Source organism: Castor canadensis, chromosome 11, assembly GCF_047511655.1.
Source record: "Castor canadensis chromosome 11, mCasCan1.hap1v2, whole genome shotgun sequence".
NCBI lineage: Eukaryota > Metazoa > Chordata > Mammalia > Rodentia > Castoridae > Castor > Castor canadensis.
In genome coordinates, this window is record NC_133396.1 from 890,209 (window position 1) to 1,371,953 (window position 481,745).

The 481,745-nt window shown below is 52.1% G+C and overlaps 27 protein-coding genes, 2 long non-coding RNA genes, 1 other non-coding gene and 1 pseudogene across 89 annotated transcripts; 20 read left to right on the forward strand and 11 right to left on the reverse strand.

Moving 5' to 3' along the window:
* The first annotated feature begins 1,439 nt into the window (after positions 1-1,439).
* Csnk1d (casein kinase 1 delta) lies at positions 1,440-31,369 on the forward strand. Of its 6 annotated transcripts, none has more exons than XR_012438395.1 (10): positions 1,440-1,826; positions 8,488-8,598; positions 15,741-15,889; positions 16,485-16,713; positions 17,121-17,291; positions 17,859-18,007; positions 20,157-20,328; positions 20,757-20,896; positions 29,772-30,346; positions 30,720-31,369. XR_012438395.1 is itself a non-coding variant. In XM_020188289.2 (10 exons), exons 1-9 carry the CDS (start codon positions 1,751-1,753, stop codon positions 23,785-23,787), a joined length of 1,230 nt encoding a protein of 409 aa, XP_020043878.1. In that variant the 5' UTR covers positions 1,442-1,750; the 3' UTR covers positions 23,788-23,817; positions 24,908-27,111. The 6 variants fall into 6 exon arrangements, 3 of the variants coding, with proteins under 3 accessions (XP_020043885.1, XP_020043878.1, XP_020043871.1); XR_012438394.1 differs by having other exon boundaries at positions 29,772-29,925; positions 30,230-31,369; XR_012438396.1 differs by having other exon boundaries at positions 29,772-29,925.
* Slc16a3 (solute carrier family 16 member 3) lies at positions 24,983-39,528 on the reverse strand. 6 transcript variants are annotated; one of them, XM_074044836.1, is made up of 6 exons: positions 39,450-39,516; positions 34,333-34,440; positions 33,628-33,871; positions 32,942-33,085; positions 32,014-32,772; positions 24,983-31,177 (listed from the first exon to the last, which is right to left on the reverse strand). In XM_074044836.1, the coding sequence occupies exons 3-6, from the start codon at positions 33,848-33,850 to the stop codon at positions 30,903-30,905; spliced, it is 1,401 nt and encodes a 466-aa protein (XP_073900937.1). In that variant the 5' UTR covers positions 33,851-33,871; positions 34,333-34,440; positions 39,450-39,516; the 3' UTR covers positions 24,983-30,902. The 6 variants fall into 6 exon arrangements, with proteins under 6 accessions (XP_073900937.1, XP_073900936.1, XP_073900938.1 ...); XM_074044835.1 differs by lacking the exon at positions 39,450-39,516 and adding an exon at positions 37,016-37,477; XM_074044837.1 differs by lacking the exon at positions 39,450-39,516 and adding an exon at positions 37,006-37,477.
* A 16,366-nt stretch (positions 39,529-55,894) lies between these two features.
* Positions 55,895-166,312, forward strand: Ccdc57 (coiled-coil domain containing 57). Of its 7 annotated transcripts, none has more exons than XM_074044840.1 (19): positions 55,895-56,103; positions 71,144-71,558; positions 75,216-75,324; positions 91,547-91,648; positions 93,957-94,114; positions 94,216-94,290; positions 96,562-96,762; positions 97,238-97,396; positions 99,760-99,922; positions 100,434-100,568; positions 106,664-106,877; positions 107,688-107,840; positions 111,096-111,199; positions 112,616-112,792; positions 118,670-118,883; positions 131,856-131,974; positions 135,730-135,846; positions 136,383-136,599; positions 165,946-166,312. In XM_074044840.1, exons 2-19 carry the CDS (start codon positions 71,152-71,154, stop codon positions 166,146-166,148), a joined length of 3,027 nt encoding a protein of 1,008 aa, XP_073900941.1. In that variant the 5' UTR covers positions 55,895-56,103; positions 71,144-71,151; the 3' UTR covers positions 166,149-166,312. The 7 variants fall into 7 exon arrangements, 6 of the variants coding, with proteins under 6 accessions (XP_073900941.1, XP_073900944.1, XP_073900945.1 ...); XM_074044843.1 differs by lacking the exon at positions 165,946-166,312 and adding an exon at positions 150,546-157,586; XM_074044844.1 differs by lacking the exon at positions 165,946-166,312 and adding an exon at positions 136,778-140,120.
* LOC141413660 (uncharacterized) lies at positions 144,350-159,360 on the reverse strand. The gene is made up of 3 exons (XR_012438398.1): positions 159,262-159,360; positions 157,585-157,687; positions 144,350-146,902 (listed from the first exon to the last, which is right to left on the reverse strand). It is a non-coding gene; the product is annotated as an uncharacterized lncRNA (long non-coding RNA).
* Positions 166,313-169,045: 2,733 nt separating the features above from the next.
* On the forward strand, positions 169,046-186,885 carry Fasn (fatty acid synthase). 2 transcript variants are annotated; one of them, XM_020187767.2, is made up of 43 exons: positions 169,046-169,177; positions 170,425-170,559; positions 171,191-171,343; positions 172,654-172,827; positions 173,048-173,248; positions 173,354-173,476; positions 173,571-173,686; positions 173,779-173,913; positions 174,563-175,025; positions 175,137-175,324; positions 175,718-175,907; positions 176,461-176,555; positions 176,721-176,855; positions 176,931-177,134; positions 177,244-177,359; positions 177,488-177,660; positions 177,738-177,929; positions 177,997-178,077; positions 178,162-178,341; positions 178,426-178,602; positions 178,679-178,882; positions 179,368-179,672; positions 179,993-180,370; positions 180,442-180,606; positions 180,691-180,809; positions 180,897-181,051; positions 181,154-181,357; positions 181,501-181,651; positions 181,742-181,920; positions 182,000-182,119; positions 182,239-182,361; positions 182,440-182,663; positions 182,739-182,940; positions 183,080-183,231; positions 183,345-183,436; positions 183,596-183,747; positions 183,835-184,077; positions 184,373-184,561; positions 184,722-184,949; positions 185,036-185,256; positions 185,374-185,472; positions 185,613-185,864; positions 185,940-186,885. In XM_020187767.2, the coding sequence occupies exons 2-43, from the start codon at positions 170,433-170,435 to the stop codon at positions 186,075-186,077; spliced, it is 7,518 nt and encodes a 2,505-aa protein (XP_020043356.1). In that variant the 5' UTR covers positions 169,046-169,177; positions 170,425-170,432; the 3' UTR covers positions 186,078-186,885. The 2 variants fall into 2 exon arrangements, with proteins under 2 accessions (XP_020043356.1, XP_020043349.1); XM_020187760.2 differs by having other exon boundaries at positions 169,064-169,177; positions 170,368-170,559.
* A 5,747-nt stretch (positions 186,886-192,632) lies between these two features.
* On the forward strand, positions 192,633-192,736 carry LOC141414325 (U6 spliceosomal RNA). The gene has a single exon (XR_012439385.1). It is a non-coding gene; the product is annotated as a U6 spliceosomal RNA (small nuclear RNA).
* Positions 192,737-199,272: 6,536 nt separating this feature from the next.
* Dus1l (dihydrouridine synthase 1 like) lies at positions 199,273-206,875 on the forward strand. 2 transcript variants are annotated; one of them, XM_074044849.1, is made up of 14 exons: positions 199,273-199,797; positions 200,017-200,263; positions 200,772-200,880; positions 201,505-201,555; positions 201,874-201,986; positions 202,746-202,828; positions 203,109-203,212; positions 203,370-203,514; positions 203,749-203,849; positions 203,928-204,012; positions 204,654-204,799; positions 205,949-205,986; positions 206,336-206,411; positions 206,504-206,875. In XM_074044849.1, exons 2-14 carry the CDS (start codon positions 200,027-200,029, stop codon positions 206,641-206,643), a joined length of 1,428 nt encoding a protein of 475 aa, XP_073900950.1. In that variant the 5' UTR covers positions 199,273-199,797; positions 200,017-200,026; the 3' UTR covers positions 206,644-206,875. The 2 variants fall into 2 exon arrangements, with proteins under 2 accessions (XP_073900950.1, XP_073900949.1); XM_074044848.1 differs by having other exon boundaries at positions 199,273-200,263.
* A 251-nt stretch (positions 206,876-207,126) lies between these two features.
* Gps1 (G protein pathway suppressor 1) lies at positions 207,127-212,558 on the reverse strand. Of its 5 annotated transcripts, none has more exons than XM_020187915.2 (14): positions 212,443-212,558; positions 211,417-211,509; positions 210,667-210,848; positions 210,007-210,171; positions 209,785-209,920; positions 209,622-209,699; positions 209,404-209,464; positions 208,796-208,881; positions 208,528-208,622; positions 208,295-208,400; positions 208,120-208,200; positions 207,903-208,040; positions 207,688-207,822; positions 207,127-207,612 (listed from the first exon to the last, which is right to left on the reverse strand). In XM_020187915.2, the coding sequence occupies exons 1-14, from the start codon at positions 212,473-212,475 to the stop codon at positions 207,538-207,540; spliced, it is 1,464 nt and encodes a 487-aa protein (XP_020043504.1). In that variant the 5' UTR covers positions 212,476-212,558; the 3' UTR covers positions 207,127-207,537. The 5 variants fall into 5 exon arrangements, with proteins under 5 accessions (XP_020043504.1, XP_020043511.1, XP_073900948.1 ...); XM_020187922.2 differs by having other exon boundaries at positions 209,404-209,461; positions 212,443-212,553; XM_074044847.1 differs by having other exon boundaries at positions 212,410-212,490.
* Positions 212,558-216,341, forward strand: Rfng (RFNG O-fucosylpeptide 3-beta-N-acetylglucosaminyltransferase). Of its 3 annotated transcripts, none has more exons than XM_020188026.2 (8): positions 212,559-212,888; positions 213,011-213,059; positions 213,515-213,587; positions 213,725-213,878; positions 214,144-214,232; positions 214,321-214,486; positions 214,726-214,811; positions 214,886-216,341. In XM_020188026.2, the coding sequence occupies exons 1-8, from the start codon at positions 212,625-212,627 to the stop codon at positions 214,965-214,967; spliced, it is 963 nt and encodes a 320-aa protein (XP_020043615.1). In that variant the 5' UTR covers positions 212,559-212,624; the 3' UTR covers positions 214,968-216,341. The 3 variants fall into 3 exon arrangements, with proteins under 3 accessions (XP_073900951.1, XP_020043615.1, XP_020043610.1); XM_020188021.2 differs by having other exon boundaries at positions 212,562-212,888; positions 213,515-213,617; XM_074044850.1 differs by lacking the exon at positions 214,726-214,811 and having other exon boundaries at positions 212,558-212,888; positions 213,515-213,617.
* A 1,264-nt stretch (positions 216,342-217,605) lies between these two features.
* On the forward strand, positions 217,606-237,886 carry LOC109702241 (carbonyl reductase [NADPH] 2-like). Its single transcript, XM_074048902.1, is given in 13 exon segments — positions 217,606-217,708; positions 224,128-224,222; positions 224,364-224,450; positions 235,912-235,978; positions 236,421-236,471; positions 236,474-236,517; positions 236,639-236,678; positions 236,681-236,792; positions 236,884-236,926; positions 237,025-237,124; positions 237,231-237,295; positions 237,511-237,628; positions 237,711-237,886. Coding segments are annotated over 13 exon segments (1,029 nt in total). The 3' UTR covers positions 237,815-237,886.
* Positions 229,072-229,137, reverse strand: LOC141414387 (U7 small nuclear RNA; annotated as a pseudogene).
* Positions 237,887-239,540: 1,654 nt separating the features above from the next.
* On the forward strand, positions 239,541-241,651 carry Dcxr (dicarbonyl and L-xylulose reductase). The gene is made up of 8 exons (XM_020188094.2): positions 239,541-239,693; positions 239,771-239,868; positions 240,523-240,677; positions 240,767-240,809; positions 240,888-240,987; positions 241,072-241,136; positions 241,217-241,334; positions 241,465-241,651. Exons 1-8 carry the CDS (start codon positions 239,642-239,644, stop codon positions 241,566-241,568), a joined length of 735 nt encoding a protein of 244 aa, XP_020043683.1. The 5' UTR covers positions 239,541-239,641; the 3' UTR covers positions 241,569-241,651.
* A 1,340-nt stretch (positions 241,652-242,991) lies between these two features.
* Positions 242,992-245,611, reverse strand: Rac3 (Rac family small GTPase 3). Of its 2 annotated transcripts, none has more exons than XM_020188114.2 (6): positions 245,488-245,611; positions 244,839-244,910; positions 244,481-244,598; positions 244,316-244,378; positions 243,655-243,814; positions 242,992-243,491 (listed from the first exon to the last, which is right to left on the reverse strand). In XM_020188114.2, exons 1-6 carry the CDS (start codon positions 245,520-245,522, stop codon positions 243,361-243,363), a joined length of 579 nt encoding a protein of 192 aa, XP_020043703.1. In that variant the 5' UTR covers positions 245,523-245,611; the 3' UTR covers positions 242,992-243,360. The 2 variants fall into 2 exon arrangements, with proteins under 2 accessions (XP_020043703.1, XP_020043710.1); XM_020188121.2 differs by having other exon boundaries at positions 243,651-243,814.
* Positions 245,612-246,050: 439 nt separating this feature from the next.
* On the reverse strand, positions 246,051-253,490 carry Lrrc45 (leucine rich repeat containing 45). Of its 5 annotated transcripts, XM_020187819.2 has the most exons (18): positions 253,340-253,490; positions 252,820-253,075; positions 252,338-252,399; positions 251,947-252,017; positions 251,532-251,710; positions 251,191-251,319; positions 250,047-250,159; positions 249,635-249,693; positions 249,264-249,341; positions 248,896-249,031; positions 248,735-248,812; positions 248,534-248,645; positions 248,368-248,438; positions 247,918-248,010; positions 247,508-247,600; positions 246,910-247,083; positions 246,672-246,819; positions 246,051-246,581 (listed from the first exon to the last, which is right to left on the reverse strand). In XM_020187819.2, the coding sequence occupies exons 2-18, from the start codon at positions 253,055-253,057 to the stop codon at positions 246,385-246,387; spliced, it is 2,031 nt and encodes a 676-aa protein (XP_020043408.1). In that variant the 5' UTR covers positions 253,058-253,075; positions 253,340-253,490; the 3' UTR covers positions 246,051-246,384. The 5 variants fall into 5 exon arrangements, with proteins under 5 accessions (XP_020043408.1, XP_020043414.1, XP_020043431.1 ...); XM_020187825.2 differs by lacking the exon at positions 246,672-246,819; XM_020187842.2 differs by lacking the exon at positions 246,672-246,819 and having other exon boundaries at positions 246,419-246,581; positions 246,910-247,100.
* A 161-nt stretch (positions 253,491-253,651) lies between these two features.
* Cenpx (centromere protein X) lies at positions 253,652-256,167 on the forward strand. 2 transcript variants are annotated; one of them, XM_020188218.2, is made up of 5 exons: positions 253,652-253,758; positions 255,063-255,114; positions 255,191-255,244; positions 255,559-255,644; positions 255,721-256,167. In XM_020188218.2, exons 1-5 carry the CDS (start codon positions 253,729-253,731, stop codon positions 255,733-255,735), a joined length of 237 nt encoding a protein of 78 aa, XP_020043807.1. In that variant the 5' UTR covers positions 253,652-253,728; the 3' UTR covers positions 255,736-256,167. The 2 variants fall into 2 exon arrangements, with proteins under 2 accessions (XP_020043807.1, XP_020043803.1); XM_020188214.2 differs by having other exon boundaries at positions 253,653-253,758; positions 255,556-255,644.
* A 1,306-nt stretch (positions 256,168-257,473) lies between these two features.
* Aspscr1 (ASPSCR1 tether for SLC2A4, UBX domain containing) lies at positions 257,474-296,657 on the reverse strand. 10 transcript variants are annotated; one of them, XM_020187846.2, is made up of 17 exons: positions 296,504-296,657; positions 295,413-295,468; positions 292,018-292,132; positions 289,759-289,859; positions 281,196-281,253; positions 279,334-279,407; positions 277,975-278,407; positions 265,231-265,370; positions 264,856-264,937; positions 264,005-264,071; positions 263,176-263,238; positions 262,737-262,789; positions 258,780-258,895; positions 258,228-258,279; positions 257,914-258,074; positions 257,666-257,841; positions 257,474-257,578 (listed from the first exon to the last, which is right to left on the reverse strand). In XM_020187846.2, the coding sequence occupies exons 1-17, from the start codon at positions 296,603-296,605 to the stop codon at positions 257,565-257,567; spliced, it is 1,863 nt and encodes a 620-aa protein (XP_020043435.1). In that variant the 5' UTR covers positions 296,606-296,657; the 3' UTR covers positions 257,474-257,564. The 10 variants fall into 10 exon arrangements, 7 of the variants coding, with proteins under 7 accessions (XP_020043435.1, XP_073900953.1, XP_073900952.1 ...); XM_074044852.1 differs by having other exon boundaries at positions 292,018-292,098; positions 296,504-296,568; XM_074044851.1 differs by lacking the exon at positions 296,504-296,657 and adding an exon at positions 295,977-296,068.
* An 11,213-nt stretch (positions 296,658-307,870) lies between these two features.
* Notum (notum, palmitoleoyl-protein carboxylesterase) lies at positions 307,871-314,827 on the forward strand. 3 transcript variants are annotated; one of them, XM_074044855.1, is made up of 12 exons: positions 307,871-307,996; positions 308,792-309,168; positions 310,209-310,261; positions 310,343-310,438; positions 310,877-310,937; positions 311,282-311,340; positions 311,616-311,718; positions 312,554-312,745; positions 312,867-312,967; positions 313,313-313,460; positions 313,853-313,900; positions 314,130-314,827. In XM_074044855.1, the coding sequence occupies exons 2-12, from the start codon at positions 308,819-308,821 to the stop codon at positions 314,434-314,436; spliced, it is 1,518 nt and encodes a 505-aa protein (XP_073900956.1). In that variant the 5' UTR covers positions 307,871-307,996; positions 308,792-308,818; the 3' UTR covers positions 314,437-314,827. The 3 variants fall into 3 exon arrangements, with proteins under 3 accessions (XP_073900956.1, XP_073900957.1, XP_073900955.1); XM_074044856.1 differs by lacking the exon at positions 307,871-307,996 and adding an exon at positions 308,590-308,715; XM_074044854.1 differs by lacking the exon at positions 307,871-307,996 and adding an exon at positions 308,606-308,683.
* Positions 314,828-325,749: 10,922 nt separating this feature from the next.
* On the forward strand, positions 325,750-328,190 carry Myadml2 (myeloid associated differentiation marker like 2). The gene has a single exon (XM_020188069.2). The coding sequence runs from the start codon at positions 326,053-326,055 to the stop codon at positions 326,974-326,976; it is 924 nt and encodes a 307-aa protein (XP_020043658.1). The 5' UTR covers positions 325,750-326,052; the 3' UTR covers positions 326,977-328,190.
* A 1,787-nt stretch (positions 328,191-329,977) lies between these two features.
* On the forward strand, positions 329,978-334,345 carry Pycr1 (pyrroline-5-carboxylate reductase 1). Of its 3 annotated transcripts, none has more exons than XM_074044858.1 (8): positions 329,978-330,025; positions 330,383-330,507; positions 330,731-330,801; positions 331,458-331,637; positions 331,841-332,062; positions 332,267-332,359; positions 332,532-332,695; positions 333,580-334,345. In XM_074044858.1, exons 2-8 carry the CDS (start codon positions 330,441-330,443, stop codon positions 333,737-333,739), a joined length of 957 nt encoding a protein of 318 aa, XP_073900959.1. In that variant the 5' UTR covers positions 329,978-330,025; positions 330,383-330,440; the 3' UTR covers positions 333,740-334,345. The 3 variants fall into 3 exon arrangements, with proteins under 3 accessions (XP_073900959.1, XP_020043625.1, XP_073900960.1); XM_020188036.2 differs by having other exon boundaries at positions 329,982-330,048; XM_074044859.1 differs by having other exon boundaries at positions 329,982-330,048; positions 331,533-331,637.
* Positions 334,346-340,257: 5,912 nt separating this feature from the next.
* Positions 340,258-345,651, forward strand: Mafg (MAF bZIP transcription factor G). Of its 7 annotated transcripts, none has more exons than XM_020188146.2 (3): positions 340,258-340,326; positions 344,004-344,066; positions 344,174-345,651. In XM_020188146.2, the coding sequence occupies exons 2-3, from the start codon at positions 344,031-344,033 to the stop codon at positions 344,624-344,626; spliced, it is 489 nt and encodes a 162-aa protein (XP_020043735.1). In that variant the 5' UTR covers positions 340,258-340,326; positions 344,004-344,030; the 3' UTR covers positions 344,627-345,651. The 7 variants fall into 7 exon arrangements, with proteins under 7 accessions (XP_020043735.1, XP_073900964.1, XP_073900962.1 ...); XM_074044863.1 differs by lacking the exon at positions 340,258-340,326 and adding an exon at positions 340,624-340,841; XM_074044861.1 differs by lacking the exon at positions 340,258-340,326 and adding an exon at positions 340,926-342,716.
* A 3,268-nt stretch (positions 345,652-348,919) lies between these two features.
* Sirt7 (sirtuin 7) lies at positions 348,920-354,966 on the forward strand. 3 transcript variants are annotated; one of them, XR_012438401.1, is made up of 11 exons: positions 348,920-349,071; positions 349,146-349,283; positions 349,370-349,474; positions 351,123-351,193; positions 351,292-351,364; positions 352,192-352,290; positions 352,362-352,598; positions 352,695-352,775; positions 352,958-353,064; positions 353,537-353,622; positions 354,275-354,415. XR_012438401.1 is itself a non-coding variant. In XM_020188013.2 (10 exons), the coding sequence occupies exons 1-10, from the start codon at positions 348,976-348,978 to the stop codon at positions 354,471-354,473; spliced, it is 1,206 nt and encodes a 401-aa protein (XP_020043602.1). In that variant the 5' UTR covers positions 348,920-348,975; the 3' UTR covers positions 354,474-354,966. The 3 variants fall into 3 exon arrangements, 2 of the variants coding, with proteins under 2 accessions (XP_020043602.1, XP_073900961.1); XM_020188013.2 differs by lacking the exon at positions 353,537-353,622 and having other exon boundaries at positions 354,275-354,966; XM_074044860.1 differs by lacking the exons at positions 351,123-351,193; positions 351,292-351,364; positions 353,537-353,622 and having other exon boundaries at positions 354,275-354,966.
* Positions 354,967-355,488: 522 nt separating this feature from the next.
* On the forward strand, positions 355,489-365,755 carry Pcyt2 (phosphate cytidylyltransferase 2, ethanolamine). 5 transcript variants are annotated; one of them, XM_074044866.1, is made up of 14 exons: positions 355,489-355,635; positions 357,750-357,838; positions 358,330-358,491; positions 358,813-358,879; positions 360,790-360,874; positions 361,076-361,120; positions 361,356-361,409; positions 361,797-361,935; positions 362,343-362,425; positions 362,693-362,770; positions 363,033-363,098; positions 363,263-363,328; positions 363,542-363,630; positions 364,896-365,755. In XM_074044866.1, the coding sequence occupies exons 1-14, from the start codon at positions 355,547-355,549 to the stop codon at positions 365,005-365,007; spliced, it is 1,224 nt and encodes a 407-aa protein (XP_073900967.1). In that variant the 5' UTR covers positions 355,489-355,546; the 3' UTR covers positions 365,008-365,755. The 5 variants fall into 5 exon arrangements, with proteins under 5 accessions (XP_073900967.1, XP_073900968.1, XP_073900970.1 ...); XM_074044867.1 differs by lacking the exon at positions 364,896-365,755 and adding an exon at positions 363,737-364,467; XM_074044869.1 differs by lacking the exon at positions 364,896-365,755 and adding an exon at positions 363,917-364,467.
* A 32-nt stretch (positions 365,756-365,787) lies between these two features.
* Positions 365,788-366,403, reverse strand: Npb (neuropeptide B). Its single transcript, XM_074044870.1, has 2 exons — positions 366,147-366,403; positions 365,788-366,065 (listed from the first exon to the last, which is right to left on the reverse strand). The coding sequence occupies exons 1-2, from the start codon at positions 366,363-366,365 to the stop codon at positions 365,937-365,939; spliced, it is 348 nt and encodes a 115-aa protein (XP_073900971.1). The 5' UTR covers positions 366,366-366,403; the 3' UTR covers positions 365,788-365,936.
* Positions 366,404-368,808: 2,405 nt separating this feature from the next.
* On the reverse strand, positions 368,809-373,746 carry Anapc11 (anaphase promoting complex subunit 11). Of its 3 annotated transcripts, none has more exons than XM_020188210.2 (3): positions 373,586-373,746; positions 373,000-373,126; positions 368,809-369,176 (listed from the first exon to the last, which is right to left on the reverse strand). In XM_020188210.2, exons 2-3 carry the CDS (start codon positions 373,106-373,108, stop codon positions 369,031-369,033), a joined length of 255 nt encoding a protein of 84 aa, XP_020043799.1. In that variant the 5' UTR covers positions 373,109-373,126; positions 373,586-373,746; the 3' UTR covers positions 368,809-369,030. The 3 variants fall into 3 exon arrangements, with proteins under 3 accessions (XP_020043799.1, XP_073900973.1, XP_073900972.1); XM_074044872.1 differs by having other exon boundaries at positions 373,570-373,734; XM_074044871.1 differs by lacking the exon at positions 373,586-373,746 and adding an exon at positions 373,449-373,472.
* Positions 373,747-373,818: 72 nt separating this feature from the next.
* Positions 373,819-377,421, forward strand: Alyref (Aly/REF export factor). The gene is made up of 6 exons (XM_020188075.2): positions 373,819-374,098; positions 374,447-374,578; positions 375,908-376,055; positions 376,653-376,716; positions 376,813-376,990; positions 377,083-377,421. Exons 1-6 carry the CDS (start codon positions 373,865-373,867, stop codon positions 377,095-377,097), a joined length of 771 nt encoding a protein of 256 aa, XP_020043664.1. The 5' UTR covers positions 373,819-373,864; the 3' UTR covers positions 377,098-377,421.
* Positions 377,422-389,134: 11,713 nt separating this feature from the next.
* On the forward strand, positions 389,135-391,913 carry Arhgdia (Rho GDP dissociation inhibitor alpha). Its single transcript, XM_020188100.2, has 6 exons — positions 389,135-389,268; positions 390,607-390,818; positions 390,998-391,081; positions 391,299-391,375; positions 391,449-391,512; positions 391,599-391,913. Exons 2-6 carry the CDS (start codon positions 390,629-390,631, stop codon positions 391,796-391,798), a joined length of 615 nt encoding a protein of 204 aa, XP_020043689.1. The 5' UTR covers positions 389,135-389,268; positions 390,607-390,628; the 3' UTR covers positions 391,799-391,913.
* A 5,915-nt stretch (positions 391,914-397,828) lies between these two features.
* On the forward strand, positions 397,829-410,267 carry P4hb (prolyl 4-hydroxylase subunit beta). The gene is made up of 11 exons (XM_020187891.2): positions 397,829-398,059; positions 399,086-399,292; positions 401,099-401,232; positions 401,374-401,511; positions 406,226-406,330; positions 406,503-406,628; positions 406,870-407,070; positions 407,464-407,584; positions 407,713-407,894; positions 408,092-408,178; positions 409,318-410,267. Exons 1-11 carry the CDS (start codon positions 397,909-397,911, stop codon positions 409,393-409,395), a joined length of 1,530 nt encoding a protein of 509 aa, XP_020043480.1. The 5' UTR covers positions 397,829-397,908; the 3' UTR covers positions 409,396-410,267.
* Positions 410,268-415,432: 5,165 nt separating this feature from the next.
* Ppp1r27 (protein phosphatase 1 regulatory subunit 27) lies at positions 415,433-416,525 on the forward strand. The gene is made up of 3 exons (XM_020188158.2): positions 415,433-415,622; positions 415,725-415,875; positions 416,179-416,525. The coding sequence occupies exons 1-3, from the start codon at positions 415,433-415,435 to the stop codon at positions 416,300-416,302; spliced, it is 465 nt and encodes a 154-aa protein (XP_020043747.1). The 3' UTR covers positions 416,303-416,525.
* Positions 416,526-416,958: 433 nt separating this feature from the next.
* Positions 416,959-423,789, forward strand: Mcrip1 (MAPK regulated corepressor interacting protein 1). The gene is made up of 5 exons (XM_074044873.1): positions 416,959-417,001; positions 421,631-421,680; positions 421,776-421,894; positions 422,661-422,762; positions 422,952-423,789. Exons 2-5 carry the CDS (start codon positions 421,673-421,675, stop codon positions 423,014-423,016), a joined length of 294 nt encoding a protein of 97 aa, XP_073900974.1. The 5' UTR covers positions 416,959-417,001; positions 421,631-421,672; the 3' UTR covers positions 423,017-423,789.
* A 5,946-nt stretch (positions 423,790-429,735) lies between these two features.
* On the reverse strand, positions 429,736-438,074 carry Gcgr (glucagon receptor). Of its 3 annotated transcripts, XM_020187975.2 has the most exons (14): positions 437,922-438,074; positions 433,913-434,050; positions 433,694-433,796; positions 432,586-432,693; positions 432,386-432,507; positions 432,183-432,289; positions 431,951-432,107; positions 431,705-431,864; positions 431,571-431,631; positions 431,259-431,328; positions 430,885-430,973; positions 430,622-430,760; positions 430,509-430,550; positions 429,736-430,255 (listed from the first exon to the last, which is right to left on the reverse strand). In XM_020187975.2, exons 2-14 carry the CDS (start codon positions 433,967-433,969, stop codon positions 430,028-430,030), a joined length of 1,443 nt encoding a protein of 480 aa, XP_020043564.2. In that variant the 5' UTR covers positions 433,970-434,050; positions 437,922-438,074; the 3' UTR covers positions 429,736-430,027. The 3 variants fall into 3 exon arrangements, with proteins under 3 accessions (XP_020043564.2, XP_073900976.1, XP_073900975.1); XM_074044875.1 differs by lacking the exon at positions 430,622-430,760; XM_074044874.1 differs by lacking the exon at positions 437,922-438,074 and having other exon boundaries at positions 432,386-432,502.
* Positions 438,075-460,322: 22,248 nt separating this feature from the next.
* On the reverse strand, positions 460,323-469,495 carry LOC141413661 (uncharacterized). Its single transcript, XR_012438402.1, has 2 exons — positions 469,252-469,495; positions 460,323-460,500 (listed from the first exon to the last, which is right to left on the reverse strand). It is a non-coding gene; the product is annotated as an uncharacterized lncRNA (long non-coding RNA).
* Between the last annotated feature and the right edge of the window lie 12,250 nt (positions 469,496-481,745).

Here is a 481,745-nt window from a genome sequence, read left to right on the forward strand (position 1 = left end):
ACCAAGTAAAACATGAGCAAGAACATTGGGCATTGTGTCTGCTGACTATCCTGACCAATTAAGAGAATAAACAGGCGAAGCAGGCAGACCCTTGTGCCTGGGGGCAGCCCCAAGTGCTCAGCTCCCTTCTCAAGACAGGGCATTGAGGCCCCAAGAAGTAGACACTAGCCCAAGATCAGCCCAGAGCTGCTAAAGGAGTGGGCACCAGATTCCTTCTGTTTCCAGTTCAACACGTCGTTTTCTCTGGCAGGAGTCCTGGGTGCTATTCATCAACAGAAAAGCCATGAGCGAATTCTGCCACCAAGATTATTACTAGTTTCACAAAATCACCCTCTAAGTCCTGTAAGACTGAGAAGCTGGGAGGTTCCCGACTGCCACCACTCATTAGTAACTGATCTCAGTTTACCTTTTGGTCTCCCTGGTCTCCAGCCACTGCTCTGTGATGCTCAGTAACTGATGCTTGCCTCCCCAACATGTCTGCCAGCTATGTGGGGACAGGGGTTGCAGCACTGAGGGAGGAGGGGTGGAGGGGAAAGATGTGGCATGGCAAGACCAGACTCTATGGCTCTGGCCCTGGCAGGTCACTCACTGCACTGCTTTTCTTGAACAAAGCCAGGAGATGGTACTAGGCATCACACCACGCTATACCCTGTGCACAGAGCCCCATGCATGTTAGAAGTCTAAAAATAGGAATTAGACTGTCGGATGGTTCTGTGTTTTTAGCTGGTGTGGAGATAGGCTTAGAGAAGCATTCATTCAGGAGCTGCCCCTCTTGGTTTGCGTACACCTCCCGCGTGGGGGCTTCTTTTCTGGATGCTCTCTCCCTAGTGGTCAGAATGGACAGCGAAATCTTTGAAGCTGCCTGTTAGACTGAACTTTAGCATCCTTGTTTGGTTTTACCAGGAAGAACGTTCAGATCCAGTACAGATCAGATAAAAATGTTGACTCAGCCTCCCGGCCAAGGGCCACACCCTCTGCACCCTTGGTGGCTTCAACATTGACCTTCCTGCTCACCTCGGACTCCGGGAGAACCATTCTTCCTCCACCCTCGTTTGATAAGTGAGAAGGCAGCAGAAAACCACAGGTACTGAAGTCCTGCGGTGCTCAAAGCACAGGACAGGCAGTTCCTGCAACGCGAACTGCACACCTGTGATCCCTGAGCCCAGATTGGAATACCCAGTTTCCCCCCGCAAAGGGCAGGGTCTGGGGGACCCTCCCAGGTATATTGAGAGGAACGGCTGGCTTCCCCGACACCTGCCAGGGTCTAAATGAAAAACCCCAGCGCGACCACGTGGGAGGGGCCGGGCGGCCATAGGTCCCACGCCCGCGGCCGCGGGACAGAGAACAGACACAGCGCCGTAGTTGCGCAGGCGCGCCAGGCCCCGCCCCCGAGCGCCGCGGCCCCGCCCCGCTGGGTTGCTAGGGGAAGTGACGTCACAGCGCGATGGCGGCGGCTCCTTTAGGCGGCTGAAGGGGGATTTAGGCCCGGAAGATCCGAGTCCATCCGCGGCGGGGAGAGGGCAAGCGGGGCCGGCAGGGGCCGGAGCAGTGGCGGCGGCGCTCGGACTGTCCCATCCGCCCCGTATTGAGGCGCTGGGAGCGGCGGGGCGGCCGGAAAGCGATGGTGAAAGCGGGGCCGTGAGGGGGGCGGAGCCGGAGCGGACCCGCAGTAGCGGCAGCAGCGGCGCCGCCTCCCGGAGCGCAGACCCAGGAAGCGGCCGGGCGGGCAGGAGCTAGCTGCACCGCCGCCATGGAGCTGAGGGTCGGGAACAGGTACCGGCTGGGCCGCAAGATCGGAAGCGGCTCCTTCGGAGACATCTATCTCGGTGAGGCCCGGCCGCCGTCCGCTCGAGCGCTCGGGAGCGGGGCGGGGTCGCCGGGAAGCCCGGGCCTGCGCGGGAGCCGCCGGGACCGCGCTCGGTGCCTTCGCAGCCCGCGGGCCGGGCCACCGGCCAGGACCGAAGATCAACGGCCACTCGGCGAACGCGGCCGGGGGGCTTGGGTGCGGTGGACCGGGGAGGGGGGGAGGGCAGCGGGGCCCGGAGAGGGGCAGTGGGCCCGGGAGGGTGACCGGAGAGCCCCGGGAGTGGGGTAGCGAGGCCCGCAGGAAGGGTCTGCGGGGGGTCGGCGTGCCCAGCAGAGGGACAGCGGGGCCGGAGGGCAGCGAGGACGGCGGGCAGTGGGGCTTGGAGGAAGCAGTGGGACAGTTGGCTTTGGGGGCACGGTTGGGGGGGATGCTCCGACGGCCCCGGAGAGGGGCAGTAGGCCCTGGACAGCGGGCTTGGGCGGGGGCAGTGGGGCTGGGGGGAGGGGCAGCAGGCCGGGGGTGGGGCCCGGGAGGGGGCAGGGCCTGGGCCTCGGGGCCGGGCGTCAGCTTCCTCCCCCCACCTAAGGTCACCGCAGTAAACAAAGGCCATGCTCTCCTCTGCAGCCAGTCTGGTGCTGGCTGCCATCCTCCCCCAGCAGGCTGACCCTGCGTCTTGCACACGTGGGGGAAAATGTCAAAACAACCTGAATGCGGTATGGAGGTGGGGAGTGTCCCAGTCAAATGGGGGAAACGCAGTGCTGCGTTCTGAGGGTTCCTTGTGGCCGGCTGCTGCTCCCCTTTTCGTCGATGGCATCTCTAGTTAACTGATCCACTAGAGGGGCCTGCATGCCGCTCCTGGCTGCTACCTTAGTTCTGAACAGAAAGACTGAAAATACTCCCTTTGAGCTAGGACCATGCCTGGTCTTGGAGTGGTCATAGAGTGGGTACATGTTGAGCAGCTAAGTGAATATTCAGTCCCTGGAAATGAATAGGTGAATGAGACCGGAGTGTGTTAAAAGGTTGAGGAGAAAGTTTTCATGACTTTTGACTCTTAGGATTTGTCACATAACTAGGGGTAGGATATGCACATACACACCTGTGTAATAAAAGGTTGGCTTAAATCTTCTGTTTGGAAATTTTAAATAAATTACTTTTTCTACATTTCTTAGTGGAATTATATTGTGCGTAAATTATTCCAGACCTCCTGAACTTGAGAGCTTGCAGCCTGACAGTCCAGTGTGCAGAGAGAGGGACCTTTGCCTAAGTTTGGGGGTAAACGTGTTTGTTGAGCAGGCCAGCTTATGCATTTGTTTGGCTGGCACATCTGTCAAGGGTCAGTCGTCAGCAGTGCCTCAGGCTTTGCTTTTCAGATGCAAGTTTGAGAGCTCCCATGTCCTTTTTGGGATAAAATGCCCTGTTGGGGTAACTCACAAGTACTTTGGTACTTTTTGGTGCCTGGTTCACATACAGGGTAGCCTCCGTGTGCCATGTCGATGCCTTTGAACCTGCCAAGTAAAATGTGTTTCAGAAACATTTAGGTTTTGCTATTTAAATATTTATAACTAAGTAGTCAGCCAATTGCCTTCCTGGCAGTGTTTTGGGAGGCAAAAGTGCTGGGTAAATGAAAGCTGTTTGATTTATTTATAGAAAAATAGATTTTGGCAAAAGTTTTAACTTTGGGATCCGGAAATTGGATTGAAAAGTCATTCCATTGGCCACCCTTTTGCAGGCCTCAAAAAGTAGGTATATTGCCTTAAAAAAAAACAAGAAAAGGCAGGCACCGGTGGCTCACACCTGTTTCTGTAATCCTAACTACTGAGGAGGCAGAGATCAGGAGGATCGTGGTTTGAAGCCAGTCTGGGCAAATAGTTCCGAGAGACTCTATTTTGAAAAAACCCTTCACAAAAAAAGGGCTGATGGAATGGTTCATGTGTACGCCCTGAGTTCAGTACTGCCAAAAAAAAAAAAAGGTATATTGAAACTTTTTCTTCTCTGAGACCTTTCCAAACAGCTTTGTGCTTTCCAAAGATTGGTTCCAATAATCAAATTGTAGTATGGTTGTCACATGTCATTCAGAGATGTAAATTCTCATGGATGATGCAGACTTTGTGGGGAGAGGAGGAGGGTGACAGTGCTTATTCACTGTTGCATCCCTTGGACCTCACCTCATGCTGGGCACACAGTGGGCACTTGAACAGTTGGGCTAACCTCAGAATTCTATTCTGACTTCTCTGTGTGTTCTGAGATGGATTGCTGTAGCTCTGGGACCCTGGGATTGGAGTGCCCCCATAACACATTAGGGTATGCTTCTACTGGTGGTTGAACACCACCAGTGTTCTTCCATCATCATTGGCTCTTGGCCTACATTGCTGTCCTTTCTAGCCTCCTCACTGAGGAACTGAAACACAAAATGGTTCTGTTAGCTTTAAGTAAGACAGGCTAGAAAGGCAGGTTCTGGGGTTGGGGACTGATCTGAAGACTATGGGATAGATTGACTCAGTCATACCGTAGTTTTCTATCATTGTTTTGGGCAGCCAGTTAAACATAAGTTGAGGAATTGGGTCCTTATCTGGAAGTCTGCATAACAAACATTCTACTGTGACTGTCTCCACTTTGGTATTTCAAATAAAGCCCTTCACTCTTAGACTGGGACTTGCCTTGTTTTGCACTCGGGGTTTTGGATTTTTACCTTGGACATTCTATACTTCGAGATGTGTGAAACTTGGGGCATGGGAAGGCTGTCCTTCTGTTCATGGCACCTTATGGACTAAGACAGCCGTTGCCTGTTGATTTGCCTGCTCTGGTAGCCTGCTGTGCTCACAGAAAGAAGGGCTACTAGATTAGCGTTTCCTCAAAATTGTCCCTTCAAAGGGGAGCAGCATTGTTGGGCTATCTCTTAAATGTCAGGTTTCAGAAAGTCCAATTTCAGTCTTACGATACTATTTTTGAGGCAGTGGAAACCAGAAAACCTTTCACTTTTGCCGTCAGTATGCCACTTAAGCGTGATAATATTTTAGAACAGCCAGTTCTCTTGATGTGGACCGTGTTGACCCAGCTCAGTGGAACACAGGTAGGTATCTCAGGGAAGGGTTGTGTAGGATGGGCTAAGCTGGAAGCCAGGTTGGTGGTGTGGTAAGTGGAGCTCTGTTCTTCTAGGCAGTGTGGATGGAGTGCCTACCAGGTGCTGAGCTCAGGAGAGGCAGGGTAAGCACTGCATCTTTGATCTCTGCTTTCATCCTTATTTGTCTTCTGGAAGCAAGGGCTGGGGTCTAAGGACCCGATAGGTAGAATGACAGCTTCTTGTGTACTGTTGGCACCCCAGTTTCTCAGAGCCTCACCTGTCCATCTCTTACCTGTGTGGATAGCACAGCTGGACTTTATCATGTGCTTATGCATTCTTTGAGAACTAAACCTTCCTAACCTCTTCATCTCTGGTTTTCACCCCTCACTGTCTTGATATCTCCTGAGAGGGAATGTGCAGGGTGTCTGGCACACAGTAGAGCTTCTGGATCTTAGCTGGCCATGAGAGCAGAGCTGCCACCTCCTCTCACTGCACCTTCCAGAACGCTTAGAGCCATGGCTCCCTCTACCTTGGAATTGTGCTGTACCTGGAGCTTTTCTAATGAGTAGTCTCAATGCTGCTCCACACAACCCTTCCATCAGTTGGCTTGTGAGATAACCTTTGCCCTGCTGTTCCAAGGCAGCTCGCTATTTCCTTGTTGACCAAACAGCCTTAAGTGGGAATTACCAGCATTTAGACTGGTCATTCAAAGTACCCTTCCTGTCTCAATATAGGGTCACACCTGGGTTAGGTTCACAAAATTCACTAGTTGCTTTTTTGTCTCCTCCACTGAAGGAACATAATTTTGTTTTTCTAGAACTCGCATTATCCTGTGTCAAAACACAGGCCAACATTGGTGCCTAACAAAGGAGCCCTATCAGCAGACCAGGATTGTTGAACTGCACAAAAACATTGAGGTTGTTCAGGTGATAAATGTCCTTAGTATAAACAGACATCCTGAGTAAGCATTTTGACTTGTTCTGTTACCCAGAGCTCAGTGGCATTTTTTTAAACACTCAATTCCCTTCTTGGACTTATCTATGGCACAGGACCACGTTTTGTAATTTCCCAAACTATTGCAGTCCACAACTTTTATTAAATAAGATTAAAATATTGCAGGGATGCTAAACTGCTATTAGCATTCCATGGTGCTTCCTTGTCCTGTATTTGTCCTGTGGTGGATTGGTGGCAGTGTGAGGATTAGACTTTGAGTTGCATTGCTAGGAGGGCTGGGGAGGTAGACTAGAACTACAGATCTACAGACCTGGTCTGCATTGGTATCAGGATGCACAGAACTTGCTGCTTGGTCTTTTCTACACGGTAAGTAGGAAAGGTCTCCCTGGAGGAGACCTGGGAGTGTGTGCTACCCTCACATGCTTGTAGAGCCTATGTCCAGCCACTCCTCTCCAGCTGGTCATCAGACTTGCTGCAACATTCCTATCTGGTCCTGTAGATAGCATATGGCCTTGGTGCCGTGAAAGGATGTAATTCATACTGTGTTCTAGAGTTGCCAGTGGTCATTTTGTCCCCAAGACTGTTATTATTGCAGGGCTGACTGTCAGATGTAAGCTTTACCAGCCACAGAAGAGTGGAGCTTGAGTTGTCCTCAACCTTCCTGAAGATCCTGGTCTAGTAGGCTGGTTGGCCCCAGATTGTCCTGTCACTGTGGACCTGCCAGCTGGCAAGGGTGGTGGTGCTGTATTGGGGTGCAGGGAGTCACTGATGTAACTAGTGAGATGAGTCACTATCCCTCCCAGCTGGTGAGTTCAAGTCCTTAAAGGAACTCAGAGGTCATTTTTCATCTGCAAGTACATTTCAGATGAAGTCATTTCTCTTGTAATTGGATAGATTGTCCTGGCTGTAGGCAGGAAGAATAAGATGTATTACCTGTCTTTTCACTGCCCCAAATAGTCTTTGTTGAATGGTAAGTGAAGTTCTTAAGTCTAGAATGTTCACTGGCAGGATCAGATGTGGTTATTCCTATGGATCTGCAGCACTGGCAGTGCAGTTTGAGCCCATGTTTGCTTGGTATAACTGAGCAGACCAAAATGACTGTTCAATGGTTCTTGGATTCTCACTGGACAGTGTGGGTTGGGTTGTCCTGATGCTTGTTGGCCTTGCTCCACTTTTCACCTGGGACCCAAAAGTGCTGTGTGATTGTTAACCTATTTGTTTCCTCAGCTGTCTGTGAAATGCATGGCAGATCCCTACCCCCAGCTTGATCGATAAAAGTGACTTCACCAAAGGCTAGCCTCAGTAAAAAGTCTCCCATGGTCTGCCCTTGTTAATTCCTTTTTAAATAACCACACTCCTGGGACAGATGGAAGTGTTTTCTGCTCAGGACCTCAGGATGCTGTGAAGGGAGAGGAGGACTAGGCATGCAGCATGAGACTTGGTTTCTGTTCTCAAAGCTCTTGGAAGCATCATGTTATAAGGAGGGGGACTTTGAACCAGGGGTGGACTTGGGAGCACATTTTTACTTTTTTTGTTTTTGTTTTGAGGTACTGGGGCTTGAACTCATGTCCTTCACCCTGAGCCACTCCACCTATTTTTATGAAGGGTTTTTCAAGATAAGGTCTTGTGAACTATTTGCCCAGGCTGGCTTCAAACCGTGATCCTCCTGATCTCTGCCTCCTAAGTAGCTAGGATTACAGGCATTGAGCCACCAGCACCCGGCTTTTTTTTTTTTTTTTTTGAGATAGGATCTTACTACCCTAGGTAGCCCAGGAGACTGAACCTTGATCTTCCTGCCTCTACCTCTTGAGTGTTGGGATTACAGGTGTACGCCACCATGCCTGGCCCAGGAGAAAGTAAAATTTGTTATTTTGCCTCCATACTCACAAACTAGTCATCATGGTATTCGCCAGAAACAAAATTATGTGCCCAGTGTGTGTTTTGTAGGCAGTGTCAGTGGGGCCTTGAGAAGAGAGTCTGTTCTTCTGGTGTAATGTCCTCAGTAAGCAAAGAGGGGTATCCCTGGGCCTGCTTGAGGGTCTTTGAGGCCTGTGATGGTTGGGTTGGAGATAACTCATACATTGTGTGGGAACTGAAACCACCTGAGAACTGCCGGACTTGAGATGCACATGGGTGGATGATGCACATGACTGGACTGAGACTGGGAGGGAGGAGGTGGATGGTAAAAACCCAGCCTTCCTCATAGAGGGGGAGTCAGACAACTCCCAAAGGCCTATCAAGGCAGCACAGAGAAACAGCCTGGAACTCCACCATGGTGTGCCTTGGGTAGGTGAGTGCTGGGGCCAACTGAAAGACTCAGGGCAGAAAGGATGGGGCCTGTGGCTGTGGTGACTGGCTGGAGTGGGTACAGGTGGAAGCAAGTGATGAAATAGCAAATAGACTTTCCTGTACATTTTTAATAAGGATAACTTTCCACAGAAAATTCCAACTAGTGCTTGTCAGGGCTGGGGATGTAGCTCAGTGGTAGAGTCTAGTATGTACAAGCCCCTGGGTCCAATCCCCAGCACCTCTACTACCACCACCCCCACCTCCAAAAGAAAAAAAATCCATAAGGGATGTCAAATAGTGTTCATCCTTTCTGCAATGAGCCATAATGTTGGGTTATGTTGAATAGTTAATTTTCTGGTTTTCTTTCTTTGCCAAGGTACGGACATTGCTGCAGGAGAAGAAGTTGCCATCAAGCTTGAATGTGTCAAAACCAAACATCCTCAGCTCCACATTGAGAGCAAAATCTACAAAATGATGCAGGGAGGAGGTATGTTCTTTACCTGATGGAATTGTTTTGTGTGACAAGGGAGAAAGTGTACAAATTAAAGTTTCTGGTTCATTTTTGGAGTTTAGGGGGAGGAAAGATGTCCGTCCACACCCTTGACCAAGTTGTGGCTTTATGCAGAGACTGGCTTAGATACAGAAGGCCTCACTCAACAAAAAGAAGCACAGCCTTAGGCTTTTTGCTTAAATAGTGCCTTCCTTAGCATCCCCTTAGGTAATAATGTCTTTCAAGTTCAAGATTTGTGTGAATTTCAGAATAAACACATTGGGGCTGGCAGTGATTCAAGTGCCTCCCTAGCAAGAGTGAGGCCCAAGTTCAAACACCATTGCTGCCCACCCCCCCCCCCCAAAAAAAAATTCTCTCAAACAGATCTACTTATTATGGCACATGCCACCTGTGATGGCGTGTCACACCGTAGGGTCATCCTGAGGTGTGGTCCCTGAGTATGTTCTCTGCTGGGTCACACACTTTCCTTACAGCTTTGGGGTGCACCTTCAAACTCTCCTGGGTTCTGGTTTTCTCTTGGATAATGCAGAAGCTTTGAACTCAGCAGCCTCTGTGACCTCTTCCAGCTCAGTCACCATTTCAGTTGAGTTAACTTGCCCCAAGACTTGGAGTACCTAAAGTCAGATGTGCAAACAGAGCTCCTATCTTAGCGTTCTCTGAACTTTAAAATAATTGGACTAATGGAGCAGGAGAGAATTTCATTTGGAAATATTAGAGCTGTGAAGACATAACAGCATTGTGAAGGATGAGTTTCACCAACAGAAATTTGAAGGCCCAGCCTTGACCCAAGTGTGGGAGCCTACTTTTGAACAGGCTTTGTTCTTGAAGAACGGCTGTGCCCTGTGCTCTGTGCAGACCCTTCTGTCAGAAGATGCCATGGTGCTGTCATAGTTGGAAGGATGGAGGGGAACCCTTCACTCTTTCTGCATTGTTTTTATTGGCACTTTTTTTTTTTTTTTCCCAGTGGCCGGGAGGGAGGGAGGTATTGGTTTGACTTTTTGATGTCTTCTCTCACTCAGCAAAAGCAATTTAATCTGTGGTACTACTAGAAACTCACATTTCTGTAACAAAACGTCTTTGGCAGCAGATACATCTCAGAGCACAAATGGTCCTGCGTGTCCATCTTAGACAGTGGTTTCCAGTGTGCTCCATCCTGGGCCTTGAGACCAGAGAGACCATGGGGATACAAACTCTCTGGTGACCCCATACACATACTGTTGTTCCTAAGAGCGGTCGGTCAGCAGAGACCAGTCCCACATGCCTGCAGTCTCATGGCCCTCAGTAAGACATGTTTCTCAGAGCACTGGGGGCTAATAGTCTACATAGCTTTTAAGATTGTGGCATTAGAGTATAGGACCAAATGACTCAGGATTAAGCAGTGTGCTAAGGAGTAAAGTTTCTACAAGGACTGGGGTACCTGAGCAGAAAGGGAAGAAAAGCAGCTCCTCAGAGCCCAGAATGGACACTGATGAAGCAGTCAAACATTGGCTAGAAAGGAATGTGTTGGGTTCAGAACAAATCTGTCAACCCCAGCACCACTGCTGTTTTTTGTGGATATCATTCATTGCTTTGCTGGCTAAAGAACAGAACCCCAGTTATGTTCAGGGCTTTCTCTTACCAGTGTTTTTTATGCTGTTCCCCAGACTTGGGTTGGGTTTTACTCCTTTTGTGGATACCTCAAAGTAAAGGGATAATTTAGGAAACACTTTGTTTCCAGGAAAGAAGGGTATGAAATTCTGGCAGTTGTTCATTGAATACATTCCAGCAGATACAGGACAGGGGAGTTCACTTTGTCTGAAACCCAGGTTTTGCTGTCATCCATCCTTTTGCCATGTATCTCCTGTATGTAGGTGGATGTGAATTGTTTTTGCATTCTTCTGAAAGGGACAGCAAACACCTCTGGTTGTCCTGATATTGCTTATGGTGGTCGTCTTAGGCTACCAGGAGAGAAAACACAGAGCTGAGTGGTTGTTGCTTGTTGTAGCCTGGGAATCATCCAGGAAACTTGTAGGTGCTGATGGTGTAACAGTGTCTGGCTGCAGATCTGCTGTACTTGGACTGTCTACACACCTACCTGAGGGAAGAGCCAGCCTTAGGGAACCATGCAGTTCCTGTGTTGTAAGGTGCTGGCATCTTTAGCCCTGTACTATGAGTGAGGAAATAGGTACAGTTTTTGTCCTTTGGGTGACTTCCCAAAGGACAAATGTTTTGCCCTGTGGCACTCAGCCTCAGGGTATGCCCAGGTACTTCCACCCATCCAAAATCTGGTCAGGACAATAGGTTAAATAAAAGCTAAAATAGAAATGAACTAGAGTTACTTACGTTGGTGAAAGACTTGAAGACAGCAAGTTTTTATCTACAATGCACGCTACTGTATAAGACCTGGAGATCACCATAATTGCAGTCCAATCCTAACATGCTCCAAAGTAGCTTTATATTATTCCCTTCCTCCACAGTCCCTCAGCAGAGAACATTTATTGAATTCACAGCTGCTTCTGGTCAAGACTAACATGGCTGGTTTGGGTTACAGGAGGTTATATAGAACGTGGGGAATGGAAGATGATGTTGTTGTTTGAGACAGGGTCTCACTATGTAGCCTGTGCTGGCCTGGAACTCTGGGTCCTCCTGCCTCAGCCTCCTGAGTAATGGGATTCTGAGCATGCACTGCCATACCCAGAACATAATCTTTCTGTTGTGAACTATTTTATGTCAGAGAACCATGTGTGACATGTAAAATATCTTGAGTGTTAGAGCAGGTGACCATGATCCCTCACCTCCTTGAGAAAGACCCCAACTCCTTTGTGGAGTCCAGTTTGTTTCCACTGGCCCTTTACCATTTCTGTTTTCCAGGAGAATTGGGAGTGAGGGTTGTTTTGTGGTGTTTGAATCAAATCCAGAACCTAGCCCATGTTAGACAAACGCCTTACCACTGAGCTATAATATCTGAGTTTCAATATCTAAACAGTGGCATTGTCCAGAAACATTTGACAGGTTTAATGATTTAAAAGCTGAATTGCTGGAAAGTTAATGAACTTTTTTTTACTTGAATTAATGCTGAGTCCCTACATTTACATTGAAACAACCCTGCCCCCAGTTTTTCACCCCGATACGTGCCTTGGGCCCCATGAAGGTAATGCATCCATGTTCACAACTACAAATGGCAGTAGCTACCCCCAAGTCATGGTTGTCTCTCCTTTAATCCACTGGCTTCGATTGTTCCTGCAAAAACATGAGAAACAACACTTCTCAGGCACAGATCCGCTTTGGATTCCAGATTTTGTTGATAGGAGATGTTTGGTTTCACAGAGTGACAGTTATCAGCCTGTAGCTAGAAGGTTCTTCACCCTGCATTAGCAGGAGCATTCTTAAATTCCTGTCAAAATCCAGCAGTTTTTCCTGTAGAACAAGAAGACTAGAATTCAGAGAGAAGAGTAGTGAAAGGCCAAGATTAATAATAACACTCCCAAAGAAGAGGTATTTGCCCTATAGATACCATATCTTGCTGTATGTAGAGCTGTCCTGATTAAAGCAGTGTCATTCTGGATACAGGGCCTAGAAGTAGTGACAAGCCTGGGCCTCTTATGGTTTCTTGGTGCCCTACCCCACCAAGAAGCCCAGACTGCTTGGAAAAGTAGCTGATTCTAAGGCTGGAGCAGATAGGGCTCAGGAGAGGTTGGAATGTGTGGCTGGCCCACGTCAGGAGCATAAGAGAACATGCTTGAAGAGCCTTTTGGCCAGCTTTAGAATGAGTGGTGGCAGGGATGCATTAAAACTTGTTGGAGAGAGAGGGACCACTGGTGAGTCAACAGTGCTGTTTGTGTAGAGAAACAGTTATTCTCCACAGAAGATTACACTAACAAGTTCTGCTATTCCCAGTGCTTTTCATTGCTGGGTGTAGGTTTGGACTTCAGTTGGCCCTGCTCTCCTCTGAGGAAGAGTTCCTTTACACACTAACTGTACAGACTACTAGGAATGGAGCACCACGCAGTGTGGATAGTTTGACTGTTGTGTGCTAGTATGGTTTTTCTTCGTGGCTCTTGTGTTTGGCCTTCACTGAGCAAGCTCCATGTGGGCTGGTCTATTGTCGTATGTCCCCTTGTGCTCTTCCTCCTCTTCAGATGCCCTGAATTTGCCCCAAAGCTCACTGAGGCCCTTGTCTGTCTCTCTATGCCTTTGAGTTCATGTGTCTTTGCAGTACCTGATCTCTGATTAATTCCATTGTGTTCGGTCTCTGCGTTAGATTTGGTTTGATTTTAATATTTCTCCTGCCTTTAACTTTCTTGGCATGTTATTCAGTTATATTTTATTATAACTTTTCATGCTTGATTGTTTGATTTCTTACTGTGTTGTGTTTTTTGCTCTTTGCACATCTAGTAACTTTTGGGTGCCAGGCATTGAGAATCTTACCCTCTTGTGTGCTGGGTGTTTTTATATTGCTCAGATTCTTTCTCAGCTGTGGTCTGGGATGAAGTCAAATTAAGTTGGTCTGTTTGGTTTTTGCTTTGTAGTAACACTTGGGCGTGTCCTAGGGTCAGGAGCATCTTTCAGGTACCAGTGTCATCTGCCTGTCATCCATGTTGCATTATTTTGTTTTCTTTCAACTGGGGGGGGGGGGTAGATTGAGTCCCTGTTATCTTCATCTCTGCTGAAAGTAGAAGTGACGTCTACATTTTACAAGAAAATAATAGGATCTTTTTCAGCTTAAGATTAGAAAGAATTTCTTTGAGTAAGTCACTGAAAGCATGCAAGCATGATGGTGCACACCCATAATCCCAGCACTCGGGAGGCTGAGGCAGGCACTCCAGGCCATTGTGGGCTACATAATGGATCCTGGCGCAAAACAAACAAACAAAAAGACTCTGAAAGCATTACTCATTGAGGAAAAACTGATACATTGGTCTTTTTTGAAATTAAGCATTTTGCCAGTTTAGAGGAGGCAGAAATTGGATTAATTTGAGGTCAGCCTGAGCAAAAAAAAATTAGCAAGACCCCATCTCAACAGAATAAGTCAGCATGGTGGTTCATGCCTATGGTCCTGACTCTGTGGGAGCCATAGGTAGGAAGATCATGGTCTGAGGCTGACCCCAAGGAAAAATAGACTTGATCCAAAAAATAACTAAAGCAAATGAATGCACACCTGTAATCCTAGCTACTTGGAAGACTGAGATCGGGAGGACGAAGGATCAAGGCCATCCCTGGCAAAAAGTACACAAGACCCCCATCTCCAAAATAACCAAAGCAAATGGACTGGAGGAGTAGCTCAAGTGGTAGAGTGCCTGCCTAGCAAGAACGTGGCCCTGAGTTCAAACCCCAGTCCCACCATAAAGCTCTTCATCAAGAAATTTTTTTAAAAGAAAATTTAAAAATTATATCAGTCAAGAGAAAATGTTTGCCTTGAATAAAACCAGAATTAGTATCCAGAATTTATAAAGAGTGCTGTAATAGGTGATACCATGATAGGAAAAACTGGCAAGCAGTATGATTAGGTGTCCAGGAGTGCTCAGTATGAGGGTGTCCAGTAGCAAGGCCTTGCTCATTGCTGCTGGCAATGTCAGTTGCTTTATCCATCTTAAAAAGCAACTTGACACTATCTTGTTTATCTTATGTAGTCAAATAATTGGTACCTTACAATATAGCAAATGCATTTCTAGGTGTCTACCTGGAAGAAGAAGAAAAAAGTTATGAAAGAGAATCTTAAGTGTAAGAGTTTTCACTTTAGACATGTAAGAATGTGTTAACAGCATCATTTATTTAATTTAAAAAAATAAACCTAAGCCATCCAAATGATAGGTGGCTAGAGAGATTATGCAGTGCTGTATGAAGGAATGTTAAACAGCACACGTGCTTAGTTTTCTTATAGCAAAGAAGTGATGAAGAGGTATGTGTGGGTGGTGGTTACCTGCAGAGCACAGATGAAATGAGCAAGTGGTGTATAGATGTTACTGTTAGGAATGTTCCAGGTCTCTTTGGGTTGTGGGTCTAGTTACATTGTGCATTGTAACTTACACATTGGTCACATGTGTTCTCATGTAAAGTGTAAAAACTCTTCAGGAAATGAAGCTCTTTTTTTAAGTAACAATGATAGCAGAATTTATTAGTAAAGGAGTATATTTACAATAGACCTGAAAGCGAGTCATGTTACAGTGATAGCGACTGAAGCTAATTTTTAAATAGGAGGATTTCCCTGTTGACACTGTGAAGCCCCACCAAAAGCTTCACTGTCTAGCATGAAAGGTCTAGAGTGGAAGGCATGTGTAGTGAGAGCCAGTGCTAGGAGAACATGTGCCCTGCAGACAGAGGGGACCACAGAACAAAACCTGGGCAGGTTTTTGAGAAGCTGACCTCTTCTTGAACAAGGCTACATGCACATTCTTGTCTCAACTTAAGGAGCATGTGCTCCCAGCTCCCCTGAGTGACTTCTTGTGACTGTTGACTATTCATATGCATTCTCTATCGAAGTGTCTGATATCTTTCACCCATTTTTCAAGAATGGATTGATACGTAGCTTCAGGGTTTGAAGGCGTCTTTAAATTCCTTCCCTTGTGTGGGGCCCTGGATTGTTTCTTACTGTTGGATTTATCTGTCGTCTTCATTCTCACTTCCACCGATTGGTTTGTTTACGGCCTCTTTGTCCCTATACAAATTCCCAAGAAGTTTATATCGCAAAAAAAAAAAAAAAAAAAACGCACAGCTTTTTTCTCTCCTACCCACTAATAGTAGCTATCTTTGTCTTCTGTTTCTCAGCCTTATATTCCAGTCTCTCTCCACTGTAGCTGTAATTTCTGACTGACCCTGCTGGTTCTGTCTACCTGGGCTGTATTTTACTCTGCGTGCTTTCTCTTTCTTGTGTTCTGCACTTCCTGCCTTTGGAGGCCAGTGTTAGGAAATCAGCTCAAATCCTGTCTCACTTCCTACTGCTGCTCAACCCTTGTCAGAGTCTGCTACACATTGTTTATTAACATGTGGCCTTAATCTCAGCTATGGGTTTTTGAGGGCAGGCATCCTCAGGGTGTTCTGATCTCCAAGCCCTACTCCACTGGATGCCTATGTCACATTGAGTAGAGGTGAGCTGATACAGTGGCCTCCGCTTGAAATGCTCTGTTTGGTTTCTCATTCAGTGGGCATCCCTACCATTAGATGGTGCGGGGCCGAGGGAGACTACAATGTCATGGTGATGGAGCTGCTGGGACCAAGCCTAGAAGACCTCTTCAACTTCTGCTCGAGGAAGTTCAGTCTCAAAACTGTTCTGCTGCTGGCTGACCAAATGGTAAGTGCCCCTTTACCTTAAGTGGCCAGGCAGCATGGATGCTTGGCACTGGCTTGCTGGCCTGATACAATAAATTACACAATTGCCATTTTTTCTGCTATTGGCCTGTTCATGTGCAGAGAGAAAGAGAGAATTTGTGTAACTTCAAGATAATTACACAGGTGACTGGTTTGGAGGCCTGCCCTCAGCATCTTGAGTACATTCACATTAAAGAGCCTTTCTAGTCTCTTAGGAAGTACACATTTGATTCCTAGCAGCTCTGGTGTGGTTTCTGAGAAAATTCTTAGGTGCAGCTCAAGCAGAGAATCTGGCTGTGCAGACATACATTGTCTAGTAACAGGCAGTCCCTCAATCTGCTCTTGTCTATCCCTATGGCTGCCAAGGAGAGGAAATGCCCAGTCCTGTGGAGGCCAGAGAGCTGGAGGTAATTTGGGAGATGACTTCTGGTCAGTTTGGTTTCCCCTTCCTAGTGAAACCACTCTGCTCTGGCTGAAGAACAGAGAACGTACAGCTTATCCTCAATGCCAAGCAGCCTCTTTTCCTAAGGCATGGTGTTCTGGGATTCAGTCTCTTGCCTTTGCCTCTCTGCTTCTAGATTAGTCGTATTGAGTACATTCACTCGAAGAACTTCATCCACCGAGATGTGAAGCCAGATAACTTCCTCATGGGGCTGGGGAAGAAAGGAAACCTGGTCTACATCATTGACTTTGGGCTGGCCAAGAAGTACCGGGATGCCCGCACACACCAGCACATCCCCTACCGAGAGAACAAGAACCTCACAGGGACGGCGCGCTATGCCTCCATCAACACACACCTTGGAATTGGTAAGCCAATTCCAAACATGCCTTTGGGCATGTCCATCCCTCAGCTTAGGAAAAGGCCTCTCAGGTGGCCTAGGGGTCATGAGCAGGCTTGGTGCTCAGAACCCTGGAAACCATCAGTCAATCTTTGTAGCAGATAGGATGACTGCAGCAAATTCTGGAGCCTTCTATTGGCAGGTGTGGTGGAGCATGCAGAAGCTAGCTCTTAACAGTTCTCTGAGCCATTGATGTTGTTCCTTTGGGATCTTTGACACTTCCCTTAATAGCATGAGGGGCAGATTCTGGTTGAAGTGGTCACCCAAGTGTAGTTTTCTGTTTTTAACGTTCATTTCCATAATCATGTTTGCTATATCTTGGTTTTATATATGTACATGTGTGCGATTCTTCACATAGTTCCCTTTTCTTTCCAGAACAATCTCGGAGGGACGACTTGGAATCTCTGGGGTACGTGCTGATGTACTTCAACCTGGGCTCTCTCCCCTGGCAGGGGCTGAAGGCTGCCACCAAGAGGCAGAAGTACGAGAGGATCAGTGAGAAGAAGATGTCTACTCCCATTGAAGTGCTGTGCAAAGGCTATCCCTGTGAGTGCCTGCTGTCCTCTTGCTGCAGAACTTGCTGTCCACACTGGTGCTGGCTGCCCTGGTGTTAACTGGATGCCTTGGAGATGCTCTGCCTGTGCTTTCTGTCACCTACAAGAAATGTTGGCAGGAAAGGGACATTTTTGTGTATGGAGGTGATAGTCAGCCCTCTGTTCTTTCTGATGCAGTCCTGAGCCTCTGGAAGGAGCTCTGTGAGGCCCATGAGAGACAGGAATGAGGCGGGGCTGAGCCTCAGGAGAGATCCACATGGTTAGAAAGATACAACTGACCTGTGCTCTGTGGTGTTGACTTTGTTAATTTTTATTTTATTTATTTTGGACAGCACTGGGAATTGAGCCCTGGGTCTTAAGCATGCTACATAAGCACTCTAGCACTAAGGCACACCTTCTTCCCCTAGCCCCTTGATGTTGAATTTAAAAAAAAAAAAACTGTTTCCCAAGGCCTGGACTCTTAAGAATATAACTAGTATTTCAGCTTTGGGAGGTAAATGGGGAATCTTAGCAGACACTCTTGTAATAGCTAGTTAGCTTTGAGTTTCTTATTTTATAGCTGAATTTGCCACATACCTGAATTTCTGCCGTTCCTTGCGTTTTGACGACAAACCTGACTACTCCTACCTGAGACAGCTCTTCAGGAATCTGTTTCATCGCCAGGGCTTCTCCTATGACTATGTGTTCGACTGGAACATGCTCAAATTTGTAAGTGCCATTGCCAGCTCGGTCTGTCTTACAGTGCAGGATGGTAACAGCATGGTCTTCAAGAAGCTGGCACATCTGGACTGGGTCTTGTACACAGAGTTAGGCTGTGCCAGGGTAAGGGTGCATTTTCTGAGCTGTGAAAGCACAGCACAGCTGGTTGGGCTTTAGCCTCTATGGGTATTTGCCTGTGGGCATAGAGTTCTGAGAAGGGAAGAGTCCTACAATCAAAGAGGCCTGTGGAGTTTGCAGGTGTGAACATGGGAGGCCCTGAAGTGAAGCCAGGGTCCAGTACTTGTGGATTGCCAGGTCCTCTTAGTTGGGCAAGTCTTTTTCCTTAATGTTTGACTTTCAGGAATTAAAGCTAGTAAGGGGATTTGTTTTGTTTTGTTTTAATTTATTTTTTGAGACAGAGTTTCACTATGTCGCTCAGGCTAGTCTTGAACTCTGGGGCTCAAATGATCTGCCTGCTTCAGCCTCCCAAGTGCTGGGACTATAAGCGTGAACCACTGAACCGAGCTTGAAAGGTCATTCTGTTGTTAATAATTACCATCACCAGTTCTAAGAGCTTTGTGGGTTCAGTTGCTTGTGATAATGGGGCATGATGCCTACCATAGTACACTGACATAAAGCCTGGACCTGCCCCTTCCTCTTTCCCAGCCCCACCTGGATCCAGAATGTACCTCAGGGGGCCTCAGGGCAGCCTGCTAGATGAGCAACCTGGCATTCAGTCTGAGTTTTACCCTATAATAGGTTGCTTTTACATTTGGTTTTCTCTTCACCAAAGGTGCATGCAAGAATCCACAGGTGAATGAACAAGGAGGCCCTAGAGCCTTTGGGCCATCATCCCTGTGTCGGCTGTATGCATTTTTTAAAGCATTCAGACACTGCTACCAGAATTCAAGCTTCTGTGGAATTTTCATTTTCATGTCTGTTCTCATTAGAAATTTGTTATTTAAGCCAGGTGTGATGGCACACTACTATAATGGCCAGCACTCCAGAGGCTGATTGAGTTCAAGGCCAGTCTTGGCTACATTTTGAGACTTTAGCTCAAAAAAAATTTTTTTTTTTTTTAATTTGAGATAGAAGTTAAAACGTTTGCAGGTGATACAGTCTACTGGTAGAAGATCAGAGCTACTTCCTTGGGGTGTAAGCCAGAAGTCTTGTCCGATATCTGTGCCTCATGGCCAGCTTGTGGAGGGCATAAACTAGAGCTGTATGCCCCAGCATAGGGCTGCTCCGTGTATACCCAGGCTAGCCTTGGACTGGAAAGAGAGCACTGTGCAGGGTGGGGTGGAAGTTAAAAGTATAGCGTTAAGCAGTTTCTGTGGACTGTCCAGTGCCTGGACATCAGAGTACCTTCCCCCAGCATGATTCTAACACTAACCAACTCTCATAATAGACCAGCAGACTTGCTCTAAAAAAGGCCAAGTAGTACATATTGTCAGCTCTGCTGGCTGTGTTGAGTTGCAGTCCCTCAGCTCTGCCATGTAGCTGAAAAGTAGCCACTCACCTATGAGTGAACAAGATTGAATCCAATAAAACAGGTGGCATCAGGACTTAACCATGGACCATGGTTTGCAGACCCCTGCATTGATGATTAGAATAAAACTTTTAGGCTGACTAGTGTCTCAGCTTAACTGCTTAAGATCAAATGCCCCATGTGTCAGGGTTGACCCAGCACACCTGGCTACCAGCCCTGACATTGGCCTTTGTGTACATGGTGTGGCTGACATTACCATGACACCACATTCCCCTCAGGCCTAGGGTCTGGACTCTGGTTGGACACCTCTGGTTCAGTGCTGCTGCCCCTACCCTACTGTCTGTCCATCACCCTCCCACACTCCCCATCCCCTCCTCATTTCTGGCCCCTGGCAGTCTCCTCCACCATAGCAGATGAACTATTTAGTAAGAGTTCCAGGCAGGAGCGAGACTTCCTCTCAGATGTTGGGAAATAAAAGGAGTAGCTGCTGCCCTCGTGAGTATATTCCCCTATCTTTGTATGGAGACATGTCTTTTGACTCATTGTGCTGCTGTGGATGGCTCAGTCTTGTCCCAAATGCCCCTTGGTGTTTCCTCAAGGTTCCAGGGGACAGCTAATGGTCTTCAGTTGCTTTTTACCACACCCAGTTTCCTTCTGTTCTGTTCTCAGGGTGCCAGCCGGGCTGCAGATGATGCTGAGCGGGAACGCCGGGACCGAGAGGAGCGATTGAGACACTCCCGAAATCCAGCCACCCGTGGCCTCCCTTCCACAGCCTCGGGCCGCCTGCGGGGGACCCAGGAAGTGGCTCCCCCAACACCCCTCACCCCTACCTCACACACAGGTGAGCATATCTCCCAGTATGCCTTGGAGTGGACACTGGGACATCTCTCTGTTTCATCTTTTGGGGGTTCTGGGCCAGGTGCACTTGATGGCTGGGGCACAGCCCACAGTGGCACATTTAGAAATGTCCCATTTGCAGGACTTGGTCTATTAAGGACTGAATTCCCTAAAAGCTGTTACTAGTATTAGTGATTTTCTATGTAGTATTTTGTTCTCATAATACAAGGTGTTCCTGTGGTATTTGGACACCTGAGTTGTTTGGTGTGATGCTGGGATTGAACCTAGGGCCCCTCCTCAAACATGCTAGGCAAGTGCTCTACCACTGAGCCACATTTCCACCCACTGGCCATTGGTCACTGCTGCACCTGCAGGCTAGTGAGATGTCTAAGCAGCCAGAGGTCCTTGGTCACCATGGCTTCTTTGTTCTAGCCAACACCTCTCCTCGGCCCGTCTCTGGCATGGAACGAGAGCGGAAAGTGAGCATGCGGCTGCATCGTGGGGCCCCAGTCAATGTTTCCTCATCTGATCTCACAGGCCGACAAGATACCTCTCGCATGTCCACCTCACAGGTATGCACTTGAAGCTCACATAGGCCCAGATGAGCCAGGCCTAGGTACGAGGGCATGTGCCTGTGTGTGAGCGCCAAGCTTAGCGTTGAAAGACCGTAACATTTGTAAAGGGTTGTTTCCGTCCTTCCCTCCTTTTTTTCTACCTTTTTGAGGATTTTTAGCCCACGGGGCTGTTAAGCTCCTGGTTCTACTTTGCTTCTTGGTTGGAGCCTCACCAAGGATCTGCGGGAGGCTTATGTCTCGGCATGCTGGCAACGGAGTGATGGCTGTGAGCCTTTCCCTTCTACTTGACTTCTGAGGAGCTCCCACCACACCAGACACCACATGCCTGCTCACACTTGTTGTCGGGAGACACCTAGCCTTTAGGACCCTCTCTCCATGTTTGCTGGCCAGGGTCACCCTAGCAAAGATCTGCACAGAGAAGGGTGACTCCTCAGGAAAGGTCCTGTGAAGGAGTCCAGCCCACAAGCTCCATGGTTGGTCTCCCTGGGCCCACGCTGGGCTGTAGGGTGTCCATCTTTTACTGGTCTTTCTGTCTCTCATTGAGGGAAGCATTCAAGGAAGGTAGGATGGCCTGGGCTGGCTTGGGGCCTCTTCCTCTCATAACCTTCCTCTCCTCAACATCCTCCCCTCTCGCTCTGCTCTTGTTCATTTGCGTTCACTAGGTGTGCTGCTTTCAATAGACCAGAGTAACTTTTTATGAACGTGTCAGTTGCTTTTCCTGAAGGAAGTTTCAGGGTCCTGCACGAGCTCCCTGTCAGGTGCTTGAGCGCCAGGAGTCCTGCCAGATCGAGCAGGAGCTCATTTCAGAAGTGCGCTGTTACTCAGCCTTGGCTTACTGGGTGGGACCTGGTGCAGTGTGCTGCTGAATGTGGAGGGGGTGGGGGGTACTGAGCATGTGGCAGAGCAAGCATAGAGTCCTTTAGGGCTACTAGAGCTCAGTCCACACCAAGGGCTGGTGTGGTGAGAAGCAGGCCTGTTGAGGCTAGGGGTCTTGTAATGAGTGACTCAGTGTCTGATTTGCTAGTAACATTTCCAGGAATGGGCTGTTCCTGTATGACAATTTTTTCCCCAGAGGGGTGGGGGTAGGGGGTGTTGTTGCCGAATGAGGGCTACTGGGTTGGAGGACTTGAGGGGTCTGACCAGTGGTGTGAAGGTGGTTCTCCTAGCATGCACACCCCATGTCCTGTTCCCTCACATAGATACTTGATAGGTTTCTTCTCATGGACTTTGTTGTCCACATAGCCACTGAGCATATCCTGGAGTGGGTCTACTTCTGCTGGTCTGTCTGCAGGTGTGGTGGCCCTGGCTGCACTTTTGAACATCTCTATTCAAGCAGTTAAGTTGGCAAAGACTTAAGGAATGAGCAGGCTGACTTTTATTATTATTATTATTAGAATAAGAGAATACAGCATCTGGAAGTTTGGCATCCAGGAGGGAGAAGAAGTCAGGTGGTCCTGTGGATGGAAACCAGGCAGTCACAGGCTTCAGCCTTGGGGTGGTGGAAAAAAGCACTCTTCTTTCACATGGTGAACCTGAGGCTCACAATCAGTCTGCTTACTTGGCCTCTTGTCTGTTTCTGCATGAATTGTAATGTGTAATGTGTGTTTCCACACTAGGGAGTGGCTCTGAGAGATTTGAGATGGGCATGTTTCCCTTCTAGAAGAAACACTAGCTTTTTCTCTGACCACAGGGATTTTCTGGAGACTGCTCATGTTCAGCTTGTCCCCTGCATGCCCATCCCATCCCATATCTCCAGGAATGACTGCCATTGCTATCTTCAGGAGGGTATTTCTGGCATTGGAAGGTGTCTGCTCCTTAAGAGTATCCCTTTCCCTCTAGGGTGCCACTAGCACCAGCGTGCTCAGTGGCTTTGATTTCTTCTCCACTCCCCCATTTTTAATCCAAGGAGGACAAATGAACTCTTCCTTCTGTCCGCTCTTTCTAGCCCCTCAACCCAGCATCTGCCCTGGTTGTTTAGAAGTGCAAGGGGCCATAGGATTGCTCTGACTCACTCACTCTAGAGAGAGTTGGGGTTGATGGGGCTTCTCACAGTGAACTGGCAAAGCAGGTACCATGTGTGCTGAGGCCCTTGTCTCCACAGCCACACATCCCAGGCTGAGTTTCCTCCTTGGGAGCTAGTGCATCCTATGGAAGCTGTCCTACCTGCTGCATAAGACCTCATCCTGCCCAGACTTGCATGAGGGCAGCTGCTCCCACTTCGGCTCCTTTCCTTCCCTGAAGGGCAATCATGTTAGTCCAGTCCTCTAGCAAACCACAGTTCCCACACTTTCTGGTCTGTGAGTTGGTTCCCAAAAGAACTTGGACCTGTGAGGATCTAGTCAGTGGAGATCTGTTCTGGGATTTCTCTCTTTTTGAGAAGAAAGGTCTCCAGCTAGTACTGTCCATAAGGTGGCAGTTATTCCTTTTGATGGCTTGTTCAGTCACACCCTGCCCCAAAACAAGGTGTGCAGCCTGGTGCTTCTGTTATGAAGGAAGTGTGTCCTGGAAAGCACTGTAAGAGCCGTTTATAGGGCCCATCCAGCCCCACCATCCACTGGGCATTGGCTTTTCTTAGTGTGTGAGAGGTTAGGAGAGTCTTTCCTGTGCCCTCATTCTTGTGGAGCAGCAGTGGCCACTCTGATGCGAGGGCTGGTCATGAGAAGCAAGTGAGTTCCTGAGTTGTGTGGAGAGACCAGCTGTTCCCTGGGGTCCCCAAAATGGCACCTGCATTGTCTGTGGACCTGGTCAAGGCACATCTGGACACACGCTGGACGCGGGCAGTCAGGGGTCTGGGGCCTCGCGTGCTGGTTCGGCCAGCGGGACGCTTACCAACAGCTGTCTTTTCCCCACCTCAGAATAGCATTCCTTTCGAACACCACGGCAAGTAGCTGCTCGTCTCCGTCGGAAGGCAGCACTGGGTGAGTGTGCTCGTGATGGGGCTCCGCAGGCGGCAGGCTCCAGGCGGGTGGGAGCAATCACTCCCCACCCACCTGGGGCTGGCAGGCGGGCTGGGCTTGCATGCCAGGTGCTGGAGGTAGAGAGGCTTTTTCTGCTTTGTTCTTCTCCTGTGTGGGTTCTGGAGCAGCTGTGGTCAGCTGCACAGTCTGGGGAGTAGAGCCATCCTCAACGTCTCTGGACAGAGTGACTCCAGAGGACCATCCCGCCATGCCTTTGGCCTCGGGCCTGTCTCCTGGTTGCCCCACCTGAGCTGCCTCATCTGGGCAGTTGTGCTGGGACATGTGTCTGTTGTGCTCAGCTGAGTGGCGCCACGCTTGGTGTTGGGGCTCTTCGGCTCTTGCTGCGTTCAGATTCCTGGTGGTTTCTGCCCATCCTGGCTTTTTTAGTCATCCCTCTTCCTCTCTTTCATTTATTTCTGTCCTCATTTTGTGTTTCTTTCTGAACTTGGTCCCTGCCCAGCCATATCGTCCACGCAGTTGTCTGTATTAACCCATCCAGCCACGGCCACCTGCTCCCCTGCCATCAGTGCATGGCTGGGCGTCCTCGCTGCGCTCCTTCTCGTCGGCCACATGGCATTTGGTGGCTCCTTTCAGCAGGGGCTTAAGCTTGAGGGGAGGGATGGTGCTGCTGGGAGACTTGCTGCCGTTTTAACACTGTGTGCACTCTTGGAAATATGTTGACAAGAACTGCTTTTCATGTCTTCCCCAAGGGGGTGTGCCTGTTTTCAATGCACCAACTTACTTTTCAGGAAGGGAGTCTGGGAGCAAGCGTCACTACCCCACTTGGATCCTTATGAGCGTGGCTCTGTGGTCTCCTTGCTTGCATGCCTCTTCTTCCTTCCCCATCTTCCTGTCACTTGTTCTGCTCAGCACGTGTTCTGGCCGCAGAGGTCCCTCTGTGCAGCCAGGTTTGCAGGTGTCTAGACTGGGGCCAGGTGCTGGTGTGTCCCTTCCTTCCCAGGCTCCATCATGTGGTATTTGTGCCCAAGCACCTGGCTGGCCTGTTCCTCTGGCCTCATGCTGACCTTATCCTGTGCTTTGGCTCCGACAGATTCCTGGTCGGGTGGCTTCCAGTGGTCTTCAGTCTGTCGTACACCGATGAGAACTCTCCTTTTTGCTGTGAAGGGCAGACAATGCATGGCTGATCTACTCTGTTACCAATGGCTTTACTAGTGACACGCCCCCCGGTCTAGACCCGAAACGTTAACGCCGGGAGCTCTCCAGGCCACTCACCCAGCGACGCTCATGGGGAATCAAAATACAAACTAAACGGACAGGCTCCAAGAGCTGCCACCGCCAGGGGCTGCCACCGTGGCCCCCACGTGAGCTCAGTTGTCACGGGGCTGGGAAGAAGAGCAGAGTATGGGAGACCATTGCAGAGAGAACCAGACTCCTGTCAAGAGCCTCTCAGCTCCCTCCAATGGTGGCAAACCTGCGCTCCCTGATGATCCTACCGCAGCTACCCGTCTTCTACTTGGTTAAGACAGTTTTGTATCATTTTGCTAAAAATTACTGGCTTAAATCTGTGTAAAGAAATCTGTCTTTTTATTGTTTCCTTCTTGTCTGTTTTTGCGGTCTTAAAAAAGATGTTGACCTTAAAGAATCCTGAGACTGATGCTGGCTTGGAGCTTCTGTGTAAAATAGGTGCAGGCAGGAGATGGGCACATGTGAATGTCTAGGATGTGTGTTGTTCTGTTTTTGTTTCTTGTGTTGTACTGTCTACTTTGGAGGAAATTTCTCATCAGAAATTGTGTGCATGTGTGAGTGTCTTGTGGGCCCCCATCAGCCCAGTTTTGGCATCTTGTGTGCCCTTCCCCATATAACTGAAATGCCTGTCATGACCAGAGGAGGTGGAGTGCAGGCTGCCAGGGAGCAAGGGCACAGCAGGTGTGTCCCCAGCAAAGTGCTATGGCGTTCTTCCCAGAGGAGGTGAGACAGAGTTGAGAACGCTGAAGAACTTGCACAAAGGCCTTGAGAGGATACTGGGGAGTTACAAGACTCAAAGCTAAGTGTATGTTTTGGGTTTCTATGGAGAGGATTGTGAATCAGAACACGGGGGTTGTGTTGGGGGCCATGTTTGGTTATTTTGGCAGAGTTTGTTGTTTCCTATGCCTTTGAATTTGAGAAGTTTCTGAACAGACTGTTAAGTACTACTGTGCAGATGGTGATGGTCTGTCATCACCTCCCTGCTCAAAGCCAGGGAGCAGGCTGGCCTAGATGCTGTGGTTTGCCCAGAAAGACCTGTGGCTGAAGGGAATCCACCCGGAAGCGCCAAGCAGTGGTGACTGCTCACCTGAATCTAGAGCCTTCACCTCCGTGAAGGGGTGGAGCTGCATGTTCCATGACCTTTGGAGGGACACCTGTGGGGTGGAGCTGCGTCTGGCTAGGAGGAACAGCCCCTGCAAGCTGGTCCTGTCCTGAGGGGCTGGGCTGCTCTGCCGCTGGCAGTTAGGATGCTGAGATGCTCTTCCCTACCTTGACTGCACCTGTCATGAGCACCGGATGTTAAGAGACAGCAGGGCCTGAGCTCTCTTGTCTGGGAAACGGCATAGTACATGTTGGGTCCATCTCTGTTTCTTCTTCCTGCCAGCCTATGCAGTGTGTTCCACTGGAAACTAGGCTCCTTGTGGAGGTGGGGCCTGACAGTGCCACCGTGGCGTCCCCTCCTTCCCAGAGCTCCCTGGCATTGACCATTGGCCCTGGAGCCCACGTCTGGTGTGCACTGGTGCCCCAGCCAGCCAGCCGTCTGGGTGCTTCCTTCCTAATCCTCACTGGTTTCTCTAAGCATTTTGGGGTGCAGGATCTTGACCAGATGGGGGCTGTGAGTCTGGAAGTGCAGAGGGAGGTCAGGGGAAGTTTGAGATTTTTGTTGTTGCGAGTGCACCCTTCAGGAGTTGAACCTCCCCTCTCAGAGAGCTGCCGGCGGCAACAGCCCTGCATGGCAAGTGTTTGTTGTAGATACCTGTGGTGCCGGAGGGGTGGTGCATGGACGTGGTCTTGGGACTGCATCCAGGTTCAGCCTGGAACTGCTGGGCTGCGCTGGAAGCGGACCCATCCCAAGTCCTCAAGGATGTGGCAGTGACAGTTCTTGCCCAATATTTAATCCCCATCATCACTTGCAGGAAACATAGTTAGAATGTGTGTATCAACCTGTGTCTTGGTGACCAGTCTCTGAGCTGTGCGTTTGTACTACCACTGTATTTGTGTACTTTAACAATTGTGTAAATAATAAATTCATAATGACTTCTACCTTTCTTCCCTGCCCCTTTTGTGTGGTCTTTATTTCATCAGCTGAGTTTTCAGTGTGATTAGATTAACCATGTGACAGCTAACTTTTTTGAGGATGGCATTCCTACTTGTCCTTTCTCAACCTGTGGGTATTGCGAAGCTGGTTGGAGCAGGCACTGGAAGGACACTTCCCATTTGGGGTGCACATGTTCCCTTGGGGATGTTGTGACGTTTCTCAGAACCCCTTTTTCCTCAGCTTAAGCACCTATAGGACATTGGCCCCTGGACCGCATGACCCTCTGGGCAGTGCTGGCCTGAAGTATTTGGGTACCTTAGGTTTTATGGAAGGTAGACAATGCAGTAAGCTAGCAGGATGACTGTTTACCCTGCCAAGGAGGATGGCTCTTGAGGGGACATCTGTCCCTCAGCCACACTTTTGGCCATGGATGCTCCTTGATTTGTCATAGCCCCCTACAGGTTTGGAGAGAGGGCATCCCTTGTCAACCCCTGACGAGTCCATGGTGACACACCCCTTCTGAGGGATAGAGTGACAGGTTATTGGAGCTGGCAGATCTGTGCCTATCACTTCACCTGTCCTATCTCTTGGGAGCCCTTAATCTGGACTCCATGCACTGGTGAACTTGGTGGCCCTCACTTGTAGCCCTCAAGTGTCAGCAGGACTTACTGGTCCAAACCCACTTGGCACTGCCCTGCATGTGGCACACGTGCACGTGTTGGAAGGAGACCCCTACTGCTCTTCTGACCCCACCAGGGCACCTGGCCTTGACTTGCTTTTTGCCTCTTTTCAGCTCCTCTTCTTCAGTCATTCTGTCTGTGCCCTGGCCTTCCGAGGTTGGCTTCTGCCTGCCTTGTGGGTTCCTGGAAGGAGCTGGTGAGGATTTCCTTGTCACTCCACTCTGAGCCCACAACTCCCTCTCTTTCCTGCCAAGAAAGTGTTGAGGGCCATGCCTCCCCCAGGGTTGTGTCCTTGGGATACAGTTTCTGTCCACTGCCCTCTGAAGATGCCTGTGCTGGAGGTTAAAGGGAGCTGGTCTTCGAGCCTGTGTGGACCTGGTAGACCCCCCATCCTTGAGGGAGATGGTCTAGACACTGAAGAGCCTGCAGGTCTGAGTGACTGCCTCCCAGCAGCTTTAGCAACGGGCCCCGGACAGCACAGCAGCGTCCACCAGCCACTAGGCCTTTTCTAGGTCCCACACATACCTGTTCCCTGGTGTTCTCTGCAGAGGCCCAGTGCTGGTACACCTCCCCTTATGTTCAGAGGTGTATGCATCACAGAGCAACCTAGCATGGGGGTTTGGGGCAGGCGGCAGGGATGCAGCAGCACCACGTGCTACCTAGGTTCCCGACTCATTGACACCCCCAGCACTGGTTTGGGGATGATGTAATGCAAGCCAATGTAGAGGTAGGTCTGGACAGGTGCACCTCAGGCATCTCTTGATCCGGGTTAGGGCCTCACAGGATATTGAATGTGACCCTCCTTTGGTGACTAAAACTGCCCCACCCACGGGACAAACTTGTTCACCCCATGCCCTGGAGCATCCCCAGTTTCCCCCAGAGGACTCAATGGCCTTCCTTGACTCTCTTCTGGCTCTCAGCCTCTCACCTCACCCACTGGGTCACAGTGTCACTGCCCCAAGTGCCTGGCTGCCCAGTAGCCACAGCTCAAGGGCAGGAAGTTCCTTTCTACCCTGTCTGGAAAACATCTTGAACCAGAGGTGCAGGCACATGTGACCACCTCACCCTCCTCACAGTTGCAGGGGGCTGCAGATGCTGCAGCCATGCCAGAATCTCACTGGCCTGTGTAGGCCTGAGGAGCTAAAATTCAGGGCCACACAGCATCATCTCCCCCATGAAGGCTCCAGTCCATTGTGGGTCCCTCCTCAGCCAAGCAGTACCCATCTTCCCAGGAAGTGATCCCATCTTGACCTCCTCAGAATACATTTGTTACCAAAGCCTGCCTTTGGGGGACTGCCCTTTCCTTAGCGTTTCATGTTCTGGCAAACCGTGCGCTTGGTTCCCAGTAGGTGTGGGACAGGATGTGGAGAAGAGCCTGGAGGGGGAGCACCTCTTGCTGCTCTCACCAGGGGGTAAAGCAGTTTAGGGGAACGTGAGGGCTGGCTTCATGTGGGAGATTCAGGAACCAATCCAGGAATAAGACCCCCAACAGCCACACCCTACTGGCAGCCACAGGACCAGTGTCTCCTGGGGCCCCAAGAAGCAGGGCTGGCTTCTGGCATGGTGCCTCTTAATTGTCCAGTGAGCCTACACCAAAATGCCACCCACTCCCCACCTTGTCCTTTCTCTCTGGTTCCTGGAGGCAGGAGATGGCCTGTCCTGAGCCCTGGGGTCCCTGCTGTTCCACTTGAAGTGGTGAAGTTAGCACACAAGGAAGACTCCCAGGATATGTGTGACCCTTGGCCTCAGTGCAAGGCCATGCAGCTGCCAGCACTGCCTGCCAGCAGAGTCCCTGGCAGAGGGGATAGGAAGACCAGACAGGAGGGGGTACCCCAGGGCCATGGGACTGCCAATCAGGGAGCTGCAAGCAGGTGCATGGCCTGAAGGAGCATGCCCCTGGCTTCTTCCCATAGCTGGGCAGGGTCAGGACCTACCAGGGGGCATGGGAGACTGGGCCTGAGACGTGAGCTCTCGCCTCCTTTTCCTTGCAGAGGAGCAGGGATGTGACGTCCCTCCGGCTGCACGCGGCCCGCCAGGGTGCCCGCTGCCGTCCCCAGCGCCCACGACGCACCACCTACTGAGGCGGCCCCAGCGGCCTCTGACCGGGCTCCCAGCCACGCAGGCCACCACTGGCCACAAGGGCAGGTGGGTGTGAGGTGCCCAGGGCGAGCCCAAGCGTTGAGCGCGGGCTGGACGGAGGAGGACGGGGAGCAGAGATCAGCAGGCGCTGACCACATAGAGCAAATTACCAGCCGACCAGAGGGGTGAATAAAAGAGGCAGGAAAGTCTATGTTTTAAAGCCCACACGCAGCGAACAGAGCTCGCATGCTCTATCTCAGCTCAGTCCCCTCACCGCTGGGGCTCGCAGGTCTCAGACCAGCCCACAGGCACAGCACCGTCCCCGCGGCCTCCAGGCACCTGTCTCTAGCACAGGTCCTTCCCCCGCCAGCCCCGTTTCTCCACGCCCTGTAAATACTGTGGCTGCTGAGCAACCCCTGGGGTCAGCCGGGACTGTTCCAGACAGACAGACAGCACTGCGAAAGCTGATGAGGACCAAAACCGCTTTGTAAGGATAACCAGGTTGTTTCTTAGCCAAAGTGGGACCCAGGGTGACCATCTTACTGCGCACAGCTCCTGGAGACAAACCCCTCTGAGACTCCCCCCACACGCAAGTTTATTTCCACACACTCAGGTGGAAGGAGCTCTTTGTCCCCTAGACCAAGAGAGATGGGCACAGTGGGGTCAGACGGGCACCAGGGAGGGAGGTTGAGGCAGTGCCCACCCGCCAGCCTCTCCCAGCCCCACCCTCTGATTAAAGTCGTGTTGTCTCCGAAGCATGGGTTTCTAGGTCCTTGACCACAGCGGGGTGGGGGACACGGGTTGCAGACTGGGTCCCTGGTGCAGGCGGCTTGTAACTGTGGGGCTTGGCTTCACCGCAGATTCACTTTGGAATGACACGGTTCCTACCCCGCCGCCTCCCCCCCACAAAACACTGACCCGCTGACCAGGCAGCCAGAGCCGAGCCGGTGGCCCTGCCTCAGCTGGTCCTGTTTGTGAAATAAATACGAGCGTTGCCAGTCTCTGTACCTCGTCCCTGCTCCCTGCTGGCCTGGCCTGGCCGCTCACACGCTGGTTTCCGGGGTATGAACCACCTCCCCGTTTTTCTCAGGCTCTGCCTTCAGGAAGTGCTCCACCTCCTGCGAGTCCACCCTCACGTCCATGGGGGGCTTGTGCAGCTCCTCTGCGGCCGAGGCCGTCGCCTCGGGCCGCGCAGCCTCAGACCTCTTCCCCATGCAGAAGAAGTTGCCCAGCAGCAGCACAAAGGAGGAGGTGAGCACCTCGGCCCCCGCCAGGAGGAACACGCACTTATAGACGTGCGTTGCGTCCAGCAGCTTGCCTGTAAGAAGACCCAAGTCACCAGCAGCTCCTGCAGGCACAACCACCACCTGGGACCAGGGCTCCCTCCCAAGCCTTGTGGAGTCGCTGGTGTCCACCTCACCCTGTCTCTTCCAGTGCTATCCACAGCAAACACCCTGCCACCCTCCCCAACTTCCTCTCCCTGCTCCTCCCTGCCAGGGAGCAAAGACAAGACTGAGGCTAAAAATGGAAGTGGCCTTGAGCGTTTGCAGAGTCACAGGCGTGGCCCCCTGCCCTACTGTGGCCCTCAGAGGCACTACTGAGCTCAATGTGGCCCTGCCCCTAGTGACTGAGGACCCCAAGACAGTAGCTCTGGGCTTGCCTCCTCACCTAAGACCCTTTTGGGGGAAGGGGGCACCAGAGGCTACAGGGCGCTCAAATATGGCTGCAGGATGGGCTACAGACCCAGATCCAGGATGCAGGGTCTTCCCACAGACCAGAGCCTGACAGGGCTGCCCCCCAGTTAAAACTATTCCCAGTTTATCTAGAGTTTTCTCAGTTGACCTTTACAAAGGAAAGAAAGGCCCTAGCAAACACTGCCCCTGCCCCTGTGGTGCACCAGTGCCGCAGAGGAGCTGCCAAGGCCCTGTCTGGGCTGTCAGGCATCCTCCTGTCCTGGCTCGGGGGCAGTACTCACACTTGGCACCTGCCAGCCCTGGCCTCCACCTCACCCCTTTCCGAATCTCCCCTAGGACCACCATCCTCCACCTCTTAAAGCAGGTGTCTGACAAGAAGGGCAGGTGGGCCAGCTCCAAATGGGTGGCCCTCCCCTGAGAGGCAAGTCCACGCCCTGCCCTGGCCCCCAGAAGCACTCACCACCCGATGGGGGTCCAATGAGCACGGCCACGGCCTCCAGCAGCAGCACAAGACCAATGGCACTGGAGAACTTGTGGGTGCCCACGATAGCCATGAGCACCTCGAACTGCAGAGCCCCCACCATGCCGTAGGAGATGCCAAAGAAGATGCAAAAGACCACCAGGCCATCGTAGTCACTGGCCGTGGAGCCTGTCAGGTCAGTGAAGCCATTGAAGAACATGGCGAAGCTGAAGAGGTAGACAGAGTAGGGCCGCACTTTCTTGAGCCCGGTGATGAAGCCAGCCGTGGGCCGGGCAAAGATGTCGATGAAGCCCAGGATGGTGAGCAAGAAGGCAGCCTTGGTGTCCGGCACACCCAGGTCCTTAGCATAGCTAACCACAAACACAGGTGGCACAAAGAGCCCCAGCACCATGATGGAGGCGGCCACTGCATAGATGAGGAAACCGCGGTCCTTGAAGACGCTCAGATCCAGCAGGCGCTGGGATGGCCGCCGGGGCTCTGGTTCTCCACTCGACTTGGGAGCCACTAGTGGCCTCATGAGTGCAGCACACACACAACAATTGAGCAGCAGGCCCCCCAGGATGAGGAAGCCACCCCGCCAGCCATAGTGGTCTTGCAGCAGCTGCCCCAGTGGGGACAGTGCACACAGGAACACTGGACTGCCCGCTGCTGCTAGCCCGTTGGCCATGGGGCGCCGCTTGTTGAAGTATCGGTTGAGCATGATGAGGGAGGGCTGGAAGTTGAGAGCCAGGCCCAAGCCTACAGAGGAGGGGGCGGCATGAGACCCTGCCCAGACCCACCGTGCTCCTGCCCACAGCTTCTCCCAGGCACAGGCTCCAGGCTCCACCTTAAGTGTTGGGGCCCCTGCCACTCGCTCCCTGTGGTGCCACAGCCCACAAGTCCCTCCCACCTCTCGGGTCCCACTCACCAGTGATGACCCCCGTGGTGAGGTACACCTGAATGATGCTTCTGCAGAAAGAGGCAGCCACCATGCCCAGGGAAGCGAACAGGCCACCCACGAGCATGACAGGCCGGCAGCCAAAGCGGTTCACACACACGCTGCAGAGTGGGCCTGTGGGAAGCAGGAGCTAAGGATGGGGCCAGGCCTCTAGCCAGTCTGCCCTTTCCATGCCCACTGTCCACTGTGAGCTCAGGGTCATTTCCCAGGCCTGCTGCCTGCAGCTGGTCCCTCTCACCCAGCAGCTCTTTAGGTGTGCCCTGAGCACTGTGGAGCAGGTTCTCCAGGTTCTCAGTGCAGGTAACAGGTGGACACCTGGCAGAGCCCAGCTCCCTCTGGGATTCTTCCCATTCATCTAGCAGCCTGCTCAGATCATCAGGGGTTAGCCATCTTCTCTAAAGAACTGCTCATGGGAACCCTTTCCTCTGGGACCATTTATAAATAAACCCACGATTTTGGACAGGGGCCAAGACAGACTTCCACTGGGCCTTGTCAGACCCTACAGGGCTTCCTGGCAGGATCCCCATCACAAGGGCTTTCCTCAGGTTGCCTCAGCCCTGGGACAAACCCCACACACTTGGTCTCCAGTGGCCACCAGGCAAAGCCAGCTAGCCCCCAAACCCCAGGACAAGTAGCCCGGCTATGGATGGCCTCACCTGTGCCATAGAGCATAGCCAGGAGGATGGAGGAGATCCAGGCTGTGTCACTGTAGCCAATCCCGAACTCATGAATGAGCTCTTTGAAGAAGACGCTGACGGCCTTGGGGAAGGCATAGGAGAAGCCTGTGATGACGAAACAGCCGAAGAGGACGGCCCAGCCCCAGCCGCCATCCGGGGCCTTGACACCCGTGGGACCATCATCCACCACGGCTCCTCCCATGGCCAGGAGGGCTGGTTCTGCCTCACCTGAGAGAAAGGAAGCAGAGCCGATTCAGGTTGCCAAGGTGATCATCTCAGCCACAGCCCAGCAGGCAGTGGGACAGAGACAGCCAAGACACCTAGGGAGCCCCAGGACTGGCCCGTCTGCCACTACAGCAGGGGCTCAGCCATTGGCAGCCTTCTAGGCTGTGTGTGGCTCTTAGGGAAAGACAAGGGCCCTGATGGACTCAAGCAAGTACTGGGGCCAGGGGAGGGCGAGTCCTTGAGGAGGCTTTCACCCAGCCCACAGAAGCAAATCCTGGGCAGGTAGGAGCTATCCCAGACCCCGCACCGGCCCAGGACCCACTTCCCTTTTTGTAAATCCCAGTTTAGCTCACGCAAGACAGAGCACGTCAGAATGCCGGGGCCAGAGTTCCATCTTTCTGCCCCACCCCCTCATTAGTCCCCTAATCCCAGAGGTCAGCCTGGCAGCCTCATCCCCACCTCACCAAGGAGAGAGCTGCAGGAGGATGAGGGCTGGCGTCCGACCTGGGGCGTTCAATCCAGCCTGCTCTGCCTTTCCCCACCAGCGCTATGCTGTCAGCCAGCACCCTGGGGAGAAAAGCAGTAAGGTTGGCAGACGTTTATGGTGTGAACACCCAGGCCACCAAGGAGCCCCTGAACAGGAAGGAGAGCTGCTATGGACCCTTCCACTCTGACAGCTCGCCCCGGGAGCTCTCTCAGCTCTACCCCGTCCCTTTGCTGGCACGCACCACACGAATGCTAGGGACTGGGCCCTGGTGTGGGGCCCAAGGGCTCAGGGGCTCCACAGGCCCACCTTCCCAGGATGCATCTTGCCTCTGACCACATAGTCTTGGCAGAGCCTGAGACACCCCCTTACCCCCCGCCCCGGTCCTCAAGGACAGGGCCAAAGGAGTATCATATGCCACAGTAAAGACACTGTGAGCAAGAGCACGGGATGGCTTATATCCTCATCATCAGTGCTGAGTTGAAGACTCCTAAGATGATACACAGCAGGGATTTTTTTTTTTTTGGTCTCGGCAGTACCAGTTTTTGGACTCAGGGCCTTATGCTTGCTAGGCAGGCACTGTACCACTTACTTAAGCCATGCCTCCAGCCCTTTTTGCTTTAGTTATTTTTCAAATAGGGTCTTTCAGTTATTCACCTGGACTTGGATCCTTCTATTTTATACTTCCCCTGTAGCTGGGATATCAGTAGTGTCCTCACCACACCCAGCTTGTTTGTTGAGATGGGTCCTCACTAACTTTTTGCCCAGGCTAGCCTCAAACTTCGAGCCCCCTGATCTCTGCTTTCTGAGTATCTGGGATAAGACTGAAAAAATATGTGTATTTTCAGAATGCATTTTGACACAATGAAACTGTAGGAAAGCATGGGAACCCCAGACACAGAATTCAAAGGGTGGTCACAGGGAGAATGAGAGGAGTGACTAATCTGGGGTCCCCACTTATTTGGATTGTGATACAGTAGTCTGTGCACTTTTCAAAATGAATTACGTGGTCATGCAAGGCTGAGGGGGCTGTCCAGAGCCAACAGTAAGAAGCCCAGCTCTGCACGTCCGGGTGCCCCACTACAGACAATGACAAGGCATCCTGAGCCCAGTGTTTGTTGGGGACCATGAATTCTGCACATACAGGTGCCCCCCCGCTCAAATATAGAGGAAGCAGCCAGGGCCACTGCAAAGGCTGGACCCTCCCTGGAGCTTCCAGGGTCCATAAGAGACAGAGGAGGGGAGGCGGGAACGTCACTACCTGCTGCAGATGAGGTGCCTCCTGAACGGGGGTCTTAGAGGACAGGCAGAGGGTCAGGAGGAACCAGAACATGCAGGAGGGCACAGCATGTTCTGAGACCTTCAAGGCCTGTGACTGCCATGTGAGGCTCATATCGGTATTTTCAGTGCCAAGAGATGTTGGCATCTGGACAGGAAGCTCCCAGTCAAGGCCTGATACTGGGGCTGTCCTCACCTAGCCTGGGGTGCCAACCACACTGAAGTGTCCTCACCAGTGTGACCCCAGCCTGTCACCCAGAGACCCTGCAAAGTGAGAGCTCTCAGCAAGTTTACAATTTGCCAACCAGGGGACAACCAGGACTCTGTGCTGCTGCTTGCCAACAGGACAGAGTAAGGGACTTGCGATTTCCAAGAGACAAGGGGCCTCATAAGTCCAGGTTGCCTTGGGTGAAGGAGGTCTACAGACCTCATCTCCCAGGGTAACAGAACATGGACAGGCTGAGGTGCAGACTGATGCTCCAAGAAAATCCCTGAGGCTGCCCTGGGGGGACCCACAGGGGAGGAAGTACCCCACCAGGGGCCACCTCCTGCAGCATACCCATGGGCACATCCCAGCAGGCTGGCCTTTTGGTGACATTTACCCTCCGAGGGAAGCATGCAAACCAGCACAGAAATAACCCGGCCTCTGGGTCATACAGAAAGCTGATCTGGGGGCAGAAGGGGGTGCCTCTAGGTCAGGAGAGGCTCCAGGGTGCTCCCCATGGCTATCCTCAGAAGTCCTTCAAAGGTCCAACACCCCTAGCTACTAGAATTTGAACAGGGGCAACCCATGGCATGGGTGCATGGGAGTCCCTTGACATAGCCCTTCCAGAACACCCCACATCCAAGGCCCAGAGCACCCTCTCCAGTCAGAGCGGTGGGGCCCCTGTCCTCTCCCCTCTGCCTACTCTGGGGGGGCATGGAGGCTAGCACAGAATTGACACACGACCCTGCTGCCCCAGGAAGGCAGACCAGGTCTCCACAGCAGCCCAAGCCCTAGGTTCTGTGGCCTGCCCAGGTGCCCAGTAAGTGCCAACAGGGAGGCTGGCCTGTACGGGGGAGGGATGAGCCTTGGCCCTGCCTTTGTGGCCCACACTGGCATTATATTCCTTCCAAACGCATTTCAAGCCCCTGAGGGCCAAGGAAACAGGCACAGTGAGGCTAGCACTAGCCTGTCAGGGTGGAGGGGGCAAGGGTCCTGCAGGGAGAGGAGGAAGGGCCTCCTTCCTCCCCGACCGCCCCTTGTGCAAACAGATAACCAGCAGAGGTGGCCGTCCCTCTGCCCTGTCCCCAAGCAGTGAGCAGAGGTGTGCTGGCAGAGGGGGCCAGAGGGTGGGCCCAGGGCTGGCCTGCCTGGGCCCTGCACCCACCTCCACCGACCTGTGCAAACTGCTCTGCATCCTGGTGACCCTGCAGGCTGTCAGCTCACATCGTCTGTGCAAGGGCCAGTGGAGTGGAAACACTGGCCTCCTTTGCCAGACTGGACCCTGCCGCTTCACGGAGTCGAGGCCAGGGCTGGGGCCCGGGGAATGCCGCCCCGAGGATGGCTGTGCTAGCCCCTGTGAGGAAGCTGGGGGCCTGTTCCAGCTTGCTCTGGGAACTTCCTTCTCCGCAAGGCTGGAGTCAGTGGCTGAGGCCACCCAGAGCCGCCCTCTCCACACCACCACCCCCCCGCCGCCGCCAGGCCTGCAGGACCTCCCAAGAGTCCATGCGGCCCTCCACCCCTAAGAAATTAAGGAAGGGCCCCAAAGCCAAACGCCCGGAGGGCGGCTCTGAAGTCCTGGGCGCCCCTCCCGCCGCACCGTCCCCGGGGTAGGCAGGTGGGGAGGAGGGCTCGGATCGCGCTGGGCGGGGCTGGGCGGGTCCGGCCCGGGCCGAGGGCTGGAGGGGCGGGGGAAGGGAGGAAGCTCCGCCCGCGCGGCCGCTGGACGTGGGGGACGTGACCGCGCCGAGGGAGGAGCCGCTGCCGTATTGCCTGGAGTAGGCGCCCTCACCCCGCTACCGTACTTGCCTGCGCGCGCGACGCCGCCCGCACGCTGTCCCCTCCGCAGGGCGGGGCCGGGGTGGGTGCCCCCTCCACAACCCATTTCCCAGATGGGGACTGAGGTCTGTGTTCACCTGAACTGACTCTGTGAGGACCCCAGGCGCTGTCTGCTCCTGCCCCGCCCCCGCGCCAGTGCCCAGTGGCAGGTGGCCCAAGGCCTGATCCGCTCAGTGTCACCACCCAGAAGAGGCTTTTCACTAGCCCCTCCTTCCCCTTCCACACGGCCAGGTCACTGAAGGACCCACACTGGAGCCAGCGAGCTTGGCACATTGGGTACCCTGTGGGGTCCTAACCACTGGTCCCTTCCACATCACTCCTTAATGACTGGTCTCTTGCTGTCCCTCCAAACTTAGGCGTTTATGCTCCAGGCAATGAAGACTAAATAGCCTTATAGGTATCAGGCCCTGCCCAAGGTCACTAGGAGTGTGGGGCAAATCTACCCTGGGCCACAGCCTCCCGATGGCCATTCCAGGCTCTGTCCACACCTGAAAGCCCTGGGCAGGAAGGTTCCACACCTGCTCGGGCAGTGTCCCCTGGGCAGTGGGGGGGGTCGGCACCCCCTCCCCATACTCTCCTAGCCATATTATCAGTCTCTCCCCACTCCGTGGAAGTCCAGACACTCACGGGACTGTCGTCGTCCCTCTCAGCAGAGACAGACCCAGAACCCAACAGACACCAGCTAACTCTTGGGCCTGTGGAATGACACTGGGGAGCCCTGGGGAAAAAACCTCACCTCCACAAGCTGCACCCACCCCTGCTGTCAGCTTTGGATAGCTCCGAGGTCTGGGTTGCATGGGAGAGGCCACCCTACCGACCCTACCGTTTGCAGTCCCTCAAGCCAACCAGAGGGCCTGGCTGGTCATCACATCTTGTCAGCAGGGACATGCAGCTCAATGTCTGGGACAGAAAAGACACTGGCCCTCGGCTGTACCTTTGCCCCTCACCCAGATTCTAGGAACCCCAGTGGCGGATAGCCCAGAGCTAATAATGGCTTCCCTTTCACTCCAGCCTGCCTTTTGATTGGCCCAGCGTCGAGGCAGGTACTTCATCAACCCACTTTTTAGAGAAGAAAACTGAAGTCTCAACCGGTTTTCCCACAGGACGAACATACTGGAGAGAACCTAGTCCATTCTGGAGGGAGACCTCCCACTTCTGGGTGCCGGTTCTGCCTGGCTGCTAGCGGTGCACCGAGGCTGGGTGTGGGTGGTGAGTTTAGGGTAGTAGTAAGAGGAGAAGGAGGGGCCGGAGTAGAAAGCCCGAGGACACACGGACGCACGGACACACACACACCCGGTGCCGGAGCCGGAGCGCACGTGCGCCCCTCTCCCTGGGCAGGCGGCCCCGGGCAAGGTTCAGGAAGGGCCGCAGCATCCCCACCAAATATAGCCCGTGCGCCCCGGCCGCCCGCTGCCCAGACCGAGCTATTAATACCCGGGACCGCTCGGCCGCCCGCCGCAGCTGCATCCTGGCCAGAGACCAGTCCCCGAGGGCCGCCCGACGGATGGGCGTCCGCGCGGGCGGGGAGGCGAGGCCGGGCAGTGGGATGCGAAGGCGCACGGTGGCTGCCCGGAGTCCTCGGTGGGACCGCAGGGGTGGGAGGGCTCGTGCAAGCCCGGGGTACCCTCGGGGCAGGAGGCCCTCGGGGCATGGGCAAGGGGCTGAGGGGCGCCGGTCTAGCGGAGGACCCCAGCCCGACGCGGGCCCAGGCCCCAGGGAGGCTCGGTGGGTCCCTGCCCCGGCCCGCGCGCCGAGCATCCGGGCCGCACCTACCTGCCGCCGCTGGCCGCTAGCCGCCGCGCCCGCCTCTGCCAGCCTCGGCTGCCGGGCGCCGCGCCGGGGGCGATTTTAAGTGCTCTGGTCGCTCGCGCGGCACGTCCCCCGCGCACGTCACCGCCGCCTGGCGCCGCCCCTGGTCGCCCCGCCCGGACCCCGCGCCTCTGCGGGAGGGGGCGCCCCGCTGCCGCTCCCCGACGGCGCGGCCCTGGGCCCAGAGACCCCCGGCCCGAACCCGCTCTGTCGGCACCCCGGGCAGGGACCCCAGCCCGGACACGCGCCCTCTCGCCGGCCAGTCCTCCTCCTCTGCGCCCTCGGACCCAGGGCACCCGCCTCGCTGGGCCTCGAGTCTCCGCCCGCTGCTCCTCAGCCCCTCCGTTTCCCCTCCCAAGACCGCAGTTTCCGTCTTCTACCGCTCCGGCAGGAACTGGGCCTAATCCCTACCACCTCCACCTCCGGGACTGGAACCCCTCGCCCCCATGTCCGAGCCGCGCGCTCTGGCTGGTGGGCACGCGCACCCACAGCACCCCACGCGGCCTGGGGCCCGCGGGCCACCACGGGGTCCACTAGCCTAGTTCAGCTCTTTGCATGCAGGCCTCCTTCGCACCTGCGCCCTAACCAAACCTCTGAGGCCTGCGTGCCCTGGGTGATCTTGGGCAAGGCGGTCGGTCAACCTCTCTGAAGTTCCGTTTCCCTGGGTGGCTCCAAGCCCTGCCAAGTCGATAGAGTCGCAGATCCCAGCCCTGCTCCAGCCGCCTCTCTGTTCCCGGCCCAAAGCTGGAAGTGGGCGCCAGCAGGTACCCCCCATCCTGCACCACACACACTGCCCACGGGCCAGGGCTGGGGGAAGGTGGAGCGATGCTTCTGAGCCAGGAAGTCCCTGCGCCTCCTCTGCCCCACTTTTCTTACCACTGCATGGAAATAACCGGGTGCTTTGGGTGCTAAGGTTTGAGGAGGCGCCAGGAGTTTGACCTTTGGTGGCCAGAGCCCAGGACACCACTTGTCCTTGGGCAGCCAGCCTGGGACACTCCTCACTATCTTGTAAATGACAACCGGGTCTCTGGGAGCTAAAGAGGCTGAGATGGGTGAGGAGTGATGGAGGACCCTCCCCCGACCCCAGGCCATGGGCATCCACCTTCTTGGTGGTGGTAAAGGGAAGGCAGCCTGATGTTGGCCTTGACTCCCAGAGTCCACCGTCTGGAGCCTCCAACCTTCTGAGATGCCCCGTGCAGGAAGGCACTGCTTTTTCTATCAGGTACTAAGTGTCCACCCTCTCGTGGGCCCCCATGGGAAGAGACATGCGGGGTCTGACCCCTACCCATCCTCGAGGCCTGTCCATCCCTTACCCCAACGTGCTGAAGACATTCCATGCTCCTGTGAGAATCCTGCAGGCTCCAGCAAGTGGGAATGGGGGCCTCTGCCTCGTGCATGAGGACCTGGACAGGTGGCCGAACCCCCTCAGGTTGTCTGTCTGCAAGATCTCCACAGGATCTCAATGTTCTGGCCCAGTGTCTTGTGGCAACCGCCTGAATGCTGCACAACCAGCATTCCACAGCGGTATCCTAGCTTGGAAGCGCAGCCAGGGGCGGGCAAGGCCTGGAAGAGCTACAGAAAAGAGTCTCGAAACTCTCCTCTGCCTCAGCTGGGCTAGGGGCTGCTGCAGACACCCTGAACATCTGCATGGGGCATGGGAATTAGCCTCACACAGCTTGCTGGGCCTGCAGACTCCTTGTGGGTAGGAGCTGTGCAGTTCTCTGCCCTATACCTCCCCTCGACCCTTCCTTTGGACCAAATAGCTCAGAGCCGCCAATGAGGGGAGGGAAACCAAGCCAGGGTGCCCCAGGTCTCACTGCCAGGACAGATATTACCTACTTCTGAGGCCTAGTACCCTCTGGACAATCCCATACTCGCCTTCTGAGGGAACCAGAGGACACCCAGGGCCCAGAGCTCACAAGAGAAATTCCTAATGGCACGAGTGGTGGCTGGAGCCCACTGGGAAGGTGGGAAGAGTCAGCTGGGCATGGTGTTGGGGGAACCCATCCCAGACCTGGCTCCAGTTTCTCCACAGTGGCCTGGGCCAGCTCCCAGCCCAAGACTGTCCTTTTCTGAAAGGATGGAATAGAGGACTTGGGAAGGTGCAGCTTCCCAGCACTGCCCCCCCACAACCCAACCAGCTCTCCTCCACAGTCCACTGTGCTCCAGCCAGGCACCCCTACTTGTACCATCCTCCAGGTCACAGCTGCAGGCCCCATCAGGCCCTGGAATGTGCTCAAGGAGATGAGGGAGGGCTGGGACCCCCGGAGGCATCCCTCCACCTTTCTAAAAGCATTGTCCGTCTGAGCGAGAAGATAGGAAGAATCTGCTGCACCTGTCACCTGTCGCACAAGCAAGTATCCAGTCTCCAGACAGGGCGGGAGCCAGCCCCACCTCCATCTCCAAAGTGATCTTAGAAAAGGGCAAAGGATTTTCTGAGGGTCCCTTTGGCAGCTGTCCCAGGGAGGGTGAATGGACAAGCTTCTACTCCTGTCAGGTTCCAAGGAATCTGCTGGGGCCTGCAGGGCCACACACCCCCACCCCCACCTCTTGGTCCCTCAGGAATCCCGGCATGATCTCCTGATTGCAGGCCAGGCCTGGCTGTACCACCCAGTACCAGCTGCCACCCCATGGATGGGACTGGGGCCAGGACAGGCCAGGTCAGGTGAAGAAAGCCGAGTCTCAGGGACAGACATTCTGGCCCAGCCACAACCCCCCTCCCTGGGGTCCACAGCTGCCCAGCTCCTGATCCTGCTGCCTGAGGGCTCCCTACCCAGAGGATCTAATGACACAACTGGTGTAGCCTGTCACTCCACACCTGGGGCCACACCTTCCCAGACTCCAGGCTCCTGCCAATGTGGTGGGAAGCAGCCCTTCCTCCACCCAGGCTGGAAGGAGGTGCAGCTGTGTGAAGCCAGTGAGGACAAAAGCCCAGTGGGGCAGAGCCTGGACCCAGGACCAGAGATTTGAGCCTAACTCTGCCCCTCCCAGAGCTTTTCTTTTCCTCCTAACATCTCCAGGCTCCCAGAAAAATAAACATATTAACCTGGCAGCTGCCTGGCCCTCCCACTGAGCAGCAACCCAGGCTGTGACCGAGGTGGAAACAGTCAGACCTGAGCCCAGCCCAGCCTGCACACCTGTGCTGCTGCCCACTGTAGGTGTTCAGCATGAGGTGTGTTTGTGCCTGGGTGTTGGGTGTGTTGGTGTGTTTTTTGGGTGAGTTTGTGGGGATTCGGTGTGTGTATGTGCATTTGTTGGATTTGTGTATGCATTGTGTTGGGTGTGTTTCTATGTGTTGTTGGGCGTCTGTGTGGGTATGCATGGGTGTTGGGTGTGCTTGTGTGTGTTTGCTGAATGGTGTGTGTGTTGGGTATGTTTGTGTGGGAGTATTGGCTGTGCTCGTAAGTGGATGTCGTGTGAATTTGTGTGAGGGTGTTCAGGGTGTTTGTTGGGTGTACTTGTGTGTGTTTGCTGGGTATGTGTGTTGGATGTGTTTCTGTGGGGGTGTTGGCTGTGTTTGTGAGTGAGTGCTGTGTGTATGTGTGGAGGTGTTGAGTGTATCTGTTGGGTGTGTGTATTGACTGTTGTACATGGGTGCTGGGTGTCTGTGTGTGGGTGTGCATGGCTGTTGGGTGTACTTATATGTTTTGAGAGTGCATATGTTATGTGTTTGTTGGGTGTGTCTGTTGGGTATGTTTGTGTGTGGGTGTTTGTGGGTGTTGGGTGGCTGTTTTGGCCTGTGAGTGTGAGTGTGAGTGGTCTTGGGAGCAGCTGACTTGTGCTGACCAGATCCTCTCTACAGTGGCAAGAAGAAACTCTCTTCCATGTCACCTAGAGCCAGAACTGGACGGGGATGGTGCATCTGGAACATTTAGTACCAGAACCACTGTGACCACCAGGTCCTCCCTGGTAGGTCCTTCCCTCCTGACAGCCCCCCAAACCTCTCATGGTGCTTTGTGCACCCTGCAAAGAAGCCCTGTTTTCTTCCCACCCACACTTACCCTGCCTTGGTGCCAGCCCAGATTAGTGTTCCTGTGTTCGACTTCAGGTTCACCAGCCCCTCCCTACACCATCTGCTCTGGATCATCCTTGGGCAAATGGGGGCTGCACCCTAGTGCCTGGCTCACCTCCCCTGCTATCTTCCTGATGTAGCCGGATGCCCTCCACTGAGGTCTGCTTGTACAGCCATGAGTGGGCTCTTGCAAGTGAGGGACTCTGAAATCCCTTCCCCCGGGGACACAGATTCTAAGGATGTCAGCCTCTACCCAGGATCACTGCTCCCTTGGGAGAAGTTGGACACATTAGTGTCTGTCCCTTGGCCACAACCTGGGACTGCCCTCCGGAGACTCTCCTTTGCTCTTTTATAAATGAAGAGACAGCAGAATTCACCCACAGTCTAGCCTTCCCTATGGGGTGGGAAGGCGTGGGGCAGGATTAACAGGGAGGAGACACTGGCCCTGCTGGGTGGTGGACCAGAGGGTCCAAGAGAGCAGCCCCAGCTCCCACCCAGCCAGCTTTGGGGCTCCTGGGACTCTTGTTGGCTCTCCTTCAAGCAAAGTGTTGTACCCTTTCCTGAGCACCCAGGGAGCACAGAGAACCTTACCTGTCAGCTTAAGACCCCAGGGAAGCCATTGAGCCTGTGCCATGGTGCCAGAGTCTTCTATGCTGAGGACAACCAGGTTAAACTGGGAACTCCCAGGGTCAAGGTAAGTATGAGAATCTTGGGCAGGAAAGCTGTGACTGTGGAACCAGCAGTGTCAAAATGTCCCCCACCTCTGAACATTGGGGACCAAGTCTTCTACACATGAGCCTTTGGGGGACATTTCAGATCCAAACCATAATAAGATTTCAGAAGGTTGCAGCATCCCAAGGTGGACCAGGCAGGAGGACTCACTACCAGCATGATTGTTGGCAAATGACCTCATTTCCTTGCCTCATGGGCCTTTTGGTGGGGGTGCAGGGGGAGCTGCTTAAGCATCCTTACATCATGACCACTGGCATTCTTTGAGCAAATGCAAGGCAGCCTTTCCTGTCCTAGCCCTACAAGTGTGGCACCATTTTGCCTGTAGTTTCTATTGGAAGTCACCAAGGCCAGCCCACAGGCAAAAGGTGGGAAAACAGGTGCCACCTTTTGAAGGGAGGAGGAGCAGAATTAGGAGGTCCGAACTTCCACCTCAGCCCCGCAAGGGAAGGGGTAGGGAAAGGAAGGGGCCCAGGAGCAATAGTCTTGCCAGCTGTGGCCCGAGAGAACAGCCTGAAGGGCAAAAGATGTGGGTCATCCTCGCTTCCCCTAGCTGGCGAGCGCCTGAAGGTGATGACCTCACGAGAGGCTCCAGCATACCGTGAGGTGGAAAGTAGGATGCAGGCTTGAGTGCCAGAGAGGATCACCGTTTTGTCTGTAGACAAGAACAAGTGCAGCTGGGTGAAGTGGTGCTTGCCTATAGTCCCAGCACCCAGGAGGCAGAGACAGGAGAATTGCAGGCTCAAGGCCAGCCTGAACTACCTAACAATACCTGTCAAAAAAAAAAATAGATGTTCATAGAGGTCAGACATCCGGAGTCAGACCTATATTAAATTTTTCCCTTTCTTCCCACTTAACCCAGCAGGGCATATGTATTTACTTAATGTTGTTCACTCCTTTTTAAAATCACAGTGAGTCTGGAGTTGATGGCTCCCGCCCGTAAGCCTAGTTACCCAGGAGGCAGAGATCAGGAGGAAGAAGGTTTAAAGCCAGCCATAGGCAAATAGTTTATGAGACCGTATCCCCAAAATACCCAACACACACACACGGGCTGGTTGAGTGACTCAAGTGGTAGTGTGTCCTGAGTTCAAACCCCAGTGCCGCCCCTCCCAAAACAGATTAAATCAATAAAATAAGGGCGAAATTCCCGTAACATGCAGTTATCATAAAGCAGACATGTCAGTGGCAACTGCCAGCTCCGTCTAGTTCCAAAGCCTTCCATTACCCCATAAAACACTCTGCGCCCGTGACAGAATCACCCCCCACCCGGGCCCCCCAGAGCCACTTCTGGTCTGTGAATGTGCTGATTCCAGCCTGGGCAGTTCCTGGAAAAGAAGTGAGCATGTGACCTTTTCACTGAGCAGAAGGTTCGTGAAGTTCGAGGATGTAGTTGGACTTTACCAGTACTTCCTTTCTTTCTATGGCTGAATAACATCCATTATGCAAATATGCACATTTCCATATTTTGTTTGTTCATTTGCATATCGATGGACATTTGGGTGACCAAGGCTGCAGTGGACATCCGTGTACAGTATTTGTGTGGATGTAGGTATATACGTGACAGTGGTAACACTGTGATTGTGTGTTCCACTTTGTGTGTGTGTGTGCTGGAGAGCACGCTGAGGACCTTCCTCTACCACTGAGCTATACTTGTAGCTGCCCCCCAACCCAGTGCTCTTTTGTTTGTTTGTTTTGGTTTTGGTGGGACTGGGGTTTGAACTCAGGGCTTCACACTTGCAAAGTGTTCTACCACTAGAGCCACGCCTCTGGTCCATTTTGCTCTGGTTATTTTGGAGACGGGGGTCTCATGAACTATTTGCCTGAGCTGGCCTCCAACCGAGATCCTCCTGATTGATCTCAGCCTCCCAAGTAACTAGGATTATAGATATGAGCAATTGATGCCTGGCTTCCAGTGCTCTTTTTTTATTTTGAACAATCTAAGTTTGAGAAGCAGCAGATAAGAGAAAATATTTCTTTCACCTCTCAAGTAAATTTTGGCTTCCAGAGAGAGTGACTTAAAAGCTTTTTTCAATATATTAGCAAACAGTTAAATGAAAGTTTTCAGAGTCGGACTTGGGTTCTAATCCAGCTATTTAATCAGCTGTGTAACTTTAGGTAAGGCAAAAGTTCTTCATTTCTTCATTTGAGCTGCTTGACGTTCACAGGACAACCTGCTCAATGTCTCCAGAAGCCTCCAAACTGTTTTCCACACAGGCTCCATTTTACATTCCACCAGCAGTGGGTGGGAGTGCCAGTTTCCCCATCTCCTTGCCAATACTTGCTTTCTGTGGCTTTTTGGGTTTTGTTTTGATGAGCCTGGGGTTTGAACTTAGGGCTTTGGACTTGCAAGGCAGGCGCTCTCACTGCTTGAGCCACAGCTCCAGTCCATTTTACTCTGGTCATTTTGAAGATGGGGGGTCTCTTAAATATTTGCCCAGGCTGGCCTCAAACCTTAATCCTCCCAATGTCAGCTTCCCAAGTAGCTAAGATTACAGGTGTGAGCCACCTGTGCTGGCAGCTTGCTTGTTTATTTTATTTATTTTTTGTTAAAGCCATTCTTCTGGGTGTAAAGTGGTATGTCATTGTGGTTTTGATTTGCATTTCCCTAGTAGCTAGTGATGTCGAACATCTTTCCTATGCCAATTGGTCATTTGTGTATCTTCTTTGGACAAGTGTCTACGCCATTCCTTTGCCCATTTTTAAACTGGATTATCATTTAAGAGTTTCTTTCTGTTTGCTTGTTTGTCTTATGGTGCTGGGGGTGGAACCCAGGGCCTCATGTACATTAGGCATGCCCTCTACCACTGAGCCAAGCCCTAGCCTAAGTTTTAACAGCTTTTTAAATATTTTGGATATTAAATTCTTTCTTTCTTTCTTTGTTTCAAGATGGGGTTTCACGGTGGAATCCAGGCTGGCCTGGAACGCAATAAGTGGCCCACATTGGCCTCAAACTTGAGATCCTTCTGCCTCAGCCTCCCAAGCCCTGGGATTACCGTACTGCACCATCACAACCTGGCTGAAACTAAACTCTTATCAGATCTGCAAATATTTTCTCCCTTTCTGTGGGCTGTCTTCACTTTGTTTCTTTTGTTGCTTGTGCTTTTAGTATCACATCAAAACTTCATTACCATGAAATTTTACCCTTACGTTTTCCTTTCAATTTGTGGTTTGGGGAAATGGAACCCTATCCTTGTTTTCTTCTAAGAGTTTTATGGTTTTAGCTCTTATGTTTAGTTTGTTGACCATTGTGAGTTAATTTTGTAAATGGTTTGAGATAGGTGTCTGACTTTATTCCCTTGCATATGTATATCCAGTTGTTTCAAAGTTGTTGGTTTTTTTTCATTGTTTTGCTCTTTTTTCTTCAGTGTTGGTTATTGAATCCAGGGCCTTAGCAAACTAGGCACATGCTCTTCTACTAAGCTGCATCCTTATCCATAAATAAACATTTTTCAGTCATCTAACTACTTGTTTTTGTTTTTTGAGTCTGGGTCTTACTATATAGCTCAGGCCAGCCTTGAACTTTCGATCCTCCTGCCTCTACCTCCTGAGTGCTGGGATTGCAGTAGTTTGTTAAAGAGATCTATTACTTTCATAATTATAAGACTAGGAGTGTGTCACCAGCCTGTCCGGTGTCTAAGCTGGAATGGGCATTGCCGGGCAGTGTCTCCCTGTGAGGCCAGACGTCTCTCCTTCCTGCTTCTAGAGGACAGGGAAACCACACCACAGCCCCTCCCAGGCTGCAGGACCTCCAAGCCTCAGCTGCAGGGAAGCCTGGGCTAATGAGGCCAGGAGAAAGATGCCTTTGCCCTGGAGTTGGGCCGGGCAGGTGATCTGGTGAGTAGCTCAGCCTTTAGGCTGAAGACTGGGCAGGGAGTGGCCCTGGGCTGCCCTTGCCCCACCTGATGTGGAAGGCAGTCCATTCAGGACCTCCAGGACCCTGGTGCTCCTGCTCCTGCTTGCTTCACTCCATCTGCCCTGCATCCCATCTCCCTTGCCCCATCCTGAGTCAGAGGTTGGTGTCATACTCCTTCCTGTTGCCCATCTAGGCCCTGGATCCCGTGCAGGTGGGCCTGTGCTGTGGGAGGAGATAAGTCAGGTTGCAGCTGTCATGGCTGGGCAGTGAGAGGGGCCATTTTACTTCTAGCCCCTCACATCCCTGTGTCTGTACCTTCCTCCCCCAGAGCCTCCTAGCCTGCAGGTGGCCCTTTCAGCCTGTGCCTCTCTCCCTGGCTCTGCTGCCTTCGGGCCTGTCCTCCCTCCACATCTCATATGCTCAGGGACAGCCACCTGATCCCCTGCACCTCCATCTCCGTCTGTCAGATGCAGGTGACAGCAGGCTGCTTCAGAGGGCTTTGGGCAATTTTTCAAAGTGTTCATCTCAGTGTCTCTGCTTGCCCCAGTCCTAGCTTGAGACCTAGCGCTAGAAAGCTGTGGACAGCTCAGGCAGACTCCACCCCAGTCTCCACCCGGGCAGAGCTGGCAGCCAGAAGCACTGTCCAGGGCTGAGGGAACAGCCTGTGGCCACACAGCCTCTGACAGCAGCGAGGTACTCCTTAAGAATGTCGTGTGAATCCCTTGGTGTTGGGGACAGCTCCAAAGCTCACTGAGCACATTCACCAGACCCACCAGTTCAGAGGAAGAGTAGTACCTTGCCAGGTAGCACTGGCCTCCACCCCAACCCCCAAGTGCAATGGCCACTCCTCACACCCATGGCTCCCCCTGAGCCTCCACAGACCCTGCTGCAGCTCTGATGGCTTCTCCACATCTCCTGAGCCCTACCTACATTCGTGTGCCCTGGTCCCTGCTCTTTTCCTCTCTGTCCGCTCTCACAGCCCTTAAGACCATCCTTGAGCTAGCATCCTGAAATGCCCCTGCAGCCCAGACATCCTGGGAGCCCCTCAGTTCTGCTTGGCCCATGTGCTCTGCCCCACCGCAGGCATTCTTCTGGGCTGCCTTCTTTCCCTCAGTGCCCCTTACAGGCCTCCCAGCCAGGCCTTTGGGAGGAGGTCTTTGCTGCCCTGGTGTCCCGCCCAGCCCAGGGTCAGGACCATACATGTGCAGGTGAGTGACCAGCCTACAGAAAGTGACCCTGTCCACCAACCTAGCCAGCCCTCATCCATCTCCTGGTCAATGGAGACCATTCCCTATGCTGACATAGGCCAGAGCCTCCCAACTTTCCCCAGTGGTTAGTACTAGCCTTGTTTATGCTCAGTGCTGGCTGGGCCTCTGTCCTCTGTTTCTCGGCCTGGGGACATCATTCAGGTTTCCCCAGCTCAGGAGATGTACCTGACCTAGCTATGCCCACTTGCTATCACTGTGCCTTGCTTTCCTCAGTGCTCTGGGTGTCTGCTGACCTGTGACCCTTAGAGCTGACACACCTTGATTTTTTCCTCCAGTGACAGAGTCAGCTCACTTCAGTCATCTGCTCCCCATTTATACCTGGAGCCTGTCATGGCTGTATTGCAGCTCTCCCATACTGTCAGCCTGGACCACCTCATGCTAAAAGGGCAGAGGTTATGACCCCCCTGCCCCTGCTGGGGAAAGTTCTCCTGAGGTGCCTTCAGCCTCCCCTAGAATCAAGGACTCCAGGACAAGGGTGCTGTGTGCCAAGCTTGTGCCTTAGCCCGAGGGAGGGGTGAGGCCTTGCCCAACCATCCCGAGCTTGAACCGCAACCCCCCCCACCCCGTGAGTCAGCACTCAGAACTGGGGAAACTGCTGGGTGCAGGGAGGCTCAGGGTCATGACAGTGACCCCAGCTGATGGGCCATTTCAACATGGTGTGGGGACTTTGCAAGTTCCAGCTTTGCAAGGGACCATGTGGTCTCTTAGTTTCTCTGACCTGTTTCATCATTTTTACCCTGAAAGGGGTTGACCTCATAGTCTCTAGGGGACTTGACTAGTGTGAGAATGCTTCATGCTCTCAGGGCACCCCATCAAGTCACCTACCACTCCCAGGCTACTTTCTGTGCTGTAGACAGAACTGGGGAGGAACATAGATGCCAGCACCTTGGCCATTCTCTTTCTGGACCAAGATGCCTCAGAGGACCACCCCTGCATGCGCCTTTGCCAGGAACACCCCTCCAGGCTTGCCCTGGCTCTGCCTTTGACCTCTGGAAAGTGGTCAGTGGCCATGGCCCCTCCTGGGGTAGCTGTGATGTTGCCATTGGTCTCACTGGTTCCCTCTGGATGAGGCCAGTGCTACTCATACCTTTCCAAGGGCTGTCCTTTATTTCACTGGAGCTTCTATGTTCCCAGCCCCCAGCCAACCCACCTCGTCCTGGTGGCCCTGTTCATAGGGCAGCCCCTGGCTCTGAAGGGGCAGGGGCCATTTGGCTGGCTCTCCAGGGCCTGGCACACCTTAGAGATGGGTGGTAGACATCTCCTCTGACCTCCCACTTGATCTCCTAAACCACTATGAAGAGCAGGTGACAACAGGCACCCCCTGGGGTACACTAGGCTGTGATTATGGATTTCCACTATCTGAGCCTCCCTTTCCCCAGGATCTGGCAGGGAATGTACCCACGCATCTATCCACTGCCCCTTGGACACAGAAGCTCCAGGTGGAGGCCTGGCTGCCACAACTTTCATTTCTCTTCTGCTCTGCCGCCTGGGAGCCAGGCAGATGGAGAAGTTGCCCCAGAAGGCCCACCGTGCATTTCCTGGACCCAAGGGGAAGTGACTTGCTCAAGCCTACGAAGGTTGGTGACCAGACAGCCCTCCTCCCAATCTTCTCTTCTGGATCCCTGAGTTATCAGGACTCCAAGGAGGCCTGGAGGCCTGAGGCCAGCAGCCTTCAAAGGACTCCCATAGCAAGATCAACCCTAAGACCAAGTGTCAGAGGAAGGGACTGAGTGTGGTGGATCATACTTATAATCCCAGCTACTAGGCCAGCCCTGGCAAAGAAACCTCATCTCAGCCAATAAGGCAGGTGTGGTAGCTTAAGTCTGTGATCCCAGCTATGTGGGAGGTCTTCAGTAAGAGGATCACAGTCTGAGGTCAGTCCTGAGCAAAAAGCAAGATCCTATCTAAAAAATTACCTAAAAAGTGCTGTAGGTCAACACAGAGAAACTAAAGCAGATACTTTAAAGCAACTGAGGCCAATAGGAGAAGGGGACCAGGAACTAGAGAAAAGGTTAGTTCAAGAAGAATTAACCTAGAAGGTAACACCCATGCACAGGAAATCAATGTGAGTCAATGCCCTGTATAGCTATCCTTATCTCAACCAGCAAAAACCCTTGTTCCTTCCTATTATTGCTTATACTCTCTCTACAACAAAATTAGAAATAAGGGCAAAATAGTTTCTGCCGGGTAGCAAGGGGGTAGGGGGGGCAGAGGGAGGGGGCGGGGGGGGGAAGGAGGGAGTGGGGGAAGGGGGGAGAAATGACCCAAACATTGTGTGCACATATGAATAAAATAAAAATTAAAAAAGAAATTCAAGGGCTGGGGATGTAGCTCAGTGATAAAGCACTTGCCTAGCATATCCAAGGCCCTGGGTTCAATCCCCAGCACTGTAAAAAGAAATAAATAAATAAACAAATAAACTACTTATACTTGGAAAGCAGCGTCAAGAACATAGTAAATACTCAAAAATGTTAATGAATGTTGGCATTTTTATTTCCCATATATGAATACTATTTTGTGACCTGTTTAAAAAAAGATACTGTGAACATTTTCTCATGCTATTTATGACTAATACATGACTTGTTGCCTGACCCAAAATCTACTATATGATTGTACCATAAATTATTTCATCAATGTTCCATTGTGGCATAAAAAAAAAAGTGCTGTAGGTATGGTTTAAGGGGCAGAACACCTGCCTAGTAAGCAGGAGGCCCTGAGTGCAAACACCAGTACTGGAAAAAAAGAAAATCAGAGGAAGGACCTGGAGTCATGGCTGATTAGGACCAATGTCACAAGGCAAGGCTATACACGCATGGTCAGTAAGTGACCACCAGGTCAGCCTGCATTCTAATATCCCAGAATCACAGCTTAAGACTAGTATTTTGGCCCTCCTCTTTTTTTTTTTTTTGTGATACTGGGTTTTGAACTCAGGGCTACACCTTGAGCTACTCTGCCAGCCCTTTTTTGTGTTTTATTTTTCCACATAGGGTCTCACAAACTATTTGCCTGGGCTGGTTTCGAACTGATCCTCCTGATCTCTGACTCCTGAACAGCTAGGGTTACAGGAGTGAAATACTGGCACCCAGCTTGGCCTTCGTCTTTTTTTTTTTTAATTTTTTTTTTATTATTCATATGTGCATACAATGCTTGGGTCATTTCTCCCCCCTGCCCCCACCCCCTCCCTTACCACCCACCCTGCCCCCTCCCTCTCCCCCCCCACCCCCTCGATATCCGGCAGAAACTGTTTTGCCCTTATCTCTAATTTTGTTGAAGAGAGAGCATAAGCAATAATAGGAAGGAACAAGGGTTTTTGCTGGTTGAGATAAGGATAGCTATACAGGGAGTTGACTCACATTGATTTCCTGTGCATGGGTGTTACCTTCTAGGTTAATTCTTCTTGATCTAAACTTTTCTCTAGTTCCTGGTCCTCTTCTCCTATTTTGGCCTTCCTCTTGAGGCAGGATAGATCAGGGAAAATGAGGCTTGGGAAACAGCAGCCAAGAATTCAGAGATAAACACTGTATTAATGAATGACTTGATTAAAAGCAAAAGGCACTATTTCCTTTGCTTTAAGCTTTATACTTCCCAATAAGCTGCAATGTTTAGTAAAAAGAGAAAGAAAAAAAAAAAGGGAAAAATAGCAGCTCTCTCCCTTTGACCTTGTCCACTCACCCAAATTAGTGTGCTCTGGGAACTGAGCAAGGATATCTTAAAGAAAGACACTTATCCTGGGGGGTAAGGGGAACACATGGGAAAATGACTTCTCTGGGTATAAAAACTATTTACAGAGGACAATACTTGTCACAAAGATGGACACCTGTCTTGAAGGGAGCACCTGGCAGGACCCTTAAATATCTCTACATCATAATAAACCAAGTTTAATAAATGGACCAACCTTGAAATCTTTGGGCCCAATGGATAAAATAGTGTAATAGCAAGAATGATTAAGTATGCCAGGTGTCAGAACAAAGGGGAGCACTTTCCCTAAGATATATTTGAGCCAAATCTTTAACCTACTTATTCGTCATAAATACCCCTGAGGGTAGAGCACTCATGGCCTGTTATCACATGTGCCCACACCTATGTCCGGGTTGTGCACTATGTTTCTGTCTTTGCTTTACTAATAAACTTTCTTGGTTTCTATCTTGATGTGTCTTAAAATTCTCTTCGCAACATCATGAACTTGGACTAGGCAGAGGCCTCCCCCCTTTTGGAGACCTCGTCTGTGGAACATTGCTAGTTCAGGTAACACTCTCACCCTCCTTGCTTATTCCACCCTGAAACAGAGGCATTTCACATCCAGATGTGAAATGAGATCTACACTGGGACAGGCGGGACACTGGTCCCAGGGATACCACTGAGAATAAGACAGCTGACCTCGGCCAGGACCTATCCTACCCAGGCTGAGCACAGAGACTCAGGGAGGGTCAGGTGCCAGCTCTGTCTTTTACCTGTGAGCCTGTCTGGTGCTGGCCTCCAGGGAATGAGGTAAGTGTGGTCTCCCTCTGCCAGTCTGGCTGGAGGCACTAAGAGGAGAGTCTGGTTAAAGCCAGGCTCAGGAGGGAGGAGAAGAACACCCTTGGCTCAGAAGGCAGTGCCGAAGGGCAGGAGCAGGGCATCCATGGGGGTCTCAGGACTTGGGGAGGGTGAAGACAGCACTGTCCAACTGGTGTGGAGGGAACCTTGCGACGCAGGGGTGCCTGGTGGGGATAGGATGGCTCAAGAAGGCATGGCCTTAGCCTGTGCTGCTGAGGGAGCTCTTGGCCAGCACACTGTTTCAAGCACATTTACCTGTGATGTCGTGTCTCAGCTCTGGCTGCCATAACTAATTGCCATAGGCTGGGGTTTAACAGACACTTCTTTCTCTCACTTCTGGAACTAGACGTCTGTGATCAGGATGCCAGCAGGCCTGGTTTCTCCTGAGGCCTTGTCCTCAACTTGCAAATGGCCCTTTTCCCTGTGTCCTCACTTGGCCTTTCTTCTGTGTACTCTCCTGATTTCTCTGCTTCTTAAAAGAACGCCTGTTCTATGGGGTCAGGGATCCATCCTTATGATCTTTTTTAACCATTTTACCTCCTTAACAGCCTCATCTCCAAACACAGTTCCATAACACATGGGTTCTGTAGCTGCCCACTTTGTAAGTGAGGAAACTGAGGTGCTCAGACCCAGGATGCAGATGCAAGTCTCAGCTTGCTCTCTGGGTGGTTCAACCCCACATTGGGCACCCAGTTCAGGCAGGATCCCCTCAACCTCTCCTGAACATGAAGGCCCATTCCCCCTGCCACCCTGGCAGGGAAGCTCCCACGAGTATGGCTGGAGTAGAACTAAGGCAGAGGGTGTGGGCATCTTTGTGGGTATGTCTGGCCTGGGGTTGAGCCCTGTGGGCGGTGGAGCAAGCCCCCTGACAGTAGGGTCTGCCTCCCATTGTAATGGAATAACAAGCCCTGGTGTGTGTGTGGGTGTGGGTGGGGGGGAGCATGAAGAGAAGGAGGCCCAGAGAGGTACAGATGTACTAAGAAGCTGAAGAAGAACAAAGGCCCCCACTGTGTGAGAACAGGGAGTACAGACAGTGAATAAGGGGAAAGAGTCTAACAGGTGGGGAGAGGGCTGCAGGATGTAGAGGCAATTAGTGGAGATGACACCAGCCCTCCTAATTCTCCCCCAAGGGAGAATTCTCAGACACCCTGCCCCCAAGCAAAAGTACTAGCTGAGGTGTGTGGGCCAATGCTGGCTCTGTCCCAGGACCTGGTCCCAGTTTACCTCCCAGGATAAGGAGATGAGCTGACCTTTCTGAGGATTTGTATGGTTGGGGAAGATGAAGACAAAGACAAGGGTTCCCTATATAGTGGGAGCGAGCCTGCCACTAGTTCCTGGTGTGGGGCCAGTGTGTCCAGGCTCTTCCCAGGGCTCCAGCTCCCCCCCTCCTTCCCTCCACTAGTTCCTGCTGTGGGGCCAGTGTGTCCAGGCTCTTCCCAGGGCTCCAGCCCCCCCCTCCTTCCCTCCACTAGTTCCTGCTGTGGGGCCAGTGTGTCCAGGCTCTTCCCAGGGCTCCAGCCCCCACTTTCAATTCTCAAATCTAGGCCCACAAGCCCCACGCAAAACGGGGTCCTTGAGGATATGCATCCACCCAGTCCTCTTCGATGCCTGGGGCTCCTGGAACGTGTCTCTAGGGGGCCACAGCCGCCTTTCGGGACAACTTCCTGCGGCCTTTCTTCCATCTCCGCCGGCCTCCCAAGTTCAGCCCCAGGGTGCCCGCCGCTTCCTCATCCGCAGCCCCTTCCCCAAATGCAGCCTGGGGCTCCCCAGCGACCCCCATCTGCAGCCTCGGCCGTCCCACGAGCTCCCCATCACCCGGCAAGCTCAAATCAACACTTTCGGGCTACGGACGGGAATCCTAGGAACCCTCGGCCCAGATGGGGGACTAAGAGGAGTCTCGCACTTGGAGCGCTGTGCTAAAGTCGCCCCACTGAACCGCGAGGAAGCCCGGGTGGAGGCCGGAACCCCGCATTGAGGCTCCAGTTTCCGCCCGGAGGGACCCGAGAGGCACTCGAAGCGCATCCGGTCAGTGGCCGACGGACTCGGGTTGCTATGGCAACGAAGCCACGAGCACTCCCAGCGCGGGGAGTCCTGACGGGCGCGGGAGGAGTCGCGGCTCCTTGAAACACTACAGAGATTCCAACCCGGCAGGCGCAGCCCGCCAGCGCAGATCCCGGAACGAGGCAGAGCCCGGCGGACCCTGCCCCGGAAGTGGGCGCGGTGAGTGGGCACCGGCGCGGCCATGGCGCGTCCACCCCGGCGGGGAGGCCCTCGTCTGGCGTGTGAACGTTCTCTGCGGCGGCGGGAAGGCTGCTCTGTACCTCTTGCCCAGATTGCCCGAAGTGTTTGCCCCTCAGATCGCCACAGGTCGCTTTTCCAAACGCGGAAATCAGCATTTTGTAGGACGCCCCTCAGTTATGAGTCTGATGTTTTCTTAATTTCGCGTTAGGCCTCGAGAAGGGAAACGGGGTCGGTCGCCTGCCTCCTAAGAGACAGGTGATAAGGTTTGTTCCCATTACCTGTGATAATTAACTTTGGTCACGTGGTTTAGGGGGTTCCTGCCGAGCATCTATGTCGTGTCCAGAGGCTGAGCCCCGAGAACAAAGGGGTCTCACCTAATGTACCCTTGCAAGCAGGTTACAGAGGCAATAAAATTTAAAAAACAAGGTTTAACCCATATATGGTTCCATGCAATTCTGTAGGCTACTTTACCCTCGTTATTTAGTGCCCCTCTACCCCAATGTTATGTGACCTTTTTCACCTTTGAGTTCTTTAGGTTTTATCTCTCTGCTATGCCATCCCTTACCTCTGCTACCTTACCAGAACTCAGGCCTAGCTTGTGTTCTTCTGATCCTCCTCCCTGCTACATCATTCCCCCCTTTGATGCTGGGTCCCACCTAGGGTCAAAAAGCATCATCTTGAGCTAGGGGTTTGTATTTCCATAGCATCATCACACGTGAGGCCGTTTTCCTTCCTATAGTAGCCTCCATAGTAGTCCTTATAAAGCGCAGTACCAGGGGAACTGCGCTAGGGCAGGGCAGTATTAAGCATACTCCTAGAATTAGGCCTAGAATTCAAAGTTTTGAATCCACCTAAGGCAGAAAACCACCCTCCAAACAGGTCATTGGGATCCCTCTTTTCCAAGTCTGGATGGGGACATGGGCAAGCTTTTTAACTGGTGTGAAAAACAGTCCGTTTGTCCTGTTGGAGAGTTGACTCCTCAAGTTTCTGCTGTGCGTTGACTAGTCAGCTTTCTGGTGTGACTTGAGCAAGGCTGTCTTCCCTCTCTGTTCTTGGTCCCCTGTTATTTCTTGGGAAGCAGAGTTCTGCTGAGGGAGGGCGCTCAGGTTCTGGACGGTGATCTTACATGGTGAAGCTGATCAAGGATGCACTCCCATTTGAGAGAAGCTGGCTTGACTCGGATTCAAGGAGCAATCTTTGCTACTTTAACTGCGGTGGGAGTAGACAAGATAACAGCAAAAGGACCCCTCCAATGGGGTTTTAATGGGTGGACATTTTAGCTTTTTACCCAGTTTTTTTTAACTGAGTAGAATTACCATGGCAACAATATATTATCAGTATATATGTCCAAGAAAATGTGTTGTTTTTTTAAAAAAGTTAAAACCACCATCTTTAAGTATCAAAGGACATGTTAAGAGCCAGTAAAAGTAGTTATTTTGTCTCTATTTAAGTAGAAGACCCTTTATAAAAATATGAGTGTGTCTGGAAGGGCTTTAATGCCAGATAGCCACACATGCATAAGAACCATTTCCTTAATCCTCTCAGCCTTGGTTATTTTTGAGAGGTCTGGCACCAGTGACTGACTCCATTTGAACTTTGATGGCATTCCCTCTTATCTCCAAACTGCTTGTCTCTGAGCATTCTCTTCTGAAGATCTTTCTCCCATCCAAGTACTAACCATGTTCAACCCTGCTTAGCCTCTGAGACCAGATGAGACTGGGTGCATTCAAGGTAATAAGGCCTTAGACTGAAGATCTTTCTTGATTGGTCTTTTTTTCCCCCTCATCGTGAGGATTGCTCTTTCCTGGATTTTGTTTGGTTGGTTTTGGTCCCATGTAGGGGATGGGGGGGATAATGAGCAGATCAGATGGGGGTCAGTGCCAACTAGACACTTTTGGCCAAATTTAAGCAACAAAGAGGCTTAGAAGGAGAGGCTCTTAGGCAGCGGGCATCTAAACAAGGACAATACAGAACAAAATCTAACAAAAGCAGACGTCTAAAAAGCTAACCCGGTTGACACATAAGTAGTTATTAGAGTCATTTTTTATGGACTTGATTGTAAATGCCTCAGAATGATCAGAACTGTAATGACAAAAACTTAAGAGTCATGGTTAAAATTCTGATGGACAATTGAGCAACAGAACAGTATATCGTACCACTAACTTTTTGTTACCGTGTTTATCTAAATTTTGTATTTTAGAAGGCTTGATATATTTGAAAAACATAAATATATTTCATATAGAGGAACCAGCAACAGCATCACAGCTCTATAGATGTTACATATACATTTTAGTTTAGTTGTAGCTTTTGAAGTAAAACCTTAGATTTTTTTCATCAGTCGGGGGAGGAGAACAGTGTCAGTGACCCTAAATAGCCCAGTCACAGACACATACAGGATACCAACTATATTAGAATCACCTAAGACAACAGTAGTTTAACCCTGAGGTCATCTAGAAAATTTTACATAAACCAAGTCTTTTTTTTTCCAGTTAATCATTATTTCCTTCATTTTATTTTTATTATAACATGTTTGCTTAATTTATAGCAAGTAGAAAATAAGCTGGGTCTTGTTTTGACCCAAACATTGATGTCTTAAAGGTCATACCAATATTTGTTAAAAAGAACATATAAAAATACCTTTTTAGAAGCTTCTGTAAGAAAGAAAATACAAAGTTTAACCCCACAACTTTCCTCTTTGCTAGAACTGCAAACTGCTGCTACAGTTTTAAATAGACTTTGTTGTTTAAACTATACATCCAGGAAAATCTAAACAAATTAAAGAAATGTACATATAAATGAAATGAACATTAACTGCAAACAGTAAAGAAATGAAAGTTAGAAACACTATCAAATATACAAAGGTTCTAGAACCGATCCTTTAAACACATTCCACAAACAGGATTAAAAACCATGTTTGTCCTTTATAGGCAAGGCCTAGACTTCTAAAGCCAAAATTAAAAAAAAGTAATCCTCTAAAAGGAATCATTTTCCCATAGTGTTTTTTACTCATCTCTCCAAGCAGTCTGAGATTTTTTTAAAGATGTTGCCTTTTTATTTTGAAATGAGACTGGACATTTCAAGTCACCTTTTATTACCTCCTGAACACTCTGAGAAATACTAGAAATTATAGTTAAGGGTATTACTTCCTCGTTTTTAGTCAAGTACTACAGTACTACGTTGATAATCAAAGACTAAGTTAAGAGATGTGGCTCTTGCTTAAAACTAATCCTTTATCCAAAATTACTTTAAATTTCTTGGCACTACAGAATCATTAAGGATCAGAGTGTTGTCTTTCAAGATTTGCCTCACATTAAATAAACTGAGGTGTGAAGAGCAAGCCCCTCTCATAAAGAGATAGGCAAATTTTGATACGAATGCACACGCCAAGTGCTGTAAGCATCAAAATTCATTTTTTACACTTTGCGCAAACACAAAATCTATTTTGGAAACAATTTAATGCTTCTGACAGCAAGAAAACTAAGTAACAATGGTCAAAAATACTCCTTAAATTTTAGAATAACTTTATGTAAAAATATCTTTTCCCCTTAAAATTATTTTTGTCATCATTGACATGTTTAAGTTTTAAGGGGAGTTTTTCTGATGTTTTTATATTCCAAATCTTAGGACAGAAAAAAGTAGTGAAGGGTCCATGTTTCAGTAAAATACTCGCTCTTCCTCAAAATGCTACCTAACCCAGTTGCATCACTCCCCAAGACAGTGGGGCTAAGAAAAGATCTATTCCACACTGCATCACAAATAAACTGTTATCATGGGCCTAGATATCTTGACAAGACATAAAAGTCCACCCTGAACCTAAATGTGTCTGAACAGCAAGTGTGGTAATGGGGCTACAATCTCACTTTTGTATCATTCTATCTTATCAGCGAGCTACATTTCTAGGTTAACAGTTCTACCAAATATGAAAATTTATCTTTAATAAGACAGTGTTGCAAATTATGGCCAACCAACAACTTTTCACCAGATAATTCAAGCGTAAAGAATGAGAATCTTTACAAAAATATACAGAGACACCACAAATTGGTAGCTGCCCTTAACATTAAACAAACTGGACTCTTAAGAGTGGCTTCTCAACAGCATATTATTTTAATACAACCACTGCCTGGTACAGGGAAAACTAACAAGTGTTTTATGCATCATTGCAACATGTATTCCTGATAACTTAAGTATACCAAACTATTGAGTAAATGAATGATCCATGCCTAGAAAGTACCATAGTTTATACTATATCAGTGGCCCCTGGATTTAGGATTAGTCTAAGACCTTGATCTAGATTTTGACCTAGACCTAAATGAACATGACTCAGTTACCTTAATAGTCAAAACCCTGACAAAAATCACCAGAGAACACAGGTAAATATTTATGGGGACTAAGTGTGGAGTTAGGAAACACAGTGGCCAAGAATCATGGCTCAGACATTGATAAGGGATCATATCCCAGATTGTTGACATTAATATATGGCTCATGAAATACAGCAGGATCCCACCAACTTATAGTCAGTGGAGCCCCCCACTAAAATAATAGGCCCAATCTGGACATCCCAGGCCAAAAATTCCCTCCGCCTGCCATGTGGAAGGAGTAGGACTCTGCTGAGTCCAATAAAGACTAGAGGTCTTGACTTCCAATGTAGTGCTCCTTTTTGAGTTTTTTTTTTTTTTCCCTTTATCCTATCTGGAGGGTGCACTTTAGCTTTTTTTTTTTTAACTTTGATTTACATAAGTAAATCTGTCTTGACCCTCATATCAGTGCAGCAGCACTCCCTGTGCTCAGCTGCCTCTTGTCTCTCTGTGTTTTAATAAACTCTTGATGTCTTGACAAATTTGTGGATTAACCTGTAGCACCAAAAATTCCTGACAGTTATCTTGAGAAAACAAAAATTTTAAGACAAAATTTTAAATGTTATCAAGAACAATACAATATTTTTAAGATAGCCTTGTTGTTGTGAGCTTAGAGAATTAATTTTTAGTTTAACATCAGTACATTAAATTTTGACTTTACAAAACCTTTAATGTAACTGGATTTTAGTTAACTTAATCACTTACATAAGCATCTGTAAGCTCCATCTTTTTATGACAACTTACTCTGTATCTTTGTGACTACTTATTTTATATCTTCTGGGGGAGATTGTCTTTATCCTTCTATTATTATTATTATTTAAAAATATTTTTTAACCTTTTATTTTTAAAACCATATTTTTAAAACCATATCCTTTATACTATATATATATATAAATATATATATATATATATATATTTTACTTGTTGGAAATAACTCATAAACTCTTTTAACTTAGAACCTTATATTTGTATGAAAAAAAACAGAAAGAAAGCAACCTTGAAATTATTTTTTGTATAAAAACAATTTATAGAAAGCCCATTTGTTAGTAGACCCATGTATTATAAGAGAGAATTAAATCTCAGATTTTTATTTACAACAGAATAAAATGGGCTAAAGTCATTTTTAACTACCCCAATTTTAAGATTCCTGTTGCAAGCTGTGCCCCCCGCCCTTCTTTCTTTCTTTCTTTCTTTCTTTTCTCTTCTGGTCTGAGCCAGAGTAGTAACCCCTGAATGTCTGCGTCCTAGTGAGACCTGATTGAAATAAGTTTGAAAACCTGTTTTCTTAAAAGTAGCAGTAGAACACAGTAATAATTTTTACATTGACTCTATAAACTTCATTAACTACAGGTTTATCTAGTGACCCTTCCAGGGCAATCCTACAACAAAAGCAGTCTACTTCACAAAGGGCCTTAAGCTTGTTAGGAGTTAACTTAACTCCATAATCTCCATTAAATCCCTTTTTTAATGTTTTTAACCATACACTCCAAGGGAGTGTTCTTACTCTGATTTCTGCCCATCTCCTCCCGTTACCAGACTGCCAGACAGACACAGAGGGGGAGGGTTTTTGGAAAACCAGCTGCTTTGTCCATCTCCTGTCATTCCCCTCTGGGGGATTTAGGTGTCTCTTTGGCCATAGTGAGTCCATGTAAACCCCAGACTGAAGGCCCTGTTAGAACTCACCCTTGACCTTATGAGTTCGCCATGGACCCGATGATTGGGACTACTCACTTGCTTCGCAGCTGGGCTGCATCTCAGGCTCACACTTTCACACACTCTCATACAGCACAGTACTTCCACCCCACTCCCCAAACCTCAGAGACACGGTTTCACCCCAAAAGGCGGTTACTAGAGTGTCTCATTGGGAGGTGATCAATCTCCCCTTCTGCCTCCTGAGGCAGGCCTGAATTTGAACTCAGGTTCTTACCAGTCTGATGAGCAGTGCTCCCCTCCCCTCACTGGTTCCTGTGCCTAACTGGGTTCTGTTGTGCATCCGAGGCCTTCCCTCCAACTCACCGGGAAGATGAATCCCTCCTCTGGATCAAGCTGTCCATTGCACCTGGTGGGATCTCCTCCCGGCTTTCTGGGGGGACACACCCTGGTGGCAAGAGAGGTGATATCTCACTGTGTCCCCACAATCCTGGACAAGCCCCCAAGAAATGTTGCGGGAGGCTGCTAGCTGAGATACAAGACACTGAGGCAGTTTAGCAGGACGCAACGTTTTATTGTGCCAGCACAGACCCAGCAGACTCGTGTCCAAAGGCTGAGCCCCGAGAACAAAGGGGTCTCACCTTATGTACCCTTGCAAACAGGTTACAGAGGCAATAAAATTTAAAAAACAAGGTTTAACCCATATATGGTTCCATGCAATTCTGTAGGCTACTTTACCCTACAGAGTTGGGGTAGTGCCCCTCTACCCCAATGCTATGTGAACTTTTTCACCTTTGAATTCCTTAGGTTTTATCTCTCTGCTATGCCATCCCTTCCCCCACTGCTACCTTATCAGAACTCAGGCCTAATTTGTTTTCTTCTGATCCTCCTCCCTGCTACAGCTACTTTTAGCATCCATAAGTGTTTCTTGAAATATTTTTTTTCCTTTAATTTCACATTTTATTCTTCTTACATTGAGTAGAAACATGAATTACTGGACTATTCTGTTGCCTTTCAGGCTGAACTGGAATTCACTTTGCCACTGAGTTTATTTAGAACCTGGATCACAGTGAGAAGAGGTCAGCCACTGCTGCTGGGGCTGGGAGGGTCCTGGGAGAAGGAAACAAATCTGGCCTGGACTTGCCTGTGGAGGGGTCTTGTTCCAGGACTTCAAAGCATTTGGGTTCTTGAGGGTCCTTCATGAGCATAGGTGAGGAAACCTCAGAAGCTCCTCCAAAGGAATAAGGATGGCACAGGCCTAGGGCTGGTCCTAGGGAGGTGGGAGGTCATCCACATCCACACAAGGAGGGCCTCAGAGGTCATTGTCTTTTCATCAGTATCCCAGAATCCTTTGTACGACTCCTCCAAGGTTTGCTCCTTGACCTTTTATTGGCCTTACAAATAGTCCAGCATAAATTTTGCAAATTTATCAGCATTTCTGGAATCATTTTTGCTAACTCTTCTCTATGCCTGTTGGATTGAGATACTGTGTTATTGTTCTTTTTCACCCCGAGGTACTCTTCACATTCAATAAACTCACATTCCTGCAGGAAACTCTGGATTTCCTAGTCACTCCACTGTTTAACTGGCCTGAGAGCTTTTTTCATTCCTGGATTTTGTTTCCCTCCTGTGTGTTTCTAGTAATTGAAGAGCCACCTTCTCTGTTTTCAGTCCTGAGTGTTCTCTGCCTCATCCTAAGCTGGCAAAGAACTAGCACCTATGCTGCCTGTTAATGGTGCTCAGCAGTATAGAGGCAGGGTGCCTTGGATGTTTGCTCCTCTATGCTTCTGATAGCCTCCGACCTGAAATAACTGTTAATGTGAGTTTGCCGAATGGTTTCTCTATTTCCATTATTCCTACATTGAGTAGATGGAATTCTACTGTAAGAAAGAACCTTCCCAGGCTAGCGGAGGGGCTCCGGTGGTAGAGTGCCTGCCTAGCAAGCATGAGGCCCTGAGTTTAAACCCCAGTACCACAACAACAACAAAAAAAAGAACTTTCCCTTCTTGCAATCTTTCTATTTACTCAATTTTTATTGGTTTTTGTTTGTTTGTTTGTTGTTTGTTTTTGAGATGGGATCTCAAATAAATGGGCCCAGGATGGTCTCAAACTCATGCGTCTCCGGCCTCTGCCTCCCGATCCTCTGGCTTCTGCCTTTTGAGTGCTAGTGTTATAGGTGTGTGCCACCACTCTTGGTTTATTCAATTATTTTTAATGCTAGTCTAGATATTTTAATTTTATTTGCATTTCATAGGTTATAATTCATTGCTGTCATTTATTAAGTTGCTTAAATTGTCCATAATGAGGCATGTCTCAACACTTCAGAGCACTTCCTTATTTTCTGGCATCACAAAACAGCTCAGGCTTGTGTTCTCCTCAGTGTGCCTGGAATCAATCATTTCCCTATGAAGCCCTGACTCCATTTAGTTTAGAAGGTAATGTTTAGAAACCAAAACCTACTGGAAAATATATACAGAGTGGACTGTTGTTCAGCCATAAAGAGGAATGAAGTCAGATAGGTGGAGGCAGGAGGGTCTCAAGTTCCAGATCAGCCTGGGAAAAGTTAGCAAGATCCTATCTTAAAACAAAAATCAAGGAAAGCCCTGGGTGCATGGCTTAAGCAGTAGAGCACTGCCTAGCAAGCCACAGGTCCCGGCTTCTATCCCTAGTCCTTACAGAATCATGTTGTTGGTAGGTAAAAGGGTGGAACTAGAGATCATCATGTTAAGCAAAATAAACCAGACCTAGAAGGACAAATTTCACATTTTCTCCATATGTAGCTTCTATGCTAAAAACATAAGACAGAGCCGGGTGCCGGTGGCTCACGACTGCAATCCTAGCTACTCAGGAGGCTGAGATCAGGAGGATTGAGGTTCAAAGCCAGCCCTGGGCAAATAGTTTACAAGACCCTATCTCAAAAAACCCTTCATAAAAAAGGGCTGGTGGAGTGGCTCCAGGTAAAGGCCCTGAGTTCAAGCCTCAGTACTGCAAAAAAAACAAAACATGTAGGACAGGAGCAGGCGCCAGAGGAAATGCTGCTCTGAGTGCCCATTTGGTGTGCTCAGACAGCTTGTTCATAATGTCTACTGACTCACTTTCAGCCTTTATAAATTGTCCTTTTGTCTAACTTTCTGGATCTGCAACTGCTTATGTTGGGATCATGAAGTGCTTTTTCCAATTAAGTATGAATAAATATTTATTCTAAAACATTGCTCCACATTTTTAGCCAGTTGAACAGAAGGGTTTCAGTTCCCCTACCACATGTGTAGACCAGACAGCACACTGAGTCTTTGAGAGTCTGGTAGTGCAGAAAGCAGGAAGATAGCACACTCCTCCCATTTATCCAGGATACAGCAGCTGCAGCATGCTTGCTGGAGAGTTGGGGAAACCATAGGGACAAGGCTGGTCCTCCTGCTGGGAATGCTCTGTATCTCCCAGGTACCTCCTTTTCTTATGACCTTGGGACTCACTCTTTGTCTGAACCCTTTCTTGTGAAGTAGGATGCCGGCTGTGAAGAGGTACTTGGCTTTGGGTCCTATTCTTAGCTCTGGCAGTCTTTGGCCCTGTCACACTCTATGGAGTGATGTCCCAGAGTTCTGAGCCTCTTCCTGCACTCCTCCGGCTATGCTGCGTGTGTTGTTCCCTTGCCGTGTGCTCAGGACTGCAGCCTGGTCAGGTTTACTTACGGCTGGAGGTGCTGTACACATCACCATATTGTTTGTGGCATTGTCTTAACACTGGGGCACAAGCAGGCCATGGTTGACAGCTGGGCTGAGGTTGTCTTTGTTCTATTCACTAATGAGACATATTTTTCAGCTGGGGCTTCTGCATCCTGGAAGTCTGGGGAATCATGCCTTTCACCAAAAGTTATTTCCATCTTTCCAAACCCAGAGATTTCTAAGTGCATTTTGGACTTGACAGGCATACTTTCAATATCCCCAGTAGATCAAAAAAGGTTTTAAAAAGTTAAAAAAAATCTCAGTGTTTAAAAAAAAAAAAAAGCCAGGTGCCAGTAGCTCACGCCTGTAATCCTAATCGTAGCTACTTGGGAGGCTGAGATCAGGAGGATTATGGTTTGAGGTCAGCCCGGGCAAATAGTTCATGAGACCCCTCCCCACCTCCCCAATCTCCAAAATAACTAGAGCAAAATGGACTGGAGGTATGGCTTAAGCACTAGAGCTCCTGCTTTGCAAGTGCAAAGTCCTGAATTCAAACCTCAGTTCCACAAAAAAAAAAAAAAAAAAATCAAAGTGACGAGATGTCCTGCCTGGGGCTGTTCTGTTTGCTGCTTGGGCAGCAGCCTCCTGACTGCTATCCTGGAGTCCATGTATAGCAGGGTACAGCCCAGGTGGCTGGGTCCCCCTTGTCTCTAGAAGTTCCTCCTGTTGCTCCCCAGAGACCTTGTGTAGTCTTCTTGTAAACCTGGTGTTTGCTGGAGACATCTGCACGCTGACAGAGAGATTGGTCCAGATTTTGAGTCTGTATTGTTCAAAGCTGATTAATCTCATCTTTGAAGATCATCGTTTGGGGGGATTTGTACAGAAGTGGGGCTGGCTGTTCTGTATGGGTAAGAAGGAAGGGAATCCCAAGCTGTGGCACCTTGCTCTTGGTGTCTGGAGCTCAGCAGATTCTGTGTAGCTGACTGACAAAGCTCAGCAGGAGTTGCTCTCTCGCTGGCTGATAGTCACCTCACTTGTCACCCATTTAAAACCCTGGAGAGACTCTCATCTCACCCAGAACTCTAAGATACCGTGTGCCTGGGTCAGCACTGAGCAGAGGAAAGGACAGGGAATTGTGCCACTTGCTTGGCCCAGCCCACAGAAGTTCTTGCAGAGGGTGACCTGCTGAGTCCTGAGACCTGGTAGGAAGTATCTTCCCCAATAAGAGGCCAAAGGGCCTTTTAGGCAAAGAGTAGCATGTGTCAGGGACAAAAATATCAAGCTGTGGACCTGTGGGAGCAGCTGGAAGCCAAGAGGGAGCGGTAGTGGGCCTAGCTGGGGTCTTGGATGCTGTGCCAAGGAGGTTGAACTTTATTTTGAAAATGGCTGGGAGCCACAAGCTGATGTTAAACAGAACTGAACTACATAGTGAGATTTCCATCTTAGAAGAGTGATTCCCATGGGTGGCTGTGTAGCCAATGAATTGAAGAGGTGAGCCTGGTGACAGGAAGTCTAGCACAGGACAGGGCACAACAGGTGGTCCTCAGGAGACAGGCCTGTTGACTGCCAACCTCGGTGTGCAACTGCAGAGAACTCTCCTAAAGATTCATGGGCACTGTGTGTGGGTGATTCTGTCATGGAAGATCACAGTGATATTGGTGCCATTAATGTCATATGTTTGCTAAAATCCTGATTCTTTCCTTATGAGTGTGCTCAGGTTTATGCATGACCTAGTGGTAGGAAACTGTTGCCAAGACTGGGCCAAACAGATCTTAACCAGCCAAACATCTTACTGGTGTTATACTAGTTGGGGCGGCAGGTTAGGAATGATTTCCTGAGGTAACGTTTGAGTTGTGCTGGTGACGGGAGGGCTGGGAGTAGCCTTTCAGGCCCAGGCAGCTGCAGCTCAGGTGCAGGCACTGAGAGAACGTGGCAATGGTGGGTAGCTGCCTCTGGTCCACATGTTCTAAGTGTACCAGGCAGTCATGGTTAGGCATTTTTTAAAAAGATTCCGTTGGCTGCCACAAAAGGGGGAGTGTGGAGCAGAGGGGCAATTTCGTCTCTTGCAGTAAGATGTGGTGGCTGGGTATGCAGGAGACAGCAAGGAATCATGGCTAGTTTAGCAGGATGGTTGTTCTGTTGGATGGGCCATGGGAGGCTAGGAGGCAGAGGCATAGGGTGGAAGGCTCTCAGGTAGTCAGTAGGGACTGCGAGCTCCAGCGAAGGTTGGATGTACTCCAGGTCTGAGTGGCTAGCTTGGGGAACTGAGTCTCACTCCAGTGAGAGTGGTATGCATCTGTTGAGAAAAGCACCAACCCAGGACTCTAGAAGAGCTCTGGTGTATCTAGCCATTGTGACCTGCTAAGCAACTCGTGATGGGCCCACAGTCTCTGCAGTTCCTTCCTGCACTGCTGCTTCCAGTTCATCTTGGCAGCACTCAGCCTGCTGTGCTCCTATACCCTGTGTCTCTGAGGACTTGGGACTTTGCATAGCTAGCCCTTTCTCATGCAGAGGACTGGGCGTCCTCTTTCTGCTCCTGTAGTGGCATCCTGTCTCACCAGACCAGTGTATGTGCCTGTCCTGCCATGTAGAACCCCCTTGTGCACACCAGAGAGAATTATGGATGGATGTTTATGTCTATTTGGAGCTTGTACCTGGACCCCTAAAGTGTTGGGAACTACTAGGACCAGCCTTTAGAAGCTTTGTCATATTTGTCACCTACATGGCAGCATGAAGGTAGCAAGGCAGGCTTGTGGAACCCAACCCCCTACTGTCTACTCTGTGGCCACTTTTACTAGGGGTTGAGTAGTTGTGACATAGACCAAACAGTTCAAAGCCTGGGCAGTTACTGTCTGGGCTTTTACAGAAGCATCTGCTGAGCCCTATGTAATTAGTTGTTCTGTAGCAAGATAGTTCCTCAGGTGTGAATGCAAATGCCAAGGAAGCACTTTCTTTGCCTGAGGAGCTACCTTACTCTTTCCTGATGAAAGAGTCACAGGTTGTGTGCTCCAGCCTGTTGGTACCTTGCTTTCCAGTGCCCTCGGGGATTATGCGCAATAATTATCTGGCCATCAGCTAGTGTCTAGCTTTCCCAGTTCCTGGTGTTTTTCATATAGCAATCCCTCTTTGTTGGTGTCTAAGCACCATTGCACAGAGTCCAGAGAAGCAAAGGTGTTCCCATGGTCCACTGGGGAACCCCAGTTTTCTCCTGCAAAATGCACTCTTTTTTTCTTTAGTCCTGATGGAGTATCTTAGGATTCTCCAAACACTGGACCAGACTATTTACAATTTCTCTTTAATTTTTCTTATTTTGTCACTGACTTTTTTTTTCTTCAGGTCAGGTCTCACACTTTTTGCCTAGAGTGGGCTCAGATCATGATCCTCTGACCTCCACCTCTGAGATTACAAGCTTGTGCCACCATGCCTGGCTTTTTTTGGCTGTACTGGGTTTTGAACTCAGGACGTTGAACTTGGTAGTCAGACACTCTATCACTTGTCATTTCCCTAGCCTCCAGCTTGTTTTTGAAATAAGGTCTCACAACTTTCTCATATAGGCATGAACCATCACACCCGGCCCTGTTACTGATTTTTGTTATCAGTAACTTTAGGAGTGAAATGGACTTTTTGTCTCTAAAAAGTAGTATTCTTGTGGATTTAGAGAGTGGCTGTTGGCTTAACAATTATGGAGTTAATGCAAATACACACACATTCATACAACACACCACAAAAACAAACCCCTGAGGTTCTCTGGTCTGAGTGTTGTCTGAACATTTGCTTTACTAACACCTTGCTTATGTTGACTCAGGTGGAGGTGAGGCGTTGGCTCTGGGGAAACCTATTGTCTTCCCATTTAGTGCTCTCTGTTGCCCATCACCCCTCACCTACAAGGTTCTCTGCAAGCTGGTGAGTTGATATGATCCGATGCAGTGTAGTTTTTTCTTTTTAAAGAAGACCTACTTAAAGCTGAGTGTGGTGGCCCATGCCTGTAATCCCAGCCATAGGGAGGCTGAGGCAGGAGGATCACCAGTTCATAGTAGGCTACATAGTGAGTTGGAGGCCACTGGACTACCTAATGAGATCCTGTCTCAAAACAAAAAAAAAGCAGAAATGAAAACAAAGAAAAAAGAAGCCCTTATTTATCAAGAGTCGGACATGCTCCATTCTTTGGGATATAGCAATACACTAATGTTACTGCCAGGAGCCCTCCTCAGGCCTCCATGTGACCCTTCTAGAAAAATTGCTTGTGGGGAAGGATGTCATTCAAGCACTGTGGACTTCAAAAGGTGACTTGGCTCTTGGGCCCCTGCCTGGCTGGTGGTGCCTAACACTGGTGGCCTGTGTCCTTTCCTACAAGTGGCCTTGGGTTTCCTATGAGTAGCATAAGTTAAGCCAGGGAGTCCCAGGCTAACTGATTTTGTGTATCAGAAACCACCCCTTCTCTGCCCAATACTGGGACCTGGGTCTAACCAGGACCACTAGCAGTCTCTAGTACACCCTGACAAGAAGCAGACTGTCAGGTGTGGCTCTGGCTACCACTAGTCACTGCCTGTATGGCTAGTTCTCAGCAGACACAGAGATAAGAGTAAGAGGTTTTTAGAGACTTCTTGGGAACTTAATAAAGTAGTTTTGTGATTTTGATTCTAATAATCAAAAAATTAAAGCCACAGTGGCATGCACCTGTAATCTCAGCTACTCTGCCAGGCTATTGCAGGAGGATAGAAAGTTCAAGGCCAGCCTGGGCAACTTAGTGAGACACCCTCTCAAAAAAAAAAAAAAATGGACCTGATATTTCTTATCTTTATTTTTTTATAATTTCATTGTTTTAGCACTTCATTTTTATTATTTTACAAAAACATCAGTCCCTGATGGATTGGCAGTAAAAGAAGAGAGCGAACTGTCATGGGTTGGAATCTTCTAGGAATCTGAGTTCTGTCTCCAAGAGTAGAGCACAGGGTGGGAAGGGCCCAGGGCAGCTTTCAGTCCCAGCTCAGCTGCTTAGCAGCCTCAGTGTTCCAAACTGCAAAATGGAGCAAGTGCTTTGTGAAACTAGGTGTGTAAACCATGATTCCCACCTTTCCTTCTGCTATAGCCCTGGGTCCCCTGTACTGTAAGGAGGATAGGGTAGAAGGAGCCCATGGTTGAGGTCAGATGAGCCATTGAGGTCTGGCCTTGGTGCTGCCTCATGGCTCTGAGCCTCTCCCACTTCAAAACTAGGGTGCAACCAGACAACTGGTACCTGGGCCAGAGCATCTCCTGTGCCTCTGACCCCACTAACTGGCTAAGGGACCAGGGGTGGGCATTGTAGAAAGGTTGGAGTCCCTAATGGTGCATCCCCTGCTATGCTCTCTGCTGCAGGTGCTGCCATGCTGCCACTGTGCTCCGAGCAGGCCCTGAGCCAGCTGCTGATTCACAAGGAAGAGGAATGGCGAGCTCTGCAGGCTCACCACGCCCAGCTGCAGGAGGCAGCTCTGCAGGACGCGCACAATCGATTGGAGGAGGCGCAGGGGAAGCTGCAGCACCTGCAAGAGGACTTCGTTTACAACCTGCAGGTGCTAGAGGAGCGGGACCGTGAGCTGGAGCGCTATGATGCTGCATTCACCCAGGCCAGGGGACAAGAGGAGGCCAGGCAGGCAGAAGTGAGTGAACTCAAGATTCAGGTGGCCAAGTTGAAGCAGGCACTTGCCAGAGAGGCCAGGCACGTGGAGGAGCTGCAGCAGCAGCAACAGCTGAGGTTGCAGGAGTACCGCCTGGAGCTGGAGCGTGTCCACAGGTGAATACTGTCGCCCCTCCCCTTTCCTCTCCTCCACAATATACCTCCTGCTCCCAGTTAGCTGCTGGATGGTTCCCACTCTCGCTGTGTGTTCACTCTGGGTTGCAGACTCCAGGCCACAGGCCTGCACAGTCTCAGTAGCCAGGTGCATGATGACCTCTGAGTATTGGGTGAACACTAAGACAAGGCCTGGATATCTTGTACTGTCTTGCCATAACTCTGAAACTGTCCAAGATTGGTTTAAATATTTGGAATTTGTTGCATTAATTACAGAGCTATATTATTTTAATAAAACACATTTGAGCTTGTAATTTTTTTTCTTTTTTTGCTCGCACTGGGGTTTGAACTCAGGGTCTCACACTTGCTAGGCAGGCACTCGTACCACTTGAGCCACTCTGCCAGCCCAATCTTACAATTATTTTAATGTGAAATATATATTAATTTTAAAACCAAATGAACTGATGGGTACAGTGGTTCATGTCTGTAATCAACCACTCAGGAGGTAGAGATCAGGAAGTTCACCATTCAAGGCTAGCCTGGGCAAAATGTTTATGAGACACCCTCCCATTTCTTTTTTTTTTTATTTTTTATTCATATGTGTATACAATGTTTGGGTCATTTCTTCCCCCCTCCACCACCCCCTACCTTACCACCCACCACACCCCCTCCCTCTCACCCCTACCCCCTCGATACCCGGCAGAAACTATTTTGCCCTTATTTCTAATTTTGTTGAAGAGAGAGCATAAGCAATAATAGGAAGGAACAAGGGTTTTTGCTGGTTGAGATAAGGATAGCTATACAGGGCATTGACTCACATTGATTTCCTGTGCATGGGTGTTACCTTCTAGGTTAATTCTTTTTGATCTGACCTTTTCTCTAGTACCTGTTCCCCTTTTCCTATTGGCCTCAGTTGCTTTAAGGTATCTGCTTTAGTTTTAGAGACCATTTCTTTTGTTGAGCAGAAGCTTTTTAGTTTTATGAAGTCCCATTTATCTATGCTATCTCTTAGTTGCTGAGCTGCTGGGGTTCCATTGAGAAAGTTCTTACCTATACCTACTAATTCCAGAGTATTTCCTACTCTTTCCTGTATCAACTTTAGAGTTTGTGGTCTGATATTAAGATCCTTGATCCATTTTGAGTTAATCTTGGTGTAGGGTGATATACATGGATCTAGTTTCAGTTTTTTTGCAGACTGCTAACCAGTTTTCCCAGCAGTTTTTGTTGAAGAGGCTGTCTTTTCTCCATCGTGTATTTTTAGCGCCTTTGAGACCCCCCCCCCCATTTCAACAAATTAGCTGAGCATGGTGGTACATGCCTGTCATCCTAGCTATGTGGGAAGCATAAATAGGAGGCTTGAGGTCCGGGCTACCCCGGGCATAAATGTAAGACCCACAAAATAACTAAAACCAAAAGGTTGGGGGCATGACTCAAGTAGTAGAGTGCATGCTGGGCAAGTGCGAAGCTCCAGGTTCAAACCCCTAAAACAAAACAACCAAATGAGCAGACTTAAGAATCTAAAGCTGACATTAAAAACCTAAAGCATCCATTTGTGGGGTTCTGAAGGCTGGGCATCCAGAACTCACATTCCCCTCTGCTGCACTCACAAACCATAGTGTTCAGAGTTTTGATGAGACGGTATGTAAGAAAGATAAGGCAAGCTTCACTTAAAAAATCTCCCAACCTATCTCCCTGTCCCACATTTCAGAAGTAGCACATTTAAGTTAACAACTGGCATGTATGTGGTCTGTCTCTGAGTATGATGCTTATGTGTGCAGAGCAGCGCAGGAAGAGCACGCTGTAAGAGCCTAGAGATTTTTCATGTTGTTACAGATTCTGCTAATGTAAACAGCATTTTGAAGCACTTCTCAAAAACACAAAAGTCATATATTCTCATTCAAGAAAGCCATTTCTTTTAGGAAAGGTGAGATGTCGAAGTGAAAATCACTGAATGGTACATATTGTTCTCTCCAGGACACTAGTGTCCACAACTCATTTCGCAGTCTGTTGTTGGCCACTTTCTTGATGGCAGTGTATTTATTGAGTTCTGCCACATCCTGGCCTGTGTGCCCAGAAGGGTCTAAGACAGTTGTGGGGTAGCCAATGGGACAATACCAGATGTTCCTCTTTTTATTTTGGACGGCACTAGAGTTTGAATTCAGGGCCTCATACTTGCTAGGCAGGCACTCTGCCTAGCACTTAAGCCACTCCACCAGCTGCAGATGCTCCTCTTCACAGAATGACTTTCTGTTGCCCGTCAGGTACAAGGAAAGGAGACCCATGTGGATAGATACAGTGCCACTTTGGCTCAGAAGGCCCTTTCCCACTGGATCCAGTATCTCCTGTAATGAACATAGAGTCACAAGAGCCACTCTCTGAGGAAAGCCCAAGGTGCCATGGTCCCTCTGCAGTGTCTCTCAGTGTAGATGCTAAGTGCCAGTAGGTGGTCATTTGACCCAAGCATTGCAGTGTGGTGACACTTTCCCAGGGAACCAGGCAAGGGCTGGATGGAGAGCCTGGAGGCCAGCTCCCTGCAGTAGGGGAGGGAGGTCTCAGTGGACTTCCAGCCCCAGCTGCACTAGGTTGTTCCTAGACATCACTGAAAGGGTCCCAGGTAGGTGGCTGAGCATTGCAACAGTGGGGCCAGGTAGCCTTCCCTCCAAGTCCTGACTTTCCTCTTCATGAGCTGTTTGAGAGGTTATTTTATTTTACTTTACTTTTTCTTTACTTTACTTTTTGGTGGCACTGGGGTTTAAACTCAGGGCTTCAAAGCAGGCGCTCAACCACTTGAGCCAGTCCTGTTTGAGAGTTTAATGTGTCCTGTTAAAAGTACTTTGTCCTGTCTTACAGTGTGTCTCCTTTTTTCTTGATGGCACTAGAGTTTGAACTCAGAGCTTCACATTTGCAAAGCAGGCACTCTCCTGCTTGAGCCGCACCTCCAGCCCATTTCCTCTTCTTTTACCATTCTTTTTCTCCAGATCTGTGCTCTTTTGGCCACATTTGAATACTATTTCAGTCCCATACCTCCATCCTGGGCCTCTGAGGGCACAAGTCTTAGGTCTTTGCTTTTGTGCCACAAGTCCCTGGGGCTCTGTTTGTTTGTTTTCAATTAATTGTTTCTCTGTCATTCAGATGAAGTGGTCTCAAGTTCACTGATGCCCTCTTCTGGCATGTCATTTTGCCATCGAGTCTATCCAGTGAGGTTTTTTTCTTGTTGTTTTTGTACTTTTCAGTTCTCAGATTTCACTTGATTTGCTCAGATTTTCTACTTTTCTTTTTGTTTTTCTTTCTTTCTTTTTTTTTTTTTTTTTGGTGGCCCTGAGGTGTGAACTCAAGGCCTTATGCTTGCTAGGCAGGCACTGTTACTGCTTGAGCCATTCCACCAGGCTTCATTTGTTTTTCTGACTTGCTTATTCACAGCTATGTTACCTTGGTCTTGGTATCTGGTGATGATAAGCTCCTGGGTCCTGGGCTCTCTATATTGTGTTTGTTCTTGTGTAGGCAGTCACCCTAAGGGTAACAGGCAGGGCTAGAGGTTTTGCTTCCTCTAGCCCTGCAGCAAAGCAGTATACCATCTCCATGTGTAAATTGCACCCTGTACTGTGTGCATTTGGTAAATATTCAGTAAGGCTCTCTTAGGGCTATGTCTTATCACCACAGTGACAAGAATGGTGAGATCGACCACCAACGGGAGCAGTATGAGAATCTGAAGTGGAAGCTGGAGAGAAAACTTGAGGAACTTGATGGTGAACTTGCTCTACAGAGACAGGTAGAATGTTGGTCTTGGTTTCTCCTTAAGAGCTTTAAAACAGGTGACATTGTTGAATGTGTTTTCCTTGGTTGCAGGGTGGAATTACTGGGTTACTTTCCTCCCCGGGTGGCTTGGAGAGAGCTGTGGTAGGGGTCTGAGTCTGCCTTTGCAGTCACTCCCACATGTCCTCTTCCCTCATGCATTGGTCAGTGGTCTTCACACAAACAGAACCAAGTAGGAAACTTATGAGAATTTTCCAGGCCATTTGCCATCCTGCCTGTTACAGTTTTCCACTGGCTTTTTTGTTTGTTTATGTTGTTTGAGAGCATCCTGCCAAACCATTGGGTACAGCCTGTGAATCAGAATATAGTCACACGTCTGGCCATTTTTCCTTCCAGGCAAGGTATATAAACTCTTGCAGGAATCTCAAGCTGAGATACAAGACACTGAGACAGTTTAACAGAAGCAATGTTTTATTGTGCCGGTACAGACTCGAGGCTGTCTAGGCCTCAAACCCATGCTTCTCCCCCCTCTGCTTCTCAAATGCTGGGGTTGCAGATGTGGGACATTGACCTTAATAACAGAGCATGATAATACTAAGAAGCATCCTGAGGGATCTCCTGCCCTGCAGACACTTTCTTCCTTACCTGCACCGTGGAGCACTCAGTTCCCCTTTGTGGTCTGGGTCAGTTACCCCTGCCAACACCCTGACTCCCTTCTCAGCCTTCTGACTTGGGCACGAGGAGGCCACTGTGGGAGGTGGCGTTGTAATTTCCTATCCAGTGGAATCACTGTTGTGTCTCTGTGAGGCACTTCCCTTTCAGGAACCAAGACTTCCAGGCCAGCAGAGCATAAGGTCACAGGAATAGGAAACAAATTTTTTGGTGGCAGTGGGTGTTGAACTAAGGACCGTTCTCTTACACTGTTGGTGGGAATGTAGACTAGTACAACCACTCTGGAAAAAAAATTTGGAGGCTACTTAAAAAGCTGGACATCGATCTACCATTTGATCCAGCAATACCACTCTTGGGGATATACCCAAAAGACTGTTACTCCAGAGGCACCTGCACATCCATGTTTATTGCGGCACCATTCACAATAGCCAAGTTATGGAAACAGCCAAGATGCCCCACCACTGACGAATGGATTAAGAAAATGTGGTATCTATACACAATGGAATTTTATGCAGCCATGAAGAAGAACGAAATGTTATCATTCGCTGGTAAATGGATGGAATTGGAGAACATCATTCTGAGTGAGGTTAGCCTGGCTCAAAAGACCAAAAATCGTATGTTCTCCCTCATATGTGGACATTAGATCAAGGGCAAGCACAACAAGGGGATTGGACTTTGAGCACATGATAAAAGCGAGAGCACACAAGGGAGGGGTGAGGATAGGTAAGACACCTAAAAAACTAGCTAGCATTTGTTGCCCTTAACGCAGAGAAACTAAAGCAGATACCTTAAAAGCAACTGAGGCCAATAGGAGAAGGGGACCAGGAACTAGAGAAAAGGTGAGATCAAAAAGAATTAACCTAGAAGGTAACACCCACGCACAGGAAATCAATGTGAGTCAATGCCCTGTATAGCTATCCTTATCTCAACCAGCAAAACCCCTTGTTCCTTCCTATTATTGCTTATACTCTCTCTACAACAAAATTAGAAATAAGGGCAAAATAGTTTCTGTAGGGTATTGGGGGGGGGAAGGGAGGGGGTGGAGTGGGTGGTAAGGGAAGGGGTGGGGGCAGGGGGGAGAAATGAACCAAGCCTTGTATGCACATATGAATAATAAAAGAAAAATGAAAAAAAAATGATATATGAAGAACAGTAACAAAAAAAAAAAAAAAGAACTAAGGACCGTGCACTTGCACTCTACCCCTTGAGCCACCCCTCTAGCCACAGGAAGCAGAGTTTTTGCTATTGGGTAACTCAGGGTGAGTGGTACCGTTCTCATATCCACCTCGTAATTCCTGGACCCGTGAGTCCTGGCTGTGGAAGAAGCAGCACCATGTATTAAACCTGATTCAGAGCAATCAGTCTTCTGAAGAACCTTGCCCAGCCCTGCAAGGCACTGCTACCCAGCTGGCTCTGTAACTGCTTCCTGTCAATCCAGCTGCCCAGGATGGTGGGAAACATGTGGTCTGTGAGTCTGAGCCCATTGCCCATTCTTTGACCATCCAAAGAGTCCCTTGGCCAAAAGCCATGCTGTGTGGAGTACTATTACAGTGAATCAGGTAGTCTGTAAGCCCATGGCAAAAACATTCTGTGCATGGAAGGCAAATCCATATGAAGAACAAGTATCTATTCCAGTGAGGCCCAAGCACTGCCCTTCCATGGTAGAAGTGATCAGTGTAACCAGCCTGCCACTGTTGCAGGAATCTCAAGCTGAGATATGAGACACTGAGGCAGTTTAGCAAGAAGCAACGTTTTATTGTGCCGACACAGACCCAGCGGACTCCTGTCCAAAGGCTGAGCCCCGAGAACAAAGGGGCCTCACCTTATATACCCTTGCCAGCAGGTTACAGAAGCAAGCTTAACCCACATATGTCTGCATGTGACTTCATTGGCTATTTCATTCCCCCGGTGCTATGTGACCTCCTTCATGTTTCAGTTTGTAAGTTTTCTCTCTCTGCTATGCCATTCCCTCCCCCTGCTACATTATCAGAACACAGCCCGTCTGTTTCTTTTCTAATCCTCCTCCCTGCTACATTATTCCCCCCCTTCGATGCTTAGACCCACCTAAGGTCAAAGAGCATCATCTTGATTCAGGGGTTTGTATTTTCGTAGCATCATTACATGGGAGGCTGTTTTTCTCTAGAGTGTGCTCTATAATAGTCCTGATGGACCACAATGTCAAGGGAACCAGGCAGGCTAACATCAAACATGCTCCCAAGACAAGACCCATCGCCCTGCTTTCCATGACAACTGTAGCCTTGGATTGGATTTTTACTCTGGGGCTTTTAGTATCACTTACCAACAACCTCACAAACCTGGGGAGTATATGAGCCGATGGAACACCCGACCTGTTGGTGGGTGTGTGATATAAAGTACGGCTGTGCAGAGGTCCCAACAATGGCTCTCTTAAGCATTCAGTACATGGGGGGAGGGGACCTTGCAGGGGCCAACCCAAAAGGTAAGAGTTCAAGTGTGTACAGGAGAGCAGGGGTGCGTCCCGTGTTTGAGTTTCCGCCTGACTAGAGCAGGGCTGTTGTCCTGTTGCAGTGGGAGTAAACAAGATAACAACAAAAGGGCCCCTCTAATGGACTTTTAATGCTTGGACATTTTATTCTTTTACCCAGGCAGTATCATTTAGTTTTTTGTTTGTTTGCTTTACTGAGTAGAAGTACCATGGCAATAATACACTATCAGTATATGTGTCCAAGAAAATGCATTGTTTTAAAAAAGTTAAAACCACCATCTTTAAGTATCAAAGGACATGTTTAGAGCCAGTAAAAAGAGTCACTTTGTCTCTATTTAAGTAGAAGACCCTGTTTAAAAAAATATGAGTTTGTGTCTGGAAGGGCTTTAATGCCAGATAGCCATACATGTATAAGAACCATTTCCTTAATCCTCTCAGCCTTGGCTATTTTGGAGAGGTCTGGCACCAGTGATTCCATTTGAACTTTGACAGCATTCCCCCCCTTGTCTCCAAACTGCTCGTCTCTGAGCGGTCTCCTCTGAAGATCTTTCTCCCATCCAAGTACTAACCAGGCCCGACCCTGCTTAGCTTCTGAGACCAGATGAGATTGGGCATGTTTAATGTGGTATGGCCTTAGACTGGAGATCTTTCTTGATTGGTCATTTTTTTTCCTCATCGTGAGGATTTGCTCTTTCCTGGATTTTGTTTGGTTGGTTGGTTTTGGTCCTACGTCAGGAGAGAGCAGGGGGAAGTAACGAACAGATCAGATGGGAGTCAGTGCCAAGTAGACCCTTTTGGTTCTTAGGCAGTGGGCTTGTAGACAAGGACAATCAATACAAAACAAAATCCAACAAAAGCAGACGTCTAAAAAGCTAACCTGGTTGACACATAAGTAGTTATTAGAGTCATTTTTATGGACTTGATTGTAAATGCCCCAGAAGGATCAGAACTGTAATGACAAAAACTTAAGAGTCATGGTTAAAATTCTGATGGACAGTTTAGCAACTAACAGAATGGTATATCGTACCACTAACTTTTTGTTACCATGTTTAACTAAATTTTGTATTTTAGAAGGCTTGATATATTTGAAAAACATAAACATATTTAGTATACAGGAGCCAGCAATAGCATCACAGCTCTATAGAGGTTATATATACATATTAGTTTAGTTGTTGCCCTTGAAGTAAAACCTTAGATTTTATCATCAGTTGCAGGGGGTGTGTGTGTGGGGGGGAACAGTGTTAGTGACCCCAAATAGCCCAGCCACATACACATATGGGATACTGACTGCAGTAGAAGCACCCAAGACAACACTTGTTTAACATGAGGTCATCTAGAAAATTTTACATAAACCAACTCTTAAATGAACTTTTATTAGTCATGACTCAGTTACCTCAGTAGTCAAAACCCTGACAAGAATCACCAGAGAACACAGGTAAATATTTATGGGGACTAAGAGTGGAGTTAGGAAACCTAATGGCCAAGAATCATGGCTTAGATGTTGGTAAGGGATCACATCCCAGATTGTTGACATCAACACATGGCACGTGACATACAGCAGGATCCCACCAACCTGTAGTCAGTGGAGTCCCCCTAAAATAACAGTGGATGCCCAATCTGGACATCCCAGACCAAAAATTCCCTCTGACTGCTATTTGGAAGGAGTAGGACTAACATCTGCGCTCTGTTGACTCCAATAAAAACTAGAGGTAGTGTGGTGCTCCTTTTTAAGTTTTTTTTTCTTTTATCTGTCTGGAGGGTGCGCTTTGGCTTTGATTTTTTTTTTTTTTTTTTTTTTTTTTACTTTGCTTTACATAGGTAAATCTGTCTCAACCCTATTATCAGTGTAGCAGCACTCCCTGTGCTCGGCTGCATCTTGCTTCTCTGAATTTTAATAAGCTCTTGTTGTCTTGGTAAATTTGTAAATTAATCTATAGCACCAAAAATTCCTGACAGTTATCTTGACAAAACAAAAACCATTTTTAAGACAGTTTTTGGTAAATGTTATCAAGAACAATATGATATTTTAAAGATAGCCTGGTTATTATGAGCTTAGAGAAATTTTAGTTTAACATCAGTACATTAAATTTTGACCTTACAAAACCTTTAATGTAACTGCATTTTAGTCATCTTAATCACTTACATAAGTATTTATAAGCTCCATCTTTTTATGACAACTTACTCTGTACCTTTATGACAACTTATTTTGTATTCTCTGGGGGAGCTTGTTTTTATCCTTTCTTTTAAAAAGTATTTTTTAACTTTTTATTTTTTTAAAAACATATCCTTAAAACCTTATATATATTTTTGTTACTTGTTGAAAATAATTCATAAACCCTTTTAACTTAGAGTCTTGTATTTGTATGAAAAAAAAACCCAGAAAGAAAGCAACCTTAAAATTATTTTTGTATAAGAACAATTTATAGAAAGCCCATTTGTTAACAGATCCATGTATTAAAAGAGAGAATTAAATCCCAGATTTTATTTATGACAGCATGAAACAGGATAAGGTAAATTTTTAACTACCCAAATTTTAAGATTCCTGCTGCAGGCCCCCCTTTTCTTTTTCTTTTTCTTTTCCTCCTCTGATCTGTTAACCCCTGAATGCCTGTATCCTAGTAAGACCTGATTGAAATAAGTTTGAAAACTGGTTTTCTTAAAAGGAGTAGTAGAACAGAGTAACAGTTTTTTTATATTGACTCTATAATAAGAACCATCCTCACGATGTTTACATATTCATATGTAAAAAGCTTAAGCAGTTTATAATAGATCTTTAAAATAAACACCCTGGTTCTTTGTTACCTTCAATATCACATTAACCTTATAACAGCAGTTTAAGAACCATTTTGAAATGCTTACACATACGCACGCGTGTGTGCGCGCGCACACACACACGCTTTATAAATTAATCATGCCAGAAAAAAATGTCAACTTAAGCACACATAAGATGACCTGGAATTCCAGGAGCAAATTAAAATTTTCCCAGTGTTGTAAACAAATTGACACACACAAAATTACAGTGCACTCTCAGAAAAAACTTAAAACCAGAACCAGAAGGCTATCTGGTGGACTGGTGGATCATGTTCTCTTGTGAGTCTCACTCTTTGGAACTGAGTTTTTGTTACCCATCCCTTAACCTCAGTTGTGGCTATTTTCAGGGAAGAGCTCAAACACCCCCTCTCCCCCAGAACTGGAGGTGTTTATTTTACCCAAAGTACTTTCTTTTTACTTGTGTTGTTTCTCATCCTGGTCTATCTTGCTGGTGAGAAAACCCCAAAGGCGCTCAACCTCCCTAATTCCCTGAGGTGTCTCGCTCACTTTCGCCCTGTTCCCTAAACCTGAGGGAACAGGTTTCACCCCAGACAGGGTTACAGGGTTACTTGGGGTTCTCTGGGAAGTGATCAGTCTCCCCTTCTGCCTCCTAAAGGCAGGTCTATTATTCAAACCCAGGTCTTACCAGTCTGAAAAGCGGTGCTCCTGCCACTCACTGGTTCCTGTACCTCACCAGGTTCCATTGTGCATCCAGGGCCTTCGCCCAACTTGCCAGGAGGATGAGTCCCCTCCTCCGGATCAGACCGTCTGGTGGCACCTGGTGGGATCACTTCTCTCAGCAGTCCGGATGATACACCCCCGGCGACAACGGAGGTGACAAATCACTGTTGCCGCAATCCCGGACAGGTCCCCAAGAAATGTTGTGAGACTCTCAAGCTGAGATATGGGACACTGAGGCAGTTTAGCAGGAAGCAACGTTTTATTGTGCCGGTACAGAGTCAGAAGGCTCATGTCCAAAGGCTGAGCCCCGAGAACAAAGAGGCCTCACCTTATATACCCTTGCCAGCAGGTTACAGAAGCAAAAAGCAAAGCTTAACCTATATATGGTTGCATGTGACTATTGACTGTTTCATTCCCCCAGTGCTATGTGACCTTCTTCATGTTTCAATTCTTTAAGTTTTATCTCTCTGCTATGCCATCCCCTCCCCCTGCTACATTATCAGAACACAGACTTGTCTGTTTCTTTTCTGGTCCTCCTCCCTGCTACACCACCAAGTTGCTGGCTGATCATCCCAGGGAAAGGTGCCATGTTGGGGGCTCAGTGTCAGCCTCTGCTGCTAGTAGATTAGGTGTTTATCAGCAGCCACAACCAGGTCAGCTTTGGTCAGTGGAAGTCTGTGTTGCTGAGCTCATACATAACTTCCATCCCTGTCACCATGGCTTCTTTGTTCATGAGACCATTGGGTATTGACAGTCTTGACTGGAGAGAGAGGTCCACTGGTCTCCACAGAACAGGTCATACTGTCCACTTTGTTAGGAAAGTCCTTCTCTGCTGAGGTCACCTTTTGGTGGGTATTTACTTGGAACACAAATACCTTCACATCCTTTACCCATTTGGAGAGTCCTATCACCTACCTCTTCCCCAGTTATCTTTGTCACCAGTTTTCTAATCACACTCCTTCTCAGTCCCTGGCCGTCCAGCTAAACCCCTGTCTGCAGCCCATGAATCAGCATATAGTCACACGTCTGGCCATTTTCCTTCTAGGCAAGATGATAATCAGGTGCCCCTCCCAGACTTCTGCCTACTACAAAGCTTTCTTTTCACCTCTTCTTCAGAGATGTTCCAGAGCAAGGCTGGAAGTCATAGCTGCCCACTTTCAGGTAGGGCTTGCATGTCATATAGACCGTCTGCAGACTAGACCCGAGTCTTCCCTTCCTCTGCCCACTGTTTATAGGAGCTCCCCCTCAGGCCCAGGTGCAGGCCAGGAGAGAAGGCAGTGTAGCAGATGTACGGGCCATGCCTTTATGTAACTTACTTGTATTTTCAGGGCTGCTCAGGCCTGATCATTTAGATACTATTTCTTTTTCTTTTTCTTTTTTTTTCAGTACTGGGGTTTGAATTCAGGGCCTACACCTCAAACTTATCCACCAGATAAGGTCTCACAGACTACTTGCCCAGGCTGGCTTTGAACTGCAGTCCTTCTGATCTCTGCCTCCTGAGTCACTAGGATTACAGGCATGAGCCACCAGCACCCAGCTGTAGATACCATTTCTATTTGATGATAGTATATTGCTATATGTGCCAAATTTTATGGCTTGGTGGGTCAGATGATGCCCAGTTCATGATGAGCAGTTTGGGTCACATGTACCTGGGTGGCTCATGGTCAAGCATTCAGTTTCTGTTAAAGACCAGTAGCAGGCCAAACACTGTCTCTCAAAACGAGAGTAGTTTGGGGGCTTTTTTGTTTTAGGTTTTTCCTCTTTCGGCAGTGTTGTGGATTGAACCCAGGGCTTTGCATATATAGCAAGTGCTGTGCCACCATTGAGCTATACCCTAACCTAAAGGGAACACAGTGGTCTATGGATGATGTCATGGTCTTGCCCCAAAGTCCTAAAGGCCCACGCTGTGATTCACCCATAGACACCTGCCAAATGCTCCAGACAGCATCCCTGCTGTCATCATTGGGCCTACTGGATCATAGGGCCCAAGTGGCAGAGCAGCCTGGTCCCATTGCAGTGCCATTTCCTCTTCTGGGCTCCACTCAAAACTAGTAGCTTGCTGGGCACCTATGGCTCATGCCTGGAATCCTAGCTACTTGGGAGGTTGAGATCAGGAGAATCGAGGTTCAAGGTGATGAGGAGAGACCCCATCTCCAAAATAATCAAAGCAAAATGGACTGGAGGTGTGGCTCAAGAGGTAGAGCACCTGTTTTGCAAGTGCAAAGCCCTGAGTTCAAACCTAGTCCCACAAAAAAAAAAAAAATCCCTGTAGCTTTTGGGGGTTACTCAGTAGATGGGCTAGAGTAATGAAGTGAGGAATATGCTGCCTCTGACCATAGCACCTCTTTTTTGGTTGCAGAAGGGGCCACAACTTAGCCTTCACCTTCCAAGGTGCTTCTCCACATGCCCTCCTGCAATTTCACAGAGGTAGAAAGCCCTTCAATTTTCGTCAGATTTATTTTACCCTCTGATATGAAAATGGCTTGCCATTAAATCTAAAGTAGTTGTTGCCTGTCATTCAGTTCAGGCAGCATGATGTTATTGTAAAGGACCAGTGAATGTCTTCATATGGGTGAAGTTGTGACCTGGGGCTGGAGACTGCTATCTCCTCCATAGGACAGTGCAGGTGTAGCACTGGCCTTGCCAGCTGAAAGCAGACTGCTTCTGGTGGGCCTTATGCACAGGGATGGGGAAAGGCACTTGCCAGGCAGTAGCTGCCTTCCAAATTCAAGAGATGCATTTAGTCAGGCAGCAAAACCACATCTGGCACAGCAGCTGCAATTGCAGTCATCATGGGATAAGCTTGTGATAATCCAAGCTTATCATGGGGGACATAGTGAGGTTTTGGGTCTCCTGGATTCAACATCAGTTGAGACCCACTCCAGTAGTACCTGAAAGGTCTGATTTTTACCTTCCCCAGTGCACAGTTACCCTGGTGAAAGACTGGGAGAAAGAGAAAGATTGGAAGTGTAAGTTTTTGGTACCAGGCTCTTTCCTCAAGGCATCCCAGGCTTCTGTTCACTCAAGGGGCTCAGGTCTGTAAATTGGCTCAAGTCGGAACTGATTGAGAGGCCAAGACTCATTTGTACAATTCAGGGTAGACTTTTGTTCACTTGACCCAGAATTTTTCTGCTAATGCCAATCCAAGAATTTATTAGGTTTTCCATCTACTTTACTTCAATAGACCAAAGGTCTGTGGCTGCTTTGCCTCTGCTGTCCATTATGGAAACTATACCCATTTTTGACCAGGTGAGTGCCATATCCCTGACATCCAGGATCCAGTCCCTCCCATTGCACTTAGGTTTTTCAGTTAGTTGACTTGCCTCCAGTAAGGCTCGTCTGCAGAGCAATCAAAACTCTCAAGGTTGCTGGGGCTCCTCACAAATCCTCAAGGTCTATCTCACAGATCTTTAAGGTCACTGGGGCTCCCTAGAGATCTGTCTCTCAAAGCATTGTCTTCAGGATCCCACCATGTGGTGAACTGGTCCTCAACCATGTCAATGTAGCATTCCTGTTTCCTTAAGCCTTAGAATCACTTCCTGTACATTAGCCAAAGGAAATCAAGCATTTCTCATTTACTCACGGTGGGCATCTTCTAAGTGTCAGGCAGCCAAACAGGTAAAGCTCTTCCTAACTCCCCCAAGCTGCAATATTAAATACAGAGTCTCTGCTTAGTGGGTATGAACCAGTATATCAGTAAATCAACTTTATGTTCCTTTCCCCATTAACTCACCCTTAATATCCATCCCCATACATAAGCCCAGGTTTCTGCTTCTCTAAATTAGGTAACTCAAGCAATTGTGTGTTTTGTTTCATTGTTTGGTTTGGTTTGATTTTTTTTGAGACAGAGTTGAGGTCTGACCTCGAACTCAAGATTCTCCTGCTCTGCCTCCTGAGTGCTGAGATTACATGCATGTACCACCACGTGTGGCTCAAGTAGTTGTGGGATTTTTTTCTGTTTGTTTGTTTGTTTGTTTGTTTTGTGGTACTGGGGTTTGGACTTGAGACCTATACCTTGAGCCACTCTGCTAGCCCTTTTTTGTGAAGGGTTTTTTCAAGATAGGATCTCACAAACTGTTTGCCAAGGATAGCTTTGAACTGCGATCCCCCTCATCTGCCTGAGTAGCTAGGATTACAGGCATGAGCCACTGGCGCCTGGCTAAGTAGTTCTCTTGGACGATAGTACACTTCCTGTGGGTTAGTCCTTGTACCTCACCTTTAGGGACCTGCTGAGACTCAAGTCTAGTGACAGGTCTAGAAGCAGACAGGATGAAGGTGAGTCCTGAAGAGAATCAGCATAGTCTTGGCTGTAAAATGAAGCCATTATGTTTCTTCAGCAATGCATGGCAGGCCCCTCATACAGCTGGAAAGTCCCAGACCACTGGGGGTGGAGAGACTACTCTTGCTAGACTGGGTAGGAGGGCAATTCCATGGTGACGGGGAGACCTCCTCTACTGGCAAGGGAGACTCCAGAATGTGGAGGCTCCATTCCCCAGCTTCATCAGGGTCTTCCCACACATCCCCATGCTGCTTACAGAACCCCACTCTTTCCCCATCGGTGCCCTCATTTAGTCGATATTCTCTGAGGCTGGGAGTTCAATTTGCATTATGATTTAGCCAGTTGCAACCACCATCACTATGTCCCTTAGTTTCCAAAAAAGTGTTTGAAATATCATGTGCAGAACCCCTTAGCTCCTTGGCTCTTGTAAGTTGGTGATTGGGAGTATGTGCAGATAATTTATTTATCTCTATAAGTGGTGCACACATGGACTTTACTGCTCCCTGAATCATTCAAAGTAGAGTCTTTAGCATTTTTAGAACTAATCATATTAGAGAAATCCCAAAAACAATTAAGGAAATTCATCCTTAAAATTCTGTTTCTCTAGGCTGGGTGCTGTGGCTCTCGCCTATAATCCCAGCTACTCAATATGTAGAGATTGGGAAGACTGTGATTTAAGGCCAGCCTGGGCAAAAGTTATTGAGACTCCATCTCAACCAATAGCTGGGTGTGGGGGTGCATGCCTGTCATCCCAGCCACTTGGGAGGTGTAAATGGGAGGATTGTAGTCCTGGCCAGCCCAGGCTAAAAATTGGGGTAGACCCTATCCCAAAAACACCTAAAGCAAAAAGGACTGGAGACTTGTCTTGAGAGTCAGAGTGCCTAGCCAGCAAGCACGAGGCCTGTAGGTCAACCCCCAGTACTCAAAACAAATAAATCAATCTGTCCTAATAGAACCAAATCCGTATTAAAAAGGGCTCCCCAGAGAAACAAAATCATGCCTGTGATGTGTGGCTCATGCCTGTAATCCTAGGTACTCAGGAGGCAGAAATCAGGAGGATTGCTGTTGGAAACCAGCAGGGCAAATAGTTCACGAGACCTTATCTCGAAAACAACAAAAAGGGCTGGTAGAGCAGCTCGAGTGGTAGAGTGCCTGCCTAGCAACTGTGAAGTTCCTGCTTCTCAGGTCTTAGGCTCACACTGAATCCTGTCACCAGCTCTTTTGGTCTCCTGTTTGTAGATAGCAGATCTCAGCCTCCATGAATCCATGAGCCAGTTTCTGTCATTTATACTGCCACATTTGAGAGAGAGAGAGAGAGAGAGAGAGAGAGTATGTGTGTGTGTGTGGCACTGGGGTTCACTGTATTTATTTACTATAAAAAGAAGGGTACTTCTTTCAACAAAAAGTGACACACCTATCACCAAATTTCTTCTCCATGTTCCTGAAACCCAGCCAATACCACCAAAAGACCCAGCTGGGATTTTGTGGAAGACACCCCACAGGTTTACATGTGGAGTCCGTGTCCTGGATGCTGCATCTATGCAGTGCGATGTAACATGGGCTGTGTCTGTGCAGGTGTAACTCAGAACTACAACTATGCTGACTCAGGCGTAATGGGGGCTGCTGCTGCTTCCATGCAGGTGTGATTCCAGACTGCATCTGTTCAGATGCAATGTGGGCTGCACTGTTCCCCATCTCCTATTGGAATTTGGGAGCTTGGTCATATGTCATCAGCCATGTGTGCAGAATCTTGCCACTCAACTACTGTACAGGAGTATGAATCTGTGTACTCCTCACAACAGACACAATTGATTCCTAGGTTTTAGACTTGTGTCCAGGATACTCACAGGAGCTGAAGCTGGGAGTCAGCTATGCTGTTCCCACATTGCCCCCTCCAGTTAGTGTGATGCTGCGTGGGCTGTCTCCGTTTGCTCGCTCCTTACCCTTTGATGAAGGTGTCATTGTGCAGATATGAAGGAGGTGCTGGCTCTGTCCTAGGTGCTGGAGAGCAGCAGTTCTCCAAAAAGACGAAAACCCCTGTGCTTGTAGCCCCAGCATGCTGGTAGAGTGGGGCCTCACTGCACAGCTTCCCCAAGGCACAGCTTCAGGTTGCCCAAGAGATAGCAGGATAGCATCCCAAGAGAGGCACTGAAAGGACATGCCCTCACGTGTGGTCACTTACTAACTGGGGCCAGCAGAGGGGCCAGCAGAAGAGGCTGTGCTGACAACATGCTGGACATTTCACCTGGAGTCCAGCTGTGCTGCTCTTTGCTTCCCTCTGAACTTTATGCTCCAGGATGCTTTCCGGGCTCAGAATGTCCTGGATTTATCTTTTGAAATCACCTGCAGAGGGTTTCCATTTAGAATTCTTTGGGACCAAAGGACTTTTCCCATCATGGATGAATTCTACTTTTGGGAACAGCAGGGGATATGGGCATTAAGCCAGGGCCTGAAATGACCAGTTGGTCAGGAAAAGACCAACTGTGCCTTCTAAGTGATGAGCCTCCTTGGTGGGGCCAAGGTCATCTCCAAAGGAGTTTCAAGAGGGCTCTGGCCAGGAGGTGGTTCCCAGCCATTGGACAGGTGGGCCCCTGGTGGCACTTGACTGGCCATGCCATGCCTGGATGGCTTTTCATGCTCTTGTCTCAGCAAGGTGTCAGGCAGCCCTCCCAGACACCAGGAGCATGGATTTGTCATTTCAGAGGCAGCTCTGTCTCCGGAAGCAAGAAACCTTGAGCTAGTACTGCTCCAACTCTCACTCCTGCTGGAAACTTGGGTAGCATTTGCTGGGCTGTGGCTATAAACAGTCAACCCGTGGCAGCCCTCAGGGGCCAAGGGCCTTTGGGCATAGATCTGATCCCCATGGGTCAGTCTGTCCACGATTAAGCCAGGGTCAATCTCATGGCTCCGATTTCTGGTTTCAGAAGATCTTTCTGTCCATTAGTGACTTGTCAGAGGAAGAACTGACTCAACGGGGCAATGATTCTTCTTGAAAAGTAAGCTATGAGATGTTTAACTTTTACATGTGTGCTTATAGGCTGTGGATGAAAGGAAATCTTTTCTTGTTAGTCAGCCACAGGTTATAAGCCACTGGAGGAGACGTAGATTGCTTATTGATTGATTTTTTTCATCTAACAAGTATTTTGTAATATAAACTGCATGCTGGGTGCTCTGGGCTCTGGGGTTGAGTGTGAATACCTGACACACCTGGGTATGACTGCCCTCCCAGACAATTAGATACCCTGTGTCCATTTGACCACCTAAAGTCATTAAGGTCTGTAGTTCTGGCCTTTCCTAGGCTATTTCCTGCCTTGGACACAGAGCAGGGAAGGGTCAGGAATGCCAGGGAGGGGTGAGACTCATCTTTTAGTTAGAGCGGTCAGAAAGGGCTCCCTGAGAAGAGGACATTGGTGAGGGGAGGGCTCAGATGGAAGGAGGCAAGAACCAGTATGCTCAGGGACCCCATCAGAGAGTAGTGCTCAAGTTTGGAGTGGGAGTGCTCAAGGTCGAGGTGGGCCCACAAGACCTTGCAGGCCATCCAAGTGACAGTGGAAACCTGTGGGGGCTTTGAGCAGCATAGTGATGTGAACCCAGTTGCCTTAATTGAGGAGAGACTGGGCTGGAGGTGGGAGAGCTAGCCGGTAGGCTGCTGGGGTGGACCTGAGCAGTGGGGACTTGATGGTGAGACTCTGGATCCACCTAGAAGGGAGAGAAGTAGGACATCTGAGGGTCTGAGGGGGCAGCAAAAAGAAGGTGTGAGAAGCAGGTGTTGAGGATGACACCAGGTTTGGGCCACATCACCTGAAGTGCTGCCAGTTGTTGAGATGGGAGTGCATGAGAGGAGGACAGTGGAGAGACAGACTGGGAGTGTGGTTGGTTAGGTTGGTGTAAGGTCCTGGATGCCCAAGTGGACATGTCAAAGAAAAGTAGATTTCTCACCAGAGCTCTGGAAAGAGGGAGCCTGGAGCGATCACCAAAGCATGGGTGTAGACACAGGCCCTGGAGCCTGAGATGCCAAGGGGAGGGCATGTCCTGCTGGCCAGCAAGATTGGAGGGGCAGGCAGGGCATCTGGAAGCAAGGGGAATAGGAGGTAGGGGAGTATGGAGCAGCACTGGGCTGCTGTGCTGGGCCAGGTCTTACCTACGTAATGCTGGGTTCCTGCCCTCTAGTGGTCACAGCCTGCAAATCTCTCCCCCATGGATCAACATTCTGACAAAAACCAAATTTCATGATCTTGTAGTTTGTGATAATGATTTTCATGTGCTGATTCCACTAAGGGACTCTTGTGTGACCCTACATTTCATTTTTGCCTTTCAGAAAATTTAAAAAGTAAAGAATATTTTTTTCAGTTATACTTTGTGAGACAGAAAGAAGTAAGTTCAGAACTCAAAGGTGCACAGCTGCTGGTGCAAAACTGTCTGTTATCACCAGTCACAGGGTCCTGTCCTCCAGAGCGGGAGAGGGTGCTTCAAAGAGCGGGGGGAAGATGCAGCCACACTCTTGACAGCACACTCAATGTTGGGTCAAGCCTTGCTTAGCCCTTCTTTCAGGTCACTGAGTCTAATCAAAGGTAGTGACCCCAAGGTGGGAATGTAGGTAGGCAGGATCTGGGGGTCCCATGTTGACACTGTAAATCCTTGAGCAGTTAGTCCTCTGTCTGTACACTACAGCTTCCCCTGTGCCAAGCAAAACCAGAACGAGAGAGACAAATCATGCCTGTCTCGGTCACTTTTCTGTTGCAGTAACAGGGTACCTGATACTGGTAGTGTATAAAGAATCAGTCTTATTTGGCTTATGATTCTAGTGACTGGAAGGTCCAAGCAGCATGGCACCAGCATCTTCTGAGGACCCCTGGCTGGCCAGGTAACAGAAAAATGGAAAGGACCAGATTCAGAAGGGCACATGTGTGATTCTGGAAGGAGGAGGGAGTGGACTTTCCTGTCTGCTCCGGAGAGCTAGCCCGACCCTGCAAGAACCACACCTGCATCTCTGGGGGTGAACAGCCATCCCTGGAAGGTCTGCACCTCAGTACCAGATACAGGGACCAAGCTTCAGGAAGAAACCTTGGGGACCTCACATTCATACCACAGCACAGACCCTTGGTGGGAAAGCACTGAGGCTTTATTGCTGTTTATGCAATGCTCTGCCCATGGGCACATGGGAAGGGTGTGAAGTTATAGCCCGCATGGGGGCAGGGCTGCTTTTCCCAATGTCACCAACCCCAGTGTTTCTGCAACAGTTTGTTGGGCTCTGTGTCCCACCTACCCCAGCTCACTGATACGCAAGTCTGCTGGCCCCACTGTCCTTTCACTGTGTCCCCTCTGTTCTAGGAACTGCTGCTGGAATTTGAGTCTGAAATGCAGAAGAGGGAGCATGAATTCCGACTAAAGGCTGATAACATGAGCAACGTGGTCTTGTCCCACGAGCTCAAGGTAACTAGCACCTTGCTTTGAAAGTTTTGAAAGCTTCTCCTCATCAATAGTGAGCACCCGTCTTTAAGTGGTAAGGTGAATTCTAAACCTTGAATTAGTTCACACAGACTTCGTGGGTAGGGGTCTCAGTTGCATGAAGCCTGGGTGGTGCTCGGATCTGGTGAGGCGCTGGGCCCCTCGCTGCATTGTCTTGTGATGCCATCTTGGAGATATTCTCTACAGTCAGAAGGGCTGGTGCCCAGCCACTGTCAGCCTTCCAGGTCCCTGAGGAAGTACCCCCTTTCAGGGGGCCCCTGTCATCATCCTGTTTTCCATGAGACCCTTGAAATGGCTGGTGAGAGTTAACTCACCATTTTACAATAGAGGAAGCCAAGGCTCAGGGGCTTCAGGGCCTGTCTGAAGCCATCAGATGGTGTGAGATAGAGCTGGAGCCAGAGCCCTGCCCCTGCCTCTACCTGTGCACAAAGTGAGTGGCACCCCAGACACTGTTGGGGTGGGCAAGGATCCTCTACCCCTAACCTTTGGCACTTGGGATAAGGACCAGTCTTAAGGGGCTGTACCTAGGTAGGACTACTACTGCTTCAGGTAGGGGATTGGAGGGTGATGCCTGGGCTGGTTCCTGTGGTCACTGCTGGGTCAGCATCCATGGTTGGTACTGGGCCCTATTCCAGACTTTCTAGCCTCCCACAGCACAGTAGTCCAAGGTTACCACAGGTCCAGCAGGAGGCCCAAGGACCATGGCAGGCAATGGACAAGCAATTGGAATGGCTGGGGCTTAGACCAGGCAACCCCCAGTTTCACCTCTGCATATAAACATCATTTCCCCGTCAGACAATGCCAGCAGAGGCTGTCACACTCCCACTCGTCCCAGAACCCTGTGTGAGCACAATGGTAGCCCCTCCTCAGGAGTGCATCCCCTTCTTCCACACCTGGAGGCAATGCTGACCTCTTAGCTAGAGACCTGAGTTGTATGGGCCTCAAGGCCGGGGGTGGGACGGTGGTGATTCAAGGCCAGGGAAGCCTCACGGCCACTTTGGGAACCTCTGAACAGCAAAGGCAATGGGGAATGGGGGCGGGGGTGGAGGAGGAGACGGGGTGTGTGTGGAGGTGCATGTGGATACCTTGTGTGTCATGGCAGGGATACCCATAGTGCCTGCCCCATTGTTACCATCTACTTGTGAATCTGTAAACCCCAGCACCTGCCTCGCAGCACAGAGCTTTTGAATGGTGCAAGAGCTGAGTCTCAGGGTCCTGACACAGCTATAAACATAAGTATTGCATCATAGCCATGTCACAGAAGCTTAGCTGAGACCACACACAGGTGGAATTGGGTGGGGTCCTCACTATTGAGCCTTGCTCTTGGCTTACTTTAATATTTAATGTCAAGTGTTGTGCTGGGCATCTGGTAGCTCATGCCTGTAATCCTAGCTACTCAAGAGGTTGAGATTAGGAGGATCTCAGTTCAAAGCCTTTCCCAGGCAAATAGTTCACGAGATTCTATCTCAAAAATACCCAACATAAACAAAAAGGGAGTTGCTCAAGTGATAAAAGTGCCTGTTTAGCAAGTATAAAGCCCTGAGTTCAAATCCCACTGTCACCAAAAAATAAATAAATAAACTGGGTGTGGATCTATAAAGGCCCTCATGGACTGGGATCTGATTTTGGTGCATGCAGAAGACCTGAGTCTGCCTTGGATATCTGCCAGGGACGGTTTGAGGACTTCTTATATCCCTGCTTCCTGAAGGTTGAAATGGCAGTATTTACTTCTGACTCCTCAGCTTATGCCAATTAGAGCCTCATTCTGAGTTTTTATACACTTCTTTTTGGCAATACTGGGATTTGAACTCAGGGTGCTAGGCAGGCACTCTGTCTTGACCCACTCTGCCAGCTAAAATAAGTGACTGGTGCATAATAGGTGACTAGTGTTATTAGTTTAGCTTTTTTTTTTTTTTTTGGTGGTAGTGGGGTTTGAACTCAGATCCTCACGCTTGCTAAGCAGGTGCTCTACCACTTGAGCCACTCCACCAACCCTTCATTCTGAGTTTAAAATAATTTAAATTGATACCTAGTTGTACATATTGATGGGGTACTGTACGATATTTCAATACATGTGGCACACAGTGTATGATCAGGTCAGGGTGGTTGGCACATCCATCATCCCAGACATTTGTCATCTCTTGGTGTTGGGGACATTCAGATTCCTCTGTGCTGGCTGTTCTGTCAACCATGTCACCCTCCATACTGCAGAGCCTCAGAAGCAATCCTCTTGCCCAGCTGTTCTCCTTCAAACTTTTGAAATCTTTCTCAGGTTAAACTTGCAAACAAAGAGCTGGAGGCTCTGAAGGAGGCTGGAGCCCAGGCAGCAAAGTCTCTGCAGAGGGCTGAGGCGGTGAATGCTGAGCTGGAGAGGAGGCTGCAGGGCCAGGCCTGGGAGCTCCAGGGCCTGGAAGCCGCAAAAGATGCCCGGTGCGTGGGTTCTCCTGGAGGAGCAAGGCATCTGGACTTGCTCCAGGCCTGTCTTTGTTTAGTCTCTTGTCTGTTCTACCACTGATACTGTTTCTGTTCAGGATAAAAGACTTGGAGGATAAGCTTCACTCTCTGCAGCTGACCAGGAGAAAAGAAGAGGAAACATTTAAGAGGAAGTAAGTATTTCTGCTTGGGTCAATACCCCAGGAAGGGAAATAGGCCTACAGAACCCAGCTCATGGTCCCTGGAGTAAAGGGCCCTGTTACAGGTCAGACCTGGGACACAGCTTTTGTTCTATGCTGGTGCTCTGTTCTGGGCTTCCTTAAAGAGGTTTAGGCCTTCAGTGTCTTCAGACTTTTTAAGTTCTGAGGGTGTGGTTCAGTGAACACAGGCTTACATGCATGAGGCCCTGAGTTCAATCTCTAATGCCAAAAAATAAAACTTCAGTTAAAAGTTACTTTTCAACCAGGTGCCAGTGGCTGATACCTGCAATCCTCACTATTCAGGAGGCAAAGATCAGGAAGATCATGGTTGGAAGCCAGCCCTAGAAAATAGTTTGTGAGACCCTATCTTGAAAATACCCAACATAAAAAAGGGCTAGTGGAGTGGCTCAAGTGGTAGAGTGCCTGCCTAGCAAGTGTGAGGCCCTGAGTTCAAAAAAAGTTATTTTTCAAACTTGAAAGTTTCATCAACTAGTTAATAAGTTTTTGATTGTAGCCACAAACTTCACCTTGTTGATACAGTCACCTTTTGTTCCCATGGATCTGAACTTCTCTGAGTTGTGAAGAGCCCTTCTTTGACCTCTGAAACTCTGTGTGGGTCATGTGGCCCAGCAACATAGGTTCTGGGTGTGCCTGGTGCCGACAGTTGTCATGGAACACCCAGAAAGTAGAGGGTATGGTGGCCTGAGGTAGTGGTCCTGACAGGGAAGTTGGGGAATTAAACCACAGCTGCAACAGGGGAAGCTAGAATAGGTAGTGCAGAGTAGGCATTCTGAGAAGGGGCAGGACAGCAGGGTGGCTCTCAGGATGGGAGTTGAGGCTACAGATGGGCCAGTGAGCGAGCTCATGGGAGAACCCCAGACCTGGTGTTTCTGCTGAATACTGTCTTGGGAATGCCCTTTCTGGAGAGGCAATAGGGCTCCCCATATCAGCCCAGGTGTCTGGATGAGGCAGGCCAGGCTCTAAGTACCCTTACTCGCACTCAAGCCCAGACAGTGTTGGGCATGGTGGCTCGTGTCTATAATCCTAGTTATTTGGGAGGCTGAGACCAGGAGTATCATGGTTCAAGGCCAGCAAATAGTTCATGAAACCCTACTTCCAAAATTAACCAGAGCAAAATGGACTGGAGGTATGGCTCAAACAGTAGAGCACCTATTTTGCAAGTATGAATCCCTGAGTTCAAACCCTAGTCCCACCAAAAACAACCCAGACAGAGCTTCATGGGTTCGGTAGCAGTGTCTCTAGAATTTCACTCCCAAGTCACATGCCATGGGCCACCTGTGGTCTCCCACTTGTGGTTGCACCTTTGGATTGATTGTCTTTGGTGATAGCAGAGAATAGGTGGTGATCTTTGCACCACCATCCCACGGACCTGATACTTTCTGCTCCAAGGTTGAAAGGTGAGAAAAACAAACACTAAATCTCCCACCTTCGACCAGCATGGCATTTCTCAATGTAAGAGCTGCTACGATGAGTACCAGAACAGTAGGGATTTTTTGTTTTGGTGTGACTGGGGTTTGAACTCAGGGCTTTGGACTTGCTAGGCAGGCACTCTTACCTCTTGAGCCACATCTCTAGCCCTAGTACAGTGTCTTTAAAATAAAATGCTTTTGTCTTGTCAAGGGCTTCACAGTTTCTCCTTAAAACCTTGAGCTTTCAAATGTAGTTTCAGCATGGGGGGAGCACGTTGAGCAGATTCCTCCAGGGCACAGGTGGCCCTCCCTGTGAAGCCCGAGCCCAGTCAGGCTTGTGCTGCAGTCTGACTTCAGATGAGCATATTGTGCTTGAGGGAATAACAAGACAAGTGAGTCGTGGAGCATACCTTGCAAAAAGAATCACAGACGAAGAATTCAGTGCCCAGAGAAGGCCAGCTTAGTCCTGGCATTACTCCAGCGTAAGGCAGTGAGCAGCTGTGCTCTTGTTTTTGTGAGTTGCCTAGGAATCTTGGGGATGGCACTAAGATTGTGCCTGTTTTTGGAGTCTGTTTTGTGGGGGATCAAGAGTTCTGGAAGGTGTCCAGGGATCTGAGAATGATTTGGTCTCAATGGCTGGTCCTCATTCAGCCACAAGCAAGTGCTTTGTGACTCCGGCAAACGTAAGAGGCTGACGTGGCCTGCAGAGTCAGCCATCTCACCAGGAAGACCACAGTGTGCGAAAAAGTGATGAACACTGTGGAAGGTTCCCGGCTCTGGGTAAGCTGTTGAGGGACTCCTCCCTGTGTTTCAGGCATGAGGAGCTGGATCATCTGGCCAGGGAGAGGGACTTGATGCTGACAGCAGTGAAGGGTGCCCACATGGAGCAGCTGCAGACCCTGAAGTCCAGGGTGCTGGAGCTGCAGGTCCAGTGCAAGACCCTCGAGGGACAGGTGCACAAGGCTGAGTGCACTCAGGCTACTGCTGCCAAGGAAAAGGACGCTGTCATCAGCAAGTGAGCCTGCCTTCTCTGGATCATGGCAGCCACGGTGCTCCTGGGAAACAGTGCAGCGGGGTGGGGATGGTCACTTCCTCAGCCCTTTGGGCATCTTTTTAATTTTTTTTTCTTTTTTTCCTTTCTTACTTTTAACTGGAAAATGTGTGTTGAATGTCACCATGAGCCACCTCAATCCAGCAGGCTCTGAGAACGTCATGGCTCACCTTTGCATTCTACATACCTGGCACTTGGCCTTTTATAGGCGTTCAGTCCATGTCTGGGTTGATGGTGTGCATAGCTGGCTGGATGTATATTTCTTCCTGGGTAGAACCATTGCCTTCATCTAGCAAGGAAGTTTCAGTTCTGCTGTGGCTTTTCCTTGGAGGCTGGGTGTGTGTGCACATGCACACACATATTGGAGGTGCTGCAGAGGACAGAGTTTGAGGGAGTAAGCAAGAACCTTTACCACATTCACATAGTTCCTTCTACACAGACTCCATGAAGATGCAGCAGCTCTAAAAGCTGGCTGGGATGCCCAGATTGCTCAGATGTCCAAAGAGGCAATCTCCAAAGACGTTCAGGTTCAGATGCTGCAGGAAGAGGAAGCGAAGCTTAAGGCACAGGTGGCCAGGTTCCAGCAGGACATAGACAGGTAACGTCCCCAATGCAGCCGTTTCTGTTGAGCACCTCCTGTGGATGGGAACTGTTCTAGTCCCATCTAGTGGCTAAGGATTTGAACTGAACAAGTCAAGTCCTGGGGAGAAAGAGTAAGTGAGAAACAGAAACAGGAGGTGGTGATGAGAAGGGGAGGGTGAGAGTAAGCAGACTGTCAGGGAGGGCATGCTCGGAGGAGTCTGTCCATGTGTACCAAGAGCTGCACAAGAACCACTGCTGCAGGACCCAGGCTGAACTCTTGCCTCCTGCACCCTTCGATTACTTGTTATCCTGGTTTTTCTCATCCGTTGCATGAACACACGAGTGACTAAAGATAATACCCTACTTTCTGTAATGTTTTAAAATCAACTTTATTGAGGAATAATTCAGATATAATACAACATCTGTTTTAATACAATCAATCATGATGGATATAGGCACCTATTCCCCACCACTGCAGTCGTCCCTACCCAGTACTCACTGATTGCTGTCACGCATGAGAGTCTTCCTTGACCGAAATTCCAGCTGCATGGAACCCAACTATGGTTTTTTATGTCTGGCCTCTTTGGTTTAACGTTTTCATTTGAAATCAGAGCAGGCTGCCAGTAGCAAGGTGTTGATTTCTTTACAGTTTGAGTCTACAACAGTTTATTTCGGATTTTCCTGTTTTCTATTTTTCTGTCAATTTTGGTAATTTGCATCTGCCTGTCCACTTCATCTAGTTGTTGACTAGTAGGCATAAAATTGTTCATGGTGTTCTTTTATTATCTCCCAGTGTGTGTAATGTTATAGTGATAATCTGTCTCGTTCTTTTTTTTTTTTTCTTTCCAGCATGGGGTTTAAACTCAAGGCCTCACGTTTGCTAGGCAGGGGCTCTACCACTTGAGTCACACCTCCAGACCTTTTTGCTTTAGTTATTTTTCCAGGTAGGGTCTCCAATATTTGCCCAGAGATAGCCTTGAACTGTAATCCTCTCAATCTCTGCCTCCCAAGAAGCTGAGGTGACAGGCATGTGACACCATACCTGGCTGCCTCTCTCATTTTTTTCCCCCCAGTACCAGGGTTTGAACTCAGGGTCCTGTGCTTGCTAGGCAGGTGCTCCACCACTTGAGCCATGCCCCCAACCCCTTCCTCTCTCATTCTTCACATTGATGATTTGTATTTTCTTTATCCACTAATCAGCCTAGCTAGAGGCTTAAAACTTTATTGATCTTTGCAAAGAATCAGCTTTTGCTATTTTCTGAATTGTTTTCTTATTCTCAATTTCATTGATACCTACTCTTTATTGTTTTCTTTCTTTTATTTCCTTTAGCTTTAATTTTCTGTTCTGATGACTCCTAATAGTAGGAGCCCACATGATTACTTCTGAGCCATTCCTCTTTTCTACTAGAAGCAGTTAGTACTCTAAGTTTCCTTTGAAGCTTAACTGCATCCTGTAAATTCTGGTATCATGAAGTTAAAATATTTTCTGATTTCCCTTGTGATTTCTTCTTTGGTCAGTGTGTAATTAGACCTAATTTCACATTATTTTGAGACTTCCAGACACCATTTGTTCCTGATTTCTAATCCAGTTCTGTCGAGGATACAGAACACATCCTGCATTGTTTCCTCTGAACTTCTCTGTTTCATGTCTTTGGAATGTGTTCTGCCTTGGTGTCTGGCAAAGTAGACTTGAGGAGAATATCTTCCCCTTTGGGCTCAGGGCTCTGAAAGGTCATGTGGGCCACATTGCCTGTTGGTGTTTTTGTTTTCCTATCCTTGTGATCTGTCTACCGGTTCTGTCAGTTACAGAGAGAAAAGTGTGGAAATCAACTGTAATGCAGTAAGGTTCTTCATTAAGTATGAGTACATTCAGTATTGGAATGCCTTCCTGATACCTTTTACTAGTAGAAACAGCCCTGTTTGCACCTTGTGATGGCATTGATGGGCTACCTGAGCCCCTCCTGACAGTGCCCACATGGCGCATTTTGGCACATCACCAGCCTATCTTTAACCTGCACTCCGGTGGGGGCGCACTCTGTAGTCTTACTCTGATATCTCTGTGTGTTCCTCAGGTGACTTCAACTGTTGGGTTTTAAATCTGTTGACTTCATCCCTTCTCTCCCTGTACATGGGCTGTTCTGCTTCCTCAGTGTGACCACCTCCTTCATGGCACTGGGTTTTCTGCAGCGTTCGGCACTCCTCATCATCTGCCAGTTGCATCGGCCTATCCACAGATGCTGCCTGTCCTCCATGTCACAATTACAGAAACTCCTCTGCGCATCCTGTGTCAGCATAGCTATGCTGAAGTTGGGAGGGATGCGGTTGCATCTCACCTTTGTTCTTCACATGAGGGGACCTCAGGAAATTTAATGTCCACAGGTACAAACAACAACTGTCACTGGCAATTGAAAGGGAACAGAGCCTGGAGCGTGACCAGGTGCAGCTGGGCCTGGACTGGCAGCGCCGCTGTGATGCTGTTGAACGGGACCAGATCCAGAGGTCAGAGGCTTTGATCCAGAGCCTGACCGAGGCCAGAAATCAGGTGTGTGTGGTGCTGCAGGGCACCAGACCTTCTTAGTTGCTGCTGGATGGCTGGGAGCACAGGCAGTTCTGTGGCAGAATAAGTTTGACTCTCACCACAATATTGTCCTAATTTTCACTGGCCGGTTGATTTGTGGCATCACATGTCACAGGAAGACCAGGTATGGTGCTGCACTAGTCACAGTAATGAGAAAATGTCCTTGCCCTGTCCTCCAGCCTTGGACAGTGTTTCATTGTTTCTCCCCCTGACTGGCAGCATGGTTTTGGCAGTACAGGGATGATCTGGCCTGTTGTGTGCAGTTCACCTAGCAGCCGGGGTGCTGTGGCTGAGCAGGAAGAACTTGGCTGCCCACCACAGCAAGGGTGGCCCCAATGCTCTGAATGCTGCGTGCAGCCTAGTTCTCATGGCTTTTCACCTGCTCCTGCTGTCTGCTTCGTAAGCAGAAAGAAGGCTGATCTCTGTACCCTCGGAGCCAACACTGCTCATAATCCACAAATGGGTGTTTTCTCAGGTGGCCGCTAAGCTCCAGGAGACTGAACGAGTACTGCATGAGCAGGAGGTGGTGCTGAGGGCTGTGGCCCTGGAGCGAGACCAGGCCATGGAGACACTGCAGACACACGGGCTTCTCTCTGGACAGGATGTGCAGGTGAGCATACCTCTCTTCCCTGAGCTGAGCCTCCCTGCAGCCCTGTGACTCCTCCTCCACCACTGCAGTGGGAAGCAGCACCAATTGCACCAAAATAGGGTGAGGCCTTCTCAGTCATCCTCATAATGACTGCTGTGGAAACAAGGGTGAAACTTAGTCCTTGAAGAGTTCAAGTGGATATGCACAGCATGCAGTCTTCTTTGTACCTTCAGCATTTGAAAACTCTGAAAACCCCACATCCAACTATAACTTGGGACTGGGGTCGGGCTCAGTGGTAGAGTGCATGCTTAGCATGTACAAGGCCCTGGGTTCCATCCCCAGCACTGAAAAAGAAAAAAAAAAAAAAATCCCCAAACTGATTCAATACTAGTTACTAATGTAGAATCACTGTTACGTGTTTTCCACAGACCTGTGCAATGGGCCATTCCGTGCCTGGATCTGTCTACAGTTCCTAGTTTTGCTTGGCAGGAACAAAAGTAGCCAGTAGCTATTAACTACTTATCCTGTGCTACCATCTTCCTAAGACCACAACATCTGTCAATTTGCTTCCTCTTGGGAGCTGGTGCTATGGCCAGTGAGGCCCAAAGACCAGAGGGCAGGGCAGCAGCAGTCTGAGAGGGCAGGAACAGTGGTGTTCCAGCCTGTGATGGCTATAGTTTCTCCCTGCCAGTCTTTTGATGAGGTGAGGTGTATTCACACAGGTGAAATGCATAGGTCCTGGAGTTCAGGGCCATGAGTCTGGCAGGTGAGTGTACCATATACTCCCACCTCTAACAAGATGTAGAACAAGCATTTCTTTCACCCCAGAGAGGTTCCTGTACCCTTCCATTGGCCCCACCTCCTATCCAAGGAAGCCCTGGTCTGACTTCTACTAATTCATTTCTCTGCCCATGGCTTATCTTATCATGGAGGACTCAGATGGGCAGGACTCCCTCCAGGGGCTCTGTAGATCCTAACCAATGTTAAGAATGTTTGAAGCTGAGTGCTAGTAGCTTGTGCCTGTGATCGTAGCTACTCAAGAGGCAGAGATCAGGAGGATCGAAGTTCAAAGCCAGCCTGGGCAAATATTTCGTGAGACCCTATCTGAAAAAAATGCATCGCATAAAAGGGCTGGTGGAGTGGCTCAAGGTATAGGCCCTGAGTTCAAACCTCAGTACTGCGAAAAAAAAAAAAAAAGTGTTTGAGGGCTAGGGGCATGGCTCAAGTAGCAGAGCATTTGCCTAGCAAGCATGAAGCCAAGTTCAAACTCCAGTACCACCAAAAACAACCAACAATGTTTGAGCCAGGTGCTGGTGGCTCACACCTGTAATTCTAGCTACTTGAGAGGCTGAGATTAGGAGAATTGCTGTTTGAGGCTGAGCAAATAATTTAAGACCCCATCTCAAAAAAATTTTTTGGAGACCCCATTTCCAAAAAATACCCAGAGAAAAATAGAGTGGAGATGTGTCTTAGGTGGTAGAGCGCATGGTTTCCAAATGCAAGCCCCTACCCCTACCCCCCAAAAAAAGGAATGTTTGAGATTTTACTGGGCACAGTGGCATAGCCTATAATCCCAGCTCTCAGGAGGCAGGAGTATCAAGAATTCTAAGTCAGCCTGGGCTACGAAGAAAGACCATGTCTCAAAAAAGAAAAAAAAAAATTGTGACTTGTCACTGATCAGCAATTTTATCCTCACCATCCTCCTGTGGAATGCACAGAACCCAGGAGCAATTCCTCCCCAAGTGTTGAGTCTGAGTGTACCTGTGAGGAGCCTGCTTCTCTAGGATGAGTCTTAACAGACATAAGAGACTGTTTGGCTATGTGCACTCTTAGAGGATGGGCAGGTGAGGATGCTGAGGGTTCCTCAGTCGGCTGGCATGAAGGAGGAAGGAGCAGGAATGTTAGAGGCAAGAGCCAGCCCCAGAGGATGCCAGCATCTCACCACCACATTGTTGCTGGCCAAGTGACTTACTCATTTTTAAATCACAAAATAATGCTTCCTAGCCTGTTGGCTTCATTGGTTTGTGGTGCTTATTTTGGAAAATTCAGCATGCTTCTAAATGTTCAGAGTGAAATCTCATGAAAGCCATGTGCCTTTTCATAATCAAAGGCTTGGGTAAGAGATTCGAACTTTGTCCCATAGACTCTGGGCCTCAGAGTGACTGGGTGATCAGAGCCTATGAGAATGTTGTTCTCCCTCCACATATACATCCTTAGCAGTCCTGTAGCCAAGGACAGTCTGATACAGACTACAGAACACCTGCGGGCTGAGTGTGTCCCTTAAAACACACAGGTTTGGGGGCTGGAAGTGTAACTCCATGGTAAAGCACTTGCCTAGCATGCACAAGACCCTGAGTTCATTACAATCAATCAGTGAATCCTTAAAGTAGCATTAAAAAAAACAAAAAAAAACCCCAAAAACCACAGGTTTATGTCCTGACCACAGAGCTTTAGAGTGTGACCTCACTGGAGGTCAGGCTGCCGCAGATGTAGATAGTTGAGGTTGTGCTGGGGTAGGGTAGGGGAGCGGACACAGAAGTACACCTGATGACGGCCATGTGATAGCACAGGCAGAGATCAGAGTGATACAATTACATGCCCAGGGGCACTAGGGATTGCTGCAACCTCCAGAAGCTCACAGAGGCCTGGAATAGATCTACTCTAGAGCCTCCATGGGCAGCATAGCCCTCCCTACATCTCCATTTCAGGCTTTGGGCCTGCGGAACTGTGAGAAAATAAATTGCTGTTTCAAACCACCAAGGTTGTGGTAATTTGTGATGGAACCTGTGCCATCTACTGAAGGTCAGCCTGGCAGCTCTCATACTCGGACCTAAATGGCAGTGAGCCTCAGAGGCTGTTTTAGTTTGTGTGCGCCTGAGGACAAGACTGCATTTAGCAACACTTCTCCGTACCTTGTTCAAGGAGCCATTAATATTGTCAATTCGAACATTTGCCCCTTTATAGAAAGTCATTCACCTCATTGTCTGGGGCTAGAGAGGCAGTAAAATCCTTTAGGGACTTCTCAGGGTGCCTAGGCCTGCCTCCCAGGCCTGCCTTTCCCCTGCTGCCAGCTGCCAGACCCTAGGAAGGCAGTACACTGACATTCTCGCTGCAGCACAAGGGGACACTCCTGTGCCTGTTCTGGGAGTGCCTGTGTTCCTGGTAGAAGGCAGCTCTGCAGGGCCTGGCCTCTGTGCTGCAGGCTGGAAAGGCAGATGGGAGCTGAGCAGCTGAAGGTGGTGTCCAAGCTTGCCAAGAAAGCACATCTCTCCTCTGTGAGCAGTTTCAGGAACAATAGCTCTGCAGTCCCCAGCCTTGACCCAAGTCAGAATCCCCTAGAGGCCAGGCATTGCTGGCTCACATCTGTAATCCTAGCTACTTGAGAAGCTGTGATTGGGAGGATCGCAGTTTGAGGCCAGCCCAGGCAAATAGCATGAGACCCCCATCTCCAAAATATCCAGAGCAAAATGAACTGGAGGTGTGGCTCAAGCAGTAGAGCACCAACTTTGCACTTGCAAAAGTTAAACCCTAGTGCTACTACTAAAAAAAAAAAAAAGGGAATTCTGTGGAGAGCTTAATAAAAACACACCCTCTAAGTGGGGAGCCCCAGAGATTAAGCTCCAGGGAAACCCCAGTGACAGTGTCAGGCTCGCATCATGAGCAGGGACAATTTGCTCCTTCCAAGGTTCCAAGGAATAGGGGGTGGGGCTTCCAGTTATTGGTATCCAAGGTCTCCTCACCATCCAGGCTTTGGAGATTCACAGGTGGCCTTTGCATGGTCATATGTGAGATGCTCACATACACACAGGGGAGACCTTCTGTGGACAGATGACAGAGAAAACATGGAGTTCCCCACCATTCCATTGGATTTTTCCCTGGCTGGCAATCAAAAGAAGATGTTTGATTTCAAGTTCTAGCTAAGCTGTCAGGGAGGCCATTGGTTGCTGTTTTCTTTGTTAAATAAACAATTAGCCAAACAAGTGGGTTCTGGAGTCAGGAACAAGGTGCACTGTACCCTTTCCCTGAAGAGCATCCTTGATCTTGGACAAGAACCAAAGTTTGTGGTTTCCTACCTCCTGTGAGCTCATCCTCTAACCACTGTGGCCCCCAGAACCAGTCTGCTGACACAAGCATATATCCTGGCCTTTGAATGGAATGACTGGCTTCAGGACCAAGACTCAGTAGAGAGAAGCCTTCACCAGCTTCTAGATGGCAACACAACATGAAAGTCTGAATCAAATCCAGCAATGATAGCCAAATACTGCACCTCCTGGCCTCAGGGCATCACTAACGAGCAGTATAGACAAACCACATAGTAAGCTGTAGATGTGGACTTGTGGCTGCCTGTGTGTCTTTTACAGACCCGGCTAGGAGCATATCAGGGCACCAGCCTCTGGATAAAGCCAGGGCTATTCTGTGCAGGAAGCAGGCTTCCACACTATATGGTATGCACGTGGCTGTGTCTTGAGATGTCTACCACAGGGACTACCTTTGACACCTGTGGACAGCAGAAACCTCTGGGAGGGCTCACTGATAACACTGCATTTACAATCCAGGGCAGACCAGAAGGCTGCACTTCTGGCAGTTCAGTGTCACTTCAGGGGTCCTGGGAGGGAGAGAATGCAGCCAGTCTGCTACCAAAAAAGGCTTCTCAGCCAACTTGATGTCACAGAGATGAGGTGGCACAGACACAGGTAGCGTGGACCTGAGGAGCCAACCAGGCTCCCCTGGTGCTTTACTGTCCTCCCACTTCATATGTGGAGGCTGTGGCCCCAGAGATGCAGCTGCATTGCCCCCTGAGAGGTGCTGGCAGAGTTCAGGGGAGCCAGGCTCTCCTCAGGGCTCACACCCCTGATCACTGTGCTGTCTATTGCCAAGGAGGCAGTGGGAAGCACCCGCCAGTCATGACCAAGGGGAGGCTGAGTGGTTGCAGGGACTGAATCTTCCCCATCTTTTCACAGATCTGTCTCACATAAGAGGTGAGGGGTGAAGCCTGAGGAGATGGTGCTGGAAGGCAGTCTGGCTCAGGGATTGGGGTTGAGAGAAGAGACAGCTTTTTTGTGGAAAGAAAAGAAATATGTCCAATACAACAACTTAAAAAGCTATGGGTTAGCATAGGGGTCTTTGAAATTAAGCAGAATGAGGCCAGACCCAGCTCAGCTGCTTTCTCAGCCTTATGGAGTCTGCTCTTGTCACTGTGAAGGGAGGGTAGCTTCATCAGTGATTTTGCCTGAAATCCACATTTCTAGAGAGCACCTAGAACAGGACATTGAGAGTGGGTTGAGCACATAGTGACTGTCAGTATTGGAGGGGCTACCCCTCAGGTGAGCATTTCACTGGGAAATTCTTTAAATTCTGCTGTCAGTATTTCTCAAGTCATGGAAATTCCTCAGAAACAACCCGTTTACCACTTTAAAAAAAAAAAAGTCTGCCCTTTGTGTGTTTTGTTTGTGTTTTCTTACTTAGGATCACTAAAGGTCTTATGTTTAGGTCTGCAGGCCTGTGGTTTCATCAGATTTGGAACACTTTTGGCTACATTGTGAGATCCCCTTTTGGGCCCCTCTTGCTTCTCTGCGTGTCTGTTTGTCTGCATCCTTGGACCGCGGGCCTCTGGAGCTCTGCTTACTTTTTTTCTCTCTTGACCTCTCTCCGACTTCAGTTTGGATATTTTCCATTTCTGTGTGTTTATAGTGACAGTTCTTTTCTTCTGTGCATTCCAGTCTGCTCTTGACTATAGTCTACCCAGTGAATTTTGTTGTGATGAAATATACATAAAATACATAAAAACAAATTTTCAGGGCAGCTGTCACCACCATCCATCTTCCTTCTTTCCAAACTGAATCTCTATCCCCATTACCCACTAGCCCCCCTATTCTCCCTTCCTGAGCTCCTGGCACTCCTAACCTCTGCCGTCTGTCTCTATGAATCTGACTACTCTAGGGACCCCCAAATGTGGAGCATTTCACGAATTCCTATGTCTTTCAGGTGCTCAGGTTAGGAAGGGTCATTGCAGCCCTTGAGAACAGGTGAGGAGTGAGCAGGGCCCAGGAGAGGGAGTGGGGACTTTTTGCCTCTTTGAGTCTGTAACACTCTTCTGTTGTGTGTGTGCTTAACAGATACCAAAGCAGCACAAAGGAGAAATAAGTAAGGAGTTTCCATCCACTGAGATCCAGCAGCTGCAAGAGCAGAACACAAGCTTGCGGAATGCTGTCACACAGATGAGGAGGGAAATGGAGGCACTAAGCAGTCAGATCCCTCCTATGCAGTTAGGAGAGAGACTGGGGGCAAACAGGCCCGATTGTAGGGCTGGAGGAGATGCAGCCCCACCTGGTAAGGACAAGAGAGGGAAAAGGAGGGAAGGAGACTGTGTGGGGAGAGGGCAGACAGATGTCATTTCCGAGGCTCACAAGTTGACATCCAGGGCTAAGGGTGTAGCTCAGTGGTAGAGTGCTCGCCCAGCAGGACCCTGGGTTCCATTCCTAGCACTGGAAAAAAAAAAAAGTATATCAGTTGTTTTTCCCCCAAGAGAAGACCCTAAGATTCATTTTGAAAAACATTGGGCTAGGAGAGTGACTCAAGTGGTAAAGCACCTGCTTGGCAAGCTTAAGGCCCCATGCCCAAGCCCCAATATGGCAGAAAAGAGGAGGGGAAGTGTTTTTCCTGGTAATGTGGAGGGGAAAGTACAGGGCTTAACACATAACACACCTGGAAGCCCACAGTCAGAGTAGGTAGGGCAGTGTGGCTGGTAGCAGGGGTGTGGGAGCCAGGCCTTCTCCAGAGGCGCAGCCTGTGGTAGAACTGCGGTAGCAGCTGCCACCCATGCCTGGCTTGCAGTTGACGCCACCAGTGCTTTTGGGAGAACAGTACCTGAGATGGGAGTTGATCTCTTCTTTGCACAAAGCCTGTGGGGTGGAGGTGGGCAAGGCCCCTGCTCTGGGGCTGAGCCCTTCCTGGAGGACACGGAGGCTGGATGGGTCTCTGGAGGTACACTCTGGAGAATGAGGGGAGGAAGGTCCTGAGGGGCAGGAGGGAGAGGACAGGGACAGGAGAAGCGGGAGAGCCAAGCAAGTTCTGTGCCTGTGGAATGGACATGAGGTACAAAAGTTTGTGAGTGTATGGTGTTCCTGGTGTTTCTGTCAGATTATGCTCTGGCCCTTGAAGCAGAAGTGCGAAACCTGCAGCAGAAATTTAAAACCCTGGAAGAGCAGCTAGAAGGTGTGTCAGAGCCTCCAAAGATGTCCTCAGGCACTGTGGATCTGCACCCTGATGCCTGCATCTCCACAGAGACCCCAGGTGAGGGTCTCTGTTACCTGCATGCTGTGTCCCACTGTCTTCTTGAAAACTAAAATGTGTCCCTAAGGAAAACCTTCCACATGCAGGGCACAGCTCAAGGGTCCTTCTAGTGATCAGTATCTCATTAGCAGACCCCAGATTTCTGAGTTAGCCATCTTTACCCCATAGTCTCATATAAATGAAGTGACATGGTACATGACCTTTTGACTGGACCCTTTTGATCTGCTCTGTGTCTCAGTTGGCAATTCCAGACTGCTGTTAAGGCAGCTGTGGATTTATACTCCAGCAGTAGTCAGAAAGACAGCCTGCCAACATGCACAGTCCACTGTCCCCTGGCAGCCATTCTAGAGCTGCTTGGCACAGCTGTCACAGCTAATTTGCACATCCTTGTGTGTTGATGAAATTGGACATCTTTTCCTGTGTCCTTTGGAGCTGAGTCTTCATCTGCTTGGGCTGCCATGGTAAAATACCACAGGCCAGGCTTAGACAGACACCATCGCGTGCTCTGAGGCCACAGAGTCCCAAACAGTCTTCACCAAGTGCAAAACTCAAGGTTTGCTACTTGATTCTGCCTGGTTTCTCACCTGAGCCCCTCAGGGATTGCCACAGACTCTCACCTTCACGGCGTGGGGCAGAACGTGGGGGTGGGAGCAGCCGAGAGCAGGTGCTTTCTCTGGTCCTGTGGCTCTAGGGAGACGGCTTTTCTGGGACCTTTTTATTTATTTACTTATTTTTTTTGGACAAAGCTCATTGGCATTTTTAGTGTGTGCATTCCTCTGCACCCAAGCCAGGACGTTCAGGAAAAAAGAGAACAGGAAACTCACACTTCATCATCCCCTGGCCCACAATCCTCACCTTTCAGAACCTACCCACAGCTGTGGTACTTTTAGCCAGGCTTTTAGTTGTGATTAGTGAGGAGAATAGGGCAGAATGTGCTTGCTCCATCTTGTCAGACTGTCCTTGCAGTTCTGGAATATGCCCAATGCATTTTGGTATATTCTTCCCTGTATGTACTGCCAGGTCTGGTGTACTGATCTTTCACTGAGAACTGCCACATTTGTGCTCAAGGTTAAGATGGGCCTGTCATTTCCTTCCTCATGACACTCATGTCACGGTGTGGAGCTGAGATTATTGTGGTCTCATAAATATATTCCCACCAGATTTATGCTAAGCTTTCCTTAAACAATTGGTAGGATTCAGCTTTGAAATCACTAGGATCTGTAGTTTTCCTTGTAGGAAGGTTCTAAACTATGAGCTCAGTTATTCATAGTTATGGGACTACCCAGATTTTCTTTTATTTCTTGGGTGGGATTGGGGTTTGAACTCTGGGCTTCATGCTTGCAAAGCAGGTACTCCATGGCTTGAGCCACACCTCCAGTCTATTGTGTTTTTTGATGTTACATTATTCAAAGAAATTGTCCCTTTCATCTACACTTTCAAACTTCTGGCATAAACTAGGCATGGTGGTACATGCCTATAATCCCAGCTGCTCAGGAGGTAGAGGAAGGAGGATCAAAAGTTTAAGACAAGAGGGTGTGGCTCAAGTGGTAGAGGCCCTACCTAGCAAACTCAAGGCCCTGAATTCAAAACTCAATTCCACCAATAAATAAATGAATAAATAAATAAATAAATAAAACAAAAAGAGTTCAAGACCAGCTGGAACAAAGTTAACAAGATCCTGTCTCAAAACAGAATAGAGGGCTGGCAGAGTGGCCCCGCTTAGCAAGCATGAAGGCCCTGTGTTCAAACTCTAGTACCACAAAAAAAAAAAAGAAAGAAAGAAAAAGAAAAGGAAGGTCAAAACAAAATACAATGAAAGGACTGGGGGTGGGGTAATGGCTCCAGTGGTAAAGTGATTGCCCTGCATGTCTGAGGTCCTGAGTTCAATCCCAGAACGACAAGGGGGTTGGAGATAGACTAACTTCTGGCATGAAGCTGCTTATCAGATGAGATTTGTTTGCTTGCTTAGACAGGTCTTGTGTTACTTTAGCTGACTTCAACCCCTAGCTCCTCCTGCCTGCCTCAGCTTCCTGAATAGCTGGGATTACAAGTGCATACCATCTGTCCTATGCATTTTTAAATGTCCATAGGATATTTTTTCATCCATTAGATTGGTGGTATGCTTCTGTTCCCTTTTGTTCTTTCTTGTCTAATCTTACCAGGGAAGGAGTTATGTATTTATTTATTTATTTTTGGCCTTTTCAAAAAGTCAAGCATGGGGCTGGCAGAGTGGCTTAAGTGGTAGAGCACCTGCCTAGCAAGCATGAGACCCTGAGTTCAAACCCCAGTCCTGCCAAAAAAAAAAAAAAAAAGTCAGGCTTCAGTTTTGTTGATCCTCTATTATATATATTTTCTCTTTCCTTGGTATCTTATTTTGGCGGGGGCAGTATTGGGGTTTAAACTCAGGGCCTCATGCTTGCTAGTCAGGCACTCTCTCACTTGAGTCAGTCTACCAGCCCTGTTTTGTGTTGGGTGTTTTCGAGATAGGGTCTCTCAGGCTATTTGTCAACTCTGGCTTTGAACCACCATCCTCCTGATCTCTGCCTCCTGAGTAGGGTTACAGCCGTGAGCCACTGGCACCTGGCCTATTTCCTCAATTTCTAATATTGACTTTAGTCTGTCTTTTCTTCTACTTTATTTGGGCTTTTTGTTTTTGTTTTGTTTTGTTTTGTTTTTGTTTGAGACAGGGTTTCACTATGTAGCTCAGGCTGGCCTTGAATTTCCTGATCATCCTGCCTCAGCTTCTGAGTGCTTACAGGTGTGCACCACCATACCTGGCTTCTTTTTCTAATTTCTTGAGATAAATGTTCAGTTAATGGATCTTCAGCCTTTCTTCTTTTCTGTAATGTACACCTAAAGCAATAAATGTTCTTGAGAGGTCAGCTTTAGAAGCACTCCTTAAGGTTGGATAAGTAGTACTGTTATTATCATTCAGTTCCAAATAACTTTTAGCATATTGTCACTTCTTTGGCCAGTATTATTTGAATGTCTTTTGCTTCCCAGGCAGATGGCATGAGCACTAGTCTCCATCAGCTCTGACATGGTGAGTTTGGGTTTGTCTTGCATGTCTTGTTTCACGTACAGCATGTCTCTTATCTTTGCAGGGACCCAGATCCCTGGAGTCAGGGAAGGACATGTTCACCGTAAAGTCACCCAGCAGCCCCACAGGAGCACTCTGGGAGAGTATGCTCATCCCCAGGGAGGCTGGTCCTAGCATTCTAGATTTGAGCCTGACAGAGTTGCTCTTCTCTACAGGAGGATCTGCCCAAGCTGGCCAGGTGTGCACTAGACTGGCGCTCAGGAAGCTTGGAGATAGGGTGCAGCTCTTGACCTTGCTGGTGATGCAGCTCAAAAACAAGGTGAGATGCTCCTGCTGACCCTTGAGGTTGTGCAGATCTTCCTACCTGAGCATCAAGGTGTGGGCTCTGAGTAGTGCAGGTGTGACTCCCATGACCTTTGGCATCCTTGTTGCTGTTTCCTTCTGAGCAAAGAGCTGTTGTGAGCAGTCACCATTTATCCTGTGTGTCCATAGAAGGTGCACAGGGACAATCTGATAAGCGAGAGAAGAGATCTCAACAGAGGGCAGCTCCAGGGCAGGACATGCAGGGCCCTGTACAGATAGAGTCTGAGTCCAGCTTCTATTACTTAGTATGATGTTTTCAATGTTTGCCTGTATTGTAGGTGTGTCGGTGCTTTGTTCTTTTGATGGCTGTACTGATAATATTCCATTGAGTGGATGGGTACGTCTTCTCTCTGCACACGCCTGTGCATGGACACTGGGTTAGCTGTTGTGAATAATACAGCAGCAAGCGTTCCTGTACCTCTCTCTCTGTGGAGGCTCATGTTCAGTTTGGGGCATTGGTGTGTCATACGGTGACACTGGGCTTCACTCTGAGGAGCCACTGACGGTGTCCAAAGCAGCAGCACCATTTACATTCCCACCAGCAGCGTAGGAAGGTTCTGCTTTCTTACATCCTCACCAGCACCAGCTACTTTGTGTTTTATTCTAGCCATGTGAGTGGGTGTAAGGTGGTATGCAGTAACCCTGTCAGAGGCTTCTTGGCAGCACTGGCAAGGTGATGCCAAGATCCAGAGTGGGGTCTCACAGCCAACCTGTTGCCTGCTGCCCACCGTTGTTCCTGTGGCCTGTGACTTCCCTTCTGAACCTGCCGCACATGTCTACCATTGAGTTCGAAATCAGTGCCCTGCACTTGCTAGACAAGCATTCTACACTCAAGCCATGCCTCCAACCCCTTTTTGCTTTAGTGACTTTTCAGGTATGGTCCTGTGTTTTTGTCCCAGGGCCAGCCTGGATCTCAGTCCTCCTATTTAAACTTCCAGAATACCTGAGATGACAGGTGTGTACTCCCATACCCAGCCCCAGGTCTGCCTTTTGTCCACTCCCAGGTCATTTTTTGCCTTTTGATAGTCTCTGCCCTCCTTCTCTCTTCCCTTTCACTCCTTTCCATCTGCCCTTTCATTGACAGAAAAGACCCTTGCAGTTTTCTAGGGGCAGTGTGCCCCACCCTGGGATTAGGGCTCAGAAGAAGGCTATAATACACAGCCACAAATGGACTATCCCAAGCCAGCTTTGGGGTCCAGAGTGTGGGCAGCATAGGAGTGTAACATGTGGGGCAGGTTTGCAGGTGTTCATGTCCAGCTAAGAGGAGAGACTGGCCACTGGGCTCTTCTCTGCCCCGCCTTGCTTTCTATTCTTCCCTGGCCATCTGCCCCTCCCACCTTATCCTAATGCTGCCTCTGAAATGGCCCCCTAGGTTCGGCAGAAGCCCCTGGTGCTGGACACCATCCAGCGTGAGCTTTCACATGGGGTGGACCAGGTGCACCTGGAGGTTTTGGAGCTGTGGAAGCAGGTAGCTGAGCTGGAGGAGCATCTTGGAGCAGTCCGGCAGGAAGGTGGGGAGTCTTCCCAGCAGAGGCAACCCAAGAGAGAGGTAGGTGCCCTTGTGTGACCACCTTGGCCTCTCTACACTGGCCTCTTGAGCTCCTGCTGCTGAGGGCAGGCTTTTTGGCTGATGCTCTGCCACGTCTCTGGTCTGCATGGCTTGCGACAAAGTCTACCTAGAGGTTGGACCCCTGCCTCCACCCTTCTTCTTTCCCTCCACTGTCCTGCCATGCGGCCTTGCTCCTGCCTTTGCCCCTTCTTCAGCTGGCCTCACTGGGGTGGATTTGCAGCCCACACTCATACTCCCTTCAGCTGAACTGTCTTCAGGAAGTTCACGCTGCGAGTGCTGTCATCTCCTCCTGGGTCAAGCCTGGACCGCTTGGAAGAGGGATCTGCCTGCACAGGCCTGGGACCCATGGGAGATGGGGCCACGTGGCTCGCACCACAGCCTCCAGAGCTGTGGCTTTGCCTCCTTTATCTTGGGTCTGGCCAGCCCTCAGCATCAAGTGCCCACCCAACCCATGACTGGGTCTGAGCCATGGAACAGGTCTTGAACACTGACTCTGAGTTTAGCAGGCCAATAAGCTCTTTCTCCTTACCCAAGACCCTGATGGAAAGGTAGGAAGGGCCACTTCCCTCTTTCCTCTGGGTTCCTCTAAGGCCCTGCTACTCGGCGCAGTGACCTGTGGTGACCTGTGGTGATCTGTACTGACCTGCAGTTACCTTTGGTTTCCTGAGGTTACCTGCAGTAACCTACAGTGACCTGTAATTTGGTTACCTGTAAATGACCTGTGGTGACCTGCGATTGCGAAAGGTGCCCTAATAGTCACCAAAGGTTTTAGGGAAGTAGAATGATGTCTGGAGCCATGCATGGAGATGCTTGCCTGAAAACCAGTAGTTGGGAGGCTAAGGTAGGAGGATATCAAGTTTAAGGGTATCCTGGGCTATGTAGTGAGACCTTGTCTTAAAAAAAATAAAAAGGCAGAATAATGTCTGCAAGGCACTCAGATCCCTCTAGCAGGAGCAGCCCAAAAGCTGAAGACAGTGCATGTGCCCTTGTACCACCAAGCTTTGAGAGCAGGTATTCAGGACGCAAGGGGGACGCAGCCCAGGGTCTCTAGCACAGCCGTGCCTAGGAAGTGATAGGAAAAAAAACACACGTGCATGGACTGAGGGAGCCAAAGCCCCAGCTGATGCTCAGTCATCGGGCACTAAAGGGCTCTACTGGCCAGTAATAAAGTCCCCAAGAACCCTAAGACCAGCCTTCCCTGAGCTCCCAGACCTCCTTACGATTAGCAACTCCAGGGTTAACTCATGGGGACCCTGGCCCAGCTAAGTGATGGCCATGTTTATCCCCCAGGTTTCCCTCCTGCACCAGCAGCAGCTCCTCTGTCTGGCAGTCAAGGACCTGTGAGCCCTTGTCAGCTGCTGCCACAGTGCTTTATTCCTACTTATTCAGAATGAACAGGCAACAAATTATGCATATAAGCAAACAATTGAAATGGAGGTGCTATACTCTGTAGCAGACATGCTGGACTGAAGCAATATGAATCCCAAGCCTAGTTCTCCCTGGGGCAAGGGCCAGGCAGGTATTTCTGAGCCTGTATTGGAGGATATAAAACACAGTGGTCAGGCTCTCCTGCTTCCTGTGGGCCTGAGTGCCCTGTAACCTTGGCAAGGTATGAGGTCACTCTCTGGGTGAAAATGGGAGGCTCAGAGAGCATGAGTGGCCCACTTCCCAGCCATGCATCTGACACCTTTAATGAGTGCTGGGTGCCAGGCTTCTCATCTCCAGGAGAGGAGAGGCCAGGAGGTCAGCATTCCTGGGGTCAGGTGGAGCTGGCACCCTCCGTGTCAGCAATGTCCACAGCTGTCATTCCAGATTTGTAGAGAAATGGATGGAAACACACATGCACGTGTCCCCACCTCTGTCCCTGAGGGCTGAGAAGCAGCTGTGAGCCCCTGTGCCCAGAGGCTGGTTCTGAATTTCCTGTTCTGCTGGGACCAGGGCTCCTTAGTACTGCTTTCAGCATGGGATATGTGAGGAGAGTACAGATGCCAGCTGTAAGGGGCTCCTCTGACCAAATCTAGAGCAGTAAGTAATGATAGAAAGGATTAAGAAATCACAAGTCAGCCTGGCATTGGTGGTTCTCACCTGTAATCCTGCCTACTCAGGAGGCAGAGATCAGGAGGACTGCAGTTCAAAGCCAGTCCAGGCAAATAGTTTATGAGACCCTAATCTTGAAAAAAAAAAAACCCATCCCAAAAAAAGGGCTGTTGAAGTGGCTCAAGGTGTGGGTCCTGAGTTCAACCCAAGTACTGCATAAGAAATTGCAAGTCCATCCTGGGGCAAATAAGTGAGTCAGTGAGGACAATGGGAAGCAGAGATAGCACTGAGCAGACAATGGAGGGATGCAGAACAAAGGCAGGGGCTCAGCGGGAACATGGCATACTAGCCTCCTGTCAGACAGCATCTCCCCAAGGTTTCCAAGAGGACAGAGTTGCCTTCTCAACAAAGACGCCTGTGGGACCCCAGCCTGCCCCAGCTCCCAATATCAAGACACACAATGTCCTGTGCCTCCCAGTAGGATGCACTTGGGACTTGTTCCTGGGGTTCCCGAAATGTGGAACCTGAACCTTAGTACAAAGTCAGCACAGACAATACCAGAGGGCTGTGCCACAAGTTGGCTTGGAGTCTTCAGGGTGTCAGTGTCAAAAGTCACCAGGGACCCTCCAGCTGCAGGCCCAGGAGACTGGCATGAGATTGCCATATTGGGCCTGGGACCTGGATCGGAAAATAAAACTGGAAAGGCGTGGTCAGGATACTAGGAGAGATCTGCATGTGGCCTTGGATTGACCTTGTGCCCACACATCCTATGTGGGAAGTGCAGACTGGAGCGAGAGAGTGGAGTGGGTCTGCCACTTGCAGACTAGAGGGTGGACGTGGAGGCATGTACTCCAGTGTTTCAGAAGGGGCTTATGTGGATGGAGGCAGTGATGGAGCAGAACCAGCTGTCTCCAGGGTGGGAATCAGGCAGAGTCCAGCAACTGTCCTTGCAACTCTCAGTTGAAAGCTAGTCCACCCCTCCCTTACCCAACCAAGGAGCAAGGAGTCTACAAAGTTGGCCACACATGCCTGCCCAGAGGGAAAGGTGTATGGTGGGTGGGGTGCTACTCTTCACCCCGGCCCAACCTGAGCTAGGTCATGCAGCTGCGGCTTGGCCAACCAGCCACCCCATGCTGCCAGGCCACAGCACCCACATCAACCCCTTCTTGCCCCAGCCTTTCAGCCTGTGCCTGGCATGGAAGGCAGTAGGAGGGACGATTCCTGGGGCCACTTGGTGGCAGTGATGGCTACCTAGAAGCTTTGGCCTCACAATGGGGGAGGAGGGCCTGGACTGGCCTGGCCTGGTGGACTTCCTCTGAGCCCAGAGGGGTGTGCTGGCTCTGTCTGCAATCTCCTGCAACTCTGGTCAGTCCCTGGCAAATATCAGTGACACACTTCAGCAAGTCAGATTTCTCTGGATCTTTACTGTCCAGGCCCTTCCCTTAGCAGTATGCTGGCACGATGTGGGGAGGGTGCCTGGGTGAGTGCAGGCAGATGTGCTGCCACAGTACCTGTTGGGGAGGGGAGCTTAGTTCAAATGATGTCACTGAATGTCTCTGTGGAACCTTTATTTCAGGGAACAATTTAGAGAGTTATAACAATAAATTTTATTTATTTATTTGGTGGGACTAGGGTTTGAACTCAGCTTCATTGCTTGCAAAGCAGGCGCCCTACTGCTTGAGCTACACTTCAAGTCCACTTTGCTCTGGTTATTTTGAAGATGGAGGTCTCACGAACTATTTGCCCTGGGCCGGCTTTGAACTGCAATCCTCCTAATCTCAGCCTTCCAAGTAGCTGGGATTACAGGCTTGAGCCACTGGTGTCTGGCTTCAAAATAAACTTTAACCAAGTAAAATTTTATCAGAAACTGAGCCCAGGAAGTTCCACTACAGTCCCAGGCATGCATGTTCAGTGTCAGGACCAAGGTCCTGGGCTGAAGCCATGCCCCCACACTGCCAAGCTGCTGGACCACTCGAGTGATATGACCAGGGTGAAGGGTCCACATGTGGAGAGCAAATTTTCCTTGAAATCTCTAGGTGTTAAGGTTTGCCAAGGCTGTTTCAGAACAAATCTTTACTCATTAAAGTAACTACGTACTAACAAAATTAGAGATAAGGGCAAAATAGTTTCTGCTGGGTATTGAGGGGGTGGGGGGGAGAAGGAGGGGGCGGAGTGGGTGGTAAGGGAGGGGGTGGGGGCAGGGGGGAGAAATGACCCAAGCATTGTATGCACATATGAATAATAAAAAAATAAAAAAAAAAAAAAGTAACTGTGTACTTGTAGAGCCCTGGGCCTAGAGAAGACTGGGATCCTGCTTGGGATATGTGGAGCCCAGTCCTTCCCTTCCTCCAGGTCTGCCCCACTCTCCCCAGGCCTGAGCCTCAGGTACTTTGTCTCCAAAGGCAGACTGGTTGAGGGCAGAGGCACAGGTCACATGCCCTGAAAGGCATAGGGGTTTGGCGTGCCCAGGCCTGCCACAAGGCTGCCTGGCCTGGCTCATCTGTGAGGCCATCAGACTTTCTCTGTCCAAGAGTAAAGACAGGTGCTTCCCTGCTGTTGTCACACCATGACTCCCTCCATCCCTACTAGCCTGCAGCACATGCCAGAGGCATCATGGCATAGTCACCTGGTACAGTCACCCATATGCTCCTGGGCCACCTGTGGAATAGCAGCACCCAGAGGGCACAGCCCCTTGCCAGGCCTGGAGAAGACCAGGAAGCTGCAGAGCAGGATGTGCAGGTCATTCCAGGGTGTGAGCTCTTGTGGTCAGGGCAGGGGAGCCACCTGGCTTCTCACAGGTGTGAGGGACAGCTGAGCTGAGCCCCAGAGCCTGAGTGTAATTGGTCTCTCCTGTGTCCTGTTCTTGTCCCATACATCCTCTCATGTTGCTACTACACTTCTGCGAGGCAGAACCACACTGAACTGCAGGCCAGACTGAACCTCACGGCACTTCCCAGGTGTTCTCATCTAGGCTTGGCCCAGGCCCATTATCTCTGTGTCAGCCTCCTCCCTCAACTGCCTGTGCTTTCTCCCTGCACCTTTCAGGGTGGGAACCACAGCTGATCGGCAGTGTGGTAAGGGATGCCCAATAGGCAGGTAGAGAAAGGAGCAAGCCAGAGAGGAAAAGGTAGGACAAGCCAGCCTGTGGAGAGCAGAAATGAGGTGGAGGCCCAGCTAGCACAGTCCAGAGCATAAGAGCAGAGTGGAGCCCACAGCAGAGGGCGAGAAGGAGTAGATCCAGCACCACAGCCCACACAGGGTGCAGCTTTCAGGTCTGGGGGCTCGCTGAAGTCAGGTGGGGCAGACCTTTGTTCATGGGAATAGAGCCCACCATGGGCCCTGGGAGAGTCCTGTGCTACTTGGGTGTTAGTGAGTTCTTAAGCTCTCCCTTTAAAAGCCAAGACTCCAGCAGGGCAGGGCAGGGCAGGGACTGTGGAAGGAGGCATCAGGGAGGCTACAAGAGCCTCTGGCCAGCGGGAAAGGGCCAAGGAACTAGGGCAAAGTAATAAAGGTCAGTCTGTGACCCTTGAGATGGGGGCCTGGTTTATCCCGTTCCTTGTAAAGAAGATACTGCAGTCCCCTCTCCCCACCACCACCACCACCACTGTTGAAGCATGAGGGACAGACACTTCAGTGTCTTTCCTTTGGCGGGATGTCACCAGTGAGATGGACAGCAATGCTGGCTCTGGAGGGGCAGCGGGGAGCCCAGTGGGCAGCACAGCACCACTCTGACTGCACCTTGATCCTTCCTTTTCCCCACAGCAGGCCTGTTATTACGTGGTCTTACAGAGCTGTCTATTGTGTGGCTTTCATTTATAGGGCCTCACTGATGGGAGACCTATGGACACTGAGAACCAGGGGCAATTCCCCACGTATCCCCAGCCAGTGGCACAGCCCCTGCAGACCTTATCTGCACCCTACCTGCAGCGGAAGCTAAAGGAAGCAACCAGAAAAATCCTAAGCCTCTGCCTGGAAAAGGAGCAGCTCATCGAAATGGGGAACCGCATGCGCTCTGAGCTAGGCCATGTTAAAGGTGAGTCCTGGGAATAGGATGGGGACCAAGCTGTATGGGCCTAGGAGTAGCAGGAAGGAGAGGGGTACCCTGGAACCACCAGGGAAGGCAAGCCCACGAGCCTGGTACAGAGGGAGGACTATAGGCCAGACTTCTTAGGAAGGCTGGCAGAGAACAGAGGCCACTCATGGTGGAATGCCCAGCCAGACTTGCAGGTACAGGACCCAGGTGCATCTCAGTGCTGGGTATTCCCCGGGCCCACTTCTCTGGCCACATATGTGAGGACACAGCTATAGAACAGTGAAGTTTATGTGTGGCAGACAGCAAGGCAGCCTGCTCCCAGGCCAGCCTGCTATGGACTTTCCTAGATAGTGGCAGCGGTGTCTCCTGACGGAGGCTGAGGCCAGGACCACAGATGTTTGACCAATTTCCTAGGAAAGGCAAGCAACACCAAATCCCAGACTCTAAAAAAGACTCAAGAGAGCCGGGTGCCAGTGGTTCATGCCTGTAATCCTAGCTACTTGGGAGATTGAGATTGGGAGAATCATGGTTTAAGTCCAGTCCAGACAAAAAGTTCATAAGACCTCATGTCAAACCAACCAGTAACTGGGTGAGGTGGCTTGCTCCTGTCATCCGAAGCTACAAGGGAAGCTGAGATCAGGAGGATCGTGGTTCCAGGACAGCCCAGGCAAAAGAGTTTGTAAGACCCCATCTGAATGGGAAAAAAACCTATGTTTGGTGGCACAGGCCTGTCATCCCAGAAACCACAGAAAGCCTAAACCAGGAGGATCACAGTCTAGGTCAGCTTGGAAAAAAAAGAATGAGACCTTACTTCCAAAATAACAGCAAAAACAGTTGAAGGAATGACTCATGTGATAAAGTGTCTTCCTAGCAAGTGTGAGTTCCTCCAGTGCCACAAAAAAAAAAAAAAAAAAAGTCGCAAGACAGACTGTACTCAGAAATATCCAGAGTGGCCATGGAGAAGCAGAGCTCTAAGCTCTAACTCAAAGGTCCCATCCCATGATGCCTGCGCACATGGCCTCTCAAGCAGGAGCCTCGCCCTGCACATCCTGGTGGCAACAGCACTTCCAGGCTATGCTGGATTGGTCCCTTGTTTTTCCCTCTGGCATTGAAGCACATGTCCATTTCTCTACACAGCCTCCCTTTGCCTGGATACCCTCTGCCCTTGTTTCTTCAGCAAGATGCCAACCACCAAGCTTTGAGTCATTGGGATGATCCCAAAAGCCAGGCTCTGGGGAGTGTACTGGCTGTCATCACCTCTCTGACACTGTGCTAAAGGCAGGTCATGGGCCTGGGAGCAGGTGGACAGTAAACAAGCTGCAGATATTAGCAAGTTGGCCATCTTTCTCAAGAGCCAAGAGCACTGCAGAGGGCCAGGGACAGCAGTACCTCTGTCCCTAAGCACTGGACTCTTCAGAAATCACCATGACAGGGTAGGGGAGGCAGGGCGTTAAACATCACCCTCCAGCCTCTGCCCAGGATTGGCTGCAGGGCTGATGGGCTGATGGTTGCCATCTTCTGCGGCTTCTGAAGTTCCCTAGTGATGAAGGGACCCAGCATCAGGCTCCCGGGAGCACTGTGTCCCAAGGAGAGGCTTACAGTGGCCTAGGCATTTAAGGCTCCACTTCTCTCTCGTCTCTTCTGGTAGTGCTGGAGTTTGAACTGAGGACCACATGCTTGCTAGGCAGGCACTCTACTGCTTGAACCATGCTTCCAGCCCTCCACTTTCTTTCTCTCAATTCCCTTCTGTTCTGCTGTCTTCTAAACCACCAACACCTTCCCCATCTGAACCTGCTCTTTGACCTTGGCCTCTATACCACGCTCTGCCAATTCTGACACAGGTATTTTCTTTGATGGCAGCCATGCCACCCTCTCCCTCTCATTCCAATGCATTTGTCTTTCCTGTTGTTATGGCCTCCTATAGCCAGCCTGACCCTATGGCCAAGTGTTTCCAGAGTCACCCACCCTTCTTTCTGCCCACCCACTTATCCATCTGTCCGTGCACCCTCCCATCTATCCAGTTGTAAAGCCTCTGCTGGGTGCAGATTAATTCCTGCCTTCTTCAGTTTCTGTGTGTCACTAGGCCCAAGTCTGGCGAAACCCACTGTCCCCTGTGCCTAGGCCTGCTCCTGACTGCCCTACAGCATCAGAGAAAGTCACAATTCCCCAGTGACTAAACTTGCAGCCTCCTTTGAAGATTAGAGCAACCTCAGTATGAAACTTTCCATACTTGGTGTCTTTTGTCCCCCCACTCTTGGGGATGGAACCCAGGGCTTGCACACACTGGGCAAGCTCTCTACCACTGAACCAAATCCCCAGGCCTTGACTTTTTGAGACAGGTCTCACTATGTAGCCCAGTCTGGCCCCAAACCCTCAACTCTCCTGCTTCAGCTTCCTGAGTTCTTGGATTAAAACATGTACCACCACACCCAGATTAATTGATGCCTTTTTTTTTTTCCCCAGACACCTTGTTCCCCAGTTGGTGCCTTTTAATGAAAGACTTTTCGTTACGTTTTCATTTTCATCTGCAGTGATTTTTCCGCCCTTTCTTGACTCAGTTTTGGTTCACTTTTTGTCAGAAGATGGCCCATCGCCTGATGCTGGTTGCTCACATCTGTAATCCCAGCTACTCAGGAGGCAGAGATCAGGAGGATCGAGGTTCAAAGCCAACCAGGCAAATAGTTCAAGACACCCTATCTTGAGGAAACCCAACACAAAGCAGGGCTGGTAGAGTGGCTCAAGTGGTAGAGTGCCTGCCTAGCAAGCGTGAGGTTCCAACCCCAGTACTGCCAAAACAAAAGATGGCCCACCATCTCTGGCTGTTAGAGAACTACTGTGGGGCAATACCTGTGGCCTACAGCTCCTTCCTTCTCCTTTGGCCTGGGATTGTCTGTCCTTCATTTGTAGGTAGTTTTCACTGGTGTTAGATTCATCTATGTGCTGTAGTTTTCACTGGTGTTAGATTCATCTATGTGCTGTGATGTGGGATTCATCTTACTCTGTCCTTCCTCACGGGCTATGAGCACATTGACTCTGTTCATCATTATGATGAGAAAAAGATCCCCACTTTAGTAAGATTAAAAAATTAAAAATTACTAAAGCATGGAAAGCCAGTGGTCCACAGGAAAGTTAGTTCAACAGTGAGGTTCTCTTATTTCTCAGATTTAAAAGTTTGACAAAAGGCCTGGGGTGCAACTTAGTGGTGGAGAACATGCCTAGCCTACAGCAGGCTCTGAGTTCAACCCCCAGCCCTGGAAAGAGAAGGGGAAGGAAGGGTAACCTCAGGGATATGGGAAAGGCGTATATACAAAGATGGTCTGAAATGTTCACAATAGCAAGAGAATGACTGGGAATGGTCCAAACAGGGATAGTTCATCCCAGGAGCATGGGAACCCAACCTGGGAATGCTGCTGGATGTCAAAAAGCACAGGGAGAGCGGTGCTCGTGGAGAACTGCAGCCCCAGGAGCTTCACACACTCGTCACCACGAAGGCCATTTTTCTGTTAGGTTCTCATCCACTGTGGGCTGATGCTTTACTGGACATGGTGAAATTGTCATGGCAGTTTTGCATTACTACCACTACTCCAACACTTATCCTCTTTTCTCCTTTACTTCCCACTTCGTCTTGGACACAGCACAGTTTTGGGCCAGCATGGCCTGCTGACCACATCACTGCATAGCGCTGTCCTGTGCGTCATCTCATGCAGGATGGTATGCTTATGTCAACAAGCAAACACACAAGAGGGGTTCCTGTGCAGGGAGGACTGGAGAAGCTGCAGCTTCTTGGCCATGTGGTAAGAAAGCAGAGTGAGAACAGAAGCACCAGTATGTTTTGGCTTGGCTCCGTCCAGCCCATGCACCCTCCCTCAGATGTCCTCCCCTTGCTGGCTGCCAAGTCCTGGTGGAAAGAGTGGGTGAGACTGATCTTTGCATCTCTACTAAGGTCATTGATCTGGTTCATAAACTGTGTGGCCATAGTCATTAAGCAGTATAGAGTGACCAGCCATGACAAAATGCCTGATCGTCTTTCAACAACATTAAAAGCATAGATCATCCTGCCGAGTTGCTGAGCTTCACCCGCTCTGTCAGCCTTCTTTCCAGGAGGCTCTCCAGCCACCTCCATAGCAGTTACCCTGAATGTTCTGTGCCACTGGCCTCAGGGATCACCTGTGCCTGCCTGAGGTCTCTCCTCGCTTATCTGCCTGGAGAGAGTGGAGGTTGATCCATCACTGACTCCAGCACACCTTCAGCCTAGGGCATCGTCTCTGTCTCTTCTGAGAGAGGCAAGTGAAGGGTCACAGGAGGGATTATGGGGTAGGTTGCCTGTGCTCAGCTCACACCCCATCCTGTGCTGTGCACACCCGAGTCAGACTGTGGAGCTGACTCCAGCTGGTGACCTTGTGGGTCCCCCTAGGGGCTGATCTCTGCCCTCTGAGAAAAGAACCATCATGGATCACCTGTTGTAGGGTAGAGGCCAAGACTAGGAGGTGACAGTGAGTCCAGCCCCAGAGCTGCAGCCTTCAGGGAAAGGGACCTGCACACAGGCCATACAGCCACAGGGCCAGACAAAGCAGATGTCCTCAGGCCCACCTCCCTCCCTTCCACACTTTCCCTCTTGCTCATGCTCTCTCAGATTTCCCAGCAATCAGAGCCCAGCAATAGATCCCAATCCCACAGGAGCTAGAACTCCTTAAAATGCTGTTTCTTCATGATTCCTGACACTTTTTTTTAAAAAAGAGTTTTGTTTTTTCTCATTATAAAAAAGATGGGAGGTAGAGGCAGGAGGAATGGGAGTTTGAAGCCAGCCCAGGCAAAGATAATGAGACCTATCTCAGAAACAGAATAAACACCTGTAATCCCAATGACCCGGGAAGCAGAAGTTGGGAGGATCACAGTCTGAAGCCAGCCTGGGTAAAAAGTTAGCGAGACCCTATCTCAACCAATAAGCCGGGTGTGGTGGCATATATCTGTAATCCCAGCTACTGGAAGACATTAGGTAGGAGGCTGGCAGTCCAAGGCTGGCCCTGGAAAACTGGGAAAAAACTCCAGACCCTATCTAAAAAATAACTAAAGCAAAAAAGAGCTAGGGGTGTGGCTAAATTGAAAGAACATCTGCAGTAAACTGAGTTCAAACCCCAGTACTGAGAAAAGAAAAAAGGTGCTGGGGACTTGACTTAAGTGGTAAACCCTCAAGGTCCTGGGTTTGTTTCCCAGTACTGGGGAGGAAGAAAGGATGCTTGTTCATTGTTAAAATTCACAACAGGTTTGAGAAATGTTAGTTTACACAGGAAACCAAAAACTACTGAGCAGCAGTAATCCACATTTTGGTGATGATGCCAGGTACTACCTCTCTTCCTCAGTGCATATATACTCCCTCTTACGCACGGCCCTGCACACACGTGTGCGCTTGCATACTTGCACACAGACACCCAGCCATAGGTCCAGTGCGTGCGGACATTTCACCGCAGCTCCCAGCCTGCTTTCTCTCTAAACAATACACACCATGTGTTTTAGGTCGTTAGCTGTCTTTTTAAAGGAGATATAACAATGGCGTTCTTGAAGTCTTTCTTCTTGAGGTAGCCTGCTGGTGGTGTCTGGGTCACCTCTCCTCTCTCTCTCGGGTACTCATTGTACGTCCTCTCATGAGACTTGAAATGTTGAGAGGTTTTTATAGCAGTAAATAAAAATGCCTCTGATCACAGCTTTGCAAAAACTAAATATTCATCATAAAGTAGGTTGTTTTGGCCAGTCAAGACAGGTAGAAATACTTTGCATTGCTGGCGTTTGAACTCAAGGGCTGGCAGTTGGTAGGTAAGCACTGTCTCCTGAGCCATGCCCCCAGCCCTATTCGCTTTTGTTATTTTTCTGATGGGGGCTCAGTTCTCCTACTTATATCTCCCCGATCACAGCCATGCACCCACCACACCTGGCCCCTACTTTGTATTTTTTTTTTAATTTTGGGGTGTTTTTGTTTTTGTTTTCCATTTATATTTCATTCTTATGTCACCTTCCTGCTGAATCTTTGATTCATTTAGAAATGATTTGGGGAAGAAGAGCTTATTAGGGATCTAACTTCTTTCCCAAACGTTATTACCTAGCTGATCCAGCTGTATTCATTAAGTATGTGAGCATGAATAGTAAAAATACCTATGTACATTTCACTATTAATTTAAATGACATGTGCTTCTAAAATACTATTGTGAAAATGTGTTAATTTGGAAGCAATCATTTCAGCATAAAGCTTCACCCAGGTTTGTTCTTTGACTTGTGCCCCACCCCTCAGCCTGTCCTCAGGAGGGTTTATTCAGACTCCCCCAGTGGTGCATCTGTCTTCCTGGGGTACTTCCTGGGGTGCATTTAGTGTCTGTGGCCTTCCCTTTGCCAGTCCCATTGGGGAGAGCCTGTGGACACAGAGCCTGAAGATTCTTTTGTTCTGACACTGCCTAGAACAGCGGCTTAGCTGGAACTAGGGCTCTCCATGTCAGCATTCACCTACAGTATTTTGAAAGAGATGTTTCCGATGCCTTACTCTGGTCTCAGCTTTCATGGAGGGTCTCTCCCTTCTTCAGCTGCTCTTGGGCTTTCCTTCTGGCCTCTTATTTTCCCATTTACATTGTTGTGTCCTGTTCAGGAGTCCCTGTGTTTCTGATCAATGGGTGGGTGTTTGTGTTTCTACTCTTGAACTGTCTGAGCCACTGTTTCTTGTAATGGGGCTCTGTTCCATTTCTTCCTGGTCTGGGCTGGGGATCTTATTCCCTCCCTTTGCTGCTTTCCAAGGGTCTCTCAGAGGTGGCTTTGAGAGCCGCTGGCTGGGAGACCAGCACTTGCCATCTCACCTTTCCTCATTCTTTTTTTTTATTTGGCGGCTCTTAGGTTTGAACCCAGGGCCTCACGCTAGGCAGGCACTGTTACCGCTTGAGCCACTCTACCAGCCCCTTTCCTCATTCCTTTTATGTTTTATTTCATTCTTTTCCTGATTTCTTGCATTGAATGTCTTAACTTTTGCGCTTGCTCATTCTCATTTACTTATTGTGGGTGTTTTTTTGTTGTTGTTTTTTGGTCTTTGGTTTTTTTGCAGTACAAGAGTTTGAACTCAGGACCTATACCTTGAGCCAGGCCCTTCACCTTGAGCCACTCCACCAGCCCTAGTTTTTTTGTGATGGGGTTTTCAAGATAGGGTCTCATGACCTATTTGCCTGGGATGGCTTTGAACCTCTAGCCTCCTGATCTCTACCCCCTGAGTAGCTGGGATTACAGGTGTGATCCACCAGCGTCTGGCTTCCTTATTGCATTTCTTCCTTCCCCCACCCTCCATTTATTGCATTTCTTTTTTTTTTTTTTTTTTTGGTGGCGCTGGAGTTTGAACTCAGGACTTCACACTTGCTAGGCAGGTGCTTTTCCCACTTGAGCCAGTCCACAACCCTAGTGCTTTCTTAAGGTGTGAATTTTCATGTGAGTACAGCTTTGGCTGTGTCATGGGGCGATATCAGTGTAAGTGATTTCTAGATGGTCACAGAAGTGGAGTTAGATTTCTCCTTCACTTGTGAATTATCTAGGAGAGAATTTCAACATCCTTTGGTTATTTTTTAAACCAAATGTGGTTAAATTCTGCTTTTGATTTTATGCTGTCGAATAGCTTGCTAACTATACTTAACATTCTTTCTGAATCTGTGTCTGCTCGCAGTGATGTACTAGAATCTTACATTGCTCTTCGTATCTGCCCATTTCTTCTCCCCTTGGTGTTTTGTTTTGGGGCAGGTCGAGCTCACTGTGGCTCATGCTGCATCCCTTTTGATATTTAATAATGTCCATGTGTTAGAAGATGCTTTTCAAGAAGTAAAGCATGAGTCCCAAACAGGTACGGAGATGAGCCTGTGTGTGGAACTTTACTTTGCTTGTTGGATGGGGAGGAGATCAGATACATGCTGTGAGCAGCTCCAAAGAAAAGTTGGAAAAGCTTTTCTGGGTGGAGTAAAAGACAAGAGCCCAAAAGAGAGGATGAGTCCCCAACCCTAATTCTCCTGGGTGGTAGGCCCCTCATAGGCGCTGGGACGAAGGTGCAGAGCCAGCACTTCCCACTTCTCTGTAGTTCCCTGCTTTGTGCGGAAAACGACCTCAAAGCTTACCCATGGATCACAACACAAGGCTGGTCCTGTCACAGATGGCTTGCTGATTTCCAGGGCCACGGTAAGATGCCGGCTCACCACGTTGGCCCTCTCAGTTTGCTGGAAGTTTCCATAAGCAACTTCTTTTTTTTTTTCTCTTGAGACAGTCTTACTGTGTAGCCCAGGCTGTGTAGTAACTTGCTTGGTAGCCCATCGTGGCCTTGAACTCAAGATTCTTCTGCCTCAGCTAGGTTTACAGGTGGTACCACCATGCCTGCCTTCATACTTTATGGCTCAACTTGGACTTTTCTCTCTCTCTCTTTCTCTCCCTCTCTCTCTCTCTTTTTTTTTTTTTTGGCAGTGCTGGGGATTGAACCCAGGGCTTTATGCATGCTAGGCAGGCACTGTACCACTGAACCACACCATGCCAGCTCCTCTCTTAGAGTGTCTCCTTTGAAGCTCCAAAGCTAAACAAGAACTCCAAAGGTTTCTCTTGCTCTGTAAATGTGAGCAAATTCCTTTCTTCTCAAGCGGTCCAAAATATCCAAAGATCTCAGACTCTTCAGGACATGGTCTTCCCAACTCACCTGCCTGGGCAAGCTGTGTGGCTAGCTCCTCGCTGGCTTCTCCCAGTAGCTGCTTGGGGCTGACTAGACAGCTCCATTTGTAATGGTAGCCCTGCGTGGAGGTTATGTATTCAGCATTTCCATTCAAACTCTCACTGAACTTAGGCAGATAGCTGTATTAACCTTGAAAAGGGCACCAGTTGCTCATGCCTGGAATCCTAGCTACTCAGGAGGCAAAGATCAGGAAGATCTCAGTTTGAAGCCAGCCTGGGGAAATAGTTCAAGAGACCCTATCTCAAAAAGAAAACCATTCATGAAAAAAGGACTGGTAGAGTGGCTCAAGGTGTAGGCCCTGAGTTCAAACCCCAGTACCATCAAAAAAAAAAAAAAAAAAGAAGTGTGAATCCTCTGGAGGATAGTTATCACTTAGAAATGTTTCAGTTTACAGAAGCAGACTACTAATGTTTATGGAGTACAGGTAACTTCAGAGGGAAGAGGAAGGGCTTCCTTACATATCTAGAAATTAGGGCACTAGCTGACATGGTGGTACAGGCCTGTAAACCCAGCACTCAGGAGAATGAGGCAGGAGGACAAGTTTGAGGCCAGCCTGGGCTGTATAGCGAGACAAAAAAAAGAAAAAACGGAGCGAGGGTGGGAGGAGGGAGGAGGACACCAAGGGGCTGCAGCGTGATGTGATGGGAGACTCACCTAGCGTGTGCAGGGCCTTGGCTTCATCCCCAGCTAGCTCCACACACGCATAATTATAAGTACATAAAAGGACATCGAGGACATCCAGACAAACGCTGCCATCACCCCCTCATTCCATCCAGTCCTGCCTTAGTTCTGTCTGCCCCATCTTTGTTCTTGGCCCCACATTCCACCTACTTCCCAAATAGCATTCCAGAGACCCTGACGTTCTCAGTGGGTTAAAATCTCCACCAAATGCCTGAAGCCAGAGCTGCTGCCCAGTCCCGTCCCAGGAGCTCGAAACTGTCTTGGCTGAAGATGAAGTGCCCTTCCTGATTGACCCCCAGGCTTGAGGGGAGGGGGCTGGTGACAAGACAGACCTGTTCCTGATGCTTCTGAAAGTGAAAGACCTGCCCCTCCCTGGCAGAAAAGTGCCACAGGACTGTCCTAAGCATGGAGGCTAAATCCAGGAGTGTTTCACTCAAGCTTCATCTAAGATATTCACTCCTGTTTTCAAGGACTCTGAATTTTTAAGATTGGGTGAGCCTCATTTTTACAGAGGAAAAATATTAGGAGAGATAAGGTAATGATGAAGCCTAGTAGTCTGTGAATTTACCAATACTCAGGTCAGAAGCAAAAGTGTGGATGGGTGCTGCCATCTGCCTTGAAAGAAATCTCCAGACTAGTGGGAAAGCTTCTGCTGGTGGGAGGCTGGAGGAATGAGGTGGCAACAAGTTAACAGAAGCAGCAGCTATCCTTGTGCCAGGCTGCTCTGTGCCATTGCTGTCTAATAACACTAGGCCACGCAGGTGTTCTCAGGACTCCGGTGCAGACAAACATGGTTGCAGCCAGTGCCCTGACACAGCCGGGAAGTCTGGATGCAGCTAGGCACAGCTCAAAGCCCGTATGGGCTATGCCCTACCTGCAGGTGTTCCCTGGGTGGGCTGCGCATCACTTCTGGCTTGCAGTTACTCCCATGAGCGTCAGTAGTCACACATCCAGCACTGGTTTGAACTCAGGGCCTTGTGCTTGCTGGACAGACACTCCACTACTTGTGCTACCTGATCAGCCTCTAATTATGTCTAATACATTTCCTGGGACATCTCAAAGATAGTTTCAGATGCAAAAGTCTCCTGAAAGTTTTGTTTTATTTCATTTTACATTTGGAATTCAACTTTGAGAAAGGAGTAAGTCAAAAGACATGACGAGTTGGGCACAGTGGCTCACACCTGTAATCCCAGCTACTTAGGAGGCTGCAATGAGGAAGATTGTGGTTTGAAGCCAGTGCAGGCAAATAGTTCTTGAGACCCCCATCTCCAAAAACTACCCAGAGTAAAATGGACTGGCAGTGTGGCTCAAGTGGTAGTGTCAGCTTTGCAAACATGAAGCCCTGAGTTCAAATCCCAAAACAAAGTACCCTACACAAAAAAAAGCTAGAGGAATAGCTCAAGTGGTAGAGCACCTCCCTAACAAGCATGAGGCCCTGAGTTCAAACCCCAGTACCACCGAAAACAAAAAAGATGTCAAGAGATTAGAACACTCAAAATTATTAGTACTAGAGAGACAATAGTTGGCTACCCATGTGAAAGTGACCATAAAGCATGAGACATGAACATAGGAGAAAACCTAACCCTGAGAGCCTGAGCTATTTCATAAGTACAGAATGCTTTGCTGCTGCAGTGATCACGGCATGGTCAGCACAGCACCCTTGCTGTCAGGTAGGTCCCTCAGAAGGCAAAGAACAACCTTCATATCTTAGTGAAGGCAAAAAGTAGGACAAGGAAACAAGCCCATCAAAACTGAGATTGCCAAGATTTTAATACATTTCATGGATACTGTGGTGGCATCAGTTCCGTTAACAGCATTGTGAAACCATCCCCACCCTCCATACCCAGACGATCCCATCCCCTCAGAGGAAACCCTGAATCCCACTAGCACCAACCTTCCATCCCCTCCCTAGCCCTTCTATACATTTCATTTAAATGGAATCAAACAATATATGACTAACTTCTTCCACTTAGTGTAATGTTTTGATGTCCATCTGTGTTGTAGAACATTCCTGTTTATGGCTGAGTTAATGCTCTATGGTTCGACTAGACCACATTTTTTTATCCATTCATCAGCTGATAATCATTTGCATTCCTTTCTGCCTTTAAGCTTTTGTGGCTCCTGTTGCTATACACATTCATGTTTTGGGGGGTTTTTTGGTACTGAGGTTTGAATTCATGGCCTATACCTTGAGCCAATCCACCAGCCCTTTTCTGTGATGGATTTTTTTCAAGATAGGGGTCTTATAAACTACTTTTGCCCGGGTTGGCTTTGAACCACCATCCTCCTGATTTCTGCCTCCTGAGTAGCTAGGATTACAGACATGAGCTACCAGGGTCCACTCAAGTTTTTGTTTGAATATGTGTTTTCACTTCTTTTGTGTCTGTACCTAATAGTGTAATTGCTGGGTCACGTGGCAATTCAGTGCTGAAGTTATTAAGGAGCCACTGAACTGTTTTGCAGTGGCTGCTCCATTTTACTCTCCTACCAGGGTTTGGTTTCTTTAAACCCTCCGCAGCAGGCACTGTTTTCTTCTACCTTGATTCTAGCCATCCTAGTGAGCATGAAGTGGTGTCTCATTTTGATTTTGACTTCTCATCTCCCTACGACCGACCAATGATGTTGAATTCTTCATGGACTTCTTGGCCACTTGTATATTTTCTGATTTCATAGTTCTTAAATTCAGTTCCAAGTTGATTTCTCATATGTCCTGTTATTTAGGAAGACCTGATATTTTGGGGCGTCTCAGGGGCCCAGGCCAGAGCTAAGCCATGTAATTGCTCCTGTGTGTGTGCGTGCGCTAACCCTCGAGTGAACCCTGAACAATGTCTCTGCCCATGTCTGTAATCCCAGCACTCAGGACACTAAGATGGGAAGGGCAAGAGTTCAAGGCCAGTGTTGGCTACATAGCTGTATTAGGGTTTTTTCTTTTCTTGGCAGTATTGTGGTATGAACTCGGGGCCTGTCACTTGCTAGGCAGCCACTCCACCATGCCTTTTTTTGTGATGCGTTTTTTTGAGATAGGGAACTGTTTGCTCAGTTGGCTTCGAACTACGATCCTCCTGATCTCTGCCTCCTAAGTAGCTAGGATTATAGGTGTGAGCCACCGGTGCCTGGGTGCAGCCATAATTTTTAAGTATGTATGTTTTTGCCTCTTACTTTTTTTTTTTTTTTTTTGATATGGGGCTTGGCTATGATGCCCAGGCTGGCCGTGAGTTCTTAGGCTCAAGTAATCCTACCTGCTCAGCCTCCCAAGTAGCTGGGACCCCAGGCATATGTCACCATGCCTGGTCACTTGTGTCTGTCTTTGGGCCTATTAACAAACATGTCCATTTCTGCTGACAGGGATCCATGTAGCTGCGGCAAGCTGTCCTGTGTGTGGCTGATCTCTGCAGGCTACTGATAGGTGTCATCCAGTTTACTCTCGACCCCTCTCCCAAGTTCTCTTTGGAGAAGTTGGCTTTGAAAAGGAGCATGCTGTTCTTTTTTGAGTGTTTGTTTTCAACAGAGAAATCCTGAAGTGCTGTTTAAATAGAGAACCAAACCTTCCCTGCTGTTCTTTCCAGGGAAGCCATCTCCTCAGACCCTTCCTCCTACCCCTGAGACCCAGGACTCCAGTGAGGTGCCTGAAGTGCCTTTGCATGATCCACCTTTGGGACAGGTGCAGCCCCACAGGACAGCTCAGGTAACACACCTGAGAAATGCATTTTAAATAACATCTTACCAGCTGCTTAAATATTGCACTTTCTTTACAGACACTTCAAAATATAACAAATATAAAAAGCCTCCATTTTTCAGCATTTAAATATAGTTATCAATAACATTGCAATGTGTTTCCTGTGGTTTTTGAAGCTATTAAGTACTTTATTTTGGGGAGGGTTCTACTGGAGTTTAACTCAGGGCCTTGCACTTGCTAGCAGGCACTCTGTTATTACCACTTAAGCCACATCCCCAGCCCTTTCTCCTTTACGTATTTTTTGAATAGGGTCTCACATTTATGCCTGGGCAGGACTAGATTACAGGTTTGAGCCACTATACCTGCTGTGTTTGTTTGTTCATTTGTAATACTGGGGTTTGAACTCAGGGCTTCATACTTGCTAGGCAGGTACGCTACCACTTGAGCCATTCTGCCGGCCATCATACTGGGTATTTTTGAATAGGGTCTTGTTTTTGTTGTTGGGGCTGGCCTCAAACTTTGATCCTCCTGATATGCCTCTCAAGTAGCTATGACTACAGGCATGGGCCACCAGCATCTGGCTATTTTATTTTATTTTTATTTTATTATTTTTGAGACAGGATCTCATTATGTAGCCCAGGCTGCCTCAAACTCACCATTTCTTGCCTCAGCCTCCCCTAGTGCTGGGATTACAGATGTGTTCCACCTTGCCTGATTAGTTTTTAAACTAATAATCAGCTTTTTGTTGTTGTTGTTTAGGTGGTACTGGGTTTGAACTCAGGGCCTTCACCTTGAGCTACTCCAACAGTGCTTTTTTTGTGATGGGATTTTTCAAGATAGGGTCTTAGGAACTATTTGCCCAGGCTGGCTTTGAGCTGCGATCATCATGATCTCTGCCTCCTGTGTACCCAGGATTATGGGCGTGAGCCACGGTGCTTCTTTAAAGGGTGTGTAACTTTCATGTAATCTTGATACCGAGCCAATATATTATCTCAGAGTGAATTTGACTTTTCAGTGTATTTAAGATAAATTAAGCCAGACATGGTGGTACATGCCTGTAATCCCAGCACTCAGGAGGCAAGGCAGGAGAATTATGAATTCTAGGCCAGCCTGGACTACAGGGCAAAACCCTTTCTTAAAAAACAAAAGTAGCCGAGCACTGGTGGCTCACGCCTGTTATCCTAGCTACTGAGAGGCTGCAATCATGGGGAATATGGTTTGAAGCCAGCCTGGACAAAAAGTTAGCAAGACCTCCTTTCTCAGCCAGTGGCTGGGCATGGTGCCATGTGTCTGTTATCCCAAGCTACGCAGGAAGATTGAGGCTCCAGGCCAGCCTGGCAAAAAAGTGTGTAACAGAAAAGGTCTGGTGGGCGGTATGTGCCCGTCATCCCAGCGAAAGTGGGAAACCTAAAATAGAAGGGTCGTGGTCTAGGCTAGCATGGGGGATAAAAGTCAGATACTATATCCAAAATAACTAGAGCAAAAAGGGCTGGAGGCATGGCTGAAGCAGTACAGCACTTGCCTAGCAAATGCAAAGCCCTGAGTTCAAACCCCAGTACCACCCAAAAAAAAAAAGTAAGTAAATAGCAAAAATAAGTAAATAAAAATTAAGAATGCCATATGTGGAAGATAGATCCAAGAGATAAACATTTACACAAAAACAAACTTTGTTGGGTACCTGTGGCTCACACCTATAATCCTAGCTCCTCAGGAGGATCACTGTTCAACGCCACCCGGGGCAAATAGTTCAAGACACCCTATCTTGAAAAAACCCATCACAAAAAAAGGGTTGACAGAGTGGCTCAAGGTGAGGGCCCTGAGTTCAAACCCCATGTAGAACATGTTTATAATGGTATAGCTACACTGTGGAACTCAGGGAGGGAGAGAAAGGAAAATGGAATGGTAAGAGTGTTAGCAATATTGAAATACTTAACATCTGCTCAGGTAGAGGATGTAATACGTGCTGAAAGCTGTTGAATAACGGGGGATGGGAGGGAAGGGGTAAGGGAGAGCAATGGAAGGGGTTGAACTGATCAAAGTAAAGTATTCTCACAGCTGGTGTGCATCAAGAAACCCCATTGAACATCGACTTAGAAATGAATAATGAAAACTGTAAAGTAGGCACAGGGTGTTGGGGGGGTGCTTGTGGGAGGGAAGAGGATGATGAAGGAGATTAAGGCGAGGGAATATGGATGATGGACTTCACATACCTATATGAATAGAACAATGAAATCTCCTGCAACTGCTTTAAGTGGGGCAGGAAAGGGTTGGGGGGGGATGGTGGGGGCAATGTAACCACTGTACAATGTCAGTCTATTCGGAATTGTCACGATCAATTCCCGCCCCCACCCCTCGTACAACAAACATATCCTATATAAAAAGGTGGAGGGGCTCAAGTGATAGAGTACCTGCTTAGCAAGCTAGCAAGCATGAGACCCTGAGTTCAAACCCCAGTGCCACAAAAATAAATTAATTAAATTAATTAAAATTAAGAGTGCCAAGTAGAGATAGATGGCCTGTCTGCCCTGAGGTCATGTGAGTTTGCTCCCAGCCACTGTGACTTCTAGTCTCAGGTCCAGGGGCAGGAGCAGGACTGGAAGGTGGGATGAGCAGCTGCAGGCCTGAATGGTACTCATCTGGAGTCAGCCTGGAATGTGAGAGAAAGAACATCAAGGGTTGGACCTGGGAAGTCACTGGGGCAGAGACGGCAGGAGGGGTGAGTTTGAGGTGCTCCTTTTCTGTCCTTGGCCAGCACCCAGCCTTAGGCCACACACAGAGCGCAAAGTCCAAGGGGAATCATTGTCTTAAGCCTTGAAGGACGGAGACCTGGGGACATGGGGGGGCAGTGGAGGTCTCCAGGAAATGGGCCTTGGGGGAAGGACTGAGGCCCATGGAATATCCATCATTCTGTAAGAAAAGAAACTGAGAATGGCTGGCCAGAGACAGTGGGCCCAGGGCACTTCCCAGCAGAACTTTGCTTCCCAGAGAGCACTGGGAAGGATGTGTTGGAGGAAGGAGAACAGGGAGCCCAAAAAAGGAGGCTGAAATGCAGACTAGTGAGGCTGAAGCACCACAGCATGTGGTGAAATGGTTATTCCCTGCCCGCCTTCCCTCCAGATCCCCCTTGTGCACACAGGGCAGGCACGTGCGCGTGCACACAATCCCTATGCCTTTGCCACCTCTGGGAAATGCTCTTGAGTCATTAAGGAGTTTGCTTCTTCAGACTCTTTGCAACTTTCAAGTCGTCTGCATTAATCAGTAAGCTTCTAAATATGTGTTGTTAAGAAATCTTTCTCAAATCATCAAATGAACATCTGTCCTCCACTTCTTCCTAATGTATTAAATATGTTATTAAGCTTTATTAATCTCTTCCCAACTACAAAACTGTCATTTCTTCATTAGATCTAGTTAAGTAACTCTTAAAACTTGCCAACCCCAGGCCAGGGCCCTGCAAGGAGGCTCCCATTTGTCTGCCCAGGTCAGCTCCATGCAGGCCTGCCCTTGGGAAGAAGGCTCTGCTCGGTGTTCAGACATCTGGTGCTCACAGCCTTCCTTCCCAGAAGATTGTGACAGGCACATAGGTCCACTGAAGGAATCCTGCTGAGTTTTCCCTGCCTGGTGTAGCAAGCACGTCCCTCCTTTTGGGCCTACAAATAGAGAGAGTCCAATACCAGAGATCTGGGGACTGTGTCTTCCTGTTCTTATAGGAAAGCTCAATGACATATGCCGTCCATAATACATGAACTCTTGTAATTTCACAACAGGACCCAAAGCACACCAAGAAAAAGTGCTTTTCTGAATATGCTGGAAAGAATGAATCCCACTCAGCACAGACAATCATCAGAGGCCCTAAGGCAGGTGCTGCAGCAAGACCCACTCAGGTATAGTCAGGAGCTGGGGTGCTGCAAGATCTGGGGTGAAGCTGTGGTGCAACAGAAGCTGGGGTGCAATCAGGCACATCAGTGCCAAGTCTTTGCACACTCTTGAGTGTGGGTATTGTGGGAATCTGAGCACAGTGAGTATCTCAGAAGAGAGTTGAAAGCCACTGCTCTCAACTAACATGGGTTAGTTGCCAGGTGCCTCATTTAGACTAATGGAGTAAGTGGACACACACACCTGAAGTGCACTCTGTCCAACAGTGGCCCTTCTGCTGTAGGTGGCTAAAAAGGCAGCCTTCAGAGTCTATGCCTGGTACTTCTGTCCTAGACTCACTTCAGCCTTCAAATGCTTGGAGGAGCTGTGTGACATCAGCACTGCCAATGTACTATGGTACAGAGCACTTGGCCTGCTCTCCTAGTCTCTAGGACTGTCCCTAGTGGCCTGTCCCCAAGGGAGTAAGGGAGGGGAGGCTGTGGCGTCCCTGGGCTGGGGAGAGGGTGGTTATCTAGGATGACTATGTCTTTCCTAACGTTTATAGAGGCAGCACAAGATCCCTGCTGTGACTTGCAAATCAACTCATGAGAAAGAAAACAGGTTCCCAAAGCCACCCCAGGCTCAAGAAGTCACTGAGGAGAACAGTCACCATGCCCACAGATCATCATCGCTTGCCAGCAATTCTCTCCAGGAGACCTGGCAGTTACTGGACCTGGGGTCCAGCCCTTCTGGCCTCCCTTCCCAGGATGATTCCATTCCAGGTAGGAGAGAGTTGCCTGCCCAGGCTGCTGCCCACACAGCAGGGTAATAGCTAGGGACAGCGTGGCCACCACTCTCCAATCAGCACACTGCATTCTTTCACTCTTTCAATTTCCTAAGCTTCAGGAAATTGGCCTTCTTCCTCTCATTCATAGCTTGAGCATTTCCCATACCATACAGCACAAAGTCCTGCAGGTCAGAAACCATGTCCAGCACAGAACCACATGGCGCACATTAGAACGGAATCGACTTCTGCACAAGGAGTGGATGCAGCTTGGACAGCCCTGCTACTCTAGAAGAGACCAGCAGCTCTCGGATGTGTTCAGTCCACAAGGCAGAGGAGCTTACAGAGGCCATGACCTTGTCTGGCTATACTGCCTGAGGCTTCTTTGTCCCTAAGTCACATGCCTTCAGCTCTGTCACATGCTGTTGGTCATCATAAACTTTTCAGGAAAATCTGTTTGAAGTATTTACTTTTGGAGGAACTACATGAGACAACATGCACCAAGAAAGGTAAAGGGAGAAAAGGCCATTTCAAACAGCATTCAGACATGCCAAATGTGGGTCATGAACTGCTGTCCAATGGTGTCTGTCCTAGAGCATGTACTTAACCCACAGGCACTGGTCATTCCATCACATAGGTGCGTACAGGTCCATGCAGGTACTTAAGTCATTTCCAGTCCTCGGCTATTAGAGCTCATGTGATACTGAGTAGCCTTATATGTGTGCTATAGTGAGCATATGATACGTACACACGTGAGAAGTCTGAACTGGGTGCAGTGGCGGCACACCTGTAGTTCCCGGTACTTAGGAGACTAAGCAGGACGATTGCTCGAGCCCAGGAGCAAACTCCTGAAGAGGCAGCCTGGGCAACATAGCAAGATCTTATCTCAAAAAAAAAAAAAAAGATGCCAGGCGCTGGCGGTTCACACCTGTAATCCTAGCTACTCAGGAGGCAGAGATCAGGAGGATCATGGTTCAAAGCCAGCCCAGGCAAGTAGTTTGTGAAACCCTATGTTGAAAATACCCATCACAAAAATGGGCTGGTGGAGTAGCTTAGGTGGTAGAGGCACCTGACTAGCAAGCGTGAGGCCCTAAGTTCAAACCTCAGTGCTGCAGAAAAAAAAGATAATGGTGGCTGTGTGTCTGGAGATATAGCCTCAGCAGTAAGTGCTTGCTTAGCACTGAGAGAGAGAGAGAGAGAGGGAGGAAGGGAGGGAAAGAGAAGGGAAGAAAGAAAAAGAAAGAGGTGCTGTATTTCTCACTTCGGCAGGTATCATCCTCACTTGGACTCAGCAGCATTGAGAGTGCTACTTTCTCCAGACCTCTCCACAGTGTTCCAAACACTAGTCTTCGCCAGTCTCATAGCTGTCGTTTTCATTGTTATTTCTAGTAGAAGTGTGCATCTTTTCACTCTCTGCTGGTTTGCACATTAGGTTGTCTTACTGATCTGCCGGAGCTCACTGTGTATGATGGAAATGAGGACTTCTAAGGCAAAGTGAATTCCCCAAGTTTCCCACGGCTTTGACCTTTCTTATATACTGCTTGTTTTTGTTTTTCTCATGCATGTTTTTCTTTCTTTTTTTTTTCTTTTTTTGTAGTACTGGGGTTTGAACTCAGGGCCTCACACTTGCTAGGCATGCGCTCTATCAATTGAGCCACTCCACCAGCCCTTTGTGCATGTATTTTTTTATTCCATGATCCACTGGGAATTTCTCATGCCTGTGTGTGAAGTGGGAACCACAGATGGCGATGGAGGTGTCGCCACACCAGTGGTCCAAACAGCCCACATTTCCTGCTTGTTGAAACCCCACCTTCACTGCCATGCTGAGTTTTCCAGCTGTGCATGGATCCAGACTGTCTGTCCCACTCCACCGATCTCTTGGTGTGTTCACAGACAATGCCATATCATTTGAATTATCACCCTTCCTCATCTCCTTTTTGCATTTCTTTCTCAGAATTTTCCTGGTCGTACTTGTTTATTTTTTTCCAAATGATCTTTAGACTCAGCTTGTCTGGCAAGCCAAGTCCCTCCCCCAGAAACTCTATTGTTAGTTTTCTTAGGAAACCTTAGGATTCACTGAACTTCCATTCTAATTGTCAAAGAACACAACTGCAACAATCTAAATTTTGGCTTTTTGTGGTATTGAGTATTGAACTCAAGGCCTTACACTTGCAAGGCAGGCGCTCCACCACTTAAGCCACGCCTCCAGCCTTTTTCAAGTTGGTTGTTTTTGAGATAGGATCTCACTTTATGCCCAGGCCAGCCTGAACCACAATCCTCCTATTTGTGCTTCCCCAAGCCTGAGGCCCTGAGTTCAAACCCCAGTACAGCCAAAAAAGAAAGACACTCTACATAGCTGGTTCCCCATCCCATAGTCATACTGGTTCTGCAAATGCCCAGGCCTGCAGGCTCTGGCCTCACTTGCCCTCCTCTCTGCCCAGAACGAAGCAAGGTCAGGCAGGCACTTTCCCAGCCATGTTTCTGCAGTCTGGATGCCCTCATCCTGCATGCTCCTGTGGCCTTCCACACTTAGCCATGTTTCTTCCCGTTGCCTTCGACCATCCCCCATCCTCACCCCTGATGTCAGAGTTTGAGCGCTTACTGTTAATGAAAATGAAGTTGATTTTTTATTTTCATACTCTCTCGGTTTGGGGTGACTTACAGGAACAGTAAGAGAATGCTAGCTTTGTGATGACCTCTTCACTGCACAAATCTGTCTTGTGTTCTGATAACTGTAGCTAAAAAAAACGCATATCCTCCGGGATTGCTGGGTGACAAGCTCTCACGACTTGGACAGAAAATGTTTCCTTTGTTATTCCCTTACACCACAATTCAGCCTGAGTCCTTTTTCCCTTGTAACTGGTCTATTAGAAATTTCTAATACTTTTACATTCTAGTCAGGGACTAAAATTACTCCAGGGTTAATTCTTCTGAGAGAGATACTAGTTCTTCAGCTATAATTAATGACTTATCTGTTTTCTTGTTTCTTTGCTTTTTGTCTTTTGAGGTACATTGATAGGTATGTATGTGTTTAGGCTTTTTCTTCTTCTTCTTCTTCTTTCTGGTACTGGAACTCAGGGCCTACTCCATGAGCTTTTTGTGTGTGTGAAGGTTTTTCTCAAGAGTCTTGTGAACTGTTTGCCAGGGCTGACTTCAAACTGTGATCCTCCTGATCTCTGCCTCCTGAGTAGCTAGGATTACAAGCTGAGCCACCTGCACCCAGCTTGTGTTTAGGCTTTTTTTTGTCTTCTTCCCTTTTCTGAGGTGTAGCAGTCCCTCAGACTTTTGTGTTGTTTTTCACCAGGAAACGTTTTGTCTGACATTAGGTTGCTGTCTCTGTCTTGTTTTAGTTTGTGTTTGACTGTAGAAAATCTAGTGCCAGCAGTTGGGGATGTAACGCACCAGTGGGACACTTGCCTAGTGTGTGTGAGACCCTCAGTTCTACCCCCAGCACCACAAAAAAGAAAAAGAAAAAGGGGAAAAAGGCAAGTACAGTTTCACATCGTGTAATCCCAGCACTCAGGAGGCTGAGGCAGGAGGTCATGAATTCAAGTCCAGCCTGACCATATGCTGAGACCTCATGAAAAGAAAGGAGAGGGAGGGAAAGAAAAGAAAGTTCCGTGTGTATCTGGCTTTTTATGCACTTCAGTCTGAAAGCCTATGATTTTGTTGGTGCTTTGACACACTTCCATGTCTTCTGAATGCTCTCATATTAGTGCTTTTTTCTGATGTCTTAATTTGTATTGAGCAAACTTATTCTTTTATTTTATTTTCTCCTATCTTCTGTTTTTAAACAAATTCTTATTTTCTTTTTTTGGGCGGGGAGGGATTTGAACTCAGGGCTTCACGCTTACAAAGCAGGCACTCTACTACTTGAGCCACACCTCCAATGATGACAAATTTATATTTATAATTGGGTTTTTGTTTTGGCTATTTGGGGGTTTGAACTCAGGATTTTGGGGCTTGGGAGACAGGTGCTCTACCACTTCAACCAAGTCTCCAGCCACATTTTTTTTTCCTAGTGCTAGGAATGGAACCCAGGGCCTGTGCATGCTAGGCAAGCACTTTGCCACTGAGCTGCATGCCCAGCCCCAGAATTTTTGCATAGGAAACTTCCTGAGGTCTTTATTGCCTCACATTTTAAGTTCACTCTAGCTCAATATAAACTCTGGTATTCCATTTCTAGCAATGCACCATCTTAGTGATTAGATTGACACTTCTACCAGAAACAGCTAACACTGATATATAAAGTACTAAAAGCATGTTCCCAAAACGTCGGCCCGCTGGTGGGAAGGTGGCAGTCTTGCCATCGGCTGTCCCTCACCAAAAAGTGTTCTGCAGGAAGCACACTTTTTGTAAAGGGCCAAATAACTACTCAGACGGCAGAGATCAGGAGGGTCGTGGTTCGAAGCCAGCCCAGGCAAATAGTTCACAAGACCCTATCTCGAAAAAGCTCATCACAAAAAGGGCTGGTGGAGTGGCTCCAGATGTAGACCCTGAGTTCAAACCCTAGTACTGGAAAAAAACAAACAAACAAAAAAAACCAAATGCATGGCATGTGGTTCGATGGCCATCTGGTCTCCTTGGCAACCACAGAAGAGTACAGTGTGGATGAGCAGGTGTAGCTGATGCCAATAAAACTTTTATTTACAACAGCAGGTGGCAGTAATGTCTCATTCCTTAAGCACAGGAGTGTGTTTTATTTTTATTCTTTAAACAATATGTGTTACATGTGCCTGATGTAGCTTCGGTATATTTTATAATAAAAAGCTTTAGAGCCGGGACCCAGTGGTTCATGCCGGTAATCCTAGCTACTCAGGAGGCAGAGATCAGGAGGATCGTGGTTTGAAGCCAGCCCAGGCAAATAGTTCAAAAGACCTTATCTCAAAAAAACTATCACAAAAAAAAAAGGGCTGGTGGAGTGGCTCAAGGTGTAAGCTGAGTTCAAGTGCCACAAAAAAAAAAAAAAAAAAAAGAAAGAAAAGAAAAGCCTTAGGAATGGAGTAGCCAACTGCATGGAATGCAACAGGAAGGTCAGGATGGAGCTGTGGCACTTGGGTTGGGCAAGGCGAAAGTGCCTGGTAGTTTTAAGGGTAGTCTAGTGAAGAGGCAGGTTGTCACTCCCGCTCCCTGGCTGGGTGGCCCAGCAGTGAGGGAAGTGGACAACGTACCCAGGAAGCTTGGCTATGGAAAGCAGCAGTCAGGAAGCAGTAGTCAAGAGAGAGGTGGAGCCAGGAGGGCCGGAAAGCTGGCGGTGGAAGCCTGTTGTGTGGAGAGGTGAAGAGGAGCAGGCTCAGAACAGAAACCCTGGAGAAGGTGGGGGATGAGATGACCATGCTGTGCAGGGCTGATCTTGGAAAAATAGGAGGCTCATTCATCCTGGAATTGGTCAAACAGTGGCCCTGAAGCCACTGGACCTGTGAACTGACTGTGGGCCTGCTGCAGCCATGTGGACACCAGCAAGGAGACACAAAACTGCATCAGTGCATGCCTCACAGAGCAGCCCTGGTCAGGAAAAGCACCTGGCTTTGGGAAGTAGCTCTCTGTCCACCCTTTGAAAACCTTAGGGCTTTGGTGCCCCTGACAAGGGCTCAGGAGAAAGTGAGTGAGAAGGCTTGCAGAAAGAGGACTTGTAAAACAGCTGTGGCAAGTCAGGAAAGGAGTATAGGGAGTGAAATGGAACTGCCAGGCAGTAGGGGTGCCATGGAGGACTGGGTCTGGCTTGCAGTGATAATGGCCAAGGGACGAGGACCATCCTGGGTGGAGAAGAGTGCGTAGTAGAGACGGCCCCTAGTACAGCCACCAGAGAGCACCTGACTTGTACCTGCGGTGTTGGCAGAGGTGGTGCTTGGTGGCCTGGACTTTGGGCAGATCTTGGAGGCAGGGGTGTACATCAGGTTAGACCCTCCATTAGCCACACGTCTCAGCGACCCTGTGAGTATAGCATCGAGCAGTTTTCCAGCCTTTATTTCCTGACAGCACCCTCAGTTCATGACTCCTCCACTGGCATGGAGAGGGCCAAGAGAGCCAACACCAGCTGTGTTACAGCCACAGCAGTGTGCTGGTGGCCACGGGATGCTGGCTCAAGTGCAAGCACCAACTTGCAGCATGGAAGGAGGCAAACAGCCGTGGGTGGCCCCTGAGGTTCTTCCTGTCCTTCTCTTTCTGAGATGGCTGCGGAGGCTGGAGTATCTCCTCCAGCCTGTTCTTTTGAATCCTCAAGAGAGATTCCTCAAGAGAGATTCCTCTGCGAGTCCCCAGCACACTTGAGCTTTGGTGGGTCTCATGGCTCCTGGGGTCACAATCACCCCCAGTTCCCAGGATGCAGTTCCTTTGTGGAGACAAACACTCAGGGCCACCACAGCCCCTCCCACCCCCACTCCATCCTCCAGATCCACCTCCAAGCCAGGCCTCCTCTCACCTCCTTCTTGCAACAGCCTCAAGTCTTTAAGCAGCAGCCTGGCCGGAGGCGCACGGTTGCCCAGTACCGCAGCCCCAAATCCCTGCTTTCATCCCAGGTCACTGCAGTCCCTTGCCCACCTGAAGCCACCTAACTCCCCCGGCACCAGCCTATCAACAGTTCAACCCCAACCAGCTTTCTCCTTCCAACACCAGCCCCAGGCCTTGCTCTGTTTTTCTTATTTATCTTGATTCCCTTCTATCAGCTTCAAGAATGTCCCTGAAGGCGGAGACATCTGAGAAGCTTTGTCCTAGATCCCCCTCCTGCCAACAGCAGTCACCCTGTGCAGGGAGATAAGGGAAGAATGGGGGTCTGGAGAGATTCTCTGGCAAGTGTGCCACTGATTAGAGAAATTACCAAGCATTGTTTGAAAATGTAAAGCCTGCTGCTGGCCAGTGATCTGGCCTCTGAGGCAAGACGCTAGGGGAATGGCTCAAGTGGTAGGGCACCTACCTGGCAAAAACAAAGCCCTGAGTTCAAACCCCAGTACCACCAGAAAAAAAAAAAAGCAAGGCCTGAAGAAAATGGGCACTTCCGAGATGCAAGTATTAAATACGATAAAGCAGCAGTTTTCTCCAAAGTGAAGTACCCTTCAGTGTAATTCTAATTGAGATATGGGCAGAATTTCTCTTGAACCTAAGTAAGTGGATTTTCAAGTTCTACAGCAATAAACTGCATGGGGAAGAGATGATTAACACACGGGGCCTTGCAGATGTTAGCACTTGTCATTAAGAGGAGATGCTGGGCTGGGGTGCAGCTCCAGGCAGAGTCCTCTCCTGGCTTGTGTGAGGACCTGACTGCCATCCCCAGCACTGAAATTAGAACAGAGATAGGCCAGACACCAGTAGCTCACAACTGTAGTCCTAACTACTCAGGAGGCAGAGATCGGGAGGATCGTGGTTCAAAGCCAGCCTGGGCAAATAGTTCCTCGAGACCCTATCTCAAAAAAACCCATCACAAAAAAGGGCTGGTGGAGTGGCTGAAGGTGTAGGCCCTGAGTTCAAACCCCAGTACTGGAAAAAAAAAAAAAAAGCCCCGTGTTCAAACCCTAATTCCACAAAAAGAGAGATTGAGAGCTGGTGGAGTGGCTCAAGTGGTAGAGCGCCTGCCTAGCAAGTGTGAGGCCCTGAGTTCAAACCCCAGTACAGCCAAAACAAATGGCCAAAACAGAGCTGAACCAGAGGTATCATCCCAGCTACTCCTCGGGAGACCGAGGCAGGACAATCACTTGAGGCCAGGAATTCAAGTCCAGCCTGGACAACATATTGGTATTGTGTTTCCCCTCAGAAATTGTAAAACAGCAGAGCCCACTCCCCTTCCTATGGCTCCCAGAAACCTGTTCTTTGCTGCCTGGAAAAGAGCCATTTGGTGCCCAGCAGGTGGACAGTCTCCCCCCAGCCTCCATGCCTGCCACAAGCTGAGTGCAGTCCCAGCAGAGTTAAGTGTCCCAGAATGGAACCCCAATAACATGCAGACAGAGTGAAGTATTTGCAAGTGCTGGAGAAGGTAACTTCAGACGTAAGGAAGGAATCACACGTTTCTAAGATAATTTTTTAATATTAAAAAAAAAATGTAATCCCAGCGCTTGGGAGGTTGAGGCAAGAAAATTGCAAGCTCAAGGTCAATCCTATCTCAAAAAATGACAAAAAGGTGTGTATTGAGACAGCTTTTGTCCCTCTGCACTGTACTGCTTCCTCCTGACAGAGCCTTTCTGGAAGCCTGGCTTTTCCTCCTACAGTGGGCAGAGGACTGTGGAGCGTGTGTGCCTGGAAAAAGACCAGGTGATTTCTTAGCATCCATAAAGCAGAAACAAGGACTCTGACCAGGACCTTTCTTCCTTTCCTCTCTCCTGGAGAGGAATGTTCTCATGGGGATGCCACCACTAGGAAGGCTCCTAAGATTTTTTTTTTTTTTTTCAGTACTGGAGAATGGTGAGCCACTCCACCAGCCCTATTTTTGTGATTTTTTTTTTTTTTTTTTTTTGAGATAAGGTCTTGTAAACTATTTGCCCGTACTGGCTTCAAACTTCCATCCTCCTGATCTCTGCCTCCTGAGTACATAGGATTACAGACGTGAGCCACCAACACCTGGCTTAAGATTTTTTTCTTACCTCAAAAATAATCAGGGCTACTTACATCATGAAAGGAAATGTGCTTAACTCTAAATTTCATCAGAAAATAACTTCACAGAAACATTAAAAATAATGTGTAACCAAGTAGCGAGGCACTGTGACTCAGCCAAGTTGAAATATAAAATTAGTCATTACAAGAGTGCATTTGTTTTGAAAGCAATAAACTTAATTTACTTAAGGTATCTCCTCCCTACTTATTCACCTTTTAGGAAATTTTACTTATAAAGTTAGGTATTTGTTTCTCATCTGAGACACATAAATTTTGTGGATCATCTTAACTTTTAATACTGTGCCTTTACCATCACGTGATCTTAAATTGATGAGATTTGTGTAATATCTTCCTAGTATTTGCCATATGTTCACATTTTTTAAGGAAGTAAAAGTCTAAGTTTTTCTTGGGGCTGAGATAGCCAACCACATTTTCTCATAATAATTTCCCAGTGGTCATTTGAGTCTTCATTTCTCTATTTCTTTTTGTACATTCTTAACATCATTATAGAATCTATGAACTCATTTTAGAGAAACAAAGTGAGTTTAACCAACAGTCTCTGATGGTTAATTTTCCATATCAACTTAATTGAATTAAATAATATTTAGAAACTTGACAAAATAATAATAATCAGGGCTGTGGTGTGGCTCACTGGTAGAGGCTTGCCTGGCATCCATTGAGGCCCAGGTTTACCCCCAGCACCAAAAATAATAAGAATGATAATGGAATGTAGCTCTTCTGCCTCACAGCAAAGGTCAGTCTGATGTAAAAGACTTGTTCACCTGATCTGTGGACCAAGGACCACAGTTCCCAGCCATGTGGCTCTGGAAGACATCCTTCTCACCAAGAAGCGCTTGCTTCCAAAATCTGATTGGCAGACAGATCTTCTCCACCTTCTTGGGGTGCAATTTATAGGTACTCTGAACACCTTTTTGAGAGTTATGACAGACACCAGCCTCCCAAGAGTCTGTCCCATGGGTATCCTACAGTCTAATGACAGTAGGCACCAGGACTACTTTCCTGGAGCAAAAGGGGCTCCATACCCAGTCTGGTTATACTGATACCTCCTTGGAGCTAAAGCAACCTGTGACCCAGGCTCAGTGGTACACACCCATATTCACAGAGACTCAGGAGTCACAGATCAGGAGGATCCATGTTCGAGGTCAACAGAGGCCAAAAATTAGCAGGACCCCAAAACAACAAGCCTGGCATGGTGGTATACACCAGAGATCCCAACTGTGTGGGAGGAAAAGACAGGAGGAAGGCTAGTCTGGACAAAAATGAAAGACCCTATCCAAAAAATAACTAAACTAAAAAAAGGACTGGGGTCATGGCTCAAGTGGTAGAGCACCTACCTAGCAAGCAGGAGGCCCTGAGTTCAAACCCCAGTACACCAAAAAAATTTAAATTAAAAACAAAACAGTGCAGGCCTAGGTAAAAAGCCAGCTTCTCCTGCTCTCTCCCTCCCCTGCTTGGCTATAATCTCACCCACTACTCCAAGCTGTGTCTTTAAATATAATTTAGACAGGTGTCCTCTGTCTCCTTTGTATCTGGATGTCATTCTACACCAGTGTGCACTGAGCTAACAGCACCACACAAGCTCGTTTGGTCTGGAGTCTCAGACCCTGCAAAGGGAGATGGCATGTCTTGTCATGATTCACACTTGAACATCACTCTGGACGTGCCTTGGTGTGCTCTTGAGTCTGTGGTTGGATAATTATCTAGAAGGGAAATAGCTGGGTTAAAGAGGCGGTTTTAATAGATAGTACCAAATTGTTCTCAAAGAAACCGGCCCAGTGCCTGATGCTGCCCGCGGGGTGGAAGTCGCCTGTCCTTAGTCCAGGACCGCACACGTCATCCAATGTTCGTTCTTTCTTTCCTTCCTTCCTTCCTTCCTTCCTTCCTCCTCTCTCCCTTCCTACCCCTTTCTTTCTCTCTCTTCTTCCTTCCTCCCTTCCTTCTTTCCTTTCTCTCTTCTTCCTTCCTTCCTTCCTTTCCTTCCTTCCTTTCCTCCCTCCCTCCCCTGCCTCCCTGCTCCTCCCCCCTCCCCCTTCCTTTCTTTTCTTATTTAGCCAATCTGATAAATGAAAACTGGTATGTCATTATTGGTTTTAATTTTTTTTTTTTTTTTTTTGCAGTACTGGGGTTTGAACTCAGGGCCTTCACCTTGAGGCACTCCACCAGCTCAATTTTTTGTGATAGGCCCGATTTGGTTTTAATTTGACTTTTTTAACTCTGGACCTGGCTGGCCATTTTCCTCATGTGGTTTATGGGCTGTAGAGGATCTGTGCCCTTTTCACAGGGGACTAAGGGAAGCTCTCTGGCAGGAAAATGTGCTCTTAGTGGTTTCTATAGGTCAGCAACACAGCGTAGATAAGTGGTCCAGAAAGGAACCTCTGCCTTGGGGAGAACACAGAGAGCTGGGATGTCTGTAGGACTGCGTGTCTACATCCATAAAATAAAAGCAATCTGAGGGGGGTCAAGGAGAGTGGTGACCACGAGCCAGTGTTTGGGAGCGCTTCCTCTCCACCTGCCCTTGTTCCTGTGCTCACCTCCACCAAGGTATATAAGCTTAGGCCCCAAAGTGCTGTGATTCCATTTTTAGCACCCAGAGTTCCAGTCCTAGTCTGCATTCTACTCCCTGGAGTGCCAGAAAGGACAGGCCTGACCAGAACAGGGGTGGAAGGAAAAGCTGTGGGAGGAGGGCGAAGGTCACCCTGAGGCCAGAGGGTTATGGGCAGGGAGGTGGGGGGAGCTCCAGAGGAATGTGACTCAGATTAAGACTGAAAGTGCAAGAGGGGTGACCTGTCTGCCCTCCAGTCTCCCACTTGACTTTTACATGTAGGGAGGAAAGAATGAACATGACACTAATGCAGGATGTGTTTTCCTGTAAAGGTTCATTCTTTGAAAATTACACTGGCAGCCAGTAACTGGTGGCTCATGTCTGTAATCCCAGCTACTCAGGAGGCAGAGATCAGGAGGGTCGTGGTTCAAAACCAGCCTGGGATAAACAGTTTGAGACCCTATCTCAAAAAAATCCCATCACAAAAAAGGGCTGCTAGAGTGGCTCAAGGGGTAGGCCCCTGAGTTCAAGTCCCATTACAGCCAAAAAAAAAAAAAAAAAAAAAAACCCCACAAAATTACATTGGCTTTCCCCAAAAAATTTTGAAATTTTTTCCTTAAAAAAGTTGGTAGGAATGTTAAGATAAAGTGTGCTGCTAGTCCAAAGTCATTCTATAAAGCCGTAGTTACATAGTGAGAAAGTCTCTATGAGATTTGTAGGTGAAGGCTTCTCTTATCTGAACAGCCAGGAGAAAAAAGAACCAAACAAGTAACTGTTGTCTGAACCTGAACATGGGGTCCCTGCCAGGGCTCCCCTCTGGTGGAGTCAGGGCCTGAACCCACACAGCCATAGAAGCTCTTTCCTGGCCAAGTGTTTTCAGCCCTATTTTTGTGATGGGTTTTTCGAGATGGGTCTCAAAGAACTATTTGCCCAGGCTGGCTTTGAACCTTGATCCTCCCCATCACTGCCTTCTTAGTAGCTAGGATTACAGGCATGAGCCACCAGCGCCTGGCTCAGACTTTTGAGTATTGGCACTGAATTAAATCAAAACAAGATGTGGTCCAATCTCAGCTGTTTGCAAGCTTCAAGAGCTGCACTGCCCTGCCACCAGGCTGGCTGGTGCTGTGTGGCCTCCAACTGAGCATCCTGGAAAACTGATGGGCAGGCAGCAGCTGATGGACCCCAGTGTCAGCTTCTGGAGAAGTGCTCACAAGGTAAACCCAAGATTGCCCCCGCAAGTCCTGCAGGTGAGAGAAGCCAGAGCAGGGTGGCCAGCAAGCTAGTGCAACTGGTCTCTGTGACTGCCAGGATGTGCAGTGACTGTTCAGACTGTACCACATCTGGAGCATGAAAACCTATGACATTTGGTCCAGCACCATCTTCCCATGCCCTTTGAAATCAGTGTCAAAGGACAAAATCATAGTTGAAAGATCCTGCCTGGCTACACATTATTCCATAACTGGAGTTAAGTGTGTGTGATGGGCTGAGCGGAGAGGCTGGCTACATGGACTTCTACAAAGGGGAGGAAGACACAGAGGAACTTGTCATTCAGTTACCATCCTCTTATAGCTGGTTGGTTAACGTCAGGCTACTTTTATTTTTGGTGGTATTGGGGTTTGAACTCAGGGCCTCACACTTGCTCTGGCAAGTGCTCTTACCACTTGAGCCACTTTGCCAGCCCTGTTTTGTCTTGGGTATTTTTGAGATAGGGTCTTGCAAACTATTTGCTCCGGGGCTGGCTTTGAACTGTGATCCTCCTGATCTCTGCCTCCTGAGTAGCTGGGATTATAGGCGTGACCACCAGTGCCCAGCAAGTGACTCCATTTTGATGCTTAACTGTCTGTTGGCATTTCGTTCACACAGTGGCCTCTTGTGATGTTTCTTAAACATCAGGAGTCCCTGACACCACCTTCTGGCCTCTGTGGATGCTTTTGTTTCTTGTGAAATCCAGAATGAGCTCAGGAGAGGAGGTTAAGAAGTCTCCTATGGGAGATGGTAACAAGTTGGTTGTGATACACATTTGTGAGAAGAAAGAACAGAAGAAAACAGAATGGGTGACCTCAAAGAACAGTTTGTGACTGCTATAAAGTAACCCAGAACACCATGTTCACACTGTGTACTGACTCCTCTGGGATAGAGGAGTCAGGTAAGACAGACAGGCCATGGGAGCCGGTCCATCCAGAAGGAACAGGCAAGCCTGTTCCAGGAGCCCACTGGCTACAGTCCAGGAGCTCAAGCTCCAGGTAGAACAATGTGACCACCTCATGTACACTCAGCTCGCCTTCCCATGGCCAGTGGCAGCCTGGCACCACAGCCAAGACTGTTCTTGTACCCCGTGAAATCCAGGCTCTCCCGTTTCTCAGTACCACCTCTTTCCCTCAGCTGTGCCTGGCTGCTGCTCTAGGGCAGGACTGAGTATGAGCACCAGTCCTGCAGAGAGGCTGCTCTAGGATAGCTGCGTTGAGCCCCAGGGCCTCTTCTGGTAATTGCAGCTGCAGAGCTCTAAGAACCAGTGTTCTGGCCAGTAGACAGGGCATCATAGTGTCCTCATTTTGGGTGAGTGACCCAATTCCTGCCTGTACAGAGGACCCTCCATGCTTTCTGAGAGATGGTTGCTCAAGCAGCTCTTTGTTGGCTCTTTTGAAATCCTTATCATGAAATAACCACTGCCTCTCAAGAGAGCAACAGGTTGAAGTAACTTTTAAAACAAAGCAAATACCTTAGGAAATAAAAACCAGCTGCTTTCTGGAGGTATTTACTCTAGAGCTGCAAAATGACTCACCTATTTCTTCTTCTGCCAGGCTGTAGTTATAAGGACCAGAAGTTAAGAGTCCCCCATACGCAAAGAGAAAGCCGGACAGATATTCAAAGCCACCATTTTCAGAAGCCGAACTGCAGGCAGCACAGGCCTGTAATCCTTGGGAGGAGAGCAGAGGAGGAGCTCCTGGGCTGCAGAAGAGCAGGTGTCACACAGTTCAAAGCCTTGCTGAGCTGAGGACCTGGAACGTGGCATTTGGAGAAGCAAGAGGGGCAGCAGAGGCCAGAAAGGAGGAAGTTATGCAGAAAAGAGCCCCAGAAATCCACTTGAGACTTCTCTTGAGTCTTTGCTGAGTCCTGGCCCACAACTACATAGAATAAAACTCCACACAGAGGAGACACAAGGGGCTTGGGGTGGAGCTGGGTGGTGGAGCATTTGCCTCACAGCTGTGAGACACTATGTTCATCCCCACAGTGAAAAACAGCACAACATGGTGAAAAGCAGAGGCCAGCTGAGGTTTACACCTACAATCTTAGCATTCAAGAGCTGAGGCAGGAAGATCTCAAGTTTGAGAGTAGCTGAGACCAGCCTGAGCTGCAGAGTGAGCCCTCGTCTCAAAAACAAACAAAACTCCTTAGTGGCCTGAAGGATACTCTCTACCAGTCTAACAGAAAGAAAAGGCATGGGGGACAATGGAAGGATTTGAAGAAATTATGACTAAGTTGTTTTCTAACTTGGTAAAACTCCTAAATCACAGATCCAAGAAACTTAACTACCCTACTCCAAGCATCAGGATAAACACACATGTGTGCCCACACATGCATGTCCACGTTCAAGGTGTACATGTCTGCAGCCTGGGAAACATCATAATCACAGTTTTGAAAATCAGTGATAAAGAGAAAAATCGTAAAAGTAATTAGAAAAATGAAAGGGCTGGGAAAGCCGTGTGCTTGCCTGGCATGCGTGAGGCCCTGGGTTCCATCCCCAGTATTGAAAAAAAGAATTAAGGCAGATAAAGACTTTTCAGACAGACAAAGTCTGATGGAACTCATCACCAACAGTCTCACACTACAGACCATTCTTCAGGCTGGAGGAAACTGACAGCAGATGGAAGCTCAGATCAACAGAAAGGAATGCAGAGTCAGACATGGTAAACATGGGACTACATGAAAAAACAGCTTTAATTTTTAAAAAAGATAATTGACTGTTTAAAGAACAAGTAATAACAATGTATCATAGACCTTGTGATATATGTAGAAGTAAAATGTGTTACAAAACTGCCACAAATGATGGGAAAGGGAGGGTTTGAACTGAGGGCATCAGGCATGCTAGGCCACTTGAGCACTCCACCAGCCCCTTTTTCTGATTTTTTTTTTTTTTTTCCAGCTAGGTTTCACAAACTATTTGCCCAGGGCTGGCTTTGAATCAAAATTCTTCTGATCGCTGCCTCCTGAGCAGCTAGGATTACAGGCGTGAGCCACCAGCGCCCAGCTTTTCTCTCTCTCATAGTGAAAATGACAGCAAAGTTTATTAGGAAACAAATTTAGAAGAGCAGGATAAAGATAGGGAGAAATGAGGGGAAAGGGAGAAACATTTTCTCTTCCCCACACAGGAAATGGAGTAAAGACTATTCAAGCTACAACATGGTGTAGCTCAGTGGTAATGAGCCTGGCGTGCTCAAGGTCCTAGGTTCAATCCTCAGCACCAATAAATAAGTAAACAAATGTAATAATTACTTTAAGCCAGGCGCTGGTGACTCATGCCTGTAATCCTAGCTACTCAGGTTCAAAGCCAGCCCTATCTCAAAAAAGCCATCACAAAAAGGGCTGGTGGAGCAGCTCAAGGTATAAGCCCTGAGATCAAGCCCCAGTGCTGTAAAAAAAAAAAAAAAAAATTACATTAAATACAATGGTGTAAACACTCCATTAGCAGACTGAGAGGAAGAAGCAAGACTCAACCATGTGCTGTCCTCAGGAACCCACTTTGAGTATAAATTTACAGTTGAGTCCTATAGTCCCAACTGCTCGGGGACACTACTGAGGCAGGAGGATCAGGAAACCAGCCTGGGCAACACAAAAAGACCCTGTCTCTTTAGAGAAAAAGAAGCCAGGCACCTGGCCGAGTAGCTCAAGTGGTAGAGCATCCTCCTAGCAAGCATGAGGCCCTGAGTTCAAACCCCAGTGCCACCAAAAAAGAAAGAAAAAGAAAAAGCTATCTATCTACATATATACATATATGTAGATGGTGCCAGCATTCCATAGGCTGGACCATACAGCAAGACCCTGCCCCCACCCCCACCCCAAAAAAAGGTAGATTTTAAAAAACTGGAGAAGGGGGCAGAACAGAACAGATCCTGCCTGGGAGCATGGTGGGGGTGGCCCACCAACCAATGTATACACATGTGAGTAAATGTAAAAATAAAAATAATAATAAAAGCTGGAGGAGGCTGGGCGCTGGTGGCTCATGCCTGTAATCCTAGTTTCTCAGGAGGATTGTGGTTCCAAGCCAGCCTGGGCAAATAGTTCACAAGACCCTATCTCAAAAAAAGAAAATCACTAAAAAGGGCCGCTGGAGTGGTTGAAGGTGTAGGCCCCGAGTTCCAACCCCAGTACTGCAAAAAAAAAAAGAAAAAATGCTGAAAGAGCTACATTAACGTCACGCTAAGTAGACTTCCCACAAGGAGTTATTTCCAGACTAAAAAAATCTGGCAGAGTGGCTCAAGCAGTAGAGCACCTGTGTAGCAAGCATGAGGTCCTGAGTTCAAACCTCAATGATGCCCAAAAAAAATAAGAAAATAGAAGAAAAAGACCTATTCAGCAGCACACAGCAGTCCTAAAGCTGTGTGCTCCCAAAAACAGACCTGCAAAGCACTTGAAACAAAAACCCATAGACATCTGGGGGCGTGGCTCAAGGGGTGAGTGCCTACCTGGAAAGCCTGAGGTCCTGAGTTCAAACCTCAGTGGCCAAGAACAAAAAAACAGAAACAAAGAATGAAAGGACAGAAATACAAACTCACTTGCAGTTGGAGGACTAGTAAGCCTATGTAGAAGACTTAAGCAACACTTACTTCAAACAAATCCCAAGCAGGCATTGCTGCAGACTAAGCACTGCACTGGGTCCAAGAGGCCAGGCAACATCAACATGGAGTCGTTCGGGCTACAGCTCTGCTCCAACCAGACTCTGTTTACCTGACCTCCCAGGAATGGAGGTTAGAGAGATAACAGCCAAATTCCCCAAACAGGCCACTCAATTGGCATGATAATGAAGTTCCAGCGACCCTAATCCTTTCACCAGAAAAAGGTCACCTAAAGTAACCTAATGTTAACCAATCAGTTATTTTTCTATTGTTCTGGCTCCATGTCACAGCCTTGCAAGGAAAGTAACTTTGAAATGACCTTTGAAGTTTTGTTTCTGCTTTCTTTGGCCTTTTTCTATTTGTAAAACCAACCTCATCTACTGGGCTTATTGGAACACGTGTTCCATATTTTTGGAATGATGAGTGGTCTGAAAATAAAGCCAATTAAGAACTTTAAACTAAATTGTAATTTTGCCCTGTGACACCTTTAAGCACCTAGACCTAATTTGCGTGGGCAGACCACCATTCCAAGTGCATGCATGGGATGGACAGCAAGGTAAATCACATCACATGATAGGCCATGAAACAGCTCTGCACTCTACTCAGAATGATTGTACAGAATGTTTCCTGACCACAAAGGAAATTATTTGGAAATCAGTAACAGACAACTAGGAAAATCAGTGCTTTGAAAATGAAACACTTCCAAATAAATAACCCTTGGGTCAAAGAAGAAGTCACAAAGCAGGCTAATTATTTGTACCTTTTCTTTTTTTTCAGTACTGGGGCTTGAACTCAGGGCCTTGCCCTTGAGCCACTCCACCAGCCCTTTTTTGTGAAGGGTTTTTCAAGATAGGGTCTCATGGAACTATTTGGCACGGCTGGCTTCAAACCACGATCCTCCTGATCTCTGCCTCCTGAGTATCTAGGATTACAGGCGTGAGCCACCTGCACCTGCTGGCTTTAAATGCTTATGTAAGAGAAGAACAGAGGTTTAAAGTCAGCATCTACACTTCTGCTTTAAGGAGCTAAAAAAATCAGAACAAATTAAATCTAAAGTTGAAAAGTAAAGAAAGTGACTGAACAGGAGAACAGCGGAACCACAGCCTGTTTTCATTGTTTTGCTTTGGTTTGGTTTGGTTTTGAGACAGGGTCTCCCTATGCAGCCCTGAGTGGCCTGGAACTAACTCAACATCTTCCTGCCTCAGCCTCCCAGAAGCTTCGATTACAGGTACGGACCACCATGCCTGGTGCCACAATCTCATTTTTTTAGAAAGTCAAAAAAACTGAGAAACATCTAGCCAATTCAAGATAAACATCAAAATAAGTAGTTTATCAAGAAAATGGTGCTAGGGCATGCTTGCCTCCCGTGTGTGGGACCCTGTGTTCTATCCCCAGCACCACAAAAAAAGACAAAGGCAAACCTCGAGGTAGAAAATATGAATTATGGGGTGGTAGCTATGGACACTGAAGGACTTTGGCAAAGACTGAAATCATGGTAGGCCCAGAAGTAATGCCCAATTCCAGTTCACTGGTATTGAAAATAGTTAAACTCTTATACTCTCACAGGTAGAATGAATTGTGTACTGGTCACATATGGAGGCCTTGGTTCAAGTTAAAGTCTAAAAAAAAACTCCAACTGGGAAAGCAACATAAATGGGTTCTAAAATGCTTGACCTCATCTGTTGAGAAACTAATGTCACCTCATCAGCTAATACTCAGTTTGTACAATAAATTATGAACCTGGAAAATACAAATTATGAACACCAAAAATGAAAGAGGAGACACTGCTACAGATTCTATATGAAGATAATAATATGAGCAACTAATAATATACCAACAGCTTGACTCAGATAAAATTGACAAATTCCCTGAAAGACCCCAAATCACCAAATCTGATTCAAGAAGTAACAGAACTAAGAATAGCCCTATATTTATTAAACTAGTGGGTGTTTTTTTTTTGGGGGGGCGGTACTGGGGTTTGAACTCAGGGCTTATACCTTGAGCCACTCCCCCAAACCTTTTTTTGTGAAGGGTATTTTTGAGATAAGGTCTGGTAAACTATTTCCCTGGGGCTGACTTTGAACCTCCATCCTCCTGATCTCTGCCTCCTGAGAAGCTACGATTACAGGCATGAGCCACCAGGCCCAGCTAAACTACTGAATTTTAACTTAAGACTTTCCCACAAAGAAAACTCCAGGCCAGATAGGTTCCCTACTGAAGGCTATGAAAACACCTATGAAAGAAATAATACTGCCAGGCACCAGTGGTCCACTCCTATAATCCTAGCTACTCAGGAGGCAGAGATCAAGAGGATCAAGGTTCAAAAAAGAAAAGAAAAAAACTATTTTCCCCTCTCTATTCAGTTCCCCCTCTACCCAGCACCACCCTCTACAGTCCTCAGCCCAATACTTCTGCTTACCAGAATGTTGAGGTTTTCTTACATCAAGCAATCCAGTTCTCCAGAGTATCAGGCCCACAGCGTGGCTCAGTTCACCAGGTGCCCTTACTTCAGACCCATCCAAGTCCAGGCTGTCACCTGGGCTCTGAGACAGAAGGGCCCCTGGAAACCTCCATTATGACCTCCCTATGACCTTAAAGCTTAGAAAGAAGGAAAAGCAGGCCCAACCATTAAGGATAGTATGAGGACTGGGGCATGACCAATTAGAACCCACAGCCAACCAGAATGCTGCTTTCTGCACACCTAATTAGCATGGAGATTGAGCAAAGCCCTGGAGAAAATAGATAAACATCTCCAACCATGTCACTCCTCTGGCACCTTCTCTTGGGACCCCTCCCAGCTCTGGGAGCTCTGCTCTTTGCTACTTTTCTATCTCAGTAAACTTTCCCGCTTCACTCACTGTCCTTGTTATGCCTATAATCCTAGCTACTCAGGAGGCAGAGATCAGGAGGATGGAGAGTCAAAGCCAGCCTGGGCAAATAGTTCACCAGACCCTATCTCAAAAAAACCCATCACAAAAAAGGGCTGGTGGAGTGGCTCAAGGTGTAGGCCTTGAGGTGAAGCCCCAGTACCACAAACAAAGTTTCAAGACAAAGACCCTGGATTCAGACTGAGTGGGGCTCCTGTCCTGGCGAACTCAATGATTGAAGACACCAGACCAGGAGTTAAGAGTTAAAGAAAGCACAAAGTTTATTGAAAGCACAGCAAAGCACCCTGATGGGTGGGACTTAGTGAAAGGGCTAAGTAATAGAATAGCTGGAGTTATGAGATTAAACAGGGCCTGACTTAAATCCCCCAGGCTGCTTTGAAGCTGCAGCTATTATTTGCTATCTGATTAACTTCTTGCTGACCCCTACCCTTTGACTGCCCCCATCCTTATCAGACTGACATTCCAAGGGGGTCTTGTTAGTCCATCCTGACCTTGAAACCTGCCAGGTACATTTTATGACTGCCACACATTATTCTGGTGAGACCCCATTTTCATTTATCTTGGGAAAGTGCTGTGTTGCTTTCCTTTAGGGGTCTATATTTCATTTCTTTAGATGTCTGCCTTTAGGAATGCTCTATTTTTTTCCCTTATCTAGGAGAAAAAGACCACTGTGCTTTACCACCTGTGAGAGAAGCCGCTCCTCACATCTCCCTAGATGTTTGCTTTTAAGGATGCCTTCCAGCTCCTTTATCTAAAACAGTTACTTCTGCCATCTGTTCCCTTTACATTCCCAGGGTCATTTCTGTCCCTTGTTCCCAGAAACATTTCTTCCATTTTATTTCCCCTCACACTTGTCCTATTAGCTGTGAGTTGGATGGAGGTTCCCACCACTCCTTTCCTGTCTGTAGTTCTGTAACCGGTCATCTGCTGGACTGGCTACAGAACTCAGGGAAAGTTTACTTCCTAGACTACTGAGTTATCATAAAACAGCCAGGTGGAAGAGACACACTGGATGAGCATGAAGAGGACTCCAGTTTCCTTGCCCTCTCCGGGCAGCAACCCCAGCATGACCACCCCAGAAGCTCCACCTCTTCCTTCCAGCACAGCTGGTAACTCACTGGCCAGAGGTGCTGGTCCTCCCAAGGTCAGGAATGGGGCTGAAACTTCAACTCTGATTCAAGGTTGACTCCTTGACCATCTTCAGGGTCTTCTGGGAGTTACCTGGATAGTAAGTAAGGCAGGTGTGGTGAAAGGGGCTTGTTACGAATAAGGAAAGAGCCTCCTCTATTGTTGTCACTCCATGTCTACCTTGTCCACAGGTCCTGCATCCCTGATCTCAACCATCATGGGTTGGAATTTTTGTTTGTTTGATGGCACTGGGGTTTGAACTCAGGGCTTTGTTCTAGCTGGGCAGGTGCTCTACTGCTTGAGCCACACTTCCAGCCCCGGAAATATTTTTAATTGTGTCTGTACTGAAAGTTACAGACGTTTTCCTTGTGGTGGGTACAGTTTGCAGAGCATTTGTGCTGCATTAGGCACTGTTAAGAATGGAGAGAGAGTGTGTGAAGTGTACAGGAGGACGTGTGCAGATTCTGTGCAGATTCTATGCCTTCCCACATTAGGACTGGAAGGACATTATGTCCTGTAACCAAACCCTGTGATGCTAAGGGATGACTCTACAACGGTTTTAGCAATTGTGTGCCAGGAAATAGGCAGAGCCCCAGATAGATATCTATTTATTGTGAATCCCGTTATCAGGGCTATGAACCGCACTGGTGTGCGGAGACAGTGCCTGCCCGTTTGCTACAGCGTCTTGCACCGTTTTGCTGGTACAGCCGGCCAAGAGCCTAGAGACCTGACTAGGCTGCCAATGTGTGAAGGAAGGCAGGGAGGTCCACGAGGTGTATGAAGAGCATCTGGAGGGTGAGCCTGGCAGCCCTTCCATCACTATGACAACCGTTACTTGTTTGACGTTAGGACCATCTGGCAGATCTCGGTCGCCTTGTCCACTGAGCCCATACCAGACATCCTAGCCTGATAACAAGACTGGACCAAAGCTCCACACCTTCGCCTTCCTCAGCGGGCCCAACAGGCAGGGAAATAATTGAGTTGGAAACACAGGTGCAGTAGCATTTCATGTTATAGCAATCCTATTGTCATTTTGTCACACTGTAGCCAAGACTGCATATACTACGAGAAATGTGAGGATCTCTTCAATCTGAGCCCCCCACATACACACCTGTTGCCTCTTTTCTCTTTCTTTTCTTTCTTAAGCATGTTTATGACGATTTACATGAAGGAAACCTCAAAAACACTCATTTATGATTTAAAAAAAAAAAAAAAAGAAACTCAGCCAGATGTGGTGACTCACACTCATGGGATTACACTCCAGGGCAGAGAGGCAGAGAGCAGCAGCACAGCAGTTCCAGGAGAGCCCAAGCAAAAAGATAGTGAGACCTCATCTCACCCAACAAGCCGGGCCGGGCATGGTGGGGCACACTGTGATCCCAGCTACTCAGGAGGCAGACATAGGCAGACCATGGTTTAAGACTGGCCTGAGGCAAAAGCATAAGACCCTATCTGAAAAATAACTAAACCAAAAAAGGGTGGTGGGTGTGGCTCAAGTGGTAGAGCACCTGCTTTGTAAGCGTGAAGCCCTCAGTTCAAACCCCAGTCCCACCAAAAAAAAAAAAAGCGCTGTGGCATCACCCAAACAGTTGTGGAAACAACCACACTCCAACCAAGATGGACTTTCCTCCTAGTTGGGCAATCACCCCAAGCTCCCCCAGGCTCACCCTGTGCGCCATTTCTGGGAGGTGTGAGTCCATCAAGAAAAACTCAAGAGGAACCAAGGAATGAAAGGCACTGTCTCATCTAGCCTGCACCGGTGTCTCCGTGCTTGTAATTCTCATCAAGGCTCCGGAGGCATCTTAATTGTTCTCCTCCGTGGCACTTAGGGAGGCCATTACTGCTCACAGCATCGCCTGGGGAGTGTTGTGGAGCCCCTGGGATGGGAGCTGTTGAAGGAGCCCGGCCTTCTGTAATCCCTGCCAGAACCGCACAGATTGCTCTGTTTCAGGCCTGCACTCAGGATTTTGTTGAAGAAACAGGACCTCGAGTTCAAAAAACCAGTGTATAGACCAAACCTATTTGTGTTTTCTGAGCTGGCCTTTGGTCTCTGGAGGGCAGCCAATGTCATGCTCTTGTGTGAGGAAGCAGGCCCAGCCCTCGGATGCAGGTGGAAACCAGGTGTCCCCATCCAGGCCTAGACTTGAGCAACGGATGGGCATAGCCTTGTGCCAGTAAAACATTCTGTAGAACAGGAGGTAGGCTGCTTTAGAGTTTTCTTACCATTTCTTGTTGTGTTGTTACGGTGTTTACAACTTCTGTACAGAGATGTTCTGGAGTGTGTAGATAGATCTGCTCACCTGCTGGGCTCCTGTATTAATTGATTGATTCTTTCTCATTGTTGTGCTGGGGTACATTGTGACATTTACATAAGTTCTTACACTGAATCGAGTATCTCATACTTGAATTCACCCCATCACTCTCCTTTATCCCCCACTCCCTTTTTTTTTCTTTCCTGGCGGTACAGACTTTGAAGTCAGGGCCTCGCATTTGCAGGCACTCTGCTCATCAAGCAATGCCCTCGGCCTTTCCTTCAATTCTCCTCTTGCAGTACTTGCACTCCTTAATTCTTTGTTTTGTGTGGACTGGGGCTTGAACTCAGCGCTTTGGGCTCCACTTGAGCCATGCCTCTACCCCTTATTTCTTTCTTTCAAGGAGTGGGCCAGGGCCCCTGGGACCACGATAACAGGAGTGGTAGCAGTGGACATCATTTCCTAAGTTGAAAGGAACAAGGCTCATGTGTTTCCATCCTAGTTAGGATAATTGCTGTGTGCTTTTCCAGTGGAACCTGTATCAGGAAATCTTTTAGCTGGGGTCGGGGCTCAGAGGTGGAGACTGTGCTTAACATTCCCAAGTCCTTGGGTTTCATCCCCAGCACAGAAAAAAAGAAATTATTCTGTATCCCTGAATCACCAGGATCTTTCGTCATAGACAGGTGTTAAACTTTACCAGTATCACCATATGACTCCCTTGGATTTTCCAGCACGGTGGACAGTGACAGATCTGCCCGCACCGTTAGGAACTTCGCTTCATGTGAGGTTTTTATACTGATTTGACTCGATATATGTTTTACGTATAGTTTCTTTCTTTCTTTTCTTTTTTTTTTTTTTGCAGTACTGGGCTTGAACTCAGGGCCTTCATCTTGAGCCACTCCACCAGCCCTATTTTTTGTGAAGGGTTTTTTGAGACAGAGTCTAGAGAACTGTTTTCCCAGGCAGGCTTAGAACTGCCATCCTCCTGATCTCTGCCTCCCGAGTAGCTAGGATTACAGGCGTGAGCCACCAGCACTCATCCCATGTATAGTTTTAGCAGCTATCTTTATTAGTTAAGCAGACCTGTAGTTTTGTTTTCTTGTGTTGTTCTTACCTAGTTTGGGCATCAAGACTACTTTGGGCAGCTTTCACTTTTTTTTTATTTTTCACTTTTTTTCCTGGAACTGGGGTTTGAACTCACGGCTTTGTGCTTGCAAGGTAGGTGCTCTACCACTTGAGCCACACCTTCAGCCCATTTTGCTCTGGTTATTTTGGAGATGGGGTCTCACCAGGACTGGCCTTGAACCATGATCTCTTGATCTCCTGACCTCAGCCTCCCAAGTAGCCATGATTGCAGATGTGAGCCATCATCAGAACCTGCTGGCTTTTTTTTTTTTTTTGGATACAGGGTCTCACTGTGTGGATCAGGCAAAACTCTAGATCCTCCTACCTTCACCTCCTAAGTGCCAAGATTTCCATGTGCCCAACCATGCCTGTCTCAGCTTTCATTCTTTTTCTACTTTCCTGAGTAATTTGAATAGGGTAAGAATTGACTAACTACCTCTGAAAAATTCTCTCCTAATTTTAGGGCTTACTACTCAGTCCCAAACCAGTGTGGATCAAAAGCCAGGGAGGCACATGGAGGAGGGCTGGGATAGAGACCAGGCCTTCTCCAGGAATAGTCAGCACACCCCCGTTCCCCGCCCCCCACCCAAACACTGATGCACCTTTTTTTCCCAGTATTTTGGTTTGAACTCAAGGCTTTGTGCTTGTCAAACAGTTGCTGTACCACTTGGTAGCAGCAGATGCTTTACCACTTGAGCCACACCTCCCTGCTCTTATTATTTTGGAGATAGGGTCTCACTTTTTACCCAGCTTGGACAGTAATCCTCCTATTTATGCTTCCTGCAGTAGCTGGGATGATAAGGGCACACCACTGTGCCCAGCTATTGGTTGAGATGAAGGGTCTCACGAACTTTTTTTTTTTTTTTCAGCCTGGGCTGGCCTGCAACTGCAATCCTCCCAATCTTCACCACCCAAGTAGCTAGAATCACAGGTGTGAGTCATCAGTGCCCCACTCTGATGCAACTTCTGATGTAGACAATACCCATAAGATGCTTGCAGTGACCCTGCCAAGGCATCCAGAAGCCCCCATGTCCTTGCAGAGATTCAGGGCCTGGAGCCCGCTCTGCAGAAAAGCCTGTCCTGGAAACATCTGTCCTAGCACTAGGTGAGCTGGGGCAGGAGGGACAACTTCTGAGTGGACCCTGGCTTACAGCCCAAGCTGCATCCTCTCCAGCTCAAGGAAGTGTGGCCATCTCCACCTGGCCCCGACAGTCAGGCCTCCCACCAGGCCTAGCAAGTCCCTTTCTTCTAGAACCGCAAACTGCGTCCGTCCACCATCACTGTGGCCACCATAATGTTCTGAGTGCCAGGCTGGGCAAGGCTGGCCTCTCATGCCACACCCACTCATCTTCCCCACCTTTGCTCCAGAAGCTCTCCTGCTCCTCATATAGCCCATGGTGTACTAAAGCTGAAGTTGTACAGGAAGGCAGCACAGAAGTTGTAGAGCGCTACAAGCCTCACACCCAGTGCTGTGTCCTTTGCCTTCGCCTAGCCTCTGGAGCGCTGGCCATGAGCCCCAGCCCTGCCCACTGAGGCCTGCTGCCCAGTGCAGTTTCACCCTCCCTGCATGTGCTCCAGGCATGTCATCTCTCTGCCTGGGGGCAGAAAGCAGCCTGTGGGATCCAAAGGGTCATTGGCCAGACCTCCAGAGAGCAATTTTAGGGGGAGGCCTGTGGCCTGGCTTGCTGCCCATGCTGTCTTGAGCAAGCTGGGCAGCCTTTGTGAACATGGCCAGTAGCAACTCCCCACAGGCGTGATGGATGAGGGGAGCATTGCCTCACTCACAGCTGTGCTCAGGCAGGAGAGCAGAGAGCAGCCCCAGGGTGCCACAGGGAGGCAGACAGCAACTGGCTTATTCTGCCCAAGGCAGCACCACCCAGGATGCTCAGGGAGTTCACCTGGAGCCCACAGCTGCAGGCAGAGACTGTAGCGGATCCTCCTCCATGACTTTTACCTAGAATGTAGTCCACAGCTCACTCAGGCTCTTTTCTGCCATTCCCAGACTGTTTGTGACAGAGACCGCTGTCTGAACACGTCCACCATCTGGTCCCTGGGCACTTGGGGCAGTGTCCTGTGTGAGGTGGTGGTCGGGGCCATCAGGCCAGCATTGTTCTCTGGGGTCTTGAAGCCAGTTCACATGCTTCCAAAAGAGCATTATTACTTCCCTGAGGCTCAGCGCCTTCTTCCTACCCTAGCGCCTCTGCCCTCCCAAGGGGGCCAGAGGCTGGCCACTTCTCAGGCTACCACATGGCGCCACTCTCCTCCCTCAGCCACCCTCGATACCGCTACTCCCTTACCAGGCTGGGTTAAGACCAGGTCAGGGGAGGTCCAGCTCCTGACACCAAGGGCAGTGTCCATGCTGGGCTCCTAAAGGGCCGTACAGCATGGACAAGTGCCCCACACCCCTTGTGCGCCCTGCTGTGGCCAGGACAGGGAAGGCATGGCTCTCCAGCCCTAGGCTGGAGAGATCACTTTTGAGGCAGGGCAGTCCTGGTGCCCATACCCAGGAAGGCAGTGGCATCAGATCATCCCGAGCTCCCTCCCCTTGGCACCATTGCTGGGCAGGCACTGGCCAAACTCCTTGCTCTCCCACTGTGGCACAGCACTAGGGCACATAGTACCCAGCAGTCTCACAAATGTGGCACTGGGCTCCCGTGTGCTGCAGCGGGCTGCTGTGGGCCATGGGGCTGAGGAGCAACTAGTTGGGGCCCACTCAGTGCTGGGCCCCTTGAGGTTGGGATGGAAGCTTGAAGCAGGAGTGGGGACGCCAGGCCACTGCTGCATGTGAACATCATAGGTGTAGGGGTTTGGAGATTCACGCCTGCGCTCGGGGAGCAAGGTCATGTCCACTATCCATGTCCACCATGCAGGCCATGCTGAAGGCTCAGGCTCTACCTGGACATCAACGGGAAGCCTCAGAAGGTTTGGAGGGTTGGGAGTGTAATATAATATATCCTAACTTACAAGCACTAATTAAAAAGGGGATTTAGAGCTAGCATGGCGGCACACACCTGTAATCCTAGTTACTGTGGAGATAGGAAGATCAGAGTTGGAGGCCAAATGGCAAAAAGTTAGCTCAAGACCCTATCTGAAAAATAACTAAAACAAAAAAGATTAGGGGCATGGCTTAAGTAGCAAACAGCCTGCCTAGCAAGTGCAAGGCCCCGGGTTTGATCAATAGTACCACAAAAAAGGGGTTCAGAGTAAGGCACCAGGAGACCTGGGCTGCAGTGAGTTCAATCTGAGAAGTATATGAGGGCCCCCATGGGAACAGGAAAGGCGTTGGTGAGGAGGGACTATTAACCCGAGAGACAGGACTGGTTGGACCAGCTGAGGCCAAGTATACTGAAAAGCTCCTGTCACCTGTGCCCAGGGCTATAACTTGGACTGAGTTCTCAGCCACAACCAGGGCAGTCCCTCCCCAGCCCCGAGGCAGACTCTGGAGATCCAGGCAGGCTTCACTCATTAACAGCCCAGGCAGCATTTGCCCAGGGCCACCCTACCTGCAGGGGCCTCCACCACTCCCTGGAGCTGAGCCTGGACAGTGCCCCAGGATGGCTCAGGGAACCCTGAAACCCACTGAAGGCCAGAAAGCTGGGCACCAGTGTTGCCCATGTGCCCTCAGCCTTTAGCGCCCAGAGGCAATCAGGTTGCCTACACCCCATATGTGAGCAGCTTCCTCTGCAGGACTCTTCTAGGCTACAGCTTCCAAGTGCAGCCCAGAGACTGAGGCAAGCCATCTTACTGCAGTCCCACTCTGCACACGCAAGACCCCAGGGGATGGAAACCTGGGAGAGGCTCCTCTCTCAGTTCAGAGCTGCAAGGCCTTAAGTGTCTCACAGAACTCTCCTGAAGCTGCATGCTGTGCCAGTGGCAGAACAGCCAGAGCAGGAGACAGGTGTTCAGAGCCCATGCTGGCAAGGTGCACATCCAAATAATTTTCCCCTGAGGCCTAATCAGAGCCCAGAAAAAAGGAAGTCAGCTTGCTGGGGAGAAGGAGCTGGGCTAAGAGCTTCTAGAGACCAGTTACTGCTAAGCAGAGGCTGGTGGGCAGTGGTGGCCAGGTACCTCCAAACCACTGGGTTCTTCCTTAAAGACCCCACTTCCTGCTGGGCCATTTTACCAGGGAGGGAGAGCTGGTCTGCATGCACAGCTTACTGTGGATTTTTTTTTTTTTTGTGGTACTGGGGTTTGAACTCAGGGCCTACACCTTGAGCCACTCCATCAGCCCTTTTTTGTGATGGCTTTCTTCAAGATATGGTCTCACGAACTATTTGTCGGGGCTGATTCAAACCACGATCCTCCTGATCTCTGCCTCCTGAGTAGCTAGGATTACAGGCGTGAGCCACCAGCACTTGGTAGATCTTCGATCTTAAAAAACTCAGAAATTACAGAAAAGCCAAGAAGATAAGATCACCTGTAAGAGCTGGGGGTGTGGATCAGTGTAGAATACTTGCCCATCATGCACCAGGCCTGGGTTCCATGCCCAGCAAGAACAACAAAGAACACCATAACCCTGTAACGGGCCTCCTGGATTCCCAGCTGCACAGTGAGGCTCCTGGGTTCTTGGGTTGTGCCCATCCTCATGTGCCAGGGATGCTGGGTGAGCACTGGCTCTCCTTGGGCCCCTCAGGAAGGAACTGCTTGGAAACTGGGGCCCTGCCTCTGCCCTCCTCAGGATTTGGTCACAAACAATACAGACCAGTCTCAGAGCCTGATGTCTGAGTGCCGGGGGGGAGGACAGACAGACCCTGGTCCTGCAGAGCCTATGTGTGGAGCTCATGTCCACACAGATCCCAGCACAGCTGCTGTCACTGGGGGAGGTGAGGTTGCGGGGGAGGACCTGCCACAGAGACAACCAGGGCGAGGGGTCATAGGCCAAGAGGAGCAAAACCATCCACACTTAGGACACCCACCTCCTTGCCCTTCCTGCACTCCTAACCTGTACCCCTTTTCTGACTCCTCTGCTTGCAGAGCCCCCAGCACTACCAGCAGCCCACAGTCTCCAGGAAGCTGACAGGAGCTCCATTAAGGCACAGGCAGTCTTTGCCATCAAAGGAATGAAGGTGGCAGCTCAGTCAAAGGCTAAGCCCGCCAGACCTTCGAGGTGTGACTCAGTAAAACCTAAATGCTGCCAGCGGCGCCCCCTTATCCGCAACTACAACCTGAAGGACTGATGACTCCTGCCTTGCTATGGATCCCACGACGTCTCCCCGTTGCTGCTCACTCAGGGCCTGTGTGTATACATGGCCTGTGGACAGACTTGAGCACAGGGCAGACTCCAAGATGTTGTGGTCTCCCTGACTGACCACAGCACCATTAAAATCCATCCCCCTTCCTGCATGCGCTTGGCCAGCAGTGTCTGTCTCGTCTCACTTGGGAAGTGCGATATCGGCATGTGCCAGGCCTCTGCCACCTGCCTGTGCCACTGCCCGCAGCTACGTGTGCACTGGCTGTGTCACAGACTGTACCCTTCCCCACAGCCTGGTAGGGAAGAAAGCAGAATGCCCACCCACAAAGGAAGTGTGTCCTCGGAGACTGTCATGTTAGCAGTCTCACCAGGAGTGGGAATCATCCGGTGAGCCTGGCTGGCCTGAAGCCCCGACAGCCCCATTTTTTTGTGTATGTGGGGCTCTCACTTGGGGTACTGGCAGGTAGAGGCACCAGAGTGCCTTCCATGCTCATCCTCCACGTTGGACAGCAGTAAAGTGTTTGCCACTAGGAGGGCACCTGCCAAGATGAGGCACACGTGTGCCACAAGAACACACCCACTTGCCACCAAAAGTCCCATCTTGAGATTCATCCTGGCCTGCCTTGTCACTGGCACAGATGTGCTCTGTGGCTAACCACGGAGGTTGTGACTGTATGGAGTGTCTTGTGGGCAGGGAGTCCCTGCCTGGCCACGCCCTGCACACAGCAGAACTTAGGGGTACCTGGGGGCAAACATTCTTTTTGAACCACACACACAGCTTCTCTGGGACATGGGGACAAAGGCTGCTCTTAGCTCTCAGTTGTGTGATCTTGGCCAAACAGGTGACCTTTGCAGCTTTAGTCTTCACCCGTGTAAAATATGGACCATGATGCCTGTCTGTCCGGATCACAGGTGTGTGGACTGGACAAACATCACAGGAAATCCCACACCTCAGCGTGGTCCAGATGCAGGCTGAGAAATCAGGCCTACAGTCACAAATCACTCTTGCTCTCCCTGTGTCTTGGTAGTTGACTTCATGCACTTCTCCAGGCGCATATAGGAAAGGCGTGGAGGATGTCCTCACCATGGTCCACCTGGGCACACTGTGCTTCTAGGAGTGACAGGGGCCATGGCAGGCCATCTTGTTTCTCCAAGAAGCAGCAAGCTGCAGGCTGGATGCAGCTTGGGGTGGAGGGGGTGAGTGGAGATGCCTGCTCTTTAGTGCCTGAGGGTGAGTTCTCAGCATCCCCTCTGCAGAGACACAGGCGGTGGATTCAGCCTGCCCATCCTGAGGTCATAGCCCCACTGCCTGAACCCCAGACAGGCTGCAGAGGGCAGAGCCCTGCTGACCCTCTGACCACTGACCAGCAGCACTACCAGGAAGAAGTGAAGGTGGCAAATTCTAAAGTATGGTTTGCCCACTTCTGGCTGGCGCAGACACCAGCTATCTGTAAGGCTCTTCTCCTGGGGCTGGCCCTGAAACCAGAAGAGACCCACAAAAGGGGTCAGGTGGAGTCCCTTGGGAGAGGACAGTGATCCAGGGATGGGACCTGGGGCCCAGCAACCTCCTCCTAGTGGAAGGCTCAGCGTGGGAGGGGAAGGCAGGGTCTGAGCACCGAGGCATGGAAGAACTGGGGCGGGGAAGGGGAGCTCAGTGTGCGAGAACACGAGGGCGCGACTCGCGTCTGCTGACCTCCAGTGTGCCCTGCGACCCCTCCGCAGACAGCCCCGAGGGCAAGAGGAGCTGCCATGGAGCAGGGAGCTTATCTAATGCCAGGACCATGAGGCAGCAGCCCAGCCAGAGGTGTGGGGCTCTGGGTCCCTTTTGGGCTTTCTGAGAGCCCAAGCAGGAGACACAGTCAAGAACGGCTGTCCCCTCCCCGTTACCCCCTAAAGCCGGCCTACTGCCCCATGTGCCTAAGTGACCTGCACACGGGCACCAGGGACACTCAGGGGACCCAACACTAAGCATTTGTTTCTTTCTCGTTTTTTTTTCCCCTGAAAGTTCGCTAACTCTGAGCAGAGGGAGGGGGAGGCTGCCGGAAACCCGCAACATCCCCGGGAGGCGGGCAGAGACGCCTTTGTCCCCACCTCGCGGCGGGGGTCCCGCTCGCAGCCGGCGAGCCTGGCCCCTGCGATGACTCTGGGGCCTCCGGGGCTGTGCCGCCTGGCGACCCCGTCCCGACGTCTCGGTACACCGGGCGGCCACGGGGGCGGGGTGCCGGGAGGGTAGCACACAGGGCGGCCCGGCCAGCGGAACCCGGCCGCTTGACCGGCAGTAACCCTACCCGGTGCACCCTCGGCCGGGGTCAACGACCGCGCTTGCGCCGCGGCCCATCACCCTATCGCCTAGCAACGCCCACCCGCGCGCCGCCATTGGGCCAGCGCGAAAAGCCCCGGCGCCCGATTGGCCTCGGCGAAGAGTAGGCCACGCCCCTGGGTTCCGCGCGCGCTGCGACCGCGGCGCACAGCAGCGACGACCCGGGCCTGTCCCCCGCGTGGCCCCGGTGCAGTACCCGGTGTAATCTTCAGTGTTGCCAAGCATGCCCGCCCCGCCCGAGCGCGTCGCCCACGTGGCCCCGCCAGACAGAAGACCGCCGGGAGCGGGGGGTGCTGGGATGAGCCCCGCGCGCCCCGCGGTCTGCGCACAGGCCGGGGGCGGAGACTGAAGCAGAAGCAGGCGGGGGCTGCGCGCTCCCCAAGTTCCGGCGCGCACCCGCGCAGGGTCCGAGCCGAGGGGCGGCGCGCGCGAGCATCACCCCACCGGCGGCGGCGCGCCGGGTCCCGGGGCGCAGCCCCGACGCTCATTGGCCTGGGCGGCGCAGCCAAGCTGTCAGCCCATGTGGCGTGGCCGCGCGGGGATGGCTGCGGTTTAAATAGCGCCGGCGCGGCCTAGAGGGAGCCATAGAGACGCAGCGGCGCCCCCTCCGCTCCGCCTGCCGCGTTCCGCGCTCCGCGTTCCGCGCTCCGCGCTCGCCGCCCGCCGCCCGCCGCAGCCGCCCGCACCCAGTCCAGGTACACGGCCGCGCTCCGAGGCCCGAGCGTCCAGACGGTGTCCGAGCGCCTCGGCGGGGCGGCGAGCAGGGGCCGACTCTCCTCGGCTCCGGCCACGAAGGAGGGAGGGTGGGCGGGCAGGCGCCGACCCCCATCCTCGAGTCCACAAAGGCGCCGCCGCGCCCAGCCGACGGCCAGTTACCGGGGCATCCCGGAGGGGTTCCGCCGCCGGACCCGGGAGGGGCACGGGGAGCCAGCGCGGCAGGCGGCCGCCGTCACGTGGGTGCAGGGCCAGCCCGGTGCGGGAGGCCGGGCGCCGCGGGTCTGCGCCCGAGCCTCGTGGATGCGGGTGGTGGTGGGGGACGGGCCTTTATTGGCTTGGGGAGCCTGCTGGGGAACGCCGGGCGCGGACTTGGAAAAGCCGGGCATGCGGCCCTAGGTGTGCACGAGGCCCCGGAGGCCTCAGCGGAAGTCGCTGGACCAGCACCGCCTCGCCCTTTACGGTGAGGGTGGCGCGCGCCTCCATGCCGAACCCTCGACCGGGAGGCCTGGGTGCATTCGGCAGCTCAGGGCTCCTGGGCAGGTCCCTCAGGGACCTGAGCCGAGAGCAGAGTCTTCTGATGCCTCGGCCAGGGTACAGGGAAGCAGGCAAGCGTCCTGAGGCCTCACCTGCTCTGCACCTGGCCGAGAGTGGTGCTCCAGGTGGGATCCCGGCGACTGGCAGGGGTCAGACTTTGGCACCTATAGCACTCAGGCCTGTTCCCTCTGTGTTGTTCTCAGCCCTAGCATCTCCACTGGCCTCCACTCCCTGGCCTGAGGGCAGCGCTGGCTTCCCTGGGGCCTAAGCCAGCATGGTTTCCAGTGCCCCCAGATCACGGCTCCTTGGAGCCCTGCCTCTTTCTTTGCACTTCCCTATTCCTGGTCTGCCTTGCCTGGGATGGAGTATCCCAGGGCGCGGCAGGTAGCCGGAAGGCCTGCCAGAGGTTGTACACCTCCAGCTGATTACTGTGCTGGGAAAGCGGGGAGGGACTCAGGCAGTTAGGCACAGTGGGGTCATCCTAGGTCAGTACCTTGAGCAGAAAGGGTCAGGGCCCCAAAGGGGGCAGTGCCAAGCACCCCTTCCCCCACCCCCAGCACCCAGACCACCCAGTAAGTGGTGAGGGCAGGTCCTGGATCCTGAGGGTTTCCCCATGTGACTGTCCTGCTCTCAGGGGGGCAGGGAACAGCACAGCCAAGCCTGGGCAGCACTGCCACTGCCCTCCCTGCAGGAGGAGCCATGGAGGAAGTTGTGATTGCCGGCATGTCCGGGAAGCTGCCTGAATCTGAGAACCTGGAGGAGTTCTGGGCTAACCTCATCAATGGTGTGGACATGGTCACAGATGATGACCGGCGGTGGAAGGCGGGTGAGTAGTTGCAGAGGTACCTGCTCTGGGGGGCAGGGCAGCAGGGGAAGTTCTTGAGGCTCTCCTGCAGGTACTTCCTGCAGATAGGTGCAATGAAGGGTCCTTGCACATTCTCAAGTCTGAGGGCCAAATAGGCCCTGGTGACTTGGTGGATATTGCAGTGAGGGTACCAGAGCCCTGCCAGGCCAAGGGGACTGGGCCCTCCTGACTGTGCTATTCCTGACCTGTGCACCCAGCTGGCAGGCTGCTCTGGCCCTTGCTGTGATTCTCACGCCCAGTGGGTTTGCTGCAGAGCAGCTCTACCTGATGGACTGGTGTGAGTCAGTGTGGTGGGGCTGGCCCGGACAGCCTTGGGTCAGGCAGAGGGTCTCCCAGCTAGGATCAGTGCAAGCAAGGGGATGGTCCCCAGCCTCATCCAACAGGCTCTGCTCTGGACCCTACCTAACACAGGTGTTCTTGGGGGGTCCTTCTTAGAGGTGAGGCTGGGGTCACTAAGTCCTGCATTGGAGGCCATTCCCCAGGGAGCTTTCCCCAAGTAGCATGGACTCCTTGAGTCCATCTTGGCTCCAGGGGCTAGAGATACCCCACAAGCACTTCTTTCAGGGGGAAAAGTACCTGCCTTGTTCCACAGGGCTCTATGGGCTGCCCAGACGGGCTGGCAAGCTGAAGGACCTATCCAAGTTCGACGCCTCCTTCTTTGGGGTACACCCCAAACAGGCTCACACAATGGATCCCCAGCTCCGGCTGCTCCTGGAGGTTGCCTATGAGGCCATCGTGGATGGAGGTGGGTTGTGGAGATTGCTGGTGGCCACTTGGGGCCCTGTAGGGAAAGAACCTGTGTCTAGGGTTCTCACTGTCTCTAGAACATGGAGGGACAAGGGTCAGGATGCAGCTCATTGGGTTCTATCCTTAGCACCACAAAAGGCTATCTTTTTTTGTGCCAATGCTAAGGATATCTTTTTTTATGACAAGGATATCTTTTGGCACTAAGACACCATGAGCTCAGGAGAGTGTGGTGTAAGCCTACCTTTTCCCTGGTCCTGTCCCCAGTCTGGCCCTGATCTGGGCCAATGGCTCAGACCTGATCTGGGCAGGTCACAGTTTCACAACTGTCAGTGGCATCCAAGGCGCGCCCTGTCACCCCAGTTTCCTCACTCTGGTGTCTGGCAGTTCTTTGGGTGAGGGCGGGACTGACAGCAGAGCAGATAGCTCTGGGGGGTCACAGAGCAGATAGCTTCCTGCTTTGGGATGGCTGGCCTGGCCCGAGGAGCCTGGCACTTTCCATGTGTCAGGTTGTTTCCACTTGACAGACCTGACTTGTAGGTGCCTCGAGTCCACTGTCTCTTTCCTGGACCCTGCTGCCTAGGGCATGACCTGGCCTTCCCTTGGGCTAGAAGGCCCCCAGGGGGTGGCCAGTGTGGGGTTGTGAGGGTAGGCCTTGGGTCAATAGGTGCCAGCTGGGCCTAGCATTGCCCTGAAGCTCTCCAGGGTTCACATAACCCATCGGGGGTGCAGTGGGCCAATGAGGGGAGGCATTCTGGCAGCCTCCCTGGCAAGGCCTGTGCCTCAGGCCCTTCCAGCTGCCCAGGCTCCACCCAGAGGCCTAGAGGCCTTGGCACAGCTCCCTGGGGGCTGCACATTGTCCCTTCTCCCTTCCTAGCCTGGACACTCAGCCTTTGTCTCCTACATCTCCTTATCATCGTCCATCTCAGGGCGGGCTGCCCTTGGTGCTGGTGTGCTCATTGGCCAGCTGGTTCATCAGACCTGCCAGTGACACCAGGGGCCAAGGGAGTTGCCTGAGGACAATGCTGTCCTCTGTCCTTCCTGTGACTGCCTCTGACTATTGTCTGACCTAGACCTTGGGGGCCCCTCTGTGTCCCATTTCCTTTGTGACCTGGTTCTTGGTTCTCAGCCCTACCTGGGCTGGCTGCCCGCTTCTGTCAGCCCCTACCCTATCCCTCCCTGCACCATGCCTTGCCCTGCTCAGACCCCTTCCAGAGCCTGCTGGGATGGAGCCCCTCTCACCCCCAGCCCATCAGGCTGAGGCCTGAGGCCTCCATTCCCAGAGCTGGGCCTGATTGCTGCTTCTGGTAGGCATCAACCCGGCCTCGCTCCGAGGAACGCACACTGGCGTCTGGGTGGGTGTGAGTGGCTCCGAGGCTTCGGAGGCCCTGAGCCGAGATCCTGAGACCCTCTTGGGCTACAGCATGGTGGGCTGCCAGCGGGCAATGATGGCCAACCGGCTCTCTTTCTTCTTTGACTTCAAAGGTGGGTTTATCCCTGGACCTTTTTGGGGGTGGTGGGCAGCATGGCCTGGCCCTGGGTCTTAGACTCCTCCCGCTGAGCAGATACCACACGAGGCATGACCCAGCCTGCATGTGTGCATCCATCTGGATGACCCTTCTGATCTCAGACCACCTTGTCCCTGGGGAGGGCCACTGAGGTGCTGGAGGGCAGTCTGGCATCTGCCTCTTGCTTCTGCCTGTAGGGCCCAGCATTGCCCTGGACACAGCCTGCTCCTCCAGCTTGCTGGCGCTACAGAATGCTTACCAGGCCATCCGCAGTGGGGAGTGCCCCGCTGCCCTCGTGGGCGGCATCAACGTGCTTCTGAAGCCCAACACGTCTGTGCAGTTCATGAAGCTGGGCATGCTCAGCTCTGAGGGCACCTGCAAGTCTTTCGACAGCGCGGGTGAGGGCAGCAGGACGGCCTAGGCGGAGCCCCCAACTCCAGTTTACACTCCGCAGGGCGGGGCCCAGGCAGCTAAGCCCCTGCTGAGACGCTGCTCTGTTTCAGGGGATGGGTATTGCCGTGCAGAGGCCGTGGTGGCCGTCCTGCTGACCAAGAAGTCTCTGGCCCGGCGGGTGTATGCCACTGTCCTGAATGCTGGCACCAATACAGACGGTTGCAAGGAACAAGGTGGGCGTTGGTGACCTGTGGGGAGGGGGAGTCTGCCAGTCCACAAGGTGGGGGCAAAGAGTGCTGACCCCTAACACCTCCTCCCCCACCACAGGTGTGACCTTCCCCTCTGGGGAGGCCCAGGAGGTGCTCATCCGCTCCCTGTACCAGCCGGGCGGTGTGGCCCCCGAGTCCCTGGAGTACATTGAAGCCCATGGTACAGGCACCAAGGTGAAGACACTCCACCCAGCCCATGCCTGTGCCTCCCCAGCCCCACTAGAGAGGCTCCTGGCTGGAGTCTTGACGTCCCCCATCCCCTATAGGTGGGCGACCCCCAGGAACTGAACGGCATCGTCCGGGCCCTGTGTACCTCCCGCCAAGACCCTCTGTTAATTGGGTCCACCAAGTCCAACATGGGGCACCCCGAACCTGCATCCGGGCTCGCGGCCTTATCCAAAGTGAGCAGCTGGGGTCTGGGAGTCCCCTCTTCCTGGATAGCACCATGTCCACCACAGGCTTTCTTGTGGTGCCTTAGTTTCCTGTTTGCCCCGTCCCAACCCCTGCGAGCTGTGCTGTAGGCTGGGGGGCAGGGAGAACAGGAGCCTGCCGTCATGGTATGTTCCCTGTGGATATCTTGCTGAGCTGTTTTGTGGGGCTCAGCCAGAGGGAGCAACTGAGATGGTGATGGGAAGGGCCTCAGGACACAGCTGGACAGGCAGGTAGGAACCTACTTAGCCGGCCAGTGCAGCACATTGGGAAGACATTGAGCCACCTTCCACTCCGGGATGCCCCCACTTGCCTCCTGCCCCTGCCCATCCCTACTTCCTGACCAACCAGCTAAGCCCAGGGGCCTTCAGTCTGGCCACGCAGTAGGGACTGGCATGGTGGTCTGTCTGAGAGTTGTGTCCAGGTCCACGAGCCTGTTAACCTGACCCCATCGAGCTGGGGCACAACAGGAACCCAGTGAGGTTGAGAGGGGGCGGGTCTTGTGCCCAGGGGCACAGTACGTAGTGCTAAGCCAAGGGGGGCCCGTAGGCTGGTGATGTGGGCTTCTGGGTGCTGCACCCTGCTGGGGTCAGCTGCCTAAACCATGTGCTCTGGCTGCAGGTGCTGCTGTCCCTGGAGCATGGGCTCTGGGCCCCCAACCTGCACTACCACAGCCCCAACCCTGAGATCCCAGCCCTGAGTGATGGGCGGCTGCAGGTGGTAGACCAGCCCCTGCCCATCCGTGGTGGCAATGTGGGCATCAACTCCTTTGGCTTTGGAGGCTCCAATGTGCACGTCATTCTCCAACCCAACACACAGCCACCGCCTGCACCTGCCCCCCACGGCACCCTGCCCCGTCTGCTGCGGGCCAGTGGACGCACCGCAGAAGCCGTGCAGACCCTGCTGGAGCAGGGCCTGCGGCACAGCCAGGACTTGGCCTTCGTGAGCATGCTCAATGACATTGCAGCCACCCCTGTGGCCGCCATGCCCTTCAGGGGCTATGCGGTGCTGAGTGTTGAGGACAGTGGCCAGGAAGTACAGCAGGTGTCCTCTGGCGAGCGCCCACTCTGGTTCATCTGCTCCGGTGAGCCCACCCCACACCCTCAAGCGGGCCCTCGGTTGGTCCTGGAAGGGTGGGCACGTGGGCTAGCCAGAGTGCTGTTGCGTCCTTGGCCCTGATGAGCTCTCTGGACAGGCATGGGCACCCAGTGGCACGGGATGGGGCTCAGCCTCATGCGCCTGGGCGGCTTCCGCGACTCCATCCTGCGCTCTGACGAGGCCTTGAAGCCGTTTGGAGTGAAGGTGTCCGGCCTGCTGCTGAGCACAGATGAGAGCACCTTTGATGACATTGTGCATGCCTTTGTGGGCCTCACGGCCATCCAGGTGAGGCACCTGCCTAGTGCCAGGTCTGGGGTCCTTGGCGCTTCCGTCAACGACAGAGCTTTCCCTGGGAACCAGTCACCAGGGCCGCTTGTTCCTGACCCTGTCCAATCCATGGGCACAGCGTGCCTTTTTCTGGGAAGAGCCTTGTGCTAGCACAAGTCTGGGGAAAGGGAGGGCTTCCCAGGAATCCTGACACCAGGCTGGGGGTCCCCCAGAGAGACCTGGGCATGCTGGGCTCTGGAGCCGGGTAGCCTGGGAGAGCAGCAGGACTACAGGTGGTGGTGGCTGCTGGGGCCAGGAGACCACCCATTGCAGCACTGTTGGGGATGGTCAGCCTGGCAGCCCAGGGCCCAGCCTGACATGGCCTATCTTCCCCCCTGCCCTGGTCTCCAGATTGCTCTCATAGACCTGCTGACCTCTGTGGGCCTGAGACCTGATGGCATCATTGGGCACTCCCTGGGGGAGGTGGCCTGTGGCTATGCCGATGGCTGTCTTTCCCAGGAGGAGGCTGTACTTGCAGCCTACTGGAGAGGCCAGTGCATCAAGGAGGCCCACCTCCCTGCTGGCTCCATGGCAGCTGTGGGTAGGTGTTGCCCTGGGGTCCCCTATCCCCTTCCTCCATGGGCTCTCAGGTCTTTCTGGTGAGGGGGGGCTTCTTTCCTGCCACCCTGAAAAGAAAGACTAGCTTCCTGGTGGAAGAGGTGAGGGTGCAGGGGTGGGAGCCACACTGCTCAGGCCCCCTGTTCCCCGGAGCGCACAGGCCTGAGCTTAACCAACGTGGAGATGAAGCCCATAGGTAAAAGTTGTGGACTGATGCCCATTTATAAGTTGTCGGGGCTGTGGTCCAGCCCTGGAGGCTCAGGGCAGTAAGGCTAAGGTCCCTGGTGGCCCCTGTGGGGCTGCACAGTGACCAGGCCTTGGGTGTCACTTCTGAGTTGAGACTTGGCTCCCTGCCCAGTGACATCTACACTTCAGAGCAGATGCAGCAGGGTGAAAGCCTTGGGAAGGCCCGTTCCGAGGCTGTCATTATGCCATCTCCTGTCATTAAATTAATGCCTCTGGCCCAGGCAGTGTCTCCCTGATCAGGGTGGGAGGACTGGGACTTGGCCACCCTCTGAGGCCAGCTCTGCTCACAGGCTTGACCTGGGAGGAGTGTAAACAGCGCTGCCCCCCTGGCATCGTGCCTGCCTGCCACAACTCTGAAGACACAGTGACCATCTCCGGACCTCAGGTAGGCCCTGCGGCCCAGGCAGGACTTTTGTCCCCTGCGCTTGCCCTGGTGGTGGGTTTCACTTGTCCCCCAGGCCTTCCGTCTCACCTACACTGACACCTGAACCAGGTGGACGGCATGGGTGGGTGCCTGACCCACCTTTGGCCACCTCCGCTGGTACCCTAGGCCGCCATGACTGAGTTCGTGGAGCAGCTAAAGCAGGAGGGTGTGTTTGCCAGGGAGGTGCGAACCGGGGGCATCGCTTTTCACTCCTACTTCATGGACGCCATTGCCCCGACGCTACTGCAGGCTCTCAAAAAGGTGGGCGCTGACCACACGCACGGCTCCTGAGGGCGAGGGCAACCTGGCTGGGTGCTGACCAGCTCCTGTGTGCAGGTGATCCGGGAGCCGCGGCCTCGCTCAGCTCGCTGGTTCAGCACCTCCATCCCTGAGGCTCAATGGCAGGGCGAGCTGGCCCGCACGTCCTCAGCCGAGTACAACGTCAACAACTTGGTGAGCCCTGTGCTCTTCCAAGAGGCTTTGTGGCACATCCCTGAGCATGCAGTGGTGCTGGAGATCGCGCCCCATGCCCTGCTGCGGGTACGTAACCTCTCAGCCCAGAGCAGGCCACGTGGACCTGCCAGTCACTGGCCAGGGTGGGGGCAGCATGGAGGAAGTCAGAGCCTAGCCCCTCGCTACTCTGCCCCAGGCTGTCCTGAAGCGGGGTGTGAAGCCGAGCTGTACCATCATCCCGCTGATGAAGAAAGACCATAAGGACAACTTGGAGTTCTTCCTCACCAACCTTGGCAAGCTGCACCTCACAGGGTGGGTCTCCCCTCATTCTGATGCTTCCCTGGCCGCTTGGCCATCTTAGGGGACAGAGGGGGGAGTTATGTATGTTTCAGAGCCCCTAGGGCCAGGAGATCGCTCATACCTCCCTTTCCCTGTGCCAGCATCGATGTCAACCCTAATGCCTTGTTCCCGCCTGTGGAGTTCCCGGCTCCTCGAGGTACCCCTCTCATCTCCCCCCATATCAAGTGGGACCACAGTCAGACCTGGGATGTGCCAGCTTCAGAGGACTTCCCCAATGGTTCCAGCTCCTCGTCTGCCACCGTCTACACCATCGGTGAGTTGGGCACTTTGGTGGGTGGATTCCTTCTCCCAGGCTTGCAGGCAAGTGCTGAGGCCTATTCCTGCCTGCAGATGCCAGCTCCGAGTCTCCTGACCACTACCTGGTGGACCACCGCATCGATGGCCGTGTCATCTTCCCTGCCACTGGCTACCTTTGCCTGGTGTGGAGGACACTGGCTCGTGCCCTGGGTCTGGCCCTGGAGCAGACACCTGTAGTGTTTGAGGATGTGACACTACACCAGGCCACCATCCTGCCCAAGACAGGTGAGAGTGCCACAACGGGGAGGCTGGGGGTGGCTGTTGACTTGGCTCTGACCCTGCTGCTCCACAGGGACCATGCTGCTGGAGGTGCGGCTGCTGGAGGCCTCCCACACCTTCGAGGTGTCTGAGAATGGCAATCTGATAGTGAGCGGTGAGTAGGACCAGCCAGGCTGACAAGACTGGGGAAAACCAGCTCAGCCCACACTCAAGCCCTCTTGTTTACTCCCCCTGGCAGGGCAAGTGTACCAGTGGGAGAGCCCCGATCCTAAGTTCTTTGACCATCCTGAAGACCTGAGCCCTGCCACGCCTACATCCGCCTCCTTCTTGGCTCAGGCTGACATATACAAGGAGCTGCGGCTGCGTGGCTATGACTATGGCCTCCACTTCCAGGGTGTCCTTGAGGCCAGCCTCGAAGGTGGGCAAGAGCACCCTGATGTCCTCACGTGTGCCACCAGGGGTTGTGCTCCACGGCCAGGGCTAACCAGCTCCTCTGCTACAGGTGACTCAGGCAAGCTGCTCTGGAAGAACAACTGGGTGAGCTTCCTGGACACGATGCTGCAGATGTCCATCCTGGGCATGAGCCAGCGCAGTCTGCGCCTGCCCACCCGCATTGCTGCCATTCACATTGACCCTGCCGCCCATCTGCAGAAGGTGTATGCACTGCAGGGCACCCAAGGTAGCGCCAGTTCCCAGCCCCCTGCGTGCACATCCCCAGCTAGGTACTGTCCACGCTCACCAGTCTGTCCCCTCAGTGGCCAACGTGGTGGTGAACCATTGTCTGAGCATGACGGTGGCTGGTGGTGCCCGCATCTCACGGCTACACACGTCGGTGGCCCCACGGCGGCAGCAGGAGCAGATGGTGCCCATCCTGGAGAAGTTCTGTTTCACACCCCACGTGGAGGTCGGGTGCCTGTCTGAGAGCACCACCCTGCAGGAGGAACTGCAGCTATGCAAGGGTAAGGCCCTGCCAGGCCCACACACCTGCTGGTGCTTCTGGCAACAGGGAGGCAGCCCTTCACTTAACCACATTCTAGCTTTGCAGCCCCTCTCCATGTGGACTCCAGCATGCCTCGCCTCACTTCTCTGTCGTTGTCCTTGCTAATTGTCCCCTTTCCTTTTTTTTAAAAATTATTTTATTGTGGTGGTGGGGATTGAACCCATGGTCTTGCACATGCTAGGCAAGCATTCCACCACCAGGGGGCTGTACGCTGGCCAGGGCCTACAAGGCTGACCCCTTGGATTCACACAGCTATCTGCCATGCCCCAGGCTTGCAGGTGGGAAATGGTGCACTGAGCCCTCCTGGGCACAGCAGCCTCACCACCTGCCTTTGGTTTGTCCAGCTGTTTGCTCATGTGTGGGCAGGTCAGGCAGTGGGTCCCTGGGAGGCTGCTGAGGAACTTGGGGAACTTCTCCCCTCCCCTTCTCCCTTCCCCTCCCCAGGACTGATACAGGCACTGCAGAGCAAGGCAGCACAGCAGGGGCTGAAGATGGCAGTGCCTGGGCTGGATGCAGCCCAGGCCCTCCGGGAGTCCCCACAGCAAGGGCTGCCCCAGCTGCTTGCGGCTGCCTGCCAGCTGCAACTCAATGGGAACCTGCAGCTGGAGCTGGGACAGACACTGGCCCAGGAGAAAGTCTTGCTGTCGGAGGACCCCCTAGTCTGTGGGCTCCTCAACTCCCAGGCACTCAAGGCCTATGTGGACACAGCCCTGGAGAACCTGCCCAGCCTCAAGATAAAGGTGGTAGAGGTAGGTGGCGGGCAGGGCAACTGGTGGTATGTGGGTGGGTCCAGGACAAAGTCACACTGTCTTCAGGCTTTGGTCTGTTTTACCCTGAAAAATCATGGGAACACCCTCCCCACCACCAGCCCAGCATAAGAAACCGGTATTGAGAAGTCAAGGCTCAGAGTAAGAGGGCTGACCCTGTGCTCTAAGCAAGAATACTAGAGACTAGGAGTGGAGCAGGCAACTGGCTGACCAGCAGGGCTGAGCAGCCCCTGGAACAGGCACACAGTCCTGGTTGTGTCCCCTGCCTGATGGCAACTGCTTCAAAACACTGTTCCGCCTAGGTGCTGGCTGGCGAGGGTCACCTGTATTCCCGCATCCCGGCACTGCTCAACACCCAGCCCATGATGCAGCTGGACTACACAGCCACTGACCGCTATCTGGAGGCCACCCAGGCCAAGCTGCAGCAACATGGCATTGCCCAGAGCCAGTGGGACCCCATGGACCCTGCCCCTAGCAGCCTGAGTGCAGCTGACCTCCTGGTGTGCAACTGTGCATTGGCCACCCTGGGGGACCCAGCCTTGGCCCTAGCCAACATGGTAGCTGCCCTCAAGGAGGGTGGCTTCCTGCTGCTGCACACCGTGCTCAGAGGGCACACCCTTGGGGATACTCTGGCCTTTGTCACCTCCGAGCCACAGCACGGGCCCAGCCTCCTGACTCAGGTACTGCCGCTGGTCCTGTGGGGGCCGGGTGAGGGTTGAGCTGGCTGGTCGCTGACCCCCCTCACACACAGGATGAGTGGGAGAATCTGTTTTTGAGGACATCGCTGCACCTTGTGGGCCTGAAGAAGTCGTTCTATGGTTCTGTGCTCTTCCTGTGCCGCCGGCCTGCCCCACGGGAGAGCCCCATCTTCCTGCCTGTGGAGGATACCAGCTTCCGATGGGTGGACTCTCTAAAGGTCAGGCCCCAGGGACTGGCTGCTCTGCCCTGGCACAGCACAGCCAGGATCCTCCCAGAAACCGAACCTCTCCTTGTCCCGCAGAACATTCTGACTGAGTCGTCTTCTCAGCCTGTGTGGCTAACAGCAGTGGACTGCCCCACCTCAGGTGTGGTGGGCTTGGTGAACTGTCTCCGCAAAGAGCCTGGTGGGCACCGGATTCGGTAGGAGAGAGCTACCTGCTGAGCTGTGCCTGTCCTTCCCTGCTCTGCCCCGCCCCCCGCCCATTCACAACCTCTGTCTGCCCACAGGTGCATCCTGCTGTCCAACCTCAGCAGTGCCTCACACATCCCCAAGATGGAACCCAACTCTGCAGAGCTGCAGAAAGTGCTGGCAGACGACCTGGTGATGAACATATATCGCGATGGAGCCTGGGGTGCCTTTCGCCACTTTCCCCTGGAGCAGGGTGAGCCCCATTGCCACCTGTCTCTGCCAGACTGAGAAGAAGGGGGCCTGAGGACCCTAGCTGTGTAGGCCTTGTGGCAGCCCTGCTTCCTGTTGCCCCCAGACAAGCCTGAGGAGCAGACCGCACACGCTTTCGTGAATGTCCTCACCCGGGGAGACCTTGCCTCCATCCGCTGGGTCTGCTCTCCTCTGAGACATGCCCAACCCTCCAGCCCCAGGGAGCAGCTCTGCACTGTCTACTACGCCTCACTCAACTTCCGAGACATCATGCTAGCCACGGGCAAACTGTCCCCTGATGCCATCCCAGGTGCCAGCCAGTACGGGTCCTTGGTGGAATGGGATGGGTTGGATGGGGACACGGCCACAGCAGCCTCCACATGAATGCCCTGCCCTGCCACCCCTCTTGCGGAGGGACGGTGCTCTGACAAGAGGCCGCCCGTTTGCCTGCAGGGAAATGGGCCACGCGGGACTGCATGCTGGGCATGGAGTTCTCAGGCCGTGACGCCCGGGGCCGGCGTGTGATGGGTCTGGTGCCTGCTGAAGGCCTGGCCACCTCAGTCCTGCTGTCACCTGACTTCCTCTGGGATGTGCCCTCCAGCTGGTAAGTGAGCCGGGCTGCAGCCAGGGACCACAGGACCACAGGACGTTGGCTAGTGCCTAGGCCTGAGCTGGTCCCGTGCTGTGTCCTCAGGACCCTGGAGGAAGCAGCTTCTGTGCCTGTCGTCTACACCACCGCCTATTATGCACTGGTGGTGCGCGGACGGGTGCGGCACAGGGAGACGGTGCTCATCCACTCAGGCTCGGGGGGTGTGGGCCAGGCCGCCATCGCCATTGCCCTCAGCCTTGGCTGCCGCGTCTTCACCACTGTGGGTAAGGACCCTGCGCCTCTAAGTCCCCAGGCCTCCCTGGACCCCGAGGCCCAAGCTCACCCGGGCCCTCTGCCCGCCAGGCTCTGCTGAGAAGCGGGCATACCTCCAAGCCAGGTTCCCCCAGCTCGAGGACACCAGCTTTGCCAACTCCCGGGACACGTCGTTTGAGCAGCACGTGCTTCGGCACACGGGTGGCAAGGGTAAGTGTCCTGCCCCACTGCCCCAAGATGCTCGGGGAGGCTAGCCTGGTAGGGCCCGGGGCTTAGGGGCAGGTTTATGGTCCGTGTGTTGTAAGGTGAGGGCCTTTCTCCTGCCCCAGGCGTCGACCTGGTCCTCAACTCCCTCGCGGAAGAGAAGCTTCAGGCCAGTGTGAGGTGCCTGGCTCAGCATGGCCGCTTCCTGGAGATCGGGAAATTTGACCTTTCTAACAACCATCCACTGGGTGAGGCTGGCAGCTCCGGGGCGGGTGGCAGGGCACAGGTGGGCAGTGGCCATCAGTGAGCATGCCCCTCCCACTTAGGCATGGCCATCTTCCTGAAGAATGTCACCTTCCATGGGATCCTGCTGGATGCGCTCTTCGAGGAGGCCAGTGCTGACTGGCGGGAAGTGGCGGCACTGCTTCAGTCTGGCATCCGTGACGGGGTGGTGCAGCCCCTCAAGTGCACCGTATTCCCCAAGGCCCAGGTGGAGGATGCCTTCCGCTACATGGCCCAGGGGAAGCACATCGGCAAAGTCCTCATCCAGGTGAGGGGAGGCCCGGGCACCCAGTTCTAGCCCAGGGGGGAGGAGGAGTGTCTGAGTGGCTTCCTTTGGCTGCAGGTGCGTGAGGAGGAGCTGGAGGCCGTGCTGCCAGGGGCACAGCCCACCTTGATGTCTGCCATCTCCAAGACCTTCTGCCCCGCCCACAAGAGCTATGTCATCACTGGTGGCCTGGGCGGCTTTGGCCTTGAGCTGGCCCAGTGGCTCACGCTGCGGGGGGCCCAGAGGCTGGTGCTGACCTCTCGCTCAGGAATCCGCACAGGTGAGTAAGCAAGAGTACCTGAGGAGCCAGCCAGGTGGGGACACATGCCAGCCCCTACTTCTGAGCCTTGGAAGGGCTGGGGGCTAATCCCCATCCCCTAGCCCAGCCCAACCCAGTTCCACCACCTCCTGTCCTGCAGGCTACCAGGCCAAACAGGTCCATGAGTGGAGGCGGCAGGGCTTGCAAGTGCTGGTATCCACCAGTGATGCCAGCTCACTGGAGGGGGCCCGAGCCCTCATTGCTGAGGCAGCACAGCTCGGGCCTGTCGGCGGCATCTTCAACCTGGCCATGGTGAGGGAAGCCTGGGCACAAGCTGCCTCCAAAGACCGAGACGGGGATGGGGGTGGCACAGAGTGGGGTGGAGCCCCAGAACGACAGCAGGAGCTGAGATACCTTCTCCCCAGGTTTTGAGAGATGCCATGCTAGAGAACCAGAACCCAGAGCTCTTCCAGGATGTCAACAAGCCCAAGTACAGTGGCACCCTGAACCTGGACAGGTGGGTGACCCTGCTTGTGCTGGTCTTTGCCAGGTCCGAGGGGCCTGGGGAGCCCAGACTGTGGTGCCAGTGGCCTTCTCTGGCCTCTCCAGTGGGTGGCAGGGGCAGGAGGGGGTCCTGGGCCTAACAGCTGGCAGAGAGTGATATAAGCGCCCACAGGGTAACCCGGGAAGCCTGCCCCGAGCTGGACTACTTTGTGGCCTTCTCCTCAGTGAGCTGTGGACGCGGCAACGCCGGCCAGAGTAACTATGGGTTTGCCAACTCCACCATGGAGCGCATATGCGAGCAGCGTCGGCATGATGGCCTCCCAGGTGTGCCTCACCCCTGTGCATGGCTGCCCCTGCCCTGCAGCTGCCCTGTTCCCCCAACCCCTCACCCTTTGGCCCTCTTGCCTGCAGGCCTCGCCGTGCAGTGGGGTGCCATTGGTGACGTGGGCATTGTTCTGGAGGCAATGGGCACTAATGACACAGTCATCGGCGGCACATTGCCACAGCGCATCACCTCCTGCCTGGAAGTGCTGGACCTCTTCCTGAACCAGCCCCATGCTGTCCTGAGCAGCTTCGTGCTGGCTGAGAAGACTGTGTCCCGTGGGGATGGCGAAGGGCAGCAGGACCTGGTGAAGGCCGTGGCACACATCCTGGGTGAGCTCCATCAGTGGGAACTCTCTCCCAGGGCACTGGCACCAGGATGCTCCACTCAGCTGACGGATCTCTGAGCCTCAGTTTACCTGTGTAGAAAGGGGCAAGTTACTGAGGTTTATATACCACAGTGAGCCGGTGTGACGGCTGCAGACATGCTAGTGGGTGGCCGTGGTGGTGGTTCAGGGAGATGCACAGACAGACCCACCCTAAGCCTAGCATCCCAGCCTCTGCTTGGTGCCCACTCAGACCATCTCCATACCCCCTCCCAAATCATGACCAGTCCCCTCTTTCCCAGGCATCCGTGACCTGGCAGGTATCAACCTGGACAGTTCACTGGCAGACCTGGGCCTGGATTCGCTCATGGGCGTGGAGGTACGCCAGACACTGGAGCGCGAGCATGATCTGGTGCTGTCCATGCGTGAGGTGAGGCAGCTCACACTTCGGAAGCTACAGGAGCTGTCCTCCAAAACTGCTGGGGCCACCGGTGCGTACAACAGTGTGACAGGCTGTTGGGGGGGCATCTGGCACTAGGTGAGCAGCGCCCCTTCCTGAGAGCATTGTGGGACCTAGGGCTCTTGCACCAGCAGGCTTATGCATGTGTCCCTGTGCGTGTCCTGCGTCTGGCATTTACCCTGTCCTCACAGATCTGACGGACCCCAAAGCCCAGAACAGTCCAGCCTGGCAGCAGGCCCAGCTGAACCTGAGCTCCCTGCTGGTAAACCCTGAGGGTCCCACTCTGATGCGGCTGAACTCTGTGCAGAGCTCTGAACGGCCACTGTTCCTAGTGCACCCAATTGAGGGCTCTACTACCGTGTTTCACAGCCTGGCCGCCAAGCTCAGCATGCCCACCTATGGCCTACAGTGCACCCGAGGTATGGCACCCACGTCTCACGTGAGTCACAGCTCGGCAGAGCCCAGGCCCCTCCCACCTGCTGACTCCTCCATGTTGCCGTTACAGCCGCACCGCTGGACAGCATTCAGAGCCTGGCTGCCTACTACGTCGACTGCATCAGGCAGGTGCAGCCCGAGGGGCCCTACCGCGTGGCTGGATACTCCTATGGTGCCTGCGTGGCTTTTGAGATGTGCTCCCAGCTGCAGGCCCAGCAGGGCCCGACCCCCACCCACAACAGCCTCTTCCTGTTTGATGGCTCACACGCCTATGTGCTAGCCTACACCCAGGTGAGGGCTGGGCCTGGGCTCCCCATCCCGCACCCTGGCTTTGGATTGGCCTTTCCTGGGAAGGTCTTAGCCACAGCCACCTGGGTATTTGCTGCAGCAGCCCTTCTCCCTCCACAGAGCTACCGTGCTAAGATGACATCAGGCTGCGAGGCCGAGGCCGAGGCCGAGGCTATATGCTTCTTTGTGCAACAGTTCACTGACGTAGAGCACAGCAGGGTGAGCCAGCATCCCCAGCGCTGAGCTGAGTGGTCTCCACCCCCTGGACAAGTGGGCTTGGGGGCTGCAAGGGTGAGGACACCTCCCTGGTGGGGTTAGGGGCAGACTGCTGGCCCCTCACACGCACAGCGTTCACACAGGTGCTAGAGACCCTGCTACCGCTGAAGGGCTTGGAAGAGCGTGTAGCTGCTGCTGTGGACTTCATTACCAAGAGCCACCAGGGCCTGGACCCCCAAAAGCTGAGTTTTGCTGTCCTGTCCTTTTACCACAAGCTGCGTGCAGCTGAGCAGTACATGCCTAAGTCCAAGTACCATGGCAACGTGACGCTTCTGCGAGCCAAGACAGGTGGTGCCTATGGCGAGAACCTGGGTGCTGACTACAACCTCTCCCAGGTGAGTGGGACGGGCAGGCAGCAGTCCCTGGAGGTGGTAGGGCGGCACAGCCAGCTCACGGCCATCACTTTGCAGGTGTGTGACGGAAAGGTATCTGTGCATGTAATCGAGGGTGACCACCGCACGTTGCTGGAGGGCCAAGGCTTGGAGTCCATTATCAGTATCATCCACAGCTCCCTGGCTGAGCCACGTGTGAGTGTGCGGGAGGGCTAGACCCTGCCCGTCACCAGAGACGCTCCGATCCCCACACCTGTGCACAGGGGCCAGGGAGGGTCCTGCCGGTGGGACCCATGGCCCAGCACCGCCGCCTCCCTTGGCAGCTGCTAGAAGTAGGACCATCACACGTGTCCCACCCACCTGCCACCTGCCATGCTGGCACCAGGGGACCCCAGAGGCACTGACTCGGAGACACCCTTGTCTGTGAAGAGTCAGCATGCCCTGCGGGAACCAAGCTGAGCCTTTTCTGCCATGTGGGGCTTGCCACACTGGTTGGTTGGTTTTTCTCCATTGAAATTCTCATATTTATTGCATTGCTGGGAAGGACTCCCAGGGCTTGTTCTCCCTGTGAAGATGGCAGAAGCCACTCAGGGTAGACTTCTGGGGAGCACCGTACCCATTCTGTACGTCGCACACAGGTTGCTCTGGGCCTGCTGGCTGGAGCCCCTCTTTAGCCAGGCTCTGCTCCTGCCCACAGCAGGACAGGGCAGGAGAGGGCCAGTCTGGGGAACGAGGACCCCAGGAGGCACTGTAGCCATGGGCCCCGGGCCCTCAGTCCCCAGCATCCCGGCTGCACCCATGATGTAGGGCCAACCACTGACCCTGCGGACCGCACCGGGCAGCAAATGTTTGTGTTCATTTCCTAAGAAATGACTCAGAAGTCTGCTTGGGTTTTGGAATTTACTGTAACGGTCAGTGTAAAGAACCATGTCTGCGTAATGTTTTTATTTCTACAACAACTTGGTAAAAATGCTGCTCTTGATGCCCTTGTCCACTCCCCACGAGTAAACCACATGAGCGCTGGTCTCTGCCTTGTTTCTTTCCTCCCCTCTACCTGTGCCGTACATCCCAGTCCCACCCTGCCAAGGGGCTTACCACACCCTTCAGGCACCACCATCACCCCCGCCCTAGGGAATTGCACACACCTTGGTGTGTCTGTCCTTGGGGCTTGGGCCAAGTGGAGAGTTTGGAGTGGTGTGTCTATCTGGGCTGTACTGAAGAAGTACATTGAGGAGTAGGGGTGTGGTTCTGTGATAGAGCACTTGCTTAGCATGTGTGAGGCCTTAGGTTCCATCTCCCGCACTGACTTGGGTCACCCAGTTGTGGCTGGCACAGGGGAAGGGTGCACTGTTTATTCTGTCAGCTGATTGGGGATGAGGACCACCCCCTGGTGGGGACAAGATTTTACTTGCAGTCAGTTAATAATGATAGTTGCCAGCCCCATCTGCAAAATCTCTCCTGCAACATCTAGGCTAGAGCTAAGAAGGTCCTCCAAAGGTGACATAATGGATGAATGCAGGCCTCTATAGGACCATGCTTGAGTTGACACAAACTGACCCTCACACATGTAAAGGAGTGGAGGTTGAATGGTAGGTGAAAGGAACAGGAGAGCCCTGATCTATAAGGGCAGCCAGGCTCTGAAGGAAAGCCACCCTGGACCCTGCGAGGCAGACTGTTGTGCAGCAAGGCAGCAGCTTCCCCAGGCTGAGCGTCCAGGAGACAGTGGTACCAAGGGAGGGGGCTGTACCTGTGTGGTGTGGTCAGGACTGCAGGGAGCACCAGCACCAAGAGCTTCCATAGGGCTGGGACTTCTCCCACAGCCCCCCTGGAAGCCCTTGGGACTGAAGTAGTGGGTAATCCAAGATGACTTAACTAGTTATTAGTTATCTCTGGTCCCACCTGAAAACAGTCTTAAAAAATAAGACCCAAAGGGTTACATTTGTTCTATGTAAACTTAGAAAAAACTCAAGGAGACTTAGGTAATCTCTGGAAACATGAAAAACCAGTGTTTATGCTGGGCAAAGTAGTGCTCACCTGTAATCCCAGCAGGAGGATCTGGCCAGCCCTAGCTACACTGCAGACCCTGCCCTCCCTCCCCCCAAAAAAACCCTGGGAGTGGGGTGGTGGAAAGGCCCTGGGTTCCAGCCCCACAGGGTCCTGCTGAGACCCACAGGACCACATGAGCCTCAACTTGCAGCTTCCATAGGCTGTAGCTGGCCCCTTCTGTTGGTGGGGTAGGAAAAGGCTACTGAGTCTCATGATATCCTCCCCCCAATCCAGGGTCAGGAGCCACACTCCTGACTGGTACCCAGAAGGCTACTGCAGAGCCAAAACACTGGCTGGGCACTAGTGACTCACTCACACCTGTAATCCTAGCTACTCAGGAGGCAGAGATTAAGAGGATCCAGGCCAGCCTGGGCAAATAGTTTAAGAGACCCTATCTATCTCAAAAATGCCTAACCAAAAAAAAAAAAAAAGGGCTAGCAGAATGGCTCAAATGGTAGAGTGCCTGCCTAGCAAGCATGAGGCCTGAGTTTAAACCTCAATACCACACACCCACACACACAACAGCAATAGCAACCACCAGGAACGTGTTGATCTGCATGGGAAAACAGACAATCCATCAGTGACAAAACTGAGCTTAGAGATGCTCTGACAACAGCTTAAAACAGCCAGTGGGCCAAGGGTTCAGCTCATGTACAGCACTTGCCTAGCAAGTGATGCTAGGCCTTGGGTTTGATCCCCAGTACTGAAGAAGGAAAAAAAAGCTAAACAAGCAAAATAAAGTAGTCATCACAACATGCTTCAATGAGCAAGTAGCACATCTGCCAACAGTGAAAACAAAGTCTCATCAAAAGAACCAAATGGAAATCTTAGCAGTGAGAAATCCAAGGATGGAAATGACGGCACAATGGGTGGCTTCAGAGCAGGATAGAGAAGACAGGCAGCCAGACATCTGGGACGATTAGTGCTCTTGCACAAGTCTAATGTCAGTGTCACTGGGGAGGCAGGAGAGAAGACAGGGCTGAAAACCTACTCAAAGAAATAGTGACTGAACCCCTCCATCTGGCTAAATACTTGAAAAGCTGACTGAGCCCCACACAGGAGAACCCCAAAGGAATCGACCCGCCCAGCACACATCAAACTGCTGAAAGCTGCAGACGAGAGCTGCAGAGCAGTGAGACGACGTCCTCCCTCCAGGGAAAGGTGCCGATGACGAGGCCTGCTCACCAGAAACCACCGGGGCCAGAGGCAGTGCGGGAAAACAACAAAAAAACCAGGCCAGCAAAGTCCTGCCTCAGGCGTACGGGAAAGTGACATCGTCAGAGCAGAGAGTTTGTGGCCAGCGGACCTACCCTAAAAGAACAGCTGAAGGAAGTTTCCTAAATAGAAAGGAAATGACAGAAGAAGGGGTCGTGAGAAATGGATAGGCAAAAATTACGGGTAAATCCATTTTCCTTCACTTCTCTAGGTTCATGCTTCGAAACTGAAGTAAAAGTTAGTTATAACTAGGTGATGCGACTCTAAATGTACACGGAGGACTATGTAAGGTGACTATGGGGGGCAGTGTATGTAGGGCAGAGGGACCTATGCTCACCTCACTGGAACCCCTAAAATACACCTGCATACCGCAGAAGTCACACACGTGACATGCACCTGCAATAGCCACCAAGGGCACACACCAGAGTGACCTCCTGTGAAGTTGTGTGGCGGGGGACTATGAGAATCATCCCTCTCCAGGCAACCACCAGTCTAGAAAAGAATGCCAGTAGTCCATGGCGTCAGAGCGCTGAAGGGAGAGGAACTGTGTAAGCAAATCACACCTGGTCCCTCTAGCCTTTCTTTGTTCTGTTCTTTTTCTTTCAGGCAGGGTCTTACTGTATTGCCCAGGCGGGTCTCAAACTCCTAGGTTCCAGCAGTCTTCCTACTTTAGCCTCCTGAGTAGCTGGTGCCCCACCACACCCAGCTTCCTCCTCCTTTAAGGATACCAATTCTAGCAGATCAGGAGCCGCCCTACCACCTCACTTGCGTTTATTACCTCTTTTTTTTCTTTTTGTTTACTACCTCTTTATAGCTCTGAATATGGTCACATTGGGATTAGGGTTTCAATGTGTAAGTTTGGGTGACACAATTCAGTTCATAGCAAGGTAATAATTCTTCACAACTCTATGAAGCCAGCATTATTCTGATTAATCCCCTGACAGATTCATAACTTGATAGCATTTCTGTGGGGAGGAAACTGGCCACTGGGGGAATGAGTGTCTTTCAAGGGTATCTTGTCCCTGGCCCTTCCCATCTGCCTGTCTGTCCGTCTCTCTCTCTCTCTCTCTCTCTCTCTCTCTCTCTCTCTCTCTCTCTCTCTCTCTCTCTCCCCCCCTCTCTTTCTGTTTCTCTCCTTCCTGGCTGACCTAAGGTGAGCATCCTCCTCTGTTACCTTGAACTGAAACCTCTGTAACTAAGATCCAAAATAAACTGTCCTTCCTTCTCAATTGTTTCCCACAGCTGTTTGTCACAGCAGTGAAAATTGGCAAACACAAATACCAATATCCAGCATGATCACAAAAATCCTGAACATGTTAGGGAAAAATCCTCAACAAAACCTTAGCAAATAGAATTGCACAATAAATACCAAGGGTAACACCTCAGGACCAAATGGGTTTTATCCTAGGAGGCAAGTCAGGTTCCTAATTCAAAAATTAGTAACTATATTTCATCTGACTGACAGGCCAAAAACTGACCATCTTCACAGAAAAAAAAAAGCATCAAGCACATACAAAATCCAACACCCATTCCTGGTAAAACTCAGCCGCTGGACACCAGGGCTCATCCCTGTAATCCCAGCTACTACGGAGGCAGAGATCAGGAGGATCGAGGTTCAAAGCCAGCCTGGGCAAATAGTTCCGTGAGACCCCATTTCGAAAAACCCTTCACAAAAATAGGGCTAGTAGAATGGCTCAAGGTGAAGGCCCTGAGTTCATGCCCCAGTACTGCCCCTCCACCAAATACATATCTATGAAAAAGAAATAAGCCAGGCACAGTGGTACAAGCCTGTAATCCTAGCTACTGGGGAGGGAGAGACTGGGAGGATCTGTTTGATGCCAGCCCCAGGCAAAAAGTTTGAGACTCCATCTCAACCAATAAAATGCTGGACATGTGGCGTGCACCTGTCACCCCAGGTACGTGGGATGCACGAATAGGAGGACTGTGGTCCAGGTCAGCCTCGGCATGAATGCAAAACCCTACCTCAAAAATAACCAAGACAAAAAGTGACTGAGGGCATGGCTCAAGTAGGAGAGTGCCTGCCTAGGAAACATGAGGCACTGAGTTTAAACCCCAGTACCAGCCAGGTGCCTAGTTCTTAGGAGGCTGAGATCGGGAGGATCTCAGTTCAAGGCCAGTCTGGGCGAATAGTTCGTGAGACCCCCATCTCCAGAGTAAAAATGAACTGGAAATGTGGTTCAAGCAGTAGAGTGTGTGCTATATGCAATTGTGAAGCTCTGAGTTCAAAGCTCAGTTCCACAAAAAAAAGAAGAAAAAAGAAATACTTAGAGATAGGTATCGTGAGAGATGTATAGGACTGTGTACTGAAGACTATAACACCCTGCTGAAAGAAATGAAGGAAGTTCTGATTAAATAGACGTCAACTGTGTCCATGGATTAGAAGACTCAATATTGTTAAGATGCAAATTCTCTCCAAATTGATCTATAAGTCCAATGCAATCCCTAACAAAATTCAAACAGACTTCTTGTAAAAATCAACAAGCTGACTCTAGTTCATATTAGCAATTAAAAACGCAGACTAGCCACTGATACACAACGAAGCCGAAGAGCTTGCACTGCTAGATTTCGACATTTTTTAAGATTTAAGTCTAAAGCTACAATCATCAAGGCGGTGTGGTAATGGCATGAAGATACCTGAGCAAGAGCTGGAGCAAGACTCAAGCAACAGACCTCCTGCCTCGCAAGTAAAAAGCCCTGCTGGGGGCTCACTCCTGTAATCCTACCTACTCTGGAGGATGGGGTTCGAAGCCAGCTAGGGCAAAGAGTTCTGCTAGACCTTATCTCAAAAAATCCCTTCACAAAAATAGGGTTGGTGGAGTGGCTCAAGGTGAAGGCCCTGAGTTTAAGCCCCAGTACCACAAACAAAAAAAAAGCCTTGAGTTCAAACCACAGTACTGCGAAGTGGGGAAGACATCTAAATAGATCAGTGGAACAAAACAGTCAGGAACACACACAGACAGACAGACAGCTGATTTAACAAAGTGAAAGGCAATTCAGTGAAGAACAGAATGTCTTTTCAACAGAATGCTAGAATAACTGGATATCTATATGCAAAAAAAGAAAGAAAGTGTGAGTCCAAACTTCATAGGACATTCAAAAATGAAGTAAAAAAGGATCATAAATGTAAACCCCAAAACTTTAAGGCTTCTAGATGTAAATATAGGGGAAAAATCTTGGTGAGCTTGGGTTAAGGAAGATGATACCTAAAGAATAATTTTTTTGTGAGTGGGACTGAGGCTAATACTCAGGGCTTCATATTTGCAAAGCAGGTGCTCTACTACTCAAATCACACTCCAGTCCATTTTGCTCTGGTTACTTTAGAGATGATTGGGGTGGGGGGGGGGTCCATCCTTGAACCTTGATTTCCCACTCTTGGCCTCCCAAGTAGCTAGGATGACAGGCCTAAGCCTCCAGCATTTGGCTAGAATAAAATTTTAAATTGGATTTCACCAAATTTTGATCATTCCTGCTCTTTGAAGTATACTATTGGTGCTCACTTTGGCAGCACATATGCGAAATTTAGAATAAGGAGAAGATTAGTGTGTCCCCTGCACAAGGATGGCACGCAAATTTGTGAAGTGTTCCATATTTTCCTGTACAAAGGAGACTCCTTTTTTTTTTTTTGGTCTTGGGGTTTGAACTCCACCAGCCCTTTTTGGTGAAGGGTTTTTTCGAAACAGGGTCTCGTGAACTATTTGCCTAAGTTGGCTTTGAACCTCAATCCTCCTGATCTCTGCTCTTGAGTAGCTAGGATTACAAGCATAAGACACCACCGTCGGCTCACACTGAGATTGTTTTTTTATTCATATGTGCATACAATGCTTGGGTCATTTCTCCCCCCTCCCCCCACCCCCTCCCTTACCACCCACTCCGCCCCCTCCCTCTCCCCCCCACCCCCTCGATACCCGGCAGAAACTATTTTGCCCTTATCTCTAATTTTGTTGAAGAGAGAGTATAAGCAATAATAGGAAGGAACAAGGGTTTTTGCTGGTTGAGATAAGGATAGCTATACAGGGCATTGACTCACATTGATTTCCTGTGCGTGGGTGTTACCTTCTAGGTTAATTCTTTTTCATCTAACCTTTTCTCTAGTTCCTGGTCCCCTTTTCCTATTGGCCTCAGTTGCTTTTAAGGTATCTGCTTTAGTTTCTCTGCGTTAAGGGCAACAAATGCTAGCTAGTTTTTTAGGTGTCTTACCTATCCTCACCCCTCCCTTGTGCGCTCTCGCTTTTATCATGTGCTCATAGTCCAATCCCCTTGTTGTGTTTGCCCTTGATCTAATGTCCACATATGAGGTAGAACATACGATTTTTGGTCTTTTGGGCCAGGCTAACCTCACTCAGAATGATGTTCTCCAATTCCATCCATTTACCAGCGAATGATAACATTTCGTTCTTCTTCATGGCTGCATAAAATTCCATTGTGTATAGATACCACATTTTCTTAATCCATTCGTCAGTGGTGGGGCATCTTGGCTGTTTCCATAACTTGGCTATTGTGAATAGTGCCGCAATAAACATGGGTGTGCAGGTGCCTCTGGAGTAACCTGTGTCACAGTCTTTTGGGTATATCCCCAAGAGTGGTATTGCTGGATCAAATGGTAGATCAATGTCTAGCTTTTTAAGTAGCCTCCAAATTTTTTTCCAGAGTGGTTGTACTAGTCTACATTCCCACCAACAGTGTAAGAGGGTTCCTTTTTCCCCACATCCTCGCCAACACCTGTTGTTGGTGGTGTTGCTGATGATGGCTATTCTAACAGGGGTGAGGTGGAATCTTAGCGTGGTTTTAATTTGCATTTCCTTTATTGCTAGAGATGGTGAGCATTTTTTCATGTGTTTTTTGGCCATTTGAATTTCTTCTTTTGAGAAAGTTCCATTTAGTTCACTTGCCCATTTCTTTATTGGTTCATTAGTTTTGGGAGAATTTAGTTTTTTAAGTTCCCTATATATTCTGGTTATCAGTCCTTTGTCTGATGTCACACAGAGATTTAACAGGAATGTTCACAGCAGCTGTGAAACCTGAAAGTTCTCCAGGTGAATGGACAGAAAAGATGTGGACTGTCCACACAATGGAACACCACTCAGTGATAGAAAGAATGAACTGTTAGGACATAGAATGGAAGAATCTCAAGATAATTATGTTGAGTTTAAAAAGAGCAAGTACAATCTGGTTCCATTTATATAAAATCCTAGAAATGCATACAAATCAATAGTGTTAGGAAATAGGGCTGGTGGATGGCTCAAGTGGTAGAGTGCCTGCCAAGCGAATGTGAGGACCTGAGTTCAAACCCCAGTGCCTCTAAAAAAAAACAAAAACTGATAGGAATTAAATGAGCGCTGGTAGGGATGTGAAGGGTGGGGGAGGAGCAGGAGGAGACTCTGGGGGTAACAGATACTTCCATTATTGTCTGTGATGGTTCCACTGCTACACACACACACACACACACACACACACACACACACACACACACGTGTGTATATACATATATATGCATATATTCCCAAACCTGTAATTGTCATGTTATGTGCAGTTTTAAAACATTAATTATATCTCCATAAAGCTGTTTAAAAAAAGATCTATAAACCAAATGAAAGTCAATTAGACCCCTAAACATATAAAAAGATGCTTAACCCCTCATTACAAGGGAAATGAAAATTATAACTACAACAAGGATCCGTCCTTACCCATCAAGCTGGCACAAATTCCAAGCACGGTCGTCCGCTCTGTGGGTAGAGTTGTGGAGAAACAGGCACATGGGTTCTAGTGGTCATGCCAAAGGGCACAGGCTTGAGGAAGGAGGGATCCAGCAATATACAGAACAATTACCTACATGCTCTCTCTTCTTGGAATGTATTTTGAATATACACCTACCGCATGACAAAAACAGAAAGGCCTCACACGTACACACAACTACCCATGGACAGCGTATTCACTAAAGCACTACTTGGCATTCCAAACACTGGATATGGTAGGCCTGAGAGCTTGTTTGGAGGTTCTAGCAGGGGAGTGCAGCAACTCGTACACCCTTGACTGAAGAATGGTCCTCCTCTATCAGGGATGGTCCTCTCTAGCATGCAGCTTCAGGAGGGACGCACATGGAGTGGTGAGGGAGAAAGGGGACACCCGCCTAGTCAGCCATATCAGCCGAATCAACCCTGGCAATCAATGGGGTGACAGATGTCGCAGCCAGATTGCCTGTACATCCATGATAGACCTGAATGTCTACCCATAGGTGACTGAAAGACTAAATGCCAGCCTGGCACACAAAAGAAAGAGGAAGCTTTGCCTAGCAAGCTAATGCCCTGAATTAAAAAACCAGTTCTGAAAAAAAAAAAAAGAGGAAAAAAAGAATTATGAATACTTGCTGGGTGGGGACTCACAACTGTGATCCTAATCCTACCCACTTGGGAGGTGGAGATCAGGAGGATCATGGTTTGAGGCCAGCCTGGGCAAAAAGTTTGTGAGACCCCATCTCAACCAACAGCTGGGCACCGTGGCTCACACCTGTCAGCCCAGCTATGTAGGAATCGAAATAGGAGGATTGCAATCCAGAGTGGCCAGGGAATACAGTGAGACCCTATTTTAAAAAATAACCAAGAAATGACCCGAGCCTTGTGTGCACATGTGAATAATAAAAAAATAAAAATAAAAAATAAAATAAAATAAAAGATTTACCAGAAATTTAAAAAAAAAAAAGACTAAACCTTTCAGGTTAGTTTTAACTTCTGGAATTATGTTAATACCTTACAAGTTTGGGATTTTTTTTTAATGTATATCTGGGTATGGTGGCAGACACGTGTGATCCCAGCCACTTAGGAAGCTGAGGCAGGAGGATTGCAAGTTAGAGGCCAGCCTGGGATACACAGTGATACCTTGTCTCAAAATAAAATGAAAAAGGACTGGGGGTGTCTAGACAAGTCCTAGAGTGCTTGTCTGGCATGTACAGAGGCCCTGGGCTCCATCCCCAACACTGGGGGAAAAAAAGTCTATAAAGATAGGGACAAAGCTGGATGCCAGTGGCTCACACCTATAACCCTAGCTACTCAAGGAGGTAGAGATCAGGAGGATGGAGGTTTGAGGCCAGCCTAAGCAAACAGTTTGAGAGATCCTCACTCGAAAATACCCAACACAAAAAATGGCTGGTGGAGTGGCTCAAGTGGTAGAGCGCCCGTCTAGCAAGCATTAGGCCCTGAATTCAAACCCCAATACCACCAAAAGAAAAAAAAAAGAGAAAAAGGAGCAAAGCTAAAATTGAATATAAGCACAAGCACATGAGTCTAACTATTAAACAACAGTTTTCACACAGAAGAAAGCCACCCTCAGTGAGATGCTCTAAGAGATTTAGGAAAAGGACTGCAAAAACCTTCGTCTTTTAAATTACTTATTATTTATTTATAATTATTTATTTATTTATTCAGAGCCTTCACCTTGAGCCACTCCACCAGCCCTCCCCCTTTTATTTTTGTGATGTTTTTTTGAGATAGGGCCTCATGAACTCTTTATCCAGGCTGGCTTTGAACCATGATCCTCCTGATCTCTGACTCCTGAGTAGCTAGGATTACAGGCGTGAGCCACTGGTGCCCAGTAATTTTTTAAAAATTTTTATTTATTTTTTTCGGTGGGACTGGGGTTTGAACTCAGGACTTTGTGCTTGAAACAAAGACAATGGGGGAGAAGAGAAAATACAGAGTGGAGGAGATTGCTGGGGCAATGGATGAACTGGAGGCTTCAGCAGACCCAGGATATACACTGCATACACACTATGTCGTTTTGATCTGGTCTTCTGAAAGGGCCTAAAAGCAATGATAGCCTCATACAGTGAGGACTGGGGCATGAAGACCTTGGTTTCTAAATACCATCTCCCACTGAAAATACCAGCAACCCCTGAAAATGGCTTCCAAGGCTGGAGCAGGGAGTGCAAGAAAGTCCACACAGGCCCATGGTGAAGGGTGCACACTGGCAGAACCCGAACCCAGGACAATTTAAACATCAGCATGAATCACATTGACCCCAGCTTTCCTGTGGAGGCCTGAGGGGCTCTGTGGGCTCTATTCCCAGCCAAGCAGCCTTCACTGGTGAGAAGTCTCTGAAGCTGACCTAAGGGCACACAGCCAGTGGACAAACATTGCTCAGGAAAGCCTACCAAGTCCTGGCAGGAACAGGACTGGCCTAGGTCACCTCCTCTCCCCTACTCAAAAATAGAAGCTCCACTCCAGGTGGAGGTGCAGCTGAGGACAGGTTCCCTCCTCCAGGGGCAGCTTAGGGCTGCTGCAACCCCCAGAAGAGGCCATCAACATCTCAGCACACAGGCTCTGTCTGGCCGAAGCTCCCATTCCAAGCAAGAGCCAGTGCCTTCTGGAGGTGGGAAGCTTAGCCTCAGCACCCTTGCCCTGGCTTGCTTCAGGGTGGCAAGTCCCTGTTAGGACAGACAAGTGGAGAAGGCCACAGGCTACCCCTGCCCAGAGGCCCATTCCTAAGGCTTGGGTGTTACCAGAGAGATGGACTGTGCTGCCTCCTAGTGCTGGGAGGCTCCACCAGGGGGCGGTCAGGTCTTAAGGAAGGAAACTCCCTCTGTAAACCAAGGGGACCCCAGGGAACTGACTGGAACAAAGCAGAGGGAATCTTAAGCCCAGGGAGCTGTCCACAAAGGATGGAGATTTAGGCTGTTAGGTAAAGAAAGTGAGTCTGGAATAGGAAAAAAAAGAAGTTTGAAGAATAATGGTTAAAGTTTTGCTAGGTTGAAAAAAAGACAGATGCAAGAAGTCCAGCAAATCCCAAACAATATGAAAAAGAAAATCACAGGCATATTGCTGAAAACCAAAGATGAAAGAGAAAATCTTGAAACTGGGAGGGAAGCAGTGATTCAGGCGACCTCTGGCCTCTCTAGAAGACAATGCAAAACTAATTTCCAAAACCTCATCACCCCAAACACAAATTCTAACTCTCAGACAGTAACTACACCCTTCCCCCATAGCCTCTAATCCACTTTCTGCCTCTATGAATTTGTCTGTTCTAGATATTTCATGTGTGTAGAAATCATGTAATAGTTATTCTTTTGTGCAAATAATTTATAAAGTGGTTAAAAAAAAAAAGCCTGCCAATCTTGAATTCTGTATCTAGCAAACACATTCTTCAAAATCTAAAGTGAAATGAAGAAATTTTCAAATAAATGAAAGTCAAGAAAATTCATTAGATCTGAACTATAAAGACTGGGCATGGTGGTCCTCACCAGTAACCCCAGCACTCTGGAGGTCGAGGCAGAAAGATCTCAAGTTCAAAGTCAGCCTGGACTACCTAGGGAGCCCTGTTTGAAAAGAAAAAAGAAACATTTGAATGACAAGAAAAGTTTTTTCAGTTTCAAGGTAGAAATTCAGATCCACAAAAAAGAAAAAAAAGTGCTGAAAAATGGCAAGTAGGTGAATATAAGGACTGTGTATTTTGTCCTCTCATTTTCTTACAAGACAGAAAATTAAAGTGTCCTAGGGTGGCCTTTTACAAAATATACATTAACAAAAGCACAAGGTTGGAGGTCAGAGATCAAGAAAACTAGGGTTTTTTTTTTCGGCGGTACTGGGGTTTGAACTCAGGGCCTTCCCCTTGAGCCACTCCACCAGCCCTTTTTGTGAAGGGTTTTTCGAGATAAGGTCTCCTGAACTATTTGCCCGGGCTGGCCTCGAACCTCAATCCTCCTGATGTCTGCCTCCTGAATAGACAGGCGTGAGTCACCGGTGCCCGGCTTCAAAATAAGTAAGTAATAATAAAATAAACCCCTATCAGCCCTGGGATCTTGGTGGGCGCCGCAGTTCTCAACGACCCAGGAGGGGGCAGGGCCCAGGCACCGGGGAAACGGGGTGCCCAAGGAAGAAGCTCACTGGTCGCGTATTTTCCACAGTGAAGTGTTTCTCGATCCCTCGTGGGTTCCTACGCCATGGCTTTGTTAGGCCTGGCCGGGAACAGCGCGAACCAAGTCTTGGCGGGAGGCAGGACACCACGGCCCGCGGCTGGGCATCATCAACGCACACTCGACGCTGACTTCCGCCAGCCTCGGGCCTTCGGACGCCGGGCGCGGATTCCGGGGACCGCATTCGCCGACGTACCACAGTCTACCCGGAGCGCCTGGCAGAGCGCCTTCCGGCCGCGGCTCTTCCGGCGGAGGCGCGGTCTGGCGAAGCCCGTGCGCCGGGTGGCGGCCGCGTTCCAGCGGGTCCTCTTGGCGGCACCGCGGGTTAAGGCTGGGGGCTCGGGCAGCCTCTGTGTCACCTCGGTCGGAGCGTTCCCATCACTGCTGCCTTCGGCCCGCAGTCGAGCCCTACCCTGCTCCACACCCTCGGCGGTGCGGAAGTGAGCCCAGTTCGAGTCCTTCGCCGCCGCCCTGTGGCGGCCTCAGCCCCCAGGCCAGCCCAAGGGACGCGATCCAGAGCAGAAGGCGCTAGGCCCCACCAAGAAGCGGGGGCCCGCGCGCCCCGCCGCTCGCCCTGCCCGAGAGCCAGGGCGGCGCCGGACTTCGTGCAGCCCAGAGGTCCAGCCTTGCGAGGTCCCGCTCGGAGGGTCGCCGGTTCACTGATCAAGCGCCGGCTAGGGCACTGTCAAGCCTGTATGTACGCTCCACATCAGCGCCACCAGGCCAGCGTTTCGTCCTGTAGCAAAAGAGGGGGTAAGGCCAACCGAGAGAGCGTCAGCGATACGCGGGGTTGCTGCTGCAAGACAGTGCACGGGGCCTAGCTCTGCACCTGCTGATGCCCCTGCCTCTGTGTGACCCAGCAGTAGGACTTAGGAGCAGTGCCTCTGAGTTGAACCTTGCGCCCTCTCTGTGTTTGGCTCTGCACACTGAGCTTCGTGGCTGTAGCCAAGCCTGGTCCTCTCCCCCCTTCAGTGTGAAGAGGATGCCCAAACTGCAGGGCTTCGAATTCTGGAGCCACACCCTAGGGGCAGCCCGACACGTGGTGGCACCCATGGTGGACCAGAGTGAGCTGGCCTGGAGGCTTCTGAGCCGACGCCATGGAGCACAGCTCTGCTACACTCCCATGCTGCATGCCCAGGTCTTCGTCAGAGATGCCAACTACCGGAAGGAGAATCTATACTGTGAAGTGTGTCCTGAGGACCGGCCTCTCATCGTGCAGGTGGTCAGAAGGACTGTGGCTGCTGGGTGCTAGCTGAGTAGCTGAGTCTTGGATCCTGTGATGCACTCTTCCCTAAGCCTTTCATAGGAACTTGGGGGGAGGTGGTCCCTGCAGTCTCAGTGACAGGTGTGGTAAGCACAGCTGCCAGGGGGACATCGCAGAAACCAACCCCTCTCTTGGGAGCTGGCCCAGGTTCTGTTGATGGGACAGCTTGGGTGACCTGAAAGATTGTTACTCCCTGACATCAACTCCATGCTGTCCCTCACTCTCAGTGCCCTCTCCTCTCAGAATGATTAGACATACACATGACTCTCTTTTCAGAAGTCCATGGTGGCAGCTTCTGTTATACATCAGAAGAAATTCTGTAGATTCCTAACTGCTCTCCTGCTGCTGTGGGGACCCTCCCTGCTTTGTCATGTAAACGGTGGGACAGGACCACAGCTCATCAGGTGCTGGGTTCCTAGGCAGGGACAGACCAGGGCCTGAATGACTTCTGTGTCTTCTTCAGTTTTGTGCCAATGACCCGGAAGTGTTTGTCCAGGCAGCTCTCCTGGCTCAGGATTACTGTGATGCCATTGACCTGAATTTGGGCTGTCCACAGATGATAGCTAAGCGGGGTGAGTTGTTTCATGTTCCCATGTTGACACCTACTCAGACCAACACTGAGTGCTGGGCACTCAAATGTGGAATACAGGACCACAGTGGTGGGATCTGGGTGTGGGTGGGTCATGGGGAGGTCTGGTCCCTGCCTCTGATTCTGGTGGCCGCTGAGACTAGCAAGTTCTTTCCTCAGTGCTTCTTGCTCTAGGGCTGGGGATCAGCTCTGCTGGTCATATAGGCAGCCAGTTGGGACTCGCATTTGGTGAGCTCCCCTGATAAATATATGCCTCTGACACTATGTGCATACTTTACAGGTTCAACCTTTCTCACTGGGCTCCTGAGCAGGTGCTGCTGTTCCTGGGCCATGTGGGGTGTATATTCCATGCAGTGCCCTTTGTGTTTGAGCAGCTGGGCAGTAGAGCCCTGAAGGCCGATGCTGACAAACTAATTGCCTCCATGATTGTCCCTCTGCCCCCAACAGAGAGACACCACTGCCTCTGGGTCCCTGTGCGACGGCTGGCTTGCACATGTAGTCTGGCTGCAGGGTCCTTATGGCCCATGTCAGTGTTAGACAGTGAGCCACAATGGGATATTGAGGTAGCCTGGATACTGGTGCAGTGGGCTACATTCGTCCTTTACAGGTCACTATGGAGCCTTCCTGCAGGAGGAGTGGGACCTGCTCCAGAGAATGAGTGAGTTGGCCACATGCCTCATGAAGCACCAGAGACAGCCTGGCAGGGGTGTATGGGCACTTACTGCTTGGTCAGGTTCAGGAGAGGACTGGGCAGCAGAGTGCCCTGGGGGACAGAGTCAGCTCTCTCAGCTGCCATCACTGGAAGCCTGCACTGGCCCCATGGCACATGAACTTGTGAGGACCTGTTAAGCAGCTTAAGAGTGATGGCAGGATGACAGCCAGGGTTGCCTTCTGAGAAAGCGGGTGTGACTCCATGTGGGTCTGGGCTACAGGGGCTCAGCCACCTGAAACACCACCACACCATCTCTCTTCTCAGTCCTTTTGGCCCATGAAAGACTCTCCGTTCCTGTCACATGCAAAATCCGGGTCTTCCCAGAGATTGACAAGACGGTGAGGTATGCTCAGATGCTGGAGAAGGCTGGCTGCCAGGTGAGAGCCATGGTTCATAGGTGTGGGTGTCAGAGCTGAGTAGACAGCCTGCAGCACCTTCTATCTCTCCCTGATCAGCTTAAGTGAAGTAGAGGATTCTCTACCCTGGTAGACCCCCTTCTCCTATGGCCCTTGTGTGGCGACTGAAACTGAGGCATTTCTGGGGGGCAGTGGTCCCTCTATGTGGCCTGACCCCATGGCTCTGCAACCTACCACCCAGGACCAAGTTTTCTATAATGCCACTCCAGCTCCAGGGCATTGTCCCTGTTGAGAATGACTCTGGGCTCTGCACCACATCCCTGGTTCCCCATATAGCCAGGGCCTCCTTCCAGGTAGCTCAATATCTAGCCTCCCTGGATCACTGGGAAGGAGCCACATAGCTGTCAGCAGACTTGTTCCCTTGTCTACATCCTGGCATAGTACAGGCCTGGTGGGGACCCTGTTCCCAGGGGCACCCTTTGAGGGGCTTAATTTCTTCCAAGTGGGCAGGAATCACCTCCCCCATGCCCTGCCAGCCTGGGATCAACCTGGCCTTGGGTGGTAAGGGCTCTGTCTTCCCAACCTGGGAGCTGGCTCTAGACGGGGCTGGGTGTACTGGGTGCAGCCTGGCTCCTTCCAAAGGGCAAGGCTCCCAGAGTTTTGGATGCCAAGTCTCGGGAGGCTTTTTCTCTACACAGTGTGGGGAGCTGGGAAATTGAGAAAGAGGGTCCCCTGGAGCCAGTTTGGAGTGGGGTTGAGCCAGGCCTTGGTCTGTTCTAGCTGCTGACGGTACATGGGCGCACCAAGGAGCAAAAGGGGCCCCTAGCAGGAGCAGCGTCCTGGGAACACATCAAGGCTGTGCGGTGAGTGGACACAGAGGGTGGGAGATGGAGCTATCAGTCCTTTGGGCTTCATGGTGGCAGGGGGTGGGAGAGGGGGAGAGTGCATAAAGTCAGCTGCACATCGCGGGATGCTCAGTACACCTGACACCCATGACCACCCGGGAGGGGGTTGGGGGCAGCAGTCTGGTGGGTGGGAGGTGACACATCCTGCCAAGATGGTGTTTGGTGGGCTAGTCCCCTTCACTCCTTGGCTTAGCATTGGCCAGGTGGGGTGCAGAGTCAGGCTCCTCTCTCCTGGCAGGAAGGCTGTGGCCATCCCTGTGTTTGCCAATGGTAACATCCAGTGCCTGCAAGATGTGGAGCGGTGCATCCAGGACACGGGCGTGCAGGGGGTCATGAGTGCGGGTGAGCAGCTGGGCACCTCAGCCCTCATCTGTCACCACTGTTGAGTGGACACTTCATTGCTCTGACTGCTCTGCCGATCGGAGCACTGAGACCACACTTCCCAGGCTGTTTCCATCCGTGGGCCCCGTGTGAGATGCCAAGCCTCTTCCCTCCACAGAGGGCAACCTGCACAACCCTGCCCTGTTCGAGGGCCGAAGCCCTGCCGTGTGGGAGCTGGCGGAGGAGTATCTGGACATTGTGCGGCAGCACCCCTGCCCACTGTCCTATGTCCGGGCCCACCTCTTCAAGCTGTGGCACCACACGTGAGTTGCTCCTCAGGCAGGAGCCACAGGCCGGGCTGCAAAGTGTAGCCCTACCCTGGGGCATTCTGGAATTTCCTAAAAACAACTTGTCATTAACTCGGTGGCCTAAGGGCCAGTGACTTGGAAGTGAGGGCAGGCAGGAACCTGAGTGGGGAGGGATGCCTGGCACTCGGCTTGGGTGGTGATTAGGAGCTGGGAGCAGGCCCAACTCTCTGTGATGGTTGTCTGCCTCAGGCTGCAGGTGCACCAGCATCTTCGAGAGGAGCTTGCCAAAGTGAAGACCCTGGATGGTATTGCTGCTGTGAGTCAGGCACTAAAGCTGCAATGTCAGGCAAGTGCAGGGCTGCACGTGCCCAGCAGGTGGTGGGCTAGGGACTCAGATCTATGATGGGGCCTTGGGCTTTTGCAGGAAGACATGTCCAGACAGGAGGAGGGAGTGAGGCCATCCGGTGACTTGCCTTTCTTCCATTGGATCTGCCAGCCCTACATCCGGCCAGGGTGAGCTCCTGAGCCAACCCACGGTGGGGGTGCACACGAAGGTGCCCACCTGCCACACACCCCTGGTCACTAAGGTCAGTCAGTTCCTGCTCTTGAGGGAAAGGAAAGGAGGCCGTGGAGTGAAGCACTCGTCCTGTGTGTCCCGTCTGCTGTGGGGCCTGGCTGGCTCTCTGTGGCCTTGCTAGAAGGTGCTGGTGGTTCCTTCCTATCGGTACTCATCCCAGTAAGATAATACTCCAAGCTCTTCTAATCCTGGGTGGTTTTGTCCATGGGGGTCAAGAAGTGGACCCTGGGTGTCTTCTGGGTTCTCCAAGGTGAGGCAGGCTGTTACCTGGTACCACAGTCATGCCCAGGCTCTGTGGCTGATCTTGGACCCCTGAGCTTTGGATGCCATCCTGAGGGGGGTTCACTTTCTATGTTGATCATTTATTGCATGCTTTGTGCCCAAATCCTGCATCGGTGACCTGAGTGGAACTGCTTGGGGTGGGAAGCCATGCATGTGGCCTTGGTGTATCAGTGCCCACTATGGCTGTGCACCCTCTCGTTGCCCTGGATCTCATCTGAGTTGACCCATTTGGTTGTGACCAGCTGGTCACCTCCTGTGGGTGTCCTTGGCTCTGCCCACCGCACTTTCCCTACAGGCCTAAGGAGGAGAGTAGAGAGAACAGTGGTGGCCGCAGCAAGCGGGCTCTGGAGGAGGAGGCAGGCAGTGTGGATGGCCTGTCCAAGAACAAGCAAAAGAAGCAGCTGCGGAACCCCCATAAAACCTTTGACCCTTCTCTGAAACGTAAGTGTCAGGTCTGCAGCTGGGGCCAGGTAGGAGCTTACAGCACTGCCCGGACTTTCACTTCACCCTCATCTTCCACTTTGCTTGGGACAGAAACCCAGGCCCCGTCCGTTGCACTCAGTGCTCAAAGCCAGGGACAGATGCCCAGAGTACTTGGTAGTTTGACCAGGTCAGACTTGAGGTCTGACCACCAGGAACCCTGCACAGGGCCTTGGAGTCTTCCTGAGCTGTAGCGCATTCTGTATGTGGAGATGTCTATTTATAGTGTCAGAGGCAGCAAGGTTGGGGGACAAGCCTCTCAGGTAGGTGCCATCTGGATGGCCAGTAAGGGGTTTGCCTGCACATTGGACCTTGGGTCACTGAGGCTGTCACTGACAAAGAGAGCCCTGGGTGTGTCCTGGCCTTGTGTGGAGGTGGCTGAAAATCCTCTAAGCTGATGCTGAGAGCCCAGGGAACATGCTGGGGTCTCCGTACCCATGCCTTGGGGAATAGACCCCAGTCAGGCTCCTGGTTTGATTAGCTCCTGATTTGCTAGCCTGAAACCAGAAATTCATTCACTCAGTACTTTCTGCATGGCCTCTCTGGGTGTGGGGCTGAGGTCTCAGTCCAGTGCAGTCTACCTAAGAGACCTGATTTCTCTCAGCATCCTGGGCCAGCCCATCCAAACTGTCAAGCCTGGCTTGCCCAGTAGTCCGGAGGGGGGCGAATTTCCAGGAGCTTTGTCTGAAAGTTTTGTAAGCTTGAGGAGACTTAAGCACTAAGAACCCGGGGACCCTCTCTTCTGTCTGCCTTTATGTGGGAAGCCCAACAGCCTGTTTGCCATGCTGCACCCCTGCCTACCACAGGAAGCGGGGCTTGGGGCCAAAGTTCCTGATTTTGCCCTTCATGGCTTTTTTGCTGTGGGAGACAGTAAAGGGTGGGATAAAGCAGCCCACTGGCTTCCTGTTTATTTCCCAGCAAGGCTGTGCCCACTGTATCTTGCCATCCACCCATTGCTCTAAAAGGGAAAGCAGACTATAGCCCACCATATCCTCTGGCCCACTGGCCACAGGGACCCTTGTGGAGGTGGACAGCAGCCATAATCAGCCACCTGGGGCTATCTCAGGCTCCCCTCATTCAACCAGCACCTCTTTTTGTTCTTTTTTCCAGCAAAATATGCAAAGTGTGACCAGTGTGGAAATCCAAAGGTGAGCTGGTCTTTCTGGTGGCCTGCTGCCCAGACATGAGTGGGTAGGGTGGTCCCCACTGACACTTAAAAGGTTCCCTATTGCTGCTTGGAGTTTGGCACGGCATAGCCTGAGGATAGCCCCTCACCTTCTGTCCAGTCCTCCCAAAGACACCTTTCTCACCACCTGCCCGGGCCCAGAGTGGGACTTAGTCCAGAGTAGGCTAAGGAGGGGGACCTGGCCTGGGAGGTAGTCACTTCCTGTGTTATAATTCCCGGGCCACTGGGCACCTTGGCATAGTTTCCAGATGGCCAACACGGGCCCTGGAAAGGGTTGTCAACCTAAAGCCCACTAGCTTTCCTGTCCCCAGGGTAACAGGTGTGTGTTCAACCTGTGCCGTGGCTGCTGCAAGAAGCGGGCCTTCAGAGAGACAGCAGATTGCCCAGGTGAGAGGGCGCCTGCTGCCATCAGCTTCTATACTTCCATCAGCAGTGGGACCTGACTTCCTGATCCCCGTTCTCCTTTTGCCTTTTCCCAGGTCACGGGTTGCTTTTTAAAACCAAATTGGAGAAGTCTCTGGCTTGGAAAGGGACCCAGCCTGGACTCCAGGAGCCTCAACAGGTGGGGCCTGGAGCACCAGGTAGCTTCTCTGAAGTCATGGGCAGTGCCCTGGCCTGAGGGGCCGGCAGGAACGACCCCCACCCCAGGACTGCTGCTTTAGCCTGGACACTTCTCATTTAGGGAAATGCCTTTACTCAGGGAATCTGCTGCTGTCTGACATAGAAGGACATGCTGACGTCCTCTGGCTCACACAGGCCTAGCAATGCTGCACCAGGGGCAGGCCCAGGCTGGACCTGCCCTGTCCTCATATCTTGTTTTCAAAAGTGAACAATAAATCATTTCAAAGGTATGCACACAGAGCCTGTGATTATGACTCCCTAGTCCCATACCTAGGTAGACCGTGAGCCAGGAGGCAGCTCCCCTGGCTGGCTGAGAGGATATAGTCAGAGTCAGTGGGGACAATGGGGCCAGGGAATCAAGTCTGAATGAAGGCAAAGCACAAAACAGTAAGTGTCCAGAGTATTCAGGGGACATGGCAGCTAAAGGGGGCCCTGATCCAAGGAGACAGCTCTCAAGAAGCCAAAAGTGAGCCAGACACTATTCAAGTCTCCACCAGCAGGAAGGAGCACGGCCAAGGGCAACGACCAGTCTGCTCTTTAATGGACCCATGCAGTCAATGACACCTGCAGCCAGGACTGCACACAGATGGCAGGGATTGGGAGGTCTCTACCTGGGCACTACACACAAGTCTATTTCCTAGGAACAAGCCCACGGGTTCAGGCGTGAATGGCCACAGCAAGCAGCCTGCCTGCCTCCCCAGGCCCCAGCACAGGGTGCCGCAGCATGGAGGGCCACGTGGAAACCTAGGTGGGAGTCAAAGGGGTCGCACCCAGTGGCCCCCAAGTGGCACTGAGCCTTCTCTCTGGAGATGAGCAGGAGGAGGCCCAGGTGCTGTATCTGCTGGGGCAGGGAAGGGTGTGCAGACCATCCTGGAGGCTGGTGGACCACTTCTCACATGTTGGTGCTCATCCGGGACTGGCTGTTGGCTGGAGTCAGCTCCCCCTGGCTCCCTTCTCTGGGAGGGGACTGTGGTGAACAGGGAGAAGCTCAGCCAGGGGCTGTGCAGGTGCTGCCTGCTCCCTGGCAGCCCAGGCTGCTCACCTTGACATGGATCTGGTTACGCAGCACAGCCGCCCTCAAGATCATGGCCTTGGCACGGCGTTGGAACTCCTTGCCCATCAGCAGGGACTTCTCAAAGGTGGTACTACGCTGGTCCACATCCCGGGCATACAGGATCTAGAAAGGTGCAGGCTCAGTAGGCCTCAGCAGATCAGCCCCCACCCCCACCCCCACCAGCCCCACAGCCCTCTGGCCACCTTGCTGTGTGAATCGATGCGGGCGTTAATGAGTCCCTCCAGGATGAGCTGGGTCAACTCGTCCTCCAGGGCTGCCACTGTGGTATTGAAGGCTGCAGCCATCTTGTGCATGTCAGCTGACACATAGGGACTGAAATACTGTAAAGCAAAGGCGACACTAGCTGCTTGCCAATTCTAGGGAGTCCATACCCAGCCCAGCCTCCACCCCAGCCCTTACCTGGATGAGAGCCCGGTTGCGAATCTGAGTGTACAGTGTTCTAACATGGGGTGCGAGGTACATATCCAAGAGCAGATTGTCCTGGGAGAAAAGAGCTGGTCGGGACTCTTCTGAGGCAGAAGCCCTGCCTGCCCTGCCTGCCCTGCCTCAACACAGCCATGCTGTTACCCCTCACCTTCATCTCGTCCAGCATCTTTAGACATGAGGCGTATTTAGACTCATAAAATTTGAAGATGATGTCTCGGACCTGTGGCTCCAGCTCCAGGAACAACTTGAAGGAGCTGCAGACACCAGAATGGTCAGCCCACTGCCTCCACCTGCCCTCTCTGCCCTCAAGGGAGAAGAGGGCCCAGGGCCCAGGCCCCAGGCAGGGGCAAAAAGCAGATGAAGCCCACCACCCCCACCCACCTGCTGGAGATGACGTTTCGCTGCAGCTCCTGCCGGTCAAAGGTGGCCAAGGCACACAGGCCACCATAGACAGCCACATTGCTGGGGGACAGCAGCTGAGAAGCAAAAGAGGTGGGTCCAGAGACCTGGGTCATGGGGGTTCACTGGTGCATGGACCAGGGAGGAAGTCCGCTCCACTCAGGGGAAACCAACAAAGAGCCCAACCCAAGAACCTTCAGTGTTTCTCATGGCCCTGCACAGGCTCCTTTTGAGACCCAGGTGCCCTCACCTCAGGGAAGTCACAGTGATCAAATGAGGCCAGCAGGAAGCACTTTGCAGCCTGCTTATACTTGCGTGCAGCCAGCTCAGCCAAGCCTAGAGGAGGGAGAGAAGGAAATGGATGAGGACCACTGGCTGGAGGAAGCTGCTAGAGCCTAGGAGCCAGGGAGGACATGGCCATGGGTGGCTGCCACCTTGACCACTTCTGTTCTCAGTACTGCTTCTCAGCTGGGGAGCAGAAATTCTAGCTCTGAAATAGAAATATGTAAGAAATGCTAATCAGGTATCAAACACCAATCATCATGTTCTACCTGCCCTCCAAAAAGAGGAACAGGTCGTAGAGTAGAAATAACAGCCCCCCACAAACTGAGCACACTCCAAGTCAGGCGCCCAGGGAAGCCTGAAGTTGTTGTTATGATGCCTGCCTCCATGCTGGCCCCATCCCATGCCAGCTTCTCCACCTGGACCTAACAAGTGTCATCTACACTCATGGATGTAGTGCACAGCATCTGACAACGCCCTGACACTTGCTAGCACTGATGACTGTACGCAGGTGAGGCCCTGCCCTCTGGAATTGAGGACTTCAGGCACAACACATGGGATGGTTGGGAGCCTCACCTGCAGCACACTTGAGCTTGGTGAGAATGGCCTGGGTCTGGCTGTCCCGCTCTCCACGCTGCTGCAGGGGAAGGCCAGGCACATGAGAGGCCTCACCCCTACCCTCTTCATCCCCTGAACCCAATGCCCAGTCCCCAGCCCTATACTGAGATGGGACAAAAGGGGAATGGGGCTGGGGCAAGCTCCAGGGGCAGGTTCTTGGAGGAGGTAGGCCTTACCTCAGCAATCTCTGGGGTAGACTCAGCCTTGCTGACATAACTCAGCACATGAGACCAATTTTGCAAGTAGACACTGACCTGGCAGACAAGTAGAAAGGGCCAGACTGAGCCTGGGTTACCCCCCGTGTGCCCCCTGTGCCTGCCCATCTGCCACCCAGGCCACCTTGATGACGTTGAGGCACATGTTGATGACGTGCTTGGCGCTGGTACAGTAGTCTCGGGCCCGGGAGTAGCACTTAAGAGCGTTGCTGAGGTCCCCACAGTCCAGGTAGTGGTCACCCAAGTCATCGTGGCCGCGCCTGTGGGCCTGGCCGTGAGTGGACACTGGTGGGGGGGGCCAGTTGGGCCCAGCTGCCCGCCTCCCCTGCCCCGGGCAGGCCAGCACCTGATGCTTTCCTTGATGGAGTTGCCCTTGTAGTTCTTCAGGTCTGTGTCCAGTTTCTCCAGCTTCAGAAGAGCCTTCTTCCGCGTGGCCTCCACCCAGGCTGTGTCCAGAGGCGGAGGCTCCACACCACTCTCAGGGATGGCATCTGGCGCATTCTGCAACTCCCTGAGGGAGAATCTGGCTATCAGGATGGCAGTGATCACCAGGGCGAGGGAGGTGGGGGGAGGACATCACTGTGGCTGGCCCTCAGGAAGCCCCTGCTCCAACCCTGAGGGGCCCAATCTGTACCAGGGACACAGAGACAACTGCTGGCCCAGAAGCCCACAGCCAGTTAGGGAAGCTTCTGGGAGGGGACACCAACTCCTTGCAGAATCAGGAACTGCCCACACACGAGCAGAGGAAGTTGGGACATGGGCAATTAATTCAACCTGGAAAGTGAGCATAGGGCCTGCCACCACCTACCCCACCTGACTTCTGACCAGGGAAACCTGCTTCCTACCACATGTGGAGGTGCTGCTGTAAACACCATCACAGAGATAGGGGTACTAGGTACTGCAGGGGCGCAGGAAGACCCCTGCCCAGACAGCCCAGAGGGGACACACAATACTCAGCCCTGGACACCTATTTCCACCAAGCTCTGCCTTCTCATCAAGGCCTTACCTAGTGGCCTCAGAGAGCTTCCTGTGGATCTCCTCATACATGTCCACGTTGAAAGTCCTCTGAACAAAGGAAAGGGCCATCTTCAGAGCCTCCACCCGCAGTGGAGGGCAGTGGTCAGCAATGAACTGCAGGCGCTCAATGCGCATCAGGCCGCTGTAGCTGGCTGCATACTGCTCCAGATCCTGGCCGAGGGGGAGAGGGAGAATAGACAAGAGGGTCGCGCAAGGGTGCAAGGGCCCCACAGCCTAAGCCTGGGGCCAGTGAATCAGGGACAGGGATCTGATGGCCTTGGCCAGAATACCAATCTTTCACTTGTGCCCATGAGAGGCACTGGGCATGGGGCACTAGACTAAGAGACTGCTGAGGTAGACTGGAGGCCTCTGGAGTAGAACTCGGCACTGGGGGTGGAATTTGGACACTTACTAGGAAGCGGTGGACACTGGGGTGAGCAGGAGACAATGTTTAATGGGTTGGCCCCAAACAGCCCTGCCCTCACAGTGAGACTTAACAGGCAGGGCTGCTCCTCATGGGTGAGAAGTGGGTGCAAGGTCTCACACTTAAGCTAAAAACCTAAGTGGAGAATGGAAACCCTGAAGGTTCCTGGCTCCGACAAAAACATGATCAGAGAAGTCCTTGAGAAGCACCCGTCTTTCCAGAGTGTACGCTGTAGAGGGGAGTCTGGCATGGATACGCCCCCCACCCCTGCACAGGGCCCAGATGACCCAAGGTCTCCCCCACTGGGCTTCATACCAGGGTGGGGTTCTCCACCACGTAGTTGACATCAGGCGCATTCTGGGGATCTTCCTGGGGGTCCACATCAATCTGCATGGGCTCCACAGCGCCCTACAACACAGGCAGGGGACCTAGAGCTTGGGGTTGTCCAAGGAAAGTGGGAAAACCTCGTGTTCTATGGTCAGCTCTGATAAAGATTTTTCAAGGCACAACTGGATCACTCTTGCAGCTTGCTGTCCCCAAGTGTGCCACTCGCACCCAGGCTTCTGTGGCACCAATGAGAGAAGTGGCTCCTCGGGAGACCCTAGGGACTCACAAGAGCGGAAGCCTCTCGCCCAGCTGTTTCTGGGGGGGAAAGTAGACATCGGGAGGGCTCCTGGGTTTTCCCAGCCACCATCCTAGGGCAGTTTCCTCCAAGACACAGAGAAGAAACTGCCGCCGCCCTAACCCCAGGAGGGAAGAGGGCCGCCCACCCGTCCCGAGCAGCCGGGAAAATCACACTGGGGAGAAAGTCACGCCCGGGGAAGGGGGAAGGGGGAAAGGGGAAAGGGAAGGAGTCTTCTCGGGCGGCCCGGGGGTCTGGGCCGGTCGCAGGGGGAGCCGGCCGCTGTCTCTGGGCCAGGTCCGTGCGCGGTACCTCGGAGAGCAGCGTGCAGGCCGACAGGCTGGCGCTCAGGCTGCAGTCGCCGGCCGTGCCGGGCCGCAGGTCCGCCCTGCTGTGCGGAGAGCTGCGGCACAAGTCTAAGGCCGACGAGGAGGCCGAGCTGGGCGCCGGGCTGCCCCGCATCCTGACCCGACGCACCCTGGCCGCGGGCAGCCGGACGAAGAGCGTTGGTGCGGGGAGGAGGAGGAGGAGGAGCGGGGGGGGGGGGGGGAGGAGGAGGAGGAGGGGGCTGCAGCGGAGCGCGGCCCGCGCGGCCCGTCGACGCTGGCGCGCGGAGGCCCGGCCCGGCCCCAGCCCCAGCCCCGAGGCTCGGCATGACCTTCCGCCCGGCCCGGCCCGGCCCTTACTGTGCAGCAGCTGGCGCAGCCCCCCCTCGTTACCTGCAAATTAAACACTTGAACCGGCAGCGGCATCTTCCACCCCCTGTGCCGCGGCACGCCGTCCACTTCCGGGGCAGCGCGGCGCCGCTTCCGGGTCGCGTCTCGGGGCGGGGTGCGCGCTGCTCTTAAAGGAGCCGCCGCCTTCTCAGGCTGGCTCCCGGCGCAGGGGTCCGGGTGGCCGTATGAGCCGCGCGAGGGGGGCGCTGTGCCGGGCCTGCCTTGCGCTGGCCGCGGCCCTGGCCGCGCTGCTGCTGCTCCCGCTGCCGCTGCCCCGCGCGCCCGTCCCGGTCCCCTCTTCTCGTAGTGCCCCGACCTCCGCCCGGACCCCCGCGGTCCCCCGCCTGCGGCCCGACGACGTCTTCATTGCGGTCAAGACCACACGGAAGAACCACGGGCCGCGTCTGCGACTGCTGCTGCGCACCTGGATCTCCCGGGCCCGACGGCAGGTGCGCGCCCCGCCTCGCTGCCCCGCACCTTTCCAGGCTTCCGGCCCCGGGCCTCCGCATCTGTCCACTCACCTGGGCCCTGCCGGAGCCCCCGGCGCCTCACAGGCAGTTTTTCCCTGCAGACATTCATCTTCACCGACGGAGACGACCCTGAGCTCCAGCTGCAGGCAGGTGAGAGTTGGCATAGGGTGGATGCGGCCTGGGCATCGAAGCTGCGTCCACTTGTCTGAGGTTCAGCGTCCTGTGATGGAGAGATCATCTCTAGGCTCTCTGTGTCAGGCCCAGGGTCCCGCAGCTCTTAACAGTACCAGAACACTTTTCTCCCCCAGCACAGCCAGTTCAGTGTCCAGCTTGCCTGCCAAGCTCCTGTTCCCAGGGCCTCTGGCCAGTGCCACATCCCCCGAGGATGACAGAGCTGGGAATTGTCCTTTCCAGGTCTGGTCCTGTTTCCACTTGTGGAATTGCAGTGGCAGTCATCTGCTTCAATCACTAGTGGTCAGAAGTGAGGGCTGAGCTGGGGGCTGCAGTTGGACCTGGGCTAGGTGGCCAGATAGCCAGGTTCTGGCCTGGACCTTGGGGCAGGCTGAGCGTGAACTCTCACGCTTCCCATTTCTCCAACTTGGCAGAAGGCCGTGTCATCAACACCAACTGCTCTGCCGTGCGCACCCGCCAGGCCCTCTGCTGCAAGATGTCCGTGGAGTACGACAAGTTCATTGAGTCTGGACGCAAGTGGGCAGTGGTCTTACCTTGTCCCCCCTCGCAGAGCCCAGGGCTGAGCAGGGTGGGGGCCCCTACCTGTGCTTGCCCCAGGGCACAGGGCTCTCCTCTGTCGGCAGGTGGTTCTGCCACGTTGATGATGACAATTATGTGAATCCTGAAGGCCTGCTGCACCTGCTGTCCACCTTCTCTCCCAACCAGGATGTCTACCTGGGACGGCCCAGCCTGGACCACCCCATTGAGGCCACTGAGAGGGTTCAAGGAGGTGGAACTGTGAGTGTCGCTTAGATGCCTCCCTGAGGCTGAGTTGAGAATGGGCTGAGAAGGGTGTGGGACAGGTGTCCTGGACCCAGGCCGTGTGGAGCTGGTAAGGCAGACTGTGTGGGAGTGAGGAGGTGTCCAGAGATTTACAGATGACTAGTTTTAGAAAACCCAAGCCCCTATACCCTGCATGGGCTCTCCTAAGGGTGACACTTCACAAGTCGAATGGAGGGTCTTCTCTACTGAGCAGCCTTGACCAGGGCTTCTCCATCTCTAGGTGACCACAGTCAAGTTCTGGTTTGCTACTGGTGGGGCTGGGTTCTGCCTAAGCAGGGGCCTTGCTCTCAAGATGAGCCCCTGGGCCAGGTGAGTGGAAGCCCAACTGCTTGGGCTGAGAGGGGCAGGAGGAGGGGAGAGGAAGGCCGAAGTGGCGCTGACCAGCCTCCTTCCCCAGCCTGGGAAGCTTCATGAGCACGGCCGAGCGGGTACGGCTGCCTGACGACTGCACAGTGGGCTACATTGTGGAAGGGCTTCTGGGGACCCGGCTGCTACACAGCCCCCTCTTCCATTCCCACCTGGAGAACCTGCAGAGGCTGCCGCCAGACGCTGTGCTCCGGCAGGTAGTCTCCCAGGCTTCCTGGTGCCCCAGCACCAGCCAACTTGGGATTCCTGTGTGGCTAGGGGTGGGCCCTGGGAAGTTCCTTACCTGTTAGACAAGGTGTCTCGGGAGCAGATGACCATGTCAAGTGTGAGGGCAGGGGTGGAGGTGGTGAGGTTCTCTCCAGCAGGGGGACTCTTGAGGCAGGTGTAAGATGGGAGAAAGCGCTGGCTCTCACATTCATCCCTGCACCTGTCCCAGGTCACCCTGAGCTATGGGGGCCCCGAGAACCCCCATAACGTGGTGAATGTGGCAGGAAGTTTCAGCCCACAGCAGGACCCCACAAGGTGAGTGGGCAGTGGCAGGGGCTCTGGTGGCAGGCCCTTCCCCACAGCCCTGACTCTGCTTCCTCCCTTCTCAGGTTTCAGTCTGTGCACTGCCTTCTCTACCCAGACACAGACTGGTGTCCCCTGCAGAACAGGGGTGACCTTGCCTCTCGGTGATTGACGACCCCTGGTGGCTGCCCCCACCTGACCTCCACTGACTCCTTTAGGCCACCAATACAATGTGGCACTCACCAGAAGGCACTCAGGCTGCCTCAGATCTCCCACAACCCCCCAGCAAGCCGGGGACAGGTGCTTTGGGAGAGTGAGGACAACAAGACTGTGTGTGCTGCAGCCACCCAGGGACAACCTGAAGGACGGACAGTACTGCTGGGACCAAAGATGCCCGCCACACCCCTGGGCCAGCCCATGGGAAAGGTCTCTATCCTAGCATTGAGTGCTCACTCAGGAGGAGCTTGGCACCTAGCCTCTCAGCGCATCTTGTCCTCTTCACCTGCTGGGAGGCCTGAGCAGTGAGGAGGGGCTGCCCTCCCTGTGCAGACCATGTAAGTTGTGCTTGGTGAGGCACAGCACTCAGGACCAGCCCAAAGACTGTGCTCCCAGTGACAGCAGGCTCTCTGAACTGGGGCCTCCATTGCTAGCCTCCTTCCTGGGGGCCTCCAGGACTCTCTTCTCTACCTTGATTCAAATTAAGGACTTTTCCACTCTGAGCCCTGTGCCCCTAACCCCTTACCCTCCTGGGTCCATAAGGCAGCAGGAGCCTCTCCTTTGGGCCCCTAGGGAATGAGACAGCAGACGTGGTGCCTTCCATGGGGGCAGCGCAGGTAGTGGCCCCTCTGCCCATCTGCGCTGCCACAGTAGTGAGTAAAGGCTTCAGTGTCACTCAGTTTGGCTCTTGTCATAATCAACAGCTGGGACACCTGGCAGCCCATCTGCAGCTGTCCACACAGCAGATCCTCTTCATCCCTGGAGGGCTGGGGGAATGGCTCAAACGATAGAGTGCCTGCCTAGTAAGTGCAAAGCTCTAAGTTCAAACCCCAGTATCACCCAAAGAAAAGTTCTTCCTCTTCCTGGGGAGGCTGTGCCCTGGAAGGAGAGGTGCTATACAGAGGACAACACACATGTATGTGTATCTCCTTTCTCAACACATCACAAAGCAGCTGATACACGTGTGTGTAGGGGGGTATGTGCAGGTGTGCATGTGTGCATATGTAGCTGTGTAGACACGGTGTGCACCCAGGCACATGTGCATGGGGCGTGTAGATGTGTACAAGTGGTCACTGGCTTAGGATGGTTCAATGTAGGATTTTTTGACTACATGGTGTAAGAGCATGCTTTACATGCTATAGAAATCCTACTCCCAAATTGTGAATTGTGATCTTTTTCTGGGCAAGGGGCCTTCTCTTTCAGTGCTGGATAGTGGCAGCTCCCAGTCAGTGATGGAGCTCCTGAGTTGGACAATTGTGTACCCGCTCTGAGGTGTGCTGTGAGGGCGTTGGACCAGCTAGTTGTATTAAATTCATTTTCCGTTTATGTTATTTTCAACTTGTGATAGACTTGTGCCTCTGCATTGTAAGTCAAGGAGCATCTGTGTGGGGAGGGCAGGGAGGCAACCATGTGACCATATGGGGGTCTGTGCATGTGGTTTCCATCCACCATGAGTAACACCCCAAAGTATGGGTGTGCACGCCTATAATCCCCTCATGTAGGAAGCTGAGGCTAGAGGATCAAAAGTTGAGGACAGGGCTGGTGGAGGGGTTCAAGTGGTAAAGCACCTACCTAGCAAGTGCGAGGCCCTGAGATCAAAGCCCACTACTGCCACCAAAAAAAAAATTTGAAGTTCGAAGCCAGCCTGTGTAATTCTCAAAAAAAAAAAAAAAGACAACATCCCAGGGACACTTGGGTTGTTCAACATTACAGGTATTGAGACCTTCAGCTGCTGGTGACCCAAGGAAAGGCACAGGCTCTAGGATGAGCAGCGTGGACTGCAATGAGTGGGAGGGTGGTGAGTGACTCTGCGTGCCTGAAGCAAGAGAAATCCTCCAGTTCTTAAAAGTTTTGGTAGAATTGTCCCAGCAACAGTGAGGTTTCGTGGAAGATGGTATCACCTGATGGCTGCAATCTTCTGCCACCTGCCTCTGTCCCCACACGTGGACATGTAGCTGGCTGTGCCTCGGTTCACACCAAATGTTCCTCCAGATTTCTCCTTCCTTCCTGATCTGCATCTGCCCACAGGCCCCACTCATGAACAGAATGTTGTTGGACTTCAGAGACCGTGGTGGGGAACATGTCCACTTCTATAGAAAGGGTGTCTGGGGCTAAGTTCCTGTGGATAGTTAACACCCAGAGCACGTGCCACCAACAGCAGACATTGTGTCCATGACCTCAGCAGTCATGTCACCCATGGCTAGGGATGAAAGAGACCTCTCCACTGTGGCAACAACTCCAAGGCTGGATTGTGTTGCAGACCTGTGAGCTAGCCCTGTGCCATTTCTCTCCTTTCTTAATCCAAGTTCACTCATCTGGTCGTGTGTTTCTCCTAAGTGACTGGCTGCACGGCTCCTGTTTTGTGTTGTTGAGTTGTGATTATAAACTTTTTCTAACTAGTAATTTTCTGCTTTGATCCAAACAGTCATTTCTGGGTAAAACCAGTCCTGCAGCTCAGAGGGAGACTGACCATCACAGACTCAAGTCCCTGCTGATCTTGTTAGCTTAGACTGCAGAGGAACAGCTGCTGGCCTGGGGTTGAGAGAAAACAAATGCCTGCTACACCGTGGGGCATGAGTGGGGCCCAGAGATGGCGCTGGGGCTCCAGGAGCTGACACAGTGGGAAGCAGCCAGGGGGCCCTTTAGGCGGGTGCTGTTAGAGCCCCAGGACAGCCAGGTGGCCACGGGCACAGGTCAGTGAGGAGGGGGGTGCCCTGGCAGGTTATGAGGAAATGCCCAAACTCAGTGACCACCTCTTTCAGGTCTCCAAGCTAGAGTGTAAGCGCCGCCCTGAGACCCTCCTCAAATCCTACGCTCCATGCCCACTGGCGTGGGTCTAGGAAAGGATGGAGTTAGGCCAGACCGCCCCTCCCCAGATAGAGTGACCTACAGCCCAGAACTCAGCCTGGGCCACCTTAGAGCCTTCACAGGCTCAGGTGCACAGCCGCAGAACAATTCCATGTCTCAGAGAAGGTGGGCAGGAAGGGCCAGCATCTTGGGGCTGGTTTCATGTTCTGGGAAGGCAGCTGGTTAATTTGTTTTGCAGAAAAAAGGGCCTACAAGAAATACGCCAAAATGTTTGTCTATAGTTGTCTCTGAAAAACGAAAAAATTAGCAAAGTTTTTTTCTCTTTTCTTGTATTTTACAAATTTCCTATCAATGTATAATCAGAAAAATTGAAATTTCATTCACTAAAGGTTCACTGGGGTTTGAACTGAGGACCTCTCGTTCTACCACTGGAACCATTCCACCAGCCCAAGGTTAAATTTTAAATTGTGTTGAGGCTGAGGACTTGCTTAGCTCGTGTGAGGCCCTTGATTCTATCCCCACCACCAAGCAACAACAAAAAGTTTATTGGACTTCCACCTCACGCCATTTTCTTTTTCTTTTTTATTTCTTTTATTCATATGTGCATACAATGTTTGGGTCATTTCTCCCCCCTGCCCCCCCGCCCTCTCCCTCTCCCCCCACCTCCTCCCTTTCCCCCCCACCCCCTCGAAACCCGGCAGAAACTATTTTGCCCTTATTTCTAATTTTGTTGAAGAGAGAGTATAAGCAATAAAAGGAAGGAACAAGGGTTTTTGCTGGTTGAGATAAGGATAGCTATACAGGGCATTGACTCACATTGATTTCCTGTGCGTGGGTGTTACCTTCTAGGTTAATTCTTTTTGATCTCACCTTTTCTCTAGTTCCTGGTCCCCTTTTCCTGTTGGCCTCAGTTGCTTTTAAGGTATCTGCTTTAGTTTCTCTGTGTTAAGGGCAACAAATGCTAGCTAGTTTTTTAGGTGTCTCACCTATCCTCACCCCTCCCTTGTGTGCTCTCGCTTTTATCATGTGCTCAAAGTCCAATCCCCTTGTCACACCATTTTCTTTAAGAGTGTTTGCTGAGCTTCAGTGCACTCCTGTATCATTACCTCCCAGGCACAAAGCCGGTGCTGGAGGAGTAAAGCCCCGCAGACTGGCTGGCATGGAAGAAGGCACTGGGGCTAGATGGGGAGGGGAGCAAGTGCTAAGGCCGTGGCTCTCTTTATTTGCAATTTTTCCTCCTCCCTGACATTTATGTGTCACTCTGAACTCGCTTTCCCAGTCAGTCCTAGGCATGCAGAGTGGGGAGTTCTGAGGGGCATCCCTTCCCAGCTGAGGTTGAGCATGGGACTCTAACAGCCAGCCTCCCGACTCCCAGCGGTGGCTGGGAATGCAGACGGCAGGGGGCACTGCAGCACAAGAGCCTCTGGCGTGGGCCAGCAGGACAGGTTGGAGACCCAACTTGGGCACTTGGCAGCTTGGGCAGCCTTGCGCAAATTACTTAAGCACTTTATTTTCTCTTTTGTAAAATAAAGAAAACAGAATTGATCTTCTGGAATGTGTGAGTGGTTTGTTTCCTAGCAGCAATATTTGATGGTTGCACAACTCTGGATATAATAAAACCACTGAATTGTACACAAGGGAGTGCCATCCAAGGCACATTTTAGGGGCACCTAGAGTTCTGAGCTCATTCTCCTGCAGGCAGACACCTGGTGTGTCCCAGTGAGAAGCCAGGATGGAGTGTAGGTGAGGGCTTAAGGAATTTGGGCTCAGGGCCATACCAGGCTCTTTCAGTGTTGGGGGCAAAAACCTAAAACATCTTTACCAGGGCCTGCAAGTGTTCACAGGCCTGGTTTGGACTCATTCCCAGGAGAAACCTGCAGTTGCCTGGTCACAGCAAGGTCAAGGCGCTGTGATTTATGTTCAGCCAGGACACAGAAGGGATGGGGGCTGGATCAGGACAAGGGGACCCTGCAGTATTACTTTAAAAATGAAAAGGGGTCGGGTGCCAGTGGCTCACGCCTGTAATCCTAGCTACTCAGGAGCCAGAGATCAAGAGGATCGTGATTTGAAGCCAGCCCAGGCAAATAGTTTGTGAGACCCGAAAAAGCCCATCACAAAAAAGGGCTGGTGGAGTGGCTCAAGGTGTAGGGCCTGAGTTCAAGCCCCAGTACCACACACACACACACAAAAAAAAAATATATATATATATATATAAAATCTGTAGCAATAAATTGAACCAAGCAGATGAAAGGCTTGTACACTGTAAAATGATCCCAACAGAAATAAAAGCATATCTAAACAAAGGGAAAGCTATCCTGTGTTCATGAACCTGAGGCCTCATCCCAGGTGCAGCAACTGGGGACTCACCCCAGAAGTCCTGCTGCCTGTTAGCCAGTTTCTGAATGCTCACTGTGGTGTTTTGCTGACTGGCAGGGCTGTTTCCAGCAGGAGGGCAATCTGGGTACCAGTTACAACATCTAGCTGGAAGCCAATGTCTGATGTAAGTGCAGGTTTTCAGTTTATGGAAAGGACTGTGAGTGGCACATCTCTGGTGGGTTTGGATTTGTTCACTCAGCTCTGGAGACAGGTATAACCATTCCTGCAGAGCCGTAAGGGTCTGGTGGGGTCTGATCAAACAGAAATGTGTCTAGTCCATCTAGTTCCTGGAGGAGGGCAGTTGTTGGACTTCCTAGAGATGCCAGTCAGTCAGAGGGAAGGGCTGGTTCTCTCTGTGGGACTGAGGCTGGGGACCCAGTAACCTGGCCTGTAGAAAAGACACCTTCCTCATCCCCAGGATACCTAAATCCAGTAGCAGGACCTCAGCTCCAGCTTCATAGGTGCCCAGGGCCAGTACTGCAGGCTGGGTCCCCTCCCTACCTCACTCCCAGCTGCTGACCTCAAAGGATGGGGGCCTCTGTTTCTCTGAGGATGTGGTAATGGATCTATGGTAGTGACAACTTTCAGGCAGAAAGCTTGATGTCCCCCTCCCTTCTCCACCCCTGGGGGCTAATCTGGAGAAAGGCTGGGTGGCTTTTCCCAGAAGTATCCCCTTACACCCTCTCAAACCTTTGCACCCCTCCCTCTCTGCCCTAGCCAAGAACTTAGTATCTTGGCAAAGGTGAACAGCCTGGACCTTCTCCAAGTCCCCACCTCGAAGACCATGCTGTAATTCATGTATATAATGGGGAGAGTCCCCAGGTCTCTTCTGAGCACTAAATTACCTCCCTGCAGGGAGGTATGTATGGGTATGTGTGTTCATTTGTGTGTGTGTGTGTGTGTGTGTGTGTGGTTTAGCTGTCTTCCATTGCATGCCTGTATTTCTGTGTGTACACAGGCTATCTCTCAGCCAAGCCTGCCTCCTTTCTCCTCCAGGAAGCCCCCGATTTCTCTCCAGCCTGGCTCTGCATAGTTCATGGACCTGAACAAGGCTAAGGACAGTCACCCCTGAACATGGCACCCTGCTGTGTTGACTTGCTTTAATGTGGAGGGACCTGAAGAGCAGTAGTTTTGGAAAAGTTTTTTTCTCTGACACCCCCTGTTGGCCCAAAGTCTGGTCCCCCCAAGAAGAAAGCAGTTTCCTCTGGCTCCTTCTCTGAGCTTCTGTTAATTAAACTTAAGTGGCAGCACAGACTGTGGGCTCTCAGCACACAGGACAGTCTGCCGTCACCTACTGCTAAGTGTTCCGCTGAGAAGCTCCACAAGCTAAAAATATACGATGGAGAAATAGCAGCCTCTTCAACAAAAACTGCCGGGAAAACTGGTTAGCAGTCTGCAAAAAACTGAAACTAGATCCATGTATATCACCCTACACCAAGATTAACTCAAAATGGATCAAGGATCTTAATATCAGACCACAAACTCTAAAATTGATACAAGAAAGAGTAGGAAATACTCTGGAGTTAGTAGGTATAGGTAAGAACTTTCTCAATGAAACCCCAGCAGCACAGCAACTAAGAGATAGCATAGATAAATGGGACCTCATAAAACTAAAAAGCTTCTGTTCATCAAAAGAAATGGTCTCTAAACTGAAGAGAACACCCACAGAGTGGGAGAAAATATTTGCCAATTATACATCAGACAAAGGACTGATAACCAGAATATACAGGGAACTTAAAAAACTAAATTCTCCCAAAACTAATGAACCAATAAAGAAATGGGCAAGTGAACTAAATGGAACTTTCTCAAAAGAAGAAATTCAAATGGCCAGAAAACACATGAAAAAATGCTCACCATCTCTAGCAATAAAGGAAATGCAAATTAAATCCACACTAAGATTCCACCTCACCCCTGTTAGAATAGCCATCATCAGCAACACCACCAACAACAGGTGTTGGCGAGGATGCGGGGAAAAAGGAACCCTCTTACACTGTTGGTGGGAATGTAGACTAGTACAACCACTCTGGAAAAACATTTGGAGGCTACTTAAAAAGCTGGACATCGATCTACCATTTGATCCAGCAATACCACTCTTGGGGATATACCCAAAAGACTGTTACTCCAGAGGCACCTGCACATCCATGTTTATTGCGGCACTATTCACAATAGCCAAGTTATGGAAACAGCCAAGATGCCCCAGCACTGACGAATGGATTAAGAAAATGTGGTATCTATACACAATGGAATTTTATGCAGCCATGAAGAAGAACGAAATGTTATCATTCGCTGGTAAATGGATGGAATTGGAGAACATCATTCTGAGTGAGGTTAGCCTGGCTCAAAAGACCAAAAATCGTGTGTTCTCCCTCATATGTGGACATTAGATCAAGGGCAAACACAACAATGGGATTGGACTATGAGCACATGATAAAAGCGAGAGCACACAAGGGAGGGGTGAGGATAGGTAAGACACCTAAAAAACTAGCTAGCATTTGTTGCCCTTAATGCAGAGAAACTAAAGCAGATACCTTAAAGCAACTGAGGCCAATAGGAAAAGGGGACCAGGAACTAGAGAAAAGGTGAGATCAAAAAGAATTAACCTAGAAGGTAACACCCACGCACAGGAAATCAATGTGAGTCAACGCCCTGTATAGCTATCCTTATCTCAACCAGCAAATACCCTTGTTCCTTCCTATTATTGCTTATACTCTCTCTACAACAAAATTAGAGATAAGGGCAAAATAGTTTCTGCTGGGTATTGAGGGGGGGAGCGGGAGGGGGTGGAGTGGGTGGTAAGGGAGGGGGTGGGGGCAGGGGGGAGAAATAAACCAAGCCTTGTATGCACATATGAATAATAAAAGAAAAATGAAAAAAAAAAAAAAAAAAGCTCCACAGACCACTGCTTATCTCCGGGTACAGCGGGCTCTGTCCAGGCCACTCCATGCTCCCCAACACCACTGATCTCCCCTAAAAACTATCAACAGTCCCCATTCTCTCACTCCCTACCAAGAGGGGTGCATGAACCCTGACCCTTGTTGGACTGGTGGCAGCCACACTTGATGATCACCTTGGCAGGTAGCAGATTTGGGTTCCTTTCTCCTGTACAACCTTCCCCTGTCAGCAACGTTTGCTGCTAGGAACTATTAATCACTACCTGATGGTTTCAGTGCACTCGTGACTAGGAGGGCCCAATGACAACGGTGATTCTTGAAAGCAGTGCTAAGGATGGCCACTATCCTTCTTGGACTTGGACCAGGCAGAGGAGTCACAGTCTGCCTTTAGGTCATCCAGAGTCCTGCCCTAAGTCTGCTCCCTCCTCAACTTGGCCAAAAACTCCCTGCAGCAAAAGACCTGTATTGTCTGTGGCCCCAGGTGGGCCCCTTCCCCTTGTTTGAGGGCATGAGTCATCTCTCCATCCATCCTTCCCTCATTTGCAGACCATGCTGAAAACACACTCTACGAAGTGCTAAGGAAATGACAGATGTCCTCCTGGGATCTGCTGTCATGCGAGAAATGACAGAGTTGGGGGCAGCAGCAGGGACACAGGGGCACAGGAGGCAGAGGGGTGCTTCAAGGAGCTGACTCTCAACTGAGCCCAGAGGCCAAAAGGGCAGAGGAAGCAAAGACCCAACAGCAAGAAGCAAGAGAGAGAGAGAGAGAGAAGAGGAGGAGGAGCCTGGAACCGCCAGCTTTGCAGGCCTGAAGGAGCTCAGCGGTTTCCAGGCTTCCATTTTCTGGGAAGTTTATGGGGGGGTGCAAAGGTGAAGATGCTGGACACAGAGCCTGAGGTTCAAGTCACAAGAACCAAAGAGAGAGGCAAGTGAAAGCGGAAGCTCAGAGGTCACAGGTAACCAGACCTGGGATACAGGCAGATGAAAAGCTTTTCATGAAGGAGAATCAGGGGAACCCAAAAGTCTCCTATGGCCAGTGGGGGACAAGGAAGGGTCTGAACCAAGTGGGGGCTTGGGCAAAGCAGCCAGGGACACAAGTGGAGACTATGGCCGCCACTGGTTTGAGGACCAGGTGACAGGGCAGAGATAGTGCAATTCGGGGGAAAGGGGCAGGGCGAAGGGGCTGGGTGGCCTGCAGGGTGGGAAGGCAAGGGGTCTCCCCCTGCCCCCTCATGTGCTCAGAGCTCAGGCTGGCCAATTCCTTGGCTTTCAGGTGCCTGGCATCGCTCTCACGAGAGTCCGTCCCGACACCTCTCCTGCTGAGACGCTGTCTAGCCCGGGCAGCCGGTGGGACGGGCTTGTGAGGATACTCCCTCTTGCCGGCATCTCTGATAGACGGGGCTTCAGGCCAGGCGTACATGCACTCTCCCATTCTCTGATCCTGAATGCCCCCTGTGCCCTGTCCTCTGAGAGCCCTGAGCTCAACAGCCCTGAGCTTCAAAGTCCACTTGTCCCTCACTTGGCAGTTCTGGCACCCAAGCCCCGTCCACACCTGGCTCATGTGTCTCCTGGTAAACTTGGGGTCCAGTTTCAGGTGGCTTTGTCCAAGGCCCTCTCCACACCCTGAGAACAGGAAAAGCAAAGAAGGCCTTTCTTCTAAAAGGCCTCTGAGAAGGAATTTGAGAGGGAAGCTTCGGGAAGGATTTTGCCCAGGCCCAGCTCTAGCCCCTTCCTGCACTCAGCAGGACTCACACACGTGTGCACATGGGGGGGTGTGCATCTTCACCCCTCACCCAGTGGTCTCCTGAGAACGTCTGCTCACCCACCAGCAGTATTTCTCTGCATTGCTGCTTCCATGTCAGAAGTGCAGGTGGTTCACCCAGGTGTGCACTCGTGTGCCTGGCAGCCCCTCCCCAGGGTAGCCTCAGACCCCAGGCTGATCAGGGCACACGTCTAGCCTCCATGTCACCCTCCCTCAAGAACCCCCAGGAAAGGTCTGTTTTGCTCTATGGTGGGCTGATGTGTGGGCTGCACATAGCAGGTGGCCAGGCCGGCCAGCTCTGCGTTGACCAACTCTGTGGCCTGGGCCAAAGAGCTGGCTTTATGCCCTACCCCCAACTCTGCCAGAGCTGCTCCCCTTGAGAGGGACACCCATCCATTCATCCTCTGCAGTGGAAGGACAAAGGAGCCCAAAACCATAGTCACATGAAGGGCACAAGCAGGGGGCTGCGTGGTGCCCCCTGTAAAGGTACGTGCCCAGGTCCCTGTGAACATGACCTTGTTTGGGTAAAGGGACTTTTCAAATGAAGTTGAGATAAGTAGTGGATCCCTGGGCCCAGATCTGGTGCCGCCAGCCTCTTTTTATGAAGTCAAAGCTCTAGTGGGTCGTCCCAACTCCCACACTCCCCAGTTACTTGCAGCCATCTACAGGCACTTCCAGCTCATCCCTGGAAACCCACAGCCTCACTGTGGTCCAGCAGCAGGAGTGGGGGCCCAGGGAGGGAGGTGGATTTTCAGCACACTCATGGTGGTCATTTCCTTAGCTCTGGAGGCCTTGTCAGTGTGGCCACTCGTCCACAGAAGAATCCCATGTTGGTCTTCTGACCCACTGAATGAGACTATGGGGTGTGCAAACCCAATTAGAAGCCTCTGCCTCCCTGAACAGTAAACCAGGGGCAGCACCACATCCCAAGAGGGATTTTGTCAATTAGTGCCGCCATTGAGGACCTGGAAATGCAGGATGGTGACTTTTAGCACGTGCTCACTGACTTCCCTCCTCAGCTGTTCAGAGGCCACACAATGGTTCTTGCAAATGACAGGGAAATGCCATAAAATAATCAGGAATCGACTCAAATGCAGATGTTGTCCCAAACATGGCTTCTCTCAAGAGTCACACGACACAACTTAGACCATCTGCTCCTCAGCTGTGGCTCTGACAAGAGCTTTGCAGTTTTTTGTTTGCGTGTTTGTGTTGTAACAGGGTCTTGCTATGTAGTCCAGGCTAGCCTTGAACTTTCAATCCTCCTGCCTCAGCCTCCTGAGCACTGAGATTATAATGGCCTTGGCGAGGGCTTTTCCCCTATACCTGTTAGTGAACACCCTCAGAAGCAGTTTGCTTTCAGCTCAGGGCCAGCAGTCCATGCTCATCTGCCCGGGGCTGTCAGCTCTCTGATTACATGCCATGAGCTCTGGAGCCTTCCTGCTCTTTTGTTCCACAAGACATCAAGCGGCCATGATCCTGATGAAAGCCAGCGAGACCCGCAGGTAGACATAACCCCAATCCTGACCTACTGATAAGACAGGCATCCAGAAGGCAGGAAATAAATGCCACAAACGTTCAGAGCCCTGCCACCGTGGGATGTGCCTTCTAAGGCAGTGCCTAAGCTGCTATCTCTGGCCCTGCTCCCAGCGGGAAGGACCCTTTGGATTTGCATGAAATGCTCACTTCTGTGTGTTATTGTATGCACTACTCTGTAGGAACCCAAATAGCTGCTGGTTCAATCAAGAACAAGCAAAGACCCAACCAGTGCAGGCTGCTTCAAAAGCTGTTCTGTGCCCCTCAGATCCAATGATGCAAGGTTTATTGCTTGCACCAGGTGAGGAGAGCACTGGGGTTACCTGCAGAGTACTGCTCTCCCTGAACAAAGAAAAGGAACACAATGTGGGGATTTCACTGGGGGAGTTTATACTCACGTAGGAGCAGCACATTTCTGAGTATGCTTAGTTTAAGGTCATAGAGCCCAAGTTCAAAAAGGAAAGATGAGCTGGGCATGTGGTGCCCCTCTAATCCCAGCACTTGGGATACGGAGGCAGGAGGATCAAGAGTTTGAGGCCAGCCTGGGCTACATAGTGAGTTCGAGGCCAGCATGGGCTATAAAGCAAGACCTTGTCTATAAAAAAAAAAGGGAAAATGGTAGATATATTGCCGGCATGCTCAGTTCAAGGCAGTAGGGCACATGTCCAAACAAGAAAGACGGCAGGCACAAACACTTCTGGGCATGATCAGTTCAGTATTACAATGAAACAAGTTCATTCCAGTCTAAAAGAAGCAAGTCAGAGTATCTTGGTCACCTTGGCTGTTTCCTCCTAAGTTTCTCCAAAGAGCTTCAGCTGAAACAAAAAGAAAAAACAGCTTTGCAGGTACATTGACAGTCTTTTAAAGAGACGGTAGCACCCCGAATCCACCTTGAAGGTCAGTTACTGCCAACTGAACACTGATGGTGAATCGGCTTCCCCTTCCATGTGGAGTCTGAGCTCCAGGGGTCAGGAGAGTCTGCTAGCTTACGAACCAGCTGGCTGGGGTTCTTGTCTCTACCCAGTTGGGAATCATGGGTGGGAAACCCTTCCAGTTGCTCCTCACTCTTGAGGTATTTGCCACATGGATGACAGTGGGCAGCAGCTGTCAGCTGTGGGCCTTTGAAGCTAGGGAAGTGGCATAGGGTTTGAGTTCCAGGCCCCTGACAGCTTGGTGGTGACACCAGGCTTGGGGCCCTAAGTACAGCTTCTGCAGGAAGGAGTCTCTCCACGGTTCGGGGGCCTCGTGTTACAGTTGGACCCCAGGTGAACCCCAGGTGATCTAAAGCCACTGATATTCTCTGCTGGCTGCTGCCTGCCCCCACTTCTCTGTTCGATTTGGCCCAGGGTCACTCAGCTTGCCAGCTTTACTGCTGTCCTGCCAGCTTCCTCTCTGCCTCTGCTGCTTGTTCTCTTCTCATTGTTGGTGCTCAGGAAAGAGGGCCAAGACACTGGAGAGAAAGCCTTTTTTTGAACATCATGGCAGCAGCAAGGACAGTGTCTCCCAGTTGCTCAAAGCAAAACTGAGCAGTCCGCTTAGAAGCGGGAATAGCAAGAAGGGGAGGGGACGAGAGCGTCTGCATCCATCACAACAGTCGGCTCATATTTGCGTCAAGCACGGCACAGTCCACTAGGCAATGATTGTGTTTGCGCCAGTCACAGGTCTTCTGTGGGCTGACGTGCCCCCTCCCTCTGGCCTGGGTGGAAGTGGCTGTTCTGGCAGTTGGTCTTGGGTCAGGTCAAAGCACCTTTCGAAAGGGTGCTTACAACAAAGGCTGATCAGTAGCAGTACTTTAGCAGTATTTAAGCAAAAGATGTTTTTCAAAAGGGTGCTTAAAAAAATAAATAACTAAAAAGGGTTGCTGGAGTGGCACACAGGACAGAGTTCCTGCTTCGCAAGTGTGAGGACCTGAGTTCAAACCCCAGTACTGCCAAAAAAATAAATAGAAAGTATCAGTAATATCGCATAACATAGAGGAAAAGGTAGAGGATATAAGGGCGTGTACTGAAAGCTGGTGACAAATGGGGGGTGGGAGGTAAAGGGGTCAGGGAGAGTAATGGAAGGGGCTGAGCGGACCAAAGTAAAGCACACCCACGGTGGGCATTCATTGAGACACCCTTTGAACAGCAACTTGAATATTAATAATGAAAAGCAGGGCAATAAAATAGGTACAGTGGGGGGGTACTAGTGGGAGAGGGAAGGTGAAGGAAGGTATGGCAGATGGACTTCATATACCAATATGAAACAGAACGAAGAGACCTCTTGCAATTGCTTTAAGTGGGGTGGGAGGGGGTGAGGGGGAGAGACGATGGGGACAATGTATATATATAAGTCTAATTGGAACTGTCACTATGAATCCATCCCCCCGTATAATGAATATATCCTAATAAGAAAATTTATCTATAAATAAATAAGAAAGGAACTGCAGCTTTTCCCCCCATAGGTGAGGGAGTTTGTCCCTACAAGTTCCTGCCTCCTTAGTGAATGACTTTTGAAAATATTTGAAAATAGAAATTATCCTTAGTCTTTGCTGGGAGTGAAAGGTGGTCTTGGAGGGAGTGGGGGTGGGGTCAGGGTGCTGCTATTTTTTTTTTTTTTGAGGTACGGGGTTTTGAACTAAGGGTCTATATTTTGAGCCACCCCACCAGCCCTTTTTTGTGAAGTTTTTTTTGTGTGTGTGTGGGGGGGGGGTGCGGTTTCCAGCATAAGCAAGAAAACCTGCTAGACATATTCTAAAAGAGCTGTGACACTTATGTGAAGGTTTTTTTTGAGATAGGTTTTCACGGTTTCATGAACTATTTCCCTGGGCTGGCTTCAAACCTTGATTCTCCTGATCTCTGCCTCGTGAGTAGCAAGGATTACAGGTGTGAACCACCGGTGCCCCACCACTACTGTGTTTTTAACTGTGGGGGAGAGGGCTATGGGGGCCAGATGTCTTTGAAGCTGTGTCTCCTGTTTCCAAACTGCAGATGTTTGGAACGCCCCAGAGGAGCCTCCATTAACACACCAGGCAAGGTCAGGCCCCTTGGGAAGTCAGCTGCTAGGCCTTGGGCAGTCAGTGCAGGCTGGACTCAAAGCCTTAGTGGAGCAGGTCTGGTCCTGTGAAGCAGTTCTCAGGTGTCCCCATGTGTGTGTCTTGGGACAGAGCCTTTCAAGAAGCTGACTTTCAGTTCTCCATCCTCATAGCCTGTTCCCCTGAAGCCCAGTTCAGATCTGAACTGTGACAATTGCAAAGGGAAGTCCCAGTTTGAGAGCGCTGCCTGTGTCTTTACCCGGAGTGAGACTTCCTGAATCTTCTGAGGAGTCTTGGGTCAAGGACAGGGCCCTTGAAGGTCTCCAGGACTCAGGGGAAGGCTCAGAGAGGCAGGATGGGCCCACTTCCTGGAGGCCAAGTCCCAGGTCTGAGTGAGGGTTTCAGCTGCAGGGAGGTAGTTTTGCTAGGGGCTGGAGCCTACTTGCTCATTGGGGCTGCTCTAGGGAGGGCCTGTGAGCTGGTGGCTGCTGCCTGGCAGAGGTGTCATGTGGCCTGCCCTGAAGGCAGAGGTGTTCATCCCATGAATACTGTCACACAAGACTGGGAAGGGCTCCGGATGTACCCTTAGACCAATTCTCAGAAGTAGAATTGGGGGTTTGTATTAAATCCTCTGATTGTTTCACCACACTTCTCCCAAAACATCTACCCTATGCTCTGAGATGGAGAGGTTTTGGCAAAGGGAGTTAGGGTGCAACTTCTGGACCAGGAAAGACCCCTTCACACTTAGTCTTATAATTGTCCCACTTCAGAGGGAACATGGGTGGCCACAGAGGTGAGTTCCAGGCTGGCTAGTGTAAGTGAAAGGCAGCTTACTGGGAAGGACCAGGTGAAGAGGACTCCAATGCGCTCCTTGGCCCCCAGACTGGGACACAGTGGGTTGGAGTCAGGTGCTCAATATGGGAATCTCAAACAGAGACACGGGACACCAAGGCTTTTCAGGAAGCAGTATTTATTAGCATGCCAGCAGAAGCTCAGCAGATACACATCCAAAGGCTGAGCCCCGAGAACAAAGGGGCCTCACCTTATATACCCTTGCCAGCAGGTTACAGAAGCAAGCTTAACCCACATATGTCTGCATGTGACTTCATTGGCTATTTCATTCCCCCGGTGCTATGTGACCTCCTTCATGTTTCAGTTTGTAAGTTTTCTCTCTCTGCTATGCCATTCCCTCCCCCTGCTACATTATCAGAACACAGCCCGTCTGTTTCTTTTCTAATCCTCCTCCCTGCTACATTATTCCCCCCCTTCGATGCTTAGACCCACCTAAGGTCAAAGAGCATCATCTTGATTCAGGGGTTTGTATTTTCGTAGCATCATTACATGGGAGGCTGTTTTTCTCTAGAGTGTGCTCTATAATAGTCCTGATGGACCACAATGTCAAGGGAACCAGGCAGGCTAACATCAAACATGCTCCCAAGACAAGACCCATCGCCCTGCTTTCCATGACAACTGTAGCCTTGGATTGGATTTTTACTCTGGGGCTTCTAGTATCACTTACCAACAACCTCACAAACCTGGGGAGTATATGAGCCGATGGAACACCCGACCTGTTGGTGGGTGTGTGATATAAAGTACGGCTGTGCAGAGGTCCCAACAATGGCTCTCTTAAGCATTCAGTACATGGGGGGAGGGGACCTTGCAGGGGCCAACCCAAAAGGTAAGAGTTCAAGTGTGTACAGGAGAGCAGGGGTGCGTCCCGTGTTTGAGTTTCCGCCTGACTAGAGCAGGGCTGTTGTCCTGTTGCAGTGGGAGTAAACAAGATAACAACAAAAGGGCCCCTCTAATGGACTTTTAATGCTTGGACATTTTATTCTTTTATCCAGGCAGTATCATTTAGTTTTTTGTTTGTTTGCTTTACTGAGTAGAAGTACCATGGCAATAATACACTATCAGTATATGTGTCCAAGAAAATGCATTGTTTTAAAAAAGTTAAAACCACCATCTTTAAGTATCAAAGGACATGTTTAGAGCCAGTAAAAAGAGTCACTTTGTCTCTATTTAAGTAGAAGACCCTGTTTAAAAAAATATGAGTTTGTGTCTGGAAGGGCTTTAATGCCAGATAGCCATACATGTATAAGAACCATTTCCTTAATCCTCTCAGCCTTGGCTATTTTGGAGAGGTCTGGCACCAGTGATTCCATTTGAACTTTGACAGCATTCCCCCCCTTGTCTCCAAACTGCTCGTCTCTGAGCGGTCTCCTCTGAAGATCTTTCTCCCATCCAAGTACTAACCAGGCCCGACCCTGCTTAGCTTCTGAGACCAGATGAGATTGGGCATGTTTAATGTGGTATGGCCTTAGACTGGAGATCTTTCTTGATTGGTCATTTTTTTTTCCTCATCGTGAGGATTTGCTCTTTCCTGGATTTTGTTTGTTTGGTTTTGGTCCCACATGGGGTGGGGGGATAATGAGCAGATCAGATGGGGGTCAGTGCCAACTAGACACTTTTGGCCAAATTTAAGCAACAAAGAGGCTTGGAAGGAGAGGCTCTTAGGCAGCGGGCATCTAAACAAGGACAATACAGAACAAAACCTAACAAAAGCAGACGTCTAAAAAGCTAACCTGGTTGACACATAAGTAGTTATTAGAGTCATTTTTATGGACTTGATTGTAAATGCCCCAGAAGGATCAGAACTGTAATGACAAAAACTTAAGAGTCATGGTTAAAATTCTGGTGGACAGTTTAGCAACTAACAGAACAGTATATCGTACCACTAACTTTCTGTTACCATGTTTAACTAAATTTTATATTTTAGAAGGCTTGATATATTTGAAAAACATAAATATATTTTGTATAGAGGAACCAGCAACAGCATCACAGCTCTATAGAGGTTACATATACATTTTAGTTTAGTTGTTGCTCTTGAAGTAAAACCTTAGATTTTGAAGGGAACAGTGTTAGTGACCCCAAATAGCCCAGCCACATACACATATAGGATACTGACTGCAGTAGAATCACCCAAGACAACACTTGTTTAACATGAGGTCATCTAGAAAATTTTACATAAACCAACTCTTAAATGAACTTTTATTAGTCATGACTCAGTTACCTCAGTCATCAAAACCCTGACAAGAATCACCAGAGAACACAGGTAAATATTTATGGGGACTAAGTGTGGAGTTAGGAAACCTAATGGCCAAGAATCATGGCTTAGATGTTGGTAAGGGATCACATCCCAGATTGTTGACATCAACACATGGCACGTGACATACAGCAGGATCCCACCAACCTGCAGTCAGTGGAGTCCCCCTAAAATAACAGTGGATGCCCAATCTGGACATCCCAGACCAAAAATTCCCTCTGACTGCTATTTGGAAGGAGTAGGACTAACATCTGCGCTCTGTTGACTCCAATAAAAACTAGAGGTAGTGTGGTGCTCCTTTTTAAGTTTTTTTTTCTTTTATCTATCTGGAGGGTGCGCTTTGGCTTTGATTTTTAACTTTGCTTTACATAGGTAAATCTGTCTAAACCCTCATATCAGTGCAGCAGCACTCCCTGTGCTCAGCTGCCTCTTACCTCTCTGTGTTTTAATAAACCCTTTGTTGTCTTGATAAATTTGTGGATTAACCTGTAGCACCAAAAATTCCTGACAGTTATCTTGAGAAAACAAAAACCATTTTTAAGACAGTTTTTTGTAAATGTTATCAAGAACAATATATTTTTAAGATAGCCTGGTTATGAGCTTAGATAATTAAGTTTTAGTTTAACATCAGTACTTTAAATTTTGACCTTACAAAGCCTTTGAGGTAACTGGATTTTAGTCAACTCAATCACTTACATAAGCATTTAAACTCCATCTTTTTATGACAACTTACTCTGTACCTTTGTGACAACTTACTTTGCATCCTCTGAGACAGCTTGTCTTTATCTTTTTTTATTTAAAAGTATTTTTTAACCTTTTATTTTTAAAAAAACATATCTTTAATATCTTATATATATTTTATTTGTTGAAAATAACTCATAAATCCTTTTAACTTAGAGCCTTGTATTTGCATGAAAAAAACCCCAAAGAAACCTTAAAATTATTTTTTTGTATAAAACCAATTTATAGAAAGCCCATTTGTTAAAAGACCCAATAAGAGAGAATTAAATTCCAGATTTTATTTACAACAGAATAAAACAGGCTAAGGTCAATTTTTAATACCCAAATTTTAAGATTCCTGCAGTACGCTCTGCCCCCCTTTTCTTTTCTTTCTTTTTTTTTTCTCCTACTCTGGTCTGAGCTGGAGTGTTAACCCCTGAATGCCTGTATTCTAGTGAGGCCTGATTGAAATAAGTTTGAAAACTGATTTTCTCAAAAGGAGTAGTAGAACAGTTTTTTCTACATTGACTCTATAATAAGAACTATCCTCAAGAAGTTTACATATTCATATGTAAAAAGCTTAAGCAGTTTATAATAGATCTTTAAAATAAACACCCTGCTTTTTTGTTACCTTGAATATCACATTAACCTTATAACAGCAGTTTACGAAACATTTTGAAGATGTTTACACATTTGCACACACACACACACACACACACACACACACACACTTTTATAAATTAAGCATATTCCAGGAACAAATTAAATTTTCCCCAATGCTTTAAACAAATTCACACACACCTATAAAATTAGAGTCATTCGCAAACAAAACAAAACAAAAACCTTTAAACCAGAACCAGAAGGCTATCTGGTGGACTGGTGGATCATGTTCTCTTGTGAGTCTCACTCTTTGGAACTAAGTTTTTGTTACCCATCCCTTAACCTCAGTTGTGGCTATTTTCAGGGAAGAGCTCAAACACCCCCTCTCCCCCAGAACTGGAGGTGTTTATTTTACCCAAAGTACTTTCTTTTTACTTGTGTTGTTTCTCATCCTGGTCTATCTTGCTGGTGAGAAAACCCCATAGGCGCTCAACCTCCCTAATTCCCTGAGGTGTCTTGCACACTTTCGCCCTGTTCCCTAAACCTGAGGGAACAGGTTTCACCCCAGACAGGGTTACAGGGTTACTTGGGGTTCTCTGGGAAGTGATCAGTCTCCCCTTCTGCCCTCTAAAGGCAGGTCTATTATTTGAACCTGGGTTCTTATCAGGCTGACAGGAAGGGCTCCCAATTGGTTCCCAAGCCTTTTCTGGGTTCCTTTGTGCAACCGAGATTTGCTCTCCAGTGTGCCGGGAGAGGCGAGTCCCTCCATCGAATCAACAGGTCTGTGGGCACCTAGTGGAATGCTCTCCTGACCAGCCAAGGGATCCTGTGTGACAAAGAGGTGCAAACACTGTCTCCGAGTCCCAGACAAGTCCCCATAAATGTTACAGGAATCTCGAACAAAGACATGGGACACCAAGGCTTTACAGAAAACAATATTTATTAGCATGCCGGCAGTGGCTCAGAGGATTCACATCCAAAGGCTGAGCCCCAAGAACAAAGGGGTCTCACCTTATATATCCTTGCAAGCAGGTTACAGAAGTAAAAGCAAGGTCTAACCCATATATGGCTGCATGTAACTGGGTCACCCCCAGTGCTATGTGACCTTCTTTACATTTAGATTTTTAAGGTTTTCTTTCCCTGCTGTGCCATCCCTCCCCCGTGCTACAATGATCAGAACACAGACTTGCTTGTTTCTTTTCTTTTTGGCCCTCCTCCCTGTTATACAAGGACCAATCTTTTTTTTTTTTTTTTCCTACTGGGGCTTGAACTCAGGGCCTATACCTTCAGCCACTTCACCAGCCCTTTTTGTAAAGAGGTTTTTCAAGATAGGGTCTCTTGAACTATTTATCCAGGCTGACTTGGAACTGAGTTCCTCCTGATCTCTGCCTCCTGAGTAGCTAGGATTACAGGTGTGAGCCACCAGTGCCTGGCAAGGACCAACCTTAAGCAGGATGTGCCCTTGGCCAGTGCCTGAAGTCTCCAGGCCATCTGCCTTAGTTACCTCAGGAGGAAGTTCACTGTCACTTGTTCTCTGGGTGCCTGTCCCCACCCCAGGACATCAGAGCCAATCCAGAATGCTGGAGTATTATCAGAGAGCTTGTGCGTGGAAGGCTACTCCCCTTGCCCACCAGTCAAGCTGCTCAGGCTGGAATCCTCCCACTGACTGGGAGGCCCAACTTCTCTTCCAGTAAAAACAGTGTTATTTGGTAACATTTCTGTCTAGACAAGACCAATAAAAAAATAAAAATTCTAGAGCACTTGTTTAGCATGTATGAAACCCTGGGTTTGATACTCAGCCCTGGGCTATAGGGAAAAAGAAAATTCCATTTCTTGCACTTCTCTTTTTTCCATTACACTGCTGTGTGTAGGCTCTCTCAGGGGCACAAATGCATGCACACCTTTCTTTCAGTACTGGGGTTTGAACTCAGGGCCTACACCTTGAGCCATTCCACCGGCCCTTTTTGTGGTAGGTTTTTTTGAGATAGGGTCTCACGAACTATTTCTTTGGCGCCGGCTTGCTGCTGGCCCCACCCCTGCCCGCCTGCCAGCTCAGGCCTATAAAAACCCAAGTCCTTTTCTTGCTGCAGGAAAAGTCTGGGAGGAAGCAGCTGAATTTCAGTGGCTTGCGGGCCCTGGTGACAGGGGCAGGGAAAGGTAAGTGTGAACAGGTGAGTAGGAGTACCAGGGCTACAGGGGAACAAGGTGGCCAGACCTGACACTGAATAGAAGCCCGTGTGACTCTGTCAAGGTTCAGTCCCCAGCACCTGACCCCCACCCCACTCAGGACTAAGCTGCTCCTACCATGTGGCTGCAGCCCCTCCCCAGCCACCACAAGATCCCCTGAGAGGCATGAGTTGCCCTGGCCCCACGTCAGGGCAATAGGAATCCAGCTACAGACCTTTCCCGTAGACCCAGTGGCTCAGACTCCCTTGGCTTGACCCTCATCAGCTAGGCTTTTTACTAGGGCCCTGGCCAGCATCATCTTACTGCTTGTTCCAGGGCCACAGAGGTCATAGTCTTCACTCCCACATGCGACCCTACCCCAGCCTTGACTAGGCCTGCAGGGCCTTTTCTCCACTGCATTCCCTCCCTGCAGGGATCGGGCGGGACACTGTGAAGGCCCTGCATGCCTCAGGAGCCAGAGTGGTGGCGTGAGCCGCACTAATGCAGACTTGATTAACCTTTCCAAAGAGGTGAGGTACACAGCCCTGCTGTTGACCTGGGCCAGCACCCCACACCTCCAGGGGTGTCTCAGAAGCCTGCCAGGACCATACCCAGGGCACCACACAATCTCTCCCACCATCTCTCCCACAGTGTCCTGGTATAGAGCCTGTGTGTGTGGACCTAGGTGATTGGAAGCCACGGATCGGGCACTGGGTGGTGTGGGTCCTGTGGACCTGCTAGTGAACAATGCTGCTGTGGCCCTGATGAAGCCTTTTCTAGAGATTACCAAGGAGGTTTTCGACAGGTGGGAAGTGGGGAGAGTGGGCAAGATGGGAAGGGGCTGCTGAGGACAGGACAGGTAGGGGGAGGTGGCCATGATTCCTCTCTCCTGCCAGGTCTTTCAATGTGAGTCTTCATTCTGTGTTCCAGGTGTCCCAGGTGAGACAGTGGGAGGGGTGTGGCTCAGCGCCAGCCACTGACCACCGGGGTAGGGAAGGGTGGGGTGGGGTGAGTTGTGTCCAACTCTTGTTTCCCAGATTGTAGCCAAGGGTATGATTGATCGTGGAGTTCCCGGATCCATCGTCAACGTCTCTAGCATGGTGGCCTATGTTACCTTTCCCAACCTGATAACCTACAGTGAGTGCACTCCCCACTCCACACAGGAGCCCCTGGGCTCTGAGGCTGGGCCTCCCTGGAAGGAGGGCTCAGTCCCTAAGGGATCCTCAGTGCTGCCTGCCCACAGGCTCTACCAAGGGCGCAATGACAGTGCTGACCAAAGCCATGGCCATGGAGCTGGGGCCACACAAGGTGAACATGAGGGCTGAGGAACACAAGATGTGCTACTGGGGGCAAGGCTAGAGGTTGAGAGTGAGGGTAAGGGGGAGGCCTGGGGACCATACAAGCTCTAGGCTGGGGTAGGGTCAGGGGTTTGCTGATCGCAGTAAGGAAGCTCAGACATAGGGGTAAACCAGAGGCTGTGGGGCGGGGCTAGTCCACTAGCTGAGGCCACCTACTGACTCTAGATCCGAGTGAACTCCGTGAACCCCACGGTGGTGCTGACGGCCATGGGCCAGAAAGTTTCAGCTGACCCTGAGTTCTCCCGAAAACTGAAGGAGCGCCACCCACTGAGGAAGTCTGCAGGTCAGGAGTTGGGGACAATGGATGAGTGGGGCCACAGAGGGCAGCCAAGCCAGGTGCCCTGACCGGGTCTGCCGCCCTGCAGAAGTGGAGGACGTAGTCAACAGCATCCTCTTCCTGCTCAGCGACCGCAGTGCCTCTACCAGCGGCTCGGGAATCTTCGTGGATGCTGGCTACCTGGCCTCCTAGAGCGTCCAGGCCCTGCCACCAAGTGGCTTGGCCCGATCCCCACGCCACGGCCCCGCCTTCCACCCACCTCACAGCCCTGCCCTTACATCATGGCCCCGCTCCGGCCCCGCCCCTGCCCAGCCCACTGCCCACGTCTCCGCCCCAGGCCCCGCCCCGGAGCCGCCCACTCCCCACGGCCCCGCCCCATCCAGGCCCCGCCCCAGGCCAACCCACTTCCCACGGTCCCGCCCCCGCCCCTCCCAGGCTCCGCCCCGGACCCACCCACTTCCCCATGGCCCCGCCTACTATCCAGCCTCACAACCCTCCACCCGCGGGTCCCTGTCCCCCACAGCCTCCCTCCACCACGCACCGCTACTCAGTCCCCGCAATCCTGCTCCTCGGGTTCCATATCCGCGGCTGCCACGAACCTCCACCCCTTCCCCGCTCACGGTGTCTTCTGCTGTTTTGGGAACGATTTACCTAAATAAAGGAATTCCCTTGTTCCGGAACCAATGCCTTGTTCCGGAATCAGTGCCCCAGGCACTGGGGCAGGCATTTCACTGCCCGCCTACTCCGCCCTATAACCACAGGGCAGCGATTCTTTCGCAAGGAAGGGATTGCTGTTGTCTACGCCCCGGGCAGAGTAGAGAATAGCGGGCAGAGAACAGACAGCGGCCTGCAGAGCCACCTTTCCTCCCCAGAGTCCCGGTTCTGACCCCGCTATCCTTAATCGGTGGACCCAGGTCACTCCCTAAAATAGTGCAGAAGGATCCGTCCTGGCGGGCAGAGGCTCAAATCTAGTAATCCTCCCCGGGGAAGTCCACTCCCATGTGGGCACACCTCCTTCCAAGACCACGGTGAGAGGGCCGCCCAGGGTAGGGCGGGGCTCACAGCAGCTTTTGTACCCACTGTCTGACCTGAACAGCTGGGGCTGGCCAGAGGGTCTTGCAGGCTCTTCCACGTCTCGGCTGTGTTTGCCTGCTATGGCTATATCGTCCTGGGAAGCAGCCAGACCTAAAATGGCTAGCCAAGTGAATTAGCACAGGGTCCATCCTCAGGCAAGGGGGCAGAGGAGGATGACTTAGGGGGGGAGGGAGGAGATGCTGAGGGTACTTCTGACCTGGAGTATAGCAGAACCTTCAGGGAGCAAGGTCTGAGCTGAAGCTGGCTTGAGCCGGTCTGGGCAAGGATCACAGGACATTGATGAGATCTGCACACTATCCTGGACACAAGGTGAAGCCACTTAAAAGGATCTAAGTAGTGCCTAGCTGTGAGAACACGTTGGGGGCTATCCCTCCTTTGGACTCTGGCAGGCAGAGGGCAGGGTACAAGGTTAGGCAGGTGGCCTTATAAGGAGTGGCCAGCAGGTCAAAGGCTAGGTCCAGGTGCTTAAATTTGTGCTTCTGCTGTACCTGACTGTCCTTGCCTCCAGCCTATCCACCTCTCCCGGCCAAAAGCCCGAGATGAATCAGGGGCCCTACAATCACCAGATCCCTACTACACAGAAAGTTAGGACTGCGCTCCCCATGTCAAAAGTAGCTGCACGTTTTTTCCTGTATTAACTCTATTTCATGTAATAATCTTGGCAGGCAAAACGTGCCGAACGGGACTCACTAAACCGATTCCACGCCCCGTGCTTGGGTCTCACCACTGGGGCCATTTGAAAAGCTACACTCTGGGGCAAGCGGAGCCCCGCCCTCCCCCTATCGGCCAATCACCATGACGGGAGGAGCCATCATTTGAATATGCCCACCCTTTGCCAGGAGGCCGCCCTGCGATTGGCTCCGCCGCGCCTCGCCCCCAGGTCCAAGTCCGGGTCCCGGAGCTCAGGGTCTTGGCCGTGCAATCATGGATCTGGGCCTCTCCGGCCGCTGGGCGATGGTCACCGGCGCGGGCAAAGGTGGGCCGGCCGGCGCGGGCGAGGGGCGGCCGGCGGGTTGGGCAGGGGGCGCCCGCTCTGAGCCGCTCTTCTCTCAGGCATCGGGCGCAGCACTGTTCAGGCACTGCACGCGGCGGGTGCCCGCGTGGTGGCGGTGAGCCGAACGCAAGCGGACCTGGACAGCCTTGTCCGCGAGGTAAGCGCTGCGGTCCGGGCCGTGAGGGGCAGCGGGCGGCTAGGATCTGCTGCGCCCCCTGCCGCCCTTCTCGTCGCAGGCCCGGCGTCCTGCGGTAGTGCTAGAGGAGACCCTTCGTATGCCCTCCCAGGGCGCGTGACCTGCGTGGGCACCCGGGCGGCCAGCAGAGAGGTCTGGCCCCTTGGGTTTGGAAGGAGGTTGAAATGTCTGCTTAGCTGTCCCAGGGCCAGGAGCGCTGGGGCAGGGAGGAAGTGCACTGACCGGAGGTGGGCGTGGCTACGAGCTGTGTAGCCCTGGGTTTGCCCAAGAGGCTGCTGGGACCATGTGAGATGCGGTCCAGCAAAACCTTAGCCTTGTGGGGGTCACTCCAGTTGGCCTGGCCCATGGGTGTCATGACCACTGTAGGGTTTACTGCATTCACACGGATCTGGACAGGGACAGGCAGGGATCAGCAAGGCGGAAGGGGCATCCTGGACTGGGTGGTGGGAGGCTCCGCAGCCTGACCGCCCAACCGTGACCCCTCCAGGTGAAAGCACCCTCCTAGCTCCTACTCCTCCCAGCCCAGCCCCCTCTCCGTCAGGTGGCAGAGGTCCAGCTGTGCCCCTTCTTGGGCACAGAGCTGCTGGTACCTGTGCCTTGCCCCAATATACGCAGTGTCCTGGGGTAGAGCCCGTGTGTGTGGACCTGGCAGACTGGGAAGCCACAGAGCAAGCACTGCACAGCGTGGGGCCCGTGGACCTGCTGGTGAACAATGCTGCTGTGGCACTCTTGCAGCCCTTCCTGGAGATCACCAAGGAGGCTTGTGACATGTGAGCCTGCAGGGGGGTGGAGGAACCCTGGGGTCAGGGGAACAGCCATAGTCCCTGTCTCTGACCAGGGTCTGCCCATCTACTACTAGGTCCTTTGATGTGAACCTGCGGGCTGTCATCCAAGTGTCCCAGGTGAGCTGCGCTGCTTGTCAGGAGTAGGAATGCTGAAGAATGGTGCCGGTTCTGTCTCATATCCCTCTGCAATTTCAGATTGTGGCCAGGGGCATGATAGCCCGGGGAGCCCCAGGGGCCATTGTGAACGTGTCCAGCCAGGCTTCCCAGCGTGCTCTGACCAACCACAGTGTCTACTGTAAGTGATTCCAGTTGTGCCCTGATCCCCACCCCATCTCCAACTCTTGGCCTGCTTGGGCTCCATGACAATCCCGTCTCACAGGTTCCACCAAGGGTGCCCTGGACATGCTGACCAAGACAATGGCCCTAGAACTTGGACCCCACAAGGTGAGTTGGGCTGGGGCGCCTCCCACCACCCAGTCCACATGCCCCTTCTACCTTGCTGATCCCTGCCTGTCCCTGTCCAGATCCGTGTGAATGCAGTAAACCCTACGGTGGTCATGACACCCATGGGCCAGGCCAACTGGAGTGACCCCCACAAGGCTAAGGTTTTGCTGGACCGCATCCCACTTGGCAAGTTTGCTGGTGAGTCAGGCAAGAGTCCAAATTGGAGTTGAGTTGTACCAGTGGTCCCTGTTCCTGTCTGGGGGCCAGGGGTGAAGGGAAGGATGAGGGGCAGTCATCGTTTACGCTCTGACCTCCATCTGGCCCACAGAAGTGGAGAACGTGGTGGACGCCATCCTTTTCCTGCTGAGTGACCGAAGTGGCATGACCACAGGCTCCACTATGCCAGTGGATGGGGGCTTCCTGGCCACCTGAGCCCCCTCTACCCATATACACCTCAGCCCCGTGCTTAGGCTGTCCCCCCATCCCCATCCCTCCAATAAACCTGACGCTTCCCAGCTGTCGTGCTGATTCTCAGGTAAACAGAGATCCATTAGCTCCACGATACAGGTCAGATGGTAGCCTGGCTCCCATACCTGAGACTTTCAGGCCTGGCTAGCTCCCTGGCTAGATAGGACCTTCCAGAAAGAAGGCTGGCTCCTTAAAAAGGATGGTGAATTTGACCCAGGATAGCTGTTGGCCTGTCTGGAGACCTGTAAGGTGGAGCAGTGGATTATAAGTGTGGATTTTGACATGAATGTTGATCTTCCTTGCAGTTGATAAGTAAGACATGTGAAACAAGGTAGAAGTGTGTCAAACTTTACTCACTTGCCAGTGACCTGAACAACTTCTCTGTTGAATTAGATCAGTTTTCCTATACTGGAGAACATTTCTTTAACCTTTGTGCTGTGCACAACGTGAAGACAAAACTGAAGTTTAATCCACACTTTTCAATCACCTTCCTAAGCCCCAACATTGATAAATCAAGCCCTGATCTTTGGAATTTGTGACTTTCCATGGTGTAAAACTCCAACAGTTGCCCACTTGACGTCATTGGATGTGGAGGTGGGCGGAGATGCATAGTAGCCATGGTAGATAAAACTGATAGAAATAGCACGAGACACAGATAGTACAAAAATAATTAGGAAGTGATGTGTTTGTTAACTTTGTTTTTAACAACTAATTTGTAATTTACACAACTTAATTAATAATGGCTGTTTAACAATAATTACTGATGATGTAATTATCTACTCTCCTGAGCCTGTATAAAGCCACCTGCCCACACCAGTTTCTGATACCATTATCAGACATGATACATGTCTGAGTCATGGCCTGCGGCTTTTAGGATGAAGTCCAAGCCCCTGATCCATAACTTGGGCTCTACCTGGCTGCTGCCACCACAGTTCACTTCAGTAGCACTAGTCCTCATTCCCCCTGATGTCTATGCTTTTGTCTGTTTGGCCCCTCTGCCTGATTCACTTCCCTCTAACACAAGCCACAGGTAGTAAGGGGTGATCTACCTGGCCTGGGCTGGCCTGAGCCTCTTTGCAGATTGACCCCTCTGCACAACTGGGAGCTGTTGGAGAACACAGCCCACTGCACTCTGGCCTGTGTCCCCCAGAATCTAATAGGCCCCAGGTCAGCACACGGAGGCTATACACAGCTGAGGGTGCTTACCCCAGCTTTGATCTAAGAGGTCTCTTTTGGGGTGGAGGTAGCCCCTCTTCTTACCCAGGGCTGGGTCAAGCTCAGAACTTGTGGGTCCCTCTGCACTCGTTGCACTGGGGGTGGGAAGTGGATAGTTAAGGGGCAAGCTACCCTAGGGAAGAAGGCAGAACGGGTAGTGAAAGGCAGGAGGTATTGGTGGAGAATGTTTATTGTATAAAAGAAGAAAGGGCTGCCCCCTCCTGGGACACGATGGACAGACACCCCCCCAACCCTCCCCGCCAGGGCAGCCCATCCTGGGGCTGTCCTGGGCCCGCCCCTGCAGCCCTGAGGGAGACCCTGCTCCCTCCCGGCCTCCCATGGGGGCCAGGGAAGGCTGGAGCTGCACCCCAGATTGGAGGCAGAGGGGACAGGACCCCATCACCCCAGCCTTGTCCCCATGCTTCCCCCTCCCCACCCACACCACTCCCCACAGCAGACTCAGGGACACCAGACAGCTCCACATGACAGCACATTTGAGCCGGGGCTGCTCCTTGGTAGGCTGGCCCCGGGTGGGCAGACTCTAGAAGACTGTGCACTTCTTGCCCGGCTTTTTCACTGGAGGCGGGCAGAGCACTGCCCGGATCGCCTCATCAAACACTGTCTTCAGGCCCCGTTGGGTTAGGGCTGAGCACTCCAGGTATTTGACGGAACCTGGGAGCAGGGAGGGAGGGACAGAGAGTAAGGGAACAGCACAGTAGGGACAGTGCGGTGGGGGGAAGAGTGAGGACAGTTGGGCTGGGGAATACAGGCAGGGCAGGGTCCCTCAAAGCACACCCCCGCCTCTCCCACCTGGGGCCATGCTGTGTTCACCCACCGATCTCTCGAGCCATGGCCAGGCCCTGTGGGTAGGTGATGGGTGCCAGCTTTTTGTCCCGAAGCCGCTCAATGGTGTCCTTGTCGTCACGAAGGTCAAGCTTGGTGCCCACCAGGAGGATGGGTGTGTGGGGGCAGTGGTGCCGCACCTCTGGGTACCACTGTGGAGACAGAGGCTCTGACCTTGCAGGCATCATGGACCCCCTGGCCCTGCCCAGAGCAGGCCCTGGCTCCTGAGGTCCCTTCCTCATTGCCCTTGATACACTCTTGACTCTTTTTGCTTCTCAGGTAACCAGGGGTCTGTCTGGTGGGCTTGGTGGGGGAAATGACAGGGAACAAAAATGCCCAGCCAGGAAGACCTGAGATGTACCATAGCCCCCAGTCAGGGTTCATCCCCAAGTAGTGAGTAGTGAGTAGTGAGTTGTAGCCACCAACCTATGCCATCCCTACCCCAGGGCCACCTTCAGTATCTCCCTCAGAACAGTATCTCCAGGTTTTCAGGCAAGGTGGCAGGGGGTGTGGCTCAAGGTAGAGCACCTGCCTAGCAAGTGGGAGGTCCTGAGTTCACCCCGCACTATGTGTGGGGGAGGTTTTCAGGCAAGAGACCGCTGTACTGTTGGGGAAAGCCGTCCCCCAGAGGGAACCCTCCAGTCCTGTCCTACCTTGGCACGAACATTCTCAAAGGAGGCTGGGCTCACTAGAGAGAAGCAGATCAGAAAGACATCCTTGGGAAAGAGAGACAGATGAAGAGTGGTCAAGGGGACACAAATGGCCCCTGCGTGTCCCCCTCTTCCCCTGCTCCTGGGGCTGGCCCTCTTGTCACCTACAGTTTGGGGATAGGAGAGTGGCCGCAGCCGATCGTAGTCCTCCTGCCCAGCTGTGTCCCACAGCCCCAGGTTGACCGGCTTTCCATCCACCATCACGTTGGCTGAGTAGTTGTCAAAACTGAGGAGCAGAGGAGGAAAGACGGGGACTGGGAAGAAGTTCCAGGCCACTGGAGCCGGCCAGCAGGCTCCGGGGGTCACAAGCTTGCACGAAAATGGAAACTGATCAGCCCGTCTGCCCCACCAAGGAAGTCCTGAACCAGGGCTACTTGAGCCAGACCTGGAGCCCAGGGGAGCCCCGTACACATGCGCCCAGTCCCGGATGGCCAGCTCCAGCCGCCTCCCACCCGAGCCCACTCACACAGTGGGGATGTACTCTCCAGGAAAGGCGTTGGTCGTGTAGCTGATCAGCAGACACGTTTTCCCCACGGCACTGTAGACAGAGGCCAGCCCACGTGGCTCGCAAGCCCAGTCTCGGCCCCTTTACCCAGTAAGGACAGGCCCCTCCCATAGATCCAGAGGTCAGTTTGGGTGGCTGGGGTGTGGCCAGGGATTCCCGGATCAGCAGATTCACAGCCACCTGGGGCTGATGGGAGGACCACCAGGGCAGGCTGGTCTCCGGGGAAGCAGTGGCGCGGGAGCAGGGGCCTGGGTCGGGAGGCGCGCCCTAGCCGACTGCGGAGCATTCAGTGCCTGGGTGGGTCGTGGGAGGGTGGAGCCGCCGAGGGCTCGGCGCAGGTGAGAGGCCCGGCCCCACCCACTGGGAGCACGGGGCGGGGACCGGGCAGCATCAGGTGGGCCCAAGCCAGAGGCCCCGGGACAGGGAAAGCTTGATCCCATCCCACCCGCCCTTGGGACGCACGCGGCCGTGCTGGGGCGGGGGCGCAGCGGGGCCGCTCCACCCGGACCCCGCGCCGCTAGCCGCCCCGCCCCGCCGGGCCGCGCCCCGGAGCCGCCCGCCAGCTCCACTGTCCCCGCCCCGCCCCGGCGGCCCCGGGCCGCGCACTCACCCATCGCCGACCACCACGCACTTGATGGCCTGCATGGGCGCGGGGCCGGGCGGCGGCGGGCGCGGCCGCGAGCCGAGCTGCGGAGAAATGCCCGGCGCCGCAGCGGCCGCGGACCCGAGCGCCGAGCGAGCGGCCGGAGACAGCCGAGCGCCGCCGAGCGCCGGGCGCGAAGACAGCCGAGCGCGTGGCGGGCGGGGCGGGGCAGGGGCGAGCTGCGGCGGGGGCGGGGCGGCGGCGGCCCAGTCTGTCCTCCGATCTCCACGACTGCAGTGGCGCGGGCCCCGGCACACACCCAAGGGCAAGGGGCGGCACGCGCAGGCCAGCGACTCCGCCGATCTGGACTCGCAGGGCGGCTGCGCGCGGCGCTAGGCAGCACTCGCCCATCGCGTAGTCGGGGAAACAGCCGGTGGAGCCCGGTGTCTGCAGTCCCAGTCCAGACGCGGGCAGAACCCACTGCCCTCCCAGCTCCCTGGCGGTAATCGGGAGCCACCCAGCCCTACCACGGAGGGTCTTTCCCGTGGGGCTGGGACAGCGGTTGAAGAAAGGCGCTGGAACAAAGCGTATCACAAGTGCAAAAGTTGTGTATTTTTATCCCCGCCGCGGGTGGCGTGGCTACTGCGCTCGGGACCGGGACTCCCTCCCACCGTGTCACTGGCCCCGGCCGTCGTTCTGGGATTGTGCGGAAGGAGCCCTTTCCTCGGTGCGGCGTCCTCCAGGCGGGGAGCTGCAGGGTCCCACATTGGCGCGGGCAGGCGCGCCCATTGAGCACCGATGTTAAGGCGAGCCCCTGCCTGGCCACTGCGTCTGAAACTCGCGGACCCCAGCCCTGCCCTTGAGGAAGAGAAGAAGCGGGCGGAAGAAGCTCCTCCACCGTCTCATGGTGCTCCAAGCCTCCCTTCACTTTGGGGGGCTCAAGGCCCTCACGGGGGACCCCTGCACGTAAGCCAGGATTGCATTTTGCAGGAAACTGGCCCTCTGGGCCTCCTCGTCCCGGATGCGCGCGATCTCGGCCTCCTTGAGCCGCAGCTTTTCTCGGAGGGATGCGTTCTCGCTCTCCCTGTCCAGCAACGCCTCCCGGTGCTCACTCGTGATAACTGCAAGTAGGGGCTCAGTGAGGAAGGGGCGCCTCTCCCAGCAGGACCCTGGCCAAGGTCAGCCCTCCAGCTGGTGAGGTGTGCGCTCACCTTTCAGCTGGCGCTCCAGGGCTGCCACCTTTTCCCTCAGCCCCTCTTGGGCCGCCAGCTCTGCCTGCAGGCGGCCCATCTGCTCTTGCAGCTCCACCCGCACCCTGGTCACCTCCACCAGCTTTTCCTGGTCCTTGTTGCTTAGCTCCTGCCAGAGATTGTGTGTTGGGGGGGTGAGGTGTGAGACCACAGCTAGAGCACACACCCCTGGGGCCCGGGGTCCTTGAACCTCAGCTACCTGCTGCAGGTCCTCCAGGCGTCGTCGCTGCCCCTCCACCTGTAGACAGAGCTGGCTGGCTCGTGCCTGAGCCTCAGCCACTGTCTGCTTCTGCTGCAGGCAGGCACCCTGAGCCTCATCCCTTGCTTGTGCCAGCAACCGCATCTTCTCCTCCAGGTGAGCCAGGTGCTGTTGCTGTGGGCATGGAGGGACTGCTGGGCATTAGGGGCTCCTGGCCTGAGCTTGAAACTGGAGGGACGGTCTGCATGTGGAATGACCCTCTGCCCCCTCTGCAAGCACAGAGGGGAGGTTTCCACAGGGTCACAAAAGTTATCACTTGTCTGGTTCTGCAGCCAATTAACTTGCCCTGCCTCCAGAACATCCCCTGCTGGGTTCCATCTGTCCTTCTGGTCCCTCCTTTTACCCACGCAGTACAGGCTGCACGATGGGCCAAGTCCCCCCAGGTGCAGGCTGTACCCAGCCTTATTGGCAGCTCTGGGCTCATGGCCTAGTCTCTCCCACTTCAGGCAGGATCCCACATCTTGTGTCAGCCTTTTGGTCCTGAATCCCTTGTGAAGTGCTACAATAGGGGCCATGCACACCTGTGGGCAAGGCTCACCTCCTCTAGGCGGGCCTGGTTCCTGGCCTTGATGAGCTCCTCCTCAGCCTGGCCACGTTCATTGAGTGCTGCTGCCTTCACCCGGCTCAACTCCTGCACCGGAGACAGCCATCTGCTAACCCATTCTGTCCATGGCCTAGTGTCCCTTCTGGACCACCCAGCAGCCTTCTAAGGGCTAGATAGCTGTCCTTACTCGCTGGGTAGAATTTCCATGGCCAAAAGGGCATGAATGCCAATCTATGTCTCTGACCTCTCAGGCAGAGCAGTGGGTGAGTCCACAAGGTGGGGCCTGATGAGGCTGAGACCAGGAAAGGACCCTTCCCCCAGGGTCCTGAGGCTGGGAACACCAGGGGCTGCCACCCCTCACTCATCACAGGGCTAGAGCTCAGCCCCAGCCCAAATGGTCTCACCTCCTCCAGGGATAACCGAAGAGCCTCCAATCTCTGCACCCTCTCCTGCATGGCCCGCTCACTGTCCTCCAGGTGACGGGTCATGTGATCCACCTGCCCAAGTGTGGGGGTCAGGAGGCAATACTAGCAGGAATGGGCTCCCCCAGCCTTTCCCCCATGGAATCCTGCAGGTGTAATTTGGGAAAGGGCAGCCCCAAGGGGACTGGCAGGATCCAAGGATGGAAGGCATAGCTCAGCCCTGGTACCCCATGTCCCTGGAACAAGGGAGGCTGGGTGAGACACAGTAGCCTGAGCTACAGCCACACAGTGGTCACTGCCCAGCAGCCTTGACATCACCAATTCAAGGCTGGGAGGGGACCTGACCAGGGGCATGCTTTGGGGACACCACATCACAACAAGAACAGTCTGCGGGGTGGAGACTAGAGAGAGCCAGGAGGTCTAAGACAGCACCTCCTTGACATGCAGCTTTTCCAAGTCCTCCAAACTCTGTTTGGCCCTTCTCTTCTCCATGTCCAGGCGTTCTGGAGGCCCAGTGGGGAAGAGCAGAGTGAGTCCTCTGAGGGTGCCTCATCTCTGGGCTACCCGTCCCCTCAATGGTAGGCTTGCCCATGCACACCCTCAGCCTGGATGGCACGAATCTTCAGCTCAGCTGAGGTGTTGGTCAGCTCCTGCCTGGTCAGAAACAGCTGCTCCTGCTGTGACTTCACCTTCCGCTCCAACTCATCCATCTAGAAAGCCAGCAGTACCAGATGAAGCTCTGTCCAGCTCAGCCACTCCTCCCTGGGCTCCCTGGGCAGCTGACCCATTACCCTTGTACCTGGTTTCGAAGCATCAGGTTCTTTTCATTGGCAGCAGACAAATCTCTGAGGAGCTTAGACTCTCGCTCTACAGCTTCCTGAGTGAGAAGGCCGTAGAGCACTGTCTTTGGGCTGTCCCATGCATGCCCACCCGTCTACCTGTTCATGGCCCTGCCCCCACCTGCTGCTCCAGCCTGCGCTCCTTCTCCTGCCTCTGTGACAGGCTCTGCCGCTCCTGCTCTGCTGTGACCAGCTGCTCACCCAGGTCTTGGACCTTCTGCTCTGACAGAGCCAGGGCAGCCTCGGTCATCTGCAGCCTGCAAAGAGGGAGGGCCAGCCCCACCCCAGATCCATCAGGAGCATCACCTGTTTTGCAAAGGTCTCCTGTTCTCACTCGTTAGCCCCCATTCAAACCCCAGGCAATACTTGCTTCCTCCAGAAAATCTTGATAGGTTACTGTCCTGCCTCTGCCTACACACAGGATTCTTCACCCTTCTCTCTCCTTTGGGCTCCTCCTTATCTCTGGAGGCTGCCCCCTCCCCTGCTTACTTGGCCTTGAGGGCATTGATGATGGACTGTCTCTCATCCAGGGCTTCCTGAAGCTGACCCACACGTGCCGCTGATGCTCTGTGACAGAGAGGTGATTCTGGGAGACCCAAACCCCAGAGCGTTCCTGGTCCCTCCTGGCCTTGACAGCAGCTGTTTCTCAGTATGTGTTTATGGTACGCCAGGAAGCACTCTGCACCTGCCACTAACCTCCAGTCCACTTCCATGGGAAGCACATGCTATGACTTCATTTGAGGACAAGTGACAGACAGGGCTCAGGTTATGTTACGCTCCAGTCAAGAGCCAGAATTTGAACACCATGCACCCCAGCTGAGCTGCAGCCTTTTTTCCCAAAAGCCCTGGACTCAACTCACCGGCTGCTCCTGGCTATCTCGTCTTGCTGCTTATCAATTGTCTCCATCAAGTCCAGAAACTGAGGACAGAGCCAGTGAAAGCACCATCAGGTCCAGAGCCTGACCACCCTGCCCTGGTCAGGAAAAGGAGAGCAGACGCCCACCAAAGCAGCCAGGTGGAAAAGGCCTCAGTCTCCCTGGCCCCACTGCCTCATTCAAAGGGAGAACCTGCAGAGGAAGCCAGGCTCCAGCTCTCAGAGGAAGCAGGCCCACACAAGGCTGGAGGCCCCCTCAGTTCTGGGTATCATCGGCTCAGAGAGGCCTGGGGGAAGGGAGGATGAGCACGCCATAGGGGAAGCTGGCCAGGCTTTGCATCAACAGCAGCCAGGGTGGGCCAGAGCAGCTGCAAGGTCAGTGAGGGCTCTGTGCTCACCTGCTTGGACTTCTCTTCCTGGAGGTGCCTGACCTCCTTGCTAAGGACGTGCGTGCGGGCCTGGCTCTCCCGGAGGGCAGTGAGCCGGTCCTGGTTGTGAGCCATGGCTTGCTCTGTTGGAGTACAGCAAGGTTGAAGGCTGTTCAACCACAGAAGGAGCCAAAGGCTGGCCCAGCCCTGTGCTGGCTGTGCCTGGAAGCTGGTCATTTGGGAACACAATAAATCATCACTCCCCCTCCAGTGTACCAGGAAGTGAAGCACCTTATTGGGGTGGGGCTGAGTGCAGTTGATGCCTGGTATAGGGGTTTCTTGCACAGGTGGGGGAAGCTGTTCCACTACTACCATCCTGAGGCATCTGGACTCCACCCCAAAGGCCAAAGGCTACTGTACAACTTTAAGAGGTAGACACTACATTTTAGAACAACCCAGATAGCTGGTGTGATGGTGTACGCTTGTATCTCCAGCACTGGGGAGGCTTAAACAGGAGGATCTCAAGTTCGAGGTCAGCCTGGTAGCAAGACCCTACCTCACACACACAAAAAAAATTTAAAAAACAACCAAAAAGCAGTTATGACGGCTACAGCCGTGCACAGGCAGGGCTGGAACAGCACAAAGCTGGAAACAGAAGAGTCAGGCAGAGCCAGTAGGAGATGGTACCCCTGCAGCACAGGAGAGTGACATAGGATGGAGTTCGGTTCGCCAGGCCCAAGCTCACCCACACTGCTCATGCTCACAGTTACAAACGTGGGGGTGATGGGTGCAAATGCCAAGAAGCCTCTCCCTAGCTGTAGCCTGGGCCATCTACATGATGCTGGGCCATCAGCATGGCTCAGGCCAAGGGACTCCAAGCCACGAGGCCTCAGGTTCCCGTTTGTGAGATGGGGGACTCCTGGATTACATGGGTCTTAGGAACTGAGGAAGCACATTTGCCTCGAGGCAGCAGTGGGCAGTGAGCACCAAGCAAGCTGGCTGCCGCTGTTTGCCTGTAGCTCTTTCCCTTTTCCCCTTGGGTCTTAGCTGAGGCTAGCTACTCCTGTAATAACCTTACCTGTCCCGAGTCCTAAGCCACCCTCCTCCCTAGGTGGATGAGCCTCTGTGAAAGGGCTCCATGCCTTGCTCCAAACTTTGAGCTGTGTGCCCATACCCACGGCTCTTAGGATGTCGCTGGGGATGTTGTTCCCAGCCAGGTCCAGCCTCCACAAGGTTCTGTTGCTGGGGAGACAGTTCACCAGGGCCCGGCCCCCCAGGAGGCCAATGTTATTCCAGCGCAAGTCTGAAAGGAAACCTATTGTCACCAGACAGAAGGCACTTGGCAGGGTGGGGGAGTTGATCTGCCTTAGGACACTTTCTTTGTGGGGTACTGCCTGTGGTCACCAACAGAGCAGGAGCCCAGGCCAGCCCCTCCAGCAGCAAAGCCACAAAGGAGCAATAGGATCCAGCCCGAGGCACCCAGGCCCCACGGGGATGCAGTGAAGGGGACCTCACCCAGCTGCTGGAGTGTGGCATTGCCCTTCAGGGCCAGGGCCAGCTCCTCTGCCCCCTTGTGACTGATCTGGTTGTTGCGGAGGTCCAGCTGCCGCAGGGTGCAATTGGCTGCTAGGCCCCCACAGAAGGTGGCAAAGGCATCTTCCCATGTGCCCAGGTTATTCCACTCCAGGGTGATGCTACAAGAAACGTGGACAGAAGGTGCCTCAGGGGGCCCTGGAACTGCAAGGGGTGAGGGGATCTCTGGAAGGGGTTAGAGCCACCTGAGTGATTTATATTAGTCTACTCCCCACCAATGGGCATGGAACACAGATAACTGGCCTAAAGGAGTGAATGGACTCCAGGACAGTGTCACCTGGGCTACACAGAGAGAGGGGGCTGGGAGGTGCAGGTGGGGCCAGGACCGCAGCCCTACCTCTGAATGGACTGGTTCTGTCGGAGCAGTTTTCCCAGAGCCTCGGCCCCTGCAGCTCGAAGGTTATTGCCCTAGGATAAGGACATCCTGGCTGGTTACTCTGGTCGCCCTGGCTGGGGTCTGAATACCACATCCATGACCAGGGTTCTGGTCAGGCAATGGACAAAGCCAGGGAGGCAAGCTCTGGGTGAAGGTATGGCTATCAGGCTCTAGTTTTCCTGATCTTAGTAGGCACCCTCCTGAGCTCTACCCTCAAGCCACTGCCACACGCATGGGATACCCAGAGCAGTGCAGAGGCTCTGGGTGCCAGGAGCTCTTACAGTTTCTGGCCACGGTCAAGATACCAGGCCCTGTGTCTCTTCCTATACTACCAGGGTGCAGGCCTGCTCACCTTTAGATCCAGAAGCTGCACAACAGTGTTGGCACAGAGCCCTTGGAACAGCAGTGTGGCCCCTGTGTAAGAGGAAGACTGTCACAAGCTGTAGACCCCACAGCAGGGCAGGTGCAGGAGAGAGAGCTGTCCCAGTGGTTCCACTGGTCAAGGTTCACACTGGAAATGTCTTCCCACTTGTTGTGAGGTCATGTTAGGCGCATCTGCATCCTGCCAGGCACAGAGCCAGGCGGTTGAGACCTCTCTCAAGTCAGCGTGTGTGAAACCACAAATGCAGGGGACGTTAAGGCGTCTTTTCTTCTACAGAGTGAAACTGCCCTGACTACCAGAGTGCGAGAAGCAGAAAGGGAGGAGGAAGCAATCCAGCCTCCAGCAGCTACCCAGGCCGAACAAAGCCAAGGCACAGGGTTGAGGCCGGCCCTAGAGCAAAGGCCTGAACCCCCTAGGAAGTTGCAGAGGCAGCCCCATGCCGGATGGCCCACCTTCCTCACTCAGCATGCAGTCGCTGAGGACGAGCTCCGTCAACAGTGTCTGCTTCTGCAGCAGCTTGCCCAGCGCCCTGCAGGTGTCCGGCGTCAGGCTCTGCGTGGCCAGGTCCAGTCGGCCCCGCGGAAGCTGGTGCAGTTGCTTCAGGACAGCCTCCTGGGGCTCAGCCCCACTCTCCTTGCAGAGGCGGCTGTAGGAGCGCCGGAACTCCTCCATGTCCCCGCGTGCTGGCATGACCTCCCCGGCATCGCCCTAGAGACAGGCCCCATGTGAGCTGGCCAGGCCTCCCGAGAGGGGAGGTCTACATGGAATCCCCGGTAGCCACTAAGCCCCACGGTTCAGTGTGGTCAGCCCTAAGCGAAGGCGCTGCTTCAGCCAGCGGGGACGTGGGACGAGCTGCGCTGTTCCCTCCCAACGGGAGGCCTAGCAGGGCGGGATGAAGGGTGGTCGGGGACCTCTCAAGGAGAAGAGCGTCCGGTAGGGGGGACCTCTAGCAGGCAGGCGCGTCGCACGTACCCCAGATCTGCCCTGCGGCCCCCAGCCTGCCCTCGCGCCCGGGCCCTGGCTCGCCGCTGGGCTCTACACCCGCCCGCGAGCCTCAGTATCCAGGAAGAGCGCGTCGCGCCGGGAAGAGCGGCGAGAACTACAACTCCCAGAAGGCGTTGCGGAGACGGCGATCGCCGCGGGCCAATGAACGTTAAAGGCGGGCTCGCGCGGACGGCAGCAATCCGGGGGCAGCACGTTCCGGCTCATTGGCTAGTGATGGGGGGCGGGGACTCCTGGGGCTGCGCTCCATGCGCATTGGCTGGCATCCTGTGGGGCGGGGATCCAGGAAGGCGCGCTCCGTGTTCATTGGTTGGAACGCCGGGAGGGGTTTCCGCAGAGTCCGCGCCTAGGCTGAAATCATGGAGGGAGCCAGCTCTGGTTTCCGGAAGGTGAGACTAGCGGGGCGACTCGGTGCTGGCGCCGATACTGCGGTCTCCGCGTGACACCTGTGCGGGCGCGCTGTGCGCTCGTGCCTCTGAGGGTGGAGGTCCTGCAGCTGGGTGAATGTGGACGGCTTGGGGCTGGACGGGGCGGGTCTGCAGAGGGCCGGCAGGGCGCACTGCCCGCGGGGTCCAGGAGGACCCAGAGCCGGGCTGCTGCCCTGCCGCCCCTAGGGCTGTCCGCAGGCGGGACGGGGCGGCGGGCAGCCGGTGTGCCGCAGGCGGCGTAGGAGCGCGGGAACTGGAAGTCCTCCGTGTCCCCGCGCAGTGGCAGGGCCTTTCCCACGACCGGCGCGGTCACACGGACTCAGCCACCTGCCAGGGGGAAACCGAGGCACGGCGTCCCGTGGTCGCGCCCGGGCCACGCCCAGAGCGTCCGACTCCGGCCCGCGCGCTGCGCACGGGGACGGTGCCGGCTCCGTGGTTCCGAGCCTTCGTTTCGGCGGAGGCCCGGCCCGGCGGAGGGCTCGGATCCCGGAGGGAGGCACCGAGGCCACGCCGAGCCCGCCTGTCTCCGGAACAAGCCCTGCTGGGCAGCGGGAACCCTGACGGCTTCGGTTCGAGCTGGGGCTGGGGTCATTACAGGCGACAGTGACGAGCAGGCCGTCCCCAGGGAGGGTGGCGAGGAGGGAGAGGCTGTTAGGGCGGGAGCTCGGGGTGTCCCAGTTCCTCCTGGCCCGTCCCTTTCCACTCACTGCTGTTTGTGCGTGGAACGACCTCGGAGCTGTCTGTCGTTCGGCGCCGGGCAGTTCTCTAGGGGCAGCAAACTGGGGGTCCCGGGACAGGTGTCTTTTTCTGGTACCTTCCTGGGTGAGGACCAGCAGGTGGCGCTACGCTCCCGTCGTCTTGACAACCGCATCACCCCAGCCTCTCTCCACCTGCTCTCTGCACTGGGTGCCGCCGCCCTCACTTTCCCTTCGTGCTGGTGACTTTGTATGGTCTCAGGGCTTCACACACTGCACAGCTTCAGTTCCATCTGCCCCAGCCACTCTTCGTGTGAACAAGTGAACCGAGCCCTCTTCCCTGCTTACAGATTACCACATCCTTTTGGGGTCTCAAGCCCGGGAAAAACCTACCCCCATACCACCAGTCCCCTTGAACATCCCCTGCCCAGGAGACCCAGCTGGCTTTGCTCCTCACTCTGGGGTCCCAGGGTAGCCGTGTCTCCAGCTGGAAGTCACAAGCTCATTCCATCTAGAACTAATGCCCAGGGGCCTGTGGAGAGGCTGGTGGTGACCCTTCCTCCCCTCCAGGAGCTGGTGAGCAGACTGTTGCACCTGCACTTCAGGGATGGCAAGACCAAAGGTGCGGGTGCCAGCAGAAGGATGGAGGGAGGAGGGAGAGAAGGAAGAAGGGGTCACATAATCTCTCCCCTTTGCAGTCAGCGGGGACGCACTGCAGCTCATGGGGGAGCTGCTGAAGATCTTCGTCATGGGTGAGCCAAGGGACCTGCAGTACCAGAACACTCAGGATTCCTTATTTATTTTTGGCAGTACTGGGCTTTGAAAGCAGGGCCTTGTGCTTTTCAGGCAGGTGTTCTACCACTTGATCCATGCCCCCCAGCCCTTGTTTTATTTTTCAGGGGAAAACTGACAAGTTTTCTATTAACACCTAAGCTCTGTCCCTGACAAGCTGTTAATCTGGAGCCACCACCTGGCTCTTCTGAGGGCTGCAGTGGAGTGGGCTAGGGAGGGGTCGGGGCAAGCCCTCCAGCTTCTTCCACTTCCCTTTCTGGTGTTATGCCAGAAGCTGCTGTCCGTGGAGTCCGACAGGCCCAGGCAGAGGATGTGACCATTGTGGACTTGGACCAGCTGGAGAAGGTGCTTCCTCAGCTGGTACGTGGGGCACAGGTGGGCAGCCTGCAACATCAGGTAGTGCCCAGCTCGTCACTCTGAACACTCATCTCCACAGCTCCTGGACTTCTAGAATGCCCTCTCCTGGAGACCATCCCTACCCCAGGGTTGCTTCCCCGCCAATGTGCCTCCTGTCTTCTGTGGCTTGAGGGTTCTGGTGTGGGTTCACACCAGCATCACCATCTGTTCCCAGTGTTCTCCAGCCTCCAGGCAACCCTTGCCTTTCCTGGTGTCCTCTCTGCTCATGGCTTACAGGCCCCTTGGAATCTGAGTGAGGCAGGTGCGGGGGAAAGGTGGACTGGTCTGCCGCCAGCTGCAGCCACCCTGGGTAGCCTGTGTGTTTTACAAACAAACCAGCTGTTGGCAGCATTGCCTTCTGGCCACCCGACATCAAAGCTGATGTGCAGCCTTTTAGCCACCTGAACCTCCCCTCAGAGGATGCCTCCCTGAGCTATAAATTTGTTCTTACAAAGTGACATCAATAAATCAACACTGTCTCTCCCAGGCTCAGCCTTCTTGTTGCCATTAATCACCCAAGGTCAAGTTGCTTCAAAGCCTTGGCCCCACGCGTCCTTCCATCCGTTTTGGTGGGATGAGGGCAGAACTCTTGGGAGGGACAGGATAACAAACAGCATGTGTGCACACACTGCCTGAGAGACAGTGAAACCAGAGCCTTCGCACATGTGGATGGTTTGCTTGGGAAATGTTATTTCTGCCACAGGCCACAGCAGCTGCCACTGGTGAGCAGTAGGGTCCAGGGGTGTTGTTATGAACCAGTCTCAGGCCACAGGGCTCACTGGTACTGGTACTGGAGGTCTAGGATGAGAGGGACCCTGCTGCTTGGGCCAGTGCCTGCCTTGATGCCCTGCTGAAAAGAAGAGCCTCTCCTTACCTCTCCCCACCCCAGGAGAGGGAAGGTGCAACTCAGGCATACACTATGCCCACTGGCCACCTCAGACATTGGAGCTGTATGGTACCCACCCAGAGGCGTTGTCCAGCACACAAATCTCTGATGTGCAGGCTTTAACTGGTCAGCTCTCCTTGTGCCAGTTCTTAGGAGGCATGCAGGGTCTCCAACCCCTCAGTGCCCTTGTAGGATAGGATGACTTGGAGCCCTTCCCAGGAGCCCTCAAAACTGCTTTGATTACCAGAGCCCATGGGGAAGGGGTGTAGTCAGGCCCTGGGGCAGAAAGGACACCAGCTGCTTTCCGTGGGGGGGGGGCCTCCTTACTTGGGAGGTCTTGGAGGCAGCAGCCAGATGGATTAAGCCCCACTGGCCTAGAGCAGAGCTCAGTGGGCAAAGCTGCTTTTAGTGCATGCTGCCCAGCTCTGCCCCCTGCTGGTGGGTTTGCAGCATCTAACCCCTGGGGTGCAAGTGGAAGTCAGGCGACTTCCTGCAGAGAGGGGCTGGCTCCAGCCAACTAAAGTGTTGCAACTGGCTTCACAACTAGGCTGGGAGCATAGGAAGAAGTCACCTGAGACTCCAGGCCAGGTCCTGCCCAAGGCAGCTCTGCAGTAGGGGTGGTCTTCCTCCTCCCTCAGAACTGTGCCTAAGGCTTGGCATGGTCCTGGGTTGCAGATAACTTGCACCTCTGTCCTCATAGGAGAATGAGTCAAGAGATTAGACAAGGAAGCCAGTGAACCCCTGGGCTCTGTCCTGCCCAGGCCTTTCAGGAGGGATCTCTGAGCCCTTGTAGATGGGAGCACACCACAATCCAGCCAGGCCCCTGGGGGCCAGCTGGTAGAAGCACAAGAGAGTGAGCTGGACTGAGACCCATAGCCTTTTTTGCAGAAAGGACAATGAGCGGGCCTTGAGAGAAGCGCGTGTCTTTATTCCTGCTCGGGGTGAGTGGGGGGGTGGGGTCCTGTGGCCAGTGATGGGCACCTCTGGGCTGGCAGTTCTCACCTCTTGCTGGCTGTAGTGCAAACACACCAGGATGACCACAGAGCCCTGAGCTCCTGCCCGGCTGCCCTGTCCCACCCAGCCAATCCATGGCAGGCACCTGGCAGCTTCAGCCACTTGGGCACCTTGCCCAGGCTCCTCCTCACAGGCTGGGCTGTCCCTGGGATGGGCTCTGAGGGCCCTGGTGCTCCCTCCTCAGGAGTTGGCTCAGACTCCAGGGGTATGGGGTCAGGGGCTGCTGGCGAGGGTGGAGACATGACAGTCCTGGACATGTACCTGGGGATGAAAAACCAAGACCAGGATAGCAGCACTGTATCAGAGGCACCATTCACCCCTATGGACACTTACCTAGCTACCAGCACATCAGCTGCAGATGGGGAGACGGTGTGTTCCAGCAGCCCTGGCTCCAGGTAGAGAGCTTCAGAGGACAAAAAGCCCATCCTCAAATGAGTCCCCCACCTTCCACACACATGCTCAGCTCTGGGAGGGTAGTGTGGCTGGGCAGGTGCCTAGAGAGGGAGGCATCAGGAACTACAGAATCCCCCAAATCTATGCGGTCCCCAGATTGACTGTCCTCTAGGGCATCTCGTGTTGGGAGTTGGATAAGCTGGGATTTGGGGCTGGGGATGGCTGGCTGTCAGCAGGGTGGGGGCCTCACTCACCTGTTGGTTCCTCAGCTCCAAAGTGCACGAGGGCAGCAGGGAAGAGGTTTGCCTGCAGGGAGGGCAGGGGGTTCAGGGAGGGCCAACAGAACATCCAGTGGGTCCAGGGTCTGGTGATGGCCAAGGCCCTTCCCTCTGGTGCTCTGCCCAGTATAGACCACAGGGACCTCATATAGGGCAGTATAAGCGGTACCTGAGAACTACACTTCTTGTTTGAACAGTACCATCTCTTTTCACTCCTTGCCCAGAAGCAGGACCAGTAATCAAGTTCCTGACCATCACCCAAAGTCCACCATGTACTTGAGCTTGTGACTAGAGAACATCCTGCCCTGCAGATGAGAGACCTAGGGCTACGTGGATGGGGAGTCTGAGGACTGACAATAGGGGAAGGGTAACCTGCCTTTGTCTGGGAACAGAGATGGCAGAGACAGGGAGGTCTGTGCCATTCCACTGACTGTCCACACCACACCTCCCCAGGGACTCGCCACCTGGTTAAGCCCAAAAACAGAGTGAAGGACTGTGAGCAAGGGCCTCCTTCAGGTGGGGACTTACCCAGACCCACTGGGAGATAGCAGTGCCCTGGGAATGCAGGCTCCCCACATGAGGCAGGGTGCTGGCTTCCAGAACCAAGTTATTTTGCGAATCCCAGGCAGGCCATCACCACTGGGCTAGTGGAAAGAGAGCCATGGCCAGCCAGTCCCAAGCTCCTCCTATCCCACCCAAACAAGGGCAGTGAACGCTTTGCAAACCCAACTGAGACACCTGCAAGGGAAGCCTTCTGAACCACATCACCCACGCAGGGTGAAGGACACAGGGTTTCTGTTCAGGGACCAGGCCCGCCTGCTTGGGCACAAGTGTGGGCAGGGAGAAGAAAGTGGATAGGGTTCCTTGCCTCCCTGGGGTCATGGCTTCCAAGATTCCTTGACAGGTGGACAGTGGTGTACCCTCAGAGCTGCAGAGGCCCCAGAGCCTCTGTAGGAAGGATATCCCATCCCTCCCTCTTCTCTGGCCTCTGCACCAAAGGGAGGTGGGCGCTGGGCCTGGTTGACATGGCCAAGGGCTACCAGGGCCAGAGCCAGTGAGGAGCCTGCCAATGTCCTGGTAAGGGGCTGCAGCTGCTGGCTGAGGGCATTCTTTCCCATTCTTTCCATGCGGCTACAGGCTGCTCTGACCGTGTGCCACAGGCTTGCAGGGGTGGGCGGGGTGGGTGGGGTTGGGGGATGTTAAAAGATTAATAAGAGCAAGCTTCAAAGGCCAGGCCTAGGAACGCTGAAACCTCAGCCGGCAGCCGAGGGACACAAACAAGGGCGGTGAATGCTTTGAAACCCAATTGTGAGGCGTGCGATCAAAGCATCCTGAAAAGAGGCCTGTGGGGTGGGCGGGGGGCTGCCCTAGTGCCCCTGGAGAGGCGCCGGAAGGAGCCAGGGAGCCAGGCAGGGGGCATGAAGAGGACAGTGCCAGAACCTTCCTCAGTGCAGCATGGACAACCCTATCTCCCACCTAGCTAGCCTTGCTGTGGCCAGGCCCACCCTCTGCACCCAGTGCCAGGGACCAGCGGGGTTAACATGCAGGCTGCAGCCTGTCTTTCAGGCCCTTCTGGGAAACATGGTAGGTACTGCCAAGGGGGCTCCCTCAGAAAATAAGGAGGGATTTATGGGTGTGCCTGGTGCTCGTTACAACCCCCACAGGCAAGCCCCCTCACCTGGCAGTACTTGGGAAGTGCAGAAAAGGCAGAGGGGACCCAGGTGTACCAAGAGAGGGAAAGGGCTTCACAGCCGGCTTTGGGAAGTATAAGGCCATGCAGTAACTCAGTCTGTCCTCACCCTCAAAGGAGAGAGAGGCAGTAAGGCAACAGATTGGGTGGCTTCAAGGCTGGGTGGTTTTCAGGGAGGCTGGGCCGCCATATAAACCCCAAAAGTGATCCCCGAGCTCTACTGCACCTCCCACTCCAACCTGTGGAAACCCTCAGCTGAATCCCCTAGGAATGTGTGAGGTTTCTATACTCTCTAGGCTCCCAGGAACAAAACCCTACCTTGGCTGGTACCCCAAGAACAATACTACCACACTTTCCTCCCTAGGACTAACAACCATGCAGGAAAGCGAGACTGATCCCTTGGGGTTCCTTGTGTCCCTGCCTCCCTACTACAAGCACACCTCAGGTATGGCCAGGGTGAGCCCTGCTCAGGTGAGTGGGCAGTCTACACCATAGTTTCTTCCCTACAGCCTAGGAGAGTAGGTTGTACATTCCAAGGGAACTGGACAAGAAACCTCCCAGCTGTGGGGCTCACTGGTTCCTTATATGCTGATGCCCTGCACTGGCACTGAGTCTCACCTGATTCAGGATAGGGGTATGCAAAGATGGCATTGTTCAGAGCTGCCAGCCAGCCAGAGTCTAGAGCCCACTTCATCCCTACTCTTCTTCTGCCCTGAACTTGGAAAAAGGCCCCCAAGCAGGGAAGCCTGGGGCTTCTCTTGAACCCAGCTTCCCATTACCCCTTAATGCCCACCTGAAGGCCTGAAGCCCTTGTCCATTAGCTTGGGTCTCTTGGATCCTGATGGAACGAGGGACAAATGGACAGCAGACTACCCTGGCCAACAGAAAGGGGATTCCATCCTCTGCTCCCTTATCAGCCTCCATGGACCACTTTGCCCCATGCCTGGAACTAAGCTCAGTCTCATCTGCCCTCCCCCAGCACAGACAAGCATGGAAAAGGGGATGGAATAGACCTGACTGTGAACTTCCAAGCCACCCCCTGGTCTTGTGGATAACTAAGGTTTAGCAGAGGAAGGATGGTGTGGCAGTAAGATGAGGGGCAACTGGTATAGTCTCACACACCAAAGGCAAGAGAGGCAGGACCTGCTATGCTTCAGGAACCACCGCAGACCAGGTGGGCTGGATCCAGGGTCTAGGTCTGCTCCTGCTGGGCCCTATTCCCCCAATGGGACTGATAGGCAAAGCTCATCTTGAGGGTCCCTAGAGAATACTGCTGGTCTCCAGGGCCCTGGGTGAAGTAGCGGGTGGAGGTTGGGATAGAGCCAGGGCAAGGGCCCCAGGGCTCAGGGTGGTACCCATACTAAAGAGGCTGAGGCCCAGGAAGAAGGTTTGAAGCCTCTGTTCCCACATTCTCCTGGTCCTTGTCCTCACTCCTGACCACCCCCCGCCCTTGTTCTCCTAAGCCTGTGGTGTCCCCTACATGCAGGCTGCATAGTACTCTGGAGCCAAGGGCTGGCCCAGACACTCCCACCCCCAGCAGCAGAGCTTAGCCCTGCCAGACATGAAAGCTGTGGCTTCCGCACCGCGCCTGCTCACCCGCCGGAGAGGGGCAGGCTTCCTTCCCTCAGCCCTGCCAGCTCTGATGGCAGCAGGCAGGGACACCACCCCTCAGGAGGCCCTGCGGCTCCAGACTGAGCTGACGGATGAAAGGAGACGGCTGCTGGTGGCAGGGGGCACAGTGTCACCAGGAATCAGACTAGGACAGACTGGAGGCTCCATGGGGCTCTGTGGGAGGGAGGTGGGGGACTCCTAACCGGGGGGGGGAAAAGACTGGGGGCTGGGCACTGGCCCTCCATCCCAAAGCATCTTCCAAATTCAATGTTTATCAACAGGCTGGCCAGGGAGTTGGGGAAGGGTGGAGATGGAGGAAAGAGGCCCTACTCGGGGGTGGGGAGGTGTTTATGGACCACGAAGGGAACTGCAGGTCATGGGCTTGCGCCCCAAGCTCCTGCACTCCAGGGTGATGTGGCTCCACTTCTGCAGCCCTTGGTGAGCTTCCAGCCCACCCGCCTGCTCCGTGCCCCATCTCACCAACAGTGACAGCTCCAGGCAGCCAGTGCAGCCTGTTACCCCCAACGCAGACCTCTGCAGAGGCCTTTGCTTCTGTTGTTAATTAAAATATCTGAAGAGATTTTTAAAAAGGAAACCATTAGGCCAGAGGGGCTAGGGAGGCCTAGCTGCTCTCCCAGGGGGCCAAGGGACAGGACATTCATTCCTCCTGGCTCTGAAAGGCAGCCAGCAGGGCACAGGATCAAGTGGCCTCAGCCTTGAAGCTCTCTGGACTTTTTAGGGGCCTGGTGGGAGAGAAAAGAGCCACCATGGCATTCTCATCAGAGGGCAACCAAGTTCAGGGGAAGGACAGGCACAGGAAGAGGGGCAGAGATAACAGGCCAGGCAGCCCCTCCAGCCCAGGGCTCCAGCCCTCCTGCAGCTCTCCACCAGCCCAGTCACCAGGCCTGGTGTCACCCAAGAGCCCAAAGGCTAGTACCTCAGAGTGGCCTGAGCAAGTTCCTGCTCAGGCCAGCAGGTCAGGCAATCAGGCAGGCCCATCCCTGCCCTGGGCAGGAAGCTGAGGTTGGAAAGCCCTTTCAGAACCAACTTCAGAGGTGTGCTGCTCCCTCTGAATTCACTGGCTAAACTCTAAAAGGCTTTATTACTGCCACCAGTGCCTGACAGGGCACCCCCCGGGCACTCACAGTATGGCCCTGCCAGAACCCCCAGCGGGGCAGTCATACCTGAAAGAGGGTCAGCGTGTGATCATCCAGGATGGTTTTGGGAGGAGCGATGACTGTGGAGAGACGGGGCTATGTTGGCAAGCCTGTTGCCCCCCCCCACACCTCCAGGAAGACAGGTCTGAGGGCAAGGCAACAGCCTCAGGTGGGCATTTCTGAAGAGACCCTCAGGTCAGGTCACAGCCTTCTGCTCTCCTCTTCCACTGCTGCAAAACCCTGGGGAGGGGCTCAGAGAGGCCCCTCACCATCCAGACACCATCCAAGGCCAGCAGCTTCCCTGGTCTACTTCCCCCTCTCTGAAGCTTGAGCCACAGGCTGGGAAACGGGATACAGATCCTTCCCGCCCTGGACTGCAGCCAGCTGTGGACAGCTTAGTTTCCAAACGCCAACCACCAACAGGGAGAGAAGGCGGGTTGGCCTTAGGCCTAGAGGAAGGACTCACACAGGTGAAAGGAGAGCTCAGGATTCCCCAGGTGGCTCCGTACAAACTCTCGAAGATCTCCAACTGTGGAGGAGGGAAGAGGATGAGGAGGAGGGTGTACTGGGCCAGATGACTTGCCTTTAGGCCTACCTTCCTGGCCCCTATTGCCTGAGGCCCTAAAGTCTGAGCACCACAGAGCCAGCCTGGGGATGCCAGCCGGGGATGCCAGCCTCAGGCTGCCAAGCAACTCAAGATGTGACTCCTACCCTCCTGGCAGAGGCTAGGCCCCAGGGCTGGGGATTCAACAGTTCCTTTCTTGGTTTCTCAGATGCTCAGCCTGGCTGGACCACGCAGTAGGCTGATACTGGGACCCTCAACCTGCTGCAAGACAGGCTTGTCCACTGCCAGGCCCTTGCCTACCCAAGCCAAGAGAGTCCCTTGCACCTCGTGCTCACTCACAATTCCAACCTCAGCTCTGCCCAGTGTGAGGCCTCCACACCTCACACTGGGCGCACTCTTGGAACAGACCACCAAGACCCACTCTAGACCTGGTGGCTCACTACCTTCCTCACAAGGTGAGTCCTGGGCACCCCTGTCCACACACGCCCAGAAGGAGCAGGCACACAGGCTCTTCCCACTGAGCCTGTGGGAACAGCTAGCCCACAACTTGTGCTGGGCATGGCCCCACCCAACACTGCAAGTTCAGAGCCATCTAAATATCACAGAGAGTATAGCAGCCTGCAACTGCCCAGTCTCTCTGGAGCCCAAAGGGCAAGTGACCCCAGTCCTGTGGTCTGAAAGGAAGGAATCAAGGGGGGCTCAGTGTCTACCTCCATAGCAGGCAGCTCACCTGTCTCACTGGGACGGAAAAAGCCCTGCAGGATGTATCGATCAGGGAACAGGATCCTCAGTGCCGCCTAGGCCAGGACAAGTAGAGCAGTCAGAAAGGACCAGAGCTAAAGCCCCAGTACTGAGAAGGCCTCACCATGCAGCCCCCACTCCAAGAAGTGCTAGCTACCCCCAGCCATCCCCCATGCTCCTCAGGCTGGGGCTAAAGATAGTCAGGCACCCATATATACCCATACATAAGTTCTGAAATCACACCGAAAATCTGCTTCCTGGTAGCCAGGTGTGGTAGTGCACACTGTGATCCCAGCACTCAGAAGGCTGAAGCAGGAGGATAGCAAGACCCTGTTCAGAAAACGGGGCTCATGCCTGTAATCCTAGCTACTTGGGAGGCTGAGATTGACAGGATCGTGGTTCGTGAGAACCCATCTCCAAAATAACCAGAGCAAAATGGACGGGAGGTGTGGCTCAAGTGGTAGAGCTTTGCAATTGTGAAGCCCTGAGTTCAAAACCCACTTCCACCAAAAACAAACAAAAAACCGAATCTGCTCTGTTGAAGATTTTCACACGGGGCTGGGGTGTAATTAAGAAATGGAGTGTTTGTCTGGCACACATGAAGCTGAGTTCAATCCCTAGCACTACAATAAAAGGATTTTGTCATAAAATGTTGGGGGTGTTAACAGATAATCTCAGCTGCATAAGCCTCTCATGCTTGGCCACCGTTGGGAAGCATGTGTCCCTTGGCCAGTGCTGTGAGCTGTAGAGTAACCTGTGGGGCCTATCACAGTCACATGGTTGGGGCACGTCCCTGCACAAAAGCCACAGGAGGCCCCTCTCAGACACATGCCCCCATACCTTTGGGTAGCGCTCCAATTTCTCCTTCATCTGAGCCTCCCTGAAGGCTTTGGTCACTAAAGGGGCTTCTTCCAGACGCTTCCTGTGGGGGAGGGGTTGCAGGTCCCATCAGCACAGACCCTCCAGAAGCCACGGGACTCCTCCTTTACAACCTCTGGGGCTTCTCTCCCCTAGAGGGCAGTAAGAGACAGGAGCCCCCACCTGGGTCCCCCACCCCAAGGTGGGGACCCACGTAAGGGGCAGATATGAGCAGATTGTGGCAGCCCCCTCGCACCTCAAAGAGGGCAGGCAGGACTGACAGCCAGGGCAGCACCTACACGGGACCACCATGGATGGAAGATGTCCAAGGCGGAGGACTTGGGACAGGGCACCCACCGCTCACTCTTGAGCTGGGCCAGGCGTCTCCTCACATCGTCCACAGTCACCTCAAAGAACTCATCAGGCAGCTCCGCTGGCCACGCCTGCAGCAGGTCCTCCAAGTCAGGGTGGCACACCACAGGGTCTCGGTCCATGGACTGGGGACAGAGAGCCTCAGCTGAAGTAGCCATGCACTCTCGATCCCAGCCCACCCCTCTGCAGCCCACTCGGCCAGCAAAGGGCCAGGGTAAGATTTAGGACCTTACAGTAGGAACCCCACCCAGCAATCTGTACAGGGCTGTAACCTCTCCCTTCTTCCCTCCATCTCAGTCACTTCAGCACTCCTGATACAGAGACCACTTTAAGGGGAACCCCAAGATCAGGGAACCAACTTGGAGGGTAGCACCCCAGTTCTAAGCCACGTCATGGGCTCCACAGAGGGGAAGGGCAGCGACAGCCACCAAATTAGAGTACTGGCAAAAACCCCAACCGGATGCCCCTGCTGCCCTCTTGGCTTCAGCCCCATGGCTAGGCCACCTCTCCCTCCCCTGGGGACAGAGGAAGGCACAGCGTCATTCCTAACTGGCATCAACGACAATGAAAATTACAAGGCAGGCCTGCTGCATTTGTGGTGCCCAGGAGGGTGGGTCACCTCCTCAGTGCTGGAGCCACCCGTGGAGCCAGGCCAGGCTGAGGTGCCCAGCTGGCTCACACTGGGTCCCGTCCTTCTGCATACAAAACAGCTGTCAGGGAGGGCAGGAGCCAGCCTTCTGCTACCCCTTAGCACCCTCTCCAGTCCCTTCTCCCGTTCCTGACACCTGGAGACAAGTTGGCTGACTCAGAAACAAGCTTCCCCTCCTTTGCCTCCTGGGGTCTTCCACAGTCCCATCACACTGAGGATGTACTCCCAGGTCCAGGCTGGCCAACCCTGCCCAGCATTCAGGAACTAGTACTCTCAATGCACCCACACTGGGGGAAGCTTTTGTACATTTGTCCCAGGTGTCTCTAGGGCTTCCCCCAGCCACTGCTTGTAGAATCCAGGTCCCTGCAGTCCACTGGGCACATGGCTTTGTCATGTTGCTGTAGCCAGGGAGCCTCTCTGGCAGAGTGGCTAAAGAGCTAGCTGAGGCCTGGGCAGGGGCCCCACAGGTGGCTGACCAAGGCCCCAGGGGACTACCCGATTGAAGCCACAACCACGCAGCCACCGCCGCGGGCAGTCTGAGCCAGAGCTCTTTATAACAAGCTGCCAGGCGCCAGGCTGCTCCCGTGGCCACAGCGCCTGCATTCCAGCAGGGCCATGAGCTCGCCTGGACTCCTGGGGGAGGGTGGGCAGAATGTGGGTGCGCCCCAGGCTGGAAGCCTCCATGTCTACGGGTGGCCGGTGCAGGCTGGGCAGTGTCAGGCAGGGATTCTGATGCAGACTCGGGGCACACTCTCCAGCAGCTGTTCCAGACCCTCCCTTGGAGAAGCAGCTCTGGGGCACACAGATGACCCAAGGTCCATGCTGCATCTCAACAGGCAGAGAATGTACAATGGATGATGTGGCACTGAGCCTGACCATCCAGACAGGGCCTTTTGCCCCCAGGATGTAGCTATAGGGCAAAGGACAGACGCCAGCAAAGCCAAATCCTGAGGAGCAGGATTGCCCTGGGGTCTCCTCAGCACAACTTGGGGGTACCAAGTCACTGGCATGTCCACACTCTGGGCAGTATCAATGACCCCTGAGGTCCAAGCCGACATCCCAGGTTGGGGGACACAGGGAGCAGTTAACCATCTACTTCAGGCTGCCCAAGGGTCGCTAAATTTTAGTCAGAAAATAAAACTGCCAATATCTCTCATTTTGAATTCACCTTAGTCTCTTATCTTCTCAGGAAGCCTGTCTATCAAAAAGGACCAAGAGCCCAGGGTCCCTCCTCAGGGACAGATGATCGGACCCCTCACACTGGGCAAGCAGTCCATTGGGATGCCAAGGGTGGACTGCCCACCAAAGCCTGCTGGGTAAGGCTTAGACTGGATGAGAGGCTGCAGAGGGGCAGACCTCCCAAGTCTCTCAAGAGAACTGACAGAGTCTGTGGCTGGGCCACTAGGAAACACCACTGTGCCACCAGTGGCTGAGGGGGCCAGGAAATACAAGAGCAGAGAGTTTCCATCCCAGAGCCACTTGGCTTGGTGGTCAGGGGCCCCGCAGGCCAGTCTCAGGCCACAGCGGGGCAGGGGAGTCCAAGAAGGTGGCGTGGCTGCCCCCCAGGCTGCACCCTGGTCCTATTTACCTAGGATGCTTTGCCCAGTGCCTGGCTCTCTCTCATCTGCTTTACACTCCGCTCCCATCCTAGGCAGACGTACAGAGGTGTTTTTGGATGAAGAAAAGAGGTTGAGGGACATTAGGAAGAAAGCACAGTGACAACTGTGAGGGACAGCCAAGCTGACTATGTGGTGCCGGATGGAGGGGGAGGGGCTCTTCGCCCCTCCATTTAGGATGATGCTAAAACCGAGAAGCCTTCCTAGAGCCCTGGGAGGAGCTGGGGCAGGCTGCAAAAGCTGAATTTCCATTTCTCTGAGGTTGGGGAGGCTCCAGGGCAGCTAAAGCACTCCTGATCACTGTGAGCAGAGGCTTAGGCAGGAGGTGTGGCCCCAGGCCATGGGCTCTGGAGGCCATGGGCTCTGGAGGCCATGGGCTCTGGAAGCTCCAAACTCTGAAGACACTGCAGTGGCACCAAAGGATGAGCCTTTTTAAGAGCCATGTGCAGCCTGGGGAAGTGGGGAAGGGGTCTGGGTATATAGATCCAAAGAGCTAGCTGCCGTCCTCCCCCAGGTTATGGCAGCTCCTAGAACGTTCAGAGTTTTATTAGAGGAGGGGCAAGCAGACAAGGGGACCTGGCCAGAGCAGGGTTGTGGAACACATTCTAAGGCTTGTGTGTGCTGGGCTCCTTAGAAAGGAACCTGCAAAACAAGCCCACACAGTAGGGGCATGTCATGACTGCCACATGACAGATGAGGAAACTGAGGCCCAGAGTGCCTGAGGGGCAGCTGGCATGAGGAGGAAGCTCTGAGGGTGGTCTGGTTCATTGCTGCCTATGGGGCTCCTTGCAGAGCCTGTCCAGGAGGCTCTGACTCCTGCCAACCTGGGGTCCCTGGCAACTCCTGGGCCATGGCCTCTAGCGAGGTTCTTACCAAGTGAAAGGTTCTGGAAAGAAGGATAGATGGGCAGAAGAGAGACCAGGAGGGACAGAACAGGACAGAAGCCAGGTGGCTCCCAGCTGTCTTCAAACTCAGTAACATTTGACCTCAACCAGCCCAAAGCCAGGATACAAGAGGTACTTAGGACAGACCCAGAACCTAGAACTGGCTGCTGGTAACAGATAGTCCAAAGGTGGACAGGGTGGGCTGCAGTCACTCCAGGACCAGCTCGGGGTACGAAGTCAGCGACTACCTCCAGTGGGGAGACAAAGGAGGGACGAGGACCCAGTGTGAAAGTATGGTGGGCACAGAAGTGGCCTGCTGAGGTTTCATCTTCTTGATGGTGATTTTCCAGGATGTGGTGACAAATGGAGGAAAAATGTAAAACTATTCGGAATGACCTCAACCTCGGATGTTCCCACTTCTCTGCGAGGGCTTCTGTTCCCTTCTCATTTGCTCTCACTCAGCCCAGGCCATGCTGACAATGGTTTTGGTAAGAGGGAATGTGAAGCGTTTCCTCCTGAGGCTCTGAGCTTAAATGAATCACTCTGAGAGGGACACAGGCCAAACCTCCTGAGTTACTCACAGGGCTCAGCTTCCCTCGGGAGGGAGATACAGGAGCACATGGACACTCATCAAAGGCCCTGGATGGCACAGCAAGAGATAGCTGTGCCAGAGAAAGAGGCCAGGCCTGGACCTGGGCTTGGGTGCTATGCAGAGGGACAATTCTCCCATTCGCATGCCTGGAGCTTGTGCATGCCGTATACGGAGGTACTAAAGGGGACACAGTGAAGCCCACTGCACAGCCCTAGGTATAACATCCACGTGACATTGTCAGTCAAGGCCTGCCCACCAGTGAGCAGCCACAAATCCCAGGGAGAAAGCCAAAATGGAAGGCTACAGGTGGGGACACTCTCCTGGAGAGACCTAGTGTCCAGATTCAGTCAGAAGAAGCACAGGGCTCCCTAGTCCCAGCCCCACCCCAGGCCACACTGGCCTTGGACAATAAGGGCCAAACATCCCTGTCTGTATAGTCAGCACAGTTCTGAGGCTGGACTCAGGATAGTTAGCTCAGAGACTTCACCCCACAGCCACAGACATGGAGGTAACCAGCACAACTCATGATGCCCAATGTCTTCATGCACCTGACTCCAGGACTTAAGAGAAAACAGATTTTGGTGGCGGGGGTGGGGTGGGGTGTCCAGCATTCAGAGAGTATCACATCCAAGGCCTATCTGCTCCTCCCAACCCTGCAGTCACTCTTAGAAGAAGGATAAACAGCAGGCATCAGTGTGACAAAGCTTGAGGCCCAGGAACGCAAGTTTGCAAGCCCTGACAGCAAAGGGAGAAACATCTTCTGACACCGACATCTGCACTCTTGAGGACGCTAGGAACATCCTTGGGGAGCTTGATACCAACACATTAATGGTGCCCCACAGACAGGATTTCACTTTCCCTTAGTTGTCTTTCTGTACCACGAATATGAATTACTTACACCTCAAAGAAATAAGAAAATATTTTTAAAAAAGAAAAGAAGTGGACTGCTCAACCCTGGGCAACCACAACAAAACCCATGCACTTTGGAGCATGGTCCCAAGCCTTGGCCAGGTGTTTATCATTGTGGATAAAGAACATTACACCTCCCCCAAAACAATGAACTAAATCAATGCAGGCAGTGATGTGTGTGCCTGGCCGAGTCCTCCTGGGGAAGCAGGGTGCTTGCTCTGCAGGACCATTTTTCACCACATTTGCAGTTACTCACTGAAGCAGAAGCAGCTGCTGGTCACCAGGTTGCAACCACAGCTAAACACTCAGCCAGTCACCTGCAAAGACACTGAGCCATCTGCCAGCGAAGCTCAGAGGACTTTCCAAATTAAGACATGGCCTGTGGCTCTCAGAATAACTGGATTAGGCCTCGGGCTCCGAGGGTTGTCCACAAACACCCATGAAACACAGCCAGGATCACAGCTGGCTAGTGGATAATGGCAGGGGAAGGAGCCAGGAAGAGAAGAGCAGCATAGCCATGGAGCCCCCAACCAGTGGCACTGGACTCCAGTCCCTGCAAGGACACCTGCTGCGCAAGTACAGCAGCAGCAACGTACAACCTCATGTATCAGACATTCTTACCAAGTTTAACATCAAAACCTACTTCATATCCCCCAGATCCCCAGATCGACTCCTCCCAGCCCCATGAACACTAACCACCGGCTATCAGCCAGGGTGGGGAGGCAGAGGGTGAAGACCAGGCTGTGTGAACTGAGGAAATTCCCAAGGGGAAGGGGTGGGCAGGCCAGCAGCCGCCAGTCCTGCCCAGGACGACCCAGGGCCTTTGATCAGGGTCAGCCCTCGGCCCTTGTGCCAGCCGCTGGGGAGGCTGCAGGCATTGGTGGGGGGTGCCTGCTGGGATCAGCCTGTGAACACAGAGCTGTGAGGTGGCCTCCTGGGCTGTGGAGGGACTTCAAAGGACAGGGCCAGGGGGCGCCGGGCAGCCCCAGCCTCTCCCTGAGCCCGGTTCTGATCGCCAGTAAAACTACCTTCTAATAATTAATGTCTGACATCAAAGGCAGGAACCGCCCGGCTCTGTGAACCATCCCGGGCCTCAGTGAGGACCTGCCTGTATTTTATCCTGTCTCTTTCTTCTGAGTCTTTATTTAAATCCAAAAACCACACACAGGCAAAACATTAATGGGAAACTTGGAAACTCTTTTTGATTACTAAAGTGTACCTTTGAAGTTTCCCAAAAAAGTTCTGTTTTGTTCCCATCCCCTCCCCCTAAGACTGAGTAGGGACACAAAGCAGATGCATGTGGCTGGCCAGCCCTCTGGGTGTGGGGCTACTGGTGACAGGAGGCACAAGGCAGCAGTGGGGGACACTCCACAATCAATCTGGTGCTGGGCTCCCAGATCAAAGGCTGGAGGGGCCCAGGCAACCGCCTCAGGGGGGCCTCCCCGCTGGCTGTGGGCCCTGGGATCAGCACTTGGGGCTGTGCTGGGACCCTGCTCCAGGGACTGCAACTGCCCGCCTAGCAAGCAGACCAGGCTGGCTGCTCTGAGTTGCTGCACCGCCACACACCACAGAAGACATGGCCAGGTCAGCATGGAGGGAACAAGGGGCTAAGGGCTGGCACCTTTAGGGTAGGAGAGACATAGCTATCCCTGATTTGAGCTACTCTTAAATCAAGAGAAGGTACAGAGTCCCTGGCACCAGCTCACCCAACCCCAACAGGTCTGCTTCAGCCTTTGTCCCTTGGCCCAGGATCATGGGGGCTCCAGACTGACCCAAACACAGAAGTCAGCAGGGTCCCCCAAGGGGAGGGAGGGTGCCACCACCATAACCATTCCAAGAAGAAGTATTCTGGGATGGGGGCCCCTTCATTCTTCGATCCTCACTCACTCATCCACTCAGTGAGGACACAGGACAGTTTGGGTCAGGGAGGAGGGGCTGGATGGAGGCAACCACACCCACCCTGACACTGTCCCCTGCACCCCTTCAAGTGTGTGACCAGGAGCAGGAGTGAGGACACAGAAGTGACCAGGGTCGGGAACAGGCAGAGTTCAAGCACCAGCACCATGACCCCAGCTACTAGATACGTATGTGTTCTTGATTGGCAGTGATGGTGCCACAATGGTGGACTCCAAGAGCTAGGCCCTCTGTGCCAACTGTCCAGTCCCCAGCCTGACAGCCACAAACACTGTCCTCAGAATTACTGCATGAGGGGGTAGGGAAATGGGGTTCCTGAAGGCCTCTCTTGCCTGTCAGTAATCAGGTAAGGCCTGAACCATAGCTTCTGCAGCCATTGACAAAGGAGCCAAACAGGCAAGGACAAGGCCCCTGGCAGGATGTGGGGACCTATGGGTTTCCCTTGCAATCTAAGCAGACACAGTCCAAATGCCAGTGGCTCATGCCTGTAATCCTAGCTACTCAGGAGGATTGAGGTTCAAAGCCAGCCTGGGCAAATAGTTTGAGAGACCCAATCTCAAAAAAACCCATCACAAAAAAGGGCTGGTAGAGTGGCTCAAGGTGAAGGCTCTGAGTTCAAACCCCAGCACCCCCCACACACACACACAAAATAGACACAAGAAGCTGGGCAACGGTGACTCATGCCTGTAATCCTAGCTACTCAGGAGGATTGCAGTTCAATGTCAGGAGGGGCAAATACTTCGTGAGATCCTATCTCGAAAAATTTTTCACAAAAATAGGACCAGTGGAGTGGCTCAAGGTGAAGGCCCTGAGTTCAAACCCCAGTACTGCAAAAAAAAAAAAAAAAAAAAAAGACATAGGAACCAAGGTAGGGAGAAAGTACAGCCAGCTGCCTTAAAAAAAAAAAATAGAATTCATCAGAAAGAAGATGAGATGCCTTTCAAAGGGAGCATGAGCCGCCTGCAAAACAGAGCTCCCCAGACATAAAAATCACCCTCATTCCCAAGTCTGAAAACAGACACTGCCAAAACTCTCAAATGTCTCCAGGACATTTAAGTATGGAGATACAGGAGATACTGGAGGCACAGGATGCACAGGAGAAAACGACGGTGGGACCTACCCAGGTGGGCAGAAGCTCTTTACTGGCCCGGGCCCCTGGCTGTAAGCATGTCTCTTGCAGACAGCTGGCCAGAACTGCCTCCTCCCATGCCCACCACTGGATTCCCTGGGCCCTCAGACTGCACCAGGGGCTGCCTATAGGCCTCAATCTGCCTCCTCCAGTCAAAACGTAGGTGCCATGACCACCCTCATTCTGCAGAGAGCAAAGGACTCTAACATGACGCCACAAGGATGTAACCAGAAAGAAATCAAGGGAGGGATGCCCAGGACAAGTTAGCCCAAGGGCCAGGAAACGCCAGAGGAGGGAGCACGGTGAAGTGCAAGGAAGTTAAGAGCACAGGGTGGGGCATGACCCCAGTAGTCAGAGGTCACCCACCTGGTGATCTGCACACACCCATCACAAGTACCAGCTGCAAACTGTGGACAGAGCCTGAATGAGGCAGCAACAAGGCAAATGTCCCTCTTCTGCAAAGGCTATATCCAGGCCACAAAGAACTCACCCAGGATGCTAATATAACCTCGACTCCTAAGCTGGACAAGACGTGAGAAAAAAAGAAATGGAGAGCTGTCTCACCTATGAATACTGAAACAAAAGTCTGAAATAAAGTGGTAGCAAACCCAGATTAACAGTGCAGCTGAAAACAAAACACACTGGCAGGGATGGAGGTGTGGCTCAAGAGGGTAGAGCACCTGCTTTGCAAATGCAAGCCTGAGTTATAAACCCCAGTCTCACCAAAAAACAAACAAAAACAAAAAACAAAAAGCACATCACTGGCAACCAGATGAACCCCTGCAGGCAAGGACAGTCTGACTCAGCATTCTACTCAAAACTTCACCACATGCAGAAACAGAAGGGGGAAGCAGAGCTCACAGACACTCACCTCGCCAATGCAGAAAAAGCTGTCTGCAAGTTTCAACACCTACGCATGAAGAGAAAATCTCAACTTTCTAAGCTTGATGAAGGCTGATTACAGTGCATATCATCCGTAATGGAGGAACCACAGATTGTTTCCTCTAAGACCAAGACAAGGACATCCACAAAGATTCCTCTACTCAACAAATACAGAGGCCAGACATAAGGAAAAAGACAAGCCTAGCATGAAGGGCTGGCACCCAACAAAAACAAGCCACAGCAACTACTAAAGGAGTAGGCTTGTCACATGGTAACAGGAACACTGTCCTCCACACCATGAAAAATAACCCCAATATCCAGAAATCATAAAGTCTGTAAGAGACCTTCATGGAAAAGTTAATAAAATTCTATATTAAAGGACAGAATAAGGCAGGTGTGGTGGCACATGCCTGTAAACCCAACACTGGGGACGCTAGGGCAGCAGAAGTACCAGTTTGAGGCCAGCCTAAAAGACTGAGTGGAAGAAAACATGAGGTCCATGGAGAAGGTGACACACAATCTAAAGACTTTCATTCTCTCCAAATTAAAGGAGAAACTCAACATAATCCTATGCAATGTCCTACAGTAATTTTTGAGGACCTCGCAAACATCCTCAAAACAAACATCCTGACATTTATTTGAAAAGATAAATCCTTGAATAGACTGTCATTTTTGGCAAAGGAGGACAATGAGGAGACTCACTGTCAACTGTTCTAAGATGAACCACAGCCGGAAGCAGTGTGGAGTCACTGGGAGGAAGAGCAGCATGATAAAACAGGAACTAGCAGGGCAGAGTGAGGCAGGCAGCTGTATGGCTGGGAAAATGGTGCAACATACAGAAAAAAACCAGCCAGACTCTGCCTCATTGTGCACAAGTGACCCCCAGCAGGGCAGAAAACCACTGAATGAAGGGCAAATCCAAGAGAAGAAAATGCCGGAAGACACCACTTTGACCTTGGATAATGGACTATCAAACTATTCCTATGGGTAAGTGAAGTACACCATCGTTACAGTCATGGTAACTTCACCAATATGGCTACAACCTCCAGAACATACAGGGAATTCTCACCAAGCAACAGAAGACAACCTGGGCAAAGGTCATTAACAGGCAAGAAAGTTAAGCTGAAACACCCAGCAAGTGCCTGGAGAGAGGCATGCTATATGGCAGTGCTCAAAGAGAAAAAGTGCTACAAGGCACAACTCTGCACCCATCACACTGGCAGCAAATGGCCCCAGGCATTAGGGATGCAGTGAGACTGCAGGCTGGAGTAGATTGTTCCAAAGCACGCACAGCATGGGGCATGATGGCTGGGGGAGGAGGGCCAGCAAGGAGGGTCCCACCTTACAACCAGAGACATGTGGAAGAGGCTAAACTATGCAGATAATAAAAGGTCAGTGGCTGCTGGGGATCAGAGGAAGGAGGGATGAAGAGGTGGGGCACAGGGGCGTGTAGGGCAGTGAAACTACCCTGGGCAACACCATAAAGGTGGGGTCACATCACTATACATTTGTCCAACCTACAGTCAACCCAGACGTGAACCAAAGGTCTGCGATAAGGATGTGCCTGTAGTACTGTCCACTGCAAAAACAGTCCACTCTATGGGGGTGCTGACAGTGTGGAGGGAGACAGGGGATCTGAGAAATCTCTGTCCCTGTCTTGCCGTGTGTGATGCTGTCAAATACTTACAAAAAAAGCAACTGGTACAGTGGCATCCACACCCAGCACTCAGAGGCAGAGGCAGAAGGACTGAGAGTTCAAGGCTAGTCTGGGCTACAGAGAGACCCTCTCAAAATGGTAATCATAGCAGAGCACTGCAGCTCACTCCTGTAATCCCAGCTACTGAGGAGGCAGAGATCAGGAGGTTTGAAGCCAGCCTGGGCAAACAGTTCTTTGAGACCCTATCTCAAAAAAAACCCATCACAAAAAAGGGCTGGTAGAGTGGCTCAAGGTGTAGTCCCTGAGTTCATGCCCCAGTACCAGAAAAAAAAAAATAACAACATTAACACATCCTCCAGAGGCTTGTCATCATCTGGGGTTATCTTTTTTTCTGGCAGTACTCCATGCCTTACATTTGCTAGGCAGGCACTCTACGACTTGAACCACGGTGCCAGACCTTTTTTTTTTTTTTTTTGCCATTAGCTATTTTTCTAATAGGATCCTGAGTTTATGCCCAGGGAGGCCTGGACAATAGTTATACACCCCCACACTCAGCTTTCACTGGTTGAGATGGGGTTCTCCCTAACTTTTTGCCCAGGCTTGCCCCAAGTTGCAATCCTCCCAATCTCCACCTCACAAGAAGCTAGGATTACAGATCCCACACCCAGCAGTGGTATCATTTTTTAATCAAATAAAACCTTAAGTAGACTGTGAGCACAACTGCATACATAAATAAGAGCAGAGCCACTCTGGTTGGAGGTAAAGGGCAGGGGAAGGTGGAGAACATGCAATGGAGATACCACTCACACCCACAGTGCATCAGGAATGCCACAGAAAACCCAGGCTGGCCTCAGTCTGGCTCTCCACTGGTGTCCCTAACACCACAGCAGGAAATGTTTCCCAGGGAGGATCATGAGTTTGAAGGCAGCCTGGTCTACAAAGCAAGACTCTATCTAAAGAAAACAAAACACAACAAAAGTCATTCTCCAAAACCAGCTGCCTTCCTTTGAAATACCAGACAGATACAGGGCAGGTGTGGTGTGCCAAGCCTGGGGTACCCCTGTGGCCTGGCACAAGGGCTAACTGCAAGCGACATGCTGGCCAGAGGGGGAAATCCTCTCCAGGCTTGGGCCAGAGCCACAGGTTCCCAGGTCTTGCGGATCACAGCCCCACCAGGCTGGACTCTGGGAGGAAGACCAGGGCTTTCCCAAGAGCTACACTCAAAAAAGGAGAGGAACCTGCACATTTTAAGACCCAAGGCGCTTTCCAGGGAAATCTGAAAGGAAGCTTTTATTTATGTCAGGTAGACAGGGGTCTGTGTCACCCAGACAAACCCCAGGATTAGTCCACACATGGGCTGAGCCCAGGGACGTCTTCAAGTGAAGACACCACCTATATCACCCTTTCCGAAGAGGGCAGTGGAAGCTCTGAAATCTCAGCTGCAGAGTCTAAGAGACATGGCAAGTAATCTATACCAGACTTCTGGGCAAGCACTGACTGGCGGCAGCCCACATCATGTGCCCCCTGGCCAGTGCCATCAAGCAGCAGAGCGAGGGTGGGGGGCAAGGATGTGGTGTGGCAAAAAGGGCCCGCCAGGGCACACAGGTGGCCTCCTGCAAGTGCGGCATGGCAGGCAGGGTAGGAGGGCCTCACCCAGATGGCAGGAGAATGAGACTCTGGGATAAATGGGGCCAGGGCGACAACTGCAGCTACAGGAGCTCAAAGATTAAGACAAAGTGCTCTTCCCAGAAGTGGTCAAATAGCACATTGAAAGGTGTGGGTGGCACACAGGAGTAAGTTCTAGCACAATAAAGCCTATCACAAGACAAGGCAATGTAGCAAATGTCATTCTAGACCAGTGGCCACTAAACAAACTGTTTTACAAGGGCTCAGGGGAGCCACTCTCTCCTCCCAACAGAGTTTAACTGCAGGAGGACCATGGTTTAAAGCCAGCCCAGGCAAGTAATGCGTGAGACCCTATCTCGAAAAAACCCATCACAAAAATAGGGCTGGTGGAGTGGCTCAAGGTGAAGGCCCTGAGTTTAAGCCCTAGTGCCAGGAAAGAAAAACAAAAAAAACCTATTAGGCTACATGCTTGAATCAGAGGCTCAAAACAGCAGGAACAGCCAGGTGCCAGTGGCCCATACCTACAATCCCAGCTGAGATGAGGAGGATTGTGGTTCAAGGCCAGCTCAGGCAAATAGTTTTTGAAACCCCCATCTCCAAAATAACCAGAGCAAAAATGGGGTGGAGGGTGGCTCAGGAAGTAGAGTGCCTGCTTTACAATCTTGAAGTCCTGAGTTCAAACCCCAGTCCCACAAAAAAAAAAAAAAAAAAAAAAAAAAAACCCACAAAAACCAGCAGGCACAAAACAGAACACAGTCACATCCAAGGAGACGCCAGTGAGCCTGTGGCCACACACCAGATTGGCCACAGTACAGCCTCAGCTGGAGGAAAGGCTGCTCCCCCAAGGCCCAAGGCCCAGCACACCCCTTACCGGCTCTGGATCCTGCTGGGGCTCCTCACCAGGCTTCGACTTCTTGGGCTTGGAGGGGCCTCCAGGGCTGGATAAGAATTCGGGTGACTTGGCTGAAGGTGACATCGGAGGCTTTGAGGACCCGGAAGGGCCCCCCAGCCGCTGTCCCCCACCAGAGAAAGGAACAAAAGGGGCAGGTGCAGACTCCTTGGCACTGCGCTTCGCCTGAGCATCCACTGGCTTTGGGCTACCCCCGAGGCATGTCCCCGTGGTGGTGCCTGTGTCACCCTGGTGGCTCAGATCGCCCCTGCTGAGCTCTCCAGAGCTCAAGGGGAGCAAAGGGCCGGCAGATGCCTGGTCAGCCGACACAGAGCAGGTTGGGCTTCCCGGGATCTTGCTCCTGCTGGTTACAGGGTCCTGCTTGTTCATGGAATCACATGGCTTCATGACAAACCTGAGAGAGAACCAGATGGTGAGTGGCCCTTCTCAGGATCCATTCTCTGAGAACACTGCACAACCCCTCCCTCAGTCCACTTCACCTCTGGAGGGAGAAAAAAAAGGCAAGAAGTGACCACCAAGGCAGCTGCAGTACCACAAGCCATGGAGAGGGTGCCCCTCCCCGCCCTCCCCCACCTCACCCCCCACCATGGGGCTCGCCTACATTTTCAAATTCTTGGTTTGGTTTTTTTTTTTTTTTTTTTTGCTTGAACTCAGGGCCTTCACCTTGAGCCACTCCACCAGTCCTATTTTTTTGAAGGGTTTTCCAGACAGGGTCTCATGGAACTATTTGCCCGGGCTGGCTTCAAACCATGGTCCTCCTATCTCTGCCTCCTGAGTAGCCAGGATTACAGGCATGAGCCACTGGTACCCAGCTGTTTGTTTTGTTTTTGAGACAGTCTCGCTATGCAGCCCAGGCTGGCCTCCAACCCTTGATCCTCCTGCCTCAGCCTCCTGAATGCTGAGATTACAGGTAGTGTGCTACCATGTACCATGCTCAGTTGTTTGGTTTTTTTTCTTTTGGCAGTACTAGGCTGAACTCAGGGCCTCATGCTTGCTAGGCAGGCGCTCTACATCTCCAGCCCCTTTTTTGGTTGAGTATTTTTGCGATGGGGAATGAACTCTAGGCCTTGAGATCCTCCTACCTATGCCTCCTGCATAGCTGGGATGACAGGCACAAAAGACCACATCTGGCTTATTTGTTGAGATGGGGGTCTTGCTAACTTTTTGCCTGGGCTGGCCTTAGTCAGAGATCCTCTTGATCTCCTCCTCCCAAGTAGTCAGGATTACAAGCTACGACAACTGACCTCTGACTCCTTTTCTTTTAAGACCATATTGTTAAACTAAACAGGTCTCCAAGCCTGCCAGCTATGCTGTCCCTACCTGATGGTGGCACCACCCCCGGTGAGGCCCAGTGACTGCAGTGTAGTGCTCTGAAGGGCAGCTCCTCCAGTGACCTGCAAGAAAAGCAAAGGACACATGGGCCCCTCTCCTGGACCTTTAAGATCACAGCAACCCCTCCTGGACTGACCCTTTGAGCCTCCACTGACAAAGTCCTCACCAGGCCTGTGTTGAGGCCCTACACTGCCCAGGTACCTTCTTCTACCCATGCCCCTCTGTCCCTGCCAGTCCACATGCTCTGTGAGGCCTGGCATGTGTCTGGCTTGCAGCTGGTGAGGGTCTGCTGACTGTCCGTCTCCTGACCCAACACAGCCTCTTCAGCTGTGAACTTGGACCCACTGCAGCTAGGGAGGGAAAACTGGGTTGGATGGGGAATGCCCAGAAGCCCAGAGTCCTGCCCACAGCTGACAACCAGGAGGATAGAGGAATGGAACATGTTTAGGGACTGAAGGGTGGAGATGCATGCACAGCTCCTTGGCCAGCTCTGCTGGGGCACGGAGGACAAGCAAACCCCATTTTACCCACCAACACCACCCGGTTTGCTCCCTTAAGCACCAGGTCCTCAGAGCCACTACTGACCAGCATTTCTGCTGGGCCTCCCTGCGACAGCTTACCACGCAGAGGAGGGCCTCTAAGCCTCTTCCCATCCCCTTTACAGCCCCTGACCTCACACGCACCAGATTGCTTCACATCCCACTGCAATGAGCCTTGGGGTCCCAAACACTGGAGACAGGCTAGATCCCTACAGCAAGTTAATCTCAAAGCCACAGGTTTCTGCCAGGCCCGAAAGGGCCCAGGAGCCCCTCCACAGAGTTAGTCCACCCTGCCTGGTGTGCCAAAGGCAGGCTGGTGGCACTCATTTTTCAAAACCCTTTGAACTTTGGGGATCCTAAATCAGAATGCCTGGCCTGGCAGGGGTTACTGCACCCTCTCAGCAACCCATCTGACTACTGCCACACCAGCTCCTCTTTTCCACATGCAGCCTCAGCTGCCCTCTATGCTGGTGCTGCCTGAAATACACTGCCCTCCCTCCTAGGTCCTCCCACATGGATCACTCCTGACCCTTCTCAGGGTGGGGATCACTCAGACCTGGCTGGCCATGTCCCCTGAGCTAATGTGAGTCCTGTAGGAGCTACTTCCAGAGCAGACATGCCTTCTGAGGGCTGCACAACACAAGAGTCAGAGGCCAAGCAGGATGACCAGGCCTGAGTCTCCTAAAGTCCTATGGTCCATCTCCTCCCAGGGACGATGCTGGCCAGTATGTCCTCCCATGTCCCCACATAGCTATAGCTAGGGAACCTTGATTTGGGATAAGAGGGGAAATCCCATCCACCACTGGACCTTTCCAGGGACCCCTTGGCCACAGCACACCCCCACCTGGGCCAGAACAGGGCGCTGGGCCAGAGTTGAAACAAAAAGCCCCTGTGAGGCCAGGGGACTCAGCACTGGGAGGGTCCCTGTCACGGCAGGCGGAGCTGGCGGACAAGCAGGGCCTCACTGCCAGGCTTTGCCTGTGCTATGCTGCTCTCAGTTTTGAAAAAGATCAAAACACAGAGCAAAGCAAATATTTACTAAAATGAAACCACTTTTGTGACTCTTGAGCTTTGAGAGAAGCTGAAAAAACAAACAGGGCGCTGAGGGAGGTTTCGGGAGCAGCCCGGCGGCCGTGGTCGGGTTCCAGCGGAGCCGGCTGTTCCGCTTTTTTCCATAAAACACATCATGCTTTCAGGAGCTGTTGCTCCTGCCGCTGCTTTGAAGAGGGTGAGGCAGCAAAGTTTCCAGGTTGGAAAGTGGGCTGGGCAGGCTGAAGCGTGTTGGGAGGGGGCGGGGTGGCCAGCACCTACTTCATCCCTCATGTACACGCAGACAGGGGTCGCCTCGCCTGGCTGCTGCAGACATTCCCTGGAAAGAGAGAAAAGAATATCAGGGTCCCACCACTCAGACAGCAGGAACCCCAGGGCACCTGGCCCAGCACCATGGAGGCACTGATGGCTCAGAAAGCTGGCCCAAGCCCAGGGCCATAGCTCTCAGCCAGCCAACCAGCCTTCCCAGACCCTATCCTGTACCCTACAACCATCAGAAGGAGGCAATCAACAGTTGAGCAGAGCCCCAAGAAAGGCCTCAGTCATTGGCACATGACCAGAAATTTCTCCCACCCTCTCCAGCTTCAAGGCAGGATGGACCCCATGGCCATGAAAGACCAGCAGGAGACAAGCAGTCCTAACCACCTCCCAGATGTGGCCTGTTGCTTAGCCATGTATGAGTTTAGGACCTGCAACCAGTCCTGTGAGTCCTGGAGTCTGGACTTCCATTTGAAGCTGTCTCTAAGAGAGTCCCTGACCACTAAGATACAAATCCACCTACTGGACTGCAAGCAAAGAAGCTTAAGTCCCAAGGCCATGAGTACCACCATGTTTTGTCCACTCTGCTGGCAGAAGCACCAGGGCTAACAGAGGGCTATGGTTTTCCAGAAGGGCCAGACCTTCAGATCTTGACCTACACCACATGCTGGAGTCATGGCCTGTGACCTGCACCCAACCATGTCCCAGCCATGTGACCTCAGGCCACATGTCTATTCCATGCCTGAACACAGAGGTGACAGTGACACTTCCTCATGAAGCACAACCAGATGCCCATGGGACAGGGAAGGACCAGCTACTGAGGTGAATGTCACCAAGAAAGGAAGAGGAAGTGAAGCATCAAGATGCCAGAGCCAGCCTGTGTCGGCCATGACACTTGGATGCACAGCACCAAGCACAGACATCTGGTCACTGACACTGGATGGGAAGCGTCACAGCCAGATGCAAAGCAGACCTTCCCACACACTCCCCTCCTCTGCCATCCCCTCCACAGCAAGCTGATGTCATTGAAGGCTGGGTAGTAAGGACCACTGTCCACTCTCCTCCACCCAAGGTCGTTGTGCACATCATGACCCCAGGAAGCTCAGCTGGCCTTCGGTACACACATCTGACATACACACTGGCCCAACCTATGCTGACCAGCAGGGTGACAGGGTGCTGCCCTCTCCTGGCCCTGGAGTGTTTCTGTTGCTGATATCCATGAGAACTGAGAGGAAGTTCAGTCCTGCATTTCCTAATGCACCATTGTAAAATTCACCCCCAAAGTAACAAAAGCCCATCTCACCCTTACTGGAGATGAGTACAGGCCAGTCTCTGTCCAGGTAGAGAAGCAAGAGGAGCTAGGCCGACAGGCAGGTCCCAGGCAGAGGAGGAACCCACAGCCTGCCAGGACTCACGGTCACCGTGGACCAAACAGATGGACAGGCTGAGATGGTAAGAGACAAGAGCTAAGCTGGTGACCAGAAAACAGGGCACAAAGATTAGATAAGGTGGGGCTTGAACAGGGTAGGCCTGGAAGGGCCAAGGGCAATGCTGGGGGGACATGGGAACATCCCTGTATGAGACACATGCACAGGGAACACCTCCCAAGTAGAGCTCCCACTGTGACCACACCCAAGTGCTCAAGGGGCCTCCAGGGCAAGTGTGCACCGAACTCAGCTCCTGACCTTTTGCTCTATAGGAGGTAGACTGGCCTTCGTGAAACAGTGAAAGGACTGGACAGAGAACTGAGTGCCAGACTCAGACAGGCCCACCGCATGGACAGCAGGCCCATGCAGTATTGAGGTCACGGCCTAGACCAGGGGAGCCATAATCCTCATCCTGAGAGAGTGTGGCTTCATCTCTTTCACTTTTATTCTTTGCCTTCTGTTTTTGCTTTGTGTTCTCCCCGTGCCTGGGGTTACAGCCTCTCCCTGCCCGGGGCCCTGCACTGCCAGCCTCACCTGCTGGCAGAGGCCTTGCTAAGACAGCACAGGCCCAGGGGCCTCACAGGGCTTGGAGTGACAATGAAGTCCTTCCCTCAGTGCAGGCTTCTGGCCCATGGAGCGCATGATGCCTACAGCTGGTGTCCCCGCCATGCAAAGCCAGGCAGACCTGTGGAGCACATTTCCCGTGAGCCGCAGAGCACACGGCTGTTGGACCTACCCTCTCCCAAAGAACAGGACATTTAGCCCACCAGAGACCTTATGTCCCATGGCTTTAGCCAGGCCCATGCAGCTCTTCCTTCTGAAGCCACGACAGAGGACCAGGAAGAAAACCTCAGCCCAGAAGATAGTCCATAGAAACAAGGAGATGGGGCCAGGAAGAAAGATGGGAAAGCCGAGCATCTTGTCTCTCAAATGAGACACGTAACTGACCTGCTGCAGGAAGGAGCTGGCTTATCACACAGCTGGCCAAGTTGTCGGACCCATGACTGCCCAACCCAGACAAGCACGGCCAGCACCCCTTCTTAAAGCCTTTCCCTGAGGCCCTGTGGACTACAAATCACAAACAGGGACAGAGCCCGGCACACGACATCAAACAGCGGCCTGGCTTTGATGTGCGGCTTCACCAGAGAAGGAGCAGGCGGGTCGGATTCCCTTGTGCGTGCAGGGTCTGAGAGGAACGGCCACAGGCCAAGGGAGGGGCAGCTGAAATAGCTTCCAGACTTTCTGCCACCCAGCCCAGCAAGCAGAACTCTCCATCCTGATGGCAAAAGACATACCATTATGTGCCAGGAGGGCCATGCTGCACTCACATAAGCCCCACAAATTCTTAATGTCTGTGGCCCCTGGTGCAAGTGGACATGCCCTGCCCCTTAGCCCCCACACCATGCCACCCTGCTGGACACAGCATTCTGGATTGAGAAACGCAAGACCAGGTGGCAGGACAGCGCCCACTCACCACACAGAGATGCCCCTTGGCCACAAGGGAAGGTACTGGGGAACTGGTGAGGTCTTACTTCCTCTAAGGCCAGAAAACTTGCCCTGGTCCACGCCAGGGGCTACCATAGATGGCCAGGCAGGGCACAGATGCCACCCACCACAGAGTGCAATGTCCCCTAGAGGGTAGGCAATCTACACACTTAGGACCCAGGTTCCATGAGGTATACTGCACTGGGGACAAGGCAGTGTCTACAGTCCTTCGTGTTAAGTCACCTGAGGGGCCTAACCAAACCAGGGATGATACAAGCACCAGTACTGCCAAGAAAAGGCTGGCACCACCATGCTCCCCATACAAGAATGACACACCAGCAAAAACCACCAGAGCTACAACTGCAGCCAGAGCGTGGCTTCTCCTGCTTGAGAGGCTGCCAAAGGCAAAGTCATGTCCTGAGGCACCAGGTGTCTTGGTGCCCACTGCTGTGTGACAGTCTATACCCATGTGCTGTTGTGTCTCCAGCTAGAGGAAATAAGGAGGCCCAGGTGGCTGAGCCTGTGAGAATCCTAAGGAAAGAAGCCCCTGGCCCTACACAGTTAGCTGAGCTGGCTGCCAACTGGTCAAACGAACCCACTCTGAATGTGACCACATGCTGATAATCAGACCCTAAGGGAGATAACACAGGACTCTATCCTCACCCACAGCCTCTCGCTACAGCCCATCATGCCTCTGAGCCCCAGGGACCACCTGGCCTCCTTGAGAATCACAGCTCCTACTCAAAGACAGAGAAAAGGGCTCAGGCCCCACTGTGAAATCAGGCTAGGACAGAGGGGCAGGGGTTGGAAGACCAAGCCAGGAAGAGGACAACCATGGGAGAGGGCACACGGGGACAGCCAAGGAGGGGCACACACACCAGGAACATGGCACACGGCCGGGGCGGGGGGAGGTTGGGCAGGGAGGGGTTACAGCTGGTGACACTGCCCATTTAGAACACAGCCAGGGAGGGTGCGTACTGGGGACAGGGCACTTGGGAGCAGCTAGCACAGACAGCACCTCTGAGGGCGAATCCCCTCTGTAGCAAGTTTGGGAACTTGACTTGTACAAAAAAACACACTACTCCCACACAGACCTCAGAGAACCGCCTGGGACAGTATGGGACACAGTGGAGCCGTATGTAACAGGCTGAGGCAGAGGCCACCTGGACCTGGAACATCCAGAGTGCAGGCTCTATCCAGGCATGGCGGGGATTCCCATTTGCCAGGTCTCAGCAATACTCTGAATCCAACATGGACTTTCTCACACCAGCAATTCAGGAGCCCTGGCCACAGCTTCTGGTTCTCAGCCTCTTCCCAGTTCCTCAAGCAGCCCATCAGCCCTCCCGGTGTGATAGCTGGGCGCAGCCTATGACTGGCCCCTGCATCCAAGTGGATGGGGCAGAGAGTCACAGTAGCCTTCAAGAGCTCATGGTAAGTTAAGACTCCTCACAGGAAGCTGGGACCTGACAAGCCCAAGTCCCTCTCCTCTCCACACGTTCTTGACCTCCATGTGTGGGAGCCTTTAGGCATCCTGAGGGGCCGTGAGTAACAGTGCCTTTACTTCCCTCTGCTTTACCTAACCACAGGAAGTGGTGTGTTCCATCTTACAATCCTCAACTGAATCAACACGGGCACAGGAGAAGCAGGCAAGAGCAATGTGGCCAGAGGTCAGTGTGGCTGTTGATCCTCATCTGCTGGGCAGATTGTCAGGTTACAGGGACTTGGGACAGCTCAAGAGCCAGCAGCCCTAAGCCACTCTCCAGGTATCTGGCCAGCAGCAGAGCCTGGGAGGCAGCCAGTCCCCAGAGCACCAGACAGAGGGAGCAGAGGTGTGTGTGCGAAATGTGCACTGGATTTCAAAAACTTCGTACCAACATACGTGATCAAATTTTTCTATTGATTACATATTCAAAGCATAGTATTTTAGGTGTACTGAGTTAAACATTAGTAAAATTAATTATGCCTGTTTTTACTTTATCTTTTATGTGTTACTAGAAATTCTTTTTTTTCTTTTGGTGGTACCAGGGATTGAACTCAGGGCCTATACCTTGAGCCACTCCACCAGCCCTTTTTGTGTTAGATATTTTCAAGATAAGGTCTCAAGAACTATTTTTCCAGGCTGGCTTCAAACCACGATCCTCCTGATCTCTGCCTCCTAAGTCAAGGATTACAGGCATGAGCCACCAGCACCCAGCATGTGTTACTAGAAATTCTGAGTTGCTTCTGTGGCCAGCACGTGTGGCTTGAAGGGTATTCCTAGAGGTCAGCGCTGTCCCAGAAATGCTCAGAGTCAGGACTGGGCTATGTCCATGTTCAGAAGAAAGTCACCTTCCAATTATATGCTGCCTCCAGCCCAGCAATTGACCAGTGGTCCTGAACACAAAGCACGCTTCACCCCAGATGCACACCAACCTCAGCAGGGATCCTGCGTGGGCTTCTGGCCTGCAGGCCCCAACCTGAGAACACCCCCACAGGCACAGCACTCTTAATTTTCTAGGATTCTCCCACCTTCAAGAAAGCCTCAAGGGGTGACCAACTTCCTGCCTGTCCCACTCAGCTGAGACGAGGAATTCCTAGAGCTCGGGGCCAGCATGGCAGCTCTAAGCACAGGCTCCTCTCTCACCTCATGTGTACCTGTTGGGACCAGTGATATCTCCATGGTGGAGACCCAGCTTCCTGCCAGCCCAAGCCGAGGGCTGGCAGAGTGGCTCAAGTAGTAGAGCACCTGCCTAGCAAGTGTGAAGCCCTGAGTTCAAGCCCCAGTACCATCAAAAAAATAAATAAAAAAACCTGCCAGGCCCTCTGCACATCCCCAGCACAGGAACCTCCATGCAGGGCTAAAAAATCTCACCATGGGTCCCAATCCACTTCACAGTAAGTGGAGGTCAGCTTCCAAGACAAAATTTGGGTCGGAACTTTTAAAGCTAAAATTTACACATGTACCATCCTGTCTCTGAACTTATCCTCAGGGAGGAACTGAGTGGTGATTGGCTGGGCAGTCCCCACCAGCTCTGCCTGGACAGGTCACATACAGGCAGAGCTGTGGCCAGCACTGCCACACTGGTTGGGTACAAATGGTGGCCAGGTCCACTCAACAGAAGACAACATGTGGGAAGAAACACTGTGAGGTCTTCAAGAAGATGTATATGACACAGTGAGAAGCAAAAAAGAAACACTCCTGTTTCTTTCACAATGCCCATCTCCTCCATCGACAGACAGGCTGAGATACCAGGGATTAACCTAGATGCTCCTTGACCTCCCAAGCCCTACTCCTGCCATTGGAAGAGCTGCCCCCATGCTCTACACTATGTCTTCAACTACACCTCACAGTTAATTGCAATCAATGTTGTCCCTACTTCTTCCAGCATCCTCAACCCCACCCACAGGCCACCCCAGGACTCCTTGGTCCACTTGCTTGTCTTCGTTCACATAAAATGACTGAGATAACAGTGAAGAAGCAGCCCTCAATCTGAGCATACATCTTTCCTGGTCCACAATGCTACAGCAAGACAGAGAATTCCAGAAAAGTGGGATCTTAAAGACACTGCTCCAGGAGTCCAAGCTGGTGCAGTGGCTCATGTGGTAGAGTGCCTGCCTAGCAAGCATGAAGCCCTGAGTTCAAATCCTGTACCACCAAAAAAAGAAAAAAAGCGATTGCTCCAGGGGTCCAGGCCTGCCCTTTCCCTGTGAACCTACAGAATCATCTCTCTGTCCCCATGTCCTGTGTTTCTTAACAACATCCCTTGATAAAGGTCTTCCATCCACTGGCTGGGCCTGCAGAAGCCTCTCAGTCTGGTACCTTGGGCCTTCTGTTTTGGAAAGTTCTCTGCTGTAGTTACACACCTGTCAGTCAGAAACCTTAGGCCTTCTGTGTCTCCTTTGTTGTGGTACTGAGCAAAATGGCTGAACCCAAGTGACCACATTCTCTGCCCTCCACCAAGGACTCCACAGCTCCTCTGTCCACCAAGGAGGAGGGGTCCCTACCCCTGGGGTACAGTCATGTGATTTAACCCAGATGGCAGTGACGCGCCCTGCCAGTTCCAAGCATCAGGCCTCATGTCCTCCACACACACTCTCACTCTATCATCCCCTCCATGAGGAGCTGCCAGGCAGGCACAGGCAGGGCTCTGGCTACGTGACCCACGCTACCACTAAGTGCTATCCCTATCCGCTCCACATTCCTAAATTCCAAGAACTCTGAGTGTTCCTTTCTAACTGGTCTTGTCTCAACCTCCCCAGTCCTGTGAGGACAGTAACAAGTGCTATAGCTCCCACCCACACAGCCATCACACTCTGTCCATCACAGTCACCCTCCACTCATTTTCATATGGCAGTGGAGACTGAACTCAGGACTTTGTGCTGCTTGAGCTATGCCTCCAGGCCTCTGCATTTGTGTGTGTGTGTGTGTATGTGTGTGTGGGCTTGGGGTTGATCTCAGGACTTCACACTTGTAAAGCAAGCGCTCTATCACCTGAGCCACACCTCCAGTCCTCTTTGTTCCATTTATTTTAGAGATGGAGTCTAATTTTTTGCCCTGGCCAGCCTGGACTGTAAAACTATGTATGCTTCCTGAAGTAGCTGGGATGACAGATATATGCCACCATGTCCAGTTTTTTCTGTTGAGACCAGGACTCGTCAACTTTCTACCTAGGCTAGCCTAGAACTGCGACCCTCCCTGTCTCCTCTTCCTAAATAGCTAGGATTACAGGCATGCGCCCTGGCACTTGGCTTTCCATCAATTTTAAACCACTTCATACCTGGCTCCAATCCTCACAGCCACTGAGACTGCAGACGACTCCTCAGCAAACTTTCCTACAGCAAGGTCTTCCCACCTATGGGTACTGTGAATGCCTATATGGAGTCACTTTCCTATGTAAAAAAACTACCATGAGATATCCTGTTCTCAGCACTCCAGACACGTTAGCTCACCTCATTTACACACCACCCATGATACAGATGAGGCTGCAGAAGTTCAGGGAGGGCGAGAAACTTACCTACAGCCACACAGCAAACACTATACCTTACACTGTGCTGGCTAAGACCGCTAAAAGCTGACAAACACTTCTATCCCATGATGAAAAGATCTAAACTTAAATAGGTACCATTTTACACATTCCAGAATAAAGTTTAAACCATTCATCAACAGGAACTGACACACCCAAATATTATCAAGAAGACTCAGTCCTATGAGGGAGTTTCACACCAGTTTGTTAGTGGTGGGGTCACAAAGTGGTGTTTTGTCTGTTCTATCCAAGGGTCTCCAAAATACAGGTCCGATCCAGGGAAATCCAGGCACACTCCCCTCTGGCTGCTCACCAAGCCCACGGGCTGGGGGTGGGGAGGGGCCTTGTGTCCCCACAAAGATGGAGGTATTCCCTTGCTCTTCCTGGAGGGCGAGACGGGGCCATTAGGCTGGAAACTCAGTAAGATGAGCCACTGATCCCACCAACCTGCCAGGAGCCACTAGGGACAGGCAGCTCACATGTCTCAAATCAGTACTCTCAACCAGGACGGCAAGAGCCAAAGGGCTTGGGCTCTGGCCAGAAGTGGTGTAAGTTTCAGATTGGCCAGATGACTACAGCAGTGCCTCTGCTAGGAAGGAGCAGGAAAAAGCCCAGGTCCTGCCCACTAATGCTCTGCCCATCAATGCTCACCTGGTCTGTGCAAAATGGCTAAGAAGCTCCCAGAGGGTCTGGCCGGAACAGAAAGTATCCTGCAACCGGGAGCCATCATCCAGCTGCAAAGCGATTCGAACCTGGAGAGGCAGGATGGGAGAAACCTTACTAGGAAGAAGAGCAACTGTCCCATCAGAACCAAGTCTGATCCCCAGGGGGCCCTTCCAGAACCTCCCAGAAAGATCGACCCCAGGGAGTACTGTCCCTCTGCATAACCTGGAGACAGCTAATGGCTGGGGGTCTCCCAGAAGGGCAGCACCAGCATGTGCTTGAGCACACGTGTGCAACCACAGAAAGCATCATCACAAAAATGCTCCCTGCCCCAGCAGCACCCTCCAAAGATGGCAGCCACCTAGAATAGTCTCACAGATACCCTCAGTTGTGCTGCTTCCTGAATAACCCCAGAACCCTGAGATGTGACCCTCTGGTGCTGTGTTGCCAAGTTTAGAGTAATTTGTTGCACACCAATAAACAAATGATACACAGTGTTTTCTGAATTTTTTCCTACAGCTGAGCACCCTGCTTTTATAAATCTTTAAATAACTGTGTCTCCAATGAGGAGCATAGCTATAACCCTGAAGGAAAGTCCCTTCTGGTCTCTCTGCCCAGCGACAGACATATTTGCAATCAAAGCCTGGATATGGGCTTAAGTCTAACATCCTCTCCTGTGAAAAATACCTGCCAATTGTCACCCTTGGCCCTGCACAGACTAGTGATTACTTCTCTAAGTCACACCACCCCTTCCTTCAAGTGCACACTTACATTAAATCCCAGTAGCTCACAAAAAAGGAACCACTCTGTATGACAGGTGCCAAAGCCTCCCACTCATTCCCTGTACCTCCCAAGGAACCCTCACTTGACTATTGTCTTGGCATGGGCCAACTGTGACTACCAGCAGCCCAGGGACCAAGACCTCCAGTCTCCTAACTCTCCCAGCCAGGCACAGTGACCACACCTGTGATCCCACCATTCAGAAGGTTTAGGCAGGAAGACTGTTAGTTACTCAGCCTGGGCTACATAGTGAGACCCTGTCTCAAAGAGAAAAAAAAAAAAAAAGGCAGCTGGGCACCGATGGCTCATGCCTGTAATCCTAGCTGCTCAGGAGGCAGAGATCAGGAGGATCACAGTTCAAAGCCAGCCCAGGCAAATAGTTCGAGAGACTCTATAAAACCTTTCACAAAAAAGGGGCTAGTGGAGTGGCTCAAGGTGTAGGCCCTGAGTTCAAGCCCCAGTACTGAAAAAAAAAAAAGGGGGGGGGAGGGGTCTGGGGATGTGTGTCTAAAAAGTACAAGGCCCTGTGTTCAAGCCCCAGTACCTCTAAAAATAAATACATAAACAAAAACTAAAACAGAGGTGAGGTGCTTTCTCACAGTGTAGGGAAAATAGCCAAGCATGTAAACATAGGCACAGCAGCAGCACAGCAATTACAGATGGCATTACTTCCATGGCTGCTGTTTTCATCCAGGACAACTAATGTTCCTAAAGTCTCCAGCAGTTAACATCAACCTAGAGACCAGCCAGGGCAAGCAGTTAGAGCTTCGGCTGGAGCCCAGTGAGCCCTCCGGAGGTAGCCTGACAAAGCCTGAGCCTGACTGTGTGCAGCTGAGACAGAGTGGCTGCCGGCCATATCCACATGGCTCTTTGGGCTCTATGACCAGAAACATCAGGCTGGTAAGCAAATGCTGCTGACAAACCTGGATGGTCTGTCATTAATGCCACCAAAAAAAAAAAAAAAAAAAGCTGCACAAAGAACAAAGTTTTATTTTTATTTTTTTTTGTTAGCAGCACTGGGGTTTGGCAGGTGCTCTACCACTTCAGCCACTTCACCAGCCCCAAGTTTCAATTCCAGTTATCCAAATAAAACTATAGCTTTGAGCCAGGCACCAGTGGCTCATGTCTATAATCCAGCTACTTAGGAGGCTGAGATTGGGAAGATTGGGGTTTAAAGTGAAGCCAGCCTAGGAAAATAGCTCGTGAGACCCCATCTCCAAAACAGCCAGAACAAAACGGACTGAGGTGTGGCTCAAGTGGTACTGAGTCTAAGCCCCAGTCACACTGGAAAAAAAAAGGCTGTCTTGGCATGCCCCAAGAAGGCAGAATGCGTCCTGCAGTCCTCAGGCCCATGGTCAACCCTGCAGCATGCCTCCCACTCAGCCTGCTGCAGGGCTATCCTATGCTCCAACAACCCCACTGGGAGTAGGAGAAACAGCCTGCTGGTCCTTACTACCAGCCACCTACCCTGTTTTCTGGCCCCTGGCGGCTCCGGGATGCAGGCACCATCTCCAGCTTGGCATTGTTGGGCAGGTTGGCAAATCTCCACTGGAGAGAAAGGTCAAGCACGGTCCTCTGAAATCTGCAGGACAGATCACAGCCACACACCTCCCTGAAGTTCATCTCACTCCAACCTCAGCCAGACTATAGGACAGTTCCCTGCCAGACTGCCCCCACAGCTGCCAGAGCAGAAAGATAGAACCTGCAGAGATGAGAGGCAGGTCCTGACTACAGGGGCCTCAGGAAGAAGGAAGTACAGGGCTGCCTGTGACCCCACCTGCCTGGGCTGGAGTCAAGAGACAGGATAGCAGTGTGAGCCTCCAGGTAAGATGGGGGCTGCCCACAGACCCCAGAAAGCAAACACACAGGGAACAATGGCTAAGGAAAGCTCTACCAGAAAAGCCTCCAACATCCAGGCTGTCCCAAAAAGCTACCACCCATCACTCCTGCTTCCTCCATCCTGCAAACGGACCACACCTGGAGACAAGCAGCAGCAGAGTCTAGAGAAACCACACCTGGAACGGCCCAGTCCAACATCCTCACAGCAAACTCAGGCCAAGTCCAGACACAAAGACACATCCTCTAACCCACAGTGCCTGTCCCCTCTCTGTTGGAAGGCTAAGCGCCTTCCAACTGGTGAAGACAGACCAGCATAGATCCTTTGGAGGACAGGAAAGCCTACAGCCTCCTCTAGGCCCTGGGGAGGAAGACTCAAAGGCTTTCCAGCCCAGTTTCTCAGAAGCACTAGGAGACCAAGAGATCTGATGAGTCAGGACATCGAAGGGCAGAAGTGTGTGGAGACCTCAAGCATGTACTGGAAACAGCCTCCAAGAACCAACCCTCTCCAGAAAGCACAGCCATAGTCACACCTAGGCAGACAAGAAAATCAGAAGGAAGAGCCAACAGACAGCCCAAGCCATGAAAAGGTAAACAGGGACCTTAAAGTGTGCCTCCTGACATCCAGCTTGGAACACAAGTTAACTGTGGACTATCAAGGAGTCAACACCTGACCTTGGAAAGACACAAAGAATTGGCAAAAGGAGAGGCAGAGATGGGTGTGATGGCTCACCCATGTGATCCCAGCTACTTGGGAGGCAATCAGGAGGATCATGATTTGAGGCCACCCAGGCAAAAAGGTATCAAGAACCCATTTCAATGAACCAAGCCTTGTATGCACATATGAATAATAAAAAGAAAAAAAAAAAAAGTAAATGGGAGAAAAACTGCAGAAAAAAAAAAAAAAAAAGAACCCATTTCAACCAATTAAGAAAGAAAAAAGGCTTGGTGTGGTAGTGTGTTGCTGCTATCTCAGCTTCACAGAAAGCAGTGGCTCACATCTGTAATCCTAGCTACTCAGTAGGCAGAAATCGGGAGGACTGTGGTTCAAAGCCAGCTGGAGCAAATAGTTCAAGAGACGCTATCTCGAAAACACCTGGGCTATCGGAACGGCTCAAGTGGTAGAATACCTGCCTAGGAAGTGTGAAGCCTTGAGTTCAAACCCCAGTACTGCCAAATAAAAAAAAGAAACAGGGAAGGGCTCAACTGGTGCCTTCACCTGGGGTGGGGAGGGCCACAGCCTTTGGCTTGGGACCTTCCTGCCCCTGCCCCTGCCCCTGCCCCTGCCCCTGCCCCTCTCATTCTGACTCCCTTAGGAATGCTAAGGGAACGAGAACCACCACTGTCCACCCTGCAAATCACAAGTCTAAGAAAAGTTCCCACCCATGGCTCTAGAAACATTAAGCTACATAGCTGTGACCACTGAAAGAACAAACAAGGTAAGTGACTTCTGCCACTCAGAAGAGAGAGCCTGAGCTCTATTTCCACAGAAGTTCTGGGGAAATTCACAGAGGCTAGGGAAATAAATTTGTGTGAAATGTGAATATACACAGTGGCCTGCCTGACTGTAAATAACGACACTGTTGGAAATAATTAAGAGCTTTCTGGATCATGAGAATGAAGCAACATTAACGCCAATCCTGAACACAGGCTAGAAAATTAGAAAGTGCCACATAAAACATCTAGTGCAGACAGGACAGCAGGTCTCAGGAGAGCCAGGAGCAGTGGGTGGAGAGGAAGCCCTGCTCATGGGAGTGGCAGCACTTTTTAAACAAATCACAGTTAGTGGATGGAGGGGAGACATGGGAAAGGCTAATACAGTATTGCAGAGAAACTGACTCAAATTATACTCATTGTCTTAACCAGACACCATTACATGGACCATAGGCAGGTTAACAGGGAATGGAGAAAGCTGACACAGTGAGAGGATGCTTGGTGACAACCTGGCCCAGCCACAAGGAGCACAGGTTCTGGAACAGGAAGTGGGAGACTGAGATGGCTTGACAGATATTTCCCCTGAGAAACTCCTCTCTGGAAAGTCCCAGAAGGTAGTGTGGACAAAGCAGGGAGCAGTGTCAGGAGGACACTGTGAAGATAGGTCTTTACAGTGAAAAGCTCCAGTGCATGGGATAGAAACCACCTTCCCTCCAGCATGAGGGTTCTAATTCATGGTCTTGGACCTCTGAAGGATATGGTAGAGGCCCTCTTTTTGGATCAATTGCCACACACAAAGAATCATCTGTGGAATCCCAGGAACCACAGGGCTGCCAGGCTCCACCCATTTTGAGGGGTTTCTTCCCATTTCTCCATGACCAGTTGTTTGCCCTCAGAGCCCCCTCTCCCCAGGAACTTATTCAACCAAATGCACAAAAACCCTCTGTACAGCTGAACAGTAGCCCCATCAAAAGATACATTAGGACTAGTCCCCAGAACATGTAAATGTGACCTTATTTGGTCTTATGCAGGTCTTTGCAGTTATAGTAAGTCAAAGATGCTGAGTGAGATCGTCCTGGATTGTCCAGTAGGCCCTAAACTCAACCACAAGTACCCTCCTAGACACAAGGAGAGGACATGTGAAAACGGAAGCAGAGACTGTAGTGATGCAGCCACAAGCCAAGGAACACACAGCCCCCAGAAGCTGGAAGGTGAAGAAGCTCTTCCCCTAGAATATTCAGAGTGCAGCCCAAGTGATACCTTGACTTTGGACTTCTGGCCCCCAGAACTGGGAAAGAATAAACTTGGGTATTTTGGTGAGACTGAGGCTCTGTGCTTGCAAAGCAAGTGGTCTAACAGTTGAGCCATGCTGCCAGTCTATTTTGCTCTGGTTATTTTTGGAGATGGAGTCTCTTGAACTATCTTCCTGGACTGGCCCTGAACCATGTGATCCTCTATCTCAGCCTCCTAAGACATCCAGCAGAATAAACTTGTTTTAAGCCACCCAAAGGACCTCTTCCCAGAGCCAGTACGGTTGGGTGGAGTGGGAGCAGATGGTCTAAGGCCCCACAGCTGAGTCTGAGCAAACTCACTTTAGATCATATTCACTGGGGTTGAAGTCCTGCCGCCTGCATGTATCTTCCAGAACCTAGGAGATGAAAAGACAGTGAACCCCAGTGTACAGACACTGTATTCACCCCCAAGGCACAGAAGCCAGCCAAGTGTAGAGCCAGCTGCCTGGCTGCCCAGACAGAAAGCAGGTACAAGACCACTGGATGAGCAGTTAACTCAACAGCTGAAGCAACCCACCTGCAAACCCTACCCATTTCCCCACTTCCTATTAGGCCTGGCCCCATGTTCTGGGCTCACAGACATCTTCCCACCAGACGCCCTGGGATTCCCCTCCCCACCAGGAAATAAAGTTCAAACTCTTCAGTTCTGCATTCTGCTTTAATCCTGCCCAGCCAGGCCACTGGCCTGGCTGCCCTGTAGCCAGGTAACTTCTGCACACCTGCTTCCCTCCTCCCATGAGCCCAGCTCCGGAACCAGTTCAACCGGGTCCTTCCAGGAGGTCCTCGGGCAGGGCCAACTCTGCCAGAGCCCCCCCTTCTGAACTCTGTCTCCTCCTCCCCACCACGTGGACTCCTGCCACGGACACGGGTGGTGCGTGGCGTATGCCTCGGCATCCTCAGTCTCCCGCAACACGGGCTCAATAAACACTGAAGTGTCATTCACTCGAGGTCACCAGCTGCGCCAACACAGTGAGTGACTTAGCAAAATTCACTTCCGGGCACGGAGGCCAAAAGATCTAAAGTCCGCTGGGACTCTCGGGGACAGGGAGGGCGGGTGCGCTACTCTTCCTGGCGCCCTCAGAGGCTGGATCCTGCCGAGCGCCGAGGACTCGCATGGGGTGACACTGGATGCGGCCGAGCCCACAGAGAGGTCGCCACCTTCCCCCCCCCCAACAGCCCACCGCCCCCAAGGACCCCCGCCTCCAGGCCCAGCGGGAACTCAGTGGAGCGCTGGAAGCGCTCATTGGCTGCCTGAGGCCCCGCCCACCAAGGCCCGCGACCACGCCCCGAAGCCCTCCGGAGCAACCGCAGGGGCGAGGCCTTGCACAGCGACCACCGCCCGTGCCCGTCCATCCGACCCCCTCCCCCCCAGCCTGGACCCGCGGCCGCACCTGCAGCAGCACGGTGCTTGGCGTCACCTTCACCGTGTGGCGCCGCCCGTTTGGGGCCAGCACTGACACCGCTGAACCCCCGCCGCCCGCCGGGGCCGCCATCTTCCGCTCACGTGACCCGCGGCCGGCTCTCCTTCAAACAACTTTATCAGCAACAGCCGGGTCGCACAGCCACGCGGCCGCGGGGGCGGGGCCTGCGCACTTCCGGGGCCGCCTCCTGGTCACGCCCCCATGCGCTCAGGCCACGCCCCCAACGCTGCTAAGGGGCCGCGAAACCGTGTGCAGACCCTGAGCGCCCCCGACGGCGCGACCCGGTGTACGCTCCACATTGCCCTAACCTGCACCACGTGGGTTCCTGCTGGTCTTTCACGTTCGGGAGATAGTCACCGGGAAAGTCGTGCATCCGCAAGACACGAAGCGAGGCCAGGGTCGGGCTCCCTGTCCCTGCACTGCCACCATGGTCTGGACCCACCCACATGGCCGAGTCCTCCGTGCTCTGCTCTCGCATGCACCCTCCCGGTCTCTTCCATTCCAGGACCTGGACCTAGATTTTTCTCACTTGTCCCCGTGGTCCCCGTCTATGAAGCAAGCCCCCTGCACTGGTCCTCCTTTCCAGGACCCAGCGAGCTGGCCCTCTCTTGACTTCACCTCCATGTCTGAAAGGGAAGTGAGATACCTGTAATCCTTGCAGGTGTTGTAAAGGTCCCCTAAACCTGAAAATGGAGAGGCGGGCTTATATCCTAGAAACAATGGGTGAGCCACAGTCCTAACTTGGGTCCGAGGTACGGGGAGGACTTCCCCTGTCCAAGCCCCATGCTAAGCAGGGATTTTCAAGGGATCCACTGCAGTACCAAGTTGCCATCCCCAATTTATAAAGAGCTACCCTCACTGACTCTCCAGCCACAGAATGTGCTCAAGCCCACAGCACCGGGGCCGTTCACAGCCAGAACTTGCACATGTGTGCACCCATGCCCTGGCTAAATTCTGAATTTTTTTTTTTTGGTGATACTGCGGTTTGAACTCAGGGCTCATGTATGCCTGGATTTGGTTAAATTGTAACTTCTCTTCTGGGCTCCTGCTCTTCACAGCTCAGCCACTTCTTTCTGATCATGTCATGTGTCCATCTGCTTGACTGTCTTGGTGTGCCCTATGGGACACTGGCCAGGGTTCAGCTGCACACTGCAAGTCTGGAGAGCCATATTGAATCATCATTCCTTATGCCTGTGACACCTTCCCCACGTAGATGCTGTCATGCTTTCATACTGATAACATGTCTGTGTCACACACCTATGTACCGGCACCTCTGTGTACACTGGAGGAAATGGAAAAGCCGCAGGGGTGCCACTTACAACCACAGGACTGTCTCTGGGCTCTGTGCAAGTTTGGGGCCTCCCTGAGCCACCAACGTTGCCTGGTCACCATTAATGGATTTGTTGTAACATTTTTGAAGAGACTGGACCTGTTTCCTTCCAACTGTCCCATGGACTGGATCATCCAGTGAACTTGGAGCATCAGGTTGACAAGCCATCAGGAGATCCAGGGCATCAGTTTGCCCTGAGAGTGAGGACATGAAGTTTGACCACTTGGTCAAGTTGGGGTCAGCCAGAGTCCTCCATGGTCAAGGTCCCTTGTTCCTTGTGAAGTAAATAAGCCAAGTGTGGGGTAATTCTTTGAGACCACAAATACCATGTTTTTCACAAAACCATTTACCCAACAGTTTGGCATTGATTGGTGAATGGATTCATTATTATTTTTTTTCTCAGTACTGAAAATTGAATTCAGGGCCTCTGAATTGCTAGATAAGTGCTCTCTACCACTGTGCTACATTCCCCCCAAATCTTTTATTTTATTTTGAGAGAGGATCTCACTTTGTCCGGAACCGACCTCAAACTTTCTATCCTTCTGCAGTAACCTCCCAGTAGCTGGGATTACAGGCCTGTGCCTCACACCTGAGTAACAATTATAGTCATGGCTGCAAAATCTTGACTTTCCCAAGTTTTTTGTTCCTCCTGCATTTAACAGATTTTTCCATCAAGATAAGCTTCCTCTTCTAAAAGACAAAACGAAAAGCACCTTAAGAATCAAAATGAATTCATGTCTTCTTTTCCCTTTTTTTTGTGTGCATAGGGTATAAGAGGTTAAGACAGGGTCTGACTATGTAGCCCAGATTAGCCTCGAACTCACAGTGCCTCTGCCTCTGTGTGCTGGTACTACAGAAATGCCTCATCATATACCCTGCTTTTTTTATGAAAGAAAAGCTTTTTTTTTTTTTTTTTTTTTTTTGGTGGTACTGGGGCTTCACCTCAGGGCCTACACCTTGAGCCACTCCACCAGCCCCTTTTTTTGAAGGGTTTTTTCAAGATAGGGTCTCGCGAACTATTCGCCTGGGCTGGTTTCAAACCGCAATCCTCCCGATTTCTGCCTCCTGAGTAGGGAGGATTACAGGCGTGAGCCACCAGCACCCACAAAAAAAAATTATTAGGCTATTGTCCGTCATACAGGGGATTCATTGTAACAGTTCATTATATTGTACATTGGTTAGATCGCCCCCGGACTTTTCACTTTCAAATGATTTCAAACTCAGAAGAACACTGCAAGGAGCTCCCGTATGTTTCTTAGCCAGGTTGATTGGTATGTTTCCCATCGTTGCCTTAGCTTTATCACAGTCCCTCCCTCAGGTGTACATTTCTAAGAGCAGAATAAGTGCCTTTGTCACTGAAGACTTCAGGTCATTCTCCAATATAACCACCATCCTGCTATACAAAATGGGAATCATTCCTGTCATTCTTTGAGCACACTCTCCCAGTGCCAGCCCCGAAGTTAGCCATCTCTGGGGGAAGCCAGACTTCCCTTAGAGGGAAACGGACTTTGAGGGCAAGTCCTGGGTGCTGATTGCTACTGGAAAGCTACTGCCTCCTAGGCCCTCCCAGGACAGCACTAACATCATTAAGTCATTCATATACTTCTAGTTCCAAGCCATACCTCAGCCTTCCTTTTCTTCATTCCTTGCATATTTGTATTTGGTTGAATCATGTGAAACCTCTGATCTACAAAGAGTGGTAAGTCTATATGGCTCAACCTAACATCTCCTTTGTCCACAGTGAGAACCTTTGTTTTAGTAAATCAACATCTTTATCAGTTCGCTCTGTTCTAAAATTCTCTGCTAGGCTGGAGGTATAACAGTGGAAAAGCACTTGTGTAGTATTTTTGAGACCTGGGGTTTTATCCTCAGCAACAGAATGAAGGAAGGGAGAGATAAATGAGGGCTGGAAGCATGGTTCAAGTGGTAGAGCACCTGCCTAGTAAACACTAATCCCTGAGTTCAAACCCCAGTACCATAAATAGATAAATAAAAAGCAAATACACTCCAGATAGTTTCAGAGCTATAATCACAATCCTGCCTAGTTTCAAAAAATATATATATATTAAATATGTAATTATTGTATGTAATTATATATAATCATATGTAATATGTATATAATGTATGTAATGTATATATATATATTTTTTTTTGGCAGCACTGTGCCTTGAACTCGGGGCCTCATACTCATACTTGCTAGGCAGACAGGCACTCTTACTGTTTGAGTCACTCTGCCAGCACTTTTTTTTTTTTTTTTTTGAAGTACTGGAGTTTGAACTCACCTTGAGCCACTCCACCAGCCCTTTTTCATGATGGGTTTTTTCAAGATAGGGTCTTGTGAACTACTTGCCTGGGCTGGCTCTGAACTGTGATCCTTCTGATCTCTACCTCCTGAGTAACTAGGATTGCAGCTGTGAGCCATTGGCACCTGGCCAGCCCTTTTTAAAATAATGGGTATTTTTTATAGAGTCTCCTAAATTATTTGCCCAGGGCTGGCTTTGGATCTCAATCTTCCTGATCTCTGCCTCCTGAGTAGCTGGGATTACAGGTGTGAGCCACAGCACCCAGCTCAAGAGCTCTTTGTAGTCATTTTTTCCTGAGAGTATGTTCCCATTATAGAAATAAGAGTATCGTGTTCAATAATTACTTAAGGCAGCCCATGGTTGGTCCCACCTGTAGTTCCAGCTACTTGGAAGGCTGAGGCAGGAGAATTACTGAGCATAAGACCCTCTCTCAAAGATTAAATACATAGTTGGGGCTGGAGGTGTGGTTTGAGCTGTAAATCACCTGCATAGCAAGCATGAAGCCCCAAGTTCAAGCCTCAGAACTGCCTAAAAAATAATAAATATATAAATAAGTAAATAAGAATTGGTTTGAATTCGTCCTTTTTATGTGTTAGGTTAGGTTAGGATAGTATGTAAGGGTTCTCCAATGAAACAGAACCAACAGGATATGCGTGGCCATGTATGTAAGTGGAGGTTCATTATGGATGCCATCTCACGTGGCTATGGAGGCTGAGAGGCCTCGCAATCTGCTGCTGCAGGCTGGAGACCAAGGGGAGCCAGTGGCATAACTCAGTCCCAGTGTGAGGGTCTGAGAATCAAGGAGCGAGGGTGTAAGGCCCACTCTGAAGCCAAGAACCTGAGACATGGAGAAGGACATTGTTGTAAGTGCTGGGGACCTGAGGCCCCGCTGTCTGAGAGAGGGAGAAAATGGACATCTCACCTCAAGAAGAAAGAAAATTTGCCCTTCCTCTTCCTTCATGTCTATTTGGATGTCCCCAATGGATTGGCCAGGTGTCTGCCTGCCTTGGTAAAAGCAGATCTTCTCTGTTCACTGATTCAAATTCAGATCTCTTCAACAGCAACCTCGGGCTGGTTGACAGAATGGCTCAAGTGGTAGAGAGCCTGCCTACCAGGCATGAATCCCTGAGTTCAAACCTCAGCACCACCAAAAAGAAAAAAACAAAACAAAACAAAAACACCAACCAACTTCACACAGACAAAACCAGAAATCAGGTTTCACCAGCTGTCTGGGAGGCCCTTAGTCCAGTCACTTGACTGGACACATAAAATTAGCCATCACAGTTAGGTTAGGTAAACAATATATTCTTATGTGATTCATTGGTTTTAATTTTTACTTAAGCTTAAAGCTTGCTTTTTCACATTTTACTGTTATATCTTCATTGTTCAAAATGTTTATTTGATTCACAACTTTTAAGTATAAAACAAGACATGGCCTGACCCATTCCTCCCCATTCCTGCCTTCTCACATAGAAAGCCAGTTTCATTCGGTTCTGATATAGCCTGAGTTCCTCTTTGCAAAGACAAGTGAATGTGTGTGTCAGGAAGGTAGGAGGACACAGCTGTTGATTCTTACTCTCTCTTACACAACTGGTGACACACAGAGCCTCCTTTATCGTTTTCACCGCAGCCCCTCTCCAGCAGTGTGAATCAAATGTAAGAAGGTTCCCTGATGGACACTTTGTAGGATGTCACAGTGTCCAGGTAGCCCAACAGAGTGGTTGGGGTGTGAAGGCAAGACCCCTTATAAGCTGCCCCAATTCAAGCTTTCACAGCTAGTTGCAAAGCATTCCTGCTGGGGACACACTGTGTCAGTTGAGTGAATGAGTGACCATCAGGGAACCAGACATGAGCGAAAACATGGAAAATAACAAGTGTCGGTGAAGACATGGAGAAAGTTGAACTCTGTGTACTGCTGGTGGGAGTGTAGAACGGTGTAACTGTTACAGAAGACAATCTGATGACCTCTCATTAAGTCAAGCATAACACTACCCCATGTTCCAGCAATTTCACTCCTAGGTATAGACCCAAAGGAATTGGAAACAGGTGTTCAAACAAAAGCTTGTGCATGAATGTTTATACATTATTCACAATAGCTAAAAGGGAGAAACTACTGAAAAGTCCATCAACAGATGAATGGAAAAACAAAATGTGTTACAGCTGTACAACGAAAATATTTCAGCCATAAAAAGAAAGTTCTGGCTGGACACAGGCAGCTCACACCTGTAATCCTAGCTACTCAGGAGGCAGAGATCAGGAGGATTGCAGTTCAAAGCCAACCTGGGCAAACAGTTTGCAAGACCCTATCTCAAGAAGCCCATCACAAGGGGGGAGAAATGACCCAAGCATTGTATGCACATATGAATAATAAAAAAATAAAAATTAAAAGAAAAAAAAAAACTCATCACAAAAAAGGACTGGTGGAGTGGCTCAAGGTGAAGGCCCTGAGTGCAAGTCCCAGTACTGCAAAACAAAACAAAACAAAAGTTCTGACACATGGTACAGTCTTGAAAACACTATGCTAAGTGAAATAACCCAGACACAAAAGAGCACATACCGAATGGTCCCATTGATATGAAATATCCATAATTGGCAAATCCACAGAGACTGAAAGCACACTGTTGATTGCTAGGGGACAGGGAGGAATAGGGAGTGACTGCTGCTGGGTAGGGCCTTATCTTTGGGGTGATGAAACTGTTCTAAAACTTATGATGGTGATGGTTGCACAACAGTGAATGTGCTAAGTGTCATGGAATTGTACCCTTTAAAGTGGTGAGTTCTATGTTATCTGAATTTCACCTAAAAAAAATAAATAACTCACCAGTGAGTCAGACTGGTGATGGTTAGCAGGCTAGCACAGAACACCAGGCAGCTCGAGTAAGGACCAAGGACAGGTGAATAGAACTGGCTGTGGATGGGTGAGCCTGTTTTCCTGGCATTGTCCTCTCTTAATTGGGGATGGAGCGGGGTGGCTAGGGCCTGATTTCTGTATTTGGGGGTCTGGCTTTATCACAACTGGCCTGTGACTGTGGCTCTCAGCCTCAGTTCTTCATCTGTAAAGTAGGGACAAAAAGGGTACCTACCTCACTGGGTCCTTGTGAGCATCAAGTGAGGCAGGATGTGAGGGGACTTCACCTGGCACTCCCAGGCAGCAAACGTGTGACAGACCACAGTTATGGCTCCCAGGTGCCATGGTGGGTTCTGGTGATCCCTTAGTGACCAAGGTAGTCTGAGGGTCTGGTCATAGGAGGCTGCTGAACTGTCTGGGAGGGCAGACTCTCAGGCTGTGGAATGCTGTCCCACGTCACCTTGCTTCAGTGGCTCATCCTGGGTACAGGACGTGCTCTCTGTGCTTGGCTGCCGCCTGCCATGTTGGAGGTGGATGCAGCATTTTTCCTGTCTCTGGGCTCCCCTGGCTCCCATTTGGGTCAGTAATCAGGTCTGTGTCCAATGGCAAGGCAGCCTTCAAGCCCCAAGAGGGGGGTTCTGAACTTTCAGAGTAATACCCCAGGAACAGGATGGGGTGCAAGGTTTGGTTCTGAGGTTCCAGAGAGGAAGATGAGGATTCAGAGATGCACAGATGAGCACAGGGAATCTGAGCTTCACCTTAGCAGAAGTCCAATTCCTGGGATGAGAGTCAAAACAGAGTATTTCAGGAAACAAGATCTAGATCTGTGTTGGGTTTTGGGCTGGGCTGGCCATCAGGCACTGGGGAGAGGGAGGAAGATATGGTAGAGAGCAGACAGCAGCACGTGGGGTCATACCTGAGGCCCTCTGTGGCTAGGCCTGCAGGACTCAGGAGGTCCAGCAACTCTGGACCCAGTTTTCTGGCCTAGATGTGGGACTGTTCCATCCCCCCTCCCTCTAGGCCTGTACTTTCACAATTCCAGGACCACTCTTGATCCAGCTGCTGCCAGCCGTCTGGGGCCCAGCTGTTGTATGCTGACTTCAGGCATCCTGCTTTGCAAGGCCACCTGGGTACTGGAGTCTGGGGCCCAAGTGAGCAGGGAAACAGCAAGCCACCCCCTTCCTCTATGGACTGCTCTGAGGGGAGATCCTGATCCCAGTCAGCTGGCTCCACTTCCAGCTCTGAGTCTGGTTTAGGGCTCAAGGGCAGACAGACCCATTATAATTTGGGAAATTTAGTTTTCCCAAAGCCCCCTCACTGGACCCCTCTGCTGCGAGGAAAGTCTGTCACCAGGAGTGACTGGAAATCAGTAGGGACTGGGAGTCAACATGGCCTGAGGGGGACAGGAGGGAGGAGGGGCTATGCAGATCCAGCCCCTTGGCCTGAGGCTGGAAACTGTTGACTCCTGAATCCCCAGCCCTAGCTCTAAGGAATTAAATGGCCATTTGTAAAGCCTGATGTGATCACCCTGGGACTAAAATCAAAATCCCTTTGACTAGGGGGTGAGAGCCCTTGGAGACCCAGGGAGGAGTTGAGTCCCTACCACTGTACCGTCCCTCTCACCACCCCCGAATGCTATACGCATCTCTAGCCCCAGGCTCAGACCCCTGCAGTGTCTTGGCTCCTACTGATCCTTTGCCCCTTCTCAGCACCCTTGTAGCTGAACACTACCCTGTCCCACTTCCTTGCCTGGTGCACAGTCTGACTGGGAGGCTCTGGCCTACGTTGACATGGCTAAATGGAAAGGGTCAGGATCCACCACAGAATGGTCACGTTCCAAAGCTGGGGGAGAAGGGGTGTGGCTATGAGAGGGGCTTCCTGCTTCTTTGTGGAGATGGGGCTTCTTGGAACATCTCTGGAGCATCCTCGAGGTGCTTGGTCCTTACTGAGCAGGTGAAGAGCTGGTGTCCAGGGAGGTCAGGGGCCCCAAGCTGCTCCTCTCAGCTGTTCAGCTTGGCCCTAATGAGCAGCAGGCCTGGCCCTATCCATCCAGCTGCTGGTCCCCAGGCTCCTGCAGTAATTGTGGCTGCAGGCCAGGGAGGCTGGCTGGCCATGTGACCCTGGGCTGGCCCTCCCTCCGACCCTGTGATCTGCTTGCAGGCTTGCACGTGGCCTCTGGGGAGGCAGAAAGGAACCCTCAGATCTTGCCACTGGGAGCTTTTCCGCTCCACCAGAGGCAACAGATGCTTCTCTTAAAGGGCCATGCCACTTTTAATTCAAAGCAGATCCTGAGAACAGCTGTCTAGCTCCTGCAGGAGGAGCAGGAAGGTGTCCTAGGCGCCATTCAAACCTCTCCAGATCTGTCGTGTTTGTTCTCAAAACTAGTTAAAATCACAGAGGGGGATGGGGGCTTGGAACCAGAACTAGCACTGTTCAAGGGGCTTTCTTCATACTGTCCCACAGGAGCCCTGTCCATTTGTCAGAGGAGGAGACTGAGGGCTGGTGGGCCCCCAGGCAGAGGGTTGATTATCCTGCCAGTCTGAAGGGTGGCAACTTAGACCCTACATTCATTTAATGAAAGAAATTCGATAGTCTCTCTTTCACATTGAGTAGGAGCTGACCTTCCTTCCTGCACAGGTGTCTGTCCTTCTCACAGGCCATGGACTGACATGAGGCAGTGCTGATAAACCTGGAATCCCCCTGCAGTACATTTATCAGGACCACAAGATAGCCTCTGGTTTTGGGGCAGGTGGGCTAAAAGCAGAAGCCCAGATGTAGGACATTGAAAACTCTGGTCGGGGGAGCAGCTAAAATGCAGAGGACAAAGCTGGCTCTAAAGGACAGAGGTGGAAGGACAGGGGTGTGAGTAGCCTACAAGTCTCGGAGGCCCCATCCCGGCTGTAGGGCTACAGTCTTGTCACTCATCCAGTCAGGGATGGGGCTTAGAGGGGAGGGGGAAGCCTGCATGGAGAGCAGAGAAACTCTGGGAAAGGTTGGATTTGAGCCCCTCTTTGCTTATGCCACTAGTATTGAATAAACCAAAACATGAACTCATTGTAGTTCATTGTGCAGGCTAAATTGTGTTACAGCAAACGCCAGGGAATATAATATGCATGTTCTTTTCTCATCCTGGAATTTCATTGGCAATCATAACCACCACCCTGCTGAGCACTTTCACGCATGGGCTCCCGTAATCCCACACCAACCATCTGATGGAGGTACGGTCATTGCCTGGCTTTAAAGAAGAGGAAACAGGGGCACAGAGAGAGGTCACGGGCCTTGCCCAGGATCTCCCTGCCAGGAAATGGCTCAGAGCCAGATCAGCGTGCAGCACAATCCTGCACAGCCATGCCACCCAGCTGGAAGTTAGCATTTCTCTGCCGAGACCTGGAATAACAGTTCCTAGAGCAGAGTGTTCATGGGGCAGGGTCTTGCCCAGTGCTGAAATCCAGATCAGACCAGCTTTTGCTGCTAGCGGGTGCCTTCGAGGACACCTCTGGATGGTGAAACTACTGCCCCTGGCTAGTCCCAAGCATGGCTTGTAAACTAACTCAACGGTAGCAGGACAGCAAGTGTGGATTTTTGAATAAGCACAGTTAGGTGCAGTCTCAACTCTTCTATTAGCAACTCTGAACTCAGTTCCCATCAGGAAAATAAGCACACACCTGTCCCCAGATGCTTGTGAGTGGACCTGTGTGAGTGTCCACAGCCCAGCTGACCGCCAGACTGGCCCGATCTTGGGCTTGCAGTTTACACTGCAACCATGCACCCCTCAAGGGCACAGCATGACAGCTCTGAAGGGTCCTCTGGTTTCTCACTTTGTTTTTCAAAAGCCAGCCAGCCTGCTGAGTGTGCAGGCATGTCCTTCCAGCTCATCACTCAGCCTGGGTACCAGCAAAAGGATGACACTCAGGGCCAAAGGGCCCTGCAGGTCAGGTGGCATCCTGGCTACTGCCAGCAGCCTCTGATCTCCTGCGGAGGAGGCACAGCACATGCTTCCTAGGTGAGACAGGTTCCCCTGCCCTGAATTAGGAGACATGCTGCAGAAGCCCTGCTTGGAGTCTGCAACCTCCTCCCAAAAAGCAGGCCTGTTTCCTGTCTTTAGGAGAAGACCACCAGGCTGCAGGTGGAGGTGTAAAGGAAAAAAAGCATGGATTCTGTTTAGTTACCCAGGGTGGATAAATGCTATTTTCCTTTTACTTCACTATCACTACCACCGTCCCCCTCTGCTAATTTTTTTTTTTCCGGTACTGGGGTTTGAACTCAGGGCCTACACCTTGAGCCACTCCACCAGCCCTTTTTTTGTGATTTGTTTGTTTGTTTGTTTTTCTTCTAAATAGGGTTTCCCGAACTATTTGCCCAGGGTTGTCTTCAAACCGCGATCCTTCTGATCTCTGCCTCCTTAGTAGCTGGGAATACAGGAGTGAGCCACCGGCGCCTGACTCATCTTCTGCCGATTTTGATTTCTAACAGGTCACCTAAGCCTTGAGATGTGGAGGATAGGTGGGGTCAGAAGGTGAGGTGACTTAGCATCTGATGTAAGTCGCAAGAAGATCACCAACCCGGCAGCAATTCCGATCCTCGGCACCCACAAAGTGGCAGGGAGAGGTTCTCGGGGGATATCCTCCGCGTGGGGGCACAGAGCCGCTTCTGCTCCCACTGCCTCCCGGGATCTGCGGGCTCTGGAACTGGACAGGGATGCTTCCCCGCGGCGCTGGTCCCTTTCCTGCAGGTCGCTGCGTCACACCTGTCCGCTCCTCCGCGAGGCCCCGGGCGCTACTACTACCAGCCCCTCGGCGCGGAGCCCTGTGTCCACGGCGCTTTGATCCCGGGGCCCCCACTGGATAAAAGTCCCCGGCGGCTCCGCGCCAACGCCAGAGAGGGAGCACAGTGGAGCCCGGCGCAGCAGCCTGGCAGCGCAGCGCAACGCCCGCCACAGACGCAGAGGACCTGGGGTCGCAAGGTCGGCCGCACTACCTACGGTGAGGGCTGGGCTCGGGGCAGTCGGGCTTGCGGGCTTGCAGGCCACGTGCGAGTGGTCCACTGCTGCACCGGGCCTGGGCGGGGGCGGGGAAGACACCGAGGCCCCAGGTGCACGCTCGCGCCTTGCGCCCCAACCCGTCGGGCCGGGCAGCTGTGCCGCCTGCAGAGCGCCCCCCGAGGCGGAAAGGCCTCGCTTCTCCCCGCCCCCCAGCCGCTCCCTGGGCGGGGGCAGCGGCGCCGGGCTGGCCGCGGTGAATGGAGTCTCCGGGGCCGCCCGGCGGCGCTGCCCCCCACGGAGCCGAGCCGGGAGCGCCTCCGGCGGCGGTGACGGGGTAGTCCAGGCCCCTCCGTCAGGCTTGCGGTTTGGGAAGAAAAGGCGATGCCTCCGCCAAGAAAAGAGCGAGCGCGGCCCCCTTCCCCCTCTGCCGAATCCGGGCGGCGGCGGCGGCGGCGGCGGCGGCGGCGGCGGCGGCACATCTAACGCTCGGGCACCCCGGCCGCCGCGGCCCCCGCAAACTACGCCCAGCTCGGCCCCCGCCGCTCATTGGCGCGGGCTGGAGCCAGCGCACCCAGACCCTGCGCTGCCCTCGGCCGGCTGCGCGTGGAGACCGAGCTTCGGAGGCCGGCGGCACCCGGCTCGGGAGCCTCGACGCCGAGAGCCAGCGCCGCCGCCTCGGTTAAGACCGGTGTGCAGAAGCGGGGGACTGGCGGGGCGCCGGTGAGCAGGAGCAGCTCGGACGTCCCCGGCCCGGCGTCCCCGCTGCCGCCGCCTCACAGCCTCCCGCTCTCCGCAGGTGGCCGCGGGCCCGAGTGGCGCGGCCATGGGTCGAGAGGTGCGCATGCTGCTGCTGCTGTTAGGCCTGCTGCACTGGGTCGGGGGTGGCGAGGGCAGGAAGACCTGGAGGCGCCGCGGCCAGCAGCCGCCCCCGCCGCCGCCCCCGCCACCGCCCCCCCCGCAGCGGGCCGAGGCGGCGCCGGCCGCCGGACAGCCGGTGGAGAGCTTCCCGCTGGACTTCACAGCCGTGGAAGGCAACATGGACAGCTTTATGGCGCAGGTCAAGAGCCTGGCGCAGTCCCTCTACCCTTGCTCCGCGCAGCAGCTCAACGAGGATCTGCGCCTGCACCTCCTGCTCAACACGTCCGTGACCTGCAACGACGGCAGCCCCGCCGGGTAAGGCCCGCGCTGCCCAGGACCCCCAGGGGGCCCGTCTGGCCGTTCCCGCCCGTGTTCCCCACCCGAGTTCGGAGCCACCTCAACGCCGGTGGCTCCCGCATCCTCTGCCTTTCTGCTTGCGCTCACGACGCAGAGACTGCACGGGACACTCCCTAATGTCGGTGGCAGTTTTCGCTCCCAGGGGAAGGGACTCCCGTGGGCACCGAATGGTGCTGGCCATGGGAAGGGCTTGACTCGTTGCCTTCCCGAGCAGGGAAGGGGGAAATACTTGAAAGCCTGGTTCCTGGTCAGCTCAGGCACTGACCCCTTGGCCACTGTACGCAGCACTTCTGCTCCCGTCCTTGGACGGAGAGACAGACGGCAGTTGGAGAGTGGCCCTGGCTTCAGCAAGAAGAGATGACTCTTGGTAACGGGACGAATCCTGGGTTCCGCACTCCCAACCCCACCTTGACTGCGGGTCAGCCAGGAATCCCAGCGCCGTGCGGAGGGAGAAGGAAAGGGCTCAGGGCACACGCACGCACACACACGCACACACAGCCTCGTGGTAAAGCACAAATGTGAAGTTGGGAGTCCGCGCAGGGATTGAGGCACCCACGCGCACAGTGGATCAATATTAGGCCAAGCCTTCGTGGCGCCCGCGTCTCCCCACGCTTGCCTAGCGTGTCCGGTTGCGCCCGCCCACGCACAGGCGCTTCTCCCACTCCAGTGCCACTGTGCGCCCCTCCCGCCCGCCGTCGGCGCCGAGGCTACCACGCGTCCCGCGCCAGGCGGGCCGTGGGGATTTTCCACGGACCACACAACTCCTCGCGGCCCTTCCCCGCCTCGCGAGCGCCACCTCCCGGGAGCGCCGCGGGGTTCCCCGGACCGGTGCGCTCTGCGTGAGCCTGGCCGCTGACGCCCCCGTGCGGCGGTCGCGAGCGCGGGGCGACAGGTGGAATGACCCTCTGCCCCGCAGCATGGGACTGTGGAGGGAGGTTAGCCAGTGGCCGTGCCCTCCGCAGCCCCATCTGACCTGCTCCGCGCGCCCTTCCCTCCAGCTACTACCTGAAAGAGTCCAAGGGCAGTCGACGGTGGCTACTGTTTTTGGAAGGTGGGTCCCAGAGTCGGAGGCGCGAGGTGGGCAGGGGTTCCCTGGACGTGTGGAGACCGAGCATGGTGGCTGTTCCCACAGGCGGCTGGTACTGCTTTAGCCGGGAGAACTGCGATTCCAGATACAACTCCATGCGGCGCCTCATGAGCTCCAAAGACTGGCCGCGCACTCGCACAGGTCAGGAGCCCCGACCTGCTTGCTGACTAGCAGGGAGGCCTGGCCTCGGGGCAAGTAGCAGGACATGGAGGGCTCTCGAAGTGAGGTCCTCCAAGAAAGACGCGTCCATGCCATAGAGCCCCAGGAAGGCCCCACCCCCTCACTTCTTCACCATCCCAGGCTCAGCCACTGTGGGCAGTGGTCATTCCCCCAGGGTCAAAGCAACTGGTGTAGGGTGGGGAGTTCAAAGGTCACATCCAGTGTCACTGCCTGGGCATCATGGCTATAGTAAGTTCCTGGGGTAACTATGTCCATCCATCTCCCACTTCTACAGCAACCCTGGTTCAGGCCAGTCCACTGCCCACGTCCCTTGCTGGGGCCAAGTAGAAACTATGGCAGGGATGTAGCCCCACCCCTGTGCAGCTCCCTCCCACCAGGAAGACCCACTCTGCTCCACAGGCAGTGGGATCCTGTCCTCCCAGCCAGAGGAGAACCCACACTGGTGGAACGCCAACATGGTGTAAGAGCACTGGAGTCCCGCCCAGACCTGCAGGGGGTAGTAGGCCTGGGGAGCGTCTTTTCTAGGGGAGGATACTTTCTGGGAGGGGGTCCTTCCTGAGAGAATGATCTTTTTGGGGGGTCTTTTCCTGGGGGATCCTCCTAGAAGGCAGGTATGGTTCTTCTTGGGGGAACTGGTCATTCTTGGGGGGTTCTATCCTGGGGTGGTCCTGTCCCAGGATGGTTCTTACTGGAGGGTTTGGTTCTTTCAGGAGGGGAGGGGGGGGGTCTTTCTTGGGGATTCTTTTGGGGGAATGGAATCTGGGCAACAGAACTATGGCAGGCTCATGTGATCCCATGTTGCAGTTTCATTCCTTACTGCTCCAGCGACGTTTGGAGTGGGGCTTCCTCCAAGCCTGAGAAGAGTGAGTGTTCTAATTTTCTTGAACCTCTCTACAGTGTATTTCAGGGTGCCTGCTTGTCTGTGGTTGGCCCGGTCCTTGTGGGAGGTTCCCACTCCTAAGTGTTCCCTGGGGAGGGACACCCAGAAGGGTCTCCTGCACCTGACCCACCTATCTTTAGCCTACCCCAGCCCCAGCCGATCCCCAGGATGGCCCCAGAACCCCTCCTCTCACTAGCCTGTGGTAGGAGGCCTTTCTCTGTTCCTGCCCCACCTGAAGTCACCTCCTCCTTCACACAGATGAGTATGCCTTCATGGGCGCCCTCATCATCCAGGAGGTGGTGCGAGAACTCCTGGGCAAAGGGCTGAGTGGGGCCAAAGTGCTGCTGCTGGCTGGGAGCAGGTGGGCAGGGGGGAACTGAGGGAGGGGGATGTACGTATGTGGAGGGAGCAGGGTTGTTGGGGAAGGGTGGGAGCAACCCTTGGGACAAGGCTGTGTTGGGATGTGGATGGAAGAGAGGGGGAGCAGAGCCGGGCAGATCTGGGATCCAGTCCTCTGTCCTCATAGAGCCCTGCTGGCTCCAGCCTTGCAGGCATTTCCAGGCAGCAAGCAGGGCAGAGGCTGGAGCCAGGAGAACCAGGTTCCTTAGGGGCATCTTGGAGGTTTGGCCGTGGAGTACTCTGTAATTGGAAACTGTCCAGAGAATGCCTCTAGACCCTGTGGTTGTGGCTACAGTGACCTAGGTAGTTGGTTAGTGGTCAGCTATGCACTTGATGCCCCTTCTCCAGGGTCCTGGCTCCTGGTAGGCCAGGGTAGCACCTACTGGTCAATCACTGTATCTCAGCAGGCAGGCAGGGCACATATATGGAATGGGTGAAGCTGGCCTGAGGCCTGTAGTTTATTTTTATTTTCAGATGAGGAAACTCAGAGAGAGGAAGGGAAGGAGGGAAAGGAGAGCTCAGCTTCATGCATGAGAGAAGAGGTCCATCCTGCCAGCAGTAGCTCTGGGCCAGTGCCTAGAACTCTGCTAGTCCTTTTCTACCTCCAAACTCCCACAAGGTCCCTGGGTCTTGTACGTAGACAGGGACGAAGCCCAAAGTTCAGAATGCATTGTTCTGAGGCAGCAGGACTCCTGCCCTTCCTCAGGGCCTGGGCAGGGCAGTGACTGAGTCAGCTCTGGGTGGGCAGTGAGCACCCTTTCCTGGCCACCTGGCCTCATGTCTGGCTTTCCCTGCAGTGCTGGAGGTACTGGGGTACTGTTGAATGTGGACCGAGTGGCCGAGCAGCTGGAGGACCTGGGCTACCCAGCCATTCAAGTGCGGGGTCTGGTTGACTCAGGCTGGTTCCTGGACAACAAGCAGTACCGTGGCACAGACTGCGTGGACACCATCACCTGTGCACCCACGGAGGCCATCCGTCGAGGCATCAGGTGCCTAGGAGGGAGGGTCCAGCTCTCATGCCGGACCCTGTCAGTACAAAATGCCTGTTCAGGGGAGGAGCTCTGGGGCACAGGGACCCCACTGCAACCTAACCCATGGCTGTGGCTCCAGGTACTGGAATGGAATTGTCCCAGAGCGCTGTCGTCGCCAATTCAAGGAGGGCAAGGAATGGAACTGCTTCTTTGGCTACAAAGTGTACCCAACTCTGCGCTGTGAGTGACCAGCTTGGATGGAGTATATGGGAAGTAGTGGGATGTCCAGACTTGCTGCACCCCTCCTGAAAGTCCAGTCTGGAGTCCAGCCCCTGAGAGGCAGCCACCTCTATGTCAGGGCGATGGGTCTCTCCTGCTTGCCTTGGATGGTTCTGATTTTAGTATTGAGACCATTGAGCCTGAGCAAGCCAGTCAATCACTCTGTGTACACTGGTGCCAAGGGTTGCACTTTGGAGCTGAATCCCACCCCATCCTCTGCCCAGGCTGTCCCTCTGTGGCCACTGTGGTGCTGTCTGGAACCTTGAGAGCCAAGGTAGGCTGAGCTGAGCCATATCCCCTTCCCAGGTCCGGTGTTCGTGGTGCAGTGGCTGTTTGATGAGGCCCAGATGACTGTGGACAATGTACACCTCACAGGACAACCAGTGCAGGAGGGGCAGTGGCTGTACATTCAGAACCTGGGCCGTGAGCTGCGCAGCACGCTCAAAGATGTACCGTGAGTGTGCTAGGGTCCTGATCACTTAGCCCCTCCAAATCTGTAGCCAGCCACTCGATGTAAAAACAGAGGCCTGAAAAATGGCAAAAGATTCAGCTGTCCCAGACAAACAAATCCTGCTGCAGCCTCGCAGGCCCTGGCTGGACAAATGGACTCTAAGCAGGGTTTGAAGGCACGAAGGGCAAGGGTCAGCAGGGAGCATGCTGGCTGGCTGCTTGGGACAAGGACTGAACACTTGGGGAGCTGCTGGACACAGCAACAGGAAAGGGTGGCCATCAGGCAGAGGGTGGGTCCCAGGGGAGCAGGCTGGAGCTCCTTAACCTTAGCACGGGGTGGAGAAATTGGCTGGGGGTTACGGCACCCAGACAGGTTGTCTCCTCCCCACCCCGCAGGGCCAGCTTTGCCCCTGCCTGCCTCTCCCACGAAATCATCATCCGGAGGTCAGTGTCCTGGGGCCCTGGGGCAGCTTACATCCCTGGCACTAATTCCACACACCCACAGACTCCTCCCAAACCAGCACTTGTCCTCCCACGAGCCCTGCTGGCTCAGCATAAAGTGTCTTCTGAGGCTTCCAAAGCCACTACAGCTGGCTGTGGCCAGAATTCAACCTCAGCCCCCAGCAGTGGTAGTGATGGCCTCCATGACTCCCATTCTGGTTTCTGTCTGCAGCCACTGGACAGACATCCAGGTGAAGGGGACCTCGCTGCCACGGGCACTGCACTGCTGGGACAGAAGCCTCCATGACAGCCACAAAGCCAGCAAAACCCCCTTGAAGGGATGTCCCTTCCACTTGGTGGACAGCTGCCCCTGGCCCCACTGCAACCCCTCATGCCCCACCATTCGGGACCAGTTCACAGGGCAAGAGATGAATGTGGCCCAGTTCCTCATGCACATGGGCTTCGATGTGCAGACGGTGGCCCAGCAGCAGGGACTGGAGCCCAGCAGGCTGCTAGGAATGCTGAGTAGTGGAAGCTAGGGGCTCTGCCTGAGGAGGAGGCAGCTCCATGGGGCCAGGCCACCTCTGCCTCAGGGGCACCTCACCCCCACTGCCAGGCCCTCTGGCCTCTCCCAGGACCTACAGGATCCCAGCTGACCCCCGCCTGGGTGAGGATGCCTAACACAGCCAGGAGGGTGACTTGCCTGTAGCCCAGCTTTGCGCTGGGGACCCTTCCCAACTCGCTGTCCCCCCCAGCCCCCAGCCCACTGTGGAGAGGGGGTGCCAGAATCAAAGCACTGGATTCCTCAACCCGCCAGCTCAGACAGACCTGCCCAGCCCTCAACAGATCATGTCCTTTCGTATTATTTTATGAAGTGACTTTTTTATTACTTTAATTTTTTAAAAAGTAAGAAATATATGATGAATGATATTGTTCTGTAACATATTTTTTTTTAAATAATGAAAAAAGACAACAAAAGGAGCTCACCCTGAGACCTGTTTATTTGAAGGGCCATTCTGCTCACTTTGCCTGTCCCCCCAGAGTAGCAGGGGGACCTGGGGAGGGACTAAGGAGGCCCAGACCTCTCTCCCTTTCTTGAATGTTCAGTGGCTCACACCCCATCTTGTGTATTGCTCAAGCCCCTGTCTGAGGAGATCCTGTCCATCCATTCAGCAAATACCCACTTCCCAGTGTGGACTTTTTTTTTTTTTTTTTTTCAGTTCTGAGGCTTGAACTCGGAAACTACACCTTAAGCCATTCCACCAGTCCTTTTTTGTGAAGGCTTTTTTCGAGATAGGGTCTCAAGAACTATTTGCCCCGGGGTTGGCTTCGAACCATGATCCTCCTGATCTCTACCTCATGAGTAGCTAGGATTATGGGTGTGAGCCACTGGCGCCAGCCAGTGTCAATAATTGAGCTGTTACTTTCTTTTTTGGTGCCAGGGACAGAACCCAGGGCCTGAGCATGCTGGGGAAGTGCTGTACCACTGAGCTACAACCCAGCCAACTTTCATTTTTTTATTGGAGTGAAATTCTATAACATACCATGAGCCATTTCACAGCGAACAACTCTGTGGCATTCAGCATATCCACAGTGTTGTGCAACCACAGCTCTCAAGCTTACACCCTCCAGAAGTACACACCCTACCCTCACATTCTCTCTCTCTTTTTTTCTTGGCAGTACTAGAGTTTGAACTCAGAGCTCTATCCCTCTCAACCTCTTTTTTTTTGTTTGTTTTGCTTTTAAACAGGAATCTATTTTAGTATAACTAGATAAAGTAGGGGGGAAAAAAGAGAAACGTCTCCTGCTCCCCAAGCAGGAAATGGGTATAAAGACTCCTTGTTTGCCAGGTGCCGGTGGCTCACGCCTGTAATCCTAGCCACTCAGGAGGCAGAGATCAGAAGGATCATGTTTGTAGCCAGCCTGGGCAAATAGTTCTAGGGACCCTATCTCAAAAAAACCATCACAAAAAAAGGGATGGTGGAGTAGCTCAAAGTGTAGGCACTGAGTTCAAGCCCCAGTACCACCAAAAACTCCTTGTTTTGTTTTTTGTTGTTTTGTTTATCAGTATTGGGGATCGAACCCAGGGACTCTCTAATACAAAAGCACTACCACTTGAGTCATGCCTCCAACCTTTTTTGGTTTAGTTAATTTTGAGATAGGGTCTTGCTTTTGTTCCTGGATTGGCTGGGACTGTAATTCCCCTATTTGTGCCTCTTGTGGCTGGACTGGCAGGTGTGTGCCATCATGCCCAGCTTTCATTCGTTGAGATGGCAACCTGAGCTTTTTGCCCAGGCTAGCCTTAAACCTCATTCCTTTCTCATAGCTAGGGGATGAACCATTTTCCCAGCCTGCAGAAATGTTTTACACACATACCAGTAAGTGTGTATGCATACATACACATGACTGCAGTTTTTCCCGGTATTGGGATTTTAACTCTGGGCCTTGTGATTGCTAGTCAACCACTCTACCACTTGAGCCCTCAGTGGGTTTTATTAAAAGCTCCAATTTACAGATGAAGCCTGAGTGCCACATCCAGCCTCTGACCCCAGGCAGGGAGTCTGCTTCTTTGGCCTACACAGTCCAACCTCCTTGGAGGGCCTCAGACAGCACTCCCTATAAGGACAGAGAGCTTGAGCAGGAGAGAAGACTGAAGGGACCAAGGCTGGGGAGAATGCAAAGAGGGAGGGCCCTGTGTGTAGGATCAGAGCTGGGAGGGGACACAGGAGCTGCTGCATGGAGGCCAATTCTTTGTGGGAGAAGGGTAGCCAGCAGTGACTTCAGCCTAATCTGAGGGACATCTCACTCCATTTGAGGTGGCACTGAGGTGTCCAAGGATGGCTTTGTGTGTCACCATGAGTCAGGCTCACTGAACAAGACACTTGTGGGTTAGGCCCTGAGGGATTTCTCCAGATGAATAAGCCCCTTTTCTCCCTTCATTGGTGAACGGGAAACAGGCACAGCTTACCTTTGACCTGGTGGTTAGTCAGTGGTGTGCTTTCCTGTCAAGACCAGATATAAAATGAGCCCCAGACACAAGCACAGGACAGAGGGTGCCACTCAGATTTGCCAACCTCCAAACCCACTGTGTTTTGTGAAGCATAATGGGACATGTGGCGCTCTCCATATTAATTCCTCAACTTTTCTAGAAACGTTGACCACACAAGGCAGGCAGTTTCTGTAGGAGCAATAGTCCTCAGGACATTCGCCCACCTTTGCACAAGCAGTGGCTTGAGGGTGGCCTCTGTCAGCTAGGATTCCAGCCACAGAACTTAAACTTCATGTCCACATCAATTACACTTTTACTGAAAAGGGTAAATAGATAGGAAACGCCTAGCAAGATCTCCTGCAGCCACCAGCTACCCTTGCTAGGCTCAGAGTAAAACGCTTATCCCAACCATGACCTCCAGGCCCTGTACGGAGTCGGCTTCTCCCCTCTCCTTTTTCGTGGACCCTGTCTCCCTGAACTCTGGCCCCCCAGGCCTCTTGGTTCCTGAGCACACCAGGCCCTTCTCTCTGCTGTGCCCCATCCCTCTGTTCCCTCTGATGTCACCTCTGTACTTGCCTGGCCCATCTGTTCTCCTCATTGAGCTTTATAGCCCACTTCTCACCTCTTCAGCTTGGCCATCACTGGCTCTCCAAAAGGTGACCCTGCTTCTCTTCAAACCCCATGCTTCCTGTCCAGACAACTTACTTTCATCCATAAGGGGGTGGAGGCATGGATCAAGTAGTAGAGTGCCCTGAGTTCAAACCCCAGTGCCACCAAAACAAAAACTTACTTCCATTCATGATCACCTAGTTTGTGGTCTGATAGAACAATGATTTTTATCTTCCTGTCTGCTGCTGTTTCTCATGCATGAGAAAAGACTCATGTAGTGAAAACATTAACCAGAAGAAGCAGAAAAAAAGACATATGGCTGGAAATATTAAAGCCCGGGGCAAGTGAGGGGGAAGAGTGTGGAGGTGTTTATAAACTTGGTATGTGTGTCATGTCTAGTTCTAAGCAGGCCACTCTAGAAACATCATTGTAATACGCTTTGTTTATGCACTATTTGTTTATGAGAATGTTTGATAATATTTGTAAAAGTGTACCCTACTAGCAACAAGCACACCTACACCCAGATCCAAGTCTAACACTTCTTCAACAAAAAGAACCAGGATTCCATGGAGACAGGGCTGAGCTGGGTTGTGTCAATGCTTTTCCTGCTCTCGTGCACTTGACATTCACATGCAACACAGGATACTTCCAAAATGGTGATGGTAGTGGTGGTCCTTCACAGACACCCATCAACTCTGCTGGGTGTCACCTAACTCAATCCAGTGTGACCCTAGCTACCTGTTACAACAGGCTAAGGGCTTACTCCCCAAGACAGCCCCATGTGAGATGCCAGTGGGTGCCATCTGTCCCTCTGACCAGTGGGCTCTAAGTCAGATTCCCACAACCCCCTCCTCAAGTCCAGTGAATTTGCTAGGGCAGCTTGAGGACTCAGGGAAACACTTTACTTACCCATACTGGTTTATCCTAAAGGATATTATGCAGGGGACAGGTGGACAGCTAGTAGAGAGATGCCCAGGCCCAGGTGTGCGAAGGGGCAGAGCCTCCACGTTTTCTGCAGGAGCACCACCCTTGGGCATCTTCATACCAAGTGTGTAGCATCCTGAAGGCTCTCAGAACCAGTAGCTTTTACCTTATTTTCTTTTGTGTGTGCATGTGCAGTACTGAGGTTTGAACTCAGGGCCTACACCTTAAGCCACTCCACCAGCACTTTTTTGTGATTTTTTTTTTCCAAGATGGGGATCTTTTGGTTTTGGTTGAGAGAGGGTCTTGAACTGGCCTTGAACTCAAAATTCTCCTGCCTCAGCCTCCCAAGTGCTGGGATTACATGAATGTACCACCATGACCAGCTCCTTTTGTCTATTTTTTTTTTTTTTTTGGCAGTACTGGGGTTTGACTCAGGGCATCATGCTTGCTAGGTAGGCATTCTACCACTTGAGTCACGGCACCAGCACTTTTTTGTGTTGTGTACTTTTGAGATAGGGTCTCTAACTATTTGCCTGGACTAGCTTTGAACCACTAATCTCCTGATCTCTGCTTCTTGAGTAACTAGGATTACAGGTGTGAATCACTGGTGCCCGACTTCCTCTTGGGTTTTAAAGGAAGCTTTGTATCTGGACATGGTAAGATAGAGAATTGCAGGCTAGCATGGGTTACAAAGAGAGACCCTGTCTCTAAGTAAATAAATAAATAAATAGAAAAGGAAGAAGACCAAATATGAGAACAAGATCTCTATAGGGACAGGGTTTTTCAGAGCTCTGCCTCAGGACCAGGGAACAGACCAAATACAAGTTTCTTATTGTATCACAGTATCATGGTTGGGAAACACACAGGCCAGAAAGTAAGAAAGTGCTAAAGCACTGAGGGGCAAGGGAGCCTAGTGTTGGCCGAAATGTCCTGATGGCCAAGGCTGGAACTTTTGGAGTCATAGGATAAAAATGTAGCTTTGGATTATCCATAGATTCCCATTGTTTAAATGAATAATTGAATAAACAAATTAGTGGGGGAAAAGAACAAATCTCTTTTGCGAAAAAAGTCCATATGATTTATGCAGATGTTGTGACCTCAGAAGGGGAAGCCAAACTCTGCCCCTAAATGTGGGCTGGGTAAAAACGTCCTTCCAGAGAGCTCAGTAAGGAAGGGGGAATGGAACGTCACAATAGAAGCCTGACAAGCCACGTCACCAAGCCAACACTAACAGTGTTGACAGCACTGCCCCATGTGAGGTGACTCAAAAGCCACTTTACCTGTCTTCTGACCCAGACCCATTGCTCAGTCTAATTGTGAGGGAAAAAAACTCCAGCAAACCGCAACAGGGGAACAGTGCACCAAACACCTGGCCACTGCTCCTCGTGATTGCCAAGGTCATCAAAGGCAAGGAAAGTTTGAGAAACTGTCCCAGCCCAGAGGAGCCCCTGGAGAAGTGAAGGTCAGGTGGGATCCTGTCCAGAAGACCTCAGGTAAAACAGGAAACCTGAATCAAGCCTGGACTTTAGTTAGCAACAATGTATCAATATTGACTCATTAATTGTGACAAACAAGAGCATAAACTCTTGTCAGGTAGCAACAATAGAGAAAGAAAGAGCTTATGGGAGCTCTTTCTACCACCTGCTCCATTTCTCTGTAAAATCTAACACTGTTAAAAAAAAAACAAACAAACTAATTTTTGTTGTTGTGGTACTGGGGTTTGAACTCAGGGCCTTCACCTTGAGCCACTTCACCAGCCCTTTTTTGTGATGGGTTTTTTTGAAATAGGGTCTTGCAGAACTATTTGCTTGGGCTGGCTTCAAACCTTGATCCTCCTGATCTCTGCCTCCTGAGTAGCTAGGATTACAGATGTGAGCCACCAGCACCTGGATAAAATTTTTATAAAAGCAAATTTTGTAAAATCAAGGGTTTTTGTTGTTGTTGTTGTTGTTCATACAAGAATATAATTCTAAAAAAAAAAGAATATAAATCTAGCCAAGAATGTTGGGATATGCCTGGAATCCAAGCTACTTGGCAGGTAGAGATCAGGAGGATTGAAGCTTCAGGCTAGCTCAAGAAAAATGTTATCTAGACCCTGTCTCAACAAAGGTGGGTGTGGTTCACAGCTATAAGCCCAGCTACTCAGGAGGCATAGGTGGAGGGTCACTTTAAGGCCAGCCTGGGCAAAAGTGAGACCTTATGTGAAAAATGGCTAAAAACAAAAAGGCGGTAAAGTATCTGCCTAGCAAGTGCAACGCCCTGCATTCAAGGAGAAGGAGAAGAAAAAAAAAAGGAGAAGGAGGAGGAAAAAAAAGGAGAAGGAGGAGAAAATGCAGCAAATTTAAAAATTTTTATTTTTGGCAATACCACAGATTGAACTCAAGGCCTCAAGTTCGCCAGGCAGGCACTCTGACACGTAAGCCACACCTCTAATCCTCTGTCATCTATTATTTTAAAGGTAATTTTATAAGTGTAGTAAAGCAATTTTTTTTTAATTATTTTTTTTTAGTAGTTTAGAAAGTATTCAATTTTCATTTTAGAAAACTTGGAAAACACTGAAAAGCCCACAGAACAATCAAAAGGACCTTTTACCCACATCTTTCACCCATGTCTTGGCAATGACCACAGGGAATGACCACCTCAGGCACTGCCCCAGCCCTCTGTCACACAGCTAGTCTTCTACAAGGGCGAACTTCCACTGCCCATACAGCACAGTCCTTGAGATTTTGGTTCCTGTGACCTACTCACACCTGGGTCACCCTCTTCTTCTACAATGTGACCTGATGCTGCCTAGCAGTGCATTGTCCTGCGAGAACGTTGGCAAATTTTCAATTACATTTGCTGAAACATGCTTTTGTTATTTCCCTACCCCAAGAAGCTGTTAATCCAGACTCTCTCTGCCTATCATTATAAGGAGTCAGTAGCTGCCTGGGGAGACATCACAGCTCCCTGGACTGATGGTGACTTAGTGTCTAGAATTTCGGGCATGTCCTATGTTTGGAGCCATATTGGGTTCCAAAGGGATATTACCAGCTAGGTTAGCTTTGGAGTAGCTCAGTGGCTTTCTATTCCAAGGCAAGGAGCAGGATTGGTGGTGAATGGAGGCAGGGAGGTGAGGACCAGCTAGGCAGCAGGGACCAGGATGGAGAACCCCACACATACTATAGATGGGCGTTATGGACGGGCATAGTCCCAGTGGCAAAGCAGAAAAAGTTTAAAAAATGTTTTGGTGGGGGTCTCTCTATGTTGCTCTGGTTGGCTTCTAATGCCTGGGCTTAATGTCTTCAGATGCTTGTTTTTGCCTGGTGAAAACCTGGGGGCCCAGCTCCACCCACAGGCAGGAAAGATTTAAGGGAACAAAGTGGCAGGAGAGAGCCCAGCCTTACCCAAGGCCTGAGGAGTGCTTGGGCACAGCAGAGGGTCAGCAAAAGCCACACCTGGGGTGGGCCCTGAGCACCTGAGGCTGGCCCAGCCCACCAGGTGTTGTGCAAGAGGGTGGCCTGTGCTGAGCAGGAGATGGAGGTGGTAGCTGGGATCCCGTAGCTCAGGCCAAGTGGCTTCAGTTTCCCCAAGTGCAAAGGGTGATAAGGAGACCTTTGAGGGGTGGACACCTTCTTTCTTAGAGTCACCAAGCCTCCATGGAGTCCAGACTGGAACGCAGGCCCTGCCATCCCTGCTTGGGGGTTTTTCTCTCCACGCTGCATCTCCAACAGAGCCCACTACTCCACTGCCAAGGGCCCCTACACCTCCAAGCACAGCCAGGCTTACTGAAGCCCTTTCCTGGGCAGACCCTTAAAGGCTCTTTCACGTTGAAGTGCTAAGTAGGGCTGAGAAGCGAGCCCTGGAGACACCCCAAGGCACTGGCAGCACTGAGGTGGGGTTTCCCCAAAATACCCAGTTCTTCAGGTGCCACAAACTGGCTCTGTTTGTTGAGGGGGGTGGTGTTTGGAATTAGAGGTCAAGGACATGACAAAGGAGAAGGTTTGTATAGTTAAGAGAAGGCTGAGAGCTAGGTGAGATGACACATGCTGTAATCCCAGCTACTTGGAAAGCTGAGGCAGGAAGATAGCAAGTTCAAGACCAGCCTGGGCAATTTATCAAGTCCTTGTCTTAAAAAAAAAAAAAAAGGAAAATAAAAAGAAAGGAAGGAAGGAAAAGAAATGTCTGGGTTTGCTAAGGTATCCAATCTCTCCTTCAGATAATCTAAACTATTTGCTTTAAGCAAGAGGATTTTCCTCTAGCCCCTCTGGGGTCAAGAGGCAGGGAAGCTGGAACTAGCTTTCTCCATTACTCCACCGCCACCCCAGCCTCAGGTCCCAGTCACCAAACTTCCTCCCTTGGTCCCTTGCCCTGGGCACCTGTTAGCAACATTGAAGGGAAGAATTGCAGAATCCTCCCTAAGCGTGCAAGCAGCCTTCATCCAGCCTAACCTTCTCTGAGTTTGAGGAGGGCTGTCGGTTCTTTGGCTGTGCTGCCCTGAACCCCTCAATCCGTCTGATCTTACAAGCTAAGCAGGCTTAGGCCTAGTTAGTAGCTGGATGGGTGGAAGGGCTACCTGCTCAGACAGAGTGAACACCCTGGGAGCTGACCTTGCAAGTGAGTAGAGACCTGAAGACCAAGGTGAAGGCTGAATCCTCACATTACATTAACTGTCTGAAAACGTATGAACAAACATCTTGGATAGGATGACCGGGCTGATTCCACTTTCAAAGGGATGGGTGGGGCCTGTCTTCTAGGGAACACTGCCTACCAAACATCACTGGGTACCTGTGGGGGTCCCACCTGTAATCCCAGCTCCTCGGGAGCCAGAGATCAGGAAGATCACGGTTCAAAGCCAGTCCCAAATAGTTTGAGAGACCCTATCTCAAAAACACCCAACACAAGGGTTGTGGAGTAGCTCAAGTGGTAGAGCACCTGCTTAACAAGTGCGAGGCCCTGAGTTCAAACCCCAGTACCACAAAAACAAACTAGCAAATAAATAAATAAATCACCCAGGAAGACTGTGGGGGAAGAAGTAGACATATAAACGGAGGACCCCACCCCAACCACATGGTGACCCTGTACAGGCTTGGGATCACCGCCACACATGGCATCTCCTTCCTGGGTTTTCTGCCATGAAGGAATATTCCATCAATGCATATTGAAAGACAGTCTGTCAAGCCTCTCTGGATAGGACTCCTGAAAAAAATCAGTGATACAAAAAAAAAAAAAGTTATAAGCTGGGCACTGGTGGCTCACACCGGTAATCCTAGCTACTCAGGACGCAGGGGTCAGGAGGATTGTGGTTTGAAGCCAGCCTGGGCAAATAGTTCTAGAGATGCTATCACGAAAAAGCCCTTCACAAAAATAGGGCTGGTGGAGTGGCTCAAGGTGAAGGCCCTGAGTTCAAGCCCCAGTACTGCAAAAAAAAAAAAAAAAAAAAAAGGATAGGGCCTATTCCAGAATAAAGGACACTGAGAGCTATGACAGCCATATGCAAAGCATTCTGGGAACAGGTGGGGAGGTGTATGGATTCATATCAGATGGTCATTTGCAAACATTCCCACTGCATTGGAGCTCTTTAAGGGAATGACCTTGTCCTAAGGAGATGTCCCTAGAAATAGCATGGGTCATATTGTCATATGAGCTGAACTAATTAATTACAAAAACAAACTCTAAAATTTTTGTAAAAGCAAGGTCTTTTCATTCACACAAGAATAGAAATCTAGCCAGGTGTGGTGGCACAGACCTGTAATTCCAGTTACTCAGGAAGCAGACAGGGAAAAATAGTAACAATTCTTTTTTTTTTTTTTTTTTTTTTGCAGTGCTGGGGCTTGAACTCAGGGTCTACTCCCTGAACCACTAGCCCTTTTTGTATTAGGTATTTTTGAGATAGGGTCTCATGAACTATTTGTCCAAGCTGGCTTTGAGCCATAATTCTCCTGATCTCTGCCTCCTAAGTAGCTAGGATTACAGGCATGAGCCACTGGCTCAGATCTGAAATATTTCCAACTAAAAAATTGAGGAAAGAGACTGGTGGAATGACTCAAGCAGTAAGAGTGCCTGCCTAGCAAGTGTGAGCTCCTGAGTTCAAATCCTAGTGCTGCAATAAATAAATAAATAAAAGTTGAGGAAATATCTATGAAGATTTACCAGATGTTAATAGTGGTTGAATCTAGGCAACGAAATTGCAGGCAGTTTTTCTTTCTCTTTTCCTATATTGACTGGACCTGAGCAGGTACTAGCTTTTTTTTTTTTCTTTTAATGGTAGCACCAAGGTTTGAACCCAGGACCTCACACATGCTAGGCAGGTGTTCTTACTGCTTGAGTCACTCTGCCAGCCGTTTTTTTGTGATTTTTTTTGAGATAGGGTCTCTTGAACTATTTGTCCTGGGCTGGCTTCGAACCATGATCCTCCTGATCTCTGACTCCTGAGTAGCAGGAGTTATGGGTACGACTCACTGGTGCCCAGGTAACTTTCAAAAAAATTGTTCAGAATTTTAGAATTTTCTGCTCAGAATTAATTTTTCACTTTCAAAAACATTTCATATTTTATCGAAATTTTAGCTTGAGGCTGGGAGAAAAGCATGTACTTAGTATGAGCCAGGTCCTGGGTTCAATACCCAGCACCCCCCCAAAAAAAAATTATTTTTAGCTTAAAAAAGGAAGCACTGAGCCAGGCATGGTGGTACATGCCTATAATTTCAGCACTTAGCAAGCTGAGGCTAGCCTGGTCTACATAGTGAGACGCTATCTCAAAAAAAAAAAAAGATTTGAGGTTTTTTTCTAGGCTTTTTATACATGCCTAAAGGGGACAAGAACTTCACAATGATTCCCCCAAATAATGACTAATTCAAACACCCTCCACCCTGACCCCACCAGCTAGGTGGGGACCATGACCAGAATGAGAGTGACCTGTTGGCTGGTGGGGCCCAAGGTCTCCACACTCTTTTTCTCTTCCCCACACTTCTGTTTTTTTTTTCCTTTTTTTTTTTGGTGCTGGGGACCGAACTCATGGCCTTACACTTGCCAGGCAAGCGCTCTTCCACTGAGCTAAATCCCCAACCCCTCTTCCCCACACTTCTGGAAGTCAGAGCCCCAGAGGCAATGACAACAGGCTCCTGAAATAAAGCCGAGTTCTGACCCAAGCCAGGGGCCCCGAAGGGCTGGGAAAACCCCATGGCCTCCAGAGCTGGCTGTTGCACCCTCCCCCAGTGCAGCTGGCCCCAGAAGCTGCTTAAGCTGGGGTCCTCAGAGGGGACCCCCATGCTCTCATTGCTCCCCTCCCCTCCCCCACACTTACTAGACTGACAGATGCAGGTGCTCAGGAGACAGGTGGGCGGTGCCAGCAGCCATGGGGTTAATGGTCCTGGCAGGGGCTCTGTGTGGGAAGCAGGGGTCGGATGTCCCTCTGGGATGGCGACCGGCATGCATGCTGCTATTCCAGGGCTCTGATCACCGCTGTCTATTTATAGTGCTAGGGGGGAGGCTCCCCACACAGGCAGCAGAGAGGCTGCCCTGCTGCAATGTCACCATCGTCACTGCCACTGCAGGCTGCCTGCATCTGCCACTGCCGCAGAGGACGGAGGGGTCTCAGCCCAGTAGAACCCCAGGGCTGCTGGGCACTGCGTGAGGCCAGGAGGTGGCAGGGCAGATGGGCAGCACCATGGAGCCCCCAGGGGGCGCATACCTGCACTTGGGCGCTGTGACGTCACCGGTGGGCACAGCCCGTGTGTTGCAGCTGGCCTTTGGCTGCACTACCTTCAGCCTGGTTGCCCACCGGGGCGGTTTCGCAGGTGTCCAGGGCACCTTCTGCATGGCTTCCTGGGGTTTCTGCTTTGCTCTCTCCGTCTTGATAGTGGCCTGTGAGTTCACAAGACTCCACGGCTGCCTGCGCCTCTCCTGGGGCAACTTCACAGCGGCCTTTGCCATGCTGGCCACATTGCTGTGCGCCACAGCTGCTGTCATCTATCCACTGTACTTCACCCGGCTGGAGTGCCCACCCGAGCCTGCAAGCTGCATGGCCCGGAACTTCCGCCTGGCAGCCAGTGTCTTCGCTGGACTCCTCTTCCTGGCCTACGCTGCAGAGGTGGCCCTAACACGGGCCCGGCCCGGCCAGGTGGCCAGCTACATGGCCACAGTGTCGGGGCTTCTCAAGATTGTTCAGGCCTTTGTAGCCTGCATCATCTTTGGAGCACTAGTCTATGACAGCCGTTACGGACGCTATGTAGCCACCCAGTGGTGCGTGGCTGTTTACAGCTTATGCTTCTTGGCCACAGTGGCCGTGGTGGCCCTGAGTGTGATGGGTCACACAGGAGGCCTGGGCTGCCCATTCGACCGTCTGGTGGTGGTGTACACCTTCCTCGCTGTACTCCTGTACCTCAGCGCTGCTGTCATCTGGCCGGTCTTCTGTTTTGACCCCAAGTACGGGGAGCCTGGGCGGCCCCTCGACTGTCCCCGAGGCAGCTGTCCCTGGGATAGCCAGCTGGTGGTAGCCATTTTCACCTACGTCAACCTGCTTCTCTACATCATCGACCTTGCCTACTCCCAGAGGATTCGTTTTGTGCCCACCCTGTAGCCTGGCAAGCAGCAGCCCATCCACCTCTGCTCTTTGGCCCAAGGGCATGTGAGGGTGACCAGGTGAACCAAGACCTCAGGGGCAAATAAGAGGGAGGCCAAGGGCTCAGTGCAGTTGCAGCTCAATGGTGAGAGGCTGCTCCTGGACTTCCCATAGCTCTCTGAGACTGGGTTTTGGGAGAAACAGAGGAAGGACAGATGGGCAGGAGTCCCTGGGAAGAGAACAAGGCAGTTCATGGGCTTTCTTCTTATCTGTCTCTTTCTCTCTTTCTCTCTTTGTCTCTATCTCTACTTCTATCTCTCTCAATTTCCTGGCCTTCCCTGGGCTCAGTGCTGGTCACTAACATGTGGAAACCCTTTGGAGCAGGTGCTGTTGTAACCCATTTTGCAGATGGGGACAATGAGGCTAGATGGACTTTAGAGGTGGCCTATTATGTTCATCAGTGTCTGGAGGCTGAGTAATATAAACTGGAAAAGGGTCAATTTTCAGAGGAGTAGGAGGGGCCAAAAACAAGTCTTGGAGAGTACTGAGGCTAGCCCATTGGAGGGATGTGCAGAGCTGGAACCTCCTACTTGTTCCCAGAACCCTGGGAGGAGAGCTGTTGCTCAGTGGCTGTGCCAACTCGAAGAGGCGCTCAGAAATCAGGACCTGACCTCACTGGCCTCTGGGGAGTGTCCTGGTGGCCACAGACATTGGAAGCAGAGTGAGGACTGTACTGTGGCTGCCCAGGGCTGCCTCCACAGCGCTGGTGGACTGGAAGGGCCTGCCGAGGCCAGCAGTGTGCCAAGGAGACGGGTTCTGACCCAGTGGTAAAGTCCTGCCCAGATGCCCGTCATAGGCCATGAAACAGCAGCTCTTGCAATGCCTACCATAGGTCTGGGAGGCTAGCCTGCACTAGCTAGCCAGGCTAGTTAGTGCAGGCAGCACTAACACAGGATGCAGGCCTGGCCTGGGGCAGCCACTGTGACATGGAGCCTGGACACCAGGTACCTCTGCTCAAGTAACTAGTTGCCTGGATGATCCCAAATATGAGAGCCTGCTGGTGCCATCATCCTCCATGCTCCCATCAGCTTCTACTGCACAAGCCCAGACTGGACCAGGCCCACTGGCCACTTGGAGCCAAAGCATCATGGGCAGAATCTCAGCAGCCCCTCAACCCATTGACTGGCCTCCAAGGTCCTTGCACAGGAAATAAATGCAGATGTTCATTTACACCCTGGCTCTGATAAGCAGTCTTTCCTGAGGAGCTGTGGCCGATGGCACCTCTGGGCCACCCTCCCCCTGCATGCTCTGGGAGAAGGGCCTAGACCAGGTCCTGGCTGAGACAGGATGTGGCCCTGGGGGTACCCCAAGTTCTGGGGGGCAGGTAAGGCTGGGCCTTCCTCCTAAGGAGACAAGAGGCAGGCAGTGTCCTCTCCCTTGCTAAATGACAGGACAGAGTGCCTCAGAAGGCCAGTAGGAAAAAGAAGGGTCAGGGTCGATCTCATCCTCTTCCTTTCTAGAGGCACTCTGGACACACCTGGGTGTTTCTAGGCACTGACAGAGGGGCTGCGCACTTTCTGTGCAGTGGAATTCATGCAGCTTTTAGGCTCTGAGGGCCCCCAGTCAGGCCACATGTGGCACCATGTTAGTCAAGTGGCCTTTGCTGGCCGACTGGAGTGGGCACATTTGGGTGTGCTAACAAACAGGGTCTGAACTGATGTGTTTTTCTTAGGGGAAGTGGGGGCAGGCAGCTGCTGGGTTGGTAGGCATCCTGAAGGCCTCTGCTGGCTGAGAGGGTTTGGGTCCGGCGGCCACATCACCACCCAGTAACAAAGGAGCAATGGGCCACACCCATCCCGACTTACGGGGAGGCCTGGACACTATCTGGAAAAGGAATCTGCTCTTTTCTTTCATTTCTTTGCTAGCCCAAACTCTGGAACAAGTTATCTGCCACCAAGTCTGCAACTTTCTCACTGTCCAGTGGTCTTCCACCTCTAGCATCCCCACTCAACCTAAATTTCAGAGGTCCTGAGGGACGACAGAGGAAGGGAGGGGATAGGGCTCATGAGGAGAATGGAAGAAGGGCTTCAGGGGCTCCCTGGACCAGAGGACTGTCTTTGTTTTGTTTTAAGGGGAGTAGTATATACTGTTATCACTTGAAAAAAGTAAATCTTGAAGTAGGGAGCTCTGCTCTCAAAAGGTAATGAACTCCTAGGCTTTGTGTCATGGGCTTGAACTGTTAACTTGGGACAGGTACTTATTCCAGCCCCGTCCTTGGACAGTGAGGACCAAATTCATCTGACCAGTCTCCTAGTGGGAGCAGTTGGTGTAGGTATCATGTGTCAAGGAGAGGAGAACCAGGTGGATAAAAAAATCAAACTTTGCCTCCATGGCAAAAAAAAAAAAAAAAAATCATTCTGCAATTACCTTCGGAAGCATTTGTCCTCATCTAAGATACAGAACAGTCAAAATCGGCCACTTCTGCCCTCACCAAGGTGGGGGATGGGCTGTCCCAGTAATCACTTTTAGTTGGCCCATTGTACAAGCTTCTGAGGATCCCAGACTGCTCTGTAACCCAAAAAAAAAAAAAAAAAAAACAGGCAGATGGACCTAGGCACATCCTGAGGAATGGGGACTGACCATAGCTTATTCCCCTAAAATCCAGTACTCTGCAGACAGAAGTCAGGGATTGGGGAGGTGGGGCACTACAGGTTCATCTCCCCAAATTACAAGCTGAATACCACCTGTCTGGAGGACGCTTGGAGTATAGCAGGCCTGTGTCCGCAGAGGATACCCAGCTCTCAAAGGGCACCGGCGAAGAGACGCTACAGAGAGACCCACCGGGTGGGGAAGAGAGAGTCAGTTTCCACTTCTCGGCTAGCGCGGGGAAGGTAGGGCTAACCCAGGATCCTGAGGATGACGCAATGCCAGGGGCTCCAGTCTTGGCTTCCGATTGGCCAGCGCGCGGCGGCCGCACCGTGGATTGGCTGAGAGAGCGAGGGCGGGGGCGTGGCCGGCGGGTGCCGCGTGGCGGTTGCCGTGCTGTAGCTGGAAGAGCCGCGTTCAGGTAGCGGGAATTGCTCCACCCAGGTAGCAGCGGCTGGGGGCTTAGGGGAGATGGGTTGGGGGCTCTGGCGTGGAGGGGGCCTCTGGGCGCTGGGCGCTGGGTCCTCCCCTATTCTCAGTCGCTTCTCTTGCTGCTTCTCGACCCCTTTCAGAGGACTCAGGCTTTTGAGCAACAGGACAGGGACTGCAGTCTGGGCAGGAGGACCGGGACGGTTTCTGGGTGGGGGCGGACCGGCAATAACAGGAAAAGTTAGGTCGGCTGCGACCGGGGTGAGGGACGCCCAGCTTCCAGAAGAGTGACCAGGCCTGGTACTGCCCATCTAACTTCCTGCCATCCATTCTGCCTGTCTTCCCCCAGCTGCCTTGCAGAACCCTTGCCAGCTTTGAGGGCTGTAGGTGCTGGGCCTCCAGACATCATGAGCGTGGGCTTCATTGGGGCTGGCCAGCTGGCCTTTGCCCTGGCCAAGGGCTTCACAGCAGCAGGTAGACCCTGGGGCCAGGGAGGGGGCTGAATGGGAGGGACTGGGAGCTGAAGGGAGGGGCTGGGTTACAGGGCCTGATTCCTGTGGGAAATGACACTTGCCATATGTTCAGGGTTGCTGACTTACTCTGGGGCAGGGTGTAGAAGTTCTCTCCAGTCATCTTCCTGAGAATGTGGGGAGCAAGGCCAGAACTGGATTGGAGGGAGGAACTTTGTCCCCTGCAGGTGTCCTGGCTGCTCACAAGATAATGGCCAGTTCCCCAGACATGGATCTGACCACCGTTTCTGCTCTCAGGGTAGGTGCTGGGTGAAGGGTCAAAGTCAGCACTGACAGTGATGAGCCTTGGGTGGAATAAGAGGCTGTGCTGTAGACCCCTGCTCCAGTGAGAGGAGCCATCCTAGGCTGGGGTATCTCCAGACCCTGTCTTCTCACCCTGCTCATCATGAGTATGGCTGGTGGGAGAGGGTGCTGGTCTGGAATAGGGTTCCCTGGATGAGGTTAAAGTTTGAGTAGGAGTCACTGCAGAAGCCCTTTGGGGACCAGGCAGGTGGAGGCCAGACAAGACACACCTGGGGTGAAATACAGCTTCAGTTTGCCATGGCTGAGAGAGCTCAGGTCCAAGAGTGACGGTTGGCTCCCTGCTTGACATTACCACCTATACCTGGAGGGCAGAGGTCTCTGGATGCTGCAGCCAAAGGTGGGGTGAGCCAGGGCTATAGCTTGGATACAATGTCCCTTTTCTGTCTACAAAAGGGACACGTTTTCCAGAACAGAATGCTTCTTTCATTTCTGGGTAAGAAGGGCAGCTAAGGGGGTTCTGAGCCCTCAGCCTAGCCTATACCCAGCAGCCCCTGGGCTGTTCTACATATAGGACTCCTGGCTTGGTGGGGAGGCCAGGCTCTGTGAGCAGACAGCCCCTGAGGCAGGCTGAGATGCCTTGTACTCTTGTAGAAGATAGGGGTGAACCTGACGCTGCACAACAAGGAGACCGTGCAGCACAGTGACGTGCTCTTCCTTGCTGTGAAGCCACACATCATCCCCTTCATACTGGATGAGATTGGTGCTGATATTGAGGACAGGCACATAGTGGTGTCCTGTGCAGCTGGTGTCACCATCAACTCCATTGAGAAGGTGTGTGCTGTCGGCCAGGCCCATAGGGGGTGGAGTGAGTGGTCAGGGGATCTGCTCTCAGTGCCTGGGTTCTCTGTCTATGATTGGGGTATGGTGGCCTGGCTTATGGAAATGCTTGGTTGGGGGTGTATGTCCATACACATACCCACCTGGTATGAGAGCAGATGGCTGAGGCCAGGCGAATGTACCCATTTCTCCTCCAGAAGCTGACAGCATATCGGCCAGCCCCCAAGGTCATCCGTTGCATGACCAACACCCCAGTTGTGGTGCGAGAGGGGGTCACCGTATATGCCACAGGAAGTCATGCCCAGGTGGAGGACAGCAAGCTGGTGGAGCAGCTCCTTGGCAGTGTGGGCTTCTGCACAGAGGTGGAGGAGGATCTGATTGATGCAGTCACAGGGCTCAGCGGCAGTGGCCCTGCCTATGTGAGGGCTGGGATCAGTGGGTGGCAGCTGGGCAGTTCCAGGGCTTCTGGATACTTCTGTCCTTGGCTCCTCTGGGAGAGCTGGAGTGGGGGCTCCGAGCCTGAGGGAACTGGTGCTTTTTCCTGCTCCATCCTGCTCCTTACTCTAGGCCCCAGAGGAGGAGCAGAGACTGTAGCAGTGTCTCAGGGTGCCTTCTCCCCATAGGCATTTACAGCCTTGGATGCTCTGGCTGATGGTGGTGTGAAGATGGGGCTTCCACGACGCCTGGCAGTCCGTCTCGGGGCCCAGGCCCTCTTGGTCAGTGTTTCTTGACTCTCAAGTCTGGGCTGCTTTTTACCAACCCCAAGGCTGGTGCACTGGATACAGATGGGTGGGGCCTCAGCAGGTGCTGTGGTGGCTGCGGGCAGTGTCCTGCAGAGACCAGTGGATACCCCACTCTACTGCTGTCATCCCCTTTCTGTGGCCACAGGGAGCTGCCAAGATGCTACTGGATTCAGAACAGCACCCGGGCCAGCTCAAGGACAACGTCTGCTCTCCCGGTGGGGCTACTATCCATGCCTTGCATGTGCTGGAGAGTGGGGGCTTCCGCTCCCTTCTCATCAACGCTGTGGAGGCCTCCTGCATCCGCACACGGTGGGCCCCATTTCTGCCCACTCCTCACTCCCCACTCCAACACACCAGAGCTTTGGCCTTGCAGGCTGCAGCTCACTCATTCACTCAGCAGTTATTTGTTGAGCTGTGGCCTGCCTTTGGGCAGGACACAGGGAACTTCAAGGTTTAAGGAAGGGTCACAGTTTGCAGTGCCCTTCACCCCATTCTGTTGTGCTGTGAGGAGGTGGTGTCCGCATGTGGCTGGAGGACTTCTTTGGGCCTGCATACAGCGCCAACCCTCCCCCCCACCCCGCCACCGACCCCATGCAGTTTCATTTCATCATCATCACAGCTATGGAGCCAGGCCAGAGGGGCAGTGGTACATTAGGGATCCTCTAGAGTTCTTGCCAGGATTAAGTGAGCTAGATAAGATAGCGGCATCCTGGCACAAGTAAAGCTTAGTGAGAATTGGTGGTGGGGGAAAAACAACCAAGCTGCTCAGGATCCTGTAGCTGGCTAAGGTAGAGTCACTGCCCAAGTTCAGGTCTGCAGGGTGGACTGGCAGCATCTCTCTTGCCACACACAGTGTCCACCCTATAGTGTAAGCACCCACAGATTTCTGAGTGCCACCACATGACCCCAGGGCTGAGCTATAGGCTGCAGGGGAGACAATAGAAGGAAAAACATACCCCTCGCCAAGCAATGAGCGCTCAGGCTGCGGTTGCCAAGCCGCTAGTGGGCTGACCCTGAGCCATGGAGAATGGAGACAAGCTTTGGTGGGGAAAGGTATGGCTGGCAAAGGAGATTGCAGGTGCAAAACTCTGAGGTGGAGTGACTGCCCAGCACTACCTAAGGCTACTTGGTGTGGGAGCTGTGGGGTTTGGGAGGAGGTGGAGCCTAGGCCCAACACCTCACTACCTCTCCAGGGAGCTGCAGACCATGGCTGACCAGGAGACAGTCTCACCTGCTGCCATCAAGAAGACTGTTCTGGACAAGGTGAAGCTGGGATCCTCTGCAGGGCCCTCTCTGTCTTCTGGCCACACCAAGCCACTGCCCTGTAGCCTGGCCCCGGCAGGCAAGGACTGATGCATGCTGCTCACCACCTTCTGCTCTCCACTTGGTTTTTTTGAGACAGGGTCTCACTATGTAGTCCAGGCTGGCCTCAAATTTGAGATCCTCCTGTCTCAGCCTGTCAACTGCTAGTATTCCAGCCAGGCCTGTGCCACTATGCCTGACTCGTATTTGGTTTTGTGTTTTGAGAGGAGGTCTTACTGGCCTCAAACTCCTAGGCTCAAGTGATCCGTCTGCCTCAGACTCCCATACCACGCCACCTGGCCACTCCATTTTCCACTTAATGTTCCAGGATTGAGGCTACTGTCCTGGGGGGTCTCTAGCCTGAGGCCACAGAGAATACTCCTATAGCAGGCAGCTGCCCATGGCCAGGTCAGTCCAGGGGTCAGCTAGGGTCTTAGCCAGAGAGGGGCACATCTCTTACCACTGAGAATCTTCTAAGTGTCAGCCCAGAGCAAGGATGGCTTCCTCTGGAGCTTGGGCCTCCCCTTCCCTTTGGGTAGCTGATAGCTTTCCTTGGCTATCAGCACACTCAGGTCACCAGCTCCCATTCCTAACCTGACTGACTGGATGCTATCATTTTTCTCCCAACCCTTTAGGTTGAATAAATTGGTTTCTCAAAACTCCCAGTACCCTGAGTAATTTAGCCACCTACGGAGAGAAGTCTCTGTGTGTGCCACACTGAGGGCCGAGCCCTGCAGTCTCATGTAGCTAGCCATGGCTAGGGCTGAGTCACCCAGAGGGCAGAGGGATGAGGAACTTGCAGGCCTCAGTCATCATAGACTTGCCTGGAAGCTGGTACCATAGGCAGAGATTGGCAGTTGGCTATGGGAAGGGGCACCCAGCCTCTATATCCTCCACCCCATCCAGCTGTCTGGGGTAGTCTCACCAACTGGTCCAGGCTACTCAGAGCCAGGTTCCTGGCAAGGAAAGAACCCTCCAGGGAGATATTGGGGTTCTCTAGAGAAACAGAACCAACAGGATACACATGTAGGCATAAAGGAAGAGTATAAAGAATTGGCCTTTTTGATGATAGTGACTCATAAGTCCAATTTGTGGGACAGGCTAGCGAGTTGGAGACCCTGACCCAGTACACAGGGCAAGCAATGTTCCAGCTCACAGACCAATAGGCAGGAAAAGTCATTTCAGATAAGTCTGAGGCTGCATGTTGGAGAACTCAGAGGGTTGATCTTTTTATTCTGTTCAGGCCTTCAACTGACTTGACAAGGTACACTGCTTTATTAATGCTACTCTTACCTAATGTGAAAACCTACTGATTTAGGGCTGGGGTGTGGCTCAAATGGTAGTGTCTACCTAACAAGTGTGAGGCTCTGAGTTCAAACACCAGAACCTGAAGAAAAAAAAAAAAAGTCTACTGATTTAAAAGCTAATGTCATGCAAACACATCCTTGCAGAAACACCCAGAATAATGTTGGACCGATGTCTGTGCACCCTTTGGCCCAGTCAAGGTAACACATAAAGTTATGAGGGTCCGCGAGATTGGAAGAGCTGCTGGGTTGCCAACAGCAGCAGATGTGCTCTTGTTTCTTCAGTTAACAAACAGTCACTGAATTTGGAGGCAGGAAGGTGAGGGCCCCTCTCTCCAGATGTGACATGCTCCCATAAGGGAAGCTGCGAGTGTGTAAGGTATGCAGGGGGACCACCAGGCAAGGTGCTCTCCCTCATGGGGCTGGAGAGCTTATAAAGCCCTAAAGGCAGGATCTCATTCTAGTTCTCCGCTTTCCCCTGGCCACTTCAGTACCAGGGCCAGTTGGGCACTTTGGGACAAGAAGGCAGCTTACTGAATCTAAGAAAAGACATGTCCAGAGAGGAAAAATGGGAGGAAGTATGACAGCACAGGAGGGTAAGACCAAACAGTGACAATGGTGGCCTCCAGAGTCCTAGTTCTCCTGCGTACTGAGCATCCCCCAGGTACAGACTCTAGGTGATGGTGAGTAGGATGGGATTTGACCACCCAGGAGGTGAGCTTGGGGGACACAGTCAGGGCCAGACCAAGAGGACCAGGTGGGTTGTCAGGATGGATTGTCTTCAGTCCCCTCCTGAGCCTGGGCCCCTGGCACAGTCCATGCTATCTGGGCAGAGGTGGGCACTGGGCTTGGCAATGAACTTCCTAGTGTCACAGCCATGAGCAGCCAGAATCATCCCTGCCCTGAGAGAGAGTGCTTGTCAATGTGGGGAGACCCTGGCAAGCTCGCCTGAGTAGCGGTGTCCCCAGAAGAGACTGTCCCAGAAGCCACATTCCTGCCCTAGGGCCTGCCTGTTCCTTTCGAGTCAAAGTCAGTCCCTGTTTGGGTACTGACTGGTAAGCAATGACCAATCAAATAATGCTCCCATCTAGACTTGGAAGAGAGGCATTTGTGCCAACCTCACCAGTGAAGACTGTGCCAGATTGGCAGGCAAGGTACCCCGAGTCCTGATTAAAGGAAAAGCCAGAGATGGGACTAGGTTATAGCCAGATGGAGCCTGAAGGATTGTGACATGGGTTGGGCAGGCTGCAGGTAGAAGAGTGCCAGAAAGCCACTGAGAGGGAGCACAGACCCCAGCCTGGCAGGGAACCGCTGTATTTTATGTGGATTTGGAGCAAGTTGAGCTCTGGGGGCTAAGAGACCTGGGAATGCTGGCTGTGAAGGGTTGCAGTGCCATCATGCAAAAGAGCCATCTCAGGGGCCTCATTGACCAAGGGTCAGCTGGACAGTATCTTATTGGCCCCATTGCTGCTAGCTCTGACACTTCCCAGCCCTGGAAACCACCAAAATGGAACAGAACTTGGGACAGTGGCTATGGGAGCCTGGTGGAAGAACAGGCCCCCTCTGATTAAATTACCCTCCACTTTTCCCTGACCTGCCCACTACTATCAATCTGTTCCCACGCCAGGCTGGCCTGTCTGTGTTTTTTGTGCAGGCCAGGTTTCAGAAGAATTGGGACAGCTGCCCCTGGCCAGGCAGAGAGGGGGACAGCCACCTGGGAGGGCTGGAATGGGCCCATCTCTCTGCTTGGAGAAAGAAAAAGTAGGGCTGGCCCCTGTCTGAGTGTGGATACCAGCCATGTCCCATGTGTCCTAAAGCCCCCCAGCCATGGAGGATCCAGTCCAGGCTAAAAGAGACTATGGGATTGGAAGACATTGGAGAGGTGTTTGCAGGAGGACAGCACCCAACAGCAGCAAGGAACAGGTGCTGGAGAAGGCCTTAGCAGGGAGCTTGAGTGTTGCCCCTGAGCCGTGCATGGCTCTCTCTCAATCTCTCTCTTTTTTTTTAGTGATAATGTGGTTTGAACTCAGGACTTCACACTTGCTAGGCAGGTGGTCACTTGAGCCACTTCACTTAGCCTTTTTTGTGTTAGGGTTTTTTTTCCCTCCCTGCGGTACTGGGGCTTGAACTCAGGGCCTATACCTTGAGCCACTCCACCAGCCTTTTTTTGTGTGTGTGTGTTAGATATTTTTGAGATAGGGTCTCATGAACTATTTGCCTGGGATGGCTTTGAACCAACATCCTCCTGACCTCTTCCTAAATAGCTAGGATTACAGGTGTGAATCACTAGCACCTGGCTGAGCCACAGTTCTTGAAGCTAGTCATGGAGATGCCTGTGTCATATTTGACAGGGTTGCTCCAAAACCTCTCTTCTTGCAGTGTTGCTCTGATGAGAAAAATAGTCCTGTAACTGCCCCAGTAGCTATATGGGCTTCACCCAAGCAAGGCTCCACCACTATTTTCAGGGTCAAGTGTCCTGGGGCCTATGTCAGGAGCTGGCTTGGGGCTCTCCGGCAGGTGAGATGAGTATTCTAGTGGCAGCTCTGCTCTTCATCAACTACAGATAGTCTTTAGGCTGTCTAGCTGGACCAGAGATAGTCCTGGGGGCTTGGCTGTTTTCATACAAATTCTCTTCTCCTTCAATAGCCCCACACATACAAATAAACCCAGCCATCACTGCTCTAGAGGTAGTCAGGACCTTACCCACCCTAAAGAAGATTCTGGAGCCTGGATTGTCTCTTGGAATGTGTTCCTCTGCATAAGTTCCAGAGGACAGGTTGGGCAACAGAACATGCAGCACCTGACCTCAGGGCCAATGCCAGGGTCCAGAGCTGTCTGTCTACAAGCAGCAGCCCTGCATCACAGAACCACCCTCCCCACTATTGCATTGAGCCCTCATTACGATTTGTAGGCCTTCTTTGTCGCCCTGGGTGGGTACATTCTCAAGACTTCCCCAAGAGGTAAAGAGGTGCCCATGGCTGTGTCCAGCAAGGAGGGGTAGTAAGACTCGTTTCTGAGAATGAAAGAAGATATAGCAGTAAACTTGATTCATAAATTAGTTTCTCGGTCACCTCCAACATGTAAATGACAGCCAGACTCAATGCATGAAGAGTGAAGTGCCAGGGGCATGGCAACATGAGAGGGGATCAGCTCAGTGATGGTCCATCCTGCAGCAGCCCCTTGCCCCAGGACCCATGGCCTGTATTTCCTTATGACACTTGAGCTGAAGGCACCAGGACAGGAAAGCACAATTAAACTGGTGGGGTCCTGATGTGACATTGCATCCTGTCAGGTCCCCACTGCATGGGCTGTGAACTCACAGTCCAGAGATGCACCCAGTTCACAGTCCCTTTGGGCAAGGAGAGCAAGGACAAGGAGAGCAGTTGATGGTTGCCCTCCTGAGCCAGCACCCACTGGTGAGGAGGAAGAAGAAGGGAATGCACTCAAACTTAGGGGCTAGGTTGGGGGTGTAGTTCAGTGCCGGCGTGCTTCCGTAGCATGCACAAGGTCCTAATTTGATCTGTAGCACTTAAAAAAAAAATAGTTGAGGGCTTGCTGGGCATTAGGTGTGTGCCTGGAGTCCCAGTTACTCTTCAGTCCAAGAGTTCAAGGACATCCTGGGCAACATAGTGACATTCCACTTCATTAAAAAAGAAAACCAAAGCAAAAACATTGAGGGTTTAAGAAATCATGCAATGAACATATTAAACCATTATGTTCTCTGAGACTTGGGCTACAATCAGTACAGGACAGAGAGATGAAGATCCCTATTCATTTCCCTGAGGAGCACATAAGATAAGAACCACCCACAACCCTCCACAGGAGACAGTGACAAAGTGCTGAGGGACTGGAGACAGGCAGTATGGATGGCTTTGCGGGCCCTGGGTTGGCTTTTGTCATGCCTTCATCCTTTATTCAATGGCACTGAATCCCAGAGAACCCAACCTGTCCTCTCTCTTTCTGTTACCTTCTCATCCCTTGGCAGGATGGATCACCCTACCTGGCTTTAAACCTGAGAAGGTTGAGTACAAAGTCCAGAAACTGGAAATAAAATTGGATCTCCCCAATCTCCCTTATTTCCTTTTGTCACCTTTTTCTCTGGGAATTTTCAACAGCAGTGTTTTTTGTTTGGTTGGTTTGTTGGGTTTTGGCAGTACTAGAGTTTGAACTCAGGGATAGGCTAGGCCTTTATCACTTGAGTCATGCTGCCAGCTCCAGTCGGGTCTCCTTATAGAAAGGGCAGGAGCAGAATAGATCTGGAGCAAAGTTTTAGACAGATGTCCATGAGACAGAACAGAAAAGGTGCATTTCATTCAGAAAGTTCTTAGTTTTTTTTGAGAGTTTCTGGCATGTAGTCCCGGGTTGGCCCTGAACTTGATTCTCTGACTGCTGATTATAGGCACCAGGGTTGTCTGCCTGCAGGAAGAGCTCACCCATGACCACATCACCAATATCAAAATCAACTCTTAATTCAACTGCATGCCTACTATGCTCAGACACTGCTCAGGAGCTGCCTGAAGTGACATCTCTGGCGTAGGGTCCCGGGATCAGAGCCATAGGAGTGTGTACTCCGAGGTCTACTGATTGCACCTTGGCGCCACCCCGAGAAACGGGTTGGGGTCTTGGCTGTGGCCCTAAACAGCCACGTCCCCTCCAGCCTGCTGCGTCATCTGAGATGGCAGGAAGCATCACAGCTAAACCGGGTAACGAATGAGGTAACGGTGCAAAAACATGAAAACACCATGAGGGTTTTTGTCTCTGAATGTCTCCGACTCGGGCTTGAATCCGTGTGGAGATCTGGAGGCGCGGCTCTGGCGAGCCTGTGTCCATTAAGGTCCAGACCCAGGCTGAACGAGGACAGGGTCCCAGGCACACCTGTCCTGCGTTCAGCACCGGCTTCCCGGCAGAGGCGTGGCCGGCGGAGCGCGCGCCCGGGTCAGTCCCGCGAGACTTCGCCGAGGATGGGCGCGCGGCGCTAGTTGCTAAGGGCGACGGCGCTGGGCTACGCAGGCGCAATGGCGGCGTGCCCAACCCGCCGCCACCGCCGCGCCTTCCCCTTTAAGCCCCAGTCGGCCGCGTCGCCGCTTCATGAATGGAGCCCACGTGACCAAACATCATGTGACGTCTGAGGAGCGGCGGCGGCGGCGGCGGCGGCGGCGGATCCCGAGCCCGGTCCGGCCCGGCCTTCCCAGCGCGCTTGGCCCGGCCCGCGCAGGCGGCCAGACCCCCCAGCCCCGGGCCCGGACCCCTCGCGCCGGCCCCAGCCCCGCGCGGCCCCGGAGCGCGTGCGGCCCCACCCCGGCCCCGCCTCGGCCCGCCCGGGCCCGCAGTGTGGTGAGTGCGCGGGGGCCGGGCGGGTGGCGGGCGCGGGGTTCCGGGCGGCGCGGGCAGCGCCACGGGGCCTGGCCGGGGGTTTGCCGTGCAGCCTGCGGGCGGGCCGTGCCTCGATTTCCCCGCTAGTTAGGAGCCAGCTTTTGGTGTCTGCCGTCCGGGTGCGGGTGGCACTGGCCGACGGCGAGGCCGGGAGCGGACGCGCGCCCGCGCGCGGCGGACCCCAGGCGCCCCGTGGGGGGCGGCGAGGAAAGGGCGGGGTCGTGCGGGGCGGCCACACGAGCTGCTGACTCATCAAGTTTCTGTCCGCGTCCCCTTGAGCGGGGGTCCCCACCGGCCTGCTAGGGTAGGGGCGGCGGCGGCGGGGAGACCCTTCTGTGCGGCTTGGGCTCGCCACGCGCGTGCAAGCCCAGTGGAGACGTGCTGAGTCATCAGCATGAGGTCACTGGGTGCTCCGGCTGCTGACGCTGGGCTGGGGCCGGGGGCCGCAGCCGAGGCCAGCGGGCCAGGCCGTAGCGGTGAGTGGGAGGGCAAAGGGGCTGGCGATAGGGTCGGGCCAGGGGCCGGGTCCCTGTTTGAGTTTGGCCGAGCTGCGAGTTGGAGGCATCGGCCTTGGAGGAGGTGGGGGGGGGGAGCACGCTGTAGGTTTTCCCGCTTTGGAAGGTGAAGCCCCGGGCCTGTGCGTCCCTCCCGGGCAACTCCGCTCAGGCTGCTGGCCCTGGTCCCACGCCTAGGGCAGTTCCCCAAACTGGGAAACAGTTCTCGGAGTGCGCTGAGGGGAGGAGCTTAGGTGGGCCGAGCCAGGCAGGCTGGGAAGCAGGCTTCCCTTGTGACTGGTCTGGCCGGCCAGGCTGGGCAGCCCCTGGGCGGAGAAGACTGGGAGAAAGAGGTGGGTGGCATGGAGTAAAGGGGGGAATCTAGACAGCAAGTGAGAGCCTAAGGGTACAGGCTCAGGTGAAGAATCACTCCAAAGTTGTCCTGCCTGAGGTATGGTGTCTGTGTTGCCTGAAGTTAGCCAAAAGAGTGTGCCCTGTTGGTTGTCTGCCCTGGTTTTTGCCTGGATACTGTTGGAAAGTATCAGCTTGCAGGTGGTGTGGCCTGAGCAACCTTTCCCTGGGTGTAGGGGTGTTTCCTGGCCTCCCGAGGTAGACAGGCACTCACTCTTCTGTGCTGCCTCTGTTGGTCAGGTTTTCGTGACTAGCTTGGGCTGACCTTGTGGTTTGCCCTCAGGGGTGCCCCTCCAACTCCTGAGGCTTATGGGTGCCATGTGTTTTTGCTTTGGGGTGGAATTTTGTGCCCAAGGAAAATTCATGGTCCTGAAAAGAGGATGTCACTTATGCTTTAGTGAAAATTAAGTTTTAGATTAAAACAGCGTCAGTGGCCAGGACTTCTAGAGGTGGTTTCTGTGTGCCAGAGTCCATGCTGCCTCTGCCTGGGAGTTTTGGCCACTGAGGTTTGTAGGCCACATAGAAGGAACAAGGACCACTGTCTCGCCTCCTGACTTGTGTCCTGGCTGGAGTTTGAGTCCAGTGGGATGGAATGGAGCTGCCCATACCTGGCTCTCAGCCTGAATGGGTTGGTGACCATCAGTGCCTCCTCAGTGAGGCACTCAGCTATGTGGGTAGCAGAAGAGTGCCTGGTCCCAGGTCTTACCTGAGGACCTGAGGGCTGAGATGGGAAGGAGTCTGGTCCTTGATCATCCAGCATCTGGGACTGCCTTCATCAAACTTAAGAAGGTGCCTTGAGCCATCCCTCAGCCCTCCCCAAAAACTGTCTGCTCAGTCAGTGTGCCAGAGGCCAGCAAGCAACTGGAAGCAGTGGCTTTGCTGAGACCTGCCCCTCCCCCACCATGCACATGCATGCACACAAGCATGCACACGCACACCTTTGATCAGGAGGCGATTGGCTGCACTTGTGCTGAGTTCAGGCCTTCTGCAGAGGGTGAAATCTGTTGAGGAGGCACTTTTCAGCTCCCAGCCGCCACACTCGGCACTTTTCTGTGTGATCTCCTCAGGAAGTCACCGTTATTGTGCTCTGCAGTCAGGGTGGGAGGGAGCTCCTGCCAGAGCAGGAGCAAAGGGTTGACCTGAATCAAGGCAGGGTAGCTCCTCCAGTTGCTGCTGGGTGGGCCTGGCTCCTGGTGTGGGTATGTGGCCAAAAAGACCTTCTGACCTCTAGCTCTGGTCTCCTCCTGCCTTTTGATGAGGAAGGATTCTTGCCTCTTGAGATGCTCTTGGTAGCCTGGCTCTAGGGGTGTCTCTGGCTTCCACTGCCTACTTTTTGCATGTAGCTTCACCTCCCATTGTGAGACTGGATTGAGGTGGAGGGTCTCCACTTTAATGGAAACATGTGCCTTTACCTTCCTGGCCCACACTTTAGCTCCTCTGATGAGGGTAAGAAACCCCCAACCCTGCCTCAGCCCACAGTTGCTTAAAGAGCTCATAGCCTCTTCGGAAGAGACTGCAGTCTGCTTTGCCCTGCAGTCTCTCTTCTCCCTGCATCTAACCTGGAAAGGAGCGGGTAGAGGATAGGGAGAGGTCCTTACCCAAGGATCTGGGCTGAGTGGGAATTCCCTGGACTAGGTGTACAAAAATGTACTTGGCAGGGCTTCAGAAAGTAGAAAGTGAAGTTTGAGTGCCAGAGGAGCAGCCAGTGAGATGTGGCCTTTTTGCTTTTGTTCCCTAGCCCTGTGGTCACTGACCCTGAGTAGAGAGCCAGAGAGCAATTGGTGACCCAGAGGGGCTGACTCCTGCCTGCCTTCAGCTAGATAGATCCCTTGAGTGGCTCATTGCAGGGGCACTTGTGAAACACCCTGGGTGGGTGGGGCAGGGGCACGGGATGCTGCAACCGAAAGCCACCGGATGGTTACTCCATCTGCAGAGGAGGTGGACAGGGAGGGCTGGAAAGGCCTCAGGTCAGCTCCTTCCAGCTGGATTGCCTGCCACCTAGAAGGTGAAGGGACTCCCTGACAGTGGAGCCAGAGCTGGCCGGAAGGTTGTTCGCAACCTTAGAAGTTTCCAGTGCTGCGAACCAGTCCTCCTGTGCCCGAATACCCAGGGATAACTCCCCAATCCTTGGGGAGCAGGGGTTTTGTCCCAGGCCAGCCTAGGGGAAGCAGCTGTAGGAGGTAGGACCCTGGAGTACCCTCACACAGGATCCCTGGCTGACCCTCACCTGCTAGCAGCAGGCCTCCTGGGGCACTGTTGGCTTGGCCTCAGGAGCAGGAGTGCAGCTCCAACAGGGAGGAGGGAGGGAGGTGATATGCTGAGTCAGCGTGACTCGCCAGGAACAGTGTGCTCTGGGGCAGCACTGGGGTTATTTTTAAAGCTCAGCTTCCTTCTAGGCTTGCCCCTCCTGCGGCTTAGTCCTTCTAATCTCTCCCCTTGCCCCTTTGTCTTGCCCCTGACTCCTGCACAGCCTTCAGTTCCACTTCCCCCATCAAATCTCCCCCCTGGTTCTCTAGGGGCAGGACCACCAGGAGCAGCCCAGCTCAGGAGAGGCAAGGCCCAAGGGCTGTCCTCGGGTCAGATATCAGGGGAATGAGCAGGTGAGGGGCAAAGCTTTGGGAACTGAGCACCTGGGTTGCAGGCTCCCTGACAGGGTATGAGGGAGTTTGCAGTTGTGAACTGCTGTGGGTGGTAGGTAGTCTGGGGGGTGCTAACCTCTGTTCTGTCTTGCAGAGTACCTGCTCACTGTGCCCCCGGGTTATGACGACCCCTAATAAAGGAAACAAGGCCTTGAAGGTGAGTGGGTAGGGATGGGGAGGCTGGGGTGGGGGAGGTCGGGACTGGGTTGGGATGGGAGTGGGTGGCTCTGATGAGCTCTGACCCTATATGCTATGCTCCTCCAGGTGAAGCGGGAGCCAGGTGAGAATGGCACCAGCCTGACTGATGAGGAGCTGGTGACCATGTCAGTGCGCGAGCTGAACCAGCACCTGCGGGGCCTGTCCAAGGAGGAGATCATCCAGTTGAAGCAGCGCAGGCGCACCCTCAAGAACCGTGGCTACGCAGCCAGCTGCCGAGTGAAGAGGGTTACACAGAAGGAAGAGCTGGAGAAGCAGAAGGCAGAGCTGCAGCAGGAGGTGGAAAAGCTGGCCTCGGAGAACGCCAGCATGAAGCTGGAGCTCGATGCCCTGCGCTCCAAGTACGAGGCCCTGCAGAACTTCGCCAGGACCGTGGCCCGTAGCCCTGTGGCCCCAGCTCGGGGCCCCCTCGCTGCTGGCCTGGGGCCCCTGGTCCCTGGCAAGGTGGCCGCCACCAGCGTCATCACGATAGTAAAGTCCAAGACGGACGCCCGATCGTAGGGACGTGTGTAATTACCAGGCGGGTTTTTGAGGGGCCACTAGGCATATGGCAAAGTCGGCAGCCCTGTCCCTCTTCCCCTCCTCTTCTCTTCCTTTCCATATCCCCCCCCCATCCCTTCCCTGCAAAGCACAACCTGCACCCCAGGGGCACTGGGCTGAGCCCCTTTGATCTCATCCTTGTCGTCGTACGTGTGTTTTGTACGTTGGGATTGGTCAGTTCGACGGTGATGTTGGGTTGCCCCTAACCCCTTTGTACCAAGGCTGTGTGGGCTTGGAGCCCAGACTGGGCACTGTGGGAATGGAGGAGAAAGCAAGTGGGCAGGTGCACTGGGCTCCCCCTCTGCACTGTCCTCCCAGGTGGCCCACAGGCCATCCTGTCTGCCAACTTGAAATGGGACTCAAGGGCTCTCTCTTCAGAAGGACCCAGGTGGGCAGCTCATCTTGGCCTAGAAGAAAGACATGGGCTCTGCTCTGAAGAGTGGGCTGTCCTTGAGGGCCCTGGATGGGTGGGCCACCAACCTGGGCACTGGGGTAGGGGCTGTGGTGCTCCAGCCTGACACAGTGCACTGAACAAGACCAAGTCACTGGTTGTGCGTGTGTTTGGAGGGTGTGTCAGTGTATCCTGCGATGGGTCCGGTGTCACTGTTTACATGACCTATCTGTGTGGTTATATAGCCCTTTATTTAAAAGAGAAGTTCCTTTTACGAAGTTATTAAATTATATGTTTAAGAGCTAAAGAGAAAAAAAGAGCTGCAGAGTATTTATAAAATTGTCTTTTAAAAAAAAGAAAGAACGTTTGACTGTATAAATGGAAAAGGAAAGAAAGTATAGTAGAAACTTTGCTAGTTTAAAAAAGGAAAAAAAAATCCCTTTCTTGTAAACTTATGGACAACTCTTTGTGGCTGTTGGAGTTTAGTTTTTATATACACAGAGTTATCAGACATTATTTATAAAACTTAGTTTAAAAAAAAGACAAAAAAGAAAAAAAAAAAAGCCAAGCCGCGAGCCGACCAGAGGCCGTCCTCTTTGATATCTCTTTTGCAATTGTACCAAAAGTGACTTACTCCTTTGCCCTTCCTGCTTCCGTCTCTTGCCGGTGCCGTGGTGTCGTCAGTGCCTGGTGAGGTTTTGTGCAGCCGTAAAGTGCTGGTGCTTCTGGTGACCTTTGACCTGTGGCTGTCCCTTGTGTGTTTTCTGTGTTTGTTCTTTTGGATTTGTGGTTTTGCTTCTGCTGGCTTGCTGGACCTGAGCTGGGCCAGGGTCCCAGGCAGCACCTACTCCATCAGAGCATGGGGGTCTGCCACCATCCCAGCCTGTTTTCTTTCAGCACCTGCTGTTCCTCTGCCACTCCTACTCCTGTTGAGCCTTGGCTTTGTGTGTGTGTCTGGGGCTTGGGCAGGGTAGGTGAAATTGGAGGGCTGTCTGGAGCCCCCGTGCTGCTTCCACATCCACCACCCATGGCCTTGGGTAGTGGCATTGCAGGGACCAAGGAGTCACTGTGGGTGCCCACAGGACTGTGGCCAAGCTGTCTGTGGCTGTCTTCCTTTTGGCCTCAGCTTTGTTCCTATAAGCTTCAGGTGGGGCCTCAGCTGGGACACCCACCTGGGGGTTCCGAGTCCTTCTACCCATTTATCCCTGATCAGATTCTGTGCTGTGGTGTGTTGCTTCCCAGGTGGAATGGGCAGGGACCCCACATAGGGCAGCCCATTCTTCCTCACTGTGAGGGCCTGGGGGGGCTCCACCAGTGCCAGACAAGGGCTTTAACTCTAAGGCCGGCTCTGTCACTTTCCTGCTGGTCTGTGCTGGCAGCTTTCCCTCTGGGATCTGTGTCTTCCCGGGATCCACTGCTTGACTCGGAGGTGCTTCTCTGCAGGGTCTGAGCCTGCCTTCTTGCCCCAGCTACCCTTTGGAAGTTACCAGTCTTCCAGGGTTGGCTCAGGAAGCTCCTCATGGGCATGTGACTAAGGTGGTGCCCATCTGCCAGAGGCTGCAGCCCTGTCTGGCCACGTGGCTCTTGGCCTCTTGCCAGCTTTGCTGGTGTCTTCTCTGGGTGCCCTGGATCCTTGAAAAGCACAGAAGTGTGGGCTGGTGAGAGGAAAGACTAAAGGTCTTGTAGGATTTTCACACAGTTTGACTTAGCATGGCAGTGCTATGGGAGCAAAACATCTGCTAGCCCTGGCATCTTGATGTGCTCCTTTGGCTCAAGGTGCTCAGATACTCAGTACCTGAGGCTGATGCAGGTGGAAATTTTGACTGTTGGCTATGTTGCTTGGTAACCTCATCCCCTTACTCCTCTGGTTTTCTAATTGGAATCAAGAGGAGTTGCCGATACTGGCTATAGTAGCAGAGTTTGAATGAACCATGTACATCCCTAAAATAGGGAGAGGGACAGGCCATCCATGTCCTTTGGTCCTGGAAGGGTGGTGGTGCATTGCTTAGCATCACTCTCCAAGTGCAAAGCTGGAGCATGCAGAGATAGTATGGGTAAGGAAGAGGAGGTTGAGGCTGGGGCATGTACTGAACACAAGTTGCAGATCTTGGTTCTGTTTTATAGATGCCTGTGGAGTTGGTGAGGCCATGCTTCATTTCATGGGTTTTGGATTTGCAGCAACGGTTCTTGGGTCTGGGAGGTATTCCTGTTCCTTATCAAGTCAGCCCTGCAGGGCCACTCCACTCTTCCCTTCACCCTGATTTCTTGACAGTAAATGCTGTGTCCACATGTGACTGTTGGTTGTGTCTCTGATCCTTGTTATTTTCTGTTTCCTGCTGTGAGGGTATTGTGTTCTTTCTTTCGACTTTTCTGACACAGCGAATCGAGGACTTTGGCTGAACCCAGGTCTCTCAAACTTGTTCGCTAAGTAAACCATAATGTGCAACTTTCTTCTTATCTTGACTTTGTCCCACCTTCCCCCTTACTCTAGTGTAGACACTCAGATTTCAGAGAAAAACCCAGCGGGAACAGCTCAGCTTTTTTGCTAGAGTATGGCCCCTGGGAGCCCTCCCTGTGGTCCTGGCTGCTGCTTTGGGTGACACTACTATTAGTGTGGGTACTCCATGGCTGCTCTGTGTTGGATGCTGGGCTTTCTGCCAGCACCAGCTTCCCTGCAGACTGTTCTTAGTCCACTTTTCAGGTCTGTGTGCACACCTTGACTGTTGAGCAGCCTTGGTGGTTTACAGCTTTGATAAGTTACAGCCAGCTTTGGAACAGTCTTCAGGCCATGTCCTTGCTTCCCTTGCTCTGCAGTGACCACTTGGCCAAAACTCCCATCCACAGCTGGGAAGCCTGAGCCCCAGCCTGCTGCACCATTTCCACTCTGGGATCTTGAGTTACATTTTTAGGTTGTGGTCTGATGAAAGGAACCAACACGTTAGTGATCTTCCCCCCCGCCCCCCCCAAGAAGCCACTGAATACTTGTTTTTTTGGCGTGTTTTCACCTTCCTGTTGTCTGTCTGGTTTTGGAGCAGCTGTGGAGAACAGTGGATGTAGTCAGTGCCACGCAGAGGCAGAGTGTGCTTGAGCTTCTCATGGCCTGTACCTGTTGGGCCAGCTGCACACATTTCCACCATATCCCTGGAGCAGTAGCATTGATTCCATGGGTGACCCTCAAGTCTGAGGTGAAGTGTTCAAGAGACTGTGTCTCCATGAGCTGTGAGACCTCCTTGTTCTTGGTGGCTTTGGGCCCCTCCAGCAACCTCATGTCCCAGCCCTGCCCTTCCTCCCGTTCCCTCTGCTAGTCCCTGAAACCTTTAACCAAACAGGAGTGGGTACTGAAAGCCTTCTCCTGGCTACTTAGGGCAACAGGACAAGGGCTATCGTTTGTCCAGCTCTGTTGGTCTGGCTCTGAGAGGTGTGTCCAAACAGAGTTGATCAGCTCCTGCCTGCCCTGCGAGGGTTGAAGCCAGGGGGAGGTTGGGAGTTACTCTTGAGATGTGCTGGGGCGGGGAGGGGGGTCCTTAAAGATCTAAGTGGGAGGGGCTCCTGCAAGGTGAGGTCCGGGTACCCACACCAGTGTAGGGCGGTCGGGGACCTGGCCTACGCGGACAGGAGCGTTGGTGCCCACCCCTGCCCCATGCAGTATTTATTGCTAAATTATTGTCCAGGAGGGGAGGCGCTGGACCTGGCCCCCCCCCCGGGTATTTATTGCTGTACATAGTGTATGTTTGTGATATATAAGGTTTTCTTTATTTTGTATATGATCAATAAACGCCTTTTAAAGAGACCTGCAGGTGCTTCATTGGAGAGACTCGCGGGAGGCCGGATGGGGCGGGGGCGGTTCCGGCGCGCGCATGCGCACGCGCGGTTGCCGGGCGAGGCGGAAGCGGAAGCCGGAAGCGCAGTCCATGGAGAGATGGCAGCCGGCGGCGGTCTGAGCCGCTCGGAGCGCAAGGCGGCAGAGAGGGTCCGGAGACTGCGGGAGGAGCAGCAGCGGGAACGCCTCCGTCAGGTAGGCCGCCGCCGTCCCCGCGCCCACGCCCGCCCGCGCTGTCGTTCACCGCCCGCCTGCCTGCCCACCCGCAGGTGTCGCGCATCCTGAGGAAGGCGGCGGCCGAGCGCAGCGCCGAGGAGGGCCGGCTACTGGCCGAGAGCGAGGACCTGGTGACTGAGCTTCAGGGCCGGAGCCGGCGGCGTGAGGGTCTCAAGCGGCGGCAGGAGGAGGCGAGTCCCGCGCGGCGGTGGCGGGCAGCGGACGGTGGGGGCGCGGAGGGGCCGCGGGCGGGATGACCAACCCCGGCTCCCAGCAGGTGTGCGATGACCCGGAGGAGTTGCGGAGGAAGGTCCGGGAGCTGGCCGGCGCCGTACGGAACGCCAAATACTTGGTGGTCTACACAGGCGCGGGGATCAGCACGGTAGGGAGGCAGGCGGGCCTGCGGGGCCGGGGCGGGCCAGGGGCGCCCCCTTCTGGGAGGCAGAGTACAGTGCTTGGGCTGGGTAAGCTAAGCACCCAGTCTCCAAGACGCCTCTAAAGCAGGACCAAGTTGCTTTCCTGTCTCAAAGACACACGAGACGACTCGATTTAAAATTTAAGGCAAAGACTTTGAAACGCTTGATCTGCGTTACAGCCAGTGAAAGACAAAAAAGGAACAGTGGTAGGAACAAGGCATAGTAGCCAACTGCCTTGCCATTAAGGAAGCCAGTCGATTGGCCCAGTCTGTGTCCTGATCCCTCACTCCTTGTACTCTTTTCCCACCTTGAAGAAAGGTAAACAGAAAGCAAGACAAGGAGAATCGGAATACACTAGGTAATGAAGAGAAATGCACTCTCCTGGGCATCACCAAGAAGCTATTCTGGGATCTGGAACATGAGTAGCTTTGACAGTGTGGCACATCATGACTGTAATCACACAAGTGTGAAGTTTTTGGTTATGTGTAGGCCCAGCTGAGATGAACGCCTGGTGATTTCTGCCCTTAAGAAGCTCTTTGGTAACAACAATCAGGCTTGTGAGCAAGCAAGCAAAATTTGAAACTGACTTCAGGTTCACCGTCATAGAAATCCATGCAACACTGTACTCAGAGCTGGGAAGCCCATCACAGCTATGGGCTTGTGCTGGGGTGTGGCATTGAACCTGGGCCTTGAAGGGGTAAGATTTACAGGTGAAGAAAGTGAGGGTTTGAAGCACTTCAAATGGAGAGCAGCAGAGGTGCAGTCACAAGAACAAGTAAGGTGCTCACAAGCACCTGCAGTGTGAGGATTTGGGAGTCTTCTCTACAGCCACATGGAAAAACCCAGTTGTGGTTATTTGGCAATAGTGATATAATCTCTCACAAAGCTTCCAGTGGCAACTAAAAGCCACCTGTGGCTTGCCAGATTGATCCTAATGTTACTGTCTGAGGTTCCCGTCTTGAATGTGACAGAGTCAGGATCAGGGTGGGCATTTCTCAGAGTTTAAGCTGCAGTGAGGATACAGTTCTTCCCCAGAAGAGAATGCAAAGACACCTGGATCCTGGATGCTTTCTGCTTTCTTCTCAGGATCTGTTTGTTTCACTAGATTGGAAACTTGGAAAATTAGATAAAGTTCCTCTCATCTGTGGAGGTTGTCCTGTGTATAAGTGAACAGGAACTATTTAGAGCTTCAGGATATAAGAATTTGGACAGAAGAGTGCCCCCACCCAGAGGCTTGCCATTTGTTAAATGCTTGAGCAGTGACCTGGCCTGGTGATGCTGATGAACCTGACCAGTTTGCCCTTTCCATATAGGGGACAATGTGACTGTAAACTCCAGGTTTGTACTCAGTGCTAAAGAGGCTCCTGGAGCATGGCAAGGCTGTGGAGTCTGGAAGGATGAGCTATGCCAGGCAGTAAGGAGAAGTCTAGATAGAGGGAAAGAGCTGCGCTAGGGCCAATTCCGCTTATTGTCAGGCAGGTCATCTGTGGAAGGAATAGCAACCAGTCTGTGGGCCAGCCTATAATGTAGCATGTTCCTTCCATTTGGGGGAATTCTGCCAGTACCTACAGTGATGCCCTTTCGCTGGGCTTATCTTTTTATCTGAATGTGCAGGCAGCCTCTATCCCAGATTACCGGGGCCCTAACGGAGTGTGGACGCTGCTGCAGAAAGGGAGAAGTGTGAGGTGAGCAGCTCACACACATCCTTCCCACATGGTTGAGAAGGGGCCGTATAAGCCTTACTCACAGCTCCCTCACCTCTGCTTTCCCTTCTGCCTGGCAGTGCTGCTGACCTGAGTGAGGCAGAGCCTACCCTCACACACATGAGCATCGCCCGTTTGCATGAGCAAAAGCTGGTAAGAACCTGCTGCAGCCAGCATACCTGCCCAGGGTCAAGCCTGAGAGCCAAGGGGGATGCTGCACCCCACCTCCCATTTCACACTGTGATCAACATCCCTAGTGGGTCAGAGCCCTGTTTCGTGCTTCTTCTCCAAGAAGAAAAGTCAGCTCCTGCCCATCTGCAGGGCTGGGGGCCTTGGAAATCTCACTAGCCGCAGGGGAGGCTTATGGGAAGCCTCTGCTGAGTACCCTCATCCAAGTGGGGAAGGGGCAGGTTTGCTTGAGCCCCTGGGAAACTGAAACAGAATGACCCAGAGAGGATATGGATCTGGGCCATTTCTGCCCTTACCAGAGCCCAAGCCACTCCCAGCTTTGCAGGGACAATGCAATCTCTTGCCCTCCTGGCTGTGTCAGTTGGTAGGGAGAGAGTACGATACCTGCTATCACAGGGCCCTCCTGTTAGAATGCATTTGCCTTGTGCTCCAGCTTCCAAGCTTTTTTTTTTTCTTTATTTTTGGCGGTACTGGGTTTGAGCTCAGGGCCTCATGCTTGTCAGGCAGACGCTCTGGCACTTGAGCCACTCTGTCAGCCTTTTTTTTGTGATTTTTTTTTTTTTGAGATAGGGTCTCAAGAACTGTTTACCTGGGGATGGCTTTGAACTGTGATCTGATTTCTGCCTCTTGAATAGCTAGGATTACAGGTGTGAGCCACCAGAGCCCTGCTCTCCCAAGCTTTTCTATGGGGTTGCAGTCGCCCCTGGACTTGGGACCTCTTGGCCAGACTGGGCTCAGAAGGGTTCTTTCCCTGTCCCCCTCTTGAGCTGCCACCGTGTTCTGCCTTCCAGGTGCGGCATGTGGTGTCCCAGAACTGCGACGGGCTCCACCTAAGGAGCGGGCTGCCACGCACGGCCATCTCAGAGCTCCATGGGAACATGTATATCGAAGTGAGCAGTCCCAGGGGGACACAGGGCCTGAGCGACAGGAGGGTCCCACTCATTGTGCCTCTTGTCCTTAGGTCTGCACCTCCTGCATCCCCAACAGGGAGTATGTACGCATGTTTGATGTGACAGAGCGCACCGCCCTCCACCGACACCAGACAGGCCGGACCTGCCACAAGTGTGGGGCTCAGCTCCGGGACACGATTGTGCACTTTGGGGAGAGAGGGACGTTGGGGCAGCCTCTGAACTGGGAGGCGGCAACTGAGGCTGCCAGCAAAGCAGATACAATCCTGTGTTTGGGATCCAGCTTAAAGGTACAGGCTGACAACACCATGAAATCACCCCTGCCTACCAAACCATCTAGTTGTCATTATCCTCATATGCCTGTGCCACATCTGTCATTTCCACAGGTTCTAAAGAAGTATCCCCGCCTCTGGTGCATGACCAAGCCCCCCAGCCGGCGGCCCAAGCTGTACATTGTGAACTTGCAGGTAATTTGGGTTCCCAGAGCTGGAGCCATAGACCTGGGCCTTAGGTCAGAAGAGCCAGGAGACATGCCACCTCATGTATCTTGGAGGTCTAGTAGAGACCTGAGTGGGTGCCTGGGGAGTGCTGACCAGTCTACAGAAACAAGGAGTTGGGAGGTATCCTCACTCACTTTTCCTGTCTTCAGTGGACCCCGAAGGATGACTGGGCTGCCCTGAAGCTTCATGGGAAGTGTGATGATGTAATGCAGCTTCTTATGGATGAGCTGGGCCTGCAGATCCCCCTCTACTACAGGTGAGGAGGCACAGCTCCAGGGCCTCACATCTCTGCTCCTCTGTGTAGTAGGCCGTGTCTGTCTTCCCCTGTGAGCCAAGTGCGGAGGAAGTTCTGAGGTATTCTGAGTGCTGTCTGAAGTGTGACTGAAACATGGTGGCTTCCAGAGGGACTGGCCAAGGCAAGACTCCATGTGTACACACTTCTGCTCTGGCTGGTGTGGTACCCAGAATCTCTGTTGGGAGAGATATTTGGCCAGAGTGTTTTACACTCCATGTCCCTGTTAACCTCAGACAAACCTGGGTGGAAAGGGGTCTTGAGGGGACAAGGACTCTGCAACTCTGGTCAGACAGAATCTCAGTGTCCTTGGTTTTGGGAGTTGACATATTTGGGGGAAGCTTAAACTGTGCTTTAATACAGAATTTGTGATAATTTAGATTTGGTGCATGTACTGAGTAAAAAGTTTACACTTTTTTTCTCTGTGAATTTTCAGGGTCTTATAGGGGAAATCAGTAACTTCTTTTAATCAAAGGGTTCAAGAAATTAAGGATCCCTTCACCTCTGGGCCTGGCAATTCTTGTATGTTATGTTTGTGGTGTTCTGTGACGTGGGCCTATTGTGTCCTGTATATATATATTTTTTTCTTTTTTTTACATTAACTTAGCTCATTTTCTTTACCAGTGCTTATCTGTATCTTATGTTTATAATATGTGGTTCTACATCTCTATCAGACATGATTTCTTCATGACGTAGTCTGTAGGCCACACTTCCCTAGTCAGCTGCCCTTCCCTCCTGTCCCTGTTACGCAGCCTGAGAAAGGGGAGAGGGTCTGGTCCCCCTGCCCCAGCAATACAAGCGAAAGGTGGGACCCAGAGTCACTAGAGACTTGTCCCTGAAGACAGAGGTGCCCTTAGGCTACTGCTGCCTCCCCCACCCCCTTCCCCATGTGTGCACAGGCCACTGATAGTGGATGAGACACCGAGTCCTGAAGAGGCCAGCTAGGGCAGGCTCTGGATTTTGAGTTGCCACCCAAGCAGATCACCTCCCGTAGCTCTTCTGAAGTTTGGAGACAATGCAGATACTACCAAACAAAGCCCAGCCATAGTTAAGATGCAGGGAGGGAAGGGTTGGGAAGGCAGGTGACTTCCTCAGACAGCTTTCCCTGTGCTGGGGCGGGTTGTGACTGTGAGAGGCTCTCAGACATGCCTGATGCAGCTTTCCCTTTTGTTAGGTGGCAGGACCCCATCTTCTCCCTGGCGACCCCCCTGCGTGCTGGTGAAGAAAATAGCCACAGTCGGAAGTCACTGTGCAGAAGCAGAGAGGAGGCCCCGTCTGGGGATCGGGGTGCCCCCCTCAGTTCAGCCCCTATCTTAGGGGGCTGGTTTGGCAGGGGCTGTGCAAAACGTGCAAAAAGGAAGAAAGCAACATAACCTGGTGTTGATGAAGAGCAATTGGCACTTTGCAGGTGGTTGGAAGGAACTCTTGTTCAGGGGCCAGTGTCACTGTGAAGGCCAGGTTGCCCCCATGGAGTCTAGTGAACTCTTGGAGGTGACACTTCACAGTGACTTTTTTAGCCATTTGTCCTTGTGGGAAGCCCCCTTGCACTGCTGTGGTTGCCCCCAATACGGGCTTGACCATTGAGGACACCTCCCTCCTAACTGCCTCCATACAAAGAGGTGGCAACAAGGCCTTTGTGTGAGCACAGCTTGGATCTGTCCTGGGTCTGGCCAGCAGAGGAGTCCACTGCTGCTTTACCTCACTTACCAGGCTATTCTCAGGGCCTCTCCTATTTCTACTACTTCTTACTAAAAAGTGTTAACTTTATAGAAACCTTTTTCTGTGTTGGGTATGCGGCAACGGGGTGGTTCTGAGCCTTGGCTCTGAGCAGACCTTCTTATTCTTATTAAATATCTCTACACCGTCCTCGTGTCCGAATGACTGCTGTTCTGCTCATCGAGTGGCCAGTGCGCGGGCTCACTGAGTCTAAGACCAAGCCACGCAGGCCTTGCTTAAAACTCCCGTGGTTGGTACGGTCCCCAAGAGTGTTCGCTAAGGCAGCGGCGCAGAAGGCGCCCGGGGCTAACGACGTGCTCCCGCTGCTCCAGGTGAGCGACGTTGCGCACAGGCCAGGTGTGGCCTGAGGGCGGGGCCGGGAGGACAGCGTGCGCCATTGGTCGCGCGGGCGGGAGGCAGGGACCGGGCTGGGAGGTGTATACGGTACCATTGGCCAGGGCTGGGTCCCCGGGCGAAATTGGGGTCCACCCTAGTGGCGCCCGCTATTGGCCGCGGGGGAGGGGGCGGGGCTTGGAGGTGCACGCCATTGGTCACGCGCCTTTGACGAAGGGGGCGGGGTCCCGGCGGGAGGGGCGGGGCTCAGGTGGCCGGCGTACGCCATTGGCCGTGGGTGGCGGGTGAGGCCCGCGTGACGGCGAGCGCGGGGCGGGGCGGGACGGCGGTTCTCCGAGTCGGCGGAGCTGCCGGGTAGTGCCGGGGCGGCGGGGCCATGATCCGGAACGGGCACGGGGCGGCGGGCAGCGCCGAGCAGCCGGCCCCGGTGGGCAGGCGCGCCATCCGGGTGTGGTGTGACGGCTGGTGAGTGGGCGGCGGGCGGCGGGCGGTCTCCTTCGAGGTCACGCGCCGGCGGTTGGGCGGCCCCGCGACTTCGGACGCGTTCGGTCGGCGTGCGGCCGACCCGGGCCGGGGCGTTGGAGGCCTGGCCGCAGGCCGCCTCGGGACGCTGCCTTGCAGCTCCACAGCGGTTCCCACCAGCCCGTACCTGGGGTCTTCGGAGGCTCTGACGCTGCGGGCCGCGCGAGGCCAGCCTGTGCTCTGGTCACTTCGATGACATGACCGCAGCGTGCAGGACCCGCTACAACCCGCAGTGCCTTCCCAAAAGGCGGGAGGGGCACCCCGCGGGCGGACAGTGGGGATTACCTGGCTATCCGAGGCTCGGGGGAGCGCACGGGCGCCAGTGGAGCTGGATGCACTGGGTTTCTCTGGCAAGTCAGTGGAGGGCATTACTTTGAGGAAAGTTCGGAGCTGTCAACAAATAGGAGGAAGGTTGATCTTCCCGGACAACTTAACTGCCCTCAGTGCTTTCACGTGCCTGTGCCTGATGGAAGTAGGAAAGAAATCCCGACTGGTCGACCCATGGATTCTAGGAGACCAGGCAGGAACTTGTGCTCTTTTGCACCTGAATCACCTCTGGAGAAGAAACTCAGCTTTGGTTTCGTGTCAGTGGACTCTGACCTTAACGCTGACTGTTTGGGCCACCCCCAGCAGTCCACAATAGTTGGACCCAGTGGCACTCTCCTTCCCTGTTGTGTTCCCCTGACCCAGCCTCTGACTCCTCAATCTGTGTCCTGTTCAGCCTGCCCAGTGAGCACATATTGGCCAGACTTTACCCTAGGCCTGAGCAATGTGGTCCCATTCCACTTTTCTGCTGGGGCCCCCTGCATTGTAAAGGGAGTGGTAAGTGACTATGCTGGGATGAGACTGGGGTGCCCAGTGTCACCTGACCTAAATCCCACAAAGGGTTGGGGAGCTCTGGAAGGCAGCAGAGCACAGCCTGGGGCCCATCACTGGCTTGCAGAGAAGCACAGCGGCTTCTCCCAGCCTTCACAGGGGCACCCAGGGCCCAGTATGTTGCAGGGTGCTGGGTAGCCTGGAGCTTGAAAGCATACTCAAAGCCAGACCCAAATTTGAGGATAAGAGCTTTAACATCAGGTGACAGAGGCTGTTGTTATTCACCCAGAGAGCTAAGCCAGGCTGGGGGGGTAGGAAACAGGATTTTCAAAGTCAGTCATTCCCAGGCCCTTACTCTGGTTGGGCTTTTTGTTTTGTGTTGGCACTAGGGAATGTCCACTTGTCTCAGGGTATTACAGAATCCAGCCCCAACCCAGAACAAATGTTTTGTTTTCAAACAAGAAACAAGGACTTGGGATATGGCTCAAGTGGTAGAGCACCTGCCTAGCAAGTGAAAGGCCCCAAGTTAAAAAAACACAAAAACAGCTGGGCACTGGTGGCTCACACCTCTAATCCTAGGTACTCAGGAGGCAGAAGTCAGGAGGATCGAGGTTCAACACCAGCCTAGGCAAATAGTTCAGGAGACCCTGTCTCAAAAAAGCTCATCATAAAAAAGGGCTGGTGAGGTGGCTCAAGAGATGAGAATGCCTGCCTAGCAAGCACGAGGCCCTGAGTTCAAACCCCAGTGCCACCAACCCCCCCCCCCAAAACAAACAAAAGCCCTTAAAAACACCTTGAAATGACTGTCTCCAGCAGTTTGTATTTGGTAAGAGAGGGAAAAAGGATGGGGAACTGCAAGGCATGGAGATGGCTGTGCAGTTCCCAGTGGGCATTTGTCTCCTGGGACCTTACCAAGGCCTTACGCCTTCACGCACCACCCTTGCAGTTCCTGCAAGGATCCTGCCCTCAGGCCATGATCTGGGGGTGTAAAAACTGAGGGCCCACCTCCCCTCTGCAAGCCCAGGCCCAGTGGTGGCTTCTCAGAGGGCTTCCTAAGGAGTCCTTTTATTTGTGGTACTGGCGTTTGAACCTGGCCTGGCACTTGCGAGGCAGGAGTAACACTTGAACCACACCCATGGTCCCTAAGGGTTCCTTGAGGGAGCAAAACCACATACCCTCCTTGGCCTTCTAGTCCCAGCGCTCCTCAGTGCTGGGCCTGACTGCTCTGTGTGTCCTCACAGCTACGACATGGTACACTATGGCCATTCCAATCAGCTGCGCCAGGCACGGGCCATGGGTGACCACCTCATCGTGGGTGTGCACACTGATGGTAAGTGCAAGCCTGTGTGCCCATCTGTCACCCTGCCCATAGCCACTCCAGCTGACCAAAGCCTACAGGGCACGAGGGGTGATGGTGGGGGTGCAGAAGGCCCGTGCCTCCTTCCTCAGAGCACAGCTTTTAGTGAGAGGTTAGCAAACTTGACCCAGCCTGGCCTCAGCTGAGGATGGTCCAAGCTATAGAGAGCAGGCTGGGGAATCCTGGAGCTGTGCCATCACCGGGCCGAATCTCCCTCCCATTCTTGATGTGACTTCTTAGGCCTAAAGAGACTGAGTACTCTGCTTGGCAAAGGGCCATCCTGTTACCAAGCAGACACTTTGAGCACCTGTGCTGGCTAAAAGACAGCAGTGGCTACCCATGTGTGATGCAGATGCCCACTACATGCCCTCCTGTGTGGACATCAACCTGCTTGGTACTGGGAAGGCAGCTTCTGAAAAAGACATGGAGAACTGGAGGCCACTTGTCTTTTTCTCTGGCCCTAGAGGAGATTGCCAAGCACAAGGGGCCCCCGGTGTTTACCCAGGAGGAGAGATACAAGATGGTGCAGGCCATCAAGTGGGTAGATGAGGTGGTGCCTGCCGCTCCCTACGTCACCACACTGGAGACGCTGGACAAGCATAACTGCGACTTCTGTGTCCATGGCAGTGAGTGAACGGGGTCTGGGGATGTGGGCTGGGCTCAGTCAGGATCAGACCTCCTGATGAGGCTTCTGGAGAGAAAGGGGCCTTTTGATTCTTCGGGGATTGATAAGAGCAATGGGTCACTCCCTAGAAATGAGGATATAAACCCTAGGGCAGACTGAGCATTGAGAGTGTCCTGGGTCCCCAGGGGGCTCTAGATTGAAAATCCTTCTTTTTGAACCAGTCATAGTGACGTACGCCTCTAATTCCAGCATGTGGAGGAGGCAGAATTAGAGTCTCTGTCTCCAAAACAATACTTGTTTTTGAATGCATGTCACTCCCTAGATGATATCACGCTGACTGTAGATGGCCGTGACACCTATGAAGAAGTGAAGCAGGCTGGGAGGTACAGGTAAGTCCCCCGGTGGCCTGTCATTCAGGGCGTTGGGCTCAATGATTCTCTTCCAGACCACTCTTTGCCTGTTCAGAGTAGCCTGGGAGGAGCACCTGGGCCTGGTCTGGGGACTGCAGAAAGGAAAGAGCTTGTTGTGGGCCTGGGACTGGTCGCCCTCACTTTGTTGTCCATCCCCGCACTTCAGAGCAGCTCTGGGGGACAGGGCTTTACAAGGATGGCAATGTGTTTGTTTTTCCTCATGTAAACATTTTATGTTTCATGTTTTTGAGAAAAAAAAAAAAATTGGGGGGGTGGTCCTGGGGCTTGAACTCAGGTCTTCCTGCTTACTAGGTTTGCTAGGCTTGTTAGGCAGGCACTCTACCAGTTGAACCACTCTGCCAGCCCTGTTTTTTTTTTTTTTGGAGATAAGGTCTCAAGAACTATACCTCCAGCTGGCTTTGAACTGCAGTCGTCCTGATCTCTGCTTCTTGAGTAGCTAGGATTATAGGATTACAGGGAGCCACCGGTGCCCAACTGTTCCTAAAAACTTACCAAACAAGGAGAAATAGAAAAGGAACCTATCCTGTAATGCCAGCTCCTCTGGAGTGGGAGATTGTAAGGATCTAGGTTCCAGGCCATCGCAGGCAAAAAGCCAAATCCTGTGGTTTTTTTTTTTTTTTTTTGTGGTACTGGGGTTTGAATTCAGGGTCTACGCCTTGAGCCACTACACCAGCCCTTTTTTGTGATGGGTTTTTTTTTGAGATAGGGTCTCTCGAACTGTTTGCCCAGGCTGGTTTTGAACTTGATCTCTGCCTCCTGAGTAGCAAGTATTAAAGGTATGAGCCACAGTGCCTGGCCAGATCCTGTCTTAACTAATTACCTGAGCTGGGTGTGGAAGCGTGACACTGTAATACAATGTAAGTGGAAGGCATATGTAGGAAGAGCAAGGTCTAGACCTGAAGGGCAAAAGAACTAGAGACTCTGTCCGAAAAATAAGTAAAACAAAAAGACTGTGGGGCATGGCTTGAATGGTAAAGTGCCTGCCTAGCAAACCTCAGGACCAGAGTTCAAACTCGAGTACCAAAAAAAGAAAACCAAAAGCAACAACGACAAAAAACCCAAAAGCAAAAAACAATAGCAACAACAAAAACCCAAAACAATAACAAAAGCAAAAAAATTTCCTTGCCTCACAAGAGCAGGGAATCAGAGTCTCTGGCCCCCTGAGTCTTTAGTCCTCGCATTTATACAAAGGTCAGAAATAAGCGCTTTGGTACCAGTTCAGCTGGGCCAGTGGTACATTAACCCCAAAAGGCCCCCGCCACTTCCATGTGGTGGGAGGAGGGTAGACAGGAAGGCAGCAGAAGAACCCAGCCACTTCACAGGCCAGGGGGATAAGGGTCTGCAGACCCCTCCCCTCTGAGTAGTGAGTGCCCACTGCTCATCCCCACCACCCAGCTTAGTACAAGGGACTCGGGTCAGGCACTAAGGCAGGGTGCTTGTGGATGCTGTCAGAATGGCAGCCATAGACCCTGTGTCGTTGGTGAGCTCCATGGTGTGGCTGGTGCCCCTGGGGAGCTGGCTTATATCTTAATTAGCTGATTTAAAGAGCCAGCTGTTGCCAGGGCTTCCTGCATGGGATGGTCAGCTGGAATTCCCTTAGAGAGTGTGTAGGAGGAAAGGCCTGGGTGTGAGGGGGCCTGTGCATGATAGCAAATTGGGCCCCAGGTCTGGCCTGCCCAGGCCCCAGCCTTGCAACGTGGTTCAATGATCCTCCTGCTCTGCTCCAGCCATTTCCTTTGGCTGATAAAAGCAGAGAGCTCTTCCCGTTGTGGGGGCAAGGTTAGTCATGTTCTTCACGTGGGGTCTGCTGAAGGCAGAGCCCCGTGGGCGCGTCTGGGATTAGAAGTTCAGCTCCACCTCTGCCCCAGGGAGTGCAAGCGCACCCAGGGTGTGTCCACCACAGACCTCGTGGGCCGCATGTTGCTGGTGACCAAGGCCCACCACAGCAGCCAGGTGAGTCTGCAGGGACAGGGCACGATCTCTGGGACCTTTGCTTGAGGATACTATAGGGAGGGAGGGAGCACCTCCTGAGCACCCTCAGGGTCATCCTGCCCTGCCTCCCCCTTCCCATCCCTTCCATGGGCTCTGCCTGTTGGTCCTTGGGGCTGGCATCTGGAGGAATAGGCCCCTCAGCCCCTCTGCCCTTGTGTGCAGGAGATGTCCTCTGAGTACCGGGAATACGCGGACAGTTTTGGCAAGGTAAGTGCAGCCCTGGCCAGTGAGGCCATGCTGGGAGTGTGGTAAACACTCCGTCAGCTACCCGCCCCAGGCCTTCCTTTGGAAAGGTTGGTCCAGGCTTCAGTGTCTTCCCTCCTCCCTCCTCTCTCCCCTCCCAGTGCTGACTACCAGGCTCAGCCAGCCAGAGCGTGCTGGGAGGGAGGACAGGCAACAGGTGGCCTCTAACCAAGTGGCCTGGCCCTCTCTCCCTTTGTAGCCCCCTCACCCGACACCTGCCGGGGACACACTTTCCTCAGAAGTCTCCTCCAAGGTGACCAGATGGTGGCCTCAGGGTGCCGGGTCCCTCCAGAGGGCTGTGTTTGCCAGCCACTGGGCTCTGTGCCTGCTCCTGGTGGTGGGTTGGCAGGTTGAGCTGGTGTTGGCTGCCGTACTTGTGGTGGCCACAGGGCAGAGCCACAGGCCTGCTGTCTGCCGTGGCCCTGCCTGGACTGGCCACCTTGTGTCCTCTGCCCCACCCCAGATGCCTGCCTTGGCCTAGTCCCCAGCTGCACTGCTGTGTTGCTGGAAGGCTGCAGTGGGGGTGTGGAGTCCTGTCCTATGGTGCCTCTGCACATGTTCCTGTCATCTGTACCTATGATGGGCAGGGATGCACCTGGATGGCCTCTGCAGCTGACCAGCTCCCTCTTTCGGCTGACAGTGCCCTGGGGGGCGGAACCCCTGGACAGGGGTATCCCAGTTTCTACAGACGTCCCAGAAGATCATCCAGTTTGCTTCTGGAAAGGAGCCCCAGCCGGGGGAGACTGTCATCTATGTGGCTGGTGCCTTTGACCTGTTCCGTATCCTCCTCAGGTTTCTGCTGCCCCAGACCCACGCCACACGGGGACCTGAGCCTGCAGACTCCAAGTCTTTAGGACTGGGCTAGGGTGTAGGGGAGCAGCCATCAGCAGGGAGACAGTGGCTAGTTGGCGGGAGTGAGCTATAGGGGAGGCGGAAGCCCTGCTCTCATGGCCCATTGCTGCTAGTTTTTTGCAGTGCTGAGAATCAAACCCAGTGGCTTGTGCATGCTAGACAAGTGCTCTGTACTGAGTGACAGCCCTAGCCCTTGGTTTTTTGAGACAGGGTCTGGCTATGTAGCTCAGGCTGCCTCCAACTCATGATCCTCCTGCCTCCACTTCCTGAGTACTGGGATTACAGGCATGAGTTACCATGCCCAGCCAGTTACTGCTTCTTAACTTGGACACAGACATTGGGCATGTGGACTTCCTGGAGAAAGTGCACGGGCTGGCAGACAGGCCTTACATCATCGCTGGCTTACACTTTGACCAGGTCTCTGCCCCACCTGCTCACTCCCCAGCACCCCAGTTGGTATTAGGCAGCAGTGGCCTCTTAGAGGAATGAGACTCCAAGTGCCTGGGGAAGAGAATGGAGACCCATGGGGGCTGAGTTTAGGGTCCAGGACCATCCTGTCTGAGGCATTTTCATGAGTGGGGGCACAGGAACTTCTCTCCAACTTCTGTCCATGAGGGCCAGGTGGAAGGAAGGCACTCATTCATCTGGGGTCCTCTAGCTGAGCTGACCTTACTCTGGCCCTAGGAAGTAAACCGCTACAAGGGCAAGAACTACCCTATCATGAACCTGCATGAGCGGACCCTGAGTGTGCTGGCCTGCCGGGTGAGTGTGGGATGGGAGCTGGCATCTCTGACCCCTTTACCCAGGCTTCCCTGAGCCAAGGAAGGTGGAGCAGAGGGTGATCGGGCCCCTTTGTGCAGTTGCCTCTTCCCACTGAGGAGTCCAAGGGCTCCCCAGCCATGCTTCCCTGTTCCTGCTGGCTCTCCTGCAGCTGTATCTGACTCTGGGGCTGTCTCTACCACCCTCAGTCCTGTGTTGCTGGGAGTGAGGACTCCTAGCAACTCTGCTTCCTGTGTCTCCACAGTACGTGTCAGAAGTGGTAATCGGGGCACCATACTCAGTCACAGCAGAGCTCCTGGGTCACTTCAAGGTGAGGCTTCTTGCTGGCTGGGCAGAAGGTGCTCCCTTGGGCTCTCAGAAGTGCCTGGTTGAGGAAGGGCAGGGCTAGCTCTCATTGGCCTGGGCTTGCCTTGGGTGGTGGTCAGTGGTGGTGGTCTCTCTTGGGAGGGCTCCTGATCCCTGCTCCCTTCCCAGGTGGACCTGGTGTGTCATGGCAAGACAGAAATTGTGCCTGACAGGGATGGCTCTGATCCCTACCAGGTGGGTTGCACTGGCCCTCACGGTATTGGTAGCTGCGAGCCCCCTAGGCCTTCTGTACCTTTGGGAAACAAGCACACCACCCTTGCTGCTGTAATTGCCCCACAGCTCAGGAGGCTCCCGCTGCCTGCTGCTGGTTTCCCTCTGGGGCAGAGCAGCTGGGAGGGTCTCTGTGCAGTCAGGAGGACCCTCATTTGCTCCCTCTCGGTCCTCCAGGAGCCCAAGAAAAGAGGCATCTTCTGTCAGATCGACAGTGGCAGCAACCTCACCACAGACCTCATCGTGCAGAGGATCATCAAGAATAGGTAACATTCCTGTGTTGTCCCTTCCCCCACCCCAGCTCTGTTGGCAATGTGAAGCTGCCACCACCCCCCTACCCCAGGCCCAGCTTACTAAAGCCTGGTCCCCCAGGTTAGAGTATGAGGCACGCAACCAGAAGAAAGAAGCCAAAGAGTTGGCCTTCCTGGAGGCTATGAGGCAGCAGGAGGTGCAGACCATAGGGGAGAATGACTAGACTTCTGACTGGAGGAGTGGTACAGAGGGTGTTACCTCAACGCCAGTGACCCCACCCTTTCTGCTTCTGCGTCTTAGTTTGGCTCATGTGATTCTAAAGGAAGCAGCAATGCCATCCTCTAACTGACCTGGCTCCTGAAGGGCTGGCGTGGAGGTCCTGCTCCTACAGGCCTGCAATTAACCTGTTTTGTAGCAGGCTTTGAGAGCTTTCCCTTAAGCCACTCAGAAAGGGTGTCCAGCACAGGGAAGTGGTCCGAGCAGGATGAGGAGAAGGCACCTGTGACCTCAGGAGCATATGGAAGCTGCTTCTGTGTGCTTCTGTCTACTGGGTCCAACTGCCAGTGTCACCATCTTTGACAGAAATACCCATCCTGTCTGGCTGGAGGACAACTACTTGCCTACCCAGCTTTGGTGGGAGGTGAAGAGCGGAGGGCTTTGGGGAGCTATGGCTAAGGGTCACCCCCTAAGTGGGCACCCTCTGCCCTGAGGCACGTCTCGGCACGCTGTGCCTGGCTAGAGGAAGATGCCCTGTGGGCCTGGCCACCTTCCCCAGACTTGCTGGCCTCTGTTTTGTACCTTGGATGGTGTAAATCTCTTTGGTGCAACTGAATAAAGCCTGGTGGAAAGTACTGCACTGGGCTCCCAGCCCTGTGAGGGCAAGAAAGCCACCACCTGGCCTGCAGCAGGGTGATCCCCAGGTGCTTTATACCACTTGACCACCACAGGGCCTCCTTGAAGAGGGAGGAGGAGGCGGGAGGCCAGGAAGCTGGGTCACTTGAAGCTGCCCTCAGCTTCTCCACAGACCCAGAGGCTCCACCTCTTGGTTGTGGTTGTAGGCTTGAAGCGGAGAAGTCACTGGAAGAAAGCTTGGACCTGGAGCCTGGGCTGGGACCATCCTGCACAGCAGTACAGGGGCCAGGCCCAGACACAGGAGACTTGCCAGTCATGGCCTCTGGCAAGCGCACCATGACATGGGAGGCAGGCTCAGGTTCCCCAAGACCAAAGCTCAGTACCTCAAATTTTGGTACTTGTTTTGTGCCTGTGTCCTGTGTCTTAGGCTGGCTGGAAGGGGATGGCAAGAGGCAAGCAGCCGAAGGCCTCAGCTCATGTTCACAAGGGGCTTGAGTCACCTTGTGGCCATTTGGAGCCTTTCAGTAATCTCAAGGTAGTGGAGGCTGCTTCCCTGTGAGTGGAGGAAGGTTGGACCCAGAGCCTCATCACCAAGAAGGAGGCTGAGCCAGGTGTGTGCCCAGCTTTGTGGTTGGGTCTGAGAACTTCTGGAGACATCAGGCCACTCTGGTGTAGTCACATCCTTGCCCTGGACCTGCACACCTGCCTGAACCAGACTGGAAGCCCTTGTCCTACTCATGAATTCATTGGACACAGTGGCTCTGTGCCAGTACTTGAAGATCTCTGTGAGGGACTCTTAAGAAAGGCAGTGCCAGGGTGAGGATTGGAGGCAGTGGGAACCCCAGAGGCAGGAAGGTCACCTGGGGTGGTACAGGACACAGGCAGGGCCTCCTGAAGGGACTCAGGAGTTCTGGCTGTTAGAAGGCAGTTTGGGAAAGCTTTGAGGTCCACCGAGTAAGGCAGGCGCCCCGAGAATGTGCCACAGGAAGCTGGTGGAGTCATGGCAGTGGAGCCTGGGGGTCAACCTGGCAGGAATTGTCTGTGCCCAGAGGCTGATGGGCTGTTATGCTGGATCTGTTAACCAAGTAGGAGGGCTCCTGTACACACACCATTCCAGTGAAGCACCTGGGAGCTAGGGGCCCCTTCCTGCTTTGCGGAAGAGGGAATCCAGGAAAGGCCCAGGCAGCTTAGCCAGAGGAAGGGGTGTCCTTGTGGAACCGAGCTGGACCCCTGGGGCTTGCTGGGCCAGTCAACCATTCACAAGGCACTTATCCAGGTCCCTGTCCCTCTGCTGCCCCACCCTTTACAGTGACCTTCACTGGACACCGACTTGTTTCTTTATTCAGGGGGTAGGTCTCAGGGTAGGAGAGCGTCATCTCCTTCCATTGGGCAAGGGGGTCCCGAAGTGGGCAGTGGGTGTCAGGGGCACCAACCAGGATAAGGCGAGATCTGGATTGGGGTGCGTAGCTCAGGCTTGGGGGCAGTCAGCGGCATGCAGGGACAGGAAGACATCTGCCTTACACTGGAATGTCCCAAGGCCATCGATGAGCCGCTCGCAGCTCTGCAGGTTGGGGGTGACGTGCTTGACACACCAGGCCTGGGTGGGTGGTGGAGGCTTAGATGCCGCTGGCAGCGCACCGGTCCCCGCCGCCCGCCGCCCGCCGGCCCGTGCACTCACAGGGTTCTGAAGGCTGCTGGGGCGAAGCTCGGGAGAGGCCCGGCTGTAGCGCTGGGTCCGCGCCGACGGGGGCTTGCGGAATCCGGACAGCAGCCCTGCGGCGCGCCCCACCGAGTAGTGACGCGGCCCCGCCGCCGGCTTGTACCACGCGAGGCCGGGCAGCGCCAGCAGCAGGCTCAGCGCCAGGGCGGCTGCCACCAGCATCGCGCGCCGGGCCATGGGGACGCCAGTGGCGAGCAGGCGGCGGCGCGGGCGTCGGGGCTGAGCCAGCAAGCCTGACCGTGTCTTATATGTCCGCGGCTGGGACGGGGGCGGGGGACTGGGCGGGGAAGGGACTCCGAACGACGGAGCCAGGCGTGGTGCGCGCCGCAGGGCCCGGAGGAGCAGCAGGTGGGCAGGGGCGCAGGGCTACGCTGAGGACAGGTCAGGCCCCGCATGCATTCCAGAGCCGGATCTCGCCTGTAACCACAGACACTCTCATGATTGGACACACAGACCCTCCCACCAGCCGGGTCCATTGACCTGGGCCGGCCTCAGTGGGAGCCTGGGAGGGGCTGGCTGCACTGAACCCCTGCAATGGCCCAAGAGTGCCAAGCCCCGGGAGCCTTTGCTTCACTCCTCCAAGTCCCCAGTGTTGCGGAGGCTGGAGAGCCAGTGGCCGCTCGGTGCTCAGGAGGCAAAGGGGGCAATTTCGCCCACCCTGAAAGAGAACTGATCTCAGGACCCAAGACTTCCTGACCACAGGCATAAAAGTCCACAGGTGGGACATGGCGGGGGCAACTTGTTTTATGCTCATGATGGGTCATTCTGCTACTTGACCTGCTCCTCTAGCGGGAGAAGGGCAGCAAAGCCAGGCCCCAACTTCAGGAAAGCCAGAGAGAGCGACTACAGACCCAAGGCCCCTCCTGCCCAGCTCTGCTCCTGAATGGGTGGCCCAGGAGCCTCTCCCACCTGGCTGTGCACCTAGAGCCTTCTCTGAATGCATTTGGCAAACATCAGTCCAAGCGCTCTGGACACAGTGCAAGGTTAGAGGCATTGAACACCTGCTCTGTGCCAGGGCCCAGAACATGAATTGGACATGGCTCCTTGAACCAGGAGCAGGTGGGGACAATGAAGGGGTACTCCAGGGAGATAAGGGGATGCTTGGAGACAGTCTAAAGACTGGGCTGAGCTTCCCCCAGTGACTCCGAGCCTGCCTGGGAAGGGAACTGAGGGTGAGCCCGGGCTGAGGTTATGGGGTTTGATGAGGACCTTACAGATACCCTTTCTTGGAAAAGGCAGGTGGGAGAACAATGGGGAAGAAAGCCCAGAAATCAGGGACCCCATGTGCAGAGAGGGCACCTGTGCCTAGGGCAGGTTGTGGATTTATGACCTCCAGAGACTGGGTGTGTTTGGGGGTGGGACTGGTCCTTAGAACAAGACTCTCTGGGCACCCAGGGGCAAGGAAGCCAGAAGTGAGCCTGTGGCTGTGGAGGGTTCAGAGGTGAGCCTGGGAAGGTGAGGCCCTCATGGGGACTTCCTGTCCCACAGGAAGATGCTTTAGAGACAATGAAAAATGGGTGGATTCCCATGGGAAGGTACCCAGGAGGGGGAGGGCACTCTAGGAGGGGAGGCAGGTAGAGGTAGGGGCAGGCCAGAATGAACATGAAGCTTGGACCTCAAGATGGACATGGCCTGTGAGCCAGCCCAAGCAGCTCCAGACCCATGGACCTTGTCCCCCCTCTTTGCAGTCACAGCTCAATCACACCCACCTCCCTCCTGAACTGTGACCTTCTTTACTCTTAATGGCTGGTGCCAGGTCCAGGCCCCCATGTGTAGATGGCCCAGCAGAAAAGCTTGGGTGGCCTGCCCAGAGCCACAAGCCTGACTGCACTTGCAGTGGGTGGACCTCCAATGGCCCACATGCAGACAGAGGTGGGACAGAACCTCTGCCCTTCCAGGTGATGCTTCATTTACTCCCTAGGGCTGTGAGGACAAAGTGGAGTACAAAGCAGGTCACACCAGGTGTGGGCGCTGAGCCCATGGGGACAGGGGTTACAGAACTGATGGAATGATTCCTGAAGGTTCCTAGAGACAATCTACGTCAGTCTCAACCCAGGACCTTCGTGACACCCAGAGCTAGGCTACTGCTTCTCCAGTGGCTTCCGACACCCAGGTGTGGGGAACAAAGGAGCCTCCCAAGGGCTGTTCTTCCTTAGGATACTTGGGGACATCCCAATGTCAAGGTCCTGTACTGGAGCTGGCCATCAGTCTCAGTAAGGAGAACAGACCACCACAGCAGTCTCTGCAGACCATCTGGGCATGACCAGAGCCTGCTCAGCCACTTCTTCCTTCAGCCAGGAAGACACATGAACAGTAGCTGCCAGCTGTGCCCACTCAGAGCTGAGGGAGGGTCCCAGGAGCTTCCATCAGAGGAAGTGTCCTGGTGCCATGGTGCCCCTGCATCCCACACTGGAACAAACATACCCCACATTCTTTGCCTGGCCAGCCCCTGCCCCAGGCTCTTCTGTCTGCTCCCGCATTCTTTCTCCTGGAGTTGTGACTCAGGATTTGATAAGGGTCTCGGCAGTGTTTCATCATCATGTTTATTCATGAGTTTTCATTCCAAAACACTGTGATGCTGCATCAATATGCCAAGAAAACAGGCGCCCAGAGGCCTCCAGCAAGGCTCAAGTACTTTAATGAGTTTTACTTATTGAATAAAAGTGTCAACATTGTGATAGAAAAAAAACAAACGAGGGAAGCTACAGTCCTTGTTTCAACCCTGTTACAGCTAAAGGGGAACAGTCCCCACTAGAGACCATGGCCACTGGGTTCCACAGTGATGATGGGGGTCTTAGGATGCCATCTCAGGTGAGGGGAGGGAGCTGCACAGCATGCAGCCTCACTCCTTGAATTTCCACTCCTGGCGGCACATGGGGCAATGCTGTTGCACCTGCTGTGCATTGAGCCACTTGAGGATGCAGTGCATGTGGAAGCAGTGAGAGCACTGGCCCCACACCAGAGGGCAGTCGTCACCAGGCACCTTACCTGAAAGGGGGACCAGGAGAGGACAGAGTTACAGAGGGCCTGCACTTGGGATTAGGCAGGTCACACAGAGCACATGACAACCAGGCAGGGACCCTAGGGCATTGGCTTCAGCTTGTGGACTAGAGTGGCTCATGTGTCACACAATGGAGAAGACAGAAAGTAGGAATGTGACCTAACTCACTCACAGGCATGACTTCCCCGCAAGAAATCTGCAATGAGCCAGGCCTCATCCAGGGTAAGTGAAGTGCAGAGGGGAGCTTAGTGGCTCCTAAGAGGGGAAGACCTCTGGCCTGGCCTTCCACTTCCCCCTGGGTTTGAAAGGCAGAGGAAGAAGGGTGCCCTGTGACATCACAGGCCCTGGGTCCATCCGTAGACACTTGACATATAAGGCCAATAAGCGATCAAGGTGCCAAGGAAACACAATTTGAGCAGGGAGCTGTTTTCTCATCCAAGGGCCAGGAGGCGTGAGGCCTTGAGACTTAGATTCCTTCCCTAAAAATCTTGTGCACTACAAGAGCCTTGGGGACTGGTGTTTACAGTCCACATGTCAGTGGCATGGTGGTTCTGTCCATCTTTTCCCACCTGCAACTTCAAAGGTTCCCACCTCCAAGGCCAGGGGCACAGGTTGCAGGCACCCACCCTGTGGGCCTGGAAATGCTTCCTCACTGGAGAGGGCCTGCGACAGTCCAAATCGTGATCAAGAGGACACAACAGCCCCTCGTTGCCCAGAATCTGGACAACCTGGTTCAAGCAGCGCACAGCAACACCCTGGGTCCTGCCCACATCACAGTCCTGGCACCAAGGAGCTAAATCTTGCTGCCTGTCCTGTGGTGCCAGCCCCTCTAAGTCACCTTCCCCAGTCTTTCAAATTCAGCATAAAATTGCCCCTGCCCAGTTAGCTTTGGAGCCTGCTAGCCCACCAATGGGGAGCATCTAGCTGACGCACTTGTGGGAAGACTTGTATGGAGAAAGGTGCTGTCTTGCTCTGAAGATGTCCCCACAGGCAGTAGGCCTGGGATATCTGACGAGTGTGTGAATACACTGGGGGTGATTCATGCAAGGATGTGCTAATGTCTTGATGAAATGATGTTTTTAATTAAAATACCTCTTGACAAGATTGTTTTACCCCAAAGCCCTATGGGACATGCAGCAGATTTATTATAGCCTTACTAACTCTGGATTTTCATAGGAGTTCAATTTAGCAAGAGAAATATGAGGCTACTTCATGAGGGAGGGGAGAAACAAGTTAGACTCATCAGACAGTTTGCACATTAAAATTGGCTCAGCCAGGCACTAGTGGCTCATGCCTGTAATTCCAGCTGTTCATAAGGAGGATCACAGTTGAAGACAGCCTAGGCAAAGAGTTTGTAAGACCCTATCTCGAAAATACTCAACACCAAACAGGGCTGGCAGAGTGGCTTAAGTGGTAGAGTGCCTGCCTAGCAAGCGTGAGGACCTGAGTTTAAACCCAGTACCAAAAATAAAACAACAAAACAAATAAAATTGGCTCACTTGGGCTTATCAGCAAATCCAAGAACTGACTACTGACTACATTCCCTACTTTTTTCTTTTTTGTGGGACTAGGGTTTGAATTCAGGGCTTCGTGCTTACAAAGCAAGCACTTTACCACTTGAGCCACACCTCTAGTCCTACATTCCCTACTCTCTACAGCCAACAGACCCTGTTTTGGTCTTTTTTTTTTTTTTCTTTTTCTTTTTTTGTGGTGCTGGGGCTTAAACTTAGGGCCTACATCTTGAGCCACTCCAGCAGCCTTTTTGTGATGGGTTTTTTAGAAACAGTCTCTTGAACTATTTGCCTGGGTTGGCTTTCAACCATGATCCTCCTGATCTCTGCCTCCTTAGTAGCTAGGATTACAGGTGTGAGCCACGGTGCTCTGTCTTGGTGTTTGAACTTATAGTCTTACTCTACCACTCCAACAGACACTGTTTTAACAAAACCCAAGCACAATGAAAAGCTTGAAATGCTGAGTGATCAACTACATAGGATCTTGTCTGGATGCCTCAGTCAGGCCCTCCCAGGGATCTAGGCTGGGCTCTGCAGGCCATGTGTGGGTACACCCTAGTGTACCCACCCTGGGTACACTAGGTTCGGGTGGCTCATGCCTGTGATCCTAGCTACTCAAGAGGCAGAGATCAGGAGAAAAGCAGTTCAAAGCCAGGCTGGGCAAATAATTCGTGAGAACCTATCTTGAAGAAACCACCACAAAAAAGTGCTGGTGGAGTAGCTCAAGGTGTAGGCCTTGAGTTTAAGCCCCAGCACCACAAAAAAAAAAAAAAAAAACTTTTACCAAGTCAATAGCCTATTGCTCTGGAAGTTAAAAGTGTTTGCCCTTAGTCTCCTCATCTTTGTGGCATCCTTAAGTGATCTGATGGACTGGCAGAGTGGCCTAAGTGGTAGAGCGCCTGCCTACCAAGCATGAGGCCCCCAGTTCAACCCCCACTACCACCAAAAAAAAAAAGTACCAATGAATGATTGTTTTGATTAACTCCTGAGTGATGAGCTTTCCTTTTCAGTCAAGGCAGATGCAGAGAGTAAGCCTAGCCTAGGTGTAATGGCATAGGCCACACCTAGGAACTCGGGAAGCTGAGGAATGAGGATCTTCAGTTTGAGGCCAGTCTGAGTTACACAGTGAGACCCTGTCTCAAAAGTTTTTAAAAACTGGGCACAGGGCCTGCCTAGGAAATGTGAGGCCCTGAGTTTAAACCCCAATGTGGCCTGAGGCCGGGGGAAAAAAAAGTCATTGATAACAAAATATACTTGAAGACAAAAAAAAAAAAAAGACAGACAGTAGCTCATGCCTATAGTCCTAGTTACTCCAGAGGCAGAGATTGGGAGGATCTAGGTTTGAGGCCAGCCAGGGCAAAAAAATCCATGAAACCCCATCTCAATCAATAAAAAAGCTCAGAGTGTCTGTCATCCAAGCTACATGGGAAGCATAAATAGGACGGTCAGTCTAGGCCAGCCAGGATGTAAGTGTGAGACTCTTCACCATCTGTCTCCAAATGTCTTTTTTTTTTTTTTAACGCCAAACTCAACATTATTCCTTTTAGTTCTTTAAAAACAGTCCCTCCTCTATCCCTTTTATTGGTTTTCAAGGTATTTGTATCTTAAAAGTTTGGTGTGTTTTGCAGAGTACCTCACCTTCCAGGTTTTACAGTTTATTTCTTTTATTGTTCCTTGGTCCCCACCTGTGTTCTGTGAAACGAAAATGTTTGATTACATTTAGGTAAAAGGTGGATTTGAGGGGGCGGGGCGAGGGGGCCTGTGCTTGCCGCTTGATCCACTCTACCAGCCCTTTTGTGTTCAATTTTTTCGAGACAGGGTCTAACTATTTGCCTGGGCAGGCCTTAAACCTTGATCTTTCTGATCTCTGCCTCTCCAGTAGCTAGGATTACAGGTGTGAGCCACAGGTGCCCTGATCATTCCTGGCTTTTGACAAGAGTACTTACTTAGTTTTTGGTGGAACTGGGGTTTGAATTCAGGGCTTCACGCTGGCAAGTAGGTGCTCTAGTGCTTGAGCCAAGCTCCGGTTGATTCTGCTATAGCTATTTTGGACATAAACCATTAGCCTGGGCTGTCCTGGACTCGCCATCCTCCCAATGTCACCCTCATGGAGAACCCGGCATGACAGGCGTGAACCACTCGTGCCCAGCTCGTTCACCACTATTTGTGATCACTGTTGGCCTGAACTGCCTGGTTTCTACTCTGTCAACTTTTATGCAGAAAAAGAAAAACAAAACCCAGAGACGTTAAGGCTGGATGTGCAAGCAGAGCTCTAGAGAACGCAGGGTGCAACACTTACAGTCAGGACAGCAGCCATTAAACGCCATCCTGCAGATGCCACAGTTCTCGTCGTTGGCCACCCAGAGCCAGGTGGCCACGCCGTTCCAGCACTTAATTTTCACCTTCATGGTGGTGGAGCCTGCGGGCTGAAGGAAGAGGATTACTTGGCCAAAGTTAGTGGCTGGACCCCGCTGGAAGCACGGGGCGCTTGCGAGGGGATCCTTAAAAGTCTACGACCACGAACGAGCACACTGCTTTTCGCGAACAAGTGCAAAACTCCGCCATGCCATTTTTTTTTTTTTTTTAAAGGCTATGACTAGGAAAAAAAAAGCGATGGTCGCTCTACTTGGCGGGGAGTCCAGACTCCCGCTCGCCGGGGACCTTCGTCTTCAGGGTAACAAAACCAAGACCAGATCGCAGCCCCCCGAAGGGCCCCGCGCCGCCCAGCTTCACGCCGAGGGGACGCACCCCAGGGTCGGCGCCAGGAAGCTGGGCGCCACGCACAGGCGACCGCGAGGGGCGTGGGGCAGCCGGGCTACGCCGACCCCTTCGCTAGGCGGAGAGGGAGGGGAGTACAGGCCCCGCCCACCTCTCGGCCCTCGCACCTTCGCCACCTAATCACGCGCCGCCCCGCCCTTCCGTTGGCGGCGTCGACGTCCGCGCGGGAAGGTACAAAAACGACCGCACCGCGGCCGGCGCCTCCGAAGCAGCGCCCGCCGAGTCCTGGGCCCGGCACGCACGCGCCAGTTCGCCCCGCGCGCGCTCCTCGGCCAATCAGCTTCCGCTCCAGGGCCGCGGCGCCGGAAGACCGCGCGCGGCGCCGGAAGTGACGCGCCGGCGTGCTGACGCGCGGGCTCGAGCCGAGGCCCGATTCCGCGCCCGCCATGGCCGACAAAATGGACATGTCTCTGGACGACATCATTAAGCTGAACCGAAGCCAGCGGGGTGGCCGCGGCGGGGGCCGGGGTCGAGGCAGGGCCGGTTCCCAGAGTGGCCGCGGCGGAGCGCAGGCCGCCGCGCGAGTGAATCGAGGCGGCGGGCCCATGAGGAACCGGCCGGCCATCGCCCGCGGCGCGGCGGGCGGCGGCGGCAGGAACCGGCCGGCGCCGTACAGCAGAGTGAGTGAGGGGCCGCGCGGGCATGGGTGCGCGTCCGGCGGGTGTGGGGCTGCTTGGGCGTCTGGCCAGGTGGGCGGGGGCGAGGTCGCGCGGTGAGGTCCGGTCCCGAGGCGGGGATTCCCCCCCCACCCCGCCCCGGCGCTTTGTCCCGTGTCTACCCGGGGCTCCATGGCGGCGGCGGAGGGGACGCCGGGCCCGGGAAGTTAGGCGGCGGAGCGGCGGACGGGGCCTTTCGGCCGCCCGCCCCCCGGGCACCGCAAGAGGGAGCGAGCGTGTGGCGGCGGGGGCGAGGGGAAGCCCGGGGCGAGGCTCACGGGCGTGTTCCTGTTCTTGTGGGTTTTCCTGCAGCCGAAGCAACTTCCCGACAAGTGGCAGCACGACCTTTTCGACAGCGGCTTCGGGGGCGGTGCCGGCGTGGAGACGGGGGGGAAGCTGCTGGTGTCAAATTTGGACTTCGGAGTGTCGGACGCTGACATTCAGGTAGGAAACCGTGGCTTCTCGGACAGCTGCTCGCCCTGCACACAAGGGATGGGGTCTTCAGTCCTCTCCCCGCCTTGGAACCCGAGCTCCCCCAGCTGCCCCGGGCCAGCCGGTGTTCCTGGGGGGCTGCAGATGGAACCCTCGGCGGACCCTAGGTCCGGCTGCTGGAAAACAGGTCCTCGGTGGGCTGAGAGGCGCCCCTTTAGTGCTGTGTAGCTGCTGCGACTGCAGATCCTCTGCCTGGACGTCCCCTGTGTGTCCGATAGACACTGCTTCTCAAATTTTGCGCTAACGGAGAAGCAAAACCTCCCTATCCATGTCCGACAAAGCACAAAGGCGAATCGTAGCAGTGTGTTTTCCACTGCTGTTTGCTTCAAGCTCTGCGTCTCACCACCTATCCTTGGTCCTGTCAGTAGGATGACTCTCAAACCTGTCTTTGGGTGAAGTGTTTTCTTTTTCTTTTTCTTTTTTTTTTTTTTTTTTTTTTTGATTGGACCCCAAAGGCATTTAAGGTTTTTTGGTTAACAAATTCTTGGGAATGAGTCTTGGAGATGGCAGGGTCAGAGTGCTGGGCCTCCCTGGGTTCCATTTCGTAAAGCCCAGCCATTTGGCCTTGCCTTGGGAGGGCAGAGTAAGGCCAGTGAGCACTCACAGTGTCTCAACACTTTTTTTAAGGTGGTTTCTGGCATCCACTGGAAACCGCTTTTGGTGAACTCCACTTCCCGCTGTGTGCCTGCGGCCGGAGTATCCCCACACTCTGGGTTCCCTCTCCAACTCCCAGCCTGCCAGAGGTCAGGGCAGTTTCCGTGGAGCGCTTGACTTCAGACTTTGCGGCAGGCTTGAGTAGGAGGAGAGGGAAAGGTGAGCCAGAATCTGCCTTTGGGGGAGGGGCTGGGGTCAGCGCTCCTGAATCAGCGGGCCCTTCAAGCTGGTTTGGTCTATTGGACAGTTTCCCTTGCTTTTACTCTTAGGTTCTGCTCTTTGGTGAAACAGTCCTTGGGGAACTTACAAGTTTTCCTTTTTTGAAAAAGATAGTGAGATAATCTGTGTCCTGTACCAGAGCATTTGCGACTTCCTTTACCTGCATCATGGTACAGATGTCAGGTCCCCAAGTGGGCAGTGGCCCTCCATCCCAGGTGTTTCTTGGAAGTTGCTGTTCTCCTGCCCCATCCCTTCCCTCAGCTCCAGTTACGTCTCCCCAGTCCCCCCTTGTAAACGGCTGCCTGGAAAGCACCCCTAAAGCACTCATGCTGGCAGGGACTGGCCCTGGGCCACCAGAAGGAAAATGGCTTAGCTGCTTTGGTAACAGTTGCCCTTTCTGGCTCCCAGGAACTCTTTGCTGAATTTGGAACGCTGAAGAAGGCAGCTGTGCACTATGATCGCTCTGGTCGAAGTTTAGGGACAGCAGATGTGCACTTTGAACGGAAAGCAGATGCACTAAAGGCTATGAAACAGTACAACGGTGTCCCTTTGGATGGTGAGTCTGGGGCTAGGCCCAGGATGCCTGAGGGGCTTGTTGGAGTTTGGGGCTGGTACCTGTCCCTGTAGGAATATGGGTTGCCCCTCTGGCTGAGGACACTTTGCATTTGCCCCTTTGTCTCTCTCTTCCATTCTGCCACCTCTCATGCTGCCCCACACATCTGGACCAACCTCTTGTGAACCCCCATCCAGCAAGCTACATCCCTCCCCTCCTTCAGCTCCTTCCGGAAGATTCACTTCTGTGAAGCCTTCTCAGAACCGCCATAGTACACCTGAGTGCGGGGCTGTAGTCGTAAAGACAAAGGTACCTGTTCTTCTTCCATCAGGTCACCCACACCTGTCCACCCATAAGCACCCCGGACACCTGACCAAACAGCCCTCCTAGCTTGGACTGAGAAGGAGTGAGGAGGTGTTGGTGGGGTTGATACCGTTGCCACTTTGTTCTCCCACCAGGCTCCTCAGGCCATTTCCCTTGTCGGGGGTGTTGGAGACACACAAAGGCCCTTTCCAGAGCTTGCATGGAGACCAGGGTATGGTGTCCCCTGGGTCAGCTTCAGAGCCTCTGGAATGAGATTTCTTGTATTCTTTGCCACAGGCCGCCCCATGAACATCCAGCTTGTCACATCACAGATCGATACACAGCGGAGACCTGCACAGAGGTGAGCTCTTGGGGTGAGGGATGGGCCTGTGGTATGGAATCACATTGCCCACGAGTCCTTTCCAGTTAGGTCAATGAGTTCTGTTTTCCTTGCTAGTGTAAACAGAGGCGGCATGACTAGAAACCGTGGCTCTGGAGGTTTTGGTGGTGGTGGTGGCACTCGGAGAGGGACCCGTGGAGGCAGCCGGGGAAGAGGCAGAGGTGCCGGCCGGAACTCAAAGCAGCAGCTTTCTGCGGAGGAGCTGGATGCACAGCTTGATGCCTACAATGCGAGAGTAAGTCCTGAGGGGTCTTGGAGTCAGGGTGGGACTGACCAAGCCAGGAGGGGCCAGGGCCTCCTCAGTCAACCGCCTCCCTCTTGTTTCAGATGGATACCAGTTAAACAGCCGGCAAATCCACGCCTGCAACAAGACCCAGATGCCTCGGCTGTGCTCCCTGGTGGGAGGGGTGGGAACTGGGCTGTGTGGCCAATGATGGATTTGGTTTTTGTTTTTTTTGATTTGTTTTTTTTTTTTCAGTTTTAAAATAGGATTTAAAACTCATGTAAAGGTTTTCTTTCTTTCTTTCTTTGTTTTTTTTTTTTTTTTAAATTCTGAAACAGACCTGTTTTGTACTGAGTTATTTTTGGGATAAATTTTACTGGTTGCTGTTGTGGAGAAGGTGGCGTTTTCACCTTTGCCATAATAAAATAGAAATGTGTGTAGAACTGGAGCTGTCTGGTCCATCCCACTGCTGGAGTGTTCCTGGGCCAGAGCTGGGTGTCTGGCCAGTGGGCTGGGAGGGCAGCAGGCCAGCTGTGGCACCCAATGTAGGACTGGAATCCAAGGCTGTGACTTTCCTGTCTCCTTCCCCATTGTTCCTAACTCCTTACTCTAACTCGGCAGATGGGAGGACACTAGAGCAGCAATAGCCCTTTGCTTGGAGCTGCCTGTTCATTCTGTGCCTGCACCATGAAATGAAGGGTGTGCCATGCTGTGTTGTGTCTTGAGATCTATGACCCTGAAATTTTGGGATTGTACTTTTTCCTTTTTATGTAGTGTTCTAGAGAAAATTGGAATCAGCATTTCGTACCATGTACTCTTAATCCTCTTGTGCTTCCCTGATTTTCTGTTGGCAGGAAGCAAACTATAAGAGGGCTCCCTCAATTGTGCACATTATTTCTCAGTGTCCTTGGGCCTTACTGGTTCCAGGACCAAAATTTCTCACGTAGAATGCGTGTTGTTTACGTAGAACCTATCTATGTTCTCCTTCCTGTAGGTTTTAAGTAACGTCTTGGCTAATAATACTTACCGCAGAGTAAATGCTGTGTAAGTAGTTGTTACGGCGTATTGCTTAGGGAATAATGAATGACGTGGAGAAAAAGAAAAATTGCACGTGTACAGTTTACTTTTGAGTATTTTCAATATTCTGTTGGTAAAATCTGTAGACAAAGAGCTGGCTTGATGAATTTGGTAAAATATCTTCTGGAAACAGACAGAATCTTAACATCCAGACTGTGGTGGCCGTAATCCCAGCACTAGGGAGGCTGAGGCAGGAGGGTTGAGGGTTTTCATCTTCTCTCACAAACGTACAAAAACCAATGTCCATTTGAAGATCGGGGCAGGGCGAGGAGGGAGAGCCTTGTACCACCTGATGCTAGGTTTGGTGGCAGCATTTTGAGAGTAGAGTAGGGCAGGGAGACTGGAGCTTTGGAGTTTTGTCTCTCACTGTCTAACTGCTGGTATACTAGGAAGACCAACAATGGGTGAGTGAGGTGGGGAGACAGCTCTGAGGAGGAATTCACTGGGGCTACTGAAGCGCCTCTCTAGGCAATAGCTTCCACTGGGCGCATGCCTCAGGCTAGTTCTGCTTCCATGTTTGGACGGGACTGAGTCAGGGGTGGGGTGTGCAGGGTGATTCTGTCAGTGACAGTGATGCTACTACAGAGCATAGACTGCCACTAGAGCATCCTGCTGTGTGTCAGGCTGGGCCATGGTTAGAAAGGTAGGTGGCCAGTGTGGCTAATTTTGGCCCTCTAAGGAGCCCAGTCTGTCTGGAGAACGGCTTACTGAGTGTTTGTTTTTGCTGCTGTAATAGTGGGGAATGGATGTAAGAGGCAGAAGTTATTTCATGTAGTGCAGGTTAAGCTGTCCCTGAGGATGTGGCCCTGGCTGGCCCCTGAATGTTGGAGCAGACATGAGCAGACACATGCCACGTCTGCAGGTGAGCACACTGGTGAGGACTTGGTGCTGTTGTGAGGCGATGCACACTGGGATTACCTGGCATCACTGGCTTGGCAGGGGATGATGCTTGATGGGAAGAATAAGCAGGGCTTGACAGCCCAGGGTTTTCTTGGGAGGAGAGGAGGGCACAGGAATGAAGGTTGTGGGGCATGGCCTCTGTAGGATGGACAGGCATCAATGGAGAGAATGTCCTAGAAAGGAGTGAATGTGGTAGTCATTAACTCACTGTGGAAGACATTGGAGACTGGGCAGATGTATCCAGGGATTCTACATGAGAACTTGCTGCTTTGAGCAGGACATCTTGTTTGATAGCAGGTGGCATGTGAATATTAATGAAGTGTGTGGCCTAGAGAGGGTTGTATGTGAGGGAGCGGGAAGGATGACATTGCTGGAGCAGGGACCAGTGTTTGCTGGTCACATGGGTTCTGTGGAGAAGGTAGAGGACAGTGGCCTGGGGATAGGGCTGACCGTTTGTGGTAGGGCCAATCTGGAGTCCACCTCGTCTTCCTGTGGGAGGTAAGCAGGAGAGCTGGGACAGACCTTGAAGTAGGCCTATGCTCCCTTATCTGCAAAACAGGGAAAATCTTTCCACACTTGGAGCCAGAGGACCATTTTATTTGTGGTTCAAGGCAGGGTACTATTGAGGTAAGAAGGGACTCTTCCTTCACCTGCACAGACAGCTGGTGGAAATGAAGGGTGTGTCTAGCAGGCAGTCATCTGGAGGGCAGTGCCAGGGCTTCCTACCTGGGGATGGAGTGGAGTATCCCAGGCCAGTACTCTGCTGTCCCCCAAAAGTGAGTGACAGGATAAAATGTGACTTGGTGTTTTACATGTCGTTCTCACTTATATTGCTTGCTCGACCATAAGCTGAAGGTTTCTGGCTGGCTGGCTGCTGCACCCTTACAGCAGCTAGGGAGACCCTGTCCCTTGTGCTGCTATGTGGTCCCCATGGGAAAGCAAAGATTGGCCCAGCAGTGAGTACACGACTTGTGTGTGGCCAAGGTTAGGCTTTGGGGCTTTTAGATATGCCGAGGGAGAAGGAAGGGAATAGCTAGCTCTTGGGGAGAGGAGAAGCAGCACTTTGGGAGGTCAGAGCTCTTCCTGGGCTGGCTCAATGGCACTCAGCTCTGCCTTCAGCCTGAGATGCTTAAAAGTAGCTCTGAGGAGCAACTGTGAAAAAGAGCCTTGGCTTTTGGTTGATGTGAACAAAATTTCAACAAACTTCATAGGCTGAGGAGGAGCTGTACTCCCTGTGGGCATCCAATGGTATCAAACATAGCACAGCCTCAGGCTGCCTTCAGACTCCTTTTTGAGACTCCGTTAGGCTTCTGTTTCTATACTTAGCAAAAGAGCTGTTAAGTTTTGTTCCTTAGCAAACTGATAGTTTCAATGGAGGAAATACAAAAGTAAGAAATTGTAACACAATATGATAATGATAGTAGAATAAGAAATGTGGGAGGGGAGTGGGAACATAGACTGAGAGCTTTTCTGTCTGTTAATGGGCTGTATAGTCACCAAATGTTTGTTGACCGTGGCCTGTGCCTCCATCTATACTAAATATGGGTTTACTATGTGAGTTCTTACCTATCCAAGAATCTACTAGTGATACAATCTTTTCATTTTAAAGTTTAAAGAAGCTGGGTGCTGGTGACTCACGCCTGTAATCCTAGCTACTTGGATAGCAGGAGGATTGTGGTTCAAAAAGCCAGCCCTTGGCAAATAGTTCGTTAGATCCTATCTTAAAAAACCATCACAAAAAAGGGCTGGCGGAGTGGCTTGAATAGTAACAGTACCTGCCTAGCAAGTGTGAGGCCCTGAGTTCAAACCCCAGTGCTGCCAAAAAAAAAAAAAAAAAAAAGTTTAAAGAAAATGAAGTTTATTTAAAAAGGAATAAAAACAAAAAAAAAATGGGCTGAGGGCATGGTTCATGTGGTAGAGCACCTTCCTAGTGAGTGTGAGGCCCCTAAGTTTAAACTCCAGTGTTGAAAAAGAAAAAAAAAATGAAGTTGATTTACTCACACAGTGCAAGTTGTGAGTGCCTACCACATGCCTGACATGGTTTTCAGACACCAAGGAAAATAGTGACTAAAACACACCCTTTGCCTCAGAATGAAGTCCATAGAGAGCAGACAGGAAAAAGGGAGATGCAGTATGTCAGGTGATTGAGTTACAGAAGAAAACCAACCAGGAAATGGTAGGGAAGACGTGGTCTAGTCCTGGGGACGCCAGAACTGGGACTGATGGGCTGCAATCTCGGGAGATTTTTGTTGCTTTTTGGTGGTACTGGGGCTTGAACTCAGGACCTCTCACAGTTAGTTAGACAAGCACCCTACCACTTCAGCCACGTTCCAGCCCTGAACAGTATTAATAATGTTTGGAATATGAAGTGCTTTTCAAAGAAAACTGGTGGGTTTTTTTTTAATAAAAACATTCTTTTTGTTCAAAAGAAAACTAATGTTTTAATTGAAGAAGTAACAGCGCAAAGTGGGCACAAAGCAAGGTGCCTTCCATACTCTCCGAGGGATCTTGTTACTCACTGCAGGGATGTCTTCAGGAAGGGCTGTGAGGTTATTGACATTCCTTAAGTTTCACCCACTACACAGTCCAGTTTCCGCTGAATTTGCAGCATCACATCCTACCACCATTATCAGATTCTAGAAACCCCACACCCATTAGCAGTCACTCCCTACTACCTTCCCTAACACCCTGTAGCAGTCTGCTTTCTGTCTCTTCTTTTGCCTGTTCTGGACTTCTTGTGTGTGGTGGTAACTGGGAATCAAACTCATGTCCTTGTTGGCTAGGAGAGTGCTGCAGAGCCCTGGACAGTTCATGTAAATGGAGTCAGCAGTACTCTAATCTGGCTTGCAATCTTTTCACGGATCGTCATTCTTCATATTGCCAAGTATTCCATGTGTGGGTGTACTGTGTTTTGTTCATCTACTCATTTGTTGATGAACATTTTGGTGGTTTCTCCTTTGTGACTGTTACAGCATTTATGTTACTTTTTTTTTGGCAGGGGGTGGGGGATGGATTACTGGGGCTTGAACTCAGGGTCTGCAGTGGCTCACCGCGTCACCAGCCCTTTTTTTTGTTTTTGTTTTTTTTTTTGAGATAGGGTTTCTCAAATTATTTCCAGGGCTGGCTTGAACCACACTCCTGCCCTCTGCCTCCTGAGCAGCTGGGATTACAAGTGTGAGCCACCGGGTGCCTGGCATATTCATATTTTTGTATGTATTTTCTCTTGGAGTGGAATTGGTCATAGGGTAACTGTTTACACTATGGTGGATCTGAACTCGGGGCCTCATGCTTGGTAGGCAGGTGCTCTACCACTGGAGCCACACCCTCAGTCCTTTTTTTTTTCTTTTTTTGGGGGCGTTATGGGATTTAACCTCAAGGCTTTAAGCTTGCTAGGCTGGCACTCTATCACTTGAGCTTGAGCTATACCTTCCAGCCCTTCAGTTATTTTTCAACTAGGGTCTTGTGTTTTTGCCCAGGCTGGCTTGGATCTCTTTGGTGAGACTGGGGTTTGAACTCAGGGCTTCACACTTGCAAATCAGGCACTCTACCACTTGAGCCATACCTCCAGCCCCTTGGACCTCTTTTTATGCCTCTCTTGTAGCTGGGAAGACAAGTGTGTGCCACCATGCCCAGCTTTATTGGTTGAAATGGGGTCTTGCTAACTTTTTTTACAGGCTTTGCTCAAACCATGATCTGGGGTGAATTCAACTATGATATATTGTAAAAACTTTGGTAAATGTCACACTGTATTATTGTATAACAATAATAATAATAAATTATTAAAAAAGGAAAAAATAAACCATGATCCTCCTGATCTCTGCCCCTGTAGGGATTAAGACATGAGCCACTGCACCTGGCTTAATTGTTTTAACTTTTTTGAGGAACTACAAACTTTTTCAAACAGTCCTGACAGCAATGCATGAAAAGTTCCAGTTTTTTCATGTCCTTGTCAGCACTTTTTTTTTTTTTTTGGTGGCACTGGGGTTTGAACTCAAGGCTTCATGCTTGCTAGGCAGGCACTATACCACTTACCACTTGAGCCACTCCACCAACCTAGCACTTGTTTTTTTAGTTTAGCTATCCTAGTGGATGTAAGTTGGTATCTGCTGGTATGCTTTGTAGTTTCCTTTTTTGTTGTATTTGTTTTGTTCTTCTGGGTGGTATTGGGGGTTTGAACTTGCTAGGCAGTTATTCTATCACTTGAGCCATGCCCCTAAAATAATAAGCCATACTGTTGGTACCTCTTTTTTTTTTATTGGCAGTACTGGGACTTGAATTTAGGGTGTTGCTCAGGAGGCAGGTGCTCTACCGCTTGAGCCACGTCTAGCATAAGGAGACTTTTGTTCTTTTTTGCAGTGCAGAAGGTTGAACCCAAGGCCTTGTGCATGCTAGGCAGGCACACAGTCTACCACTGAGCTACATCATCAGCTCCTTTGTTTTTTTTAATGTCTCTTTATTTTTTCTTTTGGCAGTACTGCAGTTTGAACTCAGGACTTTGAGTGTTTGCTACATAGATGTTTTACCACTTTGACTCATACCTCCAGTCCATTGTACTTACCTTTTTTTTTTTTTTTTGGTGGTACTGGAGTTTGAACTTGGCCTTGCACTTGGTAGACAGGCTATCACTTGAGCCACACCTCCAGCCCTCTTTATCTTTGTCTGGATTGAACAGAAGTTACTATGTCTAAAATTTTCCCTGGGAGATTTGGAGTTCTTTATTTGGGAGCATGAATGGCCTATATGGGATTAAGTGGCCTATTTATGAACTGGCATTCATCACATTCAACAAGATAGAATCATAAGGTGTGAATTCCTCTTGCTGCACCCAGTAGTGTGCACCTCTAGTCTCAGCTACTCTGGAGGTTGAGGTGGGAGGACGGCTTGACTCCAGGAGTTAGAGATCAGCCTGGGCAACATAGTAAGAGCGCTTCTTAAAAACTAAAAAGTTGAGATGGGTATGGTGGCACACATCTGTAATCCCCAGCACTCAGAGTAAGGCAAGAAGAATGGGAGTTGGACGCCAGCCTTGGCTATGTAGCAAGTGGGCTACACAGCAAGACCCTGTCTCAACACAAAGCATCACAAACCAAACCATAAAGAGGTCCATTGTATTGAATATGATGAATGCTTGTACATCAGTTTTGCAAGTTAGAATCGTATCTCCGCTGGAAATGTGGTGCACACCCATACTCCTAGCCAACTCAGGAGGATCTGCCTCAAAAAACGAAGGACTAAAAAAAAACTCAGTGGCCCTGAGTTTAATCCCAGCACTGCAAAAAAAAAAAAAAAAAAAAAAATCACACTTCTCTTCTTACTGCCTAGTATTACTGCTTTACTTTGGATCTGGCATATTCCCTGAAGTCCTATGTGCTGAAGACTTGGTCAACAGCCCATGGTACTATTGGGGGAAGATGTTAGGTCATTGGGGCCATGCTCTTGAAGGAGATATTAGGACCCCAATGCCGCCTCTCTTTGCCTGGCCACTATGACCAGCTTTCTCTGCCATGCATTCCCACCATGACGTACTGTGCTGCAACAGGGCCAAATGACTATGGAATGAAACATCCAAAACTGTGAGCCAAAATAAACCTTTTTTCCTAAGTTGATGGTCTCAGATGTCTTTGTCTCAATAATAGAAAGCTGGTTAGCACAATTACGTTAAATTTTGTAGTAACTTCTTCCTAAAATGATATAGCTAACACTGCTTCTGTTAGCCTGTTTCTCTAAGTGTTCAGATGAGTTTTATGTAATTTCAGTGTTCAAATTTACAGAAAAGAAGTCAAAGTGGTGCAAAGAATTGCTGTGCATCTACCTAGACTCCAGGATGCTCATGGTTTACCACATGCTTTTTTGTTCTCTGCTTTTTCTGAATTAATTGAGAGTTGTAGTCATGCAGCATTACCCCTAAAACTACCTTCTGTGCTTTTTTTTTTTTTTTTGAGACAAGGTCTTTTGCTATGTGAGCCAGGTTAGCCTCAAACTCACAATCCTCATACCTCCACCTCCAGAGTGCTGTGGGATTACAGATGTGCCAACACATACAGTTTGTGATATTATCAACCAGATGTGGTACACACCTGTAATCCAAGCACTCTGGAGGCTGAGGTAAGTGGATCACAAGCTCCAGGCTAGCCTGGGCTGTATAGGGAAACGCGATCTCAAAAGAACCAAAACAAAACAAAAGTTAAACATAGGGCAATGAAATAGAATAAAGAGGCCCAAAGTAAACACCGGTCAGATTCAAAACAAAACAAAGCCAGGTACCAGTGGCTCACACCTGCAATCCTAGCTTCTCAGGAGGCAGAGATCAAAAGGATTGCAGTTTGAAGCCAGCCCCTGGCAAATAGTTTGAGAGTCCCTATCTTAAAAAAAACCCATCACAAAAAAAAAAAGGTCTAGTGGAGTGGCTCATGGTGTAGGCTGAGTTCAAACCCTACCACTGCAAAAAAAAAACACGTGCTCTCACACAATCAAGCATTAGCATTGATGCAGTTAGTGCTATTAAATGATTGCCCTAATAGGCCTATAATGTTTTTCCAGTCCCCATCCATTGCACTTAATTCCTGTCAGCCCCGCTCCATTTTTCTTGAAACTAGCCCAGGCTGTCCTAGAAGTACTGATCCTCCTGCCTCTGCCTCCCAAGTGCTGGGATTGGGCTGTCACTGAGGCCTCTATCCTGTTTCTTTGTTGTTGTTTTTGGCAGTATTGGGGCTTGAACTCAGGGCGTCATGTTTGCTAGGCAGGTGCTCTATCACTTGATCCACTCTGCCGGCCCTTTTTTATGTGTGTTGGGTATTTTTGAGATTTAGGGTCTCATAAACTATTTGCCCATTTTGGCTTTGAACTGAAATCTGATTTCGCCTCCTGAATTGGTAGATTTACAGGCGTGAACCAGTGGTTCCTGGCTTACCTGTTTGTTTAGTTGTCTTAGATTTATAGGACTTCAGCCTTTGTCTTTTATGACCTTGGCATTCCCTTGTCTTCACACTGGTGTTTGAGTAAGGACTAATCACTGGAGCCGTGCCTCCACCACATTTGCTTTCAGTTTGTTTTTCAGGTTGTGTCTTCCATTTTTGCCTGGACCAGTCTGAGATTGAGATCCTGCCACCTTCACCTTCTGAGTAAGCAGGGCCGCAGGCATGCGTCACCACACCCAGCATCTGTGTGGCACTAGGGTTGAATCCTAGCACACTTGCTAGGCACTTGGTCTCCCATGTGAACCACTCTGGCAGCTGTCTTTGGCACTTTTGACTTTGTCAGCTGTTTTGGAGAATATCCTCACCTTGGGATTGTGCCACTTTGTCATGATCAGAGTAGGTCTTGCTGTAGCTGTGCTGCTTTCATGTACCTGTTAACTTTTTTCTATTTTTTTAAATGGTATGGGGATCAAACCCAGGGCCTCATGAGTGCTAGGCAGATGCTCACAACTGAGCAACTACCCAGCCTATTATAAAAATTTGTTGTTTGGTTTTGGTTTTTGAGACAAGGTTTTGCTTTGTAGCCTAGGCTGGCCCCAAACTCATGATTCTCCTGCCTTAGCCTCCAAAGTGCTGGGATTACAGGCCTGTGCCACCATGTCTGACTTCAGCTAACTTTTTTTTTTTTTTGGCAGTACTGGGGTTTGAACTCAGGGCCTACACCTTGAGCCACTCTACCAGCCCTTTTTTGTGAAGGTTTTTTTTTTGAGATAGGGTCTCACAAACTATTTGCCCAGGGCTGGCTTCAAACTATGTTCCTCCTGATCTTTGCCTCCTAAGTAGCTAGAATTGCAGGTGTGAGCCACCAGCAACTGGCAACATTTCTGTATTATAAAAATACTGCAGTTGCCAGCTGTGGTTGTGCACACCTATAATTCCAGCACTGTGGAGGCTGAGGCAGGAAGATCTCAAGTTCAAAACCAGACTGGCCTACAGACTGTTTCAGACCAGCTTGGGCTGCATAGCAAGAACCTGACTCAAAAGAAAAAAAGTCTACAGTAAATATCCTTGTGACTAAACCTCATGTGTGTCTAAGGTTACTCCCTCAGGCCACATCCCTCAAAGTAACCTCACTGAGCCAAAGGTGTGAGTGCTATTCCACTGGAAGGCACTTCTCATGGGATTGAGCCTCCCGACTGCTCAGTGCTGGGGATAGCATTCCTATGCTCTGCACTTAGTCTCTCCCTTTTGCAATCTTGATAAAAGTTAAAATTAACATCAACCCTTCCTTTGTATAAAAACTACAGGAAGCACCATTCCATGTTCAAATGGGTCCAGGTCACGGGATTGTCTTTCAACAGAATGTTACAAAGAGCAAAAAAAGAGGCTTGCTAAGGGTTGTGTGTCCTCCCAAAATGCTAATGTGGAACTGTTGGCTCCCAAGAACATAGTATAGGAGGTGGCCTTTGGGAGGTGATTGTATTACTGTTTAAGGAAAGAACCAGTGTCACTAGACACCAAATCTGCAGAACTGTGCACTTATAATAAGTTTTGGGGTTTTTTGTTTGTTTTTTTAAATTTTTATTTTTTGGGTTTTTTTTTTTGTTGTTGTTAATTGTTTTGTAATAAAAATTTAGGTTAGATCGACATGAGTCCACAAGACAAATTTCAAAGTAGGAGGGGTCATAAAAAGCTTTGGGAAGATTCACACTTGGAGCTCAGCTGCTGTAAATCTGGGAGTTGGTATGCAGGTCTTGGCTCATGGCCCAGGCTCATCTAGGTATAGGACTATGAACCTGAAGAGCCAGCCTGGGACACTCCTGGGCAGACTGAGCCACCTGTGCTTGCATGGAAGGCCCAGCAGAATTCCCTCCCATAAACAGAGGGACTGATCAACTGCTGCTGGAGTCACTTTGGGATGTTTGCCCAGAGCAGTAGAGACCTGGAGTAGACGGGATAATGGAACTGCAGTTGTTTACCAAACTAGAGCACAGATTTGCTTCCAAGGTGTACATTTGCAGAGAAAGTGGGGGCCTGAAGGAGACAACTGGGCCCTGTTGAAGAGGGTGGTGGGTTCACAGGGTTCGTAATGCCGTATTTCTACCTTGGTGTATGCAGCAGCCTCCTGCCGCTCCCACACCACCTGCACAGGTCTGTGTGGCCAGCAGAGCAGGACGTGAAGATGGTCTTCTGGGACTTGGTTATGAAGTTGCCCTGGCTCCATCTTGAGCAATTGTCTTCTCTCTGTTCTGAGGCCTCTCGAGGGAAGCTACTGCTGTGTTCTCAAATTCACCTTATGGGAAGGCCAGCAGCCTGGGTGCAGAAACTGAGTCCTCAGGAAGGAAATGTAGGCTTTTGCGACAGCCAAGATCAGACGCCCCAGTGAGGCCCTGGAAGCCACTCCTGATCCCAGAACTCAGAACCCCGTGGTGCCTGGAACTGCTAAATCTCAAGAGTTCATTTTCACATAGCAATAAATTGCGAAGGAAATGTTTGAAGTTTTGTGTAGTGAAGTTTTGAGGGTGTATTTTTAAGCACTTGATTTATGTGAAAGCAGTTCTTTCTTCAGAATGGAGGCGTCAGAAGCCACTGGGGACATTTCACACCGATGCAGAAAGCTCTGCTTAGGGACCGTGCACTTGCCTCCACCGTGCGAGTCACACAAGAATATCCACAGACCCCTCCAGACCAGACCAGTAGCTCCCAGTACGTCCTGTCGCCACTGTGCCCTGCCGTGTGCACCTCAAGACGGACTGAAGCAGTCGTGCGCGCTCGAGGGCGCCTTCCCGAGGGTGTGCGGGAGCGCAGAGAAGCCCGTCCGTTGTTCAGGGGACGATGCAGCTGGAGGGAGACTTCGGGCTGGCCCACATACCCGAGCTCAGTGCCGACAGCCGCAGCCACGCACGGCTGCACAGGCGGCCGGCCGGGCAGGGCGCACAGAGCCGACAGCACGCGGAGACTGCCACACCCACGAGGGTTGCCCTGTCTACAAGAGCCGGACCCCTACGCGGCCGGCGCCGACACCAGGGGCCCGGGACAAAGGGACAAATCCTCGGCAAAGCAGTCTGGGGACCGCCCGCGAAGGGCCGCGGAGCGCCCGTGAGCGGGGCCATCGGGCCCGAGCGCTGCTGCCCTGGTAAGGGACGGGACGAGCTCGATTTACAAACACGATCACGGGAGGCGCTAGCTGGGCCCGGTGATGCTGCGAGCCCACGAGGCCGGCCGCAAGATGGCGGTGGCGCCCGGGGCCGCCCCTCCCACCGCGCATGCGCGAGCCGACCCCGCCCGAAGAGCGGAAGTCGCGTGACCCCGGAAGTGACCGTCCGGGCGGCGGGCGGCCGACGACGTTCGTCATTTGGTGCGGGAGGGAGCGCGAGCGCGGCGGTCGAGCCTCCGGTGAGTGGCGGGGCAGCGCGCGGCGAGGGGAGGGGGCCACCTTTGTGCGGCTGAGCCGGGCCTCCGCGGGTCTCGCGGGGCGGGGCGCGGTCACGGCGGCGGCCGCCGGGCGGGCGGGGCGCGGGCGGGGCGGCGGGGCGGGCCGGGGGCGCAGCGCTGGCCCCGCCCGAGTGGGCGCCTCTTCCCGAGCTGTGATGCCTGGGCTGGGGGCTCGGCCGATCTCCCCCTCCGCGGGTCGTTCGGCCGGGGGTCTGGGGTGGGGACCGACCCTCACCTCCGGTCGTCCGGCCCCGCCCAGCCCGGATTGCGGGCCCTGCGGAAGCGCGGGCCGCGCCCGGGATGCTTTCGCCTGCAGACACGCGCGAACGGCGTCGGGCGGGGCGCTTACAAGGAGCGGCCGCCTGGACTGGCTTGCGGGCCACCTCGGGTCTCGGAGGCCCGAAAGCCTGGCGCTTTTGGTTGGGCGCCTCCCCGGGCCTGCGGAGAAAGCGCTGGTGTCGTCCGGCGGGCTGTGCTCCCACCGTTACCACCGCGCGGAGATACCCGAATGCGTTTCCGGGCACCCCTCGGGAACCCAGGGAGCTGATGGGGCAGCGGAGGTGGAGGGAAGCCCTGCGGGGAAGAACCAACCGGGCTTGGTCACTACTGGGTGGGCACCGCCCTAGGCGCTCTTGGGCCAGGGCCCAGAAAGAGGATCCTGAGAGTGCTGAGCGTCAGCTCTCAAGTTGTAGCCACAGACCCTCACAAGTGAGGACAGCTCTGGCACACATAGGTTCCCCCGTGCCCCTCTGAAGCGCTGTAGGATTCAGACGATCCCGGGAAGGCTGGCTTAGGAGAGCTTTGCCTGGAAGAGCAGTAGAAGACGCTTCCTCTGCACGTGGGGAGGACGCGAAACATCCTTCCTTAAAGGGACCTATATCTGTGGCCCAGAAGGGCCCTAGAGATTGAGCGTGGGCCTTGCCAGATTGGGGGCTACTGCCTCTTTGAGGGAAGTAGAGAGCTGTGCCCTGCCTCCCTGAGGAACAGGCTGTGGTCCCCAGTTATTTCTTGGGCACCATACCTGAGGTGGGCAGGGGCAGCAGCCAGGGCATCTCAGGAACCCACCTTCAGAACTGGAGACTTGGCTCAAGTAGTAGAGCACCTTCTTTGCAAGCGTACAGCCCTGAGTTCAAACCCCAGTTCTGCTTTAAAAAAAAAAGAAAAAGCCATTCCTGCCCAGAAACTGCACCTCCCTGTGCCTCCTCCTTCCTCCTTCGGTACAACCTGCTGGTAGCTGGGTTCTCACTGCGAGGTGGTTGTGGTTGGCCCCAGGCTGTCATAGCCCTGCCCCACCAACAGGTGTCCCAGGCTAGAGGTGAGAATGGCTGAACAGGAGCCCACAGCGGAGCAGCTAGCCCAGATTGCTGCTGAGAATGAGGAGGACGAGCACTCCGTCAACTACAAGCCCCCTGCCCAGAAGAGCATCCAGGAAATCCAGGAGCTGGACAAGGACGACGAGAGTCTGCGCAAGTACAAGGAGGCTCTGCTGGGCCGTGTAGCAGTCTCTGCTGGTGAGTAGGCTAGGCAGCAGGGAGTCAGGCAACCCTGAGCTCACTCTGGGAGCTGGTGAGCTCAGTTGCTGAGACACCTGTCACTCTCAGTTTCTTCCCCTGTTCCAGGGCCCCTCCCCCTCTGGCTGTGTTGTGGGAAGTCTCATGGGGTGGGGCTCTAACAGACTGTCACTCCCTAGACCCCAACGTTCCCAACGTCATCGTGACCCGCCTGACTTTGGTGTGCAGCACCTCCCCAGGGCCCCTGGAACTGGACTTGACAGGTGAGTTTGTGTGAGGGTCCCTAGGTGGGGCCAGCTGACACCCTACTGCTACCCCTAAAAATGATTTCCTGGGACACTGGCACTCTCTGGTGAGGTGGACAAAAAGTGCAGCCAGGTGGTGTTGAAGGCTCTGCTTTGTGCTGAGGAGGGGTTGGGTGCACTGAGTGTGGGAGTGGCAGGCCTCCAGGCAGCCAACTGAGTCTTCTCCATAACGTAGGTGATCTGGAGAGCTTCAAGAAGCAGTCATTCGTGCTGAAGGAAGGGGTGGAATACCGGATAAAAATCTCCTTTCGGGTAAGGTTCAGGAGACCTTGGGTGAGAGGAGTAGGGTGTGGGGGTGCTGGCTGACTTGCCCTCTTCCTCACAGGTGAACAGAGAGATCGTGTCAGGCATGAAGTACATCCAGCACACATACAGGAAAGGTGTCAAAAGTGAGTGGAGGGTGGGGAATGGAAAGCCTGTGGTCTTCTAGGAGGGACAGCAGCACCAGTGACCATGCCCTTCCTGTGTCTCACAGTTGACAAAACTGACTACATGGTGGGGAGCTATGGGCCCCGGGCAGAGGAGTACGAGTTTCTGACGCCCATGGAGGAGGCGCCCAAGGGCATGCTGGCTCGGGGCAGCTACAACATCAAGTCCCGCTTTACAGACGATGACAAGACTGACCACCTGTCCTGGGAGTGGAATCTCACCATCAAAAAGGAGTGGAAGGACTGAGCCCCAGAGGGGGAGGTGGGCAGGGCGACGGACAGACAGAAGGACCGATGGGCCCCACCCCACACCCCTCCCCACCCCAAACCAAAGTGCTGACAGGGCCCTTCCCCACCACCACTTCTTCCTGGTCCACCTCTGGGGCAGCTCCTCTGCCTGCCACTCCTCCATCCTCCTGCCTGCAGGCCCCTGTGGTCTCTAGTGTCACCTTGCTGCTTCTGCCTGTGCAGTTGGGGAGGGGGTCCGGCCTAGAACCCCACCCCTATCTGTGTCCCTTCAGGTTCCCTCTGCTTACCCTTTCCCAGGCCCTGGCTGGGCCCTGGCTCCTAGAAGGGAGTGGAGCACTGTCCAGGTTGCCCAGCCCATGTTGTCTGCCCTGGCTGAGCCAGGAGCACACAGTGCAGGGTCCAGGCCAGGCTGTCCTCCAGCCCCACCACTCTCTGGCCAATTCATGTATCGCTGTCAGTCACTGTCTAACCATGATGCCTTAACATGTGGAACGTGTACTGGGGCCGTCGCTAACTCTTAACTCCCCATCTGCATGAGCATGGTCTCCCCTGTCCTTGCCCTGTCTGCCATCCCTATCCCAGTGACCTGGGGAGGCCTGGGGTGTGCTGCTATTGCAGGCCTGGTCAGCCCCTTCCCTTCCCCCTGGCCAGGGCTGGGGACGGCTCTAGTGGCTAGGGAAGGGTCAGATTGCCAAAACCCAATGCCTCCAGCCCCATCTGGGAGGCAGGTGTCCTCACATCTCTGCATTCTCTGTCCCAGTGGGCAGTGCTCAGCCCCATTCCCCACAGAGAGCCCCCAAGGGACAAAGCCAGCAGCCGAGCCTTACTTGTCTCACCTGGGCCCCATGGCCTAGAACCTCGTGCCTGGCCTGTCAGTATTTATTGCCTCCATTTGTGCCGTCCTCTGGGCCGGCTGGCCTGCCTGCCACCTCTGCCCTGGCTCAGTGCCACCATCCCTGGGCAGGCCCTCCCCGGACCCAACCAGGACAAATGTGGGACCAAGTGCACACACAGTTGGGAGCTGTCTCCTGTGCCTCCCCTCCCTGTCCCCGGTCCCTGTGTGGTGTCTGCCAGGTCCAGGCCTTGATAAGCAGACAAGCCTGCCCCTGCTTCTCTTCTGATTGGGAAATAAATGCCCCTGAAAGAGCCTGGGGGGTCTTTGTTTTGCTTTGGGGGTCTGGAAGAGGTAGTTGGACTCCAGTTGTGGGGAAGGGGAGTAGAGGCCTCTTGGGTTAGGTCTTTGCTAGCTGGGGAGTGAGATCCGCTGCTCCCCAGCTCTGGTACCTTTGTTGCTGCCTTGCTGTGGCTGTTCAGTGGGAAAGGAATCTTAAAAAAAAAAACCCTGGGGAGGATTATATGCAGAACCTTGCAGGAAGTTAGAATGATGAGGCAGGAGTCACAGTGTTGACCCTAGACCTTGGCCTTCAGGATATGGACCAATGTAAAGATACTGCTGCTCAGGAGTGATGTGTGGCCTTGGCTAGCATCCCCAGCCTGCCTCGCCTTGGGGTATGACTTCTAGTGTCCACTGGGATGCTGAATGCTGCCCACAGGTGTGTGTGATCTAGGCAGTTGACAAACACCCAACTCTACACAACGGGAACCTGGCTGGAGAGTTAGTAGGGTCCTTGTCACACAAGTAATAAGCAATGTCTGGTCCCAGGGAGTGCCCAACCCCTAGGTGTGGGTCATCCTAGGAAAAGGAATAGCCCATGTTTCATGTTGGAGAGGCTCAGGCTGGGGCAGGAAGTTGATAGTTGGAAAGCCCCCGACTGGATGGGGTTTCCAAGAGCGGAGTGGAGGGGGAGGGAGGATGGTAAAATACCAGACCGTGATACCATGTGGAGGTGCGGGAGAGCTGATAGGAACCCTACAGATCACAGTGGTATCAGATCTCACCCAGTGCCCATGTCTCCAGTGACTAACCTCTAGGGACTAGGATGGACTCAGCACCTCCAAAGTTGCAGCCAGTAACTTCAAGCCCACGTCCCACCCAGCTGCTCTGGACAAGGAGGGATGGACAATAACCAGAGTACCAGGCAGGAGAAGCCACTGCAGAAACTCCTGACCTGGTGCCAGCTTCTGCAGCCCAGGCTGCTTAGGAAAGCATGTCTATTCCACACTTAGGCAGCTGGGAGGGGGGCTGCTGCTGCCAGAGAGCCCTCCTGGTTATGCCTGTATGGGCTCACCACCGTCCTGGTGCTGAGCACTGGGGTGAGCCCAGCTGGGAACTGGCCAGCTGGTCCAGAGGGTCCCTTCTTACCATCACACACCCACCCATTCAGAGCAGCTCCATCAGGCCAGCAGCCACCTTAGCCATCCTTAGCAGGCCCTGTAAGACCCACAGAGAAACTAATTCTGACCCAGCCCTCTGCAGATGGCAGCCCTTTGCAGCAGCTGGTCCCTCACAGACCCAAGAGCAAAGACCCTATGTGACCTCTCCAGCTAAATTCAGCAGGCTTGGACATGGTGAGAGGCACTGCAGTTTTCCCACTCCTATCAGATTGACCACTTCTGCTGAGGAGGAATGGGGCAGCAACCCCAGGCCAATCAACTCTCCCAGCTCATTCTTAAAACGTTCTTTCTTCTCAGCAGCTGTTTTTTGGGTAAGGGCTTCTGAGGTTCTGGTTTGGCAAGAATCTTAATCTTTTCACTCTGGGATTTTCCTAGCCTGTTAGACATGTGAACTCAGACCTCAAGTGCCAAGTTGTGCAGGCATACTGCCAACAGGCAGGACTTTGCTCTGGCTCCTCCCCGCGCAGGCTAACATGAGATGGCACCTGCACCAGGTGCCATGAATGACGTGTCTCTCCAGTCCCAAGTCTAACCTAATCCTAATCCTCCCAGTGCCACCGTGACCTGTAGCCTGGTGTTCCTGGGCCTGGCCTCCCTGCTCTCATGAGCCAGTGCCCAGGGTCCTCTCTGCTCACCTCTCTCTGTGGTTCCCAGGAATCCCCAACATCCACCTCCTCCACCACCCCAAGATGGGCCCTTCTCACACAATAAGAGTGACAGGTTATAGCTAGTGCCAGTTGGTGACAGGTTGGGGTCTGTGATGTAGTGGTGAACTAATCACCAGCTACAATAATTTACGAGAATCTTCTCCAGCCCAGCACCATCCTGCACTAAATAAGCCTGCTTCAGAGCCCACAGGCACTGCTGTTTCAAACTGTTCTCACCTGTACGCCCTCCGCACAGCCCTTACCGTCCACATACCTGCTGGCACAGTAGGACCTGCAGCCTGCAGCCTCAAGAGCCCGAACACCTTTGGTAAGACTGTGGGCTGAAAGGCAGGTGTTTTGTTTTGAGAATTCTGAGTAGTATTAATCAAAACATTTGCTTAGTTGGCATTTCAGCCTGTACTTAATGTGTAACTTCTCTGAGTGTGGGACTCCCTGAAGGATGTCCTGCAGCACTTCTCATGGCCCAGAGAAATGCCAAATGCTAGTCTGTCATAGGGTGGAACCTGGCCCCTAAAGGCATATTCCTTGCAGGGCATGGGCACTAAGGCAAACCGTGGAAGGAACAGGACAAGCCTTGGGAAACAGTCACACAGCAGCCATTCCGTCAGAGCTGAGACCAAGTTTTCAGATGACCCAGCCTACGCTCAAGGGGTGGAATGCACACCCGTGCACCTTATCCAGCTACCAAAGAACCCCAGACAGCCTGGGATTCTCTGGTATCTCCCTCTGGCTTCACAAGAACCAACTTTGCTGTGGGCCAGCAAAGGAAGTCAACATAGGAAGGGCAGAAGTGCCTGGAAAAGAGCCAGAATAGCCGCCCATGAATTCAAGGTACTGTGGTTATCCAGGGTACAGTGCTGTGAGACCCAGGTTTTCACAGATTAGCTTGGCTGGTGCCAACACATCAACACGCCCCATCCCCAAGGTGTTTAACTGCGCCCACTCCCGCACAGTGGCCACTGGCTGCCCAGAGCCATGTGAGACTCAAGCACAGCTGCTTGGATCCATCTGCTCTGTGCACCTGGATGGAGTGTTCTCTGCTTGGTCCTGGAGTCTTTTTTTTTTTTTTTTTCCTGGCTATACTGAGGCAGAACTCAGGGTCTCTAACTGCGATCCTCCTGATCTCTGCCTCCTGAGTAGCTAGGATTACAGGAGTGAGCCACCAGTGCCCAGCTGGTCCTGGTGTCTTAGTTGTCTGTGAACTTTTCTTCATACTTTGCTGTATATTCTAGGGCGAGGCTGCCTTCAAGCCATCACACTCTGGTATCCCAAATCCCTCTGCTCTGCCCCCCCTCCTTGAGTGGACAAAACACATGCCCCAATATTTAGGCACCTAAACTTTGAAACAACTCTATACCCAGAGGTGGCTCGTCTTTTGTCTTGGGCCCCAAACTGTGGCTTGTAAAACAGGTCAAGGGCAACCAAAGATAGCTGGGAGATAGTGCAGCAGAACTAGAGCGACCTCCACCAGACCAGAGACCAGTTCAGCGAGCAAGCGCCTGGCCAAGGGCCTGCTGAGGTGGGAAGGAGGCCAGTATCCCGGCGGGGCCCTCGAAGGGCACACTCGTTCATAGCTGTCCTGGGCCTGTTAAGGGCACCCCCGGGAAGCAGGAAAGTCTCCCAGCAGCCACAGCCGGCATCTGTGGCCTTTGTTCGACCGCGCAGGCGTGGGGCGGGCACAGGGCACTGGTCCCGGAGGCGAGGACTCGAATCTCAGCTGAGATCCACTAGGAAAGGTGGGACATGTGCATGCGCCCAAGTACAAGGGGTCAACAAACTCAGGCACGAAAGCGATTTCCCCTGCGTTTTGCACATTTCGGAAAACACGACGCTGGGACAGTTTAACATGGGAGTAGGCGCTGTCTCCGGTGAGCTTTAACGCTCTCGGGTGCTTCTGCAAGCGGACGGACGCGCGAGGAACAGCGAGCGAAAGCGCGTCGAAGGGGCGGCGGCTTTGAGCAGCGGGAAGGGGAGGGCGGGCGGCTCTGCAGTGAAGAGCTCAACAGCCTGAACGTGAGCTGCTCCGTAAATCCAGAGCTTCTCGCAGCTACGGAAAAGAGCACTGACTTAGTTCAGTGCACGTCAAGTGCCATTTCCACTTGAAGCCAGTAGGAAGAGCCATTAAAAAGGCACTGCTCATCCTCCATGCCCCGACCCCCGGCTCCCAGGGCGCGCACTGCACCCCACGGGGCTCTCGGGCGCAGCCTCCCCGCGCACAGGGGCCTCGGCCTCGCCATGGAGGAAGCGAGGGTCTTGGAATGCGCTCCGACAACCAGAGCCAGAAACGGTACCAAGCAGGGCGGCTCGCGCCTGCGGAACGCGACACCCGCTCGCTGGCGTTGGCCGCGAACGCCACGCTAGTCCCTCGGGGTGCCCACCTCCCGGGCGTACTCCCTAACTGGCGCGGCCGCCACTGTGCAGCCAGCACTTCGGACGGCGCTTCAACAGGACCCGCGACACCGAGTTCCAGCTCCCGGGCAGGCGCAGCACGAGCCGCACGCGCGCCGGAAGTTGCGTCCCTTCAGTTTCCGATCAGAGCAAACGGGGGCGGCGCCAGTTACGGATACGCGGTCCAGTCAGAATGCAACACGAGGGGTTTCGGGGGCGCAGGCGTAGCCCCGCCCCCCAATCGGGGACACCGCTCCACTGCCACGTTCCACAAAGGAACGCGCAGGGTGCGCGCACCTCTTAGCCAATCAGGAGCCAGAGAGTCCGGGCAGCCGAAAGCAACAACCATTCCAGAGCCACCGAAGGTGTGGGAAAAAATTCACCAGTGAGAAGTCGAGGGAGAGAAAGTTCTCCTCCAGGAGCCAATCACAGACTGGGGAAAAGAGTGAGCGCGAGCATGCTAGCCAATCCTGGGCTAGACAAGGGAGGCCCCCTCGCGGCGTTTCCGACTCCAGGGCCGGCCCTAGCAAGGGTATCCAATCCGAGCGCAGCGAGGATGGACGCCACAGCCAGCTGCCCAATCGGAGGGCGGCGGACGGCGCGTGCGCGCGAAGGCGGTGCTCGAGCTGGGGTGGGGGACAGGCGCGCTCCCGGTGCAGGATTTATAAAGGCGAGGCCGGGACCGGTGCGCGCTCTCGTCGCCTTGGCTGTCCCGGCGGCGCCGACCGAAGCGCCCCGCCCGCTGCAGGCTTCCGACATGCTTAGCCGCGCTCTGCTGTTCCTGGCCCTGGCCGTGGCGGCCCGGGTGGGTGCCGACGTCCCCGAGGAGGAGGACAATGTCCTGGTGTTGAAGAAGAGCAACTTCGCGGAGGCGCTGGCGGCGCACAAGTACCTGCTGGTGGAGTTCTGTGAGTGCGCCCCGGGGCCTGGCCGGCCGGCCGGGCGGGCTGGGCTGGGCTGGGCGCTGCTTCGCCGGCCCCCGGGCTGCCGTCGGGGTCGCCCGGCACTGCCCGCGCGTCCGGGCCCTGGCGTCCGGGCGCCTCGCGGCCCGCATGTCCCGGCTGGCCCCGCAGAGGACGGCCTGCCCCGTCCCGGGCCGCGACTTGCTGGGCGCCCCGACTGTCAGCGTTGGCGCTCCCAGCCTCGCGCCGGGCATCCTTCCTGCCCGCGCTGGACGCCGTGGTGTCCAGGGCTCCTTGAGAGTGGCGGCCGGGCTGGGAGCCAGGAAGGTGTCTTTGTGCCCGACGTCCGCATGGCACGAGCCCTGCTAGCCAGGAAACACAGGATGCACTTGTGCGAGCCTCGGCAAAGTCAGGGCAGCTGGCCGAGAAATGCCCTGTCCTGCCCGCGCCCCCAGGCCTCCATGGCTCCCCACCACGTAGAGGTCCCTCTGCCCTGGGACGCTTACGGCCGACACACCTGCTGTCTGGGTTGACAGATTGTCAGTTCCCACGCTGGAGAGCAGCCTAGGTGTGCACACATCGTTAGCACAGGGCTGGGCCAGCGACCTCTTGACCTACCCCGGATTTGGTTATTGATTTATTGATTCACTTTTTGCACCACTGGGGTTTGAACTCCTGGCCTTTGCACTTGCCAGGCAAGCGCTCTACCACTTGAGCCACACCCCCAACCCCTTCCCGGGATTCTTAAAGGGAAATCCTAGAGAAACACTGACCCCGGTTGCCTGCATTACAGGACTTGTCTTCTTGTATTGCTGGCGACTGGGCAGAGTAGGGGGTTGGTGTTCGTTTGGCACTCGTGGCCTCTGTACCGGTATTGCCCAAGAGCACCAGCTATCAGCCCAGTCTCGTGTGTGCATCAAGGGGTTATCTTGGTGTGCTAAGGTTTTTATGAAGGGAGGACAAAGGAGAAGGAAGGGGAAGCAGTGGGTCTGAATCAAGAACTGCTTTCCAGCGTCCTGCTTTCTTTTTCAGATGCCCCTTGGTGTGGCCACTGCAAAGCTCTGGCTCCTGAATATGCCAAAGCAGCTGGGAAGTTGAAGGCAGAAGGTTCAGAGATTCGACTGGCAAAGGTGGATGCTACTGAAGAGTCTGACCTGGCCCAGCAGTATGGCGTCCGTGGCTATCCTACAATCAAGTTCTTCAAGAATGGAGACACGGCCTCCCCCAAGGAGTACACAGGTGTGACTGCAGCACTACCCTTTAATTGTCTTTGCTGAGGGATTTGCCTGCAGGCTTTCAAAGCTAACCTAACTGAAAGCTCAGCCTGTGGTGTGTACGAGAGGTGGGGATCCTTTGCTCGACTGGGTTCTCCATCTACTTCCACACCTGAAGGTCCTATGAGGAAGGTTCTGTCCCTGATAAAGTTGCTCTTGGATCGTGAGAGCTTTGTCTGCAGTGACATCCTTGGTGGTCTCTGTCTGAGGCTTGTCTGATGACTGATCAGTGAGGAGAAGGACCATGCCACTCTGACCACACAGGGCTCCCAGCCATCAGAGCTTCCAGGAGCAACAGTGTAGCCATAATACTTAGGCGATGCTTGCCAACTATCACTTGCAGTATGTCAGCACCAAACCAAGCACTCCTCTGATTCTCACTGCACCACTCCATAAGGGCAGCCTGTCACCAGCACAGCATCACAGCTGGCAGCCACAGACCACAAATTCAAGCCCCAGCCACTTTTAAAGCAGTTTTCATGGAGGTTAGACAATGTAGGCAAGCCAGTCACTGGGGACAAAAGAAGACTTTTTTTTTTTTTTTTTGCACAACTGGGGTTTGAACTCAACTTCACGCTTGCCAAGTAGGTGCTCTACTGCTGAAGTTTCACCTCTGGTTCATTTTCCTCTGGTTGTTTTGGAGATGGTCTCACAAACTATGCTTGGGCTGGTCTCAAACCATGATCCTCCTGATCTCAGCCTCCCAAGTAGCTAAGATTACAGGCGTAAGCCACTGGTACCTATCAAAAAAAGACTCTTGTGTCTCTAAAAATCAGGTCTGTGGATCTTCTGTCAGACCCATGTGGTGGGCAGTCTGAAACCAGCTTGTCCAGTATTAATGAAATGTCCCCTTAAGCAGTCTCATCTTGTTCATTGTCAGCTACTCTGGTCACCTCATTAGGCTATCTGATCTCTACTTTTTATTTGTGTTATTTGTGTTTACTGTTAGAATGGAGAGGGTGTTATCCGCAGTTACTGTGGTTTTCCACTAATTCCTGGGTCTTGTAGATGAGATGACTGTTTCTCAGTCTCTTGTAACTGGCAACTCAGCTTTTCCTTGCCATTGAGCGCAGAATCCTGATAAATTAAATGGGCAGCTTGGCCCTGGTCAGCCCAGGTAGTCCAGCACAGGAGAGGAAAGAGTGGCTTCACTATCCTGCACCTTGACAGAGAGCAGTCTTTCTCTTCGTCATTGTGTCTGCTTTAGGTGGTATACATCTTGGGCTGGTGGAGTGGCTCAAGTGGTAGAGCACCTGCCTAGTGTGAGGCCCTGAGTTCAACCCCAGAACCACCAAAAAAAAGTGCCATCTTTCTCTGGTTCTTACTGGTCTGAGAGGTGGATAGGGCAGGCCCTGGACAGGAACACCTGGCCCACATGAGGGTGTCAGGCAGGGTCAGGTTGAGCCTGTTTTTAAGGTGGCAGAACTGGCACTGAGGCTCACTAACCCCATTTCTATAGGCTCACCCTGGTGTGAGGGCATTGTGGGAGAAGGTGGGTGTGAGTTTAATGAAATTTAGAAAATACAGAGGGATTACTGGAGAAACTTGGTTTGTAATCTTCTCTCTCCCAGAGGAGACCACTTTTCCCTTCTAAAGCACAGCTGTAACCTTGTGCTGGAAGCAGGAAGTGAGTAGCCAGGCTCAGGGCTTCCCTGTATGGACACATCTTGCTCTAAGGGTCTTCAGCTCACTGGGCAGAGCTCAGATGAATGGGCCAGGCAGGGAGGGCGGCACCATTTCATAGGAAAATCTGCATTTGTTTGGGGTGTAGCTGGCAGAGAAGCTGACGACATTGTGAACTGGCTGAAGAAGCGCACAGGCCCCGCTGCCACCACCCTGTCTGATGCTGCAGCTGCTGAGTCCTTGGTGGAGTCCAACGAGGTGGCTGTCATTGGCTTCTTTAAGGTAAACTTTCGAGCTCCATGTCTCTTTTCCTTCTTGAGGGAGGATCCCAACACCTGGGCACCATGATGTCTGCTTGCTGTTGTGCTGGGTGGCCTCTTCAGTGTTGGGGTGTGTGGTCACCTCTTGATTTCCTTCTTCTAGGACGTGGAGTCAGACTTTGCCAAGCAGTTCTTGCTGGCAGCAGAGGCCATTGATGACATACCGTTTGGGATCACATCCAACAGTGATGTGTTCTCCAAATACCAGCTCAACAAAGATGGGGTAGTCCTTTTGAAGAAGGTGAGTGACCCTGGGTAGCTCCTCCCGGGGCAATTCAGGTGTTGGTCTGCAGGGGTAGTGTTGCTTTCTTGATTGCTAAGAGAACCTTGCCTCAGAACTGGGCTGATGATGTGGTTATGAAGGTTATGAAGGGTCCTGGTTCTGCCTTCTCAGAGACATATTGCGGCAGCCATTTCACACTGTGGTCTTTGGACATTGGAGAGCAGGACTATTGCCCAGCTTCCTGTGGCAGTCAACATTCTGGGTCTCCTGAAAGATACAGGGTGTTCTTTTGACTAGTAGGGATTTTTTTTTTTTTTTTAATTCTTTTTCAGTACTGGGGTTTGAACTCAGGGTCTACAACTTTAGCCACTCCACCAGCCCTTTTTTTGTGTTGGGTTTTTTGAAATAGGATTTTGTGAACTACTTGCCTGGGGCTGGCTTCGAATTGTGATCCTCCTGATCACCACCTCTTAAGTAGCTAGGATTACAGGTGTGAGCCACCAGCACCCAGCCAACGAATAGCTTTTTGTTTGATAAATTTTGTATTTGGGATTTGAACACAGGGCTTCTTGCTTGGGAGGCAGGTAATCTACCATTTAAGCCATGCTTTCAGCCCAGCTTTTTACTTTAAACTGTGGTAAGACACATAGAACAGTTGGCCTTTTAAGTGTCTAATTTGGTGGCATTAGTTACATTCACAGCACTGTGAATGTAATATGTCCTATTTTCAGGATTAGTCAATCTCCAGAACTCTTTCCTCACTCCACACAGCTTGCTTCCTCTGTGTATGTTCCCGCCTGCCTGGCAAAGCCACGCCTCCTGTGTCCCCCTTAAAACTGTTGCTGCTGGCCTGGCACCTTCCTCGTTAGAAGCAAGACTTCTCTTGCTTCTGCCTGTTACAGGGACACAGGAAGCGCTGTGCCTGTAGTGTTCCTGATGGGGCTCTTGGGTTTCTTTGGCTGCGCTGGTGCTTTTGGAGAATAACTGTACCAGATGTGTGTACTTGTAGGTTAAGGCCACCCACGTAACGAGAAATCCAGGAGAAAAGTAGAAAAAGTTCTGTGGAAGCAAAGACGAGCGAGTAGGGGTCGGGTGTGTCCTCAGTTGAGGGTAGACCTTCGAAGTGTTATCCCGTCCTATTTCCAGAAGGAGGAAGATTGCAGAGCAGAATGATACTAGACTGTAATCAGGAAGGTTGCAGTGTTTCTGACAGCAGACACTTGGTTTGGAAACCTTGTCCTCACACCTGAAGTCATTTTTTGTATTTTTCACCTCTGAAACTGCTTCCCAGGCAAGGGTCTGAGTGACACTGGGGCTAGAACTGTGACTCAAGCAGTAGAGTGCCTGGCCTACCAAGCACAAAGCCGGAGTTCAAATCCCAGTTTTGCCAAAAAGTAGAAAGGTTAAGGTGTAGGACCAGTTAGTGCTCTGTAGTAAGGCCTGAGCATCTGGCACTTCTGGGACTGGGAAGAGGGCAGGAAGCCTCTCCCAACAACTACTGGAGTATGAGTGAGTGTTCCGTGGCTTTCTGTGTCCTTGTTCTTGGCATTTAGCCATTTCTCCAACCCCATCCTCAGAACTCCAGCCACCTGACACTCCACTCATACAAGTGCTCATGTCTCCTAAAGGGAACAGAATTACTGAATTACCAATTGTCTTTGCACACATGCCTAGGGAATGTTAATTTGATGCCTGACTAGAAAAATCAGGAAGTACTGAGTTAAGCAGATAGCATAAAAGCTTTTTGGAATATTAGAAAATCACGAATCTCATTCTAAAGTTGAGGTTGTAAAGACATTTCCCTGAGTTCATCTACACCTCGCCCTGTGTTTGGGTGACTGTCTTAACACGACATGGATGGTTTTGGTGATCGCAGATCCTTGGAGGTTAGAAGGATCATTTCTTGTTCTTTCCTTCAAAGAATGGAGTTCACAGTAGACTTGCTGTACAGGCTGTCGGTTTTTCTTGAGACAGTGTCTTCACTATGCTGCCCAGGGTGGCCTCAATCTCCTGGGTTTAAGCAATTGTCCTGCCTCAGCCTCCTGAGTAGCTGAGACTACAGGTGTGTGCTGCCATGCATGCCTTCTACGTGTGGGGTTTTTCTGCCTAGATTGTCTGGTGTCCATTCAGGGATGAGGCTGGTTAGTGGGTGGTACTTCCTCTTGCACTCAGAATGCTCACACATCCATGATGGTGAATTGCCACAGGGGCTCAGCAAAGCCATGGACTTGCTTACCAGTAGCTGTTTTGTAGGGTCAATAGGGTACACATCTGGAATCAGACAGAGGAGGATGACACTAGAGTCCATTTGGATCTCTGACTGCAGCTGTACCCACACTCCCTATTTCTCCACCAAATATATTTTCTTTGTCTTTGTTCCTCTTCCTTCAGGATGTTAAACGTCCTTCCACCAAGTGATCTGGGTTTTCCTGTCTGCCTGGGGACCGTTGGTGGCAGCATGACAGTGCCAGATACTTCCCCAGTGGGACCAGGCAGACCAGCCTGCTGCTTGCTTCTTTCCATCTTGGCTGGAGAGTGGTGGAGCGGCCAGGGCTGAGAAACAGAGCTGTAGTGCTAGGGCAGCCAGTCAGGGCCACTGGGTACAGTGTTTGGCCTATAGGATTCTGAGTTTATTTATTTTGATGTCTACTTCATTTTTTCTTTTTGGGAAGCTAGAGTGTGGGGCTAGGGGCCTTCCCACCAGCCTATAGTATCGGGCCTTTTCAGAAGTCTAACATAGTGGCCTGGCAGGACGCTGTTGGCTCATGGAAGAGACAGTGGTCTCTGTGTAAGGCTCACAGCCAGGCCACATACAGCTAAGTGGGAGCTATTTGTTTTTACCAAAGTAGACTGAACAAGTGCCATGTGGCCAGCCACATTACCAGGATTGCAGCCCAACACAGGTTTTCAGCTGTGTTCCTGGTTAGGGTGAGGCAGGCCAGACAGTACTTGGTGTTCTGACGGGAGCTCAGCATTTTACCTGGGGAAAGTAGGTCTGGGTTCTACTGAGTACCTGACTGGCAGCTGTTTAAATGACACTTTCAAAGGGCCTCCTGGCTTCACCTTTTACCCCGTTTTCCTCTCCACATTTGCTGATTTGGGGAAATGAAAGCCTCTACCCTTGGGACTCAGGTGGAGAGCATTGCACAGCACAGTGCTCTGCCTGGTTTGTGGGGTTTTTTTTGTTTTTGTTTTTGTTTTTTCTTTCTTAATTCACAACCAGGCCACATACAGCTAAGTGGGTACTTACTTAAAACTCTACCATGGAGTTGTATACCGGCTTCACCTGGATGTAACCTACCGTTGTGCTGGGAAGTGGTCGCCACTGGGCTCTACTCCCAGCCCAACCAATGTTTCTGTGGGGAACATAAAGGGAATTGGCCATTGTGGAAAGATATGTATAGTCAACTTACCACATCCTTTGATCTAACCAACCTGGATCAAAAATACTTAGCAGTAAGGCTGGGTACAGTGGCTCATGCCTATAATCCTAGGTAACCAGGAGGCATAGATTGGGAGGATGGCAATTTGAGGCCAGCCCAGGCAGAAAGTTAGTAAGACCCTACCTCAACAAAAAAGTAGGTGTAGCTGGGTACCCGTGGCTCACAACTGTAATCTTAGCGGGTTGGAAGGCAGAGATCAGGATTGCAGTTCAGAGCCAGCTCAGGAATAGTCTCAAAAATACCCAGTACAAAAAAGGGCTAGTGCAGTGGCTCAAGTGGTGGAGTGCCTGCCTGGCAAGTGTGTGAGTTCAAACCCTAGTACCACTAAAAAAAAAAAAAAAAGAGAGAGAAAGAAAGAAAAGCTGGTTGTGGTGGTAAAAATCTAATCCCAGCTCAGGAGGCATAAACAGAAGGATCAAGGTCTGAGGCTGGCCACAGGGGGAAAAAGGTGCAAGACTCTATCTAAAAAATAAGTAAAGAGAGTTGGAGCATGGCAAAAGCGGTAGAATGGTTGCCTACCAAGCACCAGGCTCTGGGTTCAAACTCCCAGTACCACCAAAAAAAAAACCTCAGAAATAAGCCGTGCTGGTGTGCACCTGTAATTCTAGCACTTGGGAGGTGGAGGCAAGAGGATTGTAAATTTGAGGCCAGCCTGAGCTATATAGTGTCTCAAAAAAGAAAAAAAAAAAAAGTACCTTTGGCCATGCAGATACTCTGAGAGGGTCTAGGGTCCCTGGTTTAAACACCATATTTTGTGACCTGCTGTTTTAAGAACTTGGAAATGAGGAAGGTAACATATAAAACCTGACCTCCTCCTCAACCCACAGCAGCTGGAGGCTCCTGTCTTGTGGGCAAAGGCAGTGTTACTTGTCACGTGCTCTGGTCTGCAGCAGGCCTCTACTTTGCTGCTTCATGTACTTGTATGGAGTGCATGGATCTCTGCAGTGACTTGGCCTGCCCTGGCTTGGCCTGATGGAGAGGCAGCAGTTTCCGGTGGGCTTGTAGGGATGGGATCCAGTCATACCTGTGACTGTCTGGCCACCCATACCCTTCAGTCAGAGCAGCTGAAGGACCATGAGCCACTGGGCTTGAGCTGTGGATGTGAAGCCAATTTGTAGACTTGCTGCTGGTTGAAAGGTGATAGCTAAGTCCAGTCTTGACAGTCAGAGAACAAGTGTGTTGGCCCCCATTGCTGGGACTCTCCTATGCTGTATTTGGCCAAGCCTGGGAACCTGTCCCGTGGCACTGACTCACAGCAGTAAAGCTCACAGCTCCCTTTCTGTCTACAGTTTGATGAAGGCCGGAACAACTTTGAGGGAGAGGTCACAAAAGAGAAGCTGTTGGACTTCATCAAGCACAACCAGCTGCCTCTTGTCATCGAGTTCACAGAGCAGGTGTGGCTCCTGCAACCCTGAGTGGGGGTGGACGGTGCGGCAGAGACCTCCAGCTCCGGCAGGAGGCCGGTCACCACTGTTTTTAGGTGTTCAGTGGTCTTGGGGCCACTGAGAAAATGCCACCAAAGCTTAGCTTGTGGCTCAGGCCCAGTAACTTCCATTTGTAACACAGACGGCCCCGAAGATCTTTGGAGGTGAAATCAAGACGCACATCCTGCTCTTCCTGCCCAAGAGTGTTTCTGACTACGATGGCAAACTGAGCAACTTCAAGAAAGCAGCCGAGGGCTTCAAGGGCAAGGTGGGCCACCTCGTCTCCAACCTTGCAGCGGAAATGGGGCTCATACCAGGAGGTAGAGGCCAAGCCCTCTACAGCTGCTTTCTTTGGGTGTGGGTGTTAGAGAGTCCATGAGGCTTTCCCTGCTGCTGCTTTGGTCAGGCACCCTGGGTCTGATATGGAGGAGAGTAGTTTCTTGGGCACAAGTTGCTTTTGGGTGGGAGCCTGTCTGGAGCCTGTCTCAATTTGCCTTTTCTTCCCCAAGATCCTGTTTATCTTCATCGACAGTGATCATGCTGACAACCAGCGCATCCTTGAGTTCTTCGGTCTGAAGAAGGAGGAGTGCCCAGCTGTGCGGCTCATTACCCTGGAGGAAGAGATGACCAAGTACAAGCCAGAGTCAGATGAACTTACGGCAGAGAAAATCACAGAGTTTTGCCACCGCTTCCTGGATGGCAAGATCAAGGTGCTCACCAGGCCTGGATTGTGCTGACCACAGTTAGTTTTACAGAGTAGAGAATTCACCCCTGGTCTCTGGGTTCTAGTGTCTCAGGCTTCGTACAGCTTCAGCTTCAAAGTCTGAAGACATTAATACAAGAATAAGAACCTGAGCACAGAGCCCATGATAGTGTGAGGTTTCCATTCTTGTCATCTACCCTTGAGGACCATGGGAAGCCCTCTTGTTGAATTGTCTGTACAGTCATGTACCAAGGTAGCTTCAAGGTCATAAGGGCACTTCTCTGCACTTTCCATTGGCTGACCTTGCAGACTCAGTACTTTCTTGTTAGGTTCTTGGCAGCATCAGCTCTGGCAGTCTTGGGACAGCGCTGTCCCTAACCATGGTTTCTCTGCCTTCCAGCCCCACCTGATGAGCCAGGAACTGCCTGAAGACTGGGACAAGCAGCCTGTCAAAGTGCTGGTTGGGAAAAACTTTGAAGAGGTTGCTTTTGATGAGAAAAAGAATGTCTTTGTGGAATTCTGTAAGTGAAAGTCTCTGGCTTCCCAGCTTGCTTCACCAGCACTGCTTGTGAGGCGCACAGAACTCAGTGCAAGTGTCTGCAGGCAGTTCTGTGGTCTAGGATGGCCCTCAGCTCTTCTTTGCTTTCAGATGCCCCATGGTGTGGTCACTGCAAGCAGCTGGCCCCCATTTGGGATAAACTGGGAGAAACATACAAGGATCATGAGAATATCGTCATTGCCAAGATGGACTCAACAGCCAACGAGGTGGAGGCGGTCAAAGTGCACAGCTTTCCCACACTAAAGTTCTTCCCTGCAAGTGCAGACAGAACGGTGCGCCTTCCCAACAGGGCTCTGCTGGGGCTCTGGAGTGTTCTGTTTCCCATGCCAGCTTAGGGCCCCTCTCATCCAAGGAGCCTGGGTCCAGGAAGGAGTCGGGAGGGACCACAGGGGCCTCCTCTTCAGAAGCAGCTGTTAACCTGCATGGTCCAGTGGGGCCATGACCAGCTCTATCCCCTTGTTTCCCACAGGTCATCGATTACAACGGGGAGCGGACGCTAGACGGTTTTAAGAAGTTCTTGGAGAGTGGTGGCCAGGATGGGGCAGGGGATGACGATGTGAGTGTGGTCACACAAACCCCAGGCCAGCCTGGATAACCCAGGATAGCCTGGGTCCATTTGGGAGGTGCTGGCCTTAGAGTTTGATGTGGGAGCTGGAGTGGTCCCTTTTGAGGGGAGGCACCTGTGCATCCTGGGACCTGGGAATGCACACCTCTTTTGGATGGCTGAGGGCAGGGCTCCCGAGACTCTACTGTAGTTCTTCCCAAGGGAGGGACTGGGAAGGTGCCTTTGAAAGCCGGATTTGGATTGGGAAGTCTCACATTTGCCCCACAGTGTCCACATATCCCTGCTAATTTGGACTCAGATGTCCAGCCTGCCAGCTAAGCCCTGTGTATGCTTTGCTGATGTGACCACTTGTGACTGCAGTGTTCCACAGGCCCCAGATTCAAGGGTGGACGTGGGCTGACCCTTAGGAGCTCAGTCCTGTCCAAACCATGACGATGTGAGTGTGGTCACAGAGACCCCAGGCCAGCCTTTGGGGACAGCCTGGGTCCATGTGGGAGGTGCTGGCTTTAGGTGTGACCAGTGACCATAGTGGTGAATACTGTGGAGGAAGCAGAGGACAAATCAGGAGAATTTGGTGGGAGCGAGTAACCACCACCATGGGGAACATTTTAAACAGGAGTGAAGGACATGGTGGTTGGACCGGCAAGAGCCCCTTGAGGGTGCTGGTGAAGCAGATAGGGAAAGCAGACCTGTTCCAAAGGAGCCACTGCAGCCCTGGGGGTTGGGACCTGTTGAGGGAGGATGGCCATGGCTCCTGCTGCCAGTTGCTATTGCAGGCCATACAAAGCCTGGGATAGGAAAGGGATGAGCTGTACCTGGTGGTTACTGTACTTGGGCTAGCAGTGGGACTGTTACCCGTCAGGTCAGAGACCCTCTGGTCGGAGACACCTTGGCACCACAGCCATTGGAAGGTCTGAGAGCTGGGCTGTTTCCCAGGGCTCCTGTTTCAGGAGGTTCTACTGCATCCTGCTTTGTAGACAGAGACCCTGTGCCCTGCTCAGGGCTGCTCTTGTAACTGGAGCTGGGTCCAGTGTATGACCAACTGGTCCCTGGTATGCTGGTCAGCCTCACCTGGATACTGCTGCACAGCCATGGTCCTTTAATAACTGCCCCTTTCTTCCTGAATTTAGGACCTAGACCTAGAAGAAGCCTTAGAGCCAGACATGGAGGAAGATGACGATCAGAAAGCTGTGAAAGACGAACTGTAATGGGGAAACCAGACCTGGGCACCCAACTCGACACCTCGGTGGGCTGCGCTCCCAGCTGCCCATACCTCCGGAGCCCGATCCTCACCCGAGGAGGGCACGTCATCGGAACCCAGGGAATCTTTCTGAAGCCACACTCATTCTAATGTGTTTGCTTACACTCGTCTCCTTTTGCTTTTCAGTTTTGGAAAGGGATCCTCTCTAGGCCAGCCCGACCTGTGGGCTACTTTTTTTTTTTTTTTTTTTTTTAAATGGTGACGTACTTTTTGTACATGGGTTTTGTCCCGAGTGCTCGCTAAAATGTTGGGATCTCACATTGGTAAAGTCTTTCCTGTAGAGGGGTTTATACTATCGCTTAAAAAATTCCATCTGTGGGACTTGTATAGACATTTTTCGACATCAGGGTATTTGTTCCACCATGGCCGGGTCTCCCTGGGAGACTCCCGTCCCTGGTGTTAGGAGGGACGAACCCAGGCTGGACTCACTCATGCTGCACCTCCACCTGTGCCAGTGTTGCCAGCCTGGCTTTTGCAGTTTTTGATTAAACAGATCTCTGGATTGTATCAGGGTGGGCCTACCATGTTTGGAGGAGGGGACAGTAGTTGCAGGCTACTGGGCCCAGGACAGGCCTCTACTGCTCCCCCTAGCTCTCCCCAAGCCAGGACTACCCTGCCTGCCTGCTGTGGGCACATCGCTCCGTAACCACTGGATTCTTATCCAGTGTGGTCTGTGGGAGGCAGAACCAGGACCCTTGATTCCCAGGCTGGAAGATGGCCAAGGATATTGGGTCTGAATCAAATGTTAACCATTCTTCAGGCATTTCTACAATATTGGAATTGAACACATTGGCCAAATAAAGTTGAAATTTTACTATCCATCGTCACCTCTGCTTTATGACCTCTTTGAGCCATGTGAGCTGGGCTGGAATTCTGACCCTGAAGAAGACCACAGGCTTTGGCAGGGTCTTTTGTTGAAATGCCCTAACAAAAGCAGAAATGTACACCTGCCTCACGATGCACAGCCTGAGGTCTGAGTGTGTGCAGCCCTGGGATGGATGGTGTATATGTGCCGTGACAAGTGGAGGCCACTCAGACCACCGCCTGCCATCCGGGCCATTGCCCTGGCTGCTGCCATTCCCTTCTGTGTCTGATGTCATGACATGGACTGCACGTGAACCCCATCACAACCGTGGACGTTGCCCCACGTACAGCTATCCCAGCCACAAGTGACGTGGTTGGAATGTGCTGGGTCATTGCTGGGCCATCACTACACTGATGGGAATTCCAGGCCTCAAGAATTGGTAAGTGAATGAGTTGCCAAGGTTGATACCAAATCTAGAAATGAGCATCTGGTGGCCAAGGGTACAATTCACTGGTTGGGGGGAGGGGGGAAGGGAGGGGAGAAATCTAAAAATAGGACATTTCCTGGTTTTTTTTAAAATGAAACTTGAAGACAAATTTGGGGGCACTCAGGAGGCTGAGGCAGAATGTCAGATTCAAGGCCAGCCTGGATTAAATAGTGAGACCCTTAGAAAATGGGCTAAGCTGGAGGTGTGGCTCAAGTGTTGTAAGTGCAAAGCCCTGAGTTCTAACCCCAGCATAGCAAAAAAAGAAAGGCTGAGACAGGAAGATCTCAGTTCCAGGCCAGCCTGGGGTACATAGCAAGACCCAATCTCAAAAAGAAAAAAAAAAATGGAGCTTTACTTAACCTTGGCTTGTTCATAGTTCATGAAAAAAATACAAGTGAAATCAGTTTCCCAGACTTGAGCTGCTGCCTGATGTGTAAGAGGCAGCGACGCTCTCGACTTTCCTCAGTCATGCTGGTGGGGACAGGAGCGCTGAGGCCCACAAGAGCCAATAGGCCTTGGGATGGTCATAGGGTTCTGGATGGGACGAGTGGGCGAAGGGGCCCGCAGAGGTCTGAGGTCAGACAGCACAACCATATCAAGGGTTCCCAGAAGCCCTGTGTTCCACCCTCTGTGCTGACTTGTCTCCTGGAGTGCAAAGCCTTCAGCGCCACCAAGACCCCTAGGTGCCCTCCGCTATGTTCGTGGCCTCAGATGGCTGGTGAGGGCCATTGCTGCCAAACCTGGCTGTCAGCCTCAACCTCGACTTTCTGAGTGTGGTTCTCTCCGAGGTCTCAGCCCAGGGGAACAGGTGGGTCATCTCCCCAGTGCCCAGCCTTGCCCTGCCACACAGGCCCTCACAAGCCCAAGGCTGCTTGTGCCTGATGGGACTATGCAGTGTGCAGCTAGCAGAAGACCTGTTGTCAGCTGCTATCACTGGCTCTCAGTGGCCAGTGTCAGAACTGGTTTCTGGCTAATTTGGCTCCAGGCGTCTCAGCAGGGGTGGGGTGAAGAGTGATGCCTGGGTCCTGCCAACACAGTGGGGTATGTCCACTATCCACTGTGGGCACACAAGGGGATTGGTGGAGTGGTTCAAGTGGTAGAGTGCCTGCTTAGCAAGTATGAGGCTCTGAGTTCAAACCCAAGTACAAAAGAAGAAAAACATAATTAAGTGGGCACACTTGGGAGGTTGGATAGGAGGATGTTAGCTCTGTCCCCCAAAATATGAGCGGAGGCCCTACAGGGGAAGACATTGGGCCTCCAAGGGAGGAACGAAGACAGCAGGGCTGAGAGCAGTTGAAAGGAATGTGCTGTGCTCCCTACCTGGGAGACAGTGTGTGTGATCCTGCTGCCCAGCTGTGCAGGGACCTGACCTCTGCATAGAAAGTAGGGACCAGACAGCCACCATCACGCACTCCTGGGAGGGGAGTGAGTCACGGATACCTTTCCTCTTTTGCAGAGGCAGCTGATGAGTGCATTCCTGGGCTATGCCAGGAGGCTGTGGGGTGGTATCCAAAACCTCTCTGGCTAGGCGGGTGGATTAGCAAGGCAGCTTTGAAGGCTCTGTGGGAAGGCAGGGAAGGCTTAGCAACTGGGACTTCCCAGTCTCTCTCCCTCTCTCCTCCTCTCCTCTCTCTCTGTCTTCAGGTATGAGAAACCATTGAACCTAAAGAAACAGATACCAGACCTAGGCCCTGCCCTAGGGGTCCTCTGGCCTCAGAACCCACCTGGCCCACTGGGCCTGCCACAGACCCTTGCCAACTTTCCTTGCAGCCCCCTAGTATTCATTGTGTTTTGTGCAAAGCAGTGGTGGAGGCATTCTCTGGACTTTTTAAAGTTTGGAGGTAACCTTTTTGCATCAGTGTTTTGTCTTCCAAAAAGTAGAAAATTTAAATCACATCAACCAGGTCACTTCACAGGTTCACACCACCTGAGAAAAATGGGGGATAAAGCTACTGAGCTTATCAGTAGCTTATCTGGCTTTGTCCCGATGGCATGTTGGCCTTGTCCACCACAGCAGGTTGTACAGCTCATGGCCTGCTCCTGCTGAAAACCTCAAAGGGGAGAGGTGCCAGCCAGCGTCTGGGGCTCAGAATACCATCGCCCTTTCCAGGAACTTGCTGGAACAAAGGCATGTCAGGCCATTCTAGGGGGTCTGTGGCAGCTGGAAGACTTTTTTCGGAGACCAGACCCTTCTCTGATCCAAACAGAAACCCTAAAGCCCGGCCCCCCATGCTCTCTCGGCTCACTGTTAGCAGGAAGGGACGGGGGCTCCCTCATGGGGTTACCAACAGCCTCACCTGACAGACTTGCCCGGCTCCAGCATGCCCAGAGGACCAGTCGCTGCTGCTGCTGCTGGAAAAGGCCTTTCTGCCAGTCCTCCTGGCCACGGTGTTTGTAGCAGCTTCACTTTCATATGATCCTCTGAGCTAGGAGTGCAGGCAGCACTTTTCCACAACACAAGAAAAGGCAATGTTCACATCAAAGGAGGGTCTGTCACCTGGCTGGAGTATAGAACCTGAAGCCTCTCAGCTTCCTGTAAATGAGTCAGGAGAACCTGTACCTGACTCCTCCCAAGTGACCAGGAGTTGCAGCTGACCAGCACTTCCCTCTGAGCTCTGGACCCACCCAGCAGAGTCTCTGTGGGCCAGGGCCTGGCCAGAGTTTGTAGGGTGCTATGACACATAAGTGTTGGAAGCAGCAGCCCCTGAGCTGCTTTTGCACAGAGACGTGGAGAAACCCCCTCCAGGGAAGGAGGCCTCGGTCGGTGCTATCCGTCCTGTAGTCCGTAGCCCACGGCTTTACACCTGCCGAGTGTGTAATACGCTTGATAACTTGATTTGCTGGCTGGAGACCAGCCTAATGATGTAAGGCCTGCTACTGAACACACTGCCTCCCCAGCTCCCCGCGTCATTCAGGCCTCCAGTGGCCACCTGGAGCATCTCGCCATTGTGGTGGGTTGTTATGCCCCAGTACTTCCCAACGTGACCTTATTTGGAAATAAGGCCATTGTTAATATATTGATTAAAATGAGTTCATGCTGGACACCAGTCATGGTGTCCTCATAAGAAGGGCAGATGTGAGGAACACCCTCCTTGCTGTCCCCCTTATGTTACTGTTATGACACCAGGTCCCGATACAGGCTTTCTTAAAAACAAAAAAAAAAAAAGGAAGGGCAGATTTCAGCCAGGTATGGTAGTGCACACTTATAATCCTTCCTCCTAAAGCTGGAGAACCATGAGTTCCAGACCAGCTCCAGCTGTACAACAAGTTCAAGACCAACCTAGAACAACCCGATCTCAAAAAGCAGTGGGGAGGGGTACTGGTGGCATGGCTCAAGCAGTAGAGCACCTGCCTAGCAAGTACAAAGCCCTGAGTTCAAATCCCAGTACTACCCAAAAAAGAGTGTGTGTGTGTTGTGAGGAACTTGGACATAGACACAGGGAGAAGCCATGTGGGTGATGCTTCAACAAGCCAAGGAACACCAGGATGGCAGTGATCTCCAGGAGTTGTAGAGCGCCTGAAACAGATCCTACCTCAGAGCCTCAGAAGGAGCCCACCCTGGTAACCCCTGGGTCTCAGGATGCCAGCCTTCAGAGCCATGAGAAGACTTAATAAGCCCCTCTGTGATGCTTTGCCATGACAGTTCAGGCAGGTTTAACAGCCAGCTTCCAGTGGGCAGGGGAAGCCTGCAGGACCTAATGGGGGCTGGGCCTGACCCCACAGTCATGTTTCTGACTCCCATGCCGCCACATGCACCACCTCAACCTCACAAAAGTGAGGGCAGCCAGCAGTGAGCTCTGTGGGAGGCTGGGAGCATGAGACCAAGGTATGGGCAGAGTGGGCTCCTTCCCAGGCCGAGGGCAGAGGAAACACACCACCTGGTAATGGTCTTCTCTTCGGGGAGGAGACTGGACACTATCGGCAGTGTACCCAGAACCTGGAGTCAGGAGAAAGGGTGATGGGCAGAATCGTGAGTGTGTGGGGAGCGGAAGCGAGCAAGGCATGGGGGTAGGGCCGCCCAAGAGCCTGCAGTGCCGAGATCCCAGCCTGGCCTCCACAGGTTTCTGAGCAGGAGGCTGTGCCTTCAAGGCAGTTCTAGGGAAACCCTCCTGGGTGCTAGAAGTCATGGGAAAAGGTAAGTGATGGATGGGTGGTGGGCAGGGCTGGGGCCTCCTCCATAGCACAATAGCCTATTGCTTCTAAGACGTGGGGAGGGGCAGCCCCTCACTTTCCAGGAGGCAGACAGGTGAGCCATTCTCTTATCCTCGACCCTCCTAATGCCCTTGGCATCTGCCTCGACCTTGAGTCCACATCCAAGGCACTCCTTACGGGCTCTGTCCTCATGGGCTCCTCCTTCTGCCCTCTGTAAGGCACCTTGTAGGTCCAGCTGTGGGGCAAGGAGCAGTAGCCAGGAAGGATCTGACCCTTTTGGCTGGACACGGTGACAGGTGGGCTGAAAGATGAGCCAGTAAACATGATCTTGTGTGCAGGGAGGGGGGCGGGGGAGCAGCTCGGTTTCAGCCCCCCCCCCCAATCGCATCCAAAAGCATGACTGCGCAGCTTTATATAGCTCTTCAAGTCCTATATAAGCTGGAAGTGAGGTCTCTCAGTCCCAAGAACCTGCACACTGATCTGCTCTCTTTACCCTCGTGCCCTAGGTCCCCAGAGGGGCAGCCCACCCCAGTCCCCAGAATGCCCAGCAGAACTGTACGCTATGCCCGCTACAGCCCCCAGCAGCGGCGCCGACGGACGTTGGCTGATCGCAGTGTGCGTTTCCCTAATGATGTCCTCTTCTTGGACCACATCCGCCAGGGCGACCTGGAGCAGATAGGACGCTTTATCCGGGCTCGGAAAGTCTCCTTGGACACCATCCACCCCTCAGGTGAGTGAGCACCAGAGGAAGAGGTCAAGGGTCTAGGGGGCTGCAGGGGAAAGCCAGTGCAGAAGACTCCAGCTTTGACCTCTGCCTTCATGACCTGCCCAGGCCTGGCAGCGCTGCATGAAGCCGTACTCTCTGGAAACCTGGAGTGTGTGAAGTTGCTGGTCAAATATGGGGCTGACATTCACCAGCGTGATGAGACAGGCTGGACACCCCTGCACATTGCCTGCAGCGATGGGTATCCTGACATAGCCAGGTGAGAGGGTGGGTCAGGGTGCAGAGGCCCTTATCCCAATCCCTCCAGGATTCAACTGATCTCTGAGGTGTGAGTCCCCAAAAGATGGCCCTGAAGGTGGGCAGGAACCTTAAGGGCTTCTGGCGCCGTTTCTACTCTATTGCTACACTAGAACAAGCTGGAAAAGCTGCCCAGTTTCCAACGAGTCAAGTTTCTTCCTCTTCACTCTGCCTAGAAAAAAACAAACAGGTGACCCTAGGACTCCAGCCCTCTGTCCTGAGGTGGGCTATGCATGCTTCAACAAAGCTGCCCTTTGCACCCCAGGTACCTCATCTCCCTGGGGGCAGATAGAGACGCGGCCAATGACGACGGCGACCTGCCCTCAGACCTCATTGACCCAGCCTTCAAGGACCTGGTGGAGCTCTTCAAAGGAACCAGGATGGACTGAGCCAGCCCTGCCCTCCCAGGCTCAGCCTCCCTGGAGAAGTTGCTAGCAACTCACCCCAAGGGGCAGGATGTGAGCATTCCCTGGGCCAGGGAAGCAGCCAAGCTGGCCAGACCTGTCCCTTGAGACTCCTGCCCCTATACCCATGTTTCTGGCCTGTTTTTTTCTTGAGGTTAATTTTTTATGGTGACACTTTTTACTTTTTCAATAAACATGATTCCCAAGACTGTGGTGGTGGCCTGATTACTGGGGACCAGTGCAAGCCCTTGCCATCACACTGGGCTGGGCCGTGCAGGCAGCACAAGGCCTGGGCCAGAGCCTCTTGGTCGCCACACCTCGGCCCACGCCCGTCTGCCGTCTCCCAGCTGCGCTCTCCCACACCTACCCTCTACCTGTACCGGCCCCCTGGCTTCCCTCTTCCATCTCCCCGGCCCCCGTGGTTTCCGGTCGCCCGGGGTCCCCTGTCTCCGTCCCCGCCCGGGCCCCCATCTCTTGTCCCACACTGCCCCTCCGTACCCCCGAGCTCCGCGCGGCCCCGCGCGCGCGGCAGTCACGTGGCCGGCGCCGTCTGCGCCTGCGCGGCGGCGCGTCACTTCCGGTCGGCCCTCCGGCGGCGGCGGCGGCGGCGGCGGCGGCGGCGGCGGCGGCGGCGGCGGCGGCGGCGGCGGCGGCGGCGGCGGCGGCGGCGGAGAGGCGAGCGAGGTGAGGCGGGCGCGGCGGGGTGGAGCCGGGCGGGGCGGGCGCGGGACCCGCGGGACCATGACTGGTCCGCCCACCGTCCCGCCCTGGTGTCGCCTCGTCGCCAGGCCGGACGGGCGGGGAGGGTTGCGGCCGGTCCTCAGCTGCGGGGCCCACGGCGGAGCGCGGACGTGGCCGGCGGCCGCCACGGAGACGCCTTTCCCGCCCGGAGCACCGGGGCTCGCCGGCCACGCGCGCGCTCCGGGCCGCCCTCTGTGTCCACAGTGCCCGAGGGGGACAGGTGTCCCGCTGTCCCCAAGGTCCCGGGAATGTTCCCGAGGATGCTTCCTGATTGTTGGAAGGCGCCGGCCTGGCCTTTCCCGGGTTTCCTTCTCCGTTGTCCGCCCTCCGCGCTTTGCTGCTGTCCTGAGGCTGTGGTGCTGCCCCATGACCAGGGCCTGCCCCTGAGGTTACTGCCCAGTGCTGGCTGGATGGGGTGGTGGCCGTGCACCCCGTGCCCCTAATGACAAAAGCAGTCCAGGCCGGAGGTCTCCTGTCCCTGTCTCAGAAAAGGTGGCCCTGCGGCTGGACCTCCTGGGGGAGCAAGATCGTTTTAGGCAGAGGGCTTTAAGTAGGGGTTTATGGGTAAGGGAGTGGCCAGGGCATTTAGAGGATGAGACGTGGGGCTGGACTTGGGGTGAGTTGAGGATGTGAAGGCTTCCAAGTGCCAACGGACAGACAGGAGGAGGCACATCTCAGATCTGACGATCTGCAGCCAGCGTCCTGGAAGGAGGGCAAGTCCGTGGGCAGGACATAGAACTCTTCAAGGGACCACCAGATCCATGTGGTACCTATCACAGCGCTGACCCTCTGGCCCCTGCTTGGTTGGTGAATTATTTCCTAGAGGTTTCACTGGGGTCTAAGAAACGTGGCCATTGTCAGGTGTCTTCTTCCTGGTCCAGCTGGGGGGATGGAAGCTGCCCTTTCTGTGATCAGCCCTTGGCCCGGGTCTGTCACAACCAGCGTGGTCTCTGCAATCCCCTGTACTTTTCTGGGCCTCCACATCTGCCTACAAGTGAGTTGGCTTTACACTCCACTTACTCAGAACTGGCCTGGCTCATGATTAGCAGTCTTTCTCTCTCTCTCTCTCTCTCTCTCTCTCTCTCTCTCTCTCTCTCTCTCTCTCTCTACCTCCTCTCTCCAGTAGTGTGGTTAACTTTTTTGTTTTGTTTTTGTGAAACTGGAGTTTGCAAAGCAAGCACTGTACTGCTTGAGCCACGCCTCCATTCTGTTTTGCTTTGGTAATTTTGGAGATGGGGTCTCGTGAACCCATTTGCCTAGGCTGGCCTCAAACTGAGATACTCCTGATCTCAGCCTCCTAAGTAGCTAGGATTACAGGCGAAAGCCACTGGAGCCCAGCTCAGTACTGGGTTTGAACTCAGGACCTTCGTGCTTACCAGGCAGGCACAGTACCACTTGAACTATGCTCCCACCCCGCCCCTTTCCCTCTTAGTGTTGCTCAGTTGATGCTGCAGGATGGGGCAGCCTTGTCCATCATTATTTTGGATAAAGAGCCATGGAGACCTCATTGGAGGTAGTGGTTTCACATGCTGTGTTTAAATATTTTTTTTTCTTTTTTTTTGGTGGGACTGGTATTTGAACTCAGGGCTTCAAGCTTGCAAAGCAGGCACTGTACTGCTTGAGCCAAACCTCCAGTCTATTTTGTTCTTGTGATTTTGGGAAATGGGGTCTCACGGACTGTTTGCCCAGGCTAGCCTTGAACCATGATCCTCCTGATCTCAGTTTCCCAAGTAGCTAGGATTACAGAAGTGAGCCACTGGGCCTGGCTAGTTGATATTTATTAGAGCAGGAGGACCTGGGGACCATTCCCTGGGGATGCTGTGGCCCAGAGGAACTTATGTGGAGACAGTAGAGAGGATGGATGGCCTCTGGCCAGGGTCCTTATGGCCCTGTGGGCTAGACAGTCAACAAGCAGTCAAGACCTGCCAAGTTCACAGCCTGGAAGGTCATGGGGTGGAAGGTGATTCTGTGGCCAACTACTTTTTGGGATTGGGGCTGGGGTATAGCAGCGGATGACACCTGAGAAAACAGATGAAATACTTGGGCTGTGAGCTTGATGGTAGCCAAGAGCCTGGGCATCCCGCTGGTGCGTGGTGAGGAAGATCTTGCTGCTATCCATGCACACCCTCCCCAGCTGGGGAGGCTGATGTAGTAGGGTGGGGTGTGCAAGTCAGCGGGTAGGTGGCAGATGGGGTGAAGTATATTGGTGGAAGGACTTTGGAAGAGAGATCCTTGAGCCAGGAGCCTGGCACTGAGGGTCATCAGATCTGAGATGCCACCATTCTGAGCTGTGCCTCATTTTATGGTCCACTGAGAAAGAAGAAACACTGCCAAACTTTGACATGTTAGTGAGAGTCAGGTGCAACCCAATTTGAAAGGTATGGAAAAAAAGTTAATTGTGGAGTTGATGGGATGTGTATGGTATATGTGGCTGAGATGTTGAGACACACACCCCTCCCGTGTTGAGGAGATGGTTGTGACAGAAAGAGCAAAGAAAACAGGACGGGGAAGTGTCAGTGTGGAGCTTGCCCGACCTCTCTTGCCGTCATTCTGGTGGTAGCCTTGGGAGACGGAGACCTGGGAGTAGCACGCAGGATGGGCCCTTGAGACCTCTGAAGTAGGGTTCTCTATGGCTGCTCTCTCTAAATGCAGCAGCACCTGCCCTTCTATGTCCCATGGTCGGCCTCAGTCAGGGCAGCACTCACCTTTACCTGGCCTGCTTAGTAGTAGGCTTGACCTCAGGTGGTCCTCTGTGGCTTGGTGGGACTTTTAGGCATTCCCTGACGCTTCTGAAGGCCTGTGCTATTCTCCCAGCCCACTCTACCTGCTGTGGTCCTGCCCCTCCACACCCACCCCTTTAGGGACCCTGCTCATCTGGAGTCATGCTTCTGGCCTGGCTGGTAAACATGCTCAGGTTTCCCTTGCTGAACCAAACGCAAACACCACTGCCAGCCAGACTGGTGCCAGCAGAGAGACCCAGGCAGAGGGCATAGTATGTATGCAAGCCAGGCAGCCATCCGAGGCTGTGGCCCCTAGAGGCTGAGGCTGCACAGGGTGGAAAGTCACCAGAGGAAAGCAGTCCAGGGGTGCAGGAGCCCCTGAAGGAGCAGCCAGTTCAGGAACTGAAGGCAGCTCGTGCCCTGGGAGGTGAGATGGACTGGCCAGCCTTCTGGTCTTTGAGCATTTCTGTCCTGGTCCATAATTGGAGCTTACCTACCTTATCCCGCTGCCATTGTCATGCTGGAGAGGGATTTCCCTGTGCTCTGGTATTCTGGGCTGGTGACCTGGGGAGGTCCATGGGAGGAAGACTCTGGAGTCTAAGAAGTCACAGGCTACTCAGCACTGCCTTGGGCTAGGAGCCAGGCCTGAGGAGAGGCACAGGCTCTGGTGTCCTAGTGGAAGCTGACTTTACACCGTTTTATTCCTGTGGGCCCGTGTTCATTTGTGCTGGGTCTTTCACATGTGATGACTCAGTGGCCACAGAGGAAGAGCCTGAAGTGCCCAGCCCCCTACCCTTTGTGAAGGGCTGCAGCTGCACACTCTTGGTGCTTTGGAACTCCCCACTGAGCATTGGGACGGGCAGGGAAGGCATTTGTGCTAAAACCTCCTTCAGGGGCTCCCTTGCTCCCGGTATCTGGGATTCCCCCCTGTGGAGCAATTCCTTTTTTGGGACTAGCCATGCATGGCTAGCTTCCTCACCTTGGGGCTGTGTGTCCTCAGTTGGCCACTGTAAGAACCTCACCCTAAAAGTTGATCCTCCCAGGACTGCAAAAATCTCCTAGGCTGAAACTGAGGCTTTTTTTTTTTGGCAGTATTGGGGTTTGAACTCAGGACCTACACTTTCTGCCAGCCCTTTTTTATGAAGGGCTTTTTTTCAAGTTAGGGTCTCTTGAACTGTTTGCCCAGGCTGGCTTCGAACCTCTGTCCTCTTGATCTCTTGCCTCCTGAGTAGCTAGGATTACAGATGTGAGCCACCGGCACCTGGTGACTGAGACTGTAACTAGGTGACACCCTAGGTTCCTGATCACTGGGTCAGTCCTGGCATCTTCCTCCAGGGACTTCCTTCCTCCTGGCCTACTTTGGGTCTGTCTCTGGGGCACGGACTCATCTCATACTCCAGCCCTGGGGGACCAGGAAGCTGGGCCACTTGCCAAGCATCCACTGAGCCTCAGGGCTGTGCTGTACTCTTCACCATTGGGAAGTTCAGACCCATTCACAGTCAGGAAGCTGAGGCTCAACAGAAACAACCTGTGGAATCCTACAGCCAGTGAGGGCGGAGCTGGAGTGCATGCCTGGGCCCTGTTCTGCTGTGAGAGGCAGCCACTACCTGAAAACAGGAATGGGGTAGGGATGTGGACGAGATCATGGATTCAGTGCTCCAAGTCATGCATGTGTCTGCTGACTCATCCCTCTGGCCTCATGTCTGGCATCTGTAGCCTGTGCAGGATTTCTGAGAACCCACTGGCCACCCAGTAGTTTACAGGGAGGAGGTACACTTGCCCCTCACCCCCTCCCCCTACTGGAGGAGATGATGCTCTGTCCCACTTCTGTGTCCTGGGGCTTCCTTTTCAGAGACTGAGGGGATCCTGCAGCAGAGCACCAGAGGATCCAGCAATGACCAGGTGGGTCTTAGGCAGGTGGGATTGCCTCTACCTGGGGTGGGGGGCCCCACACCACTCTGTGCCTAGCCCCATCGTGATGGCGGGGCTCCCCCCAGCTCCCCTGTCTCCAGAGTCGTCTACAACGGCAAGAGGAACAGCAGCCCCCGCTCTCCAACCAACAGCAGTGAGATCTTCACCCCAGCCCACGAGGAGAATGTGCGCTTCATTTATGAAGGTGGGTGTGCCACCTTGTTGCTGCTCATCCTTAGAGCCGCTCTGTCTCCCAGCCTGGAGCCCTCTCCTGTCTCCACTGCCTGCCATGATGGTGATGCCTCATTATCCCTCCCACATCTTTGGGGGACCAGGCAGAATAGGAGTAACAGAGTGGCAGCCAAAGAGGAGGCTGTGGGGAATGGACAGTACCCCAGGAGAGGGAATATCTGGAGTCATTTCTAGCATTGAGGATTTGGTGGAAAGAGGAGTGAGCTGTTGAGGGACGGGGTGCACCCCGCTATGAATACAGAGTGTGACTGGCAGAGTGGCTCAAGCAGTAGAGGGTTTGCTTAGCAAGCATAAGATCCTGAGTTCAAAACTTTAGTACTGCAAAGAAAAAAAGAAGTTCCAGAGTGTGGCATTGGCATGGCCAGAGGTGGCTGTGGCTGGGATTAGAACTTTTAGGTTGGGAGGTCAGGGAAAGGTAGGGTAGAGCCAAGGTACATGCATTGCCCTCTGTGGCTCTGGGAAGCCCAGGGTAGTGTCAGGTGGGCCATTGCACAGAGGGGACAGGCCTGCTGGAGGAACAGGAGCAGAGAGAGTTGCCAGGGGAAGGAGGGAGGGCCAGGACACTGGAGGACACTATCAGCTGGCAGGGGGCAGATGAGCAAGGGCAGAGGACACTTCTGAGGGAGAATAGGGTCTGGGGTGGTCCCGTGGCAAGACAAGATGCTCTCCTGGTTTGAACTCTGCCAGTAACTGACCCAGTTGTCCTTTGCTTGCCTCAGCCTGGCAGGGTGTGGAACGAGACCTGCGCAGCCAGCTGTCAGGCGGCGAGCGTGGCTTGGTAGAGGAGTATGTGGAGAAGGTCCCCAACCCCAGCCTAAAGAGTGAGTGGGGCTGTCCTAGGAGGGAGGGGCTCAGAGGCAGGAAGGCCAGCCAGCCTGCTTCCCTCTCCCACTGCTTCCTGCCTGCACCGTCCATCATCCTGTTCCAAGACATCTTGGTCTAAGAGCTTTCTGAGGCCAGGGCTGGATGGGAGGCCTGCACCCAGCATCACCCACACTCTTCCCCGGCAGCCTTCAAGCCCATTGACCTGAGTGACCTGAAGCGCCGGAACACACAGGATGCGAAGAAGTCCTAGAGCCCCTAGCATCCCTCCCCTGGCCTCTGGAAGATCAGGGTGCACTTGATGTTCGTCTCCTCCTGTCCTGTGGGCCCTGCTCCCGGGAGGGGGAATGGGGCCATACTTAGTGGGCTAGCAGGATTGATGGCCAAGGCCTGCCCCTCCTCCCTGAGTCCCTTCCTTTCCTCTTTGGAGATCTCAAACTGCCCCTGTCACTGGGGGAGCAGGAGTCTGGCCCTTCCCGCCCTCAGAGTTCCTGGCCCCAACCCCTTCTTTGGTCACCTGCCATTGCCCTCTACCTCCCTGTTCCTGGCCACTTCAGGATCAGGAAGGAGAAGAGAGACCTGTGTTTCCCAGGCTGCTGGGACTGGTTGGTTTTGTCCTTGAGATGACCAGGAAGTAGCACATGTGCAGCCCCACTGCATCCATCTTGGACCCCCCCATGGACTGCGCCTCTGACCTGGACAAGGGGGAGCTTCTTCCCCTGCCCCCCACTGTCCAGCCTGCCCTTTCCTTGCCTCAGCTTCAGAATGGCACAAGCTCTGGGCCTGGGACAGTCCCCAGCAATCAGGCCTGGCCTCCTGGTGTCTACACCCTGTGACCAAAATGGTGCACTTGGGCAGGGTGCCAAGGCTGACCCTGAAGGGGTGGTGCTGCCAGGCCTGTCCTGGCTCTCTGGGGTGTGCTGGGAGGGTCACTAGGGCCCCTTTTTCTTCCTGTGCCCTCTGGAGCCAAGTGTGTATGTGGCTCTGGAGCCCAAGGTCCGTGAATAAAGGCGGGTGGCACTGGGATGAGCTTCTTGGCAGTCTTGTCAGGCCCCTGTCCAGCAACCCACACAGCTAACAGGCCCGTGAATCTCAGGCCATGGTGAAGGTTCTGTATGTCCAGAACTCCTCAGTGTGGGCCCCTAGTCACCCAGGAAAGAGGGGGCAAGGAGGGGCGCCCTGAGAGGAGGGGCTGGACTGCTCTAGGCAGTTGCTGCCTTTTTCCAAGCTGCAGGGGCTCCCTATGAGGGCATTTCCCATGTGTGGAGGGTCCCTAGATGCAGTAGGTACCCCTCTGCCACCCCACACCTACCTTCCATGGCACAGTGTATGGGCCCTTGGGGGAGTAGCTTCCTGCACTATCTAGATAAAGGGGTGGCTGCTGGGCCTTAGGAGAAACCTGGTTACTCTTGACCTTCAGATGTGGAAACAACCCTGGAATGCGCCTACTCCAGAGACAGAGCCAAACCAGAATTTATTTCAGGAACATGGTTTCCCAGAAGAGTATTCCAGAGCTCTAGAGCCCCAGAGACATCTCTTGGGGTTGGCCTGGGTGAGGCTTCCCAGGGAGGAAGGGATAGACAAAGACAGGACCTGTGACAAACTGTGCAACATGGGGCCAGGCCAGCCCCTGGAAGCATAAGACCTTAGGTCCTCAGGGTCTGTGAGACATTTTGCAGGGGCTGAGTGTTGGGGTGTGTGTGGAGGCGGGGGTGCTTCCCATTGTCCAGGCCTGGAAGGGGGTGGACATGACCCAGGACACAGCGGGACAGGGTAGGCTGGCACAGATGACTCACTTAGATTCCTCATCAGCATACCCATACCCTGCACCCACCAGGGACCAGACAGTGGAAGGGACAAGGCTCCAACTATGTGTTTTCTGCCCCTTGGTGTTTGCCAGGGTCAGCAATGGTGCAGAGTGAGACCCAGCTGCACTTGGATCTGCTAGGGGCTTCCCAGCCTTTCCTGAAGGTGGGCTTGGACCCTGGCCAGGCAGGGACTGCACACATGGCTTTGACCAACTTATAAAGTCTGAGCCTCTGTAGTTTTTGTAAGTGGCAATTAGTACCTACTTCCTGGGGCATTGCCCAGTGCTGAGTACCTGCTGCAGCATTAGTCACCTCATGAATGCACTTGGCAAGGTTGTCAGCCTCACAGTGAACTCAATCCACCATTCCTCAGGTAGAAACCCAGTGCTGGTGGCCATGGGTGTGATGTGAGCCCTGGGCACCTCACGCTGCCAGGCTTCCCGAGTCTCGCCATGTGTAAAGGTGGAGCATAGGCTGTGGGTGCCCCTCACTAGCATGGCTGCAGGCCCAGGAAGCACGTAGCAGAGAACAGCTGCAATGTAAGAAATAACGTGATCTGGGCTTACAGCCTGTACGTTGTACTGGTACCAGACCCTGAAGCCAGGCCTTCTCTGCCCATGGCCACCCATTAGGTGATGGAGGATGACTGGAGGACCCCAGCCACCTGGGCCTGTGTGCCTGTGCTTTTCAAGATTTCACTCGGAGTCTGCCAGCTGGAGGCCCTTGGCAAGGAGTCTGCAAGAACACCTGGGGTGGGGTGTGGAAGGAGGGTGTCACATGGCACCCAGTGTGCTGAGATGATCCTGGATTAGAGCTGTCGCTGTGGTGGCCAACATGCCAACGGCACAGCACTCCTACCCCAGCCAGCTGCTCTGTCACCTCTTAGCGTCTGAGATGCTGGTGACCCTCTCCAGCTGGGGGTGCTGTTGGGTCAAGTGGCTCTGAGAGTGGCTGGAGGAGAGTCAGGATCGACGCCTCCCCACTTGTGTTTGTGCACATGAACTCATACGTAGTTTGCTCTCATCCAATGTCAACAACTCCATGGGAAAAATTTTATTACCCTAATTCTTAGTGCTAGGAATCAAACCCAGGCCCTGATACATGCTAGACAAGTGCTCTACCTCTGAGATACATGGTGGAATTCCAGGCAGAGAGGGAGACCTGTTAGAAGGGTGATGCAGTGGGTAGGTAGAGAACCCTAGGCAGGGAAGTGGGTTATGAAACTGCGGGGCCTCCCAGTGGAGGTGCCAAGTTGGAAGCTGGGTCTGAATTAGACTCCAGAGGGCCAGGGAGCTGGAGACATAGATGAGGTCTTTTGAGACAAGATCTCACTTTGTAGCCCAGGCTGGCCTCAAAGTTAAGATTATTTGGAGCTTGCAGAGTGGTTCAAGTGGTAGAGTGCCTGCCTGGCAAGCGTGAGGCCCTGAGTTCAAACCCCAGTACTATACCCACAAAAAAAAAGATGTATTTTTGTGTTGCTGTTTTTGTGGTATGGGATTTGAACTCAGGGTCTATACCTTGAGCCACTCTACCAGCCCTTTTTTGTAAAGGGTTTTTTTGAGATGGGGTCTCAAAACTGTTTGCTCAGTCTGGCTTCAGACCGCCATCCTCCAGATCTATGCCTCCTGAGTAGCTAGGATTACCAGTGTGAACCACCAGCGCCTGGATACAAAAAAGATTTACCTCAGCCTCTTGAGTGCTAGGATTACAGAAGTACCCAATCATGCCCAGCTAATGTTAGTGAATTTTAAAACTTGGTATTAAAAAAAAAGAGTGATAGCCGGGCACAAAAGATAGTTCACAGCCATCCCAGGCAAATAGTTCTGTGAAACCCTACTTCACAAAAATAGGGCTGGTGGAGTGGCTCAGGGTGAAGGCCCTGAGTTCAAGCCCAAGTACTGCAAAAAAAAAAAAAAAAAAATGAGTTTGGGGGCATGACTCAGGTGATGGAGTTCCTAGTACCACCAGGCAGCTGTGATAGTTGTGGGCCAGTGATAGATTGCTTTCCTAGCAAGGCCCTGGGTTCCATCCCTTGGATGGCAAAGAAAAAGAAAAATAGGATGATATGTGATCTCTGGGCACACCAGTCTAGAAGAGGCAGGAGAGGACAGAGCAGTGGAGAGCAAGGTCAGAAAACATGCAGGGGGCTAGGGACTGCAGGCTGCTAGGGTATCCTCGAGGAGGCTGAGCCAGTTTAGAGAGCAGATCTGCAGCCCCTAGCTTTCTCATGTCCTCCTCACTTGAAACAACCACTTATTTATTTAGAGACAGATTCTTACTATGTAGCCCAGGCTAGCCTTGAACTCTGAAATCCGCCTCAGCCTCCGGAGTGCTAGGATTAACGGCATGTACCACCATGCTCAGGCTGACAACCACTTTCAATTCCACTGATTCTTTGATCTGCCTTTTGTTTGTTTGTTTGTGGGACTGGGATTTGAACTCAGGGTTGAAGCTTGCAAAGCAGGTGCTCTACTGCTTGAGCCAAACCTCCAGTCCATTTTGCTCTAGTTGTTTTGGAGATCGGGTCTTGCAAACTATTTGCCGGGGCTGGCCTCGAACCACCATCCTCCCAAACTCAGCTTCCCAAGTAGCTAGGATTACAGGTGTGAGCCACTGTGCTTGGCTGCATTAGTTCTAAATAACACATGGAAGTTGTTAGTTCTTGATTTCCCTTTTCCTTCCTTCCCCACTCCTTCCTGTCCACCATCCTCCCTAGATCTTTTTTCCCCAGTAATTTTAGTTACATCAGTGTTGAGTGTTTACATTTCGATGTCTGTGTTCAGAAAAACTCTGTTTTTCTTGGAATTACTCATTGCCTTCTTTTCTCATTTGTGTAATGACAATGGAAACCAGGGCTTTGCCATGCTAGGTGGGTACTCTACCACTTGAGTCATGACCCCAATCTCCCAGCTCTTGGATTGGTGAGGCAGGGTCTCACTCTGTAGCCCAGAGGGCTCAAACTTATGGTCCTCCTGCCTTAGCTTCCTGGGTGCTGGAATTACCAGTGTGGGCTGCCGTGACTGCCTTCGTTTGCTGAGTTTTCCATACACTAATCAGTCATTATATCCTGAACTCTCCACCCAGTCACTTAAATTGCATCTGGATGTTCACTCTTACCTACTTGACTGGGTCTCTTCTGAGCCTTCTTCCTGGCCTGAGGTCCCCTCGCCCAAATCACCCATGACTTGACTGTCCAGTTTGATCTTGATTACTGTGGTCCATGTCTTCCTTCCCCCCCGGGCCACACACACATCCCTCTGGAACATGACTGCCCTGTCCCACAAGCACACAGCAGTGCATTTCCCTTCCTTCATGTTTGCACACCCAGTCACCCTCACTCCACAGTACTGGTGTGCGTCCACCTACTCCACTGAGCGGTACACACACATTCCTCTGGGGGCGGAACGAGGTGCAGAAGTGAGGTAGACATGGGAGGGGCCATAGCGATAGGGAAGGAACAGGGTCTCCTGAGTGTTGTATGAGACCGAAGACACCTGGGCTGAGTTAGAAAGAAGGTTCCTCCACTCACCTGTGGGGTGGCCTGGTCAGAATCAGTTTATTGGCCAGGTGAGCTCAGCACCTGCCAGCTCCCCACCTCTGCCCCTGATTCCACCAGCGTGCTCCAGTTCCGTTGGGGACAGAGAGGGAGACGGGTGAAGGAGGGATTTGGGATGGGGAGGGCTGTCAGGAGGCTTCAGGTGAGCAGCACACTTCCCAAGGGAGCTAGCAACCCTGAGCTCAGCTGGCGTGAAGGAGAAGCACATGCTTCTTTGCCTACTCAGAGTGGCTTTGTGCCCACAGCAGCACCCAGGCAGCCAGGGCTCAGAGAGTGAGGCCCCTGGGTCTTGGGGGCTGAGATGAGCTGGCCTCAAGGTCAGAGGCCTTAGGCCTTCAGCAGGTGTAGCTGCCCCCACTAGTCCCAGTAACCCATCCAGGTGTGCGAAGAGCCCAGCTCTTGAAGCCCAGCCTTTTGCCTGTTCTCTCCGTCCCTCCCTGCTGCCCCAGGTCTTCAGTGGATGGCAGGCTGAGCCCCCCCCCCCCCGCCCCATCTCGGGCCCCAGCGCCTGGCAGGTGAGTAATTCTGTTTACCTTTCCTGAGAGGCCCCCTGTCTTTCCATTTGCTCCAATTAGCCTGGCTCTGCCTGAGCAGCTCCAGTCCACGTGGCCCTTCGTGGCTGTGGGCACCCCTCCCCCACAGCCCCGCAGAAGCTCCTTGGAGCAAAGACACCTGGCAGGCTCCTTCCCTACCCTGAGCGCACACCCCAACAGGCATCAAGGCACCCACTGCAGAGGGGTTGATCCAGTCCCTTGTGTACTCCCTCTTTGGACTTGCCTCTGTCCAGCAACATGGTTCTGAGAGGCACAGCAGAGTCCAGGGAGGTACAGCCCACATCAGACACACTGTGCCTCACAGACTCAGGGTGCATCCCAGAGAACCAGGCACCCAGGATGCGTCCTGTCTCTTCCTGTGTCAAGCACTTGAGGGGGCATCTCTTCTGGGCCTGTGTTGACCTCCCAGCCTGGCAAGCAAGGTGCCCGTCTACCTACAGGACATAGCAAGGGCTGGAGTAGGCACGGCCTCAGAGCTAAGTACAGAGGCAGAGCAAACTCTGCACTGCATCTTCATCTGCACCCACAGCAATTTTGGGGTCCATTTCCCCCTACTTCAATCTGCTGTGTGGCCTATGAATTTCCAAGTAAAGCTGATGTGAAGCAGAGGCCAGGCCAGCAGAAAGCAAGCTCAGAGTCCAGTGCCAGTGCTATGCTGCCCTTCAAGAGGGGTGCTTCTGGACCACACCCTCTGGGTAAATGTGCTGCTCACACGGGGTAGCAGGAGGGTTGCTATGCAGTAGCCTCCCTCTGCCACCAGTCCCCCTCCATGTCCCTCTGCTGACAGATAGGGACATTTGGGGGACTGGGGTCCCCTGGGGACCACTGCCCTGAGCCAGGATGGGAGGGTGGTCAGAACTTGCTCAGGAAGGGACAGTACTGTTGGCCACTCTTGGGGCACTTCAGCAATCTGCGGAACAGGGTTAGTTGGAGGGCCCCCTTGAGGGAGTGAACAGCCTGTGGCCCATTCATGCAGCTCCTGCTCCTTGAGCCCTGCCCAGCCTGCCCCCACTGCTGTACGCAAGGTAGTTACAGCCCAGCTCTCCAGGATGTGTAAGGTGGCCACTGCTTAAGCTCTTTATTGGAGGACACACGTGTGTACATGGGATGCACTAACACATGGGGACAAAGGCCCACATCCCTGGCACAGCTCTCTTAGCACACCTGACCCCCAACCTCCATCCAGCCTGTCCTGGGGAACAGGGCAGGTGTGGAGAAGGGGAGATGTAGATTGTGGGAGCTGCTGTCCAGATGCCCTGCCCCTCCAGCCATGGCCTGGCATTCAGTTCTAGGCTGTCGAGTGGCGTCCTTTCTGAATCCAGCCCCAGCTGGGTTCCAGTGGAGATTCAGGACGGGCTCTCAGCCAACCCTGGGAAGCCACTGGCCAAGGGAGTCTGCACAGAGGAGTCCTGGCCAGCCCCGTTGCTGCTACCACTTCTCATGAGCTGAAGCTTCTGGCAGTGGACACCACGACTAGGCCCTGCCGGGGCCATGTGGTTGTTAGTGAGTTGCTCCTCCCACAGTGCTCTGCCTTCTCGCCAATGTCGCCAGCGCCGCAGCAGCTCTGCCTGTACCTAGGGGTACCAGGCGTCAGGCCAATCCCATGGCCTGCCAAGGCAAGCTCCCAACCAGGCACAGTGATGCCACTCATCACTATGGGCAGAGGGACCTGCAGATGCCAGGGACCACCAACCCATGCACTCCCTGAGGGCCTGGGGACCTGACATAGCAACCACACCCAATAAATGGTGAGGAAGGGAATGGCACACTGTACTAGGTCCAGCGTCTGCACATCCCTCTGTGCTGCCCTAGCCCAACCCCACCTACCTCCTTGTTGAGGAAACAGTAGAGAACAGCCACCAGCAGGCCCTGGAGAGAGAGGGTGGTCAGGGGCAGCACCCTCAGCCTGGGGAGGGGAGTGGGAGCAGGCAGGGGGTCACCTGGAAGGAGCTGAGGAATAGGTCGAAGAAGAGCTTGGTGGAGCGCAGGGTTCCCTGGGCCTGTTCGTCAGTCACGAAGGCAAAGACCACCTCGTGGACCCCCAGCAAGGGGATGAGGGTGAGCGTAGACTTGGCCAGCCTGCAGGGGTGGAGCTTGAACATCCTTGCCTGCCTGCCCACGGATCCAGCTCCACCCACATAGGTCTCTGGCCTTGGGTGGGGGGTTCGTATCCATACACTCTGGCCCCAAGGCCTTCACTCACCGGAACTTGTAGTCAGCATAGTGCATCTGGCGGGCTCGCAGCTTGACCACAAGAAGGAGAATGATTCGGACAAAGATACAGAAGTTGATCTGTGTGAGGATGGCTCAGGTCAGGAGCAGCCCAGGGACCGCTCTGCACCCTGGATGGCCCCCACCTGTCCCCCCGCTGCAGGTGGGCCTGCAGCCAAGAGAGCTTTGGCCAGGCACCTGGCTCTGAGACTGGCAGCTAAGAATAGGTAGCTTGGCTTGCAGCCCTGGGTGCACAGTGTCCTAGGTGAGTGCTGGGGCTCCCACCCTTCCTCCTTCCTAAGGCCTAGGAAGGAGGGATAGGGCAGCTCCCTCCCTGCTGGGGCCAGCAGGTGCCTCATTCCTCACCAGGATGGCCAGGAAGACAGGGATGCGCAAAATCCACCAGAAGCCCATGTTGTCATTGCTGGTCCAGCACCTATGGAGGCGGACTGCTCACATCCTGGGGGTGACACAGCCCCCAGCCCCCACCTCTACTCTGGTGAGATCTATAGAGTGCCTCAGGAAAGGAAGGGAGAGGTCTCAAACGACCCCAATCTCCAGGTGCCTCTGGCTAGTGTGCCTCCACCCCAGTGCTCCCTACTTCCCCCAGGGCTACTCCACTGGCCCAACACCAATTGCCCCAGCTGCCCTGTCTCATCCCCATTGGCTCATACTCACTGAACGTTCTCAAACAGACACTTGACCGTGGCCCAGGGGATGACAAACAGCAGGGGTGCACCTGTAGATGGGCAGCAGCTGTAGCCTCGTGGCCCTGGACAGCCTGGTCCCCCACCCCCAACCAGTCCACTCACCCCAGCCAATGCCCAGATATAGGGCAAAGAAGCTCCTCTCTGGGAAGGTGGCAAGGCTCAGCAGGTTGTGCAGGTACACGCCCTCCACCAGCAGCCAGCAGTAGTTGGCCACGATGCCATACTGCATGACCACAGCAGCCACACGGCATCCGGTCACCGCCTGGGCAGGGTGCAGCATGAGTGGGGGTCACACTGCCCCTGCCCACCCTAGGCGGGGTGGGTGTAGGGTGATCAACCTGGGCTCACCCCATCACTGAGCCACACGCTGACCCTGAGGTCATCACCAATCTTCTGGCTATAGCGAGTCTTGAGCAGCTGGTCAATGACCAGCACGGAGCCAGCCTTGAGCACGAAGGATGCAAACAGGTTCCCGTGGATGTAGTTGCGGGTGCAGTGCAGCTTGCTGTGGGGACAGCAAGTTAGCATCCCTGCCACCCTGTCCCTCCACTGCCCATGCTGCTTGTTTGTGATGGCGTACCTGAGGCCCAGCAGGATGGCCAACGCAAGGAGCAGGGCCCCCAGTGACAGGCTGTAGCCCGTCGTGTACATCACCTGGAAGCTGCTGTACATCTTGGCCACTTCCTTCTGCAAATCACAGTGGGCAGTCAAGGCTGGGCAGGGGATACCTCCCCTGTCCCCTACCCATCCTGCCATGCCCTTCTGCTGCCTTCCAATGCTGACCTGGACTTCGATCTCCTCGTTGTCCATCTGACACTGGGAGGCATTGCGCCATGGCTGCCCCCGGGGCCCGCGCTCCCACTGCCCGTCGGGTCCACACCTCTTGAACACCAGGCGGTGCTGCACTGGGGCGTGGGGGCAAGCTCTGTTCAGCCCACCTCCAGGCCCAGCCCCCTCAACCTCCCCCGGCCATCCAGTGTTACCTTTGTGATACCAAGGCAGGTACCAGGGGCAGGAGATGTTGGCTGTAGTGTTGGGAGGGGTGTCAGGCCAGCAAGAATACTTGTCAAAGGTTCTGTTACAGACCAGCTCTGCAGAGGTGGGGGACGAGGCAGGACTAGGTTCCTGGTCAGGAACCATCTTGCCTCCTCCAGGAAGCCTGCTGAGCAGTCATTGGCTCTCCCAAGTCTGCAGCTGGAGCTGCTGCCTCCTCCACCTGGGCCAGGGGCCAGGTGCCCTGCTCATCTGCCTCTCCTGCCCAACCATGCCCACGTTCCCTCCATCCCAGCCTGGTGCTGTGCTTGCTCAGGGCACCTTCCCTTGGAGGCCTCCTATCTCAAATGTTACCCCAAACCCATGCTGGAGTTTCCCCTCTCTCCACCTGTTTGCAGAACCTTCCTCTCTGGAGGCTGAACCCCAATTCTGTTGGCATCCTTCCCAGGTCCAGTGCGAACCTGTAACTCCCACACCCTGTTCTCCCTCTGTCCTACACAGACTGCCTCCTTTGTCTAGACAATGGCACCATGATAGGTGGGCTTTCTGCCCCAATTTCTCCTTGTACTCCCAGCTCAGGTCCCTGTCTGAGCTGTCTGCATCATGGCCTGTCTCTTCCTTGTCTTCTGGCCTGGGTGCTCTGCCAGCCCTCTCCCCTGTGCACTGTCTGCCCACTGTGAGCTCAGCAGGAACAGAGATACTATTCCTGGACCGGGCATGGGTGCACCCAGCACAGAAAGAGTTCCGGGGAAGAGAAGCATGTCAGCTCTGAGGCTGTTCTGCCATTTCTGGTTATGTGGCCTTGGTCAAATCACTGACCTCTATGGTTCAGTCAACTCACCTATAAATGGGGGCAGATAGGGACTGCTGGAATAGCTTAAATGATAGAGCACCTGCCCACCAAGCATGAGGCCCTGAGTTCTAAATCCCAGTACTCTCCCCTAAATAAAATATATGGGGGCAGGGGGCTGGGAGTAGAAAGCTCCCCCGCCAGCAGCATTACTGCAGGGCCAGGGCCACAATAGGAAGCCTTCCTACAAGGAGAGTTCTGAGCCACACGGCCAGACAGGACACTGGAAACCTATGGGTAGGGCTCACCCGTGGGTGGGGGCAGCAGGCTGAGGTTGTGGTGACATTGGTCACCATAGAGCTTCCACTTCTCAAACAAGAAATCCATCACCTGGGCAGAAGGGGTCTGTAACTGGGGAGCAGGTAGACACACAGTCAGAAAGACAGACATGAGAAAGCCAGGGGCAGTCAGCCCAGAAAGGCAGACTGGTGGCCCTCCATGCTGGGTGGGGGCCCTGCACCACTCACCTGGCAAGCCAGCAGCAGTAGCAGCAGCAGCAGGCAGCGTGGCCCGGCAGGGGGCATGCCTCCTCCAGGCAGCCACCCCCCTACATCTGGCAGGGGCCACACGTCTGGGAGCTTGGGGTGTGCACGCCCTTCCTGGAGCTGCAGAGGACCAGAACATCAGAGTCTGGAGAAAGTTCCAACCAGGGAGTGTTCTGCTCCCCTACGGTCAACCCTGCAAGACTGAGTTCTGTTGGTAGATAGGGGCTGGCAAGGAGGGGACGTGGGAGTGCCCCCAGTACCAATGCAGATTGTGGGCCTGGCTGTCTGGTCACTCTGACAGTCCCAGACCTGCCCTCCCACTCCGTGGCAGCCAGCTTCCTATCAGAGAAGCACCCAGTGGCCATCTCCTCCCTCAGTCAGCTGGTCCCAGGGGGTCCCCTCACATCCTTCCCACCTAATCTTAATCCCTGGGAAAGTGGGTTGGCCAGGCGACCTGGCATAGGGTACAGAATTCAAGGGTGGAGTGCCCAGGCCCATCTGTCACATGGCCCCCACTGCTTGCCTGGGTCCCAGCCATGCCAGGGCCAGGTGGGGGAAGGCACATGTCAAGTGGTCTCTGCCACATGCGTGTCCTCTTTCCCAGGACCAGAAAGTCCATGTGACCCCATCAACCTCATACAAGGCTCAGGCTGGGCTTCTGGGTCCCCTGGGCACCACAGGCAGCACATTACTTGGAGATTAGCACTGCCAACTGCCAGGAGCCAGTCGAGGGCACCCCTGCCTAGTGGAGCACAGGGCAGCGGCCACCCCACAAATCAGCTTTATGCTGCTCTGACTGAACCCCATGCATGAAGGTGGGAGGGGCTTCCCAGGGCCTGTCTGCAGGGCCTGTCTGCAGGGCCTGTCTGCAGGGCCTGCATGAGAGTCTCACAGCAAGACTATCACAGCGGCAGGGCTGTGGTGGAGCCTTTCCTGTGCGCCCTCCAACAGAATGAAAACAGCTGGCACGGACGGAAGGCAGCACTAGGCAGAACCAGGGAAAAAAAGAGTTGCAGGCTACAGCTGTGGCTAAAGTCTGGGTTTCCAGGCAAACCTGGACAGCTGCCTGGGGAGCGCCAAGCCTGGATTTTAGACTCCTGCAGTCAGTTGAGCCCTAGTGGGGCCAGCTCAACAGGGCTTCTTTGTACTCCTGCCGCCAGCAAGGTGAATGCCCAAGTGCTAGGCAGCTCCTGGCTCACAGCCTGCTATGGGGGTCCTGACCCCAGTCCTTGGTCCCTGGGTCATGCAGGGTCTGGCAAAAGACAGGACCCACAAGTTGCAGGTCCCCAGCCTCTGAGCGAGATGTGAAGCCATCTTGGGGCGAGGGTGAGGGAGCCTCAGAATGGAGAGCTCTTGCTGGGGAGAAGGAGGCAGACAGGTGGAGGGAAGAAGGACAGTTCAGGCATCCCCAGCTCTGGGGTTACCAAGGGGCCTTATCTTCTTCTCCTGACTCTGACCCCACAGCATCCTCAACCACCACTGCCTCAGCTGCCCAGGCCACTAAGGTAGGGATTGACCCTACCCCAGAGCTGGGCTCTCTCAAAGACCCTAGAGGAGGAGGGGTGGTGGGTGGGTAGGCTTGGTGGGCAGGGGCAAGTGTGACAAGGGCTGGTCAGGGTGGATGGACAGTGGAGATGCGTGCAGGAGATATGGGGAGAAAGGAGGCTGGACCCAGGTGGCTGGCTCCCCCATTGGGGAAAAAGGGGCTCCCTGAGGTCCTCTCAGGACCCAACTCTGCCTCAGTATGCCTGTTGGGGAAATGGGAGTTTTTTGGTTCTGATTTTTTTTTTTTTTTTTTGCGGTACTGGGATTTGAACTTAGGGCCTTGAGCTTGCCGGGCAGGTGCTCTACCACTTGAGCCACACCTCCACCTTAGGAGTATTGTGATACTCATCTTGCTGATCCCCCAGTGCTATTAGCACAATGGAGCTGATTGTGGGGAAAGAAAGGGACAGGCCCACACCAGGGCTGTTCATGCTGAGTGGGGAATCAGCCGTATAGCTGGGGGTCCATTAGTTAGTTTAGGGCCCAGAGGTAGGGGTGAGGGGAGTTGGGCTGCTCTGGGGCCCCTGGTATTCCCCAGATCTTTCTTTATGGCAACTTATCCTGGGGCTCTCTCCATACCTTCCACTCCCACCCCACAGAACTTTGGGAAGGGACAGAGGCGAGGGAGTCCTCTGTCCCTGTGGGAGGGACAGGTGTAGGGAGTGTAGGTGAGAATATGTCCTTATACTGGGGGGTGGTAGGGAGGATGCAGACCTATTCCAGCCATGCAAGGCTGAGGGTCTAGGGTCCCTGCAGGAAGTACCCAGACATAAGGCTGGCCACAGAGAAGACAGTAGACACAAGGAGCCTGCGATCAAGGGCAAGTAATTCAGCTTCTCCACTGGGAATCCCTATTTCCCTATGGTTGAGGATGAGCACACAGGTAAAGGGCTTCGTCACCTGCAGGGAGGGACTGACTGAGCAGGCCCCCACTGTGGGGTAAACACTAAGACCCAGAGACAGCCATCAGTGCCCGTGACAAATATTTGTTGAATGAGTGAGTGGCCTGGAGCCCTGTGATGACATGGTAGCCAGATGTGGAAGTGCCCCTCAGAGGCTCAGGTGGTGGCCAGAGCCTATCTTGGCCATTTTTCCACTTTATTACCCTCTCCAGCAAGGAGCAGGTGGGGTGGAAGGGACCCTGCCCTTCTCCCTTCTTGGACCAGGCACCTGAGCTCCCTCAGGTGGGGTACAAGTCAGTGGAGGATTGGAGATGCAGGTGGGGCTCCCCAAGTGGCATGCCCTTCCCCTCCACCCCTCCCTCACAGCACACACATCCGGACACTCCAACCACCTAGGCTGACCCTGCTGCTTGCTGTCTTGGCATTGCCGCATGCCAGTCCCAGCACACATGACTTTCGGGTGTTCATGTTGTGGCCAGTGTCCCCTGGCGATAGCTGAGGGACACCAGGTAAGGTAGATGGCCCAATGACCAAAGAAGGCAATTTTAAATAAAACTGCCCTTAGCGCCCCAGGATCTGAAAGGCAATTCCCAGATGTTCTGGGAAGCCCCTGAGGATTAATGGGGGCGTGGGGGGGTTGAGCCAGAGAGATGTTTTTGTGAAACCAGGGAAAATAGCAGAGGTCATGGCCCAGGGGCAAGATCAGGGGCCACAGGCTATTGACAAAGCCTGATTCCTCCCCGCAAGGGGGCAGACAGATCTGGGATGCTGGCCAGGGTGCGCTCCCACCCCCCCACTACCCCTCAGGTTCCCCAATACAGGATATCAAAACAGCCTGGCCGGGATGAGGGGTGAGGGGAGGGGAACAGTCCTCAGAGGATGCGGGCACCCAGAGGTGAGAGACCAGTGGGCTTCGGTGGGATTGGGACATAAACCCCTCCGCAGCAGAGGAAACGAGGGGAGGGGGTGCTGAAAAGGTCAGAGCAGGGCAGGGCAGGGCAGGTCAGGGCTCCGCGCTGACCCAGGTCAAAGTCACAAGTGTGGGCTGCGGCAGAAGAGCCGGCCAGGCAGGGTGCCAATGCCCCTCACCTCATCCCAGGGAAACCCATGTACTAGTGGGGAGTCCTGGGGAGCAGGGGCACGTGGGAGAGCAGCAGGCGCTGCGGAGGGGAGGACGCGCCTGGCCGGTGCAGCCCCAAGGCCGCGTGCGTGGCTGTGGGAGAAGGGCGGGGGGCTGGAGGGAGGAGCGAGTCCCCGCGCCGTGGGGCGGCAGGACAGAGACCAGAGGAGCGAAGGACAGACTGAGCCCCCTGAATGTGGGTGACTGTTGGATCCCGGAGGGCGCATCCCCGGGGCTGGGAACGGAGGTGTCCGATGGGGGAGGATCCCCAGGACCCCCGGGGATCGCCAGCCCAGGCCAGAGGGTCCGCTGGCCAGCTCCCCGCTGTCCCTAGTCTGCGCGCCTCGGCCGCGCCCGGCCGCTCCCGCACTCCAGCCAGGTCGGCTCCGGACCGTCCCCTCGGGGTCAGGCCCAGTGCTCTCACCTCTCGGGCTCGGGCTCGGCTCCCCGCCGTCCTCGGCGCGCTCTGGTCGGGGCGCCGGTGGCCGCTCGTGGCCGCTGTGCTGTCGGATCAGGGTCGGCGCCGGCTCCGCGCCCGCGCCCCGCGCCAGCCGCGCGCAAACTTTCCGGCGGCGACGCTGGGCGGTGGCGGAGGGGGCGGGGGCGGGAGCGGCCCGCGGGGCGGGGGCGGAGGGGACAGTCGAGGTGCCTCGGTGCCGCCGACGCGCCCCGGAGCAAAGCCCCTTCCCCTTCGAGCGCGCCCCGCAGGACCCTTCCCGCGGACCCCTGCGCACTCGCCCCGACCCCGGACTCCGGCCCCGCGGGTCCTTCCCCGAGGATCCTCCGCAGACCCCTCGCTGCCGATGTGGTCTTCGGACTCCAATTCTGCAGACCCTCCGCCCCAGGGACCCTCGCCCAGTGGATCTTGGCCTGGCAGGTGGCGGTCACCGCGGCTCTTAGCTCCCCGCGGGAACGCGAGTAGGAGTGTGGGGGAGGGTGCCCCAGGGTGGGAGCTGTGACTCAGCGTCCCTTCCTTTCTTGCTCTTCCTGACCGCTGAGACCCCCGATGCCTTCCTGATTTTCTGGAAGGACCGACAGACTCCCTTACCTATCCCCAACCTGGCTCCTGGGTGACACTGTTCCTGCCAGCTCGCCTGCATTACAGGTGGGGGTAGGAGTAGGGAGGAAGGTATGTGGGCTGCTCAGGGTGTCCCAGGCCAGGCCATCTCCTAAATGTCCCTTTAACCCTTTATGTGCCACACAACCTGTGGTTCAGGACCTGTCCTGTCTGCTGAGCCCCCTTCGACACTACCCATTCAACCCTCCTGCCACACACACACTGACCTGACTCCTGCCCCTGCCATTTGCCATGGCCAAGGGGAAGGGAGTCCCCCTTCTCAGATGCCTGCTTTCTTGAGGACTGCCCAGTCCTGAGTGGCAATCCTGAACTCCTTCTGCCCCCAGACTCATCCTAGAGAGGACATTCCTCCCCCACTGTCCCCTAAAAACAACATCCCACCGCTGTGGGCCTTGTGCCTGCCCCTCCACCCCTGCCTGCTCACCTCCCATGCACTCAAGCACTCCCCTATCCGGCAGTGCCTGCTCCTGTCCAGTGACCTGGGGGCTTACAGAACCTCATGGGTGCTTTGGAGCCTCCACATTTCTCCGTGTGGCTGGACTTCCAGAATGGGCACTCACTTCCTCCTGCTTCCAACCCCCTCTCTGGAGATGTCTCCCTCCCACAAGTTCAGAGTTCCTCTCCCAAGCCCTCTCCCTGACCCAGTCCTCTGAGACCCCCATCTTTCAGCTAGGTGGTACCTCCTCTACCCCCACCTGCAGGACACCAGGGAAGTGGCTCCCAGAGTTCATTCCATCTCCTGTCTCTCTGGGATCCTGTGTCTTTGGGATCTCCTGCAGTCTCCCCTCTGGTTCCTGGGTCAATCCTCTCTGGTCAGATGCCATACTTTGCTTTGGGGGCCCTTCTCCAGCATCCCACTTCTATTTCAGAGGCACTGGAACATGTGCCCACATCTATGAGCCTGTCCGCCTTGAAGGTCTTGCCACCCCTTGTGGTGCCTGCAGGCAACTGGTGTGTGGTCCACAGCCTGCTCTGCCACCCAGTCCTCTACTTGGGCACCCTGTCTTGGGGCTCAGGTCAGGATGAGGTGTGCCTGGAGGGGGGGCGGCTTTTGCCTTCTACACCTCTGTTCTTACTGGTCCACTGAAACCCTGCTCCAGAGCTTTCTGTTTTGGTTTAGGCAGTGGCCAGGGGGCAAAGGTCAGAAAGCAAAGGTCTTAAATCTGCTTCCACTTATCTGTGGGCTGCCTGTGTGAAGCAAGGGGGGGGAGTGTTCCCTGTCACCCATCTGGTCCCCCCTCCTCTGATGCTCCTTCAGGTCCTGCTCCCACTTCCAGCCTGGGTGACCCCTGTGAGTCAGGGGCTCTCAGGAGCTGAGAGGACCTGGGATGAGGGGTTGGAGGAGCACTGTACAAACGCAGTACAGCAATGGGGGGTGTGACTCTGGTCCCACAGCGGGAATGGGGCACTGGGTCTAGCTTCCTGAGGGGCAAGCCAGTGGGGGAGGGGCCCCAGCAGGAAAAAAGTATAAAAAACACCTTCAGAGTGCACGAGGGGTCTCCCACAACACAGCAGGGCAATGGGGGTGGGATGGGGGACAAGGGAGGGTCTTTCCCCAGTTGGGCCACTGCTTTTCACCTAACTGAATTATTGGCAAATTCTCTACTGGCCCAAACTGTCAGGCTCCTGAACCCGCAGCAAGGCCAAGACTTTACTCAAGCCTTGTAAAGTCCAGTTTTAGCAAGAACCCTGCTGTGTCAGCCAGAACCCCACTCTTCACATCCCACTCCCTCCTCCCCCTCTCCCAGCTGATGTCCAGTGGCCCTGGCCTGCCTTCAGGAAGAATCCTGTTAGGTCTGTTTAGCCAGATCCCCCTCACCCCCATGTTTCTACCCACTGACCCGTCCTGCCCCTGGCCATCTGTTCCACAGGCCAAACCCTTCTGAGTTCTCTCTGCCCCATCACAATTACCACGAATAAAAGCTGTTTCTGCCACTTTACTGGCCATTGCTGGGTTTCTCTGACATTCGAAACATAAACAGAGCCAGAGCTGGGAATGAGGGGGGCTGGGCCTTCCCACATAGCCAGCAGGTCTCCAGGCCTGAGGACCTGCTGGTGTCTGCTGTCCACTCATCCCTGGGTCCTCCTCACTGAAAGGGGCCCACCGGGAAGCACGCTGCTGCTCCTGTGCTCCAGTGCAGACCGTAAAGAAATTTCAGGGACCAGAAAATGTGGAAGTGCAGGGGAGGAGACGCAGGTCTTGTTTCCACGTTCCAGGTTTGTTTGTTTAGTTTTTTCTTTTTCTTTTTGCTGTGCTGGGAGTGGAACCCAGGGCCTGGCACATGCTAGACAAGCACTCCACCACTGAGCCTTCTTCCAGATCTTCTTACTATGTGTTAGTACTTTACTACCTTTTTTTTTTCTTTTTTTCTTTTTCTTTTTGAGAAGGTCTCACTATATCGCACAGGCTGGCCTCAAACTCACAATTCTGCCTCAGTCTCCATGTGCTGGGATTACAGGCATCATCCACCATGCCCAGTTTACATCAATAATTTTGCTATAGTTTTGTAACCAGCTTTTCTTACTGTGATTGACAGCATCACGCTTTCCCTGTCATGGTTTAAGAGGCCGTTCCGGTCACTGTGCACGGCAGCTACTATTCTGCTTTGTGGATTTAGCAGGGTTAGCTGCAGGATTGAAAAGGTGAGAACTTCAGGACACAGTGACTGAGCATCCAAGCTGAACCTGGAGCACTGCTCTTACTTCACCTGTGAATGAGAACCTAGACCTCCCAGACCTACACGAGGAATGAGATGACAGGCAGGAAAGAGGAATATGAGAAAGGAGCTAACCCAGGAAAACACCAAGAACATTTAACCCTAGTTATCCTTAAAGAGAGAGGAAAAGATGACACCACAAACTAGCCAGGGCACTTTGGAAAACGGGCAGAAGAAAGAGCTCTTGTCAACTAAAACCTTAGTATGTCAGGTCTAGTGGTTCAGGCCCGTAGTCCCAGCTACTTAGGGAGAATGGCTTCAGCCAGGAGTTTAAGGCTAGCTGGGCTACGTAGCAAGACCCTGTCTCAAAAACAAACAAACAAAAAGTCTGGGCACAGTGGCTCATACCTGCTACCTGCTACTCAGGTGACAGAGATTAGGAGGATCACAACCAGAGGCCGCCATGGGCAAAAAGTTAGTGAGACCCCCATTCAATCAATAAAGCTGAGCACGGTGGTGTGTACGTATGATCTCAGCTATACAGGAGACTCTTCAAGAATTAACTAAAGAGGTGGGAGGGGAGAGGTGGCCCAAATAATGTATACAAATGTAAGTAAATGGAAAAACAATAAAAAATAAAAATAAAATTTAAAAAATTAAATTGCCAGGCACCGGTGGCTCATGCCTGAATTTCTAGCTACTCTGGAGGCAGAGATCAGGAGGATCATGGTTCAAAGTCAGCCCAGGCAAACAGTTCGGGAGCCCCAACTCATAAAGGCCCAGCACCAAGCAGGGTGGCCTGTGGCTCAATGGTAGAGCACCTGCCTAGCAATGGCGTTGACTTTCTCTTCCGTCCTTCTCTACCTGACTTGGTTTTGCTTTCAAATAAATCTTTGGCTCTTTGGTGTTGGCCCCAGAACTGGCTCATGGTTTTCACTTGTATTTCCCTAAAACTAATGACGCTCAGTGTCTTTTGCTTCCTTGCTGACTTCTTTTACGAACAATTTCTTTTATAAACATCGATTCAAACCTACTGCTCATTTTAAAAATGGAGGAATTGGGCGGTTGCTCGGGGGAGACCACTCTATGTCTGTGCCATTCTTAAGATCGCTTGGTTGGAGGACTTTTCTTTGGTGGGGAAGGGGGAAATGAGGCCTTTTTTTTTTTTTAAACACGGTCTCATAGTGTAGGCTGGCATGGAACTCGAGATCTTCCTGTCTCAGTCTCCTGAGTTCACTGAAATTACATCTGGGCACCACCATGCTTGGCTCCTTCATTTGAATTTTAAAATCAGTTTGTCAGTTGCTACAAAAAGAAAAAGAAAAAAACTTGGGATTAAGATTCAATGGACTCTATAGATTAATTTGGGGAGCACAGACATTTTAATAACAGTGAATTAGCCAATCCATAAGCATAGTACCTATCCATTTGTGTGGGTCTCCTTCCATCTCCCTCAGGAATGTTTTCAGTATATGAATCTTATAATTTCTTGTTAAATTTCTTCCTAACGTACTTCGTCATTTGTGATGCTATTATGACTAATTTTTTGTGGGACTAAGGGTTGAACTTGCTACCCAGGTGCTCTGCCACTTGAGCTACTGATTTTTTTTTGTCTCCTATGACTGCTAGTCTCACGTATTAGTTCTACTATCTTGTTTTCGTAGATTCTTTGGGTTTTCCTATGAACATGACTGTGTATGCCTTTTATTTATTTTTTGGTAACTCATTGTAGGACCTGTGACCTGCAGTACAATGTTCAGTAGAAATGAGCCATTTCTGCTCAATCACGGGGAAAGGCATCCAGTTTTTACCAGAAGCAGGATGTGATCCCCAGCATTTTTGTAAATATCCTTTATCTTTTTGAGACTGTTTCCATCCATCCCTGGTTTGCTGGATTTTATTTTTATCAGGACTGGATGTGAAATTTTATCAAGTCTTTTTCTGTTTAATAAAATGATCTTGAAACTGGGCACCGGTGGCTCATGCCTGTAATCCTAGCTACTCAGGAGGCAGAGATCAGGAGGATCATGGTTTGAGTCAGGGCAAATAGTTTTCCATATCCTATCTTAAAACACCCAGCACAAAAAAACGCCAGCAGCTGGGTGCTGGCGACTCACACCTGTAATCCTAGTTACTCATGAGGCAGAAATCAGGAGGATCACAGTTCAAAGCCAGCCCAGGCAAGTAGTTTGTGTGATCCTATCTTGAAAATACTCATCAATACTTATCAAGGGCTGGTGGAGTGGCTCAAGGTGTAGGTCCTGAGTTCAAGCCCCAGTACCAAATAAAAAAGAAAACTGAAGGTTTTCTTTCTTAGTTTATTGCTACAGAAAATTACATTGAATTACATTTATTACTGAAATAAATCTCACTTGTTAATAATGTATTTATGAGAAAGGAAAGAAGGAAGGATAAAGAATATAAGTAATGCATTTATGGATTTGATTTGTTGACATTTTATTAAGGATTTCTTGTAACTTGTTTTATTAAGGTTGTTAGTTTTTGGTTTTTTTTTTTCTTTTCTTGTAATAGGGACATTGGTTTTGGTATCAGGGTAATACTGGCCTCATAAAATGCACTTTTTTATCTTTTACAAGTTTATGTAGAATTGATGGTATTATTTCCTTGGACGTTGTAGAACTCACTGGGAAAGTCGTCTGGGCTGGGAAGGTTTTTGATTACAAATTAGATTTCTTTAAGAGATACAGTGCTATTTTCTTTTTCATCGGGACTGGGGTTTGAACTTAGGGTTTCTTCACACTCTATTCGGCAGGCAGGTGTGGGTGCTCCCAGCCTGATCACTCCACCGCCTGAGCCACAGCTCTAGTCCATTTTGCTCTGGTTATCTTGTCGATGGGAGTCTGACAATGTATTTGCCCAGGCTGGCCTTGAACCACAATCTTCCTGATCTCAGCTCGGATTACAGGAGTGAGCCATTGGCACCTGGCTACAGTGCTGTTGTCACAGATGTTCCCTAAAATTACTCTGCTCATGTTTAGTGTCACTGGCAGGATTTGAGAGTTTCTTTCAGTGCACGTCTTCACGCACCTGTACACTAGGTTCTACCTTGATGGAAAGTGGGGATCCCCCATTCTGCTACAGGTGGGCCTGGGAGAAGTCTCTCTGCCACCCCGTGTGTGGAATCCTGGCCTCTGACCCAGCCCCGAACCTCCTTCCCAGACTCCACTCTTCAGATTTCGAGAACTTCCTCCCAACTGACTCCTCAGCTGCAGGCAAGCCTGGGCCAGCAACTAGCCTAACAGCTGACGCCATGCGGCTCCCTGTTCTATCCCTGCCGAGGGCAGCTGCCTGGTGCCCAAGCCTGTGGCTTGTTCTGGCAGGGAAGGTGTATCTGTGTCGTGTGAGTCTGCCGCTTGTGTGTCTGGGTACAGCTATGTCTGTGTGTGTCCGTGTCTGTGTGTGCATGTGCCTGCATGTGTTGTGTGTGAATGTGCATGTTTGCCTCTGTGTGTGTCTGAGTGTCTGTGTCTCTGTGTGTGTGTGTGTCTCTGTGTGTCTGTGTCTATGTGTGTATGTGTCTGCATGTGTTGTGTGTCTGTGTGTCTCTGTGTCTGTGTATGTGTGTCTCTGTGTGTGTCTGTGTGTCTGTGTCTCTGTGTATGTGTGTGTTGTGCCTGCATGTGTTGTGTGTGTCTGCGTGTCTGTGTGTATGTATCTGTGTATCTCTGTGTGTGTCTGTGTGTCTGTGTCTATGTGTGCATGTGCCTGCATCGTTGTGTGTGTCTGTGTCTGTGTGTCTGTGTATGTGTGTCTCTGTGTGTGTCTGTGTCTGTGTGTGTTGTGTCTGCATGTCTGTGTGTATCTATCTGTGTGTCTCTGTGTGTGTCTGTGTGTCTCTGTGTGTCTGTGTCTATGTGTGCATGTGCCCATGTGTGTCCCTGAGCCCATGGGTAGTGGAGAGGTGTGCGCTGACCTTTTGAGAGCCCCTTGGCCTGAGGGACTTCTATGAGCAGATCCTGGAGCTCAGCCAGGGGAGGAGGCGCTGAGGTTTAGGACATGGCCTGGAAGAGGTAATGAGACCCTGGGTGGGGAGGAGCTACCTGCTGAGCTGGGCTCTGAGTGGGCCCCAGTGGGGAAGTAGGCAGAGGATGAGGCTCTTGGCCCAAATTCAGCAAGCAGGTGTGGGCACCCCCAGCCCCATCAATCACCGTGCTTTGGCCTTTTTCATCCCCGTCCTGCAGGAAGCAGTGGTCACTCCCGTCCATGGACTACGGCAGGTGGCAGGTGGAGGGAAGCCCCTGCCCCGCTCGCTCTCTCAGCTCCATCTGCAACTCCAAGATAACTGGTGCCCACTGCATACTCTGACCACGTCAACCCCAGCCCCAGAGGGCAGGCAGGAGCCCAAATGGGCTGGGAGCCCCAAGGGGGAGAGGCCAGGCCCACAGCACTTCTGTGGCTTCTGCACCCCACACAGTGTCAGGCAGCATCTGGGGCTCCAGGGCTGTCCCCACTCACCACCATCTCTTGAGCATCTTCCCAGCCTGTGGAGGCACAGTTGGACTCCAGTGTTCTCTCAGCTTCCCTGTGGCCAGGCCTTGGTGTACTCTCTGTAGTCGGGCCTTTGGGCCACCTCCCCGACTCCATGACCTCTTTCAGTCCTTCCAACAAGTGGATTGTGAGAAACAGGTAAACTGAGGCACAGGGAGGTTGACCAACTCAGTCTTGCCCAAGGACCTCAGCTGAGGTGGGATAGGCAGAGCCTACAACCTGCAGGCTGGACTGATCACTGTGGAGGGTCAGGAGCCCTACAGATGAAGCGCCTGAGGTTCTGGAGACGAGTGGCCAGATCCTAGAGCCTGGTCCCAGGAGCAGGTCAGGACACGTTGTCTGGTGTGGCCTTGGCCTGCAGGAAGCAGGGCTGCTCCCAAGGGAGTGATGCCCCACCCCCGCCATGGCCACATTTTCTTCCTGATTGACTCTCGCTGTCCTGTGAAGGGGCCGTCATGATGAGAAGGTGCTCGTCTCGTCTTGCCTGGAGCCACCATCAAGGTTACTGGGTTCTGCAAGTTCACTTTAACTGGCATCAGCACAGCTTAATAAGTCAGGAGAGTTAGAAGGCTCTGGAGACGGCCAGAAGGGTCTGCCAGTCTTAGATGGGGCCAGGCGCTGGCCACAGTAAAGTAGGGACCCAGGGACGTGCAGGTGGACAGGAAGGACACAGTGATCCCTGCTCTCCAGATAGTGGGCAGGCAGCAGCAAGTGGCCCCTAACCCAGGAGCTCAGAGTCTGGTGGGGACAGACAGGCCACAGGCACCAATCTGGTCACCAGGGCTGTGATAAGAAGGCTGGTGACATCGGCCTCCTGAGCCCCTGAGAATGACCAGCACTGGGGAGGGTGAGGCAGTCAGGGAGTGACTGAGACATGGCTCTCAGTTCACTGTGGCTGGAGCTGAACTACACAGAAGGGGGTGGAGGAGGGGAGGGAGGAGCTGCAAGGCCGGGTTCCCCAGCAAAGACCACAAAAACCATTGGAGGAGTCAAACCTGGATTCTTCCCCAGCCACAAGCACAACGCGGTCCATTTTCTTCACTTCTTTTTTTTTTTTGTGGTTTTGGGATTTGAATTCAGGGACTATACTTTAAGCATTCCACCAGCCCTTTTTTTTTGTGATGGGTTTTTTTTTTCAAAATAGGGTCTTATGAACTATTTGCCCAGGCTGGCTTTGAACCACGATCCTCCAGGTCTCTGCCTCCTGAGTAGCTGGGATTACAGACGTGAGCCACAGTGCCTGGCAAACTTCTTTCTCCACACCACGCTTCCTTCAACCTTTGATGTCTCCACTGTGGTGCTGTGTGAGTGCTTCTCCACCAACTCCCATCCCTTGGGAGATGCTGGTGATGGAGTGGTGACAGACACATGGCTGAGTAACTGGCCCAGGTCCCAGTTAAACAGGGATACATGAGAATTTGAGCATTATAGAGACACCAAGCTATTGTAAGGACATGGAAATGGGACCTTTAAAGAGTCACTAGGGGCTGGTGGAGTGACTCAAGTGGTAGAGCACCTGCCTAGGATGCACAGGGCCCTAATTGCAATCCCCAGTTGCACACAAAAAAAAAATGTGACAAAGAGGTCAGCAGAATGACTCCTGATCCAATCTGACTGGTGTCCTTATAGGAAGAGATTAGGACACAATCATACAGAAAGGGTTGACCCTGTGAGAACACAAGGAGGAGAGAGGCCTGGGTCAGAGCCACCTGTCACCATCTTGACCTCAACCTCCAGCCTCCAGACTGTGAGAGGGAACTGGCGGAGTGGCTCAAGTGGTAGAGCGCCTGCCTAGCAAGTGAGGCCCTGAGTTCAAACCCCAGTGCCATCAGACTGTGAGAGGATATTCGTCAGCTGTTTGGGGGCCCGGCATGTGGGACCCATGTGGCAGGCCAGGAAACAGACATGGCCCCCAGATGCAATGGAAGGTGACTTGGTTTCCTAAAGCCAGAGGGCAGACTGTGCCAAAAGTCAGGGCTAAGATTTGATCTCAGAATCAAAATTCACACCTCCACCGCCCCCATGCTAGAACAAAGGTCTAGCCCAGGTGGGTTATTGGGTAGAAGCATCTGAGACCTGGCAGCCACAGACCTCACTGGAGACCCCATCCATTGCCAGGACACATACGTCCTCCCTAAGTCTGCCCTGCCCCGCTGGAAGCTTCTGGACCAGGAAAGGGAAGGAAACACCATCTCTGCCACAAGACATAGATTCTTCCTCTGGGAACCCTTTGACGAGCACAGCAGGACCCTGGGGACCATGTGGACTGCAATAGAGGTGGCTGGGAGTGACGGGGTAGTTCTCGAGTCCTGGTAAGCGCAGGCATTGGACAGCACAGCACTGGGCTCTCACGATGGGGTGACAGTGGCCTGCAGCAAATAAGCCACCTTGGCAAAGTATTGACAAAGGCCTGAGAGGTGGAGGGCTGGGGTGGGGTTTACTTTGCCAGGTCAGAGAAACTGTAGCTAATGTGATTCCTGGGAGGCCAAGGACACTCCTGTCACTAAGGAAAAATACTGGGGAGGAGCCATCTACATTGGGGAGGACCCCTGTGTCCTCCCTGTGGCCTGTGGGGTGAGGGGACCCCAGAGGGCAGCAGCAAGGTGGGGATGACCACACAACAGAAAGCCAAGTGGGTGTAGACACAGGAACCTGGCTTGCAGGAGGCCAGGACTTGGTGGTCCAGGGTGGGTATGAGCTGTCGACTGCTGCTTAACAAGTTACCCCCAGTGGGTACCCAAACAGCAGCCATTTCTTATCTCAGCTTCTGGAATCTGGGGCACAGTGTCAGACGGGGCTGCAGGCACGTCAAGGCCCATTGGTGGGGACCCCTGCCGAGCTCTCCCTTAGGCCATCGTTGGTCACAGATCCTGGGAGACATTGCCTTCCCGTGGAGCTGCTGTTGGGCAGTGAACAGAGTGGCAGCGGCTTCACTCACAGTGTCCGAGAGAAGGGGCGTGAGATGGAACCCACAGCCTGTCCGCACTCAAGAGGCAGCAATTCAGGCCGGGCACCGTGACTCACGCCTGTAAGCCTAGCTACTCAGGAGGCAGAGATCGGGTGGAAAAACCCTTCACCAAAAAAAAGAAAAGGGCTGGTGTGGTGGCTCAAAAAGTAACCCCTGAGTTCAAACGCCAGTACCACAAAAAAAAAAAAAAAAAAAAAAAAAGAGAGAGAGAGAGAGAGAGAGATTCCAAGAGCAGGAATGTCAGGGCACGATCGATACCATCCTAGAGGTTGCGTAGTGCTGGTGTCAGTCAGCTGCACACTAGAGGGAGGAGCTGCAGATCCCGCCTGGGCTGGCCGTGCTACCAGGACACACAAATACATCAGGCTTCCCTGCTGGGTGAGGTACCAGGCAGGGACTAACGTCACTGTCAGAGATGAAAGATGCTGGTTGCTTCAAAAATCAGGCCAGAGCCAGGCACCAATGGCTCACGCCTACAATCCCAGCTACTTGGGAGACTGAGGTCAGGAGCACTGGAATTTAAGGCCAGCCCTGGCAAAAAGTTCTCAAAACTCCATCCCAATGGAAAAAAAAACAAAAGAAAAAGCTGGGTATGGTGGCACATGCCTGTCATCCCAGCTATGGTGGGAAGCCTAAAATAGGAGACTCAAACTCCAGGCTGGCCCAGGCAAAATGCACAAGACCCTATCTCCAAAATAGCCAGAGCAAGGACTGGAGGCGTGGCTCAAGCAGCAGAGCACCAGCCTTGCAATTACAAAGCCCTGAGTTCAAAACCCCCTTTCACTACTGCCAAAAAAACAAGAAAAGAAACTTCAGTGTAATCATTGTCCAGGGAAGTGGAAGTTTCACACCCAAAAGAGCTGAGCGGTTCTGAAAGAAACGTGTGCACACTGTGCTCACACCAGCATTGCTCACTGAGCCCATGTTGGCGGGAGCAGCCCAGTGTCCATACCCAGACAAACAGAGGAGCAACAAGCGGTGGGTCTGAGCAGTGAGGCAGAGTCCAGCCTGGAGGGAGGGAGCACTGACCGTGGGCCTGGAGCACAGCAGTTGAGTGAAACAGCCAGACACAGAGGTGCCATACTGCACAGAGGGACCTAGAGTTCACACGTTCATTGCGGTGGGAAGAAGAATGGCGGTTGCCTGGGCCTGGGGCAGGGGTGAAGGAGTTGGTGTTTAACGGCAACCAAGTTTTAGTTTGGGAAAATGAAAAAGTTCTAGAGATGGACAGTGGTGCCCTTTCTGTTTTAGTTATTATTCAAGCAGGGTCTTGTGTTTATGCCCAAGCCTAGACCTCGATCCTCCTGTTTATGCTTCCCATGTAGCCAGAACCACAAACCTACACCACTGTGCTCAGCTTGTTAATTGAGATGGTGTCTTGGGAACTTCTTGCCTAGGCTGACCTCAAACCATGATCCTCCTGATCTCTGCCTCTCGAGCAACTAGGATTACAGGTGTGAGCCACTGCACCTGCTGGAACTCGATCCCCCTGCCTCAGGGCTGTGATCACAGGAATGCACCACCTGTAATCACCTCCTGGCTGATCTGTGAATTAAAAAATGGTTTTGGGCTTGGGGATGTAGCTCAGTGATAGAGCTACTTAGCAAGCATGAGACTCCTGGTTCCATCCCCAGCACCACGCAAAATAAATAAAACCCAGCATGCTGGTGCACACCTGTAATCCCAGCACTGGGGAGGCTGAGGCAGGAGGATCACAAGTTGAGGCCAGCCTGGGCTACCTATTAGAACTTGTCTCAAATACCAAAGTAAATAAATAGATTTTAAGACACAGGGCAGTGGTGGCCGGCCATTGTGTCCCTGTGTCATTCGTGGACATAAATCTTAAAGAATCCAGGTGGATTGTAGCAGATGGCAGGGACTAGGATAAACTCAGCCAGGGGGCAGCCCAGCAGCTGAGGTAGAGTCCACAGGCCCTGGTACATGCCACACAGAGACTGACCGCACTGGTGTGCTCGCCCCAGTTCTCGTCAGAAGGCCACCAGCTTGTATCACCTGGAGCAGCGCCCAGGGCTCTGTGCCCCAGGGGCTTGATGCTCCTGACACCCACAAAAAATCTAATACCTGAACTTGGTCCATAACCACGCAAGATATTGTGGTTCTAAGTCATTGGAAACTCAGTTCAAAGTGGTTTGAAGGATAAGTGCTGGCAGCACGAAATGATTTGAGCTCAGTTTCAGGAGAAGCTTGATCAGGGCTCTGCCTCCAGCTCTCTGGGGCTTTTGGTTTCAATTTTTTGTGGGACTGGGGTTTGAACTGAGGTCTTCAAGATTGCGAAACAGGAGTTCTACTGCTTGAGCCACACCTCCAGCTCATTTTGCTCTGGCTATTTGGAGATGGGGGATTTCTAGGGGCCAGCCTCGAACTGTGATTCTCCTGATCTCAGCCTCCCAAGTAGCTAGGATAACAGGCGTGAATCACTTGCACCTGGCATATATACCAATCTTTTTTTTTATTTCCTTCTGGTACTGGGGCTTGAACTCAGGGCCTTCACCTTGAGCCACTCCACCAGCTCTTTTTTTGTGATGGTTTTTTTGAGGTAGGGTCTCAAGAACTATTTTCCCGGTCTGGCGTTGAACCTCGATCCTCCTGTTCTCTGTCTCCTGAGTAGCTAGGACTACAGGTGTGAGCCACCAGTGCCCGGCTTATACCAGTCTTGTCATCTGCACCTGACTGCCACACACACCTTAGGAGAAAGAGCTTCCCCGCCCCCAACTGTCAAACAAAAGTCCGGAGTTGCCCAAGACTAGACTAGCTGAGGTCATGACCCTCTGCAGTCATGAGCTGGGAAGTTCTGGAGCCTGTTAGGCAAGAGGGAGGGGAAGAGGGTGATCCAAGACACCAGGCGTGTCCGGCTGTGGGGGCGGCATCCTGCTATGGAGCAGGGTAGATTCTGTCCAGAGACGCTCCCAGACCCCAGCTCCACTCCTTGTTGAGGGAAAGTTGAAGACTCTTAGCCAGTCTGCAGACTGGAGCGGGTCACTCAGCAAAGACAGTGCTCTTCTGGGTGCTGATCCTATGTGGCCTCCACCCTGACCTTCCCCCAAAGAGGCCGAAAGGGATGTGGTAGGGAACTCATCAGTGCCCAGTCCTCTTTGGAACCATGTGGTAGGCTCAGGAAGAACCTGCACTGAGGAGGCTCTGAGCCTTATAGGAGGAGACAGCGGGTCCTAAGTCCAGCCTGACCCTCACTGGGGGTTGGGTGGACCCTCCAGGAGGAATAGCCTCCAGAGCCCCCAGTGACCAGGGCTCTAAGAACCACGCCATAGGATTCCAGGATTGAGCCAAAGCCCAAGCACCTGTTGTGAGAGGAGGGGCCCTGGGGTGGTGTTGTCCCCAGAGAACTGGTCACCCGCCTCATCTCTGCCACCAGGAGTGGCCCTTGTAGTGGCTCTGGTATCTACTATGGTGGATGGTCCTCCAATTCCGCTCAGTGAGGATGTCTCAGAGTTGAGTGCTAGGCAGGGCTGGAGGGGGTCCTGGGCTCCCTGACAGCAGTATATGGTGTCTAGAAAATAAAGCTGGGCCAGGTGTCAGTGGCTCACGCCTGTAATCCCAGCTACTCAGGAGGCAGAGATCAGGAGGATGGTGGCTCAAAGCCAGCCCGGGAAAATAGTTCTGTGAGACCTTATCTCGAAAAACGTTTCACAAAAATAGGGCTGGTGGAGTGGCTCAAGGTGAAGGCCCTGAGTTCAAGCCCCAGTACTGCAAAAAAAAAAAGAAAGAAAGCTGGTTCCCAGTGTGTCAGGGGGAGATGGGCCTTCATGTGGTGGCAGGCAGGTGGGGTGGGGTGGGAGCTGAGGGGGTTGCAGAGACCCGGGGCCCCTCCACCATGGCTTCATCTGTGGTGGCCACTCCTCTGACCCTCCCATGGCCCAGCGGCAATCACACCCCAAAGTCAGTTACCTCCTTTCCACACTCGAATCTGCTGGGGTCTTTTCTCTGCAGCATCCCCTCCTTTCTTACTGCCACCTGCAGAGGTCCCACACGGGCAGACACGCTTGGCTGGAAAGAGGGCCTCATAATCCAGCCTTGCCAGTGTGCCTTGTCCTTCCTGGTGGACCTCCCAAGAGTCCCTCTCCTCTGGCTTCTGCCCTTTTTCTTTTCTTTTCTTTTTGTTGGTATTGAGGTTTGAACTCAGGACCTCACATTTGCTAGGCAGGTGCTCTACCACTTGAGCCACTCCACTTTGTTGTGTTAGGTATTTTTAAGATAGGGTCTCTTAAACTATTTGCCTCGAACCTCAGTTCTCCTGAGCTCTGCCCCCAAGTAGCCAGAATTACAGCTGTTAGCCACCAGTGCCTATCTGGTTTCTGCCTTTCCATCTCCCATCAGCCCAGTGGCTCAGTGGTGTCCACATTAAATCCACCCAACACTGGGTGCTGGTAAGGGTGGTGACCAGGTCAGTGTCATCTGGTCTTGGAACCTGATTTCACCCCTGTCCCCAGGGCTGGCTGAGTTCCAGGAAGGCCTCCTGTGCACAGGAAATGCTGTTTGGCACCTGCAGCCTGAGTCCTAGTCTCTCCTGGGCCTGGCTCACCCTCTCTGAGCTCCGTGGGCCTCTCCTCTGTCAGGCAGGTGACTTCGACTGGATCTGCACCCCAGAGTTTTCTGTTTTTTATTTTCCAGACCATTAACGTTCTCAACCAAACCTGGAAAACATTTCAGCCAACTTTCCTTTGCCAACCAGCTGCCAGCTCTGAGAGTGATGGTGAGGATGGGCTCTCATTTCACCCTGGACAGCCTCATTCTCGCCCAGGGGCAGACTGGCATCAGAAGCCCCAGCCCCAGCCCCAACGGGCCTGAGCCACGCCCTTCTGGGTCTACCTTCTCATCCTGTCCCTGGCCAGATGCATCCCAGCCAAGGCCTCCTGGCTGGTCAGTGCCACGTGGCTGCCACCCAGAGGCCACTCAGGGAGTGACAGGCTGTCCTCATGCCGCTGGCCACTCATCGCCACAGCAGCCTCTGCCATCCACGATCATCACTCACGTGGCGAATGGCTGAGCTGTGCTGAGCGTGGACTCGAGGGAGGAAGGGCCCTCAGGGCTCCAGGGACAGAGCCACACGGAAGGGGCCTCAGCAGCATCGCCGAGCAGTGGCTTCTACCAGGGGGCGTGGCCACGCCGGTCGTGACGTATGCGCCATGGGTGGTGTGGTGGGCGTGGTCTAGGGGCGTGGCTGGTGGGCGTGGCCTGGGTGGCAGTGTTGCGCCGTGGGCGTGACTTGGGCCGCAGTGGTGGTGCGGGGGTGTGGCTTGACGGTAGCGATTTGTGGGCGTGGCCTGGGCGGAGGGTAATGGGAGATGATGGAAGGTCATCTTCCTATCCTTTTTTTTTTTTTTGCGGTACTGGGGTTTGAACTCAGGGCCTACACCTTGAGTCATTCCACTAGTCGTTTTTGTGATGAGTTTTTCGAGATAGGTGCTCACGAATTATTTCCCCGGGCTGGCTTTGAACTGCGATCCTCCCGATCTCTAACTCTTGAGTAGCCGGGATTACAGGAGTGAGGCAGATCAGCTGCAAGGGGTTTGATTTGGAGAGCACCCAGGCAGCGGACAAGCGGGTAGAGGAAAGGGGGTTATCTCTGCATCCAAGACTCTAGGATTCTTCCTGCCAGCCCGACCAGGGAGCACATTCTGGGCCATCAAGATCTTCTGCAGGGTGGGTGGACTCCCTAGAGGGGAAGATATGTGACCCACTACAGTGGGGTGGCAGGACTGGGAGGGGACAGCTGGGTAAGTCCCAGCTGGTCACTTCCAGGCCCCTCATTGTCCATGAGGGGATGTCTTTTTTAAGCATTGAGATATTATTCATGTGTCACACAGTTTAGCCATTTAAAGTGTACAGTCCAAAACCTTTGGTATCTTCAGGGTTGTGTAGCCATTTTAGAACATTTCACTACCTCAGAAAGGACTCCTTCCCTGCTGCTGTCATCCCCACCCCTCCTCCTTCCCCAGCCCTAGGCAGCCCTTATGTACCCTGTCTATGCTGGGACCTCCTGTAAGTGGAGTTGTGCAGTGTCTATTTGGCCTTCTGTGTCTGGCTTCTTTCATTTGCAACCGTGCACATTCTTAAGGTCCATTCTTCCATGTTGTGGCAGGTGTTAGGTCCCTGGCATTTTTGGGGTGTGAAGAAGGACCCGAGGCTACAGCTTAAAACCAGACCCCCTGATTTACGTCCACTTGTTTCTCCCTGCCTGATTGTTTCTCGGCTTGCAGAACACCTCAGGAACTTCCAGTTACTCAACTAGCCGGGCATGGCGTCCTGTTCCATCTGGTGATCGCAGATAATCGGAGGCCAGAGGCTCTCTCCCTCCCCCTTGGCTTGGCCCCTCCTATAAAGCCCACTACAAATTCAGCCAAGCCGCCTCACTCTGAACCCGACAAGAGTAATGGCCCTGCAGTCTGGACCAATAAACCTTTCCTTTCCACACGTGGCGTGGTCTTAATTCGGCAGTACCTTACATCTGGTGCTGAAACCCAGGAGAGGTTAACAGGACGCTCCGGCCATGGCTGCTCCCTTGGCTGTGTCCTGCCCTCTCCCAAACCCAGACTGCTGAACTGACCCCACGTGCCTCCGGACTGTGGATCTCGGACCTTACTGCCTTGCTGGCTTTCCCATCCATCATTAGCCTTTCTCTTCCACTGCTCTCCACCTGACCTACTCCTCAGGCCCGGTAAGGGTCACCCCCCTTCAGGGCTGCCTGCTCTGTCTGGTCTGGTAGTCATGGTGCCGTGCCAGGCACGTCTCCTATGCCCACTGGGGCGCCCACCGCTTAGCACGGGGACACCTGGCTAACCGGTTGGGCATTCTCTATGAACGGCAACCCAGGCCAGGGACGCCCACCCTTGGGAACCCGTTCGGGTGACACTTACACTTCCCCCTCCATCTCTCTCTCTCTCCTCTCTCTCCCTCCCTGTTTTCCTTTCCTCCACCCAAGGTGAGAGCTCCACAGCCCCTCCAGCTTACTTTGACCAAATGGCAACCAGACAATTCTGCTCTCCTTGCCTGAGTCACGTAAGGGAGGCTGATCTTGACCTAGATCTATATTGGCCTGAAGAGTAAACTCACCAAGGCACCTGTCTCTCTCTCTCTCTTGCTCTCCCTCGCCCTCCTACTCTACATTAGATGCATCCACATGGATGCCTTCTCCACACTCTCCCCCTTGGTCTCCAAGACCATATATAACCTAAGCGACTGATTTATTACTGCAACGCCGTTTGGCCTCAGTACAAGCTAGACAGCCATTCACAATGGCCTGAAAACGGTACTTCTGATTTTCACGCACTTCTAGGTTTTGGCAATTTCTGCCATCACAACCGCAAGTGATCCGAAATTCCATTCATCCAAGCTTTCCTTCCTCTGCCCTCAACCCTCCCTGCTCCAATCTTGTAATGTTTTTCAAATCCTCCTTGCCAGCAACAAACCCCTCTCAAAGTCTTTGTCTCTTACTCCCACTAAACTCTCGTACTTGTGACGTCATGGGCTCTGTCTCCCACCTCCCAACTCCTCCTGCCAGTCCTCTACATCAATCTCTTCTCCCACCTCATCCTCCCATGACTCAGACCCCCCTCCTTCCACCCCGTTGCTCTCCCAAACATCTGCCACCCTATCCCCTTCTACAGCAGTCACTATTGACCCTGAGCTATCGGCTCCTCAGGGACCAACACTGCCAGCCTTGCCCTCAGCCCCTGCTACACCCTCACCCTTCTCCTCCCCACCTGTGTCCCATACCCGCTCCCATACCTCCTCCCAAGCATGGTCAGCCCACCTGTACCACTCTGGGAGGTGGCAGGAGCTGACGGCATTTATCAGAGCTCATGTGCCCTTTTTCATGACTGATCTCTCTCTCAAATTGAAGAGACTTGGCTCCTTCTCTAATGACTCAGTCTCCCATATTAAAGGATTTAAGTACCTAACCCAATTATTCTCAACTCTTATTTTATTTCCCAATCCTTCCCTGATATGCGAAGAAAACTTAAACAGGCAGGGGATGCCCTCAGACCCCCCAGGGAGACCTTGTGAAAATGGCATTTAAGGTATTTAATAACTGAGATGAGGCTTGAGACCAGTGAAAGGCCCAGCTCTTGGTGGCTGCCCTGAGGCCACCACCTCCAACTTCGAGACGGGCGGGACAACAATGCACACCTCCAGGGCCTGCTTCAAGTGCAACCAGACGGGACACTGGGTAAAAAACTGCCCTTGACCTCGCCCGCCACCAGGACCCTGTCCACAATGTGGCCAGAATGGACAGTGAAAGGACAACTGCCCCTCTTGTCTCTGCAAGGCAGGTCAGTCTCCCACTCCCACTCTCAACAGAGTGAAGGCCTCACGGACTTTATCAGTGTGTGATAAAGTTAAAGTTGACTATAATCTAAGAGTTGCCTAAAAGATTTTTAAGGTCATGTCAAACTAAAATCAAATTCTCTATATCTATAAAATCACAAAGTTATCTCTCTATGTCTATAAAATAACAAGGTTATCTTAATATTGTTCTGCTCTGAGTAACATCTACAAAAAACTATTATAAGGAAACATTTTATCAAAAAAACTATGTTTCCTATTAACCTTGTCAAGCTTTAAGTACTATTAAATCAGAGTTCATTTACGTATTTGCTCATGTGTCTTAAATGACCATCTTGTAACTGAGTTCTGTGTCCATACTTTATCTAAATATGATACAAAAAAGTGTCAATTTATATAAAATGATGAGCTAAATCTCTCTTTTATCCAAAAGTGTTACATTTAACCTGCATCCTGACAGTCAGCCTCTATTTGCCTTTAAAGGTCACACAAATGCTTCATAACAACTCACCTGGTCAGATTTGCCATGAGAATTTAAAGACAGCCCTCATCTTTGTGGACAGGCCCTAACCACAGACTTAGTAGATTGGCACTACCCAGAGGCCACCCTTCTTCAATACAGAGTCACTGAGCCCCTCATCTGCAGGGCAACTGAGTCCCTTTTAAAACACTCTGGCCTCCGGGAATACAAAGTCTCTAAGAAGAAGGCTCAATTATGTCTCCCACAGGTCACCTACCTAGGTGTAGTCTTAAAGGGACAGGCTCCCTAAAGGCCTTCCTTCTTGAGCCCCTTTTAAATAATGTCTGGCCACCCATTTCTCTTAAAAAAACTTGCCTCCAACAGACTCTGCTCCTCTGGCTGACTATCTTAACCTCCTCTGGGAACTTCTCAGACAGCAGGCAGCCCAGATCCTGCCCCACCCCTCAGAGGGCCCTATAACAATTTCAATACCAGGGGATCTTTCTCTCCTCAAGGATCTTCGGCCCTCTCCACTGGGACCTCAGTGGACCGGACCTCATCTGGTCATCCTCACAATGCCCACAGCTGTCAAGCTCAACAGGACTCTCCAGTGACAGCATCTCTCAAGGATAAAACATTTCCCACCAGCTTCAGACTCTTCCACTACAAGAAAGGATGAGTACTCTTGCATACAGCTGGGCCCCACGGGCTATGCCTCCCCTGCAAACTCTCTCCCTCTTCCACTCCTGCATAAGCTCTTAGTCCTCATCTTGCAGCCCAAAAATCCTCCTGCTGTGACCCATGCATGCGCACTGCACGGGCAGGAAGTTCTGTTACTAAGACTTCAGTGTTCCACACTCACTATTCCTGTGCAGGCTCTGTCATCGGGTCATGCACTCACAATCACACCATCTATCATGTGTGCTCCCATGATAATCAATTTACCTGCTTCAACCCACTTATCACCCTGTGGAGCAGTGGTTAGAACTCAGGAGTGGCCACCTCGCTGGGAACATTGTTACTTGAACCTAGGTGTTTGATCCTGAAAAATCAGTGTCATTGTTGTTTGATGCTGTGCGGCCGTAGACAAGCCATGTGGAGGTACTGGCTGTGGCTGTGCAGGCCTGGGTTGGGAAAGGACTTACACAGCAAATGAAAACTGTATGTGCCGGGAGACAGCTCCTGGTGTACTAATGAGGGCTATCATTTTTGCCCCTATTGGAGTTGTGTTTCATGGACCACATGGCAGGGGCTACACACTTAAACCTCCTTCAAAAGGGCACTACTGCCCCTAACTGCAGCCAAGGCGCCTGTAACCCTGTGAATTTCACTGCACTCAAGCCATCTGATGGGACACAGGGACAGATGGTTTTCTGCCATAGGTGGATTTATTTATTTTTTTTTTTTATATGAAATATTTATTTATTTATTTATTTTTTTTTCATTTTTCTTTTATTATTCATATGTGCATACAAGGCTTGGTTCATTTCTCCCCCCTGCCCCCACCCCCTCCCTTACCACCCACTCCACCCCCTCCCGCTCCCCCCCTCAATACCCAGCAGAAACTATTTTGCCCTTATCTCTAATTTTGTTGTAGAGAGAGTATAAGCAATAATAGGAAGGAACAAGGGGTTTTGCTGGTTGAGATAAGGATAGCTATACAGGGCATTGACTCACATTGATTTCCTGTGCGTGGGTGTTACCTTCTAGGTTAATTCTTTTTGATCTAACCTTTTCTCTAGTTCCTGGTCCCCTTTTCCTATTGGCCTCAGTTGCTTTAAGGTATCTGCTTTAGTTTCTCTGCGTTAAGGGCAACAAATGCTAGCTAGTTTTTTAGGTGTCTTACCTATCCTCACCCCTCCCTTGTGTGCTCTCGCTTTTATCATGTGCTCATAGTCCAATCCCCTTGTTGTGTTTGCCCTTGATCTAATGTCCGCATATGAGGGAGAACATACGATTTTTGGTCTTTTGAGCCAGGCTAACCTCACTCAGAATGATGTTCTCCAATTCCATCCATTTACCAGCGAATGATAACATTTCGTTCTTCTTCATGGCTGCATAAAATTCCATTGTGTATAGATACCACATTTTCTTAATCCATTCGTCAGTGGTGGGTTTTCTGCCATAGGTGGATTTAAAACACTGGTGGGGGCAGTGGGCCTAAATGATGCTATGGAAATATAAACCCTTAAATCAGGAAAATGCTCTTTAACCCTAGATGCCTCCAGGATCATTCAGGGAACTCAGCAGACAGACTTCCCACCAGATGCTACTACAGCCTTCTCCCAACAACCGGCCTTGTCTGCAAATGAAGCCTGGGACAAACTGTCAGCCTCCACTCCTGGGGACCTCACAAATTTCCCAATTCCAGCGGAACCCCCTTTAACGATGCTCCCACTCAGCACGAAGCAGCTAGATCGATCGGCACCCATAATACCAACAAAAGGCTGGAATGTTAGGTCCCTGGCATTCTTGGGGCGGGCAGAAGAACCCAAGGCTACACCTTAAAACCAGACCCCCTGATTTATGACTGCTTGTTTCTCCCTGCCTGATTGTTTCTTGGCTTGCAGAACACCTCAGGAACTTCCAGTTACTCAACTAGCCGGGCATGGCGACCTGTTCCATCTGGTGATCGCAGATAATCGGAGGCCAGAGGCTCTCTCCCTCCCCCATGGCTTGGCCCCTCCTATAAAGCCCACTACCCAATTCACCCAAGTCACTGCTCCCTGACCTGGTGTGGGGGGGGGGCAGCCATGCAGTCTGGATCTTAATAAATCTTTTCTTTTCACACGTGGCATGGTCTTAATTCAGCAGTACCTTACAGACACCACTTTGACAGTTAATCTTTATTTCCTTTTTTACTTTTTTCAAGACAGGGTCTCACTATGGAGCCCAGGTTGGCCTGGAACTAGAAATCCTCCTGCTTCATCCTCCTCAGTGGTAGAATTACAGGTGTGCACCACAATGGCTGGCAGCTTCTTAGTGGTATTTTAAAGTACCATTCCATTCCTAAGTATTTACCAAAAGAAATGAAAGTATATGTCCATAAAAGATCCATACACATAGTAGCTTTATTTATTTATCTTTTCAGTAGTACTGGGTTTGAACTCAGGGCTTCATGCTTGCTAGGCAGGTGCTCTACCACTTAAGGCACTCCATCAGCCCTGTTTTGTCTTGAGTATTTATGAGATAGGGTCTTGTGAACTATTTCCCTGACTTTGAACTGGGACCCTCCTGATCCCTGCCTCTTGAGTAGCTGGGATTACAGGCGTGCCGCCAGCGGCCAGCTCACAGTAGTTTTATTGAGGTAGTCCCAAATTGGAAACAACACAAATGTCCATCGACAGGTGAATGGATAAGGAAATTGTGGTGCAGTCATCCCATAATGGGATACCGCTCAGCAGGAAAATGTCATGAGGTATTATTCCATGCAGCAACATGGATAAACCTCAAAGTAGTTATGCTGGGAGAAGGAAAGACAAGAAAAAGAGCAGATATTACACAGTCCATTATGTAAGTGTGTTAGTTACTTTGTTTTGTGGGGACCAAAATTCTTGGGAGAACTACTTAAAAAAAAAGAAAGATTTATTTGGGTTCATGGTTTCAGAGAGCTCACTCCATGATGGGAAGGCATGTTAGAAGAGCTTATATCATGGCAGACAGGAAGCACAGAAAGAGCAACAGGAAGATCCTAAGGACAAGATGCCCCAAGGACCCATCCCCCACTAAGGACCTGACCCCGTGACCTAATTCCTCCAGTTAGGCTCCACCTCCTGACATTTCCAGAATTTCCCAATAGTGCCACCAGTTGGGAAACTAGGCTTTAACATAGGAGCTTGTGGGGGATATTTCATGCTCAAACTATCACAATAAGATTATCTATAGGCAATGAAAACTAAGCTGTAGTGATAAAAAGCAACACCACAGGCTATGGTGTGTCTAGTGTGCGTAAAGCCCAGCCCAGCACTGGGGCATGGGGCGTACAGTGGCTGCCTGCTGATGGGAAGGGAGATACAGCCAAAGGGGCAGAGAGCTTACTGTCTTGATTGGAGCAATGTTTCCTGGGTGTAATGTATGTCTGATAAACTGTAATTATGCACGGTTTATTATATGTCAGTCATACATCAATAAAACTGTTTTAAAAACTCAGTGATCACTGGCTCATCAATGTAATCCTAGCTACTTGGGAGGCTGAGATCAGGTCAGGAGGATGGCAGTTTGAGGCCATACCGGGCAAATAGTTTGTGAGATCCTATCTTGAAAAAAACCATCAAGAAAAAAGGCTGGCAGAGTGCCTCCAAGGGTAGAATGCCTTCCCTAGCAAGTGTGAGGGCCTAAGTCCAAACCCCAGTGCCACCAAAAAAATAAGTAAATAACCACAGCAAAATGGACTACGAGTGAGGCTCAAGTGGTAGAGTGCCTGCTTTGAAGCATGAAGCCCTGAATTCAAACTCCAGTCCTACCAAAAAAACCCCCAAAACAATCAAATTAAGGCAGGCTCGAGTTAGGAAAATATTATATTTCAGGTTAACCATGCCCCGGCTCAGGGAGGCTCAGACCACCACCCATGGAGGTCCATGGAGAGAATGGAGGTCATCCCTTCCTTCCAGTGCTCCAGTACTGCCTTTGGGCAGGATCGACCTGGACAGCAGGGATGACCAATAATCCCTCATGCGTTTAGCTTGGAAATTCTTTTCCCCCAATCCACTGCCTCTCTTTCCCCTTTCCCAAGTAGTTCAGGATGTGTGTCCCCCTCCCCTCCTTTGCCCTAAACAGCAGTGGGCTCCCTTCTTCAGGGAGTTTGGGAAAAATCCCTGCAGGCCCCAGAAAGTGCTAGTCTCTAATTTAGGCTTAACTGTCTTTGTCAGCATCTGGTTAAACTGGTTAAACAGGTTCAGCAGCTTGCCCCCAGGGGGAAAAAAGAAACAGTTAAAAGGCAGAGACCTCATGGTCTTCTCCGTTTTTGTCCCTTACCATAGCAAAAGCCTTCAGACGCTCTCTCTCTTTTCATAAAAAGCATATATGCCTCACAGGATATACAGAGGGACAAAAGTCTACTTCATCAGGAGTCCCCATCCACGCCTCTGCAGGGGTCCTCCCTCTGGCCATGCAAGCCCTCTTTGGTACTTTGATAAGAGTTATTTTTAAATTAACAAGCCTTCAGCTGGTAGAGGAGAGCTAGGTACCTGGGTCGCAGGGCAAACAGGCAGGTCAAAATAGATAAGAAATTGGTCAGAGGTCATTTCTGTGGGGAAATGACTGCATATTGGAGAATGCAGGGGGACCTGGAAACTGGTGATCCCATGGGTCAGGGTGGCGAGTGGGTTTTATAGCCTAGTTTGCATTGCCTGAGGGTGGAGATGCCTTTCAGATGCAAACAGGCATTTCCTTGGGAGGAGAAGTGTCTCCTTGACCACTTACTGCCTTTTGGGACCTCCCGCAGTCCTTCAATCCCCCCTCTCAATGGTGGCCCTAACTGCTGTTAGGGATAGGGACAATGAAGTCTACTCAGTAACTGCTTCCTGCTGACAGGGGGCGATGAAGGGGCCCACAGCCTCAGGGCTGACCATGAGAGAGGAGTTAGAGGGGACCACGATAGTAAGGATAGTAGGTCGTTTTCATCTCCATCAGGGGCATTTGTAGTCTGATGGATTCTAGGCAAGAAGAAACAAACTTGACAAGTAAGTTTAAAATGCAAGGCCCAAACACAAGCAAGAGAATAATGGCAACTATAGGCTCCAGAAAGGATAGGAACCAAGTCCTGGAGGGGAGCCAGGATTTTATTTGGTCCCATACCTGTGTGGATACCTGAGTTCAAGAGATTGCTCCCGGAGCCACTTAGCCTGCTGGAGAATGTAGTCTGCACGTTCCTCTACAATGCCTGAAGTGTTTATGTATGTGCAACAGCAAGTACTGGCGATGGCACCTACCCCTCCTTCTTTAGCCAAAAGAAAATCTAGGGCCAGGCGGTGGTCCGTGACCACACAGTCAAGGGACAACAATGGCAAGGCCTACCTGGTCTGAAGTGCCCTCTACCATTTTGGTTAGGTTTTTTGCAGTTACATGATTGGCAATCACCCCATAGCTTATTCCAGCTAGGGCTGTAACTAATGCTTTTATCCCTAAAACCATTAGAGTGGTCTCCCTTTTATCCCTATAGGAAGCTATTCCCCTTTGTTGGGAAATTTTAGTTTGTTGTGTTATAGTATTATTCCAAAAAGAAATATGTTCAGGATTAGGTATTAGTTGGGCAATTGCCCAATTTCCTCAAGTATGGTTTGGGTGTAGACATGGCAGCCCCCATACCTGGTCCTTTTTCCATGACCTCCCTATAAAGAGATAGCCTTCCTCAAGGCATAAAATACCTTGGGTATTGTTAGGAAAAACGCCACTCTCAAAGAAAGCTCACGAGAAAAGTCTCACGTGCACAGAGCAAGGTTTAATGGCAACCCCAAACTGCCAGGCTGCCCGGGGAAAAGATGGCGCAGCCCCGAACTGGGCGAGCCGTGGCTTTTATAGAAGGGGGAGGGGAAGGAAGTTAGCACAGGTGCTGGAATCTCTGGTAGGGGTGGGGCTGTCTTAGAGCGCGGGAATTGGTTTAAGGGTGGGGCTGCCATTTTGGCTGATTCACAAAATGGCGACATTATTGTTCTGTCATTCCCCCATTTTTTCTTTAATAATAATGAAGATAGGGGCTGAGGATCAGGAATTGGGGCAAAGCATTGATCTCTTTAACTGCTTCCTGCTGGCAGGGGGCGTTGTATGGGCGGGATCCTCAGGCTCCTGTGGTGTCCTGGATGGGGCCTTCACAGTAGTTTTCAGGGCGGTTTTGGAGAGGTTGGTATCTCTGGAGGTACAACTGGTTAAATTTTGATTAGCAATAGCAGACACATTGTATACAAGGGAAGAAGCTTAAGAATAGGAGAGCAAGAACACAGGCATTGGGATGGGCATTGGCCAGGAGAACCACTGTGAAATGTTGTTCCCTAGACAATTTCAAGAGTTCTCCAACTACAGAGAGAGAAATGGGTGGCCATACATTATCTAAGACCCAAATAGGAATATTACTAAGAGCATAAAAAGGTGTCTGCTCAGGGACTAACTACATACCTAGGGATCTAAATTCTGCAAAATCCTATAACTGCCAGGAAAGCTGTAAGCTGTCTTATGGTATGGGGGTTGGGAAACGGAAGATTGGGTTGATGCATATAAGATTCAGGGAGTGAGTCTGTCCCTTTAAGGCCACACCTAGGTAGGTGACCTGTGGGAGGAAGGGGCTGTCAGGATTTAAATGTAACACTCTTGGATAAAAGAGAGCTTTAGCTCATTATTTATATAAATTGACACTTTTAACCTTTTAAATGTTTGTACCATATTCAGATAAAGTATAACATAACACTGTTACAAGGTGGTCATTTTAGACACATAAGCAAATATGTAAATGAACTCTGATTTAGTAGTACTTAAAGCTTGACAAGATCAGCAGAAAACACAAATAATTTCTTTGATAAAATCCTTCTCTGTAATTTTTTTTGTAGATGTTACTCAGAGCAGAACAATATTAAGATAACCTTGTTATTTCATAGACATAGAGGATTTGATTTTAGTTTGACATGACCCTAAAAATGTTTTAGGCAATTCTTAGATTATATTTAACTTTATCACACACTGAGGTTTCTTATTATGCACTTTTAAAACTTACTTAGATCTTTATATAACATATTAAACCCTTTGATGGCTTGTTTTTATCCCTCCTATTTGAAACAATCTTTAGGATAAACCTTTTTTTACAAAATCCTTTCTCATCCAAAAAACCATTCCTTTTCTCTTTAACTTCCCAAAAAATACATTTATTACCTATCTATATCCTTTCCAGTTTTTTACTTTGTAACTTGTATTTTAAAATTAACTTTTATAAGAATTTTAAATTTATTGTAGGGGCTGGAGCAACTAATTAGTAGCTCTTATTGTTTTTAGGAATAGGCATAAGGCCTCATGTCCCTCAGGCTTGAGGGGATATTGTTTTAGGTGTGGAAACTGTGAGGGATTTTTGAGTTTTATTTGAATAGGGAGGGCTGTCCTGGCTCACCCTACACTCATCTCATCAGTCCACACTGTGGAATCTTCTTTGTTCCTGAAGGAGGGGGCAGCAGAGATAGCTGCCTAGGGGGAGGAGAATTTGAGCTTTTAATTGAGATAGTAAATCCTGTCCCAGCAGGGACACTGGAGTTTCAGGTACTATGGGGAAAGAGTGACAGAAGAGGAGATCTCCCCAAGAGCAGGCCAGAGGCCAGGTAAAGGAGCACTCTAGGGGCTGGCCAGATTTTCCAGCCCCTAGAGTCATTGGACCAGGGACCAGGAGAAAAAGGTAAAACAGAGAAACGGGCTCCACTGTCTAGGAGAAAAATGGCCTTTTGTTTTTCTGCCATTATGGCTCCTCAACACTGATGCCAAGAAGTGGAGTGTGGACAGAGGGCCGGGACCCATCAATCCATAGAAGGTGGCACCTCGCCTTCCATCAGGTGACGGGGGCACTTAAACCTTCAGTGGTTACCCTTGCAGAGAGCAGGGTCCTGGTTGGGGGTGGGGCTGTCTCCCAGGCTGTCCCCCCTTAAGCATTCTCTGCAGAAGTGCCCCTCCTGTCCATCATGGTAGCAAGTTCAGGATACAGGCCCCAGTCGGGTGGGGCCCTCTCTGAGAGCAGCAATGAGGCCATGGTGTCTCTTATCTTTTTCTCTCCTGTTAGTAAGGTCCCAGACATACAGACATAGCCATAAATACAGACATGGCTAGCTGTATTACTTGGTTCAGTGACTTTTCCTTCAGCCACTGTCTGAGTTTTTTACGAATATCTGGGACTGAGTGTTAGAAATGTATCTTTGAGGAGAACCTCTCTCACCTGTGACTCTGAGTCCACTGTGGTATGCTTTCTGATAGCGTCCTTAAGATGCTGTAGAAAGGTAAGAGGGTTTTTTTTTTTTTTTTGGTTGTTGCTGTAAAGTAAAGTTGTTATTTTACATTGACACCTGACACTCTGGAGAGCAGGTCTCTGAACTGTTCTGGGCCTCAGTTTCCTCACTTGAAGAATGAGGGATCTGGTCTAGGTTAAACTACGTTTTTCTACTATGAGATGGCTGAAGTGACATAAATGCCACTTATCTTCTTTACCATTTTTTATTTATTTATTTTAGTAATGCTGGGGAATTGAACCCAGGGCTTTGCACGTGCTGGGCAGACATTCTCCCATTGAGCTACTTCCACAGCCCCAAATATTATTATTATTATTTTTACATTGGCTGTACTGGACTTGAACTCAAGAGTTTATTCGTGTAAAGCAGCACTCTACTGCTTGAGCCACATAATCATTTCCAACCTGAGTGGCCTGGGCCCGATCCCATTGCTTTTCTAATGAGATAAGAGTCTGATCTAGAAGCACAATATCCTTTCATGTCAGTTGAAAGGTTTGGATCACAGAGATAAAGGCTTGAATGTATTTGTCTGGGCATCAGTACAGCTGTTTAGATGTTTTTAAATTTCCCTTAGATCTGATAACTGGAAGGGGACATAAGACTTGCCCTCTTCCTACCATTGCCTGTTGGAGAGAAGCACTCATTAAGAGGTTCTGAGTAGTGGGGTGGCTTAGAAGGTAGAAATTTGTATAGGGGACCTCAGTTTACTTTTTTACTTTTATAAAAAAGGTCCAATTGGAGTATGGTACTGTAATTTAAGGAGCCCTGTGAAGGCCACTTCTCTTGGTCACCCAAGGCATACTGAGGCCGACCTCAGTACAAAGCTTCCAACATCTACCAGCCAAAGACTGGAAGACGCAGGTCCCATCTAGAAAGAACAAAACGTTAGGATCCTGACCTTTAGCTAGAAGCAGGCAGCCTCTTTAATAAAGGCTACCTTTTTAACAAAGAAATCATTTGTAAAGTTAGAGAAGGGCATTCAGAGGGCATTTCAGGCCAATAACAGTACAATACAGGACAACTACTGTTAATATTTGGAGGGAAAAATTTATGCTGAGGCCAAAGTTATAGAAAATTCTAAATGAGAAATTAGAGACCACAGTAATATCTATTTTGTTATTTCTGGAACTATAACCTTGAGCTAACCATTGGCTTACAAGGGTCTGATGCCCTGAGGTGTGAGGTGGGGCTAGGAGCAGGACTTGTGCAAGGCCACGCCCTCCACACACACCTGGGACAAATGACCCTGACTGCCTAGGCCTGATCCTGCAGCTGTCGCCCCTGCCCCCTTCCTGTGCACTCTGCGTGCGTTTATTCTAGGGGAAGTGGTGGCGGGCCACAGCCATCACCACATGTGGCTGGCAGCCCAGGATGTGCTGGGTCCTCTCTATGGATTTTCCTAGCTATGGCAGGCATTTTTGCTGTGTCCAGCAGCCGGCATCCTGTGCACAGGTGCGCCTGTTTGCTTTCCCTCCTCCCCTGGTGGGGACGGAGTTGGAGCGTAAGTGTGGCAGCTGCAGGTTTTTGCAAGCGCTTTTGTAAAGCAGCTGATTTAAAGTTACGTTAGACTGAGAGGCCTGGCAAACTAGTTGGAATAGCTTAAGTCATAAGGTTCCATGCTACAGGTTTTCCATGGGAGGCAGGGTCCCAGTAAGCCCAGGGAGGGGAAGGCAGACAGAGACAGAGGACATGTGGCGAGACCATGGAGGAGGCAGAAAGGTGCACTGACATCTTAGGTATGGGAGGGGAAGGCAGAGCTTGGAGGCATGACACACGCCTGAGGGATCAGCCATCACCTGTGTCTGTAGGTTGCTCCCATTGACTGGTACTGGCAGGCTTTCAGGAAACAAAACCTCCACTCTCCAGTCGCCAAATAAATCCAGGGCTTTGTCTCAGCTCACAAGAAGGGAGCATGAGCTCTCCCAGAGCTGGAACCACCTTAAGGCCAGAATTGGCAAGGAGTGGCTTGCTTAACTCCATGACAGGGAAAGTTTTTCAGGAAGATAGGAGGAGATAGGCATGGTAAGCAGTGCAAGAAGTCTGTTTACGTGGGGAAGGAGGAGGTTTGGACAGGAATTGGCTGATTTAGAAACTGGTTTACAGGCTGATAGAATCTGCGCAGGGGAATAGAAAGTACAGAGGGAGGGTTTGAAGTCAGAGAGCCAGATTTAGACGGAGGTATGAAAAGGTCTGGACATAATGGAATCTCTCCCCATCGTCCCGATCGCTCACAGTAGTTATATGTCCCATAAAAGGTTGGAATTTAAAGACCTGAAAAGGGGCCAGCGATTTTGGTTGTCTAAAGGATAAGTGGGCCAGATTTGAGTGCAAAATAGGATTAAATATTTTGGTTTTATGTCTGGGGTCAAACCCAAAGTGTCTAAATTATTGAGGAGGCATCTCAATGGGGAGTCAGACGGCAAAGAGGATGCAGAGGTATCCATTGTGTGGTACCTGGTCCCATAATGGGAGAGGAGGATATTATGTACTGTGGAGCGTCCCTGTGCAGCACAAATACCCGAAAACTGCACAAGGCCCACGAGAATCAGTCATCACTGAGTTCTAGTGGCATGCTGGTCCGAATGGCCGAGGGCTATGGGTCACCTGGGCCCAGGCTTTTGGACGAGGGGTCTGAGACCCATGACAAAATGGATCCAAGCCCAACAACTGAGGGAATCCCTCTGCCACCTGAGCCGCCCAGAGATGGCCAAACAGGGGGAGTGTTTGAAAACCCTGGAGACACCAAAGGGAGAGACTGCAAAGGGGGCCCGAGAAGGGTAGGTGGACTCACCAAACAATGTCCGGTGTTGGATGCAAGCAGGGCGATCGGGAGGATGAGTCCTGGCCAGTCACATCCTCAGGGTGGTCGTGGGGTGAGTCAGAATGGGGGTCCCACCAGGATTAGTGGGGAGCCCCCACCCGAGTCACAGCAACAAAATGTTGGAAAAGTAGGCCCCAAAAGTGACCATGTGGAGAGGAGTGATCTGGCCAAGAGCTTCTTTATTGCCAGGTGGGAGAGGGAGAGAGCCAAGAGAGAGAAGCAGGAAGGGCAGGGGCTTAAATACTCCTCAGTGAGACTTGGCATGATCTGATTGGTTAGGATCTTATGGTTCATGCTGATTGGATGTTGGGGCAAAAGGAGGATTGAAGCTAGACTTGAGGCAGGACTGTGACCCTGGAAAGCAGAAGCTTAAGGGTGCAGTAAGAACTAAGACCTATCGGTGCCATTATTGCCAACAGAGTCTGCCTGTGCTTTCATCCTCAGAGCGGGCTCAAGAACCCTGAGTGCCTGAAATTCCTGTATGTGTCATCTGTGCATCATATTTGGTGATGCACGAAGGGACCAGCCTTCACCTGAGGTCGGTATAGGTTGTGCCAAACTGGGAAAGACTGCCTAGGAATGTCACCGTGAGCGTCCAGCACTCTGAGCACTCTGGTGGAGTCTGTTTAACAGGAGAGACCCCCCCACCATGGCCTAGGTCGACCTTTTCTCTCTCTCTCTCTGTCTTGTTAAGGAGAGTTTCCTCCTTGGGAAACAGGAAAAAGTCCAAGCCCACTACAGCTGTACGGCAGGCAATCTGAGGAAACTCAGAGGCCAGGCAGGGGTTTGTACTGCACTGCCAATGCTACCTGGGCAGAACTTGACTTCAGTGCACCTAGGGTTTTCCTTTTTTTCTCTCCTTAAACACTAACACTCTCTTTCAAGATCTGACCAGCTTAAGGGGAGGTCTGAAAACAGCCAGTGGAAAGGAAAGTTTGTCTTCAAGCCACAAAAGGTGTTCTGGCCGGGGCACTTCCTGGTGTCACCCAAAGCCTGGAGATGCAACTTCCTGACCCGCCCTGAGGTCCCAAAGTTGGCTAAGTCTTGGACCCCTCCAGCCGTGTCTGCGGCAAACAGACAATCAGATCTCTCATGCTTTCTTCATGGTTTCTGTGGCCCGAGAGTGGAGGTCACCTCTTGCTTCCAGTGCTCCAGTACTGCCTTTGGGCAGGATTGACCTGGACAGCAGGGATGATCAATAATCCCTCATGCATTGAGCCTGGAAACTCTCTTTTTCCTCAACCCTCAGCCTCTCCTTCCCCTTTCCCAGGCAGCTCAGGATGAGTGTCCCCCTCCCTGCCTTTGCTGTAAATAACAGTGAGCTTCTTTCTTCAGGGAGTTTGGGAAAAATCCCTACAGGCATCAGAAAGTGCTAGTCTCCAATTTAGGCTAACTGTCTTTGTCAAACATCAGATTAACTGGTTAAACAGGTTCCGAAGCCTGCCCTTAGGGGAAAAAAAAAACAAACAAAAAAACCAGTTAAAAGGCAAAAATCCCAGGTCTCCGTTTTTGCCCCTTACCAGAGAAAAAGCCTCCTGATGCGCGCTCTCTCTCTCTCTCTCTCTCTCTCTCTCTCTCTCTCTCTCTCTCTCTCTCTCTTTTCATAAAAAGCATATATGCCTCACAGGATATATAGGGGAACAAAATTCTACTTCCTCAAGAGTCCCCATCCATGCCTCTAAAGGGGTTCTCCTTCTGGCCATGCAAGCCCTCTTGGTTACTTTGATAAAGTTATTTTTTTAATTACAAGCATTCAGCTGATAGAGGTGAACTAGGCCTACCTGGGTCGCAGGGCAAACAGGCAAGTCAAAATAGATGAGAGATTGGTCAAAGATCATCTCAGGGGGGTGGGTGCAACTGAGACAGCTATCTGTAAATCCTCCACGACTCCACCCACGAGTGGCAGTGGAAGGAGCAAGGGAGAGCAGGACGCCCTCTCCCACTAGAGTTTCTCCTCATCTGGGGACGCTTAGATAAAAGGAGAAACCTCTGTTAAGGAGACCAATTTTCCCGTTTCCCTTTTTAGATGGGAAATCAAGCCTCAAGGATCCAGGAAGGATCCCCCCTTGCCTGCTTATTAAAACATTGAAAAGATCTTGATCCAGAAAGTCTTCAGCAAAAGCGACTCAAGTTTTACTGCACCCAGACTTGGCCACAGTATCCTCTGGGAGATGAGGAAAGATGGCCAGAAGGAGGGAGCATTAATTATAATACCATTCTTCAATTAGATATGTTCTGTAAAAAGGAGGGAAAATGGACCGAAGTTCCATATGTTCAATTGTTCTTTTTCCTAAGAATCCACCCAAAATGGCTAAACAAATGCAGGCTAGATACCCAGACCATGGTAACCCTTTGCAAAAAGCCCCCAAACTCCCTTGAGTTAAAAAACCCATCTAATGCTCCATCAGCTCCCCATTTTCCCCCTTACCCAGCTATCTCACACACCTGACATCGTCCCAGAGGACTCTATCCCCTCCAGTTAATTCCTGGAGGGGACAGAGCTCATGTTCCTTTTAGAGTGAGTGAACTTAAAGAAATAAAAAAGGATTTAGGAAATTACACAGAAAACCCAGATCAGTACATCCAGGCATTTAGAGAAATCAGCCAAAACTTTGAGCTGAGCTGAAAGATGTAATGCTATTGTTATCTCAGACCCTCACTTCTCTGGAGAAACAGCGGGTTCTAGATCAGGCAGTCACAGCTGGAGACAATTATCACTTAGTTAAAAGCGGCCCTACAGGCTGTTTCAGATTGGGCCCTCACAGGAGGAGGAGAGGCCAGGAGAAGAAAGACAAAGACACTGGATACCTAGAAGGGAAACTCGATTCCCAATTCCAACAGGAGAACAGGCAGTGCCTAGGTATGACCCTAAGTGGGACCCTGAAAATGACAAGGATGAATGGAGTCGTAATCATTTCATCCACTGCATTCTTGAGGGACTAAGGAGAGCCAAGGTAAAACCTCTTAATTACTCCCAAGTCACAGCTGTACAGCAAGGACCCTTAGAAACCCCAGCAGCTTTTCTACAGAGACTTAGGGATGCTTTACAAAAGCATACTAACATTGTACCAGAGTCACAGAGAGGAAATAATCCTAAAAGATAAATTTCTAACACACTCAGCACCAGATATCTGTAAAAAGCTTCAGAAATTGGTGGCTGAAGGGAGCAGAGATCGGGACCAATTGGTCCATGTAGCCACATCTGTATACTCTAACAGGGACTTAGAAAAAGAAAGGAAGGACCTGGAAAGGGAAAAGAGAAAGGATAAGTGGCAGGAGGCTATTATTGCAGTGCTCAGAGAGGCTTCCCCAGGGCAAAGTCCACACCCGAGGACATGCTTTCAGTGTGGACAGGCAGGCCATTTTAGGAGGGAGTGCCCCGGAGAAAGCTACCTCCAGGACCCTGCCCCATTTGTCGGGGAAAACACTGGAAGGCACACTGTCCCTGGTTCCCAGGGGAACCAAGGTCAGAGCCTCCCACCCAATGACGGGTCCAGGGGCCTCCCATATAGGCTTCTGTAACCACTGTAAAAGCAGAAGAGCCCCAAATTAAGCACAAGGTCAGCCTCCTTATCAATACTGGAGCCAGCATCTCAGCTGTTCCTTTCTCTCCCAGACCCAGGTCCTCCAAGAAAATTCCTGTTCGAGGCATATCAGGCCAGCCTCTAGAGCGTTATTTCACTCAGCCTCTAGCCTGCTCCTGGGGAGATTTCCATTTCTGTCACTCCTTTTTAATTGTCCCAGAAACCCCCACTCCTCTGCTAGGGTGAGACCTTCTATCCAAATTGGTGGTTCAGCTACTTTTACCCCCAGGTGAGTACTTTTGCTTGCCCCTAATAGAGGAACAAGTAGACCCCATGGTGTGGATGGATGGACACACTGTGGGACGGGCACAAACAGCTGCCCCAGTCCTAATTCATGTCATGGACCCATCCTGGTTTCCCCATCAAAAACAATATCCTTTAAAGCCAGAAGTTAAGAGGGGCTAATTCCCATAATCAAAGACTTAAAGAGACAGGGACTGCTAATAGAATGCTCCAGCCCATGTAATACTCCTATTCTCGGTGCCAAGAAGGGGCCTAACAAATGGAGGCTCGTCCAGGATCTCCGCCTGATAATGAAGCAGTGGTGCCTCTCCACCCTGTAGTTCCAAATCCCTATACGCTCATAGCCCAAATTCCCCCAGGTATTGCTTACTACTCTGTCCTGGACTTAAAGGATACCTTCTTTTGCATTCCCTTACATACTAAAAGTCAACCTGTCTTTGCATTTGAGGACCCTATAAGAAAGTCTGACAGGTCACTTGGACTGTCCTTCCCCAGGGATTTGGAGACAGCCCCCACCTCTTTGGGTTAGCTCTAACCCAAGACTTGGCAGAGTGACAATATCCACAAGCTACTCTGCTACAATATGTAGATGACCTCCTGCTCTGTGGTCCAAATGAGCCTGTCATTTCACAAGCCACTGAGTCCTTACTAAACTTCTTAGCAGACAGAGGTTATAAAATCTCTAAAGAAAAAGCCCAATTGTGTCAGTCTAGGGTTACATATTTAGGTCTTGTCCTGGAGAGAGAAATGAGGGCTGTAGAAGAAGATAGAATCTGTCCAATCCTGATGTTTCTCTACCTAAAACTCTGAAGCAATTGAGGGCCTTTTTGGGGGTCACAGGATACTATAGAATTTGGATCCTGGGATATGCAGACCTAGCCAAGCCCTTATATCAAATCCTTAAGGAAGCACAGAAGGATCCCCAACCCTTTATTGAATGGGATGACAAGTCAGAAAATGCATTCCACAGGTTAGAAAAGGCCCTTATGACAGCTCCCACCCTGGGTCTCCCAATACAAGACAAGTTTCAATTATATGTCTATGAAAAGGGAGGACTGGCCTTGGGCATGGTGACTCAGCTCCAGGGCATCACTGCCCAGCCAGTAGGCTACTTAAGCAAAGAGTTAGATCAGGTAGCCAAGGGATGACCAGGATGCCTTAGAGCAGTGGCTGCAGTCAGCCTTCTAGTGCCTGAAGCTCAAAAACTTATCCTAAACTGCCCCCTAACGGTTTATACCCCACACGGCCTAGGGGGAATTTTAAACTCAAAAGGAGAACTTTGGCTATCTGACAGCCGTCTACTTAAATATCAGGCCCAGCTTCTGGGAGGGACAGAAATAACTTTAAGGACCTCTCAGAGCCTAAATCCTGCATCCCTTCTACCACAGGCAGAGGGAAATCCTGAACACTCATGTGAGGAGGTACTTATGGAAAATTATGCTGCCCAACCTGACTTAACTGATCAGCCCTTAAAAAACCCAGATCTAGAATTATACACTGATGGCAGTTCCTTTGTCAAGAATGGTGTCAGACATGCAGGGTTTGCAGTTGTAACAAAATTTGGCATCCTCAAATCTGGTCCTCTTCCTCCTAATACAAGTATTCAATTGGCAGAATTAGTGGCCCTAACAGAAGCCCTAAGACTGTCAAAAGAACAGAGAGTCAACATCTATACAGATCTAAGTATGCCTTCCTGATCCTGCACACTCATGCAGCCATCTGGAAGGAAAGAGGAATGCTAACTACAACAGGAACAGCTTCCCATAGGGCATAAAAGGGAGGTTACTTTAATAGTTTTAGGGATAAAAGCATTAGTTACAGCCCTAGCTGGAATAAGCTATGGGGTGATTGCCAATCATGTAACTGCAAAAAACCTAACCAAAGTAGTAGAGGGCACTTCAGACCAGGTAGGCCTTGCCATAAAAGACATATAAAGGTCTTTGTCGTCCCTTGACTGTGTGGTCACGGACCACCGCCTGGCCCTAGATTTTCTTTTGGCTAAAGAAGGAGGGGTAGGTGCCATCGCCAGTACTTGCTGTTGCACATACATAAACACTTCAGGCATTGTAGAGGAACGTGCAGACTACATTCTCCAGCAGGCTAAGAGGCTCCGGGAGCAATCTCTTGAAACTCAGGTATCCACACAGGTATGGGACCAAATAAAATCCTGGCTCCCCTCCAGGACTTGGTTCCTATCCTTTCTGGAGCCTATAGTTGCCATTATTCTCTTGCTTGTGTTTGGGCCCTGCATTTTAAACTTACTTGTCAAGTTTGTTTCTTCTTGCCTAGAATCCATCAGACTACAAATGCCCCTGATGGAGATGAAAACGACCTACTATCCTTACTATCGTGGTCCCCTCTAACTCCTCTCTCATGGTCAGCCCTGAGGCTGTGGGCCCCTTCATTGCCCCCTGTCAGCAGGAAGCAGTATATTCCTAACAGCAGTTAGGGCGACCATTGAGAGCGGGGATTGAAGGACTGACCGTGGGCGGGGCCGTCAAGGAGGAACTTCTTCCAGGGAAACTGCCATCTGCATCTGAAAGGCACCTCTGCCCTCAGGCAATGCACAAAAAGGCTATAAAGCCCAATCCCCACCCTGACCCACAGAACTATCAGTTTCCCTTCCCCCTGCATTCCCACACAGTCTATCTCCTCTCTTCTCTACAAATAAAATCTTTCCGACCTCTGTTGCTGGAGTCCGCCTGTGCTTTCATTCTCAGAGCTGACCCAAGAACCCTGAGCACCTGAAATTCCTGTGCATGTCATCTGTGGATCACTCCCTTCTCTCTCTCTCTCCCTTTCTGTCTCTGTGTCTCTGTCTCTGTCTCTGTCTCTCTCTCTCCTTCCTGGCTTCCACCTGTACTCCCTTTCCCTATTTTGCCCAGGCTGGCTTTGAACCGCAATCCTCCTGATCTCTCCCTCCTGAGTAGCTAGGATTACAGGCGTGAGCCACTGGCACCTGGCCTTTTCCTTAACTTTTAATAAACTCCATTTACACCCATGTGTCCTGCCATGGATTCTTCCCTGCAGTACACAAGGACTTTGGAAGTCTTCTGGTCACAGTCTGCACCAGTGCATGAACAAAGTGATCTGTCAGGGTTCACTGTCTTGACCTGCTCACATGGCCTGCTGCCTGCCTGTCAGCTCCACTTTTTCCAGGAAACCCTATGATTGCACCCTCACGTCTCTGGCAGAGCCATGGACAGCTCAGCATGGGCCAGAGGAGGTTGGTTGCTGCATGCAAGCAGAGGGAAGAACGGACACTTAGCAAGAAGGAAGGTGTCTATACAAGCATGTAAACCAAAAACAAGAGAGAGAAAGAAAGAAAGAAAGAGGGAAGGAGGAAAAGGTACACAACTAGCTAAGAAAAGAACAAACATCTAATTGAGGAAAAAATTCTTTGTTAAATAGGAATCACAGGAGCCACTGCTGTGAGCCAAGAGCTGCACCAACCCCAACACCCCAGGTGACCAGGCAGGGTTGAAAAGGTGGCAGGCACATTCCCCAAACACCACTTTCAATGGTGTGACAACAAAGTTCCTTCTGCCCTAAGCCTCTCACTGAAGTCACCTGGTGTTCACTAAGCAAGTATCTTCCTATTCTCTGCCTCCCTGTCCCCCTGACACAGAAAGTGACCTTGTCTTTTCCTGCTTCCCTCAAGCCATTTCTGTCTATAAAACCCACCTCCCTTCAGCCCAATGGAAAACCTAGTTTATTTTATGCAATGAAGTGTAGCTGAATTCTAAAATCGAAATGAAGCCAATTAAGATCTTCAGATTGTTGTAAATTGACCTTTGACAACGCCAAGTGAGAGCAAAGGGCACTGGAGTGGATGGCTTCAGTTTGTCACTTGCTCACACAGGAGGTGAGGAAGCCAGCAGGGGTGAAGAGGGAAAGACCAGAAGGGGGCGGTAGGTGACCCAGACCATCGCAGCCGGAATGCTGCCCGCCAGCTGGGGGTGGGAGAGGCGAAGTGTCCATATGGACCACAGAGACAAAGGACAAAGATGGGAGCAATCAGAGAAAAGGGTTGATCCCAGAGGGGAGAACAGGAACCCTGGAGAACATCTCTGTTGGGGAACCCTTCCCACGAGATAAAAAAAAAAAAAAAGAGTCCCCAGGTGTCTCTGGACTAATTCACAAATCAAAGGGTACACCTTGTTCTCGAATAGAATTATGAAACTCCTTGCCTCACTGAAAGTCAAGCTCAAAGGGTCCTTTAATTCTTCAGCTCTGCTCTGAGGGCCATGTGAACATTCCCCTCACTCTGCTTGCTGGAGCTGGGGGCCCAGGTGTGAGGCCTTTCCTGAAACAATTTCCCAAGAACGAAGTGAGGCAGGCGGGTGGGAGAGTTCCTGGTGGAGCCGGTGTGGGCAGAAGCAGCCTGGACGTCTTCCCAATCACCCACATTCCTTTCAGTAGCCTCCTCCCAGGAGGCCAGGGCCCCCTCTCCGTCCTGCAAGAATTCAGAGGACCTGAGGCAGCCACCTGCAACAGAGTCCAACCCAGGTCAGCAGGGAAAGGGTCATGTGGCCAGGAGCCAGGACAACAGGGCCCAGGCACATCCACCTGCCAGGAGAGAACACAGTAGTGCTGTAGAAAATAGTGTGGCTGAGGAAGTGACCCACAGGGTGGGGTGAGTTACCAGGTCACCTTCATAGTGTGAGCTGATCAGAAAGAGAAGGCAAGGACCCTGGATGGAGGTGCCAGGGCCAGGCAACCTCCGGGCCAAGACCAGGGTCAGCCTCACCTGGAGATGAAGAAGGAGGCCATGGACAGTGGAGGGGCACTGGTCCCTTGGACTGGTCCTGTGGGACACTGTGTGCAATGTTGTGCCTACTCTTTCTGGTGTCTCCTGCTGTCCACAGTTAGGAAGAAGGGAGAAGGGGGAAAGGAACGAGGAGGAGGAGGAGAGGAGAAGGAGGGGGAGAGAAGGAGGAGGTAGAGGAGGAGAAGGAGAAGGTGGAGGGAGAGGGAGGAGGAGGGAGGAGGAGGAGAAGGAGGGGAGGGAGAAGGAGGGGAGGGAGAAGGTGAAGGACGAGAGTGAGGAGGAGGAGGAAGACAAGGAGCAGGAGGAAGAGAGCAAATCCACAGGGCTTATTTTCTCTAAATTTTCCATCATCTCTCAGGAGCTAACATCCCTTATGCAAAGTATTTTTTTGAAGACTAGAGCTTCCTCTGACTTCATTTGTTTTTTTGTTTCTTCTGCTAAATTCTTGTATGGGGGAATTTCTGGGACAGGGCTGTTTCCTTGGTGAAGGAGCCACAGCTAGGTTGGGTGGGAAGGAAGCCCCTGCCCTAAGAAAACCCTTCATCACTCAGCACTTCTGGACTTGGAATTGTGGGACATGAGTTACATAAAAAAGCAAAAATACAAACCTCAGTATTGAAAAAAATATGCAAAACTAATTAAAACTGCTGATAGCTGTAATTCTAGCTACTACTTGGAAGGATCTTGGAAGGCCAAGATCAGGACCACAGAGGCAAACAGTTCATGGGAGTCCATCCCCAAAATAACCAGAGCAAAACAGACTTGGAAGTATGGCCCAGGGAGTAGAGTGCCTGCTTTGCATGAGCAAAGTCCTGAGTTCAAATCCCAGTCCCACCAAAAAATAAATAAATAAATAAAACAAAAACCCACTGCTGATAGATTAAATAATTCCAAGAAGATGGGAAGATACTCAGGGCCCCACATTCATTCCCAACATCGGCAGGAAAAGGCTGCTCCACCCTCAAAGTCCTTTCTGCTCTGCCCTCTGTGCTGATTCCACCACAACCCCAAAATCCCATTAAGGGCTGTGTCAAGGACGGGAGCGAAATGGGCCCTGCTGGACAGAATGTCACAAGGTGTCCTCAGACACCCATCATACCACATCGTACCAGGCACAAAGGAAGCAGCATGGTTTGCTTGATATTTTCCTTTAATCAAATTCTGCTTAAACTTAAGCATATTCTCCTCCTTCTAAGCAAAACGCTCAATACTCACCATGCCACAGCCTCATTTTAGCAGTTTTATCAAGTCTACATCACTTCCTGGAGATGGCTGGACTGGGGCAGTGTGGACAGAGGGGTGCTTTGTTTTGTTCTCGTCTTTGTATTTCTCTTGGGGATTTTTGTTTTGGTGAGGAGCTGATTTTGAACCAGAGTCTTGCTATGTAGCCCAGGCTGGTCTGGACTCCTGGGCTCAAGCCATCCTCCTGTCCCAGTCTCCCCTAGTGCTGGGACTACAGGGATGTCACTGCCCCCGCCTAGGTCCTTTTTTTTTTTTTTTTTCCCCCGCAATACTGGGTTTTGAGCTCAGGGATTGTGCTCAGACAGGGTCTTGAATTTTCACCAGGGCCACAATCCTATTTACACCTCCCTGTGTACCTGGGATGACAGTCACACACCACGCCTGGCTTTTCTGTTGAGATGGAGGGTCTCACTTTTTGCCCAGGCTAGCTCTGAACTATGATCCTCCAGATATCAGCCTTCCAGGCAAGCAGGAATCCGAGCTCAAATCCCAGTGTCACTACCTGGGTCCTGGTGCTTGAACTCTTACCACTTGAGCCATTCCTTCAGCCCTGTTTTTGTGATGGGCTTTTCCAGATAGGGTCTCAGAAACTATTTTGCCCAGGCTGGCTTCGAACAGTGATCTTCCTGATCTCTGCCTCCTGAGTGGTTAGGATTACAGGCTTGAGCCACTGGCTCCCAGCTGTTTTTTCTTTCATTGCTCATGTTTTGGTGTCAAATCTAAGAATTCTGCCAGGTGCCAGTGGTTCACGCCTGTAACCCTAGCTACTTAGGAGGCAGAGATCAGGAGGATCACTGTTCAAAGTCAGCCTGGGCAAATAGTTCCTGAGACCCTATCTCAAAAAAACTCATCACAAAAAAGGACTGGTAGAGTGGCTCAAGGTGAAGGCCCTGAGTTCAAACCCCAGAACCAAAAACAAAACAAAAAAATCTAAGAATACTTTGCCAAATCTGATGTCATTAAGATTTAGCCCTATGCTTTTTTCTGAGATACTGGAAGAGAACAGCCATGGCTCATTGCTGTAATCCTAGCTATTTAGGAAATCAGGACTGCGGTTTGAGGCCAGCCTGGGCAAATACTTTAAGAGACCCCATCTCAGCCAATAAAAGCTGGGCAAGGTGGTAATGTGTGCTTCCCATCCCAGCCATGTGGGTAAGTGTGCAAATAGGAGGATCCTAGTCCAGGCTGGCCAGGCCATAAAACCAGACTCTATCTCAAAAATAATTAAAGCAAAAAGGGCCATGGCTCAAGTGGTAGAGCGCCTGCCAATCAAGAATGAGGCTCTGAGTTCGTATTACCAAAAAGGAAAAAAATAGATATACTTGCCGTAACTACAGTAGTGGTTCTTAACACATGAAGATGTAATAATGTGACTCAGTGGTAGAGAACCTGCCTAGAATCCATGGGAGGCCATGGGTTTCATCCCCAGGATATAAAGAAAAAAGGTAGTAATAGCGCTCTCATATCCTCACACGTGAAGTCGGGGCTCAAGTTTCCTAGATTGCCCCGTGGGATTTTTGGTGTTTTTTTACACTGTGTATTCCAGGCTGGCCTTAAACTCTAGCTCCTGCCTCCTCCTCCTGTGTGCACCATGACACACAGATTAAGAGTTCGAGAGTTAGTTTTATGTAAACAGAGTCCAGTCAAGGGCTGTACCTCTTGTTCTCCCATCCCACATTTCTGGGTTTGGGTCCCACTCTTTGGCAACAAAACCAGGTGTGGTTCACAGTCCCCACTGCCTCATCTTATCTCAGGGTGGGCTTCCTGGGTTGTGGAGTCTGGCCTGTAACTTGGATAGGATAGCAGTATGCTCTAGGTTAGACACCCAGCTCTGGGGTGGGTGAGGTGACAAAGTCTCGCGTTCTCAAAACTGCTTTGATTTGCAGTGCAGCCAGGGCTCCGCCCACCCCACCCCACCCCACCCCCGCTGGAAGCTGGCACTTCACCCAACCTCCTTCCTTAGCAGCCTCATGGCCAGTCCTGCCTACACAGAGCCTCTAGAGGCAAGAAACCGCCCAGTCTGGTTTGTTGGGGCCAGGCCTGGCAGCCTTCCCTGCAGGGAAAGGTGCAGGAGATGAGGTGGGGTGGGAGGAATCACAGGTTCTCCAGGGCTATAGGGGAAGGACAAGGTCAAACCTCCCTGCCCCCCTCAAAGACAGCAGCTAAGGAGATGGGAAACAAGGCTGGGGCAGGCCAGAGGACAGCCCCTGGTGGCAGTGCCACTCTAGGGACTCCTGGCTCTGCACCTTTGGGGGCGGGGAGTTATGGACCAGCCCCACAATTAGCCCTGGCTTCTGGATCCCTTCAACAGGCTATGTGGCCCTGAGGGTAAGAGCAGATAAATTTCCCACTTGCCTCTGGGCTCGCTCCAAGCACTGACCTGTCAGCATTCTGTCACCCTCGGTCTTTTTTCTTAAGAAAGTGATTTTAGAGCTAGAGGTGTAGCTCTAGTCGGCTTAGCAAGGGTGAAGCCCTGATTCAAACCCCAGTGCCACTAAAAAAAAAAGGAATGACTATAGTTTACCAAAAGTAACACAGTGATTTTCTGTCAGGAAACTTCAACTGGTGCCAAGACAATTACGCAGAGAAAACAGTCTTCCCAACAAATGGCCCCTGAAACAGTT

What these genes read in the sequence shown, in the direction of transcription:
- Csnk1d (XM_020188296.2), top strand. Translation starts at nt 1,751, where the DNA reads ATGGAGCTGAGGGTCGGGAACAGGTACCGGCTGGGCCGCAAGATCGGA. An exon ending in CTTCGGAGACATCTATCTCG is followed by an intron (nt 1,827 to 8,487) that starts GTGAGGCCCGGC and finishes TTCTTTGCCAAG; the next exon opens with GTACGGACATTGCTGCAGGA. An exon ending in ACTGGAACATGCTCAAATTT is followed by an intron (nt 18,008 to 20,156) that starts GTAAGTGCCATT and finishes TTCTGTTCTCAG; the next exon opens with GGTGCCAGCCGGGCTGCAGA.
- Slc16a3 (XM_020188267.2), bottom strand. Translation starts at nt 33,850, where the DNA reads ATGGGAGGAGCCGTGGTGGATGATGGTCCCACGGGTGTCAAGGCCCCG. An exon ending in GGCTATGCTCTATGGCACAG is followed by an intron (nt 33,086 to 33,627) that starts GTGAGGCCATCC and finishes TGCTTCCCACAG; the next exon opens with GCCCACTCTGCAGCGTGTGT. An exon ending in CATTGGACCCCCATCGGGTG is followed by an intron (nt 31,178 to 32,013) that starts GTGAGTGCTTCT and finishes GTCTTCTTACAG; the next exon opens with GCAAGCTGCTGGACGCAACG.
- Ccdc57 (XM_074044840.1), top strand. Translation starts at nt 71,152, where the DNA reads ATGCTGCCACTGTGCTCCGAGCAGGCCCTGAGCCAGCTGCTGATTCAC. An exon ending in CATCTCCACAGAGACCCCAG is followed by an intron (nt 107,841 to 111,095) that starts GTGAGGGTCTCT and finishes TCTTCTCTACAG; the next exon opens with GAGGATCTGCCCAAGCTGGC. An exon ending in AGAGGCAACCCAAGAGAGAG is followed by an intron (nt 112,793 to 118,669) that starts GTAGGTGCCCTT and finishes TTTCATTTATAG; the next exon opens with GGCCTCACTGATGGGAGACC.
- Fasn (XM_020187767.2), top strand. Translation starts at nt 170,433, where the DNA reads ATGGAGGAAGTTGTGATTGCCGGCATGTCCGGGAAGCTGCCTGAATCT. An exon ending in AGACGGTTGCAAGGAACAAG is followed by an intron (nt 173,477 to 173,570) that starts GTGGGCGTTGGT and finishes CCCCCACCACAG; the next exon opens with GTGTGACCTTCCCCTCTGGG. An exon ending in ACTCTGGTTCATCTGCTCCG is followed by an intron (nt 175,026 to 175,136) that starts GTGAGCCCACCC and finishes CTCTCTGGACAG; the next exon opens with GCATGGGCACCCAGTGGCAC.
- Dus1l (XM_074044848.1), top strand. Translation starts at nt 199,880, where the DNA reads ATGCCCCTGCCTCTGTGTGACCCAGCAGTAGGACTTAGGAGCAGTGCC. An exon ending in TGGAGAAGGCTGGCTGCCAG is followed by an intron (nt 201,987 to 202,745) that starts GTGAGAGCCATG and finishes GGTCTGTTCTAG; the next exon opens with CTGCTGACGGTACATGGGCG. An exon ending in GAACACATCAAGGCTGTGCG is followed by an intron (nt 202,829 to 203,108) that starts GTGAGTGGACAC and finishes CTCTCCTGGCAG; the next exon opens with GAAGGCTGTGGCCATCCCTG.
- Gps1 (XM_020187902.2), bottom strand. Translation starts at nt 212,185, where the DNA reads ATGCGGGGCAGCCCGGCGCCCAGCTCGGCCTCCTCGTCGGCCTTAGAC. An exon ending in CCTGCACGCTGCTCTCCGAG is followed by an intron (nt 211,510 to 212,035) that starts GTACCGCGCACG and finishes CCTGTGTTGTAG; the next exon opens with GGCGCTGTGGAGCCCATGCA. An exon ending in TGGTGGAGAACCCCACCCTG is followed by an intron (nt 210,849 to 211,416) that starts GTATGAAGCCCA and finishes CCCCTCGGCCAG; the next exon opens with GATCTGGAGCAGTATGCAGC.
- Rfng (XM_020188021.2), top strand. Translation starts at nt 212,625, where the DNA reads ATGAGCCGCGCGAGGGGGGCGCTGTGCCGGGCCTGCCTTGCGCTGGCC. An exon ending in TGAGCTCCAGCTGCAGGCAG is followed by an intron (nt 213,060 to 213,514) that starts GTGAGAGTTGGC and finishes CCAACTTGGCAG; the next exon opens with AAGGCCGTGTCATCAACACC. An exon ending in TTCATTGAGTCTGGACGCAA is followed by an intron (nt 213,618 to 213,724) that starts GTGGGCAGTGGT and finishes CTCTGTCGGCAG; the next exon opens with GTGGTTCTGCCACGTTGATG.
- Dcxr (XM_020188094.2), top strand. Translation starts at nt 239,642, where the DNA reads ATGGATCTGGGCCTCTCCGGCCGCTGGGCGATGGTCACCGGCGCGGGC. An exon ending in TGGACAGCCTTGTCCGCGAG is followed by an intron (nt 239,869 to 240,522) that starts GTAAGCGCTGCG and finishes CAATATACGCAG; the next exon opens with TGTCCTGGGGTAGAGCCCGT. An exon ending in CTGTCATCCAAGTGTCCCAG is followed by an intron (nt 240,810 to 240,887) that starts GTGAGCTGCGCT and finishes CTGCAATTTCAG; the next exon opens with ATTGTGGCCAGGGGCATGAT.
- Rac3 (XM_020188114.2), bottom strand. Translation starts at nt 245,522, where the DNA reads ATGCAGGCCATCAAGTGCGTGGTGGTCGGCGATGG. An exon ending in TGCGTGGTGGTCGGCGATGG is followed by an intron (nt 244,911 to 245,487) that starts GTGAGTGCGCGG and finishes CTCTGTCTACAG; the next exon opens with TGCCGTGGGGAAAACGTGTC. An exon ending in CACTCTCCTATCCCCAAACT is followed by an intron (nt 244,379 to 244,480) that starts GTAGGTGACAAG and finishes CTCTTTCCCAAG; the next exon opens with GATGTCTTTCTGATCTGCTT.
- Lrrc45 (XM_020187819.2), bottom strand. Translation starts at nt 253,057, where the DNA reads ATGCCAGCACGCGGGGACATGGAGGAGTTCCGGCGCTCCTACAGCCGC. An exon ending in TTCGGTTATCCCTGGAGGAG is followed by an intron (nt 247,601 to 247,917) that starts GTGAGACCATTT and finishes TCTCCGGTGCAG; the next exon opens with GAGTTGAGCCGGGTGAAGGC. An exon ending in CCTGGAGCGCCAGCTGAAAG is followed by an intron (nt 246,582 to 246,671) that starts GTGAGCGCACAC and finishes CCCTACTTGCAG; the next exon opens with TTATCACGAGTGAGCACCGG.
- Cenpx (XM_020188214.2), top strand. Translation starts at nt 253,729, where the DNA reads ATGGAGGGAGCCAGCTCTGGTTTCCGGAAG. An exon ending in CAGGGATGGCAAGACCAAAG is followed by an intron (nt 255,115 to 255,190) that starts GTGCGGGTGCCA and finishes TCCCCTTTGCAG; the next exon opens with TCAGCGGGGACGCACTGCAG. An exon ending in GCTGAAGATCTTCGTCATGG is followed by an intron (nt 255,245 to 255,555) that starts GTGAGCCAAGGG and finishes GTGTTATGCCAG; the next exon opens with AAGCTGCTGTCCGTGGAGTC.
- Aspscr1 (XM_020187846.2), bottom strand. Translation starts at nt 296,605, where the DNA reads ATGGCGGCCCCGGCGGGCGGCGGGGGTTCAGCGGTGTCAGTGCTGGCC. An exon ending in GGGGGTGGTGCCACCATCAG is followed by an intron (nt 278,408 to 279,333) that starts GTAGGGACAGCA and finishes GTTCTCTCTCAG; the next exon opens with GTTTGTCATGAAGCCATGTG. An exon ending in GCCCAGCTCAAGAGTGAGCG is followed by an intron (nt 264,938 to 265,230) that starts GTGGGTGCCCTG and finishes CCTCCCCCACAG; the next exon opens with GAAGCGTCTGGAAGAAGCCC.
- Notum (XM_074044855.1), top strand. Translation starts at nt 308,819, where the DNA reads ATGGGTCGAGAGGTGCGCATGCTGCTGCTGCTGTTAGGCCTGCTGCAC. An exon ending in CTGGCCGCGCACTCGCACAG is followed by an intron (nt 310,439 to 310,876) that starts GTCAGGAGCCCC and finishes TCTGCTCCACAG; the next exon opens with GCAGTGGGATCCTGTCCTCC. An exon ending in TTCCTCCAAGCCTGAGAAGA is followed by an intron (nt 311,341 to 311,615) that starts GTGAGTGTTCTA and finishes TCCTTCACACAG; the next exon opens with ATGAGTATGCCTTCATGGGC.
- Myadml2 (XM_020188069.2), top strand. Translation starts at nt 326,053, where the DNA reads ATGGGCAGCACCATGGAGCCCCCAGGGGGCGCATACCTGCACTTGGGC.
- Pycr1 (XM_074044858.1), top strand. Translation starts at nt 330,441, where the DNA reads ATGAGCGTGGGCTTCATTGGGGCTGGCCAGCTGGCCTTTGCCCTGGCC. An exon ending in GCGGCAGTGGCCCTGCCTAT is followed by an intron (nt 332,063 to 332,266) that starts GTGAGGGCTGGG and finishes TTCTCCCCATAG; the next exon opens with GCATTTACAGCCTTGGATGC. An exon ending in TCGGGGCCCAGGCCCTCTTG is followed by an intron (nt 332,360 to 332,531) that starts GTCAGTGTTTCT and finishes CTGTGGCCACAG; the next exon opens with GGAGCTGCCAAGATGCTACT.
- Mafg (XM_074044861.1), top strand. Translation starts at nt 342,663, where the DNA reads ATGGAAACATGTGCCTTTACCTTCCTGGCCCACACTTTAGCTCCTCTG. An exon ending in CTTTAGCTCCTCTGATGAGG is followed by an intron (nt 342,717 to 344,003) that starts GTAAGAAACCCC and finishes TCTGTCTTGCAG; the next exon opens with AGTACCTGCTCACTGTGCCC. An exon ending in AAGGAAACAAGGCCTTGAAG is followed by an intron (nt 344,067 to 344,173) that starts GTGAGTGGGTAG and finishes ATGCTCCTCCAG; the next exon opens with GTGAAGCGGGAGCCAGGTGA.
- Sirt7 (XM_020188013.2), top strand. Translation starts at nt 348,976, where the DNA reads ATGGCAGCCGGCGGCGGTCTGAGCCGCTCGGAGCGCAAGGCGGCAGAG. An exon ending in TCAAGCGGCGGCAGGAGGAG is followed by an intron (nt 349,284 to 349,369) that starts GCGAGTCCCGCG and finishes GGCTCCCAGCAG; the next exon opens with GTGTGCGATGACCCGGAGGA. An exon ending in CAGAAAGGGAGAAGTGTGAG is followed by an intron (nt 351,194 to 351,291) that starts GTGAGCAGCTCA and finishes TCTGCCTGGCAG; the next exon opens with TGCTGCTGACCTGAGTGAGG.
- Pcyt2 (XM_074044865.1), top strand. Translation starts at nt 355,547, where the DNA reads ATGATCCGGAACGGGCACGGGGCGGCGGGCAGCGCCGAGCAGCCGGCC. An exon ending in CTGGCTTACACTTTGACCAG is followed by an intron (nt 362,426 to 362,692) that starts GTCTCTGCCCCA and finishes CTCTGGCCCTAG; the next exon opens with GAAGTAAACCGCTACAAGGG. An exon ending in TGAGTGTGCTGGCCTGCCGG is followed by an intron (nt 362,771 to 363,032) that starts GTGAGTGTGGGA and finishes GTGTCTCCACAG; the next exon opens with TACGTGTCAGAAGTGGTAAT.
- Npb (XM_074044870.1), bottom strand. Translation starts at nt 366,365, where the DNA reads ATGGCCCGGCGCGCGATGCTGGTGGCAGCCGCCCTGGCGCTGAGCCTG. An exon ending in CCAGCAGCCTTCAGAACCCT is followed by an intron (nt 366,066 to 366,146) that starts GTGAGTGCACGG and finishes CCACCCACCCAG; the next exon opens with GCCTGGTGTGTCAAGCACGT.
- Anapc11 (XM_020188210.2), bottom strand. Translation starts at nt 373,108, where the DNA reads ATGAAGGTGAAAATTAAGTGCTGGAACGGCGTGGCCACCTGGCTCTGG. An exon ending in TAATGGCTGCTGTCCTGACT is followed by an intron (nt 369,177 to 372,999) that starts GTAAGTGTTGCA and finishes TCCCCCTTTCAG; the next exon opens with GTAAGGTGCCTGGTGACGAC.
- Alyref (XM_020188075.2), top strand. Translation starts at nt 373,865, where the DNA reads ATGGCCGACAAAATGGACATGTCTCTGGACGACATCATTAAGCTGAAC. An exon ending in GGCCGGCGCCGTACAGCAGA is followed by an intron (nt 374,099 to 374,446) that starts GTGAGTGAGGGG and finishes GTTTTCCTGCAG; the next exon opens with CCGAAGCAACTTCCCGACAA. An exon ending in CAGCGGAGACCTGCACAGAG is followed by an intron (nt 376,717 to 376,812) that starts GTGAGCTCTTGG and finishes TTTCCTTGCTAG; the next exon opens with TGTAAACAGAGGCGGCATGA.
- Arhgdia (XM_020188100.2), top strand. Translation starts at nt 390,629, where the DNA reads ATGGCTGAACAGGAGCCCACAGCGGAGCAGCTAGCCCAGATTGCTGCT. An exon ending in CCGTGTAGCAGTCTCTGCTG is followed by an intron (nt 390,819 to 390,997) that starts GTGAGTAGGCTA and finishes GTCACTCCCTAG; the next exon opens with ACCCCAACGTTCCCAACGTC. An exon ending in ATACAGGAAAGGTGTCAAAA is followed by an intron (nt 391,513 to 391,598) that starts GTGAGTGGAGGG and finishes TGTGTCTCACAG; the next exon opens with TTGACAAAACTGACTACATG.
- P4hb (XM_020187891.2), top strand. Translation starts at nt 397,909, where the DNA reads ATGCTTAGCCGCGCTCTGCTGTTCCTGGCCCTGGCCGTGGCGGCCCGG. An exon ending in TCATCGAGTTCACAGAGCAG is followed by an intron (nt 406,331 to 406,502) that starts GTGTGGCTCCTG and finishes TTTGTAACACAG; the next exon opens with ACGGCCCCGAAGATCTTTGG. An exon ending in ATGGGGCAGGGGATGACGAT is followed by an intron (nt 408,179 to 409,317) that starts GTGAGTGTGGTC and finishes TCCTGAATTTAG; the next exon opens with GACCTAGACCTAGAAGAAGC.
- Ppp1r27 (XM_020188158.2), top strand. Translation starts at nt 415,433, where the DNA reads ATGCCCAGCAGAACTGTACGCTATGCCCGCTACAGCCCCCAGCAGCGG. An exon ending in GGACACCATCCACCCCTCAG is followed by an intron (nt 415,623 to 415,724) that starts GTGAGTGAGCAC and finishes TGACCTGCCCAG; the next exon opens with GCCTGGCAGCGCTGCATGAA. An exon ending in GGGTATCCTGACATAGCCAG is followed by an intron (nt 415,876 to 416,178) that starts GTGAGAGGGTGG and finishes TTTGCACCCCAG; the next exon opens with GTACCTCATCTCCCTGGGGG.
- Mcrip1 (XM_074044873.1), top strand. An exon ending in TGTGCGCTTCATTTATGAAG is followed by an intron (nt 421,895 to 422,660) that starts GTGGGTGTGCCA and finishes TGCTTGCCTCAG; the next exon opens with CCTGGCAGGGTGTGGAACGA. An exon ending in CCCCAACCCCAGCCTAAAGA is followed by an intron (nt 422,763 to 422,951) that starts GTGAGTGGGGCT and finishes CTTCCCCGGCAG; the next exon opens with CCTTCAAGCCCATTGACCTG.
- Gcgr (XM_020187975.2), bottom strand. Translation starts at nt 433,969, where the DNA reads ATGCCCCCTGCCGGGCCACGCTGCCTGCTGCTGCTGCTACTGCTGCTG. An exon ending in TACTGCTGCTGGCTTGCCAG is followed by an intron (nt 433,797 to 433,912) that starts GTGAGTGGTGCA and finishes CCTGCTCCCCAG; the next exon opens with TTACAGACCCCTTCTGCCCA. An exon ending in CCTGCTGCCCCCACCCACGG is followed by an intron (nt 432,694 to 433,693) that starts GTGAGCCCTACC and finishes CCACCTCTGCAG; the next exon opens with AGCTGGTCTGTAACAGAACC.